At 36.5% G+C, this 512,391-nt stretch overlaps 18 protein-coding genes across 38 annotated transcripts; 7 read left to right on the forward strand and 11 right to left on the reverse strand.

Annotated features, from left to right (window-relative positions):
* The first annotated feature begins 4,035 nt into the window (after window positions 1-4,035).
* Window positions 4,036-40,457, forward strand: LOC120634996 (protein neuralized). The gene is made up of 3 exons (XM_039905903.1): window positions 4,036-4,448; window positions 35,972-36,144; window positions 36,319-40,457. Exons 1-3 carry the CDS (start codon window positions 4,235-4,237, stop codon window positions 37,783-37,785), a joined length of 1,854 nt encoding a protein of 617 aa, XP_039761837.1. The 5' UTR covers window positions 4,036-4,234; the 3' UTR covers window positions 37,786-40,457.
* A 7,998-nt stretch (window positions 40,458-48,455) lies between these two features.
* Window positions 48,456-57,260, reverse strand: LOC120635239. Its single transcript, XM_039906197.1, has 6 exons — window positions 57,088-57,260; window positions 53,666-54,160; window positions 53,255-53,363; window positions 52,417-52,547; window positions 51,355-51,541; window positions 48,456-50,714 (listed from the first exon to the last, which is right to left on the reverse strand). Exons 2-6 carry the CDS (start codon window positions 54,158-54,160, stop codon window positions 50,536-50,538), a joined length of 1,101 nt encoding a protein of 366 aa, XP_039762131.1. The 5' UTR covers window positions 57,088-57,260; the 3' UTR covers window positions 48,456-50,535.
* A 5,194-nt stretch (window positions 57,261-62,454) lies between these two features.
* Window positions 62,455-86,413, reverse strand: LOC120635477. Of its 2 annotated transcripts, none has more exons than XM_039906501.1 (5): window positions 85,970-86,413; window positions 69,452-69,538; window positions 65,780-65,853; window positions 63,941-64,068; window positions 62,455-62,678 (listed from the first exon to the last, which is right to left on the reverse strand). In XM_039906501.1, exons 1-5 carry the CDS (start codon window positions 86,084-86,086, stop codon window positions 62,530-62,532), a joined length of 555 nt encoding a protein of 184 aa, XP_039762435.1. In that variant the 5' UTR covers window positions 86,087-86,413; the 3' UTR covers window positions 62,455-62,529. The 2 variants fall into 2 exon arrangements, with proteins under 2 accessions (XP_039762435.1, XP_039762434.1); XM_039906500.1 differs by having other exon boundaries at window positions 65,780-65,868.
* An 11,823-nt stretch (window positions 86,414-98,236) lies between these two features.
* LOC120635265 (ATP synthase subunit e, mitochondrial) lies at window positions 98,237-103,977 on the reverse strand. Its single transcript, XM_039906227.1, has 3 exons — window positions 103,826-103,977; window positions 100,834-100,990; window positions 98,237-98,488 (listed from the first exon to the last, which is right to left on the reverse strand). The coding sequence occupies exons 1-3, from the start codon at window positions 103,874-103,876 to the stop codon at window positions 98,445-98,447; spliced, it is 252 nt and encodes an 83-aa protein (XP_039762161.1). The 5' UTR covers window positions 103,877-103,977; the 3' UTR covers window positions 98,237-98,444.
* Window positions 103,978-104,443: 466 nt separating this feature from the next.
* On the forward strand, window positions 104,444-139,922 carry LOC120635223 (glycerol-3-phosphate acyltransferase 3). Of its 3 annotated transcripts, XM_039906169.1 has the most exons (11): window positions 104,444-104,641; window positions 122,081-122,204; window positions 122,994-123,115; window positions 123,943-124,079; window positions 125,868-125,973; window positions 128,929-129,165; window positions 129,678-129,911; window positions 133,998-134,113; window positions 134,662-134,802; window positions 135,738-135,947; window positions 136,652-139,922. In XM_039906169.1, the coding sequence occupies exons 1-11, from the start codon at window positions 104,489-104,491 to the stop codon at window positions 136,737-136,739; spliced, it is 1,668 nt and encodes a 555-aa protein (XP_039762103.1). In that variant the 5' UTR covers window positions 104,444-104,488; the 3' UTR covers window positions 136,740-139,922. The 3 variants fall into 3 exon arrangements, with proteins under 3 accessions (XP_039762103.1, XP_039762104.1, XP_039762105.1); XM_039906170.1 differs by lacking the exon at window positions 129,678-129,911 and having other exon boundaries at window positions 104,446-104,641; XM_039906171.1 differs by lacking the exon at window positions 128,929-129,165 and having other exon boundaries at window positions 104,446-104,641.
* Window positions 139,923-143,999: 4,077 nt separating this feature from the next.
* On the reverse strand, window positions 144,000-165,474 carry LOC120635224 (zinc finger protein 699-like). Of its 3 annotated transcripts, none has more exons than XM_039906172.1 (14): window positions 165,238-165,474; window positions 163,305-163,973; window positions 162,251-162,487; window positions 161,391-161,520; window positions 156,242-156,309; window positions 155,361-155,712; window positions 154,393-154,658; window positions 153,056-153,149; window positions 151,649-151,781; window positions 150,314-150,481; window positions 149,345-149,460; window positions 148,655-148,750; window positions 147,738-147,882; window positions 144,000-147,115 (listed from the first exon to the last, which is right to left on the reverse strand). In XM_039906172.1, the coding sequence occupies exons 2-14, from the start codon at window positions 163,963-163,965 to the stop codon at window positions 146,714-146,716; spliced, it is 2,868 nt and encodes a 955-aa protein (XP_039762106.1). In that variant the 5' UTR covers window positions 163,966-163,973; window positions 165,238-165,474; the 3' UTR covers window positions 144,000-146,713. The 3 variants fall into 3 exon arrangements, with proteins under 3 accessions (XP_039762106.1, XP_039762107.1, XP_039762108.1); XM_039906173.1 differs by lacking the exon at window positions 165,238-165,474 and adding an exon at window positions 165,102-165,225; XM_039906174.1 differs by lacking the exon at window positions 165,238-165,474 and adding an exon at window positions 164,292-164,348.
* Window positions 165,475-169,565: 4,091 nt separating this feature from the next.
* On the forward strand, window positions 169,566-200,339 carry LOC120635225. Of its 4 annotated transcripts, none has more exons than XM_039906175.1 (10): window positions 169,566-169,709; window positions 172,627-172,709; window positions 188,117-188,199; window positions 189,490-189,627; window positions 193,472-194,408; window positions 195,046-195,173; window positions 195,692-196,252; window positions 197,891-198,061; window positions 198,325-198,465; window positions 199,916-200,339. In XM_039906175.1, exons 2-10 carry the CDS (start codon window positions 172,648-172,650, stop codon window positions 200,059-200,061), a joined length of 2,367 nt encoding a protein of 788 aa, XP_039762109.1. In that variant the 5' UTR covers window positions 169,566-169,709; window positions 172,627-172,647; the 3' UTR covers window positions 200,062-200,339. The 4 variants fall into 4 exon arrangements, with proteins under 4 accessions (XP_039762109.1, XP_039762112.1, XP_039762113.1 ...); XM_039906178.1 differs by having other exon boundaries at window positions 197,918-198,061; XM_039906179.1 differs by having other exon boundaries at window positions 197,921-198,061.
* A 3,504-nt stretch (window positions 200,340-203,843) lies between these two features.
* On the reverse strand, window positions 203,844-205,070 carry LOC120634998 (putative uncharacterized protein DDB_G0286901). The gene has a single exon (XM_039905904.1). It carries the CDS (start codon window positions 205,068-205,070, stop codon window positions 203,844-203,846), a length of 1,227 nt encoding a protein of 408 aa, XP_039761838.1.
* Window positions 205,071-205,073: 3 nt separating this feature from the next.
* On the reverse strand, window positions 205,074-274,726 carry LOC120635119 (double-stranded RNA-specific editase Adar). Of its 3 annotated transcripts, none has more exons than XM_039906042.1 (20): window positions 274,662-274,726; window positions 273,388-273,407; window positions 269,871-269,958; window positions 259,451-259,521; window positions 257,758-257,901; window positions 256,098-256,260; window positions 253,867-253,935; window positions 252,908-253,033; window positions 252,160-252,234; window positions 242,847-242,979; window positions 241,773-241,884; window positions 239,721-239,807; window positions 238,550-238,616; window positions 237,207-237,378; window positions 235,749-235,851; window positions 234,407-234,558; window positions 211,231-211,381; window positions 207,964-208,086; window positions 206,421-206,510; window positions 205,074-205,226 (listed from the first exon to the last, which is right to left on the reverse strand). In XM_039906042.1, exons 3-20 carry the CDS (start codon window positions 269,920-269,922, stop codon window positions 205,098-205,100), a joined length of 2,019 nt encoding a protein of 672 aa, XP_039761976.1. In that variant the 5' UTR covers window positions 269,923-269,958; window positions 273,388-273,407; window positions 274,662-274,726; the 3' UTR covers window positions 205,074-205,097. The 3 variants fall into 3 exon arrangements, with proteins under 3 accessions (XP_039761976.1, XP_039761975.1, XP_039761978.1); XM_039906041.1 differs by having other exon boundaries at window positions 274,472-274,713; XM_039906044.1 differs by lacking the exons at window positions 269,871-269,958; window positions 273,388-273,407; window positions 274,662-274,726 and adding an exon at window positions 267,429-267,628.
* LOC120635120 (pancreatic lipase-related protein 2-like) lies at window positions 212,893-230,709 on the forward strand. Its single transcript, XM_039906045.1, has 9 exons — window positions 212,893-212,996; window positions 220,243-220,354; window positions 221,875-222,023; window positions 222,967-223,108; window positions 225,180-225,265; window positions 226,170-226,298; window positions 226,836-226,946; window positions 228,204-228,360; window positions 230,643-230,709. The coding sequence occupies exons 1-9, from the start codon at window positions 212,951-212,953 to the stop codon at window positions 230,644-230,646; spliced, it is 936 nt and encodes a 311-aa protein (XP_039761979.1). The 5' UTR covers window positions 212,893-212,950; the 3' UTR covers window positions 230,647-230,709.
* A 1,703-nt stretch (window positions 274,727-276,429) lies between the features above and the next one.
* LOC120635443 (GDP-fucose protein O-fucosyltransferase 2) lies at window positions 276,430-278,481 on the reverse strand. The gene has a single exon (XM_039906468.1). The coding sequence runs from the start codon at window positions 278,348-278,350 to the stop codon at window positions 277,139-277,141; it is 1,212 nt and encodes a 403-aa protein (XP_039762402.1). The 5' UTR covers window positions 278,351-278,481; the 3' UTR covers window positions 276,430-277,138.
* A 1,254-nt stretch (window positions 278,482-279,735) lies between these two features.
* On the forward strand, window positions 279,736-290,231 carry LOC120635077 (alpha-centractin). The gene is made up of 9 exons (XM_039905987.1): window positions 279,736-279,880; window positions 280,126-280,190; window positions 280,968-281,142; window positions 282,377-282,528; window positions 284,367-284,510; window positions 285,364-285,529; window positions 285,830-285,899; window positions 287,933-288,099; window positions 288,990-290,231. The coding sequence occupies exons 1-9, from the start codon at window positions 279,833-279,835 to the stop codon at window positions 289,131-289,133; spliced, it is 1,131 nt and encodes a 376-aa protein (XP_039761921.1). The 5' UTR covers window positions 279,736-279,832; the 3' UTR covers window positions 289,134-290,231.
* Window positions 290,232-295,821: 5,590 nt separating this feature from the next.
* LOC120635352 (aldo-keto reductase family 1 member B1-like) lies at window positions 295,822-305,469 on the forward strand. Of its 2 annotated transcripts, none has more exons than XM_039906342.1 (7): window positions 295,822-295,970; window positions 299,787-299,929; window positions 300,346-300,487; window positions 301,112-301,306; window positions 301,872-302,071; window positions 303,746-303,901; window positions 305,100-305,469. In XM_039906342.1, exons 1-7 carry the CDS (start codon window positions 295,899-295,901, stop codon window positions 305,143-305,145), a joined length of 954 nt encoding a protein of 317 aa, XP_039762276.1. In that variant the 5' UTR covers window positions 295,822-295,898; the 3' UTR covers window positions 305,146-305,469. The 2 variants fall into 2 exon arrangements, with proteins under 2 accessions (XP_039762276.1, XP_039762275.1); XM_039906341.1 differs by lacking the exon at window positions 295,822-295,970 and adding an exon at window positions 296,634-296,755.
* Window positions 305,470-306,808: 1,339 nt separating this feature from the next.
* On the reverse strand, window positions 306,809-308,463 carry LOC120635320. 2 transcript variants are annotated; one of them, XM_039906295.1, is made up of 2 exons: window positions 308,308-308,463; window positions 306,809-307,478 (listed from the first exon to the last, which is right to left on the reverse strand). In XM_039906295.1, the coding sequence occupies exons 1-2, from the start codon at window positions 308,359-308,361 to the stop codon at window positions 306,972-306,974; spliced, it is 561 nt and encodes a 186-aa protein (XP_039762229.1). In that variant the 5' UTR covers window positions 308,362-308,463; the 3' UTR covers window positions 306,809-306,971. The 2 variants fall into 2 exon arrangements, with proteins under 2 accessions (XP_039762229.1, XP_039762228.1); XM_039906294.1 differs by having other exon boundaries at window positions 308,296-308,463.
* A 1,098-nt stretch (window positions 308,464-309,561) lies between these two features.
* Window positions 309,562-313,453, reverse strand: LOC120635369. Its single transcript, XM_039906365.1, has 2 exons — window positions 313,298-313,453; window positions 309,562-310,242 (listed from the first exon to the last, which is right to left on the reverse strand). Exons 1-2 carry the CDS (start codon window positions 313,349-313,351, stop codon window positions 309,580-309,582), a joined length of 717 nt encoding a protein of 238 aa, XP_039762299.1. The 5' UTR covers window positions 313,352-313,453; the 3' UTR covers window positions 309,562-309,579.
* Window positions 313,454-315,156: 1,703 nt separating this feature from the next.
* On the reverse strand, window positions 315,157-428,198 carry LOC120635408 (protein hu-li tai shao). Of its 8 annotated transcripts, XM_039906425.1 has the most exons (23): window positions 427,897-428,198; window positions 392,152-392,204; window positions 352,898-353,011; window positions 351,874-352,047; window positions 351,292-351,424; window positions 350,087-350,254; window positions 348,082-348,249; window positions 346,247-346,467; window positions 344,904-345,041; window positions 343,689-343,783; window positions 342,770-342,890; window positions 339,974-339,997; window positions 337,847-337,957; window positions 335,469-335,600; window positions 334,063-334,222; window positions 332,696-332,791; window positions 331,945-332,016; window positions 329,902-329,955; window positions 328,497-328,646; window positions 320,572-320,619; window positions 318,672-318,739; window positions 317,814-317,956; window positions 315,157-317,397 (listed from the first exon to the last, which is right to left on the reverse strand). In XM_039906425.1, exons 3-22 carry the CDS (start codon window positions 352,994-352,996, stop codon window positions 317,816-317,818), a joined length of 2,373 nt encoding a protein of 790 aa, XP_039762359.1. In that variant the 5' UTR covers window positions 352,997-353,011; window positions 392,152-392,204; window positions 427,897-428,198; the 3' UTR covers window positions 315,157-317,397; window positions 317,814-317,815. The 8 variants fall into 8 exon arrangements, with proteins under 8 accessions (XP_039762359.1, XP_039762352.1, XP_039762353.1 ...); XM_039906418.1 differs by lacking the exon at window positions 320,572-320,619; XM_039906419.1 differs by lacking the exon at window positions 320,572-320,619 and having other exon boundaries at window positions 317,803-317,956.
* Window positions 428,199-429,342: 1,144 nt separating this feature from the next.
* Window positions 429,343-430,556, forward strand: LOC120635135 (U4/U6.U5 small nuclear ribonucleoprotein 27 kDa protein-like). The gene is made up of 2 exons (XM_039906066.1): window positions 429,343-429,416; window positions 429,500-430,556. The coding sequence occupies exon 2, from the start codon at window positions 429,505-429,507 to the stop codon at window positions 429,952-429,954; it is 450 nt and encodes a 149-aa protein (XP_039762000.1). The 5' UTR covers window positions 429,343-429,416; window positions 429,500-429,504; the 3' UTR covers window positions 429,955-430,556.
* Window positions 430,557-440,815: 10,259 nt separating this feature from the next.
* On the reverse strand, window positions 440,816-457,437 carry LOC120635314. 2 transcript variants are annotated; one of them, XM_039906287.1, is made up of 9 exons: window positions 457,296-457,437; window positions 453,929-454,071; window positions 452,939-453,003; window positions 451,569-451,712; window positions 448,798-448,883; window positions 447,131-447,210; window positions 443,922-444,014; window positions 442,460-442,550; window positions 440,816-441,479 (listed from the first exon to the last, which is right to left on the reverse strand). In XM_039906287.1, the coding sequence occupies exons 2-9, from the start codon at window positions 454,064-454,066 to the stop codon at window positions 441,352-441,354; spliced, it is 825 nt and encodes a 274-aa protein (XP_039762221.1). In that variant the 5' UTR covers window positions 454,067-454,071; window positions 457,296-457,437; the 3' UTR covers window positions 440,816-441,351. The 2 variants fall into 2 exon arrangements, with proteins under 2 accessions (XP_039762221.1, XP_039762222.1); XM_039906288.1 differs by having other exon boundaries at window positions 447,131-447,213; window positions 457,296-457,308.
* Between the last annotated feature and the right edge of the window lie 54,954 nt (window positions 457,438-512,391).

The raw sequence follows: 512,391 nt of genomic DNA on the forward strand, positions 1-512,391 counted from the left end.
GAGAGTACAATTTGGTGGCCTTATCGCTACATAGCGATTTCTTCCAGGCAACCAAAGGCGTAAAAGGAAAAAACATATACAAGTGGTAGTATATACTAGCAGTAATAGTAATAATATAATATAATAATAATAATATATACCCAAAGAGCTAGATTGCGTGAATGTTGCGACTTTTTATTTTATTAAGAACATTTTATCACATATTCATACAAATAAATACATTTCATTTTATTACTTAAAAGGGAGAATTTGCACGAAAGTCCTATTTAACTAGCTGTTCCCAACTGAGTTCATGAGGTAATTACGTAAAGATTCTTTCAATCGTAGTTACTGGCAGTGCCAAATATTCTGTTTCAAAATTACAGTTTCAGTTTTATTATAAGTCTAGAAGTTAAATATTGCAATATTATTTCCATTAAAATGTGTTTGTGTGCGTTTATTGTAACTCCCTAAATGTATAATCTAAATAAAACCCTTAAACGCGATTAAATTTCCGTACGACAAATATGTATAATGTGGAATACGGTACAAGGTGGCGCGTGGCATCTTGTGGCCGCGTCCCGCTACGACAGATGTTAGAAGCCGCGGCAGTCGGCGCTGCTCGCACTAATGCGTATACATTGAACCTTATAATCGTCCGGGGCCCATTGCATGGATAGATTGCGGACAGATAGCAGATAGGATAGGATAGATCAAATGCAGTGGCGTTCGCTTCATACCCAACATTGTTCCTATAACTCTTTTATAATAAGTAGGATTTTGAAGTAAAGTTTCTTTGGGCGCGACTGGGGAGTCGCGACACAGACGTCTGACGTAAGCGTTACTTCCGTCAGAAAAAGATCTGAGATACTCCCTAGTCGCGCGTATATTATTAATAAATTTTCAGATTTTTTTCTATATTGCGCCGTCTTTCTGCTTTATGGCCACCCTGTACCTTAAGTAACAATTATTCAATTCCTTCTTTTTAATAATTTTTCATTGTAAAGTCATCATCTCCTGAAAATGCTCCGGTTTCTGAGTGAAACGTGAGTAGAATGTACCCATTGCCGAAGATCTGTTTGGTGTGGACTCGTATAAAGATTGAAGAAATTATAAATTACACCATACAGATTCTCCAGCTTTTTACGGAGTGTAGCAAACTAAGCTTAATTTTCATAATAATATCTTGTTATATTGTTTTTTGTTGAGCAATTGACAATTTTATTATAACCTAGTCGCACTATATTGGTCATTCATAGTGAAATGATCTTGAAGTCTCATCATCAGATCTGTAGAGACTGTTTTATAAATTTATCTATATGCGAGTCGTCAAGACCCATCAATAAAGCAGCTTACCTTGGTAATCTCGCTTTTTACTCGCGTAGCTAGACTCAGAGTATCCCTACCATCGAAGATCAAAAAGAAATGAGCTGATACGTCGGAAACTAGAGTTACCGGCATAGCCAACGAGTCTGGCGGAGCACATAGCCCAGAGAACCGATAGCCGGATCTCAAGGTGTTGGAATGGCGACCTTGCATCGGTAAAAGCGGAACCTCGACGAGCTGGGCAGGGAGCGGGAGTACAACGCAAGTTTGTTCATAGCTCCCTTCAAAAGCCCACTGCTGGACTGGAAAGGTATCTCCCAACGAGATGGTTTGCCCGTCATCAGCAATCCGGTTGATCGGGTTGGTGACCGCAGAGTAGCAGCGATTATATTGACCATAAAAAGTTTTGCCAATAATCACCACGCTTGGCATGCGAGCTGGTGATCGCAGTGCTGGTCCTCTCGCACCCATAACGCTGCTGCCCTTTACCGGCCAGTAGATTTTGGACTAGCTGCTGTAGAATGGTTATACCGCCATTGCTCGGTTATCAGAGCCTGGTGTCACGGGCAGGTGAGGTTGACGATTGGGGAGCCCGACTGGTACTACGGGGAGCCATTGGATACATAGATGCCTAGAATCGTGGAGTTTGGAACACCCTACAAAAGACCTACGCCCAGCAGTGGACGTCAATCGGTCGATTTGATGAGGATGATGATAACACACCTCGAACGATAGCTGCGGATAGAGGACCAGCGGCGACAACTGCATTCTGATCGGCCGTCATCACATGGCAAGGTTTGCGTCCATGAGGTTAGGTGTGCGATGCCAGCCTAACAATCCAAGTTCCAAGCTGAGTCACGGCCACTTAACCTCTGGCACTGGAGGAAGTGGGCACCCAGAACCTATTTAACTCATCAACTAATTAATGGAATCAGTTAATTGTCGTCGCAAGAGACCACTCTCGGTCAAGTTAACTTCTATTGTAATTTACGTGTGTATTAGCAATTTGTTAATGATGTAATTACAAAGTTATTTTTTTAATAATCTATTACCTGGTAGCCACAGAATTAGGAATATACAGGAACCGCGTACACGACTTATGTTGAACATCAAAAACACTCCACTTTAGTAGCTATAGGCCAGTACCTCCATTCCGCTTAGCAATTGACAGTAATTATTTTACCTCTAATGTTCTAAACGTTTACCATAAAATTAGGAAAATGGGAAAAATTTCTGAGCTAGCAACATTCTGATGATGTGACACTTGCGCGGGGCGTGTTCAATGTTTTTGGACATTGTTTCCAAAAAACGCCCCGCGCTGCATGCAATAATGCCGAATAAGGGTTCTATGTGTTCATCTTCAGCATTAAACGTCAAGTCTCTCTCGAATGTCATCTGGACCAAAAACATCCTAGACCGCTTCCCTGTCTATGACAGCGGACAGATACTCTAATACAGTCAATGAAGATACAATCACAAAATCGTTGGTCTCATACTTCCAAAGAAAAATGGTTGGATCTCGGTACCCGAGTACCCTGCCTATTGCTAGTTGCTACGTACGGTCGTTTCATTATCAGTATTGTGGTTTAATTATTAATTCCCTCCACTTCACCTGTTAACCGTATGACTAATGTTTTTAACAACTTAAAAAACCCTGACATTGACATTTTTTATGACACTTTTTATAATTTTTTTAATATTAATATCTTTTATTCTTACTATTTTTGCTTTTAATTAAATGAAATTATTTTTTACCGGACTAACTTCAATGTTGTGTATGCCTGTAAGTGATAACTGTAATTTAAAGTTGGTATATCTAATGAAATAAATAATTTAAAAAAAAAACTAATTTGCCCCGCCTAAGAACGAACCCAGGATCTCCCACTTTTTTTTTGTTATCACCATCTCACAGTTAATTAATGTTAAGCTACAATTCACACCCAAGCTTTTTTATCGTTTAAGTTTCCCCTTAACATTATAATCGGATTTTTCTGTAAGCTTACGTTTTAAATAAACTTTGAACTTATTGAGACATCTCAAAGATTTCATTCGGTAAATTGTTATAAATTAATATAGAATTGCCCTTGAGGTAGAAGTTGTCAATCTTTCTTTAATCTCTCTGAAATATAGACATACAAGATTTCTTTTAAAAAAATGACAGTCCTAGTTAACTTGTCCGCATGAGAGCGGCGTAGAAGGACTGTCCGTGTCCAGCTTAGTGTGACCATTCCATCACCAACCAACCTTCTCTCAGTCGAGATATACTCCAGGTGTCCAAAATACAAATGCTTCTAGCTTTCTAAACAAAAGTTCTTAAAAGCTAACTCCACAAAAGAGCGCTGAAAACAGCCACCCTTCACAAGATGTTCAAAGTCCAATCCATCCCTTTCTTTTGTTGGCATTTAGAAAGGGACGGCTATTCAATAAGGGCAGTCGACAGCCGTGCGTGCGCATCTGCCATCTAAATTATATAAAGTCATATTTTACATAAAACTGTACAGTAAAAATTAAGCTTTACTTTACTTATTACAAAGTTGATTTTACGTTGTATTCAAACTTCACATGCTTTACGTAAGAGTATACTTAAAATTGAGCTTTAAGTGTATGCAGCGAGAGTGGGTTTCGCAATGTTAAGTACCTTAATTGCAGCTGTAAATAATTGTAATTTGGATGGAGCCTTTCGAGGTTCACGCGAAGCTTTAGAACGCCACTCCGCCGGTAGGGCCCGTCGCGAGCGGACGTCTATCGCGTCGCGTACATCATTCAAAAATCGTTAACGTCGTCGTAACTAATCACGCGTTGATAATAAATTAAAATTAATCGAAGTGCAATCGTGACTTTAAAAATCGTGCTATACGTGTTTCGTGAGTGGATATGTTCTGAGGGATACATTTCGATATTTCCGAGTTGTATTTGGAAATCCTGACCGATGATGGGCGTTAGTAGCTGCATGAGCATGCGGCAGGTCCGCACTGGCTGCCACTGCCCCGCCTGCCCCAGGGCTTCGGGCCACGGCCTCCAGGTGCCGCCACAAACCCTCGTGCTGCCCCCGATGGCACTGGAGCCGGAAACCACCCCAGTGAAGGACAAAAAGGGATCCAAGATGAAGGTCCTCAAGAAAATTAAAAGGAAAATTGGTTTAGGTGAGTTTCAATATTAGTTTCTTCTAAAGAGAGGTTTAGAATTTTTCAAAACACTCGTTTATGGATTGCCAGAGCAAATAAATTAATGAACGTAGATAATAATTATTTCTAAAATAAAAATAAAACAATCAAACAATTCAAAAATATAATTTTAATAATATTTTAATAAAAGTGTCCTTAAAATAATAATTGTACATTAAATATTTCCTTTTTAATAAATTCTTAGAAAAATTTGTGAACGGTGTTTAACAAAGGCCGTTAAAACCGTTTTTAACGGTTAATTTTGTTTTAGTTATCTAATCTCTAGCTAACTGCTGTGGTTTTATGTTGAAATCGTTTTTTTTTTAACCTTGATAATTGTTTTGATAAAAGTTTTGAGCGATTAAGTAGGTAGAGCAATTTAATAGTAACAAAATGACTTTGAATATAGCTAACACAACTGTTAGCTATATTCAAAGTCATTTTGTTTAACATTCATTTTTTTACTACCCACTTATTGTTGACTTATTAGTAGAAATTTGACTTGTCCGCTGAAAATTGAAAATTTTGATTCACCCATTGCTCTCGGGTCGATTAATTGTGTTATTGTTTAAAAGTCATTTCGTTTTAATTAACAAAAGATCGAAACTATGTTTTGAATTCGTGTGTTTTGGTTTAAACGTTCCGAATGGCGCTTCATTATCTTTATAAAACTAAACCTGATGGTGAGTTTAAACCGTATTTTTACTTAATGTTTTTTTTTTTTACTATTGGTCTGTCCGTTACAAAAAATGGTAGTCTCGTGCCTTTAAAAAAATTGAACTCGTTAAAATTTCTATATTTATAAATGAAATTAACATAATTAACTAATATTGCATAGAAGCATTCCAGTGCCCACTTCTTCTAAGTAATATCGATTTTGCATGTCGTAGGTTAAATGCAAGGCGTAAACCTCCCTTTGCGTGGGCTAGATGGAAGACAAGGTATTCGGCAAATAACTTTTTATCTCGTGCGTGCAATGCTTTTAACAACAAATATTGTGAGACGGACATTTTTCATATCAAAATTGGCACGTTTAGAAAATTTATTTTGACAAAATAAGTACTATAGCTTTAAAGTTTTTGTTTTTCATTTTTGTTTTACTTACATTATTATTATTTTTTCTTTTTTTTGTATAATAATTGCTTGCTAGGTACTTACTCCTAAGCAATTGTGGTTAATGTTATCGTGTTATATGTATAACCAAGTTGTGGAAACTTTATTGGTCTATGTGATACAAAAATACGGCATTACTTTTATGTATAATTATACTGTTTGTTTCCCTTGAAAAGCTAATAAATAAATGAATAAATAAATAGAAGCAGGCGTTAATTTGCGGAAATCCATGATATATAATTAAGCTTAATTTGCAATACTCCGCGAAAAGCAGGAGAATCTGTGTTGTGTAATTTATAATTTCTTCAATCCGTATACTCCACACCAAACAGATCTTCGGCTATGTGCCCTCTACGCACGTTTCGCTTCGAAACCGGAGCATCCTCAGGAGATGTTGACTTTACAGTGAATAATTGTTTACTGGCTTTTCGCAGAGTATAGCAAATTAAGCTTAATTTTGATAATAATTAATTAATGCTAAATACCTGTAATAATTTAACTTTTATTGTAATGCTCATTAAATCTACTAATTAGGTTCCTAGGAAGTTAATAGAAGCAACTTTGACTTTTAAACACGTAGCATAATAGAAGTGCATCCAGAAGCTTTTAACTATATTATAGTATAGAGATAGTCTTTGTTTCGAATGAAGGCTTTAACTTTCCTCCGGCGGCTGTAACGGTCATTATCGCAATAAAACTTAGTCATAATATAACTTAGTTCTTCTAATTGTGGTATTTCTATGGTCCTTAATGATAAGTGAGTATTCCGACATTGTGCCACGTTTATTAGTAAGGCCCTACATATCTGTTTCAAGCGGTGATAGCCGAGTGGTTAACTCTTCGGCCACGCTTGGCGGGGACGAGTTCGAACTTTGCTATAACTTTCCTAATTTATGAACGTCATTAAAATATCACTTGTTTTGACGCTGAAGGAAACTAAATGCCTGACAGTTGTCCGATATGTTCTCAAAGGCGTGTGAAGTCCACCAATCCGCCCTTGGCCAGCGTGGTGGAAACGGCCTAATCGATTCCCATTGCCCACAGCAATTTGTTGATGTAACGCATTGGAGAAGTTTTTTGAAATATTTTCCTTGTTTGCTTTTGATCTTATTTCAATGTATTTAGCGTTTCCTTTTGAAATTAGGCTGCCCGTGAGAAATTACTTGCTGCAATAGAGTCGCCATTGTATGCCTGCAATTAACTTCCTTCACTCATGCTTGTAATAAGTGATTAGCCGCGGCCGAAGCCGCCGACCGGACTCTATTTATACGGCAGGGTACGCTCATAAAAAGAGTAATCCATAGTTACTATAATATTATAAATGCGAAAGTGTGTTTGTTTGTCTTTACTTCTTTTTTTTTATGCAATTACAAGTTAGCCCTTGCCTGCAATCTCACCTGGTGGTAAGTGATGATGCAGTCTTAAGATGGTAGCGGGCTAACCTGTCAGGGAGTATGGTAGTCATACCCCTAATCGGTTTCTACGCGACATCGCGCCGGAACACTAAAATCGCTTAGCGGCACGTCTTCGTCGGTAGGGTGGCAACTGGTCACGGCCGAAGCCTCCCGCCAGACCCTAGTAACACTTCACGCCCTAACAAAGTCACAAATGAATTAGAGTTTTAGCGTAGAGTAACAAAGGCTACCTTTTATTCCAGAAAAACCAACTGTTCTCACGGGATTGGTAAAAAAATCGTAGTAAACGCGGACGAAGAACGTTGGCACAGCTAGTATGTTTTAATTACAAGCTTATCACCCGGCGCGTGCCATCTGCCCGTAGTGGCTTAAGACGACTTATTTCGCATTACAAGCACCTGTTCGCACACCTTGCCTCAATTAGATTTAATTACAATTTACTATTAATCAGCCGATTTTAACTAACCTGTTTTGGTTGAACTGGCCTGGAAGCAACTCAATACGGAAATAATATTTATTTATTTTACTTATACTCTTTATTGGTACACCACACAGAAAAACGAGACAAATTTTATACTGTGATGGTGGCAGAAAAAATAATACCCGGCTAATCGCGATGTGATGAACACACGCTAACGTAAATGTACACGATACTTATTCTCTCATATCCATATATTGATACCTTGTATTATAAATGTAACAATATTGATTGTGCTAAATAAATAAATTAAATTTTTTAGTTAATTACTTATATAAAAAACTAAAGAAACTAGGATTTAATCTGGGATAAAAAAAAGTTGCATTTATGCTATTCTCTGTACCCCTAAACTGTCTGTATTCAAAAAATACGTCATACAATGGTTGCTCCGTTGCTGCGTGAACTAACGAACGAACGAACGAACTCTTCAGAATTTATATTTTATAATATGGTCGGTGTTAACTCTAACTCCTTAAGGAACCTTTCAACAGCTTAAATAACTTCAAATGAAACGAAATAAACGTGAAATTTCGCAAGACAATAGAAAAAATAACAAAAGGGCGCAAATACAATGCGAAGTTTCTCCTAATACCTACCAGATGTGGCGGAAACGTGCACCGGATGTGACATGGTGGGTTCCCCCCCGCACCAGATGTTCGGTGACATACCCACCACTTCGACTTGTTACTTCCGAGTTTTAATAGAAATGGGGATCTTTACGAACACCTTACGATCAATCAAATATAGAAGTAGTAGAGGTTTTTGAGACAGAACTTGCCCGGGGAAGTACTAACGGCATGCTTATTTCTTAACTTAGCTTTAACAACTTTAATAATAATATACACAATCACAATAGATTCTGCTGGCCACTTCTGCATTCCTAGTACCTTGCTACAACAAAACTTGAGTTCTCCTTGCTCTAATAATATACCTACCACTCTAATAATAGAGAGGTAGGTGGGTTTTAACGATTGCTATCTCATATTTTACATACTTAGACTGACATAAGAAATATTTTGGCCTGACAGTGACTCAAACCCTGAACTTCGTGACCCATAGTATTCAATGCTTAAAGCATCGAGGAAGTTAAATTTAAGTTAACTTAATTAGCTAATTTGAAGCCTTAATAGTTCAACGGTTTAGTGGGTGGGCTTGAGACCCAAAAGGTCGTGGTTCAACTCCCACTCGTTGGACTAATTTGGACCAAACCTTACGCATATTTGGATGGTAATAGTTTTTTTTGCAATAGGGTATGATAAAGGATCTCCTTACAATTTTTTTCGGACGCATAAGTTTTCGAACGATGCGGGCCTTAGCCTCTAAAGGACGTCTTGTTAAAAAAACAAGATGCTCCGAAGACAGCTGTGCGTTTATTGTCGCTTTTGAAAATCGAACGGCACGAGCAGCTGACTGCATTAGGGTTGCCAGCTTAGAAATTAACAATTCCATTTTCATAAATAACAAAGTTACCCAGTGTCTTATTATAGCATATATAATATATAATTTTATATTTTAATTTTAAAACAAAAATGGAATAACTGAATAATGATAAAACAATAAATACTTTAGTTTGGTGCATGTTATTGTTTTGATAATTCAATTAAAATTTCGTCGACAAAAGATAAAAAATAAAACCAAGGATTTATGAACGCGGAAAAAGATATATTAAGGAAGATTAACATAAATTATTTATACTTAATCTTATCTTTTATTTATTAAATATGTAATTAATCACACAGTTGGTTAAACCATTTACTTCAAATGTTTTAAACGGCAAATAGTGGACAATAAAATATAAGATTAAAATGCGTTTTGTGACGTCAAATACAAATAACTTACAAGTGTAATACTATTTTAACAACTTCTACAATAAGTGCTTCGGTATATATATTCTAGGATATATATCCAGAAACACATAATATGACGAATACTTTAAATGTTTTAGCTATGCTAAATATTTTTCCAATGTTCAAACTATGAGCCGTAGTGACATACTTTAGCATATACTTGCAGAATAAACAGTTAACAGACTATTCTAAAATATTTCTTTTTTAATGGGACTAGACGTGTGATTGGCATGTAAACATACTTAAAACTATTTAAGCTTTATAAAATTATAAAATGAACAATTTTTAATTTTCCAAAATAGGCAACCCTAGATATACCTGCGCAAGCGCACGTCCTTAAGGTCCCGTTTGCGAAACAGCTGGCGTTTGACAATAACCGCGAGCGAGATATTAAACGAGTGAGGGAGACGCACGATGACATGTGTTTGTTGATGATAAGAGACGTGGCTCCCGCTCAGACTTATGATAACGTTTTTATCAGAGTAACTTTTTCCTGTAAAGTTTTTTGCGTGAATTTGGATTTTGCATATGGGGTTTTCCTCACTAGATTATGATTGGAGGTTTCTTATTAAATCATTTCTAATACACTTATTGAAATAAACTCTTCCATTCTGAATAGAATTTTCGCGTCACTATAAATGAAGATAATCATTCCCTAACTTAAATTAAGGAACTTAATTATTGAAACTGTATGTTTGTACGGTGTTCACGCTAAAAGCTTTTTTATATTAGGTGTACTGATTTTCATGTATATTCTTATTTGATACCTTTGTTTGAGCTAAGAAAGCTTTCTTAAAATACCTAGATTTTTTTTTTATTTATTTATATAACTTATTGCAGCTTACGTATCGACAGCTGTCATTTATGAATTTCGAGATAAAACACGTCTGAAATTTATAGATCCGAAAACGCCATATTTTCGATTAAAATACGTACCATCATAAATTCATAGAAAAAAACCATATCAGCTTGACGCAAACACCTTTTACACATGTATCAGGTCCCTTTCTAACTTAAATAATTTCATATCTTGCATCTCTTTTAGTTTTCATGCCAACTTCTCTGTTGTAATGCCAGCTGTCGATCTCTTGGAAGGCTCTTTCTTTTGCGATATGTGCGAGAGAGATGGGCAGAACAGATGTATGGTAACATTTGTTGTGGATTATAAAGTAGAATTACTATAATAGGTATATAAAAAATAAGTTTTAGCGAAATTTAAACGCAAAGCTATGAAATTAAAAAAAAAACGTAAAGTTGGACTTTGAGATCTTATAAACAAAGTTAAGCATTGTAATTCGAACCATTTCGATACTGACGTTAGAGTTATGAATTTCGATATTCGATATTGAAATCGAGGCTAAGAAAAATACGTTGAAAACAAATAATGGCAGTACCAATAGGGCTACCATCCAGAGCCATATAGACATTAAAAAAAAATTAGGATTGAATCAGAAACTGGTAACACTGTAAAAACGTTCGAATTTCGAAAATCTCCGAGCGCAGAGCATTCCGACTCGATTCTCACGATCATTAGCGCCGATTCCGTCTTCAAAGAGCCTCGAAATTCGAATCGTGCGTGATCTACAGTCGTCCACTTTGTTACCGCAGGGCCACGACTTGCTGCCCGTTTCTGTCGTCCCCATACAAAATTTGTGCCAACTGCCTCATAGGTCTAGTGGTGAGGTATGTTAGACTGCAGATTACGAGGTCCTGGATTCCCCGGGTTGGGCTAATGAAAATTGGCGGTGATTCACCTCCGTTTTGCGGAGAGCACGAGCGAGTTAGTGACCTACAAACTTTACTGGCAAAAACAAATAATGTTTTAAACATTCTATGGCGGAAACGTTGTCAATAGCTGTGGGTCAATAATAGGATATACTCAGTACTTTGGCCGACCCAGATATATGGTTTTGATTCGTGACTTTATGTTTGTTTGTCGCCTTCGCTTGTGTGACAAAGTCGTAGCCCAGCATCTTAGCTTCGAAGTTGTAACAGTCCTGTCTTCGTAATTGCCCGTAAATCAGACCTAACGCTCACTACATTCGAAAGTATGTGCGTGGCCACGGAACCGTAATTAATAACAGATTATGTTTGATAACATCAACAAAGTACCCGGCTCGCTATGGATGCGTTCGTAGAGGAAATCTGTTGGCACGTACTTTGTACCTACAAGCTTTTGAGGGCCACAGATAACAAACCTATTTGGGTTTTCTGTGACTAGGACTCACTAAGAGCGCAGATACATGTAGGAGGTAGGGTACAATAGTCATTTGTGAAAACAAACAGTTTTTTTTTTTTAATATTTTAAATTACTTGAATACAGAAAACTTTATGGGATAAAGTGGACAAAGAAAGTATTAACTCCTACTCTCAGGTCGATTCTGTACCTCAGTTGACAAATAAGATGTCAAATTATGCATTCCGAATCCTAAGTTTCATTTTAAATCGGTTGGCAGAAACAATCCGGTAATATATTATAACAGTTTGGGCGTTATACGATGGCAACTCTTTACGGTGGCCAACTAAATTTGAGTTCAACTAAGATACAGAATAGCCCTGCTGGTTTAAAGAAAATAAACTGTTACGATGGTCGATCGAACCTCTCACAATATTGAATAGTTGAATTACGGTGTCATAAACAGTGTACTAGATAGTACCAGGAGTGCAGAAAGTTGTAGCAGGCAACAGGTTTGACTGCGAGCGAGAGAGGTCACGAGGTCGTGGGATGGGACGCTTACGCCACGGCCCGGGATGGGCTGTTGCGTAATGTTGCGATTCCACTTAAATATTCGCATGCACTGTTAATAGTAAAGGCTTGGGAGTTACCAGTTATGAAAACATGACTAACTGTCGCAACTTTTCCTTTATTCTGTTTACAAGCTCAGCAGCCTGTTTATTATTTCTTTATAAGCTATTATAATTGATGGTATGGTAAGTGGAAACATCAACTTGAGGCGTGGGTGTTCAGCCTTAGGGGTCTTAATAAATATTCTTTCCTTTTTTTTTGCCTGAAATCGGTAAAAGTTTCATGTTTCCGTCTCTTTAGTCAAAAATCTACTTCACCCTTATTTGTGTGTTTGCAATCCAAATGGATTTCCTTTGTTTTAAAGTCGAGAGAAATTACTCATACCGGTCTATGACCTTGTATTTTTTATATTTTCCTAAAACTCGTCTTCTTGTTTGTCATTTCATTTTTTCTTAAAGATATATAAGTGTTAAACAAACGCAATGATTCGAGTAAACTCATGTTGTATACTCTGCGCATTACCATCGCACTGCTAGTCAATAAAAACTTGTTTTCAAATTTCCCATAACAACAAAAGGAAAGAAAACTAAATAGCCGCATTTTTTTTTTTTTAAATAAACTTCAATAAGAACTGCCCACCAGATGGCAAGTTTATTGCAAGTGGGCAACCCTTTACAATTTTGAAATTTCGAACTTCGAAATACGAAATCGCGTGGGAAAGAACGCTTCAAACATGATATTACAATATTTAATATTCCATTACCTCAATATTTATCACCCTTACGTGTTGGTGGTAAAGTTGTTATTCGGAAAGCGTGACAGTATACTTAAAATTGTTAATTTTGTGTACAAGTTGTGAATCGCTAATTCCTTTGTATTTTCAATTGCAAGATGTTTCTGTTTCCGGCTACAAAATAGAATCATTTCACCTGTTAATGGTTTCTGCGAGCCTGGTGGGTTACTTGTATTGTGTTATTTATCTTAGCTTATTTCCTGCTACCTGCTTTCTTAGCGAAAACTTAGAACTAGCTAACGGTGGCTTGACTTGTTACTACTGCAAAAAAAAACATAATTAATATTAATCTTTTACAATGAAGATTATTGTTTGTTTATGGTACTTCTGTAATTTCCCTCCATACATATAATGTTTAGAGAACGAAAGCGTGTGAACTGAATGGTAAAAATACGTACGTACCGAAGTATTTCAGGTATTGGACGGAAAGCTGTCCAAGCGCGGGAAAATTGCTATGAACATACATATGGCATTCCAATTATTACCAGTCTGTTATTTATGTGTTCCTGGTACATTGGGAGTAGCGATTGTGATATAACGCAAACTAAACAACAAACATTGAGTAATAATTAATATAAATAAATATCCTCTCTGAAATTATTATAAAACCTTTTTTTACTGTTATGTTGAATTTATCATTAATATAGAACTTACGCCCACCACGTGATCCTTATACTGGTTGGCGGACTGTTAGAATTCTATTTTCACTTGCAAGCCCTAACAACTTTCAAATAGAAAATCTAAAAACCAAGCAACTTTTTTAATTTATAGTGAGCTAAGTGATCCGAATCTTATGCCACAGAATTCTATGGCATAAGGATTCAGCACAGACTTCATATATATTTTTATTATTGCTTACTTTATGTAACTATGTTTCAGAAGTTTTCTATAGAAATATCCTTCATATTTTTTCGTGGTTTTTAATATTGTTAATTTTGAAACCAAGCAAGCGTCCTTAGTTTTAACTAACGTACAAATAGTTAAAATGTAAATAAGACTTCAAGTTCCTGTCAATTTGGTAACCCAACGCGTCCGGAATCTCAAATCGAGAGAGTTCCCGAATCGAAATCGACGATCCGATGACAAAATGTATCGATACATCGCACTAAAAGGTGAGGTTCCCACGGTCCGTGAGAGCGTGCGAGCGGGACGGGAGATGCGGGCACGCGTGCGCGCGAACGAGACGACGAGCGATCGTTCCAATTATGTAAACAGTTACGTGTTGCCATTGCGCCGAGCTATTTTACATCATATGATTATGTACTTAGAGTTTTTAATTGCTTAATAATCCGTACTCTAAACGTTTGTCTTGCACATGAATTTTTAACCAAGCTGTTAAAAAAGTCTTAGTTAGCATTGTGACTTCTTTGTTTTTTTTATTATTGTGAAAATCGCAAGCGTCAAATGATATCAACTAGTTTGCAATAAAAAACCGAAAAAAAAAATCTTACAGGTATTATGTTTCATATCTTATGCCCTTGTGCATTATAAATTAATTCAATTAGAAATATAAAAGTCTTGTAGGTATTTTAATTCATACGTAAATAAGGAAAGTGTAATTTTCATGTGAAATGCAGCCATAATAACTTTTAATAGATTCACCTAGTTAGTATGACCAAACTAAACTTGTATTTGAAGACATACATTTCTGTGAGTTTTTTTTCATGTTTTTCTTTAAATGTTAATTTTGTTGTAAACACGAAGACGCGCGGTCGTTAAGGAAAGTGGTTTACAGCGGCAGTAAACACTGAACTGTCTTTTTGTATTCTATGTTTTATTCGTAAGGGCATAAAGTGCATTTTGCCGCACTTGGGCTGTAATTGATTACGGATGCGCCTGGGAAAATGCGTTTGTGAAACTGAACACAGGTAGATAGATGTATTACGTGATGGTTTTTGATAGTAAATGGTTTTGTGTCAACATTTTGTCACTTTTAACAGTTGAATAAGTGACCAACTAGACGACGGTTGTGTATTTATTTTAAAAATAGGAATCCTATAAAAAGTAATTTAACGTATACAAAAGAAAAAAAACTTCTATAAATCGTGTTTGCAATTTTTCGTAAACTAAATACCCGATTAAGTTTCCTGTGAAATTCTTTTTAGTCCAAGACGTTTTTGGAACCGTTGTAGCTATTGTCTTAGGTTTATGGATTCGTTTATCTAATCAGTTTGCTTTGATGTAAACTTATTTACGTATGTATGTACATATCAAAAACACTAATTTAAAAAAAAACGTGACATTTATGCAAAAAAGAAAAGTTTAATATCTAGATTTCACATTTCAGAACCATAAATAAATCCATCATAATAAAGTAAATAAAAAAACTTAATGTCACTAATGCCAAGTTAGGCGAACCTCCATTATGTTTAACAGGATATAACGTACGTATAAGGACGCAGGCGGCATTTATTTAGCGGCCAATCATAACCGCTCGTCGTAAAACACAATGACTGATAATCATACTGAAAGCGAAGCTGTCACGCTATTAATAGCTATTACTTATTAATAAGAAATAATAAAATGATGCACCGGCGTGATTAACTGTTCATTGGAAACCGTTCCTTTTCTCTATGGACTTTGTGGTATACAAAGTCCATAGAGAAAAGGAACGGTCTTAGACAATTTTTTTATTTATTCAAGACATTAAAAAAAACGAATTCTAAATCGGACTGTTATAATCCCCTTTTTAGCGTGATGGGAAATAATATTAAACAAGAATGCTTTTTTTTATTTTTTTAATAAACTGTATACATGTAATGTAAACATGCTCAGAACTATCGAAGTTTAAAAAAAACTGTTTTTACTCGACTTGAGTTACATTTTTTTTTTGTCCTCATAATTTGATTGATTCTATGATTTTGTATAGATTAAACTAAGGAAGCAAGTACAAAAAGTACTCAACAATTCAAGAATCGTAATAAAACATTTTAATTGTTTAGTAAATACACTTTAGTATGTACTCTATTAGACTCGGAGTTGTCTTCAATAAAGATTTACGACAAATGAAGCTGTATTAAAAGTTTACTTAATCATAGTGCAGGCGATAAAAAAATATAGCTGACGTAAAAAAGTTGTCGTGGGAATCTATGAAGGCGGCTATCATATTATGTCTCGGTTTTTTTTTATATTCGGTTCGACATAGACGCTGGTTTATTCGCTGGAAATAGATCAGGCTCACCGCATATATCTCGTGGCTACGTCTTTTGTCACTTTTATGTGTTTTATTTATTTACTTGCATGCATGTCAGGGCCGGGCGTAGCAATAGAAAACAGTTTGACCCTTAATAACAGAAGTACACGATTTCAGGATTCTAATTACTGTTTGTAATTAGAATCCTGAAATCAAGTCAAGTTAATAATAAATAATTGCTCAGCCAATTGTTTACTCATTAAATTATGTTAAATTTATTGTGATTGTCATGAAAATCAATTGAAATCATTCGATTATTTAATTATATATATAACTTAATATTACTGCATTTTTAATACTTTAAAATGCATGTCGTGATTTTGGGTCTATAATGTTAGAAATTCTTGAATATTGTAGACACATTTTTGTAATAACCATTCTTTGAATTTTCCTCTTAAAATGGATGCCATTGTTCTCTGCTCTAATGATATAGTTGTTGTTGTATTGTGTTTGAAAACTTTTTAGTTTTTTTGTATAAGCGCTAAAAGGGAAACAGAACGGGTGGCGTAAACAGTAAAAAATAGTACAAAAGTGTCAATTACGAGGTCTTCTGCGTCGCGGCGTGGGATCGGATGCAGTCCCGCTACGTTATGTCGTACTCTAGTCTGTTTTGGTCGCCGTAGTTACTGCGTACGCGTATTTTTAGTTAAACCTGTTGCATACAAGCGTATACTCAGTGAACTGTTTTAAGTTAAAATACTGTTAGCAATATATGTGCTGCTGCTGACTTTTTTCAAGGTCTACAACTTTTCTCTAGAACTCGTTCATATATCTTCTGTCTGGACAGTTTTTTAACCGACCTACTTTGCAAATCCGACTACCACGAAAAGGTTTTTCCGTTTTCAGGTCAGTATTACCCCCGACAGCCTCAAAAACTCACAAACTTTATCTATTTATAATATTAGTATGGTTTATGATACTTTAAAACGTATTGATTGCAGGCATTAAATAAGTTTGGTGTTTTGGTGATATTAAGTGAGACACCCTGAGATCCTCTCAAAAATCTCCCGAAAAATAATAATATAAAAAAAAAAAAAATGATGAGATATGCATATAACATATATTTTTTTTTTTTTATATATTTTTAATAGTGTTAATTGTATTATTATAATAAAGCACTATTATTTTATTAAAAAAAAATAATAATAATAGGTAATCATTTGTTCAAGCGTGAGAACTTTTGTCTGTATTATTTATAATATGAACAAAATACAGAGATAATTCCCCCGAAAAAAATTCACCAACTTTGTTACATGACACTTCAAGCACGCTTACTTAATATTCTTCGGTTTATTTGCTACTAAGTATTAGGGTTGCGTACCCTAATACTAAGAATCCGCTGTCTGTCTGTCCATCTGTCACCAGCCTGTATCTCATTAACCGTGATAGTTAGACAGTTGAAATTTACACAGACGATGTACTGTTGTCGATTTAACGAAAAATACTAAAAAACTGAATAAAATCAATATTTAAGGGGGCTCCCATACAACAGACATGATTTTTTGCTGTATTTATTAATGCTACGGAAATCTCCGACTTGCGCTTGTCAGTTCTCTTCTGTTGCATAAATAAACAGAGTCTACAGCAATTATGAATTTATTTTCTTTTTGTTTCTTCCTATAGCTTATAGACAATAGTATAGTATAGTCAAAGTCAAAAATATCTTTATTCAAGTAGGCCCACAGGTGGCACTTTTGATGCGTACATAAGAACCACACGGTAGTGAGATGATGGCGATAACCACATTCGTAAACTTAAAACTAAAGCTACGAGGGTTCCGAACGCGTCCTGGTCTAAGAAGAAGACGTATATACGTATATATCGTACTATATCCCACAAACGAAAGCCTAGTTCTTTCGATTATCTAAAAATGGTCTACGTCAATTCCATTCAATACCATGCCTCTAGACACCGTTTGATTATAACCCTTATTGTAGATTTAAACAAGGTCCGTTTCAACTCTTTGAGCCTCGCGGTCTTAAGATTCCCACGTCCTATGAATCATTACTGAATCAACTGTATAACATCCGTCATTTCAAGCTGTTTTATTGGGACAAAACAGGTCATATTTTACGTGTAATTTACGCCTCAAAAGTACCATCTCTTTAATAGACACATTATAATAAAGAAATATTAGACTTTGACTTATGTATTCGGTTAAGACTTAGTGCTGACTTTAAAAAATATAAACATTAGCATATAAACGTGACCTACAAAGCCGTTACGCCTCATATCATTTCATAGTTGCCCGTGATAGGCCTACATGAATAGTTTTCTTTTTATGTTTAAATCTCGCGCTATTTAAATAATAATAATAATACACAAGAGAAAAAAAAAACATCTCAGAAAAAGACGTTAAAATGTAGTCTGTAGCGACGAGAAACTTCGCTGCATCCGAATGATGTCATCCGGATGCGCAAAGACTATGAACCGTATAGTGAAAAGGGTTGCACCGACAAAAAACATGAGGGATGACGTCAGGCAAGACGTCAGACGAAAAGTGTGCCTATGTCAAAACCCAAACTACAAATCTATCTTCGAGTAATAAGTAAATTCATAACATAAAATGACTGCAAATATAAAAGACTACACCGAATGCATACTATTAGAATGTATTGAGTCACAACAAACAGACATACTTGAGGTTTCAAAGGTGCTTTTAAAGTAGGCCAAATTGAAATAAATGAATTTGGATTTTTGAAATTAAAAATCAATTATCAACTAAATAAACATAAATAACAATTTCGGGACCGTCTCCTAAACTGCAAATGCATGGCGAACCTGAACACCGGCGTTTAGCGGTTTTGATTATAAAGTAAGATTCAGTTTAAACGTTGGTAGGTACCGGAATAACTGCCGGTTATGAGTACGGTTGAAATTGTTTTCGGCTCTATCATTTGGGGGTTAATGGTGTCACGCGGTTTCACTCGCGTTACCTATATCAAAAAAGTTTAAACAAAAATATTATTTTATCGTAATTATTCTCTCACCGCACACGTAGGTAATTAAAAGCTTAAACTCTCACATTGCTTTAAAGTTTCTTATAACAGTGAGGGCTAAAAGTACACGGTGGTGAGATGATGGCGATAACCACATTCGTAAACTTAAAACTAATGTTCCGAGGGTTCCAAACGCGTCCTGCTCTAAGAAGAAGCACACAACAAACTTAGCCGGGTGTTTTTTTTTTGTTATCACTATCTCACATTGTCATTTGAGCTTACTTGTAGTGGAAAAACCCCCCCTTCCAGGTAGACTTGTAGATAGTAATGTTTGGTTGTGCTGCGGATGGTTATTTCGGTGCTTTCCCACGATCTCGCAGCTCGCGACAGCTCGTATTCTAACGTATACCTTCCGCGCGTTACGTCACTTATCGCGCCGCTACGGCGATACGGCGTGATTTACACACCGAAATAACATTACTAGTGTATTTCATATGAATTGAGGATAATATGTATATGTTGTATATGATTTTTAGTAGATTACATTAATTATGGGTAATTTCATGTATGTTTATATCTTCTGTGTATATATATGTATATATATATATATTTAATTGGAATCTCGGAATCGGCTCCAACGATTTTCATTAAATTTAGTACACAGGGGGTTTCTGGGGCGATAAATCGATCTATAAATGAATCCTAGATTCATTACCGACCCCCAACGAGGTGAACAGACGACATTAAGCGCGTCGTAGGTAGCCGCTGGACCCAAGCGACACAGAACCGTGGAGTTTGGAAGTTCCTACAAAAGACCTATGTCCAGCTGTGGACGTGCATCGGTTGATATTTTAGTTTCATATTTTATTTATATATTTGTATAATTTTTAAAACTTACTTATTGCCCCACCCACCTTCTTTTCTATGTTTTTACCTTTTACGTCTTCGGTTTCCTGTAAGAAATCGCTATGTGGCGATAAGGCCACCAAATTGTACTCTCTTGCTCTATGTGTATATCTCTGTAACTACTTTTTTCCTTTGGTGTACAATAAAAGTGTATTCATACAAGTGCTGGCCTATTGGTCAAAATTCGACCATAGTTAATTTAATTATTAAAGTCAAAGTCAAAGTCAAAAATATCTTTATTCAAGTAGACAGGTGGCTCTTTTGATGCGTACATAAGAATTACACGTTAGTGAGATGATGGCGATAACCACATTCGTAAACTATTAAGTTTGTATTGTCAGAGACTTCACTTTTATAATTACAGATTTAGACAATGCACTGAACACTTGATTTGCCTGATATATTATTTTTTTAAACCAAATTGTTTCAAATAATGATTAAAAAAGAATATAAATTCAAATTCAAAATTTCTTTATTCATGTAGGCCTATCACAGGCACTTGTGAAGCGTTCATACATATTATATGTTTACATTATTGTAAGGGGATGGCGATAACTTCGTTCGTCAACCTAAACCTAAAGTTACGAGGGTTCCAAACGCGCCCTGCTCTAAGAAGAACCCACAACGAACTTAGTCGGGTAATGTTTTTGTTATCACCATCTCACAGTAAATTAATAATAAGCTTTAAATTAGAACAATTCACACCCAAGCTTTTTTGTCGTTTAAGTAATCCTTAATATTATAATAGTATCTTTCTGTAAGCTTACGTTTTATATAAACTTTGAACTTATTGAGACAAATCTTAAGGATTGTATAGTAGCAGGCGTTACTTTGCGGGAATCCATGATATATTATGAAAATTAAGCTTAATTGGAATCCGCGAACAGCAGGAGAATCTGTATGGTGTAATTTATAATTTCTTCAATCCTTATACTCCACACAAACAGATCTTCGGCAATGTACCCTCTACGCATGTTTCGCTCCGAAACCGGAGCATCCTCAGGAGGTGTTGACTTGTGGTAATTAATAATAAATAAATATACTACGACAATAAACACATCCATCTCGCCCCAAAGTAAGCGCGTCTTGTGTATACACTTATAATATACAGGTATAATATACAGATGAACACCGAGAAACATTCATATAGATAACCAAATTAGAAACGATATCAAACAATAGGGGGTAGGCAGTGCTTTGTTGCGCGTAACTCGTTCTATTGACTGGCATCTCAGTACGTCATTGTCCGTAATGAAGATAATTATTTCATCATACGTCGTACAGAGCCTACAAAGAAAGATAAGTAGGTGTACCTCTGTGTAATTGGGCGTATACTGTACAGTCGTGGGAAATAACGCTCGAGGCTGTAGCTTTAAGGTCATATATAACTCAGCTTATAATAAAGTTGAACAGTTTTATGTTTTTGAAGTTATACTTAATCGGGCGCGTTAGGGTAAAATGATGAGAGTTTAGCGTATTTTACGATACGCGCGCACACCGTCACAAAAAACCGACACCCTGAAGTTAGCTATAAGGTTTGACAGTGTGCACTTTCAATTGTCAAAGTCTGCGGGCGCATTCCGGTGATTCAATTGAATCTAATGTACATATATATAAATCTCAAATTATAATATTGGTTGTCCGATAATGAGTCTTTTATGTTATGTCCTTTTCTTTAATTATACAGAAATATTTTTTTGTGATATTTAAATAAACTTTATTTAACTATCTAAATAACGAACTGATATTGCGTTATAATAAAACTTTTAATATATTAAATACCTTTGTCTAAAACGTAGAATAAGGCGAAAGATGAAATTTTTGAAAAGATTTTAAATTTTTATCTCGTTACGCTAAAGGAGTTTAACTTCTAACGGTACATAAGAACACACACGTTTTTTTTATCTATTGTGTTTCGCTTTGTATTTTGTTTTCGTGTGTGCAATAATGAATTTTATAAGAATAATAATAAACGATTCTCTCTGATCGCTGATGAGCGTTGTCAAACTTGTCGTGGCTTGGTGGGCTACAGGTTTCACATCCAGTCGCGCCCGCTTCCTGCGGACGTCGCCAATATCGATGTATCGTACCTTCACGTGTTGCCAGATTTCTATTCACATTTTTTGCGTATTAATATTTGAAGCGAGAGCGATTTGTCTCAAACCCTATTTATTGTACTAGACAGCAGCGATAGCCTAGGGGATAGGACTTCAGTGCTACCGAGGTCTAACAAAACCAGTCTCACTATAAGGCACGGGACTCCGCTCGGATGGAGGAGGGAACAGACCGTAGTCCACCACGCTGGCCCAGTGCGGATTGTTAGACTTCACACGCCTTTGAGAATATTGAAAACTAGGCAATGCAGTTTGCGTGTTCTCCTTCACCGTTAAAACATTATTTTGATACAATTTTTTTTTTCATTTGATCTTTAATTACTTAAAATAAAACACATAACTCAGGTGAGTTTCGTCGACCTCCCTGGCGCAGTGGTTAATTTGGGGTTCGATTCCCGGCAGATTTGGGAATTTATTATTTCCGTTTTGCGTTCGGTGCATAAGTATATTTTATAAGGAACTAGCGTACCCAGCCCGCTTCGCCGGGCTAGATTTTGCTTTTTTTTATTTAAACAATAAACTTACATTATTACATTTTAATTTAAGTCTCATAAAATATTAAATCATTTATTTCTCTCCGTATTCATTCTCTTCTATTCTCTTCTCGAGCGGGTGAAGATCATTATCTACACCCATGTACACCCAACAATAGAATATCACCATAGTAAATAAAAGCTGTATTTGACAGTTTGACAGTTCAAAAATAGGAGTGCTCCGATCGTCACCAAACTTTACAGGATCACTCGCCAGTTCAATCTGGAGATTCCATGAAAGTTTCATTGAAATCGGTCCAGCCGTTTCGGAGCCTACCCACACACTTCCCTTTTTATATATATAGATAACTCTGTAAAAATATGAAATTAAAAGAAGCATATTTATTTTTCTATACAAACTAATTCGAAACATTGTTTACCTATGACAACCCTATTGAAGATAAAAGACCGTCACGCGCATAATGCCTACGCTACGCGACGCGTACCTAAAACGCATTGCATGTTAGGGCTGTATTTGAATTCTTTCAGTAAAAGTTATAGCAGTGGTTTACTCAAAATCAGGTTTTTAGTTTCACAGATAAGTCTCAGAGACAGTACATAATGTACCTCTATACCCTGTGAAGTATTATTTCGGATTTCATTTACACGTTGTATATATCTACTACGGGTGTCACCGCTTAGTATAATTCTAATGAGCCCCCCAAGATGGCGTCTGCCGCCACAAATATAACAGTGCGGGGGCCAGCATTTCTTGCGCGGGGAACATTTGGCGCGCGCCATCTGGCGGCACCCACGGGGATGCTGCGTTCATGAGACGTGTCTTTGTTGCAGCGGAGACAGCCGTAGCTAACTCGAAAATAATTCTCGAACCTAAAGCGATGGGATTATATTTTGCTGCACAAAAGATGGCAACGTATACTAGCTTAGCCCGATTGGCGAATTCGCATGTAGTTAACTCACATTGTTATATTTTGTTTATAAATTGCATACAGGTAAGCAATGTGTCATCTCTCACAGGTAACCAGTGTTTTATTGTGTTGTTTTTGTTTATAATTTAATTTCTGTTAGGTGTACAATAGAGTGTATTTTCTCTTCATTTTTCATTTCAATGTGTCATCTCTTGTCTCTTTATAATATGGACCTTTGAGAAAGTCGATCGATACTACACTCTGTAAATTCAAATTTCAAAATTCATTTATTTTAGTAGGCCTAATATAAGCACTTTTGAAACGTCAAGTCTGTCTGTGTGTAGTGACTCTACCACCGTAGGTTGATAAATGATGAAAACAGTCGAATCCTGCTTCTAGCTAAATCATAGCAAAGGAAAATAATACAATACATGCAGTAAGAATCGAGGTTATTACTAATTAAATAATGGGGGTAGTTTAATATACATGTACGGGAGCTATGGTGATACGCTCGACCGTAACAATAGGAAGATCTTCCTCCGAGCGAGTGATCGTGCTCGGGGACCGAGGTCCGAACATTCATTTTTGGAAGTTGTATATATACACTGCGTTAGCGCGATGCAGGATTTTTGTGGTGCCATCTAGTTCGGTTATGTGGAGACCGATACATATTTAAAAAAAAAGAATCCTGTGCAATTTATTCACACACGGCGGAAGTGTAACTTCTAAAAAGTAGCCTACGAGAGATTTAGTTTCCATGGTAACTAAAATAGGTGAAAACATGTATAATGTTTTCTATCCCACTCTGTCCTATACATTTATGTGTTTGTTTCTTTATCTAGATATTATTCGTTTACCTTGGTAACTTAAATAGGAGAAAAAAGAGAAAATAGTATGCATATTTCTGTCTCATCACAACGATTCTAAAGAAGTTTAACTTCAAGAACTTCTACTAACTACTATCTTCTGATATAATACAGTATATATATACACAGTGGCGTGCATAGAGGGTATGCACAGGGTATGCAGATGATATAAAATGAAGAAAATCTGCAGTACAGGCTATAAAAAACTTAAGGATAGGCATTGTAAGAGTTATAAAAAGCCTACTCTTAAGTGTTTATAACTCGTACTGCAGATTTTCTTTATTTTATATCATATGCATACCCTGTGCATACCCTCTATGCACGCCACTGTATACAATAGCAGCGTGTGGCAACAGTCAGTAGCGCAGCACGCAGCGACGAGCGCACGCCAGGCGTGACGAGCCACAAACGCGCAAAGCGTGACGGACTCGCACGCATCGCTGGAACGTGCGCAGAACTCGGTAACACTGCATGCCCACAGCAACTACACGAGCTCTTAATAACCCATTAACGACCCACTAAAGGGCACTGGTCTCGGCACAAGAGAAGGGTTCAAGCCGTAGTCCACAACACTGGCCAAAAGTAATATTAAATAATAAAATAAATATAAAAATAAAAAACACAATAACACAATTTTTTATTACATTAATTTTTTTTATTTAGTATTTATGTCTTCAGCCAGTTTTTTGTTTACCTCGGATAATAAATAAACAAATATACAATGACAATACACACATCACCATCTAGCCCCAAAGTAAGCGTTAGCTTGTGTAATAGGTACTAAGATGACTGATGAATATTATACATAAATACTTATAATATACATATAAACACCCAGACACTGAAAAATATTCATGTTCATCGCACAAACATTTTCAGTTGTGGGAATCGAACCCACAGCCTTTCACTCAGAACCGCAGAAGATTTTAAGTTCTTGAATTCGTTTACCGGATCTGGCCATTTATAACAAAATCCTCACAGTACCACCGTCGGGTCCACCGCCGTGCTTTGAAGAGCATGTAAAGCAGGGTCGCTACCCACTGCGCCAATCGGCCGTCAATTATACAACGCACATCATCAAAACTAAGACCAAAATCTAACTCACTAGTTAAGTTTAGTATAATACCCAACAAAACTGCCCTAGAACCAAACACATTACATTGTACCACTAGTGAGTAAACCAAGACGTTTAACCGCCCGAAATACAATATAATGCCGAGAATGGCTTTTGTTACCGATCTGTGCGCTCCAGTTTTCACTTTTTCCCCTTACATACACACGAGCGAGAAAATTAAACGGTAAAAGTTAGATTCAAAATTTACAGTGAAATTAGAACCAATTTGTATTTCTAATACAACAGTCTTTACTACTAATCAGTAACCACTATAAAAAATTCCAATATTTTGTTTTCTCCTAGTTTTTTATTAACACTTTTATGCACAGGAGCATAAAAGTGTTAATAAAAGGTAGTTTTAATTTGCTTCCTTCAACATTACGATAAAATTGAAAAAGGAATTTTAATTGTACACCTATTTTGTCTGCCTATCGTCGGTTATTGCCGTCCGATTCTATAATACTCGTGCAAACTTTACTTATGAGCATAATAAAACAATCGTTTAACAAGGAAACTTGCAAGGTCACACAATAAAGGCATATTATTTGAAAGTAGCATTTCCTTTTATTAATCGAGAAAACAAATGTTTTATCTTGTGATTCATCAAGAAATCAGTCTTTGTGTGTCGATCCGTTCCTAAGATGGTTGTTATACCCTTTGTTATAATGTTCGCTCTATATTTAACTTGCCCTAATGTGGGGAATGAATTTAATTGCATAAAGTGTCTGGTTGAAAGGATTTTCAGCTTTGTTTTTGTCATTTTAATCGTTTGCTTGTGGATAACGTTTTGATCTTGATCTCATTTGATTCGCGCAAATACGGGATTAAAAACTAATATGCATTAACTTAAACCTACTTAAAAGATAGATTAGATAAAAAATCTATACTAGAAGAAGATAATGTTAAAAGTTTTCGAAACAGTTGACAGACACAGAACAGAACAGAAACATTTTCAAATACATTACCCATCTCTTGCTTTTATTAGTGTAAAATCGTGCGATGTGCTTAAGTTAATCGCTGTAGATCTGATTTTAATCTTAGGTTAATTTACTTTCTTTTCTCTCTAAATTAAAATTACACAGTGCTTTAATTTTTTGGCTGAATGAATCACACCTTTGCCTTATTTAGTAGAAGAAAAAAAAAGTAACTATTAGGCAAATAACTTCAAAAATGGAACGGATTTAAAAATGTTTCGCGGTCCAGTTGTGAGCGCAACTAACAACATTAATTTAATTGTAATGGTGACTATTAGAAGACGGTGGATTATTTTTTAATCTGGCGTACAAGTTTTTATTACGGTTTAGTTCGGTCACGGTTTCCGAACGGGTCGTAGACCTTAGCGCGTTCCTGGACGTGCTAGTGTTCAGTGTTGCCAGAGCAGCGACGCGGAAACTACTGTTAACAAAAACCTATTATTCAAATGATCGTAAGTAATGGAAAGGGCGAAGCAAAAGAAATGTGTTGATTATGACTTCAGTAGTATTTTGAAAAAAATGATGTGTCCATGTTGGATTTGTCACAACCTCATTGTTAAATATGTTTTAAAAGCATAGCCTTTAGCTTTCCTGCTGGCTAAAGTTATTAAAAGTTTGGTTAAAAAAGTTAACTTATGACTAACTGCTGTACTCCTCGAAAGGCAGGAGTGCGTTGTAATTTATAATTTCTTCAATCTTTTAACTCCACTCCAAGCAAATCTTCTGCTGCTTCTGTTCTGCGTGAACTTACTCTCTACAAACGTTTCGTTCCGACACCGGAACAAAGCATATTCTATATTGTCTATGATATGATTTTAAAAAACCTATTAATTATACAATGATACCTTACATGACGTAGTTTATCACCATTCGTTTTTTCTTCGAACCGCCATATTGAATTTTAAGTACTGTTATGTTCATTATAATCATTAATTATTTCTTTTATGTGTTTTGCCTCCTAAAGTACGAAATCACTTACATAATATATACAGGGTTAAATAAAATATACTAGAAAGCTCTTTGCCTTGTGGTTCCTATCATTAGAACTAATAACTTTTGTTCAGTATTAATTTATTTCATATAAAAAAAATTATAGTAAATCACGTTTATCTGTAAAGTGACATTACTCTGTGAAACCAAATACCTGTGATTCGACAACGCAACGTCGCGTCGCGTAATCGGATCAGTCACCGCACGATGGATTGCCGATATTACATTACAGAGTAGAAATACGTAGAGTATCGATGTAAAATAATGATTTATATTTCACAAACTATGGAGTTTAAAAAAAAGTTGAATAACAAAAATTGTTAGTTTTAATGTAAACAAGTACAGGCCCAGAGCTTTCTGGTATATTTTATTGAACCCTGTATAATGGTGAACTTGATATTTACATTTGCTGCGCGGCGTCGTTTAAAACTACTATATATCGTAAAAGCTGCCGTAAATCTTCAAATGAAATTGTCTCCCCCTATTAAAATAACCGAAGTAAGTAAGTACAGATAATGTGGCTCCCAAACCGCACAAGTTATTGGTTCAGTGGGTTATTTTAGGGACTTTAATGCCCCGAAGGAGCGGGTCTCGTTAGTGAGGCAGATGGCAATGTTTGGCCATTTCACGGCACACTTCGCTCTGAGGCCGGGCTGAATTGGGGCAAGCGGTGGACGTTAGAATTTAATGCGGCTTGAATTACCTAATTATAGGTCGGGAATGTCGATTGTCAATCCACAACTAACTTATCCAGGTATTATTTTTGTTATCACCATCTCATACTGGATAGAAGCAGGCGTTACTTTGCGAAGTTCTATAATATATTTTGAAAATTAAGCTTCATTTGCAAAAGCAGGACAATCTGGATGGTATAAAGATTGAAGAAATTTTAAATTACACCATACACTACAGATTCTCCTGCTTTTCCCAGAGAATAGCAAAACTAAGCTTAATTTATCTTTATTTCAGGTATAAAGGCTCATATTTTTGTTAATAAAAAAAGGAAAGGAAGCTTAATTTCTATAATATACCATCTCAAAAAATCTTCAATAAGCTTTCTATTAAAAAAATATTTAGAAGTTTTATGATGGATCTGTAAGATGTCATATTATAAAAAATAGTTTACATAAATAAATCGTTTATTTTATGTGCCCTACGTAAGTTTATTTTAAGTGCTTACCGAGTATGTTATATTGTATGTTAGTTTTGTTTTATCAAAAAGTTACGAGTTTATGAGTTTTATAACACACGTATAGACATACTTATATAACCATACTTTAAACACGATTAAACGTACACAATTTCCAACTAACTGTCCGTTTGTATAATCTGAATCAGTTATCGGATATAACTGGCTTTTTTTTTATAAAAGTAAGTCGGTTGTATAAGCTTTATTAACACATCGGAGAGAAGACGTTTTTGTACTGTTGCTTTTGAAAATTAACATGTGTTTATCCATCTCGACTCTGACATAAAGGATTTTCCAAAAATGGCCGCCGCATCACGGATACATTGCTTTTGTCCGTCGTCGGATAATAAGGGATTATGATCCATATTTAGCTCTGTTTATATTCGAGAACGTGGCGGATTAGTTGTTGTGGGCCTCTTTTTAGACCAGGACGCGTTTGGAACCCTCGTAGCTTTAGTTTTAAATTAACGAATATGCTTATCGCCATCATCTCACTACCGTTTAATTCTCACGTAAAATACGCATCAAAAGGCACTTTTGATGCGTATAGTTGCCTATTGACTAAAGATATTTTTGACTTTCACTTTAACTTTTTAGTGAAAGCGGGCATTAGATCTCCTTGAAATAGAATATGTTTATCAAGTGAGTTAAAAAGTCCAGGTGACCTATCGAGTGGCTATCGATCGCTCCGAATACCAACACTCCCCCCACAGATGTGATAATGTCGTAATCCTCCGGGGCTCGCAATGAAGTGCCATTGTCAAGCCACTGGAGGGTGCAACATTCGGGGGATCGTAAATATCGCATCTGTGTTGTGGGGGCGGCTGTATCTTATTAAAATTGCATCGATTTTAGGCTGCCTCAAGTAGGGCAATCATAAAAAGACTATAAAGATAACTGCACTTCATTTTTTACACGCTTTTATTTGTATGTTTGTAACCGACTGCTTTGGACTTGATGTTTACCCACTTCAAACGATCTTATTTCGTACAAACTTCGTATATATCTCGAGGACCGACGACAATACCTACACCAATTTGATGAGATAATTACATTTTTCAAATTTGCTAAATAAGATTTTTGTTAATTTAATTTCAAACCATTATCTTTAGCCGATTTTTCTAATATATAACATTCTTTTGTTATAATTTTGTGTATAGAATTATCACAATAACTTTAAAGTTCGCGCTAAACCGTGGAAAGATTTATTTACATTATCGAAACCGAGGGTCTGGTAAGACAGGCAATAGTTTCAACGGTTCAGTAATATTTACCATAAACGCATTGCAATTGGTGAGTGTAAATCAAATGATATGAGGTGCTTTACTTTGTAATGAACTCCTTCGTATCCACGCGGTTACCGCAACAACGCGCGGAGACACGCCTCGGTGCCAGCGCATCCTGTACAGGGTACCGACCTACAGCACCCTGGAAAGGAAACCTTTTTATACAACAGATAGGGTGATCACGGAGCGTAGAAACTATCTCGGTAGACTAACTTTCTTAATATTACGTAACATAGTGCTTTTTTAAAACCCATTCGGTTCAGATCTTTCGAGGTTTCGATTTTCATATAAATGTTTCATTATCATTTACAACTACAATCTAATACAGCCTTATTGCTAGTCAGGCTTCTGATGAAATTTTCTTTTTCTTAGAGGCATCAATCAATTATTTTGTAACGATTATTATAAGTACTCCTTATTGTTTATCTTCTAACGTCAGTTGCTAAACTTCAGCGACTTTTCATCCCCCTACAAAAAATGTGAGAGAAGGATACAATCACTGCTGTCAATTAAGGATATAGAGATTTGAATGGAAACCGTCAGCAAAGTTATACTTTGTATCTGTTTAACGTGCTCTCTGAAGCATGAAGGAAAGGTAAATGCTAAATCCATGCGTTGCTTAACCGGCGACCGAATGATACGCTATGCTGCATTTAGGTCATACATGAATAATTTTATAAAACTAAAAAAGATTTTCTTAAAAGTACCACAAATTCTATGTCATTATATATCATTCCTTTAGTCGCCTCGTAACACAACCGGGGGAAGTGAAGTGGTTAAACAAAACATAAGTAATTATAAACAAAAAGTCGACATAAACAGTCAACTTACTAGAAACGGACATAAATTTGTGAAATCTGCATATAGTCTGAGAAAAGTACAGAAATCCTTTGTGGGGATGGGTATATGCTTTTAAACCATGATACTGAAGGTAATATGAGATCTACCTTTACCTAAGTTTAAACAATATATTAAAACACATTTAACCAATGTGGTTACTACACGATTGATGAATTAATTCCTTAACGACAAGGCTGCTTGGAAGCAGGCCGCTCCGCTCTCATCTCTTACAAAACAGAAAAATTATAAAGATTCTTAAACTACTAGTATACAATTATGTTGGAAAAGAGCAATCTGCTAAGTTTCTTGCCGACTCATTGTGCCGTTTCTCAGTAGAATCTGCCTTCCGAACCGGTGGTGAAGTCACTATTTAAAAATTTGAATTTGCTGTGACTATTCTGATCTGCCACACGGCACACTTATTTCTACCAAAACAATACAATCAAAAGCTTCAGGTGCAGATAGATCGGATACCATTGAAATAAATGGCTGTCAAAGCGTTTTGTAATCGTCAATCAGTCTTAGTACCGATATAACCAGCCGTCGTTTAACTATGACCGAGCCTAGAGGGATTGAGATCACGCTTGACGTCAGCCGCCGCTAAGATTAGCCGGCGTGGCACCAGGAAGACTCGCGTGACGCAAAACTTGACATTTGGACTGGCCGCTCGAAAGGCAAGTGTCCAAGTGAGTTGAGCATCATCGCCCGACTTTGCACGGGGCTTTAGGCCCTAGAGAGATACGTTTGAAGCTCCAAACGCAGATGCTACTGAGTTTTAAAAAACCTACCAACTAGTTTTTCTACCAATTGGTAGGTTATTTCAATAATAATCGTAACAAAAAGATTCCAGTTCTCTTATCTCTAATTATATTTTAAAACAATATCTTAATTCTGAACACAAAAGCCAATGGGACAAAACTGGAGCAGGAGAGAGACCGACTGAGAATTGGCTGAGAATATAAGCCTAAAATGATTTTTCCAAAGCCTGCAAAGTTTTTCTTGAAAGTACCACCAATTCCAGTCTAATCAAGAACCCGTCGGGCCCATTTTCATTAGCTAGTTAGTGTGACGCGTAGCGTATTGTACAGATCATTTAAATATTATTAAAGTACTGTTTATTACAATTATTTGATAACGCGTGCCGTGCGCGTGCCTCGTGCCGCACGCGGGGCATTTCGCTATAAATAGCGGCACGTAGCTAATTGTCGATGTCGTTTGTTTGTGTACACATGTAGCGGAGGGCTGGGGAGGGATCGGGTTACCTCCGCGCCCTCCGAGGGGGCGGATGATTCTATTGTAGTGTCGAGTTAAGCTTCTTTAAATGTATAGCACAAAAACCATTAATAGAAACACAATGAGTAACGTAGTGTAGTCTTTGAGTATACAAACACTCGACTTAGTGTTGCTACTAATCGAAGTAACTACTCGTTTTAAATTCTTACTTTCTGTACTAGTGTTATCTTAGAATATTGCGATTTCCTCCGCAAACAAGCATAAAAAAAGCCCGATAAAGAGCTTGTACTGGCCGTATTATTTTTTTCGAAGTATCTATTGTGCTTTTATTCTGTAAAATCTGTTGTAATAAAACATATCAACAAAGAAAAAAATTACTTCGATAGTGAAAATGTTTCGCTTAATAACTTAAAAACTTCTAGTCGTTATAAGGTTATTCTATTGCGATTATGTTAATCGCATCACGCGACTCCCCCCGGCTCGGCGACGCTTCACGGCTCTGACATCATCACCCTCCGTTGGCCGGGGAGCCGCACGTGTCCGTGCGTCGTGTGCGGAAGTGTTCTCAGCATTGTTCACGCCGTTTTGTTATTTACAACCGCGTGCAAAGAGTCTCATTACATCTACTAAAATTTCCTTATTCCACGGTCTGGTGACGTGACGACTCCCTGCGGTCACCAGGGTCGACATTGCAACATATTGGGGCGGAAAACATGAGCATTTTTCCGCACAGTTCCACTAAAACAATGTTGGTTATATCATCTCCCACAATGTGAAGGGTTAAAGCCGTAGTCCACCACAGATAGTGATGGTGCGTGCTGGGATTAGAACTCTGCCCCCCCGAATCCTAACTCTGACCACGCAAAAGTCCTAAGTACCAGGCTATATATTGATGTAGCGATGATAGCCTAATGGTTAGAACTTCAACTTCCCTTTTGGGTGGTCAGAGCTCGATTACTGGCACGCACCACTAACTTTTCTGAGTTTGAGTTTAAGTGACTTTATGATTTGAGCAATTCATATAAGTTGCTCTTATCGTGAGGGAAAACTTCGTGAGGAGACCTGCATACCAGAGACTTCTCCATAACGTCCTCAAAGGTGTGCGCCAGCGTGGTGACCTAAACCGTGCCCAGCTGTGGGCCAGTGATCAGTTGATAAAGATGATACTTAAATGTACCGAGATATAGATAACTCAATTTGTTCAAAAATTTTATACTAAGTAGGAAAGACATTTGTGCAAAATCAATTTATTGATTTAAACTCTTTATTCGTACACCACTACACAGTTAGGAAAATAAAGGATGAATAGAGAGAAACACATAGGTAGCTAGCTATATTGTAACCAAATACGGACGTTCGACATTCACCGTTCACAATTCTCAATATATTTCCATTCTAAAGCTTCAAGATAGCCTTTCGAAGATTCCAGAACTAGTTCAAAGTATAAAGTGATTTACGATGTTTCATCCATTATCCATATAACTTATATCTTTTGCTACAACAGATACCGTATAGAATTGAAACAGGATGTATTGTGAAGTTCAAATTTCCAAAATTCATTCATTTCAAATAGACTGTCATCACTTCTGAGACCGCGTCGGGTCTATCTGTTTGTATGTTTGTAATGTCCGGAAGTTTGGAAGGCAGATTCTACCGAGTTGTATATATATATATATATATACGCCATAATTGTCTTCTTGGTGCAGATTATAATAAAGGTTTTTGTTCAATCTCTCAAATTATGGTAGCGAAGAATTAAATTTTTTCGAAGTTATACTTCTTTTGGCGCGTTAGGGAAAGATGGTGAGAGTAAATTTTTACGATGCGCGCGCACACCGTCACAACAAACCGACACCAGGAAGTTAGCTACAGTCAACCTTTTAGTCTTTCTAGAAAAGGTTTGACAGTCGACTTTCAATAATTCAAACAAAACATTTTTCTCTATTGTTAGTGTCGTTTTTCTACAAATAAGGCGGAAGGTAAAATTTTTGAAAAGATTGTTATCTTGTTGCGCCAAATAAGTAGATATAACTTCTAACGCGTGTACATAAGTACCTACACACACGTTCTTTTTTTTTTTTATTGGAGAATGTGTGTGTATATATTTATATACGCGTTAATTGTCTTCTTGGTGCAGATTGTTGTAATAGCTCAAGGTTTCTGTTCATTCTCTCAAATTATGGTTGAGGATATTTTTTTTTTTTTTTAATGTAGGGGCGTTTAGGGGTACTTGTAAAGTGCCAGGTGGTCCTGAGCGAGGGTGCATTGTAGGGGCTCATATCCGGCGGAAGCTGATCGCTGGATGACGTGGTTGTTCCGAAATAGTCCGCTTTCGGGCGAGGAAATCGGATATTAAGTGGTTTTTGTGTAAGACGATAGTAACACACAATTTTTTTCATTCTTCGTCTCTAGCTTTCATACACGTTCGAGTGTACACATGAGGAGCAATATGTATCATATTTTTTTACTAAGTTTAACACAGTTTCGAGGCAAGCTTCAGCAGAAGTTTTTTGTACATCTTTACATTATAACTCTTTGTTTTCCTCGGAAGAACTTTCAACTAACTCTGTGCCAAAAATCATGTTGATCGGTTGCTTAGTTAGGGCGTTAAGGACAAACAAACGAATTTATAAACACGCTTGACATTTTGAATTTGAGTAATAAAGTTTTTATTGCTGTTAATTTTGAGAGTTAATTAATATTTAATATTGACATCTGCGATCAAAATTCACATGTCTAACCCAGTTTCATGCAAGATGCTACCATGACACCATTAAATACGTAATACAACAGTAATGTGTACCGAGCTAGTAGTTTCTAAATAAATTGCTCTCCTCACAACCAATGGCTGCAAGCTGCCGTACATCTGCTGAGGCAGGTGGGTCCTTAGAATAGGGGGGCTGTTATACCGCCGCTATAGCACCTGTGGCCCTTATGTGCACGTAATAAGGTTGCAATTTCACTAGCTGTTCTTTGTAATTGGGGTGGCGAGAATCGAGTTTCTAGTTCTTTTAGCAATAAACGGTGGGGATAAAGTTTACTTCGGTTTATCTAAGTTTTATTTTTGTCGGTCGATTTGTCATCGTCAGTGTCACCATGTCCCATTGCTTGACAAAACTTATATGAGAAATAAAGCTTGCTTTGCGACAAGGATATGGAGTGTAAATCCATTATTCTGCTCGACAATTGTTTGGTGGGCTTAGGTAACCAATTTAAGGATAAACATTGGAATTTTGTTGAAACTTTAATCATTGATTGCATGTATGAAAGGATAAATACAAATAGTTTGAGACACGGTTATGCAGCGTAATTCCGTGATATTGCCCCGAAGTTGCTTAGCAGGTTTAAGCTTAAAAAACTTAAAAATATAAAAATTTCGCCATACCCTATGGGGTCTGGTTGCAAAACTATAAAACTATTCTATAATGACAGCGTCTTGTGAGTAATGAAAAATGAATACAGTTTTAAAATTTACTTTATATATGAGATAACATTTTTAATTTTATATCTATATGGTATGGTTATCGTATCAATTAAAAAAAAATAGTTTTTGGTCCTCGACTCTCGGGCAATCGCGGCCTGAGCGCTTTACCACTAAGCTACGGATCTCATACAGTTGATGCCGAAATTAATATAGCGACTGAAGTCGGAAAAATTGCAATTTAGATCTACTTTTCCAAGGGTCATATTAAAAGGAAATACTTTTTGAAACAAAAGAGGACACATTTTTTTTCTGATAATTTATAATTTTTATTAAACTGTTTTTTCCACACTTTTTTTGGAGTAAAATATAAAAAGTTAAATTTTTTAAACTGCAAATCCGGAACCCACTGGATTTTACTTTGGGCACTTTACCACTAAGCTACGGCTTTCATAGCGCCGGCGTCAAAATGATTATATGTCCTTTTTACCAGTAAAATAGCGACTTTAGCGTCATCTGGTAGGAAACATTGCAGTTTAAATATACTTTTTAAAGGACCATATTAAAATGAGACACTTGCTAGTGTCTTATTGTAATGTAGCTAGTGTTGGTCGCGTCCCACTGACCACCTTTCTTCCCGCAGCTCCCCGCACGTCGTGCACCGGCGGTGCGCCCAACAATCTTCCGCCGCTCAGCTTCCACGCCGTGCACGGTGAGAACGTGCGCGTGTCGCGCGACGGTAGCACCGCCCGTCGCGTCGAGTCCTTCTGCAAGGGTGTGGCATTCAGCGCGCGCCCCGTGCGCGTCAACGAGAAGGTGAGCGAGAAGTTCCGTCAGCGGTTCATATGTGGCGGATATATTGAGCATAATGAACTAATTGTTGTTCAAAATCTTATGTTCAATTCAAGTTCGATCTCACCCAAAGTTAATATCGGCTGCAGATACTTCGCGCTAGGCAACCGCTGACTGATGCGTCTGATGCTTTTATAGGTTTGCATCCGGTTCGTGGAGATATCGAACAGCTGGAGCGGCGTCATCCGCTTCGGCTTCACCACCAACGACCCCACCGGCCTGGCGCACGCGCTGCCCAAGTACGCGTGCCCCGACCTCACCAACAAGCCGGGCAACTGGGCCAAAGCGCTCGGCGAGCGCTTCTGCGAGAAGGACAACGTGCTGCACTACAGCGTGAACTCGGCCGGCGACGTGCACTTCGGCGTCAACGGCGAGGACAAGGGGCTGTTCTTCTCGGGCGTGGACACGCGCAGTCCGCTGTGGGCGCTCGTGGACGTGTACGGCAACTGCACGGCCGTGGCCTTCGCCGACCCGCGCGCGCCGCGCCGCGACCCCGACGCGCTGCTGCGCGGCCTGCGCGCGCTCAGCGTGGCCGACCCGCCCCCGCGCGCCGACCTGCCCGCGCCGCGCCACGCGCTGCCGCTGGCGCCGCTGCCGCTGCACCGCACCCGCGGCCGCAACGTGTGCGAGGCCAACGAGCGCGGCGAGGCGGCGCGCGCCGACGCCGAGTTCTGCCAGGGCTACGTGTTCTCGGCGCGCCCGCTGCGGCCCGGCCAGACCGTGGTGGTGCAGATCCTGGCCACGGACGAGTCGGCGTGCGCCTTCGCGGGCAGCCTGGCCGTCGGGCTCACGTCCTGCGACCCGGCGGCGCTGCGGCCCGGCGAGCTGCCCGACGACGCCGAGCAGCTGCTGGACCGGCCCGAGTACTGGGTGGTGAAGCGCGACGCGGCCGACGGCTTGCGGCGCGGCGACGAGCTCGCCGTCACGCTCACGCCGGACGGCGAGGTGCGCGTGAGCCGCAACGGCGCCGCGCCCGCGCCCGCCATGCACGTGGACCACTCGCTGCGCCTGTGGGCCTTCGTGGACATCTACGGCGCCACCACGCGCGTGCGGCTGTGGCGCTCGCAGGCGCCGTCGCCGCCGCCGCTGCGACTGTGCGCGCCGGGCGCCGTGCTGGTGGTGAGTCTGCCGCCCTCGCACTACGACACCCGCGCGGCGCCCGCCGGCCCGCCGCCCGCGCACTACGAGCCCCGCGCGGCTCCGACCGGCCCGCCGCCCTCGCACTACGAGGCCCGCGCGGCGCCCGCCTGCCCGCCGCCGGCGCCGTACGAGCCGCGCGCGGCGCCCGCCGGGCCGCCGGCGCCCTACTCGGCGCCCGCCGGGCCGCCGGCGCCCTACTCGGCGCGCGCCGCCGGCCGAAGCGCCGAGGCGTGCGCGTCCAGCAGCCAGAACTCGTGCAACGAGCAGCTGGCGCCGGGCGAGCGGCGCGCGGGCGCGGAGTGCACCATCTGCTACGAGCAGCCGGTGGACAGCGTGCTGTACATGTGCGGCCACATGTGCATGTGCTACCGCTGCGCCGTGCAGCAGTGGCGCGGCAAGGGCGGCGGCCAGTGCCCGCTGTGCCGCGCGCAGATCAAGGACGTCATCCGCACCTACAAGTCGTGAAGCGCGCGCGCCCCCGCGGCCCAGCGCCGAGCGGCCGAAGCGGGTCTTTAGCTCCTCAGCATTTAGGCGGTGGCGACGGAGAAGTTATGAGTGATGGGTAATTTCGCCCCGCTCAGTGGGCTATCACTGTCAAACTCGAGGACTTGTTGATTACATTGAGGCAAGGTAAATTTCGACCGATGACGAGAGGCGGCTTCGGGCGAGTCTTGTGATTGGTTACGAGTCGACCGCATATGATCACGGTCTTAACCTTGCCGCCGAAGATCCTTTGACAGCAGTACATGTAAACGTGTAAAACAAAGTGATGTAATTTTTGACAGTGACAGATCAGTTCGGGAACTGCGTATGAGTGAATGCAACTTATTTGAATGGAAACGAAACTTAGCTTAAGATTATAAATATGCCAAAAATACATTCGGAAGCGGATTACATTGACGTTAAATAATATAATACTTGGTAGTAGCGAATAGAGTTTGTAAATAGTAGTTAACTTTAATCGTGGTTAATTTTAACTGTACAAAGTGAAAACTCCACCATTTAATTTAATTTTGGAATCGATGAGGGCGGCTTAGACCACGCTACCGCGACACTTGTTGACAGAATATCTAAAGCGCACTAAACACTGGTGAAGTGTTTGAAGTGCGATTTTGGGCGTAGCGTGTTATAAGTGTGTAATATGGGCTGTTATACGTAGAATTATTGACACTTATTGTAATATATCGTGCGTTGGAATGAGTATAGCAATAATATATAACGCGTATATTTAGTTTACGAAGGCGAACTTGGATATAGTGCTTTTAATTTAAAATACACTGAAAAAGGCGGGTACTCGCCACGCCACGTAAAGCCAACACGAAGTCTTAATCAAATTTTAATAGTTCCGAATTAACGCAAAGAGATTAATTAGTCTAAAAATACTATAAGATTTCATTTGTCTCAACAAAAGTGGCGTGTCATGTTACTCATGGCTTTATCGTGTGTAATATTTATCTATGATTTCATTATTCCTTTCAAATATTGATGCTTAACAATTCATATGAAAACTTGACAATAGATAACTATATTTTGTGACTTGGAGATCGCTGTAACATTAATTTTAAACCATAGTGCTATGATAGAAACGACCTCAGAACTTTTCAACGATAGTGGAAAGAAATAATTAAAGTATTACATACAAATATATAATTAGAAAGACATATACGTATCCTCCATAATTATTATGTGTACCAATTAATTGTAATTATATGTATTTTGTAACCTGACTGTAGTTTTTAAGTTAAATAAAAAGCTGTCAAAATTTGTCAATTAGTACGGACGACTGAATGTCTTGACAGTTTAATGCCAACTCTAATGACGTAGTAACATATGTGTTTCTGGTTCTGTGTGACATTGAAGTAGCACCAATTTAGACGACTGTCCATTCTTGACTTTTTCAAATTATAAAATTAGATTGTTTTTAAAACCATTGCGCAAATAATATTTATTTTGCAAATCCCTTGTGCAGTATGGCCGTATACATATGTAGGAACCTGTTGTGATATATGATGCAAATAACCCAAAGCTTGTTGAGATTCCCATACTCCTGTCTTGCGTTTTTGTCCAGCAACTCGCTGTCCGTCCATTGGTTATCTTTGCATCTTTCCATCTTCTGCTGCACTGATGCTGTTTTCCAGTCCGGGAACGGCTCCAAAACCTTTGGTCCTTTTTGCAGCTCATTTAGTTGTACCTGAAACTTGGATTGTTTTATAGATTTATATTTTATCACGTACTCACGTACTGTATGGCTTAGCTTTCATATAAATTTGTTTGTAAACAACGAAATTTCTTTAAATAACTTTCAAGAAGTATAATTTTAATGCCACATAGAATCAGTGCTGATCGAATATTGACATGTAACGTATACCATGATAGGAATTATAATTGAGTTGTCATTATATTGTGACAGTTGATGTAAGAGACGCGAAACTGTAATGCGAGTAGTATCTGCTAGGTGTTGATATAAGCGCTAGTGTTCCTAAGGTATCCATATTTGTAGGACTGGCCGTGTAGAAGTGATTGCAGGATTTATCCCACTTCTGATATGAATAATTCTGTATATGTTTATCTGTATTAAGTCATATACACTCAATAAACTCAAACTGTTTGAACAATATCTTATCAGATTTTGATAAGATTTTAAACTTAAAATCTATCTAGATATTTTGAAACATGAAAACTGCATTTAAACATTAAATAACAATAATATTATAATTGTACTAAAATGTATCTATAAATTATAAGATGAATCGTGCAATCCGTTATGTATGTATATGACATTAGGCTGCAAAATCCGAACGTCCAGGTGAAAAGAGATAGATATACACAATCGGTGATAGTTCGTAATGCATTTAATATTAACTTATTAAAAATATATTTGTTTTCTATGCGACGCGAAGTGTGAACAACGATCAGAAACATATTATAATGTGTAATTTCGTGTACCTTTCAAGCATAACATGATAAATTATGGTTTATTCTGGTACACATACCAACCAATCGGTTGATTCACCAATACCTGTTTAAGGCCTCAGTTTTGAGTTTTATGTTATAGGACCAAAAGCATAATTTTCCATATTTTTTCCAGCTTAGTAGTAGCTTGACACTCGACATATCTATGATTTGTATGAAGTTACTGTTGAGTCTATGAAAATAAGTACATTCTTCCTCGTTGCTCATACTTCACCGTGTTACAGACAGTGGGAGTTCCTATGAAAATTGTTTTTACGATTTCCTTCCAAAAATATAACCTTAAAGATAGTATAGACTGGGAATTACATGAACAATAATTTATATTCGCATAATTTTTGTCCGAATGTCATTTTTACAAAGAAAAAAAGAATGATTCATTTTCTCACTTTTTTGCGACTAAAAGACGATAAACGGACGGCCAATAAATAAATCTGAGCCCTGGTTTTCTATAGCACAGTGATGAAACCAATATCCACTTTAAATTGTGACGTAAAATTGACAGTACCGATATAAAAAAGTCTCAAAAATGATTCTAAATACATTTCGCAATGAAGATTTCGATGCTACAGGGAATCAGGGAGGAAATATCGAAATTATATTTTTTTTAAATGCATATAAAAATTTCAGAACAAACTAAGCAATCTCGGCATGAGCACTTTACCACTAAGCTACGGTTCTCATATCGCCGATGCCAAAATTAGCTACATTCGCTATAAAACTGATAGATAAAGCATATTTGAACTTCGGCATCTGTCGTATGATAACCGTAGCTTAGTGGTAAAGTCCTCACGCCGCGATTGCTAGTGAGTCGCAAGTTCAAACAAATCATGTTGGTTCTAATATTTTTATATGTATATTCGAAAATTAATAAATCAGGGTTCTAATTTAAAGCATATTTCTATTTTTTAAGCCATTGAAATGCCTGTTCAAAAAAGATCAGATATTTAGTGAAATCCGGCCCGTAGATGACGCGCTATGGCGCTGTGTTGCCAGTACTAAATATCTTGCATCGAAATTGGAAAAAATCTTTCTACAAGTTTCTGTACAACTAAAAATTTGTAATTTTTTTAAATTATGTTTTGTATTGCTTATTCTAAAGTAAGGCTTAAAAATATTTTATTTGCTGTTTGTAACGGTATCCTGATTTTTACCGTTAAACTTTTTTGTTAAATGTTTACTGTGCATTTTAAGTTATGGCTGTTATAGACTTTTTACTTTGTCACTACTAACCAGACGTTGAAATGATATCGAATGAATGCCACGTTTCATGCCAAAGTTCTAAACTTTTAGTAGTGGTAAATTAAAAAGATAACCAAGCAGCAATTCTGTCAGTCTGTACTTGTCGACTATTTATCCTAGTAACCAACTATGAATTTAAGATATTATACTTAATTCCCTTATTATTGCTCAAACCCCCCCCCCCCCCCCCCCCCCCCCCTTTTATAGACCATAGTAGATATGCATATCATTTTATAACATATCTCTAACCGCCGGGCCATGACTTATTCGCTTGCGACAGGCGATTAAACAAATGTGTATATTTTTTGTACTTTGCATTATGTCGCTCGCATAGGTCGTGGCCCCGTCGGTTACTATTCAATTGCATTTCTCTATTTTAATCATTCCTTTTTAGAACTTTTTGTATTTAAGATGATTAGCGATTACCAATTTTTTTGTACCAAACTTTTGCAGCCAGTTTCTAATTTTTTATTTGGTAATTTTAAGCACAACCTGTATTATTTTAAATCGGTAATTTTTTTTAAATATTATCATATTATTTGGAATATTACTCAACTCGAGGTAACTTTACTTTTTAATGTAAAATTGACGCGAAAGATTTCAATGAATATTAATGTTTTTTTTTATGGGATTCCGAATAACGCTTCTATCCGTTCTAAAGGATTTTAAAATAAAGTTATATAAAATTAGCGTTTTTTGGTAAAAATAAAACATTAAAACCACCTTGTAAAGCAAAGTTACCTCGATTTGCTCCGTGTAGTTTATAATGTATTTATTTAATTATCTATAGATTAAGAACTTTTTTTAACAACGGCTCTGGCTTCTAGCCTGTTTGAGCACTTTTATACCAAAACAGTGTGACCAGTTTATTATTAAAGAAAAAGTGACAATGTTTAAAACCAAAATGTTTTGATTCTAAGAAAACATACAAACACATACATTTGAAATAATGATGATAAAAAAGACTTAATTCAGTTTAATTTTCCCATAATGTTTTCTCAGAATTTTTTTTTATTTGTGATGTTAATTTGATTATTATGTATTTTTTTTGTTTTAATTTGGTCCCTGATGTATATCGTTGTCGTCTAGTCGTTAATTTATTATTTGATTTAAAAGGAACATTTGAACACGATGTTGGAGTTTAAATAAGTTTTGAATAAAAATGGTTATTATCAAACTTGTTGTTTTTTTCTTCTCTATACAGATGCGTGAAAAGCAATCTCATACTCTTTGAGTGATTGTCGGCATTTTAACGAGTACGAGTGTCGAAGTTTCTAAAAAAACTGTGAATAATACAGTCTATCGATTATAACTTGTTCAGTATACGGTGTAAGGGACAAGTACAATAGTAAATAGACTCTAGTTCTAGAGATAGCCGTATGTTAAAATTTTAGCTGTCAAAAATATCATTATTCAAGTAGGCTCATAGATGGCACTTTTGATGATGGCTATATCTATATAACTAACTATGTAATAAAACTAGCTAAAAACCTATAATTTCGCTAGAAACGCATACCTACAGTTGATTTGTTATACCTGCCACCGAGGTTTAACTGCTATAATATTACAAATGCGGAAGTGGGTTTGTTTGTCTTTTCATCACGCTTACGGTACGGTACATACGGTAGCATAAGTTTTTAATCCCAGGAAAAGAATATTGACATTTGTAAAACTCGTAATAAACGTGGGCAACGAGTCAAATAAAATTTTATTTATTTCTTGAAAACTATTGATTGATATATAACTGGCACTTATCAAGTCGTAGTCAACCGTTGTTGCTAAACCATCGTCGCAGCTATGGTTAAATATTTTGTAAAAAGGTTACTAGCATTGTATTATTGAAATGGTGTCGTATTTATACTAGGAAAAAAAAAATAGGTTGGGGAAAAGTCTTTTCGTATTATAGTATGTATGAACTTGTAATAAAATCTCTTTGGCTATACTATTTGTATCCGGCTGGTTTTGGTATCATTAAAAGTTTAAATTTTAAAGAAGATAATTCCAAATTAAAATTAGGAAAATGTGTGATTTTTATTTGTTTTTGTACTGTGAACATGAGTGAATCTGATTAAGAAATTAGATACATTTTAAAATTTTACTACAAAAAAGGTAAAAATGCAACGCAAGCCGCGAAAAAAAAAAGCGATGTTTATGGTTCTAGAGTAGTACAAATTTGGTTTAAGCGTTTTCAATCTGGAAATTTTGATGTCAAAGATGCTCCTCGCTCTGGTAGCTTTATTACGGATTAAAAGGATGCCATTTTTGAAAAAGTGGAGCAAAATCGGCATATTAGTAGTTACAAGGTAGCTGAAGAACTGGGAATTGGCCACAAAACAGTTTTGGCGCATTTGAAAAAAACTGGGTACACATAAAAGCGGGATATTCCTCACGACCACACTGAAAGTAATTCTTTATTACCATTTTTGAAGAAGTGGATAACTGGTGATGAGAATTTGATCATGTACGACAAGAGAGTGCGAAAAAAGTCGTGGTCGAAGGCCGGTCAGGCTTCCCAGACTGACGAAACCCGGGTTAACTCGCAACGTGGTGGGATTGGAAAGGCATTATTCATTATGAGCTTTTACCACCAGGCAGGACCATCGATTCTGAACTCTACTGCGAACAACTGATGAGATGAAAGCAAGAAGTTGAGAGAAAGCGGCCGGAATTAATCAACAGAAGGGGTGTGGTTTTTCATCATGATAACGCTAGACCTCACACATCTTCAGCCACTCAGCAAAAATTAAGAGAGTTTGGCTGGGAGGAGTTAATGCATCCGCCGTATAGTCCTGACCTTCAGATTTCCACCTGTTTCGTTCTCTTCAGAATTCTTTAGGCAGTGTCAGGTTAACATCACGAGAGGACTGCCAAAACTACTTCTCGCGGTTTTTTGATCAGACGCCCCAAATTTTCTATAGCAATGGGATTATGTCCCTACTACCTACAAGATGGCAAAAAGTTATCGAACAAAATGGAACCTACATACTCTAGTTAAATGTAAATAAACTATATTAAAAAACGAAGAAACTTTTTCCCCAACCTAATTTTAATTAAGCAGATTGCTTTTAAAATCGATATCTTGGTGTCTGCTTCGAGACCAACAACAAATCTTTCATCAGAATTTCCAAAAAAGTGGAAGCCATCTTGAAGTTTTGGATTTTAAGCCTAATTTTTTAAATTTGAATTTAAAAAAAAATCCAGCGGGCCAGCTTAGAATGCATCAGAACTTCCCGTCAAATGTAGAAGTGTGATGTATTCATGAGGTTTTCTACAAAACATTCACTCCTTAAACGAGTGCATTGGAATATGTTTTTTAAGTGTTTTAATATTGAGTCAAAACATTAAAAAAAAGCATTTTTTTCGTATAGGAATTTAACAAGGGTTTTTAAAATGAAATGCAGGTATATTACAAAAATGTTTATTTACAAAAAATCTTACTGTCAATACAAAATTCATTCATTTCACCGGTCGCCATTGCTAGAGAGTATTAAAAAAATAAGTTAAAAATTAAATTTAAAATGACACCGCAAAAAGGCGGCAAAATTGTGATTAAAAGTAAATTCTTATAGTTGTAAAATGATGTAGCTTCTCAGGTATTTGTTTGATAAAAATAACGTTAAAAATACAGTTGTACATAATGTTTTCAGAGAAGACGCGTTGAGAAGCAAAAATTTACGCTACGCTTTGCGGTCCCCTGGGCTACAACTGAGTTACTCTTGACAGTTGCTTTATAAGGCATTTTACTGAAAATTTCTGAATACTCAAAGACTGAAAATATCACTTTGACAAAACAAGTGTCCTATAAAAACTTCTCGAGTCTTTTACGTCAGTATCTCGCCTTTGTTGTAAAGGTTTAAGTTTGTCTTAATTAGAGACAGTCTTTATCAGACTAAAATACTAAATTTTATAATTTTTAATTAACGCGTACATTCATTTTAAATTTATATACTTGATAATTCCTCCAAGTGTAGGTAAAAACACTAATAAAATCATAAAAAGCATTGTAATATGGACCTTTGAAAAAGTAGATCGAAACTGCAATGTTTCCTACTAGATGGCGCTACATTCTTTATAAGACTGATATAAAAGGCATATACTAATTTCAGCATAGTTGGTAGGAGCCCCTAACTTTGTGGTTAAAACGCTCAGGCCGCGATTGCTCCGAAAATTTGTATATGCTTAATAAAATTAAATAACTAAAATCCACTCAAACCTTTTTTAATAGGACTGAAGCCTGTATTATTTATGCTCTTAAATTTAAATGCAATGGACATTATTTAGCTATTTAAATACTTTCACTTATATAAATAAAAAGTACTGTACGAACGCAATAAGGCGCAAGTCTTTAAGTAATCAATAAAGTGTTGAGGTCTGAGAAATTTTAGACATAGGACTCTAGGCTAAAAAACTCACGCCAGTCTTATCTTGAGTATTTTTATCCAGACTTAAAAGACCTGAGTCTTTCATCACAAGATTCATTGGTTGGTTGGAATGGACTGCAAAGAACGTAAGAACTTTGGAATATATATTATTATATATTAGCTATAATCTAATTTGTTATAAGCTATAACAGAGTAGATTATAACTCAATAGTAACAACTCACAAAAATGGGCTGTCAACCGCCACTTAAATATAAGGATAACAAGTATAATGCGGGGTCGATAGTCAGTGCTCTTTTTACGTGACGCGACCTATACCAACTGTAATAAAGTGTCAAGGCCTCATTCGATACTCTTTTATTATAACTTGTCTTTCTGCAAAATATGTTTACTAAAAAAGTAAGTTATAAAAATAGAAAAAATAACAATTTAAGAGATTTTCATTAGTCTGTAAAGCCTAAGAATTACATGGTTAGACAAGTGAGAAGAAATGTTGTGATTAGATTAATTTTGTAATCAGGCACTGGCGCAACTTTGTTAAGTCTTTAGGATAGAATAAGTATTTTTTGAGTTATCACCATCATCCTAGGCCCACAGCTGAGCTAAGTTCAGTATATTAATTCAGTTTTTGGACCCGCCATGCTAGTCTTATATAGAACGTAAAATCAGAGTAAAATAGACCTTATATCTCATATTTTAAAGCAGCAAGTTCTATGATAAGTTTACGTTAAAGCTCAAATTTGTCTAAAACTCTTTAGCTCGGGCAATTGATTAAACGTATGTTAAAACATTAATCAGCAGTACGGGATTTGCGATTCTAAAACAAGTGAAATTAGGTCCATTTTACTTTGACGATACAGAGTTTCATAATCGAAAATGACTTATCGGGTTCACAAGAATAAATTGCTTGTTATAATTATTATTGTTGTAAAAAAAAAACTTAATAATGCAAAAGTAATGAATCCTTACAGACAAGGGCGTGCGTTACTAAGCTTATAATTATAGAAACAGTCCTCACAGAAAACACGTTATTAAACTTTGTGTTTGTCTGTGGCAATCCTCCGAACAGCTAAACCGATATTGACAGGGGTTTTCACAGACAGATAAATCAACTTGAAACCTACTCATTCTTGCTTCTTGCAGAAAATCGATAGCTAAATACATTGTGCAATAGAGAATACTAAATAAGTTGTGATATGGTTTCGGAGATCAGGGTGACAAACTGTTGGACAGGTTTCCACAAGCAGTTCAACCATAACTAAATTATAGATACATACATTGATAAAAAAATATTTTTATGTTTGTGTGTTTCATAGATAGAAATAATAAAGGAAGATTGTTTATATATTTAAATAATATTCAGTTATTCCGATAGATGGCGTTACTAACTAACATAAATACATATTTTCAAAGAATGCTATTTAATTAAATCTACATAAACACAAATCCTTAAAACTTTTACACATAAAATACATGTCATTATGTATCAAGTAATTCGGTTACAAAATTAATAATGACAGATCCATTTTTACACAAATTACAAGAGGTCATTCAACCGGTTCATGGATACACTGTTAAAATACATGTCACTAAGGTGTCTTCTGAAAACAAAATTAATAATAAAGGTTTCGTTTTAGAACAAAGTCCGAGAGGTCATTCAACCCAGTCAACGGGCACGCAACGAAACGTTTCTTAATTAATGCCATTTGCCATTTCACATAAAACCGTTATTATTTATTTTGTTCTCTATATACTATTTGCTATGAAAAAAACAGATTTTTAAAAACTGGGTTAATCAATTCCTTTGTGACACAAATAAAAATAGAGCTCGGATAAATGGCACTTAAAAGCTTTTATATATAGCCCGATTTCGGGTCCAATTAGAAAGTATTGTTTTATGAAGTAGCTGCAATCTTAAAAAAGGCATAAAACAGCGCCATCTAGCGATACTTTAGGAAACATAGTATTTCTTACTAAGAGAAAACAACAACTTTTCTATTTAAAATTTGTAGAAAGGTAAGCGTACATTCCATGCAGCCCACATCACATATGTCATCTTGAAGTACATTTTGTCTGTGGTGCGTTTGAAACATACAAAATGCACCAGAGATTATAGAAGAATCTCTCAGTACCCTTGCGCTACCTTAACAATTAAGTCACGTACCCAAACGGTTCTACATAACTGAAAAAGAGTTGCCTTAAACAATAATACTGAATGATTTGGTTTACAGTTAGCTACATATTATATGACAGTCAGTTGCGTAAGCAGTTAAGTTTGACACCTTTTTTTTATAAGTCTAAAGAATCTTCAGGCGTATATCATCACACTAACCCATTACCGGTCAACTACAGCACGGGTCACGGGTCTCCTTCCACATTGAGAAGGCGTTAAGGCCGTAGTCCACCACGCTGGCCCAATGCGGATTCATGGACTCCACTCACCTTTGAGCACAATCTGTAAACTCGCAGGCATGCAGGTTTCCTCACGACGTTTTCCGTCACCGTTAAAGCAAGTGTTATTTTAATTACTTATGCGCTATCACCGCATCTGTACATCGGCGTATTTTAATTTAAGTTAGGAACTATGGTATAAAATAACTTTTAAACAACTTTTATCTCAATTGTCAACAGAGACGACAGTTTAGACCCACCATGCTTCTGCAATGCGGGTTGATAGGTTCTAACAATTATTGTCACATACTGGTCATCGTATCGACGTGTTCCTTAGAAAGGCTGTTACTGAGAATTTCTAAAGAAAAATCCCAATATCTACTTGTTTGGTACAAATTTCGAATCGATGAGTATACAAACAATTAGTCTCACGAGGTTTTAGCAACTGTTTATGGACCTCGTAATCTGTAGACGGTCTTGTGAAACACCGGATCAAGTAAGCGGATAGCGTTTGTTCTAAAAATAATTTATAAAATATCATAGTTTTAACAGGCACCTTAAACTTTCTATAATAGACAATCTATCTATTGAAGAGAATGTCAACGAAATTGGTTTAGAACTTCCGGAGATTAGCACTCTAAAACATACAGGCACGCTGGACTCAAAGTTGTTTCAAACTAAACTGCTATACTGTTGATACTTTTACACTAAGTACTCACATTAAAGTAGTAAAAACATACTAAATGCATCAAATATGTATATAAAAAATACTGGTATACTGATTTGTACGTCTGTTCATACGCTAAATTACGTTCTTAGGACTAAGATATCGACTAATATTGGCGTTAAATATTATATATATTTATATATATATCAATTTGCATTCTATTTGAATATTGACATTAAAACATGTTATATATTTTGGACGTATATCGACATACAATATTGTGTACAAAAGCTACCAATGTTTAGTCATTTTCTACCATTGCAGTTACATGTTGGTAGAAATCGCGGCGATGTATCAACAACACAGGATCTGCAAGGGTGGGAGGTTTCGGCCGTGGCTAACCTCCCTAACTACCGACAAAGACGTGAGGCAAAGCTACTTAGCGTTCACTCTATCGGGGGGTTTAGGTTTAATATAATTGCCAGACGTATACAACAAATTAGCAAACTACCATTTTAGATACCATCATCACATACCAACAAGTGAGATTACAGTTACTAAATGTAACTTATTTTATCAACTTAAAAAAGATCCCGCGCTGTTGAAAGGGTGTGGCGAATATAATATGTAAGAGATTATTATTTCGAATGAAACAGTTCTTAATATTTTAAGCGTATTTTTTATATCAATAATTTTTAACCAAGAGCAATTGGAATGTCAAAAATTTTGTTAAAATCGAACAAGGCACGATTTCTTATTGATTTTGTCATTTCTATTACGAGTACAAAAATATACACACTTACAAAATACTGTCTCAAAATCTACCATTTAGTAGAAAATTTATTATAATGCAACACTAATATCTGGTTTGTTTACGATCTAATCATAAGTACGAAGAAGGCGAGTGTTGCCACGTAATAATTATAAATTACATCCAAAAATACTAATACTATTCAGGCATTTCGATTACATACTACTGGCCTTAAAATATTGTATCAAAAAACTACTCCTGTATTACGAATCTTTAAGGGCGGAATTTATAACACCCACCGAACAGAACATTGAGTCAAATCAAATCGTGTTTCCATTAATCGCGTAACACACGAGCTGCAATAATCTCACGTTCGCAATACACCTACTGTGACAATATGTACATAAATTAATACTAAAAATCAATCACTTGTCAAAAAGTACCACTTTGTACCAATTTCCTATCAAAATATTTCCAATGGCAGACAAAATTAACTACCACAATCGTTCAAATGTATCATACAAGTTTTAACTGAAATAGTAGAAATGTTCTCAAAAGTAAGTATCTACCGCAGTGTTCCTTTCCATCGCTGTTATAAAATAGTAGGAATCGGCTACCACTGACCTTGTCAACTTATCTAGCGCCTGAATTAACTATTCAATTGTTGAAACTATTTTATTTGTCGCCAAACTCCTTAACGTAAGGCCTATGTTCAGCAGTGGACGCAAAAGGTTGAGACACTTTTCTACCATACCTACCAAGCTACCAAATGGTAGAAAACTTTAGCAATTTAACTAATATAAAAAGGGACGCTCTAGCTATTGGGCGCGTAGTCTCCCCAGGAACAGAACCAGTTGTAGTTCAGCATGGCCGCGTAGGGGTGTTTCCTCTTCTTGTGCAGGCGGAGGGACTCCTCAGACGCGTACCAGTACTGCGGGAACTTGTCGAACGGGTACTTCACTGACTCTTTGACGTAGGGCTCCGTCGAGTCCACTGGGAACGGGAAGTAAATAATAAGTATATGGCTAATAATTGCGTACTGCAAGTATTAAATGAAGCGGTGATAGCTTAGCGGTTAAGACTTTGGCTAAAATCATTTGAGGGGTTTAGTATATAAGCAACCCCACAAATGATTTCTTGACTTACGCAGGCGATATGCAGATGCCACTAACTTATGTCTATTATGAGTAAATCAGCTGTTAATATTAACTTTTCGTTTATAAAGACCATTGTTTTTTTATTACAAATGCTATATTGTTATAAATATGTTGTGAATTTATGAATGTCTACCATGTTAAATACATGGTAGAAATTGCTTTGTCACTCCATTCAAATAGTAGAAATCGTCACGTCACTACTACCACATGGCAGAAACGGTCGTGTCACTACTAGGACACGGGTAATATATTTAACTTTTACTTATATATTATAATACCACTCCATAATATTATACAGGCTACTATGAATTATATTACTTTTTTAAAAAAAGGTAGGATCTGCGTTGCCACTCCTACCAAATGGTAGAAACTGTGATTTTACCCTACCGCATGGTAGCACTGAGTTATAACTCCTACCAAATGGTAGCAATGGGCATGTGAGTTCCTACCAAGTGGTAGGATCTGTCCGCACCGACCTGGCGGCAGGCAGTAGGCGCAGAACAGGCGGCGCTTCTTGCCCTCGTGCTGCGCGAGGTGCTTCTTGTGCTGCTTGCGGCGCAGCGACACGTGCGGGCAGCACGGGCACGGCGCGGCCAGCGCGCGCGGCGCCGCGCCGTGCCGCTCCGCCGCGTGGCTCACCAGCGTCGACGCCACGCGGTAGCCCTGCGGAGGGGGAGGTCTGGCTTACGTCTCACTCATACTAGATTATCAATACGAGACAGTGGCGTGCATAGAGGGTATGCACAGGGTTTGCAGTTGATACAAAATAAAGGAAATCTCCATTACGAGTTATAAATACTTAAGGGTAGGCTCAGTGGCGTGCACTGGTTTTCTTACCAGGGTATGCATGAGGCAGGAAAATTGCATAAAACGACAAAACACCTTCTCCTGTACGAGTTATATATCAATTTTAGGGTAAGCAGTGCTTTTGCGCACGTATGAAGTGTACGCCACTGGGTAGGCTTTTATAACTCTCACAATGCTATGGATAAACTATTATAACTCTTACGGGAGATTTTCTTCATTTTATATCATCTGCTTACCCTGTGCATACCCTATATGCACGCCACTGATACGAGATGATGTACAAATCTCAAAATCAAAATTATAAAAGAACTTAGTCATCAATCCTTTTGATAAAAACAGTCATGGATTTGGATTAAAAACGTGCCGTGCGGTGGCGGCAGATGAGAAGTGGCCACCACCACTCCGCTTGCCGCGGGTGTCGTACGAGGCGACTCAGGAATGTTACGGAGTCTATCCATCAATTTGACGCGTACGTGTTTAGCCGCATGTGCCTATAACTACAACGGCAATCACTCCCGGAACACAGCATTGCTGCTCAGCGGCAGTATGCCATTAGAAGCTCCCGGATGAGCTTTGCCATTTTAGAAGCTCTGCTAGTAATAAATTCTTACATACACTAGTAAATTATGTTTCACACATATATGTTACAACAACAATTTCTCTTAATCACATATCAGTGATATTTTTTTTCATATGTTTATCTTGCATAGTAATCGGTTCAGGCAACTAACTTTAAAACAATGTTCGCATCTGTAGGGGAAGTTTTTCCACTTGGGGTTCTTTTTCCGGCTGAACACCATCCGGTAGGGCTCGGTGGGGAACCAGTCCTCGGGGTCCAGGAGCAGTTCCACCAGCTCTGTACCTGAAATGAGACGTAATAATTGATTGCCAGCCGAATGGCGGAGTGGGCAGCGACCCTGCTTCCCGAGTCCAAGGCTGTGGGTTCGAATCCCACAACTGGAAAATATTTGTGTGATAAACATGAATGTTTTTCAGTGTCTGGGTGTTTATTTGTAAATTATAAGTACATTATGTATATTATTCCTAAAAATATTCGTCAGTCATCTTGGTACCCATAACGATGGTGATATATGTATTGTCGTAGTACATTTATTTGTTCATTATTTGTTTATTTAACAATACTGGATTATCTTAATTCCTAAAATCTGTTTTCTTTTTAAACTAAAGATCTGAAAGTCTGAACTATACAGAATAGTGAATATAAAACCTCACAATGTTTTCCTGCACTGTTAGAGCAAGTGATATTTTAATTGCTTATATTACATATACAATGAATATTCATAATTTAAAACAAATTGTAACAATCATTTACATGGCAAATTAATATGTAGTATAAAACAGGTAATGTTTGTTTCTTGTTGAATATCAATTGAATAAAATTAAGTGAAAAAACATCTAATCTAATTTATTTAAAAAAATTTATTAAATCTTCTTTTTTAACAACAAATATAGATGTTTAAATAATGTTTTAAAAGTTCAGTGAAATGCCTTTCGAGCGTTGTCAACAACTGAACCAAGAGTAACTCAACCAAGAGATGTAACTCTCACCTGGTGGCAGTTTAATCTGTGGTCTCTGCTCAGGCAGTGGTGTTGGTATTGTGAGGGTGGTCAGAGTGGTGTTGGCTGCCAGCAAACTTGTCAGTATTGTGTTCTGCGCCTGAAAACAACGAAACATATTAATTGGGTGACTTCAATGCATAACTTTAAGGAGTCCAGACAAATAGTTAAATAATTATTTATTAAAATATTTATTTATTTATTTAGAATATTGGTTAGAGTACAGAATAGACACAATAAACATGGTGCCACGATAACCGTTGCAGTAGTATAAACTGTAACAATTAACGCCCACCTCCAACAATAACTGTACCATTAAAACAAAAGTAGAACAAGAACCACTGGCATGCTCCCTAACTAATGACAAAAGAAGTAAAAGTAAGATGTTATATCTGTTTGTACCTGTAATAGAGCACCATTGGAGAAGCTCTGTGACAGATCCTTAGGTTTTCTCTTGTAGCCCTTCGGAGGACCTCTCTTCTTAGCAACCTCTCCGTTCTTTTTGTATCTGACCACCTCTCCGTCTGACACAGTCTTATTAACAGGTGTTATAGTTAATTTGGCAGGTAATGAGTAACGACTGTGCAAATTTTTAACTATATTATTCGCGTTCAAGTTACTGGTTGCAAACGCTAATGGATTAGCTAAGTTCAATGGATTGTTCACAAATTTTGGTAATGAATTTGTTGTTGTTGGAAATATAGTGAGGTTTGAGAGAGACTTTGGTGTTGAGAAAGCTGGTATCTGATACACTTGTAAGTTAAGTTCTGGTGCGAATTTAATTCTTTTTGCACTCGGTTCATCGTCACTCGAGTCGGATTGTATGTTCAGAGGATCCTTGTCTGACGTTCTGAATGGTTCCGAATGAGGAGACTCGGCTTCTTGTATGCAAAACATCTGAAATACATAAATTAAGCATCTATAGTATTATATATCATGGATTGTGCAAACCTACAAACAAAAGACCTATGTTCGGTAGAAAATCAATAAGTTTAAAGTTTATATTGATCATTTGACGGCCTAGTGGCGCAGTGCGCAGCGACCCTGCTTTCTGAGTCCAAGGTCGTGGGTTCGATTCCCACAACTGGAAAATGTTTGTCTGATGAACATGAATGTTTTTCAGTGTCTGGGTGTTTATCTGTATATAATAAGTATTTATGTGTATTTCATTCATAAAAAAAAAAAAAAAATATTCATCAGCTATAACACAAGCTTACTTTGGGGCTAGATGGCGTTGTGTGTATTGTCGTAGTATATTTATTTATTTATTTATAGAAAATTCGTATAGTAAATTTTTTCTCCTTTCTTTAAAGCTGCAACTCGGCAATCTGTCTTGAGACAATGGGCTTTAAGGTAATTTATTTGTGGTTTAAGGTAATTTTTTTTTTCGTTATTACTATTTTTTCAGGGATTAAACATTGATGAATTTAACCTAGTAACTTTTAAATCAACTTATTAAATTTGGAATTCTGCTTCTTTTCAGTCTAAAGAATAGAAGACTGCCGTCTCCGCCCAGTTGAATTTCCAAGCCAAAATAATGTAAAAACAATATTATATAGGCATATGGTACCAGTATATTACGGTAGCCTCACAATATATTTATAACAATATAGTATATGTAAGACAACATATTAGTCTTTATAAACAAAAAGTGGATATAAACAGTCGACTTACAAGAAATGGTCATAAATTAGTGACATCTGCATATCGTCTGCGAAAGGTGCAGAACTAATTTGTGGGACTGAGTATTCGCTTTTATAATATGATTCCTAAGGTAATTTTGGACCTACCAATGCATAAGTTTAAAGAATGTGTTAAAACACATTTATTACAGCGATTATACAATTGATGAATTTCTTAATGACAAGGTTGCTTGGAAGCATCCGGCTCCGCTTTCATCTCTCACAAGATAGAAAAATGAATTTTGAAATTTAAAATGTAAATTGTTAATGTTGGAAAAGAGCAACTGCTGAGTTTCTTGCCGGCTTCTTCTCGGTAGAATCTGCCTTCCGAACCGGTGGTAGAGTCACTACACACAGCAGACATGACATTTCAAAAGTGCTTATAGTAGGCCTACTTGAAATAAATTAATTTTGAATTTTTGAATTATGTATTATAATATTATGTACAATAAAAAGACTTGATTTGAAACATTCTAACTACATAGCTAAATAATAATTGACTGTCAGGGCAATAACTGGGGCACATTTTTTGGATAGTGCAAAACCAATCTTTAAAAGACTTAATATTTTACCCTTACCCTGCATGTATATTAAGGAAATCCTTTTTGTAAAAAGTATGGACATTACTTTATAACTAAAAAAGTACAGCAGGCGAAGGATTGTAGGCGGGGTAATAAATTAGTATGGCCCAAAGTAAACCTCACTTTATATAAAAGAAATGTTTATTGTATGGCAATAACAATTTATAACAAATTACCAAATACTTTAATTGACATACCTCTGCCTAAATTTAAGATTAAAATTATTGAATGGCTTATGCTTCATCAATTTTATTCAGTAGACAAATATCTAAAATCAAAGGCTTAAATTATTGTATTTCTAGGTTTAATATTTTGGTTTACTTTACATTATTTAATTTTAAGTTGACATTGTAATTTAATTTCACAATTTTTGATACCTTAATTTTCTGACATTTTGTATAAATTGGAAAAATAATTTTATAATTAAGGTGTTATTATAATTTGCATGCCATATAATGGCAGATTGTAGCATGTAACTTGTTATGTTTTAGTATAAGATCAAATTTGTTAACCTGCAATCACGCAGATCAAGATTTGAATTTGAATTTGTTATAATAACAAAAAACCCAGTCAATTATGTTGAGGGCTCTTCTTACAACAGGTCCTATTTAGAACCTTCCTAGCTTTAGTTACACTTTTTGTTATAATTTTGTGTTTTTGACCCTATCCAAAACCTTAATCTGTAATCTACACTTATTTTAAACCAAAACCGATACCTTTTTAAAAATTGTTTGTCTGTCTGCCGTTTAAAATTCTGATTTCTTAAAATTATAGTGGCTAAAACAAATTTATATATTTAATCTACACCTATAGCAATAAAACTGCCAAATTGTACTTTTACACTGTATGTTTTTTATATTTTTAACTTCCTCTATTTCACTGCATACAGTAATAGTATTAAGAGTTCAAAATTCATTTATTCAAGTAGGCCTAATATAAGCACATTTGAAACGTCAAGTCTGTCTGTTTGTAGTGATTCTACCACCGGTAATAACTTCATAGATATAATAGTCTTAGTTTCTCCTACCAATTATTCAGAAGATAAATAAAATTTCACCATACTAAATATATCAGAGTCAGATAATTTATGTTCTACTTTTGAGATATAGGGTCTAACCCAACACAAACTTATAATACATTGTTTCATGGGCTATAAGTCAAGTTTATTGGTAATTTTTGGTCATCACTATATTTGTAGGTATGATAATTCATCAAACAAAATCTGCTAACCCAAATACTGTAAGTTGTACATGAGAAAACATCAAAGCAGACACAATAACTTGTGTTAACAATCATTCAGGGCGTTCACACAAAATTACAGTTATAATAGCAAACGAAATGACGGAATAGAATAACTTACGTTGACTAATTATTTATGAAAACTATTGCCAAATCTTTAACGTTCACCGGCATAAAGCGCAAAATGGCGTGTTTATTAAATAATAGATAGAAACCGCTCAATTAACTAACCCTCGACAAATAACCGCACTTGTATTACGTACATTGAACTAATTTAATTTACAAACTAAAACTGCCTATTGTTATTGAATGGACGACTCACCTTTCCGCTGTTCTTTCGACACCGAATTCCTGAATTTCGTGCAAAACACTAAGTTCACATTGAACCGAGATTTATTTTATTGTTTTGTGATTCAATAAATGCGAAACATTAGTCTGAAAAGGTTATGCGTTATTTTAATAATAACAAAAGACAAAAGTAGACGCTTTATAAAATAAATCACGCTGCGATCGGATACGCGGAACGAATATTTTAAATTTACTTGTCATTTGACTTTAGTTATTATTTTCTAGGCCATAAAGTGTATTTGGTACACAACAAAATTGACACATTATAGAAACGCCAGTAACAGATAACAGCAAAAGATATAGTTTTAGCGGGAAATTCAAATTCAAACCTATTTTAACTCTTTACTCTATCTATACTCATATTTTAACACAGTTTAGGAAATAAAATAGGTACTAGTATCTTTCATCTCAAGGTAAGTTCAATAACTAAGATGTTTTCTATAAAACTATTCTTAATATTATTTAATTACTTGACTGATACCATTCCAACTTATTACCGTCCCGCTGCTGTGCATAGGCCTAATTTAACATAAGCCATAGGTGTATGGATGGTAGAGGTAAGGAGAGTCATCTTATATGGGAGAAAAGTTGAAAAAGTGTCCAGTTGTTGCGCTAAATAACAGTTCAAAAATCCTCCACAATGGCGCTGGTGGATGCACAGGGTATGGTATGAATGTAGCAATCGTAGATGAATTGAAGTATGCAGAGTTAAAAAATTTAATGTTTAATCGACTAAAGTAGTTAATTATTGAGAATTTCAACAACTTACGTTGTACAAAATATTGTGGTAAATATAACCTTACTTCCTTGTATCTCCATACTTCCTTGTTTATTTTTCAAGCCTACTCTAACAATATTTATATTTGGCGCTTCTTTTAAGAGTTACGCTGATGCAAATGTGGCGCCATCCTAATTTAATACATTTTGACGACACTTTTTCATATACACAGATGACTCTCCTTACCTCTACCCTCCATACATAGGTGAAAGAGTTTTAGAGCATAAACCCAGGCTCATCCAATGCAATCAATAATATGGGGTATATGACATACTTCATCCGAAATCATAACAACATAAAAGAAGAACATTATTTAAGATAAGTAAACACTTTTTATTTTATATATAAAGAGAAATTCTGTTTAAAAAGTTAATATATAATATATACAAATAAAGAAAGCAAAGCCTCACCACAGACAAATCATAAATCCCCAGTCCCCAGTTTACTATTTTTGTCTGTGACCAAAGACATAGATCAAGGAATTGTACACCAACGTAGACCGAAGACACTGTTTGACAAACAGTTTAACACTCCGCCACTTTTCTGCATTCGTAGTTTGTAAACAAATATTACAGCAGATTTTTTTTAACGAATGCTGATTTTTTAAAATGCGTTAAGTTAGTTCAAATTGTGTATTAAAGACTATATATTGTGTATTAAAGACTATAGTAGTTTACTGCGTATTCTAAAAGTAGCTAAATATGGAATCCTAAATAAATTTGGATAAGAAGAAAGTTAACAAAAGAATAGTTAGGTAATGCGGTGACGAAAATTTAGATTACAACCTCGCCTCTCTTCCGCGGGTGTCGTACGAGGCGTATGAGGGAATATAACGGGGATGGGCTACTGCGATTACCAAATCGTCTAACCAGTTTGGTGATTATGGGAAAACCCTATTATTGGGAGAGGCCTTTAGTCCAGCAGCCAAGATAACTCTCAGATGGCAGATTTTTTTCTGACTTACTTGTATTATTAGATATACTTATTTTATCAATATCTATGTTTGTCTATTTAAATGTTTGTGTGATGAACATGAATGTTTCTTAGTATCTGGGTGTTTATCTTTATAGAATAAGTATTTATGTGTATTATATTCACACAAATATTCAATTATTACTTTAAAAAAAAGCTTCGCTTTAACCCGTTATGTGAGAAAGAAGTTATAAGCGGATTGCTTGTGTGAGCGTTGACTGGGTTCAATGACCGACTTCGTTGTTTGGGGAGCAAGCGGCCCATTGTCCGCGTTTCCTAGCACCCCCAACCTAGATCCATATTGAGGCGTGGTATGTACAAAGTAAAAATAAGGGATACATTGTGTCGACGTCTTTGATCCCCTAGTAAATGCCGATAGCGTCTAGACAGCGGCGACGCCTCAGTTGAGGCTATGTGGGTCCCACTCATAGCTGAGTGCCCCATGTACCTACGCGCTGCTAAGATTTGGACTGCAAGGTAAGGATATAATAAAAGTGAAGAAGGGGCTTGAAGCTTTCAGGGAGGTTTTGGGTGCTTCCGGGACACCAGTAAAACCTGTGTCTCGAATATAAGAAATCGAATCAAATCAAATAAACTTTATTGTACACCAAAGACAAAGCAGTAAAAAAACACAATTGAAAGAAAGAAGTAGGAAAATGGGTTGGAATGGCCCTTACATATGGTGGATCACCGACTGGCAATGGCAGGCGTCCCCTCATTAAATACAATACAAGGGAGTTTCCTCACCCTGCACCCGAGCACTCTGCGGTACGAGCGCTCGGGTGAGACTAACTACACGAAAATGTAGGTGTATCCCGATGTATGTATACTGAATTCATCTGCGTAACCCTTGCAAGTGTACAGGCGGGATTTTATGTTGTGTGAATGCGTATACAATGCATATTTATGCGATATCAGCAAGCGCGGTTCATTTGCTGTCATTTTTTGAAGAGTTCTGTTGTCCGACTCTGGAACTCTTCATCAGATCTATATGAAATTTAAATGAGACCATTTCGCAAATCCGCCTGTTAACGCCCGAGTTAACATAAAAAAACGTCCTCATTGATAACCTACTCCTTTTCGAAGTCAGTTCCAATTTCGTTATTCCTCTAGAATATGAAAACTATGAAAATTAAGCTTCTGCGAAAAGCAGGAGAATCAGTTCGGTGTAATTTATAATTTCTTCACTACTTCTACTACTACATAATTACTTCACACCAAACAGATCTTCAGCAATGTACTCTACACGCACCTTCCGTTCTGACACCGGCGCATTCTCAGGAGACTGTCACTGTTGGTTTTCATCATCATCATATCAACCCATTACCGTTCCACTTCAGGTCTTCAATTTTGCAATTGCAATGAGAAAGGGTTGTGGCGGTCTCCACATTACATAACTAGATGGCGCTACTAAAATCCTACATCGCGCTAGCGAAGTGTTCACTAAGAATGCCTATGTATACAACTTCCAAAAATGAAAGTTCGAATCTCGGTCCCCGAGCACGATCACCCGCTCGGAGGAAGATCTTCCTATTGTTACGTCGAGCGTATGACGATAGCTCCCGTACAGGGTTAAGGCCGTAGTTCACCGCACTGGCCCAGTGCGGATTGGTGGACTCACACACCTTTGAGAACTAACTCTAAGGCAAGCAGGTTTCCTAGCGATCTTTTCCTTCACCGTTGAAGCAAGTGATATTTAAAAGTTAGAGGTGCGGGCTGGGATTCGACCTAGGCCCCCCAAAAGTGAAGTCGAGCTATTTCCATGACCAATTTTTAAAATGTGAACAATTCAATGCTAACAGAATCTCCTGCTTTTCGCGGCTTTTGTGCTTTTTAAGCCTAATTTTCATATATCATGGAATCCCAGAAAGTAACGCCAGCTTCCATCGAATATTCCTCAAGGCTTCTTCGTTACTTCTAGAGAGTGTAAACCAACGACCTTGAAACCACGCCGGAAACTAAATCCTAACATGTGTGAAGCCCGGCACCTTCCGCCTTTCTCAGGTCGCCGATGAGGAAGAGGCCCGAACAACGGCCCCTGGCCGCCAGCGAGAAAACCATAGCCGAAAAAACAAAACGTTTACAAATACATCAACAGAAAAATAAAACTCGTCGAGCCATCTTCCTTACCTTACCTAGAACTAGAACAAATTATGGTAATAAATCCCTTACCTTTGAAGGCGCCAAATTTTATAATAAAATACCTATACTTATAAAAAATCTAAACTCATTCAATGTATTCAAAACTAAATTAGCTTCTTATATATTAAGTAATACCAATAAATTTAAAGACGAATACATTGAATGAGAAGATAATAGTAAAATTGAATTTAGTTTAGTCTAATGGCGAAGTGTATTAATTTATTACAGAAATTTAAGTTTCCTTAGGTCTTTTTATGGGAATCAATGTCTTTAAACCTAAACCTGAATAATGACCACGTACCCCTAACAGAACGACGTGGTCCAGCAGACACCTGAGATCGTAGGTACCTCCGTAGGCACCTCCGTAGGCACCTCCGCGAAGACGATCTACAGTGTCCTCAGGGAATACAAGAAGGCTGGGAGAGTCTGCTCTCCGGTTCCGCCGAAACCGAGAAGAAGTATCCTGGGCAAGTTCGACGAAGCCAGCGCGGCTGCTATAAAAGAAATCGTCAAGCGTGTGACCAGCGATGACGGGATCATTCCTACGGAAAAGGTCCGCGTGGTCATTTGAGTGTGAGGATGCGAGCTTGCCGAACTATTCCAGAACCACTCTGTACAGGATCTTGAAGGGCTTGAACCTGTTTAAAGGGAAAGTTGAGAAGGACAAAAATAAATAACTCGTCCTATATCCGTTTATGGCTTTTTCTTTATACCCTATAAAATTCCGTTATCAACCCATTGCGGGACTCCTCTCAGAATGTGAAGGGTTAAGGCCGTAGTTCACAACGCTGGCCAAGTGCGGTGTGGTCTATCAGAACTTTATAGAGAACTCTTAGGCATACGGGATTTCTCACGATTTTTTCTTTGAAGCAAGTGTTATTTATATTATGACGCCAAAAGTTAGAGGTACTCGCTGGAATGGATCTTGCGTTTACTTAATTTATGCGGGCGAAATCGAAGAGCACAGTGACCTCGAACTAAAGTTTTAGCTGGAAAAATAAATAATCCAATTCTTTACTTATTAAAATTAGTTTTTATTAAAAAAATCTTACAATAATTCGATAACTATAGAATAAATTTAAGATTAGGAGTTAAAAGAGATAGATAGAATAAAATGTCGAATTAAATTTTTATCGCAACTCCCTCAATTTACTTGTTTTCGTAAACTATAATATAAATGGCTTTATACCGTACAATCGAAAAAGAAATGAATATAAAGCACTGAAGACATGGCTGTACGGTAATATACCTTTGCCTTTATCAAAAAATATTACTTTTTTTAGGCTTTTTTTTATTTTAATCAAATTTTGAGTTATTTCCTTATAAAATAGCTTTAGTGTAAAATAAGATTTGAATAGTAAACACCGAAGACATGGCTGTACGGTGATATACCTTTGCTTTAATAAAGAAATACTTTTCTAGGCATTTTATTATTTTGAGTCAGGGCTTTTTTTAATTTGAATTTAATTTAATAGCTTAAGTTAGGGAAGAACTCCGGAAGGGGTATATGAGTGGTTGAGGGGTCTAGGCGGCGGGGCTGGCGACCTTGGCTGCGTTGGCGGCCGCTACGGCGGCGGCTTTCTTCTTGACGGCGAGAGCGGTGCGCTGCTTGGCCGCGATCTGCTTCTTCTGGCTCTTGGACAGTTTACGCTTCTTGTTCTCGCTGGCCACCGCTGGAACAATGCCATACATCACTAGCCGTGCCTCGCGACTTCGTCCGAAAATAACTCAACCTTAAAAGATAGGTATATGCTATCGCGGACTTTTTATCTTACCGCTAAGAAAATTAAAAAAAAATCAAAAGTCGGGAAGTTATTGGTTTCCCCCCTTTTTAGAAAGTCGAGTTTTCATTAGATGTGGACGTTTAGAAGTCCTAGAAAGCTTTCCTGACTATTCCCGCGATGGTGTCATCATGTCTGTATGTATGTATGTATGTATGTATTTGTGTGTGTGTGTGTGTGTGTGTGTGTGTGTGTGTGTGTGTGTATGGGTATGTATGCATGTATGTATGAATGAATGATGAATGAATAACTTTTATTGCACACCACAAAAAGTACATAGAATTGCGGATCGGGCTGAAATTTTGCACACAGATAGTTATTACAACGTAGGCATCTGCATCAGAAAGGATTTTTGAAAATTCCAACTCCAATAGGGTTAAACGGGGAATGTAAGTTTGTATAAAATCCTCCATTTATCAATTTATTTTTCAAGTTACATCCATGAAACTTTGATTTCAGGTTTTTGATTAAAAATAAAGAAATACGTCTTTCACAAATTTTAAAAATGAAAATGTATATGAAAGTTTCTGATTTTCTAAGTAATTTACGTGTATATTTTTCTATTTGCAGAAAGACATTTTTTTTAAACCTTTGTAGTTAAAATTTACCAAATCTAAATTGAACTTTTGTTTGAAGATTTAAAAAAAATAAAATCTTATGGATGTATGTATTATGTAAATGTAGAAAAAGAAAAAAAAAAAAAAGAATATAGTTTTGCCAATGCTTTCAATTGAATGTAATTCAAAAGGTTTTTAGATTTTTATTCATCTCACTAGATTTAACTTAAGTGTACGGTTCTCGCTCCAGAGACCGGCGATAATAACTGCGACTGAGTCTTGCACTATAGCAGTATTATCCAATTTGGGTTTCATGATACACATTACCTTATGTTTGCCTTATTTTGTACTATTTTTAATTTACTGTGTAGCTGTTAATTGAATTAAACTTATTATTATTATTACTTAACGTGTGCGAAGCCGAGGGCAAAAGCTAGTTATAAATAAGACAGACATTATGGGTGTATCCCGAATACTTCTACGTAAACCTTTCGACTGAAGCCGTGATGACGACTGAATGCTTCATCTAGAATTTCCGTCCGGGATTTCGCCTCGGGGCACAAATTCGGGATCGGGTTTGCTCAGTGGCGTACTCACCAGCAGCGAGCACGTTTCTGTTGGAAGCGCTGCGAGCAAGCTCGCCGAGCGTGTTGGCGAGCGCCGAGCCGAACCGCGTGCAGTCCGTGCGGGACGCGGCGTGCGCGCGTAGAGCCAGCGTCGCTAGCCTGCAACCGGGATGAGACCAGACAATGGCGCACCGCTGGGCAAAAGCATCTCGCACTCCCAGAGGGAGACGAAGTTGTTTAATTAAACTTTAACTTAAAACACACACACAGCGTTCACCTTCAAACCTTCAAATCAACAGTGTATAGGCATCTTCTAGGAAAGATTGCTTATGGAGGGTAGAGGTAAGGAGAGTCATCTTATATGGGAGAAAAGTTGAAAAAGTGTCCAGTTGTTGCGCTAAATAACAGTTCAAAAATCCTCCACAATGGCGCTGGTGGATGCACAGGGTATGGTATGAATGTAGCAATCGTAGATGAATTGAAGTATGCCGAGTTAAAAAATTTAATGTCATTATCGACTAAAGTAGTTAATTATTGAGAATTTCAACAACTTACGTTGTACAAAATATTGTGGTAAATATAACCTTACTTCCTTGTTTATTTTTCAAGCCTACTCTAACAATATTTATATTTGGCGCTTCTTTTAAGAGTTACCCTGATGCAAATGTGGCGCCATCCTAATTTAATACATTTTGACGACACTTTTTCATATACACAGATGACTCTCCTTACCTCTACCCTCCATAAGATTGCTCTATCTTAAGCTTGCATATATCATGTCCAATGTCACCAGTGAATTACAAAAAAAGTGTGTGCGCGATTAAGGTAAAACTTTTACTGTTATTTATTGATGAATGACGAAGGTCCATTTGTTAGTAATTCACAATAATCTTAATATCTATGTTAGTTAATATAATTCTAAAGCTGACATCCAGTGCGCTTTGAATACACTATCCTGCGTGTTAGCTAAAACCTTTAGACCAATATTGGAGCTGCCCTCGACAAATACTGGCGCTAGACGATAGCGCGTGGTAATAGACTAGTGGTGCCATCTGTTGTCGCTATACTACACTAATCCGTTGCACTTAGTCTTATATGGAGTGCATATCGGGTTGGCCTATCGGTACAATATTCAAAATTTAAGCATTTACTTGAAATTGCGACAACTCAACTACGTATAGGTACATATGTTCAATCAGGCCGTGGCCAAGCGTCGCCACGGCCTGTATCGCCACAACAACAATCAGGTTTCCCTCCGCCTATAGATGTTTCACAAAACCCAATAGGCACACCCAAGACAAGGTCAATTAGACCACGCGTGCCATACCTAAGTCTAAAAGAAATCCCTTTTTCATATCTAATCGTTTTAGTGTATCTAATTACAACATATCGCATTATATACTCAGACATCAATGTTCCCTTGAGACTATTGTACGTACACCACTGTACCGCTATTTTTCCCGCCATTTTATATAACCTTCCTTTTTGATCTGGGTTCCTGTAGTTTTGAATTCTTACTTACTTATACCGACCACAGATTACACATAATTTTGACCAGTCTGAAGAAGAAGAAAGACTTTATAGCACGTATAGCATACAGGAAAAGAAACAGTAAGGAGTATACAGTACACAATGTAAACAAACAAAGGCGGCCTTATTGCTGCAAGCAATCTCCTACAAGCAACCTTTGTAGGAAGACAATGGAATAGTGCCAAGAGTGTTGTAATATTAAAAACATAAATACCAAAATGTTTACCAGTCTGAACAAAGATACCTTTTTATCTTTAACCAAATATACATACAAAGGCAGATTCGCTAACACGTCAGTGGTCTATAGCATTCGGGGTGTCCAACGCGTTGGCGGACTCACCTGGCGGCGAGGTCGTGCTGGTCGGCATCCAGGTCGCAGCCGCTGGCCGTGACGTTCTTCTTGCCGCCCACCATCTGCGACCAACGCAACTGTACAACGATACCACCGTTATTGGGCTGTCTAACGCCAATCAACATTAACACCTTCATCATTATATCAACTCATTACCGGCCCACTACAGAGCACTACTCCCCCACAATGAGAAGGGGTAAGGCCGTAGTCCATCACGCTGGCCCAGTGCGGATTGGTGGACTCCACACACACCTTTAAGAACATTATGGAGAACTCTCAGGTATGCAGGTTCCCTCACGATATTTTCATTCACCGTAGAAGCAAGTGATATTTTAAATGCTTAAAACTCACATAACTTCTGAGTTCGATTCTCAGCACGCACCTCGGAACTCGGACCCCGAAAAGTGAAGTCGAAGTCCTACCCACTGAGCCATCATCGCTTCATTAAGACCTTAATCTATAAATATTACAATATTTCTCCTGATATAGAAATTTTAATAACAGGAAACTAGAAATGCCCTTAAGAACTTTAAGTAGGTTTAGAATACGTCGGGTAGCTGTCGTGTTTAGTTATTAATATTTCTATGGTCCTGACTTGACAGCCAATCGGCTTAAATGGCTGAAAGTAGAAATATGAGACTTAGGATATTCTCCGAGCACTATAGAGGTGTTCTAAGAACGGGTTTTTTTAAACTCTAACGGGATTAAAACAGGGAACCTGACTTTTTTGTGAAAGACATTTTTAAAAAACATAACATTTGGGCTTTTGGCTTAAAAAAAATTTTTAATCTTCAATTTTTTATACCACAATACGGATGGAATAAGGAATCAATGTTGGTAGGAAAGTTTTTTTCATTTTTCAAAATACTTTTCAAGTTAAAACCACGAAATACAGCTATCGATTAAAAGTACAAAAGTTACTGTAACAAAGTTTTAAGAACTCCACCATCCTAGAGAATGAAAGCTTGTACAGTTTTTAACAAAGTGCTATCGACAGTGGCTTTGCAGATGCAAAGAGCTTTCTTTATAGAAATGGGCGGCAATATGTCTCAATGACACAGCATATTAGACATTCTACGCAGACAAAGTTGGTGGTATCTATAATGCCAACTAATGCGCAGGTCGAGAGCGTTTTGTTATAGTTATCGGCATCACCTCACAGAAAAAAATTGTGTCCTGTAAAAGCTTCTTCTAAAAGCTTAGAACCCTCGTAGTTAAAGATTACGAATGCAATGGAAAAAAGTCGCAACGTAGGTACCAAAAGTGCCTTTTTTATGTTGATTTGAATAAAGAAGAAGAAGAAGAAGAAACACTTTATTGCACGTACAGGAAAAGAAACAGTAAGGAGTATACAGTACACAATGTAGACTTTCAAAGGCGGCCTTATTGCTGCAAGCAATCTCTTACAGGCAACCTCTGTAGATAGCACTTGCAGCAAGAGAACGGGATAGTGCCAAGAGTGTTGATAGATATATATATATATATAATGTAAAAATATAAAAATACAAATACATATATAATTGAAATTAATATTGGTAGGTGCGGCTGCTACCAGTGCCGAGCAGGCCAAGAGGCGTAAATATGAAAACATGGATAGCAGCTTCATTTTTGTGCCTTTTGGAGTAGAGACTTTGGGACCGTGGGGTCCGGAGGCAAGAGCTCTTTTCAAAGAATTATCGAAAAGGGTTATCGAGTCTACCGGTGATCCTAGAGCGGGCAGTTACCTTGGCCATCCGAAGGGGCAATGCTGCCAGCATCTTAGGAACTGTGCCTCGCTGTAGTATATTTATATACAATAGTTTATTCAAGGTTATATTTATAAAACAGTTATGTTTTAAGAATAGATAATAATTGAAATAAATATAAAATAAACATAGTATATAAATATAAAATAGAATAAATTAAGATTTGGTTTGATTAGTCCACTTATCGGAACTACGCCGGCGTGGTGGACTACGGCCTTAACCCCTTCTTATTGTGGAAGGAGACCAGTGTCCTGCTGTGGACCGATAATGGGCTGATATGATGATAATGACGAAGTTTTGATTTGGTTTTGATGTCAAACTGAGCGGTTTTGACAGAGCTCGTCCGGGGAAATACTCTGCCTATTTCTTCCGGCAAGAAACATTGCTGTATACCGGTGTGAAGGGTCTGGTTGCCGGTGTAGTTATAGGCGCTTGACGCTTAACACCTACGCCTCAGGGTGATGGACACAGGACGGTTGTTTAGGACGTGTTCCTTGCCTTACCTGCGTAATTTTGCTCTTTTTGGAGTTTACTCCTTAAGAATCGATTTACATATATAAGGCGCACGGTATGAGAAAAATGTGAGGATATTGGATAGAAGTAGGCGTTGCTTTTCGGAAATCCATGATATACTATCAAAATTAAGCTTAATTTGCTATACACCGCGAAAAGCAGGAGAATCTGTGTGGTGTAATTTTTAACAATTATTCATTGTAAAGTCAACCTTTTCTGAGGATGCTCCGGTTTCGGAGCGAAACGTGCGTAGAGGGTACATTGCGAGATCTGTTTGGTGTGGAGTATAAGGATTGAAGAAATTTAAAAATTGCACCACACAGATTCTCCTGCTTTTCGCGGAGTATAGCAAATTAAGCTTAATTTTGATAAAATGTGAGGAGTAAAATCTACTGATAAATGTCCTCGTTACGTTTTCGCTTTGAGACGTTGCATGCCCGGCAACTGTGATGCGCAAACATGCAACGTCGCTTTCGTTTAACTTATTTTTCCTATATTAGTTGCCAAGGAAACCGAATAATATCTAGATAAAGAAACAAACACATAAATGTATAGGACGGAGTGAGATAGAAAACATTATACATTTTGACGTGATAACGTCTTATAATTCGATGGAGCCGGATGCACGCACGAAAAAACATGACGCATGCGGCGTTACCTCGCTCTGAGGCGTTCCATTCAAGGCTTAAAGTGCAAGCGAGAGCGCGGAACGAGCGACAAAGAGGCACAGTCGGCCTCCGCGTTCGACATCTGGCCCTCTCCTACTTGAGTGAGCGATGCGTCCGCGTGGACAGCTTCTGTACAATAATACATTTACATGTTTTCGGCAAGGATGAAGTGCAGTGAAAAGAGAATGTGGTGTCAATTGTTTATAGCAACGATAATATCTATCAAACAAATAAAATTAAAATTTTCTTTTGAAAAATGCAACCATTCCATCAGTATTTTCTTACGACGTTGTCACGTTCAACTATCGTCAGTAAGCCGACTTTACAGACAACCAATTTTTTTTACCGATTCTAGTTACCATGGAAACTAATTAATAAACATTACATTTATCCTTATAGTTCAGATATTCTACATCCACCTCAATCTCTCGTAGGCTACTTTTAAGAAGTTACACTTCCGCCGTGTGTGAATAAATTGCACAGGATTTTTAATTTACCCTTTCATATGGTATTAATCTTTATTCAGTTAAATAAACCCTTTTTGTGTATGTTTCGACAGTCGTGCTTAAGGAGTAAACTCCAGTCGTGCGTCGGAGCTGACACACACTTTTTTTATCAATTAATATCAAACCATTACTGGCCCACCACCGGGCACACGATGAGAAGGCCGTAGTCCACCACACCGGCCCAGCTTGGTGGCATCAATTATTACTATACTAGATCTGATACGTTACCTTGTAGGGCTGCGGGCAGATTCCGAACATGTACCTCTCGATGATCTGCTTCAACTCGTCCGCAAACAACAGTCCTGACACGTCATTCTGGAACAGGCAAATGTACTATCAAACAGACAGACATGATTGTTTTTTATTGGCTTTTAGCAATTTAAATATCAAAACATCGTGAGGAAACCTGCATGCCTGAGGTGCCATAATGAACTGCTGGTGCAGTTTACTAGGCTACATAAAAACAGTAATTCATTTAAGGGTAATTGTATATCATTTTATAACAAATTACCAGATAAAATCCTTGAGATGTCTCTCAATAAGTTCAAAGTTTATATTAAACGTAAGCTTACACAAAAATCCTATTTTAATGTTAAGGATTACTTAAACGATAAAAAAGCTTGGGTGTGAGTTGCTCTTACTTCTGTTAGGATTTAAATTTAACTAGCATTATAATTTTTTTAATTTAATCTTATTTTTGAACGAGACGATCGGTTGTCATTCTCCGATTGGTTAACGCCGGTAGACGCATAACGGCGGGAACCAATAAAATTGCTTGGATTCTACCTGGACGCTATGAGTTTTGGCGGGAAATTGGGTTTTCTTCTTGGCGGGTTGGAGCGTTCTTTTAGAGGGTTATGAAGTGAATTGCGAGGTTGTAAAACGATAAGTTCATATTGTCATTGTTTTTAAAGTAAATTAATAAAGTGATATTGTATGGTATGTTTATTTGCATCTTTTCGTGGCCTCATCGCTATCCTACTAAAGTTCTAATACTTCATAGCCTAATATTAATTGAGGAGATGGTGATAACAAAAAAATGTAACCGGCTAAGTTTGTTGTGGGCTCTTCTTAGACCAGGGCGCGTTTGGAACCCTCGTAGCTTTAGGTTTAAGTTGCCGAAGGAAGTTATCACCATACCCTTACAATTATATAGACATATATGTATGAACGCTTCATAAGTGCCTGTGATAGGGCTACATGGATGAAGAATTTTTGTTTTCAAAGTTATGTGGAGTCCACCAATCTGAACTAAGCTAGCGTGGTGTACTACGACCTTAACCCCTTCTTACTGTCCGTACAGACCCCTAGTGGACCGGCAATGGCTTGATATGATGCCGATGATGATGACAGAAAAAAAAGTAATACAGTGTTTTGTCACGCTCTGACATTTGAATGGTGCTTTCAATTGAAGGGTGACAAAACATTGCGAAACTATTTCAACGTGAATCCATTTTAATTAATAAGGGGGAATGAAGATGTTGTGAGGTGGTTTGTATACTCATTGAGAGAGCCGGCGCGCAAACAAAGCATAGCTGGCGGCACGCACTCTGCTCCACACCGAAGCCATTTGTTGCTCTGCCGAGCGGCCAAGTAGGCACCTATACATTCTTTACAATCCTGAATGACTTATAACTTGCCACAACTCACAAGCCCAAACAGATCCCGCTCAGCAATGGAGCTGGAAGGTCGCCAGCTCGCGTGGATCTTATAAATAAATTCACAAGTGCTACGAAAACGAGAAAGCTATTTGGATTATATCTGACATGATAAAATAGCATCACTTGAGACTTAATGCTCTACAGTTATCGTGAGATAACTAATGTTATTGTATTTTATATGTTTAGTGCAACGCACAATACTGGCTGCGAACTGTTTGTTATTCAAATATTGCATAGAAAGACAACGACTCCTTGTATGGTATCCCACACAAGCTACCAAAATTTTCGCGCCTTTGTCTGCGTGGACTTTAATTGGGCATAAAGCTTCGCAAGTTAAAAATTTTTGATCTCACCACGGGAACCTTTTGAGAGATCGGTATAGAAAGCTCATGTCATTTTTCCATAGCACAGGTGACATGCATACCAAATTTCAAAGCTGTCTGCCCGCGGCTTAGCTCGTAAACAATTTTAATGATTTTCCCTCGGGAAGTTCTTAGGGAATCGGGATTAAAAGTTGCCTATGTTCTTTTCCATGTCAAAGGCTACATGCATGCCAAATTTCATCCAAATCCGTTACGCCGTTTTTGCGTGATTGAGTAATAAACATTCACACTTTCACATTTATAATATTAGTGGGATGGATATCACAGTAATATTATAAAGGCGAAAATTCGTATAGTATATCGTATATATATATGTTTTTGTAATCCAGTCGAGTTAGTTATGAACCTTGGAAGGAGAGATACTAAGCTGAACTTTCATATTAACTTTCTGTAACCTTTATTCTTAACAGAGATGCAGTTCAGACTTCTGGTTGACAACTGAGGTAACAAGATTTATAACATGGACACATGTTATAGTTTCTAACTTTATTGTATATCCACCGAGATACAGAATTGGTCAGCGGATGGTGTTATAAAACAACAAAAGTTTTTAATCACTTTTCTATAAGGTTCTACGAATAAGTACCTAGGTACGTAGTTTTTATGGTGATTACGAAATTGAGATTACCTGAGTAAAGTTTTTCTTATAAATCATGTACATAATATATATCAAGTAACTTATTCAACAAAAAACACGTCAATCAAACGATAAGTTTTTTTCTAATATAGCGATACTTATACAAAATATCCGATATAATAATCCGATAAGACAAATGACAAATAAATAAAATATCCTACCACAATACACACATCGCCATCTAGCCCCAAAGTAAGCGTAGCTTGTGTTATGGGTACTAAGATGACTGATGAATATTTTTTATTTTTAATATACATATAAACACCCAGACACTGAAATAGATTTGTGTTCCTCACACAATTTTTTTCATTTGTGGGAATTGAATCCACGGCCTTGGACTCAGAAAGCAAGGTGCTGCCCACTGTGAACAATCAAAAATATAGCTGTAATTTTTTTTTTAAATACACCAAAATAAAAGCTATACTTTAAGCACTGAGATCAAAGTGATGATTTCGGTCGATAAACCTCGGTCTAAATGGAATAGAATAGTTTTTATTCAAAATAAAAAAAATGTAAATTCTTTTATTTCAAGTAGGCCTAATATAAGCACTTTTGAAACGTAAAGTCTGTCTGTTTGTAGTGACTCAACCACCGGTTCGTAAGGCAGATTCTACCGAGAAGAAGCCGGCAAGAAACTCAGCAGTTGCTCTTTTCCAACATTAACAATTTACATTTTACATTTCAAAATTCATTTTTCTATCTTGTGAGAGATGAAAGCGGAGCCGGATGCTTCCAAGCAACCTTGTCATTAAGAAATTCATTCGCTGTAATATCTATATTATATATACCAATATATATAAATTATGTAGAGAGACAATCTTCGATGGTATTTCTTCCTGCAAATCAAACTATCAACTCTTGCCAACGGATTCTACTTTAAATATCATTTGGTAATCGCAATTGTCATTTTTAACTAACTTAACTGTAACTTGAGCCCTTCATATCGAAAAGCACCATTCACTGATGATAAAGATCACGGATGGCCACCGAAGTTACACAGTTACACGTGTGTGTACAACTACACACACGTTTTTTTTATAAACATAGTAGGGTACTTGCAAAAAGAACTTGGTCTAGCGCACTGCAGTACGCCGTCAATTAAATCTTCTAAAATAAATCTACACGCCTTCGGCCTTCGTCTCAGATAACGTTCCGAATCATTTCCCGAGACGCAAAACCCAAATATCGCGTTGCAATACTGAGGTGTTAAAATAAAAACGCAAAGCGTCCCCTGACGTCTACCGTGTATTATGTGACTAATTCTCGTAGTGCGGCAGACAGGCGACATGTCGGGCGACTAAAAGTCGTTCAGATTTCTACATTTTTATTTTCAGTAGTGGTTTTTGTGACAGAGCTCACCCCGGGTAGTACCGTGCCATACTTATTTCTGCTTTTTTAACAAAAAAAACCGTCTTCGGTAGTAAGTTTTGTACCAACTAAAAAGTAAATTCTGATTAGACAAACGGTTTGCGCAGTGGGCAGCGACCCTGCTTTCCAAGTGCAAGGCCGTGGGTTCGATGCCCAAAACTGAAAGTTGTTATGAACATTAATGTTTTTAGTATCTGTAGTATCTTATTTTTAGCCTTATTCTGCGTTTGTAGAAAAAACTACTCTAACAATAGAAAAAAGGTATTAGATTCGATTTATTATAACGCATTATCTTGTTATTTCACTATCGGAAAACCAAGTTTCATCATTGAAATTTGAAAATTTTGTTTTTACAATTGAATCAATTAAATCACCGGAATTAACCCGCAGACTTTAACAATTCAAAGTGTACACTGTCAAACCTTGTATTGAAAATCAAAATTGTTGACTATAGCTAAATTAAGGGTGTCGGTTTTTCGTGACGGTGTGCGCGCGCATCGTAAAAATTTACTCTCATCATTTTTCCCTAACGCGCCAAAAGAAGTACAACTTCAATAAACAACCGAAGTAGTTTGTCGGGTGACGTTGGAAGCGCGTGGGCGGGACAGTAAATATAGCCGCGGCTATATCGAGTCGTAAAGCGTTTATTTTTACGTTTACATTTATTTACAATACATTCTGCACATGGTTCGATATCCTAATTACCGAATTAAAAAAAAAAGTGTGTGCGTGTAACCTTTACGCGCGATTGAAGTAATACTTTTTCATTGATGAAAGTAAGTAGAGTAGTAAAATGTTCTTGGGACTCCGCCATTTCATTTAATATTTACAATTTCATTTTATATTCTATTTAAAATTCAATAATATTATTTTCACATTTTATAAATATTTTCATTTGTTAAATAGAATTGAGAAAAGAAAATTTGAGGTTAGATCAGCACATGTAAATATAACCTTGTCATTGAATATTATAGAATGTCTCAACCGTCAGAAAATTTATGAATAATTTATTTATTACAAAAGTAATAATTTATTTTTGCTTTTGTAATACATATACAAGTATATTTTTAAAAAGTTTTATAATTATTTTTTTTAACTGTTGAATTTTTTTTTATTCACTTTGCTATTCACAATTGATCCGTTTGCAAATATTGGAACTAAATAATCCTAATTGATTATGATATTTGCCACTAGCTGGCGTATAAGTCAAGAAGCGTGGAGTATATAACATATACTTACGACCGATCCAAATTATTATTTTTAAATAGCGGAAACTACACAGAAGTCTGACGTAAGTGTTGCTTCCGTCAGAAAAAAATCTGAGTTACTTTCTAGTCGCGCCTAAAGAAGTTTTACTTCAAAAAATATTTTCACGACGTCCCTGGCGCAGTGCTGAAGCGATCTGATCTAAGTGGGAGGTCCCAAATTCGATCTAAAGTTTTCTTTGGCCCGGACGAGCTCTGTTACAAAAGCCTAGCCTAATCTTCTTATAATATTCAATCTCACAGAAGATAGAAATATGTTTGTTGTAAAATGTTCTCGGTAGAATCTGCCTTCCGAACCGGTGGTAGACTCACTACAAACAGATTGACATGACGTTTCAAAAGTGTTTATATTAGGCTTACTTCAAATGAATGAATTACGCAATTTTAAATAATTTGGCCCTAAGTTCGTTTTATACGTGGAACCAAATTTAAATGCGCACGGGGTCAGCTTGGTAGATTACGGCCTTGACCCTTAACCCCTTCTTATTGTGGAAGGAGAGACCCGTGCCCGGCCGGTAATAAGTTGATATGATGATGATGATTAAAATCAACTTGAGAAAGGAAAGGAAAAACATCAAAAATCATAAGAAATGATATAGACACATCCGCGAAAGCTGCTTAGTCTATTATTTAATAATACTAAAAAAAGACAACCGAATGTCGTCAGAACTATCAAACTGTTAAGAATGCAATGGGCAGGGCATGTGCAACGCATGGAAGGCACGAGAGCGCCAAAGAGGTTGATGGAGGGCACTTTGGAGGGGCGTAGAAGCCGAAGACGACCTAGGGGTCGGTGGAGTGATGGAGTTGAGAGGGGTATGAGGGTTCTGGGAGTTCGGAGCTGGAAAGAAGCAGCTTCTGACCGCCTCAAATGGAGAAATATGCTTGACCAAGCCAAGGCCCACCCAGGGCTGTAGAGCTTTGATGATGATGATGATGATGAAAAAAGGACAACTTATCTTTAAGGAGATTTCTTCCAGAAGCCCTCGAATGTGGGGAAAAATGAACGTACGTCAGATAAATGGGGCAGCGGAAATAAAGGGATTATTCCTATATGTCCCCAAGTACTGGGGTGGTATGCCCGAAGTCCCATGTTATGTCGGAGTTATGCCCGAAGCCGAACATCGTCATCATCACCACCAAATCAACCGACGGACGTCCACTGCTGGACATAGGTCTTTTGTAGGGCGTTCCAATCTCCACGATTCTAGGCCGCTTGTATCCGTCGACTCCCCACGACTCGCTGGATGTCGTCTGTCCACCTCGTTGGCGGTTTAATAATATTAAAAGAGGACAACTTATCGTTAAGGAAATTTCTTCCAGAAACCCCCTCGAATGTGAGAAAAAATTAACATACGTCAGGTACATGGGGCAGCGGAAATAAAGGGGTTATTCCTATCTGTCCCCCAGTTCTGTCCTCTCAGGGGGACAAACCGGAGTAAGAAGTTTGATCTGTCCCCTCGTGGGCATATGGCACTTTTTTTTCCTATCGATATTGCATAATTCATTTTTTTTTTATAACTATTTTGTTTTATTTATTTATTTATTTGTGAACAATAACATATCTTAACCAATAATGAATGAAACGATGATCACTGTAAAAGTATGAAACTGCGTAACAGTGAATGAATGAATGAATGAATACACTTTTATTGTACACCAAAGAAACAAAAAGTAGTTACAAAGATATAAATACAATCAAGAGAGTACAATTTGGTGGCCTTATCGCTACATAGCGATTTCTTCCAAGCAACCAATGGCGTAAAAGGAAAAAACGTAGAAAAGAGGTAGGTGGTGCAATAAATAAGATTTAAAAATTATACAAATATATAAATAAATATAAATAAAATATATAATAAAATATAACTATAATATATATATAAATATATTATATATAAATACAAATAAAATATATAACATAAATATCTATATAAATATATTACATATAACATCCCCAATTAGTATGAAATACATAAATAATTCAAATTACACACTTAAAATGATTCGCTTCAGCGTTGTTCGGCTGAAAGAGACAAATAATGATCCTTCACTAGTTTCTTGAAGGTCCCAATCGATTGTGCCTCACGGATATCTAACGGCAAGGCGTTCCATAATTTAATAGCCTGAACCGTAAATGATCCGTTGAAGAAGGAGGATTTGTGACCAGGCACCTTCAAGACTAACTTCCTCGTAGAACGAAGTTCGTCTGGGACTCCTACAAATTTAAACCTCTCTTTCAGGTAAAGAGGAGTAGAAGGATGAAACAAAACACAGTACAGAATAGAAACAATGTGCAAATTCCGGCGAAGTCTGATAGGTAACCACTTGAGACGAGACCGAAATTGAGAAATATGATCATATTTGCGCAACCCAAATATGAAACGAATGCTAGAATTCTGGAGTCTCTCAAGTTTATTTAACTGATCTTCAGTTAAGTTAACATAGCTTGCGTCAGCGTAGTCAAGAATGGGAAGGAGTAGAGTCTGTGCGAGCATAATTTTGGTAGGTATAGGAAGTAAATACCGAAGACGACGCAAAGAGCCTAGAGCTGCAAATGTCTTTCTGCTGATCTCATTAATATGGTACGTCCAACTTAAGGTTCGGTCAAGATAAATGCCCAAGTTCTTTACATTTTCACAGTATGGGACTGTGACACTATCAAACTCAATGGAGGGGAGGGAAAACCAGTCAATCCTTGAAATCTGCCTTCGACTGCCAATAACAATAGCTTGAGTTTTTTTTGGATTAACGTTAAGGCCATGCGCTTTACTCCAATTTGAAATAACGCGCAAGTCTTTGTTAATGCTAGCTATTGCGATTGGAAGATTATCAAAGGTTGACTGGGTGTAAATTTGGACATCGTCAGCATACATATGGTAGAGAGAAGATATATTCCGAGTAATGGAGTTGATGAAAATAGAAAACAGTAATGGAGATAGCACGCCGCCTTGAGGTACGCCAACAGTAATATCACACCATGAGGAATGAGATTCCTCAGTGTGAATACGCTGCCGACGACCATGAAGATAACTATGAAACCAGACAATCACTGATGGAGATATGTTAAGAGAACGCAACTGACTCAACAGAATGTCGAAATCTACCGTATTAAAAGCATTACTGAAGTCCAGCAATACCAGAACTGTGAGCAGTTTATTGTCCATACCCCAACGTATATCATCGGTAACTTTAATAAGAGCAGTAGCCGTACTATGCCCAGGACGAAAACCGGATTGGAATGGATTATGCAAGCAATTTCGATTAATGAAAAGGTTCAGCTGTTGGTAAATGAGCTTTTCAAGGGCTTTGGAAAGAAAGGGTAAAATAGAGATGGGACGAAAATCAGAGAAGCTAGCTGGAAGAGCCTTCTTAGGAAGAGGTATAACATGAGCGCTCTTCCAAGCCTCAGGAAATTTGGAAGTGAATACAGATTCATTTAATAAGTGAGTAATGACAGGAGCTATAACATCAAGAAGAGGAACCAGCATATTACGGCTAATATCATCGCTACCGACAGCATTTGAGGCAATGGACAAAATGCTCTTCTTAACATCACATGCAGTAAACTGACTAAACTCAAACGGAGGATAATTAGAGGTTGGAATTGTAGATAGAGAAAGAATAGTACGCATTTTATCTGAACTATCAAAAGAGTTAGAAGGGTTGGAAAAATATTGATTTAAAAGTTCAACATCAACATGAGAAGGTGAAGAATTTCTGGATGATTTACCAATTCCAACAGTTTCAAGAAACTTCCAAACTCTGGAAGAGTCGCCGTTTTCGACAGATGTATGAATATGGCGTCGCTGTGCATCTCTACATAATGTATTGCAGCGATTCCTGATCTTATGATATTCTCTTTCATTTTCAGCAGATTTTTTGCTCTTAAATTTAGACTTGGCTAAATTTTTCTTTAAAATTGTATTTTTTAATTCATCAGTAAGCCAGGGCGCAGGTAAATGTTTAATCTTGACAGATTTAATAGGTGCATGTATGTCATACAGTTGTGTGAGTAAAGAACAGAAAATTTCAACTTTCACATTAATACAAGATGCGGATTCTACAGCAGACCAGTCAACATTACGAGCATCATCACACAATCGATCAACATCCATACCACCAAAATTACGTCGCAGAAGTATTTTAGGTTTATTTTTTGGAGGGCGCAGTTTATATGACAGAAAAATTAAATCATGATAAGAAAAGGCATCAGCAGAACATTGCCCGTGCTGAGAAACAAGATCGGGAGAAGACACAATTATTATGTCAAGAAGAGAAGGAAAACAACCAGTGATCACGCCCACTTCCAAAACTTAAAATTTACCACTGTTCACTAGATATTTATCAAAAAATCTTAATACTTTCAAAAATATTAATAAAATAAAATAAGATATTTAAAGTAATAATAATTAAAATGAAAAAGCCTATACTCATAAGAAATATAAATCCGGCAGTGGGTAGGCCTTAGCTTTGAACTCCTCGTCCGCATGAGCAAGACTCGTGCCCAGCAGTGGGCAAATATTTAGGCTGACGTCACAACCTACGCGAGTTCGAAACAATGCAAGAAGTTTTTATTAAATACGAAACAAAGCAAACGTCCGAAATAATTTTCCTTTTGACAAAAATAATAGTCATAAAATATGAGCGCGCGTATGTGTGTCCATCGACTGTCCATTATACAGCGTGTACAGCGGACTTTAATTTTACGACGATTCGAGAATTTTTTGGACGAGAATGGAGAGTAAAATTGGAAAGTACGCGTCAAAGCCACTATCAGGATTCAGAATTCAAAGTTCATTTATTTTAAGTAGGTCTAGTTTTTAAACACCTTTGCAAAGCAGAGTCTACCGAGCTAGTCAGAAACTCAGAAGATTGACTTGGATATACCGGTAGTCAATTCGGCACCTCTGCAGTGACCTAAACACAACCCAAGTTTCCACCGAATCAAAGGCTTTTTCATAGTCCACAAACGCTAAGCAAAGTGGCCGGTTATACTCTTCAGTCTTCCGTATAACCTGCCGCAGCGTATGAATGTGGTCTATGGTACTCCCCTATGGTCGTATCCCTTACGGAAACCGGCTTGTTCGGGAGGCTGGAAGTCATCAAACCTACGAGAGAGACGATTCGTAATGACTCTCGAAAACAGCTTGTAGAAATGACTCAGCAGCGAGATGGGTCTGTAATTCTTCAACAAGGTATTATCACCTTTTTTGAAACACAGAACCACCACACTCCTGTGCCATGCCTCTGGCGTTGTGCCTTGGTGAATAACGGAATCAAACAATCGCTGAAGGACTTTCAGTATCGGTTTTCCACCTGCCTTCAGGAGTTCTGCCGTTATTCCGTCATCACCCGGCGCCTTGCTATTCTTAAGCTGCTTGAGAGCCACACTAATCTCGTATAGGCTGACGTCCGGGATATCTTCGGTATAGTGTCGATCCTTAGCGAACACTTTAGAGCCTCTGTTTTGCTCGATGGCATTTTTAATACGCTCTGTATAGAAGTGCCGCATATCACGAGTCTGTGATTTAGAGATCTGCCTATTAATCCGCCGGTAGGCGGACGCGTCTGCTGTAGACTGTAGTCTCATCTCTTGCCTCTCCGTCATAAGCTTGAGTGTATTGGTTGAGAACCTATTGGCCTTGTTTCTACGGTGGGTCTTGTAGAATTTGGACCCGACTGTTTGAACATTCCACCAGCCTGTTGTTCAAATCGTCCACAGTGTCGCAATCTGCTAGGCAATCAAACCGGTTCTGTAGTTCTAGTTGAAAGCTCTCGGGGTTTTGAATATGGGCACGAGTAGGCCGGAGCGTAGACTTCACCAGTCCGACTCTTTCAAGCTGAACGTTTATACTCAATGTGCCTCTTACCATACGGTGATCACTTCCGGTTTTAACCCTGTTGATCACAGAGACATCATTGAATATATGCCGTTTGGTCGACATGATGAAGTCGATCTCGTTTCTCGTGGAACCATCGGGGCTTATCCAGGTCCATTTCCTGTGTGGCCGCTTCTTGAAGAAGGAGTTCATCATATAGAGGCCCTCCTTCTCCATGAAGTCAGCCAACATTTGACCCCTGTGGATCCGTTGCCCATACCCAAATTGCCCCACCCTCAACTCTGAACCAGTTCGCTCGCCAAGCTTCGCGTTGAAATCTCCCATCACAATATTGTAGTAGGTGTTCGAGACATGTATGGCTTTTGAAATGTCCTCATACAAAATCTCTACATCCTCGTCTGGGTGTGCCGAAGTCGGCGCGTATACCTGTATGACCTTCAACGAATACCGTTTGGTAATTCTGAGTATAAGGTATGCTACCCTGCTCGACACACTTTCGACTTTTACAACATTGTTGACGCGAGATTTGTGGACGATAAACCCGACACCTCCCTGTGACTGTTGGTCACCCTCCCGGTAGTAGAACAAGTTGCCGGATTCCAAGATTATCGAGTCCTCCCCCTCTCGCCGGACTTCAGACAACCCTATAATATCCCAGCGCAACTTGCTCACCACTTCTTCCAGCTCAATCACCATTCCATCGGTCCTCAACGTGCGTGCGTTGTATGTTGCCAGGTCAAGTCGTCGGGGTTGGCAGCGGAATCTCTGCCGGAGATTCTTAACACCCCCTGCCCCGCCGTTACCATAACCGCTGCCAGAGCCAGGTATAGCGGGGCCGCCGGGGACTAGGGGCTGTAGTTTTTTTCTCCTTCCCATTAAAGTTATGCCCGATAATGACCACGCTGGGCAGGCGGGTTGGTCATCGCAGGGCTAGACTGATCGCCCCGGCGTCGCTGCTGCCCGACACCGGTCTGAGCCATTTGTTCAGCCTAGCCAATTCGAAGTGGTTATACCGCCACTTCGAATTTTCACCGTCGGTCGCCAGAGCCTCGTCGGTTAGTCGGCAGGGTGCACCACGTCCAGGTGAGGTTGGCAATTTGGGAGGCTGACTGGTACTAGCCACGCCCACTTACACCCCACTCACTTAAAATGAAATAGTGAATATTAAATGAAATGGCGGAGCCCCAGGAACATTTTACTCTTTCATCAATAAATACTAATTAAAGTTTTTTTACTTCAATCGCGCACCTAAAGGTTACACACACACACTTTTTTTAATTAAATTAAGCATTGTTAAGAATTTAAAAATAAATGAAAAACAATAACTGATGGTATGACTATTATTTTACGAATAAAAGTTTAAAAAAAAACAGAGCACCCTGTACCACAAGATAAACGCGTGGCTGGACAACCGGACAGATTTGTGTTATTAGATCTAGGAGTTTGCAATAAAAATGTATATTTACGTTGCGACGTAACACCGATTCGGACCGATTTAAAAGAAATATACGTTGTGGTTACTTTAGCGAAGGCCAACCTGCGTAAAATTAAAAAAAAGTCATGTATTAAAAACGCCTTATAAAATAATAATAGTAATCCTTTATTGCCATACTCTATTTATAATAATTAAAATAATAAATATACTACGACAATACACACATCGCCACCTAGCCCCAAAGTAAGCGTAGCTTGTGTTATGGGTAACTAAGATGACTGATGAATATTTTTATGAATTAGATATACATAAATACTTAGAAAATACATATAAACACCCAGACACTGAAAAACACTTATGCTCATCACAAAAAACATTTTCCGGTTGTGGGAATCGAATCCACGGCCTTGGACTCAGAAAGCAGGTTCGCTGCCCATTGCGCCAGTCGGCCGTCTATTGTTAATACAAGAACTCAAACTAAACTATGACCAATTTACTATTGGCAATATGGCAAATGGCCGCAAAATCAGCACAAAGCTGCCAAAGCAGCCAAAATTAGCCTCACAAAACAGAAAAATTCTAAATATTGTTAAACTTTAAAATGATGTTGGAAAAGAGCAATCTGCTGAGTTTCTTGCCGGCTCTTCTCAGTGGAATCTGCCTTCCGAACCGGTGGTAGAGTCACTACAAACAGACTGACTAGACGTTTCAAAAGTGCTTACTTATTAGGCCTACTTGAAATAAATGAATTTTGATTTTTTTTTCGAGATTTTACCGGGAAGAAGCGGGCAAGAAACTCAGCGGTTCCACAGCCGGCTCTTTCTCGGTAGAATCTGCCTTCCAAAGTACTTATAGAGTAGGCGTACATAAAATTGATTACTTTTTTCGAATTTTTATGACATCTAAAATACAATGCACTAATAGAATACTATTTTCATGTAACATTCAGTCAGTATGAAGACCGGGTCGATGCCAAGATATTAAAAAGAACATAATAACATAAATAATTATGTGACTTATTTTGTGAAGTATCGCGAATTATTTTCGAAATTCTGGCTCGCATACAATAACAGCTTTCTTTTTTAAAGATAATAAATGTGATACGCACTAAGTCGAGGTCATATTTATTGTTAACCGGTGGTATACTCAATGCCAATGGACACATCTATATTATCTGTGACGATTCAAAAGATAAGATTAATAAAATATAGGTCAATTATTGGTCGGTTTACGACGACCTCACTGGCGCAACGGTGAGCTCTATGAATTTAAGAAAAAGGTCCGGAGTTCGATCCCTACTTTTGGGAATTTATATTGTTCCAGTGCGATGTCGCGTAGAAACCGATTAGGGGTATGACTACCATACTCCCTAACAGGTTAGCCCGCTACCATCTTAGACTGCATCATCACGTACCACCCAGTGGGATCGCAGTCATGGGCTAACTTGTAGTGGAATAAAAAAAAAGAAAATGTCGTTCAAAAAAGAGGTAGAGCTACTAACGGATAGACTTGACGTTTCACTTTGACATTGAAAAAAAAATAAGCGAACAAAAAATAAATCAAAATTAAATCCTCCGATTACATTGCGCTGTAGAGTTACGTATGCAGAATGCAGGTAATTTAACTGAACTGAAATGTCGGATACATTTCAGTTCAGTTATGAACTCGAGTTATGAACGCGAGTTAGCAGTTTTGTCCACCTTTTTCTCATAACTGGAACTCAGATTACATCCCGGTAGTAGCTATTTGGGAATTTATAATTTCCGAATTTTCTCTGGTCTTGTCTGGAGAGAAACTCCGGCCTTGGCTAGCTTCATCCGCACCGTCAAACACGTGCCTCCAACTATACCGCATGGAAACCGATTACGTACAAATGGCTGACATTTTTTACACGCTTTATATTAGCTTCACATGTATGTTTGTTTGTAACCGACTTCTTTGGGCGCGATTTTAACCCACTTTAAACGGTCAGATTTCTTTCAAACTTTGTAGACATATCGAGGACCGATGACAATACACTAATCTGAAAAGATTATTCCAATTTTCACTATAAAAAATAAGATTTTTTACTAATTACTACAGCGCCATCTAGACCCAAATGTAAAAAACCTGTGGCGTTCGCGTACCTAACAAATTCCACAGAAAACATTAAGCTACAAGATGGTAGAGGGCGTTAGCTATTACTTTTTAATGGCCTGTTTTAAATAATAATTAGAACTTGCATTTCGAGAGACGGGCACACACAATAAAAAAAAAAATATTTTATCTCTTTAATGGTGGATGGGTTACCGATTAATTTTGCTATTATGAATAAACTTAAAGAAAGAAATTAGTTTAGTTTTTTATACCAAGCGTGTTTTTTTAGTTTGTTTGAACAATTTAATTATTCGTTATCAACATAAGCTACCATCAGGTGTGTTTGTAGTGAAAGGCTAACTTGTGATTGAATATTTTTTTTTTATTCCTTACCATAGAGAAAACAACTCCAAGAAGATGGTTGAAACCTGTGCCGAGGACAAAATATTGAGCGACTAAACACAAATTCAATGTTTCTAAATTAAAAAAAAAAAAATAGCAGTTAAATAAAATTTTTAATTATAATTTTATGCTATTAAAATACAAAATTTTAATAAAGATTAAATACTTCAATTTCGATTTGAAAGCACGTTTACCTGCAATATGCAACGTTACGTTGGTATTACCTGTAATGTTATGTTGGTTTGTCAGCTCGATAACTTTACATGAACAAACTTGCCGATTTAGTTTTTTTGTTACTTGTTATTTTGAATCTGATACAAAATTCACACACAGCGGGTTTTTTGGAATACCAACTTAATTTGGATTTTAAAATTTAATTTTATTAGTCGGGATAAAATCCCTGTCTCTATCCCTACTAATATTATAAATGTGAATGTAAGTTTGTTTGTTACGCTTTCACGCAAAAACTACTTAACCGATACTCATGAAACTTTATACACATATTCTTGGAAGTGTTAGAAGTAATATAGGATACCTTTTATCCCGACATTAAGCTCGGTTCCTTTGGGAGAGGGGGGGTGAAAGTGTTTGACGATTTTATACCGTAACTCCGACAAATTATAACCGATTTAAATAATTATTTTTGTACTATAGAGATTATAATATGTGTTTAATTTTGCCCAAACTAGAGGACAGAACTCCTCAGCGGACAGCAGCAAACCCCTCATTTAAGGCTTAGCGATACTGAATACTTAAATTTTTTTTTGATCTACAACAAAAAACAAAATCAAACGCAGACAAAGTCGCGGGCAACAGCTAGTAATAAATAAACGATAGATTTTAGTAATTGGATAAATAATAAAAAGCGGTAAAAGCCTCGTGGTTACGACTTCCGATTACCGGCACGCACATCTAACTTTTCCAAGTTATGTGCGTTTTAAAGATCACTTACTTTATGGTAAAAGATCGTGAGGTTTCCTGTATATTCCCCATGATGTTCGCAGAGGCATTTGAAGTCTACCAAAGCGGACTTGGCCAGCGTGATGGAATAAGACCTAACCCCTTCTCATTCCGAAAGGAGAACCGTGACCTGTAGTGGGCCGTTAATGGATTGATGACAACAGCTTAGGGTTTATAAACAAAAAGTGGACATAAACAGTCAACTTACAAGAAATGGTCATAAATTAGTGTCATCTGCATATCGTCTGCGTAAGGTACAGGGATCATTTGTGGGATTGAGTATACGCTTTTATAATATGATTCCTAAGGTGATTTTGGACCTGCCAATGCACAAGTTTAAAGAATTTGTTAAAAAACATTTATTACAGCGAGGTTACTATACAATTGATGAATTTTTTAATGACAAGGTTGCTTGGAAGCATCCGGCTCCGCTTTCATCTCTCACAAGATAGAAAAATGAATGTTAAAATGCAAAATGTAAATTGTTGTTGTTGGAAAAGAGCAACTGCTGAGTTTCTTGCCGGCTTCTTCTCGGTAGAATCTGCCTTGAGCCTTCCGAACCGGTGGTAGAATCACTACAAACAGACAGACTTGACGTTTCAAAAGTGCTTATATTAGGCCTACTTGAAATAAATGAATTTTGAATTTTGATGATAATCATTAATTTATTTATGAGATTAGCAAGTATAATACAAGGCAATTAAGTAAGTATGTTATACCTTATTAGTAGTCTTTATTTCGCCACTTTCTTCCGAGGCCTTTCCTTTAACTTGAACGCACAAAAGCACCATCAAAGTCAGCACAGACAGTTTTCGATATATCGTTTTTGTTGCCATTTTAAAATTTATTGCCCTTTATTTTGTATTTAAAAAAACTATTTTGCTTTATTTATTATTTGACTATGAAAATGTAATTTTAATTCAAAAGTTTACAGTTGTTTACCAACTCCTATTTTGTTTTAATCCTCTTTTATCTTTTAACTGAATATAACTACTGATGTATAAATGCAATGATTTTTTCGAAATGTTTTTAAAAAAAAAACACTGTTTAAAAATAAAAGCTTTTTTTAACAAATTTTTTATCACTCTATTCACGGCACAATAGTCGATTAAAAAAATAAGTGAAAGCTTTTTAAAAGATGGCGGGCGCCTGTCAATCCGTGATGGCGGACTCCAGGCGACTACTGGATAAAAGCGCGCGGACACCGCATCGATATAATTATTTTAGGATTTTATCGATGCTATACTGGAAGATATATGCGTCAATAAACCGTACCTTAAAATACTCTGATTCAAATACATTTATTCCCACTTTTACAAGCTTTATAAAATTAAAAATAAAGTTAGTAGGTACCTACTTTTAGGTAGCTTTACCCGTCAGGTTTACGTGAATAATTTTTTATACCTTTTTATCTACCTCAAATCAAAATCAAAATATCTTTTGAGTAGGCTTGTCAAGATTCAGTTCTTTTAAGTATAAATAAATAAATAAATAAATATACTACGACAATACACACATCGCCACCTAGCCCCAAAGTAAGCGTAGCTTGTGTTATGGGTACTAAGATGACTGATGAATATTTTATGAATTCTATATACATAAATACTTAGAAAATACATATAAACACCCAGACACTGAAAAACACTTAATGCTCATCACACAAACATTTTCCAGTTGTGGGAATCGAACCCACGGCCTTGGACTCAGAAAGCAGGGTCGCTGCCCACTGCGCCAGTCGGCCGTCTAAAGTAAAAGTATGCCTAATATGATCTTTAAAAACGTCAAGTATGTCTGTAGTGACTCTACCACAGGTTTGGAAGGCAGAATAAACCGTGAAGAAGCAGGCAAGAAACTCAGCTGATGCTCTTTTCTATCTCGTGAGAGTGGTGTATATTAGAATAACGAATAAGGGCCTTACAAATAAACGTGGCATAACGGAATGCCATGGAATTTAGTGCTATGCCACGGTCTGATATTTCGTGCTGTGAATTGTAACAAAACGTAACTGACTAACCGTACCGACGGTTTGAAACGTTAATTGATACGAGCCTAAAGTTTTCGTAAAGCAAGTGATACTTTTGCAAAAGACAACAAATATTTATTAATGGCTTCCATTCAAAGGGAATAAATGTCTCGTCTCGAATAAAAAAAAACGCACATAGCTCTGATAAGCGGAATGTGCGGAAATGTGTGCCGGGGATTATTTGTTACATAATTGTATTGGGAAAATCCGCATTATTCAATATGAGATAACGTAGAAAGGAGCAACTTATTTACCCATCTGAATGGCTACTGTTATTCGTATATCGGCGTGTACACAAATACCCTTAGTAAAACTATAAAGGTATAGATAAAGCAAATCTACGAACGTTCTGCCCAACTATCTGAAGAATTATAGGCAAACTTGAGCTTTTAAACTATAAGAATAACATCCATTTTACTCTAATGTTCTAGTATTTCGATACTCGAAAACGACTCCTCGATCGCGAGTGTGGAAATCATATTTACTTTTAGACGGAGTTACAGGCAATTATTTTTAAATTCCAGCCCTGTATTGCCCTTATCGCTCTTCTTTGTGACCGTGGTAACTTTACAGGCTCCATAGTCGCCCTCCAATCAAAATAAAAACATATTTTTTACATTTGTATAAGCACACACTTCGTTCTCACACCGAAAATATACAGTGAATTACAATTGAGTTCAATTATGACGTCATTTGACTCGATTTCGACCATTTGGATGTCAAATATGTAACTCGGACGGACAAATTGCTACTCGATTCGATTTTGTCATAAATATCTTTGGTTAGGTCACGCTTTTCGATGATCGTCCAGTTTCGATGCAACTCGGCCGAGGAAATTTTAGTTCACAAACGTCTCACCAGTGGCGCTGGATGTACGGAGTATCTCACGGTCGAGCCTCGATTCGGGCGGACGAGTAAATATTGTACTAAGGATACTGAACCTGCAGTGAGTACCGCGGAGGTCGGTTGAACGCGGCGCTAAATAACGCGAACTGTAAACACTATTGATGTTTTAATTGCGCACGCGTCGATGCATGAAGGGAGACTATTTCCGAATGTTTCAGTGGTTAGTGCGGACGGGTAATGTTGAGTTTCACTCCCTCACTTATGGCGCTGAAACGTAGGCGCTTACAAATGGACTGATCCTCAAGTTACTCAACGAGCATTGAAGAGAGTTTGTTGGGAGTTTTCCTGGAGAAAGCTTTTCCTTTTTGTGACAGTTCACATGATTTAGAAGCGTGATGAAAATTAAGCTAAAGTTGCTATACTCAGAAAGTCGCGAAAAGCAGGAGGATCTGTACGGTGTAATTTATAATTCCTTCAATCCTTATACTCCACACCAAACAGATCTTCGGCAATGTACCCTCCACGCACGTTTCGCTCCGACACCGGAGCATCCAACATCTGTACTTAATATCTTAGGTTTGTATATTTGGCACTTCCAGTACTATTGAAAAAAATAGTGTTTGAGCCATCACGGGACGCATGGCAGATGTGATACATTGAAACTGTTTTATACAAGTTATATGCATAAAATAACAGATTACGACAGGAATCAGATTCCGACACGTACTGAAAAGATAAAGCATTACAAATTTGTACCGTAAAATAATGACTGTTTATTACATTTTTATTAAAACAATTTAAAATTTAAAAATATTCTAAAAATTTAAGAATTTATTTGAAATTGTGAAAACTCTATTACGTAAAGTGCATATATTCCATCATTTAGCGGGCGCGCGACGCGTCGACACGGCCTGTATCTCCACGCCAACAATGAGGTTTACCCTCGCCTATCGATGTTTATGATATAGATGTTTCACATCAAGATTTATTTAAGTAGGTGTATTGCTAAGTTTTTTGTTTGCTCTTATTAGACCAGGGCGCGTTTGGAGCCCTCGTAGCTTTAGGTTTAAGTTGGCGAACGAAGTTATCACCATCCCCTTACAATTATGTAAACATATGTGTATGAACGCTTCATAAGTGCCCGTGATAGGCATACCTGAATAAAGAAATTATGAATTTGTAAATTATGAATCAGTACGCTGCAATTGCATCTAGTGGTTTAACACTCACAAAATTGCAGTCAACGGCAACGTTTTTCTATAAACTCCAACTATGCGGTGTGCTTCCAGCTCAACATCTTTCCATTAAGACGTGTTTGTAATTCTCTCAAGTCAATATAATTTTCGGTGCGCTATGTAAACTTTACGCGATTACGACGTGTCGGGGCTTTCAGAGGCTGTCGGAATTTTTTCAGTCACTCTGGCGTTTCTACGCCGCATCATCTGAAATTCATTGCTGGAAATTGAGGAATAGAAACTATTTGCGACACTTCAAATTCAAATTCTTTATTTGGAAAAAATATGGTAGGTACTAAACACTTATATATAGATGTTAACATTTTGTGTTTCACGCATATTTTGTCGTTCACATAGACGTCGAAATTTTCATATCATATCATAGGTGTACAAGTAAAGTAAAGTAAATATAAATTTGATACAACCAAATGCGTACTTCACATCTTATATCGGTGAGTATGTAATATATATTGAGAAAAATCATTATAATATTTATGTACACTAAAAATTCAATGTCTCAATAAAATGAATTATGTAACAGCCATTTCTTCAATCTTTGTTTTGTTTGTATCTTCTCTGTGGTAAAATCTGTTAAATTTGTGTTCGCTGGTTGAAAATCTTAATGTACATTGCATAACAGCTTTTTAAATAGGTAGCGGTCTTTGAAGCTTTATAAAGAATCAATCTTTCTGGAATCAATCTTTGTCAATTGGTCCTTCTGTCCCGCAGCAACGGCCAGTGCGCAGTTTCCGATCATTTCAATCGATAAACACCTGTTTTACGACAGATTTTAGTGCTGCCGTCGCAAGTCGTTAGCTGGCTTTGTAGCGGCCGTTAAACTCGATCACCGTTTATCCACACCTTCCGATCGATTTATTATTTAAACAGATATTCGGCGCAAATAATAACACGAAGATTCGATGTCGTTGAAATTATATATTTCTTGCTTTTTAGATGTTTACCCTGTGTTTGGTGAAAACTTCGCCGATCCTGATGGAATCATATCAAAAATTATAAATTCCCAAATGCCCCTGCCGATAATTGAACACGGGACCTCCTACTCAAATTCTCAGCGCTCACCGTTGCGCCAGGGAGATCGTCAAAAGGGGTCAGGGTCGTCGTTTGGGCGATATATGTCAATGTATAAGGTATGATAAATCAAAGTCAAAGTCGAAGTCAAAAATATCTTTATTCAAGTAGGCCCACAGGTGGCACTTTTGATGCGTACATAAGAATTACACGGTAGTGAGATGATGGCGATAACCACATTCGTAAACTTAAAACTAAAGCTACGAGGGTTCCAAACGCGTCCCGGTCTAAGAAGAAGTCCACAACAAACTTAGCCGGGTGTTTTTTTTTTTTTTTTGTTATCACCATCTCACAATGTCATTTTAAATTATTAGAAGAGCAACCTGGTTAGAGCAATAATTCACACCCAAGCTTTTTTATCGTTTACGTAGTCCTTTAAACTATAATAGGACTTTTCTATAAGCTTACGTTTAATACAAACTTTGAACTTTTTAAGAGACATCTCCAAGATGTCAATTGGTAGTTTATTGTAGAATTGTATGCAATTTCCTTTAAACGAATTATGAATTTTATGTAACCTAGTATATTGCACTGTAAGTTTATTCTTACTTCTAATAATAAAAATAAAATAATAAATAAATAAATATACTACGACAATACAAACACCGCCATCTAGTCCCAAAGTAAGAGTAGCTTGTGTTATGGGTACTAAGATAACTGATGAATATTTTTTATGATGTTGACACAGTATATTCTTCGTTATTTAATTATAGAAATAAAAAAACGTATGTGTATGTTATGTACAAGTGTTAGATGTTATAGGTAACGTGATAAAAATTTAAAATCTTTTCAAAAATGTCATCTTTCGCCTTATTCTACGTCTGTAGAAAAGGTATTTAATACATCTAAAGTTTTATTTTAACGCAATATCAGCTAGTTATTTAGTTAGTTACATAAAGTTTATTTAAATATCACAAATGAATTTCTATATAATTAAAGAAATTGACATAATAAACATAAATAAATTTGAAATAAGTACTATTAGAGTCATTGTCGGACAACCAACATTAAATTTTGAGATATATGTAGATACAATTGAATCAATGAAACCATCGGAATGAGCCCGCAGACTTTGACAATTGGAAGAGTACACTGTCAAACCTTATAGCTAACTTCAGGGTGTCGATTTTTTGTGACGGTGTGCGCGCGCATCGTAATAAATTACTTTCATCATTTTTCCCTAACGCGCCAAAAGAATTATAACTTCAAAAGATTAAAACTTATTTAAATATGACCACCTTGACCATCGTATGGACATACCAAACCAAAAAAACAATGGCAAAATTATTCAAAAATCTCATACAGAATTGAGAAACTCCTTATTGGAAGTCGGTTGAAAAGTTAAACGTAAAGATAGCAGATATACGTTTGTAAAATGAATCATGGATTTAGACGCTGGATGTTGGCAATAATTTGTTATGAAAATATAGGAACGTGTTTTTTATGAAATAATAAGTTTTGGGCAACACGTCACGCGTTCGCTGGCTGTTTGCCAACGGACGGACACGACGTTTAAAATTGTATCAACGTAATGTAAAATAAGATATCTGATGGGTTACTGCTACGGCTTTAAGCATTACTGTTTTAATATTGTTGACGTTGTGTTTCAGAATTATATCTGACCTGATCGATACAAAAGTGACGTTTCAAATGTGCTTATATTAGGCCTACTTGAAATAAATGAATTTAGAATTTTTTAATTTTGATAAACTCAAAGTCAAATATTTGTTTATTCGAATAGGCACATTGACTTTTTTATTGCGTAAATAACATGTAATATATGTGAATTGATGGAAGATAAAAGTAAGTTGTGGGTTCTGAACGCGCGCGGCTAAAAGAAGCCCACAACAATCTTAGCTGTTTTTTTTTTATTATCACTATCTCTCATTGTCATTTGTCAAAACTATTTAAGAAGCAACCTTGTTAGACCTACTCGTATCAATAGACGTATTAATACTAATATATAATAGGAGTTTTCTATAAGCTTACGTTTTATAAAAACTTTTAAGAGACGTTTTGCCTCATCTGGTGACAGAAGGACTGGCTCATATTTTGCGCAAAGAATCAGCCTGGCTGTTCAGCGGGGAAATGCGACCAGCACGCGGGCATGACCTTAATTAGTCCAATTTTCTTGAAACATTATAAATAAAAGTATAGATAATAAAACAAAATAGGTCTAGCATGAGGCTCCGATTTTTGGAGATGAGTTAACGAAATTATAGTTAAAGCGGGCGATTTGACGCGGTGGGTTAATGTTAATATGACTCATCGAATGTCTGTAATAGTGCATTATATTCGCTTTTAAAAAAAAAGTACCAACGCTTCGTAGAAAACACTCAATGTTTTAAAAGATGTAAATCGTTCGCAAGTTCAAAGACAGCCCATTAACAGTTTTATTTATCGAGGCGAGTTCAGATCCATTCTTTATTTATAGCGGCCTGGAACCGCTCAGCTGTCACTTGGCGCACTAGATGGATAGTGGTTAAAAAGAGATGAGATTAACTAGCTGTTTAGCCATATTCTCTATTGCATAATATAAAACAAAGTGGCTCTCGCTGTTTGTACGCTCTTGAACTATGCAATGGATTTTAATGCACTTTTCTAACGGAAGTAACGCTAAGGTCAGACGTCTGTGTAGTTTCTGCTATTTAAAAATAATAATTTGGATTGGTCGTAAGTATATGTCATATACTCCACGCTTCTTGACTTATACGCCAGATTGCTACATGCTATAATATTCAATGACAAGGTTATATTGACATGTGCTGATCAAACCTTCAATTTTCTACTCTCAATAATAAAACAAATACTCAACTCAATAAATAAAAACTATTTAACGTATGAAAATATTTATAAAATGTGAAAGTGATATTAATGAATTTTAAATAGAACAAAAAATGAAATAGTGAATATTAAATGAAATGGCGGAGTCCCCGGAACATTTTACTCTTTCATCAATAATAATAAAAATTTACTTCAATCGTGCGTAAAGGTTACACGCACACACTTTTTTATGGTTATAGCGCTTGACTGTAATCACACCTGATGGTAAGTAATGATGCAGCCTAAGGTGTAACCAGATTGGGACATTATTGTCAATATTAATTATTGTCATTCAGGAAGTCGTTTATTTTATAATAAGCTTTCTCCAGCAAGTAATGTTTTAAGGATTTTGTAAATAAGTCTATTCTTTTTTTTCTTTTATATGTTTCGGAATTTTGTTGCAAATTTTTGTGCGTTTGTTGCTTAGATTGCGGTAGGACCTTATTGTGTTTGCGCATGCGCCGCAATGTATCCTGCCGGGTCATTTCTTGGACTTTTTTTTAATAATTCGGGATGTTTTTTTACAAATTTGCATGTTAATATTCATTAGTCATCTCAGTACCCATAACACTGGCGATATCTGTATTGTCGTAGTATATTTATTAATTTATATTATACAACACACACACATATTTAGCGGAACACAAAAAAAGGGTTCATATCAGTATCATATAAGGTTGCTGGCTGGTTTATACGTTATTTAATTTAAAAATACTTAATACTGAAATACTGTTTTTTGTTAGTCTTTTTTAATCGCTTATCTTTCTGGAGTTGAGGACTGAATTATGCCTGACTAAGCCCCAACGAAGATCTGGTATCTCCGTTGGGAATCGAAATGCGAAGAAATGCTCAAACCTACAGAGTGATATCCAGAGATCTTCGTCGACCAGTTTCAACGATCCATCGCAGTATCCGACGGTTCATAGAGACCGGTACTTAAAAATTCAAAATTCATTTATTTCAAGTAGGCCTAATATAAGCACTTTTGAAAAAGTCTGTCTGTTTGTAGAGATTCTACCACCGGTTCGGAAGGTAGATTCTACCGAGAAGAAGCCGGCAAGAAACTCAGCAGTTGCTCTTTTCCAACATCAACAATTTACATTTTGCATTTTAACATTCATTTCTCTATCTTGTGAGAGCTGAAAGCGGAGCCGGATGCTTCCAAGCAACCTTGTCATTACATCACAACTTATGTGAGAAGAGCAGGTCAAGGCAGAAAAAGACTCACTTCGAGTAGGGATGATCGTTTCATTCGGCTTCGTGTACGTAGGTGCCCCCGTTTGACGGCCGTCCAAGCCTGACATGAGTTAGAAGCAGTGCGGGGTGTAACCGTAAGTGAGCGAACTAGTTTGGGTTCATTTGTGTTCGCCAAGGCTCCAAGACTCGAGGTAAACCATCGTAGAAACAGGTTAACTTTTGCTCAGGAACATCGACTTTGGAACGCGGACCAATGGAGTAAGGTATTGTTTAGTAATGAGTGCAGAATTCTCTTAAATCAAATTGACGGCGGGCAAAGAATATACAGACGCAAAGGAGAACGATACATTCAGACAAATTTTGAAAGTACAGTTGTATACGGTGCTGGATCAATAATGGTTTGGGCGGGCATTTGTTTGGGAGCTCGCAAAGACTTGGTAGTGATTGACAGAGGGAGTCTGACTACAGACCACTATAACAGAGAAGTTTGAGAAGAAAATGTCGTACCGTTTGCCCCATATATCGGTAACGATTTTGTTTTTATGCTCGGCCAACTCAAGCTTATTTTAATGATATGAATATCACTGTTATGGAGTGGCCGGCGAGATCAACGGATATGGACCCAATAGAGCACATTTGGGACTTGCTGAAAAGAAAAGTTAAGTCTAGAATTCCAGCTCCTGCCAACGTGGGTGAACTGCGAATCGCCGTAGTTGAGGAATGGCGGAGACTATCCCAGGAGACCATAGATATCATAATTCTCAGTATGCCTAGACGGATAGAAACTTTAATAAGAGCACGTGAAGGAAATACGCGATATTGATCAGCATTTTTCTAATTTAATTAATTGTTATTTTAATTTTAATTTTCACTTTTCCCGGTTAAATGAAAAGTTCCATAATGTAACATTTTTCACAAATAGCCTTTACTCGCAAAATCTGTTCTTAATGTGATCTCATTTTAAGTAAAACACATAAAACTTTAAATAGCAAAAGAAGTGTAGTAAGTAGATTTTAAAATAAAACCATATTTATATAATTATAGACCTTTTTTTTGGTGTTCCGCTAAATAGTTCCGGTGTGTATAGTTGTAACCTGCACATTTTTATGGAATGGTTGAGAAATGAGAAACAAAATAAAGAATACATTGCATATAAGTTTAATTTTACAATACTTGTGGATACTTATACAATATTTTTTGTCTGCTATGTGACTGATGCAAAAAATAGATGAAAACAATCCTTGATGCGGATGTTATATCATGCTAAAATTTTAGCTCGTTCGGTGAAGAACTTTTGATTTTTTGAAGCTTACACAAACCAACATAACATTTTTATATATATTATTTATTTATTATTTATTTATTTATTTATATTCTTATTCTAACACTATCATTACAGAATACTTAAACCTAATGCGATAGTGTTGATTTTTTTTTTTTTTTACATAATCTTAACATTATAATATTTAATTACCTATTCGGGTAACAAATATAATAACCCACATTGCGATCCTCGTGAATTCACTCAGAGCGCAACAATACAAATCACATTGCTCTGATATAGATTTATCTAAGCTATATTTCTCGGGATCGGGATGTCTAAAATGGCCGGTGTACCGGTCGAGAAATTTAATCTATTTTGTGGTAAGTTTTATGTCGCGCGGATTTAGAATTTTATTGATATCATTAAATGTTTATTGCTTTCTAACGGATACTCATTAATCTGTATCAGATGTGAGATCCTTAATAAACATTCTCGTTTCGAATCCCGACCAGTGTGGTCGAAATAATATTTGTCTGATGGGAGGTTTCGGCCGTAGCTAGTTACGCAAAGCGATTTAGCGTTCCGCTACGACGTCGCGTGGAAACAATTTAACGAACAAGGCAATGAACAAATAAATAACGCCGCATCTAAGAAGACTCCTAGGCATATCAATAGTTATCACCTAATAGTTGGTGTAACGTTCTATACCGTATAAATCTTGAGTTAGACTCACTTAAATAAAACACAGTGCACATATTTAGAAGTTATTTATTTACTTTGTACTTCGAGATTTATTTTAGGTATCTACTAGGTAAACATTTTCATACTAATACTTTACTTTCGATTTATTTAAAGCAGGTATATTTATAATTTATCATAGTACCTGCCGACTTAATAGGTTTGAATAGTTTTATAAAGTTTAATTATCGTGCCTAAACTTTAACCGTTATTATTATTTGGTCACAATGGTTAAGCACCATTCTGACCAAATAATAATAACGGTTAAAGTTTAGCAGCTACTAGCAACTAGGTTCAATGTAAATGTGTTAATACTCATCTCCAATCTCGTTTGCAACTTGTGGTTTGTAAGAAAGTACGTTTCAACGACTCCCGTCAATAAAACTGTTTACTTTCCTTTATAGACAATTATTTCTTCCCATAATAAGGTGTAAGAGTACAAAATCACCTTTTAACCTTCTACCAACTGTCCTTTTAAGTTCACATTCCCCTTTTTTCCCCCTTATTCTTCCCACTGACATTGACATTCCTCCTACGAAGACCTACAGTCTTCGTTCAGGAATCGGGAATACTCAACAAATGTGGTCGTATCGATATAATTTCCATGATCCTAACTGATTATTAGTTCTTTTTATTACAATTTGTTTGTTTGGATACTTTATTTATTTATTTTTATTCCAAATGTTAGACCATATTATATTAGTAGACATCGTCTGAATAGTTAGGTATTCGATTTAGGCGATATATAAGATTGAAAAAGTCAATAGCCAGAGCTAAAGTTTTGCACGCAAATTTGAGCTTTAATGTAATACAAATAAGATTCATTTTACTCTGTGGTTGAAGTATTCCCATACTCGGAATCGACTCCTCGATTGCGAGCCAGCATTAAACATCACTCTACGCCAGGAGCTGATCAAAAAGAAAAACAATCTGAAAGAACTCTAAGCGGACCTATATCATAGCAAGGGCGGGCGATGCGGCGCGGTGGGTCTGGTATCCTATAGCATAGGTTTCGCAAACAATGACTAGTTGTAAGCGGACAAAGTTAGGACTTTGGACTAGTGTTATAAGATTGGTTAAGCAAGGGTTAAACTGGTGAATATTATTGTAAAAACCCGCTAACTTGCATTGTAACGGTGTGGTGGGCTGAGCTGAACTGAGCTGTTAACTCTCTTTTTTATTTATACTCTTTATTTGCACACAAAACAAAACAAAAGAATTAAAAATTAAACCACCGACAGAAGCATTATATAAAAGGCGGCCTTATCGCTTATTAGCGATCTCTGCTAGGCAAACTTAAGATAAGGAAAACAAGAGGATAACAGACTGCAGGATTTGCATGATAAAAAAAAATACGAATACTTGAACTAGATTACACAAAAATAATAAATTGTATAATAAATATTAAAAAAAATAATAAACTAATATATTATCATAAATAAGTACTACGAAGCGTAGCTTGTGTTATGGGTACTAAGACGACTGAATTTTTATGAATATACTACACATAAATACTTGTAACATACAGATAAACACACTGAAAAACAATCATGTACACACACAAACTTTTTCCAGTTGTGGGAACCGAACCCACAGCCTTGGACTCTGGGAAAGCTGGATCGCTGCCCACTGCGCCAGTCGGCCTTAAATGATATAACAAGCCGTCTTTAATGGAAACTATAGTGATTTTTGACAGCTTTTATATCAGCATTGGTAGATTAAAGGGTGAAAGATTAATGTGTTGCAGCTGAAGCAGGAAAGTTAAAAAAAACCACAGATTTTATTACGCCTATATTTCATAAATACAACATTATTTATAAAGATGGAATCGTTGCCATTTTATTTTAATCTGTTCCATTTTATGCACAAGATTTTTTAACATACAGCCAATAATATGGCAACACTGACATTAGAATGGCGACATTATATCGATGGTAGCAACTATTAGCTTACAAACTAAACTTCAAACTTCCTGCTTTCTATTTCTTGCTGGAAACCATTTCTTCGAGGGCTTTTATTTCAGCTGGAATAAATAAAGACTTGCATTTAATATATTATTTTTTAATTTGTTTATTGTTATTAGGTACACAAAACAGGTAATAACTAAAAGTAGATCTAAATATAAGTAATAACAAGTTTTGTTCTAAGCAACAACCCAAAGTATGTGTACACAAATTGGAATAAAAATAAACAGAAAGTAAAGATAAAATTAAAGTTGAAACAAAAAAGAAACACTTAAAAAATTATATATATAATATATGATTTCCCTAAAGATTATGTGGAATAGTGCTTCATAATTTATTTGAATTTTGGCTAGGAATTCTTAATAACTAGTTTTTCTTATAATTGTAATAATTGACGGGTCAAGTTTATGGATGGATTACCTGATGTTATGGGGAAAGCAATCTGCTATACAGATACAGAGAGATATAACAGAGCAAATCTTCGCAGGGCATGCAAGGAATACGTACTGCAACGTACCATCCTGTGTTTATCAACCCGAGACTTAGGTCTTAGAGTTAGGCAGAAACAAGATTCAAAATAATTTCTTTATTCATGTAGGCCTATCATCACAGGCACTTATGAAGCGTTCATACATACATGTTTAATTGTAATTAACGGGATGGTGATAACTTCGTTCGCCAACTTAAACCTAAAGCTACATGGATTCCAAACGCGCCCTGGTCTAAGAAGAGCCCACAACAAACTTAGCCGGGTAATTTTTTTTTTGTTATCACCATCTCACAGTAAATGTATGTAGCTATGAAGCTAGAGCAATTCACACCCAAGCTTTTTTATCGTTTAAGTAATCCCTAATATTATAATAGGATTTTTCTGTAAGCTTACGTTTTATATAAACTTTGAACTTATTGAGAGACATCTCAAAGATTTCATTCGGTAATTTGTTATAAAATAATATACAATTGAAATTGCAATTTTATGTAGCCCAGTAAACTGCACAACGAGTTTATTTTTGCTCCTAATATTAATATTGTTACAGTCCATTTTCTTTTTAAAATTTTGTTATATTTTTATGGACATAAATTAAATTTTCATATATGTACTGACTATGCACCGTCATTATTTTAACTTCAAGCATGACGTTAGTACCTCCCCGAACAAACTCTCAACCGTCACAAGAAGCTCTAGAACTACTCATCATCATATCAACCAATAGACGTCCACTGCTGGACATAGGTCTTTTGTAGGGAGTTCCAAATTCCACGGTTTTATGCCGCTTGGATCCAGCGGCTACCTGCAATGCGCTAGTGTCGTCCGGCCACCTCGTCGGGGGTCGACCAACGCTACGTTTACCAGTGCGGTGCTGCCATTCCAGCACCTTGGGACCCCAACGTCCATCCCTCCTCCGAACTATATAGTACTAACTACTTCTTATTTTAATGACATGTACAGATGTATATAGAATCCCAACTCATTCCTTGTATTTCATCATATCAACATTTGCATACTTACTGTAGCTTCACAATATATTTATAATAATATAGTATTTGTAAGACAACATATTAGTCTTTATAAACAAAAAGTGGATATAAACAGTCGACTTACAAGAAATGGTCATAAATTAGTGACATCTGCATATCGTCTGCGAAAGGTGCAGAAGTCATTTGTGGGATTGAGTATACGCTTTTATAATATTATTTCTTAGGTGACTTTGGACCTACCAATGCATAAGTTTACAGAATATGTTAAAAACACATTTATTACAGCGAGGTTACTATACAATTGATGAATTTCTTAAAGACAAGGTTGCTTGGAAGCATCCGACTCCGCTTTCATCTCTCACAAGATAAAAAATGAATGTTAAAATGTTAAATGTAAATTGTTGATTGTGGAAAAGAGCAGCTGCTGAGTTTCTTGCGGCTTCGACTCGGTAGAATCTGCCTTCCGAACCGGTGGTAGAGTCACTACACACAGACAGACTTGACGTTTCAAAAGTGCTTATATTAGGCCTACTTGATATAATTGCATATGGAATTTTGCACGGGTCTCCACACACCATTGAGAACATTATTTAAAACTCTCAGGCATGCAAGTTTCCTTCACTGTTGAAGCAAGTGATTTTTAGTTACTTGCAACGCACATAACTTAGAAAAGTTAGAGGTGCGTGCTGGGATTCGAACTTGCCAGTCAGAAGTGAAGTCGAGCTTTTAACCACTGCACTATCACCGCTTCTTCCTTTATTTTATTCTGCATATCATTGTTGGGGTAAATTGTATTGTTAAATTACCTTAACAATGATGTTTTAATATCATCCTTACTAAAAAGATGTGTCAGTGGGTTCATTTGGCCTTCCTTTACACCCTAAGCAACCAATATCAAGTTACAAGTTGGTGTAATGTATCGTACCAGCAGCAGCAATCTCCTTCTCTTTCCTCAGCTTCTCGTCCCTGATGACCTTCTCCTTCGCCTCAATCTCACGCAGCTTGGTCTCCTTCTTGGAGAGGCGGTTCTGGTGGAAGGCTCCGTACAGGATGCCCGCTGTCAGGAATGACCAGCGACCAAACTGGAAATGATATAATGTACTTAATGAACATACATATATGTATATATATTATTATTTTTTACTATTGTTATCCTGCGATCAGTCTTTGACTATTGAGCAGATGTGTTCATAGATATTTGAATTATTTTATGAAAATTTCCCATTGGAAAATGTCATATTGAGGAAAGACTGGTTTAGCATTTATATAGGTCTAGAATTTTATTTCTCTTTAGCCGGCTGAGACAATCTGGTACGGTGAGTTGAACTTTTGACGGCCGATTGGCGCAGTTTGCGCAGTTTGTTACCCTGCTTTCTGAGGCCGTCGGTTGTATTCCCACAACTGGAAAATGTTTGTGTGATGAGCATGAATGTTTTTTAGTGTCTGGGTGTTTATATGTATTATAAGTATTTATGTATTATATTTATAAAAATATTCAAAAGCTATCTTAGTACCCATAACACAAGCTACTCTTACTTTGGGGCTAGATGGCGATGTGTGTATTGTCGTAGTATATTTATTTATTTATAAAAAAAAACAAAAAAAAAAAAAACTGCCCGCTGGTTGGCATGGTGCCTACGTGGTATTTGGTATTTACTACTACACTGTTGCAGTTTTTCTTTTACGTTCCTCAGCCTCAGATGCCCATGGATCTTATTGTTCTTGATAATGTTATAAATGTCAATGTAAGTTTGTTTGTTACGCTTCCACGTGAAAACTACTCAACCGATCCTCATGAAACTTTGTACACATATTCTTGGAAGTGTTAGAAGTAATATATATATAGGATACTTTTTATCTCGACATTAAGCTCGGTTCCTTTGGGAGAGGGGACGAAAGTGTTTGTCGATTTTACACCATAACTCTGACATATAACAAATTTAAATAATTATTTTTGTACTATACGGGTTATAATATGTGTTTAATTTTGGCCAAACTTTGTGACATCTGATGAATGTCGTTGGAAACAGAAATCCTCAGCGGACAGCAGCAAACCCCTCATTTAAGCTTATTTACTAAATAACTTTAATTTTTTTTAGAACTACAACTAAATTGAATGCCACATGAAAAAACAAAATCAAACGCAGACGAAGTCGCGAGCAAAAGCTAGTAAAGAATATAGTCAGTATTTTGCACTTAGGTTTAAATTATTCTCTCTCTGGTAAACTTTTTGATGGCGCTACTATGAGATAAAAATAAAAAAAATCCAGAAGCCTTTCAACCAAAGTGATATCTTTAAAAACACAAATAAAACTCAGGAGTTTGTAATAACAACTTTTGTGATTGTGACTCAGAGTCAAGTACAACGACGCGCTCCGCGTTTTGTTAAAAAAGGCGAGGTGTAATACCTCGCCTTTTTGCGTGGGGCATGTTTGCTGAATCCGGAGTCCCCGGCTGTGCTTCGTAAAAGAATTGCGAGTTTGGGGGAAACCATCGAAAATTCTAATAAAAAGCTCCGGCTCCGACAACGTATTTTTTAAACATTGGCTAAAAGTGCACCAGATTTTAAACATGAAATAATATAAAATAGTTGAATTTTTATTGTAATTTAATTTATTCTGATATTAATTTTAGATTTTTTAATTAATTATTGTTTTTTTTTTATTTATTTTTTAAATTTGAGTGTCTTATATAGTTATTTTATGTTAATCTCTCAATTTTGCATATGGGTCCCCCCAACCAGAAATAAAATGATTCTATTTTATTTTTATAACAATATGTAATAGATATGTAGCTCGAGTTAAACTGACTTTGTCTTACAATATTTCAACATACCCACTTAATTCACTTTCTTAGACAAAAAAGTAACTACTCTATATTTAATATTTTTTAAATGTTTATCCTTAACCAAATGCAACACAAACAAAAAACAGATTTATAATCTTTATTCTTTTATTTTTGGAATATTGCCATGTGCATGTGCAATCAGCTCTCAAAATCAACTTATTGCGCTAACTTTAAAAATTATGATATTATAATTTTTAAACTCAGTGCAATATGTTGACTTTGGGAGTACCTATCTATGTTACAGTAGTCTGTTTGAAGAGCTAGTACAGGCAGGCGATAAAAATGATATCCCCTGATGGGATAAAACTTACAAAGCACCACCTTCTAAAGCATGGGAACATGGAATAGGAGAAGTTTATCCCCATTTATTATTGCTCATATATTATTCGCATAGTATAAATATACTATGACAATACACACATCACCATCTAGCCCCAAAGTAAGCATTGCATGTTTTATACTAAGATGACTGATGATAAACACCCAGAAACTAAAAAACATTCATGTTTCAAACATTCAAACATTTTCCAGTTGTGGGAATCGAACCCACAGCCTGGGACTTGGAAAGCAGCGTTGCTGCCCACTGCGCCAATCGGCTGTCTTATTATTAATTTCTATGCTCTGAGAGTTGATACAGCTGTAGGAGCAGATAAATTTGTATCCGTTCCACAGGGACATAATTATCTCCTGCCCATAACAGCCATGGTGGGGTCAACTTATAAACAGATATATTAATTAAAGCATTTCATATTACTTTATAATCAATTAAAATTTTTAATAAAAATATTCCACACTAGTTACAGATGTGTTTTGCGGGAAAAAAAACATTACATATATTTCGCGTGGTGTAGATATCAAATAGAGGATACAGACATACAACCAAAAACACCTTATCGTTCTTAGGCAATCGGGTAAAAATATCTTTAAATTACCGGCGATCGAAAGTGTGAATATATCTATAGCAGTGAAATTATAAGAATGAAATCGAGATATTTGAAAAAGGAACATTCGTTCTAAAATACTGTTACATAATAATTCATAGTTGGTAAAATAAAACAAACAAAACTTACCTTAATCAAAGGAGAGATTTTTACAGGAGGACCGTATGGAAGATTAGACATGTTGATTAATTTTCAGGGATACTTTAAATCCAAATAGGATTTTTCACAAAACCCTTAAATAATTCCGTAGCACAGAGGTTATATTATAATGCTACCAGTATAAAAAATACACATTTTTTATATTCTGACCACCGTAATGTAAAATGTTCAAAAAAACTAAAATAATTAATAAACTCTATTTTTATTAATTATAACTTAATAGGTACATTAAGGTTAATTATTAATTATAATATGAACAAAACTACACGTAAATGATTATTATGTCATTAAAAAAATTATTTAAACAATACCAATCTATCAAAACTTAAAAATCATGTTTTTTAATATAGTCTGAAATTATTTTCAATTTATTATCAAATAATCAACATAATTTTTTAATTTAAAAAAATCACCGTATTTTAATCTTTTCATAAACAGTATGCGTAAAATGAATTGTTAAGGATTTTCTTAATTTTTATGTATGGCAACACTTAAACCAACGATTGAATTGACAGCTATGTGACAGCTTGAATGAAAACGTCAAGAATCATGACGTCACTCAGCCATTTTCATTCGAGTCATTCATCAATTTGATTGATAATTTCGCGATTTTTCAATCAATCAGTCGCAAATATGGCGCTAATGGTGTCGTTTGTGTCCGTGGCCGTTTCGATATTATACACGCCGTTCCTACTTCTAATCCTGTGTGTGATATTTCTCGCTTCCATCGGCAAGTCATTGGGAGTTCGGAGACTGTATGTTAATATTTTGCTGAAACTTTTCGAGGTATGTATTTATTATATTTTTATAATTGCGGCTCTCTAAACCCGCATTTTTAAATGCATATGACTAGTAAAACAACTTTAATAGTTTTGTTTTTAATCGGCTGTTAGGCTATGGGCGAATAATTAAATATTACCAATAATAGTTCACTGTTTACACACATCTTCGAATCGTCGTAGTTCATCGGTCATCATAATACTTTAAACCAAGGCTTTTTTGTAAGCGAGCGTCTATCAATATTGATACATCGAAATTTACGCACAATAAATTACGTACAATATTTGAACATCTAATGCACGTTTGTATGACATCACATGCGTTAAAAACATGATAATTAGAAACACAATGGTGGTATAACCTATACAGGGGTCGATTAACGGCTAAGCCGGCAAACTATACGTCTATATCCACAAAAATATTGTCAGTTTACATCTGCTTATTACAATTAATTTACTATTCAATTATAAAATACCTAAAGTGTTATCATTCATTTAGTCCTAGTCATATTGAATAAAAAAATGTAACATATTGTCAGTTATGTTATAAGTAGTTTATAGAAGTCATTCTTTATTTTATTATACAGTATTAATTATCTAAACTTATAATGTTTTCAAATTATGGGTATTTTATTCAATAAGCTCAAGGTTTTTTTTAACATAAGCTTATTCAATAAATCCTGATATATCAAAAAAGATAACATAACCGATAAAATATCTTGGAAATTATTTGTTTTAATTATGTTGCAATATATTATATGTGACGTTATGATGTGATAACTTTAACTTTCCTGACTTTTTATAATTTTTTTTAATGTCAGACATCAAATGATACAGTATCTCTGTTGTCTTATCAACCACAATTTGTCTATAGCTTGCAGTATTATCATTCAGAGATTGACTGTAATCTTTCTAACTGTAGATGTTGTTAATACCATGTGAACGTTTTATTTTATAATCCAATAATTGTGCTGTGCAGGCTTGACAAAAGGCCATTAACTCAAAGAAGAAGAAGTAGTGATAATCTTCATTTTTTCTCTCTTTTCTAAGCTGCAACTTACCATCTATTTATTATTTAAAAACAATAAGCTATTAGTCTGTCCAAGATAGCTTCTAAGTATGACATACTGCGGCAAATGGTCCATTGAATTTTCATTCATTTAATGTGCTAAAAGTCAGTGCACAATTCTGTATAGTCAATAAATGAATCAAAGCCTTTTTCAGTAGTTTTGGCTTCTTCTACTGAATAATACTGTATATTGCTGTCAAAAAAATGTTTATAGTTAATCATTGAACTCCTTTACTCATATTACGATTATAACTGACAGGTATATTACAGCTAATAGACCAGACATAGTGCTAGTCGATTGATCAGTGCACCATGCAATAATTGTTGACCACATGACGAAAATCTGGTGAAAGCTGAAAAGGAAAAAGGATCTAAATACTTGCACCTTGCTCACGAAATTACCGCCATGTGGAATGTTGAGTCGACAGTTGTTGTTCCGATCGTCGTTTCAGTCAATGGTCTTCTTGCGAAAATCTTCGACCAAAATCTTAAGAAGCTTTCACTTGGTTGTTGGATCAAGGTTCGGATACAGAAGGCAGTAGTCCATGGAATGGCGCGTATTGTGAGGAGGTTCCTCACTCTGGAGCTCTGACCGCCGGTTGCTTGGGCATTCAAAAGCCCCGCAAGCGAAGGGTGTTTTTTTTTCTTATAAATTAAAAAAAAAAAATTGTTACAAAAAAAATTTAATTCAATAAATGATAAAATAAAAATAGCTTTATTGTTCCTTACAATGGACATACAATTTTAATTGGATTCTAAATACAATAAACAGTAGTAATTTTACTTAACACCATGCTTGATTCAATATTTGTACAATAATTGTAACAAATATTTATTAGGTAAAAGCCTCCTCCATGAGTACTGAGTAGCCAGGACTTTCTGTCCATAGCTTCTCTGAACATAAAAGATTACAGTAAAGAAACTAATAATAAATTTTTCAGCTTTAAGAAAAATAAAATGCAACATTTTCCAAATTTCTAAATGTATAATCAGTTAGTTATTAGTATTTGTATGTCTTCGATCAAAATGTCTTATTCAGTTATACCCAAAAAGATACGGACTAATCGAGAAACTTTTCCTTTTTTTAGTCCGATAAAACATAAAAGATGATTCATTTATTTTTAGTGTGTTAAGTGTTACATTATGTGACACCTGTAAAAATAGGTAAGCAACAACAAACTTGTTTTATCATTTAATTTATCTCTTGTGATTACAAGAGTTATTTTATTATCAGTTGAAAATAATACCCCGGTCTAAAATTAATTCTTGATATAGGATGTTGTTGATTTAGTTCTTGATATAGATATGAAATAAATAATAAATAAAAAATGAACTACGACAATACACACATCGCCATCTAGTCCCAATTTAAGCGTAGCTTGTGTTATGGGTACTAAAATGACTGATGAATATCTTTTATAAATAATATACATAAATACTTAAAGTATACAGCAAACACCCAGACACTGAAAAACATTCATGCTCATCACACAAACATTTTCCAGTAGCGGGAATCGAACCCACGGCCTCGGACTCAGAAAGCAGGGTCGCTGCAAACTGCGCCAATCGGCTGTCGCTATATGACTGTTGGAAGCAATTTTTTTTGATAACCTCTCTGGCTCAGTTGTCCCATAAGTGGGAATGAGATCTCTATAGGTTGACTTAAGAGTTTGCGTATGTGGTCTGGTCTGGTGGGAGGCTTCGGTCGTGGCTAGTTACCACCTTACCGACCAAGACGTGCCGCCAAGCGACTCAGCGTTCCGGTACGATACCGTGTATAAACCGATTTAGGTTTATACTACGGGTTGGTTTGATGAATATAGGACATATGAATTAAATCTATATATCTATATATATAAAAGAAATTTGTGTTAGTTACACCATTTATAACTCAAGAACGACTCGACCAATTTTTATGATATTCGATTTTTTGGATTTCTCTTAGACCGGAATAGGATAATGAGTATTGAAATATAGCATTCATCAAAAAAAATAAGATCCGCGGTACGAAGTTCGCCGGGACAGCTAGTATATGATAAAAAAAGCTTGCGTTGGAATAATTTATCTAGCCAGATAGCATTTTAAATGACAATGTTAGATGGTGATAACAAATAGAACCCCCGGCAAGTTTCTTGCGGGGCCATCTTCTTATAGTGGCGCGTTTGATAGCCTCGAAGCTTTAGTTTTAAGTTTGCGAACGTAGTTATCGCCATCATCTCAGTACCATTTTTTATGTAACGTGTATAAAAAGTGCCATCTAGGGGCCTATTTAAATGCTTAAGTTTAAAGAATATGTTAAAATAAAATATTACAGCGAGGTTACTATACAATCGATGACTTTCTTAATAATAAGGTTACTTGGAAGCATCCGGCTCCGCTTTCATCTCTCACAAGAATGAAACATTAATGTTGAAATGTAAAATGTTAATACTAGATGGAAGCAGGTATTACTTTGCGGACCCTGATATATTATAAAAATGAAGCTTAATTTGCTATACCTACTCCGCGAAAAGTAGGAGAATCTGTAAAAGGAAGGTAGTGAATAATTGTTACTTAAAAATAATTCACTGTAAAGTCAACATCTACTGAGGATGCTCCGGTTTCGGAACAAAACGTGCGTAGATGGTACATTGTCGAAGATCTGTTTGGTGTGGAGTATAAAGATTGTAGGAATTATAAACTAACAATTGACATCTTGGAGATGTCTTAAAAGGTTCAAAGTTTGTTTTAAACGTAAGCTTATAGAAAAGTCCTATTATAGTATAAAGGACTACGTAATCGATAAAAAGCTTGGGTGTAAATTATTGCTCTAACCAGGTTGCTCTTCTAAAAATTTTAAATGACATTGTGAGATGGTCATAACAAAAGAAACACCCGGCTAAGTTTGTTGTGGGCTTCTTCTTAGACCAGGACGCGTTTGGAACCCTCGTAGCTTTAGTTTTAAGTATACGAATATGGTTATCACTACCGTGATAACCATATTCATCATCTATCACTACCGTGTAATTCTTATGTACGTATCAAAAGTGCCACCTATGGGCCTACTTGAATAAAGATATTTTTGACTTTGAAATTACACCAGACAGATTCTCCTACTTTTCGCAGAGTACCTATAGCAAATTAAGCTTCATTTTCATCATATAAAAATTCTTGCCGGCTTCTCGGTGGAATCTGCCTCCCGAGCCGGCGCGTTGGTAGAGTCACTACAAACAGACATACTTGATGTTTCATAAGTGCTTATATAGTAAGCCTACTTGAACTAAATTTATTTCGAACTACAATTTTGTATGAAATATGTATTACACTTAATAACTGCCATACACTCGAAAGGTTAGCCGGCTACCATCTTAGACTCTCTCACGATCAGATTACAGTCTAGGTCAACTTGTAGTGAAAAAAAAAATGTTTTCTAAAGTATCAAACTCCATGATCGAAAACGGAAATGAACTAACCCGTCTGTCCGTTCACACGTAACCAACCCTTTTGTCAGTAACAGCTCGGCGTAACCCAGTTTACAACTTGTATTGGATGTTTAAGGCACTTTCACGACCTCCTGGCGTAGTGGTGAGCACTGTGTGTCTTATAAGTAAGTCCCAGCTACAATACCGGGCAGCGAAAATTTGGGAATTTATAATTTCCGAATTTTCCTGGTCTTGTTTTGACGATGGCTGCGGTCTCGGCTAGTTACCAAACAACTGACAAGACGTGCCGCTTAGAAACCGATTAGGTGTGCGTTTAATGTCGCTCTGTTTACTTTACTTTTTGTGGTTAAAAAAAAACACACCATTCATTCTTAGCTGCGTAATACAGTGTAGTTTTTCGTAATTTCAGTAAGAAGAGATAATATAATCTGGGTGAAGGCCGTGGGTTCGATTCCCACAACTGGAAAATGTTTGTGAGATGAACATGAATGTTTATTACAAATATTTTTTTTTCACAAACAGACACTAAGTCTGGGTGTTTATTTGTACATATTAAAAGTATTTATGAATTAATGAATGAATGAATATAGTTATATTGCACACCACAGAAATTACATAAAAAAAGAAAAGTATAACAAAACAACGTATACAATTTGGCGGCCTTATCGCTTTATAGCGATTTCTTCCAGGCAACCAATGGCGAAGAAAACAAACACAGAAAATAGTTTGATGGTGCACATATAGATATACCCATAAAATAAATATATCAATACTTTAAAACATATATATAATATTAGCTGTACCCTGCCACGCTTCGCTGTGTGATTGAATGGTTGAGAAAAATAAATAGAAACAATTCTTGATGCGTATTATATATCATGCTAAAATTTCAGCTCGATCGGTGCAGAACTTATATATATATAGATATATAAAAAATATTTGTAACTACCAATTCATATATTAAATTATATTACTTAAAAATAATATAGTAAATTAAATATATATGTATATTGTGCATAATAATATTCATCATATTTTGGGGCTAGATGGCGATGTGTGTATTGTCGTAGTATATTTATTTTCTATCTTGCGGGAGATAAGTGCAAAGCTGGCTGTTTCCAATCTACCTTGTCATTAAGAAATTCATCAAATGTATAGTGACCTCGCTGTATTAGATGATGTGTTTGTACACATTTAATACACTTGGGGAAAGAATGGAATGTCTTAAATTCAGTTCTTTCTCTGACGACGTATCAAATTGCGTATATCTGTGTATTATTAGCCAGGGATTTGAAATATCACTGCGACGACGCGACGTAGATAAAATTTATGTCTGTGGTCATTGCATGCACATATCAATTCAAATAAGCTTTTATTTGAATTTACTCTGTTCACCTTCCTTTGTTTTAACTTCGCTTCAAAACAATAAAATATCCTTTGTTACGAAACTGACTTAACTCCGAGATCGCGAGGAGGCGGTGATAGCCTTGTGGTTAGGACTTCGATTTCACGTTCGGGGGGGCGAGTTCTAATCCCGGCACGTACCTTACGAGATACGTGCCGGGTACGCAACGTTTTGAGAACCACTGCTACCGAAGAGTTTAGTATGTTTGTATTTGACGAACGATTGGCGCAGTGGGCAGCGACCCTGCTTTCTGAGTCCAAGGCTGTCGGTTCGATTCCCACTACTGGTAAATGTTTGTGTGATGAGCATGAATGTTTTTCAGTGTCTGGGTGTTTATATCATTATATGTATATTTTAAATATTAATGTATATTATTCATAAAAATATTCATCAGTCATCTTAGTACCCATAACACAAGCTTCGCTTACTTTGGGGCTAGATGGCGATGTGTGTATTGTCGTAGTATATTTATTTACTTACAATATGCTTGATCCGTCAATTTAAGAATACCTTGAAAACATTACACTTTTTTGGCAATTGTTGACACGCTAATTTGCGCCTTAGTACAAAGATTTGCTCGCTCGCAATCGACAAGTCGAAGAAATATTACAATATCGGAGTAAAATGGATCTTGTTCGCACTACGTTAAAGCTCAAATTTCTTTAGCTCGGGAGTTTGACAGAACGATTGTGAATCAGAAATCACACACAGCATTTGCGACTCTAATACGAATGCTATTAGGTCCATTTTACCATGTCAGCTACAGAGTTTGGTATGCGTAACAGACTCGATTGCGAGCTATCAAATCTAGTAGGTACTAGGGGTGCAGGAAACTGCGGATAATCGGTGTTAATACAAAAGTTAACACAAAACTTAATAGCTTTACGAGTTTATGAATCGTACAAACATATTTCTTAGGGTTGTACACCCAAATGGTAAAGTTGTCCTTTCTATAAGTTCAAAGTTTATATAAAACGTAAGCTTACAAAAAAATCCTATTATAATATTAAGGATTACTTGAACGATAAAAAAGCTTGGGTGTGAATTGCTCTAGCTTCATAGCTTAATATAAATTTACTGTGAGATGGTGATAACAAAAAATAAGTTTACCCGGCTAAGTTTGTTGTGGGCTCTTCTTAGACCAGGACGCCTTCGGAACCCTCGTAGCTTTAGGTTTAAGTTGGCGAACGAAGTTATAACCATCCCCTTACAATTATGTAAACATGAATGAATGAATGAATGAATGAATGAATGAATACACTTTAATTGTACACCACATAAACATAACAAATTAACGGTAAAAATTTAACAAAAGGTATACAATTTGGCGGCCTTAAACATATATGTATGAACGCTTCACAAGTGCCTGTGATAGGCCTACATGAATAAAGAAATTTTGAATTTGCCTGTCTGTCTGTCGCAAGCATCTCATGAACCAACAAAGTGAGACAGTTGACACTTCACAGATGATTTGTTTCTGTTGCCGCTTTAACAATAAATACTAATAAATACTTTAACAATAAATACTGCTCTACTGGGATCGAACGATTATCACTGACAGGTATATTACAGCTAATAGACCTGATATAGTGCTAGTCGATCGATCAGTGCGCCGTGCAATAATTGTTGACATAACTATTCCACATGACGATAATCTGGTGAAAGCTGAAAAGGAAAAAGTATCTAAATACTTGGACCTTGCTCACGAGATTACCGCCATGTGGAATGTTGAGTCGACCGTTGTTGTTCCGATCGTCGTTTCAGTCAATGGTCTTCTCGCGAAAAGCTTCGACCAACAAACATCTCAAGAAGCTTTCGCTTGGTTGTTGGATCAACTGACCACGGACCAGCGGAGGGTGTTTTTTTTATTATAAATTTTGAATAGTGTTTTTTAATTTATTCTTAAGCATTGTTAATAATTTAAAAAAAAAAGAAAAATAATAAATGATAGAAGTATAAAAAATACTAAAAAAACCGAAAAAAATAATATTTTTTTCGGTTTTCTGGGGCTCCCAGAGTCCCAGACATTAGACATGTCCCTTCGTGCGCGAGTCCGACTCGCACTGCGTGAAATACAGATTATGATGCAGCCTTAAGATGCTAGCGGGCTAACCTGTTAGGGGAAAAGCTATAATCGGTTTCTACCGGAACGCTAATTCGCTTGGCGGCACTTATTTGTCGGCAGGGCTGTAACTGGCCACTGCCGTAGCCTCCCACCGGACAAATGTTTCGTTGCCGCGCAGCTCTCGTGTGCGCGACCTTTATAGCTAGCTGTAAACTTGTTGTTGTTATTGTATAATTAATTCTTGCAATCATGCATTTCGCGATCTAAGTAAGTTAAAGTATAATCGGTATCACGTAAAAGGAGCATTTCTTAACGATGTAAAATGTTGATATTGGAAAAGAGCAACTGCTGAGTTTCTTGCCGGCTTCTTCTCGGTAAAATCTGCCTTCCGAACCGGTGGTAGAGTCACAACAAACAGATAGACTTGACGTTTCAAAAGTGCTTATATTATTACTTGAAATAAATGAATTTTGAATTTTTTGAATGTTTGATCTCAGTATCTCATCATCTTTTTTAATATTTTGTCAAATCGGACCAGTAGTTCCTGAGATCATCGCAAACAAACTCTTCAGCTTCAAATTTAAATTGAAAAAATAATATCGTCAGAAAAGATTTGCACAGTGTCCTTGGGAGTAGATTGTGTATTATTGTATTTTAAATATAATAATATACAACTACTTTTAATGATCTACAATTCTATTAAATAAATTATGTTTTACAAATATTCACAGAAATGTGTGTGTGTGTGAAAAGTGGATTAAAAAAGTCCTGAAATCATTCGCCTTAAAGTTATATCTTATTTGATTTATTGAAAAGTTTACCGGAAATAATCTCAATTATATTCGACGCAACGCGAATGTATGTTGACAATTTGTGTCAGTAGTTTCGAGATAGCTATTTTGTATAAACATCGACGTATTATCCACTTTAGTCGAGTTATGAGGCTCTGGTACTCGGGAGGTACATCCTGGTCGTTTCAAATTATTAATAGCCTAGCGATCCCTCGCGATTTCGTCCGCGTAATACTACTTATTTTACCAGAGAGAATTGCCCATAAATACTTTTATTCTTCTACCCACCGCGTCGCATCGCCCGACTCCTAAAGGTAGTAGCGTGATGTTATAGCGTGATGTGATATACGCAACTGTTTAGTGAGGGTCATTTTAACTCGAATGGTTGATGCGCTAGAGTTGGTCTCGAGTTGAAACACCCTGTTGAACCACCGTTGGTCATAGGTCTTTTGAAAGGAGTTCCAAATTCCACGAAGCCGCTGGACACAAGTGCCGCTTGTGTCCAGCGGCTCCCCGCGACGCTCCTGATGTCGTCTGTCCACCTCGTTGGCGGTCGACCAACGCTGTGCTTACCAGTGCGGGGTCGCCATTCCAGCACCTTGGTACCCGAACGTCGATCGGTTCTCCGAGCTATGTGCCCCGCCCATTGCCACTTCAGCTTCGCGACTAGCAGAGCTATGTCGGTAACTCTGGTTCCTTTTGAAGAATGTCTTTGTCTGAGCCAACTAAATTTTCTAGGCCTTGTCACAGGCCTTTTTATGACTATACAATGAAATGATGTGGTGTCGTGAGACACTAGGTTAGAACGAAGTTCCTTCGGCTAATGTAGAATCGACACAAATTGCAAAAAGAATCGTGCTCAATTTTATGTAGGTTTTCTTGATTTTTCTCTTAAATTTTGCTGATTTGTTTTTATTTAAGTCCAAGAAAGTATTTAGGAAATTCAGTATTTTAGGAAATAATAAATTACTTAAAATAAAAAAAAACATCGTAATTCAAATTATCAACTAAAATAACAAAATATGCCTCTTTATTTTTGTTTGACAACATAAAATTACATAGAAATAGAAAAGACTCGCGCCTGCGCACGTCTCATTGACGGCCGACTGGCGCAGTGGGCAGCGACCCTGCTTTCTGAGTCCAAGGCCGTGGGTTCGATTCCCACAACTGGAAAATGTTTGAGTGATGAGCATTAAGTGTTTTTCAGTGTCTGGGTGTTTATATGTATTTTCTAAGTATTTATGTATATATAATTCATAAAAATATTCATCAGTCATCTTAGTACCCATAACACAAGCTACTCTTACTTTGGGGCTAGGTGGCGATGTGTGTATTGTCGTAGTATATTTATTTATTTATTATTTTTTTAACGGTTTAATTCCACGCACTTTTCCACGCACTTTTTTCCACGCACTTTTTTCCACGGATTTTATCTTACGGTTTTACTATCACATTTTTTTGCAGTTCGGTCGCGCAGCAAAATCCCTATCCCCTCCAAGCCTGCCGTATGGAACTTCGTTCCAAAAATCAAAACGTGTGTGTACTTATGTACACGCGTAAGAAGTTATAGATAAAAATCTTTAAAAAAAATTTATCATTCGCCTTATTCTACGTTTGTAGAAAAAACTACACTAACTATAGAAAAAAGGTATTGTTTGAATTATTGAAGGTCAATTGCCAAACCTTTTTAGAAAAACTCAAATGTTGGCTATAGCTAACTTCATGGTGTCGGGTTTTTTGTGACGGTGTTCGCGCGGTATTTTAAAATTTACTCTCACCATTTTTCCCTAACGCGCCAAAAGAAGTATAATTTCAACTATCGACGACGGCCGATTGGCGCAGTGGGCAGCGACCCTGCTTTCTGAGTCAAGGCCGTGGGTTCGATTCCCACAACTGGAAAATGTTTGTGTGATGAGCATGAATTTTGTCAGTGTCTGGGTGTTTATATGTATATTCTAAATATTTATGTATATAATTCATAAAAATATTCATCAGTCATCATAGTACCCATAACACAAGCTACGCTTACTTTTGGGCTAGATGGCGATGTTTGTATTGTCGTATTATATTTATTTATTTTATCAGAAACGCTTAGCACTCTTATTCCGTGAAACAACGTGTACACAACGAAAGTGATGACTGCAGACAACACGTTATCTCCGATAAGGTCACAGATTAACCTCTAAGCTCAGCAACTCCGGGAAACGTTCCGCTGCTCTCGATAACCTGGCCGCTGGTATGAACTATCACTAATTGCTATTATCCGGGAATCTGTCGTACTTCATCAGGGGTCTATAATAGTCAGTGGCTTTAAAGGAGTTTTTGACCAGGGTGTGCATAATGAAGGAAAATGGCATAGAATAGAAAAATCCTTCCCCCTTTATATGTTACTAGCTGTAGCCCGCACCTTCGTCTGCGTTTGATTTAGTTTTTTGATGTGGCATTCAATTGGCATTCAAGTATTCAGTATCGCTGAGCCTTAAATGAGGGGTTTACTGCTGTCCGCTGAGGAGTTCTGTACTCTATCTCCAACCACAGTTTGGGCAAAATAAAACACATATTATAACCTCTATAGTACAAAAATAATCGTCAAACACTCATCCCCTCTCCCAAAGGAACGGAGCTTAATTTTGGGGATAAAAAGTATCCTATATTACTTCTATTACCTCCAAGAATATGTTTCCAAAGTTTCATGATGATCGGTTCAGTAGTTTTTGCTTGAAAGCGCAGCAAATAAACTTACATTCACATTTATAATATTAGTAGGGATTAGAAGGGGTATACCACGAGTGTTATGTGCAAGAAGATAAAATGTTGTCCTTCCCCGGGGATAAAAAATTATTTATATATTTAGTAAAAACCCAGTCCGTGAAGACATTATAGTTGCCCAACTCGTGTCCCCTTGTAATTACCAAAATTAAAAAAAAATTAAAAATAGGCACAGTCGGCCTTCGCGTTCAACATCTGTCTCTCTCCTACTTGAGTGAGCGATGCTTCCGCGTGGACAGCTTCTATACAATAATACATTTACATGTTTTCAACAAGGATGAAGTGCAGTGAAAAGTGAATGTGGTGTCAATTGTTTATAGCAACGATAATATCTATCAGACAAAAAAAATTAAAATTTTCTTTTGAAAAATGCAACCATTCCATCAGTATTTTCTTACGACGTTGTCACGTTCAACTATCGTCAGTAAGCCGACTTTACAGACAACCTATTTTTTTTAAAGTAATTTACGTTCATATTATTCTGTTAGCAGCAAGACGTTAACGTAATTTCGTCAGAAAAAAGATCTCGAGTTACTCGCGCCTAAAGAAGTTTTATTTCAAAACTTATTTTGCTAATAAAAAAATGTAATAATCTTATCACATCTGTGCTTTGTCATCGGTCCGGTGGGTTTCATTCCAGCTTCATATCTATGAAGCTGGAATCTGACCGTTTGAAGAGAGTCAAAATCAAGTCCAAATGTGTCGGGTTAGACACATTCAAACAAACATACAGATATAATAAGCGTGTAAAAACTGACACCAAATGGACCTTGGGCCAACTCATGGGCTATTATTCCAATACATATACCAACATAGCGCAAACACCCGCTCTATATAGCCACTGGTTTTGGCCAAAACCATTCGCCAAGATGTTGGCCAACGCGAATTACCAGAATTTCAATAATGTGAAGCATACTGTGCCCAATTTAACACAAGCTAGGTATATTACCCAATATGACCTAAGTAAATTAATTAATGAATATTAATTTTCTGACCTAACGTAACCTACCTTTAGTTTGTACATGTAAAGATTTTTTTGTTGCGCAATATAGGAAAAAATTGTATATTTAACTAGCTGACCCGCGCAACTTTATCTGCACCAAATCGGTTAATACAGGTTTTATTATCTTAAAAAAAACCTAGAACCCAATTGCAGCGCCACCTATCGTGTCCAGTTTTATTTCCAAAATATTATAGCGGCCGGGCGGCTCGCGGCTTTTTTCTTGCTTTGTGCATTTATATAAAGACTTCTATCATTTGTCTACTTTAACTCATATATAAATATGTATGGTATGCTAAAGTATATGTTGGTATGTATATTTGTTTTTTTATATTTATCAATAGTATTGTTGTATTTTCATGTTGTAGTATTCGTATGTATGTTTTAAACAGTGAACCCTACTTTTTCGTTTTTCTTCTAGTTTTCCTAATCCTAAAATTGCCTGGCAGTGATCGCTACTTAGCGATAAGGCCGCCTTTTGCTTTCTACTACACCCTTGTGTTTGTTCTATTTTTTTTTGTTTTTCTGAACATGATGTAATGTACATATAAAGAGTATAAATAAATCTACCCGTCGCAACTTCTATACGGTAGATCCAATTTGAATAATTTATAATATAATTTAAGAACACATTCGCTCGAAGCGCCCTCCACCTTAGGCTGCCTCATCGCCTACATATAAAGAGTATAAATAAATCTACCCGTCGCAACTTCTATACGGTAGATCCAATTTGAATAATTTATAATATAATTTAAGAACACATTCGCTCGAAGCGCCCTCCACCTTAGGCTGCCTCATCGCCTACTATCCGGTGTGAATGCAGTCAAGCGCTCGTCTATAAACATTAAAAAAGAAAAATAAAAAATCAGCGATTTTTATATTATAGATAGGTAAAGTTTGACGGCCGATTGGCGCAGTTTGCTGCGACTCTATTTTCTGATTCCAAGGCGTTCAGTGTGTTCGATTCCCACTACTGGAAAATGTTTTTGTGATGAACATGAAAGGTTTTCAGTGTCTGGGTGTTTATTTGTTTATTATAAGTATTTATGTATATAATTCATAAAAATATTCATCAGTCATCTTAGTACCCATAATAGAAGCTACGCTTACTTTGGTGCTAGGTGGCGATGTGTGTATTCGAAATAAATAAATAGTAATAAATATTCTACAACAATACGCGGTCCCTGAAATCCAAATCACGAATTGTTCTTTGACTTTGAACCTTTTGAACGTCGCATATATCGTGTGGTTTTGAACTCGTCCCAATTGTTAATGTCTGGTGTATTGTATTTATGCATGGAAAAGATGCTTATTATCTTTATTGAAAACTCATAGGTTCTGTGTGCTTGTGTAAATTTACTTCCTGTTAAATTACCTACAGACTATTCCGGGCCCCGATATCGCCTCGTGTTACGACCGACTGTTAAAGTCACATTTGTACAGTGTCTCCCGACTCACGGGGCTCCATATTAAGAATAATGATATTAAATAAATAAATATACTACGACTATAGACACATCGCCATCTTAGCTTGTGTTATGGGTACTGAGATGACTGATGAATAATATAAATAAATACTTATAGGTAATATCCAGACACTGAAAAACATTCATGTTCAACACACAAACACTTTCCAGCTGTGGTAATCGAACACACGGCATTGGACTCACTCAGAAAGCAGGGTCGCTGCCCACTGCGCCAATCGGCCGTCTATATGAATGAATATACTTTTATTGTATGGTTTATAAGTTGTGTATTCATGTAAAAAAAAAATGGTCGGGTGTAGTTTTGAAAAGTAACTTTTCCAATTAAGCTTTGTTCAGGAGTCCTAAAATTTTTGATGATATAAAAGATTTTTTCTAAACTAAACGTAGCCTAAGTTACTCCTTATTACATCAGCTACCTGCAAATTAAAGTCCCGTCATAATCGGTCCAGCCATTTCAGAGATTAGCCGGAACAAACAAACAGACAGAAAGACAAAAATTGTAAAACATGTTATTTTGGTGGATGTGTACGTATATATATTCATACACATGTAGTAAAAAACGGTTATTTCAATATTACAAACAGACACACCAATTTTATTATATTTATGCTATTTTAAAGCAGACAGTCGAACAGTGCAGACTTATTTTCTTTTCCTTGCGACCCATATATACAACGACAAACTATTTTATAGATATTACAACTTCCAAGGCACAAATATATGTCCTAAGAATAATATAATAAATTAGAAAATTAACCTTCTTTGATAATTTATTATTTTATTCTTAGAACATATATTTGTATACCTATCAATTTCGGAAACGCTTTTTTACTTAAAATAAATCAACTTTAATTTTTAAGTTAGCGTCGAAGTAGCGGGCAATCTACTACTCTCGTACTTATAAAGATCTAGTACGAAATAGTAAGGATGTATCATTGTGTATGACTCGACAGTTCCAGTTAAATCTACCTTTAAACCCTGATAACGCAGGTTCAAAGTCCACGTTAGTTTTCCAAATGGACTTATCCTGTTAATCTTTGTACCTTTAAACATCGGTGATCTAGGAAGTAATTGCCCCGTTGGTGCAGTGGTGAATGGTTCGACTGCAGTTCGAGAGGTCCTGTTTTTGATCCTGTTCCTACGGGATGCTTTTAAAACAAAAACAAACGCGGACCAAGTCGCGGGCAGCAGCTAGTCCTAAATAAAATAAGCTAAGTTTGTGTTGGGCTTCTTCTTAGAGCAGGGCGCGTTTGGAACCCTCGTAGCTTTAGTTTTAAGTTTACGAATTTAGATATCGCCAGCACTACTAACTGCTATGTACACATTTTGTATGTAATCAACGCATCAAAATAAAGAAATATTTGACTGACTTAAAAACTATCTTAAAATGTTTATACTAATGTTATAAATGTGAAAGTGTGGATGTTTGTTACTCAATCACGTAAAAACGGCTGAACGGATTTGGATGAAATTTGGCATGCGCGTAGCATTTGACGTGGAAAAGAACATAGGCTACTTTTAAGCCCGTGAAATAAGAGAGTTCCCGTGGGAATAAAAAACCTTAATCGACGCGAACGATGTCGTAGTTGGTATATAAATGTATGCAACGTGTAAATGAAAACCGAAATATTACTTCACAGGCTCTAGGTACATTATGTACTTAAGACTCTAAGACTTATCTGTGAAACCGAAACGCTAATAGTTTTTGAGTAAACCACTGCCATAGTTTAAAACTAAAATAAACCTATTTAGGCACCTACGCATCGCGCAGCTTAGGTACTATGTACGGGTCGGTCTTTTATCTTCAATAGGGTTGTCAAAAGTAAACACTTGAATGTTTGAAATTAGTTTGTATGTAAAAATAAATATGCTTCTTTTAATTTAATATTTTTACAGGGTGGTTCCTTATGAAGCTTACTTATGCATCCTTCAACAGTATTTCATAATTCGATTACACGTTGTATATATTTTGTTGTTAAACCTAATGGCGTCGAGCTTACGGCGCGCGACCTTGAGCAAATGGGTATAATTTCGAAACGTCTCAAGATTGGCTACTTATCTGTGTAATACGATACGATCACGAACATACGACTCCGCGGGCACAGTGGCTGTAAAGCGTACTTACTAACGAAGGGTCGCCGCTTCGAGTGCCAGGCAGACCACTTTATAAAGAGGGATTTATAGCACTGCAGATTACACAATTTATCAGATTACACGGAGCATGGCACCAATACCACGCTCTTGGTCAGCAGTGCTCAAAGGGATCCATTCCATGACGGATGGACAGCATTCAAAATTCATTTATATCAAGTAGGCCTTATACAAGCACTTGCGATACGTCAAGTCAGTCTGTTTGTAGTGACTACCACCCGTTCGGAAGGCAGATTCCACCGAGAAGAAGCCGGCAAGAAACTCGACAGATTTCTCTTTTTCAACATCATTTTACGGTTTAACAATCTTTAGAATTTTTCAATCATTTGACGACCTCCATGGCGCAACGGTGAGGTTTGTGAATTTAAGTAGGAGGTCCCCGGTTCGATTCCCGACAGGGGAAACCAGAATTTATAATTTCTGAATTTTCTCAGGTCTGTTCTGATGGGAGGTTTTAGCCGTGGCTAGTTACCACCCCACCGATAAAGACGTGTGACTAAGCGATTTAGTGTTCCGGTGCGATGTCGCGTAGAAAGGGGTATGACTACCACAATCCCTAACAGGTTAGCCAGCTACCATCTAGGTGAGATTGCAGTCGAGGGCTGACATGTAGTGGAATAAAAAAAAAAAAGATGACAGCGGACCTGCTTCAAAGCAGCCTTGTCGTGAAGGAATTCGTCTATCGAGTAGTAACCGCGATTGGTTAAATGTCTGTGGTAAAGAGTAATAATTTCTCCGTGAAAAATTTAAAGAAATAAGTATACTTACAGTCGCTTCGCAATATATTTATAACAATTTAATCTTTTTAAAACAAAACATTAATCTATATAAAAAAAAGGGGATACAAACAATCGACTTACTAGAAACGGTCGTAAATTAGTGATATCAGCATATCGTCTTCGGAAAGTACAGAAAACCTTTGTGGGGCTGAGTGTATGCTTTTAAAACATTATACCGAAAGTAATATTAGAGTTACCATTACATAAGTTTAAAGAATGTATAAAAACACATTTAATACATCGAGGTTACTATACTATTGATGAATTTCTTAATGACAAGGTGGCCTGGAAGCAAGCCGCTCCGCTTTCATCTCACACAAGATAGAACAAAGATTGTTTAATTGTAAAACGATGTTGGAAAAGAGCAACTGCTGAGTTTCTTCCCGGCTTCTTGGTGGAATCTGCTTTTTCTAACCGGTGGTAGAGTCACTACCACCAGACAAAGTGTTTATATTAGGCCTACTTGAAATAAATAAATTTTGAATTTATTTCGTTTGGGTGTTTGCAGTATGGTCGCCAACACATCGAGGTGGCCAAGCGGCTGCAGAGGAATGACAGCTCTGATGAGGAGGAACCTCCCACGCCGGACGACAAACCACCCTCGGCCATCATCAAGGAGAATGGAGTCAACGGTGAGTGTGTTACAACCTTAGTATTCCGAATGTATTTATGTTTATTATATATGTTTAATATGTATATTTTTTGTGATATTAAAATAAACTTTATTTAACTAACTGATAATGCGTTGTAATAAAACTTTCAATTAATTAAATATTTTTTTTAAAAAGATTTTTAGTTTTAATCTAACGCCTGTAGATAAATACACACACGAATATATATTTTGACATTGATTTTACATTGTGATTATACTTAGGTTTTTTTTATACTTATTCAATACTTATTAACTGTACGCCCGGCTTTGGGTTTACTGTTTTGAATACTTTTAGTAAATAGTGAACAATAAAATTCTATTCTATTTTATAATAAAATGTGGAAAAGTTTGTGACCTAGCAACTTTCCGCGGGTGCAAAGTAAGTTGGTGTTTTTATGGACACTGCATAAAGTGATGGCTGTATGAGGGTTCTGTATGTTCCTAGTTCTTTACATTTTTTTATTTTTTTTTTAATTTTTATTATATATTACAACAATACACACATCGCCATCTAGCCCCAAAGTAAGCGTAGCTTATGTTATTGGTACTAGGATAGCTGATGAATATAATAAACATAAATACTTATAATATACATATAAACACCCACAAACTGAAAAACAATCATGTTCGTCACACAAACATTTTCCAGTTGTGGGAATTGTACCCACGACGTTGGGCTCAGAAAGCAACGTCGCTGCCCACTGCGCCAATCGGTCGTCAAACATGATAACTGTATATCCAAGGTGTCGTAATCCTTTGACTGGTGCAGGCACCAAGAACAGTGTGATAGAACGGCAGGAGATCCTCGGACCCTCGCCGGAGCTGAACTACAAGCGCAGCAAGAGCCAGGAGCGCCTGCAGAACGGACACGTGCCCGAGGTTAAAGGAGAGGTGAGGATTATAGAACCCTACTTCCCTATCCCTATCCCTACTAATATTATAAATGTCAATATAAGTTTGTTTGTTACGCTATCACGCAAAAACTACTGAACCGAACCTCATGATACTTTGTACACATATTTTTGGAAGTGTTAGAAGTAATATAGGGTACTTTTTATCCCGACATTAAGCTCTGTTCCTTTGGGAGAGGGGATGAAAGTGTTTGACGATTTTACACCATAACTCCGACAAATTGTAACCGGTTTAAATAATTATTTTTGTACTATAGAGGTTGTAATATATAAAACTAGTGAACCGATGTTCATAAAACTTTTTATACATATCTTAGAGGTATTAGAAATAACATAGTATACTTTTCATTGAAAAAAAAAATTGTGAAAAAATCTCATATACTACTACAGGTGTAGACTGTAGACTGTATACTATGCAGCAGTACGCTGCCTCCAAAATTACGCGGGCGAAGCCACAGGGCACATCTAGTAAATAATAAATAAATTAATATACTACGACAATACACACATCGCCATCTAGGCCAAAAGTAAGCGTAGCTTGTGTTATGGGTGCAAAGATGACTGATTAATATTTTTATGAGTAATAAACATAAATAATTATAATATACAGATAAACACCCAGACACTGAAAAACAGTCATTTTCAATGCACAATCATTTTCCACTTGTGGGAATTGAACCCACGGCCTTGAACTCAGAAAGCAGGGTCGCTGCCCACTGCGCCAATCGGCCGTCTAAAATTAAAATACTTTATAATATTTGTAAGGAAGAAAGGATAGTATTGACGGAATTAATGATGATGCGACAGAAAAACCTCGAATTCCATCTGCACCACTGCATGGACCTGGTGAAGGCGGGCATGGAGTCCATCATCGAGGACCAGGTCACGTCCGTGTTCGAGGCCGAGGAGCTGAGGAGCTGGAACCTGCTGACCAGGACCAACAGGTAGGACTGGCGCCAAATAAAATTATGAAAATTAAGCTTAATTTTCATTATTTTTATAGCATTTTCTTCTTTCATTAAGGGTTGCCTGGAGGAGATCGCTTAAAGCGATAAGACCGCCTTTGCGCATTTTTATTTTTCTAGTACATATTTATTTTTTCTATATATATTATCTCTATCCCTTAATTGTGTGCAATAAAGAATTTATCTATCTATCTTAATTTAATAATTGTTATAATTATTTATTGTAAAGTCAACATCTCGTGAGGATGCTCCGGTTTCGGAACGAAACGTACGTAGAGAGTACATTGCAGAAGATCGGTTTTGTGTAAGGATAAGGTAAGGATTGGAAGAAATTATAAATTACACCTTACAGATTCTCCTGCTTTTCGCGGAGTGTAGCAAATTAAGCATTCCGCAAAGTCACGCCTGCCTCTATCCAATGCTCAATATTTCAAAAAACTCCGACATCCCAAGGCTCTCATAGTTGCGGCTTCTTTTTACTCACCCAACCTTAGCGCCACTTTCGACAAGAGGAGGCCTAAACCTTCACGACCCTGACGATCAGATTACTACTGACAATGCTCCCTATCAGAACACAATCAACCTCCGCACAGGTCCCGACTTTTGACGTCATCCGGACGTGGACTCACACCACGTTCTCGGAAGCGTGCGGACTAATCACCGTCCGTAACCCTTACACTCCAATGAGCCGAGGTTCGACCTCACGTGAGGTGCCCTCAGACCGACGATCCCTTCGCTTCTTCGAGCCCTAGGGTTCAAACTCTTCCCGGCAGAGCCCCATTTCGAGACTTGCCAACAGTCTCGCGTTACGCTGTTAAAATCATTAGTAACCCCAATCATCATCAGCTACACGCAATCCAGAAAAAAAGTGTGCGTAGTTTATGTACACGCGTTGGAAGTTAAACTTCTTTGGCGTCATCACCATGTCAACCAATCGACGTCCACAGCTGGACATAGGTCTTTTGTAGGGAGTTCCACAATACACGGTCCTGGGCCGCTTGCCTCCAGCGGCTCCCATCGACTCGCCATATGTCATCTGTCTACCTCGTTGGGGGCCGACCTACGCTGCGTTTACCGGTGCGGGGTCGCCATTCCAGCACCTTAAGACTCCAACGTCCATCGGTTCTCCGAGCTATGTGCCCCGCCCATTGCCACTTCAGCTTCGCGACTCGCTGAGCTATGTCGGTAACTCTAGTTTTACGGCTCTCCTCATTTCTGATTCGATCACGTAGAGATACTCCTAGCTTAGCTCTCTCCATCACCCGTTGAGTGACTCTGAGCCTTCTTATGAGGCCCACAGTTAGCGGCCATGTCTTTGGCGTAACAAGGTAAAAATCTTTTCAATAATTTCATCTTTCGCCTTATTCTACGTTTGTAGAAAAAACGATACTATAAATAGAAAAAAAAGGTATTTATTACATTTAATGTTTTATTATAACGCATTATCTAGTTTGCTCATTAACTGACAACAAAGCTTCACTGAACATTAATCAACGGAATGAGCCCGCAGACTTTGACAATTCAAAGTGTACACTGTCAAATAGCTAACTTCAGGGTGTCGGTTTTTTGTGACGGTGTGCGCGCGCATCGTAAAAATGTACTCTCATCATTTTTCCCTAACGCGCCTAAAAGAAGTATAACTTCAAAAAAACCTTTGTGGCCATTGTCGAGAACTCTCAGGCATGCAGGTTTTCTCGGAATGTTTTCCTCGACCGTTAAGGGTAATTCATCGAAGATTGTAAGTCTGCACATTTGTGTTTGTTTCAGACAGTACGAATTCCTGACATGGCGTCTCACGATAATTTGGTTCATGGGCTTCGTTGTGCGATACTTCTTCCTACTGCCTCTCAGGATATTCATATTTATAATCGGGGTGAGTGAAGCGTTCATAGCAAATTCAAATTCAAAAATGTTTTATTCATGTAGACCTTATCACAGGCACTTCTGAAGCGTTCATACATTGGTGATAACTGCATTCGTTAACTCAAAACTAAAGCTAGGAGGGTTCCAAACGCGCCCTGCTGTAGGCTAAGAGCCCACAACAAACTTAGCCAGGTTTTTTTTTTGTTATCACCATCTCACAGTCTGGTTAATGTTGAGCTGTGAAGTAAGAGTAATTCATACCCGAGCTTTGTATCATACATGTAATCCTTAATATTATAATAGGATTTTTCTATCAATAACTTATCATTCGTTCACAATCATGATAGCAAAGAACGAACGAAGAATCTACGACCTTTACGATTTATCTTCACGGTGTTTATACTGAGGCTTGAGGGATGGTGGAATCAAATCGGACATTATCGGAAATCCTACTAATATTATAAATGTGAAAGTGTGGATGTTTGTTACTCAATCACGCAAAAACGGCTCAACAGATTTGGATGAAATTTGGCATGCATGTAGCCTTTGATATGGAAAAGAACATAGGCTACCTTTTATCCCGATTCCTAAAGTAGTTCCCGCGGGAAAATTGAAAATTGTTTACGAGCTAAGCCGCGTTCAGACAGCTTTGAAATTTGGTATGCATGTCACCTATGCTATGGAAAAGGACATGTAGTTTATATACCGATCTCTCAAATATTGCCCGTGGTAAAATTAAATATTGTTAACGGCGTGAACCTTACACCCAATTCTGAAGTCCACGCAGACGAAGTCGCGGGCAGAAGCTAGTAACTAATAAAATATTTACAGTGTCTTTTGACAACGATCAAATTGTGTTCAGTTTAACGTGCTTAATAATTTTAAAAAATAAAGCATTTCTGAAACAGCTGATCGAATCAGCACTTAATAATTTTCACCACCGCCGCACCGTGGCTATCGCATTCCCTGTTCCCTGGGTGTCTCTTAATGCACCAAATTATTAAATTGATATCATTGATATGAAAAGTTCCTTGTTTTTTTAAGAATTAAAAACATTTACTGGGTCACAAAATACTAGCAGAATATGTGGAGTTGAAACCCACAAACCCCTCCGACTCTTCCAAGCCTCAATAGCTCAGTGGTGAGAAATCTGAAAGTTGTAAGCATCAAAACTACTCCTTGTGTTTCTTAAGTTTGTTGTGGGCTTCTTCTTAGACCAGGGCGCGATTGGAACCCTCGTAGCTTTAGTTTTAAGTTTACGATTGTAGTTATCGCCATCACTACTCACTGCTATGTACACATTTTGTATACAATAACGCATCAAAAGTGACATCTATGTGCCTATTTGAATAAAGGAATATTTGACTTTGACTTTGACTTTGACTTGGGAATATATGCGTAGTTTAAACATTGCTAATATAAAAAATTGCATTGAATCAAACTCCCGAATACTATAGGAATATATAATTCACTATAAAAACGAATCGTGTAAAACGATTCAATTATTGAAAATAAATTAATTATTGTGATATTAAATATTCCCCGCGAATTTTTAAGCTGATTAAGAAATTTTCCATTGAGAAGCTCCAGTCACATAGATATTTCTAATATTTTTTTTTCTATTTTTTTAATTCACTGCAATGCAATCTCAACTTGTGGTAAGGTGGTGCGACACCATGCCTTTCTTTTAGGTTGACTTATACGCGGATAAAGTCGCGAGGGACCGCTAGTGAATTAATATAATATCCAATTTCCTCGCTCGACTCAGTTATTTTATTGTGCTTCTTTACTTTTCCAATAGCTTAAAATCTTTATTTCTTAAAATATTTACATAACTTCTGTTGTGGAGCTGTACGAAATGTTCACAATATAGATAGACAGATAGGTAAATTTCATGAAACTTTGCCCCGCGCACTGCCTTGCGTGTTGTTTCGTTTCTCATTACAATCAATGGAAATTTCTGTTTGACTGGAGTATACGTATAAAACGTTCTTGATAACAATATCGATTTATTTAATCATTTCTGAAGATAGATTTGTTTAAAATCTAATTTAAAACGAACTTATGTGATTGAGTTGCAAAATTTCATATCTTTATGCATTTTGATAAGCCATATTTTTTTATCATTATAAATGAAGAACGTTTGAGTTTAAAAGCAACGTTGACTTAAGTTGGCAACTGTCCAAAATGTCTGACCTCATCCCTCTTCCGTGCCCCCTAGTGCACGTTAAGCCACATATTTCAATAACACCTGATGTATAATAATGATGGAAATTTCTTTTTGACTAGAATATACGCATAAAACGATCAAAGAAGAAATATTAAAAAATAAATAAAAAAAAAGCAACACCAATCTGCATTAAAGCAGCTTGGTGGGTGTAAATTGGTGGGTCAGATCAGTGGCGTGCGCTGGGTTTCTTACCAGGGTATGCAGTGCTTTTGTGCATGCATGAAGTGCACGCCACTGGGTCAGATAATAATAAGGCGATGATGAATCTTTTGTATATATTAACTGAACATGCAATCTTGAAAATATTTCAAAATTTTCATTTAGCAAATGAATTTAAATATAGATTTTACACTCTATACTATTTAAGTTAGAACATTTTATATATTACCTTATCGAAAATTGCGTGTTCAATTCTAATTTAAATTTAAAGTTATTAAGTTTTTTTTTTATCTACAAACGCTTCTGTTTGCATAATTAAAAAAAAATTCTCTTCCAAGCTATTCGTTAAATTTCTATACTTACTAACCTTTTTTTCATTTCGCCTGACTAATATTTAACTAAAACTCTTTGGCATACGATAAAATACCTGCTTAATTATTAAGAATTTATTTTTTTAACGAAATAACCCTACCAAATTTTAAGCAATTTGAGCTGGAAAAGATTAGACGACAAAAAAAAAAACAATTTTTTTCTACCATTTCTACTAAAGTTATTTAATAAAAATGGCAACACCAGGTGGTGACGATGATAACCTCGCTGTCGCTGATCGGATTTCTGCCGGACAACAAGTTCCGGCGCTACCTGGCGGCCATCTTTTACAAAATATCGATTCGGACACTCGTTCGTAGCATGTCGTGCGTTACCAACTTCCACGACACGCAACACGCGCCGAAGTTTAACGGCTTCTGTGTGGCCAACCACACCAGCCCGATTGACGTGGGAGTTCTGAGTGTCAACACATGTTTCTCCTTGGTAGGATTTTAAGGGTTTGCCAGAGTCTTGGGGAAGATGTGCTTATTTCTTACTGTTATTTTCTTGTGCTGTTATATGGTAGGATTTTTTGCGATCTATTAGAATAAGGTGTCGCCAGCGCCTCGGGGCAAATGTGCTTTTATTCCTACCATGTTTTTTGTGCGTGTCTTCTATATAGGAATGTTTAGATTTAAGTATATGTTCGTATTGTTGAAGCAGATTTTAGTTTAAACTTTTTTACTGCTAACCCATTTTCAAATGGAACTTGGCTCTATTTTTTACCGTTCAAGATAAGACATAATTGTGACTGATTTGTTTTTATCGGTTATTGTTATATCTTTAATAACAGTCACTTTATTATTACCGTGATGAAAATGGTATTCGCGGAATAGATTGATCGGTGACACATTTAAGTGAAACCAAGAGAGAGTGAAACTGTGCTTGAGTTCAAACGAGGTCTGCTTCAAACTCGGGGGTGCCCGCGCACCCGCGAGCTGACTGCGCGCGCGCAGGTGTGGTGGCTGATGGTGTGCACGGCGGGCGCGGGCGCGCTGCGCGAGGGCCCGCTGAAGCAGCGCGTCAACAGCGCGCTGTCGCTCGTGTGCTTCAACTTCCTGTCGCGCTGCATCTCCGCGGTGATCACTTACCACAACAGCGACTACAAGCCGCGCAGCGGCATCTGCGTGGCCAACCACACCAGCCCCATCGACGTGCTCGTGCTCATGTGCGACAGTTGCTACTCGCTGGTGAGTGTGGAGAACTTGGCGCGCCGCGCCGCCGTGCGTCTTAACTGAACTGGCCGTCTAATTTTTTTTTGCTCTCGGTAAGTTTTTTTATTGGAGTTCACTCCTTCAGAATCGATTTTCATATATAAGGCGCCCGGTATGAGAAAAATGTGAGGAGTAAAATCTACTGATGAATGACCTCGTTACGTTTTCGCTTTGCGACGTTGCATGCCCGGCAACTGTGATGCGCAAACAAGCAACGTCGCTTTCGTTTAGTTAACTTATTTTTCCTATTTAAGTTACCAAGGAAACCGAATATTATCTAGGTAAAGAAACAAACACATAAATATATGGGACAGAGTGAGATAGAAAACATTACACATTTTTTTTCCTATTCTAGTTACCATGGAAACTAAATAATAAACATTACATTTATCCTAATAGTTCTGATACTCTACATCCACCTCAATCTCTCGTAGGCTACTTTTAAGAAGTTACACTTCCGCCGAGTGTGAATAAATTGCACAGGATTTTTAATTTACCCTTTCATATGGTAATAATCTTTATTCAGCTAAATATACCCTTTTTGTGTATGTTTCGACAGTCGTGCTTAAGGAGTAAACTCCAGTCGTGCGTCGGAACTGACACACACTTTTTTCCACTGGGCAAAACACTCTCGTTAAAATTTAGGTACTATTCATAGGTGTGTAGTCATTTATTTATTGAAAGAAACTAATGCCCACTTTACAAACGATATTAAACAATTTAGCATTTTCTTGTTAGAAACTTCAAAACTGTGTTAGTAATAGCGAAGTTCATAAAAAATAGAATGGAAGCAAATTCATTTTATAATCCCTGATGTCTGTCAAACTCACTATTGCTGCATTACTGTTGGGCTTCAGTATCGGCGGATCAACTTTACCCATTTTTTTATTCAACGCATTGAATTAAAGAAATATTGATCAAGTGGTTCACACTCCTACATGAAATCCTCATCTTCGATATCCATATCAGGCCAAAGTCTTTTCGGTATTGTGACGTTTTCGGTATTGTGACGTTTTCGGTCAAGAAGTTATCACTGCCAGTTCAGAGTCAAAAACCATCGATTCCACCCATTTAATCGCTCAAGTTAAACGGTGATCGACATAAGGGTTTCGCTGACTCGCTGAGCTACGTCTGTAAATCTAGTTCTTCTATCGATCCCCTCATTTCTGATTTGGTCACGTAGAGATACAAGCATAGCTCTCTCCATCGTCGCTTGAATTGTGGCGTCCAAATAATTAAGAAACATTATCAATTCCGATTTTTGAACTTGGCGACACTGCTCTACCGAGCGCCCTAGTTATTATTTTTCATGTAAACTTTAACTCTGCGAAGTGTACTGTAAGAAATTGCTTCACTGCCATACGCCTTAATATAAAGTTTTACCAAAGAAAATTTAGACAATTTGCGTTATGTAAGTCAAATGGTATTTCACCTGAACTTGGCTTTGACACACTGCCGTGTGTCCGGATTAACAGACTTTTTTTTTATTGCAATTTTAGATATGACACTAAGTGCATAACTTTAAGTAAGTATTGTCAAGTGTTCTGGGTATTTTGGTGTTTTGTGTCTGTGATTTAATACGGGATCCATTTTTATGACATTGAAAACTTGGCTATATCTTGTGACGTCAATTCAACTGCACCGCAGTGTAACATATTCACGTCACAAACTTAGCAGTGCAACTACTTTTATAAGTTACACCGACAATATACGTTAGCGCAGGAAAGAGTTATATTATGCAGCCAATAAAAGAAAATGTAAACATGTAATAAAAAACTCTACACTCTACATTGACGGACACAGGGTCCTCGCATGAAGTGTTGCTCTGTTTGTCTCCGTGCTCTGTCAATTTGAACAAAAAAAAAAAAGCACCAACGAAAAATAATCCTTATTGCTTTACGTTTCCAAATAAAATGTCAACTGACGTTAGTTGTATCAACGAACGCAACCGTGACGCGAACGCGACCAATAAACTGCAATGTGGTGCTTTGTAATTGGCCATCATATTTCTGCTACTACCAATAAGATGCCCTCTGCGCTGGTGTACCGTTGTAACTTATAATAGCAGAGTAGCGAATTGTGAAAAAAATCCCGACGCACGTAGCGTAAGACGTGTTCAGTCTTACGTTACGTGCGTCGGGATTTTTTAAGCGTTACGGGGGTTTTTTGGTTGTGCATGTTTGACTACGGATCACGTTTTGTATTCCGAAGTCGGGTAGAACATTATTATGTATTTGTTTTTTTAAGCCTTCCTGGCTTTTAGATATCACTAAAATGATATGAAGCCAAGCGGTATTGTAGCTTTCTGGAGGTTCGACGCTCTTAAATTCCTGGCTTCTACGAGCGGCTTATTGGACATTAATATGCTGAACATTCTCAAAAAACACGACGGAGATATTGTTAAAATTGGGAAGAAGATATAGTCAAAAACAGATGGGAGCTATAGTCAAAAACATGTTGATGATATTGTCCAAACAGGTGGGAGAAATTGTCAAAAATAGATGGGAGATATTATCAAAAACAGATGGGAGATATTATCAAAAACAGATGGGAGATATTGTCAAAAATAGATGGGAGATATTATCAAAAATTTAAAGGAGATATTATCAAAAACAGATGGGAGATATTGTCAAAAATAGAAAAGAGATATTCTCAAAAACAGATTGAAGATATTGTCCAAACAGGTGGGAGATATTCTCAAAAATAGATGGGAGATATTATCAAAAACAGATGGGAGATATCAAAAACAGATGGGAGATATTGTCAAAAATAGATGGGAGATATTATCAAAAATTGAAAGGAGATATTATCAAAAACAGATGGGAGATATTGTCAAAAACAGATGGGAGATATTATCAAAAACAGATGGGAGATATTGTCAAAAATAGATGGGAGATATTATCAAAAATTTAAAGGAGATATTATCAAAAACAGATGGGAAATATTGTCAAAAATAGAAAAGAGATATTCTCAAAAACAGATTGAAGATGTTGTCCAAACAGGTGGGAGATATTCTCAAAAATAGATGGGAGGTATTATCAAAAACAGATGGGAGATATTATCAAAAACAGATGGGAGATATTGTCAAAAATAGATGGGAGATATTATCAAAAATTGAAAGGAGATATTATCAAAAACAGATGGGAGATATTGTCAAAAATAGAAAGGTGATATAGACAAAAACAGATGGGAGCTATAGTCAAAAACAGATTGAAGATTTTGTCCAAACAGGTGGGAGATATTCTCAAAAATAGATGGGAGGTATTATCAAAAACAGATGGGAGATATTATTAAAAATTGAAAGGAGATATTATCAAAAATAGAAAAGAGATATTTCAAAAACAGAAAGGAGATATTGTCCAAAAATTACTTTTCGAAGTAATGTGCGTTTTAAGCAGTTCAATATCACTCGCTTTGACGGTGAAGGAAAACGTCGCGAGGAAACCTGCACGCCTGTGAGTCAAACATTGAGCTCTCAAAGGTGTGTGGAGTCTACCAGCCTACAAGAGTACGGCCTAAACCTGTAGCGAGCTGGTAATCTTCCGGATCCATACAAATATTAAAAAAATTAAAGTGTGTTTGTTTGCAAAAGCAACCAATTAACTTGGTTTTTGGCACAGAGTTATGTGAAAGGACCTTCATCATCGGGGTAGACTTTTTGCGCTATGCAGGGAGTAGTGCTTTCAGACTTATACGTTTGACGTACAAGTCCCCCCACCAGGTTTAGCCCACGAACCATCGTGGTTACCTACGGTGTGGCCGTTGCATGCAAAACAGCTTCTGGGAGCCACTGGTGGGAGTTAGATGATTTTACTAAAGATCCCGATACCTTTTATATAAAAGGTTGGCTAACTGGGTCAGACGCAGACACTCCTCTAACAATGAATTTGAAAGGACCGAGAGAAATAGAGGCCACTATTAAACTTACGAATATAAACGGTTCCCACTGGATTAAAGCTAATAAAGATGAAACAAATAATCTAAAAATAAAACAAACTAGACTAAAAAAATAAACAAAAGCACCTCGAGTTGTTCTCTAAATTTTTCATTGAACATTTCCAGATCGGTCAAAGGCACGACGGTTTCCTGGGGCTCCTACAGAGGGCGCTGGCCAGGGCTTCGCCCCACATTTGGTTCGAGAGATCCGAGGTCAAGGACAGACACGCGGTCGCTAGAAGGTAAAATACCCACTTACTGTATAAATGTGTAAATATGTTGTATTTTTGTTCGTCACTTTCTCGTTAAAGAAAGGGCATCCTATTGTGATATTTTGTGTTGTTTGGTTAAGAAATGATTATCTTTCATGTTAGAACATTAGGCAGTAGCTAATAAACCTGCAAGCAAAATTAAACCTTATTTCGTTAACATGTTGGTCCTTCAAGCCGGATTATTTACTTACCACAAGGTGAGATTGCAGCCGTCGACTGCAATCTGACCTAGCGAATGACCACTTGTCGAGGGTGTGGCTTGAATTAAACTCATACCCCTAAGTGGTTTTTACGCGGCATCATCAATTGTGAACAGCCAAAGCCTCCTAAAGAAATTATAAAACTCCCTAGTTGCCCCGGTATCAAACACGTGTGTAAAGAGTATATAGTGACCCTATGCGGTCGCTAGACATGGCAACAAATCGCGTGGTTGGCAAACCGTGCAGGTTTGCTTGCGCACCGGCACTGTCAATGAGTATACAAACAAGTAGGCTTAATATATGGTGAATGGTCCGCAGGCTCAAGGAGCACATCTCGGTGGCCGACAACCCGCCCATTCTGATCTTCCCGGAGGGCACGTGCATCAACAACACGTCGGTCATGCAGTTTAAGAAGGGCAGCTTCGAGGTCGGCGGCACCATCTACCCCGTCGCCATCAAGTGAGAGCCCTACCCCTGTCTGACCTCCTTTGACATTTCCACACAGTTGCACAAAACGTGCTACTTTCTGTAGGTGCATATCGCGTGCGGGAAATAGATTTTTCAGCACTAGTGCTTTTTTTTCTTTTAATGTACAAAGCCATCTATGCAACCAAACAGTTTGTATGATTCTCTTTGTTTACGTCATTTAGTATTTAAACTAAATGTCGTACACAAAAAGATATTTATTTACATCAATATCTGTACTGTCTTTAAATAACATAAAACTAGCCCCTTGACCACCGTTTAGATATGCAATTCCTTAACAGAAATATTGTCCGATTTTTACGAATTAGTGGAGGCGGTTATAAATAAAATATAAATAAATAAGTATTCTTTGACAATAGACACATCGCCATCTAGCTCCAAAGTAAGTGTAGCTTGTGTTATGGGTACTAAGATGACTGATGAATATTTTTATGAATAATTTACATTAATACTTATAATATACATATAAACATCCAGACGCTAAAAACCATTCATATTCATCACATAAACATTTTCATGGTCGGTGCCCATTGATCCATCATCGGATCGGTTTTCATCGGACCAAAACGTCTGTACAGTATCGAAGTAAATCGTATATTTATATAGAAAACTCAAAACGATTAACATGCAATTATGCAGGTAAACATAATATGAAGGGGTTACACCGAGAGTACAGTGTAAGTCTTTGAGTACAATGAGACTACACTACAGCGCTCACGTCTCGGCGCTGTGGATCGCGTTTGTGTATGAATTGTCGGAAAATGTGAGTGAAAGATCACCGCGGTTCTACTATAAGAGATCGAATACTAGCGGTCAATGAACCCGGCCATCCTTCAAACGAATCTAGAGCTAAGGACACGAAAGTTTCATGGTATTGCTTAAACTCCACGGATGTGCTTGCGCCGCAGGTACGACCCGCGCTTCGGCGACGCCTTCTGGAACAGCTCGCGCTACGGCATGCTGCACTACCTGCTCAACATGATGAGCTCGTGGGCCATCGTGTGCGACGTGTGGTACCTGCCCGCCATGGCGCGCGCGAGCGGCGAGTCGGCCGTGGACTTCGCCAAGCGGGTCAAGGCGGCAATCGCCACGCGCGGCGGCCTCGTCGACCTCATGTGGTGAGCACCCGGACACACGTCACACGCACACGCACACACGATCTGCCAACCAACCAAAGGGCGACGTTTCTGATGCCACTATATCTATCCAAAGCATTTGACTGCGTTGAACATAACTGTATGTTACTTAAACCAATCCACCATGGAATCGAAAACGTAACAATTAGTTTTATTGTCTTTTATCTCAATGATATAACGCAGAGGGTATGCATAGAAGACATAAAGACTCAGGATACATCAACCTCAATTGGTGTCCCAAAGGGCTCAATTTTGGGTCCCTTTCTATTTTTCGCGTATATTAATGATCAATGGCATCAAAAACGATGCACTGATGCATTTAATGTTATTTATGGTTATGTATGTATTTTCTTATATATGAATAATGTATGAATGAATCAAATATACATTTATTGTACACCACAAAAAGTACATAGAAAGAAACGAAAAGTATAACAAAATAACGTATACAATTTGGCGTATATAAAAAACTATATATATATATATATATATATATAATGTCCTTGTGCAATTGCACTATAACAATCTCTTGCAGCTGTTCATTTTTGACAGAGAGTTGCCTGTAAGAGATTATTTGTAGCAATAAGGCCGCCTTTGCACGCGTACATTTCAACAAAAATGACTATTTATTTTATGCACATATCTAAGTTAAGTTTGTGTGCAATAAAGTTGTTCTTCTCTTGCAGGGACGGGCAGCTGAAACGCATGAAGGCGAAGAAAGAGTGGCGGGAGCTGCAACAAGAAGAGTTCAGCAAGAGATTAAAAGGAGAATAAACCCAGCATTCCTTGCTACCACCGGGAACATTTAGTGTACATGAGTTTTAGGACAATTGTTGCGTTAACGTGATGGAACCCACCAAGCCGCGTGAAACAGCTTGGTGGGTCGGAGCCCCATATCGTTCCACCGAGTGGAGGCGCGTGCCCCGCTATGGGGCATTAACATATGGGGTATAGGTCGTGTCTCGAAAAACGAGCGCTTATGGTTTACATACGAGAAAATGTATATCTTGAAAATATATTGAGGCAGTCGAAAAAAATAAAAAACGGTCGAGCCTAGTGCTCTTTTTTATGACGTGACCTATACTTATATTGTAATAGAATTGAGTTTCCCTGCGACTTATTTATTGTAGTTATTAAAATGTAATCCCAAGTTAGAAAGGCTATTAGTTAATATTAAATTGTAACCACTACTTTTTTATCAGTTACACAAACGTGTAAAAAATTTAAGAATGTTAGAACTTACGCAACATCAATTATATTTGTAATCGATATAAAAATATATATTATAATATATTTGTATAATAAATATACACACTGTAATGGTTCTAAACGATTTCAGTTGAGCAACTAAAACTTTTCTATATATGATTAATATTACAATATTTAACAATTTTGTAAAAATGATAAATTAATAATTGTAAAACTCATTAAATTTTTACAGTTGTACAAACTTATTGCATTTCAAAGTTATTGCATTGTAAGTTGTAATAAATTATTAACAATATTCTAATAATTAAAGTCTGTAGTGAAGTTGTAAATTTTACAAAAAGTAGTTTAGATTATTAGGTATTAGATAATTGTGTATTTTTATATATAAATGACACGAAAACCAATTTTTAGTAAATAAAAAAAATCGTCACAGAAGTTGAAGTCTTGTGGTAACGTTCGGTGGATTGCCCGGGTGCAGTAAAAATGCTATATTATCTAAAAGAAAAACATGACAATCCGTTACTCCGTTGCTGCGTAACATTAGGAAAAACCAACTTATTTTGCATTTGTTAAAAAAGTGGCGCCAGCCTAGTTCAGCGAGACGGCATAATAAGTTGAGTTATCAAAAAATGCTTCATAGCACACAAAACTTAAAAGAATACAGGCAATAAATAACAGAGACTTGCAGGAATGCAAAGATGGCCTTATTGCTACAAACAATCTCTTAAAGGCAACGTTTGTTGCAGTTCAATAATTATTTTCTTATTACTTTTTTGAGGTTTCCAGAGCCGGTCTAAGGAAAGCCCCAAAAAAGACTCAACCGTGTGTCTTTTTCAACTTTAGTGACACGTTAATTATAAATAATAATTTATTAATTTAACCTTACTACCAAAATATGCGTTTATATTGGCAGCTTATTTTTCCTTTTAATTCTTAGCATTTATTAGACGATTTATCGATAGTTTTCGAACAAGATCTAAAGTAAAATATGTTTAGTTCTTTTTTATTCCCAGATATCGATTTGGCGTTGCAAATGTTACGCTTTTTCTATTTTCATAAATAGTGATGTGACGCAACCGATATTTTCCGAAAAACCGACATATTTGTAATTTATTTGATTAAATATAAAATATTTGATAAAATATAAATTTTGGAACTAATTATGATTACCGAGGTAAAAACCTAAATGGCTGCTAATGAAACCGAAATTATTTATTTGGTTTAGGCCCTAAGTTAAAAAAGTCTATAGTGTTTAAAAATTATAATATTAATTTAGAACCATCCGTATTTTTTATATTTATAATGTGTATTATTTTTTAAATAGATCGCGCAATAAAAAAAATTACCATTACGTGGAACTAATCCGTATAAAAGTTTAATCATTAAAAGTGCCTGTGTTACAAAAATCGGACTTTAACGAAATGCTGGCCAAATAATTTTGGAAATTTGACATATTTTGTACCTATCACTACCACGGAATAAAACCGAACTTTAGTTGTTTTTTTTTTTTTTAGGAAATGTATGTAAATATTGCATTGGAATGCAAGTAAAGTGGATGTGATATGTAAAATGTAAAAATGAAATATTCGACTGAATCGTGATGTATGTTAATCGGTTGCTGCTTACAATTAATGTTTAAGAATCGATTCGCTTATTACTCGATCTTTATAAATCGTAAACTAAATTGAAAGAACGGTTTGTACACACTAGGCTTTGTCAAATTTTGGATAATAACTTTTACACACGTACTTTACGGATGATGGAGTGTTAACCTATCAGATTATCGATTTTTATACTTTATGCCCAGATACTAGACAATCAATTTTTATTTTTTGTTTGCTTTTAAATTAATAATTTTATTAATATGACTATAATTTTATTAATAAGTGAGGGCTCCCTAAAGAAGATTTCCACTGCTACGTATACGTTCGATTACTATCAAATCGATTCAGAATCAAATCGAACTACAGATTATCAAATTCGATTATTATCAAACCGGTTCATAATTTAATCAAACTACATAAAATCGATTTGATAGTATCGTTGTTTGTGATGCGTGGCGCTTCACTAATTAGGCGGTATCCGTCAATGAAGTGCGAAATAACTTTAGCACTTTAAAAAAAAAAATGCGAAACCCTTTATGGGCGTTGGCTGCCAAAACTATCATCCTAAATTTGACAAAGAGTAAATGAAACCTTGAGTAGTAGATTGTGTTTATTTAAGATCTCTCAATTTGGTTTATATATTGAATCAACAAGTGTTTACTTAAAACAATTGTAAAATTGTTGTCTGGTCTAAAAATTTATACTTAAATTTGTAGTCACTGTATACATAGCATAGTTTCTTTGTTTTTTAAACTTGACCTATTTTTAAGTAGGTCCCTATTTATTGATTTGTTGACATGTATATAAAGGGTTGAAATTTTTAGCAATATATAACAATTGCCGGTGAGTTGGAGGCTTTGCTTCACAAACTCTCGAATTAAGAACCTCTTGTATTAGGTTGCTTAAGGATCGTAATTTTTACATCTTTTTTTATACAATGTTAATATAATTTTAGTAAACAAAATAAAGCCTTAATTGCTATAAATAACTGTTTAACTTTTTTCATTTGTAAAAATCATTAAATATCGTTAACCAATGTTACAAGTTATAATGAATAACTGTCATTGGTTACAAACATTGTTAATTTAATTATAACCATTCATAAGTCGTGATTGCTACAAATAAACGTTTAATAAAACCCTCATTTCTTTTTTTTCTTTCTAAATTTTTATTTTAATAAATAAATTAAGTGAAGTTATAACAACTATTGCAATCCTCGCTTCATATAAAATGTGATACCGACTTCTTCGTTAATGTATAGATAGTTTTTTATTGATTTTTCATTTTTGGTTACGCGTTTTAAGGGAAAACCCTGTGATTTATGTGCATAAAATAACAGTTAACAGAATTTTTCCTCAACAATCGCACCATGATGATAAGTAATTAATAATAAGATAACTTTTAGCATAGGCCTACAATACACAAGCGTTTTTGGTGCTGAGTCACGTACTTTTTGCTGCATTAGGTTTTCTAAAAAACTTTTCAACTCTTGCGGTGTAAATACGACATAATAATGGTCGTGGACCGGGATGAACTGAGCATAAAATGCTGGGATACAATTTTTAATGGATACATAACATCCCATCTTGTTACAAACGTTGATCATGTATGTTCAGATTTGTTGGGGTCCATTTCTTCGCTCCATCCGTCTGGCAGCTCAGCAGAGTTTCAGATGTACCGAATGGTACACATCGATATCGTAGGATTTCCTACGCTGAGAAATAATGAAAAAAGATTTTACTCGAAGCGGCCATCCAATTTCTCAGAAACTTCCGCATTTAGAAACATTGTTCTTTAAAAACGACTGCAAATTCAGGCCTTTATTCCTACCAAGTTACAGTGTACTCGAAAGCCCATGGCATAACTCTTTAATTATTGAAGTTTTTCATTATTGAAGTTACACTTTGGCGCGTTAGGATAAAATGATGAAAGTAAATTTTTACGATGCGCGCGCACACCGTCACAACAAACCGACACCCTGAAGTTAGGTTTGACAATGTACACTTTCAATTGTCAAAGTCTGCGGGCGCATTCGGGTGATTCAATTGTACATAAATCTCAAATTTTAACGTTGGTTGTCCGATAATGAGTCTAAATTTCATTATTTTAAGATGAAATTTTTGAAAAGATTCAAATTTTTATCTCGTTACGCCAATGAAGTATAACTTCCAACGCCTGTGCATAAGTACACACACGTTTTTTGTATTCTTTATAAAATAGGTCGAATTTTACATATCCCCATCACGCTAGGATGAATTGGCCGCTCGCAGGAATTACGACTTTTAACTCAAAATTACGCTCCTTTGGCCTCACGCTCAAAGAATGTATTGACAATGAACTTATACTGATTTATACAATCCAAACCGTGAATTTTGAAGAAGTCACTTTAATTAGCTGGCCAGAACGGTTCAGTGGTAGCCGAATCCATCTGGAGCTAAGCTAATTTTTAGTTTCATTATAAGTTACATTGCGTTACACCATAAAATTTGCTATAATAATAGAACTAGTGTAATTAAAATAAAATTGTAATCATAATGTGATTGTGTAAATGTTATTAATTACAATTTGTAATTGTAAAAATCATTAAATTGGTGTTACTTGTTGTGATTCAATTGAAGGTGATACTGAGTGTTATTGATTTGTAATATTCATTAATAAGTAATGGCTTAATTACATTTAATTATTAAACCTAAAGTAATTTAATAACAGTAATGTACTTTATAAAGTAATATTTTGTACTCGTCATTTCTTGTTAATGGGGGATAAAAAGTATGTCTGTATGTTATAGTAATCGTAGATGGTAATCAAGATAACTATAGCCCATGACATGTTAATAAACCGTATTTAATTGTGTTTTAACTAACAAACGATAAAACAAAAACGATTTGTTTTATCGTTTGTTAGTTAAAACACTATTAAATACGGTTTTTTAACGTATAACATGAAAAATTGGATTTGTCCTCAGAAAACAGGTTGCTTGGTGACCCTGTTTTTAAATATCTAAATTCATTTATTTCAATAAGGCCCAGTTTATAAGAAAATTTTTAAACTTCAAGTCGATACGATCGATCGATCGGTATAATAACGTGTGTATATTAAAAGGTATTTGAAAACGTGTGGGAATGTAATAACTGGTCAGTTAGAAACTTCCGATCATGGACCTTGAAAGTGTTGGGTGATTTCAAAGCAATTTATTTTCGCAAAACTGAGTGTCAACTGCTTACTCTAATGTAAACTATATTATTATTTGGCATGTGTATACAATTATGACTTCTCGATGCGAACATAGTATGCAAATTCGTCGGGTTGATATGGCTGCTGTAAACACCTAAAAATGATTAAAAATGCAACTAAAAACAATATACAGGGGCATACTCCAGTAACCGGTACTACGTGCGTTTAGAATGCGTTTTACATGATTGGAAGTTTCTATTCGACTAGTATAAGGCGGTGCGTTAATAAAATGTGAAGCAATATATTTTTGGATTGCTCAAATGTGATGTAACTTTTGCTGACCTGTACTATATTCTTATAGGCATTTTTAAAACGGTAATAATATAATACATTTGTAATCGTTTGTAAAAATAAATAATCAACGTAACTATTGTTCTTTTCTTCTTACCCGTCTTTTGAACACCAACATTTTTTGACGATACTTTTTAGCGTTAATATTAACTTCCCGCTAGGAAAATTAAAAATTTTCAAAGGTTGGGAAGTTATTGCTTTCACCCCGTTTTTCGAAAATCGAGTTTTCATCAGATGTTGATGTTTTGACTATCGCGGGAATAGTCAGGAAAGCTTTCCTGACTATTCAGCTAATAAGCTTTCTGTCCCAGAAAGCTTTCCTGACTATTCCCGCGATGCTGTCATCATGTCTGTATGTATGTATGTATGTATGTGTGTGTGTGTGTGTGTTTGTGTTTGTGTGTGTGTTTGTGTGTGTCTATTTATGTAAACCTCTCATAACTTTGAACGGCTTGATCGATTGGATTGCGATTCGCGGCATTCGAAAGGGCTTCACTAAACTTAGACTTTCTATAATTTCGAGATCGGTTCGGACCAATAGATTCCGAGAAATCTCAAAAATATAAATTTTGAAACTGTTTTTTTTTATAATAACTTTAAAACAGTTCCACGATCGATCCCAAAAACTAGCCAGCTCTTAAGGTTGATAAACCCGTCGATCGCCGGTCCGGTTCGGTTTATCCGTTCGAGAGATATCTAAAACGAAAAATTCCGAAAAGTGTTTTGTTAGAATAGTTTTGAAAATTTTCGTCTGAATGATTTATGATCTAGAATTCTTCATAGGACTCAATAAGCTGCGTCGAATGCCGCCAACCACGTGAGACTCGGATGATTCTTTCAAAAGTTATAGCAATTAAAAAAATATTTTTTTGCATAAACAAATTGTTATGCTGTTAAACAAATACACTGATCAATTCGAAAAACTTATAAACTTACAAAATAAAATTGATCGCCACTACACCCGTCCAAAATAATAGATTCGTTCGCAAAAAGTGTTTCTTGTGACATGCGAATGATTCCCTATATTTTATGAAAATACTTTTCTAAATTTTTAAATTTAAGTTAAAATCCGGAAAATATTGCTCTATGATACTTCTATCAGACTTTTGAGCTGGAAGTTGCAGGGATGGCCTTTTGGTCAACCGTTTTCCTATTTTTTTTTTTTATATATGAAATTCAAAATACTAGAAACAAAACAGAAATTATTTTTAAAGTGAAATTACTTTCGAAGTAAAACTTTTTTAGGCGCGACTAGGGAGTAACTCAGATCTTTTTTCTGACGGAAGTTACGCTTACGTCAGACGTCTGTGTAGTTTGCGCTATTTAAAAATAATAATTTGGATTGGTCGTAAGTATATGTCTTATACTCCACTTAGGTACCTACCTATTTATTACTTTTGTAATAAAAAAATTAGTAATAAATTTTCTGACGAATGCGACATTTTATACTACACAACTATTCAACAAATGTAAATATTAATTAAATGTAAAAGTGATATTAATGAATTTAAATAGAATATGAAATGAAATAGTGAATATTAAATGAAATGGCGGAGTCCCAGGAACATTTCACTCTTTCATCAATAAATAATAATATAAGTTTTACTTCAATCGCACGTAAAGGTTACACGCACACACATTTTTTTTTTGGCAAAACAGGCCCTCCCTCCTTAGTCATTGAATAAAACACCGGATGTAAAACTTAATTTATTTATTCCATATAATATATATTCACCGCCTTTTTACAAAATCAACAACAACCGAAATTAACTAGCGAATTCTTATTTCTACAACACATTACCGCTTTCGACGCAATCGGTCAAGGCGGTTTAATAAAAGTACCTCTACAGTATAAAACCTGCAAGTTACAAAACTTCGACAAAGGTATTTGAGGTCTTAACTGTCTCCTTGGTCTACTTAGAATAACAAGGCCCCTAGGTTCGATTCCAGAGTGGCACAAACAGTATTACTGTAAAAAAAAGTCGGTACCAGCCCGGAGGCTGGCTGGCTTGCTTCGGGGAGCACGTGTCATGGTTATTATCACTAACACGTGAATATAATCACTAAAAACCCACCAAACCGAATTGGAATAGCGTGTTGGGTCTTTACTCTATAACCGTCTTGCCTATGCGAGACGCCTGTGCCGAGCAGTGGGACTTTAATGCTGATAAATTATAGTCTGGAATGGCACAGGGCACTTTTTACCCCCGAAATATAGATTAATTTGTTTTTCACAAGACCGAATTTGCGTTCGACTAAACACTTTTTTTTTATAATTGACATTCATTCAACTTGAAATTTAATAGAATAAAAGAGATTTTTTTTCCAAAATTAATATTTCAAAACAAGTATATTAATATATAAGTTATCTCCAGTACAATGTACTCACACTAAAGTACACAGTACTTTTCCAATTAATATAGTAACACTCCACCACTATAACAAACAATACTAAAAATAATAATCTTAATTTGTTTATTATTTACAATCCATTTAGAAAAAAATTAAGCTAAATATACATACAGAAATTATTAAAAAAAAAAGCAAAAACCCCACCATATTTTTCCCTAAACCGAAAAAAATAATACTTACCATTGATAAGAAAAAGAAATTCATGATTTTACTGGTTACGTATTAAGTAGGTAATTTTCAATTTTTTATGTTAAAGGGCGAAGTTGGGCAAAGTCTACTTTGGCAAACCCTGGGCAGAGTAACAGGGCAGTTTGATGGAATCAATAAATGTTCTTAAAAAAGTTAAATAACAAACATATAATCTTAAAATAGTAACATATATTTTACTTCCCAGTCCAGTTTAGTTTTTTCATATTCACATATGCCCAAAAGTCAAAGTCAAACATTTATTTATTCCAATTCGCTTATAAAAGGCAATTTTCATTTATAAAACCTGACTAGGAAAATAAAAAACCCTGTTCTGTGGGCGCCACAATTGCATTGCAATTATTTGAAGGAGTGTAAAAATATAATAGGTATAGAAAGTACATGTCCTTTTCCATAGCATAGGTTACATACACACCAAATTTCAAAGCTGTCTACCCGCAGCTTGAAAACAATTTTCAATTTTCCCTCGGGAACTATTAAAGGGATCGGGATAAAAGGCAGCCTTTGTTCTGTTCCATGTCAAAGGCTACAAGCATGCAAAATTTTATCCAAATCTGTTCAGCCGTTTTGGAGTGATTGAGTAACAAACATCCACAATTTCACATTTATAATATTAGTAGGAAGTAGGATAACAGTTTATGTCAAGGAAGCGAGTCCAGTGAAGCAAGAGAGACCCGGGTATAACGTTATGAACTATGCCCAGAGGTAGATCCGACTTTGCCCCGTAACATTTATTTGATTAAGTACATAAAAATATATTACAGTGTAATTTCGCCATAACCGTTTTGTGTAAAATCATTTTTAAAATGAGGTAACTTTTCTTTAAACTTCTAATCAAAACAATTTCATTATAAACTACGACTTATTAATTTTTTCAAAAATATTAATTTCAGAGGCACCTTAATATTTATATTTCATATTTTCTGTACATTTTTAGTGCATTACAAAATGTATTATCACTAGTTTCCTAAAGTATGCACAGTTCATTTTAGAAAACCTTAATTTTGTATTTGATAACTTCCGCGAACCGAAATCATTACATTTTAAAATTATAATTAAATCGGATTTCTCTTTGCTATTTTAGATATTAGACAAAAATAACGCAAATGTTAAATTTTCAGAAATTCTTCAACCGTTTGTCTCGTCTTCGCGAATTGGGCTAAATAGTTTAATATTCCATATTGCCTTTATGATTGCTTGTCGACAATTTACATGGAATTTCTGATAAATTAACACCGATGTTGAATATTCGGAAATCAACTTTCGAAGTCTGCTCCAAACAGATTCCATTCTAAAATTATAATACGGATTCTTACGTAATTTGGTCTTGTACAATTTATATTATGATTCTATGGGTGTTTTCACAGGCCACTCACTAGTATTACTCAAGCTCAATATGTGTAGTGATTATATAGTGAGTCCCCTCGGCCGACCGGACAATTGCTTCTATCCAATATCAACTACGATTTATTGAGCGCCATCTAATGACAATACTGTTTCATACTAGTAGTTCCCATACAGATCGTAGTTAACTATTACGGGATAGAATCGAATGCGATCGAATGAGTAACAGTAAGTAGAAAATAGTACTAGTAAAAAGTTGACTCAACATTTACTCATTACACATATGGTGTTAGAGAATAAAATACTTTACTTATAGATATTTGATGCTGCGCATTTCAAATTGACACCATAAAAAATAACAATACACATTTCAACAGTCAAAAAAAGTCACATTTCTGAAAATTTAACACCAACGTTAAATTGTTAAACGATCAGAAAATTAACGTTTTACGCGGTGTATTCCGTCCCGAACTGGTTCCAAGTCTTGTCGACCCTGAAATTGTAGTCTTGAGTGCCGTGTATCGTTCTCACATGAATCCTGAGGTAGCTTGGCCTCGTAAAGAACTTGTAGCAGATGTGGCACTGGTATTTCTTCAAGCCCGTATGCGTTTCTATGTGTCGCTTCAGCTTACCCCGAGTTATAAAACCCTTGCCACACTGCTGGCATATGAAGGGCTTCTCTTTTGTGTGCGTGAAGCTGTGGAGTTTGAGGTAGTAGTGTAGCTTGAAGCCTTTGTTGCACACTGTGCATACATGTTTTTTCTCCTCGGCCTTCTCGCTGTCTTCTATAGCGATCTTCGAGCCGTGGCTCTTGAGATGCTCCTCCAAATAGTAGAAGTGTTGGAATACCTTTGAAAATAAAAAATTATATTCAAAACGAGAGATTGAATTATAAATTTATTTAGTTCCCAGTGGGTAGGACTTCAACGTCAAATTCTGGAGGCCGAGTTCCTCCTAAGTTTTCTTAGTTATGTTCGTTTTAAGTAATTAAAATATCACTTGCTTCGACGGTGAAGGAAAACATCGTGAGGAAACCCGCATGCCTGAGAGTTCTCCACAATGTTCTGAAAGGTGTGCAGAGTCCACCAATCCGCACTGGGCCAGCGTGGTGGACTACGGCCTTAAACCCTTCTCAACGTAATAGGTTGATATGATGATGATTTTTGGTCTGGTGTGCGGCTTCGGCCGTGGCTAGTTACCACCCTACCGTCAAAGACGTGCCGCTAAGCGATTTAGTGCACCGGTATGATCTCGCGTAGAAACCGATTGGGGTATATCGGTTAAATTTTACTGCTATACTCCCTAGCAGGTTAGCCCGCTACCATATTTTTTTCTTCTCATCTTAAACTGCATCGTCACTACAAACACACATAACATAATGACAGCCAGTTGATTATAGGCAAACGGAGTCGGGTGCGTTAACATCAGCAGTGGGCCGTTAGAGTCTATTGAGTATGGGTGAGGAGCCCACCTCGCCGCATATGTTGCACACGCGGCTGCGCTCGTCCGCCGGCACCACGTCGGTGAGCGAGGCGGGCGCGTCGGCAGTCTTGGGTATCTTGCGCGCGTTCTGCAACACCATCGCCAAGATCTCGTTGCGGTTTTCCTCTTGAATACTGGAACACACAAATTTCAGGTTTTTTTTTTTAAATCCACTAAAAGTCTGTCTATCTGTTATTTTCAGTTTGGTGTTATTTTGTACATTAATGCTCAATTTATAACTTATTCTGTATATACTCGTACAACATGTAAATTAAAACCGAAATAATACTTCACAGTCTTTAGAGGTACATTATGTACTGTCTCTGAGACTTATCTGTGAAACCGAAACGCTATAGTTTCTGAAACCACTGCTATAATTTTTACTTAAAGATATTAGATAAAGATAGATATATTACCAAGATCTCGTTGCGGTTTTCCTCAAATTTCACGTTTTTTTTTGTCTCACTACAAAACCACCAACTAGTGGTTCTGTCTTTTTTTTTTTAATTTTCAGTTCGTTTTTATTTTACATATATACTAAGTATTTATTATGTTATGTATATATTAGCTCAGTTGAGTAGTTTAGTATAAAAATGCTCATTTTTTATTTATCATTGTTGGTCCTCTATATCAGAGCTCAGTTCAGTGTGTTTCTTTTATATAAATGCTCAGATCGATATTATTTATGTATAAAAAGGCTCAGTTTGATGTTATTTCTCTATAAAAATGCCAGTTTAGTGTTAGTTCTTTATATTAAAAATCAGTTTAGTGTGTTATCTTTATATTACACCTCCGTTCAGTGCTGTTATAAAATATCTCAGTTCCATATTAACATATGTATAATCATGCGAGGTTTAGTGTTAGTTCTGTATGTGTGCGCTGAGTGCAGTGTGTGCGTGTACTCACAGGCCCTCCTTCTGGTGCGTGGCGAGATGCATCTGCACGTGGTACTTGGTGTGGAACATGTGCGCGCACACCGGGCACTCGTAGCGCAGCACGAACCTGGCGGACAGACAGCCGTCAGCACCCGCCATCATCACATCATCACATCATCATCATAGAACAAGTCCGGTGCTATCAATACAAATATTAGGGAAAGTTTTTCCGTTCGTATATATCCATCCGAAACATACAATACATTTTGAAGCCCGGAGAAGCAGTTGGTAGAAAACTAAATAAGCGTTGACGGTCTGCGTGTCTGTCTGTCAGTCTGTCTGCATGCCTGTCTATTAGTCTGTCTATATGTCTGTCTGTCTGTCAGTATGCATTTTTCCATGTCAGTCTGTCTGTCAGTCTGTCTGTCTGTCTGCATGTCAGTCAGTCAGTCTATCTGTATGTCTGTCTGCCTGTCTATCTCCATGTCTGTCTGTCTGTCTGCCAACATGTCTGTGTATCTGTCTGTCTGTCTGTCTGTCTATATGTCTGCATGTCTATAAATCTGTCTGTCATTCTGTCTGTATGTCAGTCTGTCACTCTATCTCCATGTATGTCTGTCTGTCTGTCAGTCTGTCTGTCAGTCTGTCTGTCAGTCTGTCTGCCTGTATATCTGTTTGTCTGTCTGTCTGCATGCTTGCATGTCGGTCTGTCGGTGCTCACCGCTGCGTGCGGTGGCTCACGATGTGGCGCTGGAGCTTGCACTGCGCGTTGAAGCTCTTGGTGCAGATGTCGCAGATGTACTCGCGGTCGGGCCGGTGGTTCTTGCGGTGGTAGATCTGCGGACGGGCCGTTGCGTTACTGAAGCGACACTTCTTTGAATTGTATTCATACGTTGTGCAATGCAGATTTATTTAATTACACAAATATATATTGTTACGAAACTGCTGCAAAGCAAGGGGGCGTGGCCAACACCACCGAGACTCAGGGCGCCATCGCTCACTTTCGCTCGGACGGTCGGAGCGTACAGACGTGTTAGGAATTTACTATAATCATTTGATCTATTAAATCTTGCAAATAATTAATATAACAAATGTTGTGTTCAATCAGTTTATTTTTTTATTTATATTAGCTTCAGGTCTTTAATAATATATATATATATATATATATATACAACGTGTAACAGAATTACGAAATAATATTGTAGGATGCATAAGTAAATCTCATAAGGAAAATATTAAATCGAAAGAAGCATATTTATTTTTCCATACAAACTAATTCGAAGCGTTTTTAAATTTCACTTATGTCAACCCTACTGAAGATAAAAGACCGACACGCGCATAGTGCCTACGCTACGCAGCGCGTACATAATAAAGTGTCAGGAGACACTTGATTTTAATTTTGCATGCGATGTTAGCGCTGTATCTGTAGGCCTTTCTTTTAGTAAAAACAATGGCAGTGGTTTACTCAAAAACTATTATCGTTTCGGTTTCACAGATAAGTGACAGAGACAGTACATAATGTACCTCCAAAGCCTGTGAAGTATTATTTCGGTTTTCATTTACACGTTGTATATATATAATTTTTTTATTAAAGTGAAAAATGAAAAGCACTAGTGCAAAAAAACCAACGGACACGAAAAGTAGCATTTCCAACTGTTTTAAAGCAGATATTTCATTTGTTCCGTCTCACCATGGTCTCCCGCTTCTTGTAGCCGCGGCCGCAGATGGTGCACAGGTAGGGCTTGGGCCCGCCATGCGACGCCTCGTGCGCGCGGCGGGCCGCATCGTCCGCGTGCTCGGCGAGGCAGAACGTGCACTTGTACACCACGCTCTCGCCCTCGTGACTCTTCTTATGCACCTGGCGAAAAAAAAAATGTCTCTTATATTGCTCTTATTTTTTTTTGCTCTGCAATCACTCCTAATGGTAAGTGATGATGCAGTCTAAGATGGTTGCGGGCTTACCTGTTAGGGAGTATTGTAGTCATAGGTACCCATAATCGGTTTCTACGGAACATCGGTCGGGTGGTAACTAGCCATGTCCGAAGCCTCCCATCAGAACAGTTATGCTATCAAATATACACAGACACACCGCGTCGACTCGCCCGCCTGCCTTCCTCATGAATTTGGCTACCAGATGTAAAAAACAGACGTGTGTGTACTTATGTACACGCGTTAGAAGTTATGCTTCTTTGGCGTAACAAGATAAAATCTCTTAAAAAATTTTATCTATAATAATAAAAAAAAGGTGTTGTTTGAATTATGGAAAGTCAACTGTCAAACCTTTTTTAAAAAACTAAAATTTTGACTATCGCTAACTTAATGGTGTCAGTTTTTTGTGACGGTGTGCGCGCGCATCGCAGAAATTTACTCACACCATCTTTCCCTAACGCGCCAAAAGAAGTATAATTTCAATATAGTTAATTTTCATACTCGCACTATACATGTCCTACACATACTTGCACTTTAGCCCACCAATCCGCACTGGGCCAACGTGGTGGGCTACGGCCAGGTGTGACTGCAGTCAAAGGCTTACTTGTAGTAATAATAATAATAATAATTCAATTTTTTTCTTATAAATTTTTAATAGTGTTTTTTGTTTTTGTAAGCATTGATAACAATATAAAAAAAATGAAAATCAATAAATTATAGAATAGTAGCAATAATAGTAACAATAATAATTTATTTCAGGCTTGACGGCCGAGTGGCCCAGCGTACAGCGACCCTGCTCTCTGAGTACAAGGCCGTGGGTTCGATTCCCACAACTGGAAAATATTTGTGTGATGAACACGAATGTTTTTCAGTGTCTGGGTGTTTATATGTATATTATAAGTATTTATGAACATTATTCATAAAAATATTCATCTTAGTACCCATAACACAAGCTACGCTTACTTTGGGGCTAGGTGGCTATGTGTATTGTCACAGTATATGTTTTTATTTTTTTTATTTAGTCATAGTGGTAGTGGAATAAAAAAAAAAGTACGGTTACCCTTTAAATAATCGTTTGCCCGACCGTGGGACTCACCTGCAATGTCTCCAAGTGTAGGAATCTCTTCTGGCAGTACTCGCAGGCGTGCGGCCTCTTCTGATACAGCCTCTTCTTCTCCGAGGGTCGGGACTTCTTGGAGAACTTCGCCAGCGCCTTCTTCATTCTTAACCTGTAAATGAATGAATGAATACACTTTCGTAGCACACCATACAAAAATATTGGATTTTTTAAAAATCGAGTTTAATTTGGCAGCTTTATTGCTACACAGCGATCCCTTTCAGGCAACAGAAGAAATGTAGGTGATACATATATATTTGCATATATACATGAGTAGGTATATTAAAACATATATATATATATATATATATATACAGATATGCCTATATATATATATATATATATATGCCGACACAATAGTGTTGTAGTTATTTAATTAAACTACAACACAATATTATACATAAATACTGATAATTAATAAATAAAATAAAAAATAAATAAATATACTACGACAATACACACATCGCCATCTAGTCCCAAATTAAGCGTAGCTTGTGTTATGGGTACTAAAATAACTGATGAATATTTTTTTAATGAATAATATACATAAATACTTATAAAATACATATAAACACCCAGACACTGCAAAACATTCATGTTCATCACACAAACATTTTCCAGTTGTTGGAATCGAACCCACGGCCATTGACTCAGAAAGCAGGGTCGCTGCCCACTGCGCCAATCGGCCATCATTAATTTATACCTATATATCAATAATACATAAATACATATATAGATATCATTGTGTGTAAGTAATTTATTTATCGTTTTCTTGGTAGACAAAATAAATAATAAAAAACGCTGACAGAAGACTACATTTTGACTTTTTTTGCGAATATACAACGTGTAAATGAAAACCGAAATAATACTTCACATGCTTTAGAGGTACATTATGTACTGTCCCTGAGACTTATCTGTGAAACCGAAACGCTATGTTTTTTGAGTAAACCACTGCCATAGTTTTTACTGAAAGAAATGAGATACAGCCCTAACATCACATGCAAAATTAAAATCATGTGACTCCTGTCACTTCATAAGGTACGCGTCGCGTAGCGTAGGTACTATGCGCGTGTCGGTCTTTTATCTTCAATAGGGTGGTCATAAGTAAGCACTTAGAATGTTTTGCATTCGTTTGTATGGAACAATAAATATTCTTCTTTTGATTTAATATTTTTACATGCGACGTTCATCTTGGACCGATTTTCATCAAACTAACATGGGATAAAATTATGGTAGTATATGTTTCCACAAAATAAATAAACACAGCTAAAAAAACAAAATCGTTTCATCCGTTCGAGAGATACGATGCCACAGACAGACACACACAAATACGTCAAACTTATACCACCGCATTTTTTTAAGGGGTTTAAAATATCCGCAACTCACTTCTTCTTGGCTTTCTTGTCGTCCGCATCACTCTTGCCATCTTCGGCTTTGACTTTTACCCCCTCGTCTTCTTTCTCCTCTTTGACGTCATCATCTGAAAAAAGGAGGGTGGAAATGTGAGGTTTCCTGCCATACACGCACTTTTTTTCCCACAATCTTCTATTATTAGGCTTTATTATTGCTTGACTTTAAAAATTTATATTGGGATATAAATTTATCAATGCGAATTTTTTAAATCAGGAGTGGATGTTGGCCTGGCAGTGGGAGTGGCAGTGGGTGTGGCAGTGGGTGTGTTTGTGGGTGTGGCATTGGCAGTGGGTATGGCAGTGGATGTGTCTGTGGGAGTAGCAGTGGATGTGTCTGTGGGATTGGATGTGGGTATGGCAGAAGATGTGTCTGTGGGAGTGGCAGTGGGTGTGGCAGTGGGAGTGGCAGTGGGTGTGGCAGTGTCAGTGGGTGTGGGAGTGGGAGTGTCAGTGGGTGTGGCAGTGGGAGTGTCAGTGGGTGTGGCAGTGGGAGTGGCAGTGGGAGTGGATGTGGCAGTAGATGTGTCTGTGGGTGTGTCTGTGTGAATGGCAGTGGGTGTGGCAGTGTCAGTGGGTGTGGGAGTGGGAGTGTCAGTGGGTGTGTCTGTGTGAATGGCAGTGGGTGTGGCAGTGTCAGTGGGTGTGGGAGTGGGAGTGTCAGTGGGTGTGGCAGTGGGAGTGTCAGTGGGTGTAGCAGTGGGAGTGGTAGTGGGAGTGTCAGTGGGTGTGGCAGTGGGAGTGGCAGTGGGAGTGGATGTGGCAGTAGATGTGTCTGTGGGTGTGTCTGTGTGAATGGCAGTGGATATGGCAGTGGATGTGTCTGTGGGAGTGATTGTGGGTGTGGCAGTGAATGTGTCTGTGGGAGTGGATGTGGGTGTGGCAGTGGGAGTGCAGTGGATGTGTCTGTGGGTGTGTCAGTGGGAGTGGCAGTGGGTGTGGCAGTGGATGTGTCTGTGGGTGTGGCCGTGGGTGTGGCAGTGGATGTGTCTGTGGGAGTGCAGTGGATGTGTGTGTGGGAGTGGCAGTGGGTGTAGCAGTGGGAGTGGATGTTACCACTATTATTATTGTGAGGTGAACTTTCAGTAACGAACAACATTCGTTAAATTAAAGCTAGGTGGATTCCACACGTAACCTGCCATAGGAAGAGCCCGCAATACAGTCACAGTCACACCCACTGCCACTTTTACATCCGCACCCATTGTTTGTTCATGGAGGCAATTAATAAACGAATCGACATAATGTCCGGGTAATTGTAATGTCTGGAGCGGGTAGGGGGTTGAAATATCTTATATACTGTGGGGGGGGACATACCTGCCCAGGACTCCGGGTGCGTGAGGACGTGCCGGTGCATCTTGCTGGAAGTGATGAAGCCCATGTCGCACACGTAGCACTTGAAGGGCTTCTCGCCGGTGTGCGTGCGCGTGTGGATGCGCATGTACGACGCCGTGCTGAACTTCTTCTCGCACACCGGACACTTCACCCGGTCCTCCGCCTTGGCCTTCTTGGGGGATATCGGCTCTTCCAGCTTGGGGGACGACGCCCACGTGTTGGAGGGAAAATAGTCGTCGTCTGACATGCTGGAGACGAAAAAGGAGTTTTAAACAAATAATGCAAACTTTGTTAGACTGTTACTGAAACCGTTGTACACGAATCTATGAATTGAACTAAACTGACATATCAAAAACGAATCCTTTTTGACGACTTGACGCAGGCGTGCGCTGTCTCGGATTCGATTTCCGGCAGGTGCAATTTGAGAATTTCTACTTTCTGGATATTCGTCGTGTCTAGCTACCACACTACCGACAAAGACGCGGTGCGATGCCTATCTCTAGCTTTACCATAACTGCCATAACAGGTTAGCATGCTACACTTACCACCAGGTGAGATAGCTGTCAATGTTAACTTGTAGTAGAAAAAAAATTGTGCTAAATTACAATTTATCCGTGGACAAACAAATTACCTTAGTACAAGGTTTGAACGCTCGCAATCGGGGATACGTCCTCGCATATCAAACTCTGTATCGTCAAAGTAAAATGGACCTAATTGCACTCGTTTTAGAGCCGCAAGTCCTGTACTTCTGATTAATGTTTAACAAACATTACATCAAAAGCCCGCGCTAAAGAATTGTAGGCAAATATGAGCTTTATAACAATAACAAATTAGATACATTTTACTCTGATGTTCAAGTATTTCCACACTCAAAAGCAAATCTTGGTAACTTCGTGATAATTCAGCTTTCACTTGATAAAAACATGGTTTAAAACGTATTGATAACTCACTTCTCGTCCTTCATCTGATCACTCTCGTCTTTGACATCACCGTCTCTGTCATTATCATCATCATCGTCGTGTATGTCTCCTCCCATCTCTTTCTCATCCACCTCCTCGACCTTCACATCAATCCGTTCTATATCGATTTTCACCTCCTCTATGGTAACAGTCACCGGCTCAACCTGTTCGACATGCTCTATGTTCTCTTTGACTTCCTCTTTGACTTCATCTGGCTCGTCCTTGGCAACCTCCCAGCAGTTAGCCCAGGGGTCTTCCGGTTTGGATTCAGCTTTCTCTTTCTCAGTCTTCTCTCGCAGCTGCTCCTCCAATTCTTTTAGGTATGGTAGTATTGCGTTGAAATCTGAAAAAGATGAGTTGCATGATAATATGACCTTGAAAAAAAAGTATGTGCATGTAACCTCTACCTTTATTATTATTTATTGATGAAAGAGTAAAATGTTCCTGGGACTCCGCCATTTCATTTAATATTCACTATTTCATTTCATATTCTATTTAAATTCATTAATATCACTTTCATGTTTTATGAATATTTCCATTTGTTAAATAGAATAATTGACAGTAGAAAATTGAAGGTTACATCAGCACATGTCAATATAACCTTGTCATTGAATATTATAGAATGTTGCAATGGTATAAGTCACGAAGCGTGGAGTATATGACATATACTTACGACCAATCAAAATTATTATTTTTAAATAGCGGAAACTTGACAGACATTTGATTTACAAAAGCAAATATTTAAATAATACTGTTAAACTTCCAAATCCAAAATAAAGAACATTATCAAAAAGAGAAAAGGAAATAATGTAACAGTTAAAATAACATATATATATATAACAGATATATAAGATATATGAACATAAACTCACCATACGGTTCGCCTTCTAACTTGTCATCGGGATGCTTCTTATCAAAATGTCGAGTAAGGAACTCAAATCTGAAATTAAATTTTTTTATAGTTTTAATTCTAGCGCTTGAAATTGATAAAGATAAGTTAACTATACGATGTGTAAATGGAAACCGAAATAATACTTCACAGGCTTCAATAGTCAATAGTCAATAGTCAATAGTCATTTATTCATAAATATTAATATTATACGTCACAAAGTAATTATTCAATAATAAATTGTCTCATGCAAATGTATATTGTAATTTTATAAATTCATTATAATATTATTCTATAATAACAAATAAGTAAAGTCAATCTTCACAATATTTTACCATCCAAGAATTCATTATAACTGTAGAAAGCCTTCTCGACAAGCCAAGTCTTCAGTTTTTTCCTAAATAAATTATTATTTGGTGCATCTCTTATGCTACCTGGTATCCTATTGAAAACTTCTGGGCCCATGCCTGCTACAGTCTTTGTAGCTTTTTTAAGGCTGTGATATTTGGATAGAAGTCTATGAGGGTATCGTAAGTAACAATGACTCCTTTTGTCAAACTCGTTTCTGTGCTGCTCTACGTATACTGCTACATTATAAATGAGTAGGCAAGGCAGCGTTAAAATACCTAGTTTAATAAAGTAGGGTCGAGCTGGGGTGTCTTGCGATACGTGAGCAAGTATCCTGACTGCCCGCTTCTGCAATTTAAAGACGCGTTCCCAATCGGCACCGCGTCCCCACAAATCAATTCCATACTGAAGAAGGCTTTGAACAGAAGCAAAGTAGCAAGCATACGTTGCCTCTGCTGACAAAGTATGTGTAACGCGCTTTAGAGCGAAACAAGCTGTAGAAATTTTGCCACATAATTTGTCGATATGCAAATTCCATTTTAAGCCTTGATCTATCTGGAAGCCCAAAAAAGTAGCTTTATCGACCTGCTCAACTTTTTGGGCTTGAATGGAAACAGACAGGCACCGACGCTTCCGACCGGCTAGATTAAATTGCATAAACTGTGTCTTTGTGATGTTGAGGGCTAGACCATTTGTCAGAAACCATTTAAAAGTAAGTTCAGCCGTTCTGTTTAATTTATTTTCAAGGTCATCTAACGTTAATGCTGTTATTAGAATTGCTACGTCATGCATACATATAAATTTCACAATTTTCTATACCGAGTGGGAGGTCATTCAGCAGCAGCGTGAATGCAAGGTTCGACAGAGACGATCCTTGTGGAATGCCATTGTATGCGGTTTGGCTCATTGATTTTAACGATCCGGCTTTACTTACAACTGTTTGTTTTCTCTCTGAAAGAAAGTCAACTAGTAGGTCCAAAGCGGGACCATCTATTCCATAGTGCTGTAACTTCATTTTTAAGATGTTATGATCCGCAACGTCAAATGCTTTTGAGAGGTCGCAGAAGAGGACTGCGACCTCGTTCTTCCTCTCTCGAGCTTCCAATACCTTTTGTACTACCTCGCGTACCATCATAGTGGTTGAGCGTCCCGCGCGATACGCATATTGCCGGTCTGAGAGTGCATTCGTTACGTTTAGAAACTCCGTTATCCGTGTGGTCAATCCATTTTCTAATATTTTAGCCACCGCAGGGATTATTGCTATCGGTCGGTAGCACCTTGGGTCCGTTTTACTACCTTTTCCTTTGTATAGGGGACATACTTTAACCTCTTTTAGTGGCTTGGGATAAACACCTTCCCGTAAGCATCTATTAAATAATATTTGCAACGGGAGGCATATTATGAACGCTATAGATATAAGAAGGTTGGTTGAGATTTCGTAAATATCCTTGGTTGGTTTATTGGCAACCTTTGTGTTTATGATGGTAAATATTTCCAAGGCCGTGAAAGGACGAAAACGCAAGGATCTATCAGCACTCGGTAGAGCGTTGGCTAAACTCATTCTCGAGAGGTCAATATTGGGGGAAAGCAGTCCGCACTCGGAGGCTGCATTAATAAATTGTGCGTTGAGATAATTGACAAGCTCAAGCTTGGACTCGAATTCGCAGCCATCAATATTCTTTAGTATATCTACAAATTCTTGTCGCGGTCTGTTCGTTTTACCTGTTTCACAATTTACTATACGCCACATTTTTTTAGTAGTATTCGAGCTTTGTACGACCATGTTGTCATAGTACTTAGATCTTGCTTGAGTTAACCTGCTATTATAGAGTGTAGAGAATTTTTCTAGTTTTTTTTTGTAGCAAAGTGTTGTTAGGGAATTTAGTTGTTAGGTATGTCATCGTGAACAAAATCACATTTAGGTTAATAATTTCGCTCGTCACCCATGATTTCTTTGGTATCCTGCAAACAGTTTTTCTTTCAGGGAAACTTATGTCAATTTTGGTTATTATTATATTAATTATTGAGGTTGCTAGGCCCTCAGCTGATTTTCTTTGCGTGAAAAGACAGTCCCAGTCTACACTTTCAATCGCTGCAACAAAATTTTGCTTAGCTGTATCGTTATATCTTCGCACCGCTTGGACCGGCAACGACAACTGTGGGCCACTGCTTATTATTTCTACACGAATGCCGTAGTGGTCACTTAGATTGGTAGCAATAGCTGTTGATGCAATACAGCCAGAGAAACTGTTCGTGTAAACGTGGTCTAACGAAGTAGATGAGAAACATGACTCTCGTGTAGGAAAATCAACGATATTCCTGAAATTATGACATCGCAAAGTGTCATAGAGTTGTTTTGAGGCTACATTAGTAGTTAAGCAATCTATATTCATATCTCCTACTATAATACAATCAAACTTAGAGTCATATATTTTGTCGAGAAGTCTTTCAAAAGCTACAAAGAAGTCTTTCGGTTTTGTCAAATTTGATCTATATATACACACAATTAACAAGTTAAAGTCTATTAAGTTAGCCGCGGATATCTCGCAGCATCTTTCTACAGACAATTTACATATATCAATGTTTTCAATGGCTTTGCAATTATTTTTTAGAAAAAGGCACGATCCGCCGTGTAGTACATTACTGCGGCAGAAACTAGACACTAGAACGTAATTTTCTATATAAATACATTGTAATTGATCACCTGTTAACCAATGTTCCGTTAATGCTAAGACATCACATTCAAAGTCCTTATTTAATAACACTTCGAGCATCTTTGTTTTATTATTTAACGATTGTATATTTTGCTGACAAATCACTAAACGAGTGTTGCGGGTAGTTCTTTCGCATTTATTCTTCCACGCCGATGTCCGTTTCTGGGTCAGCGGGGCCACGCAACGCGCGTTCTTTGAGCGGCCGCACGGCGCGCCCGGCGCCTCGTCGAAACCACTCACTTACTTCAGTACGTGCCGGCCAGTTAGCAGCACTCATAAAGTATTCAATCTTACTATTTGGTACTATTATCATAAATGAAGCATAGTAATTATGCTTAAGTGTCAATTTTTTTACTTCATATCCATTGCAAGGGTTTTTTTTCTCCATGTAAGATTTTAGAGCTTCTTCACTAGTATCTGGTTTAAAGTAACATGCGTGAATTTTCTTTACTCTTTCCACAGTTTGTAGGTCGCAGTCGAACGCGCCGCTGCCTCTTATAACCGCCCTTTGGCGATTTTTTCTCGAAGGTTTGCTTACTTTTTGCCAATCCCCATCAATTACTGTCTCGAGGTCCTCTACTTTTTTCACCTCTGTTGATGACGCAGTTGAAATTTGATTTGGATGATGAGCAGAAGATGCCGGGGTCGGTTTGGTTTGTGATCCCGCTGGTTGTATGGCCACACTTGCGTATGACTCGACGATGCTTGTCCGACGCGTTGATCCAGCCGTTGCATTTGAGCGCGTTACAGCGGTTTCTTCTACTCTCGTTTTTAGACGCGCTTGTCGAACGGGGCGCTGCAGCGCTTTATTGCCCGAAACATCTGGCGACGATTGGACGATGTTTGGTAATGTCTTCGTATAACACTTCAACTGAGTAATCACTTTTAACTGACTCGTAATTAAAGCGTTTTGTTCACTAACTTTGGTTTCCAAGCTATCAACTTTTTGTGACAAACAAACCACTGTTTTTTGCAGCTCACGGATGAGACTTTCGAGGCCTTTTTGAGCCATTTTCTAGTTAAATTCAGAGGTACATTATGTATAGTTTTTTGAGTAATCCACTGTTGTAGTTTTTACTGATATAAATCAGATACAGCCCTTACGCGTCGCGTAGCGTAGGTACTATGCGCGTGTCGGTCTTTTATCTTCAATAGGGTTGTCATAAGTAAGCACGTTTTGAATTTGTTTGTATGTAAAAATAAATACATATGCTTCTTTTGATTTAATATTTCTACAACGTGATTCCTTATGAAATAAACTTATGCATCCTTCAACAGTATTTCATAATTATGTAACACGTTGTATATTTTAAAATAAATAAAAAAAGAATAAAAAAAAAGAGCTAGAGCAAAGGATTTGCGACTCTAACTCAATTGTTTTTAGGTCCATTTCGCTTTGTTGCGACTCTTTAATCGGGAGCGAGCTAATCTAGGGAGCAAATTCAGAATGACAGATGCCGAGTGCAATTTTTCTACCTACGCTTACTTAATCGATCGCGTGTATGTTAACTGCGATTTGTATGGTAAAGTAAAGCGCCATCTAGTAAAAATACTAGGAAACCGTATTGGCACTAGATGGCGTTCTTTTGACACCATACAAGACGAAGTTAACTTACACGCGATCGAATAAGTTTAAGTAGTAAGACCGATTAAAGAGTCGCAACAAACTCTGTATCGTCAAAGCAAAATGGACCTTATTGTAATTGCTGTAAAGTCGCAAATCCTTAGCTCTTGCTCTTTTTTTTTTTTTATTCCACTACAAGTTCGCCCTTGACTGCAATCTCACCTGGTGGTAAGTGACGATGCAGTCTAAGATGTTATGGGGCTAACCTGTCGGGAGGTACGATAGTCATACCCCTAATCGGTATCTACGCGACATCGCAACGGAACACTAAATGGCTTAGCGGCACGTCTATGTTTTTAAACGTCATAAGTCCTAGCTTAAAATTGTAGGCAAATTGAACTTTAATACAATAGCAATAAGATCCATTTTACGACTCTTCGATTGCGAGCGAGTATTAAGGCTACTTATTGGTTCCGCATCACGGATGCTGATGATGTGTGACATACCTGGAGAAGTACTTGTAGCATATCCGGCACTGGTACCGTATGGCGAGGTGGAACCTCTTGTTATGCCTCCCCAGCTTGCTTGCTGTGATGAACGTCTGCCCGCACTGCGCGCACGTGTAGGGTTTCTCATCTGTAAGGGGGCGTTCATACAATAAGTAAGGTTTAGTGGGGGGGGGGATTCAAATCTCATCTAATCTTACGTTGGAGAGAGGGGGTGTGGGTCTCGGCAAATATCACGCAATTTCTGATTTAAACAAAAAAAAAACACTATTTTGTTGGATATTGGATAGAAGCAGGCTTTACTTTGCGAAAATCTATAATATATTATACATATAAAAGAGAAAGTGTGTGGGGTATGTTCCGTATAGGCTCCGAAACGGCTGGACCGATTTCAATGAAACTTTCAGGGAATCTCCGGATTGACCTGGCGAGTGATCCTGTAAAGTTTGGTGACGATCGGAGCACTCCTATTTTTGAACTGTCAAACTGTCAAATACAGCTTTTATTTACTATGATGATATTCTATTGTTGGGTGTACATGGGTGTAGATAATAATCTTCACCCGCTCGAGAAGAGAATAGAAGAGAATGAATATGGAGAGAAATAAATGATTTAATATATTGTGAGACTTAAAATTTAAAATTTAATGATGCAAGTTTATTGTTTAAATAAAATAAAGCAAAATCTAGCCCGGCGAAGTGGGCTTACCCGCTAGTATATTATGAAAATTAAGCTTCATTTGCTATAGTCCGCGAATTTGCTATGAACGCTTCACAAGTGCCTGTGATAGGCCTACATGAGTAAAAAGATTTTGAATTTGAATTTGAACTGTCCCCGCATTAATTAACCTTAATTTTCACCTGTATGAGACCTGACGTGCAGTTTCAGATAATAGCTCAGTGTGAACTGCTTCTGGCATGCGAAGCATTTGTATATCTTTTGTAGGTTCATCAGCTCTTGCTTATTGCTAATTTGAGACAATGCGTTGCCATCCGTTGTTTTAGTTTCTATATTTTTGCTCTTCTCTCCATTATTCTCCTTAGAACTCTGGTTATCTGATTCTGTATTGTTAACGAAGTCAGTAGCCTTCTCGTTACCTGTAAAATATTAGAAAAATATTTTTAAAATATTGTCAACCTGAAATGTTGCTTGTCTCACAAGTTTCAAAGATGTACAAGCTGTACAAGTTTCAAAGATGGTTTTAAAGCAAGGATCTCTCAAATTTTTGTTAGTGTAACTAACAAAAAATTGAGAGATCCTTGCGTTACAGCTATATAAGAAAGGAGAAAAGAAGAGTTATAATGAGTTTATCGGAAAGCACTACCAACATAATGAGTTGAACAAAAATATTGTAACAATCTTAAATTATTTGACCCATGAGTTAGTCTAGTAGAGATTTCTATTGCAACAGGTATATAAAAATTTACTGCTTAATTTGTGTTATTCATAACAAATCTGTATACAATAAAAATTAAATTTAACTTAAAAATAAACATCTTAACAATTATTCATTGTAAACACAACATCTCCTGAGGATGGTCTGGTTTCGGAGCAAAGAGTGCGTTGAGGTTACATTGCCGAAGATCTGTTTGGTGTGAAGAAAAGAGAATGAAGAAATTATAAATTAAACCATCCATATTCTCCTGCTTTAATTTAATCACACAAAATTTTTTTACACGCAAAATCAACAGGACTTTCATAGAAAATTTAATTGCCCTTTTCCCTTCTACCCTTTAAACATGGGTTTTGCTCTTTCTACTCTCTTTATAAAGGATGACAACTAATTTTCATGACATTTTCTGACTTTTTTATTGGTTTATTAGGCTGTGCAATATTTTTTAATGAGTCAATGAGTCAATTATTAATGGGACATTAAATACTTAATTCAACTTCAAATATACAATTATTATTTACCTATGTATCCATCTTCAGGTTTAATTTCAATCTCCATTTCCGGTTCCGCTTTGACATTCTTTTTTAACTTCTTACTCTTCTTTAACTCCTTTCTCATCTTTTTTTTCTTAATCTGATTTTTGATTCTCAAATCGTAGCTAGTTATTCTATCTTTGTGTATTATAACATGATTATCGAGCTCCTGCAATTCCTTGAAGTTGATATTACATACCGAGCATCCGTAGAATTTGAAATCTTTTTCTGTAATTTTTTCTGAAAAATATTTACTCCTTTCCTTTTTAATTTTTTTACTTAGTGCACTCAATGAGATATCCGGTTTTATGTCTTCCTCCTCTGTATTATCTTGGTTATTTGTAATTTCGTTGTTGTGATCTGTTTCCGTTATTTGTGTCTGATCCGGAGGGTAACCTCCGTTGGTTGTATCTGCTATGCTATTATTTAAACTACTACTTTCGTTAACTACATCTTGTGCACATTTCGGTGGAACCGCTTGTGGTGGTGGATTATAAAAGTTTGGATTGGCATAGTCCTCCACCTTAACAGAATATGGATATGTATTCCCAAACGGTATTATACTGTTTCCAAAATTCTCCAAATTGGGATAATTATTTAAATTGTAAGTACTAAGTGGATCAATATCCGGGGCCATGTGATTATTCATTTTGAAATCTGAAATAATCAAGCCAAAAATTAATGGGTAATTTAAATTGTTAAACCGAAAATCTGACATTAATGTAAATATTATACTCGTAAAAAGTTTGAACGATATAAATGTTTATTTGAAAACACATTAAATAACATCCCATAATTTTTAAGCTTTAGTAAATACCCAAACCAAGAGATTTACTCTGTCGGTTGGGGTATAACCTAACAGCTAAGTCCACAAAAGCGAAATACAATTTGACCCTCTACACACTTTTGTACTTGTCACATCCTATACTTATAAGAATCTCCTAAAATACCTGCTACCTAGTACCTACTACCTACCTAGTAGCTGCTCTAGGATCTAAATTGTAGCTTTTATGACTGAGACCGAGTTATCCTCCAGGTTTATTTCCAGATTCATTTGCATCCTAACGAAAAAGTCATTTTCATTGATTATTTACTTCCTTCGGTTTGCATAAGTTTAAGCAATATATTAAAACACATTAAATAAAATTTACTACAATATTGATGAATTTCCTAATCAATTGTTGTTGTAGAGAAATGATTGTCAAATTGATGTTTGATAAGAGAAACTGCTAAGTTTCTTGCCTGCTTCTCCTCATTAGGATCTTGTCATATCCATAGACTGTAAAGGATTCAACTGTGATCTTCCCAGATGGTATATTTCTATTCTGAGATGGAAGTATGCTGACCGGCTTCCATATTCAATAATTGTTCTCACAATTACTAACTTATTGTACCTTTTATGTCTACCGAAAATTCTATGCACTTGTATACAAAAAGTTACTGAATCGATCAGCGTATAACATACAGTACGAAAAAAATAAAAATCCCAAAATGACCTTGAAAAGTACAATGAAACTATAGCTTGACAACACTCCTACAGATGTAACCAATAATAAAGAATTGATTCTGAATTCTATTAGCAGTGAATACATTTTTCGACATTAGTTTAGTGTGTATCCACCTTAAGGGATAAAAGTTGTCAACATTATATCAGTGGTTCAGTATAGAATTTCCTTACGAAAACTAGCACTTTACATACTTTTTTGCACTGTTTTGTGACTTAAAACATGTTCCTTTCATCTATTACTACGAAAATCCTTTAAATAATACTAAAAAACAACTTACTCTAAGGAATAAACGTTAATTTTGAATAAAAATATGAAGAAATCATAACTTTTGCTTCTCCAATAATGAGATACGGGCCGCTTCATACCGTGCGAGGACAAAAAAATAATCAATACTAGAAAAAATGAGTGCCCACCTTCAACTGGTCGGCAGCCGTCGTAAAAAAGCAGTTTTTTATCAACATGAAATTATAAGCGATAAAAAAACAACATTTTACCACCAAAACTTAACTTTCAACACCTTTGTAATAATTGTAACACCTTGCCCGTGCACTAAACATTAGTATTTCGACTTGTTAAAGTTTATTTACTTTGTTAAACGGCGATTTACGAAATTTTATTTCACATTTTTTTCTCGCGTGACTGAACCCCAATGGAAGTCATTTTTAATGTTGCCATAATTGAAAATTACTTTACCCTATTTGAGCGCGTTTAATATAATTACAGGCTTTCGTATTTTTCCATTGTTTAACTGATTTACTGTAAACCGATTCTAAAGCCCAAGTTTTCACATACAGTTAACCTGCACTAACTTTGCAAAAGATATAAAGAAACTCAGGTTACGGCAGTAAAATATATATTGTATAAAACGGGTTGTTCGTTACTTCTTAACTGTCTTGCACATGAAAATCGTAGTCTTTGGAGGCGTTTTTAAATTAATACATTTCAAAAAGCTACATTTGATGTTTTTATTTTTTCAAAAGTTATTTGAACTCTGAATAAAGTGAAAATAAAGGTGTAGAACAATTTTCCTCACATCTGTTGTTCAGTAGGTGTGTGCCTATTATCTGTCTATTTAGCCATTGACAGCATCAATGCCAAAAAGCAAGATCCCCGGAGAACGAGATTTACGAGGATCAAAAAGGTACCCTAAGGGCATCTCCAGGATGCAAACTGCGGGATATCATGATTGATGCTGGTTGAACCAGTTCATCCAAACACAGGTAGCAAATAGATAAATAAACAAACAAACAGACAGGCCTTTTTTATACTAGCTATCTATGCGCTTGACAAATATTATGCCTGATGGAAAGCAATTATGCGGTCTAAGTTGGGTGCACTCAGAGGCATTCATGTTGTACGTGCCTATTCAGTATGGATACTTCACACTACATAATATGCTGCACATCTCAGCTTTGTCTGGTAAGATCGTACGAAACGGCGCAGCGCGGTGGAGAGTTAGACCAATATGGGGTAATCTTTCCAATATGGCAATGAACGAATTGAACGTCATAAACGTCAAACTTTAGAATGCGTTCCGTTTGATGCTTAAATAAAGAAAAATATAATCTAGATTAATATTAATATAGTAATCATATTTTCTCCTCCTTTTTATTCCTAAATTATAATAATACATAAATAGTACCTTAAGACTCGATTTTTTTTTTAATGGAGCAACAACATGATACACAGTCTTGGATTTGAGAAAAATAATTTTGGGTTAGTTCTGTCAATTTGAGTTTCTGGCAATAATTTTTGAGTATTTTAAATATGAAGCAGGGAAATCGCGTCGTAAAGTCTTGACTGAATATGAATCTAGGCTTTATTTGGCATACTTTTAGACGTAACTATATCAGTATAATATGCAAGAAGGTATTGTACCTAGTAGGTAGGTACACAATTACACATTAGGTACTACTATGAAGGGTAGAGGTAAGGAGAGTCATCTTATATGGGAAAAAAGTTGAAAAAGTGTCCAGTTGTTGCGCTAAATAACAGTTCAAAAATCCTCCACAATGGCGCTGGTGGATGCACAGGGTATGGTATGAATGTAGCAATCGTAGATGAATTGAAGTATGCCGAGTTAAAAAATTTAATGTCATTATCGACTAAAGTAGTTAATTATTGAGAATTTCAACAACTTACGTTGTACAAAATATTGTGGTAAATATAACCTTACTTCCTTGTTTATTATTCAAGCCTACTCTAACAATATTTATACTTTGCGCTTCTTTTAAGAGTTACCCTGATGCAAATGTGGCGCCATCCTAATTTAATACATTTTGACGACACTTTTTCATATACACAGATGACTCTCCTTACCTCTACCCTCCATAGGTACCTACTGTGTAATTGTGTACATTATTTGAACTTTAGCACCTTTGTCAAGCCCCATTGTTCTCATATCCTTTTTGAGTCAACAACCAATGACACAAAAAAGATAAAAGAATAACTATTTTATATACCTCGGGGAAATTTTTAACTTACCTCCGTGTTTTCGTTCTGTAAAACTTAATACTACAAATTATTGTCTAATTAACAAAGACCTAGTTTTTATATTTTTATTTATTTTGTCCATAGTTTAGTAAAATTTTGCCTTGCTTTCTGAGTCCAAGGCCGCGGATTCGATTCCCCCAACTGGAAAATGTTTGAGTGATGAACATAAATGTTTTTCAATGTCCGAGTGTTTATCTGTATGTTAGTAGCATTAATGTCTATTATTTTCATAAAAATATCAATCAGGATTGTTAGTGTCCATATCTAAGCTACGCTTAGGTACTTTCGGGCTAGACGGCGATCCGCGATGTGTGTTTTGTCGTAGTAAGAAAAAATACTATGTTTTTAAAAAATCGGTTTGTATTTGATAACCTTTAAATAGGTTTTTTTAAATTTTACCCCCATGGTTAAATAGGGGATGAAAGTAACAACGGGAATCCCCATAGACGATTATAGTTTGTATGAAAATCTATAATTTTTCAAGTTACCTAAATAATACTTATTAAATTGGCATTAATTTTATTTTATTAAAATGGTTCGTTAATGTTACACGATTTACACCCCCAAAAGGAATTAAATAGGGGATGAAAGTTTATTTATGAGAAAGCGTTATTTTTCCAGTTACAGGATACATATTTTTATATTTTGTTACATTACGCTACGAAGGAGGCGGGATACGACGCGGTGGGTTCAAGAATGAGTTTGTAATCTTAAAATCAACTAGCGGACCCGCGCGACTTCATCCACGAATGAGTCGACTTAAAAAAATATTCGTATGTCCAATATAAATGATTCCGAGATTACAATATAAATGACTCCTAGCTAGATCGATTTATCGCCCCCCAAACCCCCTGTATACTAAATTTCATGAAAATCGTTGGAGCCGATTCCGAGATTCCATTTATATATATATACAAGAATTGCTCGTTTAAAGATATAAGATAAATCAAAAGGAGTCTTCCAAATTCAGATAAATCGGTCCCAGCCACAATGTTTTAAGGAAAGCAATAAAAACTTCGTCTTTGGATAAAACCGTTTAGCAAAATACAATTTTCAATGACAATAAATGGTTTGAAAACAAGTTTAGCAGCGACCCTGGTGGCCTTTTTAAATTATAGTATCGAGGGACCTATTAAAATACAACAGACTAGTTGATAAATAATATACAATAAACACAGGAAGCTATAAACCTATACTGTCTTTTTATGTACCAAGAAGACGAACCAGTTTAAAAAATCGAGCCAAAAACCCCTTTTTTGTCTATGCTTAAAAATATATGTGTTTTCTTAAACACGTGCGGCATATTAAAATATTTTGTTTAATTTTTTGCTATCTATATTCATTAACTCTGCAGTTTAAATGTGAAATCTATGTGTATACTTCCATAATAATATTATATTCAGGAAAGATTGTGTAAACTGGAAAGACTTTTATAATTCTGTTAAAAAATAAGAAGAAAAAATACTAACCAGCTGTTTTACCTACATACCTACGCTGCGTCAATTAACCGTTATATGTAAATACTTATAACTGAAGTAACATTCGCTTTAAATAAATTACAATAACGCGAATGAAGCCGTTTCCGCAATTTTTTTAAAAAAGAAAATTGATTTTTGGCACAGAATATAATTCTGTACGATAACTTTACTTATTTTTAAATAGTTTATCTCTCTATGAGAACTGTCGCCATTAAACACTGTTTTTTTATATTATATTAATTACCTAAAGGAAGCTGTTTTTGGTATTTAGTTTTAAACTACTTTTTGAACTTTATAGGGCTGGAATAATTAAGTTATAACACGCACTTTTTAAATTAAGATATTACTTAAAACTTGTTAAACTGGTTTGATTGCGAAGGTTTCTTTGTATCGCTTCTATATTACCACACTATTTATTGTAAATTAAACCTTATAGCTCATCAACTTAAAGTTCTTTTTGCTTAGTCTGTATATATAATAACATACTTTGTTTATGAAAGGGTTAAAATGTTGATAGTCGTCAATGCAAAACAAGCTCTTTGAAATCGAAATAGAGTATATTTCAATTATGATTGTTGTTGCCTAAGACTTTTATCTAATAAAGTCCAATCCACTTTGACAAATAGTTGCGCGGGAAAGCGCGTGGTGTACGGCTGCGTTCGCAGATTAGAACTAAAAAAAAAACATTTTCTTTGTTTAAAAATAATTAAAAAAAAAACAGTATTATCTTAGAAATACATTCAGTTCATTATAAAAAATAGGCGATTTTTTAATTGATAACGTGTGTTTGATTATAGTTTTTATTTGGTTTTGTTTGTGTTTGCTTGTTCCATTGTTCTGAATAATCTGTTTTCGTTCGAAATTCAAATACCTAATTAATAAAGAATGGCCGGCTTGGGCGCTCTTCCGTGAAGGTAAATGAAGTATTAATTTTATTAACTGAATTTACTCATCATCATCATCTCCATCCCACTATTCTCCTTCGCTGCGAACAGACTCTAATGAATGAAAGAGATTTATGACTTGTACCCATCACCTGTCTTCAAAGCGGGTTGGCGGGTTGATATGGTGTCACATTCCGTTATTGTTTTAAGGATAATAACCTGGGCCGAGGCTTTACATGCTCTGCAAAGCACAGAGGTGGACCGAGGGTGGTACTGAGAATTTCTTGCAAAAAAGACCCAATACTTGCAATTTACTAATTGCTCGATACGGAAATCGAATTCAAGACCTCCTAAATCGTAAATTGACCTGTTCATAACACTGAACGATACGAACGAACGGCGCAGTGGGCAGCGACCTTGCTTTCTGAGTAAACGGCCTTGGGTTCGAGTCCCACAACTGGAAAATGTTTGTGTGATGAACATGATTGTTTTTCAGTGTCTGTTTATAAGTATTTTTAAGTATTTATCTATACTATTCATGAAAATATTCATCAGTCATCTCAGTTACCATAACACAAGCTACGCTTACTTTGGGTCTAGATGGCGATGTGTGTATTGTCGTAGTATATTTATTTATTTATTTATTTGGGTAACATCCATGTGGAATTTTTAATGTCATGAAATAACGTTATCATTGATAGTTACTCTAAATCGAGTATTAGTAATATTTTTAGTGGGTGTACTCAGTGCCTGATTAAGCAAGCGCGGGGCCCGTAGCAAATTCTTTAAAATAACCCTTGATCTGATCCATAGGTTCTGAAGTATAAAGTAGTAAAAATACAATATCTGTATATTATATGTATTTATGTGTATGATATTCATAAAAAATATATATTCAACAGCTAGTTATCTCAGTACCCATAACACAAGCTACGCTTACTTTGGGGCTAGATGGCGATGTGTGTATCGTAGTAGTACATATATATTTATTTATTTAATTCATCGTGAGGAAACCCGCATGCCTGAGAGTTCTCCATAAATTTCTCAAAGGCTTGTGAAGTCCACCAATAGGTACGGCCTACGGCCTGAACCCTCCATATTCTAAGAGGATACCTTGAAGTGGCCCGGTAATGGGTCGATGGAGCTGATGTTGCTTGATGAAGGTTGCTTGGAAGCTTCCGGCTCTGCTTTCAGCTCTCACAAGATAGAAAAATGAATGTTAAAATGCAAAATGTAAATTGTTGATGTTGGAAAAGAGCAACTGCTGAGTTTCTTGCCGGCTTCTTCTCGGTAGAATCTGCCTTCCGAACCGGTGGTAGAATCAATACAAACAGACAGACTTGACGTTTCAAAAGTGCTTATATTAGGCCTACTTGAAATAAATGAATTTTGAATTTTGAATTTTGAATTTTGATGTAAGTCTCTTTTAAAAGGAGATAATAAGACAAAGTACACTCAGCACGGCTAGCATGGGCAGGAGAGAATTATATCCCCGGGGAAAGGGTATAAATGTATCTTCTCACACAGCTTTATCAACTCTCAGAGAACTGGCGTATAAGTGGAAAAAAGTGAGTGTCAGCTCCGACGCACGACTGGAGTTCACTCCTTAAGTACAATTGTCGAAACATACACAAAAAGAGTTTATTTAGCTGAATAAAGATTATTACCATATGAAAGGGTAAATTTAAAATCCTGTGCAATTTATTCACACTCGGCGGAAGTGTAACTTCTTAAAAATTCAAAATTCAAAATTTATTTATTTCAAGTAGGCCTAATATAAGCACTTTTGAAACGTCAAGTCTGTCTGTTTGTAGTGATTCTACCACCGGTTCGGAAGGCAGATTCTACCGAGAAGAAGCCGGCAAGAAACTCAGCAGTTGCTCTTTTCCAACATCAACAATTTACATTTTGCATTTTAACATTCATTTTTCTATCTTGTGTGAGCTGAAAGCGGAGCCGGAAGCTTCCAAGCAACCTTGTCATTAAAAAATTCATCAGTTGTATAGTAACCTCGCTGTAATAAGTGTGTTTTAACAAATTCTTTAAACTTGTGCATTGGCAGGTCCAAAATCACCTTAGGAATCATATTATAAAAGCGTATACTCAATCCCACAAATGATCCCTGTACCTTACGCAGACGATATGCAGATGACACTAATTTATGACCATTTCTTGTAAGTCGACTGTTTATGTCCACTTTTTGTTTATAAATACTAATATGTTGTCTTACAAATACTATATTGTTATAAATATATTGTGAAGCTACAGTAAGTATGCCTATTTCTTTAAACTTCTCACGGAGGGATTCGCGTGATTTAAGTTTATATATTGACCGTACAGCTCTTTTCTGCAATATAAATATAGTTTCGATATCAGCTGCTTTACCCCATAACAAGATTCCATAGGACATAACACTATGAAAGTACGCAAAATAAACTAGCCTAGCTATTTCAACGTCAGTAATCTGTCTAATTTTTCTGACTGCGTAGGCAGCCGAGCTTAGTTTACCCGCTAGTGAATCTATATGGGCACCCCACTGTAGCTTATTATCCAAGGTCACGCCCAGAAAAACTGTGGAAGTCTCTATTCTTAGTGATTCACCAGTTATCATTATATTTTTATCAATTTTCTTTACATTTGGTAAGATAAATTCGACACACTTTGCTTTTTTTGCATTTAAAAGTAAGTTGTTAACTGTAAACCTACGGGAGATTAAGGTGGATGTAGTATATCAGAACTATTAGGATAAATGTTTATTATTTAGTTTCCATGGTAACTAGAATAGGAAAAAAAATGTATAATGTTTTCTATCTCACTCTGTCCCGAGGTCGAGGTCATTCATCAGTAGATTTTACTCCTCACATTTTCCTCATACCGGGCGCCTTATATATGAAAATCGATTCTTAAGGAGTAAACTCCAAAAAGCTGTACAACTACTTTGTTACAGGTGGTAAAATGTGACTTCAAGATGGCGACCTCTGACGTCACAGTCCAAGATGGCCTGAAGCATCCATATTTATTGGCGCTTGTGTAAGAAACCTTTTAAATCTTTATTATAATATCTATACACTGAATATTTACTCACATGATATATGTAATATCGTATCGTTATCGTGTGTGCATTTATATACACGCGTTAGAGAAGTTATATTCTTTAACGTAACGAGATAAAAGTTTAAAAGCTTTTCAAAAATTTCATTTTCGCCTTATTCTACGTTTTTAGAAAAGGTATTTAATACGTTGAAAGTTTTATTATAACGCAATATCAGCTAGTTATTTAGTTAGTTACATAAAGTTTATTTAAATATCACAAAATAAATATTTCTATATAATTAAAGGAACGGACATAATAAACATAAATAAATTTGGAATACTGTTAGACTCTATTTGACACATTAAAAATTAAGATTTATGTATAATTGCATCAATTGAATCACCGGAATGCGCCCGCAGACCTCGTCAATTGAAAGTGTACAATGTCAAACCTTATAGCTAACTTCAAGGTGTCGATTTTTCGTGACGGTGTGCGCGCGCATCGTAAATACTCTCATCATTTTTCCCTAACGCGCCAGAAGAAGTATAACTTCAAAAATAAAATAAAAATATTATACACATATTACATTCATAACGAATATATTGAAGCGGTGATAGCTCAGTAGGAGCTCGACTTCACTTGGGGGGGCCGAGTTCGAATCCCAGCACGCACCTCTAACTTGTCTTAGTTATGTGCGTTTTAAGTAATTAAAAATACAACTTGCTTCGACGGTGAAGGAAAACATCGCGAGGAAACCTGCATGCCTGAGAGTTCTACATAATGTTCTCAAAGGTATGTGGAGTCCACCAATCCGCACTGGGCCAGCGTGGTGGACTACGGCCCTTTCTCATCGTGGGAGGAGACCCGTGCTCTGTAGCGGGCCGGTAATGGATGGATATTATGGTAACGTATCTCTTTTTCTTTTTTTGTGTTAACTTATTTTAAAACTTTTTTTCTCCTTCTATATTTAAAACATACTTAACACTAAAAAAGTAATGACAATTTTGTTTACATTATGACACAAGTAAGAAAAAATTGAGTAATTTAGGACAGTTATCATTGTATACCACTGGGAACGGATTACAGAATGAGAAGGGTTCAGGCCGTAGCTTAGTCCACAACACTGCACGCTAGCTAAATGCGGATTTGATTTAATTGGACTCAACACGCCCTCTTGAATGTCTCGGGCATTCGGGTTTCCTCACGACGTCTCTCTACTTCGTAAACCTAAAACCAATCGTTTCGTGTTTCTATAGAACTGAACCATAAAGTTCTAAAAAAAAATTTCAACCTTGAAGTCAAGTCACGCAATATTATCTCACACAAAATGAATCGGTGTCAAACTCATTCCTTATGTAATCCTAGTAGGCTCAGTTGGTGTCACGCAAAAAACACACCTGGGCTCCAAGTCTGCTATAACAGTTGTGTGGTCGATCAATAATAAAATGTAATAAAGAAAAACAAACTAAATTAAAAACATTTTTCCAATCCTAATTAATATTATATTTGGATAGAAGCAGGCGTTACTTGGAATGGCGACCCCGCACCGATAAGCGCAGCGTAGGTCGGCCCCCAACGAGGTGGACAGATGACATCAGGCGAGTCGCTGGGAGCCGCTGGAGGCAATCGGCCCAGGGCCGTGTGTTGTGGAACTCCCTACAAAAGACCTATGTCCAACAGTGGACGTCGATTAGTTGATGATGAAGATGATGAGGCGTTACTTTGCGGAATTTCATGACGGAATTAAAAAGGTGAATTTGCTATACTCCGCTTAAAGCGCAATTCATAATTTCTTCAATCTTGATAGTCCACACCAAACAGATCTTCGGCAATGTAGAGTAGAGTGCGTTTCGCACCGACGGCGGAGCATCCTCAGAAGATTTCGATTTTACAATGAACAAGTTCTTTAATCTTAATTTTCATTGAATATTTTTCTTTCTTTCACGCTGCAACCAAACAAGTGGATTACGGAAATTGCCACTTGTGCGTAACACTGACTGTCAGTATTCTTTTTACGTGACATGACGTACACGAACTAGTTGAATAATAAATATTCATAGGTACCTATTTTACTCAATAGAGGTGATAGCCTAGTGGTTTCAGTGTCAGCTTGCGGGGTCCCGAGTTCGAGCCCGGCACGCATCTCTAACTTTTCTGAGTTATGTGCGTTTTAAACTGAAATATCTTGTGAAAAATTACAATTCAATTCAATTCAATTCTTGTTTATGGCTTTTGTCTGTGCCAACTGGGCACAAGGTACTTCGCCAATGTCTTGTAGATGTGAAAAATTACGGTTTAAAATTAATATGATTTTCTAAAGTCAAAGTCATTGTCAAATATTTCTTTATTCAAATAGGCACATAGATGGCACTTTTGATTACATTACATGTAAAATATGACATAGAAGTGAGTTGGCGGCGATAACTAAATTCGTCAACTGAAAACTAAAGGTACGAGGGTTCCAAGCGCGCCCCGGTCTAAGCAGAAGCCCATAACAAATTTAGCAGGTTTTTTTTGTTATCACCATCTCACCTGCACCTGCACGGCTAGTATGGATAGCAGATATTTTCTCCACGGGGAAAGGATAGAATTTTTATTCTCTCCCACAGCTTTATAAGTTTATCCACTCTCCGAGCATGAACTGTCAATAACAATCATGGCTTTGGCATGAGGATTAATTTTGCCGTGTAGGTTTATTTATTTATTTATTTATTTATTATGTACCATAAATTGTGATTGTGAACATAAGATACATGAAGAGTACAAAGGAAAGCTTATCTCTATAAGAGATCTCTTCCAGCTACCCAGTGAGTAAGATGATTTAATTGTGGTATAGGTCAAATAAAGGTACAATATACTTCATAACTACTAAGTATATTTAATATATCTAAATAATAACAAAATTCTACATACTAATACAATAACATTTGAATATACTATATATACAAAATACATAAAAATAATATAATAAATATTTATATAATATAAATATATATCTATAATAAGTAAACAGTGATAAATATACTATGACATCGATAGATAATGCTCCTTTACGTGTTTAAAAGAGTGCACCATAGGTTTCACCATTTGCTAACACTTATTATAAGTAAATGCCTTTTCGCGCCTATTTGAATGAAGCACGCTTTGAATTGACAATGCTCTTGTTATGTGATTAGCGGCCATGACTGCCAATCATGTTAAGGCGAACTCTCTATACACGATAGCTAACCGAAATTTCAGTAGGAACTTGAGTTAAGAGTGACGTGAGCAAAACGTCAAGGTAGAAAATTCATGAGATGGGGACCTCGCTCAATGTAAACAGTTAACGAATTTTGTAGTTAAATCCGAATGTAAGTAAATAGATGCTTTACACGACACGATCCAAGAAAATTTTACTCTTACTAGATAATTTGTATAGACCAACTAAAAAAAAGTGTGTGTACTTATGGACATTCTTTCGTTATTCAGACTTCGTTATCGGACAACTAAGTTTCACTGAACATTAAAATTGAGATTTTTATACAAGTGAATCCGCAGACTATGACAATTGAAAGTGTACACTGTCAAACCTTATAGCTAACTTCAGGGTGTCGGTTTTTAGTGACGGTGTGCGCGCATATCGTAAAAATTTACTCTCATAATTTTCCCTAACGCGTCAAAAGAAGTATAACTTCAAAAATCAAATACAATTGCGTATACAGTATGGTACTTAACGCTACACACACAAACAAAGCCTTCAGCTCTAAAAGTGTTACCGATAACACGTGGCAGCTCCGCCATATTACACGTTGTGACGTCTATTCATTGTTTTTTAATTGCTTGTATTGTAATGTTTTGCGTTTTAATTCTAATCTGAGCCGTCCAAAAGTAGATACATTGCATCGTCGGACAATTATTTTTTAACAAGTATTTCAGAAGAAAACTTCCCGAATCGAAGTGTTGTTGTTTGTATTTCCTTCACGCCCTAACTATACTAACTAATATAAAGTATATTACTTTATATTTGGCATAGAGTTAGTTGAAAAGATGGAGAGTACCATAGGCTAGTTGTGGCATGTATTTTTACACCAAATATCGTCCTTCTTCCACTACTTAAAATTGTCAAACGCACGCAAACAAACGATTGTTCACCGCAAATCAGAAGAAAAGTGATTGTAAATGTTGATGTTGGAAAAGGGCAACTGAGTTTCTTGCCGGTTCTTCCCTGTAGTCACTACAAACATACATACTTGAAGTATTACTTCTAACGCGTCATACGTACACACACCTTTTTTTGACGTTTTACTCCTTTTGGCGCTTTAAGGATAACTGGTGAGAGTATATTTTAACGATGCGCGCGCACACAGTCACAAAAAACCGACACCATGAAGTTAGCTGTAGTCAACATTTTAGTTTTTCTAAAAACGTTTGACAGTTGCCATTCAACAATTCTGTTTGAATAATAATAAAATAAAATGCCTTTTTTCTTTTCGAAAAAACGACACTAACAGTGTCGTTTTTTCTACAAACGGAAACGGTTTCTAGATAAGGCGTAGATAAAATTTTTGAAAAGATTCTTATCTTGTTACGCCAAAGAAGTATAACTTCTAACGCGTGTACGCACACGGTTTTTTTTTCTATAGGCATTCGATTTAGTGAATACCGACATAAGTAATAACTGGGTTATGATAAATAGTGATATAGTGCGAATGTAGTGACAGCTCGCCTTATCAGACCCGCGTCATCGCGGTTCAACGACCCGGTGACATTGGCGTGGCGGCCCGCCAACCGCGTTGGACGCGGGAAGCTGTGCGCGGAACGAGATGAAATCCGTAATTTACAAATAGATTTTTATTTTTGTTACAAAGATGCTGTAGTGCTGCAAATATTATGTTGTCAGGTGGCTAAATAATAAAACATATTATAAATATAACTTCATAGGGCTAAATTGATTCGCATTTTAACATATTTAGTGCTAATAACTCTTTTTTTATAAGGAGTAAACACAGAATTCAGAACCCTCATTCAGACATTATTACGGGCAGTGCATTGTGTCTAAAAACAGTAATATTAGATGTAAAATAATTACTGTCAACTGCTAAATGAACTGACTAACTGCCTGTTAGAGAAATACTACTAATTATTGCTTCAATATTAGTAGTGTACACGGTTTCTGTATCTTCTTAATTCTGTGTGTTTCTCTTTTTTATCAAACTTTCTTTCTCCGCTTAGCCAAATGGCTATAAGTAGTTAGCGGCTAAACACTTATTACACCACTCAAATTAAAAAGACTTCAAATTTTACGTGAACTGAAAGCGGTCTAACGGGTCATTTATGAAAATTGGTGTCCCCCAGGGATCTATATTAGAACCTTTTCTGTTCCTCATTTACATTAATGACCTTCCTTACCTTGCTAAGGACAATCACATTATATACATCATTGATGTATAGAATTAAACGACGGGAAACAAATCTTGACGATGTAAACATATGTCTCGCTAAAGTGGTACAATGGTTTGAGGCTAATAACTAAGCTATTAACGGGAAGAAACGAAGAGTATTCACGTTACCGAATGTCAAACAAGTAATAACCATTGTACAACTTAATAATGAGGAGTTGGATTTGGTGGATACGACAATCTTTTTAGGAATAACTTTAGATGCTAAGCTTCAATGGGGCCCACATATAAATAATTTAGCGAACAGACTTAGTTCTGCAGCATACGCGGTTAAAAAGATTCTTCATATGACAAATATAGAAATGCTAGGCTTGTATTTTAGTTATTTTTACAGCATTATGTCCTACGGCATTTTGTTATTGGGGAATGCTGCTGATATAGATTCTATTTTTGTCCTACAGAAAAGGGCTGTTCATGCGATATATAAAATGGGCCCCAGAAAGTTATGGGATAAATTTAAAGATGTTAAAATAATGACGGTGCATAGTCAGTGCATATTTGAAAATTTAATTTATGTCCATAAAAATATAGCAAATTTTAAAAAGAAAATGGACTGTAACAATATAAATAATAGAAGCAAAAATAAACTCGTTGTGCAGTTTACTAGGCTACATAAAATTGCTTATTCATTCATGGGTATATTATTTCATAACAAATGACCGAATGAAACCTATGAGATGTCTCTCAAACGTAATGTTACAGAAATATCCTATTATAACGTTAAGGATTGCTTAAACGATAAAAAAGCTTTGGTGTGAATTGCTCTATCGTCATAGCGTAATATAAATTTACTGTGAGATGGTGATAACAAAAAAGAAATTTACCCCGCTAAGTTTGTTGTGGGCTCTTCTTAGTTTGGAACCCTCGTAGCTTTAGGTTTAAGTTGGCGAACGAAGTTATCACCATCCCTTTACAATTATGTAAACATATTATATGTATGAACAGCAAAAGTGCCTGTGATAGGCCTACATGGATAAACCACTGCCATAGTTTTTACTGAAAGAAATCAGACACAGCCCTAAACTCATATGCAAAATTAAAATTATATGACTCCTGTCACATTATGAGGTACGCGTCGCGTAACGTAGATACTATGCGCGTATCGGTCTTTTATCTTCAATAGGGTTGTCATAAGTAAACACTTGGAATTAGTTTGTATGTAAAAATAAATATGGTTCTTTTGATTTAATATTTTTACAGGGTGGTTCCTTATGAAATTTATTTATGCATCCCTCAATATTATTTCGTTTGTCCATCAAACTGAGGCGTAGTAGTACACCGGCAACAACGCCCGCAGTAGTGTCGCTTAGCGGCAGACGCGCTTTTATCATTGGAGTGGACATATAGACGGGCGTGTAAAACATTAAAAAAGTGTTTTCGGATTATCTACAGATTAACCTAAAAACGCTAACGTATCGAATATAATTTTTAGGTCAATCCATAAATAACAAATTCCCACTTGACATGCCTTTCTTTGTGTTTGTTTAAAGATAATGAATGAAATGTTACATATTTATTTTAATAAATATGTAACATTTCATTTATTCTTGTATCTTTTGGGTCAAAACATTAATCGTTACAAATTCACTTATAAACTCATTGGATTAAATATTTATAACGTAAATGCCTCGTTTTTATAGTGGTTAGCATTTTTAACTACGTATCACGAAGTCCCGGGTTTGCATCCCGGGTCGTGCTAAGCTTTATAGATATTGGGTTTTTCTGCAAAAGAATTTCAGTATACCTACTCGTACCAGCCTCGAGTAAGGAAATCACCGGTTTGAACCCCCGTGCCCTGGAGAGCACGTCCCGGTTATAATCACTTCCTCCAGGGTTCTCCTGCCAGAATAAAAATGGATTACGGCCGTAGTCCACCACGCTGGCCCAGTGCGGATTGGTGGACTCCACACAAATTTCAGGCATGCAGGTTTCCTCACGATGTTTTCCTTCACCGTTGATGCAAGTGATATTTTAATTGCTAAAAACGCACCTCTAACTTTTCTAAGTTAAGTCAACGGTAAAGGAAAACACATTTTAATTTTGCATGTGATGTTACGGCTGTATCTGATTTATTTCAGTAAACTACGGCAGTGGTTTACTCAAATACTATTAGGTTTTCGGTTTCACAGATAAGTCTCAGAGACATAATGTACCTCTAAAGCCTGTATTATTGCGGTTTTCATTAACACGTTGTATATAACACAAGGTACGCTAACTTTGGGACTTATATTAGTACAAAAAAAATTATAATATACAGACAAACATTGTAAAATGTTCATCACACAAACATTTTGCAGTTGTGAGTAAAAGGTGCGCCAATCGGCCGTCGCTAAAATCCCTTAGCGTCATATCTTTGTCGGCTGGAAAGCAAGTAGCTATGCCCATTCAGAAAACCTTTCAATAAGTAGCGATAAAGATTTGAGTGTTTATTGCGCTTAAAATACTCGTGAGTTATTACTTGGTATATAAAACCTACAATGCATCTAGATCTCAATAGATACGGGCACTTATCAAGACAATATACACACACACACGTGCTGTACGCCCACACGCGCACACGCACACGTGCACGGCGCATGTACGCAACACGAGGCATCGCCACGTGAACGCGGTCTCGCAAATTATCACACTAGCCGCTTCCGGTGGCTGCACGTGGGCTATCTTCACAGTATTAGATAATTGATACGTTGCATGAAAACATTTCTAAGTTTTATTTGATGGGCGATTGGCGCAGTAAGCAGCGACCCTGCTTTTGAGTCCAAGGCTGTGGGTTTGAGTCTCACAACTAAAAAAAAACGTGTGTGTACTCTTGTACACGCGTTAGAAGTTATACTTATTTGGCGTAACAAGATAAAAATTATTTCAAAAATGTTATCTTTCTAAGTTTGCAGTACGAATTACACTAACAATAGAAAAAGGAATTGTTTGAATTATTGAAAGTCAACTGTCAAACCTGTGTTAGAAAACTAAAATGTTGACTAAAGCTAACTTCATGATGTCGGTTTTTTGTGACGGTGTGCGCGCGCATCGTAAAAATTTACTCTCACCATTTTTCCCTAACGCGCCAAAAGAAGTATAACTTCAAAAATGTTTGTGTGATGAACATGAACGTTTTTCAGTGTCTGGGTGTTTGTTTGTATATTATAAATATTTTTATGAATAATATAGCCCCAAATTAAGCGTAGCTTGAGTTATATCATCCACAACATTACCCGTTACCGGTCACGGGTCTCCTCCCACAAAGAGAAGGGGTTAAGGCCGTCCACCACGCTGGCCCAGTGCGGATTGGTGGACACTGGCCCAGTGTCGACTGTGTTATATACAACGTGTAAATGAAAACTGAAAGAATACTCTGCGATTGAGAAACCGTGTGCGTATTATCATAAAGTAGGTATTGCGATCGGCCGAACAAAGAAGGGTCAACCGCGTGAACCTACGCCTCGCAATGAGGCTCTTGCGAAACTGTCTCTATGTAGAGTATAAGGGCCTCACTCACGGGCGAGCAATCGCAGCGATCCTTCGCTTTAAAACTGCGCTGTCGATCGCTATGACTTGTTTGGAACGGGACGTGGTATCGCAGAAGGCTCGTGCAAATAGAATTCGCTGTAGAAGTTATAAAAAAAAAACGTGTGTGTACTTATGTTCACGCGTTAGAAGTTATACTTTGGTGGAACAAAATAAATAAATAATCTTTTCAAAAATTTACCTTACGTCTTATTCTACGTTTGAAGAAAAAACTACACTAACAATGGAAAAAAAGATATTCCATACTGTAACGAATACGACGTCAGCCAGTGCACCGACCACAGATTATAGATAGACAATATGTCAAAGCCAAGCCGCCATGTTGTCGTACCTCACCGCCATGCCAAAAATACCGCCATTATGGTTTGGTACGTCAAGCTAGCCAAAGCCCGCCATTTTTTTGAAAAGTATTAAAATATTTTGTTGTACTAATATTGTTTTTATTTGCGTATCCGTTACAATACATTGAAAGTTTATCATAACGCACAATCTCGTTAAATAAAGTTTATTTAAATATCTATGACTAAAGTCTTCGAACAGTGCGTGTTGCCAGTTTTGACTTACGGATCAGAGACATGGTCGCTAACTATGGGCCTCATAAGAAGGCTCAGAGTCACTCAGCGGGCGATGGAGAGAGCTATGTTAGGAGTATCTCTACGTGATCAAATCAGAAATGAGGAGATCCGTAGAAGAACTAGAGTTACCGACATAGCTCAGCGAATCGCGAAGCTGGAGTGGCAATGGGCGGGGCACATAGCACGGAGAACCGATGGACGTTGGGGTCTTAAGGTGCTGGAATGGCGACCCCGCACCGGTAAGCGCAGCGTAGGTCAGCCCCCATCGAGGTGGACAGATGACATCAGGCGAGTCGCTGGGAGCGGCTGGAGGCAAGCGGCCCAGGACCGTGTATTGTGGAACTCCCTACAAAAGACCTATGTCTAGTAGTGGACGTCGATTGGTTGAGATGATGATGATGATTTAAATATCTCATAAATAATATTTCTACATAATTAAAGAAATGAACATAATAAACATAATTAAATTTGGAACACTAATAGACAGTTAGTTATCGGAAAACCATGTTTAACTCAACATTAAAATTTTAGATTTTTGTACAATTGAAACAATTGAATCACCCGAATGAGTCCGCAGACTCTGACAATTGAAAGGGTACACTGTCAAACCTTATAGCTAACTTCAGGGTGTCGGTTTTTTGTGACGGTGTGCGCGCGTGTTAGGAAATAGGGAATTACAGCATTTTATCTATGATAAACCCGATGATTATATTAAATATATCAACAAATCATAGTTTGTATACTCATTGACAATGTATTGAAAATAGAATAATGGACTTTAGTAGACTGTCAAAGAAAAGTATAGGGTCTATGGCGGGAGACGCGAGTTTGACAAGATAGATTGGCGGGAAAGAAAAGTTAGCACGGATTTAAAATTAACTAATTGAGAAAAGGAGACTAAGTAAAGTATTGTGGATAGAACGTTACAAATTGGGTTTAGATGATTTATAATGGAAACGATATACTTAACGAAATGTTGTTGTGGCGGAACTAGTCGTATGTACTGGTGATGGAGTTGTTAAAAGTTGTTGGTACTATGGTTGTACCTGATGTTGCATCAGATAAGTATATCTCATCCTTTGGGTTATTTAGGTATCTTATATGGAGCCCTAGCATTATTTTATACCGACAGTTTATGAAGCAGAGGTTGCTCTATACAAACAACTTGTTTCAAAAGTCCTGATGTTATAAGTGATAATAGAAGTTATGTTTGACCTGTCTTAAAATATGTCTTGTATCAAAGGGCCTAGCGTTAGCGTTAGTTTTTTTTAATTGATTGAATTAAAGAGCAACGGTAGAGTTTCTTGCCAGTGGTCTTCTCTGCCGGAGACAGCATTCCGAACTGGTAGTAGAGTCATTTGAAGGTAACAAGTAATATGAATTATAGAGAAGCTTAATATAGAGTATTAGAGTCAGTCCAGTTGTTTTATTTCACTCCTTGGGAAGTCAGGTTTATAGAGTACAGACCCACAACACTGCTCTAAAGCAGGTTGGTGGGCTTTAATTATGTCTTTTACAAAATGAATACTTTAATAGGAAGGAAGAATAATAGTCATGAGAATCAATAATTACTGCTAAGAAACTAGGTATTTAGCTTCAATAATACTGTTAATTAATGAAAGATCTAAGTGCCATCCTGAACATTGTTAGTATTGAAGTTAATAAGTGAATACATTTTTTAGCACGCGCATCGTAATGCGCCAAAAGAAGTACAACTTCAAAAATCCTTCTATTGCGTTTTTATATGATAACTCGAATCGAAAATCTTTTTTTTCCCCTCAAATCGCCTATAGCAGTTACTTAATGAGAACATCTGGGCCTACACGTTTAAATAAATAAACTCACCAAGAAAATATGTGCCTACTGCCTACCGCATTTACATAATATACCTACATATAACATCTTCTCATATAACATATCGACATATAAGATAATACAACTCGTTCACTGTCAAGGCCATGAAATCCCACAAGAGGCTAAATATAGTACGTGTCACGTAAAAGGCGAATTGTTCGCATAGTCGGACGATTAAGTTTATTTATTTGATATCGTAGACATGAGTGAGAAATACAAACCCGCCCCGTGAAGATGCTTGCTAAAAAAATAACAGAATACATTTTTTGGGGCAATTTTTAGGTGAAAACCAGTCATGGAACTCTTGTCCATAGATTTCGTTTTTACTTCTATCGCAGTTCCAAAAGACTGCCCCGAATGAATTTCGTGTTATCACCATATGCAAAAAATAACTGTCAGTAAACCACAGTCAATAAATATCTACAAAGTGAGAAACATTTAAAACGTTTTATATTCAAGCTTTCATGAATGAAAGTAATACCATAGATTGGAAAATTCTTCAACGTGTAACCGAATTACGAAATACTGTTGCAGGGTGCATTAGTATATTTCATAAGGAATCACCTTGTAAAAATATTAAATCAAAAGAAGTATATTTATTTATCGAACATTATTTGTTTGTCTGGAAAAATTAAAACATTCTAAGTGATTCAAAAAATTTCAAGTGATTACTATTGACAATCCTATTAAAGTTAAAAGACCGTCACGCTCATTGTACGGGACGCGTGCCTCATAAAGTGACAGAAGTTACTTAATTTTAATTTTGCGTGCGCGACGCGTACCTAATAAAGAGTTTATTGCCGGCTTCTTCTCGGTAGAATCTGCTTTCCGAACCGGTGGTAGAGTCACTACAAACATACATCCACTATTGACGTTTCAAAAGTGCTTATAAAGTAGGCTTAATTGAAATAAATGAGTTTTGTTTTTTTTAATTGTGTATAATTACTATTTATAATGACTACTTTTACACAAACTACGTCATTTACGCATGGGTGAACCGTTTTTTTTTTAATACTAAATAATTAACTGGATAGTAAAAACTATATCATGCCCCATTCCTCTGTGTCGATATAATTATTAAACATGGTTATCATCCAATCCAATATCCGATATATTTACAAGTTTTATGGCCACATCTCAAGGAATGAGGGGTCGATTGAACGATTGGTGGTGCAAGGACAGATTGTAGGAAAAAGACCAAGAGGGCGTTTACCTACTCGTTGGACAGATACGGTGAAATCCTGTACCCAGAACTCTGTGGTGGAATGCTTCCGACACGCTACCAACCGTCAAAAGTGGAGAAGACTCGCGCGGGAAGCCGTGCGATCCAATGATGCGACGACCACTGTGCCAAGAGTGCACGACTAAGAAGAATCATCAAATATGTAAATCAGCGCGGCAGCGTTCTTTTTCCGTGACCCAAAGTATACACCCACGTATGTATACGCCTGGCGCGCATTACGTTTCAAGTCATCTAACCGATACTTAAGCTATGAGCGCATTATTTATTATGTAAGTAAGTAGGTAATCGCTTCAGACCATTTAACTTACTTTCTAAATATAAACCGTATGTTGGTTTTATCTACTGCCTCGCAGGTCAATTGTGGCATCTTCGATTACCGATCATAAGGGCCCAAGTTCGATTCCTGGGTTATTAATGAGGCTAGCAAACACTTTGGTTAAAAGGGCCCAGTTTGTATCTATCGAACATAGAACAAAAGTAGTTTTTTTTTTTTTTAGTAATAATTGACATACTAAGTAATAAAAAAAAATATTTTATTGTAAAAAGAGCGGTGCATGGTGTCAATAGTTATAAATATTTTATTGACAGATATGAGTAGAGTGATTATTATTTCGATAATATCTTAAAAAGCACCCCACGCTTTATTTTAAATAATTTTTTTTTTTATTCACACTATTATTAATTTAAATTTATTAAAATTTATTCTCTGTTTTAGTTCGGTTTTCTATAAAAAGCGTGTTTTTTAGTTTTTTTTAAACTATTATTTATTTTCTACTTTTTAGTTTGGTTTATTTTAAACTGTTATTTGATCTAATCTACTATCAATTCCGTGATAACTTATTTAAAACAGCCCATTAAAAAGTAACAGCTAACGCCCTCTACCATTTAGTAGCTTAATGTTTTCTGTGTAATTTGTTAGGTACGCGAACGTCATCTGTTGGAGACGCCATAGGTTTTTTACATTTGGGTCTAGGGTTTTTTACATTTGGGTCTAGATGGCGCTGTAGTAATTGTAATTAATAGTTTGAAAAAACTAAAAAATCTTATTTTTTATATTGAAAATTGGAATAATCTTTTCAGATTAGTGTATTGTCATCGGTCCTCGATATGTATACAAAGTTTGAATCAAATCTGACCGTTCAAAGTGGGTCAAAATCGCGCCTAAAGAAGTCGGTTACAAACTTACAAACATACATACAAGTGAAGCTAATAAAAAGCTAATAAAAATAGTGTTTTTCCTCAACATTTGTCTATTTATATTCACTTCTAAAAGCAATAAACAATAAAAAAGGGACATTTTAAGTTGGAGAATCACTCGGTGTGCGTAAACTGACAGTAATACCCACCTCAACGCTTCGCTTATGCGGCGTGCGGTGTGTTATAATAAGTAGATAATAATAAATGTACTACGACAATACTCCCATCAAAATCCTTTGGTAGCGCAACTAACGAGACGTACAATTTGCTCATAGGTATTTGAACAGCATCATTTAACCTCAGAAATAAGGCCAACCACTTTAATAAGTAAAGTAGCTGCTAGGTAATCTTTAAGGATTTCAAATGACTTGGTTTTACCCGATTCGGAATGGAATTAAATGTGTGGACATTAATACGACGTATCTATAACTAGGTAGGTAACGTAGGTAGCTTTAGAAACAACTTTATCGCGACCATCTCAATACCATGTACACATATTATATGTAATGCACGTGTAAAAAAGTGCTATTATACCTAATATTCGAATATTGCGGATTACATAAACGATAAAAAGCTTGGGTTTGAATCGCTCTAACTTCATAGCTAATTTGTCTGAACCAAATCGGTTTTTATCGGTTTTAATATCTTTCAAAAAACCTAGAACCTATTGGCAGCGCCACCTACCGGTCCCAGTTTTATTTCCAAACGTAACCGGGCGCGGCGGTCCGCGGCATTTTTCTTGCTTTTAGCATTTATCTATACCGGTACCTTCTAAACGATGGGTCTAATTTGAGTAACTTAAAAGGAATTCGCAGGTACATAATCAATCTTAACTATTTAATTGGATAGGCATTAATATCATGATAGGAATGTCACCATCTTTCGATTCTAGCCATGTTTTTATTTACACCACGGTTATTGTGACTCTACTATAACAGTTAGACATATATCCTCGCGGACTTTTTTGTAGATAATAGTGATTACTTTAAATATGTAGTACATTATTTTTTTATATCATCAATCAGATTCGCCGCGTACGCAATTAAAGCTCCAAGTCGGTATGACATATTTAACAAACATAAATTGTTATATTTCAGCATATTTACAGAAAACCATAATAAAATATGCACTAAAACCTTCCGCATGATTGAATAAAGAAACGTTTGTCTTACTGTAGAACTGAGATTTTGTGCCTATGTTAGTCGTGCTTGCACGCCGTTACTCTCAATGAGTAACGGCGTAAACAAAGACGCACTATTATACTCATTGCGTTTGTTAGTAAAGTTCAGTAAGTTAACAATCGTAAAGCATGTGACAAACAATTTAAATAAGTTAAGACAAATGAAACCATCTTGACTAATATTATAAATTCGAAAGTGTTTTTGTCTGTCCTTCCTTCACGTCCCAACTAAGCAAGTAAACCACTTGACATTTGGCATATAGTTAGTTGGAAGACACGGACACAGATGTTATGTAATAAAGATGTCAAATTAATACGATTTTCGGATACAATCGCTCTTCTTACTTCTTTTTTTTTTCTTTTCGTTTAGAAGAGTGTCTTCTTTTTGCAGACGTTGGTGCGTGTCGTCTTTCTGGACAACTGCAACTGTCATCCTGCACAGACTGATCACAGCAAGGATTCCACAGGTTAAAGGTATGTCGTTTGATGTCGTTTGTCCACCTCGTTGGGGGCCGACCAACGCTGCGTTTACCTGTGCGGGGTCGCCATTCCAACACCTTGGAACCCCAACGTACATCGGTTCTCCGAGCTATGTGCCCCGCCCATTTCCACTTCAGCTTTGCAACTCGCTGAGCTTCGTCGGTAACTCTGATTTGATCACGTAGAGATACTCCCAACATTGCTCTTTCCATCGTCCGCTGAGTGATTCTGAGCCTTCTTATGAGGCCCATAGTAAGCGACCACGCTTCGGTTCCGTAATTCATAAAAAATCTTAGTAAGTTATTATTTCCTCCTGGCCGTATCCGACCACAGCGACTCCTTATAGCTTCTTCTATGCGTAACTGATGTGCTCTCACATTGACGTCAGTACTCCTCGAATAAGATTGTAATATATGGCCGGTGAAGGTCTGGCCTCTAACTCACTTCAATTCCCAAAGTGATAGGTCCATATCATGATAACACATCTTTAATATGCCGCTTTAGAACGTCTTTACATCGCAAAACCTGCAATTTGGAGTAAAAGGAGTAAAATTTGCGCTTAACGTTTCTTCACTCATTCTGGATATGTGTTAACACCACCGGATCCCCTTATTATCATCCCACATCATCATCAGCCGTTGTGCGTCCACTGCTGGACATAGGCCTCTTTCAAGCAGCGCCAACTTTCCTATTTTCTGCTTTCCTTATCCCGGAGGATGATCCTTAATCTTATATCTTTAAACGAGCAATTCTTGTATTTATATAATTGGAATCTCGGAATCAGCTCCAACGATTTTCATGAAATTTAGTATACAGCTAGATTCATTTACATTGGAATCTCGGGACAAAGGGCAAAAAATAACCTTTTTGAGAGATTCTGTTGCGTGCGATACGTGAACGTTAAACGTTACGCCAAACGACGGAATATCGGAATTGTTCTATAAAACAGTCCGCGACAACATAAATTTTTTTTTTTTGAGTCGGCTCATTCGCGGACGAAATCGCGCGGGTCCGCTTGTTTTCATAATATATCATAGATTTCCGCAAAGTAACGCCTGCTTCTGTCCAATATTAAGTAATACGTAAAATATTAATAATTGTCAAACTTCAATCTCGTGGACGAGATGGTTTATCGACGATAAATTAATTGCTTTGATTGCATTAATCGATGCCATAGGGATAGTATGATAGCATTTGATTTAACGTGTGGAACGTGTCTCTCTCTCGCCACGAGATATCTCGCGGTGCGCATACTACCGTACTGGACTTCTCGTAACTCCCCAGCAGCCAAGCAGCCGAAGCCCCGGCCGGCGAGCTACGGGCACCTGCACCCGGAGCCCCGAGTTGACTGCGAAGTGCTGCACTCTCCAGAACTACCACAAGAACATACTCTTGACGTTATCTTCGTGCACGGACTGTATGGTAAGTTTTACCTGTCTTTTTTATTGTACTTTCACTTTGTGTGTTCCATCGACTTTGTAATGGAGAGTGTGACTTTTCGATGTGTTAATCTTATTCCACAGCTTTATCAAATTTCAGAGAATTGGCGCACAGTTGGAAATAATATCCAAATACTATATGTGCAGTGGCGTGCACTTCATACATGCACAAAAGCACTGCATACCCAAATTATTTTATATAACTAGTATTGTAGGGGAGTTTTTCCATTTTATGCCATGTACCTGCTTTATGCATACCCTGGTCAAAAACCCTGTGCACGCCACTGTATATGTGTAATAATAAACGGGGGTAAACTTCTCCTATTCCATGTTCCCGTGCTTTTGACAAAGCATTGTAGCAATACATGTTTAGTTAAAATCTATGGCATGCAAATCTTAATTTACACAAATTCAAAAATCAAAAAAATCTATTCCTTTATTTCAAGTAGGCCTACTTTATAAGCACTATTGGCACGTCAAGTATATCCGTTTATAGTGACTCTACCACCAGTTTGGAAGGCAGATTCTACCGAGAAGGGCCGGCAAAAAACTCAGCAGTTGCTCTTTTCCAACATTTACAATCATTTCTCTATCTTGCGGGAGATGAGAGCGAAGCTGGCTACTTCCAGTCTACCTTGTCAATAAGGTATTCATCATTCATTAAAACAATAACTAATAAATTTAATAAAAGAAACGTGCGTGTACTTATGTACACGCGATAGAAGTTATACTTCTTTTGTGTAACAAGATAAAAATCTTTTCAAAAAAATTATAGAAAAAAGGTATTTTATGCATTGAAAGTTTTGTTATAACGCATTATCTGGTTATCTCACTACCAAGTTCCACTCAAAATAAATTAAAATTTGAGAATTTTGTCCAATTGAGTCAATAAATCACCGATTTTTGTCAGTTGAAAGTGTACACGGTCAAAACCGTTTTTTTTAAAACTAAAATGTTGACTAGCTAACTTCAGATTGTCGTTTTTTTTGTGACGCTGTGCGCGCGCATCAAAAAATGTTTCTCTCATAATTTTCCCCTAACACGCAAAAAGAAGTATAACTTCAAAAAAGTCTATGTTACTCTCCGTCTAAGAATTATAATATCAGTTAGGATGATGCGCCGAGCGTACTGTGTGGTATACCACACAGTACGTACCACACACTCGGCGTATACTACCCGTATACTACGTAGATATATCTACGATGGACAATGAAGGCGGATGTTGCACGCACATACCTACCTACGCGTCGTATATGTGAACATTTGATTTATATAATTCAGAGTATTTTTCAAACTATTTCACTAAAAGGGTTCCTTTAACCTACTATACCACTCTTAATTATTACTTTGAAAATGAATTTAATAAAAAAACTTGTGGGATGCAACGTTTGTCGATATACCTCGTCAATGGTGGGTGCGGCTGCTACCAGTGCCGAGCAGGACAAGAGGCGTAAATATGAAAACCTGGACAGCAGTTTCATTTTTGTGCCTTTTGGAGTAGAGTCTTTGGGACCGTGGGGTCCGGACGCACGAGCTCTTTTTAAAGAATCCTCAAAAAGGGTTATCGAGTCTACCGGTGATCCTAGAGCGGGCAGTTACCTTGGCCAACGAATTAGTTTGGCCATCCAAAGGGGCAATGCTGCCAGCATCTTAGGAACTGTGCCTCGCTGCTGCGACGAAGCGACGAAGTCTGTCTCTTTGTAGTGACTCTAACACCGGTTCGGAAGGCAGATTCTACCGAGAAGAAGCCTGCAAGAAACTCAGCAGTTGCTCTTTTCCAACATCAACAATTTACATTTTACATTTTAACATTGATTTTTCTATCATGTGAGAGATGAAAGCGGAGCTGGATGGTTCCAAGCAACTGTGTTTTAACATATTCTTTAAATTTATGCATCGGTAGGAATCATATTATAAAAGCGTATAAATCATTGTTAACTATCACGCGATCGTAATTAAACGTAGGTAGAAATCCCACATACACCGACTCTTAAATACATAACCCTTCGTTCACATTGCTTGAAGTCGGGTAGACGTAGGTAGTTATTTAACCCGCTCAGCCTTGACATGGCGTACAAACTGACATTGAAGCTATTTTTATACGTGTACGGCTTCGTTTACCCGTAATTATGTCCCCGCGAAGTTGTCTCGCATTACGTTGCACAGCGTTGCTAAAAAAATAAGGCAGAAAAACTTAAAAGGTGACACTGATATTCGGAAAAATGACTGCAGGTTTAAAATAAATGAAAATGATGACGAATTTTTTGACCTAAGGATGCCATTGTCGAATATTACAAAAAGTAAAAGCGATGCTAACATACAAAATAACTATATTAACTATTCAGGTGAAGATATAATGAAAACGGATGTTGATAGTCATTTATATTTATATCTTAATATATATAAATCTCCTGTCACGATGTTTGTCCGCGATGGACTACTAAACTACTTAACCGATTTTAAATAAAATTGGCTCACCGTGAGCAGTCTGGTCCAACTTAAGAGATAGGATATCTTAGATCTTTAATTATAGTCGCAATTTTATTTTATTGCAAATTATTTGTCACATGTTATATATATATGTATATATATACTACAATACTCACTTAAGGCTAAGCCATACTGAATACTTTAAAAACAAAATCAAACGCAGACGAAGTCGCGGGCAACAGCTAGTATATTTATATGCTGACTGCCCACGAGTCACAATAAACTCCCTGGCGAGTCGGTGATCGCTGTGGTTGGTTCCGGGTTCGCTTACCGGCAGGGGCAAAACCATCGCCTTTAAGCAGAGTAACACCGGCAACCACGCCCTTCACACCGGAACACAGCAATGCTGCTAAGCGGCAGTATTAAGAATGGCGGTATCGATAGTACTTCTCCGGACGAGCTCTGTAACAAAAAACTCTATTACTTCTAAAAAATCCTCCTAGCTTTAGTTTTAAGTATACAAATATGGTTTAAAAATGTATAAGTAAATTCATTAGTTGTCGATTTAAGTTAGTGTTATAATTTGCATAACATGTTCACAGTAATCAATTTAATGTTTTTTTTTTTTTTTTTTAAATGAAACTACACAAATAAAATGGATTTGAATATATTATTATTACATTGTAATTATTTGCTAATCATAATCACATTAATTTTAATTTATTTATTTCTAATCTATTCTATATGCACACTGTAAATGAAATTGTACTATGGAATGCAAGAAATAAAAGGCTTTTTATTTTATTTTATTTATTTATTTATACAAATATGGTTATCGCCATAATCTCACTACCGTGTATATTTACGCATCATGTACGCACCCTATGGCTCTGAAACATGGTCGTTAACTATGGGCCTCATAAGAAGGCTCAGAGTCACTCAGCGGGCGATGGAGAGAGCTATGCTCGGAGTATCTCTACGCGATCGAATCAGAAATGTGGAGATTCGTAGAAGAACCAAAGTTACCGACATAGCTCAACGAGTCGCGAAGCTTAAGTGGCCGGGCACATAGTTCGGAGAAAGGATGGACGTTGGGGTCCCAAGGTGCTGGAATGGCAGCCCCGTACTGGTAAGCGCAGCGTTGGTCGGCCCCCAACGAGGTGGACAGACGACATTAAGCGCGTCGCAGGTAGCCGTTGGATCCAAGCGGCTCAGAATCGTGGAACTTGGAACTCCCTACAAAAGACCTATGTCCAGCAGTGGACGTCTATCGGTTGATGTGATGATGATGATGTACGCACCATCTATGGGCCTACTCTTATAAAGATATTCTTGACTTTGACTTTGACTACATTACGTAACCGAAAAATTTCTAAAACTGTCATTCTTTTTTGCAGGTTCATTAGGTAATACGTGGCGGCAAGGCGAATGGCAAATAAAGTACGATAAAGCGCCAAAGAAAATCCCACTACGTCGACCGCATTCCGTACCCACCTGCAAATGTATCGATGAACGAACAAAATGCTGTAGTGATATCAGAAGTGATGACGATATTGAAATCCGACACAGGAGTTCTAATGGGAATTATGAATTTAGTACCAAAAATGATGAAAATGATGTATTAAGTGAAATAAATGATGAAAATGAGTCTAACACTAAAATTAAAAGCTGCAATTGTGGTAAAGATGCCGAATTAAATGATAATAATGCTACACTTAACGAATTAAATGCAATGAAATGCCGCGATATCGAAATAAACGATAAAATAAGGCAGAAAAACTTAAAAGGTGACACTGATATTCGGAAAAATGACTGCAGGTTTAAAATAAATGAAAATGATGACGAATTTTTTGACCTAAGGATGCCATCGTCGAATATTACAAAAAGTAAAAGCGATGCTAACATACAAAATAACTACATTAACTATTCAGGTGAAGATATAATGAAAACGGATGTTGATAGTCATTTATATGATAATATAAAAAAGATTTTGCCCAATGAGAACTTGCTGATAACTGAGAAGTTTTACAACAACACGCTCTTAGATGATGTCGATATAGGCAGCTATGAGACCCAAGCACAGTTTGTCAAGGACTTATTCGAAAACAGCGTAAAAGTTAAAAGTGATGAAAGTGAAGGTGAAGTGAAGGCGAGTGATTGCAAGTGCGGAATGAAGTGCGAGGCTGGGTGTGGGTGCATTTGTGACGATTGCTACTCACCCTGCTGGCCCAGGGACTGGATAAGGGTGGACTACCCCGGAGCGAGGGTGATATCCGTTAACTACACGAGCGATCCCTACTTGTGGCGACCGCTCTGGGTCAAGGAAAGCAAAAGGTGAGTCATAAAGATTCAAGCTCAAGAAATAGTGATCGTTACAAACTATATCCCATGGAAATATTTGCTTCCTAGTTTCTAACAAGCACTGCGAAGATCAGCTAGCCTATTCTGTATCTCAGTGATATGAAATTAAATTCGAAACTCTGAGATCCATCTGATTCCAAATTCCAACAGAGATTCAGTTCCTACAACTTCATCTTGGTTCAGATTATAACTTAAAAAAAACGATAGAAATTTTATAGTTTCTATGGTTGTTTTTGTGATTTTTTTCCTTCCCCATTTACAAAAAGATGATAATCATTAAGACGGCCGAGTGGCGCAGTGGGCAGGTTCCCAGGATTGCCTCGACTGGAAAATGTTTGTGCGATGAACATGAATCTTCTTTAGTTTCTGGGTGTTTATACGAATATTATAGTATTTATGTAATTTATTCATGAAAATATTCATGAATAAATTACATAAATACTATATCAGTCAGCTTGGTACTCATAACACAAGCTACGCTTACTTTGGGGCTAGATGTGTGTATTGTCATAGTAATTTATTGTATTGTAAATTGAAACGAGCAAACGAATCAAAACTATTATAAAAGGCTTCACTTTTTTACCTAAGACTAAGAAAACCTTTATTTCAGGCTCCGCCTACACGAGCGAGCGGAACAGATGACGTCCCAGTTACTGGAGCTCGGGGTGGGGGAGAGGCCCATTATTTGGGTGGGGCATTCCAAGGGAGGGCTGTTTATTAAGAAGATTTATTGCGAGGGTAAGTGGATACCAGTGCCTCTCAAATTTCTGAAATAGAAGATGATGAACTAGAGTTACTGACACGATACTGAAGGGCCCCAGAGCTGGGCAAATATGGTTGGAAGACTGATAGACTCCAACTCCCATATCACTGGTAGAACTACTTGTAGAAAGCCTATAGCGCGTTGCAGAGAGACGCTAAACGCACTCAGCATAAACTCGACTGTGAGGATCACTATCAGTCGATTAAACACGATATGGGGTTTTCCACCAAAATTTGCGATTCAATTTTGCCTTCCGAGTTCTTCGTTTCCTAATTCTTGTCAACCTGGGTATATAAGGAAGCATCTTCTTGGCAAGTGCGTCCCATCTTAGACAACATCTATACTTCCCATCAGGTGAGGTTGCGGTCAAGAGTTAGTCAATCAATGTTAAAAAGGTGATCAACTGATAACTTGTGGAAAAAGTCTGCAGATACCTTCGCCCAGCATTTAATTTGTTTATTTGTATGAGTTACATTAGCATTTAAAATTTCAGCATACGAAGCCCATCTTAAACTCACAAAGCAAAGTGCAGCCGAAGAAATCCTAAGAGAACAAACCAATGAACAAAATACAACAGAATGTAGAAATGATAATGAAATAAATCATTGTAGAGACAAGATGACCGACACAGTTGACGCAAATATAGCTGATGTGAATTCCAATGAAAATAATTATGGCGAAAATAAAATGGACGTTATTGATACAGATAACAAACCACATAAAGTTAATGAACAAACCAATCTTAGTATGAATATATATGATGACAAAATTGAGAAGATAAATAAAAAAGCTGGTAGTAATGATGCAAATTCAAATGATTCGAATAATTTGAGTGACTTTAGTCAAATAGTTGATAGTGATATAGAAAATAAGGAAGCCATTGCGAATAGCTCCAGTCATGATGAAGTTTCAAATCATAATAGAAACAAAATTTGCAGCAAAGATGGTTTTGATGACAGTGAAATGGTAGCTGACAACTGTGATAATAATGGAAACATTCCCGAATTAATAACAGATAACCAAGAAGATAAAGAAACCAACTTAAATACAGATGGTAAGTGAATTTCGATCATTTTAATTACTGTAGGTTTTTTGGTTGTTTCGGAAAACTTAGAAACATCAAAGTAAAATGAACCAAATGATTAAAGTTTGCTTTCTATCAATCTGTCATAGCCAATGCTCTGAGCAGTTAGTTATGAATGAGAAGTTGCATTTACGTCTTAATTAGGATCATTTTGCTTCGACGTTACAGTTTAGCATTAGTTAAAAAAGATCAAACTGTTAACGGCATTCTGTGTACTATAACCTCCGATTTTTTAGCTTTGTACACAAGAGAAACAAGAAAATCGTAAATAATATTATCTTTGTGATTATATTATGCTCTTTGTAAAGGTTTAATAATTTTACAATTTTATTATTGATTATAGAAGTTGTGATAGCCCAGTAGGTAGGACTTCGACTTAACCTTCGGGGGCCGAGTTCGAATCCCAGTACGCACCTCTAACTTTTCTAAGTTATGTGTGTTTTAAGCAATTAAAATATCAATTGCTTGAGCGGTGAAAGAAAATATCGTGAGGCAACCATGCCTGAGAGTTCTCGATAATATTCTCAAAGGTGTTTGAAGTCCACCAATCCGCACTGGGCAGGCGTGGTGGACTACGGTTTAACCCCATCTTATTGTGGGAGGAAACCCGTGCCCTGTAGTGGGCCGGTAAAGGGGTTGATGTGATAAGAGGTAACAAATTGATAGTGCTAACTAAGAGGATACAAACACTTTATGAGTAATGACCATAATGTTTATATTCTCATTGAATTTAGCTAATTGAGCGTTATAAAAATTTTTGGTCTTCCTGTATCTTCATGGCTCCTTGGTTTCTGTTCTTTCTTGCGGAATACATTTTAAGGCTTAAAGGTATCCTCTGTGCAGTGGCGTGCATAGAGGGAATGCACAGGGTATGCAGATGATATAAAATGAAAAAAATCGCCAGTACGAGTTATAATAAACTTAAGGATAGGGATAGTAAGAGTTATAAAAATCCTACCCTTAAGTATTTATAACTCGTACTGGAGATTTTCGTTATTTTATATCATCTGTATACCCTGTGCATATGAAGGGTATACAGATGATATAAAAGGAGAGTCATCTGTGTATATGAAAAAGTGTCGTCAAAATGTATTAAATTAGGATGGCGCCACATTTGCATCAGGGTAACTCTTAAAAGAAGCGCCAAATATAAATATTGTTAGAGTAGGCTTGAAAAATAAACAAGGAAGTATGGAGATACAAGGAAGTAAGGTTATATTTACCACAATATTTTGTACAACGTAAGTTGTTGAAATTCTCAATAATTAACTACTTTAGTCGATAATGACATTAAATTTTTTAACTCGGCATACTTCAATTCATCTACGATTGCTACATTCATACCATACCCTGTGCATCCACCAGCGCCATTGTGGAGGATTTTTGAACTGTTATTTAGCGCAACAACTGGACACTTTTTCAACTTTTCTCCCATATAAGATGACTCTCCTTACCTCTACCCTCCATACCTGTGCATACCCTCTATGCACGCCACTGCCTCTATGCTAAGCGAACTATGAGAATACGGAATTACGTTAGAGCGAGTAAGTCAATGAGGATAAGAACGTAACGTTATAAGTGAGTGTAATGTTCGTATCCTCTGTGTTGATGGCGGTTCCGCACTCTCGCTGCCAGCAGCGGCGGTGGAGCGCCGTGCGCGTGTGTGGCGCCGCAGCGCGGGGTTCATGTTCTACTCGGTGCCGCACCGCGGGTCCCCGCTGGCGGACATCAAGACGCCGATCACGGCGCGCAGTGTGGAGCTCATGGAGATTTGCAAAGGTGAGAGAGCTTATTTTTTGTTTTATTTAACTACCAGTTATATACAGCCAAACCTGGATAAGCGAGAGTTCAAGGGAGCACAATCTCATTCTCGCTTATAGAGGTTTCTCACTAACCCGAGTTTCTCGCTAATGCAGGTACATGGGTAGCGTTTCTCTCTTATAGACGTACGCAGCAATAACAAGACATATTCATGCACTTGTAACTTATATAAAGTAAGATGTATATGTAATGTTCACAAACATAAATTACCTATTTTTCAGATTGTCCGTTGGTGTTATCGCTACAAGACAGCTGGTCTGTGGCTACCGCGCCCACCATGCCGCCTGTGAGGAGCGTGGTGGAAACTTGCCGTACACTGATGTCCGTTCTGTACTTACGCATCGTCAGCGTGGACTCTGCAGGTATACTCAATATTGCGAATGTATACGTTTTTAAGCATACTACAGTAGTCTGTAATACGCCACTAAACCCCTGTTGCCCCCGTTCTGTTAGAATCTCATTTTACCCCCTTTCCATTGGTACCCAGATTCTGACAAACTCCCAGGCGCAACGGTCAAAGTCAAACCGACAAAGACGTGCCGCTAAGCGATTTAGTGTTCCGGTGCGATGTCGCGTGTAAACCGATTATATTAGGGGTATGACCACTCCCACCAGATTCCCGGACAGATTAGCCCGCTACTATCTTAGACTGCATCACCACTTACAGCGAGATTGGAATCAAGGGCTAACCTGCAGTAGGATTTAAAATAAATGTTGTTGTACCTATGTACACGCGTTAGAAGTTATACTTCTCTGGCGTAACAAGATAAAAATCTTTTTACAATTTTTTATTTCACGACTTTTCTACGTTCATAGAGAAAACGACACTAACAATAAAAAATAGGTATTTAATACATGGAAAGTTTTATTATCCACCAAGTTTAACTGAACATTCAAATTTGAGATTTTTGAACAATTGAATCAATGAATCACCGGAATGCTCCCGCAGACTTTGACAATTGAAAGTGTACACTGTCAAACCTTATAGCTAACTTCAGGGTGTCGGTTTGTTGCGACGGTGTGCGCGCGCATCGTAAAAAGTGAGCTCTCACTCGGTTTCGCAACTACCTTCATCCTGTTAAAATCGTGTAACCATGCGCGCGCGCATTTCGTTACATCATATCATTTCATTCCCAGGATTTTTTCCTAACTCCACTAAAGAAGTATAACTTCAAAAAACCTCCTTTCAAGTAAATAGCTTTATATATTGACGGCGCAGTGGGCCGTGGGTTCGATTCTCACAATTGGAAATTGTTTGTGTGATGAGCATGGATGTTTTTCAGTGTCTCGGTGTTTATATGTATATGACGGCGCGTCAAAGTTTAGAGTGAATACGGCCTGTCAAAGTCACTCTAGCGGAGCGTCGCGTTTATGGTAGCGGGGAAAGGGATCGCCATCTTGTTTTTCTCGAGAGGCGGGAAGAACCAGCGCGCCGTTTTTGCGACGAATCGCTGTTTGTTAACTTAAACAAATTATTTTATGATAGTCTTTATTGAAATACTGATAATTAGTAATATAGATTGAAATAATTATTATTGTGTATACATACTAGAGGAATATAATAATTTTGTGTTTGTACTGACTTGTGTTGTTATTTTAAAAGAAGAGTTGTTAATTTACAATAAGTTCAGAAATGAGTTTAGAAGAAGGCCCTTCTGCGATTTTATATATTATAAGTATTTATTTATATTATTGAATAAAAAATATTCATCAGTCATCTTAGCACCCATAACACAAGTTACGCTTACTTCGGGGCGCGATGGCGATGTGTATAGACGTAGTATGTTTAAAAACAATTTTTTTTTTCTCCAGACCCCGGCATCGGTTCGCTGAACGGTGTGGATGTGGACCACAGGGAGATCTGCAAACCTTCAAGCAGAAGCTGTCTGCTGTACCGGGAGCTCATGACCTTGATGGAGGCCGCCCTCAACAAACGGCCTGGGCACGTCCAGTGCTAAATCATATAACCCGTGACTCTCAGACAAATCTGTACAAGATCCGGGAATTATTTTCGCGTACCGTTACTCTATAGCCTCAAAGTAAAGAAAACCTAATGCTTATCGTTCTAAAGTCGCAAATCCTGTACTTGTAATTTTAATTTTACAAGTTCTCCGCTGAATCCCTAGCTGAAGTATTAAATCAAAGTAATTATTGATTGCACCACCTACCTCTTTTCTATGTTTTTTCCTTTTACGCCATTGGTTAGTTGGAAGAAATCGCTATGTAGCGATAAGGCTATAATTGTACTCTCTTGATATGTATTTATATCTCTGTAACTACTTTTTTTCTTTGGTGTACAATAAAAGTGTACACCTGACATTGGCTAATCTCTGTAAAGCCAGAAGAGAAAAAAAAAAAAAAAATGTGTATTCATTCATTCATGCTTTAATGTCATTCGAATAAGATCTATTTTAATCTGATATCCAAGACTATTGAAATTCGGAAGTTGTCTATAGAGAGTGACGAAATCTTGTCTTGGTACGGTGTCACAGAAGAGTCGTTTTCGAGTATTTGAACATGAACATCAGAGTTAAATAGATCTTATTACCATACACTTAAAGCACAAATTTGTCTACAATTCTTTTGCACGGGTTTTCGACAGGATTGTAAAAAAAAATCAGAAGTAAATGATTTGCATCTCTAAATCGAGTGACATTAGGTTCATTTTATTCTGAGGATACAAAGTTTGATATGCGAAAAACTTTTTTCACAGACTTAGCCTTGTCAGTATAATATTTCATATGAATCGATCATGTGATAGGTAGGCAGTGTCTTATAGTATATATTGTGTGCGTTATAGAATGTAAATATTGTTAAAGTATTATACTATGATTATGTTAAAATTATATTATTTGTTTTATTTAAATTGGTAAATACCCCTAAATCTTTTTTAAATTCAAAAACATAAAAATTAGTTATTGTGTGTTATCTTTTGTGCTGCTTGTCTATATACATATATATCATCGATAATATACAACGAGGTACATTATACACTGTCTCTGAGACTTATCTGTGAAACCGAAAACCTAATACTTTTTGAGTGAACCACTGCCATAGTTTTTATTGAAAGTAATCAGTTACAGCCCTAAAATCACATACAAAATTAAAATCAAATGACTCCTGCCACTTCATTATTTACATGTCGCGTAGCGTAGGTACTATGCGCGTCGCTCTTTTATGTTAAATAGGGTTGTCATATACTTAGAATCTGGCAATGGCAGACGTCCTCTCACTAAGTACACTAATGTTAGTGATGGTGTTAACTGCATTCGTTAACTTAAAACTAAAGCTAGGAGGGGTCCAGGGCGCCCTGCTCTTAGGCCCACAGCAAACTTAGCCCGGTTTTTTTTTTTTGTTATCACCATCTCTAGTCAGTCAACGTTGAGCTATAAAGTAAGAGGAATTCATACCCAAGCATTTTTATCATACATGTAATCCTTAATATTGTAATAGGACTTTTCTATAAGCTTACGTATTGTATAAATATATAGATGAATAAAAATAAGAAACATAGTTTACAATGATCAATCGTTTATTCAAACATATGCGAAAACCAGCGAAAAACAAAATCAAAGCCATGGGTTTGTGCGCTTTTTTATTAAGAACAAAAATCACATGGGGTCTTATAGCTAGAGATTCCAATGTATAATTAAAACTAATAATACTAGAATTATAGTTAACAGCGTTCGCAGGGCAGTAGCGCAGCGTGGGTAAAGGAAGGAAACCGTACTAGTACAGAGAGCGTTTATTTTTTGAAGTTATACTTCTTTTGGCGCGTTAGGGGAAAATGGCGAGAGTAAATTTTCACGATGCGCACACCGTCACAAAAAACCGACACCATGAAGTTAGCTATAGTCAACATTTTAGTTTTTCCAAAAAAGGTTTGACAGTTGACTTTCAATAATTCAAACAATAACTTTTTTCTATTGTTAGTGTCGTTTTCTCTACAAACGTAGAATAAGGCGAAAGATAATATTTTTGAAAAGATTTTTATCTTGTTATTCCAAAGAAGTTTAACTTCTAACGCGTGTACTTAAGTACACACTCTTTTTTTTTTCTCTACTACAAGTTAGCCCTTGACCCAGTAGTAGGTGATGATACTAAGATGGTAGCGGGCTAACCTGTTAGGGGTATGACACCCCTAATAGGTTTCTACGCGACATCGCACCGGAACGCTAAATCGCTTAGCGGCACGTCTTTGTCGGAAGGGTGGTAACTAGCCACGGCGGAAGCCTCCCGCCAGACCAGACCAGACCAGAGAAAATTCGGAAATTATGAATTTCGAAATTGCCTCTACCGAGAATCGAACCCGGCACCTCCTACTTAAATTCACAGCGCTCACCGCTCGGCCAGGGAGGTCTTCCAACCCTTCGTGTTTAAGGCAAATATCCCACGTGTGGGCATATGCCTCTTTTAAATAAGAGAAATAGACTTTAAGCCCGCCCCTCTGAAACGACGGCTGGCGGTCTTAAGTAACAAACTCCGAGGTTTTATTACCATAAAAAAAATCTTAATATCCTACAGTGTCATATGACCCCTGATGCCACTTAGTGTCCGACAGCGTCACTTAGAGTAACACAGTTAGTTAGAGACCAACTGATTGAACTGATTATCAATCCATAGTGTCATTTTCTGACCCACACGGTCACTTAAGCGTCGCACAGTGTCTTACGATTTTACAACCCCAGTGTAACCCCCCACTAACGTACTGCAATTGCGTACAGTATCACAAAATGTTTCAGTATTCCTTAAGAATTTTAGTACTGTCGCAAACCGCCCACTGGGTCATTTAAAGACACAAGACTTTTAGTGTCTCACAGAGTCACCATTTGACGCTTTTTGCCACACAGTGTCAGTTTTCACCACCACGCTACGTCACTGCGAGTCGCTACCACCTGGCGCCTAAAATGATGGCGGCCATAGCTAATAACACCATGCAGACAAGTGTTGAAATGCAATTGTTGTAAAAGTATGGTAATATATAATAAGGTAAAAACTGGTAACTTGCTTAAGATAATGCATATAGAAGGACTGCATTATAATATCATATGTACTTAGTATCCCTCGTCACTAAATCATACAGTCACCTATCACCATATGTAGACCACTGTGTCACCTGGTGACCGCCAGAGACATCTAAGATCACATAGCGTCAACGTTTTACACCATCAACTAGTGTCTCACTGCGTTACCTACTGTGCCACAGAATTCACCTAGTGTCCCATAGCTTCACTGTAAGCCCACACGTTGTCCCACACTTCACAACGGTACCCTGTGTCTCACAGTGTCACCTAGTGTCTCAAAGCGTCATCTTATGTCTCAAAGCGACAACTAGTATCCCACAGTTTCAATCTGAGTCACAGCGTCACTTTGTCACAGCGTTACCCAGTGTCCCACAGCGTCACTTTGTATCCCACAGCGTCACTTAGTGTTCTAGCGTCTGTGACTGATACAATGCAATATATATTTTTTTAAATGAGCTGAATTTAAGGAATTTATTGAAAAGCAGGTATTACTTTAATAAGTATTCCATTCCATTAAATGTAATAATCAAAGCCAAACAAAAATTGACTTTGTATTTAAAAAAAAAGGAAGAAGATCAGTGTCTATGAGCAGTTGACATATCTGCTATTTAGCAGTTTGCGTATAATGCAGTCCATCTATGGCACCCAATGACACGCGACGCGTGTTGAGACCACAATCATAAATCAAAATATGCAAAATATGTCGTAAACAGAAGTTAAAAACGTTGTAACTTTCGATAGGCAGCTAACTTTCGCTGCAAAAGTTTACTAGCCACCTTATCTTCTGCCCTATTTCTATTTCGATCTAGACTTATGTCGCTATTTCTATTATGAACTACGTCTGTTGAATCCGATTCTCTACTTCCGTTGGAGACAACATCTTTATAACCATTATCTTTTAAAAATTGACCCCTACTTCTGTTTTCTTTAACACCTATTTCCCTATTTTTATTTTGAAATACGTATGCTGAACTCGATTCTCTATTTCTGTTTGAAGCAAAATCATTAGAACTGTTGTCGTTTACAAATGGATCACCATTTCTGTTTTCATTTCTACCTATCTCCCTATTCCTATTTTCGACAATGTCTAATCTACTGACTCTGAAATCTGCATCTATTTCATCTACTGCTATTTTAAGATGACTACTTAAACTACTATTTTTAGGTTGCTTAACATTTAAAATATGTGGTTTAAAATTTGTTGATCCACACACACTTTCTCTCTTTCTAATGTTGTTGGTCGTATCAATTTTGAACTTTACTCTATCTTTATCAAGTTTCTGCAAAGCGTTAGGATAATTGTCATTACATTCTTTAATATTTATATTAGACTTAGAATTATAATCTATGTTGCCCTCATGTTTATCAAAATTGGCGTAATCATTTTGATTCAAGGATTTCGGTCTACGCAGTGAATGCATTTCACCATTTAAGTTCTGATCGTATTTAATATTGAAGACATCCGTATTTGAACTACCTAACTGGTTAATTGTTGTAGGGTCATATTTATTAGTATCTCCAATAGTTTGTACCATATCATTGTTATATTCATGATCTTTTCTCACAGACGCGTTTATGTTTTGTGTTTCATATTCGAAATCGTTTTTACTTGCAGATTTAGTTAGGTAATTCTCAGTTTTCTCATCAGATTTTATGTTATTAATATTATTATTTTTGTACGTAAGCGCATTTTCAGCAGTCGAATCGCTATTAACATTACGTTCATTAATTTTTGTGCCGTATGCATCATTTTTATCGCTAGAACTTATTGAGATATGGTCGAAATCACTAGTTTTCGTACTAACACTACTAAATGACATTTCTTCACTTTCCCTATGACTTGTTTTGAGTTTATCGATATCGGCGATGTCTACAGTGTTTGCAACATCGTCTGTTTTGGTGAATGTTTTTGGTCGTGTACCCGCACTAGGCGGTATCTGCATAGCGTTATTGCTGTGACCACCGCCCGCCTAGGCGAACAGTATGGTCGGGTCGGCGTTAAGTATCTCGCACTGAAATTGGTCCTGCTCTTCCGGCTTTTTGATCCATCTCCCGAGCTGTGCGCGGTCGAAGGCGTTGATGAGACATTCTTTGGCTTCCTGCAATCACCACAATCGGAGTCATTTTTATTAATCACCTCGTTTTGATGACCTCTCTAGCTCTTTGGTGAGCTAAGACAGGTAAGAAAGCAGGGACAATTTGTGAATTTGTGATAACTGTTTTTCTGGTCAGGTCTGGTTATAACTTGGCTTGTGGTAGGCGGTTTGTCGTAACATAAATGTGTTTTTTTTGTTCCACTACAAGTTAGTCCTTGCCTGCAATCTCACCTGGTGGTAAGTGATGATGCAGTCTAAGATGGTAGCGGGTTAGGGAGTATGGTAGTCATATCTCTAATAGGTTACAACGCGACATCGCACCGGAACAATAAGTCGCTTAGCGGCACGTCTTTGTCGGTAGGGTGGTAACTAGCCACGGCCAAAGCCTCCCACTAGACCAGACCAGAGGAAATTAAGAAATTATAAATTCCCAAATTTACCCTGCCGAAAATCGAACCGAAGCCCTCGTCGAGGTCGTCAAAATATGTACAACTAGCTAAGAACAGCTTTTCACACAAAACAAACACAATCAAAATTGATTGTTCGGAAGCTAAGACTCCACAGACAGACATATCTACGCATACATTCAGATAACCGGTTGGCGCAGTGGGCAGCGACCCTGCTATCTGCGTACAAAGTCGTGGGTTTGATTCCCACAGCTGGAAATTTTTTTGTGTGATTAACACCAATGTTTTTCAGTGTCTGGGCATTTATCTGTATATTACATCTATATATATATTATGAGTATTATATAAATAAAAATATTCATCAGCTATCTTAGTACCCATAACACAAGCTACGCTTACTTTGGGGGCTAGATGGCGATGTGTGTACTGTCGTAGTATATTAGCTACGTCAAACTTATAAGAACCCCCGTCGATTTTGCGTCGGGGGTTGAAACTTTGAAGGGTTGGTGGATGCGGAGCTCACGGAGAAGATCATCATCATAACCATCCCACCCAGTGGACGTCCACTGCTGGTGAACAAATACCATGGTCTTATGCCACTTGGATCCAGCGGCTCCCAGCGACTAGCTTGACTTCATCTGTCCACCTCGTTGGGGGCACACCCACAGCACCGTAGGACCCCAACGCCCAGCGGTTTTCCGAGCTGTGTGCCCTGCCCAACGCCACTTCGGCTTCGCGACTCGCAGAAGCTATCACCGAAAATGTTACTGTACTGAATACCATATTTTACCTGGTACGGCGAGCACAACAGCTTGGCTTCACTGTACAGCACATGGTCCAGGTCATCAGGGAGGCCTGGTAGCGGCGGACTGGCCTCGTCCTACGAACGCCGAAAACATTGGCCAAAGTCAAAGTCAAAATTAAATAAAATTAAGTAGCTTGCGTTTTACAAAACGGTTTTGCTACTTTCTGGGCCCCTACTTGTATAATAAGCTTAACGCAGAAGTGTTCATTCATAAATTACCACTCATTCAGTGTAAAAATAAAGTAACATCATTTATGCTTAGTAAATCTTACGAAGAAACAGAAGATTTTTTACAAACTTTAATTTAATTTACCTGATTGTCATTGTTACTTGAATCCTACCCCAAAAATTTTATAACACGCACACAAACACGCACTCACACTCACTCACTCGTCACACACTCACCAGTTCGTCAACTCATTCAAAGTCTTTTTAAAATCTCTTTGGCTATACTATTTGTATCTGGCTGGTTTTAGTATCATTAAAAAGTTTAAAGAAGTTAATTCCAAATTCAAATTAGGAAAATGTGTGTTTTTTATTTCGTTTTTCGTACTGTGAAGATGAGTGAATCGAATAGTAGTCCACCGCGCTGGACAAGTGTGTATTGGTGGACTTCATATGTCACGGTTTGCCATCTTCTTGGTCTCTCTGATATAACTATAAAAAAAAAGGTAGTGAGAGATCTTTGGTCCAGCAGTGCACTGCTATAGGCCATTGATGTGAAACGACTTCCATGGCATTTTGAAGTGAACCTTCTTTAGAATCGTTGTGATTTCAAAACGGATGCAACGGAAAAACGACAGGTAAGAGAGAGAAATACAAACATGTGTAGGATTCAGCCGGCGAGAGAATGAGATAGAACACATCTCATTCTCTCACCGCATGTGTTTGCGCCTGCGTATTATAAAGTTTTAGTACAAGTGTGTTCATGAATTTTTACATGTGTCAATATTTTCATCTCCTTGATAAATCAATTTTTAAATTATGCCAAAAACTGAAGTTAAAATAACAACCGCGCACGCACTGCGCTACGGTTATATTGTATTGCCTTTGTGTTATAAAAAATATTGAAGGGAAATTAGAAACTTTGTGATTTTAAACTCGATGTAACGCAATGCTTCACGATCAAGGACGAAGAGACAGATTTATATACGACACATGTATGGGAGGGAATGAGATAGAATACATTACACATTTTGTTTCGTATTTAAGTTACCAAGGAAACCGAATAATATCTAGATAAAGAAACAAACACATAAATGTATAGGACATAGAGTGAGATTGTAAACACTATACATTTTTTTACCTATTTCAGTTACTATGGAAACTAAATAATAAACGTTACATTTATCCTAATAGTTCTGATACTCTACATCCACCTCGATCTCTCGTAGGCTACTTATCAGAAGTTACACTTCTGCCGTGTCTAAAATAAATTGCAAAGGATTTTTTTTTTCTGTAACACCTATTTACCTGCATAGGAAAATAAATAAAAATTGATTGAATTGATTGATATAATGGTGGTCACCTGTGCCAGCAGCGGCAGCCTGCGCACGAGGTGGTGCCACCGCGCGAACATGGTCTGCTTGCACACCAGCGACGGGTGGCCGCTCTCCAGCTTGCCGGTGGTGGAGTTGATCACCTCCGCCATCTGCAGAGGCGGCGGACGGTAACGTTTATCTACCTTCACTTATTCGAACGTGGACATGTTAACTACGATTAACTTATATGGTATTTAAAGAGCGCCATCTAGTGACAAATATGCTACCACAAGCCACATGTCGTCCTCTAGTAACCTTGTCAAGTTAACTAGATGGCACCACTGGTCCTTTATGTCGCGCTAACGACCCGTTCAACTAGAACTATAAGACGCGTTATAATGCAACCAATAGAAAAGTTTCGTGGGGTCCAGTTAATAGATTGCCAAAATTGATTGCATTAAAACTGACAACTTTTGTTCTACGATATTGGATAGAAGCAGGCGTTACTTTGCGGAAATCAAAGTCTTCAACAGATCAAACAGATCTTCGGCAATGAACCCTCTACGCTAGTGTTGCCCAAATTCAGTCTTGGTCTTGCAGTCTTGGTCTTGTTCTTGCGTTTTTGCAAGACCAAGACCAAGAACAAGACCGCGTATTTTTAGCAAGACCAAGACCAAGACTGACCGTGCAAGACTTGAGCAAGAACAAGACATAGCCTGCAAGACTCTTGCGTCTTGCAGCTAGGACTTAGCGCTATTTCACGGAGTAGTTAGGTGTAACAGTTCGGTGTATAGGTAGGTAGGTACGCTTAGGAATTCTATGAGACGCAAAAAACTATATCAAAGAATATGAAAAACTGGACCTATGCGCATTACGACTAATACCATAAACATAGCGAATAAAAAAATATCTATTAAAATCAAACTGAGTGCATGCATAGTTATGTTTTAACCATCGGCACTTTGATAATGCGGCATCAAAGGTTTTGTACTTACTTCTCAAAGAAATTTGCCGCTTTTCGGAAGTACATGGTTATGATACACGCGCCGGCGGCTTCTTTTGAAATCTAAAACAATCGTTGCCGCCGCGCCGAAATCATAACATTTGACACTATTCATGCAAAATAATTTCGAATTTTAAGAGTACCTACAGGTGTTCCAAAGAATAAATAAGTTTCAGAGTGCTTAGAATGAAAATGAATACATTATACTGATCACGCAAGTAGTATTATGATTAGGATAAAATGGTGAGGATAGGTAGTAGATGTCATAATAATTCATTCTAGTAAGTAATTATAATATTGATTACTTATATGGTTTTAAACTAATTACCTACTTAGGTACTATTATTGTACATTTAGTCATTATATTTCTTAAGTTTTTACAAGAAAAAATAGCAAAAAAGTGTTCGAATATCTCTGAGAGAGATGATGAGAGTAAGTATTTACTAGCTGTGCCCGCGACTTCGTCCACGAGGAATAGTAACTTTGGAGGTATAGTGACGTTCAGGATTTATTTATTTATTTTAAAACTTCTGTCATCAAACATACAAACGAACTCTTCAGCTTTATTCAAATAAATGATAAATCGTAAAACTCTTTTATTAAATTTCTTATAAGTTGAGGGTTCAATCTCTTTCTAGACAGATAAGTATTGTTCTTTAAAATACAGTCAAGTTATTGTAATTAATTTGTTTTTTTACATGTTTTAGCAAATGTAAGCTTATAAATCATAAATGTTTATTAAGAAACAGTTACTTCCATGGAAAACGACATATAGGTCAGTTGATTTTTCGAATTTCTTATCAAATCTTCAGTTATTTATTAATCTGCTTGATCTTTACTATGGCTATGTTAATTCAAGCTCACAATGTTCCAATTCTAATACGTTTTTCTAAGATTTAAAGTAAACTTTAATAAATAGTAATAGACTAATAGGTAATTGCAAGACTTGCAAGACTCTTGCTGCAAGACCAAGACCAAGACCAAGACTGGGAGCGCAAGACCAAGACCAAGACCAAGACCAGGTGTATTGGCGCAAGACCAAGACCAAGACTGGCTAAGTCTCGTCTTGTTCTTGCATTTGGGCAACACTACTCTACGCACGTTTACAATGAATAATTGTGAACACACTTATTCATTGTAAACACAATTATTCATTGTAAAGTAGACATCTCCTGAGGATGCTCCGGTTTCGGAGCGAAACGTGCGTAGAGGGTACATTGGCGAAGATCTGTTAGGTGTGGAGTATAAGGATTGAAGAAATTATAAATTACACCACGCAGATTCTCCTGCTTTTCGCGGAGTATAGCAAATTAAGCTTAATTTTGATAATTTGTTCTACGACTTTTTTTTTAGCTTAATGGTTTGTGACATATTAGATATTAAATATTTTCCATTGATTACTTTGACTTGTTACTACTCTGTAGTGTAACGTCGGCAACCGCGCGCGAATCACGACTCTATGGCGCGGTCATTGACCCGGCTACGCAACGTTGTCCAATCACATGTATTTGGTTTCACAGTGTAATGACGCTTTACAGAGATAACATAAGTTGTTTTTTTTATTAAAAAAATAATACGTAATTTTGAAAAGTCGTGGAACAAAAGTTGTTTGTTTTAATGATAGGAACAATACGGGCGAGAGCTTTTTGGCCCAGAAAAATTAACCCTGTATAATATCTATACAACAATAACAATGCAGAACTTTGCTTTCGATTTTTTATTCATCACAGCATTTTTTTAAACGGCATCTTAACATCTTAGCGATTGTACCTCCGAAACTGCCTGATTTAAGATCCCCATTCACAGGCATTCAGTCGCAGCAATCAATTGCACGTACATCGCACACGTGCAATCGGTCGCTGCGAGTTATCCCAATATACGCCCGTATTACGGCCGATTGGCACAGTTTGCAGCGACCCTGCTTTCTGAGCCCAAGGCCGTGGATTCGATTACCGCTACTTGAAAATGTTTGTGTGATGAGCATGAATATTTTTCAGAGTCTGGGTTTTTATATGTATATTATAAGTATTTATGTATATTATTCATAAAAATAATAATCAATTATCTTAGTACCCATAACACAAGCTACGCTTACTTTGGGACTAGATGGCGATGTGTGTATTGTCGTAGTATATTTATTTTATTATTTATTTATATTAAGACTTACGCGAGCGTACTTGCTTGTGCATTTGTGCGTATCACACACTCGCTTGCTTAGCGAGGTTGATCTGGAAACACACTTGGCTAGGCTAGAGTACTCCCAGTGCACTGCAAGAGCACGCAAGAGCCGGTAAAGGGACTAGATACTCACGGGCGCGGTGACGGCCCAGCACACGCTGAAGGAAGGCGCGCGCGCCGGCGTACGAGCCTCCATGCTGAGAGCGCGCGCCAGGCGCGGCCGCCGTAGCTGGTAGGGCGGCGGGAGCGACGAGATCAGCGCCTCCACGCGCCCGCACAGCGCCCTGCGAGAGCATGCTAGAGTTAACGCAAGAACGGCGCAAACACGCTCGGCGCCCTGCGAGAGCACGCGAGAGATAAGATGATCGTTGCGTCACACGCACAGCGCCTTGAGAGCACGCAAGAGTTCACGAAAAACGTTGCGTAACACAGCGCACCAGGAATCTGTGAGTTAATACAGCCAGGCACGCTGTGTCATTTATATGCATAGGTATATAGGTTCTTCATAGTTTCCTAGCTTGGCTCTAGCCATATGAGTTAGAAGCTCAAGACATCAAATTCTGAAGCTATATTTAGGGAAAGCAGGGTAATTTTAGTGCTGTTGATCAACAGTTAGTTAGTTAATAGACGAAGTTGAAAAGTTAGGACCAATTTAAATAAATAAATATATACTATATTCGTCCACGTAAAACCTCCGTCGCTGACCCTTTTAAAATGGTCTTGACCGCTGTTCACACCTTAAGGGATGAAATAAGTAAGTATATAAGTCTTTTCTTGGACCTAGTTATTTTGCTATCTTGAATTCATAAACTATGCTTATAATAAAACTGTAACTGGACGATTTCTGTACATTTAATATATTTTGAAAAATTTGACCGGGTGATGCTTTATAATCGATACTGCGTCCGAAACAGATTTTTATTGAATTTTTGTCTGTCAGTCCGGGCATCACGTGAAAACTATTGAACTTATTTAAATAAAATTTGGTATAGTTGTAGCTAATATTCCGGGTCAACATATAGGTTACTTTTTATCCCGATAAACAGTAAGTTTCCTCCGGGACATGGGATGAAATTTGAAACGATTTTAATAATTCTTTTATTATTTGAAAGGGTAAACTATTATGCATGTATTGTCTAATTTAAATGAAGATCTGATAAATATTGTCGGAGATAAAGGACATAACTTTTCACAGTACGTCGCAAGGCATATGGGACAACGATCGAATGCATGCGTACCATCCAACATGGAATGGCTCATGGATTCTTTTTATCCAGGAAAAGCAAACCCGTAGACTTTGACAATTCAAAGTGTACACTGTTAAACCCTACAGCTAACTTCAGGGTGTCGGTTTTTTGTGACTGTGTGCGCGCGCATCGTAAATATTTACTCCCATAATTTACCCTAACGCGCCAAAAGAAGTATAACTTCAAAAAGCGTGGAGAAAATCCTAGCCCATTATTCTAAATTCCTTCAGAATTAACTACGTAACCGAACATTCCCACCCGAAGAAAAGTGGCGGGAAAACGGCACGGTCGCGTCGTCCGCCATTACAAAGTTTTACGCTAAAGCGCGCGCTCCGTGACATAAGCGCGCCGAATCTGAACGCGACAGAACTTTTTTTTTCTACAAAAAGGTTTCATTTAAAATAGCAATTTTTAATTTTGGTTTGATTAAATGTCCTATGATACAAGAAATATTTGCATTAAACAGCCTATAGTAGTAGTTTATAATAAAATATAGTTTTTTTTTTAATGGTAAAACGCAAAAGCAGAACCATATATATCCAAAAGGTTTTTGATTTAGCTCGTTTTTTTTTTAAATTTGTAAGATAATATACCTAAATAGTGACAATGCAAGCAGCGACGGTACCACTGGCCTGTTTCCTTTCGCTAATACGTAAGTACTTTCATTGTATTCCACTAATATCATATTGTTTGTGTAACCTAAGAACTTAAATCACGCGAATCACTCCGTGAGATATTTAAAGAAATAGTTATTTACCTACTGTAGTTTAACAATATATTTATAATAATACAGTATTTGTAAGACAACATATTAGTTTTTATAAACATAAAATTGATATAAACAGTCGACTTACAAGAAATGGTCATAAATTAGTGTCATCTGCATATCGTCTGCGAAAGGTGCAGAAGTCATTTGTGGGATTGAGTATACGCTTTTATAATATGATTCCTAAAGTAATTTTGGACCTACCAATGCATAAGTTTAAAGAATGTGTTAAAACACATTTATTACATCGAGGTCATTATACAATTGATGAATTTCTTAATGACAAGGTTGCTTGGAAGCATCCGGCTTCATCTCTCACAAGATAGAAAAATGAATTTTAAAATGTAAAATGTAAATTGTTGATGTTGGAAAAGAGCAACTGCTGATTTTCTTGCCGGCTTCTTCTCGGTAGAATCCGGTGGTAGAGTCACAACAAACAGACAGACTGCTAGTAACAGGACAGAGTCGCTGCTGCCCGCTTTCCGTTACATTCCCTTAGTCACCTCGTACCAAACCGCGGGGATAGGAGGCGTGACAACTGAAGAATATTTCGGGTCAAGTATACCAGCTACATACTAGCTTCTACCCGCGACTTCGTCTGCGTCGACTTCAGAACTGTTTCTAAAGCTTCGCTCGTTAACCATTTGTAATCCTACGACGGAAACTATTTGAGAGATCGGTATAAAAACTACATGTCCTTTTCCATAGCATAAGTTTAAAGTTTGCATCGAACCGAATGGCTAATGTTTTTAACAACTTAAAAAACCCTGACATTGACATTTTTCATGACGCTTTAAGGAGAAATTAAACTTAGAGTAATATTTTTAAATTGTTGTTGGTGTGGTTTTTTTTTTAAATTTTAATAATTATTTTCATTTGTTTAGAATTTATTCTTTTATTCTTACTATTTTTGCTTTAGACTTAATTTAATTATTTTTAACCGGGCTTACTTCAATGTTGTGTATACCTGTAAGTGATAACTGTACTCGGACAATAAACTGTAATCTAAAATTAATAATGATAATACAGTGTATCGTTCGTATATCAAATAAAATAAACGTTAGTCCTATAATAGTATAAAGGACTACGTAAGCAATAAAAAAGCTTGGGTGTGAATTTTTGCTATTCTAATTGACAATGTGAAATGGTGATAACATTCGCTATTTAAAATAATAATTTGTATTGGTCGTAAGTATATGTCATATACTCCACGCTTCTTGACATCTTGACTAATACGCCCGGCTAAGTTTGTCGTGGGCTTCTTCTTTGACCATGGCGCGTTTGGAACCCTCGTAGCTTTAGTTTTAAGTTTACGAATATGGTTATCGCCATCATCTCACTACCGTGTAATTCTCATGCAATGTAGGCGTCAAAAGTGCCACCTATGGTCGCCTACTTGAACAAATATTTTTTGACTTTGACTTTGAGGTGTGACAGCTGGGATATTTCGGGTGAAATGAGAGTGCAAGCCCTTCATTGAAAAGTCAGTTAACAACTTGGGCAAAACCCGGATTGGAAACTGGACGTAACGTTAAAGATTACATCACGGATATCGGATACTTGATCATATAGCAGCTACGAATTACTTAATGTTATGCATTAATTACTAACTTACTTTGATAATAATTACCCAGAATCACTTATATAACGTGTACGATACAATGATAAAGATCCATATCCACTGGGTTCTGCATGCGACTTTACACGCGTACAACATAAAAATCTTTTCAAAAATGTCATCTTTCGCCAATAGGAAAAAGGTATTTAATACTTTGAAAGTTTTATTCTAACCAATATCTAGTTATCTTATTATCGGACCACCAAGTCTTACTCAACATTAAAATTCGAGATTTTTGTACAGTTGAATCAATTAAATCACCGGAATGAGCCCGCAGACTTTGACAATTTAAAGTGTACACTGTCAAACCTTATAGCTAACTTCAGGGTGTCGGTTTTTGACGTGACAACATATATTTCTTCTCATAATTCTTCTTTCGTCTTATAATTCGATGGAGCCGGCTGCACGCACGAAAAAACATGACGTATGCGGCGTTACCTCGTTCTGAGGCGTTCCATTCAAGGCTTGAAGTGCAAGCGAGAGCTCGGAACGAGCGACTAAGAGGCACAGTCGGCCTCCGCGTTCGACATCTGTCTCTCTCCTACTTGAGTGAGCGATGCGTCCGCGTGGACAGCTTCTATACAATAATATATTTACATGTTTTCGGAAAAGTGAATGTGCTGTCAATTGTTTATAGCAACGGTAAAATCTATCAGACAAATAAAATTAAAATTTTCTTTTGAAAAATGCAACCATTCCATCAGTATTTTCTTACGACGTTGTCACGTTCAACTATCGTCAGTAAGCCGACTTTACAGACAACAAATTTTTTTGTGACGGTGTGCGCGCGCATCGTATAAATTTACTCACATAATTTTTCCATAGCGCGCCTAAAGAAGTATAACTTCAAAAAGAAGGAAGCCCTTTTCAGAGGCCGTGGGGTAAACAGAGCGCACTCAAGATCTCGCAATCAGATGACACGATTATTTTTCAGTGCGATGAAATTTCAGTTTGGTAATATATTAACAGCACGCCATGCACTAATTACTGCACTGCACTTCGGTTACTTAATTATAACAACTTCTTGCTCGAACGGGCAGCGGACATTTTCGATTATTAATTAGTTATTTGCTAACGGACGTATACCGACTGGGAACATTCATCCTCACCATCAACCCATTACCGGCACTCCATACAGGCACAAAAGCACTGCTTACCCTCAAATTGAAATATAAAAAAAAAAATTCAAACTTCATTTATTTCAAGTAGGCCTCTAACACCAGTTCGGAAGGCAGATTCCACTGAGAAGAGCCGGCAAGAAACTCAGCAGATTGCTCTTTTCCAACATCATTTTAAAGTTTAACAATCTTTAGAATTTTTCTGTTTTGTGAGAGATGAGAGCGGAGTGGCCTGCTTCCAAGCAGCCTTGTCGTTATGGAATTCATCAATCGTGTAGTAACCACGATTTGTTAAAATATTGTTAAAACTTAGGTAAAGGTAGATCTAATATTACCTTCGGTATCATGTTATAAAAGCACATACCAATCCCCACAAAGGATTTCTGTACTTTTCTCAGACGATATGCAGATATCACTAATTTATGACCGTTTCTAGTTAGTCGACTGTTTATATCGACTTTTTGTTTATAATTACTAATGTTTTGTTTAATAAAGATTATATTATTATAAATATATTGCGAGGCTACTGTAAGTATATCTATTTCTTTAAATTTGGTACAAAGGGATTCGCGTGATCTAAGTTTATATATCGATCGCACAGCTGTTTTCTGTATTATAAATATAGTTTCTATATCAGCAGCTCTGCCCCATAACAAGATCCCATACGACATTACACTATGAAAGTACGCAAAATAAACAAGCCTAGCAGTTTCAACATCTGTTAACTGTCTAATTTTTCTGACAGCATAAGCAGCTGAGCTGAGCTTACTCGCTAGTGTCTCGATATGGGCTACCTATAGCTCGTCTAGGAGGGTGATTTTTGCCATTTTATGCAATTTCCCTGCTGTATGCATACCCTGGTGGGAATCCCACTGATTACCGACCCACTACACTACTGTCGGCCGACTGGCGCAGTGGGCAGCGACCCTGCTTTCTGAGTCGAAGGCCGCGGGTTCCGATTCCCACTACTGGAAAATGTTTGTGCGATGAACATGAATTTTTTTCAGTGTCTGGGTGTTTATATGTATATTCTAAGTATTTATGTATATTATTCATAAAAATATTCATCAGTCATCTTCGTGCCCATAACACAAGCTACGCTTACTTTGGGGCTAGATGGCGATGTTTATTGTCGTAGTATATTTATTTATTTTTTATTTATTTACTACAGGGTACGGGTCGCCTCCCACAATGAGAAACGGTTAAGGCCGTCCACCACGCTGGCCCAGTGCAGATTGGTGGACTTCACACACCTTTGACAAAAATATATAGTTCTCGCAGGCATGCAGGTTACCTCACGATGTTTTCCTTCGCCGTTGAAGCAAGTGATATTTTAATTCAGAAAATTTACTAATATTTTATTTATTACTTTTGTAATACCTACACCAAATTGTACTCTCTTGCTATGTATTTACATCTCTGTAACTACTTTTTTTCTTTGGTGTACAATAAAAGTGTATTCATTCATACATTCGTACCTAGGTTTGTAATTTATAACTTTTGTAATTATTGTTTATTTACTTTTGTAATAAATAAACAAGTATATTTAGACATTTTCAAAAAACTTTGCAATTTAACATGCTTTTTTAAACCTGTTGAATTTTTATACACTTTGCTATTCACAATTGATCCGTTTTAAAATATTGGAAATAAATAATCCTAATTGATTATGGTATTTGGCCACTAGCTGGCAAATTCACAATTCAAATTTTCTTTATTCATGTAGGCCTATCACAGGCACTTTTGAAGCGTTCATACATATATGTTTACATAATTGTAAGGGGATGGTGATAACTTCGTTCGCCAACTTAAACCTAAAGCTACGAGGGTTCCAAACGCGCCCTGGTCTAAGAAGATTCCATAACAAACTTAGCCGGGCATTTAAGTCAAGATGTCAAGCGTGGAGTATATGACATATACTTACGACCAATCCAAATTATTATTTTAAATAGCGAAAATGATCTGAGTTACTCGCTAGTCGCGCCTAAAGAAGTCTTCCTTCAAAAAGTATGGATATAGATTGAGGTAAATTTAAAATAATAAAAAGAAACCTCCGTTGTATAATGCATCGATTAACTTCATATGTTTGTGAGACACGGTTACATTCCCATGTTATATAACACGAGAAACCTAATAAGGAAAACGCATGGCTTAACGTCGCCACAATCACAAGTGGGTACATAAAAACAACCGCAACATTTCTGCTTACGTAACTATCTGGAATTGCCTCGTCGTTGATCGCAAGGACCTGCGTTCGATTCCTATTGAAATTCAAATTCATTTATTTCAAGTAGGCCTACTTTATAAGCACTTTTGAAACGTCAAGTATGTATGTTTGTGTGACTCTACCACCGGTTCGGAAAGCAGATTCTACTGAGAAGAGCCGGCAAGAAACTCAGTAGTTGCTCTTTTCCAACAACAACATTTACAATCATATTGCTATCTTGCGGGAGATGAGAGCGAGGCTGGCTGCTTCCATTCTACCTTGTCATTGAGGAATTCATCAAATGTATAGTAACCTCGCTGTACTAGATGCGTTTTTACACATTTTTTAAATGTATGCATTGGTAGGTCAAGAATTTCCTTAGGAATCATGTTGTAAAAGCGTATACTCAACCCCACAAAGGAGTTCTGCACCTTTCGCAGACGATATGCAGATATCACTAATTTATGACCGTTTCTGGTAAGTCGATTGTTAATTTCAGCTTTTGATTTATAAAGAGTAATATTTTGCCTTACAAAGACGAAGACTCTTATTATAAATGTATTGCGAAGCTACTTCATTTTTAAAGTCACGCTTGACGGTAGTAAGTGGAAAACAATGTGGCCCACATACAATTAATTTAGAGGACACACTTAGTTCTGCAGCATACGCAGTCAGTCGCAAAAGATTATAAGACAAATATAATATGCAAGCAAAGTCCATACGCAATGTATACAAAAATATTTAAGCATCTGTAGAATTTTTAGGAACACTGAAAATGGCAATGAATTAAATAAAATATTAAAAAACTCCCTCATAAAGCAATCCCCTATAAAATTCGCCCAGTCCGGGTGTACATACGTTACATTATATTGTTACTAGCTGTTGCCCGCGAATTAGTCTGCGTTTGATTTAGTTATTTTTATGTGATATTCAATTTAGTAGTAGTTCTAAAAAATTTAAAGTATTCACTATCGCTAAGCCTTAAATGAGGGGTTTGCTGCTGTCCGCTGAGGAGTGTTATAAATGTGAATGTAAGTTTGTTTGTTACGCTTTCACGCAAAAACTACTCTACCGATCCTCATGAAACTTTGTACACATATTCTTGGAAGTGTTAGAAGTAATATAGGATACTTTTTATCCCGATATTAAGCTCGGTTCCTTTGGGAGAGGGGATGAGTGTTTGACGATTTTACACCATAACTCCGACAAATTATAACCGATTTAAATAATTATTTTTGTACTATATAGCTGGCTGGAGATAGAGGACAGAACTCCTCAGCGGACAGCGGCAAACCTCTAATACAAGGCTTAGCGATACTGAATACTTTAATTTTTTTTAGAACTACAACTGAATTTAATGCCACATCAAAAAACAAAATCAAACGCAGACGAAGTCGCGGGCAACAGCTAGTATTCGATATATCAAAAAAGAAGTTCGCGAAACCATACACAATCCAATGGCTATAACTTGTCAACTTAATAATGTAGGGGACTATATAAGAAGGGGGACAAGTTGTAGTAAATGGACTTTTCCTAGCCCTACTAATCCCTACTTCCCAACTGATGTTATAAATGTGAATGTAAGTTTGTTTGTTACGTTTCACGCAAAAACTACTTAACCGATCCTCATGAAACTTTGGAAACATATTCTTGGAGGTAATGGAAGTAATATAGGATACGTTTTACTCCGAAATTAAGCTAAGTTCCTTTGGGAGAGGTGATGAAAAGTTTGAAGATTTTAGATTTGAAGGACTAAAATGTTAGAAATGTTCTTCGTTAACCTTTAGCATATAAATCAACTAACAATGCGATTTCCATTCGTCTTATAACGATTACTATTTTTTGTAAGTGATAGCAGGAGCTGAGACCGGTCAGACAGTTCTTTTCAGATAATGTTTATGCGAATAGATATTTTTTTATAAGAAAACACAACTTAAAAATGTCAGTACAACTTTACCTAAATTTAATGTCCATGTGTCTCAAAAAAACAAAAACAAACGCAGCCGAAGTCGCGGGCAACAGCTAGTCTCTTATAAATAAGCTGAAATAAAGCCTTTCAGGTTGTTTTTTTTTTTTTAAATTTAAATGAGCTTCTATCCAAATTTATTCATTTGAATATACGACAGCCTGAAGTCTTGGGAGTTAGGGTCAGAGTCAGGTTACGTGTAGTCAACAGATGTTTGTTTGCAGGGCCGCCCGGGGTCCAGTTCGAGAACGCCCTGCTACAAATAGCGCCGATCAACAAAGGGAAATGCCCCTTCGTCAGGGACAACCATGATGTCGTCTTCCAGTTGTACACAAGGTAAGGTAAGGGGGCGAAATGCTAGGAGCCCTCTGCTAAAGGGGGCCCCGACCTAAGACCCTAACATTTATTGTAACAAAATTAATAAACTTTTTCGTCTATTTAATGTAAGTGTACCAAAAGAGAAAATATATGCCCTGGAGATTTGATGCTTTAGACGTATGTCAAATGTGTCGCTTTAAATGGAGGCAGAAATAAAGCTGTAATTTGTATACAGTCTAAGAATACATTTAAGACGAGAAGAGAAAAAAATGTGTTGTTAAGGTTCTTGCAAAGTAATGCAAATGTTTAACAAGGCCCTTATATGCTGCGGGCCCTATTAACATACTGTATGCAGTGGCGTGCACTCCATACATGCACAAAAGCACTGCATACCCAAATAATTTTATATAAGTCGCATTGGAGGGGAAAATTTCCATTTTATGCCATGCACCTCCTTTATGCATACCGTGGTCAAAAACCCTGTGCACGCCACTGACTGTATGTATAGTCCGACGTTATGCCACATTTGTTAATAGGGCACTAGTAAGCTGCGGATTCCAATACACACTGTATTACCGATTCGACGTTATGCCACGTTTGTTAATATGCCCAGAATAGTCTGCAGAAACCTATAAAACACTGTACATATTCCAACTTTATATTACGTTTGTGAAATTCGAAATTCAAATTCTTTATTTGGAAAAAAAAGGTAGGTACTAAACACTTATATATAGATGTTATCAGTGCACTTCATACGTGCACAAAAGCTCTGCCTACCCTAAAATTTTTGTATAATTCATAAACGCGAAGGATTTCTAGTCAAAAACCCTGTGCACGCCACTGGATGTTATCATTTTGTGTTTCACGCAATTTTTTTCGAATTTTTGGTTATCGACGTCCAAATATTGAGGTAAATTAAAAGCATAATATTAAGTATATTGTCAGTTTAGGTAATTAGGTGTATATATATCTAGACAAATATTTTTTGCACTAAAAATTAATTAAGTGCAAAAAATGATTTTCTTAAGAGCCATTTCTACAAAGCTGGTTCGAATCTTCTCAGTGTTAAAATAAATAAATAAATTTACTACGATCAATACACACATCGCCATCTAGCCCCAAAATAAGCGTAGCTTGTGTTATGGGTACTAAGATGACTGATGAATATTTTTATGAATAATATACACAAATACTTAGAATATACATATAAACATCCAGACACTGAAATACATTCATGCGAATGACACAAACATTTTGTAGTACTGTGAATCGAACCCACGGCCTTGGACTCAGAAAGCAGGGTCGCTGATAACTGCGCCATCGGCCGTTGTATACTTTGCGGTGACAGGTTGAAAATCTTAATGCACTTTGCATAACAGTTGTTTAAATAGGTAGCGGTCTTTGAAGCTTTATAAAAGATCCCAGTAAGCGGCGAACCCCATTAAAACCCTGTATTCGGAAGCTATTCGGATGTTACACCACGTTTGTCAATGAGGCCCTTATGAATTGCGGATGACATGTACGGAGTGCCGTTTCAGACACAATCCGTCAGTGGCGCACAGTTTGCTGATAGACGACGACGAGAGGCTGTTCGCGTCGAGCATGGACTTCCACGACCCCACCGTCATATACTTCCACGCCTTCATGGAGACGCCCGACGACGGCAGCGCGCTCATCGTCAGAGAGGGTGAGAAGACATTTATAAGACAGACGAAGCAAGACAGTGATTTTTTAATTTTACAAATCGCGTGGAAACCTTTTGTTTCCCAGATATAGCCTAATGTTCCAGTAATTTTATAATGTGGCTAAATAATTAAAATTTTGATAAAAAATAATTTAAATTATATTTATTCTCATCTCACAATGTTCATTACATATTGCCGGTGGATATTTTGTTATAAATACGAGTGCATTTGAGATACACTTCATCTTCGCCGGCGAAGACGAGGGCCCCTTTTTCTGACGCCAAGACCAAGTCTCGGGGGCGTTTGGGCTAAACAATGATTAGTCCAAAAGTCCACCAACACTCATAATAACCTCGAAACATCTCCCACTTATCGCACTTTCCCCCCCGATGTTGTCGTTTATTTGTAAGACAACATCTTTGCACATCTTTGTCTTTATAAACAAAAAGTGGATATAAACAGTCGACTTACAAGAAATGGTCATAGATTACTGACATCTGCATATCGTCTGCGGAACGTGTAGAAGTCATTTGTGGGATTGAGTATACGCTTTTATAGTATAATGTGTTAAAACACATTTATTACAGCGAGGTTATTATACAATTGATGAATTTCTTAATTGTCATTAAGAAATTCATCAATTGTAAGGTTGCTTGGAAGCATCCGGCTCCGCTTGCATCTCTCACAAGATAGAAAAATGAATTTTAAAATGTAAAATGTAAATTGTTGCTGTTGGAAAAGAGCAACTGCTGAGTTTCTTGCCGGCTTCTTCTCGGTAGAATCTGCCTTCCGAACCGTTGGTAGAGTCACTACACACAGACAGACTTGAAGTTTCAAAAGTGCTTATTTGAAATATATGAATTTAAAATTTATCAAAAGTTTAATTATTTACCCACTCCATAGAATTACTGTGATTCTTAGAGTGAATGGTGTTATAAATTCCAGCGTATACGCACCGGGGGGACACAAACGTGATAGTGGTGGACGCCCAGCGCCTGGAGGCCGGGCCGTGGTACTTCAAGGCGGCCGAGAACACGTGGTACATTGGGAGGATCGCCGCGCAGTTCATAGACTACTTGGTTTCCAGGTAATACGACATAATTTCTCAAAAACAGTTCAGCGGATACATACGAGTACAACGATAAAAACATCGGATTTGTCGATATCTCGACCCAGTTGCATGGATCGTGGTGGCGACGGGACTGCGGAGGTGCGAGATGCCAAGTTGGGTGTTACAGCATCAGCATATTCTACATGGGGGCACCCAGCTCTGGATAGAGCTACACAACCCTAAAGTTATCTCCATCGACCGTCACTAAGTTCCAAGACTAGTTCGTGAAGCGATTGAAATTCGGTAGCAAAAAAAATTCAATCGTGAGGACGGTTTTAAATTAGCAAATGTGTGGAATCTAGTCGTAGAATTAAGCAAACCAAGAATTGTACAGCCTCTCAATTTAAAAGTGACGTGTAGTGTCAAACAGTCCGTGAAATACCGACGAAAAGAATCAGATTCTGCCTGTGACATCTAACTTGACATCTCTTATCGTGGTATGTACCCGTTGAACTATTTTTAAGAAATGTTGATTAACCACGAATATCTTTCACCCAATGTTGCCAACGATTTTTTGACGTTACAACGTCTTATAATTCGATGGAGCTGGCTGCACGCACGAAAAAACATGACGTATGCGGCGTTACCTCGCTCTGAGGCGTTCCATTCAAGGCTTGAAGTGCAAGCGAGAGCGCGGAACGAGCGACAAAGAGGCACAGTCGGCCTCCACGTTCGACATCTGTCTCTCTCCTACTTGAGTGAGCGATGCGTCCGCGTGGACAGCTTCTATACAATAATACATTTACATGTTTTCGGCAAGGATGAAGTGCAGTGAAAAGTTAATGTGGTGTCAATTGTTTATTAGCAACGATAATATCTATCAGACAAATAAAATTAAAATTTTCTTTTGAAAAATGCAACCATTCCATCAGTATTTTCTTGCGACGTTGTCACGTTCAACTATCGTCAGTAAGCCGACTTTACAGACAACCAATTTTTTATAAGTGTTAGAGACTGATTTAATGTGTACCTATATTTATTCTTCTTCGACAGAAAGTTACCTAGATGGTTCCACTTTTTGGCATAATCTAACCTGGCCTAACTTGGTCTTGAGTATCCAATTTGAGTCTACTTGCTCTCAGATATGTATTTACGATGTCTAGCCAGCTCTGACTTTCGCAATGTAGCTTCTGCTAGCAGACAATTATCTTTCCGTAGACAGGATAAAAGAGCACTGGCGCACAAGTGGATATAATATCCAAATAAAATGTGTAATAATAAACGGGGGTAAACTTGTCCTATTCCACGTTCCCGCGCTATAACAGATTGATTGATTATGTCCCCTGTCAGGATTAATCAGGGATTATAATTTTGGTCACCTGCCAGTGCTAGCCCTACAAAGACTGCAATATTGAGGCATCTGTTACCAACGTAAATTTATGGCTGTGCGAAATGGCCATCCGAAACGGGCTTCTGCAACTGATCTCCATCGTCACTGACATCAGGGACACTGACTGTGGAACATAGCCATCCGAGACGGGCCGTAAGCAATAAATTGTAGTAGTAGCACAAAAAACACTGCTGCCCGTTATCCGTTACATTTTCTTAAACAACTCGTACGATACCAGCGCGATGATAACAATTTATTCAGGCTAAAAATAATTGATACAATAATGAATGCCCTAACCTCTGCGGACGGAAAACCCGTGTTACAGAGGGTAGGTCCTTTCAGTTGTTACAAAGGGTGCTGATTTATTTAAGTTTTATGAAATTTACACATAATAACAATTTAAAAGCTAAAAAATAAGAAAATTAAATAAAAATTAAACAACTGTAGAATAAAGATGAATGCGTTGAAAGGACGTTGTACAAATGTGTAAAATGTAAACTGTGTTAATGTTTACACCATAATCTTTAGTATATCTTCAGTATCGTTGTAGCTAAGACCTGATGACCAGGCTTTCACTGATTTTGCAAGGTCATATTTACTGGCATTGATTAGGTTTTTGTTTACCTTTATAGATGTATTGAATACATGTGCCGATCTAGAATTTAGATCGAAGATGAATTAACTTTATTGATTAGTTTGTAATTTGTTGTTTTCAAGAGGTCTGAAACTGTCAAAGACGCATCTGGTGGGCCACAGCCTGGGCGCCCAGGCAGCGGGGGTCGCCGGTGGATCGATACAATCAGGTTGGTTATATCTCAGTAGTAGAAGCTTTTTGTAACAGAACTCCTCCGGGGAAGTGTGCTTATTTCCGCCAAGCAGTTCCGTTTTTGGTATGTTTAAAGTACAAATTAACATCATATATTTTTGGCCCGCCAATAACTACTATAAAAAACTGCTAATACATTTATTAAAGTTATCGGCTCTTGTGGTCGCTAACTATGGGCCTCATAAGAAGGCTCAGAATCACTCAGCGGGTGATGGAGAGAGCTTTACTAAGTGATCGAATCAGAAATGCGGAGATCCGTAGAAGAACTAGAGTTACCGACATAGCTCAGCGAGTCGCGAAGCTGAAGTGGCAATGGGCGGGGCACATAGCTCGGAGAACCGATGGACGTTGGGGTCTTAAGGTGCTGGTATGGCGACCCCGCACCGGTAAACGCAGCGTAGGTCGGCCCCCAACGAGGTGGACAGATGACATCAGGCGAGTCGCTGGGAGCCGCTGGAGGCAAGCGGAGCGGGATCGTGTATTGTGAAACTCCCTACAAAAGACCTATGTCCAGCAGTGGGCGACCATTGGTTGACATGGTGAGGATGATGCTCGTGACTTAACATTTAACACCTAAACCCGACCTGAGGCCCCAAGTCTGCTATTGGAATCGTGTATCAGCGGTCGATAAACAACAGTCTAATATAAATAAAAAGTTTAAATAATTTTACAATTAATTAAATTTCGGTTAATGCCTATACCACCACCGCTTAAAAGAGTTTTATTTTCATATACTTTAAATTTTGTTTTAGAAATACAATCCTTTTATTTAAGACTACTACAGAATACTGCTCTGAAAGATCGTAATAGGCCATTTGATCCCCTACATAAATTGGTCCTTCGAGCCGGATATCTCAATTTTTATGAAAAAATCCCCTCAGGTCTCGTCTCTCGGATAACGGGCTTGGACCCGGCCTTGCCCCTGTTCGACAAGCTGTCTCTGTCGCAGCGCCTTGACCCGTCCGACGCAGAGTTTGTCGACGCCATTCACACGGACGCTGGGATATTCGGTGAGTATACACACATAAATCCAAAGACACATTTTTACAAGGAATTATAAATACATATTACCCAAAATATTTGAAGATCTCCCACCCGCTTTGCAATGTATAAATGAAAAAAAAACATATATTTTTAAGGAAATGTAAAAGACATTTTTTAGCTAACATTGCAAAAAAAATGCCACTGTTCGATTAAGATTGTCTAAATGATTTACATTAAGATGAATTTCATAAGGATATACACTTGCGAGTCCGCCATCCTCACCATAAACGAGGATTCTAAGAGGATGGATAATTATGTTGGAAAATATTTGTTACTTATTTTGAAGAGAGAAAAAAAAATGAGTTAACGCTTGAGGCGAGTAATTAAATGGTTGCATTTCAGAAGAGAAATCCAGCTGAGATATTAATAGGCTGGGTAAAATGTGGTGTGCCAACGAGGCTAACTGCAGCCTGGGCCCTTCTCACAGTGGGAGAAGACCCGCGCCCTTTAGTGGGCAGGAAACGGCTTAATAAAGATGGTGACGATGAAATGTGACTCCCCAGGTTTCAAGCAGCAAGTGGGCCACGTGGACTTCTATCCCAACGGTGGGATCAGCCCCCAGCCGGGCTGCGAGCTGGAGGTGGTCATACCCCAGCAGCTGGTGCTCAACAAATGTATGTAATTACAGCTTTTTTTTTTAAATTACATATGACTACTACCAACACTACGTAACAGGCATGTGCGAACAAGACTTGTGATTGTTTATGTGTTTGTCTGAGTCAAGTTAATTAAGCGCGACAAGGACAAAGTTATACGTAAACATAAGTGCCTCTCGCTCGGATTCACGCCGTATCCTTCATGTTCGTTAAAACTATTTATATTTTACACAATAATTACGTTAAGTACTTCGGGTACAAGTGCTTACCTGAGGTGTTGCAATTCTAACACAAAGTCTCCGTCCGTCCGTGTGTCTGTATGCGGGCTGTATTCTATGAACCGTAATGGGTCGAGAGTTGAAATTTTAATGAGTTTAGAGTCTGCATTTCTATACCACCCACGCCATTAAATAATATATTTTCAAAAGGCAACTTATCAACTTATGTTATGCTATCTCTTTCGCACAATATACGGGCCTGCGAATAACATGATAGTTTCTATAAAGCTATTCTTTAATCGCGCAAGTGACACGGAGTCCTAAAAAATCAAGATGGCAAATTTCAAAATTGCCGTCATGTAAATTAAAATATAATATATAAAAAATAACAAAATACGAGTTTAAGTTTGACTTAAAACCCTCTTCTTTATTATTACATACATTATTAAAGTTACAGGGCTGTTAATGAAAGCGAATATAAAATATTGAAACTCAAGATGGCGGATTACAAAATGGCCGCCATACATTGTCAGATGTACTAATAAATTAACCTAGGTTAACCCAAAAATCGCGGATTTAGAAATGGCACTCATACATTGTCAGATGTAATTAACCAAATATGGCCGCCATACACTGTCAGATTGACGGGGATTTTGACGGCCGAGTGGCGCAGTGGGCTGCGACCCTGCTTTCCGAGTCCAAGGCGGTGGGTTCGATTCCCACAACTGGAAAATGTTTGTGTGTGTTTTTCAAAGTCTGGGTGTGTTTATCTGTATATTATAAGTATTTATGTATATTATTCATAAAAATATTCAACAGTCATCTTAGTACCCATAAAACCAGCTACGCTTACTTTGGGGCTAGATGGCGATGTGTGCATTGTCGTAGTATATTTATTTATTAATTATTTAGATGTAATTACATCTACAACCTAGGATAAGCCAAAGATGGCGTATTTCAACATGGCCGCCATACATTGTCAGATGTCGATCGTCTAGGATGTTATCCCACTAATATCGTCTACTAACCAAACTAACATTCCCCCCTACCCCTACAGTTTTCTGCAGCCACTGGCGCTCCTACATGTACTACAGCGAGTCGGTGCTGCACCCCAAGTCGTTCGTCGCGTCGCGTTGCCCCTCGTTTAAGGAGTACGCGCGAGGGTTCTGCGCAAGGGGGCCCACCACCCACATGGGCTTCGGAGTCGATCGAGAGTAGGTCACTGGGTCGATACGGTGTGGTGGACGTGGCCTATCTTTGTATTTAACATTCTGCAGGCTCTGTAGCCTTAGTACAAGATTTCTCGCTAGCAATCGAAGAGTCGTTTTCGAGTATGCAAATACTTCATTAATTCAGAAGTAGATAATTATAGATTACTAGCTGTTGCCCGCGACTTCGTCTGCGTTTGATTTTGTTTTTCGATGGGGCATTAAACTTAGTTGTAGATCTAAAAAAGTATCTTATAAAGTATTCAGTATCGCTAAGCCTTAAATGAGGGATTTGCTGCTGTCCGCTGAGGAGTTCTGTCCTCTATCTCCAGACACAAACTGGGCAAAATTAAACACATATTATAACCTCTATAGTACAAAAATAATTATTTAAATCAGTTATAATTTGTCGGAGTTATGGTGTAAAATCGTCAAAAACTTTCATCCCCTCTCCCAAAGGAACCGAGCTTAATGTCGGGATAAAAAGTGTCTTATATTACCTCTGACACTTCCAAGAATATGTGTACAAAGTTTCATGAGGATCGGTTAGGTAGTTTTTGCATGAAAGCGTAACAAACAAACTAACATTGACATTTATAATATTAGTAAGTAATTAGGGATAGTTTATAGACCGAGTACAACTACACTTACAGGTATACACAAAATTGAAGTTAGTCCGGTTAAAAAGATTTAATTTATTTAAAAAAAAATAGTAAGAATAAAATAAATTAATATTAAACAAATAAAAATGAAACAAAAAAAACAATGTAAAAAATATTAGTTTAAGTTTAATTTCGTACTAAATAATCCTACTATTATCGTAAATGAGAAAACGTGGATGTTTGTTACTCAATCACGCAAAAACGGCTGAACGGATTTGGATGAAATTTGGCGTGCATGTAGCCTTTGACACGGAAAAGAACATAGGCTACCTTTTATTCCGATTCCTTAAGTAGTTCCCGAGGGAAAATTAAAAATTGATTACGAACTAAGCCGCGTGCAGACAGCTTTGAAATTTGGTATGCATGTCACCTATGCTATGGAAGAGGACATGTACTTTCTATACCGATCTCTCAAATAGTTTCCGTGGTAGGATTAAATATTGTTAACGGCGTAAGCCTTACACCCAATTCTGAAGTCCACGCAGACGAAGTCGCGGGAAGAAGCTAATTAATAATAAATATTACAATACTTGAACATCGTAGTAAAATGCATCTTATTGGTATTGTATTAAAGCTCAAATTTACCAACAACTCTTTAGCTCGGGCTTTTGACAGAACGTTTGTTAAACAAAATGCATGGAATTATCGACTCTTCGATTGCGAGTGAACAAATATTTAGCACACTGGCATTGGAAAGGTGCTGTCTATTGAATTTTGAGAAACCACTGCTTAACTATTGCGTCCATGGAAATATTAATAACAAGACACTAGAAATAACCATTAGCACTTTAAGTATAATAATAAAAATCTTTATTTCAGGCATAGCCCATAGTTACATGCATATTGAAAAAAGAGAGTATAGAAACCACTTTTCGCCGGACGACAGTTTGCAGCGCTCCATTACGCGTGTGCGCACGCGCATACATTTCTGTTTTTTACAACGACGTTTAAAAAACAGAAATGTAGTTAGCTACTACATTAAGTGTTTTAGAGCGTAAGCAAAAATTGCCTGTTGTGCCAAATTACGATAATGCTAACTTTAAGAAATGTTTTGTTAAAATTCGAGTGCTCAGAGTCTCGTTCGCGGCGACAAAATTACGCGTACACAACATATCTAGTGTCTTGTTACTAAGATTTCTATGATTGCGTTACATGCCAAATTTATTAATAAGGAAGACTATACAACATGTAACCGAATAACGAAACTTTATTTCATAATCAACCTGTAAAAATATGAAATCAAAGAAACATATTTATTTTTTGATACAAATTAATTCACTTTAAAGTGTTTTATGACAACCCTTTTGAAGATAAAAGACCGACACGCGCATAGCACCTACGCTACGCGACACTAATTAAAGTGAGAGTAGTAACTTGAGTTTAATTTTGCATGTGATGTTAGGGCTGTATCTGATTTCTTACACTAAAAACTACAGCAGTGGTGTACTCAAAAACTATTAGGTTTTCAGTTCCACAGATAAGTCTCAGAGACAGTACATAATGTACCTCTAAAGCATTTAAGTATTATTTCGGATTTCATTGACACGTTGTATATTAGTAGTTGCACAGTTTATCATATACACACATATAAAAATGTATAGCACTTAGCACCGATTACCTTTTCAGGTAATACAGCCATTAAACTGAAAAGCTTTTTAGTGTTTTATCTGCAAGACAATACTTCGAACACTTCAGAGAACAGAAACGATGAAACTATTGCAAGAAATGTCAAAGAGTCACCACGTAAAAATAACGAAATACTAGACAAAAATAATCTAGAGAGAAACAGACAAGAATCCATCATAGAAACAACACTTTTAAAGCATAGACAACTCACTGAAAAATTACAAGAACCATCACAGACGATAGGTAAAATATTTCTAAAACAAAATAAGAAAAGATCCGAACAGATAAAAAATAATAAAATCATCAAAAACTCTGAAACCAAAACGGAACACCAAAGACAACGTCGTTCCATTCCATTCTTTAACAAACCGCAGACTAATGACAATATGCTATACCGTATACTACAATTTCTGTTGAGAAATCACCAAAAAATTGCACCTACCATATCCATTATAAGAGATATCAGTACAATTGTAAAAACATCAAATGGAGAAATACATAACTTTATAAAAGAACAGAATAATGTGATAGGCAATAAAGGAGGGATTATTCACCCCATTTCGAGTACATACAACATTGAATTCGTAAAGGAGTCCAAAATTGTCACGTTTCTGAGAAAACTCCTCGGTTTGGGGAATGAAAACAAACTGACTGTTACAAGTACGCTGTAAATATAGTGTTAGTTGATATAGGCATTTAGCTGTGGTAAGTAATTTATATGCTTTATGAATAATGCCACAGAATTAGGAACATACAGAACCCCAGCAATTATTGCATGCAGTTGCACAATTGAAAATGCGGAATGTTGCTAGCTCACAAACTTTCTCATCATCCCCTTTTAATGGTAAACGCTCAGAATGTGTATCGAAATTGATTAATTTCTTACTAGCTGTTCCCGCGAATTTAATTTCGCCTTAAATTTTTTTACATCATAATGTCTTTGTAAAGTACAGTACGTAAAACGGTAAAATAACTATAGCGCCACCACTAACGATGCCACGCCACAGGTCTGCAGCATTTCGTGGCAGTTTAAATATCTTGCCACCAAATACTGGAACAACATCTCACCGCCTGTTAGATATGCCAAATCAAAGTTTTGCTTTAAAAATTATATCGCTATAACATTCAAAAATCTAATGTGGCACTATCTTACAATAATAACTACTAAAAACTAAAAATTATTATCTGACTAACATACTTTTCCATTACTACTTAAATAAAAATGAATTTTCATCTCCTTTCCATTATGAAGTTTACTTTCTTTCATAAAGTTTACATTTTTTGTTTTTACATGTGATTTCATAACTGGACTTCCCTAAATAGGTACTGACAGAATACCAGCGTTGTGGGTACATTAGTTTCTAATCTTTTTCTTGGCACGACACATCATAGACTTAAGCTATTAATAATTAAGTACAAAGTCTGTTTGTGTTGTTCTGGTAAATAAACAAATTCTATTCTAAAACTCATCCTACTCCGGATTAATGTAACTCTCTAACGATCAAATCAACCGTTCTACGTTTATAGACAACATGACGTTCGCTGTCAGTTGTGTTTTATTACTAATGAACGGCTAATTGTTTTAACTTAAAATATTTTTTTTTTTTGATGAATATTATATTTTAATACTTAATATCCTATTCCAGGCAAACAGGAATCAAACAAATCAAAAATAATGAAAATCGGTCCTTCCGTTCTCAAGTTATAAATGGTGTAACTAACACTACTTTGTTTTATAAATATAGATAGATTCATTGTTCTTAGTTTATTTGCCTATATAAACGATATTGTACCATAATTTTACAATGTTTCTTGCAAATAAATTTTATTATTATTATAGAGGTAAAATAGTTATTGTCAACTGCTTAATGGATGATGTGACTGCTATTGTCCCTGTTCGAGAAACACTTCTAAAGTGGAGTGGTTTTTGATGCTTTAATATAAGTCGTGTACACGGATTCTGTATGTTCCTAATTCTATGCATGATGCATGTTTTTATTGTTGTATTATACAATATGCTCAGAAATATAAATCTTTTTTTATATTTTTAATCCACTACAAGTCAGCCCTTGACTGCAATCTCACCTGGTGGTAAGTGATGATGCAGTCTAAGATGGTAGCGGGCTAACCTGCTAGGGAGTATGGTAGTCATACCCCGAGTCGGTTTCTCCGCGACATCGCACCGGTAGGGTGGTAACTAGCCACGGTCAAAGCCTCCCACCATACCAGAACAGAGAAAATTCAGAAATTATAATTTCTAAATTGACCTGTTACTAAAATTCACAGCGCTCACCGTTGCGCCGGGGAGGTCATCACCGTCATTAGTGCCATAACAAATATTCTGTGTTAGGTTTTTTTTTTTTTTAGTTTAATGTTATTTTTCTTTTCCTTTATGAACCTATCATGCTTATTTTTTTAATACTCGCACAAATGTTTGAATTTAATCTTTGTGATTTGTCGCAATGAAGTTTCTCTATTCTATTCTAAATGTATGACAATCTTTCAAATTCAAAATAATATAAGCACTTTTGAAACGTCAAGTCTGTCTGTGTGTAGTGACTTTACCACCGGTTTGGAAGGCGGATTCTATAGAGAAGAAGCAGCAAGAAACTCAGCAGTTGCTCTTTTCCAACATCAAAAATTTACATTTTACATTTTAACATTCGTTTTTCTATCTTGAAAGAGAGAGATGAAAGCGGAGCCGGATGCTTCCAAGCAACCTTGTCATAAAGAAACTCATCAATTGTATAGTAACCTCACTGTAATAATAAAACATCTGGAAAAAAATATTCCGTAAAATAAAATACTTTCTCTTTATTTCTTTTGACACAAATAAATATCCATAATAGCCAATTGATATTCATACAAAACTTTTATTCCTCATAAAAGACTTTCATTGTGTGTTTTTGTTAATATCTTGTTTTACATTTCGCAGGGTCCGAGGGAAATACTTCCTGACAACGCATAGGCAATCCCCGTTCTCTATAGAATAGTTTAATAGACAATTTATTATTTAATGAAAAAAATAATAGTTTAATTTTTATATTATTTAATGTATTTTAGAAAGAAGAATGCCGGAATACGGTTTCGTTTGGTGAGAGACACATCAGAGGCTATGTGCGAATTCTTCCTTGTAAATAGCATGTAAATGAAGTATAGAATATAATTTTAATAAAGACTAATGTTGTTTTATTTCTATTGTATTATAACTCAACATGGCATATGAATAACTACATGCGTTGATGAAAAATTGTTGACCAGACCGTGAGTCAACTTGTTTGTATACTCATTGTGAGTACCGGCGCGCAAGCAAAACGGATCCAGCCGAACGCAGCCGTTCATTGTCCTATTGGGCGAATTGACTCACAAATTTCCCATTCGATTGACGACCTTACAGCATTTGTTGTCTTATAAACGTGACCTACCGAATACGACTCCAGAATTTACAAATTTTTAATTTCTGAAGGCGATTAGAGATATGAGTTAAATTCAACCCATATCTCTGTCAGGTTAGCCCGTTACCACTTTAGACTGCATCGTCACCCAACAGCACGTGAAACTGCAGTTGCAATGGATTAAAAAAAAAAAAAAAAAAATAGTCACCGATAGTGTGTCAACTTGTTTGTATACTCATTGAGAGTAGCGGCGCGCGAGCAGAGCGGATCCGGCCGAACGCGGAAGTTCATTGCCCCGTCGCGATAGTTGTCTACGGTATACAATATTATTTATTCCACTATATGTGTATGGTGCAGTGTACCACTCACCGGTACATGTGGTGCTGGTGCAGCAGCGAGCCCAGCACGAGCGAGTGCGGGTACACGGGGCGGAGCAGGCGGCCTAGGAGCGCGCCCTGGAGCCCCAGAACACACCAGCGCGCCATCTTGTCCGAGCAGGACATCGTGAGGAGCCGCTCGCCCTGTGTTGCATTTTTTTTAAATATATTTTTTTAATTTAAAATACATATAATATTTTCGGAACCGGCAGTTCGGAGGCGTGGCCTGCATCTGTATTGGTAATCCACTAAATAACATTACAGCCATAAAAAAGTATACAATTTGTTTGGATATCTTTGATTTTATGAGGATATTTTTTTGATGAAAATACATATATCTATACTTGTAATAAAGTCAAAGTCAAAAATATCTTTATTCAAGTAGGCCCACAGGTGGCACTTTTGATGCGTACATAAGAATTACACGGTAGTGAGATGATGGCGTATGTATAACCACATTCGTAGACTTAAAACTAAAGCTACGAGGGTTCCGAACGCGTCCCGGTCTAAGAAGAAGCCCACAACAAACTTAGCCGGGTGTTTTTTTTTTTTTTTTTTTGTTATCACCATCTCACAATGTCATTTTAAATTATTAGAAGAGCAACCTGGTTAGAGCAATAATTTACACCCAAGCTTTTTTATCGTTTACGTAGTCCTTTATACTATAATAGGACTTTTCGAAGCTTACGTTTCATACAAACTTTGAACTTTTTAAGAGACATCTCCAAGATGTCAATTGGTAGTTTATTGTAGAATTGTAATAGAACTGTAACTGGAAGATTTCCGTACATTTAATATATTTTGAAAATTTTGATCGGGGTACGCTTTATAATCGATACTGAGTCCTGATTAATATTCATTTTTATTGTTACATACGGAATACAAAAATTCAATCGTATAGCGTTGCGATGCGTCGCCAACAATCAGGTTTACCCTCGCCTATAGATGTTTCACATCAAAAAGTAAGCTTACAGAGAAGTCCTATTATAGTAATGACAAATGAGGACTACGCAATCGATAAAAAAGCTTGTGTGTGAATTATTGCTCTAACCAGGTTGCTCTTCTAATAATTTTAAATGACATTGTGAGATGGTGATAACAAAAAAAAACCCCGTCAAAGTATATTGTGGGCTTCTTCTTAGACCAGGACGCGTTTGGAACCCTCGTAGCTTTAGTTCTAAGTTTACGAATGCGGTTATCGCCATCATCTCACTACAGTGTACTTCTCTTGTAATGTACGCATCAAAAGTGTCACCTATGGGCCTACTTGAATAAAGATATTTTTGACTTTGACTTTGATGTTTCACATCAATAAGATAATGAGTTGATATTACCTGCAGCAGGCCGTCCCAAGTCTGCACCACATTGGAACTGTTCTTCACAGGTATAGTTCCTTCCCCCGACTCGATCTTGGTGCGGAGCTGGCCCCGCGCCAACCTGCCACGGAAACAAACGAAAGTTTAACTTTTTTTTTTGAAGTTATACTTCTTTTAGCGCGTCCTAAATGATGGATTAACTTTTTACGATGCACACAACTATAAGTTTTCGAACATCACGCTACTATTGGACGTTTGCCCTCGGTTTATCTTCCCCCGCAGCTTAATCGTCTCTCAGAGCACTGGCGCACAAGTGGAATTAATATCCAAATGTGTAATAATAGTGTTTTATATATTTTTTAAATTTACTAGAGCTACGGTTTTCAAGATGACCCCATTAAAGTTATCAAAATTAAACTTAAGTTTCTCTACTCCGCGAGAAGCAGGAGAATCTGAGTGGTGTAATTTATAATTTCTTCAATTCTTATACTCTACACCAAACAGATCTTCGGCATTGTACCCTCTACACAGGTTTCGCTCCGAAATACTATAAATATATTTTGGTGCCATAAATTGCGAATTGTATTTAAAAAAATGATTTCCCGCCAAAACACTGATTGGTTTGCATATGCACTCTTAGTGTCTCATGGATGGGTATCTAGTCAAATAAATTTATATTATAATAAATAAACTAACCTAGTTACTAACATAGTCTTAAGCAATTGTTTGTATTACTAACAAAATGGATGTAATATCTGGAATAAAGATTATTATTATTATTATTATTAAAACGCTAATTCCCACCAGGTACTAAGTTTTAAATTTTGCTTTATTTGATTAGCTTTTAGATTATCTAAATTAAGCATGCTGTGGTCGTTTCTAGAAGGTTTAAATCTCCTGTCTTTCTCTTGTATTTATGTTATTCTCATGATAACGTCATTGGTTGTTACCAGTTTAATAATCCAATTAAAAAAAAAAAAAACCCTCGCCGGGTCATTACCGCACTCGTGAGGACATAGGCGCATAAAAGTTATTCTGGTGTTCACATGAGGACGTCTGTGATTTCGCATGAATGCGTTTGTGATTAGGCATGAGCGTGTATTTGATTTGATATGAGTGTGTCTGTAATTTGGCAACGTTTTTTTTTTTAGTTTTTTTTATAAATAAATAAATATACTACGACAATACACACATCGCCATCTAGCCCCAAAGTAAGCGTAGTGTGTTATGGGTACTGAGATAGCTGATGAATATTTTTATGAATAACATACATAAATAATTATAATATACATATAAACACCCAGTCACTGAGAAGCAGTCTTGTTCATCACACAAATATTGTCCAGTTGTGGGAATCGAACCCACGGCCTTGGACTCGGAATGCAGGGTCGCTGCCCACTGCGCCAATCGGCTGGCCAGAGTGTGAATGTGATTTGACGTGCGGTTTTGCGGGATGGGTGTGTTTTAAAAACTTACCTGTTGGGATGTCGGTCAGGTTCCGGATTGTAGTTTTCGTGGGGACTGAATATTCGGCCGTCGCCGCACGGCGCCGTGCTCACGTACAGGTGTACTCGGCGGTCCTCTTTCATCTGATATCCCCCACCGGGGATCGGTTCTAATTCCGACTCGGGGATCATTTTCGTAGGATCTGGGGAAAAATGCACGGTGTCGAACGAATCTCTCCGCGTGTCTCTGTGTAATACATGACTTATGAGGAGTAAGACCTCGACTTCACTTTCGGAGCTGGACCACCTCTGACTTTTCTAAGTAATGTGCGTTTCAAGTAATTAAAATATCACTTGCTTCAACGGCGAAGGAAAACATCGTGAGGAAACCTGCATGCCTGAGAGAACTACGTAATGTTGTCAAAGGTGTGTGGAGTCCACCAATCCGCACTGGGCCAGCGTGGTGGACTACGGCGCTAACCCCTTCTCATTCAAAATTCAAAATTCAAAATTCATTTATTTCAAGTAGGCCTAATATAAGCACTTTTGAAACGTCAAGTATGCATGTTTGTGTGACTCTACCTCATTGTGGGAGGAGAGCCGTGCTATGTCGTGGGCCCATGTATAATGAGTGTAAGAGTCATTTTCGTATCTCTGTCATATCATATTCTCGTATATTCTCTGGTATCATTTTCGTTTGATCCAGGAAATTATACACAGTGGTGTTAAACGAATATCTGCAAGTTCTTCAGGTTTTTGTTTGGTACATGTCTGATGAGTGTGTGGACGTATTTTGGGTCCCTACTAAAAATCTTACTGCAGCAAAGTCAGTAAAGCTTTCCTGCGAGCTTGCTTTTTTACTGCGGGTAAAGATGCAACCAGCTCACCTATAAGAATAATTCTAATAGTTAGGGCACAGGTTTTGAGGTAACAAATAAAAAACACAAATAAAAATTAGCAATGTGTCATCTCTTGTTTCGAACGTGTCTCCTTTGAAAAAGTAGATCGAAACTGCAACGTTTCCTACTAGATGACGCTACAGTCGCTATAAGACTGATGTGAAAGGCATATACTAATTTCGGCATTGACGGTAGGAGAGACGTGGCTTAATTGGTGAAAGCCCTCAGGCCGCGATTGCCCGAGAGTCGCAGGTTCAAATCCTGTCGGTTCCGAAAATTTTTATATGCATTTTGAAATTTATAAAATTAATAATTCCTCCAAGTGTAGGTAAAAACACAAATAAAAATTATAAGAAAACAAACAGTATTGATTTATGAGTGCGAATGTGTTTCAGGAACAGAACTATTCAATGTTACAAAATGTATGAGTGCAAGTGTGCTTAATGTATCACTGTATGTAAAACTCGATAATTACCTTCAGCGTTCGCGTACAAGAGCAACTGCGAGTAGAGAAACCGCTGTAGGCAACGCCGGGCTACCACCTAGGGAAAAAAAGTACCCTTGGTAATATTATAAATGCGAAAGTGTTTTTTTTGTTCGTCCGCCCTAACCAAGCAATCAATCTACTGATTATTAGGGTAGAGTCAGTGGCGTGCATAGTGTCTATGCACAGGGTATGCAGATGATATAAAATGAAGAAAATCTCAGCACGACTTCTAAAAACCTTAAGGATAGGCATTGTAAGCGTTACCATTACGTATTTATAACTCGTAAGAGATATTTTCTTCATTTTATATCATCTGCATACCCTGCAGAGCTGTACGGTCAATATATAAACTTAAATCACGCGAATCCCTCCGTGAGAAGTTTAAAGAAATAGGCATACTTACTGTAGCTTCACAATATATTTATAACAATATAGTATTTGTAAGACAACATATTAGTCTTTATAAACAAAAAGTGGACATAAACAGTCGACTTACAAGAAATGGTCATAAATTAGTGACATCTGCATATCGTCTGCGAAAGGTGCAGAAGTCATTTGTTAGATTGAGTATACGCTTTTATAATATGATTCCTAAGGTAATTTTGGACCTACCAATGCATAAGTTTAAAGAATGTGTTAAAACACATTTATTACATCGAGGTTATTATACAATTGATGAGTTTCTTAATGACAAGGTTGCTTGGAAGCATCCGGCTCCGCTTTCAGCTCTCACAAGATAGAAAAACGAATGTTAAAATGCAAAATGTAAATTGTTGATGTTGGAAAAGAGCAACTGCTGAGTTTCTTGCCGGCTTCTTCTCGGTAGAATCTGCCTTTCGAAACGGTGGTAGAATCACTACAAACAGACAGACTTGACGTTTCAAAAGTGCTTATATTAGGCCTACTTGAAATAAATGAATTTTGATTTTTTTGAATTTTGTGCATACCCTCTCACGCCACTGGGTAGAGTTAACATCTGAAATGAAAACTTTGCGCGAAAATTGAAAATGTCGCGGACAAAACGGCCAAATTGACAGTGTAGCCTTCGCGAAATCTGTGATTAGAGAAGTCGGTAAACCTTATTAATGTTCAAACTTATAATTTAAATTAATAATGGTCTAATTTCGAGAAGGGGACTGGGGTGGGTTATCATAATCACCTCCGCGTGCCCGTCGTTGACAGCCTGTCCTCTCACTGATATGTGTTCACCGGACACGCATTTGGTGCCCGTCGCCACGGCTATCACCTGCGGGAGTGGAGGGTTATAAAAATCACGAATTCGCCATCGTGTGAACTTACCGGTAAAATATAATTAATCTATGTGTACTGTGTGTACGAGTATGTACACCAGTTAGAAGTTATACTTCTTTGGCGTAAAAGGATAAAAATCTTTTTATTTAAGCTAAAATTTTATATTTAAACTTATCTTAGTTTTAAGCTAAACTGTAATATTTTTTTGAAAGGCCTTAAAGGACTTGAATCCATCATGGTCGTAAAATAAATTAAAAAAAAAAATAGTATCTTTCTCATTCTAGAAAATTATATTGAAAAGTTTGTAGAAAAAACGACAAGAGAAGCAATAGAAAAAAGGTATTGAATACATTGAAAATTTTATCATAACGCGTTATCTAGTTAAATAAAGTATAATTAAATAACACAAAAAAAAATATTTCTACATAATTAAAGATATGGACGTAATAAACATATTTATATTTGGAATACTAATAGACTTTATTGGACAACCAAGTTACACTTAACATTAAAATTTGAGATTTTTTACAATTGAATCAATGAAACCACCGGAATGCTCCCGCAGACTTTGACAATTGAAAGTGTACAACCTTATAGCTAACTTCAGGGTGTCGGTTTTTTGTGACGGTGTGCGCGCGAATCGTCAAAAATTACTTGTTACGGTAATTTTATAAAGTGGGAAAATAATTAAACTTATGTTCATGACATTGAGTATTTTGATATAAATACGGGTGCATTTTGCAATTCAGTCCTACATGGGATCGAACGATGCATAGATACCTCTTGGTGTCTTAGTCGTTTATCATACTCTTATAATTTTTTCCTAACGCGCCAAACGAAGTATAGCTTCAATAATATAATCAATTATTTTCTCGATTATCGGTTACCGTTAGAATCTACTTATAAATAACAGACAATATATACTGTAACGAAACTGCTGCAAAGCAAGGTGCCGTGGCCAACATTTCGCCGCCATGAACTCGCTGTGATACAGTTTTAACTAGTTGGCGTTGGCGTAACTGGAACCTGGTCTTACTAACATTTTGTACATTCCTATATATTTACAATTACTAACCTCATTTATTATGTAAGCAGGTATTAATTTTAGGTTTAAAGGTCGCCGGTACTTATAAAACTGTGAAACCTGATGAAGGCACCAGCAACCAAATTTTATGTTTTAAGAAGTTTTGTTTATCCATACTAGTATTATAAATGTCAATGTAAGTTTGTTTGTTACGCTTTCACGTAAAAACTACTGAACCGATCCTAATGAAACTTTGTACACATATTCTTGGAAGTATTAGAAGTAATACACTTTTTATCCCGATATTAAGAGATAGAGCACAGAACTCCTCAGTGGACAGCAGCAAACCCCTCATTTAAGGCTTAGCAATACTGAATACATAATCGGTGCCACATTTATGAGGACTTCAGTGCTAGGATTAAATAAAAAATGTTAAAAATGTTCTTCGTTAACCTTTAGCATATGAATCAACTAACAATGCGATTTCGATTTTTCCTTTAACGATTACTATTCTTTGTAAGTGACAGAAGGAGCTAAGACTGATCAGGCAGTTATTTTAAGAAATTGTTACTATGTGAATTGAAAAATTACTTTTTAAAAACTACACTAGTTTTTTTTTATATAAGAATTGGTAACTAGAAATAAATCAAACGCAGACGAAGTCGCGGGCAACTGCTAGTTTTTAATAAATCTTAAACGCAATGATTTTTATATACTTAATCTAGAACTCTGCGTACAAACTATTTATGGACTAAATAAAGTTTATAAAGTTTATAAAAGCCATTTTTTTAGCAAATTAAAAAAGAAAAATAATTTGTTCACAGGCACCTGCGGCGAAACGTTCATACATATTTATTTTTATTACATTACTAGTAGGGCTCCTCGTAGATAATGTAATACGTCGATCGCTCGTTTCACATTTCAGAAGTACAGTACCTTGGCGGATTCGATGTTGTTCTCGACGGTGATCACGATGCCGGCTAACACTTTCCGCTTGGAGTGCACCAGGTCTCCGCGCATCAACTCGTTAAACTTCTCGTTCACTATCCTGAAATGATGAATGAATCAATAATACACTTTTATCGTGTGTGTTTTATGAGTGTAACCGTGATTCAAGTTGAGTGTTTCAGTGTTTTAGTAAATGAGTGCATGTGTGCTTATTAACTTTTATTAGTTCAGGGGATGCCTTAGGTTATATGAATGAGTTGTGTCACGTAGGGACGTTAATTAAACACCTAAGTTCACATACTAGTTTATATGATGCGCGTGAGCACCGTTACGAGCGAGCGACGAACAACCGACGCTCAGTACTCTTGTTACACTTTACATGGTATTATAATGACAATGTTAGAAGGTTTGAACATATTATATAATATATATCCACTGAAATAATAACATACAGAATCCTCATTCAGCCCTTTTTATAGAATAACAGGAAGAAGGGTCAGAAGAGGGAGAAAATGAAGATGTGTAAGAAAAGCAGAAAAAAAAAGAGCTTAAAGCCAGGCAAGAGAAAGAAGGAGCCGAACAGGAGGCAAAAAAGAGGAAAAGGAAGAAGATGAAGAATCTGATTAAGCAGATGAAAGGGAAATAGATACAGAATAAGCAGAAGAACAGGAATAAGGGTTAGAAGAGGGGGAAACCGAAGATGTGTAAGAAAAGCAGAAGAAGAAAGACCTTAAAGAAGTCAGGCAAAAGGAAGAAGGAGCCGAACGGGGTGAAAAAAGAGGAAGATGAAGAATCAGATCAAGCAGATGAAGGGGTAATAGATACAGAAGAAAGGAAGATTAAGCTGTAGAACAGGAAGAAGGGTCAGAAGAGGGGGAAACCGAAGATGTGTAAGAAAAGCAGAAGAAGAAAGACCTTAAAGAAGCCAGGCAAAAGGAAGAAGGAGAACAAGGGAAGGAAGAATATGAAGAGTCAGATCAAGCAGATGGAGGGGAAGTGGATGCAGACGCAAGGAAGATTAAGCAGAAGGAGGATCAGATCAGACTACGGCGGTGCGCTCACTTGGCGACGTGGTCCGCCAGCAGCTGCGGCAGTGCATCGGCGGGCGCGAGCTCTGCGCCCAGCACGCCGCGCTCGCACAGCTCGCCCAGCGCCGCGCGCGCCGTGGCCAGCTTGGCCAGCTTCTTGCTGGACCCTGCGCGCCGCCACACCGCATTACTCTTTGCACTACCTGTCCGACGCGCTCGCTGGCACGCGGACCTTATTACATCCACGTAAGGCTCATAATCCAAGATAACAGTAGTCATTTTTATTTTTCCTCATAACTTTACACATATTAGCATATATATATATATATTAGTATATATATATTTATTTATTTTTATTTATCAGATAAAACAACTAAATAAAATGGTTAGTATAAAAGAACCGAAGAAACCGCAGAGGTTTGTCCTCGGTGCCTATCTGCAACGATTACCTAAGGGTGTTCATTAGAAGAATAAAACCAGCTGTGGGAAAAACATACTGCTACATTGGAGAACGTGTAAACGTAAGCGTGTGAATTTTAATTTTTAATATTAGTAAGTAACAAAATAAATGAATATAAACTATACGAGATACAAAGGAGTCAGCCAACTAATTTCGCTATAAAGTATCCAAAAGTAGTAATTTCGCTATAGAGTTTACGCTCAATGTTTTTAATATTAAAATTTTGGATCAACGTTGAAGGTAGTACGTTCATGAATCGCGGAACCAAAAGAAAAATATGAAGCTTAAAATATATAAACATCAGGAGAAATTGACTGCTGTAAAGGGCGGGAAACTTCGCATATAGCGGACGCGGCCCCCCAAACACTCCTATATACTTAAGTACATTATATACTCAAATACATTATATACTAAAGTACATTATTTACTTATGTACATTATATACATAAATACATTATATACTTAAATACATTATATAATTAAATACGTTATATACTTATTAACATTATATACTTAAGTACATTATTTTATTAGATACATTATTTACTTATGTACATAATATACTTTAATACATTATTTACTTATTTACATTATATACTTAAATATATTATATACTTACTTACATGATATACTTTAGTACATTATATACCTAAGTACATTATTTTATTAAATACATTATATACTTAAGTACATTATATACTTAAGTAAATAATATACAAATGTACATTATATACTTGAATACATTATATACTTAAGTGCATTATATACTTAAGTGCATTATATACTTAAGTACATGATATACTTAAGTACATTATTTACTTTAGTACATTATTTACTTATGTACATTATATACTTAAATACATTATATACTTAAGTACATTATTAACCTTAGTATATTATTTACTTATGTACATTATATACTTAAATACATTATATACTTAAGTACATTATTTACTTATGTACATCATATACTTAAATACATTTTATACTTGAATACATTATATACTTCAATACATTATATACTTAAGTACATTATATACTGAAATACATTATATACCTAAGTACATTATTTTATTAAATACATTATATACTTAAGTACATTATATACTTGAATACATTATATACTTAAGTACATTATATACTTAAATACATTATATACATAAGTACATTATTTTATTAAATACATTATTTACTTATGTAAATTATATACTTAAATACATTATATACTTAAATACATTATATACTTAAGTACATTATATACTTAAATACATTATATACCTAAGTACATTATTTACTTATGTACATTATATACTTAAATACATTATTTACTAATGTACATTATATACTAAAATACATTATATACTTCAATACATTATATACTTAAGTACATTATATACTGAAATACATTATATACCTAAGTACATTATTTTATTAAATACATTATATACTTAAGTACATTATATACTTGAGTACATTATATACTTAAGTACATTATATACTTAAATACATTATATACCTAAGTACATTATTTTATTAAATACATTATTTACTTATGTAATTTATATACTTAAATACATTATATACATTATTTACTAATGTACATTATATACTTAAATACATTATATACTTAAGTACATTATTTACTTTTGTAAATTATATACTTAAATAAATTATATACTTAAATACATTATATACTTAAATACATAATATACTTATTTACATTATATACCTAATACATATGTACTTAAGTGCATTATTTACTTAAGTACATTATTTACTTATGTACATTATATACTTTAGTACATTATTTACCTTAGTACATTATTTTCTTATGTACATTATATACTTAAATACATTATATACTAAAGTACATTATTTACTTATGTACATTATATACATAAATAGATTATATACTTAAGTACATTATTTACTTATATACATTATATACTTAAATACATAATATACTTAAATACATTATATACATAAGTACATTATTTACTTCAGTACATTATTTACTTATGTACATTGTATACTTATTTAAATTGTATACTTAAATACGTTATTTACTTATGTACATTATATACATAAATAAATTATATTCTTAAGTACATTATATACTTAAAGAAATTATTTACTTATGTACATAATATACTTAAATACATTATATACTTAAATACATAATATACTTAAATACATTATATACTTAAATACATTATATACTTAAGTACATTATTTACTTATGTACATCATATACTTAAATACATTTTAGACTTAAATACATTATATACTTCAGTACATTATATACTTAAGTACATTATATACTTAAATACATTATTTACTTATGTACATTATATACTTAAGTACATTATTTACTTATGTACATTATATACTTATGTACATTATATACTTAAATACATTATATACTTAAGTACATTATTTACTAAAGTACATTATTTACTTATGTACATCATATACTTAAATACATTTTAGACTTAAATACATTATATACTTCAGTACATTATATACTTAAGTACATTATATACTTAAATACATTATATACCTAAGTACATTATTTTATTAAATACATTATTTACTTATGTACATTATATACTTAAGTACATTATTTACTTATGTACATCATATACTTAAATACATTTTAGACTTAAATACATTATTTACTTAAATACATTATATACCTAAGTACATTATTTTAATAAATACATTATTTACTTATGTACATTATATACTTAAGTACATTATTTACTTATGTACATTATATACTTAAATACATTATATACTTAAGTACATTATTTACTAAAGTACATTATTTACTTATGTACATTATATACTTAAATACATTATTTACTAATGTACATTATATACTAAAATACATTATATACTTAAGTACATAATATACTTAAATACATTATATACTTAATAACATTATATACTTAAGTACATAATATACTTAAATACATTATATACTTAATAACATTATATACTTAAATACATTATTTACTTATGTACATTATATACTTAAGTACATTATTTACTTCAGTACATTATATACTTAAGTACATTATATACTTAAATACATTATTTACTTATGTACATTATATACTAAAATACATTATATACTTAAATACATTATATACTTAATAATATTATATACTTAAGTACATAATATACTTAAATACATTATATACTTACTAACATTATATACTTAAATACATTATTTACTTATGTACATTTTATACTTAAGTACATTATTTACTTCAGTACATTATATACTTAAGTACATTATATACTTAAATACATTATATACCTAAGTACATTATTTACTTATGTACATTATATACTTAAATACATTATTTACTAATGTACATTATATACTAAAATACATTATATACTTAAATACATTATATACTTAAGAACATAATATACTTAAATACATTATATACTTAAATACATTATATACTTAAGTACATAATATACTTAAATACATTATATACTTAATAACATTATATACTTAAATACATTATTTACTTATGTACATTATATACCTGAGTACATTATTTTATTAAATACATTATTTACTTATGTACATAATATACTTAAATACATTATATACTTAAGTACATTATTTACTAAAGTACATTATTTACTTATGTACATTATATACTTAAATACATTATTTACTAATGTACATTATATACTAAAATACATTATATACTTAAATACATTATATACTTAAGTACATAATATACTGAAATACATTATATACTTAATAACATTATATACTTAAGTACATAATATACTTAAATACATTATATACTTAATAACATTATATACTTAAATACATTATTTACTTATGTACATTATATACTTAAGTACATTATTTACTTTATTACATTATTTACTTATGCACATTATATACTTAAATACATTATATACTTAAGAACATTATTTACTTATGTACATTATATACTTAAATACATTATATACTTAATAACATTATATACTTAAGTACATAATATACTTAAATACATTATATACTTAATAACATTATATACTTAAATACATTATTTACTTATGTACATTATATACTTAAGTACATTATTTACTTCAGTACATTATATACTTAAGTACATTATATACTTAAATACATTATTTACTTATGTACATTATATACTAAAATACATTATATACTTAAATACATTATATACTTAATAATATTATATACTTAAGTACATAATATACTTAAATACATTATATACTTAATAACATTATATACTTAAATACATTATTTACTTATGTACATTTTATACTTAAGTACATTATTTACTTCAGTACATTATATACTTAAGTACATTATATACTTAAATACATTATATACCTAAGTACATTATTTACTTATGTACATTATATACTTAAATACATTATTTACTAATGTACATTATATACTAAAATACATTATATACTTAAATACATTATATACTTAAGAACATAATATACTTAAATACATTATATACTTAAATACATTATATACTTAAGTACATAATATACTTAAATACATTATATACTTAATAACATTATATACTTAAATACATTATTTACTTATGTACATTATATACCTGAGTACATTATTTTATTAAATACATTATTTACTTATGTACATAATATACTTAAATACATTATATACTTAAGTACATTATTTACTAAAGTACATTATTTACTTATGTACATTATATACTTAAATACATTATTTACTAATGTACATTATATACTAAAATACATTATATACTTAAATACATTATATACTTAAGTACATAATATACTGAAATACATTATATACTTAATAACATTATATACTTAAGTACATAATATACTTAAATACATTATATACTTAATAACATTATATACTTAAATACATTATTTACTTATGTACATTATATACTTAAGTACATTATTTACTTTATTACATTATTTACTTATGCACATTATATACTTAAATACATTATATACTTAAGAACATTATTTACTTATGTACATTATATACTTAAATACATTATATACCTAAGTACATTATATACTTAAATACATTATATACTTAAGTACATTATATACTAATGTACATTATATACTTAAGTAAATAATATACTAATGTACATTATATACTTGAATACATTATATACTTAAGTGCTTTATATACTTAAGTGCATTATATACTTAAATACATTATATACCTAAGTACATTATATACTTAAATACATTATATACTTAAGTACATTATTTACTTTATTAAATTATTTACTTATGTACATTATATACTTAAAATACATTATATACTTAAGTACATTATTTACTTATGTACATTATATACTTAAATACATTATTTACTTATGTACATTATTCACTTAAATATTATATATACTTAAGTACATTATTTACTTATGTACATTATATACTTAAGTACATTATTTACTTTATAACATTATTTACTTATGCACATTATATACTTAAATACATTATATACTTAAGAACATTATTTACTTATGTACATTATATACTTAAATACATTATATACCTAAGTACATTATATACTTAAATACATTATATACTTAAGTACATTATATACTAATGTACATTATATACTTAAGTAAATAATATACTAATGTACATTATATACTTGAATACATTATATACTTAAGTGCATTATATACTTAAGTGCATTATATACTTAAATACATTATATACCTAAGTACATTATATACTTAAATACATTATATACTTAAGTACATTATTTACTTTATTAAATTATTTACTTATGTACATTATATACTTAAAATACATTATATACTTAAGTACATTATTTACTTATGTACATTATATACTTAAATACATTATTTACTAATGTACATTATATACTAAAATACATTATATACTTAAATACATTATAAACTAAAGTACATTATATACTTAAGTACATAATATACTTAAATACATTATATACTTAAATACATTATATACTTAAGTACATTATTTACTTTTGTACATTATATACTTAAATACATTATATACTTAAATACATAATATACTTAAATACATTATATACTAAAGTACATTATTTACTTTAGTACATTATTTACTCATGTACATTGTATACTTATTTACATTGTATACTTAAATACATTATATACTTACTTACATGATATACTTAAGTTCATTATATACTTAAGTACATTATTTACTAAAGTACATTATTTACTTATGTACATTATATACTTAAATACATAATATACTAAAGTACTTTATTTACTTATGTACATTATATACTTAAATACATTATTTACTAATGTACATTATATACTAAAATACATTATATACTTAAATACATTATAAACTAAAGTACATTATATACTTAAGTACATAATATACTTAAATACATTATATACTTAAATACATTATATACTTAAGTACATTATTTACTTTTGTACATTATATACTTAAATAAATTATATACTTAAATACATTATATACTTAAATACATAATATACTTATTTACATTATATACCTAATACATATGTACTTAAGTGCATTATTTACTTAAGTACATTATTTACTTATGTACATTATATACTTTAGTACATTATTTACCTTAGTACATTATTTTCTTATGTACATTATATACTTTAATACATTATATTCTAAAGTACATTATTTACTTATGTACATTATATACATAAATAGATTATATACTTAAGTACATTATTTACTTATATACATTATATACTTAAATACATAATATACTTAAATACATTATATACTTAAGTACATTATTTACTTCAGTACATTATTTACTTATGTACATTGTATACTTATTTAAATTGTATACTTAAATACGTTATTTACTTATGTACATTATATACATAAATAAATTATATTCTTAAGTACATTATATACTTAAAGAAATTATTTACTTATGTACATAATATACTTAAATACATAATATACTTAAATACATAATATACTTAAATACATTATATACTTGAATACATTATATACTTAAATACATTATATACTTAGGTGCATTATATACTTAAGTGCATTATATACTTAAGTACATTATATACTTAAGTACATTATATACTTAAATGCATTATATACTTAAATACATTATATACTAAAGTACATTTTTTAATTATGTACATTATATACTTAAATACATTATATTCTTAAGTACATTATTTTATTAAAAACATTATATACTTAAGTTCATTATTTTATATAATACATTATTTACTTGTGTACATAATATACTTAAATACATTATTTACTTATGTACATTATTCACTTAAATATTATATATACTTAAGTACATTATTTACTCATGTACATTATATACTTAAATACATTATATACTAAAGTACATTATTTACTTATGTACATTATATACTTTAATACATTATATCCTTAAGTACATTATTTTATTAAATACATTATATACTTAAGTACATTATTTACTAAAGTACATTATTTACTTATGTACATTATATACTTAAATACATTATATACTAAAGTACATTATTTACTTATGTACATTATATACATAAATAGATTATATACTTAAGTACATTATTTACTTATGTACATTATATACTTAAATACATAATATACTTAAATACATTATATACTTAAGTACATTATTTACTAAAGTACATTATTTACTTTAGTACATTATTTACTTATGCACATTAAATACTTAAATACATTATATACTTCAGTACATTATTTACTTATGTACATAGTATACTTAATTACATTGTATACTTAAATACGTTATTTACTTATGTACATTATATACATAAATACATTATATTCTTAAGTACATTATATACTTAAATAAATAATTTACTTATGTACATAATATACTTAAATACATTATATACTTAAATACATAATATTCTTAAATACATAATATACTTAAATTCATTATATACTTTAATACATTATATACTTGAATACATTATATACTTAAATACATTATATACTTAAGTGCATTATATACTTAAGTGCATTATATACTTAAGTACATTATTTACTTTAGTACATTATTATTTATGTACATTATATACTTAAATACATTATATACTTAAATACATTATATACTTAAGTACATTATTTACTAAAGTACATTATTTACCTTAATACATTATTTTCTTATGTACATTATATACTTAAATACATTATATACTTAAATAAATTATATACTTATGTACATTATATACTTAAATACATTATATACTTAAGTACATTATTTACTTTAGTACATTATATACTTAAATGCATTATATACTTAAATTCATTATATACTAAAGTACATTATTTACTTATGTACATTATTTTATTAAATACATTTTATACTTAAGTACATTATTTTATATAATACATTATTTACTTGTGTACATAATAAACTTAAATACATTATTTACAAATCTACCAAAAACTCGCCCCGAAAAGGACTGGTGCAGTTTAGATTTTCTATAAGAACGTATTTTTTTGGTTTTCGTTGATTTAACCGAGAAATAAGTGATCGGCGCGCCTGGTACTTTCCCTTATTGTCTTTACGCAGACACTCCGGGTCTCAGGAATACAAAAAATCGGTAACCCTTATTATACTAGTAACTATTACGGGATAAATTGTTAAAAATATTGAATTGTCATCGGTCCTTCATAAATATGCCAAATTTCGAGTTAATCCTACGTTTTGAAGGGGTTCAAAATAATTATCAAAAATTCCGTTACATACCAACATACATAATTCTGAAGCTAATAAAAGCTTATTAAAAATTTAATATTAACATTGAGTTAATGTCGCAGCACTCACCGTAACCCTCGAACAGCTGATCCTTGATCTGGCAAACCACTTTGAATCGCATGCTGTGGCTGAGTTGCGCAGGCGCTGTAACAAAGACAGCTCTCAGAACATAGTTCTCAAGCGGTAGGTTCTCAACTGGTATCACTGTCACGTAATGAAAAAGCGTTTTGCTCCCTCAATGCAAGTCATTCGATTCTTTTTGTCAGTCCTAATATTTATTAAATTCCTAATTTATTTATTTGAAGTAAGCACTATTGAAACGTCAAGTCTGTCTGTTTGCAGTGACTCTACCGCCGGTTCGGAAGGCGGATTCCACCGAGAAGAAGCCGGCAAGAAACTCAGCAGTTGCTCTTTTTCAACATCAAATATTTACATTATACATTTTAACATACATTCTTCTATCTTGTGAGAGATGAAAGCGGAGCTGGATGCTTTCAAGCAACCTTGTCAAAAAGAAGTGTTATTAGAGCGGAAATTATCGTGAACATCACGTAAGGAAAAAGCGTTACGTTTTTTTATTATTCACGTTTATTGATATCTAGCTTGTGAGCGAAGAAAGCGGAGCCGGATACTTCCAAGCAAACTTGACATTAAGAAGTGTTATTAGAGCGGTAATTATCGTGAACGTTACGTAAGGAAAAAGCGTTACGTTTTTTTTTTTATTCACCTTTACTAAATATGTGGCTAGTGCGATCGCGTTTCGAAGTCATAGGTCATCACTGTGTCGTTGGTCTTCAGGACTAACCAGCGTAGTTACCTTGCGTGGAGTCCAGAGGGGAGCCGTCTCCGAATGTGCACTTGAAGGTGAGTCCGGGGTACTGCTCGTGCAGAATGTTGATGGGGCTCTTGGCCGTCGGCAACACCGCGGAGGGGCCAAAAAGATCTGAAGAAGATGAATTATTCAGCACCTTCGAACCGCAACTTCTATCGGTTCTCCGAGCATATGCCCCGCCCGTTATTACCAATCGGAGCAGTGGAGTGCATAGAGGGTATGCAGATAATATAAAACGAAGAAATGGTCCAGTACGAGCTATAAATACTTAAGGGTAGGCTTTTTATAACTCTTAGAATGCCTATCCTTAGGTTTTTTAATACTCGTACTGGAGGTTTTCTTCATTTTATATCATCTGCATACCCTGTGCATACCCTCTACGCACGCCACTGAATCGGAGTCACTAAGCTGATGATGTACAGTAACAGTGCTGTGGCCCAGCGGCGTGCACGGAGTTTTTGATCAGGGAATGAATTATACATAAAGAAGGAAGATGGCATAGAATTTAGAGGTAGGCAGTGCTTTTGTGCATGTATGAAGTGCACGCAACTGATGTAGCCATTAGTCTTTTTTTTTTATATTCCTCTACAAATTAGCCATTGACTCCAAATTCATTATAGTCATGCAGTCTAAGATGGTAATATCCTTTACCCTCAATAGGTTTCTAGGCGATATCGCACCGGAACACTAACTCGCTTAGCGGTACGTCTTTGTCGGTAGGGTGGTAACTAGCCACGGCCAAAGCCTCCCACCAGACCAGACCAGAGAAAATTCAGAAATTATAAATTCCCAAATCGCCCCTGCGGGGAATCGAATCCGGGACCGCCTGCTTGAATTCACAGCGCTCACCGTTGCGCGAGGTTTGTCGTCAAAAAGTGGTAGGAGACATTTGATACCCCACGACGTGGGTTAATGGTGGGGGTGTGGGGGGTTTAAAAACCTACTAGGCATTGGTATTATCTTGTTATCCGTGGGCCGCACTCCCCTCGCCTCCAAACACTGGAAATCAGCAACTGCAAGCAAACACAAAAGTCATACAACGTGTAAATGAAAACCGAAAATACTTCAGCACCTTCATAGGTACATTATGTACTGTCTCTGAGACTTATTTATGAAACCGAAAACCTAATAGTTTTTGAGTAAACCACTGCCATAGTTTTAACTGAAAGAACTCAGATATCACATTCAAAACTCTGTCACTGTATGGTTCGCGTCGCGTAGAGTAGGTACTATGCACGCGTCTGTCTTTTATCTGCAATAGGGTTGTCAAAAGTAAGACGCTTAGAATGTATTGAATTAGTTTGTATGGAAAATTAATTATGCTTCTTTTGACTTAATATCTTTACAGGGCGATTCCTTATGTAATATAATTATGCACCCTTGAAAATTATTTCCTAATTCTGTTACAAGTTGTATATTATTTAGGTGTTATATCCACATTTGCGGCTATGTTTTGAAAACTATGGGAGAAGATTTTAACCTTTCCCAGGGAAGGAAAATGTGTCATGCCCCTACTAGACGCGCAGAGACCTTGCATGTCGCTACGGGATGAGATATACCTCCGAGATTCAATACCAGTGCTCGCGAGTAAGAGTATGAAAAAAAATCGGGGTCGAAAATTAACTAAGTTACAAATGAGCAATTGTTTAACCATTTTGTTCTTATGTTGAGCCAAATATACCTTAAGGTTCCCTCTCGTATGCCGCGGTACCCTATTCCACTCTTCACACACAAATTTTATAGAACTAATCTCGGCCACCACTCCTTAATACCTAGGCTAAGTAGATTGTATAATGAATTTAGTGCTAAAAGCGAGTGTATTGATTTGTTAAACGATACATTAGGAAAATTAAAACCATAATATTAAAACGTTTGGCACTTCGCTAGAGGGTGACTCGTAATCTGATAAATAGGTACCTCAACTCTGTTTTCTAAGTTCCTAAAATATTAACATTGGTAATGTAAGTTTCTATTTCAAATTCAAATTCAAAATTTCTTTATTCATGCAGGCCTATCACAGGCACTTATGAAGCTTTCTGTTTAAATGTTATTATTATAAATTTACATATCTTTTAATAATGCTTGTATAAAATTGAGTTATCGTACATACTAACCAGTGCATGCTGTGACTACCTATAAGTGAAATTATGTGTCATTTGTAACCTAAGGCTAGCTTTATTCATAACTATAATACATGTTTTGTTGGTAGTCCTAATAAAAATAAATAAATAAATAAATATAAGTGGCATATTTACCTGACAAGTAGCGAGTCGTACTACATATATACAGATTGCACTCTCGGGTTATTTCGTAATAGGTACTTCGTAACGCCCGCCACCGAGTTGCGAGGCGGCATTGCCTTATAGGATTGTTTATAATGGATTACCTAAACGATAAAAACGCTTGGGTGTGACCAATTGCTCTAACCAGGTGGCTTCTTAAATATGTGAGTTGGTGATAACAAAAAGAACACTTTGCTAAGTTTTTTGGCTTCTTCTTAGAGCATGGCGCGTTTGGAACCCTCGTAGCTTTAGTTTTAAGTTTACGAATGTAGTTATCGCTATGTATTTTTTGTATGTAATCAACGCATCAAAAGTGCCATCTAGGTGCCTATTTGAATAAAGAAAAATTTAACTTTAACTTTGGGGGCGTTCATAAAATACGTGAGATGTTTTAGGCGGGGAGGGGGTCGAGTCAAATCTCATCTAATCTTACGTTGGAGAGAGGGGGGGTCTCGGCAAATATCACGCAATTTTCTTTCAATTGTACTATTTTGGTCCATTGGTCTTTTTACTATAACAATCAAACGCGTTAACGTAAGAAACCCACATTTTGAAAAATCTCACGTGAGAATGGGGGAAGGGCAGTGGCGTGATGATATAAAATGAATGAGAAAATATCCAGTTGGAAGAGTTTTAAAAAGCCTACCCTTAAGTATTCATAAGGGGTGTTTGAGTGGTGGGGTGAGTGGGGGGAGTGTGAGAATGGGGGAGTGGGGGGGGGCGCAGCGGGGGAGTGGGGGAGTGGGGGGGGCCGCAGCGGGGGAGTGGGGGAGTAGGGGGGGGGGGGGGGGGGGGCAGCGGCGGAGTGGGGGGAATAGGGGGCAGCGGGGGGTGGGGGGGGCAGTGGGGGTGGAGTGGGGGCGCGGGGGACTGTGGGCGGGGGGAGCACGTACTCGTGTACTTGGCGGGGTCGTCGCTGGTGAAGTCGGGCGGCGGGCCAGGCTGTGGCAACACGCGGCCCGCTCGGGCCAGCAGCGCCGCCAGGCAGGCTCTCGCCGCGCTCGCGCGGGCCTCGCGCTTGCTGTGCCCCGCGCCCCGGAACGTCATGTTCGCGACCTGCCACGGACAAGCGACACCTATATAAATTTCAAAGCATAGAGGGTATGCAGATGATATAAAACGAACAAAATCTCCAGTACGAATTCTAAAAAAAAATTATGGGTATCCGCTTATTACTAGTATTTGCTTTTATAATATCGTCTGCGTTTGATTTTGTTTTAGATGTGGCATTCAATTTAGTTGTAGTTCTAAAAAAAAATTAAAGTATACTAATATTATAAATGTGAATGTAAGTTTGTTTGTTACGCTTTCATGCAAAAACTACTTAACCAATCCTCATGAATCTTTGTACACATATTCTTCGAAGTGTTAGAAGTAATATATGATACTTTTTATCCTGGCATTAAGCTCGGTTCATTTGGGAGAGGGGATGAGTTATTGGCGATTTTACACCATAACTTCGACAAATTATAACCAATTTAAATAATTATTTTTGTACTGTAGAGGTTATAATATGTGTTTAATTTTGCCCCAACTGTGGTTGTGTTGTGTGTGGCTAACATTGACATCTTGGAGATGTATCTCAAAAAGTTCAAAGTTTGTATTAAACGTAAGCTTCTAGAAAAGTCCTTTTACAGTACAAAGGACTACGTAATCGATAAAAAAGCATGGGTGTGAATTATTGCTCTAACCAGGTTGCTCTTCTAATAGTTTTAAATGGCATTGTGAGATGGTGATAACAAAAAACACCCGGCTAAGTTTGTTGTAGAACCCTCGCAGCTTTAGTTTTAACTTTACGAATGTGGTTATCGCCATCATCTCACTACCGTGTAATTCTTATGTACGCATCAAAATTGCCACCTATAGGCCGGGCCTACTTGAATAAAGTATTTTTGACTTTGACTTTAACAGTTTTGGAGTTATCTGCAATTTAAGCCATTAAATATCACTTGCTTTAACGGTCAAGGAAAGCATCGTGAGGAAACCTATATGCCTGAAACTTCTTCGTAATGTTCTCAAAGGCATATGAAGTCTACCAGACGGTACTTGGCCAGTATAATGGTCTTCAACCCTCCTTGTCCTAAGTGGAGTCCTGGGTCCTCTGATAAACCACCCAAATAATGGTAGAGCTATTGTTATGATATACAAGCTAAATTAATAAAATATAAACACAGAAAATCTGTAACCTTTAACTTTCAACAGTGAAGAGAGCCCTAGAAAGATATAAAATATGAATACTTTACCACCAACGCTGCACGGAATAGAGGAGTATAGTCTGCACCTGATCTACCCAGCTCATTAAAAGTAATTCTTGTTGTGCAGTATTCATTTAGAATGCAAATTGGGTGCTTCCATTTCAAATCTGAATCTGCTATCTCTGTCACTCTTAAAATTTCAACAGTCTCTGTCTCGTGTGACACGGTTTGTGAGAGTTCTCTCCTTTCTTTATGCAACATACTGTTACCGCCCTGGGTTCTAAACTACTAACGTTTTAAAAATAATAAAATAAATCGGGCCCTGGCTGAAAGAAACCCAGAAGGGTGTCCCACTCACCGTGACCGTCACATTGAAGTTGGGGCAGTGCGCTGGTCCCTCCTGCTTCGTGATGCTGTAGTGGACCTTCAGTCCCAACTCGTTGAGGGCTGAGACAGGGGACTTGCCCCCTGAGCCCACTGCGTCCGCCGCCTTGGCAAGCGCCTGGCCAAATAAATGTGCCAGAGTAAAAAAAAACGTGTGTGTACTTATGTACACGCGTAAGAAGTTATACTTCTTTAGCGTAACAAGATAAAAATCCTTTCAAAAATTTTATCTATCGCCTTATTCTACGTTTGTAGAAAAAATTACACTAACAATAGAAAAAAGGTATTTAATACATTGATTTATTATAACGTATTATCTTGTTAAATAAAGTTTATTATAATATCACAAATAAATACATATCATTAATACAGTTGTCAGTGCTCATACAATCAGATGTAAATGTCAATACTTTTACTTTTTTGATCATAGAAATTAGGGTCTCTAATTTAGGGTGACGGTTTTTTGTGACGGTGTGCGCGCGCATCATAAAAATTTACTCTCATAATTTTTACCTAACGAGCCAAAAGAAGTATACCTAACTTCAAAAACAATTACGGCAAAGTGCGTAACTTTGTACGTACAGTACAGTGGATGTAATAAAAAATGCATATAAGTAAGAAATGATTAAATTTGCAACGACTGTACGTAGCTGGGAGAACCGGTGGAAGTCGAAGTGCACACGGGTAAACGCAGTGTTGGCTAGCTCCCAACGAGGTGGACAGACCTGCTGGACCATGTGTTTTGGAACGCTCTACGAAAGACCTATGTCCAGCAGTATACGTCCATCAATCAATCAAATACTTCATTACACACAAGAAAAAAAAAAAAAAGAGACAAAAACAACAAAGGTACAATTAAATTTGTGTAACAAAGGCGGCCTTATCACTTATAGTGATTTCTTCCAGGCAACCATTATGAGAAAATGGCTCACATATGAATCCTTATTGCGATCGATCGTCCATCGTTTGTAGATTATGATGATTAGTACCATTAAATAAATAAATATACTACGACAATACATACATCGCCATCTAGTAGTCCGGTCAATTTAGACATTCGAACTTCAAAATTGTAGATCATAAAATTATTGTCGTAACTCATTTTCTCGACCTTTGGCCTTGAATAAAATGTCTCAAATTTTTTGGTCTAGATTGACCGGACTATATAGCCCCAAAGTACGCCTAGGTTGTGTTATGGTGCTAAGATGACTGAAGAACATTTTTTTATGAATAATTTACATTAATACTTATAAAATATAGATAAACACCCGGACACTTCGTGTTCATCACACAAACAATCCGGCACAAACAAGCAGGGTCGCTGCCCACAGCGTCAATCGGCCGTCCAATCTTTATATTGTCCTGGACAACACACCAAAAACTTATAACAGTCCAGAGCTGGACTGAAGGCCTCTCCGGGACGGACTGGTTCGCCCATAATCAATGCGCAAAGAGCACAGGGAACGCTGGTGTCCGTTCTTCGTTATATTCTCTTAATCGTACACACCCGCGGGAAGAACCCTCCTCTTCCCGCTGTGACAACTGTATTCTGACCTGCCGTCACCACTGTACAACGCGTAACACAAATAGACAACCAAGTAAAAAAAAAACCGTCACTTGAAATAGGCCAAATATAATTAGTATTCAAAAATATTTCCAGAACTCACCTGCAAGTTCCATTTGAAACCGCCATCGACCCGGATGGTTGGTGCGGGCTTTTTCGCCGGTGGTTGGCAATCTGAAAAAAAATGGACGCTCTTTAAAAACTACATTAAAATTCAATTCGGTTCAATAACACTGGCCTACACTCATTTTTGTTTAAGTTGCAGAAAATATGGAGGGACGATAACATAACCAAGGCCACGAAAATCTGGCTAGTTAGAGCGCTTGTGTTACCCATATTCCTCTATGCTCCGGAGACGTGGACCCTGCGGGAGAGTGAGAAAAAGAAGACAGACGTTCTTGAGATGTGGTGCTGGAGGAGAATGCTAAGGATACCTTGGAATGCATTCCGGACCAATAAGGCCATTCTTAAAGAACTCGGCATCACGCAACGTCTATCCTCCATAGTACAGGCTCGTATTCTCACGTGCTTTGGTCACGTATCCAGAAGAGACGACTCCATTGAACGTCTGGTTGTCCAAGGAAGAATCGAGGGCACCAGATCACGCGGAAGATCGCCCATGAGATGGGCTGACCAAATAAAGGCTGCAGTGGCTGTCCCCTTACATGAGTGTGCTAGAAAGGCAGCTGCCAGAGAGGAGTGGCGACGAATAGTTAAGCGTGCCACAACCCTTAAAAGACGACCACGACCGCTCTGACAAGAGCGAACCGACTGAGAAGAAGAAGAAGTGGCGCCAACGTGAGCGCTGTGTTTCAGGTGGGCGGTCCCATGTTCGATCTCACGCAGGGCCACTTTAGGAGGTTTAGAATTTAAGAATTTTATCTAGTCTGGCTAGTTACAATCCTACCAAGCGATTTAGCGTCACGGTACAATGTTTTATTGAAACCGATTAGGGATTTGGGTTTAATAAAAAAAACTTCTAAAATGCATGTCAGAACTGTCAAATGACTGACTGAAAAACATTCATGTTCATCACACAAATGTTTTCTAGTGCGGGAATCGAACCCACAGCCTTTACTCAGAAAGCAGTTACGCTTCCGATAACGGTTTAAATAGGTAAGCAATTTATGCTCGTTTCCATAAAGGAGCTGATGTGCCGGAAGAACTCCTTAAGCATTAACCCCGGCTTCGGAAAAGCAATAAACTATATATTGACATCTTGGAGATATCTCTTAAATAGTTCAAAGTTTGTATTAAACGTAAGCTTATGGAAAAGTCCTTTTAGCGGGATGGCGTACGTAACGTAGCTACAGTCCTATTATAGTATAAAGGACTCGGTAATCGATAAAAAAAAGCTTGGGTATGAATTATTGCTCTAACGAGGTTGCTCTCCTAATAATTTTAAATGGCAATTTTGGATGGTGATAACTATAAACGTACACGAGTTCGAAGTTATATTTGGCGTAACATAAATTTGGCGCCCGACATAAAACCAAGCTTGCACTTCCTTGGTATAAACTTAAAATAGTTGGTCGAAGTAGTCCATATTTCAGATCTATCATAATTTATAATAAAATACCGAATATCATTAGGGAAGAAAACAATGACATTCATTTTAAGAGGAAAATCAAAGAATGGTTATTACAAAAATGTTTCTACAATATCCATGAGTTTCTAACTTTATAGACTTCAAAATCACGACATGCATTATCTAATCGGGTGTATATTTTAGAAGTAGATAATATCAAATAATAAATGTATAGTAATACTATGTTATATGATATTAAATAATCGTCTTATTTCAATTTATTTTCATGACATACCACAGTAGCTTTTAACATAATTTTATGACAAAACAATTGGCTGAGCCATTATTTAATATTAAAAAAGATTTATTAATCTTTTATAGTAACTAATTATTCTGACACCTAATATATATTTCTAGTAACACTAATTAGAATCCTGGTAACGTGTATTTGTAATAGTTATAAGGGTCAAACTGTTTGTTATTGCTATGCCCTGACAGGGCTTCATGACTATGTGAAGGCATGGATGCAAAATGAATAAATAACAAAATAATTTTGTTTTGAAAAATTTTATCTTTAGCCTTATTCTACGTTTGTAGAAAAAAAACACTAACAATAGAAAAAAAGGCATTTAATACATGAAAGTTTTATTATAACGTATTATCTAATTAATAAGTTTTTTAAGAAACACAAAAAATAATTTCTCCATAATTAAAGAACAGGACAATTTTTTATTTTAGCATGCAACTTATACATATTGATATTAACTTTTTTTTGAAAAACTATAATGTTGACTATAGCTAACTTCAGGGTGTCGGTTTTTTTGTGACGGTGTACGTGCACGTACGTACAATATTTCTCTCATCATTTGTTATTCTTATTCTGTTTTTTTTAAACTTGTAGTGCGTAAATAAAGAGTATAAATAAATATTTTAATAAAAATATTCTTTTTTTTTTTAACGCACTTTTTTTGATTGCTCGAGCAGATTGCAGATCAAGGCCCTAGGGCAGTAATGTGCGCGTTTGGCCATAGCTACGATTTAAATCACCGACTTAAGAACGTTTTTTCGGCACGCACGCGACGCCAATCCATCTGAAATTTTTTTGACATTTAAATGCAGTGCCAAAAACCCATCCTTCCAATATAGGTGCGTCCGTCGCCGTATCGTTATTTTCCCGTGAATTGTTAGCAATCGTTGCATTGCCGACCGTTACGTTATAACCGAAATCGTTACTCAGCGAAGTGTCATAGCCGTATCCATTGCCGTTATCGTGATTGGTTGCGTTATTCGTATCAATTCCATTCTCTAGTTTGCTATAACGGTTACTATAGAAACCGCTAAGCGATTTAGCAGCACTGTTAGTTATTGGTTGGCTATCAACATTCGCATAGTTATTATTAGTAGTCGGTGCCGAGTTAAAAGCATTTGTGGGCGTCTGGTAACCATTTGTGGGTGTCTGGTAGCCATTTGTACGTGTATTGTAACCATTTGTGGGTGTCTGGTAACCATTTGTGGGTACTTGGTAGCCATTTGTAGGTGTCTGGTAACCATTGGTGGGTACTTGGTAGCCATTTGCGGGTGCCTGGTAACCACTTACGGGTACTTTGTAACCATTTGTAGGTGTCTGGTAACCATTTGTGGGTGTCTTGTAATCATATGCGGGTATCTGGTAACCATTTGTGGGTGTCTTGTAACCATTTATGGGTATCTGGTAACCACTGGTGGGTGCCTTCTTACCATTCGTGGGTATCTTGTTATCATTTGCGGGTACCTGGTAACCAGTTGTGGGTGTATTATAATCATTTGTGGGTGTCTGGTAACCATTTGTGGGTACCTGGTAACCACTTGTGGGTGCCTTATAACCATATGTGGGTGCCTGGTAACCACTTGTGGGTGCCTTATAACCACTTGTGGGTGTCTGGTAAACAGCTGTGAGTGCCGAGTAACCATTTGTCTGGTAGCCATTAATGGGTGACTTGTAACCTTTTGTTGGGTCATTGTAAACATACATGTTAACGTCACCGTAACTATCAGATGGATTATAACCAATGTCACCATTGTTATTATTTGTATAAGCACTATTGGTTATACTTTTATCATCCATGGGTTTACTATATTGATTGTAACCATCATTTCGGTTAGCATTATCATAAGAATTATGGAAATTGGTTTCACTAACTTTTAAATTATTGTTATCGTCCTCGCCTTTTTTCGGATAAACAATGTTATATACTTTTGTGTAGAGATTGCTCATAAAACGACTAACACTGTTCTCAGGTGATGCGTCCCTTTTAATTCTATTATTTTTTGAATCCTTTTTTACATGCTTAAAGTTATTTTCTCCTTGTCCTTTAGCAAGACCTGACTTTGTTTCGTTTTGTTTTTTACAGCAGTAAGTCATATCTACTACTAATTCGTATTCTTCTACCGATTTCGTTTGATTTATAATACCTTTGCCATCAAATATTATTTCTTCTTCAACATTGCTTTCTATGACTTGTATGTTGAGCAAATCGTCTATTTCATCGAACGCTTCAAGTATTTTTAAAGCCTTTTCTGACACAACGGGACTTAGGGTATTATTTTTATCCTCTACAGTATCAATATCTATACCTGTCAAATTAGAGGTAGTTTTAATATTAAACTCAGGGACATTGTTTTCCTTTGACGGTGGTTTTGGCACCTTCTCTAGTTGAGGTATTTTTTCTTCTTCTTTTACAAGACTTTGAGATTGAATCTTTCGTTTTCCTTCTTCAGCTATGTCTTTTCTCTGCTCGTCAAAATCGGCAACAGTATCTAAATACTTAGATAAGCTTTCTTCTGAGTTTTGTGTTTTTGTATCGTTTTTGGAAGGGCTTTTTTCTATCTTAGATATTGGGACAATTATTTTTCCAGAAAATGCATCTAATTTATCTTTTTCCATCGAATTGTGTTCTTTTGCAACATTCTCATTGGGATTTTCTAGTTTGTGCCCATCATTTTCCGTATTTATTTCAGCACAACTGGTCCCAGTAACCCAGGACAGTGCAGAACTACAATTCAGGATATATGGAGCTCTCTTAACTCGCAAATCTATACTCTCTGGCATTTCGATATTGTTGTCGTAATTGTTCGTGATTTTTTTTATTGCATCATCATTCGCCCAACTCTTTAATTCTGTAACTCCACCATTGGTTATAATATCACTATTGATTGTATTAGCACTGTCCGCATCACCTTTGAATCCATCATCAAAATCAGAATTCTTCAACTCTAGCGCAGCTTCATATAGCGTTACTAATTTTTGCAATTCACTATTTTTCGGATTTCCTTCATTTAAATCGATATTGCCATCTTGAACATTCGTCGCTCTCCTCACTCTTATATCAAAGTCTGGATTTTTCGCTGTTTTTATATTATAGTTGTTACTTTTAGCTATTATATTCAACAACACGGAAATAACATAAATTGGTAATAACATTTTGAGGTATTTGCACGTACTGACTTCGGGTTGAAATTAACTGCGCGTTTGGAATGACGTGATGTTTTTAACGATATTCCTGTTAGGGGTCAAGTGTTTAACTTATCGCTTTATTAGGAAAAAAAACTAGTAAATGCTGCCGACTTTGGCACGGTTAATGTTTTCAATTAATACTTTCAGTACGCACACTTCACTGGCGCAGTGGTTAGATTATTTTAGGTGGGAGGGCCCGGGTTCGGTGCCAGTACTCAAGTAACTCTATTACAAAAATAAAGTCGATTGTTTGCTAAGTTAGGGCGTGAAGTACGGACACACAAAAAAGAAAACACTTTCGCATTTATATTATTACGAGTTGTTGCCCACGGTCTTCGTCCGCTTTTATTACAGTTTTTTACAAATCCCGTGGGAATCGTTTGTTTCCCTAGGATAAACAGTAGCCTATGTTACTCTACGTTCTTTTAACTAACACTATGCAAAAATTCCAGTCGAAAAGTTGCTTTGTTAAAGAGTAAAGTAAGGATAGATAAACATACAACATCACGCATTCGCATTTAAATATTACTAAGGGTAGTTTGGATTGCACGGATCACGCCAAGTGTTTTTTTTTTATTCCACTACAGGTTAGCCCTTGACTGCAATCTCACCTGGTAGTAAGTGATGATGTAGTCTAAGATGCGGGCTAACCTGTTAGGAAGTATGGTAGTCATACCCCTAACCGATTTCTACGCAACATCGCACCGGAACGCCAAATCGTTTAGCGGCACGTCTTTATCGGTAGAGTGGTAAACTAGCCACGGCCCACTAGACCAGACCAGAGAGAATTCAGAAATTATAAATTCCCAAATTGCCTCAGCCGAGAATCGAACCCAGGGCCCCTTAGTTAAATCCACAGCGCTCACCGTTGCGCCAGGGAGGTGTGACAATTTAAGCGGCACAGACAAACAAACATATTGTATGCATACAATAATCCCTACTTAATATTATAAATGTCAATGTAAGTGTGTTTGTTACGCTTTCACGCAAAAACTACTTAACCGATCCTCATGAAACTTTGTACACATATTTTTGGAAGTGTTAGAAGTAATAAAGGATACTTTTTATCCCGACATTAAGCTCGGTTCCTTTGGGAGAGGGGATGAAAGTGTTTGACGATTTTTCACCACAGCTCCCGAGAAATTATTACCGATTTAAATTATTATTTTTTTACTATAGAGGTTATAATAAGTGTTTAATTTTGCTTAAACTGTGGTTGGAGATAGAGGACAGAACTCCTCAGCGGACGGCAGCAAACTCCTCATTTAAGGCTTAGCGATACTGAATTCTTTAATTTTTTTTTTGATCTACAACTAAATTTAATGCCATATCAAAAAACAAAATCAAACGCAAACGAAGTCGCGGGCAACAGCTAGTATAATATATAAGGAAACCGCACGGCGCACTGTTTACACCGGAAGTTGGTCCAGATAAAGTTAATGAATAATTTAATTTAACGTGATAATAAATGGATTATTAAATTCTGGAAAAATTTAAATTGTATTCGTTTAAAGACATTTATTCTCAAAAGAAACAGTTTCACTTAATGAGAAATTAAAAGTTAACATAAAGAAGTGGAAATATATTATCTAGTTTAGTGTGATACAAAAACAAAACAAACACTAAAATACAAATGTTGGCGCGTTCATAAAAAAATTTAAACGATGCTTTTTTATTTTTTTTTAAATGATTTAAAAGATTTCTCGCAAAAAATCTGCTCCCTCAACCTGTATAGTTTTAGTGCCATACTTAGTTCAAGTCTTTGTAAATCTTAATTTATGCCTATTTCGTGTATCACAATAGATGTGATTTAGTTTCAAAAGTAATTTATGTATGTATGACTTCGGTAAGTCTTTTTCTAACTAGTATGCATATTTAAAAAAAAAAATCATTTATTTCAAGTAGGCCTAATATAAACAGTTTTGAAACGTCAAGTCTGTCTATCTGCAGTGACTCTACCACCGGTTCGGAAGACAGATTCTACCGAGAAGAAGCCGGCAAGAAACTCAGCAGTTGCTCTTTTCCAATATCAACAATTTACATTTTACATTTTAAAATTCATTTTTCTATCTTGTGAGAGATGAAGCCGGATGCTTCTACCTATTCTACCTATTTAAATAAGAAATATTTAACTTTTTGAAATAATACTTCTTTTGGAGCGTTAGGTTAGGTTAGGTAAAATTATGAAAGTAAATTTTACGATGCGCGCGCACACCGTCACGAAATACCGACACCCTGAAGTTAGCTATAGTCAACAATTTTGTTTTTAATAAAAGGTTTGACATTCCGGTGATTTAATTGATTCAATTGTACAAACAAAATATCAAATTTTAATGATGAATCTTTGTTTTCCGATATGAGATAACTAGATGATGCGTTGTAATAAATCATTCAATGTATTAAATACCTTTTATATCGGTATTTGTGTAGTTAATATGTAAATGAAGTATGTATGTTCTTGAAAGTTTTTTTTTTTAACATACTTTATGCACCATCCACTTTCCAATTTTTTATCGGCTTCTTACGCTCAGGTTGCCTTTGAAAGATCACTTTTAGTGATAAGGCCGCCTTTGCACCCTAGCACTAAGTACTATTACTGTTTTACTTGTATTTTTCCTATTGTGTTGGGTTGCAATAAAGTTTTTCTATTCTATTCTTTTTCTGCTGTTAGAGTAGTTTTTTCTACAAACGCAGAATATGGCGAAAGATAAAAATTTTGAAAAGATTTTTATCCTGTTACGCCAAAGAAGAATAACGTCTATCGCGTGTACATAAGACACACACACACGTTTTTTTTTTATTCCACTTCAGCTTAAGGCAGTTATATTTAACTTATACCTAATCGGTTACTACGCGAAAGCATACCGGAATACTAAATCGCTTGGCGGCAAGACTTTGTCAATAGGGTGGTAACCAACCACGGCCGAAGCCTCCCAACAGACGAGAAAATATTAAAAAATTATAGATTCCAATTTTGCCCGTGCCGGGAACCGAACCCGTGGCTTCCGCTCAGCGCTCACCGCTTCGCCAATGACTTCGTGAATGAATACTTCGACTTACCATCGTAAAGAGTCAGTTCATTAAGTCGAACCTCGCACATTTGTCGAATCCGATGAAAACACACACAAAATACAACTAAATACACTAAAACACTTTCTTTCTACAACAGTTTCTATTGGTTAAAATAGCTTCAGTGTGGTATTTCGAATTGATTTCAACAAAAAATAAACAACAAATTTACTGCGAGATTCAACAATGAACCGATACAACAGTGGGCGACTGGGGAAACCAATTCACTAGAAGCTACCCTCAATTCGCCGATATTTTTTTAAACCTTTAATTTTGTAAGATTTTATGCAAATGACGTGTGTTTTGACGTGTTCGACACTCGACTCAAAAAGCCTTCTCGGCTTTATGAGTCGCTGCTCACACACAATAATTATTAAAATAATTGAATGTCTAAACAATTGGCTGAGCAATTATTTCATGTTACAATAGATTTATTAAATTGACGATCTTTAATAGTAACTAATTATTCTGACATCTGATTTATATATTTCTACTAGTAAAGTCAAAGTCAAAGTCAAATATTTCTTTATTCAAATAGGCACATAGATGGCGCTTTTGATGTGTACATTACATGTAAAATATGACATAGGAGTGAGTTGATAAATAAATTTGGCGATAAATAAATTCGTCAACTTAAAACTAAAGCTACGAGGGTTCCAAACGCGCCCTGGTCTAAGAAGAAGCCCACAACAAACTTAGCCGGTTGTTATTTTTTTTTTGTTATCACCCTCTCGCAATGTCATTTAAAATTAAAGAAGCAATAATGGTTAGAGCTGGTTAGAACAATAATTTACACCCAAGCATTTTTATCTTTGACGTAGTCCTTAATACTATAATAGGACTTTTCTATAAGCTTACGTTTAATACAAACATTGAACTTTTTCAGAGACATCTCCAAGATGACAACTGGTAATTTATTATAAAATTGTATACAATTTCCTTTAAATGAATTCCTTATTTTATGTAGTACAGTATATTGTAATAAGAATCCTGAAATCGTGTATTTGTAATAATTAAAAGGGTCAAACTGTTTCTTATTGCTACTGGGATGGATAAATGAATGAATGAATGAATGAATATACTTTTATTGTACACCAAAGAAAAAAAAGTAGTTACAGAGATATAAATACATATCAAGAGAGTACAATTTGGTGGCCTTATCGCTACATAGCGATTTCTTCCAGGCAACCAATGGCGTAAAAGGAAAAAACATATACATACATGGATGCAAGTAAATGAGTAAAAAATCCAAAAGTGCACGCCTCATAATCTCATTTTTCACAATATTGGATAGAAGCAGGCGTTACTTTGCGGAAATCCATTATATATTATGAAAATTAAGCTTAATTTGCTATACTCCGCGAACAGCAGGAGAATCTGTATGATGTAATTTATAATTACTTCAATCCGTATACTCCACACCAAACAGATCCTCGGCAATGTACCCTCTACGCACGTTTCGCTCCGAAACCGGAGCTTCCTTAGGAGATGTCGTCTTAACAATTATTCATTGTAAAGTGAATTCGAAACGTGCGTAGAGGGTACATTGCCGAGGATCTGTTTGGTGTGGAGTATACGGATTGAAGTAATTATAAATTACACCATACAGATTCTCCTGCTATTCGCGGAGTATAGCAAATTTAGCTTAATTTTCATACTTTTACTCATTTTCACAAAAAAAAAAAAAAGTACCTTAAACTTTTCAGCGCATGCGGGCGCTGGAGCGAGTCATGTTTATTTTTAAATTATTATTATCATTTACTATCAGTCAATGACGTAGTTGGAATAAATAAGCACGTCAACTTAATTTATTGTCAACCGTGAAAGATTTACCTCAAAATTTATCAAACCAAACAGTTTGTTTATGTGCCAACATCATCTGCCTACATTTAATTCATAGACGTAGTCTATTAAAAAAATAAAACGACTGAATAGGCTCTTAGGCTGCATGGCAAATGATCTTTGCCTGTCCTCTTAGAAGAACATACAGAAACCGTATACACGACTAGTATATCTTAATACTTAAGCATCAAAAATTCATTCATTTAAGCAGTTGACAGTAATTATTTTACCTCGAAAATGTTTAATGTTCGAAACGTTTACCATAGAATGGGGAAAGTGGGAAAAGTGTGTGTGCTAGCAACATTGTGAAAGTGTGAAGTGGTACGCGTGCGGAGCGTTTTCACTGTTTTTGGACACAATGAACTGCGTGCAATAATGACTGAATGAGGGTTCTGTATATTCTCAACTCTTTGCCTGTCGAAGGGTACAAATCAAAAAACAACAAAATAGCTAAGTATATGAAACCTGAATTTGATGCAAAGCTGAGGTGGCGTACGGCGGGGCAAATACCTTGAGCGGTTTTCTACCCGCAGTTAAGATAAAAAACGCAAGCTTTCCATGAGATATGAAATAATAAATAATTTATCTTACCTTCCGAGCCGTCAGTCTTTCGCTTGGCAGCTGCCTTTGAGGGTGAAGGCATCGCCACATCCGTTGACAAACTGACTCCGCTTGAATTCTAAAAAGAAACATAATTTTTTGTCTCATACCTTTTTTTTATGTTTATAGACGAGCGATTAACTGCAATCACACCAGATGGTAAGCGATGATGCAGCCTAAGGTGGAGCGCGCTTGCCTAGAAGATGCCTATTCACTCTTGATTTGAAGGTACTCATATCGTAGGCACTGGGGAAAATGTAAGCTGGAAGGGCATTCCAGATCCTATTACCGTTGACGATAGATTTCGTATTGAACGCATTCGATTTAAACACGTTATGTATGCAATGACCTCTATTTTCTGAGGATAAGAGATAAAACATGTTATAGTACGAGATCCCGCTGCAAAATCACTACGTTCATTAAGTAGTGAGTCAAACAAACATTTTTACATACTTTTATGAATAGGAGAATACACTGATAACACCGCAACCAGTCAAAAGTGGCCGCAAGTAATTTTAATTAAATTAATGTTAATTATTATTCATAAAAAAATTTCGTTCACCTCTCTTTGAAATAAAATATCATCCACACCATAACAATGCATGTAAAGAATTCTAAAATCCATAGGTGCCGTTGCACACTCGGCCGCAACTACCTCGCAGCCAGGTGTAAGCAGGTAATATTTTGATATATTTATACGTTTATGACTTACACGGATGTTCTTTATATCAAATTAAAGCTAATTTTTTTTCTAATATTTTCTGCCTGTGAATAAATAGCCGCAAATTAGGAGTGCTATCTGTTAAAAACGCGAGATATCCGAGATAAAATGAGACAGAGTTAGCGCGCAACGCCACTTGTTAGATGAGGATGGCGAATGCCAATTTCACACATTCCCTATGGTATCCAAAATCATCAGTAGATTCAACGGTTAAAATTATATTAAAATATTTATATTTTTTTTTGCGGCGAAACATTAACATTGAATAACACTTCTTAAAAGACGAATTATTAAAATCCAATATATTATTAGTTTTACTACACAAAAAACACTTTTTCATTTTTTTCAAATGTTAACTCATTGATCAATGTTAATAAATAAATAATATCAACAGCGTTGTGTATAACGAGCTCCAAAACGTGGTTATAATATAATAATAACTCAGCTGCACTGTTGAGAACCCTATCTATCGACGCATGCGCAATGGCTTTAAATACTCACACAGCCGGCATTCGCCATCCTCATCTAACAAGTGGCGTTGCGCGCTAACTCTCTCTCATTTTATCTCGGATATCTCGCGTTTTTAACAGATAGCACTCCTAATTTGCGGTTTTTTTTTTCACAGGTAGAAATATATCATAATATTAGAAAAAAAATTAGCTTTAATTTGATATAAAGAACATCCGTGTAAGTCATAAACGTATAAATATATCAAAATATTACCTGCTTACACCTGGCTGCGAGGTAGTTGCGGCCGAGTGTGCAACGGCACCTATGGATTTTAGAATTCTTTACATGCATTGTTAAGATGTGGATGATATTTTATTTCAAAGAGAGGTGAACGAAATTTTTTTATGAATATTAATTAACATTAATTTAATTAAAATTACTTGCGGCCACTTTTGACTGGCTGCGGTGTTATCACTGTATTCTCCTATTCATAAAAGTATGTAAAAATGTTTGTTTGACTCACTACTTAATGAACGTAGTGATTTTGCAGCGGGATCTAAGACTATTATATATTATTGGATACATGGTGTTACGTTGCGGCGTGTCGCGTGCGTAAGTCACAGAAATAATATGTATGCTTAGCTAACAAAACTGCGTAAGTCAAATTTGCCTGACGAACTCCCTACCGCAGTGGTGAGCGGTGCGGTGTGGTGTGGTTCGATTTCCGGCTGGGGCAATTTGGAAATTTATAACTTCTAAATTTTCTCCTGTCTGGTCTGTAGCCAGTTACCAAAAAAAAGTTCAAAGTTTGTACTAAGCGAAGGCTTATAGAAAAGTCTTATTACAGTACAAAGGATTACGTAAACGGCAAAAAAAGCTTGGGTGTAAATTGCTTTTACCAGGATACTTCTTGAAAAATTTCAAATGACAATGTGAGATGGTGATAACAAAAAGAACACCCGGCTAATTTTGTTGTGGGCTTCTTCTTAGACCAATCTTCAGAACCCTCGTAGCTTTAGTTTTAAGTTTACGAATGTAGTTATCGCCATCACTACTCACTGCTATGTACACATTCTGTATACAGTAATCAACACATCAAAAGTGCCATCTATGTGCCTATTCGTACCTGTCAGGCTGAAACAGAGCAATGCTACTTGGCAGTAGTAGGTAGTAGTAAAATTCAAATTCAAATTCAAAATTTCTTTATTCATGTAGGCCTATCACAGGCACTTATGAAGCGTTCATACATAATTGTTTACATAATTGTAAGGGGATGGTGATAACTTCGTTCGCCAACTTAAATCTAAAGCTACGAGGGTTCCAAACGCGCCCTGGTCTAAGAAGAGCCCACAACAAACTTAGCCGGGTAAATTTATTTTTTTGTTATCACCATCTTCCAGTAAATTTAAATTAAGCTATGAAGCTAGAGCAATTCACACCCAAGCTTTTTTATCGTTTAAATAATCCTTAATGTTATAATAGGATTTTTCTGTAAGCTTACGTTTTATATAAACTTTGAACTTATTGAGAGACAACTCAAAGATTTCATTTGGTAATTTGTTGTAAAATAATATACAATTGCCCTTGAATGAATTTGCAATTTTGTGTAGCCTAGTAAACTGCACAACGAGTTTATTTTTGCTTCTAATATTAATATTGTTACAGTGCATTTTCTTTTTAAATTTTGATATATTTTTATGGACATAAATTAAATTTTCATATATGTACTGACTATGCACCGTCATTATTTTAACTTCTTTAAATTTATCCCTTATTGACTCTCTTGGGCCCATTATATATATCGCACGAACAGCCCTTTTCTGCAGGACGAAAATAGAATCTATATCAGCAGCATTACCCCATAATAAAATGCCATAGGACATAATGCTGTGAAAATAACTAAAATAAACAAGCCTAGCAGTTTCTATGTTTGTCATATGACGAATCTTTTTTAATCTTTTTTAAAGTTATTCCTAAAAAGATTGTCGTATCCACCAAATCCAACTCCTCATTATTAAGTTGTACAATGGTTTTGGTACTTCCCCGGACTCAAGCTCTGTCATGAAAATTAAGCTTAATTTGCCATACTCTGCGAACAGCAGGTTTGTTGGGCTCTTCTTAAACCAGGGTGCGTTTGGAACCCTCGTAGCTTGAGGTTTAAGTTGGCGAACAAAATTATCACCATCCCGTTACAATTATGTAAACAAATATTTATGAACGCTTCATAAGTGCCTGTGCTAGGCCTACATGAATAAAGAAATTTTGAATTTGAATTTGAATTTAACAATTCCAACACTATGTTGTATTTATTAACAAGAACGAAAATAAATTACTTACAGGTTCTTCTCTCCTCAAGCCTGAAACAAATAAAAAGATAATTTAATATAATAAATAGCAATAAATTTATAATTTTTATTAGTGTTTTATACACACGCTTGGAGGAATTCTCAATATAAAATTAAAGTGCTCAAGCCGCCATTGCCAGAGAGTCGCAGATTCAAATCCTGTTGTTTCCCAAAAATTTTATATAATAATAAATATAATAATAATAATAAATATACTACGAAAATACACACATCGTCATCTAGCCCCAAAGTAAGTGTAGCTTGTGTTATGAGTACTATGACGACTGATGAATATTTATATGAATAATACATATACACAAATACTTATAATATACATAGAAACACCCAGACACTGAAAAATATTCATGCTCATCACACGAACATTTTCCAGTTGTGGGAATCGAACCCACAACCTTGCACTCAGAAAACAGGGTCGCTTCAAACTGCGCCAATCGGCAGTCAAACCAAATTGATAAAAACAGCAATAACGTGCCACATCTCAATACATCTGATACTGACAGATCATTCTACCGAGTATTGTTTTATTCCAAAGCTAGGTCTCACTTTGTCTTATGCATACATCATCATCATATCAACCTTTTACAGGCCCACTACTAGGGCAAGTGGTCTCCTCCCAAAATGAGAAACGGATAAGGCCGTCCACCACGCTGGCCCGGTGCATACAGGTAGTCTTTGAGAGCAGTATGTAGAACTGTCTGCCCTCTCAATGTTTCCTTCACCGTTGAAGCAAGTGATATTTTAATTACTTAAAACGCACGTAACTTTGAAAAGTCGGCCTGAGAAGAACGAAAGTGAAGTCGAGCACCTGCCCACTGGGCATTCTTCTGCATTATCTAAATTTAATTCTACACGAATTATAAGAATTACATTAGTCTTGGAGTAACGCTGGCTTACATTACAAATTCAAAACACATTCCATGTTTAAGGAAGAACATTAAGCTCAATTTGATATATTAGTCCGTGGCTCCGAAAACACTTTAAGCCGTAGGGCTTAAAGGCCTAAAGTGGAGCCACGGATGCCTTCTTAAATCTAATAGCACTGCACAAATACAAACCATTGCTGGCTGCAACCAAGATTTTATCCATGTCCAGTACTAATAAGTATAATAGGCGTTTTCAAGTGTTTTATAAAAGAAATGGTTCGAGGTTTCACTATTATTATAACACACGCTTTAAACAAAGAGTTAACGGAATAAATAAATTGTATAATAACGTGACACGTCTCTGTCCCCCTGAAGGCCTTACCTTTAGAATAACCAAATAAATTTAATAAACACGATTATTTAAAAACCCGCAGTTTTTTAGACAATAGTAAACAAATCAATAAGCCACAGATACTAGAGTCCAGACTAGACAGAGTACATAGCAGTTGACAGCCGAGCCATAGCTCATACAAACAGTACGTTTGGAAGAATTTTGTCAATATACTCTTTGCCTTGGACATTGAATATACTATTCGTTCTATTAAGGATTTGAGTGATATATTTCGATATTTAATAAATACGATTTTTTAAAAACGCGCTGGTTTTTTAGACAATAGCATGGAGTATAGAGGTAAGGAGAGTAATCTTATATGGGAGAAAAGTTGAAAAAGTGTCCAGTTGTTGCGCTAAATAACAGTTCAAAAATCCTCCACAATGGCGCTGGTGGATGCATAAGGTATGGTATGAATGTAGCAATTATAGCAATTGTAGATGAATTGAAGTATGCCGAGTTAAAAAATTTAATGTCATTATCGACTAAAGTAGATAAAGTAGTTAATTATTGAGAATTTCAACAACTTACGTTATTATAACCAAACGTGCGTTTAGAGTGATTTTATTTCGTAAACAGTAAATAGTACGGTTATTGATATATAAACATTTAATTTTATGAAAAAGTGAGTGAATAACAGAGCAGTTATGGGTAATGATGTTATCAATAAAATGGACTTATATGGTTGACTGCGGTTTGCAAGTAATCAATTATTTAATATGACAAAGCAATTGGAAACGTGTGTGTTAAGAGCTGTCAGTAAAAACTTGACTAATGTAGAAACAATTTGCGGAATAACTATGGAACTCAGAAAAGAAACTGTTATGAAAATTGGGTGCTTGCAACATGAAAATAGTTTAACTGCAAAGGTTATAGATATTTATATTGTTATGCGCGCCCATTTTTTGGCTAAGTCAGAGAATAAGCGTTACGAATTAGCAAAAAATAAAACTAAAATGAATCGAAAAATGACAAATTATTATCATAAAATCAATACTTGCGATATTTTTTTTTTATTTTTAATATTTAATTATACTATCATTTATTATTTTTCTTTTTTTTTTAAATTATTAACAATGCTTAAGAATAAATTAAAAAACACTATTAAAAATTTATAAAAAAGAAGTTTCTCTTTCCTTGTTTATTTTTCAAGCCTACTCTAACAATATTTATATTTGGCGCTTCTTTTAAGAGTTACCCTGATGCATATGTGGCGCCACCCTTATTTAATACATTTTGACGACACTTTTTCATATACACAGATGACTCTCCTTACCTCTATACTCCATGGACAATAGTAATCAAATCAGTGAACCGATATTAGAGCCCAGACTTGACAGAGTACATAGCAGTTTACATAGCGGAGTCGAAGCGTATACAAACAGTACGTTTGTAATAATTTTGTTAATATCCTCTTTGCCTCGGACATTGAGTATACTATTCGATCTATTTAGGATTTGCGTGATATACTTCGATTTTATATTTTTAAGAAGCCAAGTTCAATAAAAGCTTATTCTCCAATGAAAATCAAATAAATTTAGTTACAATTAACAAAACAAAACTGCATTCAGTTTCTGAGTCAAATATTCTTGAAATTCAAGCATTCAAAAGAACAAGGTACAATAAAACTGGAGACTGTTATTCTTGCTTCTTGCTCAAATTATCTTCATAATTACTTAACAAATCAGGATGTGCTTTTTATTATTTTTGAATAAAAGTAATAAATTTTAATGTAAACATTCTATAAATTTATTTTAAATTCTTTGGTTTTTATTATTACGTAACTTACTTAAAATTATGAGATACAGTATCTCATTCACACGTAACAGTAAAAACAGTTAAAAATAAAAGCAACGGTACTTCTTGCTTCTAAATTCTGTAAACATTACACATAGATTAAATTTTAAAAGCTACAATTCAACTGCATTGTTAGCCTAGAAGTTAGCAATTTCATAAATTTTAAAATGCATAATATTAAAATTTCAGAACTGACAGGATTTGAAACTAAGACTGGCAATCGCTGCTAAAGTTCTTTACCACAAAGCTACAATTCTCATACAAATAATGTCTAAAATTAGTTTATGCCTTTTTCATCAAGTCTTACAGCACCTAAATTTATAAAATTGATATTTAGTCCAACTGTAGGTCAAAACAGTTTATCAAAATTACAAAATTAGTAGTAAGCAAGTGCAGCTAAACATCATAGTTTATACAGTCCTCATTTTTAAAGGATAGTTAGATATTGTACAATATTTAACTGTAAAGAAGTTTTCAAAATGCATGGCATTGTCAGTCTAGAAGTTAGCAAAGTTTAACTACAGATCAAAGATCATAAAGACTAAAAATTATTAGTTATTGTGAAGTACATCAACCATTATTACTCAAATGCTTCATGTTAAACTATCAGCCCATGAACACAAAAATAATAATTATTAAAATCCAAAATTTAACCTATTTAGATTTAATACTTAATCGACAATAGTCCATTTTGATGGTTCTGAACACTTCCCTGTGTCAGGACAGAGCCTATTGAAAGTAGTACTACTCTTAAAACCTAAAATCTCCCTCTCTTCTTGTATCCTAAATGTAAACGTACTTTCATGAGTGCCGATAAAGTATGCTGCATGTGAACAAATTATTTGATCTATAATCGCTATACCACCATCACTGAATTGTTCTAGATCCAATTTACTTGGGATATAAAAATGAACCTTATATCCCAAATGTTTGAGTTGATGCTCTAGCTGTATTAATTCTGAATTCTGCGCATCAGATGCAATAAAAATATAATCAATGGTGGAGTGATACTTTTTGATTGCTTTATCAATCTGTATGGCAGTTCCCAGTAGTGATGGCACTTCGCTTATACGGGCTCTAGCAAAATCCTGCCTCCTCCAATGAACACTAATGTATGTGTTACATTGGTTTTCATTGCAATCCAGTTTCTCGTAAATGAATTTTTTGGCTTTATTTATAAGATTTTTATTGAATTTCATGCTCTTCCTGCAATCCCAGAAGGTCTTGGAACCATAATAATCGTGTAATGGTATCTCTCCATGGGCAAACATAACATACTTATCTGCGCTATGCAATGAGATTAATTCCCACAGCTTTGATATCTGTCCCTGATATTTTACACATATTGTTTCTTTGACTGTTATGTTTTTGTAGCCCCAGAAACTTCCACTGTAGTCACAATTTCGATCTATCTCCCATTTATCGTCGAAAACACCATTTTCGAAAGCGTCCGGGAAATTTTGTAACACATACAATCTATCGATTTCTAAATACTTTCTCTTGGTTTTTGAAAAGAGTTCGAACAGTTCTACCACTGGAGCGAATGCTTTAAGCGATTCAACGTCAAAGAACATACTCCATGGGACCGGTTTATTTGAGTCAGCAGTCTTCCAGTGATATAAGTTGAACCATGGCGGTAAAACTAAATTCCAGTTTTGTCGCCTCTCGTGTTTTTTAGCCTCTGACATCATAATTGCAAACCTCATGTAGACGTCGCGCCTTAAATTAAAACCTTCAGGAGGATTTACATCGTACAAAACGAACTTTTCATCTCTTGGTGTTTCTGTGCTACACGATTGGCCTTTTGCATAGCAGTAGTCTTGTGAATCAACTTCTGCACACGTTAAAACAAAAGAAGTTAGCAGTAGACTCAGCAATATCATAATTTAAATCAAAGTTTCCAAGTTCTCTTTTAGGAATAATTCTTCAGTCAGGACAGAACCTATTAAACGTAGTATTGAAGTTTGTTTTTGGCTGTGTTTCAATGTTTATCATCACAGTTATGGAGGGTAGAGGTAAGGAGAGTCATCTTATATGGGAGAAAAGTTGAAAAAGTGTCTGCGTTGTGTCAGTTGTATGCGCTAAATAACAGTTCAAAAATCCTCCACAATGGCGCTGGTGGATGCACAGGGTATGGTATGAATGTAGCAATCGTAGATGAATTGAAGTATGCCGAGTTAAAAAAATAATGTCATTATCGACTAAAGTAGTTAATTATTGAGAATTTCAACAACTTACGTTGTACAAAATATTGTGGTAAATATAACCTTACTTCCTTGTATCTCCATACTTCCTTGTTTATTTTTCAAGCCTACTCTAACAATATTTATATTTGGCGCTTCTTTTAAGAGTTACCCTGATGCAAATGTGGCGCCATCCTAATTTAATACATTTTGACGACACTTTTTCATATACACAGATGACTCTCCTTACCTCTACCCTCCATACACAGTATATCAATTCATAGACTGATAGAGTAGATATTATATTTTTTTAATTCTTTATTGTTCCCTTTAAGGAAAGGCAAAGGTATGTTACCGTACAGCCATGTCTTCAGTCTTATTTGATATTGATTTTAAGTCTTAAATATGCATATCTGATTTCATAGTATCTTCAGTCATCCATGCTTCAGCCATGTCTTCATTCGAGTAACTTTTCCTGATTCGGGTAATTCAACAACTTTGAATTACCCGAATCAGGAAATGTTCATATAATTTTGTAAGCTTCTGTGTTCTACAAAAGCTCTCGAATAGTCTCTGATAATTTTTCAATGACTGGAAAAAGGCGCGCCCTCCAAATCCCATAAATTTTCAATTCCAAACATCAACACACAACAATTTCATAACTTCAATTCCAATTTTCCCCGAGCACCGAAAACTCCCCCTCGGCATCTGAAGACTCGATGGACTCTTGCACCTCCTTCTCTCTCCTCCACGTTCCTCATTCATTCCAAAATTAGAGAATATATAAAACTATCAAATAGACATCTAAAACGCGTCCTCTCGTTCCGAAAGTTCCCGCCCTTTTCTCATCGACTAAACTTTACTTATTTTCACTTATCACAGATTACTCTATCTAGTCAAAACTAAGAGGTCACAGCTTAATATGATCCTTGTGTAATGTCTATTGAGTTGATTACGCCCGGCCTTATGACAACGTCTCTCTTTTTGTTATTTGCAATAAAATCAAATTGAACGCAACGAATTCTACGTCATCTAAAGTATAATTTATTTTATGAAATAATATGGCAACACCAGAATTCTGATGTCATTCTTGAATTGAAAGAAACTCGAATATCCATTTTAGCCAAAATAAATTAGAAAATCTCGTATAGTGTAGTCAATTAACACATTTTATTAATTATAATGGAGCTTAATGATGTTATTGTGAACCAACCCGTCGTTATAGACAATGTAATCTTTTTAAATATTGTGCTAATCGATCGATTGTTTTGCCTCATTTTCACAACTTACATTTTGTCTGAAATACAATTTATTTGTTGTTAATATAACAATTTAACTTTTCTGAAACCTAATTTTTAATTTCCATAAAGTTATTTGGTCTGTTAAAGTGATATATTTGGTATATGTAATGAAATATGAGTCATCGGTAATTTTTTATTAAAAATGCTCATTATCTTTTTCTTGGTGTTATATAGGGTTCAGGAGTTATCAAAGCTGGGTTCGCTGGTGATCAGATACCAAAATGCAGGTTTCCGAACTAGTAAGTAATGTTTTTATGGTAAATTGTCCATAAAAATTCCTTTAAATTTGGATGTATTCTTACTTGGTTTGGCATACTTATTTGACCAGCAATGTTTTGAGATATGACTTTCCTATCATCATCCCTTTTTGTCTTTGTTCAGAGATTATTATCTCTGCCAGTGTGATTATTATCTATACCACAGTGAGTGAGTGTAGAATATTCACAAATTTTATACCCTAAACTCCGTACAATGACCATACACTAAACTAAACCTTTCAACTAAACACTTTTTGTGATCCAGATACTGAATCACACACAAAAATTTTTATAAGTGACATAAAATCTTTTGGGTCCTACTAAAAAAATTGTGGATAGACGCAGGTGTTACTTTGTGGAATTCCATGATATATTATGAAAATTAAGCTTAAATTGCTATATTCTACAATAAGCAGGAAAATCTGTATGGTGTAATTAATATACTCCACACTAAACAGATCTTCAGCAATGTACCCTCTACGCACGTTTCGGTCTGAAACCGGCCATCCTCAGGAGATGTTCACTTTACAATGAATATTTGTTAAGACTCCCTTCATACTTCTCTTTTTGCACCAGCTATAGCAATTGTACAGTACTTTGTGTAGAATTCTTATTTTTCAGTAAATACAGTAGTACCTCTTGCTGACTCCTTATGGTCTATGTCTTATCTTTACAAGTTAGTCCAACAGTGGACTGTTACAGGCTATTAATGTTCCAATAATTTTATTACAAAGTTAATAAGTGCAATTCCTTTCGCAGTATTGGCCGACCAAAACATGTGAGAGTCATGGCTGGAGCACTGGAAGGGGAGCTGTTTGTCGGCCCCCGGGCAGAAGAGCACCGTGGCCTGCTCAGCATCAAGTACCCAATGGAACACGGCATTGTGACTGACTGGAATGATATGGAGAGGGTGTGGAACTACATCTATAGCAAGGTATGAACAGTGGTGTGCATAGAAGGTATGCACAGGGTATGCAGATGATATAAAATGAAGAAAATCTCCAGTATCTATATATATAAAAGAGAAAGTGTGTGTGTATGTCGTATAGGCTCAGAAACGGCTGGACCGATTTCAATGAAACTTTCAGGGAATCCCTGGATTAACCTGGCAAGTAATCCTGTAAAGTTTGGTGACAATCGGAGCACTCCTATTTTTGAATGGTCAAACTGTCAAATACAGTTTTTATTTACTATGATGATATTCTATTGTTGGGTGTAGATAATGATCTTCACCCGCTCGAGAAGAGAATAGAAGAGAATGAATACGGAGAGAAATAAATGATTCAATATGTTTTGAGACTTAAATTAAAAATTTAATGATGTAAGTTTATTGTTTAAATAAAATAAAGCAAAATTTAGCCCGGCGAAGCGGGCTGGGTATTTTTGTATTTTTATTCTTTAAATTGTAATGTAATTTATATTTTTATTTTTATTTTATAAACATTTGCACACTGTCTGTGACAGTCGATTGTTAAGGGTCTGTTTAATGAAATGTGTACTTGTTATGTACCCACAATTTGGCAAATAAATAAATATTATTATTATTATTATTATTAAAAAACTAAAGGTTTTTAACATTGTAAGAGTTATAAAAATCCTACCTTCAAGTATTTATGACTCATACTGGAGATTTTATTTAATTTTATGTCATCTGCATACCCTGTGCATACCCTCTATGGACGCCACTGGGTATCAAATAAAACAGGTCATAGAGTTTCTCTTGTTTCTGTATACCTTTTGGCATAGGCCTACTCTGACACCATTGGTTTCTGTCTGTTGCAACTCTAGTCCTTGTGTTGGTCTGACATTATCCTCCCATAATTGTTGCTACCTTTCTCTACTTTGCTAGGCATCCTTGGTAGCTTCTTCTGCTTGTGACTTAGGTTGGGCTGGCCCCTGGTGACACTTTAACCGGTTAAGATCTATTGTGACACTGCTGGCTAGATCTTCCAGCATGCATTGATCGCAATTTATTGTACAATAAATTACTTATTTTGTGTAATCTTGTATATTGCAATGCAAGTTTATTTTTGCTTCTAACGTTCAAATGATTGCAGTCACATTTTCTCTTAAATTTTTTTTAGCATACATATCCTCTCCTCATTTCTGTTCTGTCTTAGCTTCCAAACAATAAAAACACCCTCTCAATTTCTCCTCAACCTTTTCAGGACCAACTGTCAACATTTTCAGAGGAGCATCCAGTACTGTTAACAGAGGCGCCGCTGAATCCTCGGAGGAACAGGGAGAAAGCGGCGGAGATATTTTTCGAAACCATCAACGTGCCTGCACTTTTCCTCTCCATGCAAGCAGTACTAAGTTTGTAAGTTATCCTCATTTCATTAATTAATTTGATGGAAAACTACCTTGCTTGCTTGTGTCATATGCATTTATATTCAGCCATTAAATATAACGATGCACCTTTAAATACCAACTGTAACTGAAGGATAATTAATTCAAAATTCATTTATTTCAAGTAGGCCTAATATAAGCACTTTTGAAACGTCAAGTCTGTCTGTTTGTAGTGACTCTACTATCGGTTCATGTCATGCGGATTCTACCGAGAAGAAGCCGGCAAGAAACTCAGCAGTTGCTCTTTTCCAACATCAACAATTTACGTTTTACATTTTAACATTCATTTTTCTATCTTGTGAGAGATGAAAGCGGAGCCGGATGCTTCCAAGCAACTTTGTCATTAAGAAATTCATCAATTGTATAGTAACCTCGCTGTAATGAATGTGTTTTAACACATTCTTTAAACTTATGCATTGGTAGGTCCAAAATTACCTCAGGAATCATATAAAAGCGTATACTCAATCTGACAAATGACTTCTGCACCTTACGCAGACGATATGCAGATGACACTAATTTATGACCATTTCTTGTAAGTCGACTGTTTATATCCACTTTTTGTTTATAAAGACTAATATGTTGCCTTACTAATACTAATATTATATTGTTATAAATATATTGTGAGGGTACCGTAAGTATATCTATTTCTTTACATTTTTCATGGAGGGATTCACGTGATTTAAGTGTATATATTGACCGTACAGCTCTTTTCTGCAAAATGAATATAGTTTCAATATCAGCAGCTTTGCCCCATTATAAGAATCCATAAGACATCACACTATGAAAGTACGCAAAGTGAACAAGTCTTGCTGTTTCTACGTCAGTACTCTGTCTAATTTTTCTTACGTCGTATTGAATGAAAAAATAACATAGCTTATTCGGAAAAGGATTTAAGATAATTGAGCTTTGGGCCTTCTATTTAGGTCATAATGATAAGTAATTATTAGGTACGCGTCGCGTAGCGCAGGTACTATGCGCGTGTCGGTCTTTTATCTTCAATAGGGTTGTCATAATTAAACACTTGGAATGTTTTGAATTTATTTGTATGTAAAAATAAATATGCTTCTTTTGATTTAATATTATTACAGGGTGGTTCCTTATGAAATACATCCTTCAATATTATTTCGTAATTCCGTTACACGTTGTATATAATTCCACTGCCACAAAGTTTGTGTGGTATGGACTCCGAAACTATTAAAACGATTTTAACGTTTCTTTTTGTGTGTTTTGTTCCCACTTAAGAGAGAGGATATCAAATATATATATATATATATATATATAGCAACTCGCACCTGGTGGCCTGTGCTACAGTGGGAATTCAGACCCCCTAACTTTGAATCTGACGATGACGATGTTAGACGATTCGAATAGGCAACAACAATACAATGCACGTACGTACCTTGGACTGCTGCTTGCACTCGCTGATCTTCCACCATATACAGGGACCTTTCGATAGAATACGATGATTTTGTGTTTCGTTCACGCGCGACGTGTTCGTTTCAACGGTAGGTTATTTTTGAAGTTCCCAAAATGACAGCTGGTGTCACTTTTGAGTCGCACAGCTCCAACTTCCGACGAGAACGACGTGCATGACAGCTGTTTGAAGCTGTGTTGCTATTGCATATAAAAACTGTCTAACTTCGATAATTTCGTGGTGCAAGATGTTTAGATTGTTATTAAGTTTATGGTAACGAAACAATATATATATATATAAACAAACATCATTGCTATATGTTTGGTGTAAGTACTTCCTCGACGAGATCCGTCACAAAAACCTCAACGGCTACTGATGATGAGTTCTGGCCGCAGGTACGCCACGGGGCGGACGACGGGGGTGGTTCTGGATGCGGGGGACGGGGTGACCCACTCGGTGCCCATCTACGAGGGGTTCGCGATGCCCCACAGCATCATGAGGGTGGACGTGGCTGGGCGTGACGTCACCAGGTACCTCAGGTATGAATTCTATTTTTTTTTTTTCAAATTCTATAAAGTCTTAGTCCTTTAGACCTTATCACAAGCACTTATGAAGCGTTCCTACATATAATATGTTACCATTAATTTAAGGCGATGCTGATAAATTCATTCGTTAACTTAAAACTAAAGGTGGGAGAGTTCCAAACGCGCCCTGGTCTAACAACAGCGTAAAAAACAAACTTAGCCGGGTTTTTTTTGTTATCACCGTCTCGCAGACAAACTTACTTTACGGCTGGCGCATTGGGCACCTCGCTTTCTGAGTCCAAGGCTGTGAGTTCGATTCCCACAGCTGGAATATGTTTGTGTGATGAACATGAATGTTTTTCAGCGTCTGTATATATACTAAGTATTTATGTATATTATTCATAAAAGTATTCATCAGTCATTTTAGTACCCATAACACAAGCTACGCTTACTTTGGGACTACTACTTGCATTTATATATTTTTTTTAACTAATATTTAGCTATGAAGTTAGAGCAATTCATGACCAAGCTTTTTTATTGTTCTTATGTACGGAGTATTCTTGCTTTATTGACCCCATTTGATCTTCAATGAGAGTGAAGTGAGAATCGAACCCGCGGCGTTGGACTCACGAAGCAGGGTCGCTGCCCACTGCGCCAATCGGCCGTCATTATTGTTTAATATGAGACAACTTTACACCATTCTGTATCTAATACAATCTATGTCTATCTAAATCTCGCTATTTAATAGCTGGTGTTTAGGAAGATGAAGCTCAATTCTGCCGGCTAGCACAAGTTAAAAGGCTTTTTTTGACTTGTTTGAGAAGACTTTTTTTTTTTCAAATATATATTTCTGCATCACCTCTTGCAGGCTCCTCCTCCGGAAAGAGGGTGTGAACCTCCGCACCTCAGCGGAGCTGGAGATAGTGAAGTCCATCAAGGAGCGCGCCTGCTACCTGTCCCCCAACCCGCTGAAGGAGGAGACCATGGACTCTGAAAGGGCACAGTACACTCTGCCAGACGGAACACAGCTCGAGGTATACAACACATATTTCACTAGCACATCTTCTGTTTGTGGACCTGTCTCCAGCTGAGCTCACTCCAGAAGTGAAGCCAGCCTCCCAGTTCGCTGAGTGCTGGAAATGACACTGAGGAGCCAGGGTAGCCCACCCTGGCTACTCAGAGTCACTCCCTGAAGCTGCGACTAACTGTTACCGTCACTCATCATATTTAATTTTTGAGATTGACATAAATGAAAGTTCTTTTTTTAGGGGTACCGACGATACCCCTAACTTTCCAGTAACAAGTAAAAACAGTTTCCTTTTTTTTCATTTTAGATTGGACCAGCAAGGTTCCGGGCGCCAGAAGTATTGTTCCGACCAGATCTGATTGGTGAAGAATGCGAAGGTAATTTTTGTTTGTTAAAAAAGAGATAAAAACGAAAAAAAAAAACGCTTCACAATTATACGTCAGACGTAACAGACCAAAAAAAAACCTCTTCATGACAGCTACCACAGAGAAAAATGTCCACGCTGTCAACTGTCAAAAAATGCGCGGCAAATTCAAACTACATGAAGTCTTTAATTTATAGACAAAATTTTTCTGGGCATGATCTTGGACTGTAAGCTTCAGTAGGGTACCCATATAGATACACTAGCAGGTGAACTAAGCTCGGCTGCCTACGTCGTCAGGAAAATTAGACAGATTACGTAGAAACAGCGTTACTTGTTTACTTTGCATACTTTCATAATGCGATGTCTTACGGGATCTTATTATGGGGCAAAGCTGCTGATATTGAAACTACACACATACATTACAGTTTGTTCCTTTTATTTAATGAAGTTCGGACAAAAAAAAATTTGTTTGAATGAAACAGAACGCGGTAATTTTGGATTTTTTTTTTGAGCTGTCCTTTGGATACAGCTCATAAAACATCGAAAACCGATATTTTTCAAGTGAGATTAAAAAAAAATAGTTGGTTTTATTACGCCACCCTAATATTCATATTGCGGAAAAGAGCTGTACGGACCATATATAAATTTAAATCACGTGAATCCCTCCGTGAAAAATTTAAAGAAATAGGTGGAAACTGCCTACCGAACCGGTGGCACAGTCACTACAAACATACTCACTTGACGTTTCAAAAGTGTTTGTAAACTGGGCCTAGTTGAAATTGAATTTATGGGATTCATTTATGTAAGGACAATATGGAATTTTACTATGGGGTAATGCTGCTGATATTGGCACTATTTTCGTGCTGCAGAAGAAGGCTGTTCGTGCGATCTATAAAATGGGTCCGAGAGAGTCATTGAGAAATAAATTTAAAGATGTTAAAATAATGACACTCTATAGCCAATACATATTTGAAAATTTAATGTATGTTCACAAAAATGTATCAAAATTTAAAAGAAAATGTGACTGCAATAATTTGAACGTTAGAAGCAAAAATAAACTTGCAGTGCAGTACACTAGACTACACAAAATAGGCAATTCATTTAAAGGAAATTGTATACAATTTTACAATAAATTACCGGTTGATATCTTGGGGATGCCACTAAAGAAGTGCAAAGTTTGTATTAAGCGAAAGCTTATAGAAAAGTCATATTATAGTATAAAGGATTACGTAAACGACAAAAAAGCTTTGGTGTAAACAATTGCTCTAACAAGGTTGCTTCTTAAATATTTTCTAATGACAATGTGAGATGGTGATAACAAAAAGAACACCCGGCTAAGTTCGCTGTGGGCTTCTTAGTGCAGGGCGCGTTTGGAACCCTCGTAGCTTTAGTTTTAAGTTTACGAATGTAGTTATCGCCATCACTACTCACTGCTATGTACACATTTTGTATATAGTAACGCATCAAAAGTGGCATCTATGTGCCTATTTGAATAAAGAAATATTTGACTTTTGACTTTAAGTAATCTGTCTTATTTTTCTGACAGCGTAAGCAGCCAAGCTCAGTTTACCTGCTAGTGTATCTAAATGGGGGCACCCATTTAGATACACCCACCCACTGAAGCTTACAGTCTAAGATCATGCCCAGAAAAATTTTGGCTATAAAAATAATATAGATTTGCCGCGCATTTTTTGACAGTAGTCAGCATGGACATTTTATGGATAGTGTTGGAGCCATTTTAAACTTTGGCTACACAAATATCTCAATTTTCTTGTTTATGGCTTTTGTCTTTGCCAACTGGGCACAAGGTACTTCGCCAATGTCCTGTAGATGAAGAATGCACGAAGGAGATTGATCGGTGAAACTAATGAAAAGTTAACTTTGAATATGTACCAAGCAATAGTTGTGATTAGCTAGTTAGTTCTTTAACCTAAGCACAAATATCTCAATCAATGTCAAAGCGACTGCTTAATGACAGCTGTCATAGATTAAAAAATCCAAATATCATCTGTCAGGTTATTATTATTATTTATATTATACCCGCAGGTCTACACGAGGTGCTGATGTTCGCGATCCAGAAGTCGGACATGGACTTGCGCAAGGTGCTGTACCAGAACATCGTGCTCAGCGGCGGCTCCACGCTGTTCCGCGGCTTCGGCGACCGCCTGCTGGCCGAGATCCGCCGACTGGCGCCCAAGGACATGAAGATACGGGTGAGATGACGTTGAAACGAGCGAGCGAGCGCCGCCTTCCGCGTTGGAAAAACGAATTATGAACGTAGCAATATTAATTAACACCGCGTAATGAAAATGGATCGTCGACACAGAGGTTTAGGCTAAAGGAAGTTAGCGACTCGTTTATGGGCAATCACGTATACCATATAACAAAAATCCATAAGAAACTCAAAATTAACCAGAGGGGAGGTTCAAATCATATGTAAAGGAAACAAAGGTTACTCCACCGTAGAGGATTATATATGTGGCAGGAACGCTTGGATGGCTACATAACATAGTTTGTATTTCTAAAAAAGGTTTTAATTAATACCTAGATTTAAATTATTATTAAACTATCATTTATTTTTTTAATTCTTAACAATGCTTAAAAAAATAAAAAAAACACTACTAAAAATTTATAAAAAAAAACATCCACCCTCCGCTTGCGGGGCTTTTAAATGCCCAAGCAACCGGCGGTCAGGGCTCCAGAGTTAGGAACCTCCTGACAATATGTTTCAAGGACTACTGCCTTCTGTATCCGACCCCAGATCCAACAACCGAGCGAAAGCTTCTTAAGATGTTGGTCAAAGTTTATACGGTAATTTATTTCAATAATTATAAACGTTGGTCATATACTATTATTGAAACAGCGTAACAATGTTGTTTTTAAAACTTAATTGACAAATGTTTTGACCAATTCATTTAATAATAAAAATTATCGTTGAAATAATTACAGATTTGTATGACATTCAGAAAGTGTACAGTTAGGTACCTTGAAGTAAAATATTTATTTGTATGGAAGGACTTGACATATTTGAGGCGATATAATAGGTATTTATACGTTCTGAATAACGGTACTCAACTTTAAATTGTAATTAAATTTTTTCCAGATCTCAGCGCCTCAGGAGCGGCTATACTCGACGTGGATAGGCGGTTCGATTCTCGCGTCGCTCGACACATTCCGCAAGATGTGGGTCTCCAAGCGGGAGTACGACGAGGAGGGCCACAGAGCCGTGCATCGCAAGACATTCTAATTTACACTCTAAAAACAATCAAATGTACGCCGCAAAGTTGTTTTTCATGTAACAACCGCGAATCAGTTAGTATTACGTGTTAAACTAAAAAAAAAAATGGTGTATTAAGAAACACCGTACAGCGAGTGCGATGGACGCATCGCGGCTGCGGTATGTACAACGGTAATTAACTCTCGCGGCGAAATATTCGGATAGGTACTTAACTCGAACATCTGTTATAAAAGTGAAAAATATCGTCTATTTGATCCCATTTCTACAGGGGTTTGAATATTTTAGTATGGAACTAACTTGCATACTGTTCTAAAATCACTTATTCAATGAAATGTAATGATCGACTGCGGTATCACCTGATTTTAAATGTTGATGCAGTCTAAGATGGAAGCACGCTTATCAAGGGGTATGGAATTCCATACCCCTTCATACCTGCACGGCTAGGCTAGGTCAGGGGCCTTTTTGTCCCAGGGAGAGGACAAAATTTTACATTCTCAAACTCTTCTCCGAGCATAGGCCGACGCGTGGAATTAATATTTAAATAATAAAAGGGGGTAAACTTCTCTTATTCCCGGTAACCGTTCTTTGGTAAATGGACACATAAATTTAATCCTCTAATATAAATTAATTGCGGGATGTAATTGTTATCTCCTACCCAGTTTAGCCGTGCTGTCTTAAACTATAGCTAAATTCCGCCATGCTTTGCTTTGGCTCAGTCTGATATTAATTAAAAAGGAATAAAAAGTGAAGCTTCACCAAACCTTATATTTCGCAACTTGTGTAAAAAAAATCAAATCAAACCGAGACTACTTTTCAACTTATGCGGACAAAAATATACGGAAGTTTTTTTTATATATATAGATAATGTACTGCTATGTATGTGTAGGCTTAAATCTTTTTTCGGCTGGGCCGATCTTGATGAGACTATAGGCTTAAATTCCGCAAAATAAACTGCTTTGTCTAAAAGATAGAGAAAGAAATAATCATTAAAGAGTTTTTTTTTTTCGATAATCGCTATAATCACACAAGTCTGTCGAACAAATACGTTAAAAAAAAATAAGTTATGCTATATTAAATCAAAACACAAAAGTTTTTATTCAACAAAGTAGTTTAAAATTTGTAATTATTTTAAAACAAAAAATAACAAAAAAAATGCGAATTTAAGTAAAATGACAGCTTTCATTTAAAAACTAGATGTAACTATTTATTTATATAAGGCTAGCCGCACACTGCTGAATCGACAAACTACTTTAATTTGAGTAGTTTTTCATATAAAGTCATATATTTCCAGTTTTTCGGAATATCGTACAGATCTGTTCGTTTTAGTGACTGAAGTTTCGGCTTCGGACGAAAATTTACCGGAATTAGAATTTGGAGTCTGGTAAATAATGTATTTAAAATTGGACGTAGTTAAACAAATTGATATTCAAGAAAGAGGCAGAGTCTTTAATGTATAGACTTAAAAATTTATTTAAATTCTAGTGGTTTCTTTCATTTATATTTACGTAAGCATACCGAAAACAATAATTTTTGAAAATAGTTTGAATAAACTTATTATTTTTTCCAAACAATTAATCTCTGCAAAGCTAGAAAAACGTTAAACAAACTATAAACATAAGTTTATGGTTTTACTAAAAATCTGGTTTCGGTGGTAAACTGGAAAACTGGTGGATTACTATCGTAACTTAATAGACGCGATCACTTTGTCGGATGTCGCTTCATACAAATTCAATTACAGCAACTAATTCAGGCGATATAGTAACCAATGTGCGGGTAGTCTAATTTATCTTCTTATTATTAAGGCGTCTATGAATTATATGAACGTGTGCATGTAATATGCATAGTGTATATGAGCATGTAACATGCATTGTGTAAATGTGCATGTACCGGGTATAACATTGTTGTCTACTTTGATTAATTTCCACACTACACGGTTATGTACTGCTTGCGTCCTGCGACTGACTTGATGTCGTCTGTGTACCCAATGGGACCCAGATTGGGTATAAAGGCGGTGTCTAACGCTGTTTATGTTGAGGGGTCACGACTTTAGCACCTTGAGACCCCAAAGCCACTTCAGATTTTCAACTCACTGAGCTTTTGTAATTCTTCTAGGGATCTATCTCTTCTACATTTCTGATTTGATCCTGTAGAGATAGTCCGAGAATAGCTCATATCCCTTTATTGAAAGACTGTAAAATATGGTTGTAATTCCGTTTTCTACTATCTTCGCCAGCTATGAATAAGATAAATATAAATTTTCTTGGGCAAAGTGAAGATCATGCATCCCAGTTAACTTACCAGCGACTGGCGTAGTGTAAAACGGTCTTATCAACATGTATTTTTTATTGAGTTCCGTGCATGCACATTACACATTTATATGCATGCCACATGCACGTGGTTATGTCACTAGGTGTAAGTGTCGGCGAGATATTAAGTATTTAAAATGTTTTAAATATGTTGAGAGATTTTTTTTGTATTCCAATAAACATTATTTTTAACTCATCGCATTGTTTAATTTATAATCTACAAGCGACAAGTCATTTTACAGACTATATTTCACATCGCTTGGTGGGCAACTTGTTATAAAAGTAATACAATAGAAAAGTAAGATGGTAAATCCTAACAATCCAAAGGTAAAGTGAAGTCGCTGAATTCCCAACTAATATTATAAATGCGTAAGTGAATCTTTGAATTACACATCGGCAGGGTGATTACGTATCTCGCATAATCTCGCGACAGGCGTAAATCTCGCAGTCACTGCTGTCAAACGTCCCTTTTTTTGTTTATTGTATGTATGGAGGGTAGAGGTAAGGAGAGTCATCTGTGTATATGAAAAAGTGTCGTCAAAATGTATTAAATTAGGATGGCGCCACATTTGCATCAAGGTAACTCTTAAAAGAAGCGCCAAACCAAATATTGTTAGAGTAGACTTGAAAAATAAACAAGGAAGTAAGGTTATATTTACCATAATATTTTGTACAACGTAAGTTGTTGAAATTCTCAATAATTAACTACTTTAGTCGATATTGACATTAAATTTTTTAACTCGGCATACTTCAATTCATCTACGATTGCTACATTCATACCATACCCTGTGCATCCACCAGCGCCATTGTGGAGGATTTTTGAACTGTTATTTAGCGCATACAACTGGACACTTTTTCAACTTTTCTCCCATATAAGATGACTCTCCTTACCTCTACCCTCCATAATTGTATGGAAAAGTGACGTTTGACAGCAGTGACTGCAAGACCAAGAGTAACGTCTGTCGCAAGCCTGTCGCGAGATACGTAATACCACTGCCGATGTGTGATTCAAAGAGTATATATTTTTTTCATTTTATAAACCTTTCTTTAATAATCATTGCATCCATTGCCGACGACATATACTTAATAACTCTTTAACAGATAATGATAATATTACAAGCACTTAGATAACGTTTGCGATCTTGATAATCTTCAACATCTATATGTCTTCAATATATCATGTCCCGCAGTTTCAGGCACATTAAATTTTAAAATGTCTCTAACACGTAATGACAGAATTAGGAACATACAGAATACTCATTCAACCATTATGCGTGTGCTAAAAAATTCCCTATTTCCTAACACGTGCATCGTGTCTATGGAGGGTAGAGGTAAGGAGAGTCATCTGTGTATATGAAAAAGTGTCGTCAAAATGTATTAAATTAGGATGGCGCCACATTTGCATCAGGGTAACTCTTAAAAGAAGCGCCAAATATAAATATTGTTAGACTAGGCTTGAAAAATAAACAAGGAAGTATGGAGATACAAGGAAGTAAGGTTATATTTACCACAATATTTTGTACAACGTAAGTTGATGAAATTCTCAATAATTAACTACTTTAGTCGATAATGACATTAAATTTTTTAACTCGGCATACTTCAATTCATCTACGATTGCTACATTCATACCATACCCTGTGCATCCACCAGCGCCATTGTGGAGGATTTTTGAACTGTTATTTAGCGCAACAACTAGACACTTTTTCAACTTTTCTCCCATATAAGATGACTCTCCTTTAGCTCTACCCTCCATAATCGTGTCCAAAAACAGAGAAACCGCGACGCCACCACCAAGTCTCACTTGACACACGCGAAATGTTGCTAGATCAGAAACGTTTCCAGTTTTCCTTATTTTATGGTAAATGTTTAGAACAATTGAGCTAAATAATCGGCCTCTTCGGGAAACACTACTAAAGTGGAATGTGGAGTGGAAAAAAAAACACCCGGCTAAGTTTGTTGTGGGCTTCTTCTTAGGCCAGGACGCGTTTGGAACCCTCGTAGCTTTAGTTTTAAGTTTACGAATGTGGTCATCGCCATCATCTCACTACCGTGTAATTCTCATGTGAGCATCAAAAGTGCCACCTATGACTTTGACTTTGACTTTGAATGGTTTTTGATGCTTCAATATTAGTCGTGTACACGGATTCTTTATTTTATTAGTTTATTTATTTATTTTATCTTCATCAATAGACTGTGACAGTCCAGTACTGGACTAAAGAACTCCCTCATGGAGAAGGATTTGCTTATAATCACCAAACTGGGCAGACGGTTAGATGATCCCAGTGGACTAGTAGCAGCACAAAGGACGCTGCTGACCGCGCTGTTCCTTAGTCGCCTCGTACGACACCCGCGGGGAGAAAACAGGTGGTCGCAAGTGTATTCTGATCTGTTACCACACGGCAACAATTATATAGCATATCTTAATAAACTATAAATATAGTATGAGTATGTTTTATAAAAAAAAAACTGTGTGTACTTATGTACACGAGTTAGAAGTTACACTTCCTTCCTTACTTGGCGTAACAAGATAAAAATCTTATCAAAAATTTTGTCTTTCGCCTTTTATTGTACGTTTGTAGAGAAAACGACACTAACAATAAAAAAAGGTATTTAATATATTGAAAGTTGTATTACATACAACGCATTATCTAGTTATCTTATTATCCACTCAACATTAAAATTTGAGATTTTTGTACAATTGAAACAATTAAATCACCGGAATGAGCCCGCAGACTTAGACAATAAAACTGTACATTGTCAAACCTTTTTTCGAAAAACTAAAATGTTGGCTATAGCTAACTTCAAGGTGTCGGTTTTTTGTGACGGTGTGCGCGCGCATCGTAAAAAAAATACTCTTATCATTTTTCCCTAACGCGCCAAAAGAAGTATAACTTCAATAAAAACGGATCCTAAACGATTATTTTCAATGCCTGATAATAGCGCGTACAAACGTAACTTTTCAGCTTTATAATATTAGTGTAGATATTATTTAGGAATAGATATTAAATAGTAGGTGCCACTTCACATTATGTTACCTTGTTATCAGTGACACGCCTTTTGCTAATAAAATTAAAATAAATGCATTCATGCAGCCTGTATGTTTGTATATATATTGTATATGCCACTGCTGAATACAATCGAATTGGTGATAGTTTAAATTTGACTAAAATGTAATAAGTAAGAACTTATATTTATTTCCAGTTAAATATAGTAATAATAGTTTGACCTATTTTTCTAAGGTAAAAACTGAAAAGTGTTAATCTAACACATAGTCTCTCGATAAGTCCAATGCTACAGAATTAAAAACACCCATGTACACGACTAATATTGAAGCGCCAAAAACTCCACTCCACTTTAGTTGTGTTTCCCGAACTGGCGATTAGTTACTTCATTGCATTAAGCAGTTGACAGGTATTATTTCAACTCTAATGTGCTAAACGTTTACCATTGAATTTTTTGAGCTCATATTGATTATTCCGCGGGTTTTAAGACGTCTCACTTAAAACCCGCGGAATATTCAGGCGCGGGGCGTTCACACTTTTTTGGACACAATGCACGCCATTGAATAATGGCTGTATTAATAACAAACTGAAAACCGTCCAAACTTACACTGATCCACGAAAAAAAAAATTTGAACCCATTTCCTTTTCTCTGGCTTAAAGGGGAGTGCTGTGCTTTACATGTAGGAGGTCATGGGTTTTTTTTTATCTTCATAGACGAGTGCTTGACTGCAATCACACCAGATGGTCAGCAATGATGCAGCCTAAGGTGGAGCGCGCTTGCCTAGAAGATGCCTATTCACTCTTGATTTGAAGGTACTCATATTGTAAAATGTAAATTTTTGATGTTGGAAAAGAGCAACTGCTGAGTTTCTTGCCGGCTTCTTCTCGGTAGAATCTGCCTTTCGAACCGGTGGTAGAGTCACTACACATAGACATACTTGACGTTTCAAAAGTGCTTGTATTAGGCCTACTTGAAATAAACGAATTTTGAATTTTGAATTTTTTTGAGATAATGGGGAAAATGGAAGCTGGAAGCGATTTGATCTCCGGCGAGGTTAATTTGAAAATTCACAATTTCTTATTTATTCTTTATATTTTTATTTGAGTTATTTCATCATCGATTGCCATCTGGTGGGATTGCAGTCAACTTCAGACCTAACTCTTTCTTTTAGAGTAATAATTGATGGAACCAGTAGATTACGATTGGTAATGAGCGCGGCACATAGGTCGGAGTACCGATGGAAGTAGTGGTCCCAAGGTGCTGGAATGGCGACATGATAATTATGATTATGATGACTCCAAAATTCCGTATAAAAAAAATTACTCTCGCAAGTAAATCCACAGGCTTGTGATAGGTATGGTTGAAGAGATAACCTTGAGTTCAAGATGTGTTGCCGACTATAATCATGTAACTCTAACGATCGGAGCTATCGGTCGATATAAGTTGTGTGCGAATCTAATAAAACATGGTAAAAGTTCCGACAATCACGCTCAGCAATGGAAAAACTGTACCACAACTTGGATTAGGTACTTGGAAGGTACGTATATATTGATTTAGTTTAAATGATTTTTATGCAAACTTAGAATATAGTTGGGAAAAATTAATATAATTGATGAATAAATATATACAGGCCGCGAAACAATGGTCCACTTCTGTAATTTTAGCGCATAGCCCTCATATTTAACAATTCAAACTTAACAATTATTCATTGTAAAGTCAACATATCCTGAGGATGCTCCGGTTTCGGTGCGAAACGTGCGTAGAGGGTACATTGCCCAAGATCTGTTTAGTGTGGCGTATAAGGATTGAAGAAATTATAAATTACACCATACAGATTCTCCTGCTTTTCGTGGAGTATAGCAAATTAAGCTTAATTTTCATAACATAGCCCTTATAGCAAGGTTATCCCAATAAGCGTAAGTCGTGCGCATCTGAAGATGCCTACTGTGATTTGAACATGAATAATTTAGTGATTGTATCCTCATTACTATTTACTATTTTTTTAAAAACTTTAGTTTGTTTAAAAAAAAGAAAAAACACAATGGAACTTGTGGTCAAGTCTATGGGTCAAGTGGTCAAATGTTAATGTCATTTACTATTTGTCATAAATTGACATTTGTGACAGACCAGTAAATGATCCAAAATACAAATAGAATACATACCTACAGACAGTCAGGCAAGAAGTCGCCGGTTTTCGTGGAAAAATAATACATAACAGTGATTTACAGAAAATTTATTATTGAAAGAATGGCTTCAAAGATGCCTTCAGTTAAATTTGCAAACGGTTACGAGTGTCCCATATTAGGTTTGGGAACATGGAAGGTAAGAACCTACCCACTTTAATTAAAACCTTACTAAACTTTTGTACAGTTTCATGTTCATGTTAATTCACGAATCTACCAAGAGATAATTTCTGGGCACAGCGTGATAATATTTTACTAGAAAATCAACGTTAGTAAGATTTTATTGATGTACTGGTAGTTTTATTTTGTTGATGTACAGTTTTCCGGATGGGTAATTTTTGTCATTCATCATAATCGTTGGGGTCTTAAGGTGCTGGAATGGCGACCACGCACCGGTAAACGCAGCGTAGGTCGGCCCCCAACGAGGTGGACAGATGACATCAGGCGAGTCGCTGGGAGCCGCTGGAGGCAAGCGGCCCAGGACCGTGTATTGTGAAACTCCCTACAAAAGACGTATGTCCAGCAGTGGACGTCGATTGGTTGAGGTGATGATGATGATGATAATCGTCATATCCACCCATTACCGGCCCACCACAGGGCAGGTCTCCTCCCACAATGAGAAGGGGTTAAAGACATAAGTCCACGCTGGCACAGAATGACATGAAAAACACAACACACCTTTTTAAGAACATTGTGGAGAACTCTCAAGCTTGTAGGTTACCCCACATTGTTTTTGTCACCTTTGAAGCAAGTCATAATTTAATTGCTTTTAAGAAACATAACATAGAAAAACTAGAGGTGCGTGCTGGGATTCAAACGTAGCTCCCCGTAAGTGAAGTCCCAGTCCTAACCACTGGGCTATTAGCACTTCAATTATATTGTCATTAGCATGGAAGTAAATTTGTTTATTTATTTTCATTTATTTATTTTATTAATTACATATTGTACACAGCAACAAGAAAATATAAGTTTGTAAACACTTAACAAGTTTTAGATGTATAATTTTATATGTTATAGTTATTAGGTAGGTACATTTACATGTCTGTCCGTGTGTAGTGACTCTACCACCGGTTCGGAAGGCAGACTCTACCGAGAAGAAGCCAGCAAGAAACTCAGCAGTTGCTCTTTTCCAACATCAAAAATTTACATTTTATATTTTAACATTCATTTTTCTATCTTGTGAGAGATGAAAGCGGAGCCGGATGCTTCCAAGCAACCTTGTCATTAAGAAACTCATCAATTGTATAATAACCTCGCTGTAATAAATGTGTTTTAACACATTCTTTAAACTTATGCATTGGTAGGTCCAAAATTACCTTAGGAATCATCAGGCCTAAGCAGTGCCAGGGGGTTTTTTTAATTAGTTTATGGCTCCCCTCAAAATGAACACAGCAAAATAATCAGTCCACCAATCCGAACTGGGCCAGTGTGGGTATGGCTAAACCTAAGGGTTTACATTATAAGTAATGTGAGGTGACCCAAATCCCGCAGTGGACTGGTATTGGGTTGATATGAATGAATAACTGAAAATAACCAGTGGATTTTGGAAACTGCAGGCAAAGCTGTGAAAGTAGCTGATTCAAAAAAAACTAAGTAGTTAGATGTGTTGAATACATCTGTTCAGTTGCTAGTTTCGCCCTACAAAAGGTGATAAAGCAAAAGAATCTATCATGAGATTGTACAATCAGTTAATGTTACAAGTAAAAATAAAAACTAAAATGATATGTAGTTTTATCCTTTACAACTCTTTATCCAAATATTTTATTTCAAAAAACAGTAAAGAATTATAAAGTGGAATCATCTTTATGTACCTCAAGATTGCAGTTTGCACTCTACAAATATTTTACTATGTCTAAAACTCTATCTCCATTATCTATTTCCACTAAGCAGAATATTAAATGTATTATTGTACACCACACAGTGGATTGTGGACACGTGAGGACCGTGGATTGTGGAACTCCCTACAGAAGACCTATGTCCAGCAGTGGACCTCCATTGGTTGAAATGATGATGATGACACCACAGTAATAAGAAAATACATTTGTTCTTTTAATTTATCTTCCTTTATAACTTTGTTGTGTACAATTAACAATAGGATTGTATTCATTCATTCACTCTGACTGGGCAAGGGCAACATCATTTTTAATTTTGTTACAAGGCTAAATGGTCGCAAACTATTGACAATGCTGTATACATCAATTTAATATAAATTTTTAATATGAGATTCTATATAAAATAATTAAATACATTATTTTACAGTCGCTATAAGACTGATGTGAAAGGCATATACTAATTTCGGCATCAACGGTAGGAGAGCCGTAGCTTAATTGGGGAAAGCGCCTTTGCACGCTCTATTTTATTTTTATTATTTTAAGTTTCTTCTGTATTTGTGTTTAATTTATATAAATGTGTGTGTGCAATAAAGACTTAAAACAAACAAACAAAGCGCTCAGGCCGCGATTGCCAGAGAGTCGCAGGTTCAAATCCTGTTGGTTCCGAAATTTTTTATATGCATTTTAAATTTATAAAGTTATTTTAATAAAAAAAGCCCAGTGGTTAGGAGCTCAATCTCACTTTTGAGAATCTCACTTTTGAATTTTGAATTTGAATTTTTGAATGTGAGTTTTAAGTAATTAAGATATTACTTGTAAGAAGAAAAATGGACTAAAGAAATTATATCTTGGTACCCTAGAGAGATGATGATGGAGATGGCAAGAGGAAAAAAGGACGGCCACAAAAAAGGTGGGAAGGTGACCTGCCAAAAGGATGGCGCAGAATAGCCAGAGACAGAGCACACTGGAGAATTCTAGAGGAGGCCTATGTCCAAGGACAGCCCGACTAAGCGCGCTGGTGTTACAAAACAAATTTTTTAGGAATAAATACAACTTTATTAAATAATAGATTTAGTAACTAGTAGTGTATAAGCAAAAATTTATTTAGTCAGATAATTAAGGCTATTTTTATTTATTTTAAGATATAACTTGCTTCAAACTGCAAGAGAGTTCTCCATAATGTTCTCGAAGAGGTGTGTAGTCCACCAATCCGCAATGGGCCAGTGTGGCGGACTACAGCCTTAACCCCTTCTCATTGTGGGAGGAGACCCGAGTTAGTGGGCCGGCAATGTATTGATATGATGACGATAACAAAAAATTTAATCTCTTTTGTTTTAGTCGAAGCCAGGCGAGGTTGTGCAAGCAGTGAAAGATGCCATAGACATAGGATACAGGCACATTGACTGTGCATATGTCTACGGAAACGAACCCGAGGTTGGAGAAGCCATCAATGCCAAGATTTCTGAGGGGGTTGTTAAGAGGTATGCACTGTTTAACTAACACTACTAACTAAAGTTTATAAATTACTTCAAATTTAGTTATTTAATTTCTTGGGGTGTAAAGACTTTTGCATTTATAATATTATAAAGTTAACATTGAAAGGCGGTTAGGGATACCGACCCTTCTTTATGAGTCCAAGGCTGTGTCCATGTTTGTGTGATGAACATGAATGTTTTTCAGTGTCTGGGTGTTTATCTGTATATAAGAAGTACTTATGCATATTATTCATAAAAATATTCAACAGTCATTGTAGTACCCATAACATAAGCTACGCTTACTTTGGGGCAAGATGACTGATTTTTATTTATTTGTCAGTTTAAGCAAATAAGTCATAATGCTAATTTTATCGTGGATTAATGTAAATGCTTCTCTATTTAACTATGAACTATTGTTTTAGGGAGGATCTGTTCATCACATCCAAGCTGTGGAACACCTTCCACCGTCCGGACCTGGTCAAAGGAGCCCTGCTGAAAACTCTACAGAACCTCAACGTGAAATATTTGGACTTGTACTTAATCCACTGGCCGCAGGCATATAAGGTAAACTATACATATACTTAAAACATAAATTAACTAAACGAAAACTTAAAGAACAATAGCAAACTCCCCAACCACTCTTTGGTGATTTTTTAAATTGCATCTACTGCTAAAAAATTTGGAGATGTATTGATTATGAATTCCGGAACATTTTCTTTTAAATTAAAATACTTAAAAATTAAGTCATAAGTAATTAACGTAATTATTTTTTTACTGTAATGATTGATGTACCAAGACCATGGCCCAGGCGTAGGTGTTAGGCCTCATGGGCCTGTAATGACACCGGCAACCACGCTCTGCACACCGGAACACAACAATGCGTCATTGCTTCTTAGCGGCAGATATAAGAACGGTGGTAGGAGGTACTTCCCCAGACGAGTTATGTCACAAAAACTTTAATACTACTAAAGCGTAGTAGTGTTTGTATTCTCTTTGGTTTCAGAGGTTTTCAATATTTGACAGTCAATGAGTATATAAAAACTCCGTTAGTACTTTCTCGAAAGGGCTGTGTCACAAAAAGCGAAGTAGTGTTTGTATTCTCTTTGGTTCCAGTGGTTTTTAATTTTTGAAAAACAATGTGTTCGTAGAATCTCTGTGTTAAGTCTGATGTGCCTTTAATGACTCCAGGAAGAAGGGCAACTGTTCCCGGCGGACGCGGACGGCAAGATCCAGTTCTCGGACGTGGACTACGTGGACACGTGGAAGGCGCTGGAGCCACTGGTGGGCGAAGGCCTCATCAAGAGCATCGGCATCTCCAACTTCAACTCCAAGCAGGTGGAGCGGTTGCTGAAGAGTGCAACCGTCAAACCCGTCGTCAACCAGGTCAGTGGTCTATAAAACTCTGGGTCGCTTTAAGCCTATTACTTGGTTAAGAAAAGAAAAACTAACAAGATTGTAAATATTCTTAAAGAATCGCTAAAATATTGTTTAGCTAATGATATATGATTCATCTATTACTATTTTTATTTATATTTGAAGTGAGATAGGCATTTACTTTCAGCGAATAAAACTGCAAAATTTAGCGATCCGCCATCACACTTGAAACTCTGAATTCAAAATTATGACGTCACTTCTATATAAACATAATTTTGTACCATTTTTAAAACGCCGAATTTAATATATCTCCCTCTTTATCAGTGTTATAGCGACTGTAGCGTCATCTAGTAGACAACGTTGCAGTTTCGATCTACTTTTTCAAAGGTCCATATTACAATGAGACACGTTTGAATCACTTTAAGAACGTTCCAAATTTTTATGAATTTTTGAAATGCAAATGGTGAGTCACTACAAACAGACAGACTTGACGTTTCAAAAGTGCTTATATTAGGCCTACTTGAAGTTTTTTTGAATCACCCTAATATTCATTTATTACAATTACCTTGGGCAGGTGGAGTGCCACCCGTACCTCAACCAGAAACGGCTGCTAGAGTTCTGCGAGGCGCGCGGCATCCGACTGACCGCGTACTCCCCGCTGGGCTCGCCCGACCGCCCGTGGGCCCGGCCCGGGGACCCGCTGCTGATGGAAGACCCCAAGCTGAAGGCCATCGCAGAACGCCTGGACAAGACCGTCGCACAAGTCCTCATCAGGTCTGTATAAGAACTTCTCAATGGTCATGTGTATTTAGATAGAGACCTATTTATTTACTATCTGTTTCCATTTACTAGCTGTTGCCCGCGACTTTGTCTGCGTTTGATTTTGTTTTTTGATGTGACATTAAATTTAGTTGTAGTTCTAAAAAAATTTAAAGTATTCAATATCGCTAAACCTTAATTAGGAGTTCTGTCCTCTATCTCCAACCACAGTTTGGGCAATATTAAACACATATTATAACCTCTATAGTACAAAAATAATTATTGAAATCGGTTATAATTTGTCAGAGTTATGGTGTAAAATCGTCAAACACTTTCATCCCCTCTCCCAAAGGAACCGAGCTTAATGTCGGGATAAAAAGTATCCTATACTACTTCTAACACTTCCAAGAAGTACAAAGTTTCATGAGGATCGTTTTAGTAGTTTTTGCGTGAAAGCGTAACAAACAAACCTACATTCACATTTATAATATTGGTAGGGATTTGTGTACCACAAATTGTGATTGTGAACATAAGATATATGGAGTGTACAAAGGAAAGCTTATCTCTATAAGAAATCTCTTCCAGCTACCCCAGGATGTAAGTGAGATGATTTAATTGTGGTATAGGTCAAATAAAGGTAAAAAATACTAAATGATAACTACTATAGATATGCAATATATCTAAATACTAACAAAAATCTACATACAAATACAATAAAATTAAAAGATATTTATATTATATACAACATACATAAAAATTATCGAATAAATATTTCTATTTATATAGTATATATAATAAGTAAACAGTGACCTAGCACCAGTTTGAGAGACATTATTTATTTGATTTATTTAACTCTTTATTTCTACAAAAATATAATACTAAAAGAAACCCCATGTTCATATATTACAACGATTAATCGTTTTAGTATCATCTGTCACTACAACAAATCAAATTACAAACTCAAACATCAATATAACTGAACTTAGAGCACACTTCTGCCTATACTCTTCTGTGACTCTATTTTTCCCGCTATTTTATATAACCTTTTTTTTTTTGATCTAGGTTCCTGTCATTTGAATTAATACTGCAACTTATGCCAACCACAGATTATGCATAATTTTGACAGTCAGAACGAAAATACCTTTTTATCTTTTATCATATCTTGTACATACAAAGGCACATTTTCAACAAAAACAGAAACGTTAAAAAAGAAGTAGAAAACAAGAGGCGGCCTTATCGCTTAATAGCGATCTCTGCGAGGCAACCTTCGCATAAGGAAAACAAGAAGAGGAGAATAGAGTGCTGGTGGTACACATTTTTAAAAGGCATATATGCGAATAACTACATAGTAATACATAAACTAGTTTACACAAGTACATCAAAAGTTCTCAATATAACTAATATATTATATAAAAATAAACTAATATACAAAATAAAACAACACATACACATTGAAATGTGTATGTGTTGTTTACATGCAATTAACATTTGCGTGTGTACAAATATGTTCGTATATACATTCTATTAATAATCGTCGACATTATACTTAAAGAATCAGCAAGAAACTCAGCGGGGGCTCTTTTCCAACATGAACATTCATCCAAATAATTATTAGTACCAAGCCTGGAGTTAGGAAATTGATGTTGTATATATACGTGCCTCAACCTCTTTTCAATTTATTTTCCACAGGTATCAGATCGACCGCGGCATCATCGTGATTCCCAAGTCCGTGACCAGGTCCAGGATCCAGAGCAACTTCCAGGTGCTCGACTTCAAGCTCTCCGCTGAGGATGTGCAGCTCATCGACAGCTTCGACTGCAACGGCCGCCTCGTGCCGATGACCGCGTAAGTAACACCGTGCCACAACTGAACGACTGACACACCCACTCACTGGCTGACTCACTCACTGAATTACTGTCAAACGGACTGGCAGACTCACTGTCTGACTGTCTAACTTATTTACTGACTGTCTGACTCACTTCCTGGCTGACTGACTTACTGTCTGACTCACTTATTGACTGACTGACGTCCCGTCAAACGGACTGGCAGACTCATTGACTGGCAGACTCACTGACTGACTGACGCAGTTACTGACTGACTGACTTACTGACAAACGAACTGGCAGACTCACTGTCTGGCAGACTCACTGACTGACTGACGCAGTTACTGACTGACTGACTTACTGACAAACGAACTGGCAGACTCACTGTCTGACTTACTTACGGACTGACTGACTTACTGTCTGACTTACTTATTGACTGACTGACGTCCTGTCAAACGGACTGGCAGACTCATTGACTAACTAACTAACTGACTGACTGACTGACTTACTGTCAAACGGACTGACATACTCACTGACTGGCAGACTCACTGACTGACTGACGCAGTTACTGACTGACTGACTTACTGACAAACGAACTGGCAGACTCACTGTCTGACTTACTTACGGACTGACTGACTTACTGTCTGACTTACTTATTGACTGACTGACGTCCTGTCAAACGGACTGGCAGACTCATTGACTGACTGTCTAACTAACTAACTAACTGACTTACTGTCAAACGGACTGGCAGACTCACTGACTGACTGACTCAGTTACTGACTGACTGACTTACTGTCAAACGGACTGGCCGACTCACTGACTGACTGTCTAACTCACTTACTGACTGACTGACTTACTCTCGAACGGACTGGCAGACTCACTGACTGACTGTCTGACTCACTTATTGACTGACTGACATTCTGTCAAACGGTCTGGCAGAATAATTGACTGACTGTCTAACTCACTTACTCTCTGACTGACTCAATTACTTGATTGTCTGACTCAATGACAGACTGACTTCCTTCCTTCCTTCCTTCCTTCCTCCCTCTCAAACGGACTGACAGACTCAATGAGTGAATGTCTGACTCACTTCCTGACTGACTGACTTCCTATCGAACGAACTGACCTTCTAACTTTCTTGGATTTTTAACGAGTTTTGTAGGCAAAATGAGGATAAATGCTAGGAGTGTTTTAGGTGATTGATAGATTTGTTTTTTTCAGGTCGCTGGGTCACAAATACCATCCGTTTGAAAACGAAGAATTTTAAATACTCATTTAAAATACTAAATTCTGGAGCTGGGGTCGTCATTCCAGAAACTTCGCTCCCCATCATTCATCAGTTCTAAGAGATTCTATCGTCTTAAGACTACGGATTTGATCGCGTAGATATACTCTGAGCATAGCTCTCTCAAATACCTTAAAATAACTTTTTTTTTATGTCCGACATGTCAACATTTAAGACGTGACGGACATCAAAATATGAATGGTTTATATAATATGCCTTATTTACCTACTTGTTATAATAGTACAAAGATGGTTCTAATATATTGTTACTGATACTGATAAGATAAAAAATGTTATCTTAAACCTATATAGAGTTTTATTGCTTACTGATAAAATGTTACGAAAGACATAATAATAATAAAAATAATAAATTGATTAAATGAAGTTTTTATAACCCTTTTGTTTTTATTATCCCTCTTACGTGACAGGGTTTCATAGCATTAACCCAACAATGCAACCTGTATTAACGTGATGGGTGTTGACTCTTGAAATATCTAATTGAGAACTCGATATTAGATTGTCCAATATGATAATCTATTCTAAGCTTAAAGATTTTAAACTAAGATTTAACAGACGGGCGGAATCTGACAACCCGCATTCGTGTCAAATCCAAAAATGTCATCGTGGTATGTACCCGTTGAACTATATACTAAGATTGCGTCTAGAATTCCGAGTGTAATTATTTTAGGGGCGACCAAGACGGTAAATACTCTACTTGTCAAAGCTCGCGACTAATTTTTTAACACCACGATATAACATTTCAGAGATAAGTTTTAAAACTGTCATATTAAAATGAACCTGACTTTTTTATAAAACTGCTACTTCGTAGGTACTTTGGGGCTGGATGGCGATGTGTGTATTGTTGTAGTATACAGTGGCGTGCACATGGTTTTTGACCTGGGTATCCATAAAGAGAGAAAATGGCATAAAATGGAAAAGTCCTTCCCCTTTATGAATTATACAAAAATTTTAGGGTATGCATTGCTTTTGTGCATGTATGAAGTGCACGCGCCACGGGTAGTATTTTTACATATTTACTTAGTTTTATGGAATCCTCAAGGACAAGGACTATTGGATCCATATTACTTTGTCTTAACGTTTCGATAGAAACCTGACTAATATTAAACTAAATTTTGTTTGTTTGTTTGTCATTGCACTAACTTAGCAACCGATAGACTTCACTTTTGGCTAAGTTTTTGTCTATTAGTTTATTGGTAAAGAACCGTTAATAAACGCGGAAGATGGACGCGGGCAACTGCTATTAGGTAATAAACCAATATTCAACTCAGAACACTACTACTACTACTAGTTATAAAAATGCACAATTAAAAATCCGTATTTATCTAATACTGCGAATGCGTATCTATCACATACTGTAAAATTAATATCCTGGTACTAATTACTTAATAAAAAGTAAAAAGCTATATTAAAAAAAAAAACTCTGAAACGAATAATTTATTGAATCCATAAAAACATCCTACACAACACAAAACTGAAGTTTCACATAATTTTTTTTGGTCACAATATTTTAATTTTTTTTTATTTGTCGCAATAAAAGTATTTTCATTGATATCTTCGTTGAATTAATAGACTAAGTTTTTCTTTTATTTACTTACTCCTATTACATTATTTTTTACATTTTTTTTGAGATAGGAAAGGAAATCTTTGATTCTAGAATTAATTTCTGATTGATTGTAGGTACTCATTTTTTGAATTTTTAATAATATATTCCAAAGATTTTTACTTTTTATTTAAGCACTAATTTCAACAATTTTCAAATTCCTTCACTGAGCGTAATTCAGATTAGTTTCAGCTTAGTTGATTAGAAACATCACTAATTTTTTGTTTGATCAGTTTCACAGTTTTATCTTTGATTTTGTCTTTGGCAATTCCCGCGTATTTGTGACTCTTGTCTATGACAGCCTTGACGGATTCGCAGCCCAATCGCCTTAAGAATAACACGAAATCTGTGAGCATAGCCAGAAAGATGTCCCCGATTTCGGATAGGCTGTCGCAAATTCTCGTATTCGGGTCGCCCTGCAACTTTGCTTGGATTTCCTGGAAGAATACGCCCAAAGTGCAACAGCAGTACTTGCAGCTGCCGGTAGCGGATCTGGTGAGGGATTCGTAGGACGGGATGATCGCAGTGACCGGCTTCTTGCACCTGAGCTTGGGGTCCGTGCTGCCACAGTGCTGGGACCGCACGTGGCGACACGTGGTGCACGGGGCGGTGTCGACAGCGTCCTCGCAATCCTTATCTGACTCTAATGTTGGTTCTGGTTGATACCTTCGTTTAAACCTGTTTCTTGCTTCCAACTGGAAAATGGTAACATTTTTGAATGCGATAATGTATCTGTTTGTTTATTTGTTACTATGGATTTAACCGGAAAATCACGTCAATCCGTTACCACTACAGTAAACAGTTAAAACAAACACGCTTGGTATGAAAAATATGATGCTGAGACCTCAATTACATGATATCTTAATTATTAATAATAGTGTAAGTGGCATTAAATCCTAATACTATAATTATTGTAAATCGAAATTATTCTTGTTTAAAGTTGCCAAATTCTAATATTTATTTTTTTTAGTTTTAAGTTGACATATTTTAATATTTAAATCAATTGCAATAATAATAATTAAATTTGCACATAATCATTTTAATTTAGTAAAATAATAATAATAATTTCGACAAATTTTATTGCAATGCCAAAGTCATGTCTCTTATGTACCTATGTAGGTACATGAAGCATTTAATAAACAATAAACAAAACCAAACTTATTTACTTTAGTTTATTTATAAAAGCGTATTTTAATAGTTTTTTTTTAATGAAAATCCTGGGAAAATCCTGTTAATTTTTCAAATATACATACAGTCTAAGATGGTAAATTAAAAAACCTGTTATAAAATTAAACCCATATCCTATTTGCATATACGCGACATCGTATCGGAACGAAAACCGCTTGTCGGCACGTCTATGTCGGTAAGGCACAGGCCGTGCGTCATGTGTGTGCGTGTCTGTCAGTCTGTCAGTCAGTCAGTCAGGCAGAGATGAGTGGTATTAAATATGCGGGGCCCGTAGTAGCAATTGCTACTCTTGCTACGGCACTGCTGCCAGCTTTAGGTACATACTTGAACACTCACATTATCTTTGAGGGTCGGTATTGTTATCCGCCAGTTCTCCACGGAAGTCGCCATGGCTGCGAAGAGTTTATCATTTCTTTACAACCATGTTTGATCATTAACCATTGAGATTTTGAATAAACATAATAAATCATAAAATTTACTCTAGGATGTCATTTAGACAATACAATATCAAATCGTAATGAGTAATGACGGAGTCAAATAGTTTTCCATTACAAATCCACAGTTATATAATAAGTCTATGATTGAGTACAGATACAAATACCTGAAAGAGGTTATTTATTCGTCTTTTTAAGTGATTTGACGAGAAATCCCGGCGTCGCAGAACTACTTCCAGGTTAAACGAGAAATTCTTGTATATATGTAATTGGAATCTCCGAATCGGCTCCAACAATTTTCATGAAATTTGGTATACAGGGGGTTTCGGGGACGATAAATCGATCTAGGATTCATTTATATTGGAATCTCGGGCAAAAACTGCAAAAAATATCCTTTTTGAGAGATTCTGATGCGTGCGATGCGTGAACGGTAAACGTGACGCCAAAACGTGTAAGTTTATCGGAATTGTTATTTCTTTAAAGTTCGAAAAATATTTTTATACATACGAATATTTTTTTAAGACAGCTCATTCGCGGACGAAGTCGCGCGGGTCCGCTAGTTTTTTTAATAATATTGGGTAGTTAGGTACGCGATAGAAGCGATGATAGCCACCCATTGGGGGTAGGACTTCGACTTTACGTTACGGAGGCCGAGTTCGAATCCCAGCACGCACTAACATTTCTAAGTTATGTGCGTTTTAAGCAAAACAAATATCACTTGCTTCAACTAGGAAAACATCGTGAGGAAACCGCATGCCTGAGGGTTCTCCGTATTGTTCTTAAAGGTGTGCGTGGAGTCCACCAATCCGCACAGGGCCAGTTGTGGACTACGGCCTTGACCCCTTCCCATCGTGGGAGGAGACCAACAGTGGTCTTTAAGCTATTGATGAGAGCTCTTCCGGGGATGTACTAACGTCATGCTTATTTCTGCCGTCAAACAGTATTACTGTGTTCATGTCTGGTTGCCGTTGTTATGACGGGCACATGAGACTTAACACATACGCGTCAGGATAATGGACACAGAACGGCACTTCGTGAAGTTGACGTCCCTTGCATGCCCAGCGAAGTATTCCCTCGATAGCAGGCGATGGTTTTTTACTTACCAAAGATGAAACATTAGGAAATCTACTCACAAAAAAGGTATAAAATAAAATCGTTCCATAATTTGTTTTTATTATAGTCGATAATTCTTCGCTGTCCAATTTTTGGGTTGTTTTTTCTTCTTTTTTCTTTTGGGTATTGGTTTCTTGCGCTTGGACCTCTTTGGCTTTCTCGCTGCATCGCCTTCGCCTCCGAACTCCGGCATTTTTGGCTCTAGCACATTTTCCTGTATGACCTTTATGAGTTCTGCTTTCATTTTCTCAGCTACTTCTGCCGCTTTCTTGCGGCTTCGTGCTACGAACGCACATAACTTATTGTGTATTAACAATGCGTATACGCGGCTTTTGATTTTGACAGTGTCGACCGTGGTGCAACCTATCCTTCCCATAAAAAGCAGACAGTCGTTAGCGATCGCAAGCATAACTTCGGTGAGCTCAGATAAAGTCTCGCTGATTCTAGCATTCGAGTCTCCACGGATGGCTCGACCCACTTCCTTCAAGAACAGGCTAAAAGCGCAACAGCAATATTTACTGTTGCTGGAAACAGACTTGGATAGGGCGGAATATGAGGGAATGACAAGGGGTGGTTCTTTTTGGCATCTTAACTTTTTGTTTTCGCTACCGCAGGTTTCGGATTTGACGTAGCGGCACGTCACGCAGCAAGGCGATTCGGATTCGTCGCACTCTTTTATCGGTTCCTTTTTCTTGGGCTTGAATTTACTTGTTGCTGCTTTGAACTAGAAATATACAACGTGTGAATGAAAACCGAAATAATACTTCACAGGCTTTAGAGGTACATTATGCACTGTCCCTGAGACTTATCTGTGAAACCGAAACGATAATAGTTTTTGAGTAAACCACTGCCATAGTTTTTACTGAAATAAATCAGATACAGCCCTAACATCACATGCGAAATTAAAATCATGTGACTCCTGTCACTTTATTAGCGTCGCGTAGCGTAGGTACCACGCGCGTGTCGCTCTTTTGTCTTCAATAGGGTTGTCAAAAGTAAACACTCCTTTGTATGGAAAAATAAATAGGCTTCTTTTGATTTAATATTGTTACAGGGTGATTCCTTATAAAATATACTTCATGCATCCCTCAATATTATTTCGTAATTCCGTTACAAGTTGTATACATATCTACTATTACTGTCTTTAATTAAAATATTGGACAGAAGCAGGCGTTTGGGAACTTTTCGCAATTCCCGTGGGAATAATTTGTTTTCCTATAAAAAGTAAACGATGCTACTCTCTTACCAGGAGGCCTTTGAAATTCCTTATATACCTACACTTTCAAGAAGTCGTGATAGCTCAGTGGGTAGGACTTCGACTTTACTTTCGGGGGCCCGAGTTCGAATCCACACATTTCTAACTTTTAAAATAAATAAATATACTACGACAATGCACACATCGGCCTCTAGCCCCAAGGGCCCAAAGTAAGCGTAGCTTGTGTTATGGGTACTGAGATAGCTGATGAATATTTTTTTATGAATATAATACACATAAATACTTATAATATACAAATAAACACTCAGACACTGAAAAACATTCATGTTCATCACACACATTTTCCAGTAGTGGGATTCGAACCCCACGACCTTGGACTCAGAAAGCAGGGTCGCTGCCCACTGCGCCGCTCTGCCGTCAAGAAAACATTCGGGCACAAAAGTTATGTGCGTTATAAACTTTAAACATTACTTACTTTAACGGTGAAAGAAAACATCGTGATGAAACCTGCATGCCTGAGAGTTCTCCATAACGTTTTCAAACACGTGTGAAGTCCACAAATCCGCACTGAGCCAGCGTGGTGGACTTGGCCTAATCCCTGACTGAGAAGTGACCCGTGCCCTGTAGTGGACTGATAAGGGTTTGATGATGATGATGATTACTTTCAAGACGTTGAAGAATTAATCTGGATGGGTTTTCAAGAGGATATCTTCCTTATGAAACGAATCCCTTATAAGCTAACTTCTTGTGGCGGTCTCCACATTACATAACTAGATGGCGCTACTAAAATCCTACATCGCGCTAGCGAAGTGTTCACTAAGAATGCCTATATATATACAACTTCCAAAAATGAATGTTCGGACCCCAACCCCCTAGTGGTCGAGGCGTCCACTTATACCCCCGTCCCCGACGTCGAACCAAAGCGGCGACGTCCGAAGCATGTCCTTGACGACCCTGACGACAAAATAACTACCGACAACGTGTCCCAACAACACACACACACGCAACATTCACAGCGTCTTCGCCGGCGAAGACGAGGGCCCCGATTTCTGACGTCATCCGGACGTGGATCCTTACCACGGTCACGGGGGCGTTCGGACTAAACAAAGATTAGTCTAAAAGTCCACCAACAGTCAGATTAACGTCGAACCGAGCCGAGGTCCGAGTCCTCGCAGGAGGCACCCTCGGGTCGACGTCTCCCACTTCCCCCCCGATGTCGTCGAGCCCTGGGGCTCTTCTCATGGCGAGCTTTCGCGCTTGTCCTTCCGAAAAATGACAATGAATGAATGTTCGGACCTCGGTCCCCGAGCACGATCACCGCTCGGAGGAAGATCTTCCTATTGTTACGGTCGAGCGTATCACGATAGCTCCCATACATTCTTTTTTTTGTTTTCGACCTCCCTGGCGCAGTGGCGAGCGGTATGAATTTAAGTAGGTCCCGGATTCGATTCCCGGCAGGGTCAATTTGGGAATTTATAGTTTCTGAATTTTCTCTGGTCTGGTCTGTTGGCTTTGGCCGTGGCCAGTTACACCCTACCGACAAAGACGAGCCGCTAAGCGATTTAGTGTTCCGGTGCAATGTCATGTGTTTACCTACGTAATACGTATGTACCTCACATTTATACGACTATTAGGGTCACTCCCTAGCACCGGTGCGTTCTTAAGAGATCCCGGAGCCTCCCAATTATGTGCCGAGGATGGCCACCGAGGGGGTTTTAGTGGGTAATAATTAGTGCTGTACAATTTGGCCGTTTAAACCGGCCATAAAATGTAACCAGGTTAATTAGTTCAGCAGCCAACTAATTAACTTAAACTAACCGGTTGAATTAATTAACTAGTTAACCGGTTAAATTAGTTAACCGGTTAAACGGTTAATCGGTTAAAAAAAATCTAATTTTCTCACTAATATATTGAAAATTGTTACCCAAAATGATTAATTTGCAAAACATTTGTTAATAGTAAATAAATAATTTATTAGAGACCATCTTTAAACATCAAAAACAAATGATTTGTTACTATTCAAAATGATTCGTTATTATTTAATAAATCTGGTGTTTATTTACTAAATATTAACAAATCCTCTGTCGATATTTGTTAACAAATCATATAATTTTAAATTTATAAAATGTTTTAATTATATTTACAAGAAATTTCGCGATTTTGATACAGAAATATCAATAAGTTTGCTGATTGCGAAGATAAGCAACTTCATTTTTAACCGATTAATCAGTTAACCGGTTAACTAGTTAACTAATTTAACCGGTTAACTAGTTAATTAATTTAACCGGTTAGTTTATGTTAATTAGTTGGCTGCTGAACTAATTAACCTGGTTAAATTTTATGGCCGGTTTAAACGGCCAAATTGTACAGCACTAGTAATAATCCCACATAACCCGATCTTCCCTGAGGTCGGGTATCTTTGAAGATTTCCCCCCCGATAACAAAAAAAGGGTCACTCCCTAAAAGCTTAGCCCGCTGCCATCTTGGACTGCATCATCACTTACCACCAGGTGAGATTGCAAAACTGATTATGTCTTACCAACCTGTAGCTATACCTACTCACAGTATCTTTGAAGCCTGGCATGGTGATCCTCCAGGTATCCACGCAAGCCTCCATGGTAAACCCTCAACATTATCTTTTAGTGAAAACCATTTTTTTAAAGAAATTTCTATAAAAATATTTATCAACAAAAAACACAAAAATTCTTCAAGTATGACATTAAAGCCAAATATGTCACTTGGTAAACATTTGATTTAAAATTAAGTCTGTTATTTATGTATCATAGATAAAATAATATCCAAACCAAGATACCACAGATAAACTATTAGAATATTGGAACTTTAATAGAATACAAATAAGATGCACTTCCATACTCGAAAATGACTCCTCGATTACTAGCTAGCATATCTTGTTTAGAATTTATAGACGGAAACACCTAATACCTAACAATTTAATAATACAACCTCGAATCTCGTGATTGGGGTGAGTTAAGAAAAAAAAAAGAAAAAAACAGGTAAAAAAATAAAACTCACAAATCCATAATAAACTTTCAAACAGCATATATTGTAGAAATAAAAAAATACATGATACAAATAAACTCTTTTAAGCTAGAAAACTTAAAACTAAGAATTTCCACCAGACTTTTTACGTCTGGCAACATTGTGACGGAAGGAAATGAAAAGTCCCGAAGTAAAACTAATAATTTATTTTTTTATTTTATTACAAATTACACAAAAACAAGTTTTATTTTATTTTACTTTATTCATTTTGCATACAATGCCGTGTGTCATAATTTTAAAAGATTACAATCGCGCTAAAAATATTTGTTTGTTTAAATATAAATACAGAAGAATGCTTAGAACAGATTATTTTTCACAAATCGCAACTTTTCGAAATACTCTATCATATAAACATATTATTATAATTAATAATCAAGTAATCATAATAATTTAAAAAATCAACTTGTCATTTTAACAACTAGGTAATGTCAAATTTATAAAGCCCCCAACTAAACAGAAAATAATGGTAGTAAAAATAAAATTGGGCCTTAAAATTTATTTTTTTAATTTATTCTCGACGGCGTACTGTCTTTTTTATTTTTTCTTTTGCATACGTAAAACCATTTAGAAGGCGGATAAAAATAATAAAAATTATTATGGCAAATAATGAGGTATTATTTTTTATAAATTCGCGAAATCGTTTTAATATAACAAGGGTCTTTTTAATATCCTAAGTGCGGCCGCCATCTTGAATAAGCGCTTTGATTACCAATAACACGTCGACTCGGAAAAAACGAAAAATAAAATAAGTTAAAAAATCTACAAAACTGTAGGCTAGCCAATAATTTCTTAACTTTACATCGATAGTGCTATAATATATTATTATTATTATATTTTATTTTTAATAATATTTCCCCGAACACACCGAGCCGCTGGATTCTCCAAAATGGCAGGCGATCCGTGTGAGCGGCTAAACTTAGGGATGCGCATTGGTATCGATACTTTATGCTACTAAATCGAGATATAATATTGTCACGTAGAAAAAAGTTGCGTAATAAAGACTTCTTACCAGAGTTCTTATTTCCAACCGGTTGGCCAAATATTAATACAATCATATGCGATTGAGTGTGATTATTATATTAGTTAATGAATATTTATTTAGTGTAATAAACATTAAACTTTTATATAATAAATGTAAGAATGCAGGGTACGGGCTTCCTCTCTCATATATGAGAGTGGAGCATAGACCTACCATGCTATTCCAACGCGAATGGCAGGCTCAGATCGCATGTTATCATAAAAATCGCCAAGTAAGACAGTTATTTTTATCAATCCATTTAAAGTTATATCCTTGGGATTCTTTTTCTTATTTTACTCGATACATTATAAATGTTCTAAAAATTTTAAAAGGCGCCTAGTCGATTGTTTTTTTTTTTACACAAACAACGTTTTTCTGTGCTCCTAGTGCAACAATTTAAGTAACTAACGTGGCATTAGTGTTGGCGTTATTCTGATCTGTATGAACGGCTAGTGATTTGACAGTTACATACGAATTTAGCAGAATGACGTAACTCAGGCGTCACCGATATTCACTTAACCTAGGAGCACAGAGTCCCTAATGTAACTATATAATCTGTCGTATTTGTATAGAGTTGTCATCATACTGTGACGTTTGGTCCTCCATTAAAAATACAGATAAACGTTAGTTGGCATGAAAGCTTACACTAAGTTAACACAATCACACGAGTATTTGAAACGGTAGTCTAAAATGCCATTCCACTATCTATTAAGAGAGATACGTTTTTTAAGTTGGATCCATTAATCGAGTATCGATACTTTACAATCGCCGCATCCCTAGCTAAACTATTTAATTATATTTAAAAGCACGAATGGCGCGGGTCGCCCCAACATGGAAAGCATTACATGCCGTATTTTTTTTTAATTATAAAAAAATACAATAATTATATATAATTATTCAATTAAGAATGCACCAAAACACTAGCCCAGATGTTTTACAATGGGAATGTTGCCAGTATTATTAATGATTAAATAATTAATTACTTTTTAATATAAATCAAAATGTTACCACCTTATGAACCTTTTGAGCATTTAACTGAGTATTTAACTAAGCCATTATTGTTATATTTGAATTGGAATAAAATGTTGTAGTTATTGGAAAAAATAACATATTTAATGTAATTGTAACTTATAAACCAAGAATTCGACGCTTTAAACAATGTTATTCTTTTTTTTTTTACTGCAACAAGTCCCGTTGTAAACGCACGGACAGCAACAGAAACTATATATAAAAAAATCAATAATAAAAATATCAATTTCTCATAAGGCGCTTGGCAAGTCATAAGAAAAAAGAGCATTACATTTAACCGACTTCAAAAAAACTAGGTTTACTGTATTACCTATAGGTGTGTATGTATAAACGTTTCGTATATTTAAAAACTACACGTGAACTCATGTACCTAATTCATTAAAAGGATGTTTTCAGTACATGTACCATAAACTTGAAGCTGGTTTGAATTTTTTCGAAATCGTCAAATAAATTACGTCAGCATCTACCTTACTACTAAATGCTCAGGGCTGAGTGATTGCTCAGGGCTGAGTGGTTGCTCAGCTGCGACTGAGCGGATGCTCAAGCAGTTTGAGCGCCATCCATCGTGAAGTGGCAACATTAAACGCCAAGGTGGGTTTCCGCGTACTTTTACATACACTCCGGTCGATTGTACTATTCACTATTTGACGTCTCATCCTGACTAAAATTTGTGACATCACACTCACATAACTTGAGTGGAAAAGTAACAAAATGTACGAAAAATGTGGGTCTGTATAACTTTATACAAATTCTCATAAACAAATTTGACAGGGTCAAATGTATTGCTGTCCTTTTGACAATTTAACATATTCATATCCTTTTCCACAGCTCCTTGTGAACAGGAATAGCCTAATTTTTATATATTTATGGAGCTGTCAAACAATACAAACTTAAATTTCATTGGAGCTTTGTGTACAAACAATAATAATATAAAACGCTCAAAGAGTTGTATAATTAGGGCCAGTACTATTGTGCAGTCAGTAAATCGTGTTATGAATAAAGTTGAGAGTATATTCAAATAGATCTTTAAAAACTTCAGAAGACGTAGTCAAGTCAGTGCTTGAATACGCTCACATCTGATGGTAAGTTTCTGTACAGAAAAAAGAGTGTGGCAGTATATTAAGACCGCATTCCTTGTCGCCTTCTACCCGGGATCGTATCGCTACACTAAATTTGCTTAGCGGTAACTCTTTGCAGTAAAGTTAATGGAGACCAACAATATATACTGTAAAATCAAAGATACACCCGAGCTGGCAATCGACACCGGGACCTCCCAATTAGATTCCACAACCACCGTTGTGCCAGGGAGGTCACATTTTTCTGTATCTACAATATAGATACCACACGTACGATAAATTGTACAATAACCATCGATATCGATACGAAGCTATTCGTACAACACTAAAGCGAACTGTCAAGTAGGGTACAGTACAATGGGCCGGAGTATAGACCGCGTGTGTTCATGAAACAAGCGGTACAGAGCGGTTGCAATAATTTTGGGAAAATCTTAAAATTACTTTTGAAAGCGAGATGGCAGTGTTGTTTTTGAGTTTAATCTGTGGAAAGAGAAAAATTTGTTAGTGAAAAATTTCAACTTTTGTCGCCTCTTTGATCGAATAGATCTTAAGAAGGTACTTTTATCCATATATATATATATATTTTGAAATATACTTCTTTAGCGGCGTTAGGAAAAATCATGTGAGTGAAATTATAAGATGTAACGAATGCACTGAACGCAATGAACGAAATGCGCCATGGTTACACGATTTTAACAGGATAAAGGTAATTGCGAAACTGAGTTAGAGGGGAATACGTCGTCCGCATGCTCACTTGTTAAGATGCGCGCGCACAACTTTACAAAAAACCTCATCTGGTGGTCTCTTTGATAAATCCTCCAAATGTAGGTAAAAACACTAATAAAAATTATAAAAAAAAAAACAAATATAAGTGAAGTCGCTCACTCTCGGTGTACCTCTACGCGGGCTGCGGCGTGGCGGACTTGTCCTTCTTCTTCTCTTTCTTCTTCTTGAGGAAGGAGGGCGTGCGCAGGCCCTTCTTCTTTTTCTTGTCCTTCTTCGGGGACTCCTCCGTCGAAACCTCTTTGGAGGGCGAGCCCTGCGCGGAGATTACACTTACTGATGTTACAAATGCGATGTTTGTTTGTCTGTTCATAGTTAACTCCCTAACTGAGCAACTAGTTGAGAGAATTAGTTGAAAGGACGGAGAGTAACAGAGAATACTTTTTATCCCGGGAAAACAAACGAATTTTCGAAAAACAGCTAGTAACATTATAAATAGATAGCCGGTTGGCGCAGTGGACAGTGACCCTGCTCTCTGAGTCCAAGGCCGTAGGTTCGATTCACAACTGGAAAATGTTTGTGCGAAGTGTCTGGGTGTTTATATGTATATTACAAGAAAATACTTGTCAGTCATCTTAGTACCCATAACACAAGCTACGCTTTGGGGCTAGATGGCAATATGTGTTTTGTCGTGAATTCATCGATAGCGTATGTTCGGGCCGTTCACAACACTCGACGCTAGATGGCGTCATACGGACAATAGTAACAAAACATTGATCCATAATATCCATAAACCTGCATGCCAGAGAGTTGCCATAATGTTCTCGAAGGCTTGAAATGTCCATCGATCCGCACTGATTCGGGTGGACTTACCCCTAGGCCAATCTCATTGTGGAAGGATACCCGTTTAGTAGGTCGGGTCGGTGATATTTATTTTTGAGATTTTTAGATTAAATGGTGGTAAAAACTTCTCCTAAGTATATTTTAAAAAAGGGGCGTCAGGATGTTTAAAGGGGTAAAGGATAACTTACCTCTTTACTGCTGTGCGAGAAGGTGCTCTGGTGGGCGTCAGAGTGGTCCCCGTTGACGGTGTGCTCGCCTGCAATCAACGCACGTTCGCATACATGAGTTTCATCAAAACAGGTGTATGCGATTTATACGAGTAAAATAAAATTAAAAAAAAAAACTTAGAAGTATTTGCGCTTTTTGTGACAGAGCTCGTCCGGTAAAGTACTGCGACTATATTTATTTCTGCCGCTAAGCAGCATTGTGACAAAAATAAACTGAGAAGTATTTCAGCTTTTGTGACAGAGCTCGTCCGGTAAAGTACTGCGACCATATTTATTTCTGCCGCTAAGCAGCATTGTGACAAAAATAAACTGAGAAGTATTTCAGCTTTTGTGACAGAGCTCGTCCGGTAAAGTACTGCCACCATATTTATTTCTGCCGCTAAGCAGCATTGTGACAAAAATAAACTGAGAAGTATTTCAGCTTTTGTGACAGAGCTCGTCCGGTAAAGTACTGCCACCATATTTATTTCTGCCGCTAAGCAGCATTGTTGCAATGCTGTGTACGCCTCAGGTTGACACAGGGCGGCATGTTGCAGGACGAGCTACTTGCATGCCCTGCTCTGTGCGATGGCGATGGCTTCGCCTTGCTCCGTCAATAATTACTATACAAAAAAAAAGGACTTCGGAAAAAATAATGAATGTCACAAAATATTTGATAAATAAACAGCTTTAAAAGCACTAAAAGCCTAGTGGACGCAGACTTCAGCTTCCGTGAGGAAACCTGCATGCCTGAGAGTTCTCCATGTTCTCAAAAGCGTGTCAAGTCCGCCAATCCGCACTGGGCAAGCGTGGTGGACCCGTGCTCGATAGTGGGCCGGCAATGGGTTGATAAATTACTTTAAATTATTGCAATATATTTTGTCCATTTAATTAAATCTTGATTTTAATAAATATAACAAAAATATGGCATCGAGGTCAGTTCAGTTTTTTTCCCCATGGACTCCTCAATTATTTTAATACAAATTAAACTTCTAAGAACAGCGTTCAACCAAATTTATCAGAAACTTCACACTTTTTCAACATTTCTGCACAAGTGCAGTAAAGTGTATTTTTATTGCACTAGTGCAGGAATTGAATTGACTTAGAAAAAGGTCATTTTATTCGATTAATTGTCAAAATAATCGGAGGATAATTAAAGCGCATATTAAAGAAAAACAATGTGATGAAAGATTTAGGGGAAAAATTTACATACCTTGATGTTTTTTTTTTAAACTTATCTTAACTTAAATAGTGTTATATTTTAAACGTTAGTTCAACATGCTTTTAGTGCAAAGTGTTAAGACGTAACATCATTCATTATAGCTCGAGAGACGGTGGGAAAGATGTGCCCGGTAAAAGCTGACAATTGTTAATTCAGTTTTAGTGGGATTTTAAAGGAGCCACATTTTATGATTGTATTTTTGTCCATTAAAAAAAGTAAAAACTTGCTTTAGGTACGTCTCAAAACATAAAAAATTCTCACTATTCTATAAATAGATAATATAACTACAAATCTCTTTGGCTTTTACAAGATAAAATCTTGGAAGAAAAACTTTATAAACAGCAAAAAAAAAATGATACCAATCAAACAAAAGGCTCCCACGGCATTTGTAAAAAAACGTAATAAAGGCGGACGAACTATGCGGGCAACAACTAGTAAATATAAAAGTTTAGACTTTTTCAAGCACCTCGCCAAAATTTCCCACTATCTCTTGATCTATCAGGACTCATAAACGGGCTAGAAAATACGCTTTGCATGGAATTTTTCTGATGATTACAGCAGTATAACTCTTTTAAGCAAAGTGTATATCATAGTTCTCTTTGTTTACGAAATGCTGGCCCGTTTACGATTGTGTTTGAACGTAAAGCAAGCGCCACTTACCCCTGTTAGCTAGTTGCGTGTAACTCCTGCCTCGAAACCAGCCAAAAGCTAAGCATGCAGGTACGGGACGCGGACCAAAACGACATGTTACCTCGATAATTATTTCAATAAAAAAAAATCCAACACCGTGTTTTTAAGACGGACTAAAAAGTATAAAAAAGATTCTTCTGGATTCTAAAACCTAACACTAGCCCCCAGAGCTTGTCATGAAAAATTAGTGTTAATTTTCAATTGCTATAAAAACACTTGTTGATTTTTTATTACATTACAAGTTAGCCTTTGACTGCAATCTTACTAATTGGTGAGTGTTAATGCAGTCAAAGATGGTAACGAACTAACCTATTCCCCTAATCAATTTCGAATGCTTAATCGCTTTGCACTTTTTTGTCGGTTGGTTAGTTACCACAACTAGCCCCGACCAGATCTCAATAGAGAAAATTCGGAAGTTATAAATTCCCAAATTTCCCCAGCTGGGAATTCTACCCGGGACCTGCAACTCAAAACCATAGCGCTCACCGTTGCGCCAGGGAGGCCGTCAGTTGTAACGACTTGTAAATGCGAGAGAGAGTGTGGCGTTGGTAAAAGCTGGAAATTCCCACTTGCTCTTGAACTATAACTAAGTTTTACTAATGCCATAAGAACTAATAACCCAATGACGGCCGATTGGCGCAGTGGGCAGCGACCCTACTTTCTGAGTCCAAGGTCGTGGGTTCGATTCCCACAACTGGAAAATGTTTGTGATGAACATGAATGTTTTTCAGTGTCTGGGTGTTTATCTGTATATTATAAGTATTTATGTGTATTATATTCATAAAAAAATATTCATCAGCTATCTCAGTACCCATAACACAAGCTAAGCTTACTTTGGGGCTAGATGGCGATGTGTGTATTGTCGTAGTATAAAAAAAAAAAAATATATATATATATATTAATTTAATATGTTTAAGAGATTACATTAATACAGAGAGAAATTCATTCATACTAATATTATTATTGCGAAAATATGTCTGTTTCATACAAAATTACTAACGACCTCCATAGCGCAGTGGTGAGCTCTGTGGCTTTATGTGACGGGTCAAGGGTACGAACTTTTCGAAAGGTTCGAAAATTCATAATTCGTTTAAAGGTTTACTTGTTATGTTTTAGTATAAGATCAAATTTGTTAACCTGTAATCACGCAAATAAAGATTTGAATTTGAATTTGAATTTGAAGGAAATTGCATACAAGTCTACAATAAACTACCCATTGACATGTTGGAGATGTCTCTTAAAAAGTTCAAATTTTGTATTAAACGTTATAAAAAAAAAGTTAAAAGTCCTATTATAGTATAAATGACTACGTAATCGATAAAAAAAATATACAGCTTAATTTGCTGTACTCCGCGAAAAGCAGGCACTCCACACAAACAGATATTCGGCAATATATCTTCTACGCGTTTCATTCCGAAGTCAACTCGTCAACATATCCGAGCATGCTCAGGAGATGTTGACTTGACAATGAACAATAGCTTAGTGATGCCATAACTATTAAAAATTAACAATCTAGGAGAATTTGTTATATACTTTTCCGTCCGTTTTAAGGGGGCGTCCATAAATTACGTGAGGTGTTTTTTAAAATTGTCTGATATTTGCCGAGACCCCCCACCCCCTCTCTCCAACGTAAGATTAGATGAGATTTGACTCGACCCCCTCCTCGACCCTCCCCCACTTAAACATCTTACGTAATTAGCGGACGCCGCCTATGAACATAATTTGTGTGTTTTTTTTTATTTAAATAATTATTTCGCTTTCTAATTGAGGGTGTGAAATTTTACAATCGATAGATAAGATAAAATAGAAACCTTAATATCATGTAATCAAATTTTCTTGTTTTGTTCTGAGGTATAAAGTAAAGATTTCATCAGAAAAAAATAACTTAAAAACCGATTGCAATTGTTCATAACCGACAATGAGATAATCAGAAAGCATAATAAATAACTTAAGAATTGCAAAACATATAATTTAAAACAGCATTTGTTAGTTCTTTATGACACCAACACACTTAAAATACGCCACGCAACTTATTAAAATTTAAGTCAATGAAGAATTCAAAAATGTTTTTGTCTTCGATAAAATTAATGAAAAGTTTAAATAGGAGGATTCCAGACCAACTGAGTTTTTTGTGGGGGTTTTTACTTAGACCAGAGGTTTTTCAGACACCTGCTTGGGTTTTTTAGTAAAAGACAACTCATATTTCCATCATCGTCTCAGAAAAAATAAATACAAAGTAGTTTATATAATCTGACCATGTTTAAATAAAATAGTTTTGACTTTGAATCATAGTATTCCCTATTAAACCATCGTAGTTTTTTTCTTAGAGGAAATACTACATTAACACATGACTCAACATGCTTGACGTGACGTGTTACAAGTGTGTTTGTAATCATCAACCATTGATGATCCTCGGATCCAACACGTCAAATCAAAAAAGGAACATTTACAGACTAGCATCGATGAGTGTCTAAAATGTGATATTATCTTTAAAAGAAATGGTATCTATTAGGAAAATACCGTAAATTAATATTCAATATTTAAGAAAAAAAAAAAAAAAAACAAAAAAAAAATTTAAGTATCAATACCAATTATCAATATTAGACCAAAATTCCAATAAAATAGGTAAAATAAAATAACTTATAATCAAACACACTATATTAATATTAGTAAAATTAACAAAAACACGTCAAGCATAAATAGAAAACACGTAAGTTATGGTACAGAATTAGCAAAAACACGTAAGATGAAAAAAAACAAACTGTAGGTGAGGTTGCGTGTACAAAAAACACAATATTACCAATGAAGCAACACAAAATGTAACAGTAGCCAGTAATGTTAATAAAAGTAAAAAATGTAGTGGTAAAATTTTGTATTCAATATTAACACAAGTCAATACAAAAGTTTACTATTGAAACTGAGAAAAAAAAAAGTTTAAAAACAGGCAAGCAAACCAAATAAATGTCACAAGAAAAAATCACATTGGCCATGCAAAATTCAAATGTTAAATGCATCCATAAAAAGTATATACATCAAATCTTATTTGATAACGGAATCTCCAAAAATAAAATGGTAGATAATTATTTTATAAACACATATATTTGATGAGACAGATATACGTGCGAAAAGGTTGGCTGTTTAGGAGTATGCGACATACAAATTCATTTAGTTAATTAAAAACAAAAAAAAAGATTATTTCAAGTCCGGTTTTTCTATTTGTAATGACTCTACACCACTTCCGCCAAGAAGCTGGCCAAAAATTCAAAAGTAACTTTTTGATGCCATATTATCGTCACGTTGTTTACACCGTATGACTTATTTCCGATAATCAGCATTTTTATTTTACGTATTTTTATAAACTATTCTCGAATCTAGCTTTATCCAGATCGCTTAGATCAAAACTATCGGTTAATCTAAATTTTGATATTATCTTATAGAATATTGTATGTTCGAACGGCGGCCACGATGAATATAAACGCTTTTTAGTAACTACCCGCGAATCGAATATTAAACGTTCCGTATCACAGATTTCCTGTTTGGAATCAAATGTAAGTCGTTCATGGAAACTGCTGTTTTCAATCTTAGAATCGCCGGTGGATTCGCATGTATTGTAATCTGATGATTCTGTTACGAAAGTATTGTTACTATGTTTTTCTATATTCTCATCATTAAAAAGGACGCCGGATCGTCGTTTAACTTTGGTATCGACCATAAATTGTCCATCGAATTCTTTAACGAGATTAGGAGATTCTAATTTATCATCGAAATCGACGACAAGGAAACTTGGTAGCAGATTATCTGAGCATTTAGATTTACGCCTGGGTTTGTCAACCTGTCCTATATCTATACTATCGTCGAAAGATAACCAGTACTTTACTCCGCCGCTATGTACTGTTTGAGACATCGATAGAACGTTTGCTTTTTTGACAAATGGTGATCCAAGTATTGTTTCATCTTTTTGATATAGAACGCTCAAATCATCTCCAATAAAAGAGTGGTCTACATGCTTGATTGGTGATTCAGAGCATTCGTCAAAATGACTTCTCTCCGGCGATGAAGATCTGCCGTAACATACGTCTTTTTCGACGAACGCTGTATTGAAAATAAAGGTGTCGTTAAAAGAATTAGTTTTCACTTCTGAATCTTCTTCGTTAAATTTAAAGGACTTTTCTATTAAACTACATATTATATCAGCAGCAATTTCAGCGCTATTATTATCAAATTGCTCAGAAATGTCAGTCTTGTTAAATTCTTCTAATTCATTGCACATGTCATGATAAGAGAACGATGAAGTTTCTTCTATACGTGCAATATCTTGTTCGTTTTCTGTTAATTCGTTAGAGTAAAAGGATTCGTTTATGTCACTGTTCGAAGTGTCTGTATTGTTTTCATAATTAAATGTGATGATGTCAAACTGCCTATCATTTTTACTAGTATTTGAAGGTTCATTTACGATACTGATTTCTTTATTACTATTATTAAACGTCACTTCAATCTTTTTATCTTTTTTATTAAACTTAGTAAGTTCTTCAGAACGAGTGCTGCTGACTATCACTTCTTTTTTACGGGATACACCGTCAGAAGTCTCATTTAAATTACAACAATGCTCAACTTCTGCATTACTGTTAAATTCATTTTCATCTTCGATTATTCTTTCATCAAAACCTAACCATTCAGGTAAAGTAGTAAATACGATGTCCTCATAATCAACAACAGTAATAACTTTTTTATGTTGTTTTCTTTTATAGCATTTTTCTTTATTCGCACACCAGTAGAACGCTGTGTCAAAAATATAATGCACTATTGCCGATACTACTGTTTGTGTTATACTCAAATCGTTAGTTTCAGATAAAACTGTTTCATTTGACTTGTATCTAAGATTTTCAACCATTTGCGTAATAGAAAATGTTTCAAACTCAATTTGTTCATTTTCAATTTCTTGTTCTTCTTCTGTACTTATATCTAACTGGCAATTCATATTTTCAGTGAAGTGACGCTCAAAAACAACTGTCTCCTCACTAATGTGTAATTCAATTTTATTAAAAATGGAACTAATAACATCAGCAATTACTTCGTTTTTCTCAAATTCCGTTATCGAGTCGAAACTTATACATTTTTCTGAAGTGGTCACACTAAGAGAACTTAGTCTGTTTCTGCAAACATCATTTTTGATATATTTATCATTTTCTACAACTAAATCTTCTTTACTTTGAAGTTTACTGTAATCACCAGAATCATCATATGAACTTTTAGACTCTTCCAATATTGGTTCCAGGATGTTCTGTTTCACAGCCAGCTTTTTTACAGGTGATTTTTTGGGGCTCAAATCTTTTTTACCATAATCTTCGCAGTAAAAATCTATGGGCACTGAGTAATCTCTTATATCCTTTTCGACAAGATCTTTTACTGGACTTTCGTATACAATTTCTTCGAAATCCATGTCGTCTGTAAAACTGTGATATTCACCCTCAATTGAATCAATAGTTATATTTAAATCTTCAAAACTATTGTCTGTATTCACTGGTATTGCTCTGTGAACGTCATCACTGCCATGTTTATCCAGTTGTTCATCTATAAGTTCTTTACATATAGCGTCATCGTCTTTACATAATGAAGTAACAGTAGAATTTCCATCTTCTACAGTACCTTCATTTTTATCTCTTTCGATTACAGTTTGATTTGACGTCAAGCTGTTACCTATATAGCCTAGGTAATTATCCTCGTTAAACTCTTGGCTCTCAACGAACTCCTCAGTTGCAATTTTAAAAACCGACACAAAATCTTTCTTCACTTTAACGACCTCTACGTTATATTCGATCTCATCTCTACATCTATCTGGTATGTTACCTACTGACAAATATAAACTGTAACCTTTACTCTTACAATCGATTTTATCTCTTGAGTATGAGACGACAATAGATCCACAAGAGTTACACCTGGGAAGATGATAATGCGCTGGTTCGGGGTCTTTAATATATGAATTGATGAAACCGCTGTGAGACCTAGTCCTATAAAGTTTATTAGCAGTATCTCTGGATTTGGCCCTTGGGAGGGACCTTGTCCTCGATGGATAGTCAAATTTACACCTGTCAGAATCTATTGACGGTATGGAATATAAACTGGAACGACTGCTGCCAATATTTGAATTAAAAACCGCTACAGCATTATTGCTTGCATTAACTAATCGAGATTTTAAGCTGACTTTACATTTGGGATGTTTATCTGTTTCGTATTTTTGGATGACGTTATCAAAATTGGGATTTCGAGGATACTTGTGGAGGATTCGCTTGTGGGATGATAAAGCTTCGTTTGGATTTGCAGCTTGCGTTAGTATTGTACCTGTTAGTAAAGGGTTTATTAGTCCATGATGATGATAAACTATAATCAAAATGAAAAACGACTTCTTCTACTACTCTGCCGTTTGTGGAAACGATGGCACTTCTCTCAGTAATGTCATAAATATTGTTATGACATTAGTGATATTAGTTTTAATTTCGATTGTGCGCCAAACGTTATTCAAATCTCAAAGTTTTAAATTATTCTTCATTGCTTATTTCTTTCTTTATTCGATGTGCGTCTTTTTTAAATATTGTAAATGTAGATGAACAGTCTCATTTTAAACTAATCGAATTTATATAAAAATGTTAAAAACCTACCCATTTACCTGTACACCTACTCATTTTTTAAAAAAGAAGTTATTCTTAACGGGACCATAGAATGATTCACATCAAGAGTGAGACACAAATTGAGTGGATTAGCTACATATATGACCAATTCGCCTTTCCATCAGAGATATAAGAGACTCGTAGCAAGAGGCATTGTGTGTGAAACCCATATACCAAAATAACTTCCAAAAAAATCTGTACCTCTAATAATGAGCTGAAATGTGAAATATCATCCATTGTACAATGAAACACTTGGCAAATATTACACCATATTGAAATTGCATATTAAAGAATTGAAAATCAACGGAAATTAAGTGAAACAGACGGTGGGTTCACACACGTTGACCATACGCCATCTTGGAGACATCCTTGGTGGAAACGCAGCCTAAATATATGATACAACCACAAATATGATACTATGATCTTGAGACAACACAATAAGCGTGATGACAATGATTATGACGTATTCGAGCCCAAACGTATAACGCTAAAACAAATGGAATGTGAGAACAACAATACTGCTTTTACCACCAAGCGAAGACGAAACAATAAGACAACGTACTCACTAATATAAACAAAAACACTTGCTCTGTTATTCTCTTTACACTTTATCTCTTTTCATAACACTGCCCTTTTCAATCAAGCATCAATTCTCACTTCTTTATTATTGTTTTCGGAAACCATAGTTACTTTCTTATGCAACTTAGTTCATCTTGACATACTTTCTTTTATATCATCTTTATCATTTCTTATTTTTAATACTTTTTAAATTACATTCTACTAAAAATTAATTCACAATGATTTCTTACTCTGCTCATAATATTTTATCTATATCCATTCCAAGTCTTTTACATTATCAATCTATATATCTTCATTTAAATCTTTTAATACATTATCACGTTCTTTCTTTACCTCTATTACTTATTACACATTTTGAAACATTAACCACATCGAAATTTCTAGTCTGTAATTAACTCTGATATTACTGTCTTGCCCACTTTTATATGTTTTTATCCTGTTAATTGACCTGACTTTCATTACTTTCTCTTAATAGTTAACATTACTTATCATTACTCGTTTTTCATCATCCATTTCTCTCATTCCTTCAACATTTCATTTCACCATCTTTGTCACGCACATTCCATTTTATCACAACATCTACATTTTCGCACTACCCATCGCTATCTCACTCTCACTAACGTCTGTCAATTTCACACCCGTTCATCTCACCTTTGCCCACAGTCCCTTGGACTGCAGTATATTGGGTTCGAATCACAACTGGTCCTTGAATGGGTACCGACGCGGACCCTGACGGTACGGACGACGTGGAGTCCAGGAAGACTTCGTCATCGGACAGTAGGTTCGGGTCCCGTTGAGAATCTTTATACACAATCCGAGATGAAGGTTAGAAATGAAGGTAGAAATGATTATTTGAAATTAATAATAAGCAACTTTATTATTATAAAAAAAATCCTTAATTTTTATAATTAAAGTAATTAAAAAATATTAATATATTTTTTAATTACTTTAATTATAAAAATTATATATATTAGATAATTCTAATATCAATAAACAAACCTAATAAAAAACTGATTGTTGCCTATGGAACCCAAGTATTTATTAGTCATACATGCTGTAAAATGCATGTTTGTTTAATAAACAAAAAAAAAGTGCATAATATATAATCACAGACTAAACGAAAAAGATAAACGGAGCTCTGCGAAGAAACATGCCCGTTGTAGTTAAGCCAGTTGCGTGTGCGCAACACGTGTGATCGGCTTCTGGTCATATAATAAGATGCTCAGGTGAGCTACATATTCTAGCGCCATTTAGCTTTTCCCTTTAGCCTGATAGAACCACGTGCATCAAATACTGTTGTAAATAAAACTTTAACTTTTTTTTTTTAAACATACCCAGTTTTAGTAATGTTCTTTAAATTCCTGTGATGTGAACAAAAACATTGTAGGCTCAAGATAATTCATTTTAAATGTGTTGTTTTTTTAGTATTATATAATGACTGACATGACTTATTCAATTGTATAGAAATATGTAAAAAGTAACAAACCTAAGTCGATAACTATTAAAGAACTGAAAAAAACGAAGATTTCTGAAAACTAAATTAAAATCAGATGAGAGCGTTCGAGTTTACAAACGTTTTAATATTGCTTTTTTATACAGTAAGTAATACAAAACTGCGACGTTAAAGATCTGTAAATACCATAACCGATTGATACAAATTTAAAACTGATCATTATTACAATTTCAACTGTATTTCCACCCTGTTTTAAACCAACTATTAGTTACTGTAAAATATTATTATGTTATTGGAATAATCTCTTAAATCAAATCTTATAAAAACCAATTGGTTAGTTAAAGTTTTATGTAAAACCGTAATATTTCAGCAGCCACTAAAAAGATTTTATTTTTACACACTTGTGAGTCGTTACGACACCTGATGCCAGGCGTCAAAATATGTATCATTTTTAAATCATATTCCGTTACTGTAGAATAAGTAATGATTGCCAAAATCTTTTATAGTGAGTGTTAAAATATACCAAACACAATGTGTTTAAGTGCAATTTAATCAGTTAGTGCGTAACACTAAAACCACTAAACCCACTAAACTGGAACTAACCTTTAGTCCGGTCGGCGTGGTCCCTCTCGGCATTCAAGAAATCTGTCGTGTCCACTACGGAGAAATACAATGTCATGCAGAAAAGGGAAAGAACTATTTTCTTTTTTCTAAACTTTGCCACGGATAAAAGGAAAAAGATCGGCGGTAAATGGCTGTTGAGAACAAAATGATTCTAAATATAATTTATAAGCAACACAAAACGCTCTTTACGCACGCTTTGCTTTGATAACGAATGCTTCACAGGAGATATTATTTTTTAAAAGTACTACTAAACTTAATATAATATAATTTAAGTTTTGTTGTCTTTCAGTCGTACAGAATAGTTTGATTGTCGGGTATTATAGCAAATTAATCTGGGTGTATATCAGGAACTTCAATAAAAAAAAAAACAATTTAATTTAATAACATCGTGTCCCAAAAATTGGTCCTTACGTCTGGTGACCCAAGAGCGCTTATTTAGCCCAACGGCTAAGTCTAGCTATTCAAAGGGGCAATAGCGCCAGCTTTTTGGATACCATGCCCATCAGGGAACAGTTAGACGGCTTATATTAATTGTAAATACTAATTTTAGTTTGTATTCATTTCCCTAGAAAATTTTTAATTTAAAAATTGTTTGTTGGCTTTGCATATTTTTTTTCTAATGAAAAGAATGGTTGGAACCCGGCTGGTTACGACATAAATTACCAGGCATCTTAAGAATTAAAGAGAGCAGAACTCAAAGAAACACTTGGGATTTCTATGATTACTTTTTAATTTTGGCAAACATTGCATAGAAACTTCTTTATCATTATTCGCGTGCTGACTTAATCGCACCTAGTATTTTTCAAAGATTTGTTGATATTGTTTGTCAATTAGCACAACAAGAATGGTGACTTAGAGATCATGACGAGTTAAATTTGTCCTTTAGGTAACTGGGCTTGCTCAAACTCAAAACCCTAGTCACGCCACTGTTTCTATCCATCATTTACATTAATTAATGAACCAACTTTCAAAAAATATAATGAACACACATGATTGGTTATTCAATGGCTAAATATATGAGCATTGCGAGTAAAAATTTTCACTAGTCGCGAGATATCTAAACTGGCTTCACTTTAACACATTAGCGCGTGTTCCGTCTATCTTTTTCCTTCACTCCGCGATATATCATACATTGTTCATATGCATTCACAATTTATGGTAGAAGCACAACATGTCGAACACCCAACTCAACGGAGTTCGGTAATGTCTTTCGGAGCATTCAAACTACTCCAATTTACTTGACTTGACACGTCAGACTACCCAGTGTGAGATTCCCATTCTCCCTATACGATCGCGTGTTAGCTACGATTTGTCTAAATCGAAACAGCGCCATCTCGTGGTAATATCGTTTCCCAGTATAGTAACTAGACGCTCGCTCGATTCCATTTCAAATTTTCTACAGATTCGATCGCGTGGAAGTTAACTACGATTTCTATTGAATAGATCGAGCGCCATCTAGTGACAAGTCTGTTTACCAGTATTGTAACGAGATGGCGCTGTTTAGATTCCATACAAATCGTGGTTATCTTTCACACGATCGAATAGGTAGATAATCTCACACAGAACACTCTGACGTAGAGTGAGATGTTACTGATGTGATTCTACCAAAAACAAAATAAAGTAGAAAATGGAAGAATGCAATTAGTATTTGATAGACTAATCTAATTTTTTTTTTTCAAAATTCGTATTGCGTATTCTAAAGTACATGCTAGGTGGGTCTCAAAAACCACTTCAAATAAAATCGTATCACTTCATGAAATTCAAACTTGCAAAAGAAAACATACATGCCGATCATACAAGTTTATATGCAGACTCGCGAAAACTCCTCCCCCACCCGTACCCCCCTCTTCCCCAGATATTAAAGTGTTCATAGTAAAATCTAAAACAACGTTGTATATAAGCGGGCATTAATTTACATTTTAAACATTGCCATTGCATTGGATAAATTACAGAGTTTGCAGGCGAAAGACGATGAAATAGTCATCTTGCATAAGGTTGGTAATGAAAGCGGTGACCACTTACCATCGCTGAGGACGACCTCCGGCTGGCTGCGCACCGGGACTTGCTTGGTCTCTATCCGTAGAACGCGTTGTTCTGGGAATATAATCACGCGACATTTTTATAAAACAACAAGAGAAGTTAAAAAAAAAACGATTTCTATTGTAAATTTAATACCTAACTAAAAGTAAATTTGTTACTACTACTACTAAATTTGATATAAAATGTAGGTTTACCCCGATATATTGAATTAGTCTGTGTAACCCTTTCGGCCAGTGGCGTGCACTTCATATATGCAAAAAAGCAGTGGTTACCCTAATCTTTATATATATATTTCTTGTATGCGTGTGTATGTCACTGAACTCGACCTAAACGACTGGACCGAATTGAATGAATTTCTTGGTATGCGTTTGGGTGGCACTCTGGATGGTTTATATTCACAAATCAGCCCGATAGATGGCGCTGAGGTCGGCTAGTATTCAAATATAACTCTTTTAGGAGGAGGATTTTTGCCATTTATGCAATTTTCCCACTGTAGTGCATACCCTGTTAATAAACCCGGTGCACGCCACTGGTACAGGAGTGATGTAATGTTTTGTGATTGCGTAAACAATACATATTTATGCGATAGAAAAAACCGAGCTTTATTTTCTGTAATTTTTCAAATAGTTCAGGTTCATGGGACCATTTCGGAATAAACTTTCGAAAAAAAGAATAATTTTGCATTTCCGTCTATTAAAGCTTTATAAGCTAGCTGATAGCGGTGACCACTCACCGTCTCGCGATTCGTCCTCGGTGTCGGAGGGCGCGGTGTTGGGTGACGTCACTTGCGCCGCGCTCACAGCTTCCGATTCAGATATATCTGTGTCGTCTGCGAACATAACAACACATTGTTAGCACTATGCATTCTTTTGGTCCTTCGAACCGGATAAGGGATTCGAAGGGAGGGTAGGACGAGATTAAAGTGACGAACTAACGTGTAGTGCAATAATAATTATAAAAGATTAGACTACTATCTTTCATTATCAAATCTTTTTCAGACTTCAATAATTAAAATTTAATATGTTTAATTTTCCATATCTCCTCACAGTGGAAACAAGAAACCCTTACTAATATCTGAAACAGTATCAAGGTCTGTTTTTTCCTTCTCTTACATCCTGGATTCCTTTTAAACAATAGTGATTGGCGTCACCTCGGCAAGCGACCACGAGGTCGTTACGCCGGAAGTCGTCGATCTCATTGTCGGCGACGTGGTCGAACAGGATCTTCGGCGCACTTTAAATGGTTGATTTTTGTGTTGTTGTTAGTTAACGATCTATTATTTTTGGTCCTTTGAGCCGAATGGACGGGTAATAGCTTCCGATCGACTTTGCGATTTTTCGCTTTTCGTATGGACACTTGACGATAACCGCCCTAGGGGTTGCTACTGCGTAACCGGGGGTGTGGGGCGAGCGCGAAAGAACGCCATGAGAAGAGCCCCACTGCTCGACGACATCGGGCGGGGCTCGACTCTGCGCTGGTAGACGTCGATTATATTGTCAGTGGCGCGAAGGGCGCGGTTGCCAGTTGTTGATAGTACAAAGCTAGTATAGTTGGTCCTTCGAGACGGATGGACAAGTACTCAGTTGGGCGCGGCTACTGCTCGTCGGTGAGACTCGGCCGTATGGGTTCCGAGACGAGCGCACGGTGGCGTTGTAAGTTGCTGTCATTTGCTAGTTTTCGGTCCTTCGAGCCGGATGGGCGGGTACTCACAGTCGGGGCGCTGCTTACACTCGACGGTGCGACGTGGCCGAAGGGGTTCCACGTCGAGCGCACGGTGGCGTTGTAAGTTGCTGTCATTTGCTAGTTTTCGGTCCTTCAAGCCGGATGGGCGGGTCCTCACAGTCGGGGCGCTGCTTTCACTCGACGGTGCGACGTGGCCGAAGGGGTTCCGCGTCGAGCGCACGGTGGCGTTGTAAGTTGCTATCATTTGCTAGTTTTCGGTCCTTCGAGCCGGATGGGCGGGTACTCACAGTCGGGGCGCTGCTTTCACTCGACGGTGCGACGTGGCCGAAGGGGTTCCGCGTCGATCGCACGGTGGCGTTGTAAGTTGCTGTCATTTGCTAGTTTTCGGTCCTTCGAGCCGGATGGGCGGATACTCACAGTCGGGGCGCTGCTTTCGCTCGACGGTGCGCCGGTAGTCGTCGATCTCGTTGTCGGTGACGTGGTCGAAGGGGTTCCGCGCGTAGGGAGCGCTGTACATGGTGGCATTGTGCTGGTAGCCGCGCTGGATGATGCCCTTGGACGCCGCGCCCATCAGCACCTGCGGAGGGAGCGTCTTCAATGGCCTTATGGTCTCATGTAAGAGTTAATAAATTGCCATACCCATTCCTAGACACCATAACATCTTAGGATCAACAATGTAATGCTTATCTAAGTAGATGCCTGGGCATACATCAACCGTTCCCCAATAGTTATCACCCAAGAATTGGTAAAACGTTTTTACACGCCTAAATCATTAGGCATTCGATTTAGCACTTAATTTCAATTTCAATTTTTCAATCTTTATTTGCAGATTGAGTAACAAAGTTGGTGGGTGTACAATAATATAATAGTGCTACAATCGCCATCGATTGGCATGCAAATATGATTTCTTAAAAACTATGTCTTTACAATGCTCTTTTAATTAAATTCATATACAGTATTTTAATCAAATAATAATAATATACTACAAATCTATTAATAAAATATACGTCAAAGTTCTATAAAAATGTCACATAAATATTCTTTAATATCTTAATAAACTTTATTGAGCTAAGTATACGTTAAAACAGATGAATCTCTACGAAGTTAATAGGCTTACCGTCAGGTGCTAGCCTCACTCTATTAGTGTCTGGACTGGTGCTGAACATTCCCCGTGTTCATAAGAGATAGATTGATTTACCCGCAGACAAAATGGCTTTAATGATTATTACGTATATATCAGTTTATTTATTTTTTATATTTATTACTAGTATTCTTCTTCTTAGTCGTGCACTCTTGGCAGAGTGGTCGTGGCTGCTGAGATGAATTCCATGGCGTTGGGCATCATTGGATTGCACGGCTTTCCGCGCGAGTCTTCTCCACTTTTGGCGGTTGGTAGCGTGTCGAAAACATTCTACCACAGTTGCCTGGGTCAGCGATTTCACCGTATCTGGCCAACGAGTAGGTGACCGCCCTCTTGCCCTTTTTCCTTCAACCTGTCCTTGCACCACCAATCGTTCAATCGACCCTTCATTCCTTGAGATGTGTCCAAAAAACTTGAATATGCCTTTCTGCACCGTCGTATACTATTACTAGTATTAGACACTATTAATAAATAAAAACTGAATCAAAATCAATTCATACGTTCAAGAAATACGATGCTACAGACAGGCACACGTCAAACGTAGTATACCCGTTGTTTATGCGTCGGGGGTCAAAAATAATTGAATTGAATCGTAAGTCGCTTAGTGGCACGTCTTCTTCGGTAGGGTGACCAGCCACGGCCGAAGCCACCCAGCAGGTAATACAAACAAACTAGCACTCACGACATGGTCCCCGGTGTGGGTGTTGGCTGCATCCTCCCCCACAAGCTTGGCCGCCTCGTCCCACGTCACGCCCTCCAGGATGTGGCTCTGGGGCCCCGCGCTGATCTTGTCCGCGCGGCGGTTCTCCTTAATCTGCAATTTGGCAATGTTTTTTTTTAATTTTGTTTCGCACTCAGTTATCCTCTGACACGGTGCCAGAGACCTTCTTTATGCGACTCTTGCTCTGAATAAGTGCCAGCTCACGATTGACGTCATATGCTACATTGCTTTTTGTTTTCACTGCCTTTTAACTTCTCCTTCTACTTTCTACTTATGTCAAAGTCAAAAGTCAAAGTTAAAAAATATCTTTATTCAAGTAGGTAGTGCCATTGTTGGCACTTTTGATGCTCACATGAGAATTACACGGTAGTGAGATGATGGCGATAACCAAATTCGTAGACTTAAAACTAAAGCTACGAGGGTTCCAAACGCGTCCTGGTCTACGAAGAAGCCCACAACAAACTTAGCCGGGTGTTTTTTTTTTATCACCATCTCACAATGTCATTTAGAATTATTAGAAGAGCAATCTGGTTAGGTTTTTTATCGATTACGTAGTCCTTTATACTATAAGCTTACGTTTAATACAAATTTTGAACTTTTTAAGAGACATCTCCAAGATGTCAATTGGTAGTTTATTGTAGAATTGTATGCAATTTCCTTTAAACGAATTATGAATTTTAGGTAACCTAGTATATTGCACTGTAAGTTTATTCTTACTTCTAATGTTTAAATTATTGCGGTCACATTTTTTCTTAAATTTAGAAATGTTTTTATGAACGTACATTAATTTTTCAAATAAATACTGACTATACACTGTCATTATTTTAAAATCTTTATCTCACATAAGCGTGCGTGATGCGTGAGTGGCGCTGTCTTCAGTAGCCCCGAGTGCTCCGTCAAATGTTATATTTATATGTTTATAATGTTAAATGATTAATTAAATTCAAATAAGTATCAATTATAAATTAACAAAAAATAAAAGAATTACATTTTTTTTTTTATTAACAATTTAGCAATGTAAATGAATATGAATCACCGCAATGTTTATAAGAAAATCAATCTTTTACTGATGGTATTTTCTAAAGTTCTCTTTAAAAAGGTCCATTGTGAGCGTGGAACGGTGATAAGTTCACGGGGCCGAGTTCGAATCCCGGCACTGACCTCCAACTTTTACAAGTTATGTGCGTTCTAAGCAATTAAAATATCACTTGCTTCAACGTTGAAGGGACAGATCGTGAGGAAACCTGCACGCCTGAGAGTACTCCATAATGTTCTCAAAGTGCAGTGCAGTTTACGAGGCTGCATATTATTAGTAATTCATTTAAGGGTAATTGTATATCTTTTTATAACAAATAACCAGATGAAATCCTCGAGATGTCTCTCATTAAGTTCAAAGTTTATATAAAACGTAAGCTTATAGAAAAATCCTATTATAATATTAAGGATTACATGTATGATAAAAATGCTTGGGTGTGAATTGCTCTTACTTCATAGCTCAACATTAGACAACTGTGAGATAGTGATAACAAAAAAAAACCTGGCTAAGTTTGTTGTGGGCTCTTCTTAGACCAAGGCGCGTTTGGAACCCTCGTAGCTTTAGGTTAAAGTTAACGAATGCAGTTATCACCATCACTAACATTAGTGTAACATGTTAAATGTATGAACGCTTCATAAGTGCCTGTGATAAGGTCTACATGAATAAAACATTTTTGATTTCTTTTGAAAAGGGTTGATGTGTCCACCAATCTGCACTGGGCCAGCGTGGTGGACTACGGCCTTAACCCCTTCCCATTGTGGGAGGAGAACCGTGGCCTGTAGTTGACATAACGCACTGCATGCAATAATGTCCGAATGAGGCCTCTCTGTATATACTAAATTGTATGGCCATCTCAATAGTATTTTCTCAAAGGCGTGTGAAGTCTAGCAATCCGCCCTCACCATACAATTTGAATGCTTTCAAGGCAAGAGTGAATAGGCATTTTCTAGGCAAGAGTAAATAGGCATTTTCTAGTCAAGAGTGAATAGGCATTTTCTAGGCAAGAGCGCCCCAACGCATCATAGTTTTACATCAGGCATGATAGTTGTCAAGCGCAAGTCTAACAAGTATAGTCAAAAAAAAAAACTTAGCCTGAGTGGTGTGCCTACGGTCATTCTCATTTTAAGAGGAGACCCGTGATCTCTAGAGGGCCGGTGATGGGTTGTGGTGGTGATGATGAGGATGAGGATGATGATGATGATGATGGTGGCGATGATGGTGGTGGTGATGAGGATGGTGATGATGGTGGTGGTGATGAGGATGATGATGATGAGGATGGTGGTGATGGTGATAGAGTTCCTACCTGTTGCTGCAGCTGTTTGAACTCCTTGGGATTGGTGTTCTTGGGCACGAACTGCAGGGTGTCTATTTTGACGGGCGTGCTGGAGTGCGCCGGCGATCCGTCTTGAACCCACTTTTACACAAAACATCCAAGTCCAAAATTATTGCGATTTTTTTGCAATTTTTTTACGATTTTTTTCGTAAATAACATACGTTGTTTCACATCAATTGCACGTTTTTTTTTTCGGTTCCGTCCATTTTTTATGTCGATCGTGAGTTCAATGTGATTTTTTATTCGTTTCCAACATCGATACAAGTGGCGAGGTATTTTTTGTAAGTAATCCATTTTTGTCACATCACATTTTGTATTTTTTGCCAAAGGAATCCATTATCCACATGGAAACGGTAAACAAAAATAATGTTTTTTTTGTTTTGTAATTTTTTTTTCACATTTTGGTACGTAGAAACCGTTTGTCCACATATAGACGTGATTCGTGTTTCGTTTTTTTTTGACATCCGCACCGACGATACGTGTAGGGGAAAAGAGAAAAAAAAAACAAATTAGTAAAAATGTTGCCAGTTTCGTCGTATCTAAGCAAGGATAAAGGTTAGTTGGGGTTACAGGACATTTTGCGTGAAGGAGAAAGTATGAAATTGTGCATAAAATAAAGCGTATATGAAACTTCCTGGTAAAAAAAAACCATCGAGCATGTACAGTATAGAGTTAGGTATTTTTTTTTAAACTAATTTCCCATGCAAAGCCTTCAAAGCACTCATTCCGTCAAACATTTTTTTTATGCCGTGAAAAGAAAAAAATAAACAGTTTTATGCAAAACTTCTTGATTTAAAATGGCAGAATTTTATAGGGTTGCAAAAGGGAGAGAAAAAATATACAAAAAAAAAAAAAAAAAAAGGTGCAGGGAAAGAGGATTTTTTTAAATGGCAACATTTCCATCAATTTCTCTTTTGCCCTACACTGTACAAACTCGATGTTTTTTTGTTTTAGTTTCGGATAAAATCGATATGTAACATATATTAAAATCGATATCATAATCGATATTATAAAGTGTTATAGGAACAAGATCGATACAAATTTTCATCCAAATCACCAGGGTACGATGAAATGCTGTTGAATCCATAAACAAAAAGCTAAGTTATTTCTCTTTGCTGTGAATGATGTATTAATTTTGTTAATGGGAGAAAATAATATAGAAGTAAGTCCCCGAAACGTAATATATCTGAAATATAAATCTATGACGCTATAATATGACCCCTAGAACCGAAGCGGGCGAATTTTATACAAGCGATAGGGTATGTGACTTTTTTTTTTTTGCCTAAAACGTGTTCCATTAAGAAAGTAAAATAACACTGGCATCAACGGTGAAGGAGACATCGTGAGGAAACCTGCATGCCTGTTAGTTCTCCATAATGTTCTCAAAGGTGTGTTGAGTCCACCAATCTGCACTGGGCCAGCGTGGTGGACTACGGCCTTAACTCCCTCTCATTGTGGGAGGAGACTATAATCACTGGTTAACTCGTGACAATAGCCCAACCTGCATTAGAGCAGCGTGGTGGGTCTATGCTATAAAACCGCCTTATCTATAAAGGAGGAGGATGGTAGAGGGGTTTTTTTTTATTCCACTTCACGTTAGCCCTTGACAGCTATCTCACCGGATGGTAAGTGATGACGCAGCTATATTAAACTCATATCTCAATCGGCTTTTACGAGATATAGTAAATGCGAAATCGATTGTTGATACGTATTTTTGTCGGTAACTGGCCAGGTCGAAACCAGACTAGACTAGAAAATTTGCAGAATTTATAAAATCCTAAATGGCCCCCATGGGGTACTTTAGCACTTTTGGCGAGATTGTTAAATCCATCATTTGTCATTTGCTACCTATAAACGGCGATTTTAAAATCCTAGAGAATTTCGGGCAATTTACACTAAACAATTAATAGATTTTTTTAACATTATAAACACACATGTGACTAGTTAAAGAAGTTAACGAAACACTGAACAACAAAAAAAAAACAGCCAAATACCCTATCACCAATGATTAAACCAGAATAAAAGATAACCCATACAAAAGATAAGAAAATAGATGTTAAAAGATAATAAATAGAAAATGGCGCCTCAGTTATTTACCTCTTCGTTGTTAGCGTCCACCCACTGCAAAACATTATTGTATTAGTCACGGGTAACAACCAAAAAAACACTTCTAGCTCCACACTTCCATAAACTAACTAGACTAGATGGAAATGGGGGTAAAAGGGTAACAAGTACCCATCAAAATCATCAATTATACCCCACATTTAAATAATTATCATTACAGTTAACGTGTATTTTTGTTTTTATACAAAAGTAGCAACCTTATCGACAACGTCTTATTCAAATAACATTTACATTTGTGTGCGTGTGTTTATGAACGTGTGTGTATATCATTCTTGTCTTAATAGTATTAGGACTATAACATTTCTGCTGTTGCCATATACTACCGTGACCCCGTTACACCTTAGACACACCTATTGTTATGGTTGTCACAGCGTAACTTTGTACAATTATTTCTAAATTGTTTCAATTATTTAAAAAGATGTAGAACAAAAGTTTTTCATTATCATAATTACTATAATACCCCCTACCCCCTTTCCAACGAGCCTAGTATAAGTTATATTGGAATTTAAAAAAAAACCTAATCATGTGTTATGTTTAATGATCGATTATCTAAATGCATATTCACAAAGTTGATTTTTGGCTTAAAAATTACGAAAGCGACTTTTTAAAATATTTATTTATTGAAAAATAAAAGACAATATACCAGTAAATATGGAAGCAACTTACAATTGTCCGAAGTTTTGTAATGTATTTGTTTTGAAATGAAATATCTTTAAGAAGTTTTTTATATACTATGAACCCAATGAGTAATACATTAATGGATAGATTTTCTGGCATAAAGCTAATTTACATTTCATAGAAAATATTTTATAAAGTAGTTTTCATAATTTCATAGCTTAGTAAATTTGAAATATTTCTCCGCATATTCGATCGCTAGTAATCGCCTTGTATAATCATAAATTTAATCTTTACACACCAGCTATAATATAATATACGTTTGGGTTTGAAAAAACAGCAAAAAAAATTCAAGAGCATTTCATTTTGTGAGAGCTTTGTCAAAGAATACAGGGGGAGCTATTTTTTCGAATATATCTTTAATTTTTATTTAATGTCTATTTTCAATATACATATATATTTATGTTGTGTGTATATAAAACTTTATAAGCACTACACAATGATTTTTTATGAAAAAGCGATATTTATTTTTACTAAGGGCAAAGTGATTAAGACATTCTTCAGAATGCCCGGGCAATTTTAATAATGCAAGGCAAATTGGGCCGTAACACATTTGAGTTACATCATATTTTTGCCTATTTTGCTTTACATTGCCAAAGCATTATACATGGCCTACCTTGCCCCTAACATGTAGATAGCAAAATCTCTATAAACTAATAGCCGAATAAATAAACATTTCAATATACTTTAATAAACATCTTAAAATCTAAACACGTTGATTATAAAAAAAATAGAAACGTAAGAAAAAAGAAAATATTTTGCGCGTTATCGAAAAAAATTACGGTATTTTTAGTTATTCTTAATCACTAACAGCGTAAAGGAATGTATGTATTTTAATGTGATTTTTTTTTTATAAATAAATATGATGTACTTTAAACATTGTATAGGTATATTTGAAGAAATCTACAACCAAAATATTTATTTAAAATTATTATAATTTTCGATAGAAATGCCTCTTCACCAGTAATAACAAATTTATGCAAGAATTCTTGAAATATTAAGTTAATAAAATTCTATTCGTTTAGATAACAAGCTTTTAAGAAAATGTTTTATTTTAAACTATGTGTAGAAGTTTTATTTTTATCTATAGTTAGGTAGTTCTTTTGTCATAATAATAATAAATAATCTATTCAAGCAGTTCAATAATTTATGCATTCAATATTTAGTCCATAAATCAACAGACTGGTTTTTTTTCCAGAAATAAGAAAATTACTGTTTAATAAATTAAAAAGATTTTTTTCTTCTACAATTGCAAAGCCCGACTCGACGACTATTCTTAGGAAAAATAATATAGTCGAATAAAAAATATAAACGAATGATTTACATTTTCGTTACCAGTAAATGGTTTGTTATTATTAATTTATGTTTAGTAAAACACAATTAATAGTTTTTTTATGTGAAACAAATCACTCGTAAAGCAAGCAAATCCACACATAATACATTAGTTTCGAATATCCTTAAATAATAATAAATGGAAAAAAATTACATCTTTGGACAGACTGACACTGTTTTTAAATTATTAGAAACATGAAGACTAAAAAGCCTGGATTTTTTACTGTTAATGCCTCGAATTTAACTATCCACTTCTATTGGATAAGAGTATATTATTATTAATATACAAATTGGAAAATGTTCTACTACTTTTTACTCGCGTACTCAAAGAAATGATCAATGTAAATGGTTCCCACTCCTAGATGGGGCAAAACCCTGAGGCAAAACATGTGTTTAATTTTCCATCTATATTTTCAAGATTTCTAAACGATCCATTCCCTCATTCTTACCCCTAATTGTCTCCGCACCCCACAACCTCAAGTTCATATAATCTCTATTTTTGTCATTCTACACACAGCAAAAAATCCAGGACCTTTTAATTCCCCCTCATTCCCCCAATTTCCCCAATTCACCCCAAATCCCGTAGTTTATATTATCATCAAGATTTTTTACATTCTACGTGAGAAATACAGGTAATTTTGTTCCCCCTAATTCCCCTTTTCTGTTATCGTTATCCCCCTCCCTCGCAAACCTAACCCCTCCCTTGCCCTTTATTTCCCCCCCTCCCCCAACCTACTCGGCCTCAACCCGCAGGTATTCTACCTTGGTGATCTTCTTGGGATCGGTGGTGCCGGTCTCCAACACCTCGACCTTCTGGTAGACGTTGGGCGAGTTCAGCCAGCGTGTGCGCTCACCCGCTTTGCCACCTCCTTTCTTCCAGAGTCTGGACATAGAACGGGAATACATTTAACGATTACGGGTATTTATTTTAGTAGAATATTCTTTAGTCTTTTGAGATCTCAACAAAAAACGCTTTGATTTCCCGACTTAGACCAGATATAAACATCTTTTAAAAAAAATTAAGTAGTATGTGTTGTTTTTGAAGTTGTACTTCTTTTGGCGCGTTAGGTTAAAAATGGTTTGAGTAAATTTTTACGATGCGCGCGCACACCGTCACATAAATCCGACACCATGAAGTTAGCTATAGGCAACATTTTAATTTTTCTAAAAAAGGTTTGAACGTTGACTTTCAATAACTCAAACAATACCTTTTTTCTATGGTTAGTGTCGTTTTTTCTACAAACGTAGAAAAAGGCAAAAGGTAAAATTTTTGAAAAGACTTTTATCTTGTTACGACAAATAAGTTTTTTTATCCACGTTTCTGATACGTGCCGCTAAGATGTGGAACGCCCTCCCGGCAACTGTGTTTCCTGCCACATATAATTTGAGTACCTTCAAGGCTAGAGTGAATAGGCTCTTTCTAGGCAAGCGTGCTCCAACCTAGACCTCATCATTGCTTTCTAACGGGCATGATTGCCGTCTGTCTGTCGTCGCGCTGGTCTTTCGTATAAAATATATAAAAAAAAAAAAAAAAAAGTTTAATTTCTAACGCGTTTCTAAATTATACTTTTTTTTTTTTAAATATTAATTATTATTATTATTTTTTATTATTTAGTGGCAACTTTCCACACTGGGTGGGTAGCTAAATTTGGTGCAGAATCTGCCCGCTGGTGTAACTCACCCCTGTTTGTACAGTTCCTCTTCTTCCAGCAGGTACCCCAGCGAGGAAACCGCCGGCGGCACTTCCACGTCGTTCTTGGGTCTCGGTACATCGTTCTGTAAACAATACAGTATAGGTTTTTGAAATATTGGATATTTGAGGAATTCTGACGGCCGACTGACGCAGTGGGCAGCGACCCTGCTTTCTGAGTCCTAGGCCGTGAGTTCGATTCCCACAACTAGAAAATGTTTGTGTGATGAACATGATTGTTTTTCAGTGTCTGGGTGTTTAATTTTGTATTATAAGTATGTATGTTTATTATATTCATAAAAATATTCATCAGTCATCTTAGTAGCCATAACACAAGCTACGCTTATTTGGGGCTAGGTGGCGATGTGTGTATTGTCGTAGTTTATGTAGTATGTATGTAGTACATATGTAGTATTCCATGATATCCAATGAACATTTAGCCCAATTTGCTCTACTCTACGAAAAGCAGGAGAATCTATTCGGTGTGAGTTAGAATTTCTTCAATGTATATATATACGTACAAATAAATATATATATATATAATATGATAATTTTCAAATCTTATTTTGAAAAATAACATTTAAACTAATAGGCACATTGGAAATAGGCAGGCAAAGATATTCTCTAAATTGCTAATAGTCATTTATGCCGTAAAATGTTTTATAGCTAAGCCATTCATATAATTTTCTCTAACATGGCGCGAATGGTTAATGGCTCTATGTTATTTGGTATTTTATTATATATGTACTAGCGTACCCAGCCCGCTTCGCCGGGCTAGATTTTGCTTTATTTTATTTAAACTATAAACTTACATCATTAAATTTTTAATTTAAGTCTCATAACATATTAAATCATTTATTTCTCTCCGTATTCATTCTCTTCTCGAGCGGGTGAAGATCATTATCTACACCCATGTACACCCAACAATAGAATATCATCATAGTAAATAAAAGCTGTATTTGACAGTTTGACAGTTCAAAAATAGGAATGCTCCGATCGTCACCAAACTTTACAGGATTACTCGCCAGGTCAATCCGGAGATTCCCTGAAAGTTTCATTGAAATCGGTCCAGCCGTTTCGGAGCCTATACGGAACATACCCACACACTTTCTCCTTTATATCTATAAATATATATATATATATATTTCAACGACTCGTCGATTGCGAGCGAACGCCTCGAACTAGTATATAAGCAGTGCGGGTGACCTTGACGAGCGGGTGGCGGTAGATGTACCCGGTGCGGAAGCCCGCGTTGTCCAACATGCGCATGAGTGCCTCGAACTCCTCGCCGCCCACGCGCCACTTGGCTGCGTCCGACGGCGGCTTGCGCGACGACTCGTACATCTGCGCGGAGGGAACTCAAATACTGTGCGACCTCGATACAACTAATCGAAGTTTTGGATACTGAGGTTTGACATATTGAGATGGATGGTTTCAACAGTTGCATAAATAACTTTTAGGAAAATTGATTTTATTTTAATTCTAAAAATCTTATTTGCATTAAACCGATACCTCTAATCGGATAATCATCGTAGTAATTCTTGCTGACCAATCTAACGGTCTATTAGTTATTTATGCAACTGTTGTCTAATAAGGTATATTGAAACACGAGTCTCAAGTGTCAAATAAGTGTTAATACCTAATTATCAACAAGAGTTTACGTACAACCATAACATTAATCCTCTATTAACGTTTCTGAAACAGTAAGGTTTGACTGTTTTAATATTAGCAATTAGTTAACTGTTATATAATATTTATAATCCATAACTGAGAATAGACGAATAAGTAAGTATGAATGAAACAATTATGTGTTGTAAAAGTAATTAACATTTTGTACTTTAACGTTCACAAAGTTCACCACATATCGAGAAGTAAGAATGTGGCTGTTAAAACCCTTATAATAAAATAAATAAATATGTATTATAATAATCATTTATTTGCAAGAACGTTTGTACAATATCAAGATGTTGGTAAACAATATAGTTAGTTTAGAGACCACAACATTCTAAATTTGGTTCAAGGATATTAAAAAGATCAACCTTAATTAAATGTCAAATTAAATTAAAATAAACACTACAAACACATAATAAAATTAAAAATGACAGTAAATAAATAAATAAATAACCAAATCGAAATAAATGATCCATAATTTATATTTAAAATTATTTCGTTTATTATAAATAACACGTAATAAGTCCTTTGCACAGAAGAGACAAAATAATAACATAGGAGTGTTATTATGAAACTCAGTACAACATTCTATCATCGTTTTCAGAACATTGGGTGTTTTAATAATGGCAAAAAGCTAACTGCTTCAGCACCTTTTAAAAATAATTTAAAGCATGGTAGTAGATACCATTTGTTATACAGAGTTTGTTCCTTAATTGAGAAAGCTATTAGGATTAAATGAATAAATAAAAAACTGTCCGGAAAAACATAATTATCTTTCAGCATCATTTTATTGTCGTTATAACCCAGTTATTGATCAGAACCTACGAGCTATCTACTGCGTAACTCCTCGAACGCCAGGAGTTGGAGCGGCCACTCACCTGTCTTCTGGTCTCCTCGTCGAGCAGGGACAGTTCATCCAGCGGCAGTGAGGCCAGGCGCAGCTGGACCTCGCAGGCCGCGTTCAAGTTCTTGGCCTGGTAGAAGGCTTCCTCCAGGGTGGCTCCGCAGCAGAGAGCCCCGCCTCCGGACAACATTAGGATCTTGGCGTGCGGGCCCAGGGCTCGGACAAGCTTCTCCTGTTCCTCGTTGTCCAGAAGACCTGCAACGAGGCTCATTATTAAGTTCCCGGAAGCATTTGAAGGGCATGACAGAGAAAATTTTAGAAACAGCTTAAAGAATCCATAATCTAGGCTTATAATGGGATGATTACATAGTCATATCAACGCTTGACTTTAAATTCACAGAAATTTACTCTATTTAATACACACAAGCGATGATAGCTCAGTGGGCAGGAACTCGACTTCACTTTCGGGGGGTCGAGTTCGAATCCCAGCACGCACCTCTAACTTTTCTAAGTTATGTGCGTTTAAGAGAAGGAGAAGAAACACTTTATCGCACGTAAACAAACAGTAAAAGAAACATTAAGGAGTATACAGTAAACAATGACATGCAAAGGCGGCCTTATTGCTGCAAGCAATCTCTTACAGGCAACCTTTGTAGAAAGGATTCATAGCGAGAGAACGGGATAGTGCCAAGAGTGTTTTCATATAGGTACACATTAAATACCAAAAATGTATATTCTATACAAAATACATAGATAATTTAAATAAATAAACGTAAGATATAAATATAAAATAAACATAATATATTATCATCATGTCAACCAATCGACGTCCACTGCTGGACATAGGTCTTTTGTAGGGAGTTCCACAATACACGGTCCTGGGCCGCTTGCCTCCAGCGGCTCCCAGCGACTCGCCTGATGTCATCTGTCCACCTCGTTGGGGGCCGACCTACGCTGCGTTTTAAACATAACATGTATACAGTCAAACCTGGATAAGCGAGAGTTCAAAGGAGCACAATTTCATTCTCGCTTATAGAGTTTTCTCACTAACCCGAGTTTCTCGCTAATGCACATCGGTAGCGTTTCTCTCTTATAGAGGTACGCAGCAATAACAAGACATATTCATGCACTATGTAATTTTATTTTAATAAGAACTTATTTACATTTAAAAAAATCCGTGAATTTCGTTTGGGTTTCTGTTTTTGTATTTTGAATGTTTTTCTCTAACTCATAAATTTTGTCGAATATTGCTTGCTCGACTGTCGCTTATAGAGGTATAGATAAGTAGCAGTCTCACTTACGGAGGTCCGTGAGGGAAAAACGACTCTCTCTTACAAAGGTTTCTGTTTCTCGCTAATAGAGGTTTTGGGAGCTTAAAATCACGGGTCCTGGCTATTACTCTCACTTATAGAGTTTTCTCACTTATCCAGTTCTCACTTACCCAGGTTTGACTGTATATAAAATGTTAAATGTATGAACGCTTCATAAGTGCCTGTGATAAGGTGTACATGAAGGAAAAAAAATGTGTTTTTACGTTTTTTTTCAAACGTGTCTCATTGTAATATTGACCAAAAAAGTAGATCGAAACTGCAACGTTTCCTACTAGATGACGCTACAGTCGCTATAACACTGACGTGAAAGGCATATACTAATTTCGTCATCGACGGTAGGAGAGCCGTAGCTTAATTGGTGAAAGCGCTCAGGCCGCGATTTCCAGAAAAATTGATAATTACTCGAAGTGTACGTAAAATCACAGTCATGGGTCAACATGAATAAAACACTTTTGAATTTGGAATTTTTTCGAATTTCGAGTGCGCGACAGGCAGGATGCAGTGGCGCCACCTAGCGGGCGCGTGTCCGCTGACTCACCGGTGGGCACGCGGTGGTAGGCCACGTCGCCCAGCAGCGCCGCCTCGGTGCACAGCGGCAGAATGCCGCGCCGCGTGGCCGACACCGCCAGCGCGCCGGCCGAGCGCACGTGCAGCACGCAGCGCACGTCCGGCCGCGCCGCGTGCACGGACGCGTGCAGCGAGAACCCTGCGACAGGCGCGGCGATTACGTATCTCGCGACAGGCGTATATATTGCAGTATCGACAAACGGCACTTTTCAATGCGATTAATAAACAAAAGTGACATTCGACAGCAGTGATTGCAAGATTCACGCCCGTCGCGACATACGAAATCACCCTGCGGGACCGACATGTGGCCAGAGTACACTTGCAGTGCAATATACTCGGCTACATAACATTTGTAAATTTTAGAAGTTGCACTTCTAAAAGTTGAGAGTAAATTTTTACACCGTCACAAAAAACCGACACCATGAAGTTAGCTGTAGTCAACATTTTAGTTTTTACAAAAAAGGTTCGACAGTTTCTACTTTTATTAATTCAAACAATACCTTTTTTCTATTGTTAGTGTCTTTTAGAATAAGGCGAAAGATAAAATTTTTGAAAAGATTTTTATCTTGCTACGCCAAAAAAGTATAACTTCTAACGCTTATGTACAAGTTATTTTTTTTATAGGTTACAGTTGTACGATAAATTGCAGGTTGACTACTTGGAAGAACTCTGCTAAAAAGTTCTTTTATATTACTTAATTTACTTATTGGATAGAAGCAGGTGTTACTTTGCGGAAATCCATGATAAATTATGAAAATTAAGCTTAATTTGCTATACTACGCGAAAAGCAGGAGAATCTGTGTGGTGTAATTTATAATTTTCTCAATCCTTATACTGCACACCAAACAGATCTTGGGCATGGACCCTCTACGCACGTTTCGGACTTAATAACTATTCATTGAAAACATCTCCTGAGGATGCTCCGGTTTCGGAGCGAAACGTGCGTAGAGGGTTTATCGCCGAAGATCTGTTTGGTGTTCAGTATAAGGATTGAACATTCTCCTGCTTTTCGCGGAGTATGACAAATTAAGCTTAATTTTTATAAAACTGAATTTACGTTATGACAAAATGATGTATGAATGAATTAGCTATTTATGCAACTGCCTAGGTGTTGCCCGCATTCGCTGTCACCAATTTTTTTGTTTTTTTTATAAATCCTATAGGAACTGTTTGTTTTCCCGGGATAAAAAGCAGTTTATGTTACTCTCCGTCCTTTCAACTAACTCTATGCCAATAATCATGTTGACTTTGTTAAAGTTAAACAAAAAGTTCGGTACGGGTTTTTTACAAAAGCCGTAACGTAAAAATAGCAGACGATTAAAGCTACTAGTTGCATAAATAGCTAATTCATACTAACGTCGCATAAATAGATAGTTTATTCATATGACGTCATAGTTGCATAAATAAAAACATAGTTATTTTATTCATCGTTTAATCATCACGTTATAGTAGCATAAATAGCTAGTTTATAAATCATCTTTCCATAATGACGTAACAGGTGCATAAATAGCTATTTCATTCATTCATCGTTCAATAATGATTTAATAGTTGCATAAATAGCTAGTTCATAAATCATCATTCCATAAAGATTTAATAGTTGCATATATAGCTATTTCATTCATTCGTCGTTCAATAATGACTAAATAGTTGCATAAATAGCTAGTTCATAAATCGTCTTTCCATAATGACGTAACAGTTGCATATAGCTATTTCATTCATTCGTCGTTCAATAATAACTAAATAGTTGCATAAATAGCTAGTTCATAAATCGTCTTTCCATAATTACGTAACAGTTGCATAAATAGCTATTTCATTCATTCGCCTTTCTATTATGACGTGATAGTTGCATAAATAGCTACTCCGTTAATTCGTCGTTCCATAATGACGTAATACTGGCATAAATAGCTATTTAATTCATTCGTCCATAATACATAACTAGCTGGTTCGTTATTTCGTCGTTCGGCGGCCGGACTCACCTTCCACGTTGACGGGGAAGTTGGTGGTGCCCTGGTCCTGCACGACGCCTTGCATGTCCACCTTGACGAGCGACGAGGCCGTCACCTCGTGCGGCAGAAGGCCGCGCGGAGTCGTCAGCACCTGCTCCACGGCCGTGTTGAGGCGCGCCGTGATCTGCCCGCTCATGCCTGTTGGGGGGAGCGGTGTCACTTCAAATACAGTAGCGTAGCGATCTCCGGGATCCATTGCAACTATTTGTCTCCGAGGAAACCCGTATGGAACCCGTATACTGGGCGAGAGTCCGGAATGTGAGTGTGGGTACGAATGTGAAGAGAGGCAACATGTATTTTGGGAATGTCCCGTCTACGAGGATCTGCGACAGAACAACCCGTCTCAACGGCGGGGAACTACAACCGGGCGATCTTTTTTTTTTCGGATCGTGTGTAGCTGATTTTAACAGCGTAATGCGGGCTTGATGATGTGCCCGAAAATGAGGAAGAGTTTGAGCCCTAGGGCTCGAAGAAGCGATAGGATCGTCGCTCTGAGGGCGTCGCGTCCGATTGGAGTGAAAGGGTTTCGGACGGTGATCACGCCTCCGAGACCGTGGTGTGAGGACATGTCCGGATGACGTCAGAAGTCAGGGACCTCGTCTTTGCCGGCGAAGACGGCGGCAGTTCGCACAACAGCGACTGAACAGCTCGGAGCGTGATGGTACTAGATCTGAGCAACAAGAGCTAGCGGTAGCCAGCGTGGATCTCGCTTTTGTAACGAGTAGAGTTGTAGGCTAAGGGGGACAGTACAAAATTAGGAAAGATTACGAAATGAAGATAAAATTAAAAAATAAGGTTTGTGGACGTTGTAAGCGAAATAAATTGTTGTTCTGTTTATCTCAACGCGTTGATATCTGGAACTCTCAGTCTTCAAAATCTTTCTGTATGCATATGAATACTCTACTATAGGACATTTCACTTTTTAAATTGTACACTGTTGTCTACTGAGGACATTTAACAGTCTATGAAAGTTTGTCTAATAAAGCGTTAAAGTGAATTAGTATATATCATGATAACTTCAAGCCTTTGATGTCCATTGCTCGACATAGGTCTTTTGTAGGGAGTTCCAAATTCGTTTGATATCGTCTGTCCATCTCATTGGGGGCTGTCCAACGCTGCTCGATCGCAATTCCAGCACCGTGGGGAATATACATATTTAAAGGCAGAATACGCACTCTGAGTCCATCCGAATAGATCCACTAGACGGTACACCGCAGCGAGCTTGCATCGGAGGATCTTCTCCCCCTTCTCGTAGCCCACACCCTCGATGCCTCTGATGTCGTTTATGGGGAGGACGCAGCTTGGGCCCTGAAGGTACAAAATAAGGTCTATTAATATTTTTGAGCTGGGCAGTGGCATGCTGTCTCTTAGGATAAACATTTGCTTCCAGCAATTAAGCTTAATTTGCTTCCGCGAGAATTAGTACGGTGTTATTTATAATATCTTCAATCCTCATACTCCACAACAAACAGATCTTCGGCAATGTACCATTTTTTGTTTAATTTTCGTTTGGTGCTTAATTCCTAAGCAATGTGTAGTCAATGTTATCGTTTATGTATAACTTAGTTGTGGAAATTACATTTGGTTTTTGTGATATGACGGCATTACTATCATGTGTAATAGTACTGTTTGTTTCCCTTAGAAAAACTAATAAATAAATAAAGTTAAGTCAACATCTCCTGAGCACGATCCATGCCACTGGGTCGAGTTATCGACAAACCCCAAAATATTATGCCAGGTTCAGCTGTTCCACTCACCCTGAGGCTGCCGGTGTGGAGGCGGCCGCCCACCATCTCCCGGATGCGTTGCAGTAGCGGCGCGTCGTTGCCCTCGTGCATTTGCTGGTCCAGCACCCGCTCCAACTCCTCGCGGAACAGCTTCGACGACATGAGCGCCTCGACGCGCTTGCGCCGCTCCATCTCCCGGACATCCTGCGGGGTGGAAGTCATCAAAAAGCAGTTTTTTTTAATTCAAAATTCATAATTTCTTTATTCATGTCGGCCTATCACAGGCACTTATGAAGCGTGTAGCGGTCTCTACTATACATAACTAGATGGCGCCACAAAAGTCCTGCATCGAGCTAGCGAAGTGTTCACTAAGAATGCCTAAATATACAACTTCCAAAGATGAATGTTCGGGCCTCGGTCCCCGAGCACGATCACCCGCTCGGAGGAAGATCTTACTATTGTTATGGTCGAGCGTATCACCATAGCTCCCGTACAAAGCGTTCATTCATATATGTATACATAATTGTAAGAGAATGGTGATAACTTCGTTCGCCAACTTAAACCTAAAGCTACGAGGGTTCCAAACGCGCCCTGCTCTAAGAAGAGCCCACAACAAACTAAGCCGAAGGGATGCGCCGAATGTAGGTTCAACAGAATACGAATGTTCGGCCGAATATTGGGTCCAAAATATACCGAACCGAATGATTCGGCCGAGAAGATTATTTTGTGAAAAATGTTGTTTTAGTTGTTGGACAAAGAGGGTTCCTTTTTTTCAAATTTTTATTTTATGGTAAACGTTTAGAACATTTGAAGTAAAATAATTACTGTCTATCTGACTAACAGCCTGTTCGAGAGACATTGCTAAAGTGAAGTGGTTTTTGATGCTTCAGAATTAGTTGAGTACACGTTTTCTGTATGTTCTGTGAATTCTGTGGCGTGGGGAATCCAGGGTGGGTAAAGATCGACGTATAAATGTTGTTCTCATGCGTGGCCTACGGGCTACAGGTGGAGTGCTCATGTGGCTCAGTGAGATGAGGCAGACGGGAGTACTCACAGCATCGATATCGGCGGGGCGTTGCTTCATTCTCTCCTCGTCCTCGGCCGAGAGCGGACCGGTGCCGTTTGGCAGCGTCTCCGTGTCTGTGTCCGCCATCGCGTCGCCTCCGACCTGAGCACAAACAAACAAACACACGTTTAGTTCAGCTTCTTGTCCGTTGACTTTAAATTCTATATTACACGTTAACATAAAAAAGAAAAACGCACGCGGTGTGTTAATTTGATTTAGATAGGTTAAGTAGTTAAGGAGTCCCTCGCGGACGAATAACGTGACGCGTAATTTATACAACGTGAAACCGAATTACGAAATAATGTTGAAGGATCCATGAGTATATCTCATAAGGAATCATCGTGTAGAAATATTAAATCAAAAGAAGGATATTTATTTTTCCATACAAACTAATTCAAAACATTCTGAGTGGTCACTTATGACAACCCTAATGAAGATGAATAACCGACACTCGCATTGTACCTACGGTACGCGACGCGTACCTATTAAAAATGGCTGATTTTACTTTTGCATGAGGTGTCATGGTGTGATTTCCTTCAGTAAAAACTATGGCACTGGTTTACTATGGCACTACTTTTAGCGTTTCGGTTTAACACATAAGTTTCAGAGATAGTAAATAATGAAACGGTCGATTGCCGCAGTGGGCAGGGATCCTGCTTTCGGAGTCCAAAGCTGTGGGTTCGATTCCCACAACTGGAAGATGTTTGTGAGATGAACATAAATGTTTTTAGTGTCATTGTCAGTCAGTACGCATAACACAAGCTACGCTTGCTTTGGGCTAGATGGCGATGTGTGTAATGTCGTAGTATATTTTTTTTTTATTAATAACTATAAAAATTAACCCAGTTGAATTATTTCCGTAACAGAGAATGAGATGTTAAACCGCGCTATTGTGCTACACTTGAGCTCATCAGTCCGCCGTTTTTTTCTCACGGGCCCCGATGGGTACATTGCGAAAAATATAATAACGGGAACGAGGCCGAGCGAAAGTTACACGAAGTTGCGTCAACAATTAAGATAACTGTTATTAGCTAACGTACTATAGTCATCTTGTTTTCAGTAGTAGTGAAGCTCAGTAGTAAGGACATCGACTACACTTTCGGGGGAACGAGTTCGAATCCCAGCACGCACCTCTGACTTTTTTAAGTTATGTGCGTTTTAAGTAATTAAAATATCACTTGCTTGAACGGCGAAGGAAAACATCGTGTGGAAACCTGCATGTCTGAGAGTTCTCCATAATGTTCTCAAAGGCGTGTGAAGTCAACCAATCCGCACTGAGCCAGCGTGGTAGACTACGGCTTAAACCCTGGTCTGGAGGAGACCCGTGCCTTGTAGTGGGCCGGGTAAAGAGTTGGGCCGGATGATGAAAGCTTTTTGTGACAGAGCTCGTCCGGGGAAGTACTGCCGCCATTTCTGCCGCCTTGAGCAAGCATTTAAATTCTGAAGTCGGAAGGGTGGTAACTAGTCACTGCCAAAGCTGACAGACCAGACAGAAATCAGAAATTATAAATTCCCAAACTCCCTGCCGGGAATCGAACCTGGCACTTTCTACTTAAATAAATAAATATACTACGACAATACACACATCGCCACCTAGCCCCAAAGTAAGCGTAACTTGTGTTATGGGTACTAAGGTGACTGATAAATATTTTTATGAATAACTAGCTGTTGCCCGCGACTTCGTCTGCGTTTGTTTTTTGACGTGGCATTAAATTTAGTTTTAGTTCTACAAAAAATTAAAGTATTCAGTATCGCTAAGCCTGTCCTCTATCTCCAAACACAGTTTGGGCAAAATTAAACACATATTATAATCTCTATAGTACAGAAATAATTATTTAAATCGGTTATAATTTGTCAGAGTTATGGTGTAAAATCGTCAAACACTCATCCCTTCTCCCAAAGGAACCGAGCTTAATGTCGGGATAAAAGGATCCTATATTACGTCTAACACTTACAAGAATATGTGTACAAAGTTTCATGAGGATCGGTTGAGTAGTTTTTGCGTGAAAGCGTAACAAACAAACTAACATTGACATTTATAATATTAGTAGGGAGTAGGGATATACATAAATACTTAGATTTTACATATAAACAACCAGACACTCAAAAACATTCATGCTCATCACATAAACATTTTCCAGTTGTGGGAATCGAACCCACGGCCTTGGACTCAGAAAGCAGGGTCGCTGCCCACTGCGCCAGTCGGCCGTCTTTCGGTACTTAAATCCACAACGCGCCAGTGAGGTCGTCAAGGCATATTCTACAAAGCAGAAGCCGACAAGAAACTCAGCAGATGCTCTTATCCATTCTAACCAGTAGACCGAGTAGTGCGCAAATCATATCCTGGAATCGACTGAACATGGAAATGTTCTTTATCTTAAAGGAACTACGCTCGTGGAACTAATTCGTACCGTTCGAAGTACTTCTGATGGGCCATGCACATGAGCAGTTTCAGTACAAAATGAAGACTATCCGATCCCGTACCGTTTGTACGAGATTAGTATGTATGTATGTATCGAATGCAATTTCATGCAAATTGCTTCCGTGATAGTATAGCTATATATATCGTATAGTATAGCTATATATATCGTATAGTATAGCTATAGATATCTTCAGCGATAACATACCTACTGTTAAGCTTAAGTTAAGAAATAGGTAATTGTTTAAGTTATTTTATTTCCACAATATTTTTGTTTCGTTTCGTTTTTCTTTTCTTAGTAATTTATATATATTTTTTTCTTTTTTTTTTCATTTTTTATCTGTTTGCAGCAGCCAAATAGTGCTATAGTTTATATTAGAGTAAGCAGTTGATTGTCAGTTTTGCGAACTAAGTTAAAAAAAAAAAGTAGACTGAAGTCGTTATCGAGTATCAAAACGCTAGAACGTTACAATAAAGTCTAACTTATCTTTATTATGTTAAAGCTCCAATCTGTACACAGCTCTGTACCCCTAGTTAGAGATTTGTACACACGCAATCGTGATGTCATTTACGAGCATCGAAACGTTATAGTAAAATGGAACTAATGTTCATTGTTTTAAAGGTCAAATTTCTCCGCAATTATAGGGCAAAACTATTTTATTACAAACTACATTAGTAGTACAAAGTTTAGGACTCCAAAACGAGTGAAATTTGGTCAATTCTATTTCAACAGTAAATTATATAATCCACTATAGTAATCTGAACTTTTTCGATTAAAACCGTTTTTATTTAAAAAAAAAAAAAAAAACACCGTGACAAAACGAGATGGTAATTTAGAAATAGTTATGTTTTATTAATTACTAGCGGTTCTTCGTAATTTCGTCTACGTATCATCATATCAACGGACAGACGTCCACCGCTGGACATAGGTTTTGTGCCGCTTGGATCCAGCGGCTACCTGCGACGCGCTTGATGTCGTCTGTCCACCTCGTTGGGGGCCGACCAACGCTGCGCTTACCAGTTCGGGGCTGCCATTCCAGCACCTTGGGACCCCAACGTCTATCCGTTCTCCGAACTATGTGCCCCGCCCGTTGCCACTTCAGCTTCGCGACTCGTTGAGCTATGTCGGAAAATTTGGTTCTTCTATGGATCTCCACATTTCTGATTTGATCACGTAGAGATACTCCGAGCATAGCCCTCTCCATCGCTGCCGCTTAGTGACTCCTGAGCCTTCTCTTGTCTATGAGGTTCATAGTACGCATGACTTGTAATAATAAAATTTTCATCACTTGTGAACCTTGGACATTTTTGAAGTTACATAGCCTTCCGCAAAAATTGGGCGATCGAATGCAAAAAAAAGATTTTCAAATCCAATTTATAGTTTCGGGGACTAGCGCGTTCAAACAAACTAAAAAATCTCTACAGCTTTATGATTAGTGACGGATAGATATAGATATAGATAATTGTGTAAATAAATCAACCTTTATTGCAATGATATGTCAGTTAATAGGTAACACCTTTAAATTAATATGTAAATATAATTCAAAATTTAAACACACCAAACAGTGTAGGTAAGTGAAGGAAAATAGATGACCTACAGAAGAGAGAGACCAAAGGAATAAAAGTAGGATTCAAATTATTATTAAACAGACTAATATTAAAGATCTGATTAGAAATATAAAAACATACTAGTTTGGCATATCCAACAGTTACAAATACTATTTTTTGCGCTGACTATTGAAGTTATTTCTAAAATGTATTAATTACTAAAGTAGATTACTAGAACAGTGACCTATATCATAAGGTGTGCATGAGTAGATGCTGTAAATGTTGACTGAGACAGTTTCAATAATTCTTTTTCTTTACTTCCACAAATCCGTCAAGTAAAGCAAGAATGATTTTGTCAGAGTGTATATAGGGACGTGTCTCGTGATCAACGAGAATCTACTGTGTAGGGAGTAATGTATTTAATAGCTAGCGGGATATTATAACGTGATAACAGAGAACGATAAAGAAAATAAAAGCAATACTCCCCAGTAAAATCCTTTGAACGTAAATCATACGTCGTTACAGACGTTGGATTTTGAATTCTCGCCGGACGAACCTCCTGTCACATAGATAGTTCGCTTTTTGTGCTCGCTGAGTTGATTACACTTTTTATGACTATTTATCTAATGAACAAACACTTATTTACAAATAATTTACACAGTTTTACGAATATTAAGACTAAAATTCAATTATTATTTATAATTATTATAATTGTCGGGTATATCCCGACAATGTGTAACGAGCTAAATTACCACTGAACTGGAACATAAATAAATTGGCTATGAAAACATATTTTTACAAATAAACAATCTTATTTAACACCCTACGCAAAAACGATGACGCAACGCGGCGTTATAACTTAATGTTTGATTTTGTTTTTTTCTTATTATTTTAAAAGGAAGGCTATGTTTGATTAAACTGGGTCCACGATGGCCACCACCCACCCATATGGGTATCAAAAGGGAAATTTTAAAGTATTATAGTCGTAATACTATGACAAGTTTCAAACCAAAGATGGTGGCCACTAAAAAATGGGGTATTACATATTTTTCCTATCACAACTAGATCAATAAACATGTTTTAAGGCTTTTCACGTTAATACTATATTTTTTGTTTTGTTTCGGGCCTATTTTTAGTTTAATTGCTTTAATTTAAGTGCCTTTAAGTGCCACCTGCCAGTTCATTCAAGTGGGTGAATAATCGCACTTGACGATTGTGCAGTTAATTTGATTTACGAGTAACAGTTTGGTTAATGGTGTCAGCAGCTTCATGCGAGCGAACACGAGTGCCGAGTGTGAGATTCCCACCTACATTTACTTATTCGATCGCGTGAGAGTTAACTACCAGTATGTGGTATCGAGAGAGCGCCATCTAGTGACAGAATGGTTTCCCGATTATTGTAACTAGATGGCTAATGGCTATAAATCGTAGTTAACTTACACGCGACCAGTGGCGTGCATACAGGGTATGCAGAGGATATAGAATGGAGAAAATCTCCAGTACGAGTTAAAAAAAACTTAGGTGTAGGCATTTTAAGAGTTATAAAAAGCCTACCCTTAAGTTTTTATAACTGTAATATCTGCATACCCTGTACATAACCTCTATGCACACGCCACTGCAAACGACCTAATGAATGGACGTAGCCAGTGTTGTGTCGGTGAATTTACAGTTCTACAGGTAGCATTCATAGCCTAGTGGTTAAGAATTCGGTCTTAGTTTCTGGGGGACCAAATTCATTCCCCCGCACTCACATCGAACTAATCGAATGAAATATCACTCGGTTCAACGGCGAAGGAAAACATAGCGTTCTCAAAGGTGTGTCTAGGTCATATACGCACTTTTTTTTTTTTTTTATAATTACGAGGGGAAAATCCTCATGGACATCCCTATGGGTAGTGCCGGACTCCTACCGACTAAAAGCCCTAAACGTTAGTGTACGTTACTTTTTTGAATTTTTGAATTTTGAATTTTTTGAATTTTGAATTTGGCTTACCACTAACGTCGTTGTCCTTTTACCTTTCTTCTTTTCGTCGTTCCCTTTCCTTTACATTTATTATCTATTCCATGTATATTTTTATAGATTGCCATTTCTCTGATGCCTCTAGCATTATGGAGGTTAGGTTTTGTCTTTATTTCACTTCCCCTTTCCTTCTTCACATTCTCCCTTTCTTCTTCAAATCGTGGGCAGTGAAAGTTCTGCATGGGTGTTGCACATGTACGCACTTGGGCAGCGTGGTCGACTACGGTTTTAACCCTTCTCATTCTGAGAGGAGGTCCGTGCTCTGTAATCAACGGACGATGATGAGACAAAGGTGCTTAAGATATCTCTATTATGAAAATTAAGCTTAAGTTGCTATACGCCGCGGAAAGCACGAGAATCTGTATGGTGTAATTTATAATTTCTTCAATCCTCATAGTCCACACCAAAAAAACTTCGGCAACGTGGGGTACGTACGCACGTTTCGCTCCGGAGCATCCTCAGGAGATGTTGTCTTCAATGAATAATTGTTAAGAATCTTAGTCATCATTCATAATATATCATGGAATTCCACAAAGTTTAAAATCTCTCTGTTTTGAGAGTGGTCTGTACCCAGCAGTGGGACTTGTATAGGCAAGTAAATAAAACGTTAACCAGGGCAGCGCAACTGCAAGGAAATACCAACCTTATGCGATCTGTTTAGAGTAGCAATTTCAATAACTGTTGACAAAATGTACTGTTCTGTTTACCTATTCAATGTCCCAGCTGTAATGTGCACTCAGCACAAAGATGCGTGATGACTTTGATATCACTGACCCGGTAAAGCAAGAGGCGTGAACACATGACGTCTCAGACAACGCGCGCCATGTCGCGTAAGCGTGTCTCTTTCGCACGCGACATCGGAATATCAAATTGTTGTCTCAAATCAAATATGAGAATCAGGGTTGGCAACGATTACTTTTTTTGAAGTTATACTTCTTTCGGCGCGTTAGAGAAAAATGATGAGAGTAAATTTTTACGATGCGCGCGCACACCGACACGAAAAACCGACACGAAAAACCGACACCCTGAAGTTAGCTATAGTCAACAATTTTGTTTTTCAATAAAAGGTTTGACACTCTATGTCAAAGATTGAATTATTTGAATTGTCAAAATCTGCGGGATCATTCCGGTGATTTAATGGATTCAATTGAACAAACAAAAATCTCAAATTTTAATGATGAAACTTGGTTTTCCAAATAGCAACCAATATATTTTATTTTCTGCATAATTAGTTGAAAGGACGAGAGACCTTTAGAGACGTTAGAAGGAGAGTATCAAACTCTGTATCGTCAAAGGAAAATTGACCTTATATCACGCGTTTTAGAGTCGCAACTACTTCTGATTTTTTTTGAACGTTTTGTCAAAAAGCGCACACAAATTTAAGCTTTAAACTAATATCAATAAGATGCAGTTAACTCCGATGTTCAAATGTTTCCATACTAGAAAGGCTTCAGGAAAACAAACCGTAAGAAAAGACACGTACAAGTAGTAGTTTATGTTGAACGCGTCTGTGTCTCATCATGCAACTAGTGGCTAATGTAAAGACGATGCAAATGCTTAGTCTCCAACGTGCGGAAATGATAACACTTGCCAATGAGGCCTTCGCGTGCGGAGAACATCTCACAGTTATACATCCCACCACTTTTGCTGTGCATATATGTAGTACATTTATGTAATATCAGAGCTATTTTGTACAGTACTAGCAGTTCTAGCTGTATAAGCAGCATTGCTGTGTTCCGGTGTGAAGGGTGTGGTTGCGGGTGTGATCAGGTGCATGAGGCTTAACACCCACGCCTCAGATTGATGAACCTAACCTAACCTGCCCTCCGAGACATATGAGCGGGTGGACATCGCCAAATTCATAACCTCGAGATAGTACCTACTGACCGTCGCACCCAGTACCTACCTTTCTTTGCCCCTACCCGGGAATCGAACTCAATTCAATCCGTCCTCGAGCAGGATAAGCATTAAACCCGAGGGATATTATAATATCTTTCTGTCATACTTTACAGTGTAATCTTCCAATCCTCATTTTGTTAATAATAAGAATTTATTGGATTAAAAATGTTACAGAGAATATCAATACAACACTAGAAAGAAAAAGAAATACCACACAAAAAGTAAAACAATTTCACATAAATTGGTAAACATATTTGTAAAGCTGAATGCACATTATATTTATATTCGCCTCTTATTATTGATAACCTGTAGACCCCACACTAGGCGACCTGTATCGTGGGGCCCAAGGTTGAAACAATCTAATATTAATAGATACCTAGAAACTCTAATAGCTATATCTCTTGAATTAAAAAGCAGCTTACTTAAAAACAAAGAGCTAAAAGTTTTCACACAATATTCAGACCACTATTTCAAACCGTTTGTGGTAAATTTCCTTGATACAATTTCAGCCCTAGATGTAACTAACACCCTGTAGAAATACATTAATGTAACAATTACAAGAGACAGACAAAAACACGTATGTTGGTTACGTGTTTTATATAAAACATTTAAACAGTTTTGGAAAAATAAAACGCGTATGCTTTGGCGTACCAAGATAAAATATTTTCAAAAATTTTACCTTTCGCCTTATTCTGTTTGTATAAAAAACGACACTAAAAATAGAAAAAAAGTATTTCATACATTGAAAGTCTTATTATAACGTATAATCTAGTTTAATAAAGTTTATTGCAATATATCACAAAAAAAATAATTAAAGAAATGGACATAATAAACATTATTAAATTTGGAATACTAACAGACGACCAAGTTTCACTCAACATTAAAATTCTAGATTTTTATACAATTGAATCAATTAAATGACCGGAATGAGCCCGCAGAGTTTGACAATTGATAGTGTACACTGTCAAACCTTATAGTTATCTTCAGGGTGTCGGTTTTTTGTGACGGTGTGCGCGCGCATTGTGAAAATTTACTCATAATTTTTCCCTAACGCGCCAAAAGAAGTATAACTTCAAAAACATAGACCGACAATTAAATTAATTTATTTTCACCGCTGTCGACAACCCTGGCGCTTAAGAGTACGGCGGGGTCAACGGCCCCCAACCATGACATTTTGACACTCGCCTGACGTCCATTCAAATGCCATGACGAGTCGCGCTGAGTTATGTCTGCTTTATTGCGGCCAATTGTACACCGCTTATGACATATCATACAATATTATATACTTCCTTAGATTAGCCTTTATTAAGATTTAGATGATCCAACTGTAACTTTGACATAACTAAATTGGAAGGAAATTGAATATTAACTTGAACTAAATTAAAATAAGTCGTGCTTTATCTTTTACCATTTCTGACAGGTGGTTCTGAGACGTTACTTTTTGTTATGCAAAAGACCGAATCAAAATCAAGCCGGTGGATTTATATATGTAAAAATATTAGAAAATATAAGATGTTACGTTAGACCTTCTATACTGTATACTGACGGCAATATATAATTTAAAATGAATCGCTGAATGTGTTGCTAAGCGCAAATCTCGGAAGCAGCTGCAGCAGCAGATATTCCTTGAAGTACCAGGATTGTTCTTCCGGAGAGAAAAAAATTAAAATATTGCTTGAAAAAGTCCAAAAACAACACCTTTCTGTACTCCCATACAAACGATTAGTAATAATACGTTATCGTGAATTGTATGCAAATTTGAGCTTTAATACAATCCAAACAAGATCCATTTTACTCCAATGTCCAAGTTTTTCTATACTCGATAACGTCTCCTAGATTGCGAGCGAAACAAACTTGTACTACGGCAACAGATATAACGTACTACGTTAGGTTCGTTCGGGCCTCACAAATAACAATGCCAGTCGTCAATATTATAGCACTAAGTACAGTCTAACGACACCAGTTGTCATTAAAGACGCGTTTTTTTTCCTCTCAAACACTTCGCTCTTACAATTTCAGAAATTGCCGTCATTACAGTTTTCGAATCATTAACTTGAATGGTGTATTTCCGCGGCGATTACAGATGTACCGGGCACCGACATGGAAACCGCAGTAAGTAGTTGCATAACTAGCAGTGGCGTGCAAAGGGTTTTTGACCAGGGTATGCATAAAGAAGGAAAATGGAATAAAATTGAAAAATCCTTCCCCTTTATGAGTAATACAAAATTTTTAGGGTATGCAGTGCTTTCGTGCATGTATGAAGTGCACGCCACTGATAACTAGGTTTAGTCGGTATATCAACCAGCGACGAAAAAGGACGGAGTGATACCCGCGCGTGGATGTGTGTGCGTGCGTGCGTGCGTGTCGGTGGCATCGAATCTCCTACCGAACGGATGAATCGATTTTGATTTTGTTTTTGAAGTTATGCTTCTTTAGCGGCGGCGGCGTTGGAATAAATCACGGGAGTGAAATGATACGATGTAACGAAATGCGCGCGCACATGTTTACACGATTTTAACAGGATGAATGTAGTTGCGAAACCGAGGGGAATACATCGTACACACCGTCACAACAAACCGACACCCTGAAGTTAGCTATAAAGTTTGACAGTGTACACTTTATTTATTTTATTTTTTTATTTATACTCTTTATTTGTACACCACTCAATCAAAGAAACAAGACAAAAAAAGAACAAACACATGAAGAATGAAGCAGGATACAAAAGGCGGCCTTATCGCTAAGTAGCGATCTCTGCCAGGCAACCTTAGGATTAGGAAAACTAAAAAGAAAACAAATAGTTTCAATTGTCAAAGTCTGCGGGCTCGTTCCAGTGATTTAAATATCTGATCTGGATAGTGGGGTGAAAATGGCGATAATTTTTAAGAATGTGTCTGCATTTTAAAGTACATCTGGTTGATCGGACGTAATCTTGAATCAGTTCGCATAGTCTGCCCCACACTTGAACGAGTTCTGGCGACCGGGTGTGCAGTGTGGGGTCGACGTGACCCCAAGCGCATAGCTCACTGGCGCCGCGATCTGTATCATGATAGGAGATAAACAATCTGGGGGCAGCGAACTTTTTTTGTTTTGGCGTTGGGGAATAGCTTTATTGCTACCTCCGACCCTTAGGCAGGACGGAGGTTATGTGGGACTCTTCCCTCTAGAGGGGATATACCTAAGCTAAAAAGCACCAGAGCGTATTATGTTAGACGCCCGAGGAACCCGTTGTTTACCTCCCGGACATCTACAAACCACCCAGACCGATTGTTGGGGCTCCCGCGCTAGTGAGGAGGGGATCAGGACAGCTTGAACCCCCCCTAAGCCTCTGAGAGGCTTGTGTAGTGACGGGTAGCCAGTGGGCAGCGACCCTGCTTTCTGAGCCCAAGGCCGTGGGTTCGATGCCCACAACTGGAAAATGTTTGTGTGATGAACATAAATGTGTCTGGGTGTTTATCTGTATATCATAAATATTTATGTATAGTATTCATAAAAATATTCATCAGTCATCTTAGTACCCATAACACAAGCTACGCTTACTTTGGGGCGTGATGGCGTTGTGCTAGCCACTAAGTCCTAACTACTACGTCGAGCAGAGTTATACAAGGTACTGAGTTTTTTTCTCTTGGAGAATTTTCAGCGTTAATAACTACTTCTCTATTTAAATTATTTAAATTATATATGTATTTGTATCTTTACATTTTGGTATTTATGTATCAACACTCACACACTACCCCGTACACACCATCCCGTTCTCTTGCTGTGAGGCCTGCCTACAAAGGTTGCCTGTAAGAGATTGCTTGCAGCAATAAGGCCGCCTTTGCATGTCTACATTGTGTACTGGATACTCCTTACTTTTTCTTTTCATGTATATTATACGTGCAATAAAGTGTTCCTTCTTCTTCTTCTTCTTCTTCTACATACTACAGCAAAAGATTTCAATTCAAAAAAGCTTTGTTATAATTTAAGTTTTTTTTGACGACCCTCCTCGCGCATCGGTGAGCGCTGTGACTTTAAGTAGGATGTCCTGGTTTTGATACCCGGTAGGGGACTCAGGAGTTTATAATTCATATATTTTCTCTGGTCTGGTCTGGTCGTGGCTAGATACCACCCTACCGACAAAGACGTGCTGCTAAGCAATTTAGGAGTACAACTATCATACTCCTACTCTTAACTACCAAACAGGTTAGCCCGCCAACATCTTAGACTGGGTTGAGCAATCTCAGTCAAGGGCTAACTTGTAGTGGAATAAAAATAAAATAAAATAAAACAGTCCGCATGTATATATGTCTGACTGTATGTGTGCAGGCACAATGCCCTCGTGCCGTAGGTACCGTGGTCAAGCTCTATTCCAAGGGACCCGATTGCCCAGCCATGCGGATAACGCCCGCTATACCGCTCGAAGGCCCGCTCCGATGTGACATTGAAATTGCTTTACACCACTTGACATACTGTATTTGACGTCAAACTTATCAGAAGATCCACTAATCACTGCACGAGTTCTTAGCTGTACTCTTTTTTTCATGACTACATAGACTGTGCACACACCTGGTTGTATGGCAAAATTCAATTTTCATTTATTTCACGTAGGCCTAATTAAGGCATTATTGAAAAGTCCAATTCAAATTCTTTATTTGGAAAAACTACCAACCTACTAAACACCTATTTGTAAATGTTATCATTTTGTGTGTCACGCATATTTCGTCGCTCACATCGACGTCCAAATGCTGAGGTGAGTTAATACCAAGTGTAACGTCAGTATTGGTATATATATACATCTAGTCAAATATATGTGTACACTAAAAAGGTCCTTGACTGAATAAAATGAATTTTGTAGGAGTCATTTCCTCAAAGCTGATTTTATGGTCAAGTTATAATAACTTATAGTTATTAGCCACACCCCTAATCAGTTTCTACGCGACAGTGTACTGGAACGCTTGGCTGCACGTATTTATCGGTAGGGTAGTAACTAGCCACGGCCGAAGCCTCCCACTAGACCAGCACGGCCAGCATGTGCCGGAGACAATTTATATATCTCCGGAGAAATGATAAAAATGCATCCTCTCCCACAGCTTTATCAACACACAGAGCATTTGGCGGAAATAATATGCAAGTAACATAATATGTTTAACAATGAACTGGGGTAAACTACTCCTTTTCCCCGTTCCCGTGCTATAAATTCAAATTCGAAATTCATTTATTTCAAGTAGGCCACTTTTGAAACGTCAAGTCTGTCTGTGTGTAGTGACTCTACCACCGGTTCGGAAGGCAGATTCTACCGAGAAGAAGCCGGCATGAAACTCAGCAGTTGCTCTTTTCCAACATTAACAATTTACATTTTACATTTTAAAATTCATTTTTCTATCCTATGAGAGATGAAAGCGGAGCCGGATGCTTCCAAGCAACCTTGTCATTAAGAAATTCATCAATTGTATAGTAACGTCGCTGTAATATATGTGTTTTAACATATTCTTTGAACTAATGCATTGGTAGGTCCAAAACTACCTTAGGAATCACATTATAAAAGCGTATACTCAATCAAGGACCATTTCTTGTAAGTCGACTGACTGACTTTAGCGGGTGAAACACGTTAATTAAAAATAAATAAATATACTACGACAAAACACACATCGCCATCTAGTCCCAAAGTAAGCGTAGCTTGTGTTATGGGTACTTAGATAACTGATAAATAATTTTTATAAATACTTATAATAAAAGAGATAAAAACCAAGACACTGAAAAACATTGATTAATTATATTACTTGTCACGGGATATTATCGGGGGATATATTTTTTGTTTCCTACCCGTGCTAGCCCCGCATACTAGAGGTAATTTCCGAATTGCGCAGACTTCAATCAATGTCCCCACCGTCCGTACACAGCGAAAGTCGCTAATGCCTCTTTAGCCCGAATCGGCGTGTGGGGGGAGCCCAGTCGACATGCCGCTATCGGATTACGGGGAAGTGGGCCGCGCAGGGCTTCCCGCCAGATTGTGTGTCAGAGGGTCTGCGGTGCGGTCGGCTTTTAGTTTGTACACAAGGGTAGCTGGATAGTGGGCCGATAGGGTATTTAACTAACTTTATCCCAGTGAATATACTTCAGACGCTAGCAGGTCTAGCACACCATTAGCCCACCGATCCGCATTGAAGCAGCGCGGTGGATTGATGCTCTAGAACCGACCTCTCCTATAAGAAACGAGGGCTATGCATACGTTCATCATATAACCTCATCACGGCACGGCTCTCCGTCCACCACGCTGGTCCAGTAAATATACTTCAGACACTAGAAGGTGTAGAATGCGGGCCACGTGTAAGTTGTGTTCACCCATTATCTCACTCTCATTGGCCCACCGATCTGATTCCGATTGAAAGCTGATATTAACAATCGACTTACCAGAAACGTCTATACAGAAATTAGTTATATCTGCATATCGTCTGCGAAAGGTGCAGAACTCCTTTGTGGGGTTGAGTATACGCTTTACAACATGATTCCTAAGGAAATTCTTGATCTACCAATGCATACATTTAAAAAAATAGTGTAAAAACGCGTCTAGTACAGCGAGGTTACTATACATTTGATGAATTCCTCAATGACAAGGTAATTTGGAAGCAGCCAGATGATTGTTAATGTTGATGTTGGAAAAGTGCAACTACTGAGTTTCTTGCCGGCTCTTCTCAGTAGAATCTGCTTTCCGAACCGGTGGTAGAGTCAATACAAACATACATACCTACTTGACGTTTCAAAAGTGCTTATAAAGTAGGCCTAAATTAATTTTAATTTGATCCGCATTGAAGCAGCGTGGTGGGTGGATGCTCTAAAACCGCGTCTTCTTTAAAAGACCAGACCTGGGCCCAACACTGGGACGTTTATCACAACAACCCAATACCGGCCCACTACAGGGCACGGGTCTCCTGCCACAACGAGCTATTCGATTTGGTCAAACCATCTCCTTTCTACCATCGAACTGGGAGGCACCGAAATAATCTGCACCGTTACGTGGTTGAAATACCATCAACAAATACGAAGCGTTTTGCTTCTTCCTTTCTGATCCGCACCGCAAAGGCCTGGAATGCCCTCCCATCTTCCGTCTTCCCCGATACCTATGATCTGGGTACCTTCAAATCAAGAGTGAATACGCATCTTCTAGGCAAGCGCGCTTCATCTTAGGCTGCATCATAACTTACCATCAGGTGTGATTGCAGTCAAGCACTTGTCTATGCATTTAAAAAAAAAAAAAAATAATAATAATTATATTGTTACAGTCCATTTTCTTTTTGAATTTTGTTATATTAATCCCTACTAATATTATAAATGTCAATGTAAGTTTGTTTGTTACGCTTTCGCGCAAAAACTACTTAACCGATCCCCATGCAACTTTGTACACATATTCTTGGAAGTGTTAGAAGTAATATAGGATACTTTTTATCCCGACATTAAGTTCGGTTCCTTTGAGAGAGGGGATGAAAGTTTTTGACGATTTTACACCATAACTCCGACAAATTACAACCGATTTAAATAATTAGTTTTGTACATAGAGGATATAATATGTGTTTAATTTTGCCCAAACTGTGGTTGGAGATACAGGACAGAACTCCTCAGCGGACAACAGCAAACCCCTCATTTAAAGCTTGGCGATACTGAATACTTTAGTTCTACAACTCAATTTAATGCCACATCAAAAAACAAAATCAAACGCAGACGAAGTCGCGGACAACAGCTTGTATGGACATAAATTAAATTTTCAAATATGTACTGACTATGCACCGTCATTTATTAACTTCTTAAAATTAATCCCTTAACGACTCTCTTGGGGCCATGTTGTATATTGCAATATATAAAATATTGTTCTATCTCAGTTCCAATACCGCATAACAAAGAGAAGTTTATATCACGTATCCAACCAACTGGGTCGCGAGGTCGCAGTCTCTAGGCTGCGGCGGGCGGACAAAAGTGGGTCACTCACACGTCCCACCCGGTATACAGGGTCGTTTGCATAGTGTACACTTTGATACGAAGCTTTGAGAAGCCCGCAGGCTCCGAAATTATCATCTTGTCAACTCATACACGGGATGGTAGAAAGATCGCCATCGCTTTAACCATTATGAAAATTAAGCATAATTTATTTTTCATTGTAAAGTCAACATCTCCTGAGGATGCTCCGGTTTCGGAGCGAAACGTGCGTAGAGGGTACATAGCCGAGGGTCTGTTTCGCGTGAAGTATACGGATTGAAGAAATTAAAAATTACACCATACGGATTCTCATGCTGTTCGCGGAATATAGCAAATTAAGCTTAATTTTCATAATATATTATGGATCACCGCAAAGTAAGGCATAGATAGGTGGCGTGGTTAACCACCACGAATTTCTATTGCGTGTTTATTTTAAATGTAACAGCAACATTTCGGAGGCTGTTTGTTCATCGAGACAGGAACAGAAAATAAAGAAGTACCACCAAACCCAAATCTGTGTCATCGTAACTAATATTATAAACTAGATGTGCCGTGCGGCTTCGTCCGCCCAAGTAACGCGACGCAGCGTAATTTATATATATAAACTAGCGGACCCCAGCGCCATCTCTCGGGCTGATTTTTGAATCTAAACCATCCAGGGTGCCACCCAAACGCATACCGAAAAATTCATTCAAATCGGTCCAGCCGTTTAGGAGGAGTTCAGTGACATACACACGCACACACAGACATATATTTTTTTAAAACAAGCCTTTGACTACAATCTCTCCTGGTAAGTGATGAAGCAGTCCAAGATTGTAGCGGGCTAAACTGTTAGGGGGTATGGCAGTTATAGCCCATAATCGGTTCCCACGCATATCGTACCGGAACGCTAAAGCGTTTAACGGCAAGTCTTTTTCGGTAAGGTGGGAAACAGCCACGGCCGAAGCCTTTTTTTTGCTACCTCCGACCCTTGGTCAGGACGAAGGTTATGTGGGACTCTCCCCTCTAAAGGGGGTATACCCAAACTAAAAAACCACCACGGCATGTCCCGGCCTTGTTGGCTTCGTTAGACGCCCGGGGAACCCGTTGTTTACCTCCCGGACGTCTACCAACCACCCCAGCCGATTTCTGGGACTGCCGCGCTCACGAGGAGGGGATCGGGACAGCTTGAATCCCCCCTCAGACAATAGAGGGGCTAGTAAAGTGACGGGTAGCTAACAACTGCCGGAGCCTCTTACCGGACCGGACCGGAGAAAATTCAGCAAATATAAATTCCCAAAATGCCCCTGCAGGGAATCGAACCCGTGCCCTCCGTCTCAAAACCACAGGACTTACTACAGCGCCGGGGGGGTCGACACAAATCACAATTAGTTGTATTCGAATAAAAAGTGGTCCAAAAGAAATCCCTCGGTATATAATTAGAATATAGTTATCATTTACGGCGCGCGGTTAGCGAAGCCAGTTATAAATAGCGCGGTGAGTCACTTGCATGCCGTGTCGGTTCAAGTACCCCTAGCACAAGATCATCTAGCTCGGAATCGAGTAGTAAAACGTAATAAACGTAAGTCGTTTTCTCATATAAAACTCTGCATCGTCAAAGTAAAATACGCCTAATGGCACTCTTATTAGAGTATCAAATCCGGCTGGGGCGATTACGTATCTCGTGACAGGCGTCAACGTCACTTTTTTATATTTGTTGTACTGAAAAGTGACGTTTGACAGCGTAGATCGCAAAAAATACGTATGTCTCGCAAGCCTGCGGTATACTTCTGATTTTTGTTATACAAACTTCCTGTCAAATACCCTAGTTAAGGAATTGTAGGTAAATTAGAGCTTTAAAGCATTGCGAATAAGATCCATTTTACTCCATCTCCTCGATTGCGAGCGATCAAATCAAGATCCAATCTTGTACTAAGGCCACTGTTTAAGCTTAAGAATTGTAGGTAAATTTGTGCTTTATTACTATTCTGATAAGATCTATTTTACTCCGATGTACAAGTATTTCGATACTCGAAAACGACTCCTCGATTGCGAGCGAGCGAATCGCGTGCTAAGGTTGCAGTTTAACTAACAAACTAACGAGTTATTGTTGAAGTTCGCGGAACACGTAGGAAAACATTTACAAATTTATATGTTAAATGCAGTATAAAGAGAAAAATAATATTAATGAAATAAAAATTAAAAAAAAGCCTACTGCAGCAACTCCCGCCAGGGAACCAGGACTCGGAGTTGATAAAAATCAATTGTAGGATAAATACTTTTACGAAATCGTAAAATTCATTGATTTCTGATGATTTCTTTTGTATACATCCATCTTACGAGCTATACGTCAAATTTCAACTTTCTAGGTAATCTGAAAGAAGGTAGGGTTACTTACCTCTCGGAAATCCATTATATATTATGAAAATTAAATGTTACAGTAAATTTATAAAGTGGGTAAATAATCGTCTGCGAAAGGTGCAGAACTCCTTTGTGGGGTTGAGTATACGCTTTTACAACATGATTCCTAAGGAAATTCTTGACCTACCAATGCATACATTTAAAAAATGTATGCATTGGTAGGCACAGCGAGGTTACTATACATTTGATGAATTCCTCAATGACAAGGTAGAATGGAAGCAGCCAGCCTCGCTCTCATCTCCCGCAAGATAGCAAAATGATTGTAAATGTTGATGTTGGAAAAGAGCAACTACTGAGTTTCTTGCCGGCTCTTCTCCGTAGAATCTGCTTTCCGAACCGGTGGTAGAGTCACACAAACATGCATACTTGACGTTTCAAAAGTGCTTATAAATTAGGCCTACTTGAAATAAATGAATTTGAATTTGAAATTAATAAATTCATATTTGCGAGATATTTATGTTCATGACATTGAGTTGGTGGGTATTTCGATATAAATACGACTGCATTATCGATGCACCGCAGTCCTACATGGACTCAAACAAGATACCTCCCGGTGTCTTGGTCGTTTATCATGAGCTTTTCCGCGAAAACCAGGTGTAATTTATAATTTCTACAATCCTTGCACTCCTTATATTGACTTTATAGTGAATAATTGTTACTGAACAATAGATTAACAATTAGATTGTAGAATACGTCAGTAACTAGAAATTATGCTGATTTTTAGACGTTAATATCTCAATAACCGTTGTTATAGTAATTATGAAATTTGGGGTTCCAGTTAATCTAAGGGGGGTGGGTTTCAATAAGTAAACAAAATTTAATGTGTTTATGTTAAATAGATTTTGAGTTATTAAGCAGACAAAAAAGGCTCTAAATGAATTCGTGTAATATTTACACACGTTAACTGCGTCGCCATTTTCTTATTCTTGGCTGGATCTTGGCTCAAAAAACAATGTTATAAAGTGACTACTGCATTTTGCAAAAGAGGCAAACCTTATACAACGTGTATATGAAAACCGAAATAATACTTCACAGGCTTTAGAGGTACATTATGTACTGTTTATGTCACTTATCTGTGAAACAGAAAGGCTAATCGTTTTCGAGTAAACCACTGCCATTGTTTTAACTGAAAGTAATCAGACACAGCCCTAACATCACATGTTAATTAAAATCAAATTACTCCTGTCACTTTATTATGTACGTGTCGCGTAGCGTAGGTACTATGCCCGTGTCGGTCTCTTATCTTCAATAGGGTTGTCATATAGTTAGAATGTTTTGAATTATTAGTCTGTATGGAAAAATAAATATTCTTCTTTTGATTTCATATTATTACAGAGTGATTCCTTACGAGATACACTTATGCACCCTTCAACAGTTTTTCGTAATTCGGTAACACGTTGTAATATATATGTAGGATCTAGAAGTTTAACGACCTACCGCAATGCGTATAGCCACCTCAGTACTTCTAGGAACCACACTACGGCGGTTTATACGTGAATGGTTTCATATTAATCCCATTAATGGCTCGGATACAGATCTTCACGGCTATCATAGGCAGCATCGGCTAGCATATAGCGGTTATACATGCACAAAAGCACTGGCTACCCTAAATTTTTTTTATAACTCCTAAATACGAAGGATTTTCCCATTTTATAACATTTTCCTTCTTTATGCATACCCTGGTTAAAAACCCTGTGCGCGCCACTGGCGGCTAGCATGGGCAGGTGGCATTATCTCCCCGGGGAAAGGATAAAAAATTAACTTCTCCCGCAACTTTATCAACTCACAGAGCACTGGCGCACAAGTGGAAATACTATCCAAATAATAAATGTGTAATAATAAACTTCGTCGATTCCATGTTCCCGTGCTATTAACGCGTCCACCTGGGACACGTTAATTATATTCCCTGTCAGGGCTACTAGCCCTGCTGCAGGAGACAATAACTATATCCCCTGACGAGGGATAAACGACAACAGGGAATAGGAAAAATTCACCCCCGCTTATTATTTCATCATTTCAACCCAGTACCGGCCCACTACAGGGCACGAGAGTCTCCTCCTACGAAGAGCCCTATTCCACCACGCTGGCCCAGTGCGGATTGGCGGACGATGTTTCTCCTCCTCTGGTCCAATATTTTCTTCCACTTTACATACTTTGCAATTATTTTGTTAAGATAATGTTTATGACAAATACCGATATTACGTAACTTCCGTGGCGCACTCGTGTGGTCTTAAAGTGAGAGTACCCGGCGGAAGCATTTCAGATATTTTTAATTTTTGAATTTTCTCTGGTCTGGTCTGGTGACGTGCCGTCAAGCGATTAACCCATCCGATCTCAGACTGCATGAACACATACCATCAGGTGAGATTACAGTCAATAACCTACTAGGAGTGGAATAAAAAAGTAATATATATCCGCCAAAAGCATAGTTCGCAACACTCGCGCAAAACAAAAAAACGCACAGATAAAAAAGCGTCTGTCAAAGCAAACCTGTCACCAACGTATCCAACGTCTTAATTAAAAGTGCCTATACTGCTGTTAAGTTTTTACAGACGAATCAAAACAAGGAATTAAATTATTGCGTGAAGACACGTCTGAAATAGACGGCGCGTGAACGCGGAATGCGCTTCCGTAGTTCCAAATTTAAAATATTTCATCAACTTTATTTTTGTTTAATTAACTACACTCGATTGAATTAGCCTAACGTAGAAATTATAAACGGACGGAATGCAGCTGGAATCCGTGGCAAAAAGTCATATTAAATAACTAGCTGTGCGTCGCGGTTTCGGCCGACTGGCGCAGTGGGAAGCGGCCATATAACACAAGCTACGCTTACTTTGGGAATACATGGCGATGTGTGTATTGTCATAGTATATTTATTTATTTTGCCCGCGCGTCTCGTCCAAAAAAGATATATCTTTCTTGATTATTTTTTATATTTTTGTGACGTGTAATAAAGTGTTTACATACACAAAAAAAATTTCTAACTTGTTTTATAATGAAAAAATCTTTTCATGACTGTTTATTGCGTTTTAATAATATTCATAAAAACAAGTGTAAATATATAACTAAAAGACAAGTTGTTTGCCCAGTTTGATACTGGAGCAGACTGAAATTCTGAAATGAGGCTGAGTTTGTGGCCAATCGCCATATGGTTAATAATAAATTGGTAATAATTTAGTTCAACATCTTGTATTAACAATAGAGTATGGCCATTAAGGATTGTTATTATTATAATTTAAGGGGGCGCCCAAAACGAAGGCAGCCTAACCCTGAGTTGAATACTCTACTTTTCACACCTCGCGAGGTAATAAAATCAAGTTTTGGAGGGTTTTTTTTTTACAATCTATACTCTATGGTTCGCGCCTCACAGGCTCTGGTGAGGTACGCCATCATAGGATAGAGCGAGATAGCACTATAAGAATGAATGGATTTTATTCCGTGCGCCGTGCGCGATGTTCTATATTCAAATCATAAAAGCACCTCTGGACTCCAGTACGACATAACTTACCCGCTAAGCCTATAGGATGTATTGATGAACTTGAGCTTTCAATACTAGGGTATGTTAAAATAAATTAATAAATAAATATAGTACACGACACTACACACATCGCCATCTGGCCCCAAAGTAAGCTTTTACTAAGATAGCCAATGAATATTTTTATGAATTAATATACATAAATAAATAAATATACTACGACAATTCACACATCGCCATCTAGCCCCAAAGTAAGCGTAGCTTGTGTTGCGGGTACTAAGATAGCCGATGCATATTTTATATGAATAATATACATAAGTATAAACACCCAGACAATGAAAAACATTCGTGTTCATCGCACAAACATTTTCAAGCTGTGGGAATCTAGCCCACGGCCTTAGACTCGGTGAGCTGGGGTTCACTGCTCCAATCGGCTGTCTAATAAATGTTTTAGGGCATTGTCTAGCGAGTGTAGCGAGTGGTGTGAAAATAATATAATTGTCCTACGAGGACAGGTACGTAGCGTAAAACCTTCGCTTTATTTCCCTTAAGAGCGGAGATGACATCAAACGGTCACATCCGCCAGCGCAAGATGCAAAAACATGCAAACTGTACTGAACTCCGTTGCGTAATTAATGCGGCGCATGTGACACGCTGACGCGTTTTTACAAAAGTATTGTTTATCTTTAATGAAGTAAAACTCCTTTAGGCGCGATTAGGGAGTAACTCGGATTTTTTTCTGACGGAAGTAACGCTTACGTCAGACGTCTGTCAAATCGTTATTGATTTTTGAAGTAAAACTTCTTTAGGCGCAACTAGGGAGTAACTCAGATCTTTACGCAAGCGTAACTTCCGTCAGATGTCTGTGTAGTTTCCGCTATTTAAAAATAATAGTTTGGATTGGTCGTTAGTATATAGTCATATACTCCATGCTTCTTGACTTATACGCCAGCTAGTGGCAAATATCATAATCAATTAGGATTATTTATTTTTAATATTTTTAAACGGATCAACTGTAAATAGCAAAGAGAATAAAAATTCAACAGTTTAAAAAAAAACTTTAGTTGAAAAGTTTTGAAATGAAAATCTTTAAATAAACAAGTATTCAAAACCAAATTGGTATATTACAAAAGTAATAAATTAAGTATTAATAAATTTTCTGACGATTGCGACATTCTATAATAGTCAATGACAAGGTTATATTGACATGTTCTGATCTAATCTTCAATTTTCTACTCTCAATTATTTTATTTAACAAATGAAAATATTTATATAATTTAAATAATTTTTTTTAAATAGAAGAAGAGAATTTCGCACCTACAATTCCATTTTAAAAGAACTGAATATAAAGGAACGACTTTCTCGACGGTACAGTTACGAATATTCAAGTTTTTTAGCCTCATATCAAGGAATGAGAGGTCGATTGAACGATTGGTGCTGCAAGGACAGATTGCATGAAAAAGGGCAAGAGTGCGGTCACCTACTCGTTGATAGACAGACAGATACGGTGAAATCATTGACCCAGGCAACTGTGGTGGAATGCTTTCGACACGCTACCAACCGCCAAAAGTGGAGAAGACTCGCGCGGGAAGCCGTGCGTTCCAATGATGCCTAACGCCATGGAATTCATCTCAGCAGCTACGACCAACCCAGGTATACTTTTCAATAGTTCTCACATTCAAGGGCTTCCCGAAGTGATATCTTCAGTAATAAGTGGTTCTTGAGCACGTCCTGCCCCTTTTATGTTTATTTTTAATTTTTGGTAATAAATAAATAAACCCGCCGCCGCCTGTCACTTGTTCCCTATACGTTACATCAATGTTAAACGATCTCGGAGACAGCGGGACAGGCTCCGACTGGCTGATTGTCGTAGTGACGTCACCACACGTGACACCCATTACGCAGACTCGGTACCTTGTCAGTAAACATACCTATCGAAGCCGAGTGGGCAGGAATTCGACTTGACTTTAGGAGCGCCGAGTTCGAATCCCAGCACGCACCTCTAACTTTTCTAAGTAATGTGCGTTTTAAGAAATTAAAATATCACAACGGTGAAAGGAAACATCGTGTTCCTATCCTATCTTGCATGCCTGAGAGTTCTCCATAATGTTCTCAAAAGGTGTGTGGAGTCCACTAATCCGCACTGGGCCAGCGGAGAAAGATTACATCTCAAAGATTTAATTGCAATTTTATGTACAATACATGGTTAGATCAGCACATGCCATTGAATATTGTAGAATGTCGCAATCGTCAGAAAATCCCTACTAATATTATAAATGTGAATGTAAGTTTGTTTGTTACGCTTTCACGCAAAACCGATCCTCATGAAACTTTGTACACATATTCTTGGAAGTGTCAGAAGTAATATAGGATACTTTTCATCCCGACATTAAGCTCGGTTCCTTTGGGAGAGGGGATGAAAGTGTTTGACGATTTTACACCATAACTCCTACAAATTATAAACGATTTAAATAATTATTTCTGTACTATAGAGGTTATAATATGTGTTTAATTTTCCCCAAACTTTGTGTAGATCATTTAAGGCTTAGCTATACTGAATACTTTAATTTTTTATAGAACTACAACTAAATTTAATGCCACATGAAAAAACAAATTCAAACGCAGACGAAGTCGCGGGCAACAGCTAGTTTATTAATAATTTATTTATTACTTTTGTAATAAGTGATTTAGAGGTAAAGTAGGAGAAAACAAGTATATTTAGAGGTTTTCAAAAACATTGCAATTTAAAATAATATTTTTTTAACTTTTTTTTTTTTATTCACTTTGCTATTCACAATTGATCCGTTGGAAAATATTGGAAATAAATAATCCTAATTGATTATGATATTTGCCACTAGCTGAAGTATAAGTTAAGAAGCGGGGAGTATATGACACATACTTCCGACCAATCCAAATTATTATTTTTAAATAGCGGAAACTACACAGACATCTGACGGAAGTTACGCTTGCGTAAAGATCTGAGTTACTCCCTAGTTGCGCCTAAAGAAGTTTTACTTCAAAAATCAATAACGATTTTCGTATGTTTATACATCCATACATACATGCATTACTAATGTATATCAAATGTAAAAAAACCCGCGTCATGCGTTATTGCCATCTCTTTCTCACCTACGGGAACAAAGCTATCTTTTTCACATTCCGCTGTAACGGTATGCCCTTATACGCAATAACACAAACAACAATTCTGACACGGCGCCGATGCGTAATGCGATCATAAAACTAAAATATTCTATAAATAGAGAGCAATCTAATATTTATTGCCGTGCCGCGGTGCGGTATCAAAGGGGGCTTTTAAGGTCTCACGGGGTACGTATGTTCAACTTCATAGTGTCTGTACACTGGCAGGAGAATTTGGCATTTTACATTAATGCTCTTAACTGTTTTTCATGTGAGTACTTGTTTGTTGAATAATTTTTTTTTCTATTTTAATCTCATGGTATTATAATAAATACGACTATAAAACGTAAAGAAAAGTTACAAGAAAATTTAAATGAAAAATATGAAGATAAGCTAAAGTAAAGGATCAACGTTATTACGTTCCGAATCCAACGTAAAATATCTATAGCATAACATCCATCTGTTCGACGTAGGTACTACATCAAGTATGAAAAAACTGCAGGGAACTCGTCCTGTAACGTGCCGGCATGTGTCCATCCAGTGGCGTGCAGATCATACATGCACAAAAGCACTGCATACCCAAATTATTTTATAGCACTCGTATTGGAGGGGAATTTTTCCATTTTATGCCATGCACCTGCTTTATGCAAAGTGACAAAACTGTATTTCTCCAGTCTGTCATTATCTTGGCATACATTTTCTGCGAGATATGCTTTTTTATAACTTTTTTTAAGAACGGGTTAAGGCCGTAGTCCACCACGCTGGCCCAGCGCGGATTGGTGGGATCCACACACCTTTGGAAATATTATGCAGAACTCTCGAGCATGGAGGTTTCCACGCGATGTTTTCCTACACCTAACGGTGATATTTAATTGCTTGAATTTAAAACGCATAAAAACTTGGCAGACACATGGCGATAGTACTTCTACGGACGAGCTCTGCCACAAAAAGCTCTACCTACAACTTGTATTTTGTTAGGTAATAACAATAATTAAATACTTCAAACAAACTAAAAAAACACGCTTGGTATAAAAAACTAAACTAATTTCTTTCTTTTAGTTTCTTCATAATAGCGTTTATTCATATTAATCGGTAACCCATCCACCATTAAAGAGATAAATTTTTTTTTTTTTATTCAGTGTGCCCGTCTCTCGAAATGCAAGTTCTAATTATTATTTAAAGCAGGCCATTAAAAAGTTATAGCTAACGCCCTCTAGCATCTAGTAGCTTAATGTTTTCCGTGGAATTTGTTAGGTACGCGAACGCCATAGGTTTTTTACATTTGGGTTTAGATGGCGCTGTAGTAATTAGTAAAAAATCTTATTTTTTATAGTGAAAATTGGAATAATCTTTTCAGATTAGTGTCATCGGTCGTCGATATGTCTACAAAGTTCGAAAGAAATGTGCCCGTTTAAATTGGGTCAAAATCGCGCCCAAAGAAGTCGGTTACAAACGAACATACAAGTGAAGCTAATATAAAGCGTGTAGCAACATAATAACAATGAGATTCCACAACGGGTGGGCCCCACGTCGGGCGCCATCGTGGCGGCGGCAAACGGATCGATATGTGTATCACGCACAAGTATTAGGCGCTGCGCATACATAGAAACTTTTTTTTTTTTAAATAAAGTAGAGAAGTAGAACTTTTTTTTTAGATAATCAAATATCAAATATTTGATATAAGGATTGGATAGAAGTAGGCGTTACTTTGCGGAATTCCGTGATTTACTACGATAAAATTTGCTATAGGGGAGAAGTGCCTTGAAAGAGCCAGTTTACTAAACGGAGCTAAAATAATATACTTGAAATGATGATATTTGCGGCTCTGTTTTTACGCAGCGTCAAGACCAAGAATATGCACAAGATCTACAATCTACTCATCTAAATTTGCTGACAACGTTTCAAAAGTGCCTGTATTAGACCTACTTGAAATAAATGAATTTTGAATTTTGATTTTTTTATTTAAAAAAAGCAAAATATCAAAAAACAACTTTTATTTGATGTGCCGGCTATCTGTTGTTTTCAGCGGACTATCAAATATTGGTGGGTGACAGGGAATCATTGTGGCCACTTAAAAAATAAATAACCAACCATATTAATTAACGACTAAAATAATGAATGAATGAATATACTGCAAACCACAAAAAGCACATAAAAAACAGAAAAGTACAACAAAACAACGTATACAATTTGGCGGCCATATAGCTTCATAGCGATTTCTTCCAGGCAACCAATGGCGAAGATAAAAAATACAGAAAATATTTAGGTGGTGCATATTTACATATACCCACAAAATAAATATTTCATTACTTAAACAAATATAAATAAAACAATATTTATAACTAAAGACAAATAAATAAATAAGTAACCAATATAAAGATAAAAATGTTTCCTTTAAAATAACTAAAATAATGTAAGTGGCTTTTTCGAAACCTGGCTCTTTCATGCCGCTTCTCCCCTACTCAGCCTCTGTCAAGTCAACATCACCTGAGGATGCTCCGGTGTCGGAGCGAAACGTGCGGAAGATCTTTTTGTAAAGACAAAGACATTATTTATTTAATAAATTATATAAATTAATATTTATTTATAATTATAAATTACAGCAGCCATTCTCATGCTTTTCGCAGAGTATAGCAAAATAAGCTGAATTTTCATTTCCTTCATTGTAGAGTGAAGTTTTGTAACTAGCGGTGCAGACATACGTCTTCTCGTTAAGATCCCACCCGCAGGCTGTGAGAGGCTTCACAAAAGAACAGCTACGCCACGCTGTCATTGTTGCATTCAAAAGGAACAATATACTAGCGGTTCGCCGTGACTTTGTACGCGTACACCTTGTGACAAATACAACTTTTTTACACAATGCAACCAAACCTACCGCGTCAACTCGCCCGCCTGAAGTATTAGCGTAGCATGGTGTTAAAAACCCTAAAAGGTCCCTCAAGAATCGGGGTATCCAATGCGACAAAGATCCCTACTTTTAAATCGGCCTGGTATTTCCAGAAATACGCGCATGCTTACAGGATTTTTGTTTTAAATCATCTGTTGAACCTTTTGTGGGGTTTCATTTTTTAAAACACAAATAATTTTATCTTGTACCTTCTTCTCTCAGGGACACACAATCCTGTCGGTTCCGAATATCTTTATATGCATTTTAAATTTATAAAATTATATAAATCTTTGTATACTTCAGGTGTACCGTACGACACAGATTATTTCAACTACATTTCGTCCCAACAAGTTGACGACTCTTCGCACAAAGCTCCCCATAGAGAACCCCGTGGCTGTCGCATTCGAAATTACTTCCCGTCTGAAGGACACCGAGGACCCGCGGCTACATTCCCATGTTTCCAGGGTTCCGCACCCAACCAACGGGACCCTATAAGCCTACTAGGTGATAACAAAAAAATCCGTGTACACGACTAATATTGAAGCATCAGAAACCAACCACTTTAGTAGTTTTCCTCGGACAGGCGGTTGGTCACTACATTCGTTTAGCAGTTGACAGTAATTATTTTACCTCTAATGTTCTAAACGTTTACGATGAAATCAGGAGAATTGTAAAAGTTTGTCAGCTACCAACATTCCACGGTTGTAAAGTGAGACGTGTTTGTTATTTCTGCTCTGTTTTTGGGCACAATGCACTGCATGCGATAATGGCTGAATGCGGATTCTGTGTCTCCATAATTCTGTGCCTACGCCACAGTGAATATATAAGCTAAAGTAGTGCGGAAACTAGACCAGAATGATAAAAATTGCTTATATAATATAGCAGTCTCCACATTAGCAAACTAGATTGCGCCACAAAATCCTGCATCGCGCTAGCAAGTGTTCACAAGAATTGACGCTATATACAACTTCCAAAGATGAATGTTCGGACCACCTGCTCGGAGGAAGATCTTCCTATTGTTACGGTCGAGCGTATCACCATAGAGCGTATGTATCTCCCGTACATATAATAATAAAGGATTCAAATTAAATGACCGACGCGGGCCGGACATATAGCTCGGGAGGAGAACTCTTGGTGCAAACGTCTCCTCGAATGGAAGCCATGGGGAGAAAAGCGCCGTCAACCGTCGCCGAAAGACGACGTGAAGAAGGTAGCCGGTTCGAATCGCATCCACACAGCTCAATGTAGCACGGAAGTGGAAGATGTTGCCTTTAGAAGACCTACACCAATTTGGTCGAAAAGGTTAAAGAATAAGACGAAAATTAAATATAACAAATATTTTAAAGATACTCGCTTAAAACGGGCATAATTTTATTGCAATTTTTCTTAGATAATTCTACGGAACCCTTCGCGCGCGAGTCCGACTCGCACTTGGCCGATTTTTTTCCCCATCTACCGTCAGAACGGTCCTTTAGAAGGAAAACCGATGCAAATTCACGTATTCAACTTGTTTATACCGAGTAATTAAGAGCGTGGATATTGTGAAATCTCGCTCCTATCTCCAAGTAGATAGAGTCGTATTTCCCATTCATGGATTTGTCGGTTTGTTTTTCGAACTAAAGATCTTATTTCCGTAGCGATAAAGTTCAATTTGATTAATTTTGTGTGTCATAATTATTTCTAAGTGTGCGATAAAACTATGATATTATAATTATTACGAGTACGCGTACCGGTATTTGAAAAGCACGTGCAAAAACATAAAGCACTTAAATTATATGTAAGCAAATACATTCCTCCGTTGCTGCGTGAAATCATTAGAATCTTCAAAGTCAAAGTCAAAGTCAAAGTCAAAAATATCTTTATTCAAGTAGGCCCACAGGTGGCACTTTTGATGCGTACATAAGAACCACACGGTAGTGAGATGATGGCGATAACCACATTCGTAAACTTAAAACTAAAGCTACGAGGGTTCCAAACGCGTCCTGGTCTAAGAAGAAGCCCACAACAAACTTAGCCGGGTGTTTTTTTTTTTTGTTATCACCATCTCACAATGTCATTTTAAATTTTAAATTTTTCCGAATCGGTTAAGTAGTTTATGCGTGAAAGCGTAACAAACAAACTTACATTGACATTTATAATATTAGTAGGGAGTAGGGGAGTAGGGAAGTAGGGAAGTATGGATAGTAGGGATTAATATATTATGAAAATTTAGCTTAATTTGCTATAGTCCGCGAACAGCAGGAGAATCTGTATGGTGTAATTTATAATTTCTTCAATCCTTATACTTCACACCAAGGATGCTCCGGTTTCGTAGCGAAACGTGCGTAGAGGGTACATTGTATAAGAATTGAAGAAATTATAAATTACACCATACAGATTCTCCTGCTGTTCGCGTAGTATAGCAAATTAAGCTAAATTTTCATAATATATTATGGAACTTCGCAAAGTAACGCCTGCTTCTATCCAATATATGCTATAAAAAAATTAATTACTAACCAATATATATATATTAGTGTAAATGAAACGCCGAAAAACAGATCGAATGCGGGTAGATATGAAATGGTTGCATTAAGTAGCCCCACGTTGGGCGCCAAATTGTTTAATAGATCGACGTTGATAGTTGACGCACGCAAAAATTTGGCTTCCCGGGAAATGTGCGTGCCTCATCCAGTTTGGGGTGAGTTACCGAGAACACAACAGTTTCACCCTTAATTAGTTTTTTTCATGCGCAGTTAGGGCGTGTAATTGGTGGTATGGATGTTAAGTCACGAAAAGCGTTTTTAAAGAACGATATATCAAATTCAAAATTTCTTTATTCATGTAGGCCTAACACAGGCACTTAAGAAGCGTACATACATATATGTTTACATAATTGTAAGGGGATGGTGATGACTTCGTTCGCCAACTTAAACCTAAAGCTACGAGGGTTCCAAACGCGCCCTGGTTTAAGAAGAGAGCCCACAACAAACTAAGCCGGGTATTTTTTTTTGTTATCACCATCTCACAGTTTATTTATATTAAGCTATGAAGCTAGAGCAATTCACACCCAAGCTTTTAACGTGACAACGTCTTATAATTCGATAGAGCCGGCTGCACGCACGAAAAAACATGACTCATGCGGCGTTACCTCGCTCTGAGGCGTTCCATTTGAGACTTGAAGTGCAAGCGAGAGCGCGGAACGAGCGACAAAGAGGCACAATCGGCTTCCGCTTTCGGCAGCGTTCGACATCTGTCTCTCTCTTACTTGAGTGAGCGATGCGTCCGCGTGGAGCTGCTATACAATAATACATTTACATGTTTTCGTCAAGTATGAAGTGCAGTGAAAAGTGATTGTGGTGTCAATTGTTTATAGCAACAAGTACAGTTTATGCGTACAAATAAATCTAACTTGATCAATTTAATTGTGATTTCCATCTACCTACTTTCTATATCCATAAAAATATCTATCAAACAAATAAAATTTAAATTTTCTTTTGTAAAATGCAACCATTCCATCAGTATTGTCTTATGACGTTGTCACGTTTAACTATCGTCAGTAAACCGAATTTACAGACAACCGATTTTTTTTTATCATACATGTATTCCTTAATATTATAATAGGATTTTTCTGTAAGCTTACGTTTTATATAAACTTTGAACTTATTGAGAGACATCTCAAAGATGTCATTTGGTAATTTGTTATAAAATAATATACAATTGCCCTTGAATGAATTTGCAATTTTGTGTAGCCTAGTAAAATGCACAACGAGTTTAGTTTTGCTTCTAATATTAATATTGCTACAGTCCATTATCTTTTTAAATTTTGTTATATTTACAGCGAGTTGTATTTGACTAGCGGTTCACTCCCGACTTCCTCGCTTACCACGTTTGATAAGTCGCATCAGCTGTTCTATACACAATTACAGACATGATGACATTGACATAGAATCGCTTAAAATATTGTATTTATCTAATGATTCTGATGATTCTCCTTCTTCTTAGACCTTCGGCTTCTTCTTAGACCAGGACGCGTACCCTCGTAGCTTTAGTTTTAAGTTTACGAATGTGGTTATCGCCATCATCTCACTACCGTGTAATTGTTAGGCACGCATCAAAAATGCCACCTATGGGCCTACTTGAATAAAGATATTTTTGTCTTTGACTTTAAAGTGGCAATGGGCGGGGCACAAAGGATGGACGTTGGGATCGCAAGGTGCTGGCATGGCAGCACCGCACTGAAGAGGCGCACAGACAATCAAGCGCGTCGCAGGGAGCCGCTGGACCTAAGCGGCACAAAACCGTGGAATTTGGAACTCCCTTCAAAAGACCTATAAAATAAATAAATAAATATACTACGACAATACACACATTGCCATCTAGCCACAAAGTAAGCGTAGCTTGTGTTGTGGGTACTAAGATGACTGATGAATATTTTTTTTGTATAATATACAAAAATACTTATAATATACATATAAACACCCAGACACTGAAAACATTCATGCTCAACATTTTCCAGTAGTGGGAATAGAACCCACGGCCTTGGACTCAGAAAGCAGGGTCGCTGCCCGCTGCGCCAATCGGCCGTCAAACCTATGTCCAGCAGTGGACGTCTATCGGTTGATATGATGATGATGAATAAAAAAATTCTATTCTATTCTACATGATGAGGAAAACCGAGAAGCCCGCGCTTGGTTCCGGGAAAATCGACAGGTAGCAACAACAGGGCGGCGGAAAATCGATGCGGGTCAACGGCCTCCGACGCCCTACCCCCATCGACTCCGCGGAGTCGCATTGTCGGAGGCAGACGCCATCCATAAACCGCCTGCATCGCGTATGGGGAATCCATACAAATAAATTTAATTGGAGTGTCATTCTGTGCATTCATAATAACAGCGTCTTTATTAAGCTCATATTATGACTGAACGGTGCAAACAAACTTCTCATAAGAACTAAAAGAGCAACTACTGAGTTTCTTGCCGGCTCTTCTCGGTAGAATCTGCTTTCCGAACCGGTAGTAGAGTCGCAACAAACAGACATACTTGACGTTTCAAAAGTGCTCATATAGTAGGCCTACTTGAAATAAATGAATTTTGAATTTTTAATGGCTTAACTTTGGAAAATAGTGAATAAATATATGACGACAATACACACATCGCCATCTAGCCCCAAAGTAAGTGTAGCTTGTGTTATGGGAACTAAGATGACTGGTGAAAATGTATATGAATAATATAGTAAAATACTTAGAATATTCATGTTCATCATACAAACATTTTCCAGTTGCGAGAATAGAACCCACAGCCTTGGATTCGGAAAGCAGGGTCGCTGCCCACTGCGCCAATCGGCCGGCATGAAGCTTATGTTACACACACTTAAAATGGCTTAACTTCGAATATTCCCACTGCTGGCACAGGCCTCTTCTGTCATAGGAGAGGCGGTTTAGAGCATTTACCCATCACGCTGCTCGAATACCGGTTGGTGAGCTAACGAAATAATTACACAACGAGCATTTACTTATTACATTTTATTTTGACACTTATCTGTGAAACCGAAACGCTAACAGTTTTTGTGTAAACCACTGCCATAGTTTTTACGGAAACACATCACATAGAAAATTAAAATCATGTGACTCCTGTCACTTCATTAGGTACGCGTCGCGTAGCGTAGATACTATGCGCGTGTTGGTCTTTTATCTTCAATATAGTTTTCATAAAACCGCACTATTTAGCAAAAATTGTTATAAAAATCTATAATAAACTTCCATCCAATATCAAAACACTTTCAATAAAAAATTTCTACTCCGTATATGAATTTTTCCAATATGACAACTGTGACATATATATTTTATTTTGACATTGAACGAACAAATTTGACACGAATTTTCAATTAATGTTTCTGATTTTTTAATTTTTTTACTCCCATTATTAATACTGCTATTGTATTATTGTACTGTATTAAAATTGATTCATGTTTTTAAATTGATTCTACGTGGTTATTGCAATCAATGGTTTGTATATTTGCACGCCAGCTGATGGCAATACACTGTGACTACGTAATTGATATTTAAATGGCATCTATGTAAACGTGTGTATTAAGCAAATAAAGATCCATCTATCTATCTATTTATCTATAAGAAAACACTTGGAATGTTTTGAATTCGTTTGTATAGATAAATAAATATGCTTCTTTTGATATTTTAACCATTATTTCGTAATTCTGTTACACGTTGTGTATTAAATACATACAATCTTAATAAATACGTGTAGGGGCAATTTATCCAAATAAATACGTGTTGTTTAATAGTTTTTTGACCCCCCCCAAACGGGTTCCTCCCACAGTCGGGCGTAATCATAGTGCTAGCTTAGATTTACATAAAATACGAGTACCGACGGAAGGTCGACGTCCGTCAACGCCCATGGGACGGTCGCGGAGTCATTGCCAAAGTCGGGCGACGGCTTGAGCCGTCTTTATGGCGAAAATTTATTACTTGGTTATTATTATGGGAGAGTTGTAGGCTATTTATTATAAACGCGAGTATAGGCACTAGGCTCATGGGAGTCAGCACGCCATTTCCCGACGAATGTAATAAACGCTGCAGTTGTTACATAAAATAACTTTTGACGACCTTCCTGGCGCAGTGGTGGGCGCTGTGGTTTTAACTGGGCGGTCCCCGGGTCGATCCCCGGCAGGGGCACATTGGATTTTTATATTTTCTCTCGTCTGGTCTGGTGGGAGGTTTCGGCCGAGGCTAGTTACCACCCTAACGATAAATATTTTCCGGTTCGATGTCGCGTAGAAAACAAATTTCCCTGGTTTCTATGTGACATAGTACCGGTACGCTACCGCGAACTTTTATATACTATTACCAGTTATAAAGATATAAATAGGTAAGATGGTAGCGGGCTAACCTGTTCCATACATTAAATCAATAAAAAAAAACATTACACACACACTGCCCCATATTTGACACAAATACGCATATATACTCTTCTTTAATCATTTTTTGGATATAGTTCTGTTACTGTTTGTAGAGTCACTACAAACGGACGGACAGACGGACTTGACGTTTCGAAAAGTGCTTATAAACTGGGCCTACTTGAAATAAATTAATTTTGAATTTTAAAATCGATATGCAAATTTCGTATCTGTCTGCCCGCGGCTTAGCTCATTAAACATTTTCAGTTTCCCTCGAGAACTACTTAAGGAATCGGGATAAAAGGTAGCCTATATCCTTTTTCATGTCAAAGGCTACATGCATGCCAAATTTCATCCAAATCCGTTTAGCCGGTTAAGTAGTTTTTGCGTGAAAGCGTAGAATTAAATGAAATAATTTCTCATTCCAAAAATATAACTATTTCATTCATAATAAAATAAATAGCCATAAAAAAATTAATTAATATAAAAAAAATTAAAAAAAAATCTAATATAACATAAAGAAAATTTATAATTTATTTGAGGAAGATTATTTTATATTAAAAAGTATATTTATTTTATTATTTATAAGATTAATTTCTGAAAGATTTTTGAGATGAATAATTTTTTCTCGAACAAACATACATTGACATTTATAATATTAGTAGGCATACGGATAGGGATGAGTAGGATTTGAGGATATCGGATATTTTCGAAGCCTGCTTCGTAGTTCAAAGATGATGTGGCGAGTTCTCGGTGAGTCAGAGCGCGGGTTCGCTTTCCGGCGTGCTAATTGCATTAGCGGGGTCAATTTTGGCCGCGTGCCACCGCATGAATGGCGCCTGTGTATCGACGGCTGTGAATGGCCGCCTGTGGTAGCTAATGATCGCGATTAGCGGTGGGCGATACGAACACTCGCGGTTCTATTTCTTCTTAACCAAGAGGTATTTGTTAATTAGGAGGTTATTTTTGGATTAAAGCAAACATCGGCGATAGCCCATGGCGGATGGCGGACTCGCAAGTACCTATATATCCTTATGAAATTCATCTTACTGTAAATCATTTAGACAATCTCGATCGAACAGTGGCATTTTTTTGCACTGTTAGCTAAAAAATGTCTTTTACATTTCCTTAAAAATATATATATTTTTTTCATTTAAACATTGCAAAGCGGGTGGGAGATCTTCAAATATTTTGGGTAATATGTATTTATAATTCCTTTTTCCGTTAATTAAAATATTAATGCTCCAGCGGTGAGGAAATCTGCATGCCTGAGAGATCTACATAATGTTCTCAAAGGTGTGTGGAGTCCACCAATCCGCACTGGGCCAGCTTGACTACGGCATTAACCCCTTCTTATTGTGGGAGGACCATGAAATATAAAAGCAAACATATCCTACTTTATAAAATATGGAGTCGTCACTGCAGACGTAGAGCGTTAAGCCACACATTCTAAATTTTTATGTCTTATTTAATTTATGTACTAATAATGTACTGTTAAATAAACGGTAGGAGAGCCGTAGCTTAATTGGAAAGCGCTCAGGCCGCGATTGCCATAGAGACAAAGGTTCAAATCATGTCGGTTCCGAAATTTTTTATATGCATTTTAAATTTAAAAAATTGGTAAATAAAAATGTATGTCAAGAATAATCCTATATGTTATGATAACGTGGGTGCATCCGCGGGGCGCAGCTAGTGCCTGCCAAGGTGGTGACAGCATAGGCACTATACTAGGATGTCATAACTTCATAAGCGATGGCGCTAAAACTGTCCGACGGTGGTGGCTGGTGGGCAAGACGCCCACGTGCCACCTTTCCAAAGGGCCGATGCGGGTGACTCAGATAAGAGGTCGACGACCGCGCCAGCGAAGTCGAACTTCAATATGAACATAATTCACTTGTTATATACATCGAGGTTTAATATTATGATATATGAGGATATCTTATCTTATATCTTTAAACGAGCAATTCTTGTATATATATAACTGGAATCTCGGAATCGGCACCATAGATTTTCATGAAATTTAGTATACAGGGGGGCGATAAATCGATCTAGATTCATTTTTAGAAAATGACATTTTGTTTGTGTTCTCCGGTAATAACCGATTGGGTGCAACGAAGTTGCACGGGTCAGCTGGTTATTATTTAATGAGCTTTCCCTGCTTTCTGAGTCCAAGGCCGTGGGTTCGATTCCCACAACTGGAAAATGTTTGTGTAAAAAAAACATTAATGTTTTTCAGTGTCTGGGTGTTCTGTATATTATTATTTATATGTATTTATGCATATTATTCATAAAAATATTCATCGGTCATCTTAGTACCCATAACACAAGCTACGCTTACTTTGGGGCTAGATGGCGATGTGTGCATTGTCGTATAATATATATATAAATTTTTATATCAAACTACCCTACTACTTTTTGACGACCACCCCGGCGCAGCGGTGAGGGCTGGGTTTTTAAGTATGGGGTCCCAGGTTCGATTCCCGGCAGGGACGATTTTATAATTTCCGCTATTTTTCTCGTCTGGCCCGTCTTCGGTCGTGGCTAGTTACCTTCTACCGACAAAGACAAGCGATTTAGCGTTCTGAATTCCGATACGATGTCGTGTAGAAACCGATTAAGAAAATGGTTTTAATATACTAGACTCCCTAATAGCCCGCTACAATTTAAGACTGCATCACAAAACGCCCCCCGATTACTAAAAATGTTGACAGTAATTATTACACTACTAATGTTCTAAACGTTTACCATAAAATGGGGAAAAGTTTGTCGGCTAGCAACATTACGCGGTGTCTCTGAACACAATGCACTGCATGCAATAATGGCTGGATGAGGGTTTTGTACGTTCTTAACTCTTTGCACAGTTGTTATCAGTCGACGCGACGTAGCGTTTCTCACAGCGCGGAGCACCTGGCGGAACCGGCGGGTTCCGGGACGCGGCCAATTGGCAACGGGAAGCGACGGCCGTGTTCCACTACGACAGACCGAGCGAGCGCCGAGTGGTGAGGAGACACGGCGCGAACGCTACGCGTGCCGAATACAGAGGTAATAAGAGTATACACAGAAGTGTCAATGGAAGATTGAAGACGGCCGATTGGCGCAGTTTGCAGCGACCCTGCTTTCCGAGTCCAAGGCCGTGGGTTCGATTCCCACAACTGGAAAATTTAAATACTTTTTGACATACAATAAATGAGTAAGTATATACATGCTATTAATAGTCGTCGACAATATCATGGATGTTTGGGTTTATAATGTACTATGAATATGGGGTATCTTACATTCGTAATAACTAAGGCATGTGATTTTCAACAATCCGGACTTGTGTGGCGTGGTGGGCTGCGGCTTTAACACTTCTCAATCCGAGAGGAGACCCGAGAGGAGACCTAGTGGGTCAGTGATGGGTTGATGACGATCATCAAAGGCATCAATTTTATTTCATGCATCAATTTAAAAAAGTATTAAGTTCGAATTTATTCCGTGCACGACCTTAACGTACAGACAGACGTACTAATATGAATAGGGCTCTGTTTTGCTCTTTTGGTACTTCTAATTCAACTATGAGGATACGTTCTTAAACAGAGGAATTTTTTAAAATTTGAAAAGAGAACAGACTGCTCATTCCACGCTCAGCTTTCAATTGGGGCGGACGTGTTAGACGAGTTTTTAATTGCACTTTCGCGTGCCTTTGTTATGCAGCGCGCTCTAAAGGGGGCCCTTTCGTGAATACACATCATTATTATGTTTGTCTTCATTAACATATTGTTTTAAGACTGAGATTTCACCTGTTAGTTGTCTACCACCAGTTGACTAGTTCAAACAAACACTATTATAGAAATGAGAAAGTAAACAAAGTAAAGCGTGTCTCTTTACAAAATCACTTCTAGCCACCAAAAATGTGGAATGCTCTCCGTACGAACATACGACAGACAAAATCGCTAGATATTCTTAAAAACGTAAAACCTGACAGATAGCGCTGGGGTCAGATAGTTATATATAGGTAACTGATTTGTGGATCTAAACCATCCAGGGTGCCAACCAAACGTATACCAAAAAAAAATTCATTCAAATCGGTCCAGCCGTCTAGGAGGAGTTCAGTGACATACACCCGCACACAAGAAATATATATATAAAGATATAAAGACATATATTTTCTTCTGTAGTATTTATAGCTTATCGTATAAGTATATTATTTTTATATTTATGTCATATATATTTATTCGTATGTAGTTATTTGAATGTAGGTTTACAATAATGTTACACCACCTATTTGTTCTCGCTCTTGTTGTCCTAAGCCTAAGGTTGCCTGGCAGAGATCGCTTTAAAGCGATTAGGCCGCCTTTGTATTCTACTCCAGTTTTTCTTTTTCTTATTTTCCTAACTGTGTAGTGGTGTATAAATAAAGAGTTTTAAATTTTCAAATGCCATTACAGAAAGTAAGATAATTTTCTAATAATTAATTTTAAGTTCTTTCAAATAGAATGAAAACTTGTTTTAAAAAATACCTACACAGTTCCAACATTTGTTTTTCTTCGTAACACTCGTGCATTTAGTGTAATAAAGAGTTTTATTGTTATTATTATATAAAGGAAAAAAAAAGTTTGTATTAAAACTCACTTACTCGGTAACTGGTGACTTTTTCACTGCAAACTCCTTGTCGGAATCATGCACAGCCTGCAACCAAAACAAGAACAGTCTATTAGAAAAGTGCTTTGAGGAAATTTTCAGGGCTCGCTGTTTCAGATTCTGCGCTCATTTCGGTTAAAAGACACGGTTTGTACATCGTAACGAAACGCTGAATCACTTAGCAGCACCTCTTTGTTGTTAGGACGGTAGGTAGCCACGGCCGAAGCCACCCACCAGACCGGACCAGAGAAAGTTCAGTTCATTCAAAAATTGCATTCGCCGGGAACCGAGCCCGGGTCCTCAAACTTAAAATCACAGCGCTCTCCGCTGCGCCCAGGGAGGTCGTAAAAAATTTGGGCCCGGCAATTAGTCGCCAGTCGCACCGTTCCGTTACATCACGTTACATAACGAGTGCTTCCGGGCGAGCGGAAGTGACGGTTGTTATGTGTACAATAACACAAGCGCGCGCCGACCCTGTAACGTTTGCGCGGGCCTTGATACACAATACACTCAGTGACCCGATTATCGGATGAACTCACCGGCGTCGTGAGCGATGTGGCCCTTATTTCATAAATTAAGAATTAAAAAAAACCCCGCCTTTCAATATTTGACGGCCGATTGGCGCAGTGTGGCGCGTGGGCTCGACTCCCATAGCTGAAAATATTTGTGTGATAAACATGACTGTTTTTCAGTGTCTAGGTGTTTATATGTATGTTTAAGTATATATGTATATTATTTTTGTATGTTCGTGTAAGTTTATTTTATTTTTTGTAACATACTTTATGCACCATCCACAATTTTTTATCGCTCAGGTTGCCTTTAAAAGATCACTTTTAGTGATAAGGCTCTTATGCACCACAGCACTATGTACTATTACTGTTTTTGTTGTGTTTTTCCTATTGTGTTGTGTTGCAATAAAGTTTTTCTATTCTATCATCTTGTATTATTCATTGAAGTGTTCATCAGTTATATTAGTACCCATAACACAAGCTACGCTTACTTTGGGGCTAGATGGCGATGTGTGCAGTGGCGTGCACTGGGATTTGGCCAGGGTATGCATAAAGAAGGAAGGTGCCATAAAATGGAAAAATCCTTCGCATTTATGAGTCATACAAAAATTTCAGGGTATGCAGTGCTTTTGTGCATGTATGGAGTGCACGCCACTGGATATGTGTATTATCGTAGTATTTATTTATTTATTTATTTAATATAGTTTATACTATTCTACTATTCCCACAATAAGGGAGATGTGATAAAAACGTGTGTGTACTTATTTTGGCGTGTTAGGAAAAAAGTTGAGGTTAAATAAAAATTTACGATGCGCGCGCACACCGTCACAATAACCGACAGACAGTGTACACTTTCAACTGTCAAAGTCTGCGGGCTCATTGCGGTGATTTCATTGATTTTAAACACTAAGACTTGATAAAAGCAGTGATAGTAGGGGCCGAGTTCGTATCCCAGCACGCACCTCAAACTTTTCAAAGTTACGTGCGTTTTAAGTAATTTTAAAATATCACTTGCTTCAACGGTGAAGGAAAACATCGTGAGGTAACCAGCATGCCTGAGAGAACTATATAATATTCGACCCGTGCCTTGTAGTGGGACGTAAAGGTGACGTGGATATGATGATGACGTATATGTTTCATTGTTTGCACTGTCCCTCTTGTTTTCTATTATTACTTTCACCAAGGGTTGTCAGTAAGAGATTGCTTTTGCAATAAGGCAGCCTTTGCACACAACTGTATTTAACTTTTTTTTTTATTATTATTATTATTTTTTATTTTACTTTTTTTTTTTTTGTTTTCTTGTGTGTTTCTTGTATTGTTTCTAAGTTTGTGCAATAAAGTATTCTTAATAAATAAATAATAAATGATGATGCTTATTTAAAGGTTTTAAAATAATGACAGTGCATAGTCAGTACATATTCGAAAATTTAATGTACGTTCATAAAAACATTTCTAAATTTAAGAAAAAATGTGACCGCAATAATTTAAACATTAGAATTAAGAATAAACTTACAGTGCAATATACTAGGTTACATAAAATTCATAATTCGTTTAAAGGAAATTGCATACAATTCTACAATAAAATACCAATTGTCATCTTGGAGATGTCTCTTAAAAAGTTCAAATTTTGTATTAAACGTAAGCTTATAGAAAGTTCCTATTATAGTACAAAGGACTACGTAATCGATATAAAAAGCATGGGTGTGAATTATTCCTCTAACCAATAATTTTAAATGACATTGTGAAATAATGATAACAAAAAAAAAAAAAAAAAAAAAGCACTCTGCTAAGTTTGTTGTGGGCTTCTTCTTAGACCAGGACGCGTTTGGAGCCCTCGTAGCTTTAGTTTTAAGTTTACGAATGTGGATATCGCCATCATCTCACTACCGTGTAATTCTTATGTACGCATCGAAAGTGCCACCTATGGGCCTACTTGAAAAAAGATATTTTTGACTTTGACTTTGATACCCAGACACTGAAAAACATAAATGTTCATCACACAGACATTTAGTCGTTGGAATCGAACCCACAGCCTCGAGCAAAGGAAGCGGTCACTGCAAACTGCGCCGCATCATCATCATCATATCAACCCATTACGTCCCACTACAGAACACGGGTCTCCTCCGAAAATGAGAAGGGGTCAAGGTCGTAGCCCACCACGATGGCCCATTGCGGAATGGTGGAACTGCGCCACTGCGGCTTTCGCGGCTGTCAAAATCTATTGCAACCGAATGCGCCACATTCGCTAGTAACTAACTCAAAAACTGACTCAACATGGGTGGGAGCCTTTTCGTTTTACTACTCCCAATAGCATCCTTGATGAAAAGAACGTGGGTAAGCAGTAACGGCATTCTGAAAGCACTAATAAATCGATACGAAACTCCAATTTACAAGTTGTATATTAAACTCCACGTAGGGATGCCTGCCTGGACGCAGACATTTTAATTTGTAACTTTTTTTTTATATTGCATATTAATATTTAATGTAACTTTTTTTGATATTTTAATTATTCAATTTAAAAAAAAAAAATAAAAAAAAATGTAGCCCTCCTTTTCGAGACAACCTTGTATGGTGCCGTAGCTATGCGAGGTCATTCGCGACCTCGAGTACGCGTGCTAATAAATGAGCCATTACATTAATTAGCGCGTATACGCACGCGCCACATCACGTACTTGCTTGCGGTGTGGATACAGTGGGGGGTGGGAGGGGGAAAGGCGTGGTAACTCAGCCCAGCCCGGTTAGCAAGGGCCGGAGACAATTATCTCCCCGGGGAAAGGATAAAAAAAGGTTAAAAAAAAAAAATATTAGGAAGGTTAGCCCGCTACCATGTCAGGTTGCATAATCACTTACCAGGCGAGATTTAAGCCAAGAGCTAACTTGTAGTGGACTAAATCAATTAAAAAAACTTCTCCTATAGGCGAAATTCGACCTTTAATAAGTCCTTGTTCCATCCAGCTTAAGATTATTGTTTAACAAACAAAAAACTTAATATCACAAAATACTTGACATACGCAGAGATGTTTGAATTAAAAGCAGGGCAAAATTATTTTTATAAAGACGTGACGTCATAATTATGAATTCGGCGTTTCACCTGTCATTGCGGATCGCTAAATTTTGAAGTTTTTTTTTTGAAAATAAATACCAATCTCATTTCGAATATACATAAAAATACGATTGACATCCAATGACGTGCACAAGGTTTTACAATGGCATAATTCAGAAACTTGGCAGAACTTTTTTTGGTGTAGGCAGTGCTTCTACGCATGTATGAAGTGCACGTGTCTATTGTCTCCAACTTCAAGGAGATATGAAGTAACAGCCAAAGTACCTTCGAACTAACATACTCCTTTTAAATTTCACATAAGACACGTATCTGGATCCTTTCACTCACATTAAAAATCCCTGACATTAATTAAAGCAAGGCACCAAGGGGTCGATGACCCGATGACAGCCGGCGCCATTGTTCGCCGCCATCTTTAATTGGCGACTGTCTGTATGTAGACTGGGCTATCGGTTAGTCACCCGATTAAAGTATTCGGGTTGCGATTGCTTCGGATTTTGGACGATTAATGGTGCGTAATAGCAGACAATTAGTGGTTAAACATCGACGCGAGTCGCAGAGCTAAAGTGGCGGGGAGCATAGCTCGGGGAACCGATGGACGCTGGCGTCCTGATGTGCTGGAACGGCAACCCCGAAGCGTTGAACACAGGTGGAGTAACATCATTAAACTAGTCGCTGGAAACAAGTGGCCAAGGACAATACAAACACTCCCTTAAAAAGAACTATGTCCAGCAGTGGGCGTCGTTCGGTTCAAGTGATGTTGATGATGAATTAGAATGATTCAAATCCGATTTCTTACTAACATGGGTAAAGAAACATACACATACATAGGTAAAGTGTTGGAATGCGAAAGGTGCAGAAGTCATTTGTGGGATTGAGTATACGCTTTTATAATATGATTCCTAAGGTAATTTTGGACCTACCAATGCATAAGTTTAAAGAATGTGCTAAAACACATTTATTACAGCGAGGTTATTATACAATTGATGAGTTTCTTAATGACAAGGTTGCTTGGAAGCATCCGGCTCCGCTTTCATCTCTCACAAGATAGAAAAACTAATGTTAAAATGTAAACTTTTGATGTTGGAAAAGAGCGGCTTCTTCTCTTTCGAAAGAGCTTGTCGGCTTCTTCTCGGTAGAATCTGCCTTCCGAACCGGTGGTAGAGTCACTACACACGGACAGACTTGACGTTTCAAAAGTGCTTGTATTAAGCCTACTTGAAATAAATGAATTTTGAATTTGAATTATTTTGGAATGGCGACCCCGCACATGTAAACTCAGTGTTGGTCGGCCCCGAACAAGGTGGATAGACGACATCAAACGACTCGCTGGGAGCCGCTGAAAGCAAGCGGCCCAGGAGCGTGGATTTTGGAACTCTCTACAAAAGGCCTATGTCCAGGCCTATTTAAGAATGTAGAACTTGTTACTTTTATTGATTTTAACTACGTTAAGAATATTTATTAGATTATTAGATGGTTAGTTGGCTGATTTTAATAAAACCAGCCAATGACATCGATGCAGAAAAACATCGACCAATCACAACCCGCGGTGGCGGTGGGGTGATTGGACCGACAAAAAGACATCAACGTGGAGGGCAGTCGGGTAGTTGATGGGAAGGTGGAAAGACGAATACAAAAAGTGTGAAATATTAAGAATAAAAAGGAAAAATTATAATTAAAATACTAAAAGAAGAAAGTTGTGTTTATTTTCACTGACCCTTCATTTGTTTAACCGATTGAAGTCCACTGATATTTTAATTACTTAAAAAGCAAACTTAGAAAAGTTGCGACGTGCGAGCTTGGATTCGAACTCGGCCCTCCGCATCGCTTCATGCGCTATCACAGCATAAATAAATATTTTAAAACGCCCAACGTTCAACGTAACACGTTGTAACATAAGTGCGATAAGTTACAGCCAAATAGCCAATAATCACGACAACGCTAACGACTGTAAAGTGACGCTCGTCAAAAGCTGCGCGGGCGCAATCAGCCGGCTGAAGCGTAGCGTCCGCAAAAAACATATGTAATTGTGAGTGACATAAGCCAAATCTTTAGACGGAACGCTTCGCGGTTAGCTAAGCATGTACAGTTCGCAAAACAGCCGGTAACATTTTTTCTTCCACTTCGCTTAATATATAAATCTTCTTATGCATAATTCTTCTGTAAGTGTTTAGATTTTGTGTGAATATTTCAATAATAAGAGCAGAACGATGTCTGCTTTGTTCGAAAGTATAATATGAAATTTCAAGATGAAATTTCAAAATCGAAAAAGTAAAACCGCTTATGTGTATTTTCGAAGTTATACTTCTTTTGGCGCGTTAGGGAAAAATTATGTGAGTAAATTATCAAGATGCCCGCGCGCGCACACCGTCACAAAAAACCGACACCCTGAAGTTAGCTATAAGGTTTGACAGCGTACACTTTCAAGTGTCAAAGTCTGCGGGCTCATTCCGGTGATTTAATTGATTCAATTGTGCAAAAAAATTAAATTTTATTGTTGAAACTTGGTTGTCCGATAACTCATTATCGGACAACCATTAGTACTAATAGTATTCCGAATTTAATTATGTTTATTATGACCATTTCTTTAATTATGTAGACATAATTTTATTTATGTCATATAGTTTACACACACATAAAGACACCATAGACACACTACTCAATCGTTTTATTTTTGACGTGACAACGTCTTATAATTCGATGGAGCCGGCTGCACGCACGAAAAAACATGACGTGTGCGGCGTTACCTCGCTCTGAGGCGTTCAATTCAAGGCTTGAAGTGCAAGCGAGAGCGCGGAACGAGCGACAAAGAGGCACAGTTGGCCTCCGCGTTCGACATCTGTCTCTCTCCTACTTGAGTGAGCGATGCGTCCGCGTGGACAGCTTCTATACAATAATACATTTACATGTTTTCGGCAAGGATGAAGTGCAGTGAATGTGGTGTCAATTGTTTATAGCAACGATAATCTATCAAACAAATAAAATTAAAATTTTCTTTTGAAAAATGCAACCATTCCATCAGTATTTTCTAACGACGTTGTCACGTTCAACTATCGTCAGTAAGCCGACTTTACAGACAACCAATTTTTTAATTTTATCTTGTCTTTGGTATGGACGACTGAAGCCTCTTGGCCCAGGTATTTTGATGCTCACTAGGAGCCTCCTGCTCTCCACAATGCATTTTTTGCTATTTAAGGAACGAAATAAACGATTTTTATTTTTTAAGATGGTAGCGGGCTAACCTTTTAGGGAGTATGGTAGTCATACCCCTGATCGGTTTCTCCGCGGCATCGCACCGGAACACTGAATGACACTTTTGTCGGTAGGGTCATACATAGCCAGACAAAAACCTCTGTACTGAAGGTTTCTGTAAAAAGCTGCCCAGACCACACAACGGAATTCCCTAACTGCGTCTGGCCGGAACCTCCCACTTATAAAACCCCAACGGTCACCACTGCACCAGAGAGGTCCTCTTAACTTAAGGTTTCTTTAACTAGCTGCCAATCTATTAGTGTTAAAGATCCACACTGGTCGACGCAGCACTCTATCAGCCCCGTCGCCCGTCAATGAACACGTCATTGGCTTAACGATCAACAAATTGCAGTCGCAAATGACGTGTCAAATCACTGCAAGCGCTATCAACTCGTCGCGGGTGCATACCGTCCACAGAAAATGTTTAGTACTTTTTCAAGTGAAACTTTTATTACATCGTCTCAGAATTTTTCGCCTGTGTGTTGCATGTCGCGTGACGGTCGCCCGCGGAGTAGGGATTAAGTGAGAGACTCTCGTTAGAGCAACCGCTGTCAATATGGCGGCGCCTATAGTTCGCATCAGCTCTCCGTGAAGTGTATCACTCATTTGTGCCAGTGCTCCATGAAATATTGGTAATTTAACGTAAGTAACATAAAGTGTGGAACTCATGATGAAGATTGAAAATAATTGAAAACGGATCAAAATGTCTTAATGATTATAAAATATTGTTTTCAGTTATATATATGAATACATATAGAATATGTGTATATCATCTTAATAATTGTTAAATATTATGTATGTCGTACTCTAAGACACAGAGTTCAATAAAAATATTAGTTATCATTCCTATTTTCCAAGTATAAAATTAAGATTGATGAAGCTATTTTTATATCCTTAATGGAATAATATTCCGATTTTTTTTATTTAAATGTCTATAATGAGAAAAAAAAATCTCTTTTACCGTGGTTTCTAGTTCGTGGTATAATACTAATCGAAGGACCAAGTAGTTTGCCTGCAAGACGGTAAGTAAAAAGCTATCGGCTATAAAGAGTAGCGTATAGGGCAAGGAGCACTCGCCCGTGTCCACCAACCTGAGGCAAAGGTGCGGAGCCTCATCCATAAGCATGGCGGGTGTACTTCCACGGACGAGCTCTTACAAGCAAAACTACTACTGCGAATAATGGTGGACTCACTTCAGCAGAAAGGTCTCAGACTGCGTTACGGGTACGAAAATAGTCCAAACAAAGCTTTGGTTGCCGCCTGTATCTGCTATCACACAGATGAATTGAATTTGCATTTTCAGAGATTTATCTGTGTATTTTACAACTAATAAAAGGCAAAGGTAACTTACTGACTGATCTATTAACGCACAGCTCTGACCACTTGATGGATCGGGCTGAAATTTTGCACACATATAGTTATTACAATGTAGAGGTTTAAATGGGTGATGTAAGTTTATATAAAATCCATCATTTTATTCTTTAAGTTAATTCAATGAAACTTTGATTTTAGGTTTTAAAAAATTCCAACTTAAAAGGCATCATATGAAAATTTCTATAAAAGTGTCTGATTTTTTAAGCAATTTACGTTCATATTTTTCTATTAGCAGCAAGACATTTTTTTTAAATCATGTAAAATTATTTATTCATCTCACATCATACGGATGGCGATCAAAATGCATCATAAAAATTACTGAAATTAATAATTATAGATTTTTTCTGCTAACGCTACTTTTTTAATAAACAAACTGGCACAATGGACTTCTCCGTACGCGCAACACGACATGTTTTCATCGTTAACACACGTAATCTGCTAAACATGGACGCCTTAACTGAGCTCAGTGCAGTACAGTTGTGGTCTTCGTAATCCACAAATAAATATTTCTGACTAAATGGTTGTCTAATAGCTAAAGAGATCTTTTTAAAGGAGTAATTTATTAAAATTCTGGATAGAAGCAGGCGTCACTTTGCGGAATTCCACGATATAGATTATTATACATAGACCTTTGAGTTCAATTCGGTATACTCCGCGAAAGGCACGGGAATGTATTGTGTGATTTGTAATTTCTGCTGCGTGCTGTGTTCCGCTCTGAAGGGCACGTTTTCCGGTGTAATTACATAAGGCTTAACAAGTTAAAGGACACAGGGGGGGCACGTGGCAGGACGAGTTCCTTGGATGCCCTGGGAAGTGTTGCCCTTTTTATAGGCTCGGTCCGTCAACTGACCGTCACTTGACGTTTCAAAAGTGTGTTACAGTAAATTTATGTATATATGTTAATATAAGTGGGTAACTAATTAAACTATAGATAACTATAAATTCATGTTTGCCAGATATCTTATATTATATCTTTAAACGAGCAATTCTTGTATTATATATAATTGGAATCTCGGAATCGGCCCCAACGATTTTCATGAAATTTTGTATACAGGGGGTTTCGAGGTGATAAATCGATCTAGCTAGGAATCATTTTATTCGTGTGTTCCGGTAATAACCGATTCGGTGCAGACGAAGTTGCAAGGATCAGCTAGTTTGATTAAATTTGATTAGGATTTTTACAAATTTGATTATTTAAACCAATGTTCATGACATTGATTTGGAGGGTATTTTGATATAAATACGACTGGTTTTTCGATACACTCCTACATGGATACCTCCCGGTGTTGAAATACATGAGTTTTGTATATTTTTCTAACTTTTTCGAAGTGTCTATGGTGTCAATAATTGATAAGAAGTATAGGGGAAATCCCACACCCTTTCCGTTAAATTTTTTGAACTCATTTTACTTATTCGCACTCATTTTCCTCACTTATCGACAAAACAATGGGTACTTCAATAAAAACCCCTCGATTGTAGTACAGGCAGGGTCGGGGTACTGTCGAGTGTTATATCGATCGGTCGGTCTCTTTAGCTAGTTACCAGAAAAATGTAAAATATAAAAATGCAGCACTGCTCGTATGGGCAGGAGACAAATATCTTCCCGGGGAAAGGATAAAAATTTATCTTCTTTCACAGCTTTATCAACTATCAGAGCACTGGCGCACAAGTGGAAATAATATCCAAATAATATATGTGTAATAATAAACGGGGTTAAACTTCCTATTTTATGTCCTATTTCATGTTACTGTGGAATTACATTGTTTTTTTCACAACTTCCTCAATACGGGTGTCACTCAATATTATGTACACTATTGTAAGTCGGGGGTTTTCAAATTTGCAATTTATATATTTTTATCATATCTTTGAGAGTCGCTCAAAGTCAAAATACACAAGTTACAACAAGTTGTAACGACCCGTACAGAAACGGTGCGAGGATAAATTTTTGGACGCTCGCTCGCTAACTAGATTTTTTGTTTCGCTTCATCACAGGTATGATTGTATACCGCCTTCTCGCTCGCGTGACCGGTTGGGTGGGTCCCGGGTTGGGATATAAAAAAGCATATTTGAACTTGGTATCCTTTTATTGCTTATGTTCTTGTTAGGTTGTTTTATGGTGCGGTATTTGGGTGGTTTTGAATTTGCTATACGTTTGAACGTTGTTATAGAACGACGTCATTTATCTAGTGGTTATTTTAGTCGACTATTGATCACGAGGCAGGTATCGGGCATCATGTATTTCTTGGTGGGGGACATTTTTTGGTGGCGGCCATCTTAGATTCGAAATTTATTGTAGTGTATAGTATTCTACTAGTCTTTCATTTGATACCCGTATTGAGGAAGTAGTGAAAAATTTATGTAATTCGCCATTTTTTGGTAGTGGCCATCTTTGCATTTGAAATTTATCGTAGTTATTTTCAAATTCAAAAAAATTCATGTAGACATTATTACGGGCACTTATGAAGCGTTCATACATTTAACATGTTACACTAACGTTAGTGATGGTGATAACTGTATTCGTTAACTTAAAACTAAAGCTACGAGGGTTCCAAACGCCCCCTGGTCTAAGAAGAGCCCACGACAAACTTAGCCACATATTCTACTAGTCAGGCTCTTTCATTTGATACCCGTATTGAGGAATATGTGAATAAATAAAAATAATACGCCATTTTGTAGTGGCGGCCATCTTGGGTCGATTTTCATCCAACGATCCCGACGCATTCACCTTTAAAACAATAAAGGTATGTTTAGTAGAATAATGTAGACAATATTGAAAAGCGGGGTGTTTCAAATTTAAAATTTTAATATTATATTTTTGAATGGCACATCACAGCTAATGGTAACATATAAAGTCCATCGGAAGATGAGTCGGCTGTCTGTTCATTCAGCGTTAGGTCAGCGTCCATTTAGCTGTACCGAGTATGACATCAGCCGCGCTCAAGTGCGAGCAAGGCCGGGCGTGGGACACTAGTGCTATACCGCGGGTGTGTCCGTCTAGACTGCACTATTATTTTTTTCAGTTACAATTACGAGAGTAAGGTATTTTGCGAAAATTTCGTCAAACTGTAGAACAGTCTGTTGACGGGATCGGCTCTCTTATAATAACGTAGAACAGATAGCTAAAGCTGGAAACTCTTTTATCATTTGAATCATTTCAGAACATAGTTGCCAGCCATCCCAAAGAGGCTTTAATCTTAGACGAGGACGATTATCTAGAATGGGGCGTCATGGCTGTTTTTATTATTTATCATCATCATATCGCCCCATGAGCAGAATGGGCATGATGACTAATTAAAAAAAACCTCCTTAATGATGTTAGGAAGTATCTACCACACCAATAAAATATCTATTATTTTTGCAGCAATTAAAGGTTTCATCAACAATAATTGTTCACTAAATTTGAAGAAATTATTTGCCGCGAGAACGTTCGCCGGGTGTCATGGCCGCACTCGTGACGTCATAGGCAAATTCCTCTTCCTTATAAAACGATTTGTATTATCGATCGCTAACTTTTTCTTTAACTACCCGCAAAAAAAAAGTTACTTTTAAATAATATGGTACATTTGTAACGCATTTTGAGATTTTGTATTTGCTGATTTTTAAAATATTATTGTATTCTTGAAGTAAGTGAACTTTTGTGTTCTTTTTGAGAAATGAATGTCTTTAAGCCGAAATTAGAGCTTTTTTAGCAACTCCTGTTTCATAGCTAATGACTATTGATTTTGGCATTGATAACAAAAAACTTAGCAAGTAATAGTTTGAAATCATAAAATACTAGATATACGCAGAGATTTTCAAGCAGTACAAAATTATGTTTATATACACGTGACGTCATAAAGTCAAAGTCAAAAATATCTTTAGTCAAGTAGGCCTATAGGTGGCACTTTTGTTGCGTACATAAGAATTACACGGTAGCGAGATTATGGCAATAACCACATTCGTAAACTTAAAACTAAAGCTACGAGGGTTCCAAACGCGTCCTGGTCTAAGAAGAAGCCAACAACAAACTTAGCCGGGTGTTTTTTTTTTGTTATCACCATCTCACAATGTCATTTTAAGTTATTAGAAGAGCAACCTGGTTAGAGCAATAATTTACACCCAAGCTAGTTTTTTTTGATTACGTAGTCCTTTATACTATAATAGGACTTTTCTATAAGCTTACGTTTAATACAAACTTTGAACTTTTTAAGAGACATCTCCAAGATGTCAATTGGTAATATTTTATAATTTTGAATTCGGTGTTTTACCTGTCATTGCCGGATCGCTAGATTCTGTATATTTATTTATTAAAATTAAATACCAATCTCACTTCGAATGTAAATAAAAATACGTTTTTGACGTGACAACGTCTTATAATTCGATGGAGCCGGCTGCACGCAAGATAGAACATGACGTATGCGGCGTTCTGAGGCGTTCCATTCAAGGCTTGAAGTGCAAGCGAGAGCGCGGAACGAGCGATATAGAGGCACAGTCGGCCTCTGCGTTCGACATCTGTCTCTCTCCTACTTGAGTGAGCGATGCGTCCGCGTGGACAGCTTCTATACAATAATACATTTACATGTTTCGGCAAGGATGAAGTGCAGTGAATGTGGTGTCAATTGTTTATAGCAACGATAATATCTATCAAACAAATAAAATTAAAATTTTCTTTTGAAAAATGCAACCATTCCATCAGTATTTAGTTCTTACGACGTTGTCACGTTGTCAGTAAGCCGACTTTACAGACAACCAATTTTTTCTTAGTACGTGAATCCAATATCGTAAGATGAATACATTATTTTAGCGATTCTTTGTTACTGACATCATACCTATTGTTGTGTTCGGGTGTGAAGGGCGTGGTTGCCGGTGTGGTTACAGGCGCATGTGGCTCAACACCTACGCATCAGGTTGGACACTGGCGGAACATTGTAGGACGAGTTCATTGCATGCCCTGCGATGTTTATAGGCGATGGTTTTTCCACTCAGCTGGCCTATGAGCTGGTATTTTTTTTTTTACTTTTACTTCTTTTGGCGCCTTAGGGAAAAATGGCGAGAGTAAATTTTTACACCGTCACGAAAAACCGACACCATGAAGTTAGCTATAGCCAACATTGTAGTTTTTCTAAAAAAGTTGTCGTTTTTCCACAAACGTAGAATAGGGCGAAAGATAAAATTTTTGAAAAGATTTTTATCTTGTTACGCCAAAGAAGTATAACTTCTAACGCGTGTACATAAGTACACACACGTTTTATCTTTTTTCGCTTTAATAGACTACCGGTAGGTCGCACTTCCCAACGGAACTCTAATAGAACTAAAATCTCTTATCCGTAATGAATTACAATGACGTCACCACCCAAACTCACCCGCCTTGGCCCGTTGCCAAGAGTAGAAACGCGCTGCGATATGATTACGCGATGTTTACTAATAAATCCTCAATAAAATTGCCTATTTTAAGCCGGACTTATTTTTTTCATTGTAACATTTCCTTGTTTTTAGCCGAGTTAACTCCGCGATGCAGTCGTTTGATGTCGTGTTCTACCAACCCTGTGTTTGCAGGGCGAGATCGCCATTCCAACACCTTGGTAGCCCAACTTCCATTGGTTCTCAGAGTGCCCAAGCACGCAAGACCATGGTATATCGAACTCCCTACAAAAGACCTACTTATCCAGTTTTGGACGTCCATTGGTTTTCGTGATGATAACGACAGCGATGGAAGGATAGGTGATGTTTTGAACATCACAAATAAAATTGGTGGTACGTACTTGAGATGTAAATGGAATCAACAATACTTGAGTTAATGTTTTGAATTCTGGAAATAGCTGTCAAATACACATTTGAAGCTGATTAGTGGGCAAAAATTCTTCCGAGCCTTGCCTCGTCGATTACCACTTGAGATTTGCGACTAGAGGAGCTATGGCGTTAACTCGTAGTTCTTCTAAGGATCACCTTTCTGATGTGATCACGAAGTAATACTCAGAGCATTGCGATTGGCGCAGTGGGCAGCGACCCTGCTATCTTAGTCCAAGGCCGTGGGTTCGATGCCCACCACTGGAAAATGTTTGTGTAATGAACATGAATGTTTTTCAGTGTCTGGGTGTTTATATTTGTATTATAAGTATTTATGTATATTATTTATAAAAAATATTCATCAGTCATCATGGTACCCATAACACAAGCTACGCTTACTTTGGGGCTAGATGGCGATGTGTGTATTGTCGTAGTATATTTATTTATTGTTATTTATTTATTTATTGCGCTTTCCATCGCCCGTTGATTGGCTCAGAGACTTATGAGACTTCTCTATTACTAGCATTACATAAAATAAATTTATATTTCACCAACTTACACGATCGTCGATTGCGTAGGCTCTCAAGCCGATTCTCATCTCACAGCACCATCTAATACGCTGCGGTTTATACAACATTGTAAATGTAATCCATCAATGTAATTTATACGCTTAGCGTTTTTATTTTCTTCATCTCTACACACGTCATAAGTTCTTAAATAGGTGGGTAGTAAATTAGGTTTTATTAAGCTTTAATATAAAATATACCCGAGGGCAGTAGCGTGCACTTCATATATGCACAAAAGCTCTGCCTACCCTGGTCAAAACCCCTGTGCACGCCACTGCCCGTGGGAAACACAGCTAATTGAAGTTATACTTCTTTGGCGCGTTAGGGAAAAATGATGAGGGTACATTATTACGATGCGCGCGCACACCGTCACAAAAAACCGACACCCTGAAGTTAGCTATGGTCAATATCTTAGCTATTTAAAAAAGTTAATATCAATATGTATGAGAGTTGCATGCTAAAATAAAAAATCTCCATTTCTTTTTTTATGTAGAAATATATTTTTTGTTATATTAAAATCTAAATTTTGTTACGCTAAAGAAGTATAACTTCTAACGCGTGTACATATATATATATATAAATACACATAGGTGTTTTTTTTCTTTTATACATTAAAATTTAATGTAAGCTACTACTATATTTATTTTAGAAATTATAAGATATCAGCCTGAAATAATGGTATTTATAAAAAAAAAAAAAAAAAAGCCCAGAAAACGGGAAATATACAAGGATTACAAAAGGCTACAAACTCTCTTGTATATTATCTATATTATCATTACTTTTGTTATCACCATCCAACTTTCCACAACTTTTGCAGATTATCGATTACAAACGGACAGACATGGCGAAGTGATTGTAAGCATATGTAGTAATCTCCGACGACCTCTAAATGTGAAGGCCTCGGATTAACAGATCGTCGTCAGACTATGACGTCATCATACGAATGCTCCTTTCCTTTCTATAACAAATCGACCTCCCTGTAAGACTATTTAACTCTTTATTTGTACACCACAATGAAGTTAGGAAAAAAAAAAAACAATAGAAATACAAAGACAAAAGTAAAGGGCGGCCTTATCGCTTAGTAACGATCTCTGCCAGGCAACCTTTGGGACTAGGACAAGATGAGAGAGATAAATATTATATCCATCCCTCAATATGAGAACTCTTTCTCAATATTATGTCCATACGCAATGTCTATAAAGATATTAAAACATCTGCCAAATTTTATTAGGAACACTGAAAATGACAATGAATTTAATAAAATTTTAAAAACTACCTCGTAGAGCAATGCTTTTATTCCGTAAATGATTTTTTTTTTATTTTAAGCCTCCCCAATAAAATCGGTTTACAGTAATTACTATAACTATAAATTCATATTCGCCAGATATTTTATTAAATAGTTAATCAAGAAACAATTAAAATTATATTTGATTAACAACCAATGTTCATGACATTGAGTTGGTGGGTATTTCGATATACTCGTAAATACGACTGCATTATCGATGCGCCGCAGTCCTACATGGACTCGAACGATGCAAAGATACCTCCCGGTGTCTTAGTCGTTTATCACTTACTTGTGTTTTTAAAATTTATAAAATTTATTGAAAAAAAAAAACGGCCACGCCCAATCTCGGTGTACATACGTTACATTATATAATTAGATTTATTTTAAATATCTATATATATAAAAGAGAAAGTGTGTGGGTATGTTCCGTATAGGCTCTGAAACGGCTGGACCGATTTCAATTAAACTCTCAGGGAATCTCCGGATTGACCTGGCGAGTAATCCTGTAAAGTTTGGTGACGATCGGAACACTCCTATTTTTGAACTGTCAAACTGTCAAATACAGCTTTTATTTACTATGATGATATTCTATTGTTGGGGGTACATGGGTGTAGATAATAATCTTCACCCGCTCGAGAAGAGAATAGAAGAGAATGAATACGGAGATAAATAAATGATTTAATATATTATGAGACTTAAATTAAAAATTTAATTATGTAACTTTATTGTTTAAATAAAATAAAGCAAAATCTAGCCCGGCGAAGCAGGTACGCTAGTTTTATTATAAATGTAACATTATGTATTGAAATGCCCCCTCCTCAGTATTATAAATTCAAATTCAAAATTTCTTTATTCATGTAGGCCTATCACAGGCACTTATGAAGCGTTCATACATAATTGCTTACATAATTGTAACGGGATGGTGATAACTTCGTTCGCCAACTTAAATCTAAAGCTACGAGGGTTCCAAACGCGCCCTGGTCTAAGAAGAGCCCACAATAAACTTAGCCGGGTAAATTTATTTTTTTGTTATCACCATCTTCCAGTAAATTTAAATTAAGCTATGAAGTTAGAGCAATTCACACCCAAGCTTTTAAATAATCCTTAATGTTATAATAGGATTTTTCTGTAAGCTTACGTTTTATATAAACTTTGAACTTATTGAGAGACAACTCAAAGATTTCATTTGGTAATTTGTTATAAAATAATATACAATTGCCCTTGAATGAATTTGCAATTTTGTGTAGCCTAGTAAACTGCACAACGAGTTTATTTTTGCTTCTAATATTAATATTGTTACAGTGCATTTTCTTTTTAAATTTTGATATATTTTTATGGACATAAATTAAATTTTCATATATGTACTGACTATGCACAGTCATTATTTTAACTTCTTTAAATTTATCCCTTAATGACTCTCTTGGGCCCATTTTATATATCGCACGAACAGCCCTTTTCTGCAGGACGAAAATAGAATCTATATCAGCAGCATTACCCCATAATAAAATGCCATAGGACATAATGCTGTGAAAATAACTAAAATAAACAAGCCTAGCAGTTTCTATGTTTGTCATATGACGAATCTTTTTTACCGCGTATGCTGCAGAACTAAGTCTGTTCGCTAAATTATTTATATGTGGGCCCCATTGAAGCTTAGCATCTAAAGTTATTCCTAAAAAGATTGTCGTATCCACAAAATCCAACTCCTCATTATTAAGTTGTACAATGGTTTTATAACCCCTTCTCCTCCCGCGGGTGTCGTACTAGTTGACTTACGGAACATATCGGAGAGCGTGCATTAGTAGCAGCGAGCCACTAATTCAGTATATTAAAATTCAATAAAATCACCGGATAAAATATGACCCGCAGACTACAAAAGCCCGAAACCCTGAAGTTAGCTATAATCAACACTATAGTTTAACAAGTATCTTGTTTTTTTTAGGATGTCGGTTTTTGGTGATGGTGTGCGCGCGCATCGTAAAAATTTACACACTTCATTTTTCCCTCACGCGCCAAAAGAAGTATAACTTCAAAAGGTATTTAATACATTGAACGTTTTATTATAACGCATTTATCTAGTTGTCTTATTATCGGACACTTAAAATTCGAGATTTTTGTACAGTTGAATCAATTATATCACCGGAATGAGCCCGCAGACTTTGACAATTGAAAGTGTACACTGTCTAAGCTATTTTTGAAAAACTAAAATGTAGATTATACCTAATCATGGTGTTGGTTTTTGAAACTGCGTGCGCGCGCATTGTAAAAATTAACTCTCATCATTTTCCCATAACACGCCAAAAGAAGAATAACTTCAAAAAAGAAGCATGACCTCAATGACGTCACTGCCCGACTCCTCAGCCCCATAGAGACGTCACTGTCAAATGGCCGAACACGGCGCGAGTTCGTTGACCCGCGATATGTGTGTTTGTATTATTATTACCTATACGCCAAACCGCCGCGTCCGTTATGCGCGTCAGCGGGGCCCGCGAGTGTGTGGATACATGCGGAGGGTGCTTCGGCTGAGGACCAGTTTGATTGCGCCGGTCGCACAGTTGGAGCGAATATAGTATGGGCAGCTGTTTTGACTATCGACACTAACGTCAGATATATTATGAAAATTAAGCTCAATTTGCTATACTGCGCGAAAAGCAGGGGAATCTGTACGGTGTAATTTATAATTTCTTTAATCTCTATACTCTAAACCAAACAGATATGCAATGTTCTCTCTAAGCACGTTTCAATCCGACACCAGAGCATCCTCAGGATATTTTGACTTTACAATGAATTGTTAAGCTTTACAATTAATCATTGTAAACTCAATGGAGATATCCATAAAGATTGAAGAAATTATATAGCAAATTAAGCTAAATTTTTCTCATATGGGGCTTCGAAATGGGGGGAATCGATCATACTTCGCGTGTTGATTTTAATCGTTGTGCTTTGTCGCAGACTTTGACAATTGAAAGTGTGCACTGTCAAAGCTTCTTTTGAAAAAACTAAAATGTTGACTATAGCTAACTTCATGGTATCGGTTTTTTGTGACTGTGTGACACAACCGAATTGAGAGCCTCCTCCTTTTTTTTAATTCGCTTATAAATAACCTATATTATAGCTCACGGTGTTGTAGAAGCATCGCTAGAGCGGCCAGTCCGGTCTGCGGGCTCGCTCGTGTAAACCATAAGTCGTGTTGGTTTACGCAACGCCGGGCGACACACGAAGTAGGTTCCTTTTTGCGCTCCAACCTCCGCAACCAGTTCGCTGATTATGCACCGTGCAATATCTATTGGCCGACATTTTATTTATTTTGCAAAACTGTATATATATAAGTACTAGCTGTTGCCCGCGACTTCGTCTGACTTAAATGAGGGGTTTGCTGCTGTCCGCTGAGGAGTTCTGTCTTCTATCTCCAGCCACAAACTGGGCAAAATTAAACACATATTATAACCTATATTGTACAAGTTATAATTTGTCGGAATTATGGTGTAAAATCGTCAAACACTTTCATCCCCTCTCCCCCCGGAACCGAGCTTAATGTCGAAATAAAAAGTATCCTATATTAATTCTTATAATAATATGTGTAGAAAGTTTCATGAGGATCGGTTAAGTAGTTTTTGCGTGAAAGCGTAACAAACAAACTTACATTGACATTTATAATTTTTGTAGGGTAGGGTAGCTATAAGGTTGGTTTCTTTATCTACATCAACAGCCCACAAGCGTCCACAGCTTAACATAGGCCTTTCCATGAGCGCGCCACCACACACGGTCCTCCGCCTTTCTCATCCACCTGGTTGGAGCTCGTCCCAACTGCGCTTACTGATTCGCGGTCTCCACTCCAGAACACGTCTGCCCCAACAGCCATCGGTCCTACGACAGACATGACCCGCCCACTGCCACTTCAACTTGCTTATCCTTTGAGCTATGTCGGTGACCTTGGTTCTTCTACGGATTTCGTCGTTGCGAATTCTATCCCGAAGAGAAACTCCCAACATAGCTCGCTAAATAGCGCGTTGCGCGACTTTAAATTTGTGGGTAAGGTCGGACTGTCAGTGTCCACGTCTCGGCTCCAAATGTCAAGACTTTCGTCTTGAGGTATCGGCGAATCGAAGACTTGACGCAGTTTACCAAAAGCTGCCGAGCCCAACTGAAATCGTCTGTCAGCTTTCTTGTGCAAGTTCTTTCTATCGTATAAGTTTTATAATTTGACCCTGATAGTTATATTCTTGGACAACTTCGATGGTGACATTATCGACGGTAACTGACTTTGGGATGACGTACTCATTAAACATCAGTTTTGTTTTGTCCACGTTCATCTTGAGGCCTACTCGTTTGGAAGAATAGCTGAGGCTAGACAGCATTTGTTCAAGATCCGGCAGCGACTCTGCCACAAATCGCAAGTGTGAGATGTATTCACCTCGTTAGTTTCTAAGTCGGCGTTTATTATGGTATTTTCACAAATCCCGTGGGAATCGTTGATTTTCCTGGGACAAAGCGTAGCCTATATTAGGTAGGTGCTGAACCTCATTGTGCCTGTAATGACAATGGCAACCACGCCCTGCAGTAACAACAATAATGCTGGATGAGCTCTATCTAGCTCTACTAGTAGGTTCAGCACAGGTACGGATTCTTCCTGGACTCATAACTAAACCTTTCAAGTTATAAGACAAGAAACACTTCACAGCGACATTCAAAGAAACCAATCGAGTCGATAACGCCACAGATAGCGCTATCGGGAATCGAATGCTACTATCTATTCTTATCGTCCAAGTTATTTCAACATCCAACAAAGGATAAAATACCTTGTATCGTTGGGAATAGAGTGCAGATATAGTTCTGATGAATTCGTATTGTGCAAAGTAACATAATACTGGGCGATAAGAAATTGTTTGTTGAAGAGAAACAGAAAAAATGGTAGCGATGCAGATAGCGAGGTTATTTTCGTGGCAATTAGTTAAGTATCCATTAAAAAGATAAAATTGAGCGTTCGGAAACTAGGTGATATTAGAAAATCGGTGGGTCAGATGGCCAGGATTCACTCCATTTTATGTTAAACGTTTAGAACATTTAAAGTGGAATAATTACTGTGAACTGTTGAAACGGTGATAGCCCAGTGGGAGGGAGCTCGACTTTACTTTCGGGGGGCAGAGATCGAATCCCAGCACGCACCTCTAACTTTTTTTACTTATATGTGTTTTTAAGTAATTAAAATATCACTAGCATATTGCTGAGAGTTCCACATAATGTTGTTAAAGGTATGTGGAGTCCACCAATCCGCACTGGGCCAGCGTGGTGGACGGCGGCCTTAACCCCTTCTCATTGTGGTAGGAGACCCGCGCCCTGTAGTGGGCTTGTAATGGGTCTATATAATCCGATGAATTACTGTCAACTGCTAAAAGGAATGAAAGTGATTAACCACCCGTTAGAGAGACACTTCTAAAATGGAGTGCTTTTTGATGCTTCAATATTAGTCGTTTGCGCGGTGTCTGTGTGTTCTCAATTCTGTGCCTTAAACATAAAAGGGGTTTATGTTATGGGCATCGTTCTGCATAACTTAATTATGGCAGGTTTTTTTCCATTCAGATGATGCGTTTTAGAAATTTGATAATTCAAAATTCATTTATTTCAAGTAGGCCTAATATAAGCACTTTTAAAACGTCAAGTCTGTCTGTACTGTGTGTAGTGACTCTACCACCGGCTCGGAAGGCAGATTCTACCGAGAAGCCGGCAAGAAACTCAGCAGTTGCTCTTTTCCAATATCAACAATTTCCATTTTTCATTTTAAAATTCATTTTTCTATCTTGTGAGAGATGAAAGCGGAGCCGGATGCTTTCAAGCAATCTTGTCATTAAGTAATTCATCAATTGTATAATAATATCGCTGTAATAAATGTATTTTAACACATTCTTTAAACTTATGCATTGGTAGGTCCAAAATTACCTTAGGAATCATATTATAAAGGGTTACACTCAATCCCACAAATGACTTCTGCACCTTTCGCAGACGATATGCAGTTGTCACTAATTTATGACCATTTCTTGTAAGTCGACTGTTTATTTCTATTCTAGTCTGTCGATATTCTATGGATATAAACGTCCTCGATACTCCCAAACGTCCTCTAAAATGCCTCTCGTTCATTATTAACCTGAATGATGAAAATGATGAATGAAATCTAGGGTAACCCTTGATTTCATTTGTCATTTTAAAGACTCGCAATCACGAACCCCTGTTTTGAGAACTCGTCCGAGCTCTGATTAGTGCTTGTACTCAGAGGATACATCGGGGCTGATAAGGGGATTCCCCCCTAGTTAATAGTCGCCTTTTTACTTTCAGTTATTCCTGATTACTTTCGGCGCCGTGCCATAAATAGCTGCTCCACTGGATATGTTTGTCAGAGGAAATCGGTCATCGTCAATGATGTATATGCGGTTCAGCGTATTTTGTATTAATTGTGATTTGTGGCAGAATTCGACGGCGAGTTGGATGCCGGCCAAGTGTTACGTTGGCATTTTGAATGGACCACTTAATTAAGGGAACACCATATTAAATAGTTTGTTCAGTTAGGTTCAGGGGTATTTGGACGACCTCCTAGGGGGTTGGAAATACCAGGCCTCTTCGCTAAACGAGCGAATGAATTGACATAAAAAAAAAAAAAAAACCTACAACAATACACACAGGCCCATCTAGCCCCAAAGTAAATGTTATGGGTACTAAGATGACAGCTGAATATTTTAATGAATTATACACATAAGTACTTTTAATATACAGATAAACAACCAGATACTGAAAAACATTCATGCTCATCACACAAACATTTTTCCCGTAGTGGGAATCGAACCCACAACCTTGGACTCAAAAAAAAGCAGGGCCCCTGCCCACCGCGCCAATCGGCCGCCATATATATTTCTAAACCTCTACATCGGAGCATTATCAACTATTCATTATGTCACTCCACGGCCTATGAACTATCGTCTCTGCTAAAAATCACGTCATTCTCTGCTCCGCTGCTGCGTGTAAGAACAAACGAACCAACGCACTAAGGATTGGAAATAAGCTGTTCTCAAAAATCTTATGACTTTACCATCGAACCGCGAGGCACCGTAAGGATCTGAATCCATACGTGCTTGATATACCGCTCACGCGTACGAAGCGCTTTGCATCTTCGTTTCCGATTCGCACCGCAAGGATCTGGAATGCCCTACCAGCTTCCATTTTCACCAGTAGGTACAATATGAGTACCTTTCAAATCAACAGTGTATAGGCATCTTCTGAGCAAGCGCGCTCCACCTTAGGAAATAGGGAATTACAGCACTTTATGTATGATACATCCGATAATTATATAAAATATATTAACAAACCATAGTTTGTATACTCATTGATAGTGTTTTGAAAATAGAATAATGGCCTTTACTAGACTATCAAAGAAAAGTATAGGATCTATGGCGGGTGAAGCGAGTTTGACAAGATCGATCGATTGAAAGAAAAGTTTAAAAATTAACTAAATGAGAAAAGAAAAGTATGGTGATAAAACGCTACAAATTGGGAAAAGATATACTTAATGAAATATTGTTGTGGCGGAACAAGATTCGTATATTATACTGTTGATGGAGTTGTTGGTACCCCAGCGCCCGAACACCCAACCGACTCGCACAGTTTTTTTGTCCGTCTTTTTGTTACTTTTTTTGCCGGTAAGGCGTGCGGCGTGTACGCTGTAATTTGTTCCGGTTCTTTTAATAGTTTCAAAAGCTACTCATGGGCTTCGACTTCTGATTGATTTGACTTTGTGCACTTAGACGTGTCCAATTGTTCTGTACTACTGACAACTTCTGGCCCCGAATTACCATCGCTATTACCATTGAAACAGTATTATTTAATATTATTGTTTTAATTCTTTAAGAATAAAGTATAATCCTTATTCGACTGGGGTCATAGTTATTTATGCAACTGTTATATAATAGGTGAATAAAATATCTGGCGGTATGCTATCGAAACATGACAGTGTTTATATGAAATTCGGTACAAAATTCAAATCATCCGTTTGGATGCATTTTTATAAATGCAAAAGTTTGGAGGGATGTATGTTTGTTGCTCAGTCACGCTATATTTTGCATATCTTAATATTTTAGTTACATAAATGAACATACATATTTCTATTGTACACCACAAAAAGTACAAAAAAATATTGATGTTATATATATTTAACAATTTTTTGTTTTTATCATTCAAAAGTCTATGCGCTTTTTCGGACAATAATCTACATCAATGGCCGATTAGCGCAGTGGGCACTGGGCAGCTTTCCGAGTCAAAGGCCGTGGGTTCGATTCCCACAACATGCTTGTGTGATGAACATGAATGTTTTTCAGTGTGTGGGCGGTTCGTTCGTCTGTATATTATAACTGTTTATGTGTATTATTCATAAAAATTTTCTTCAGTCATCTTAGTACCCAAAGCACAAGCTACGCTTACTTTGGGGCTAGATGGCGATTTGTGTATTGTCATAACATATTTATAAAAAAAAAAAAAAAAAACTGTAATAAAGTTCGGTTCAAATTTAATTTTTGTTTGGGGTTTTTAAAAATCCTGCATTAACCGTTAGTTTTTCCGTAATATTAAAAATATCTTACGTCCGGCTCCGGGTTGCACACTATCTCTACACAAAGTAGCATTGGACAAAGGAGCATACGGATTCTCGCATTTATAATATTAGTATAGATATTATCTGTCGCAGACAGCCGCGAGGACGCGTCCAAGGTTCAATTCCCAGGCGGTCATTAATTGCATTAGTATGATATGCGCCCAGCGGGTAATAACATTGGTATCATATCGGCTGAACTAGTAATGCTTCAGTACAATTATATTGCTTTCCAATCAGCTGACTTGCAAGGCCGAGTAACAGTGATATTTTTTACCAACGTTTACTTACTTGTTCGATTGCGTGAAAGTTAACTACGATTTATATGATACGACTTCAGAATTGGGTACTGAAGCTTCGCTCGTTAACAATTATTAATTTTACCATTAGGGTTGCCAGACGGTACGGAATTGACGGGATTCTCCCGAATTTATGTATGTACTCCCGACATTTTAATTATTTGCTTTGTCGGGAAAGCAAATAATTTCCCGTAAAACAAGTTCGATAATTTAAAGTTCACATTTTGTCAAACGAAACTTGCAAATAACACACAAAAAAAAATGACAAACTCTTAAATGACAAGAACAAAAACAATATACATGCTCATTCGGTTTTTATCTTATGTGTCACAAATACTTCTATGTTTTTTTTTTCTTATATCTACAGTGCAATGCAAAAATATGTTTGTTTACGTAATATATTATGAATAATTAATATTTTTAACTTATTTTTTTATTTCTCAACAACTATTTGAGAGACCGGTATAGAATGTCCTTTTCCCAGTGGCGTGCACAGAAGGTATGCACAGGATATGCAGATCATATTCAATAAAAAAAATCTCCAGTACGAGTTATAAATACTTAAGTGTTAAAATACTTTTTATAACTCCTAGAATGCCTATCGTTAAGTTTTTTATAACTTGTACAGGAGATTTTCTTAATTTTATATCATCTGCATACTCTGTGCATACCCTCTATGCACGCCACTGCCTTTTCCATACCATGTCTGCCCGCGGCTTAGCTCGTAAACTATTTTCAATTTTCCCTCGGGAACTTCTTAAGAAATCAGTATAAAAGGTAGCCTATGTTCTTTTCTATGTCAAAGGCTATGCATGTCAAATTACATCCAAATCCGTTCAGCCGTTTTTGCGTGATTAAGTAACAAACATACACACTTTCACATTTACAATATTAAGTAGGATGTAGCTTAGAAAGAGCGTCATCTAAAGTCTATTTTTACACGCTTTTTAATAGCTTCACCTGTATTGTTTTTTTGTATGTTTTTAACCATTGGCTTCATTGGACAAGATTTTGACCCGTTTCTTTCAAACTTTGTAGATATATCGAGGATCGATGACAATACACTAATTTGATGAGATTATTCCATTTTACAATTAAGCGAACACGATTTGTTAATTTATATAATTTTCATCTATACAAGGTTAGGCAGGAATGATGAGATTTTCATTGCCAACCATTATCTTTAGCCGATTTCTCTAATATTAATAAACTTAATGGTGAATGGGTTACCAATTAATTTTGCACATATTCAAAGTCAAAGTCAAATATTTCTTTTTTCAAATAGGCACATAGATGGCACTTTGATGCTATAGATTATAGCAACATATACAATATTGTCTATGCTTGAAAACGAAACGTATTTTCGGGGATTCCCAGAATTCGGGATTCGAAAATATTCATCAGTCATCTGAGTACCCATACAACAATCTACGCTTACTTTGGGGCTAGATGGCGATGTGTGCATTGTCGTAGTATTATTTATTTCTTGGGCTATGGCGGTAACCTAATTTCTGTTCACGAGAGGTATCCCCGAGCTCTCTCCATCGCCCGCTACAATAATTGCAAATTCAAATTCAAAATTTCTTTATTCATGTACGCCTATCACAGGCACTTATGAACCGTTCATACGTATATGTTTACATAATTGTATGGGGATGGTGATAACTTCGTACGCCAACTTAAACCTAAAGCTACGAGGGTTCCAAACGCGCCCTGGTCTAAGAAGAGCCCACAACAAACTTGCCTGTCCCTAAAGCCCGTAGGTCGGTGCAGTCACAGCTCAAACACGCGATTGCGTTATCGGTTCTGCTGACTGATAACAGACAGTGGTATTTGTGTAGTGTTATAAATAATCGACCGGCGATTTAAGGTGCGTCGACGCGCCAACTTGATGTATTAGCATCTAATACCGTCTTGCATCGAAGAGAGGTATTTAAACCTTTTTTTTTTCGGCTCTTCGGAATGCATTTACGCATACCTTCCGGATTAGCAAGCAAAGCTAGCTTCCCGGAAATAATAAAGACCTTAAACGTATTTATTACTGCAACCTCACCTGGGGGTAAGTGATGATGCAGTCTAAGATGGCAGCGGGCTAACCTGTTAGGTAGTATGGTAGTCATACCCTTAATCGGTTTGTACGCAACATCGCACCGGAACACTAAATCGCTTAGCGGCACGTCTTTGTCGGTAGGGTACCCACCAGACCAGACCAGAGAAAATTCAGAAATTATAAATTCCCAAATCGGCCCTGCCGGGATCGAACCCGGAACCTCCCACTTAAATTCACAGCGCTTACCTTTGCGCTAAGGAGGTCGTCAAAAGTACAGTATAGGCCCCCCTAAGGGAAGTCGAGTGCACTGGGCTATCACCGCGTCTTGTTCTGCCTGCTTTATACATTTATTTATTTATTTATAATGGACAACCAACAGTAGATATATTTGTAAGAAAAACCTCTGGATCAATAAAACTCCGTTGTTTGCATCCACTATTCAATCTTTTAATTCCTTTTCTTCTCCGTCACCACGACACACAACCCTTCTTGATGCCCGCGCTGACTCGAACCCCTTTTTTCTTTTCTTTTCGAACTACCCACATTTAATTTCCTTTTAAATTATAAAATAAACGAAGGTGGATTGCTTTTAATCTCACGCAAAATAAAACCTATTAAAACTTGCTCTTTTTTTTGGAATGAGTCACATAGTAAATGTTCAAATATTTACAGGCTATCACAGCATGCATTAAAATGTAAAAAGTCATTCCTATAAATTATGTACAGTTACTTATTAGTCTGTTAATATAAATATTTAAAAGTATAAATATTTAAAGCTAAGTTACACTTACAATGAATAATTTATATATATATTATACATAATATATGATAACTTTAGCCTTAAACTCTGTAATCCAGATTTATATTCAAAAGGTAGAATTCGATGGAATGAAAAAGAAAACCACATTCATTACAAACCGTCAACGCTCGGGCTGTAGGTAGTCTGTCAGTCGGTAAGGAAAAAGTCTCTTATAGTTATAGATACTTAGAGAGATGATTAGAAAGTTGGATGAATCATTCGATGCTCAGACGAGCTATTGTTTGTCTAGCAAGAAACCGGTTACGGATAAGTCTCAGTTATGCAAATTTAACATTTTTTTTAACTACATTCATAGCAGCCACAAATTTCTACTTATATTATTATTGCGAGAGTATGTAAACGGTGATAGCTCAGTGTTTAGGACATCAGCTTCACTTTCGGGCGTCCGAGTTCCAATCCCAGCACGCACAAAATAACTTTTCTAACTTTTTTTTTAATGTGCGATGTAAGCATGCCAAAGGCGTGTGAAGCCCACCAATCCGCACTGGGCCAGCGTGGTGGACTACGGCCTTAAACCATTGCGAGTGGCCACCCGTGACCTGTAGTGAGCCGTTAATAGGTAGATATGATCGGTTTGACGGCCGATTGGCACAGTTTGCAGCGACCTTGCTTTCTGAGTCCAAGGCCGCGGGTTCGATTCCCACAACTGGAAAATGTTTGTGTGATGAACATGAATGTGTCTGGGTGTTTATCTGTCTATCTATGTAGTCATCATCAATATTATCATCATATATTTTATTTTTTATAAATAAATAAATATACTACGACAATACACACATCGCCATCTAGCCCCAAAGTAAGCGTAGCTTGTGTTATGGGCACTAAGATGACTGATGAATATTTGTATGAATAACATACATAAATACTTAGAATATACATATAAACACCCAGACACTAAAAAACATTCATGTTCATCACACAAACATTTTGCAGTTGTGGGAATCGAACCCACGGCCTTGGACTCGGAAAGCAGGGTCGCTGCCCACTGCGCCAATCGGTTGGTAAAAGGTTGACAAAGAATGTGTTAAAACACATTTATTACAGCGAGGTTATTATACAATTGATGAATTTCTTAATGACAAGGTTGCTTGGAAGCATCCGGCTCCGTTTTCATCTCTCACAAGATAGACAAATGAATGTTAAAATTTAAAATGTAAATTGTTGATGTTGGAAAAGAGCAACTGCTGAGTGAGTTTCTTTCCGGCTTCTTCTCGGTTGAATCTGCCTTCCGAACCGATGGTAGAGTCACCACAAACAGACTGACTTAACGTTTCAAAAGTGCTTATATTAAGCGTAATTGAAATAAATGAATTTTGAATTATGAGTATAGAACCCTCACTGGTCGTAGGATGTCCATAACCTATAAACGTAGTTGCGTCTTGTCGGCATTTACTAAAAGATCAAAGGCGTCGCACTACTGTACCTCTTCTTTGTACTGTGGTAGTCCGTTTCTGTATAAATTCAATTCAAATTCAAAAATGTTTTACTCATGTAGACCTTATCACAGGCACTTGTGAAGCGTTCATAAATTTAACATGTTAGACTAATGTTAGGTGACGATGATAACTGCATTCGTTAACTTAAAACTAAAGCTACAAGGGTTCCAACAAACGCGTCCTGTATTAAGGAGAGCCCGCAACAAACGTAGCCACGTTTTTTTTTTGTTATCACCATCTCACAGTCGAGTTAATGTTTAGCTATGAAGCTAGAGCAATTATATACCCAAGCTTTTTTTATCGAACATACTTTAGCAAGAGGCTGTTTCGAAATCACTGACAGGCACTTAAATTCTGTTTATTTGTACAAATAAAGTAACGATAATGCAGCGATAACGGTACGCCAGACGCTGGCCTATTAGATTTCATAATCAAAGCTTTCCTGTGATCTCACTGCAATGGAAAAAAACGCATGAGAATTAGAAGAGCACCCTGGTTAGAGCAATAATTCACACCAAAGCTTTTTTATCGATTACGTAGTCCTTTATACTATAATAGGACTTTTCTATAAGCTTACGTTTAATACAAACTTTGAACTTTTTAAGAGACATCTCCAAGATGTCAATTGGTAGTTTATTGTAGAATTGTATACAATTTCCTTTACGAATTATGAATTTTATGTAACATAGTATATTGCACTGTAAGTTTATTCTTACTTCTAATGTTTAAATTATTGCAGTCACATTTTTTCTTAAATTTAGAAATGTTTTTATGAACGTACATTAAATTTTTAAATATGTACTAACTATACACTGTCATTATTTCAAAATCTTTAAATTTATCTCTCAATGACTCTCTCGGACCCATTTTGTAGATCGAACGAACAGCGCTCTTCTGCAGCACGAAAATAGTGCTAATATCAGCAGCATTACCCCAAAGTAAAATTCCATATGACATAAGGCTGTGAAAGTAACTAAAATATACCAGTCTAGCAGTTCCTACGTCGGTCATATGGCGTATTTTCTTTAACGCATAGGTAGCAGAACTAAACCTGTTCGATAAATTATTTACAGGAGGGCCCCATTGAAATTTGGAATCTAACGTTATTCCTAGAAAGACTGTCGTATCCTCCAGTTTCAGTTCAGTTCCAGTCTAAAGTAGTTGGTAATGATGTCGATAACTACATTCGTAAACTTAAAACTAAAGCTACGATAGTTCCAAACGCGCCCTGCTCTAAGCAGAAGCCCACAGCAAACTTCTTCTTCTCAGTCGGTTCGCTCTTGTCAGAGCGGTCGTGGTCGTCATTTAAGGGTTGTGGCACGCTGAACTATTCTACGCCACTCCTCTCTGGCAGCTGCCTTTCTAGCACACTCATGTAAGGTGACAGCCACTGCAGCCTTTATTTTGTCAGCCCATCTCATGGGCGATCTTCCGCGTGTTCTGATGCCCTCGATTCTTCCTTGGACAACCAGACGTTCAATGGAGTCGTTGTCTCTTCTGGATACGTGACAGCAAACTTAGCCGGGTCGTTTTTTTTTAATTAGCGTTGTTTCTACAATAGATCACCTTGATAAATAATCAAGACTTGAATATTTTACATAATCAACAGTCAACCATCCATATTGAGTGTAGAATTACTGTTTACACTTGTCGCAAGTAAATAAGCGATCATATTACATAATTGATGGCCCAATGGCGCAGTTTGCAGCGGGTATTTATATGTATATTGCTATATATTTATGTATATTATTCATAAAAATATTCATCAGTCATCTCAGTACCCATAACACAAGCTACGCTTACTTTGGGGCTAGGTGGCGATGTGTGTATTGTCGTAGTATATTTGTAGTATTTTTAATTACAGAGTACAGTTACAGTAGTGCTTCGCCTTTGATCTCATGGTAAATGCCGACAACTTTTAGAGGCTATGTAGATCCTATGGCCAATAAGGGTTCTATGCTCACCCCCGGTGGCCAGCGCTTCATACATGCACAAAAGCACTGCATACCCTAACGTTTTTATATAACTGGCAACGGAGGCGGATTTTTTCATGTTATGCCATTTTACTTCTTGATGCTTACCCTGGTCCAAATTCCTGTGCACGCAACTGCTCACTCCGGACCATCCCTTATTAACGACACTGGAACGTCTTTGACATTCTTAAGACGACCGATTGGCGCAGTGATCAGCGACCGTGTTTTCGAGCCCAAATGTTTGTGTGATAAACATTAATGTTTACAGTGTCTGGATATGTATATTAAAAGTATTTATGTATATTGTTCATAAAAATATTCATCTCGTCAGTCATCACAGTACCCATAACACAAGCTACGCTTACTTTGGGGCTAGGCGATGTGTGTATTGTCGTAGTATATTTATTTATCTTTATATATATATTTCTTGTGTGCGTGTGTATGTCACTGAACTCCTCCTAAACGGCTGGACCGATTTGAATGAATTTTTTTTGTATGCGTTTGGGTGGCACCCTGGATGGTTTAGATTCACAAATCAGCCCGACAGATGGCGCTGGGGTCCGCTAGTTATATATAAAGTAGTTAATTGATAGCTCAATGGGCATATTATATAACAAACCTGCCATTAATTTGTTCTGCTAAAAATTTCCTGCGGCATTAAGAAGTTTCTATGCCATACAAATTCGAAATTCAAAAATGTTTTATTCATGAGAATGTTATCACAGGCAATTATGAAGCGTTCATACATTTAACATGTTAACACTAATGTTAGATGACGGTGATAGCTGCATTCGTTAACTTAAAACTAAAGCTAAAGGAGGGTTCCAAACGCACCACCTTTAAATTTATGTTTTGTAGAAGAAAATATTTATTTGTTACTAGCTGTTGCCTGCGACTTCGTCTGCGATTGATTTTGTTTTTTGATATGGCATTCAATTTAGTTGTAGATCTAAAAATTTTAAGGCATTCAGTATCGCTAAGCCTTAAATGAGGGGTTTGCTGCTGTCCGCTGAAGAGTTCTGTCCTCTATCTCCAACCACAGTTTGGGCAAAAATAAACACATATTATAACCTCTATAGTACAAAAATAATTATTTAAATTGGTTATAATTTGTCGGAGTTATGGTGTAAAATCGTCAAACACACATCCCCTCTCCCAAAGGAACCGAGCTTAATGTCGGGATAAAAAGTATCCTATATTACTTCTAACACTTCCAAGAATATGTGTTTCATGAGGATCCGTTGAGTAGTTTTTGCGTGAAAGCCTAAGAAACAATGTAAGTTACATTGACATTAATAATATTAGTAGGGATTTTTTATGTTTTTTATGCAGTATTCTACAAATCCCTTCGCAACCATTGATTTTACAAGGATAAAAAGTAGCCTTCAGTCTTTACAACTAACCATATGCCAAAATCAAGTTTCCGATACAATTATTTTTCTCTTCTTTCAATCTCAATAAATCTTCTTTCAACCAAACACACCTTTGCATTTAAATTAAATCAAGGCAAGGAAACATAAATAGTAATATGGTTTAATGTACAAACTTTAGTAACAGAACTCCAAAAAATAATGAAGACTTAAAATTGAACATGTACTTGTTAAAATCGCCTTAAACTAGTAGTACAGTCAGTCACAGACTATTTATATATGACATAACTTATATTATGATCAGTTACATTGTTAGTGAACAATGTTGTATCTTCAAATGATTTATTTAAACAATGTAATCTATGAATGATGTCACTTTGTTGGTAATATCATGTTTAACTAATATTTGGAGAAGAATGATGAGTGTGTAAACGTTGAAAGCCTAGTGGTAAGAGTTTTGGCCTCCCTTACAGGTAGACCAATTTTGATCCCTGGTTGATCTAGCATTTTAGATATTATGTGCATTTTTTTTTTAAATATCAGTTGTTTAACGATGAAGGAATCCATCATATAGAAACTGGCATACCTGAAAATGTTTCAAAATTCATTCATTTCAAGTAGGCCTAATACTTTTGAAACACAAGTCTGTCCGTGTGTAGTGACTCTACCACCGGTTCGGCAGGCAGATTCTACCGAGAAGAAGCCGGCAAGAAACTCAGCAGTTGCTCTTTTCCAACAACAAAAATTTACATTTAACATTAACTTTTCTATCTTGTGAGAGATGAAAGCGGAGCCGGATGCTTCCAAGCAACCTTGTCATTAAGAAACTCATCAATTGTATAATAACCTCGCTGTAATAAATGTGTTTTAACACGTTCTTTAAACTTATGCATTGGTAGGTCCAAAATTACCTTATTAATCATATTATAAAAGCGTATACTCAATCCCACAAATGACTTCTGCACTTTTCGCAGACAATATGCAGATGTCACTAATAAATGTTATGTTAATAATAAATGTTATCTGGCATACCTAAATTGTGATAAACCCTTTGTTATTCTTAACCAGCCACTGGCCACAACTTTACATTTGAGGCACAGTGTACCAAATAATTTTACTCTGAACCTATCCGCTTGACTGTCGAGGCATGCCAGCATAGTTTCATTACATATAATGGTATAATAAAGAAAAACATAATCACAAACTGCAAACAATGTGGATTTATTTCTCAAAAATACACAAAAATGAATCATACAGGTCACACACCAAAAGAGCATGGAAATTATTAGCAAACATGTTACATTGAGCCATTCACAGACAATTTTATGTTTAGCCTCGGCCAAATCAGTTTTTATGTCCAATCTGTACCTACACCTCATCAATTGAGGTGGAAACATACTTTGAAAACGCCACGCCTTTTTGTACATACCTAAGGTTTATTTCATCATGTGTTCTTTTGTGTTCAAATCACAGGTACAGCTAAAAATTGTTAAAAATTGTTTTCTCCTCACCCCCTGCATCAAAGAGCATATAAAGTTGTCAGTCCTGGTTATTATGACAAACTAGTGATATTTATTTTACAGTATAATTTTTCTAGTGTTTTTCTAGATACTGCAAGATAAAAAGAAGCAGCTGGATCACAGATGCAAGGCTTCAAAGCGTAACCAACTGTGTAATTTATAATTATGTAAGATTAATATAATATAAGATACTTTTTTAATGGGAAACAAATAGTTCCTGTTGGATATCTAAATACCTAAAAAAAGGGGGATGAACACAACATTCAGTTTAAAAGCTCAAAAGGTTATATCTTTAAACTAAAATAAAATCTTCTTGTTTCAGAATTATAATCCTTTATTTCAGAATGGCCAGAAATGTGAATTAAAAACTATCATAGTAAAAGTAAACTGCTTAAAGCCATAGTATTGAGCCTGCAAAGATTTGTTTTAATGCCGGTGGGAATGGAGTATGGGATTTGGTTTCACATAGTACTTATAAGGTGCCTTCTTGGAATTTATCTCATTTTATAGGGTTTAATAATTACAGTACATTACCAAAAATATTAAAACTCTAGTTTGCCGGACTTCAGAGTTACATGCAAATGAAATTTGTGAATTAAGGTAATTTTTAACACATGCGATTATTGTACCTACCTATTGATGGTACTGTTCACAATATATTAGAACCACTAATCTATTTCATTAAAAGATTTTTTAACCATTGAAGTTAAGGCTTGGGATTTGAGAGGTTTTTTTTTTAAAATAAAAACTTAATTTTTGATACCAATTTAAATGAGTGTTCCTGCATTCTCCTTTGTTGTGTAGTAGATTTATAATGTTAAAGGTCTTGTTGAAAAAAATGCTTGGTCTTTATTTAGCTATACTAAGCCAGTTTATTAGGCACATGTTATATTTATTGATTGCAGTGTTTTTTCTAACCTTCTTTGTTTCATAATTGGACCAATTGCAGATTTAAACTTATCAAAAATTACAAAGTCACACCCTATTCCAGGGAGCCAACTAACTGGACTTGTTCCACACAATCACAGCCATGTAAAACAAGTGAAGCTTACATGTGGAAAAAGGAAAAAAACCACCTTCTCACATTGTCAAATCAAATTTGTATATTTAGTATGATCATACACCACAATACATTGGGTTTCGTTATAACTTATAGTTAGAGAAATAAGGACATTTTAATTCAACTCAAAATTTCGTGACCTGTCTTTGTGTACCTACCATATAAACTTACGTCTTTGTAGATTTGTACACGCATGGTTTACGACGCTTTTTATGAGTGTGTCAGTGTCTTTACGTCTGTAAAGTGGCCCTATTACATGAACTAGGTATAACGGAATAAGCGGACGGATTCGGAAGACCGCATTTTGAATGGCCGCGGTACGTTATGGTGTATTTCTACAACCGGACGTATTGGCGACCATCCGCGCCCGTGGGTGACATCATCCTTTAGATCCAGATAACGAGCAATTGAAATATGTCACGCCCAAAATATATCGCTATCAGCCTTCAAAATAGCAATACATTCAATACACGATTCAATACGAGCTAATGTTTAAATCATAGCGAAACTTGCAGCATCTAATTTTAAGATAAGATGTCGGAAGGAAACGTGAAAAATGCGGTAATTTAGCCGCGTCGACCGCCAATCGTCCAGAAATATGTCGAGTTACTCATTATGCAGCAGCGCGGCTATAAAAAACGACCCATTTTGATGTACGGTCGGCCAAACCACACCCTAGTTCGGACGTAAGAACGGGCGGCGCCGGTGTTATATCCTATTGGATTTGACCTTATTAACGATTGATGAAGAAGAATACATGCAATACATACCGGCTAATGGCTTCCAAGAGGCGATATGACGATTTTTTGTCACCGCACAAACCACTTCACTATACTGTAGCGGTATTTCACACTAAGCACACTTTCAACATAATCTCCCGTAGGATGGCGAACACTAACGTTCCCTCTTGTTTTATTGCACTAGCACCACAGACATTACGCGTGGAAGCGTTATTTCTATTTTTCGAACGTGAAATAGAGTCCGTCTGTTCACACCGCTACCGTAAATCGATGTCGATTGCCGAAGTTTCGTTTCGATACCGCGGCCGCAGCGTCGTCGCTGGCGTCGGCTGTCGTTGCGAATCTATGGAGTTATCCTTTCTTGCCATCAGATGGCGCTAGCAGCAAATGTTGCCAGGACCTGTGGTCCATATACCCTGAAAGATACCCAGTTTTTTTTTAAACTTATTTATGTTAGTATATCGGCCTTTTGTATAATGTGTCTATAATTTTGTCAGAAAATATAACTATTATTTTATTGCATAACTTAGTCATACATAGATTTGTAAGTTTTAATTTATTATTAAGTAGGACTTATTTGTAAATGACCACTTTTATAATAATATCTAGCTGCCCTTTAACTTCGTCCACGTTTCGGTATGTCACAAAATCCGTCAGTATCGTCTGTTTACTCAGGGTTTGTTTTCGGGTAACAAATTGATTAAATTAAAAAGGAATTTGCAGGTACGTAATCAATTTTTGTAAGGGGATTAAAATCATGACAGGAATGCCACCTTCTTTCGATTGTACCCGTGTTTTGATTGAGAATTGAAAGCGGTAACTGTGACTTAACTATAATGGTTAGACATATAGCCTTGCACACGTTTTTTGTCAGCAATACTTGTTACTACTTCTAACGTGTAATACATTAATTTTATCTGTCGTCAATAATTTTGCAGAACACAATGAATTTTGTCTGATTTCTTTTTTCGAACTATTGGACAAATTTATTACCTTAAAAAGTTGGTAATGCTTCTGTAAAACACCGTAATACCGTTCCATTATATGTTAATATTAAGATAACTTATACATATTATTCCAATTAAACTTAATTTATATATTTAACAAAAAAACTGAAGGAATTTAACAAATTTTATAATTTATTATTTAACTTTTATATAATTAAAAATGCAGATAAGGAACCGAACGTATTTTATTACGTTTCATTCTGCGTAAATTAAATTTTTTATGAGTTTTGAATTCAAATAAAATTTTCAATGTAATTTGTTTTAAGTACACAATTTATCAATATCATTATTTATCTATACAATACGCAGTATTACATTACAACCTAAAATATAATTCTGCCAAAAGATTAACATTATTTAAGATTTCTTAAGGTATGTTAAAAATCACATGCGGGTAACGAAACGCATTTGAACGTTGCGTCGTTACAAAAATGTCAAAAAAAAAACGCATTTTCAAACAAAATGGCGATCGTTTAGGTTGTGTGTTACCGTTTTATTTTTTTTGTTTTTACAAATTTACACGCCTGTTGACTCGACGTTGAGGTAAATATTGCTCTATTTATTAAGATCGATGATTTTATGTCAGGGTTTATTTTTTTTTTTTACGATTTTTGTTATTTGAACAGTTAAAATGGGTCGCTCGCCGAGCCCCAGGCGGCGTGACGACAGGCGAGACCGTCGGGACCGCGATCGAGATAGAGGCGAAAGGCGGAGGCAGAGGACCCGGTCACGCTCGCGATCTCTTGACCGCCGAAGACGGTCCCCGGAGCGTCGAAGATCCCCGTCGCCAAGAAGACGACGATCTCGCTCCATATCTCCTACGCCAACATCGTCCTTCGTGCCGAAACCTAAGAAGAACTTCGGCGAGCGACCAATTGTAACCCCGGCCGATTTGGAGGGAAAAACCCCCGAGGAGCAGGAAATGCTTAAAGTCATGGGTTTCTGCGGCTTCGACACAACTAAAGGTAAGAAAATCGACGGTAACGTCGAAGGTGACGTGCACGTTGTTTTAAAAAGAAAATACAGGCAGTACATGAACAGGAAAGGCGGGTTTAACAGGCCGTTGGATTTTGTAGCGTAACTGTAATGCACAACCTATTTATGCGACGCTGGATAGACCTGCAGGGTCGTTGTGATACTAGTTGTTTAAAGCTTGTTACGTGAACCCATTGTTACCTCACAAGAGTATAGTTTAAATGTTACATTTCTTAATGTAATTATTGTTTCATACATCAACGCAAACTGTTTTGGTCAATATTTTAGTCATAGACTTATTTTGATATAATGGAAGTAACAGAAGAACTGTGCTAAAAGTACTTGGGATGGACCAATCTGTGTTCTTTCTTTCTGCAATTCTACAGCAGTAATCCATTTTGACATGATATTAAGCATTCATATGTAAAGAAAAATAATAAAAATTGATAATACCTCCAAGTGTAGGTAAAAACACTAATAAAAATAATAAAATCATATGTAAAGAGTGTAAAATTTTGCATATTTTAAAAACTGAACTAGTATAAAAAGAGTAATTCCAATTTCAATCAATAATAAAGGTTCTCATTTGTCTGTGATTAAAACATTGATCTTAGCTTTTGCTTGTCTCACAGCTTTCTCTGCCACCCACTGATTAAAATCCAGTTAAGTATACAATGATCTAAACTCATAGAAATGGTCAAGAGACAACAGTCTGAGATTGAAAATTTATTATTGAATAGCTAAACAAAATAACCTTTTTATCTGACAACTTCTAAAGCTTTAAAATGAATCTCTATAAATAACTGTCAAGAGTTGCTTTATTAAATGGAGTCTAGAACTCAAAATTTGGCATGTTACACTTGTACTCAGAAATACTACTATACAATTGCAAAATGTACAGTGTGAAATGTACACTTTTCCAACACAAATTTCCAAAACAATTTACTGGTGGAACCTGCACTCAAGTGAACAGAACATCTGGGAGACCTCAATTTCATGTTCACACATACATATTCAACTGGATTTTAGTTATCGGACGGGTCGGAGTCATTTTCAAAACCAAAAATATATTTGACTAGGCAATGTACAAAATACTTCACGTTAAACAAGCTTTAAGAACATTTTTACTTAGTATTAAGCGTTATACTGTTTCCATTTTTGAAACTCCAATGTTTTTTTTTGAGCTTTGGCTGTGACGTTATAGGGCAGTAATATGGAATTGGGCAGGGAAATATCCTATTGACATTGCCTATTTCAGTTATCTAGTCTCTTTCTGCAGGTTTGACGATTTTACTTTTTATCAAATTTACCACAATATGATGTATTATATTTTACTTTGAAAGATCGAAAAATCTGCTTTCACAGGCTATATAAACGCAGTTTTAAGTGCGAATTTATCCTGTCTTTTCTAGTACCAAGTCATTAAAACTAAGTGAGTATAGAATAAAAACAAAAGTCACGAAAAGCCTAAATTTGTTACAGCCGAAACTCAAGATATTATATTTTGCCACATAACTTACCTGGTGTACATAGTTTGACATGCAATGCTTATTATACAATTGATGATTTTCATATTGGCCATCAAAAAATAGCACTTTTATAATTATATCATATTATTGGTCATCTAAAATCAATATGACTGTCCAAAATAATAATAATTTAATGCACTAAACATTTGTAATCCTATAAATTATTATTTATTACATTTAAATGGCAAATTTAAGTTTTGCTTAATAGAAATGCCAAATGCATGGCTAAAATAACTCAATGCATCCAAATGTAACTGTGAATTCTTTATTTTTACTTATAAGTATCTTACCAGATTGACATGAACAAGTAAGTATTAATTTTGACTTAAACTTGTATGCCAACATGAAAATTACCAGTTTTACCAAAAATATTTCAAAATTACTGTATGTGTGGCAGAACTTAGTAAGTAAGTTAGTTTTAAGTCCGTTATTACAGTGCCCGCGCGCAGCCCACGCCCGCGCGGGTTTTGTCCAAGCGCTCAGCGCACCAAGAAGTCTCTAGAAGTTAGTTTGGAAGCAATATTTACACGGTTTGTGAAGTTACCGCCATATACTATAGGAAAATTTGTGTTCTACAACTCAACAGACTTTTTTACAAGATCTTTTACTATACCATAGATCTGCTACATATTTACAAGTTTTACTTATATTTACAAGAATTTAATATTTGTTATTCAAGTAAAATAAATGTTAAGCCAGTAATTTTATTGGTAAAGTATTTAATTGTTTAATATCTTAGTTTTGTTCTAATCAACCTTTTATTAATTCAGTTGTATTTTAATGAGTGATAAATTATATATATTATTAATTCACTAAATATTTATAACCTAAAAAGTTATATTAGTGAAAATATAATCCCTTGAGACGTTAACCAACTTTGGTCTTTGTGTCTGGATGGCTGCAGTTGTCAGGCTTGCAGAAGCAGGCTGCTTGCATACAGTCAATATTGTTAACAATATAAATATTGCCATTTTTTTTATCAATACATCAATTCTTCAATACACGGGCACTACTATTGACAATATGCATTAAAAGCTCTTTGTTTAAGCTCAACCCAGGCAATACATTTTGTTTTACACGAATCTATAATATGGCCTAACTTCACACAACTGCAACATAAGACTGAGTTATCATACCCTCGTTACGCGTTACCCGCGCGTCGCGCCGCACCGCCATAGATATATTTATACACTTTACAACCCCCCACAACCCACCCGACCCCCCAGAATACCCCCGTGTCCTCCACAATGTACAATAGTTAAAGATTGGCATGTCAGAGTGTGGTTTTTTCAATGTTTTTTATGGATTTTTATTGAAAACCTAAAACATGGATTTAAAAAAAATCTTCACTCCATTCAAACCATGAGCACTTATTTTAACTTGAGAAATTTTAGATGTCTGTTACTATATTTTTTTTTTTTAATATTTTCAGTTGTTGTATAACAATAATTATTAATTGTAAAGGAACATTTGGTTATAACAAATGAAAAAAAATGGATCAATTAAAAGTATTGATTGGTCTAAACTTTTAAATTTTCTTTTTATTCCTAAAATTCTCTAAAAACCAGCTTATTTTTTTTTAAATAAAAAAAAAGTTTTTTTGGTTCCTCTCTCTTTTTAAAGTCTGTTTTAAAATTTTACCACCTAAGTGTCAAATACAAAAACCATTGGAAACATCGCTCTCTGCCCAGCCGGTCTCCATAGACAATATACAATATACAGATGTTACTTGAATGTGATATTTTTAGTGATTTTAATAAGCACATGCGGCGCGCGGGGGGTATGGCGACAAATACGGACATGCATCCAAACTGACTTCTGCCGATTTGTCACAACAACCGCAACCAATGAATGAATCTAAACACTCAAAACCTCCCAAAAAACACTTTCACATTCCAAAAAAAAAAACCGTATATCCCTCATCGAAGTGCAAGAGTATCGTAAAACTCTAATCAACAGAAGCTAATTTTCTACTTTTGGGTTCCATCTACAACCCTATACGTGTCCTTGCATTTTCTTGGCGGAGAACCTAATGATGATTGCACATAACAGAATGACAATGATTTAATAAAATTCTAAATTCCCCAATGATTTACAAGGTATTTCCAATGAGTGCTGTAATGTGTTATCAGCTTTAGTGATATAAAAAAAACTCAGCAAAAAAAACCATGTCGCTATTTCAAAAATGTACAAAGACATGCACTGTTATACAATATCGATTTTGTGTAACCTTTTTTGTAAGCAAGAATATTTTTGCAATAATAAATTTCAGACGTTTTTTTTAACTAATAAAACATTCTTGCACATGTAGGTTTAATTTATGATGAGAAGTTACTTTGTTTCATTTGATATTGTTAAACTACATAACAGGGTTAACAAAATGTTTATTTGTAAACACAAACTTGTCATAACCGTAATTTGTTTTCGCATTAAAACTTGTTGTAAACATTTTTTATATTGTGTAAAAAAAATACTTCTCAAAAAATTACAAGAATCTATTTTAAATAAGAAAAGAGATTCATTCCCATATGTACATACCACGAATTTGTATTTATTTTTAAAACGTAATTCAAAATTGTACATTTGTCTAAAATTAGTAATAATCCTTGGATGGAATTTTGTTTTATAAACCCAATTAACTTTCAAGTATTAAAAGACAACTTCTAAATATTGTCCAGATATTATAACATGTTTTAATAAAAAAATCAAAAGCATAATAATAATTTAATTTAAAATTGTTTGTATTTTGCCATCATTTGTAAAGTTAAAAAATATTAAAATAAGTTTGTAAGAAAATGAATCTATTAATTTGAGAAAAATGTATAATAATATAACTATACATAACTATTTTATAGCATTTTTGTCTATAAAAAAATTTTTTTTATAGTTCACACTGATGCCAAAAATGTGTTTATCTCTTTCTCGAAATGGGTTATTAAGTTTATTAATTTTAGTTAAAACACTATTTAATACGTAGTAATTTTGTATAAATTTTATAGAAAACACAAAATATTATGGAAATTGTAAAGAAATTAAGTTTAAGTTGAGAACTGTCCTGTTTGGTTTTATGTAATCCAAGGATGTAAAAATAAAAATTATTTGGATTGATTGCAGAGTTTATTTTACCTTCGTTTTAAACACAAACACATTTTTATTTAGGGACCTTATTTTTCAGTGGCTAGTACCAGATTTGCTCGCTGGCAGCGAAATCGAGAGCCCTTTTCGAGTATGCAAACACTCAAACATCGGAGTAAAAAAGAACCATTGCATAAAAACTAATTTGTCTAATTTAAAAACAATACTTTAGTTCAGGCTGACGAGAGTAGTAGTTTGATAGGACGTTTGTAAAACAAACATCAGAAGTACCTACAGGATTTGAGACTACTGTCAATAGATCCAGTTTACTTTGGCGACACCGTTTAGTCTCGAAAACGACTAGCGAACAAGCAAATAATCTAAGACATTACTGATAGATTTTATCCAAGCAAAGTCTTCCTGTATGTTAAAGTAGCGCCACCTACGGGGTCCAATTGTTCAACAACCACCCCGGAACCTACTGTGTGTATACTACACAAAATTTCATCAGAATAGGTCTAGCCACTCTTGAAGTAGTTGGGCGACAAACATACAGAAGAATAAGATTATTTTATTATTTATAGACGTCCGCTAATACGCCTACCACTGACAAGACGATTATCAAAACCAAGACGCCATTTTTTTTTAAGTCTTAATATTTTTGGGGACTTTTATCCTTGAAGACACCAGCCCAATCGTAACCTACACAGTGAGATCCGATTAAAGAAAATATTACAACTAATACTTTAATATAATATGGTCTAACATTAGAAATAAAAATAAATAAATAAAGAACAACCAGTTTTATTGACGGGAGTCGTTGAAACGTACTTTCTTACAAACCACAAGTTGCAAACGAGATTGGAGATGAGTATTAACACATTTACATTAAACCTAGTTGCTAGAAGCTGTTATAAGCATCAAAAGCGTTTAGGCATGATAATTAAACATTATAAAACTATTCAAACCTATTAAGTCGGCAGGTACTATGATAAATGATAAGTACCTTTAAATAAATCGAAAGTAAAGTATAAGTATGAAAAATGTTTACCTAGTAGGTAACTAAAATAAATCTCGAGGTACAAAGTAAATAAATAACTCTTAAATATGTGAACTGTATTTTATTTATGTGAGCCTAACCCAATGTTTCTACATACTTTTGTATGAAGAAATGGTTGAGCCGAAGCAACAAAGTCATAGAAGTCCATCGCGATCGCAGATGTTGGGCTACTCGGGGCACTTTGCGCAATACTTATGTCGTAATAACTGAGGTTGTATCGGCTCATCAGTGAAACCCTTGCTTCAAGCCGCCATGTTTTTGTAATTAGTACCCTAAATGCCAAAATTGCCGGTTGTTTGGTAAATCAAACTAGCCAAAGTCGTAGTCGTAGTCTTTTTTTTAAATAATTAAAAAATATTTTGTGTCTACCTGTTTCGGTCTTATAGAAAATCAGAATCTATGGTGTAGCGGATAAGAACTACTCTATAGATTCCAACCTATACAATATATAATATTGTCTAACTTTAATGTAATAAAAAAAAAAAGATTTTTTTAAAAATCTTTCTATATATCAATAGAATAGATATAGAATACTAAAATATAAGATAGAAGTAATCATTTTCTTAACAATTGCAATATACTAGACTACATAAAATTAGTATCTAATTCATTTTTAGGAAGTATACAATTTTACAATAAACTACCAGTTGATATCTTGGAGATGTCTCTGAAAAAGTTCAGTTTGTTTAAATGTAAGCTTATAGAAAAGTCCTACTATAGTATAAAGGACTGCGTCAACGAATGCTTGGGTGTAAATTATTGCTCTAACCAGGCTGCTTCTTTAATAATTTTAAGTGACAATGTGAGATGGTGATGACAAAAAAAAAACCGGCTAAGTTTATTGTGGGCTTCTTAGACCTACCAGGGCGCGTTTGGAACCCACGTAAACGTTACACCAAACGACCGAAGTATGTAGTAAGTATATCGGAATTGTTGTTTCTTTATAGTTCTATAAAACAGTCCGCGACAACATAAGACTATTTTTTGAAGTAGACTCATTCGCGGACGAAGATGCGCGGTTCCACTAGTTATTACTATAAAAGAAAATATAAGAGAACTCTTAAGGCATATTGGAACCCTCGTAGCTTTAGTTTTAATTTGACGAATTTAGTTACCGCCATCAACTCACTTGTGTAATGTACACATAAAAAGTGCCATATATGTCCAATTGAATAATGAAATATTTGACTTAAACTTCGACATTTGTGATAGCATAATGGTGAAGCGGTGATAGCATAGTGGTAAGGACTTCGGCGTCACTTTCGGGGAGCCGAGTTCAAATCAATAAAATTAAATAAATAGAAATAAAACAAACTGTTCTCATGTCAACATTTATTTATTACCATATCACAACACAACACAATTTATTTATTGCTAGTCAATAGCAATATGTATTAAGAAAAAATAAAATTTCTTATACCCAAATAAATGAGATTCAAAATGAGAAAGTATTAATTACAACTTAAATAGGAACATGGTTAAATAGGTACTCTTTTAAACCAGAGAGATGTTATTACCCCATAGCTAGGGTCAAAAAAGTGTCTCTACAAAAATCATTATCACCACTATCGGATTTGGTCAAATGAAACCTTATAACACAGAGTTGTTAAAACCCCTAAATATTATACCCCCAACTAGTGTGTCTGCTATACAATAAATTAATAGGTATTATTATATGTTTGGTTATAACATCCTAAATTATTCTGAAGTCTCGATACCTTTGAAAATTAATTTCAATTTTGACACTTTATAAAAAAAAATTGAGAACTTTAATGTATATATTCAATGGTGAAGGAAACTTGCGAGCCAGAGAGTTCACCATAATCTTTTCATTTGCACTCATTCTGAGACGAAATTCGTGCGTTGCAATGGGTTGATGGTGATTTATAAAAAACACATAATTCGACCGCGTATCTTGAATAGTCAGTTAGCAACTGTCATATAAGTTATAGAATAGGCGGGCAGCACCCCGGCGATCAACACCGGAGGGGGTAATAACATCTCAATGTTTACACATTTGTATAGTGGAATCAAATACTTGTGGGAGGCTTTTAACAAAGATAGCGGAATTTCTCAAACAACAACCACGGAATGCAATGTAGAAATGTCGCAATTTTTTGAAGCAAAACTTCATAAGTCAATGTATGGAATAAATACATGCAATCAAATTAAATTGCAGGTTGTCTGATGTCAAAGAATTTGCTTTTAACTTAATGCATATGAAATAATTATACAACTAAAAATAGTAATATACAACGTGTAAATGAAAACCGAAATATTACTTGTGTACTTACTCGTATGTACGTGAGACTTTTCTGTGAAACCGAAACGATAATAGTTTTTGAGTAAACCACTGCCATAGGTTATACTGAAATAAATCAGATACAGCCCTAACATCACATGCGAAATTAAAATCTAGTGACTTCGGCGACCATAAGCGTGGCGGAGCGTAGGTACTATGCGCGTGTCGGTATTTTATCTTAAATAGGGTTTCGTGGTGAATCCTTATGCACCATTTAACAGTGTTTCGTAATTCGGTTACACGTTGTATGTATAGTAAATAATAAAAAAAAAACATTTAAATTGGCTGGTCCATATGTTTGCTCCGGCTGGACTGATTTTGATGTGACATTAAAGACCGTTTTATGTGGGAATTATAAATTAATTGTTCATTATTTTATTATGACCAGAGGTTGGTAGACGCCGTACTCGATAGTTAATGTTAAATAAAACTTAAAGCCCATATCTTTTGAGTAGCGTTTCAACATTACTGTCATTATCAAAAGTGGAAAAAAACTATAAAAACAAAAAACCAATAATACCTATATATCATCTGTGGTAATACTGTAAAAAAGTACATAATTTATGATTTGAATTTATGATTCTTTTTTTTTCAATAAATTCTTCTATATCTATACTTACTTATAATTATAATTAGAAAATAGAAGGGATAAGAATGGTTGGCTATTTAAATAAGAAAATGCGGTGAGCTCTCAATGTTACAGATCATCCGCTTCTTAAAGAAGCGTTGGTCTGAGCCCACATGGAATGGGGTTACTAAGGAGATGGGTTCTTTACCCGCAGAATTAGGAATATACAGAAACCGTGTACGCGACTAATACTGCTGCCTCAAAAACCACTCCACATTAGTAGTGTTTTCTAACAGGCGGTTGTCACTTCTCTCCTATTAGCAGTTGACAGTAATCATTTTGTCCAATGTTCTATAATGTTTACTATAAAATAGGGAAAATGTGAAAAGTCTGCGAGCTGGCAACATTATGCGGGTGTGAAGTGACGTACATGCACGATGAAAAGTTGCGATTAGAAATTCTGTAGCAGCTTATCAAATTTAATAGAGAAAGTCTAAAATAGACGTCTTTGGTTGGTTAACCAAGGCGATTATTTTCTCACAACAAATGACAATTCCACTCAATGAGAATATCTACAACTTGTTTTTATGTAGGCAACATTAAAACTACCAACCACGGCTGGTTTTTTCTAGATTAAAAATGAAATAGTTTCCCTACTTGATTTAGAAAAAAACAGTAAATAAATTTTTTTTAGCATTTTCTTAATTTTACATACATAATTTAAACTAGTTGTAAGAAGCGTCCTATCGAGTGCAAGCGGCGCGGTGCGGCGGCGTTATCAATTACCTACATCAATATACATTTACCTTTTTCGGAGTAAAGTGACTTACACTACTACACTACACACTACTAAAGTGGAGTGGTTTTGGATGGTTAAATATTAGTCGTGTACACGGTTTCTGTATATTCTTAATTCTGTGGTTCATTTGCGAAGACGAAAGTTCACTGTGTATATAAAAAAGGGAATTCTTAATTCCCTGCCTCTCCAAGCATAGAGAACCCCCCCGCATCCCCTTTACGAAAAAAAAGGGGTAGACTATTTGTTTTCCTTAATAAATAAATACATACGTAGACTTAAACTGCATTGGCATGACTTACGACCTAGCCTTCATAACTATTAGGATATGCTTGTTAGAAACGGACTAAATCATCTCTGGCGTCTAATTTACTTAAACTAGCTGTGCTGCGCGGTTTTACCCGCATTCACTTAAACATCTCAACAAAAGTAACGTATATATAACTTTTGCCCGCGACTTTCTTCGCTAAGACTTATTTTCGAAGGGTAAAATGTAAATTATTTGGTAATGTAAATCACTTTAATTATCTCAATGCGAAAAATCATATCCATACTTTGCTCCGTTGCTGCGTGAAAACACACCAGCAAATAATACACTTTAGTATTAAAAATAATATTGAGGTTTTTTAAGTTATTGTTCCTCAAACTTTTTTCTCACCTGCTGGTGAGTGATAATGCAGTCTAAATTGGTGGGAGGCTGACCTATGCTATGTTATGCTATGTTATGTTATGCTAATAGCTATGTTAAAATATACAATATATTCAAAATATACGCCTTATTTGTTTCTATATGAACTTCGTACCGGAACGCTAACGTGTCACACCAGTAGGTACAGAAGTAAATAGCCACGGCCAAACCTCCCGCCAGACACAGACGCGGCCAAAAGGCGTACCTAAGCATAGACAATCACGTTTTGGCTAGGCAAACATCTTCATATTTCGAGAAAAAACACCCGCGGACGATGTCACGGGCAAGAGTTAGATGTGTACATAATAATTCAGAACAAAATAATACAAAAAATATATCACATGTTGCAAAAATTGTGATGGAACGAATCAGAACTCTGGTTTAAGTCATAAATAATTAACCTACGAAATACCTGAATAAATGCATTATTTTTATAAATTAAATGTATCCGGCGATATATTACTAGTCAATAGTAGTTTATAAAGCTTTTACATTTAAAAAAAAATCTTAAGAATTAAGGCGTAAGAATAAAGTCTCTAATTATATTCAGTTTCATATATTATTTCATATACTCATATCTTAAAATCCTTAAAAGCACTTTAAAAAAACGGCCGCAAAAACACTATTATAACTAACTCCGTATTGAGTCGGACGATGATTAAATGAAAAAAATTATTAAGCATTTTTAAATTAAATGAATAAAATTATTAAGCAATAAAATAAAAAAAAAATATATTTTACATATCGATGAGATCATATAGAAATAGCATTACAACCTTTATTTACTCTATGTGTTACAATAATATGAGACTTTAAGATATGGATGCATATAAAATTTAAATAAAGTTTGTTATATTTCATTTGAGACATAAAAATATTGAGAGATCATCATAACTTTCATAGAAGTATAATTTAAGAAATTAATGAAACTATTTTAAACGTTCCATTAATTTTTAAAATTATACTTTATAACATATAAAAATATGAGCGCGCGCAATGGAAACAATAGAAGAAGCAGTATTGGACGCAATGGAACGCAATCAGATCGTTCATAAATGTATTAGAAAACCATATAAACTGCCGGTTAGCGCAAAGCACGATGTTGCGATTCAGATCACCATGGAACGAATTTAAAGCCGTCTTATTTTGAACGTATTAATACAACGGAGCGGACTCTTGGAAGGAAGCAGCTGAACATCATTAAGTTCCGTTAATACTTTAGAAAAAAATACATATATTACATTAAAGCAATAAAATATGAGACGAATTGTACTTTATAAGCTTATTTTGTAATTATACACGTCCAAAACACATTCTTATGTGTTTTCAGTACGTGTTTCATAAACTTATAGAATAAACACAATAAAAGCTGCCGGAAACGATAGAAACACGTAAGAACTTAATGGAACGACACAGAACGCGATGGAACGATACAGAACGCGATGGAACGATACAGAACGCGATGGAACGACGCAGAACGCGTGTTTAAAACGGAGCAGCTTCGTCTAGGGTGTGGAGCCAGTTGAATATCATCATGTTCCTCTCGTATTTGGAGAGGGGACGTCCTCTTTCGCGTTCAAGGTCAGCCGCTGTGAGAGCAAGCTGAGCGGCTTCTGGAAACGAAAATAAAGTCTTCATCATCAACGCACTCGACCTGGTCCCTATTGTCCCACTGTAACTAAGTTTTTCATAGGTTACTTCTTTATGATTTACATCGATTACAAATACAGTTGTACTTATCAGTTATATGACTGATTTGCTGATATATAAAACATTATTTGAAATATAATAATTTATCTACTGGGAGTAGAATTATTATAATTATATGTGCTTTAAATCTTCTATCTATAAATATATAAAAGAGAAGGTGTGTGGGTATGTTCCGTATAGGCTCCGAAACGGCTGGACCGATTTCAATGAAACTTTCAGGGAATCTCCGGATTGACCTGGCGAGTAATCCTGTAAAGTTTGGTGACGATCGGAGCACTCCTATTTTTGAACTGTCAAACTGTCAAATACAGCTTTTATTTACTATAATGATATTCTATTGTTGGGTGTACATGGGTGTAGATAATAATCTTCACTTCGAGAAGAGAATAGAAGAGAATGAATACGGAGAGAAATAAATGATTTAATATATAATGAGACTTAAATTAAAAATTTAATGATGTAAGTTTATTGTTTAAATAAAATAAAGCAAAATCTAGCCCGGCGAAGCGGGCTGGGTACGCTAGTTTTCTATAAAAGGTAACAAACAGTTAGCTTATTGCCAACATTAAAACACCCAATGTCATAATAACCTATTATATCATCCAAACGGTGTGCTTTCACGCAGCAACGGAGCAAAGTATCGATGTGATTCATCCAAATGGATGATATAATTGAGAAAGTTACGGAAACCTCTCAGGTACGCAGGTTTCCTGCCGTTGTTTCCATTCACCGCTTACCGCTAACCACCTGAGGGGTTGCTACGGCGTCACCGGGAGAGTGGGGCGAGCGCGAGAACGCCATGAGAAGAGCCCCAGGGATCGATGAGATCTTGGGGGGGGTGTTGGGGTGATGAGTACGTTGGCACCCCTTCCTACGACTTTACCTGGATGCACGAACTTGGGGATGGGTTTCGGCGGCACGGCCAGCGTGGTTGGCCCCGGGTCTGCGTTGTCCACGGCAGCGGACGCTACAGCCTGAAAAAAAGGGATATTTTATGCAATTTTATAAATTTAAAATGCATATAAATAGCTGATGAATATTTTTTTATGAATATAATAGGTACACATAAATACTTTTTTTCTAATTTTTATTAGTGTTTTTACCTACACTTGGAGGTATTATCAATTTTATAAATTTAAAATGCATATAAAAAGCAATGTGTCATCTCTTGTTTCAAAAGTGTCTCATTGTAATATGGACCTTTGAAAAAGTAGATCGAAACTGCAACGTTTCCTACTAGATGACGCTACAGTCGCTATAAGACTGATGTGAAAGGCATATACTAATTTCGGCATCGACGGTAGGAGAGACGTAGCTTAATTGGTGAAAGCGCTCAGGCCGCGATTGCCCGAGAGTCGCAGGTTCAAATCCTGTCGGTTCCTAAAATTTTTATATGCATCTAAAATTTATAAAATCGATAATTCCTCCAATTGTAGGTAAAAACAATAATAAATATTATAAAAAAAAATGAATATGCAATGTTTGTTTTACCACTTTTCAAAACACAGTATTAATTGATTTCATATAAAAAATCAATCATGTTATCTCTGTAAAGTGACATTACACTGTGAAACCAAATACATGTGATTGGAAAACGTCGCGTAGCCGGGTCAATGACCGTGCGATAGAGTCGCGGTTCGCGTACTGTTGCCGATGTTACATTATAGAGTAGTAACAAGTAGAGTATGTATGTGAAATATTGAATATTACTTCAGTAAATATCCAGTAAAAAAAAGAGTACAACAAATGTTGTTAGTTTTGATGTAAAGAACTACAGGTCGAGAACTTTTTGTAATTTTTTATTTAACGCTGTTTATAGAACTACCCCGATTCTTTGTCCGAGTATGACTAAACATTAAAAAGTTAAGACATATGCAGTGGCAGATTATTTTTTTAATTTGAAAATGGAACGTTCTGGCAACCATTATTTTGTCTTTTTTTTATTTAACGCTGTATATAGAATTTTCCCGAATCTTTGTACGAGTAAGAATAAACATGAAAAAGTTAAGACATATGCAGTAGCGGATTTTTTTTTTTAATTTTTAAAATGGAACATTCTGGCATCCATTGTTTTGTCTTATTTTATAACCGCTAAACTCTAAAATGATGGTAACATTAATGTTTGGCCACGTTCTTATTAGTCGTAGCGCGATGTTACAAAGCCTCGATAAATGAACTATCGCACAAAATAGATATATATAACATAGATTAGCGCGTTCAACCGAACTCTTCGATTTATTTCAACCTTACACTTAATCCTTAACTACTATCACCGCTAACGTTTATTGTTTTAGTATATTTATTTATTTTAACCTTCATCTCGGCGTAATAGTTAGAAATCTCACCTCAAGTTTGTCTAAGTTGAAGTCGGACTGCGACATTCTCTCCAGAGCACGGTACGTGGTCAGTAAGCGCCGCTTGATGTAGTTCTGGCGAACCTGCCGGCAAAGTGGCCACCTTTCATCAACAGTCTATAAATTCAAATTCAAATTCAAAGTCAAAGTCAAATATTTCTTTATTCAAATAGGCACATAGATGTCACTTTTGATACGTACATTACATGTAAAATATGACATAGGAGTGAGTTGATGGCGATAAATAAATTCGTCAACTTAAAACTAAAACTACGAGGGTTCCAAACGCGCCCTGGTCTAAGACGAAGCCCACAACAAACTTAGCCGGTTGTTATTTTTTTTTGTTATCACCATCTCACATTGTCCTTTAAAAACTATTAAAGAAGCAACCTGGTTAGAGCAACAATTTACACCCAAGCCTTTTTATCGTTGGCGTAGTCCTCAATACTATGATAGGTATACTTAATAATTCCTAATACTATATATATTTAATAATTCAAATTAGTTTATTTCAAGTAGGCCTAATGTATAAGCACTTTTGAAACGTCAAGTATGTATATTTGTTACAGATTCTACCGAGAAGAGTCGGCAAGAAACTCAGTAGTTGCTCTTTTCCAACATCAACATTTACAATCATGTTGTTATCTTGCGGGAGATGAGAGCGAGGCTGGCTGCTTCCATTCTACCTTGTCATTGAGGAATTCATCAAATGTATAGTACTAGATTCGAGAGTTACACTGACCTCGCTGTACTAGATTCGTTTTTACACATTTTTTAAATGTATGCATCGGTAGGTCAAAAATTTCCATAGGAATCATGTTGTAAAAGCGTATACTCAACCCCACAAAGGAGTTCTGCACCTTTCGCAGACGATATGCAGATATCACTAATTTATGACCGTTTCTGGTAAGTCGATTGTTAATTGCAGCTTTTTGTTTATAAAGAGTAATATTTTGTCTCACAAAGACTATATATTATTGTAACTATATTGCGAAGCTACTGTAAGAATATCTATTTGTTTAAATTTTTCACGAAGCGTAAAACAGTCTATAACAGTCCTCTGGACAAAAGGCCTCTGCCAAGAGGTTTCGCTATAATCACCACTTTGAGCAAACGGGTTTAGAATATAAGCGCATAAAAATTGGTTTGTTACGACATCACATTACAAATTATTGACGCTACCACCAGGTGAAATTGCAGTTAACTAACTTGTAGTGGAACAAAAAAAACTTTGGATTTTTTTCCTTTTCTGTAGACAACATGTTTGTTTATTACATTAAAACCTCCCTTTTGAATAACTCTTTCTATTTCTGGAAACTTATTAAAAATCCGTTGTGTCGTTAAGAAGATCTAAACGTACAGACAGCGCGAGCGACTTTGTACTATTTACTATGTAATGATAACATGTTTACACGATTTAAACAGGATGAAGTTAGTTGCGAAACCGAGTGAGAGGAGAATATATCGCCAGCTCACTTTATACGATGCGCGCGCACACCGTCACAAAAAACCGACACCCTGAAGTTAGCTATAAGGTTTGACAGTGTACACTTTCAATTGCCAAAGACAGCGGGCTCATTCCGGTGATTTCATTGATTCAATTGTATTCATGTATTAGATTTATATTTGGCCTCCGGAAATTTGATCACATCTCAGAGTATCGGAACAAACTGAAATGGCTTCCTATGAGGCATCGGCGTAATCTGCATGTATTATCTATCCCGTACTCTTTTTCTTCCTTGGACACCACCCTACCTTAAAGAACGATTCAATTTTCTTGGCCCGTGCACATCCCAAGGCTCTCAGCGATCCACCCGAGAAAATGTGGTTAGACTCTTTCTTCCTTGGACACCACACTACCATAACTTAGAACGATTCAATTTACTTGGCCCGTGCACATTCCAAGGCTCTCAGCGATCCACCCGAGAAAATGTGCTTAGAATGGTGTAACTGTCGCAGTTATTCAGAGTCCTTTACAATAAAAGCGGCAACGCTGTGGAATGAACTCCCTGATGACATTCGACGTTCTAAATCCCCTGCGATTTTTAAGTCTTGTAAGGAGGCACTATTGGTCACTATAAACATGTTAATATTATATGTATATGTGTGTGTTTATGCATATTTATTAATATATATTGCCGCCTTTTGCATATAATTTATGTTATTGTAAGTGTTCCTATGTGTTTCCTTTATTATGCAATAAAGTTGTTTAAATAAATAAAAATCTCGAATTCAGTGAAACTTGGTGGTCCTATAATGAGATACCAAGATAATGTTTTATAATAAAACTTTCAATGTATTAAATACCTTTTTTCTATTGTTATAGTCGTAAAAAAGTAATAGGCCCGTTTTGACATTTGTCATGGCGACGTAACTAGTTATGGAACCATAAGACTCGGTACTCGATACTCACGAGAAATCAATTCAAGTTTGTCTCAGTACTTGATTGATATTATTATGTATTGTAAAGTGTTCCTGCGTTCAAAGTATTCCTTTAACTTCACAACCAATATAAAACTTAAACGAGCGCACAGTCAACTTTACAAGATGAGGAACGAAAAACCGCGCAGTGCGCGCGGGGACGCTTCAGTTATGTGCCGCTTGGTCTGACACATCAACACAGACTCTTTATTTAGACTAAACTCTTATTTGCAGTAATGATAACTACACAAAATTTATTATCGATATTCAGTAAAAAAAATGGTTACAGCTCAAGTACAAAAAAAAAGACTGAAATGTAACTGTTTTCGGAACGTTTCGCAACAATTATAAATTGCATGCTACTATGAAGTAAGGGCAAAAAGAATACTCGCGATATATTCTTTCATATTATTTAACGTCCCAAAAAAATTTACGTATTTTTTTAAAACTCCGTATGTAATTGATTTTTATTTCATTGTTTCTTTCAGTTTCGTTCCAAGTTACATTCTATGGTCTTGCACAAATGTCAAAACGGGCCTATTACATTTTTACGACTACAGTGTCGTTTTCTCTACAAACGTAGAATAAGGCGTAAGATAAAAATTGTGAAAAGAAATTTTTATCGTGTTACGCCAGAGAAGTGTAACTTCTAAAGCGTACATAAGTACGTACTCGTTTTCTTTTTATCCCACCACATGTAAGCACTAGACTGCAATCTCATTTGATAGTAGTAAGTGACGATGCAGCTGTATTAAATTTTTTTTTTTTATAACCTTTACCTTTTTGTTGTCGCTGGGCAGAGACCTCTGGGGGGGTTGCGCGGGGTGCGACCGCTGGGGGGAGGGCAGCTGAGAACCGCCTACTGTTGGGAAAAACACCACTCATATACAGGCTGTTTTACAATCATATCCACCACGCTGGCCCAGTGCGGTTTGGTGGACTCCACACACCTTTGAGAACGTTATGTAGAACTCTCAGGCAAGCAAGTGATATTTTAATTGCTTAGAACGCACGTAACTTAGAATAGTTAGAGGCGCGTGTTGGGATTCGAACTGGGTCCCCCGAAAGTGAAGTCGAAGTCCTATCCACTGGGCTATCACCGCTTCATTATAATACTAGCTGCTTCTCGCGACTTCGCTTGCGTTTGATTTTGTTTTTTGGTGTGGCATTAAATTGAGTTGTAGATCTAAAGTATTCAGTATCGCTAAGTCTTAAATGAGGGGTTTGCCGCTGTCCGCTGAGGAGTTCTGTCCTCTATCTCCAACCACAGTTTGGGCAAAATTAAATAAATATTATAACCTCTATAGTACTAAAATGATTATTTAAATCGGTTATAATTTGTCGGAGTTATGGTGTAAAATCGTCAAACACTTTCATTCCCTCTCGCAAAGGAACAGAGCTTAATGTCAGGATAAAATGTATCCTATATTACTTCTAACACTTCCAAGAATATGTGTACAAAGTTTCATGAGGATCGGTTTAGTAGTTTTTGCGTGAAAGCGTAACAAACAAACTTACATTGACATTTATAATATTAGTAGGGATAGGGATTATTTCATTATATTTTTTCTGTATTTGAAAAACACAGCATTTATCAATTTTTACATTTATTTGCCTCACTCATAAAAAAATCAGTCGTGGATTACCAATCGTCATTGTTACGGAAGTTTTCGTAAAACAAAACATTCATTGCTGTCCAAACTTCCGTAGGAAAACCAGTTTAGTAATATGTATTTGTTATTTTTTTTTTGATAACTAAAATGCGATTTTTGTACGCTTTAAAATTATTTCAAATTCTTAATAACTCTATTTGAACATCCGAAAGTTACGACATAATGACATTTATCAGTCAACGTGTAAATGAAAAATTTATTGTCTCTAAAACTTATCTGTGAAACCGAAACTCTAATACATTTTGATTAAACCACTGCCATAGTTGTTACTGAAATAAATGCAAAAGTAAAATCAAGTGACTCATGTCACTTCATTAGGTACGCGTCGCGTAGCGTAGGTACTATGCCCGTGTCGGTCTTTTATCTTCAATAGGGTTGTCATAAGTAAACACTGAGAATGTTACACAGAAAATTGAAAAAAAAAACACCTCACGTAACTTATGGACCTTTCTGTTTGTTTGTGACTGCGCCAAGAAGGACCTGACGCGGTAAACCATTGAGGGCCGACTGACGCAGTGGGCTGCGACCCTTCCTAAGTCCAAGGCCGTGGGTTCTTTCCCACAATTGGACAATATTTGTGTGATAAACATAAATGTTTTTCAGTATCCGGGTGTTTATCTATATGTAATAAGTATTTAGGTATATTGTGTATGTATTTTATTCATCAGTTATCTTAGTACCCATAACACAAGCTACGCTTACTTTGGGGCTAGATGGCGATGTGTGTTGTCGCAATATATTTATTATTTATTTATGGAAGCAGTGCAACTTACCGGCGACCCACGTGCTGCAGGAACGCGACGCGGCGGTCATCGTCAGCGCCTCGAGCGCCGCGCACAATCCCACTTCTGAAGTCGCGCTGCGAAATAGCATTCCGATTTACACATACGTAACTTTTTCTAACTTGTCTTATAATTGAAATTATTGACGATTTTCCCAGTGGGCAGCGACTCTGCTTCCTGAGTCCAAGTTCTAAGTCTGTGATGAACATGAATGTTTTTCATTGCCTTGGTATTTATATGTATAATGTATATACTAAGTATTTAGGTATATTATTCATTAAAATATTCTTCAGTCATTTCAGTACCCATAACACAAGCTACGCTTACTTTGAGGCTAGATGTACGACGATTACGATGTGTGTATGTCGTAGTATACTTATTTATTACTTTTTTAGTGTAAAGTTTGTTTTCTATCATAAATATCATATCGGTCGATAGACGTCCAAAGCTGGACATAGCTCATATTAGGTATTTAGTAAAGAGCTCCCAATTCTACGGTTGTGTGCCGCTTGCGCTCGATGTCGTCTGACCTCAGTATGTTTTAATAGTAGATTATGCAACAAGTATGGTTCCATTGCATTTTACAGTCGATGCGGTATAAGGCGGATAGGGAGGCCGAGAGTGTAATTAGCAATGTAGGTACAATACGCGTATCATGCGATTTTCATCAAACTTGCGAGGAAAGATACAGGCTAAACATTTAAATACACTTTCGGAAAATAACCGACCATTAGTACTGTTTTTTCACTGAATGAAAGCTCTCTTGACTTTGGTGGAAACATGTTAACTCGCGATTAATTCCTCAAAATTCAAAATTCATTTATTTCAAGTAAGCCTAATATAAGCACTTTTGAAACGTCAAGTCTGTCTGTTTGTAGTGATTCTTCTCGATGATTATTCCCAGAGTGCAACCTACTATTGCTCTCCTTTCGGAGTTAAATTATTAATAATCAACCATAAAGCTAAAATATTAACAAAATATTCATCACGGCAAATGGCGAGACCATTTTTTTTGCGCACCAAGTTATACCGACATACATAACTTAATCGGGACATCATAAATAAAACACAAGTGCGGTAATGTTAAATAAAGCAGGCGTGACCACGTTACGAGCAACTGTGCTGAAAATATATAAAAAAAAAACAAATGTGATAAAATAAATAAGATAATTTAAAATACACTTTAATTACTTTTATTCAAAGAAATAGAATAAATAGACTACACATACACACGTATAATATAACACTTATAATCCCTAACTAATATTATAAATATGGAGTATTTGTTTGTTTGTATTCTCTTTTTATTATAGGTTGTTATTTTTTTATTATCATCTAAATTTCTTTATAACATGTCTGTCCTTTTGTATATCATTGTATCTCTTGTTTTGTTTGTTTACCTACCTTCATTTTAATGTAATTTGTTAAGTTTATTTTAATTGTAATGGAAGAGCGGAGTCTTCTGACACAGGTAGTAATACTACTCTTAAAAGAAGGCTTCAGCGATATATTGATGCCACTTTGTTTCTTACCGAAATAAACTATTTTTTTTTTCTTTGACAACCGCAAAGCCACGAAACAACTTGATTTTTCGCATAGATATGAGTTGGTAGAAAGGACGGAGAGTAACATAATCTACTGTTTATCCCAGGAAAACAAACGGTTCCCACGCGATTTCTAACGGTTTAAAAGTTTTTACTAAAAAAAAGGGTTTGTGGTGAGTCAACTTGTTGGTATACTCATTGCCCACGGGATTTGTAAAGGTTTAAAAGTTTTTACTAAAAAAAAAAAAAGGGGTTTGTGGTGTGTCAACTTGTTGGTATACTCATTGAGAGTAACGGAGCGCAAGTAGAACCGAGCCGGCCTAGCGCAATTGCGCGGTCAAAGAACTCCGCACTTCTCACGCTGTTGTGAGACGAAGGCTGGAACGATTGTTTAACCAAAGTGCGGTCCGTTATCTTAAATAACGTCATATAGTTACGTGGTAATTTATAGGGCCAGTATGGCGTTAGGTTCTGCACTCGCTCGCGGCAGGGAATTACCTAAGCCCACAAACGAACGGCCCAATGTCTCAAACGGATTGGCGAGTTGCAGCTGTAAAAGAAATTTAAAAAAAAATCCTGTGCAATTTATTCACACACGGAGGAAGTGTAACTTCTGAAAAGTAGCCTACGGGAGATTGAGGTGGATGTAGAGTATTACAACTATAAGGATAAATGTAAGGTTTATTAAACTAAATAGTTTCCATGGTAACTGGAATAGGTAAAATATTGTATAATGTTTCCTATCTCACTCTGTCCTGTATATTTATGTGTTCGTTTCTTTATCTAGATATTATTCGATTTCCTTGGTAACTTAAATAGGGAAAAAACAGATGAAATAGTATGTATATTCCTGTCGCATTTTCTCGCCGGCTGAATCCTACACATTTTTGTATAAGTGTGTCTTACGGGTTCGGAGATCGGGTTATGTGGGTTTTTTTATTCACTAAAACCCCCGTAAAACCCCCGTGGCCATCGCACCAGCCCGTTCCTTACAAAAACTACTATCACCAAAGGTTGTCTGGGAGAGATCGCTTTAGCGATAAGACCGCTTTTGCACACCTAAACTAGTTTTTTATTATCTGTTATTTGTAAATGTGTTTGTTTGTATTTCGTTTTTGTGTGTGCAATAAAGAATTTAATAAAAATAATAATGACGTGATGAAAGTTTCACTGCAAAAGAGACTTGCGGCGGGGAGCCCGTACGTGCTCGGCGCTTACCTGCGCGTGGGCCGGCAGGCGGGCGGCGCGGCCACGTCCCCCGCGCTGAAGGAGCGGCGTAGGCCCAGCTGCGAGCACAGCGCCGCACAGCCGGCTAGCAGCTCGCGACACGCGTCCGCCGACTGCAGCGAACACGAGCCGCGCCTGCGGGCCGGCCGCACGAATAATGGCAAGTTCCAAATAAAAAATCATTCATTTCGAGTAGGTATAATAAAGTCAAAAAGATCTTTATTCAAGCAGGCCCATAGATGGCACTTTTACACGGTAGTGAGATAACGGCGATAACCGCATTCGTAAACTTAGAACTAAAGCTACGAGGTTTCCAAACGCGTCCTGGTCTAAGAAGAAGCCCGCAACAAACTTAGCCGGGTGTTTTTTTTTGTTATCACCATCTCACAATGTCATTTAAAATTATTAGAAGAGCAACCTGGTTAGAGCAATCATTCACACCCAAGTTTTTTTATCGATTACTTAGTCCTTTTAGTCCTTTATACTATAATAGGACTTTTCTATAAGCTTACGTTTAATACATCTCCAAGATGTTAATGGACGCAAAATGTGAATATAAGCGCTTTTGAAACGTCAAGTCAGTCTGTTTGTAGTGACTCTATTACCGGGTTCGGAAGGCAGATTCTTAAAGAAGTCGGCAAGAGACTCAGCCGTTTTTTTTCTTAATTTAATTTACTACAACATTTATTTCTTCTTTTCTTTTCTTTATTGCTTCACTTTTGTTTTTACTTCTGTTTAATACTATACTTATATTATTACATTGTGATAATACTTAGATAATTTTGTACTTATTGTATACTATTATTGGTATACTGTTTTGAATGCTTTGCTAGGACTTGTCAACTGCCTTTCTATGTGTAAACAGGGGAAAATAATATTCTGTTCTACGAGTTAACTCTTAACTGCAATTTCACCTAAGATGGTAGCGGGCCAGCCTGTTACGGAGTATGAAGAAGTAAGTTTCTACGCGATATCGCACCGGAACACCAAGTCGCTTAGCGGCACGTCTTTATCGGTAAGGTGGTAACTAGCCGCGGCCAAAGCCACCAGACAAAAACAGTTTTAACACAATCGCTGGAATACTGTATTCCACTATCAACGCAATACCGGCCCACTACAGGTCACGGATCTCCACCCCCAAATAAGAAGGGGTTAAGGTAGTCCACCACTCTATCCCAGTGGGGGTTGGTGGACTTCACACACCTTTGAGAACATGGAGAACTCTCAGGGATAAAGGTTTCCTCACGATGTAAAACGCACATTACTTAGAAAAGTTACAGACGATTACAGATTCGAACTCGGCTTCGCCGCTTCACCAGAAACAAATAAATGACTAAAAAAAGACGTCATTAAATACAAACTTGATCAGTTTCCCCTCGGGATTTGGACTCGCCACCCTCAAGGTGGGATCTGGCCCTTGGCCTGCCTGTAACAACACAAGAGAAATCTTAATAGCGACTTTTTCCTTCAGCCAACCGATTTACTGTGCCGCGAGCTGCTGGCAGATCAGAATAAATATATTGTATATTTTTATTTATTATTGATATTAATTATATAGGTATATACATGTATTAATTATTATCGCTTATCTATATATTTTATTGTAAGTTAAATATGTATATATTATATTTGTATATATAGGTATATATGCATGTTTATTTAAATGCATCACCTACCTCTTTATTGTTATTTTACTATATGTTTGCATTTACTTTATGTGGTGTACAAGAAAAGTGTGTCATTCATTCATTCATTCAGTATAGTCGTACGCAGTGCTACTAGTGCCGACCGATTGACGGCCGAATGGCGCAGTGGGCAGCGACCCTGCTTTCTGAGTCCAAGGCCGTGGATTCGATTCCCACAACTAGAAAACGTTTGTGTGGTGAACTTGAAAATTTTATGTATATTATTCATAGGTTAACTTGAAATAAGTGAATTTAAATTTTGAATTTTTAGAAACAGGTCGGCACTTTGCATATTGTTGCTCTGTTCATACATAAATATAAAATATAAATATACTACGACAATACACACATCGCCATCTAGCCCCAAAGTAAGCGTAGCTTGTGTTATGGGTACTGTGATAGCTAATGAATATTTTTTTATGAATATAATACACATAAATACTTATAATATACAGATAAACACCCAGACACTGAAAAACATTCATGCGCATCACACAAACATTTTCCAGTTGTGGGCATCGAACCTACGACCTTGGTATCAGAAAGCAGGGTCACTGCCCACTGCGCCACTCTATCATATATTACTATAAAAAACTGTGCTGGTTTCTATCAATTATTACTATAAAAAAAAACAAATTAGCATACTGTTCAGTAGTTATAAGTCACCTTGCAAGCCAACAACCGGAGCATCCTGGCATCTGACGCCGCAGAGGATACGCTGAACAGTGACAGCTCGGTGGTCACTGACTCGTGCGAGGGCGAGCGGGCCACCCCAGGAGTGCGCCAGGCTTCACCTGTGCACATCTCGACTGGAATTAAAGAAAGCCTGTCAGAGTTTGCGACTGTGAAACATGCCTTGTACAACGCCAGTTTTCTTATTCTTCTTCTGCTGCCTCTGTACTACTCAGCTCACCCGGCTAAGTTTGTTGCGAGCTTCTTCTTAGACCAGGGCTGTTCGGAACCCTTGTAGCTTTAGTTTTAAGCGTATTTTTTTTTTTATTTTTTTTTTTAATTGCTTGCGTTTGTACCAATTGGGTACGATTTACTTCGCCAATGTCACGTGGTATGGAGGAGACACGCTTTTGAGAATGATCGGTGAAATATGAGGAAGACCAAATTTTAATCTTGACGCATTTAAATAAGTAGCAGATTTTTTGCTTCTCCTTTATGAGTTAATTTCCAACAGAAAACACCACAGAAAAACAGATAATTAGAATGTTAGTCGGTTGGAGATAGGAAGGTTCTTACATATATATTTACAACTTAATATTATTACACTTAACATATTTACATAGGAATCTACAGAATGGGCTAAACACAGACATTAACAGACACTCAACATTTAGAGGACGAGGAACTTGGGCTGGGAGAACATCATAGAGGGGATGAAGGAGTTTAGGGCAAGAGAAGAGGATATGGGAGACAGTGCCTTCTTCCAAGCCACATTCACATCTTCTTCTTCTTCTTCTGTTCCTGGGCCTTTTCCGCACTTGGTTGGTCTGGGACCGTCCGTTGTACGTATGGCCACTGATGCGGCTCCCCGCTGGATCACTCCAGCCAGCCGAGCTCGCTCCAAAAGCTTAGCAGGCCGCCCAGGTCGCCGAGTGCTTCATGGAGTGTTGCTGAGGAGCCAATGTGTGCTGCGCGTTGTTCTGCTACTCCGTTGCATTGGAGTATTACGTGTATCGGTGTTTCCTCCGCCTCCATGCATGCTCTGCAGAGAGGGCTGTCAGTTATACCTAAAATGGAAAGGTGTTTGTTTAGTGGGCAGTGCCCTGTTATCATACCTACAACTGTCCTTAGTTTAGGTCGATTCAGTTGCAGTAATTTTGTTGTTAGTCGTGGGTTGAGAACTGGTACGGCCTCCTTCGTGTGTTTGCACTCTTTTGTTTTAGACCATAGTACCGAGTGTGATGCTTGCGTCTGGTTGTGGAGCCATGTTTTGTATTCAGTGAAGGGTATGGGTATGATGGGTTCCGGTCCAGCTACCCTTAGTGATGCTGCCTGACGCGCTAATTCGTCGGCTGCGTCGTTTCCTCTGTTTCCGTTGTGACCTCGTATCCATTTTAGGGTTACTCTGTTGGATTTTGATAGGGCTTGTAGGTTCCTGTGACAGTCAAGTATGAGTTTTGATGTTGTTGTGTGTTTGGTTAAGGCTTTTAGTACAGCTTGACTGTCACTGTTTATGTTGATGCTGAAGCCTTTTACCTTTCTGTTTAGCATGGCTATGACTGCTGTTGTTATGCCCACGCACTCCGCTTGGAAGACGGAGTTGTTCTTACCAAGCGGCTGGGCAATGTTTATGTTAAGCTCCGGGCAGTATATCCCCGCTCCAGTGCCTGAGTTTGTCTTTGATCCGTCGGTGTAGACCTCTATTACGACGGTGTCAGCTTTGTCTGTTTTTCCTCCTTCAGCGGCTACTTTATAGTGCCTGTCTAGCACATAGTGTTTCCGCGTCTTGTCACATATCCAGTCTAGTTGTGGGCATTTATTAATTTCTTTTGATAGTATCCTTGTATGTCCTATGTTTGTATCCTTCCACAGCCCGTAAGCCCTCAGTCTAAGGGCTGCAAGTGTGGCTTCCTCTTTGATGTGTAGGTGTAGTGGTGGTATGCATAATATAGCTTCCAGCGCAGTGGTTGGTGTTGTGCTCATGCAGCCTGTGATAGCTAGGCACGCTTGACGTTGGAATTTTTGTAGTTCTAGTTGGGTTGTCGCAAGGAGTGTTCTCGGCCACCATATCAGTGAGGCCACATTCACATATGGAGTGATCCCTTATTCTAATCTTATTCAGGTGAACAGGCGTGCAGGCATGTTTTAAGCTTACAAATATAGTTATCGCCATCACTACTCACTACTATGTACATATAGTATGTAATCAACACATCAAAAGTGCCATCTGTATGCCTATTTGAATAAAATATTTGACTTTGACTTTTGATTTTATTGGAGGTTTGTCATCATATCGTCATATAGTTTAAGGTCTTTCGCCAAACGGAAAAGATGAGCTACATTGGCTATCCAACTCCATTCACACCAGTAGAGCTAGCTATGGCAGAGACATAAATTATATCCCGTGACAAGAGATAGAGTTAAAGTGTCCACCTGCCAAAGCACGGGAACATGGAATAGGTGATGTTTACCCCTGCTTATTATAACGCATACACTATTTGGATATTATTTCCACTTGTGAGAGTTGATAAAGCTGTGGGATAAGATAATTTTTTATCCATTCCCAGGTAGATAATTGTCTCCTGTCCATGCTAGGCGTGCAGGGCTAGTTTGGTATTTCTTTATAGTGATGGTGACAAGAAAAAAAAAGTTTTTTGCTGTGATTTGCCCAGTGGACATGTAAATTGTATCCCTTGTCAGCCAGTGACGTGCATAGAGGGTATCCAGATGACACAAAATGAAGAAAATCTCCAGTATGAGTTGAAAAAAACTTAAGGATAGGTATTGTAAGTGTTATAAAAAGTCTACCCTTAAGTAATTATAGCTTGTACGCTATGCACGCCTCTGTTGTCAGGATATAAAAGAGAGAGATATAATTTTTATCTCCTGCCTCTGCTAGCCAGTCTGTTTTATAAATTAATAATTTCTAGGCATAAAATCAATTCAGATGGCTGCTGTGTGATTTTGTTATGGAATATTGGCAAAGTGGATTGTGATGTAATATTGATCTGCCATCTGGCATAAAACATAATGGAGTTTACATAATAAATATACACACAGGATATAGGGATTTTTATGTTTGTTGATTATTATACTTTTACACTAACCGGTTTTTACAGTTGCCAAACTTTTAGTAGGTATTAGGGAAAAATAGATTAACTGCTCTAAAATACTGATTTTCTGTATCTAATTTTGTGAGATGAAAATTTATACGCCGGCAAATTCACGAGCAGAGGTGGTTATAAGTCTTATTAGGAGGCAATTCATTGATCGATTCATAATTAAAGTGGTTGATAACTTTATTATACGCTCATAACATGCCGGAGCGATAAGCAAACAATAATAAACAAATCCTTATTACCGCTGACGTTGGGATCCACGACGAATAGATAAGTTTACCGCTTGCAAAAAATACACTTTACAATCTGAATTTAAACATTTACTACGAAACTTCAGTTAATTTTGATGATAAACATTACATAAAATTGCGTATATTTTTTTTGCGTCGGTGACGCGAAATTGAGCGAAATGTCAAAATCATGAAAGTGACGTTCAGGAATTCCGAAAACAAAATGTTATGATTTATATTTAATTTAACTGATCAATTAACCCCAATGATATTTAATAATAATTTTAATTAAAATGAAACAAGATTTATCTAGTCTTGATTTATTTAAAAACTAATTAATTCATAAGGTAATATTATTACTATTTATAGTGACATCTATAGAGAACTATTGTAAGCAAAGCTTCAGTCTTTGTTTTATAGATGTCACCTGGGGCATCTTGAATTCGAGGTTCATTTTCTCAAAGAAATCATCATTTTATTTAATGTCCCAAACTTCCATTTTATCATCAAAGATTAAAATAAAGGTTTATAAATTTATTGAATAAGTACCCGATTTAAATTATACTTATTGTATTATGTTTATTTGATTGATATCTGAATTCAATTCATTAAATTAAAATATATTTATATTATCTAATAAAAGTCTGACGGAAGTTACCACCCAACTGACGAAGACATGCTGCCGTGCGATCTAGCGTTCCGGTACGGTATCAGGTAGAAACTGATTTGTGGAACCCCTAAAATTTAGGGAACTAAATGTCAGCCCGCTACCATCTTAGACTGCATAGTCACTAAATATCACGGAATAAAATAGTCCAGTGTTTCCAATAGATGTCACTAGGCGTATTTTAAGTTTTGGATTCGAAACTATAAAAAAAATGCTTCAATGATTCGAATTAAAACTAAAAACTTTAGTACTCCAATAATTTTACTGTAATAATAATGCAAAATTATTTTATTATCTTTTATAATCTTAATTTGCACACCACTAAAAATTAAAGAAACCAAAGAAGAATAAACAAAAATATATAGGAGCGGAATGCAAAAGACGGCCTTATCGCTAAGTAGCGACCTCTGCCAGGGAATCCTAATAATTGTTAAGTCAAACATCTCCTGAGGATGTTCCGGTTTCGGAGCGAAACGTGCGTAGAGGGTACATTGCCGAAGATACACCATACCTACAGATTCTTCTGCTTTTCGCGGACTATAGCAAATTATTAAGCTTAATTTTCATAATATATCATGGACTACCGCAAAGTAACGCCTGCTTTTATCCAATAAACATGAGGAAAACAGAATGCGTGCAGTGCATAATTAAGAAAAGAAAATGCAAACGAATAAATACATAGGTGCTAGAACTAGATAATAGAAATATAATAAGATATATAAACATCTATAGTAAATATTTAAAAAATATATCTTGTATATCATATAATAAATACATAAATAGCAGTAAAAACGTTTAAAATTATTTCATCTCATGAGCATTATAAAGTTAAGCCCAATGTTTTTTTAACTGAATTAAAAAAAAACAAGATCTTTCACAGATACTTTAGGATGTAGGACCTACTTAATATGTATTTTTTGACCGAATACCAAATCATGTTTGTTTGCGTAGCACGAAATGGAAATCGTTATAAAAAAACGATCTTAAAACCAAATACAGTACGCCGCGACGTGTCAAATAGGTATAAATGGAGTAGGTATCGAAACGGATTCATAAATATTATTACACTTATTGATTCCATTACGCTGCGAGTACCTACTGCCATCGTCCGCTTCGTGTTTATCAAGGTATTGCTTAGCTAGGCGCGGCTCACATGACGGTGCGTGATAAGCTGGCTAACTTTTAAAAGAGCATAGGTATGAGAATTCAAATTAAAAAATGTTTGCACGCCTCATAAGCGAAGCGTTGAGGTGAGTATTACTGTCAGTTTACGCAGAGTGTTTATTCTCCAACTTAAAATGTATTTTTTTTGTTCTTTATTGCTTTTACAAGTGAAAAAAAATAGACAAATATTGAGAAAAAACACTATTTTTAACACTCATGATATTTTTAATTTATTTTTATTGTTTATTTTAATTAAAATATTGTTTTTAAAAAAGTTCTGTCTTGGACGTCCGTGTGTCTGTATGTGCGGATCCCGTATCTTGTGGTCACGATAACGAGGGAAATCACTTATCGAGTTGTTTTTTATAGGCTTCAGTATTTTGAGAAATAGAAGCCAATTACTTTTCACTGTATTAGATGTAGTTTCATTATTATTTAATAAATACTTACAAATTTACAAATAATCTCTATTTTATTGTAATGAATGAGATTATGAGGCATGCACTTTTGGATTTTCCAACTATATTCATTTATGTTGACGGCCGATTGGCGCAGTGGGCAGCGACCCAGCTTTCTGAGACAAAGGCCAAAAATTGATTTCAAGTAGGCCTAATATAAGCACTTTTGAAACGTCAAGTCTGTCTGTCAGTAGTTACTCTACCACCGGTTCGGAAGGCAGATTCTACTGAAAAGAAGCCGGCAAGAAACTCAGCAGTTGTTCTTTTCCAACATCAACAATTTACATTTTACATTTTAACATTAATTTTGCCGTGGGTTCGATTCCCACAACTGGGAAATGTTCGTGTGATGAACATAAATGTATTTCAGTGTCTGGGTGTTTATCTGTATTTTATAAGTATTTATGTATATTATTCATCAGTCATCTTAGTACCCATAACACAAGCTACGATTACTTTGGGGCTAGATGGCGATGTGTGAATTCTAATAGTTTATTTATTATTTTTTATTATTTAGACCTTATCATAGGCACTTATGAAGCGTTCATACATTTAACATATCAACACTAATGTAGATGGTGTTAACTGCATTCGTTAACTTAAAACTAAAGCTAGGATGGTTCCAAACGCGCCCTGCTCTAACATGAACACACACAACAAAATTAGCCAGGTTTTTTTTGTTATCACCATCTCACAGTGGAGTTAATGTTTAGCCATTCATACCCAAGCTTTTTTATCATACATGTAATCCTTAATATTATAATAGGATTTTTCTATAAGCTAACGTTTTATGTAAACTTTGAACTTATTGAGAGACATCTCAAGGATTTCATCTGGTAATTTGTTATAATAGGATATACAATTTCCCTTAAATGAATTACTAATTTTATGCAGCATAGTAAACGGCACAAAAAGAGAACCAGCTATGATCTATATCTGTATCTACGACACAACTGGAAAATGAATGTTTTCATGTATATTATAAGTATTTAGGTATATTATTCATAAAAATATTCGTCAGTTATCTTATTACCCATAACACAAGCTACGCTTACTTTGGGGCTAGATGGCGATGTGTGTATTGTCGTAGTTTATTTATTTATTATTATAACTTCAACAGAAACATGAAGAAAGAAGTAGAGTACAAAAGGCGGCCTTATTGTTTAATAGGAATCGCCAGTTAATTATTCCTGGCTGGACAATAAAAAAAGGTTAAAGAATATTATTTCTCTCGTCGCCATGTAAGCCGCTCTCAAAAGGATCACCAGTGTAAATGTATAACGAATCTACACCAGAGTTGTGTACAGTGTTCATATTCGCTGCAGCTAGTATTACCTCTTCAGACAGTTTGAAACATGTCGGATTTATTTCATGTTATTTGGCAATTGTTAGCGGTTGCCCACCAGCTCGGCTAGCATGGGCACGAGCTAATTATATCCCCGGGAAGGGGTAAAAATGTAAATTCAAAAATTCAAATTCTAAATTTCGTTATTCATGTAGGCCTATCACAGGCACTTATGAAGCGTTCATACATATATGTTTAAATAATTGTAAGGGGATGGTGATAACTTAAATCTAAAGCTACGAGGGTTCCAAACGCGCCCTGGTCTAAGAAGAGCCCACAACAAACTTAGTCGGGTAATTTTTATTATTTGTTATCACCATATTCCAGTAAATTTATTTTAAGCTATGAAGCTAGAGAAATTCACACCCAAGCTTTTTTATCGTTTAAGTTTATCTGTATATTATAAGTATTTATGTGTATTTCATTTATAAAAAAAAAAAATATTCATCAGCTATCTTAGTACCCATAACACAAGCTACGCTTACTTTGGGGCTAGATGGCGTTGTGTGTATTGTCGTAGTATATTTATTTATTTATTTATTTATTTATAATTGTCTCCTGTCTATGCTAGCCGTGCAGGTGGACAAGTTAATCATATACCTGCTAATTACTGGAACATGGAATAGGAGAAGTTTACCCCCGTTTATTAATACACATTTATTATTTTGATATTCTACCACCTTCCACTCCGATGTCGTCGAGCTCTGGGGCTCTTGACGAGCTTTCGCGCTCGACCAACTCCCCCGGTGAAGCCGTAGGCCGTAGCAACCCCTCAGGTGTTTATCGGCAAGTGTCCATCCGAAAAAGTTCTCAAGCATTCATTTTGTATCAAGTAATTGTAAGGGGAAACTCTACTCGATTATATTTCAAATGTAATATGTGAAAACTAGTATGTCCAAGTCCTATCCCCACGTTCTCCCACACAATACTATTCTAGGCATGCGGAAGCCCTGATAGCTTGGTTAGGACTTCGGCTCTACTTTCGAGGGGCAGGGTTCGAATCCCAGCACGCACGACTATCTATTCTAAGTTGTGCGTTTTTAAGCTATTAAAATATCACTTGCTTCAACGGTGAAGGAAAAAATCGAGAGGAAACCAGCATGCCTGAGAGTTCTCCACAATGTTCTCAACGGCGTGTGAAGTCTACCAATCAGCACCTGGTCATGCACAAAAGCTCTGGTTACACTAAAATTTTTCTATCTATCTATATATATAAAAGAGAGAAAGTGTGTGGATATGGCTCCGAAACGGCTGGATCGATTTCAATGAAACTTTCAGGTAATGTCCGTATTGACCTGGCGAGTAATCCTGTAAAGTTTTGTGACGATCGGAGCACTCCTATGTTTGAACTATCAAACTGTCAAATACATCTTTTATTTACTATGATGATTTTCTATTGTTGGGTGTACATGGGTGTAGATAATGATCTTCACCCGCTCGAGAAGAGAATAGAAGAGAATGAATACGGAGAGAAATAAATTATTTAATATATTATGAGACTTAAATTAAAAATTTAATGATGTAAGTTTATTGTTTAAATAAAATGAAGCAAAATCTAGCCCGGCGAAGCGGGCTGGGTACGCCAGTAACTCATAAATGCGAAGGGTTTTTCCATTTTATGGCATCTTCATTCTTTGTGCATACCCTGGTCAAAAACCCGGTGCACGCCACTGGGCCAGCGTGGTAGACTACGGCCTTAACCCTTCTCATTATGAGAGGAGATCGGGGCCCTGTAGGGGGTGGTAATGGATCTACGACCATGATGAAGAAAACTATAGATTTAATATAGATTCCTCTGGGTACCAGTGGCGTGCATAGAGGGTATGCACAGGGTATGCAGATGACATATAATTAAATAGTTCAAACAAACTAAAAAAACACGCTTGGTGTAAAAAACTAAACTAATTTCTTTCTTTTAGTTTATTCATAAATACATAACTATAACCTAAAATAAACTATTTAAAAACTAAATAAAATCTAAAACGTCCTCGAAACCACCGCAGCGAGGCACAGTTCCTAAGATGCTGGCAGCATTTCCCCTCTGGATGGCCAAACTAATTCGTTGGCCAAGGTAACTGCCCGCTCTAGGATCACCGGTAGACTCGATAACCCTTTTCGATAATTCTTTGAAAAGGGCTCTTGCCTCCGGACCCCACGGTCCCAAAGTCTCTTATTAATAAAAATTATAAATAAAAAGCATTGTATAAAATATTTATTCATAATAGCAATTTTTTTAGTTTTTCTTGATCTATTATTTTTATTAGAGCAAAATTAATCGGTAACCCATCCACCATTAAAGAGATAAAATTTTTTTTTTTTTATTCAGTGTACCCGTCTCTCGAAATGCAAGTTCTAGTTATTATTTAAAACAGGCCATTAAAAAGTTATAGCTAACGCCCTCTACCATCTAGTAGCTTAATGTTTTCTGTGGAATTTGTTAGGTACGCGAACGCCATAGGTTTTTTTACATTTGGGTCTAGATGGCGCTGTAGTAATTAGTAAAAAATCTTATTTTTTATAGTGAAAATAGGAATAATCTTTTCAGATTTGTGTATTGTCATCGGTCCTCGATATGTCTACAAAGTTTGAAAGAAATCTGGCCGTTTAAAGTGGGTCAAAATCGCGCCCAAAGAAGTCGGTTACAAACAAACATACAAGTGAAGCTAATATAAAGCGTGTAAAAATGAAGAAAATCTCCAGTACGAGTTATAAATACTTAAGGGTAGGCTTTTTTAACTCTCACAATGCCTATCCTTAAGTTTTTTATAACTCGTACTGGAGATTTTCTTCATTTTATGTCATCTGTATACCCTGTGCATACTCACTATGCACGGCACTGCTTGGTACCCATCAATTCAATGACAACTATAAAAACTTAAGACACTCAGATATTTTTCCGGAGACTTTACGAATCTCCTACAATTCCTACTTGACCTACAACACAGAGCAATATACACAAAACGCGGCCAAGTCTTCACACACAAGCACACGTGTGTGTGCGGCACGTTGTGTGTGTGCTCGCTTGACTAATAAAACATTAAACCGCACTGTTTAGGGTTTTAGTTTAGACTCATCGGAATAACCACGGCTGTTCATATGTTTGAGACTTCGAAATGAAGTTTGATTACCCGTTGGGGTAATTTTGAAATTCGGTAAATTTGACGTTGCTTATTTAAAAAAATGATGTTATTCAGCCCCGTGCCCCGCAGAGCACGTGCTCTCTAAAGCCTCCTGGTTAAGTCCAATAACCCGAATAGAACAGCATAATGCAGTCTAAGATAAATAGATAATAAATAAGTATACTGCGAAATTACACATATCGCCATCTAGCGCCAAAGTAAGCGTAACTTGTGTTATGACTGATGAATATTTTTATGAGTAATATACATAAATACTTATAATACTTATTCATCACACAAACGTTCTCCAATAGCGGGAATCAAATCCACGGCCTTGGTCTCAGAAAGCAGACCCTGCTTTCTGAGTGCACACTTTGCCATTCGGCCGTCATATGGCAGCAAGCTAACCTCTTAAAGGTATAGCAGTTACAGTTAGTCTTTATCGGTGCAATGGTAATGAGGCACGGCCGAATCCCCCAGACCAGACCAGGGGAAATTCGGAAATTACAAATACCCGAATTGTTTTCGCCGGGATTTAAACTTAGGACTTCAATCAATCAATCAATCAATCAATTTTTTTATTTTGCTTGAATATGGTACATGCAACATGTTTACAGGTGTGAATCAAATTTTATAGGGGTCACATATCCTGCCAAGATTGGCGTGCAAAAAATATTCCTTAATGATTATATTAATTTTCTACATTAAATAATAAGTCACATTAAAATAAATTAATTAAAAGTAATACACACAAAAAAAGGAAATGAAAATATCAGATTAAATAAAAAAATAATACTTAATAAATAAAATGAATTCATGAATGTCTATGATTATAATATTCCTTGTAAGACAACGTGTGTCAATGTTTCAGAGAGGTCAGGAATTATATCTGAATGTAATTGCATCAATGCTAATATATTGAGTTGTGACAGATAGACAAACTCGTATCACAAGGGTCAGTTTCCGTTTTTTTTAATTCTACTACAAGTAAGCATTTGGTCTGCAGTCTCACCAGGTGGTAAGTCAAATATATAAATATTTTATAACAAATTATCAAACGAAATCTTTGAGATGTCTCTCAATAAGTTCAAAGTTTATATAAAACGTAAGCTTACAGAAAAATCCTATTATAATATTAAGGATTATTTAAACGATAAAAAAGCTTGGGTGTGAATTGCTCTAGCTTCATAGCTTAATATAAATTTACTGGAAGATGGTGATAACAAAAAATAAAAATTACCCGGCTAAGTTTGTTGTGGGCTTTTCTTAGACCAGGGCGCGTTTGGAACCCTCGTAGCTTTAGGTTTAAGTTGGCGAACGAAGTTATCACTATCCCCTTACAATTATGTAAACAAATGTGTATGAGCGCTTCATAAGTGCCTGTGATAGGCCTACATGAATAGAGAAATTTTGAATTTGAATTTGAAAATGCACTCTAAGATGGTAGCGGTCTAACCTGTAAGGACTATAGCTAATAGCAGATAGAAGAGTACACCTAACCGGTTTCTACTCGTCACGGTTTTTAACATTTTGCAAGAGGATCCCTAAAAATGGGATTTTATACAAACGCCTGTTATTTCTCACGGACTGTAACTATTTTAATAGGGCCTTGACATTTTTTTCATTCGACTTTGCCTTTTTTGTGGTAATAAAGAAAAAATATGTGAATCACGTACGTGAACTGTCTTTTTATTTGTTTTATTTTATCGTTTTCTGTCAAGTACGCCAATACGCATTGTAATGGCGTGGTGGGCACCACCTTTGTTACGTGTGCAATATGCATGTCTTCATATCAACCCATTACCATTACAGAGCACGGGTATCCTCCCACAATGAGAAGGGGTTAAGGCCGTAGTCCACCACGCTGGCCCAATGCGGATCGGTGGACTCCACACACCTTTGAGAACATTACGTAGAACTCTCAGGCATGCAGTTTTCCTTGACGTTTGAAGTAAGTGATATTTTAAATGCTTAAAACGCACATAACTCAGAAAAGTTGGAGGTGCGTTTTGGGATTAAAACTCGGCCTCACGAAAGTGAAGTCGAGCTTCTGTCCACTGGGATATCACCGCTTCTTTACAGTTAAACCCTTGCTAAACCACACATGGTAAACGTTTAGAACATTAGAGGTAAAATAATTTCTGTCAACTGCTGAATGAATGCCTGTTCGAGAAGAACTACTGAAGTGGAGTGGTTATTGATGCTTCAACATTAGTCGTTTACACGGATTCTGTATGTTCTTTACTCTGTGGGATAATTTTTATCACGGAAAAGCTACTTGTTAAAGTTACCATCGGAATCTCGGTGAAAATCGGACAAGTTTACCGAGTCGTCTAAATATTTCTAAATTATTAAAATTCCTTAATAGCCAAAGTTTTATTTGATAAAGCATAAACTATATAAAATAATATACTACGACAGTACACACATCGCCATCTAGCCCCAAAGTAAGCGTAGCTTGTGTTATGGGTACTAAGATGACTGATATATATTTGTATGAATAATATACATAAATACTTATAATATACAGAAAACACCCAGACACTAACAAACATTCATGTTCATCACACAAACATTTTCCAGTTGTGGGAAGCAGTGTCGCCGCCCACTGCGCCTATAGGACGTCTAAACTATATTATGTCCCCCAAGGACTATAAAAATAAAACGTGTGTGTACTTATGTACACGCGTTAGAAGTTATACTTCTTTGGCGTAACAAGATAAAAATCTTTTCATAAATTGTATCTTACGCCTTATTCTACGTTTGTAGAGAAAAGAACACTAACAATAGCAATAAGGTGTTGTTTGAATTATTGAACGTCAACTGTCAAACTTTATGTAAAAAACTAAAACGTTGACTTTAGCTAACTTCATGGTGTCGGTTTTTTGTGTCGCTGTGCGCGCTTATCGTAATGTACTCACACCATTTTTTTCTAACGCGCCAGAAGAAGTATAACTTCAAAAATACAACTTGCCTTTGATAAAATCGAACCTAGAACTGACAACCAAGCGTTAACAGGTGGCGTAACAAACAAACTGAGCTATAATCTTATTTCGAAGTCGGATTATCAAAAATATTATTATTCGGAAACCTTCATACGATACGATTTTAAAATTAAAACCGATTGTCCGTGTGTGCGTGTACATGATACATATATACAAAGTATATACAGTGTTGTCTGTGTGCGGGCGCGATGGAATAGCGTTGATATGACTTGTTAATAAAATAAAGTTAAAAATCCTCGACTTTCATTTGTTAAGTTTAAACAAGTAATAAATAAACAAGTGTTTTTAGAGATTTTAAAAAAACTTCGCAATTTAATTTTTTTTTTAAACTGTTTAATTTTTATTCACTTTGCTATTCACAACTGCTCCGTTTGAAAATATTGGAAATAAATAATCCTAATTGATTATGTCATTTGCCACTAGCTGGCGCATAAGTCAATAAGCGTTGAGTATATGCCATATTCTTACGACCAATCCAAATTATTATTTTTAAATAGCAAGAACTACACAGACGTCTGACGTAAGCATTACTTCCGATAGAAAAAAAATGTAAGTAACTCCCTAATCGCGCGTAAAGAAGTTTTACTTCAAAAATATAATTCACCATATTTTGGTGGCGGCCATCTTAGATCTAAAATTTGTCGTAGTGTATTGGATAGTGCAGGCGTTATTTTGCGGAATTCCATAAGATATAAAGAGAGCAGGAGAATCTGTATGGTTTTATTGATAATTTCTTCAATCTTTATACTCCACACTAAACAGATCTTTTGCAATGTACCCTCTACGCACGTTTCGCTCCGAAACCATCCTCAGGAGATGTTGACTTTACAATGAATAAAAAGTCCTGCTTTTCGCGGAATATAGCAAATTTAGCTTAATTTTCACAATAGTACTGTATAGTATTCTACTAGTCCTTTCATTTGATACTCATATTGAGGAAGTTGCCCTTAATTGCCGTTTGCCGGTAATGCGTTGATATGATTGGGTGATCTGGATTAGTGGCGTGCACCTCATACAAGCACAAACGCACTGCCTACCCAGAAAATTCCGTATAGTTTAAGAGAGTTTCTTCATTTTTAAACCATATTTCCGCTTTATACGCTACTGCCCTTGATGGTGATTAATATAAGCAGATGATGGTAATAATAACGAGGGCGTGTCCACATTAGCTAGCGCGTATTGTACTCGATTGTGGCGTGTAGCGAGCGGAATGCAAACTAAACGCGCAGGGCTGTCGCAAGCCTGTTTATTATTATTACTTACTTGTTCACTGGTTCATCCCTGTGGTTTTACCTGCGCAAAACATCTGCAGGACTAGCATGGGTGGAAGATAAAAATTATATCCCCTGACTATATGACTCCGACCAAGCTAGCGGTACTGATAGGTGAATATGTCATGTGTGAATATATTAATATGTCAACAGGACTGTCACAACTATAGTTGTAGTAGCTTTTGTGTGACAGAGCTCCGGGGAAGTACTAGCAGCCGAGCTTAGTTTACCCGCTAGTGTATTGAAGTTGTGCTTCTTTAGCGGCGTTAAGAATAAAATCATGCGAGTGAACAAGATTTTAACAGGATGACGGTAGTTGCGAAACCGAGCGAGAGGGGAATACATCGTCCGCCAGCTTACTTTTTACGATGAGCGCGCACACATTCACAACAAACCGGCACCCCAAAGTTAGCTATAAAGTTTGACAGAGTACACTTTCAATTGTTGAAGTCTGCGGGCTCATTCCGGCGGTTTAATTGCTTCAATTGTACAAAAATCTCAAATTTTAATGTTTAGTGAAACTTGGTGGTCCTATAATGAGATAACTAGATAATGCGTTATAATAAAACTTTCAATGCATTACATTGCATGCCTGTTTTCTATTGTCAGTGTTGTTTTCTCTACAAACGTAGAATTAGGCGTATGAAAAATTTGTTGAAAATAAAATATTTTGTTAGCCAAAGAAGTATAACTTCTAACGCGTGTACTAATGTACACACACTTTCTTTTAATTGTGCAATAAAGAATTAAAACAAACAATGTTAATTACGAATGAAGGTAATTAAAAAATTACTTATCATTTGAAGTGGCTTGATTTTTAAAATGATGTTGGGACAGCCCTGCCTTTATCAGTGCACGCACACACAGGCAACGCACACACACACGTATCAACGAATTAGGGTCGGCTCTATTTACATTCACCGTAAACTGGCGTAAGTAGGGAAAACAATATTTAGACTTTTTTTCTTTTAATTAACTAGCGTTTACCGATGACTACATATGAGTGGTTTGAAAGTAGCTTATGTCCGGCTTGTTATCTATCCATATGCAGAAAATCGTATCTGTCGCTGCGTGAAAGAACAGACAACTGACGAACGCTTTCGTACTTTTAATATTAAGTGCGATTATTATTTACATCTACGTGGATTTAAAGCGGCATATGTTAGTGTCCGATTCTTTGGGAACGAAGTAAACTAACAGATTTTCATAGTTATAATGTTAAGTGGGCGTATATTTGTTTTTTGAAGTTATACTTCTTTTGGCGCGTTAGGAAAAAATTATAAGAGGTAATTTGTACGATGCGCGCGCACGCAGTCACCAAAAACCGACACCTTGAAGTTAGCTATAAGGTTTGACAGTGTACACTTTGAATTGTCCAAGTCTGCTGGCTAATTCCGTTGATTTAATTGATTCAATTGTACAAAAATCTCAAATTTTAAAGTTGAGTGAAACTTGGTTGTCCGATAACGAGTCAATTAGTGTTCCAAATTGTTTTTTTTTATATTATGCCCATTTCTTTAATTATGTAGATTTTTTTTTTGTGTTATTTAAACCAGCTTTATTGACCTAGGCGTTATGATAAACTTTCAAGGTATGAAATATCTTTTTTATATAGTTAGTGTCGTTCTTCTACAAACGTGGAATAAGGCGAAAGGTAAAGTTTTTGAAAAGATTTTTATCTTGTTACGCCAAAGAAGTATAACTTCTAACGTGTGTACATAAGTACACACACGTTTTTTTTCTGAATTCCTTACTTAACCCCCTCTTAGAGCGTCGCGTGTATTTTTTCCTCCAAGCTGCTAGATATCTCGGAGTCGACGACACACTGTTTAGATAGTTATTTTGCTGAATTTACAAGTATACCTCCGAAACTAGCGCGCGGTACGGCTTTGTCTGCGTTTTGCGTCTACAGTTCTACAAAATTCATTAATGTAATGATAATAACATTATTTGGATTGCGCATTATTAAATACAGAACGATTGATATTTAAGATGTGACTTTAAGAGGTGATTCAATTAAAGAATGTGTGAGACGTCACTGGACGCCTGGCAGATTTGAAACACTGAAGTTGTTTTATAAGCATAAAAAAAAAACAGATTACGACACGAATCGTAAAGCATTACAAATATATATATATATATATATATCTAGTATGGAGGGTAGAGGTAAGGAGGATCATCTGTGTATATGAAAAAGTGTCGTCAAAATGTATTAAATTAGGATGGCGCCACATTTGCATCAAGGTAACTCTTAAAAGAAGCGCCAAACCAAATATTGTTAGAGTAGGCTTGAAAAATAAACAAGGAAGTAAGGTTATATTTACCACAATATTTTGTACAACGTAAGTTGTTGAAATTCTCAATAATTAACTACTTTAGTCGATAGTGACAATCGGTATACTTCAATTCATCTACGATTGCTACATTCATACCATACCCTGTGCATCCACCAGCGCCATTGTGGAGGATTTTTGAACTGTTATTTAGCGCATACAACTGGACACTTTTTCAACTTTTCTCCCATATAAGATGACTCTCCTTACCTCTACCCTCCATAATATATAGAATATGCCTTTTAAATAAGTCCAATAGCGACTGTAGCGCCATCTAGATAATTACAATTTTTTTTTCATAATTCATAAAACAATAACTGTTTATTACATTTTTATTAAAAAAACCAATCAAATTTAAAATTTTATTTGAAGTCGCAACCGGTCGGTATCGCCCCCTATGGACGTTTCACATCAAAATTATCTACATACCTTCATTTTTAAGATATTTATTTATTCAGCAAAAACACACCCCGTGAAGACATTACAATTGCCCGGGGCTATAAAAAGTATTAAACAAGTACCAATAATTACAAAAATAAAAACTATAAAAAGCAATATAGAATAAAGAATAAAAAATAATAATAAACAACTCGAATAATAACAATAACCAAAAATTTCAAAATTAATAAAAACAAAACATTCAAACATGTAATTATTATCGCAAAACCTACCAACTCTCTTATAACATTTTAATGTTGTTTGATAATTGTCAAAAATTAAATTAATTATAAACCGTATAGGTACCTCCTGCTTTTTATTTATGTTAACCGTGTAGTGTTTACACTGTTAACCTATAAAAAAGAAAAAGTATGCATTTAGAAATGTTGGGTAGTCTTTAGGGACTGTATACATAGACCACATGGTAAGCGTTTGGAGACGGTGATGCGAGTTCCATAATTTTTGTTCACCTGCTCAAAGCGGCTAAAAAAGTTTGCAAGGCCACAGACAAAACTCAAAACAATGAAATAACTGTAGCAAAATACAATATATTTTTGGTTAATATATAGATTAAAAATTTAAAAAAACGCCCTACTTCCAACATAGTGTACATTATCCTATTAGTCTTCCATAAAATTAAAGAAGTTTGCACTTAAACACGAAACCATAAACAAAAGAACTGCCCACAGAAGTGAAACTCAAAACAATGAAATAACTGTAATACAATATAATATATTTTTGTTAATAATTTTTAGATTAAAAATTAAAAAACACCCTAATTCCAATATAGTGTGAATTGTTCTATTACTCAAGCCCTTTTATTGAATACCCATATTAAGGGAGGGTAAAAAATTAATTTGACACTTTGTGGCGGCGGCCATCTTCGACCGATTTTCATCAAACTACGCTAAGAAAACTCCCGACTCATTCCTCTTTCAAAATCAAAATCGGTTATACACGGCTGGAATGTCCTCGAGGATAAATGGCCCCAAAAAATAAAGATTAATAGAGAAATAAAAAAATACCCAAACTCAAACATGTATATGATACAGTCGAATATGTACCATGCATAAGAGAATATACATGTACATGTATACTGTGTGGGTCTGGTGCAACATGTCACGAGCATGTCGAGGTCATCGATGACGCGAACACAGTTTTTCCCCGACCTAAAATCCCTCAACGCGGCTAAAGAAGTTTTCACTTCGAAAACATTTAAAACCTATATAGCAATACATATATATACAACGTGTAACAGGATTACAAATAATATTGAAGGATGCATAAATGAGTATTAAATGAAAAGACGGTTATATATTTTTCATACAAACGAATTCAAAACATTCTAAGTGTTCACTTTTGACAACCCTATTGAAGATAAAAGACCGACACGCATAGTACCTACACTTACATGATTTAAATTTTGCATGTGATGTTAGGGCTGTATCTGAATTCTTTCAGAAAACTATGACAGTGGTTAACTCAAAAACTATTAGGTTTTCGGTTTCACAGATAAGTCTCAGAGACAGTACATAATGTACTTCTAAAGCCTGTGAAGTATTATTTCGGTTTTCATTTATATATATTTTCATTTATACGTTGTATATATTTTTTATATCTTTCTCTTGTCTTTGTTCCGTTGACTTAAATATGTACATTTGTTGTTATTTTAATTCTTTAGTTTCCATGTAATGTAACTCTTATGGTTATGGTATTTCGATGGTTTCCCACTCATCATCAAGTAGACCAGGTGCTGATTATTACTATTATAAAAGACTCTATAAGAGTACCTATAGATATAGTAAAAGCAAATAATTAATGAGAGCGAAGTCACGAGCACAAATAATCATTCCGTTTAATGAAGCATTGCATCGAGTCATCAGTCAGCAAATATAGTATCCAGCATATATCGACATAATGTGGTCAAAGTAGGTTAAATAGTTCAAAACCAGTGAGATGTTTAATAATTCTAGAGTCCGTATTGTCATACAGGTGATCTAACTGGACCAATAGAAACCTAGTCATAATAATGTTTTATACAGTAAGAATAAACATATGCATACAGTTAAGACTACAATATAACCAATTAAATACTATATTACTTTTATTAATCATCATCATATCAAACCATTTATCGGGTCACTACAGGACTACCTACTACAATGAGAATCCAGTCTACAGTAGACCACCACTCTGGCCTAGTGCTGATTGGTGCACTCCAAACTCCTTTGAGAACAGTCATCATTTGGGTAACTCAGGCATGCAGGTTTCCTCCCGAAGCTTTCCTTCACGTTGAAACAAGTTATATTTTAATTGATTAAAACGCTAAAGGTGCGTGCATGCATTTTTAATTTATTTAATGCAAAAAAAATATGATAATGGATGAATTGTTGTTTATTAATAGAATAAATAAAATAAATTTTAATAAATAAAATAAATTTTATAATCATTAAAATAAATTTTATAATCATTAAAATATTCTATTAATACAACAGTTACAATTATTGAATATTTACCTACCACTGCCGTGTGAGTGAGAGACAGGGAAGACAGACCGTCTGGCTCGGGAACGCGTTACGTAACGAAGCGGATTATCTATTGGATATTGGATAGAAGCAGACGTTACTTTGCGGAAATCCATAATATATTATGAAAAGTATATGTTATAATATATTATGAAGCTGACTCCCATAAGAAGTTGTCATTTCAAAAAGCGTAAAAAGCTTCCTAAATGTCTAAGTCACCTCTAGAGGCAGTAACATATCATTGTCAAATACGTACGTAAAAATGTTGACATAAAAGTTTTTACGTTCCAGATGATAATAAACCAGCGATAAGTCAAAAAGTAGGTATTGGATAAACCAAGGCCGAAGAGATACATGGAACTGTACTAGGGTTACACGTGACTTTGTCCGCGTACCTTTACTTCCGTTTTCTCCAGGGGTGACCAACCTAATACAAAAAAAATTGGATGAATATTTCGATAATTGGTTTGTCCGTGTTTTAATTTTTTTTTTTTTTTATTATACTACGACAATGAGTTGCTTTTATTATACTGCTGCTAAAAAAAGGAGGGTAATGTTTTCAGGATAGCTTGTCACTTTTAATGGATGTCAGTTTTTTTATTTCACAATAACTTCTAATAGTCGGCTGATCGCTGATCGCGCAGTGGGCAGCGACTCTGCTTTCTGAGTCCCAGGCTATGGGTTCGATTCCCACAACAGAAAAATTTTAGCAGCTGCAGCATTATTGTTTTTCAGTGTCTGGGTGTTTATCTATATAATATTATAAGTATTTGAGTACTAATATGATGCTGTATCTTATATAGCGGATACTATTCGTTATAAGTAAATAATAACAGCTGAAACCAAAGTATATTTAATTCAAACCTCCAAAGTATGAATACATTAAATACATACTTTCATCCCATTTCCCGGAGGAAACGTATTGTTTATCGGGATAAAAATTATCCTATATGTTGACCCGGAATATCAGCTACCACTATACCAAATTTTATTGGAATTCGTTTAGTAGTTTTCCCGTGATGCCCGGACAGACAGACAAAAATTAATTAAAAATATGTTTTGGACTCAGTATCGATTATAAAGTATCCCCCGGTCAAAATTTTCAAAATATATTAAATGTACAGAAATCTTCCAGTAACAGTTTTATTATAAGTATAGATTATTCATAAAAATATTCATCACCGATAACACAAGCTACGCTTACTTTGGGGCTAGATGGCGATGTGTGTATAGTCGTAGTATATTTATTTATAATTTTCAAAGTGTAGACTCAGTACAAGATTTTCTCGCTTGCAATCGAGAACATCGGAGTAAAATAGATCATAAATTCATTATTTTAAAGCTCAAATTTCCCTACAATACTTTAGCTAGTGCTTTGGCCAGAACGTTTGTAAAACAAAATTCAGTAATACACGATTTGGGACACTAAAATTAGTAATTTTAGGACAATTTTACGTTGACGATACAGAGTTTGACATGCGAATACGACTCTAGCAAGCAAGTAAAACTCGTACTAAGTCTACCGAGTTAATTTAAACTCGGTTAACAGATACAATAACGTAATGTATACGTAATGGTGTGGGCGTTATTTAGTTGCAAATTTCCACAGTGGCCAGCTAAATTTGTTGTCAACTGAAGTACAGAATAGTCCCGCTGCTTCATCGGTTCTCTAAGCTCCGCCCATGCCACTTTAGCATCAGTATTCTCACGTGATGGCAAGTGACGACGCTAAGATGGATTTATAACAGGAATTAAAGCTGGTAAGGGAAATAATGAGAAACGCCGGTAAGTCGTAAAAATTATCGTATTACTCGCGCGCTGTGTGAGTGCGCGCCGCGCATACGTACGCACACACACACACACGGTCCGTGATCTACTGTGTAGGGTTGCTACTAGCTTCTATTTATGGAGGGTAGAGGTAAGGAGAGTCATCTTATATGGGAGAAAAGTTGAAAAAGTGTCCAGTTGTTGCGCTAAATAACAGTTCAAAAATCCTCCACAATGGCGCTGGTGGATGCACAGGGTATGGTATGAATGTAGCAATCGTAGATGAATTGAAGTATACCGAGTTAAAAAATTTAATGTCATTATCGACTAAAGTAGTTAATTATTGAGAATTTCAACAACTTACGTTGTACAAAATATTGTGGTAAATATAACCTTACTTCCTTGTATCTCCATACTTCCTTGTTTATTTTTCAAGCCTACTCTAACAATATTTATATTTGGCGCTTCTTTTAAGAGTTATCCTGATGCAAATGTGGCGCCATCCTAATTTAATACATTTTGACGACACTTTTTCATATACACAGATGACTCTCCTTACCTCTACCCTCCATACTTCTATTGTCACCATATAAACTCATTACCTTCCCACTACATGGCACGGGTCTCCAACAATGTGAATGGTTTAGGCCGTAGTCCATCACGCTGACCCAGTGCGGTTTGTTGGACTCCACACGCCTTTGAGAACTTTATAGAGAACTCTTCTAATTGAAATTCAAATAATAAAACATAACAAGTTCCGTGCTACAATCTGCCATTCTATGGCATGCAAATTATAATAACACTTTAATTATAATAAATGTATTTTTCAATTTTATACAAAATGTCAGAAAATTAAGGTATCAATACTGTGAAATTTAATCACAATGTCAACTAAAAATTAAATAATATAAATTAAGCCAAAATCTGAGGAATGCAGGTTTCCTCACGATTTGTTCTTTCATCGATGAAGCAAAGAATATGCAATTTTGAATTGCACGCCTCATAAGCGAAGCGTTGAGGTGGGTATTACTGTCAGTTTACGCACACCTTCTCCAACTTGAAATGTCACTTTTATTATTCTTTATTGCTTTAAAGTGAATATAAATAGACAAATGATGAGAAAAAACACTATTTATAACACTCATGATATTTTCAAATCTCTTTTTATTATTTAAAGTAATTAAAAAATTGTTTAAAATAGTTCTGTCTTGGACGTCCGTGTGTCTGTATGTGCGGATCCCGTTACTTGTGGTCACGATAACGAGCGAAATACTTCACTTATCGAGTTGGTTTTTGTATAGGCTTTAGTATTTTAAGGAATATAAGCCTATTACTTTTCACGGTATAATTAGATGTAGTTAAATTATTATTTACAAATAATCTCAATTTTATTGTAATGAATGAGATTATGAGGCGTGCACTTTTGGATTTTCCAACTATTTGAATTTGAAGCAAGTGATATTTTGGTTATGCTTGTAATAGATTTTTATCAATTTAGGTAGGAAGGCCTTTGATATAATGATCTTATTTAAACGAATGGACTATTATTCTTCTGATTGAAGTAATAATTAAACCCAAATTAAATGAGATAAAAATAAAACAAGGAACACTCCGTTAAAGTATGATGGTAATATATTTCACATTAATCTCTTCGTTAATATTTTCTTTTTAAACTACTACCACTTCGGAAGGGGTCATATATCATAGAGAAGAAGTGGCGAAAGAAACTCCAGAGCAACCCTTCTTTTAAAATATCAGATTTACAGTATTTCATTATTATTATTTCTTATATATCTTTAATTTTATAACACATATTTTATCGTATGAAAGTAATTAAATGATATAGTAATTTTGCAAAGTACTTAACTTTAGTATTTCGGCCAGCGTGGTGGCCTCAGTGAAGGACCAACTGTTTGCTGGCCAAAAACAGAGACTGCCCCTTTTTTGACAAGGCACATTAGTTTTATACTTTTCGACATCACGTGTTTTACTAATATCCATTTCCGGAAAGCTTTAATTTTAAAGTATAGTGACACAATTGTATAATGACAATTGTATGAACAAATATTAATACTTAAAGTATAATAACATCATTGTATGATGACTTTAACAACAATGGTTTTATATTAATTTCACTTACTCTTAATATTATTTTTAAAATACAATTATAAAACTGTATAATGACAGTTGTGTATTAACAGCGGTATAGTGACACCTTTATTAATTCTTCAAGTATAGTGACATCACTGAATGTTGACTAATAAAAATTGTCTTTATATTTAATGTGAGGATATTAATATTAACTTTGAAATATACTTTTACAATAAATCATAATTAAATATGATAAATATCAAGTTGTTATTTTATGATATTCTAACACGTGCATGGATTTGGACTCTTCCACTATGAGCACTTCACCATTTTGCTGTGATACAATAGTCAAATATTTGTTTATTCAAATAGGCACATAGATGGCACTTTTGATGTGTACATTACACAAGTGAGTTGATGGCGCTAACTAAATTTGTCAACTTAAAATTAAAGCTACGAGGGTTCAATATTCCTTTAGAGGTCTATTATATTTCCTTTTATAATAAACAAATATATATAAAATAATAAACCAATATATACTCTACATACAAAAATACTCATAATTTATATTATTATCTCATCGCGATCAAACTAATTTTGTTTTTGACGATCTTCCATATTATTTAATACTAAAGCGCGCAACCCTCCGCCCGTGAAGTCGGCGAAACAAATTAGCATCAATAATGGCACAGCCCTGACCACACGCACACAGGCGCACGGATATATGAAACCGAATGCTTGTCAAACTAAATGGATACGGTCCGTAGGGATGGGCTAGTGATAGAAATATTAGTGTATCGATATTGTACTTTTATAAAGAAATTTAGTTTACGCTGCGGTTGGTGTATTATGAAAATTAAGGTTCATTAATTTAAATAATTTATAATTTATATACTACGACAACGCACACATCGCCATCTAGCCCCAAAGTAAGCTTAGCTTGTGATATGGGTACTGAGATGACTGATGAATATTTTTATGAATAATATACATAAATACTTATAATATACATACTGACACTGAAAAAAATTCATCCTCATCACACAAACGGAATGGAATGGAAAACGAATTGGAATCGGACAGCAGCGCTGCCCACTACGTCGGCCGTTAAACGTTTATATAGGTACGTATCCGCCGCTATGCTACGCGTCGCTAATCTTGCGAAATATGTCACGAGCATGTCGAGGTCATCGGTAACGCGAACACAGGTTTTCCCTACAAAATCCTTCAAAGCAATTAAAATAAGTTCTTACAAAAAAAAAATAAAGAGTTATCGATGTAAAGCCACCCCTCGCTGTTAGTGGGAGAGGTATGTTCTGTTATTATTAGCTGGGGTTAGGGCCGGTGCACACGGACGTGATAAATGTTATTATTGCACCAACTGTGCCCCGCAGCTTTGCACGCACGAAATAATTTAGAGCTGTCTGTAGATCTTTCCCAATAAAAGGGCAATCTGAAAGTTTAGAACTCATTATGAAAATTAAGCCTAATTTTGCTATAGTCTGCGAAAGCAGGAGAATCTGTATGGTGTAATTTATAATTTCTTCAATCCTTATACTCCACACCAAACAGATCTTCGGCAATGTACCCTCTGCGCACGTTTCGCTCCGAACCGGAGCATCCTCAGGAGATGTTGATTTTACAATGAATAATTGTTAAGACTCTCATGAAGAGAGAAGAAGATCGGTTTGGTGTGGAGTATAAGAATTGAAAAAATCATAAATTACACCATACAGATTCTCCTGCTTTTCGCGGAGTATAGCAAATTAAACTTAATTTTCATAACATACTCTTATATCATGGATTTCCGCAAAGTAACGCCTGCTTCTATCCAATAGTTCTGAATTAATTTATTATAAGTAGGAGTACTTTATATATGTATTTGGAAACGTCAAGTCTGTCTGTTTATTTTGACTCTACTAACGATTTGGGAGACAGCTTCTCCTGGAAAAAAGCCGACCAGAAACGCAATTGCTATTGTCCATATATAACTAATGTTTTGTTTTATAAAAATTGTATAAATTTTAACATTCAATCAATATAGTTTATATTATACATAAAATGGATGACTAAAGAATTTTCGTGTTTAATCAACATGACTAAATATCAATAATATTTTGAGATTTGTCCGTCTCAAAATATCATAGCATATCACCAATTAAAAATGATTCAAAATATTTTTATTTCTATTTGAGAGCTTTCGCTGCGTACGCTGCGTGTCGATCAAAACAAGTATGACATAGTTTTTCCCCTTTAAAAATTAAAACAAAAAGTCTGTGGCAGCATATGTCAATCTTTAAAGTTGACTTAAACACGGGTAAAGGCGTGATGGACCGCTAGTTAATTATAAATATGTTACATCATTACACACAAAGTTAGCGTAGTGTTAAGACTAACTGACCAATTTTTTTTATTAAATAATAATATACACAAATACTTATAATATACAGATCATGGTTATCACACGAACATTTTCCAGTTGTGAGAATCGAACCCACAGACTCGGCCGGTGAATTTTATATCAATACTAGCGGACCCCAGCGCCATCTCTCGGGCTGATTTGTGAATCTAAACCATCCAGGGTGCCACCCAAACGCATACCAAAAAATTCATTTAAATCGGTCCAGCCGTTTAGGAGAGTTCAGTGACATACACACGCACACAAGAAATATATATATAAGATATAAAAATGTATACAAACAAGTTAAATAAAATCTTTATAAAGTACACGCCCTTATTCTAGTTTAAATTCGAGTCACGCGTGTGTCCGAGCCCTAACGTATTCAAGGTTTATTTGCACAGAGTAGCTGCTGCTGACAGGTAATTCGTTTTCTTAATTATTATTACATACAAAATAAAATGCATACAAAGTTTTTTATTGAAATTGAATTACCAGATTTTAGTTTGTTGTGGGCTTCTTCTTAGTGCAGAGCGCATTTGGAACCCACGTACCTTAAAAACCTTTGGGTTTAAGTTGGCCTGACAATTGTTATGGATGTGAGTTTTTTTATTCCACAATAACTTTTAGTAGCCGACCGATTGGCGCAGTGAGCAGCAACTCTGCTTTCCGAGTCCTAGACCGTGTGTTCGATTCCCACAACTGGAAAATAAATATGAATCTTTTTCAATGTGTGCTTATCTGTATATTATAAGTATTTACGTATAATATTTTCATAAAAATATTCATCAGCTATCTTAGCACCTATCAGAAGCTTACGCTTACTTTGTGGCTAGGTGGCGATGTGTGTATTGTCGTAGTATATTTATTTTATTGTTTATATTTATATATGTATCGAAACGTCAAGTCTATCGAGTAGTCAAGAATTACTAGCGCCGTGCTTATTACTGCCGCTAAGCAGCAATGCTGTGTTCCGGTCTGAAGGGCGCGGTTTCCGGTGTAGTTACAGGCACATGAGGTTCAACATCTACACCTCAAATTGATGGACGTGCTCCTTGCATGCCTTGTTAAGTGTTGCTGTGTTCACAGGCGATGGTTTTCCACTTACCATCAGGTGTGCAATCTCTCAGTGCTTGATCTGTCAATCCCTACTAATATTATAAATGTCAATGTAAGTTTGTTTGTTACGCTTTCACGCAAAAACTTCTTAACTTGTGTTTAGCACTTAAACAGTTTGTTCATTGGTTTTTAATTGTGCTTTCGATAGTTCAAGTAGTATTTAAATGAAAAATCAATGTGCAGTACAATAATGAATATTTAATATGTACTTATATGTTTATGTAGAGAAAAAACAAAAGACAGCGACAAAGTATTTCATGTCTAAATCCTTTTATTCCGTCGTTTCGTCTTTAAATAACAGTATCAAATAAAAAGCTTTAAAGAGAAGAAAAGGATTGTGTGGTTTTAAGAAACCACGGTAAAAGTGAAACTTTTCCACATTATAGACATTTAACTAAAAACGTTCATTAAGGGTATTAAAACAGCTTCATCAATCTTAATTTTATACTTTGAAAATGGGAATGATAATGTGTTAAACGACTAAGACACCGGGAAGTATCTTTGCATCGTTCGAGTCCCTGTATTTATATCAAAATACCCACCAACTCAATGTCATGAACATTGGTTGCTAATCAAAGTTTAATAGTTTACCCACTTTATAAACTAATGGGAAATAATAAAAGTAGATTAGGTATCCAGCTAATATTTTTAATGAACTCTGTATCTTATAGTACGACATACGCATATCAAAAAACTGAAAACAATATTTTATAATCGATGACTCATTTTGATCGGTTTTTCAATTATTCTCAATCATTCTATTATCAGTTCCATCTTCGTTTTAAAATATGTTACCAATATCTCACGGAGCACTGGCAAAATCAGTGATAGTATATACACTACACGATTAGCTGATGCAAACTATAGGCGTCGGCATATTGGCCTCGGCCGATCTGACGAGCGCCTGCAGGGCTCGTGGCACGGGCAGGCGATAAAAATTATATCCCCCGATTATATCCTCTAACACGGTGGCGTGCACTGGGTTTCTTGCCAGGGTATGCATACAGCAGGAAAATTGCATAAAACCGTAAAAATCCTCCTCCTATACGTGATATATAAATTTTAGGGTAAGCAGTACTTTTGTGCATGTATGAAGTGCACGCCACTGCCTTGACAAGCGATATAACCGTTTCCACCTGCTAAAGCACGGGAATATGGAATAGGAGAAGTTTACCCCCGTTTATTATTACACATATATTATTTGGATATTATTTCCACTTGTGCGCCAGTGCTCTGTACATCTTTTCCCGGGGATATAATTGTCTCCTGCCCATGGAAACCGTGCTGTCACTTTATCCCTAATCCGCGGCCGACCATCACGCGACATGCAACACACAGCCGAAAAAGTTTTGAACGATGTAATAAAAGTTTCACATTAATATAAAACCAAGTATTTTTTATTATATTGTCAATTCTAGGCCTCTGTGCGGTGCTGCTCTGCGCGGTACACACTCGCTGTGAAGAGCGAGCCAATTTGCCGACTGAAATCGTTGCTAGGGTTCCGCAATCTTTACTTATTATTACTATTGAATTATTGTACTACATCTGTGATGTTTTATTAGAATACAATAGAATATATTTATTTGCAGAATATACGTTTTTAAGCTGTGGCATATTTTAAAAAAAGTGTGTGTGTGTGTAACCTTTACGCGCGATTAAAGTAAAACTTTAATTATTTATTGATGAAAGAGTAAAATGCTCCTGGGACTCTAATTTCATTTAATAATCACTATTTCATTTGATATTCTATTTAAAATTCAATAATATCACTTTCACATTTTATAAATATTTTCATCTCAGAAAATTGAAGGTTAGATCAGCTCATGTCTATATAACCTTGTCATTGAATATTATAGAATATCGCAATCGTCAGAAAATGTATTATTAATTTTTTTATTACTAAAGTAATAAATAAACAACTATATTTAGATATTTTCAAAAAACTGCAATTAAATTTTTTTGTTTTGAACTGTTGAATTTTTATTCACTTTGTTTTTATTCACAATTGATCCGTTTGAGAATATTGGAAATAAAAAATCCTAATTACGATATTTGCCACTAGCTGGCGTATGAGTCAAGAAGCGTGGAGTTTATGACATATACTTACGACCAATCCAAATTATTATTTTTAAATAGCGGAAACTACACAGACGTCTGACGTAAGCGTTAATTCTGTCAGAAAAAAATCTGAGTATTCTCTAGTCGTGCCTAAAGAAGTTTTACTTCAAAAAAATAGTTTACTGTGTATTGCGATACCTTGAGTGCATTATAAATAAATAAAAATCATCACAATATAGCCTCAAAATAAGCGTTAGCTTGTGTTATGGGTACTGAGATAACTGATGAATAATATACATAAATACTTAATACATACATATAAACACCCAGACACTGAAAATCATTCATGTTCATCACACAAACATTTTGCCAGTGGTGGGAATCGAACCCACGGCCTGATGGCGATGTGTGTATTGCCGTAGTATATTTATTTATTTATTTGAAATATTCAAAAAAAAACATTCAAAATTCATTTATTTCAAGTAGGACTAATTTATAAGCACTTTTGAAACGTCAAGTCTGTCTGTTTGTAGTGCCTCTACCACCGGTTCGGAAGGCAGATTCTACCGAGAAGAAGCCGGCAAGAAATTCATCAGTTGCTCTTTTCCAACATCATTTTTAAGTTTAACAATCTTTAAAAATTTTCTGTTTTGTGAGAGATGAGAGCGGAGTGGCCTGCTTCCAAGCATAGAGATATATAATTGGAATCTCGGAATCGGCTCAAACGATTTCCATGAAATTTAGTATACAGGGGGTTTTGGGGGCGATACATCGATCTAGCTAGGATTCATTTAGAAAATGTAATTTCATTCGTGTTTTCCGGTAATAACCGATGTGGTGCAGACGAAGTCGCACGGGTCAGCTAGTGTGTTTTAATATATTGTTTTAACTTGGGTAAAGGTAAATCTAATTATTAATATTATGTAGATAAAGGAGAAAGAGGTGAACCGGCGATACCAACTCGGATGGGCAGCGTTCGGAAAACTTCGTGACATCTTCTCGTCCAAAATCCTTCAGTGCCTGAAGACTAAAGTATTCGAACAGTGCGTGTTGCCAGTGTTGACTTACGGATCAGAGACATGGTCGCTAACTATGGGCCTCATAAGAAGGCTCAGAGTCACTCAGCGGGCGATGGAGAGAGATATGCTACGAGTAACTCTACGTGATCAAATCAGAAATTAGGAGATCCGTAGAAGAACTAGAGTTACCGACATAGCTCAGCGAGTCGCGAAGCTGAAGTGGCAAAGGGCGGGGCACATAGCTCGGAGAACCGATGGACGTTGGGGTCTTAAGGTGCTGGAATGGCGACCCCGCACCGGTGAACGCAGCGTAGGTCGGCCCCCAACGAGGTGGACAGACGACATCAGGCGAGTCGCTGAGAGCCGCTGGAGGCAAGCGGCCCAGGACCGTGTATTTTGCAACTCCCCACAAAAGACCTATGTCCAGCTGTGGACGTCGATTGGTTGACATGATGATGATGATGAAATAAAGGAGTTACAATGCCACAGACGGACGGACAGACCGCCGGAACCCCCAGTGGGTGTAAAGCCATACTAATGAAGTTTAAACTGTTTATTTAATTATACTTGCTTTAGGGCGATCATGATTCAACGCAGAAAGAGGCTTTTTGTCTCGTTCTTTGTCCTTTTGTAGAGTTGCCAACATACAGACATGTGCACGACAAAATATATATGTCAAGGTTTTTTACTTTTTATGTAACGCGGAATCTACCAGATCTAGTTATTTCCAAATTAATTCATTTTAAATTAAAAATTCTTTATTCATGCCTATTACAGGCACTTATGAAGCGTTCATACATATAAATTATACTAATCCCTACTAATATTATAAATGTGAATGTAAGTTTGTTTGTTACGCTTTCACGCAAAAAATACTAAACCGATCATCACGAAACTTTGTACGTATATTCCTGAAGGTATTAGAAGTAATATAGGATGCTTTTTATCTCGAAATTAAGCTCAGTTCTCTCGGGAGAGGCGATGAAAGTGTTTGGCGATTTTACACCAGGCTTAGCTATCCTAAATACATAAAATGCTGCCACATTTATGAAGCACATGTCTTTCGAAAAAGAAAAAAAACAAAGGCGGACGAAGTCGCGGGCAATAGCTAGTACATATATAAATATTACTTTAATATATAAAGCTTAAGAGTTTGTCTGCTTAAATGTGCTAAATCAGGAACTACTGGTCCGATTTGGAAAAAAAATCGCATTGTTTGATAGCCCATTTATCAAGGAAGTTCAAAATTTATTTATTTTAATAAGAAACGTTAAAACAGTCTGTTTGTATTGAATTTATCACGCTAAGATCAATAGCAAAATAGCAACCATGAAGAATGTTTTTTTTTTTAAAACAGGAGGTTTTCTATGCTATTATCAGCTTCCGCTGTGTGCGTTGCGTAAATGGTTAAAGTTTCGCAAAAATTATGTATGACAAAATTGTAGCCCTTTAAAAGTTGTAAAAACAAGTCCACGACGGCATATGTCCATCTCTTAAGGTTGGCACACTATAACCTTATTCACGCTAGCAACATTTGTTAGGATTTTTTTTGCGTAAGTGTTTTTATAAACTTCATATATTATCAAAATACTTAGGGGGAAGTTGTATAATGCGGACGTTTTAAGACCGATGAATCGTTGTGCCCCGGGCCGCGGCTGTTCGTGTGGCGCTGGCGCATGCCGCCCCTGTTGGTGGTGCCTCACTCAACTTGCTCAACAAGGCGATTCGCACCCTTAACGACATAGCTAGGAAAACGGATCTGTATTGTTGTACTCTGTCTGAACTCACAAAGATTGCTCTGTCGTGCATTTGTTACATTGATAATTTTCAGCATGTAGGTTAATAAAATATACTTTATAATGTATGTAGGTAAGTCCATATTTATTTATTCTTTAAAATAATTGTTTTATAAATATAGCCTAAAATAAACTAAGTATTTAAAACTAAATATATATATAATTAAAATCTAAAACGTCTTCAAAACCACCGCAGCGAGGCACAGTTCCTAAGATGCTGGCAGCATTGCCCCTTTGGATGGCCAAACTAATTCGTTGGCCAAGGTCACCGGACTCGATAACCCTTTTCTATAATTCTTTGAAAAGAGCTTTTGCCTCCGGACCCCACGGTCCAAAAGTCTCTACTCCAAAAGTCACAAAAATGAAGCTGCTATCCATGTTTTCATATTTACGCCTCTTGGCCTGCTCGGCACTGGTAGCGGCCGCATCCACCATTGACGAGGTGGCATGGATGTGTGATGCAGCTAGGGTATCGCCACAAGTTGAGTGACCTTCCCAGCCTCCAACCAACCATCAGTATCTACGCTAGTGCATTAGTAAAATCCCTGTAAAACTAGTGGTAATAATGATTTATAAAAACACCTTCACAAGTATTTAATTTGGCCATAATTTGCGTGGGCGAAGCCAAAGGGATGAGCTAGTCCTTAATATTATAATAAGATTTTGTGTGCATTTGTTATTTGAAAATGTTTGGTGTGTAGGTTAATAAAATATACTTTATAATGTATGTCGATGGGTGCATCAGAATCTAAGCTAGTGAATTAGCGAAATCCCTGTAATACTAATCGTAATAATGATTTATAAAACACCTTCACAATTAATTAAGTATTTAATTAATTTGCGCGAGCGAAGCCGAAGGGATGGGCTAGTCCATAACATTTTAATAAGATTTTCTGTAAGGTTATGTTTTATATAATTAACAAGTGAGTACATCGGTGAGCGGGCAGCAGCGTCCTGCTACTGCCCGCTCACTGATGGTGTAGTAGTATATATGGTAGTAGTAGCACTACTACCATCTCATCATCTCCATCAACCAATCGACGTCCACTGCACATAGGTCTTTTGTAGGGAGTTCCACAATACACGGTCCTGGGCCGCTTGCCTCCAGCGGCTCCCAGAGACTCGCCTGATGTCATATGTCAACTTCGTTTGGGGCCGACCTACGCTGCGTTTACCGGTGCGGGGTCGCCATTCCAGCACCTTAAGACCCCAACGTCCATCGGTTCTCCGAGCTATGTGCCCCGCCTATTGCCACTTCAGCTTCGCGACTCGCTGAGCTATGTCGGTAACTCTAGTTCTTCTACGGATCTCCTCATTTCTGATTCGATCACGTAAAGATACTCTCCTAACATATCTCTCTCCATCAACTGATGGAAAACTGGTAATGGGTTATTATGATGATGCAGATGATCTAACGCTGTCAACCCGAGTGAATCTGAAGCAAAACCATAGGCTTATCACCGCTTTTAATTATCTCGTTATTTCGATACATTTATCACGCCACCTCTCGTATTTTCGTAGCTCTACATTCATATGCTCGTGTTTACGAAAGAGCAAAGTATTTATGTACAGCACGTTGGAATAGTGCGGATAAGACTTTTTTTTCTACTTTCAGTTAGGCTTCCACTGCAATCTCACCTGGAGGTAAGTGATAATGCAGTCTAGGATGGTAGCGGGCTAACCTGTTAGGGAGTATGGTTGTCATACCCCTAATCGGTTTCTACGCAACATCGCACCGGAACACTGAATCGCTTAGCGGCACTTCTTCAATTCAATTCAATTCAATTTTATTTATTTGCTGATACAGGTAAATAGGTGTTACAGGAAAAAAAAATATGCAGATCTTAACTGTACCACGCCAAATTGGCATGCAAATTGTTTTCAGGGTAGTGTTTAAAATTTTAATTTGTTACTACTAGGTACAATTAAAATATTGGCAATTACAATGTTTATAATAACACAATACAATTAATAAAATAAGAAATTACAATTTAGTTTATATGGGCACATGTCAAAGAAATACAAATAGATTAATAATCACTAACAAATGTCATTTTAAATATTCATTGTCGGTAGAGTGGTAACAACCGGAGTAGTGGTATATAGTCGGTGGTAGTGGTAAGCACACAATTTACAAATTTAATTTAATTTAGAATTGGATTTATTATCAAGTTCAGATGTTAATGATTAATTGAACGATGAGCGCTTTGGTTTTAAATGGAAGTCCCGGGCTCGAATTTCAGAAAGTGCAGCCGTAGCTGGTAACCACCCTACTGACAAAGACGTGCCGCTAAATGATTTGCGTTCCGGCACGATAGGGAGACACTGATTAGGGGTATGAGTTTAATATCACTGCCTCACCCCTACCAGGTTAGCCCGCTACCATCTTAAACAGCATCACTTACCATAAGGTGAGATTGCAGTCAAGGGATAATTTGTGCAGAATAAAAAAAATCGTGTGTGTACTTATGTACACGCTTTAGAAGTTTCAATTCCTTGGCCTAACAAGATAATTATTTTTTAATTTTTATAATAGAAAAAAGGTTTTTGAAAGTATTATTATAACGCATATATACAAAGTCAAAGTCAAAGTCAAATATTTCTTTATTCAAATAGGCACATAGATGGCACTTTTGATGCGTACATTACTTGTAAAATATGACATAGGATAGACGTCAACTTAAAACTAAAGCTACGAGGGTTCCAAACGCGCCCCGGTCTAAGAAGAAGCCCACAACAAACTTAGCCGGTTGTTATTTTTTTTTGTTATCACCATCTCACATTGTCCTTTAAAAACTAATTAAAGAAGCAACCTGGTTAGAGCAATAATTTACACCCAAGCATTTTTATCGTTGACGTAATCCTTAATACTATAATAGGACTTTTCTGTAAGCTTACGTTTAATACAAACTTTGAACTTTTTCGGAGACATCTCCAATATATAAACTGGTAATTAATTGTAAAATTGTATACAATTTCCTTTAAATGAATAACTTATTTTATGTAATCTAGTATATTGCACTGCAAGTTTATTACTAGCGGACCCGCGCGACTTCTTCGAGTCGAGTTAAACAAATATTCGTATGTCCAATATAAATGATTCCGAGATTCCAATATAAATGAATCCTAGCTAGATCGATTTATCGACCCCCAAAACCCCCTGTATACTAAATTTCATGTATAATTTCACTCCCATGATTTTTGCTAACGCCGCTAAAGAAGTACAACATCAGAAAACATGATAACTAAAACTCGAAATGTATTTAAAAGCCTTATCCATATTAATCTAATAACGAAGCGGGAAGACATTCCGGTTTCATATGACTTCAGCTACGACGCACACACGCGCGTGTACTGCACACACACACTCACAACCTCATATCGAACGCGTTGATATCAATTGCCGAAGATATACGTATTGTTGACTACAATAGCCTAAAGTATAAAATGGGTCCGAGAGAGTCATTGAGAGATAAATTTAAAGATGTTAAGATAATTACAGTTTTTAACTAATACATTATTTGAAAATTGAATATATGTTGTCAAGAATATATCTAAATTTAAGAGTAAATGTAACCGTTATAATTTGAACATGAGAATCAAAAATAAACTTGCAGTGCAATATACTAGACTACATAAAATAAGTAATTCATTTAAAGGAAGTATACAATTTTAAAATAAACTACCAGTTGATATCTTGGAGATGTCTCTGGAAAAGTTCAAAGTTTGTATTAAACGTAAGCTTACAGAAAAGTCCTATTATAGTATTAAGGATTACGTCAACGATGAAATGCTTGGGTGTAAATTATTGTTCCAACCACGTTGCTTCTTTAATAGTTTTAAATGACGATGATGATGTGAGAGGGTGATAACAAAAAAAACAACTGGCTAAGTTTATTGTGGGCTTCTTCTTAGTCTTCTTAGACCAGGGCGCGTTTGGAACCCTCGTAGCTTTAGTTTTAAGTTGACGAATTCAGTTATCGCCATCATCTCACTTCTATGTCATATTTAACATGTAATGTACGCATCAAAAGTGCCATCTATGTGCCTATTTGAATAAAGAAATATAAATAAATAAATATACTACGACGTAACACACATCGCCACCTAGCCCCAAAGTAAGCGTAGCTTGTGTTATGTAATAAGATAGCTGATGAATATTTCTATCAAATAATACACAGAATTACTTATAATATACAGATAAACACCCAGACACTGAAAAACATTCATGTTCATAACACACACATATTTGACTTTGACTTTGACTCTGGCTTATATCAGTCCTCTATTGGACTATACGCTACGCTCTCGGGTTGGTAATCGCTGTAGATGCTACGGGAGTATTTGTCTATAATCACCACGCTGGGCAGACGGGTTTGGGATCACAGTAGATGGTAGTAGTAGCATAGAGAACACTTAATCAAGTCTTTTGTCACCCGCTGGAAGAGGTAATGTTAGTTGAATTCTGATTTGCCGTCACCACTACTAATATTACGCATTGTCTAAACTATACTAATATTTTAAACAGGAGAGAAATCATGTTTGTTTGTTTTTAATCAATAATCATTGAAACTACTGAACCGATTCTAATAATTCTTGAAATATTTTATCCAAATATAACATAGGCTATATATAATTTACGTGATAGTAAGATATCAGTCTGAAATAGTGTTTTAGTAGTAAGTCGGAATTTATTTTTTATAATATTAACAGACATAGCAGATAGGCCGCCTTATGGTAAGTGGAAACTCTATACACAAAGCAACACTCCTCAGGGCATAACGGAACACGTCCTGCAAAGCGCCGCTCTGTGTCCATAAATCTGAGGCAAAGGTGTTAGCCTGATCTGCCTGTATTTACACCGAAGTCCGCAACCACGCTCTTCAGACCGGAATACAGAAATGCTGCTTGGCGGCACAAATAAGCAAGGCGGTAAGTACTCTACTCTGGATGAATTTTATCACAAAAAGCTCTACTATAATATAAACTATACAAATTAATTAAAAAATCCCTTTATATTACAGTGTATCTTTGATATTGCATGTCTACGGTTTAGCGCGCACACTCGTAAAATTTCGAATATGGAACGTTCACGGACCAATAGTAAAACAAAACATTTAGGAATACAAAATTCAACCTAACTTCGCTTACAATAAGGATTGCTTAAAGCGCATTAACAATTTTGTATATAAATTCGAACGTTTTCCGAATGATGCGATACCTGAGTCGAATTTTAGTTTTTATTTTTTTTAAATACAGTTTTCATTATTTTCAGTTTTCTAAACATATTGTTATGAGTTAAGGAGACAGCAAAGAACGTCCAACGTTGGGCATGGTAGGTGATTCTTATAAGTAAGTAAAAAGAAAAAACACTGTCTCACGAAACATATTTACTTAGACCGTTTGATGAATTTGCGACGTTAATAATAATAACAAAAAAATACATGCATTTGTCTTTAAATTAGTTACTGATTCTTTCTTATAAATTTACATAAAAATTTAATATAAAATATGATTCTGGTTTTAAATATTTGCACTAGTGCATAAAAATTAATTATAAGCTGCATGAAAAGTGAAAACACTTTGTTTTATTTCTTATGAATTTTCATAAATATTTAATATAAACTTTGATTCTGGTTTACCGATAAAAATATTTGCACTAGTGCATAAAAAATAATTATAAGCTGCACGAAAAGTAAAAAACCCTTTGTTTTATAAGTATTTTGGAATCTAATTAAGTGTTGGAAAAGGCTGCTTTTATCTCTATCAAAGAGACTCACAAGAGCAGAGTACACGAAGAAAAGAAGCCAATTGCATTCTCATTCCGACATATAGAACTTCTGGTTATAAAGGTTGTTTTAAGTATTCAGCATCAAAAATTTGGAATGACATCCCTCCCCCCTATGCAAACAAGTAACAACTACAAATAGAGTTAAAAAATACTTCAAATTATTGTATAAAAAAATTTAAAAAATAACTAAATATTACTTCTCACACCTTTTAGTACTTTTATATAATTTTTCCTTTAAGCACACTCACATTACATTTGATTTTAACATACAATAAAGTCCTGCTAAACCTGATAAACGGATAGAATACTGACGTATAGAATTGAAGTGGAGAATGGGCCAAGTATTTCGAAATTCATATTATTTCTATAATATTTATATATAAATGGGTAAGGTCGCTTAGCCACTGCACTTGTAATTTTACACATATATAGTAAGATATAGTATATATCATTTAGAGATGGAAATACAAGAATTTATATGATCCGCTTGCCTATGCTATGCGCGGATCATAACAAAGGTTATCCGGGGAGTACTAACCGTCCTGATTTTTAAAATACCAGTCAAAAGGCAATCGCCGGTTAACAGCTATTATTAAAATTGAAATTGCAAATTTAAAATTAATACCACTCAAGTATCAAGGCGTATTGGCGCGCTACACCGGGTCCCCGATTTAGCAGTAAATGCTACTTCGACGTGAATTATATATTTTTGCCCGAGCTTCATAAGTGGAGCTATACTAGTTGATACACCCAACTGTGTTTCATTTATAAGAGTTCCATACAAATAATAACTTTCGACGACCTTTCTGGCGCAACGGTGAACGTTGTGAATTTAATTAGGAGGTCCCATTTTGGGAATTTATTATTGTGGTGGTGGGAGGCTTTGGCCGTGGCTGGTGACTACCTTACAAACAAAGACGTGCCGCTAAGCGATTCAGTGTTCCGGTGCGATGTCGCGTAGAAACCGATGACTACCATACTCCCTAACAGGTTAGCCCGCTACTATTTTAGATTGCGTCATCAGTGACCACCAGGTGGAATTGCATTCAAGGGCTAATTTGTAGTGTGTTTTCAATAAGCGGATGGAATAGTGCAATTTTTATGGAAATGACACCATACAAATTATAGTTCAACCCCATACAAACACTAAGTATTAAACAAAAAGTAGCAATTTACACTGCGGGTGTAAGCGCCGAGTCTTTGAAGTAGCCGACGCCCGGCTTAGGGCAGGTTCTGGAAGCTGAGTTCAAAACGCGCATAATATTTTAGAAAAAAAATATTTTTACAAACGAAAGAGTTGAACACTTTATGCCCAAGAGCATAACAAGCAAATCGTTCCAGAACTATAATGCCTTAACTTAGTTCATTTTTGTTTTGTGACTTTGTGCTATTAAAGGTCACTCAGTATCTTTATTTATATGTTAATAGTATTATTATTCTATCAGAATCTCGTCCTTATACAAGGTCGTTTGGAAATAGGATACTGAGACCCACTTATCATAAGTAATACTCAGTTATGAGAAATAGATACAATTTCGTAAACCGTAAATTTCAGGTAACTCAAAACAAAAAAAATGCTTAATTGACATTTTCCAACCCTGGCTAATTGTAATGACAGGACATTATACACAAGTTGTTTTGGTTTTTCATAAATTAAGGGAAACTGTATATTTTTTGGGATAAAAAGCACATTGCAGCTTAAAAATATTTAACTCAAAGCTAACAGGTTACAGGTTTCTAGAGATTTATCAGCTCCATACATCACATAAACCTAATGTCCCTTTTCTAACTTGTATTATAAACGCTTTTATGGACTAGGGAATTATAATCACTTTTCGTCATTATATCGTCGCTGAACCAACAATACTCCGAAAGTAAATTCAGCATACGTTATATGATACAATAAACAGTTTTATTATTATTTTATAAATGTAGTCTTTCATGTTCAATTTAGATAGAGGTATTCTTTATATTTATGGATTCATTACTATCTGTTCCCGCGATTGGCCGCGTTTTTTTTTTGTATTATAAATCGCGCGAGAACCGTTACATTTCCTTTACAAAAAGTATCCTATGCAGTCTGATGGAAGCATCTATACTTTATACAAAAATACTGGACTGTTTTTTCGAAACGAGTGTTCCCTTAATTTTACGATTTCCAGAACCAAAATGGGCGTATGTCTCTGTAATCAAGTCGATAGATTGCTGAGTTTGCAGTGTGAAGAAGGACAAACAAAGAAACAAACAGATTTTCGCATATTTGTGAGTATTTAATTATTCTAAGAGATTGTTTTATGTGTTATGAAAACTTCTGTAGTTTCACTTGCGCGGTTTTGTAAGCTAAGCGACGGTATGAGAACTTTAATAGCAAGAGAAGTGAAAATACATTTTCCGTAGTTTTGTCATATTATTTGCATAATATAAAACAAATTCGCTCCCGCTTTGTATATGCCTATATCTTTTAAACTACGCAATGGATTTTAATTTTGTTTTCACTATAATAGATGGAGTGATTGAAGATGAAGGTTTATATGTATAATTATGTTTATAATATTCCCTTCAATGAGTAGTTGAAATAAAGACGAAACAGGCTTTACTTCTCTTTAAATCAAATAATTTCTTCTTAAAATAAACTCTTAAATATCCTTTTAAATGTCACTTATGACTGTATTAAACTGGTAAAAACAAAGAAATTAAAAAAAAAATTATGTGATGGCTTGCATTGCAAACCTTAGATTAATGTACTGCGGAATGTATTTAAAAGCACTCGAAACTCGTACATTAGTATCTATATTGCACCCGTGCGAATCAACTATCAAGGCATGCGTTCGCTTCTTTTGTTATAATTTTGCTGCCCGAGTGCGTTAATATTGTCGAATAACAATAGTAACAGGCGTTAATTTTGTTTTCACTATAATAGATAGAGTGATTCAAGATGAAGGTTTATATGTAGTTAACTAGAATATTATAATAGAAAAAGCGAAAGAAATTTAAAAATATGTAATGCGATGTCTTAGATTGCAATCACTGGCTAAACCTATCTAGGTAGATTAAATTAATGTACTCATACATTTGTATATATATTGCACCCGTGCGAATCACGGCACGCGTTCGCTACTTTTGTTATAATTTTACTGCCCGAGTGCGTCAATATTGTCAAATAACAATAATAACAGGCGTTATTGTCAAACGCCAGTTAACTCAAACTCCGTTATTTTCAAGTATCAGTTATCACTGAGTTAATACACGCTTCCTGACCCGCGGAGGGGCGCGATCACACCGCCGGATACGATCGTCGTGTCGTTAGTCGTTTGGTACTCGTGCAATTATTTATATATATTTTCATCACGCTTGCTTCTAACGTGATTATTATTCTATCGGTATAGGGCTCATAATCCAAGATATCAGACACGCATTTTCGTATTTTTTTTAAAAATAAAATAATATAATATGACTATACCCACATTGCCATCTAGCCCTAAAGGTAAGCGCAGCTTGTGTTATGGGTAAGATGACTGATGAATATTTATATAAATAATATACATAAATACTTATATTAAACATATAAACACCCAGGCACTGAAAAAAATTTATATTCATGACACAAACATTTTCCAGTTGTGGGAATCGAACCCACGGACTCAGAGAGCAGGGTCGCTGCCAATTGGCCATCAAATTACCGTACCGTTATTGATTACAGTACTTGGTTTTTATTTATAACGATCCGTTAAAGTTTAGATTGTACCTCACTGCAAGATATATGTATGAAGATGGACTATTTTTAAATTTTAAATTATCAATCATATTATATGAAATAAAAACATAAAAGGAAAACATTACAAAAGAAATTACAACTACAATTTGGACGCAAAATTATATAAATTATAATATCGATTGTAAATATCATCTAATGAAATGGAAATAAGCCGTTAAGTCAAAATACAAGTATAAGTAAATACAAGTAATTTAGGTGTAACTCTATTGAAATTTTTATGTTGTGTATTCTTATATAAAAAAGTAAGTAAGTAATTATTTAAAGCGGTTATCATTTGACGGCGTTATGGTGTAAAATCGCCAAACATTTTCGTCCCCTCTCCCAAAAGAACTGAGCTTAATTTCGGAATAAAAAGCATCCTGTATTACTTCTACAAACAAACTTACATTCGCATTTATAATATTAGTAGGGACAATCGTCACAATTCATAACAAAATTAAACTATAATAAAGAGATAACTTTCTCACAACTACAGTCCTTATATTTTTTCGTTATAGTGAATGACCTGGACAGCTATGTATACTCCGCCGCAGTGCGCCGCTCGCACTCACTGTAGGAGTATTTTAAACACCCGACTGTAAATTTAATGATAATGTTAGTTTGGCTTAACGTACACGGCCGAAATCGCGGGTATCCGCTAGTTAGTTATCACAAATCGGAAAGTATAAAGGGTTGTTCTAACAAAGTCATCCAAACAAAAAATGTGGAGTGCGACCGAGACAGACAGACAGTGTGCGAGCGAGATACACAAATGTGCCGATGCGCGCACCAGAAAGAGACGGAGATATAATTAAAACTTTTGTCGCGTAGGATTTCTGAGGGAAAGGATGGCTGGGACAGCGGCGTGTGTGGAGACTGCTTGTGTTGATTTTCACAAGCAAAAATGTAAACAACATATTTATAATAAAATAAACATAAAACGGTGTGTTAAAACACATTTATTACAGCGAGGATACTATGCAATTGATGAATTTCTTATTGACAAGATTGCTTGGAAAGCACACCGCTTTATCTCTGACAAGACAGAATTATGATTGTAAAATGCTGATTTTGTATAAGAGCAACTGCTAAGTTTCTTGCCGGCTATAGAAAACTAGTAAAATAGAATTACCAAAAATTTCTCCTCTTAGTAAGTGTTCTTAAATTGTTCATAGGTACTAATAATGAAGCTGAAGAGTTTGTTTCTTTGCTTGTGTCTGTTTGTTTTTTCAAATCAACAACAAATCTCTGAAACCTACAAATTGAATTTTCTTTATTTTATAGCCCAATTCTGTTAAGGCTATGTTATTTTTAAATTTCAGCCCTAAATAGGCGGTTAAACAGAAAACTAAGAGTAGTGTTTGAGAGTTTATTTGATAGAACGTTACCTAAGGAAGATTATAATTAGAATAGAATATAATAGAAAGCTTTAATAATATCGCACAATATTTGATAGAGTGTACATGGTTTACAATTCAAAAACAATATTGAAACTAAAAAAACTGCATCCATAAAATTCAAAAGTTTCAAAAATAGTATAATATGAAAGAGACTTACATACGGTTACTCATAATTTAATACTTAACTATTAATAGACTTAAATCTATGATGTGTTGATTTGTATTTATGTACTATTTTTTACTCTATAGAATATGCCATTCGGACCGTTGGTAGAGTTAACAACCAGACTTAGTTATTTGAGGTGCTCATTAAAATAAATTTATTTTGAATTTGAATTTGAATTCATCTTCATGAGTGAAGTGAACATGCTATGCCCATATGCGAACAGTTAGACGGCTTATATTTATTGTAAATATTAATGTTAGTTTGTAATTGTTATTAAGAGTTAATAATAATAATAATAGTCTTTTTCGTGTCTCATTTACAATGGATTCTTATAATCTAAGGAACGGTAACAACTGTGTTAGTTAGAAACTGTGTTACAGCTATTAACGCCCACCTCCGGTTTTGCTTAAATACAAAAAGACTAAAACAAAGAAAAATTAAAATATTACAACTAAAACAACACAATTTACATATTTATAATCTACGTGTTCGTGTATGCGTACGTGTGCGACACTGTGGTTGAGTATGTGTGTGTGTGCGTGTGCGTGGTACGATTTTTAAGTTTACTAATTGGAATTATATTAAAACTCATACAAAAAAAACACTTTCTCAACGATGTTAAATCTTTAAACTGTTACACAAATACCCCCACAGTAAATCGCCGTGTCAGCATCCATAGATGGTGATCTGGATTTATTAACGGTATAAACCTACCACGCTAATGTGGACTCTAATGAGGACTATAATGAGGACCCTAATGTGGATTTGCAATAGTATAGTAATATTCGTAGTCTAACAATAGATCAAAGAGACAGAAGAAGAAAAAGAAGTCTTTATTGCACATACAAATAGAAAGCCCGGTTAAGAAAAAAAAACGATAATACAAAACATATGCACAAAGGCGGTCTTATCGCTTGAAGCGATCTCCTCCAGACAACCTTTGGTTGAAGAAACATAAAGGCAGTTTAACATAATGTGCAGATTTCTTGATTTTTTTAATTATATCGTTAGTTTTCTTTTTAAAAAAGCCAACAAGGTTACACGAAGTCAACTGTTAATTGCCGTCCAAAAACAACTGCAGACTACAGCACCAGAGGATTATCATTAAAAGCCATTAAATAACATTATTTTTTTCAGTTATTTTATCTTTAAGGGGTATTTTAATATATAGTGATGGCCGACTGGCGCAGTGGCCAGCGACCCTGCTTTCTGAGTCCTAGGCCGTGGGTTCAATTCCCACAACTGGAAAATGTTTGTGTGATGAACATGATTGTTTTTCAGTGTCTGGCGTTTATTATATTCATAAAAATATTCAACAGCTATCTTAGTACCCATAACACAAGCTACGCTTACTTTATATACTACCGACTAGAGGTAAAGACCTCTAGTCGGTTTTTACACAGCATTGTACCAGAATACCTAGTGACTTAGCTTGGAATTAAGCGTTGCCGAGTGCTTTCGTTAGACGATTAAAGCAGTACAAACTAATAAAATTAAGCAAAAAATAAACACGGACTTAACAGTAAACGGACTTTACAGTGCGAAAATATTTTACTAAGAGAGATCAATGTTTTACTCGGAGCTTAAAAATATTAATATATTGATAATCGACTCCATGCCACTCTGTATTCTCTTCGCAAGAATATATTTCAATGAATTCTGTTTGCTACCCTATTTTAACCGATTATGCTGAAAGGTGTTTTGTATTAGTTTTGTAATTTGTATTTAACTAACTAAATCGACCGGCGTCGCATGGGTGGTCTTTTAATAGGTATTTCAGTAAACAAAGAAACGTTTTAGCGTTGATATCTATTGGTCAAAATGTATATAAATTCAATTCATTTGGTTTTTTTTAAAATACAAAAATGCCTTATTTTTATAAATGCAATTAACTGAAGCAACTTTTTATTTGTACTTATGAAATAATTACATGATAAAGAATTTATATTTAAATAGAAACCTTTTTTTGTTCAGTGATATTATTTATTGATAATCTATATATATAAATGAAGTGTTATTTATGAATTTAAAAGATCCTTATTTTATTAAATGTTGTACTAAGAACATAACGCAAGAAATTTGTAATCGGTTTTAACTGAATTATTGCAAAATAAATATATAAATTTACGATTAGATGAAGTTATTTGATTTCAGCAATCTTTTTTAAAATATGAAATATCTAATATCAAATATAGTTTTGATAAAATAACAAATAATTAAGTTTTGATATTTTAAAAATAATATTTAAAATTAAGTAACTGTTTACTTGAATTTTATTTCAAAAATAATTGAGTTAACAGTTAAAAGTTTTATTGCTTATTTTTAAATCTCGCCATTACAGTCATTTTGAAAAAGAGAATACTATATCCTTCTCCAGGGTGCAAGGTAGGTATATTGGAACAAAATTTTATCAAGATCGGTTCACTGTTTGAACCTAACCTTATTACCAACACACAAACAGAGAGACATTTTCAACAATTGTAACAATTATTCATTGTAAAGTCAACATCTCCTGATGATGCTCCGGTTTCGGAGCGAAACGTGCGTAGAGGGTGTATTGCCGAGGATCTGTGTGGTGTGGAGTATAAGGATTGAAGAAATTATAAATTACACCACACAGATTCTCCTGCTTTTCGCGGAGTATAGCAAATTAAGCTTAATTTTGATAATTGTAAATCGTAAATGGCCGTCCCGGGGACGCCTTACCTATTATACTTTTTCTTCCCTATCACGAGTTACTTATATTGAGATATTTGTGTGCTAGTATCAGTAACAAAAAACGTCGTTTGAACACCCAGCTCAAGCAACTTTGACGGAAGTTTTTGTATTAGTCCATGGTTGTGGCCGTGGGTGCGATTCCCACAACTGGACAATATTTGTGTGATGAACATGAATGTTTTTCAGTGACTGGGTGTTTATCTATATATAATGAGTATTTATGTATACTATTCATAAAAAATATTCATCAGTTATCTTAGTACCCATAACACAAGCTACGCTTACTTTGCGACTAGATTTCGATGTGTGTATTGCCGTAGTATATTTATTTAATTATTTATTTATCGTATAATTTCACTGCCTTGATTTCTAACTAGACGGGTAACTGGACGGGTGAACTCTGGATGTTAACTTAAGTATTTTAACATTAGCACTTATTACCAACAACTTAGTACCAACTTAGCACTGACTTAGCTCTAACTAAGTAAAGTAACTAAAACAAACTAGCATAGTCTAGTTTAGGTAAAAACCTGCATATTAAAATTCCCCCCGTGTGCACGTCCGCCACATTCATTTGAAAGAAGCGAGCGGTGTTCGGGTCAGCGCCGCCACACGGGGGGGTTTATGAACGCACTTAGTAAGCAGTTTTGCTTGTGGGATTTAGGACTTTTCTGTAAGCTTAATACAAAGTATGAACTGTGTAAAATACATCTCCAAGATATCAATTGATAGTTTATTTATTTATTTATAAAGGACAACCAACAGTAGAAACATTAAAACTTGCTTTTTTTTTTTGGAATTAGTCAAATAGTAAATGTTCAACTATTTACAGGTTATCACAGCATGCATTAAAATGTAAAAAAGTAATTCTTATAAATTATTTACAATTAATTATTAGTCAGTTAATATAAACCTTTAAAAGTATTAATTTTTAAAGCTAAATTACAATAAAAAAAAAATATTTGTATTAATTTTATTGTAATATTGTAGTAAAACTATAAGCGCCTCGTGTGCTCCGACCGCGTGCCGTATCCATTTGGTAGAAATTGCTGTTTAGGGCGCGCACACATTGCGTTATCCGATATTTTATTTGCTTCACATTTATTATTAGGGCGCGATTCATAGAACCATTGTCTTATGTCTGTCTTACTATACAATTGATGAATTTTTTAATGACAAGGTTGCTTGGAAGCATCCGGCTCCGCTTTCAGCTCTCACAAGATAGAAAAATGAATGTTAAAATGCAAAATGTAAATTGTTGATGTTGGAAAAGAGCAACTGCTGAGTTTCTTGCCGGCTTCTTCTCGGTAGAATCTGCCTTCCGAACCGGTGGTAGAATCACTACAAACAGACAGACTTGACGTTTTAAAAGTGCTTATATTAGGCCTACTTGAAATAAATGAATTTTGAATTTTGAATTTTGAATTTTTTTGAATTTTTGAATTTTTGAATTTTATGGTGCAAGTACTAACAATCTCCAAATATAGGTTTAAGACTTATTCCGATTTTTGGAATTTCGTTTAGGGAAAATCGCTAGTTTTCATTATATCCACTAAAAGTTAGCCTTTGACTGTAATCTCGCCTGCTGCTAAGTGATGATGCAGTCTGGTACTTACTTACGGGCTTACATCAGTGGCGTGCATTTCATACATGCACAAAAGCACTGCCTACCCTAAAATTGATATATAGTTCCTATAGGAGGAGAATTATTGCCATTTTATCCAATTTTCCTACTGTATGCATACCCAGGTAAGACATCCAGTGCACGCCACTGGCTAAACTGTATGGGGTATGGGGTAACTCATAACCTTAATCGGTTTCTACGCGCCCGTCACAGAACGCTACCTTTGTCTGGCGGTTGGTAACTAGATACGGGCGGGCTGTATCCTGCCACCAAAATCAGAACAGAGAAAGTTCTTAAACTAGAATTCTCAAATTTAAATAATAATTGTAATAATAAAATCTTTTATTTGGGAAAAAAACAACACATAGCAATTATCATATAAATAAATAAATATACTACGACAATAGACACATCGCCATCTAGCCCCAAAGTAAGCGTAGCTTGTGTTATGGGTACTAAGATGCCTGATGAATATTTTTATGAATTATAATAAATATTTAGAAAATACATATAAACATCCAGACACTGAAAAACATTCATGCTCATCACACAAACATTTTACAGTAGTGGGAATCGAACCCACGGCCTTGGGCTCAGAAAGCAGGGTCGCTGCAAACTGCGCCAATCGGCCGTCATATAAAGTACACGTTACACAAAAACATATCAATGACAACTTAAACTATATAAAAACAGGTGAAGCTAATATAAAGCGTGTAAAAAAGAAAGGATCATAAAATTAGCTAACAAAATAAACTTTAATAAGCTAAAAACAAACAAATATAATGTTGGCAGTGACATATCTGTGGTTGTTTCTCCCAAACGGAGTATCGCCTTAGCGTTATGCTGTAGCAGTGGCAGTAAAATAAGTAATATTGGATAGAAGCAGGCGTTCATCATCATCATCATCACATCAACCGATAGACGTCCACTGCTGGACATAGGTCTTTTGTAGGGAGTTCCAAGTTCCACGATTCTGAGCCGCTTGGATCCAACGGCTACCTGCGACGCGCTTAATGTCGTCTGTCCACCTCGTTGGGGGTCGACCAACGCTGCGCTTACCAGTACGGGGCTGCCATTCCAGCACCTTGGGACCCCAACGTCCATCCTTTCTCCGAACTATGTGCCCGGCCCATTGCCACTTAAGCTTCGCGACTCGTTGAGCTATGTCGGTAACTTTGGTTCTTCTACGAATCTCCACATTTCTGATTCGATCGCGTAGAGATACTCCGAGCATAGCTCTCTCCATCGCCCGCTGAGTGACTCTAAGCCTTCTTATGAGGCCCATAGTTAACGACCATGTTTCAGAGCCATAGGTCATCACTGGCAACACGCACTGTTCGAAGACTTTCGTCTTCAGGCACTGAGGGATTTCTGACGAAAAGATGGCACGGAGTTTCCCGAACGCTGCCCATCCGAGTTGGATTCGGCGGTTCACCTCCTTCTCGAAATTGGACCTACCTAACTCGATCGTGTGTCCTAGGTATACGTATTCGTCAACAATTTCGAGTGCAGTGTTCTCAACGATTACTGGTTGAAGCGGAACATGAGCATTAGACATAATCTTCGTCTTGCTCATGTTCATTCGTAGGCCAACCTGTTGAGAAGCTCTGCTGAGGCCATCGAGCATCGTATTTAGGTCTCCCAGAGTCTCTGCCATTATGACTACATCGTCGGCAAACCGAAGTTGAGTGATGTACTCGCCGTTAATGTTGATGCCAAGTCCGTTCCATTCCAGAAGCTTAAAGACGTCCTCCAACGCAGCGGTAAATAGTTTCGGGGAGATAACATCTCCCTGTCGCACGCCTCGCTGCAATTGGATTGGTCTCGTAGTCTGATCCTGTATACGAACTGACATAGTGGCGTTTTTGTACAAACACTGCAACACTTGGATATACCGGTAGTCAATTCGGCATCTCTGCAGTGACCTAAACACAGCCCAAGTTTCCACCGAATCAAAGGCTTTTTCATAGTCCACAAACGCTAAGCAAAGTGGCCGGTTATACTCTTCAGTCTTCTGTATAACCTGCCGCAGCGTATGAATGTGGTCTATGGTACTAAAGCCCTTACGGAAACCGGCTTGTTCGGGAGGCTGGAAGTCATCAAACCTACGAGCGAGACGATTCGTAATGACTCTCGAAAACAGCTTGTAGATATGACTCAGCAGCGAGATGGGTCTGTAATTCTTCAACAAGGTATTATCACCTTTTTTGAAGAACAGAACCACCACACTCCTGTGCCATGCCTCTGGCGTTGTGCCTTGGTGAATAACGGAATCAAACAATCGCTGAAGGACTTTCAGTATCGGTTTTCCACCTGCCTTCAGGAGTTCTGCCGTTATTCCGTCATCACCCGGCGCCTTGCCATTTTTAAGCTGCTTGAGAGCCACACTAATCTCGTATAGGCTGACGTCTGGGATATCTTCGGTATAGTGTCGAGTTAATTTGGCTCTAGGATCCTTAGCCAAATCTTCAACAGGCGTCTGTACTGTGGTGTACAACTGTCCATAAAAGTTCTCAACCTCACCCAAGATCTCAGGTTTGGAAGAGACAAGACTACCATTATTGGTCTTCAGTCGCATCAACTGGCTCTGACCGATAGACAGATCTCTAGCGAACACTTTAGAGCCTCTGTTTTGCTCGATGGCATTTTTAATACGCTCTGTATTGAAGTGCCGCATATCACGAGTCTGTGATTTAGAGATCTGCCTATTAATCCGCCGGTAAGCGGACGCGTCTGCTATAGACTGTAGTCTCATCTCTTGCCTCTCCGTCATAAGCTTGAGTGTATTGGTTGAGAACCTATTGGCCTTGTTTCTACGGTGGGCCTTGTAGAATTTGGACCCGACTGTTTGGACAGTTTCCACCAGCCTGTTGTTCAAATCGTCCACAGTGTCGCAATCTGCTAGGCAACCGAACCGGTTCTGTAGTTCTAGTTGAAAGCTCTCGGGGTTTTGAATATGGGCACGAGTAGGCCGGAGTGTAGACTTCACCAGTCTGACTCTTTCAAGTTGAACGTTTATACTCAATGTGCCTCTTACCATACGGTGATCACTTCCGGTTTTAACCCTGTTGATCACAGAGACATCATTGAATACATGCCGTTTGGTCGACATGATGAAGTCGATCTCGTTTCTCGTGGAACCATCGGGGCTTATCCAGGTCCATTTCCTGTGTGGCCGCTTCTTGAAGAAGGAGTTCATCATATAAAGGCCCTCCTTCTCCATGAAGTCAGCCAACATTTGACCCCTGTGGTTCCGTTGCCCATACCCAAATTGCCCCACCCTCAACTCTGAACCAGTTCGCTCGCCAAGCTTCGCGTTGAAATCCCCCATCACAATATTGTAGTAGGTGTTCGAGGCATGTATGGCTTTTGAAATGTCCGCATACAAAACCTCTACATCCTCGTCTGGGTGTGCCGAAGTCGGCGCTATACCTGTATGACCTTCAACGAATACCGTTTGGTAATTCTGAGTATAAGGTATGCTACCCTGCTCGACACACTTTCGACTTTTACAACATTGTTGACGAGAGACTAAGCAGGCGTTACTTTACGGAATTCCATGATATATTATCAAAATTTAGCTCAATTTACTATACTCCGCGAAAAGCAGGAGAATCTATATGGGTTAATTTATAATTTCTTCAATCCTTATACTTCACACCAAACAGAACTTCGGCAACGTAGGGTACATTGCACGCACGTTTCGTTGCGAAACCGGAGCATCTTCAGGAGATGTTGACTTTAAGAAACGATTTCAGGAGATGTTGACTTTACAATGAGAATGAAACAATTTTAAGAATTAGTCATTGTAAAGTCAACATTTCTAAAGATTGAAGAAATTGTAAATTACACCATAATTTTCATAATATATCAGAGCAACATTTTGATATAATATTCATCACCATATATACAAATTCGCTCGCTCGATTTATTCTTACATCAGTAACGGAACGTATTTTGTAAGAAAGTTCAAACGTGCGTTAAGAAAACTTTTGAACCTCCCCATTGTAATATACTGTTACAAAGTCCACCACACTTTGACTATGGCTATAGAAAATAAATTAATTTAACGTTTCACCATCAAATCTATCGGCGACTTTTTTGTGACTTCTTTTTTTTACTTTAACAAAAAAAACAGTACCCTATTTTTGATGTAGACAGACTATATTTGTGTATAGGTGATAATAAAATTTGAAACATTTGCAATATTGAACTTTGTCTATTTAATAATAAAGTTTAATTTCGTTTGGCATTTTGTGTTAGATTATTTGAAAAACGAACACAGTTCTATGTGTGCGTAAGGTCGGTACACATTAGGTTGTTTTTTGTTTTATTGTGTTTAAATTTAAATTTTTGTTTTTTTAATCTATTTCTTTACTTACATATAATGAAAATATATAACTAACGATATTCTGTAGGGCCCCCTGGTGGTTACTGTGAGGTTATGGTGTCGAGTTCATTCTTTGTTTCTATTTATTAGCCTTATATCGAATACTTCTTGAAAAGTCATAAATATTGGTGCAGACATTATTTGTTATCGGAGAATCTATGCACATGTCGCAGGATAATAGAGAAACATTGGATTTTTGCGAAGTCTTAAAAAATTGCAATCATATTTGTCGACCTCTCTGGCGCAGTGGTAAGCGCTGCGGCCTTATAGGTTGGAGGTACCGGGTTTAATCCCCAGTAGGGGCTGGGGAATATTTAGGAATTTATAATTTCTCAATTCTCTATGGTCAGGTGGGAGGCTCTTAGGCTGGGGCAAAAGTATGCCGCCATGTGATTTAGCGTTCCGGTACGAGGTCGCGTATAAACCGCTTAGGGGTATGCTTATAACTACTATACCCTCACATCACAGCATCACTTACCACCGTGTGAGATTGCAGACAAGGGATAACTTGTAGTAGATTTAAAAAAAAAAACATTCATTTATTTATAAGATAAACTAGCTGTTGCCCGCGACTTCGTCTGCGTTTGATTTACTTTTTTGATGTAAATTAAAGTATTCAGTATCGCTAAGCCTTAAATTAGAGGTTTGCTGCTGTCCGCTGAGGAGTTCTGTCCTCTATCTCCAACCACAGTTTGGGCAAAATTAAACACATATTATAACCTCTATAGTACAAAAATAATTATTTAAATCGGTTATTATTTGTCGGAATTATGGTCGTAAAATCGTCAAACACTTTCATCCCCTCTCCCAAAGGAACCGAGCTTAATGTCGGGATAAAAAGTATCCTATATTACTTCTAACACTTCCAAGAATATGTGTACAAAGTTTCATAAGGATCGGTTTAGTAGTTTTTGCTTGAAAGCGTAACAAACAAACTTACATTGACATTTATAATATTACTAGGGAAGTAGGGATATCTTTATTTTTCTTGTCTGATAGTCAGAAACAGACAGACATTCGACGGAAGTTAATTCGTAGACTACTGAAGGAGTCACTACAAAGTCCTTATACGTATTTTAAAATTTGGAAAAAAATCACAAACAATTCTTTATATGTAAAATAAGAATCCGGTTTAATTTAAAGAAAAATATAAAGACATAAAAATACCACTAAATAGGCTGTATAGTTACCGATCTTTGCCTATCCTGATGGAACAAAAATGACAACAATTGTCTTTTTTCTTGGCTGCATCTGAATTTACTTTGAAAGGTGACATGACCGGATTGTTTCAGAACGTTTTTGCTTTCTTTAATCGGTTTTTATTTGAATTTTAAGTTGCCTAAATAAAATTTGACGGATGATACAGAATGATCAGTATTCGCTACTTAGGAATTTTTTACCGCCTTTTTCAGCCTTTAGGGGTCACCGAATTAATCCAAAATTTAATTTTATATTATTTTTTGCATTACTACGTTTGGAGGCAGTATCAGTTTATATTAGTGATTTAAAAAAAAAACTACATATATAGTATTTTTCTACTTTATCTCAAAACTTTTATATAATGTAACCTAAATACAAAATGGAGTTCGCGGTATGTTTATAATTTTTCTAAAATTTCGATAAAATTTGACTGTGCTATTTTATTGTACTGTCAGAAATACGGTCAACAATGAAATAATATGTTTTTATTGCTGTAAAGAACAAGGTAGGTATATCGATTTTATAACAGTGCATGTTGATTACAAACCTCGTTTTGGAATACAAAGTAAGAAACTTAATTCTAGTGTTGTAAACGGAAACAGTAGTTAATTTTCAAAGATTTATGTTTACTGGAAAATTAAAATAGGGAATTATATTAACAGGCGATATTATTAGAAATTATATATTGTTTGGTTAGTTGTCAACTAAGGATATTATAAAATAAATACATAAAAAGTTATATGGCGACCGCGTTAAAAGCAAGCAGTAATATTAAATTTTGTTAGCGCAATATTTACTAAATTATCGTCAGTAAATTAAAACAGGTGATACATTCGAGTATACAAATTGTATTAGTGTAATAAATGCGTATACATGTACAAAGCTATACTACGCGTGACGCGTCGCTATCCTGCAATACGTCACGAGCATGTCGAGGTCATCGGTGACGCGAACACCGTGTTTCCCCCTACCAAAAGTTGCTCAACGCGGCTAAAGAAGAACTAATATTATACACTTTTGACGGCGCAGTGGGCAGCGACCCTGCTTTCTGAGTCCAAGGTCGTGGGTACGATTCCCACAACTGGAAAATGTTTGTGTGATGAACATGAATGTTTTTCGGTGTCTGGGTGTTTATCTGTATATGATAAGTGTGTATTATATTCATTAAAAAAAATATTCATCAGCTATCTCAGTACCCATAACACAAGCAACGCTTACTTTGGGGCTAGATGGCAATGTGTATTGTCGTAGTATACTTAATTATTTATTATTTACACTAGTTGTGCCTCGCGACTTCTGCGTATAAGTCAACCTTAATAGATAGGCATATGCTGTCGCGGACTTTTTTCTTGAACTTTAAAAGGAGAAAAATATGTATTTGTAATATAGGATTTTAATGAAACTTTAACTTTTTACGCAACGCACGCCACGGAAGCTCTCAAGATAAAAAAAACCCGCCATTTTGAAACATTCTTCATTAGTGCTTTGCTCCTATTGGTCTTAGCGTGATAATATATAGCCTACAGCCTTTCTCGATAAATTGGCTATCTAATATTGAAAGAATTTTTGAAATCCAACTCGTAGTTACTGAGATCATTGCGTTCAAGTAAACAAATAAACTCTTCAGCTTTATATCCCTATCCCTATCCATACTAATATTATAAATGTCAATGTAAGTTTGTTTGTTGTGCTTTCACGCAAAAACTACTTAACCGATCCTCATGAAACTTTGTACACATATTCTTGGAAGTGTTAGAAGTAATATAGGATACTTTTTATCCCGACATTAAGCTCGGTTCCTTTGAGAGAGGGGATGAAAGTGTTTGACGATTTTACACCATAACTCCGACAAATTATAACCGGTTATAGTTATATAATATGTGTCTCATTTTGCCCAAACTGTGGTTGGAGATAGAGGACAGAACTCCTCGGCGGACAGCAGCAAACCCCACATTTAAGACTTACTGAATACTTTAAACTTTATTAGATCTAAAACTAAATTTAATGCCATATCAAATAAACAATTTCAAACGCAGACGAAGTCGCGGGCAAAAGCTAGTAATAGTATAATGTGTGCTTGAACGTTTGTTTGTCCATCCTTCACGGCCTAACTATTCAACCAATCTACTTGATTTTTGGCATAGAGTTAGGCTAAAACAGGTTAATGGAAAGACACACACACACACACACACACAGACACGGACAACATTTTCAAACGTCGATAAACAGTGCATTGTTCTGTATTACATGGTCAGTATCTTATAAATTACTCTGGTAAAGTCAGATGACGATCTCTCTGGCGCAGTGGAGAGAGCTATGGTTTTCAGTTCGAGATTCCGAGTTCGATTCCCGGCATGCGCAATTTGAAAATTTAGAATTTATAAATTCTTGCTGCTCAGATTGGAGGCTTCGGCCGTGGCTAGTTACCACCCTACCGACCGGTACCGCTTCGATGTCGCTTAGAAAAATATAGATTCAATATAACTGCCATACTAACTCCCTAACAGGTTAGCCCGCTACCATCTTAGACTGCATCTTCGCTTACCACAAGGTAAGATTGGGGTCAAAGGCTAACTTCTAGTGGAATAAAAAAAAATCTACCACGCAAACAAAGCCGCGGGTAAAAGCTTGTTAATTATAGTTTCAATACTACGACGATAATTGCAATAAATAAATTACCTTCACACAGACAGGTACATTGGTTGCGTTTCAATATAAAAAACCGGTCAACTGCGAGTTGGACTCCTGCAACCAAGGTTCCGTACCATAATCTATAAGAATCTAATCTAATTTATGGGAGCCCCCAGAATTTTTTATTTTTTCATTGGTAAGGAAAACTGACAGCTAATATCTACTGATTCTAATTTATTATTGATATACTGTACTAAAATAAATATTTATTTAATTCTGCTTTTAAATATTTGTTAACATAAATATATCATCCGTGAAAATGAATGATTGAATGAAAACACTTTTATTGCACACCAAACAAAAGTACAAAAAAATAAGATAAAACGCAATACAGCGTTTACGGTCACGTTATCGCTACGTAGCAAAAATTTCAATTGTCTATCTATAACGGTTCATTAGATGGTGACAGACGGACAGACAGACAGACAGACGGACGGATAGTAGAGTCTTAGTGATACCCGTTGTGCCCTTTGGGTACAGAACCCTAAAAATTTAAAAAAGATCACTATATATTTATTTATTAAACTATATATTTAATTGTATTGCTTAAAACGCGCATAACTTAGAAAAGTTAGAGGTGCGTGCTGGGATTCGAACTCGGCCTCCCGAATGTGAATTCGAAGTCCTACCCACTGGGCTCTATATAGCCATACGGCCGCCGTATTGTGCTCTACCTATTTGTATTTTTGGGAATTGCCTGTGTGTACAATAAAACTGTATTCATTCAAAGTAAACCACACACAAAATACGGCAGGAGTCGCGTGCACAGCATAGAATGTTATGAGAATTTAAAACCGTCTACAAACAACCAAAATTATAGTCGTTCTATATACCTATAACGTGCTTGTGTGTGGATTATAGGGCCGCGGTCACATGGCTTGCGTATTTGTTATTTTTTTGATTACTTCGTATATGTGTGACATCTTTTTGTGCGCTTCGACAATAATGCCGTCACGGAAAATAGCCTAACGCGCTCATTTGTGTGTTTGCATGTTTGTTTTTTTTTGACTAGTAGTTTTTTTTATGTGAAACATGTTGGCAGAAAAATTTACCATTATGCCTTACGCTCACTCTTGTGTTTTTGCATGTTTTGTACTTTGACTAATAGTTTTTATAATGTGAAACTCACTCGCTCTCATATGTGTTATGAGATGGGAATACACATATAAATAAGCGGTTTAGCTTGTCACGGGAACCTTCTTAGAACATGACTAAATATTCTAGCTTTAGCTTGGTAAGAAAATAACCTACATTGAAAACGAAGTAAATCAATAAAAGAATAATAATAAATTTACTACGACAATACTACTAAGATAACTGATGTGTAATTTTATGAATAACATAAATAAATACTTAAAATAAACAGATAAACCTAGGCACAAAAAAACATTCATGTTCATTACACAAACATAGTCCAGTTGTGGAAATCGAACCCACGGCCTTGGACTCAGAAAGCACCCTGCTTTCCACTGCGCCAATCGCTGTCAGTAATACTGAATAATTTTGCATTTCACTTGCCACCGACTTGAAAATTTTGTTGAAAATATTTATGTCTTGCTTTTTAGTTATTTAATAGTCGGTTTTTTGATTTTATAACAAAAATAGGTTTAAAACTGAACTGAACTCTAGCGAACAGTAAAGTTTAGTTTCATTTCGAAAAACACGTGAAGGCGTTAAATCTGTAAATTGAAATAAGTCGTGAAACAGTATTTTCTTGCTTGAATATGATACGATACACTTTTATGATAAAAATTAATTTATTGCACCCTATTTGTGAAAGTCTAAACATGAGGGGTGATATAACAGTGTTAAAGTCATTTGAAAGACTGTTTATGTGTATGCGTCTGTATGTAAAAATAAATATACATACATATATATTAAAACTCATTACTTCATTGTAACAATTTAATTACCTACATAATTAGATATGTGCTCTATGTATTCTTCTTTCTCATATATATATATATATATATATATTTTTTTTTTTTTGTACACCAATTTTATATATATATATATATATAAGTATATTCATTAACTCAACATTTTGTAAACCACCAAAACCACAGTCGGGTTTACTGTGCACCGAATGTGGTTTTTGTGGCACCGGTGTGACAAATAATTAACGGTTTACTTTATGATATCAATAAATAAATTAAATTAAATCTCATTAGTGCTCTTAGGAATGAATCATTTAAAGTTTGAGAAACAATGTCTCAAGAAGAGGGTAACGTTTAGTCAGTATTATCATCACAAAATATTTTTTGTCCGATTCCGACAAGTCATAACTATTTTTGAATGTCAAATATTTGACAAAAAAGACATGCCATTGTGTTCGCGCCTTTATACCCGTCCGTCTTCAGGGCCGGCACTTGCAAGTTTTCATTACAAATAGATAATATTATTTGACCGATTACGGAGCGAAAGGGGAGTTATGTTTTGGCAGCGATTATTTTATTTTGTGTTGTAGTGCCGAGTGCATGCTTTGTGCGTTAATCTGTACGTACGTAACTTCTAATGAGATGCCAAATCATTCCTTTGTCTGTACTCACGCCAATGAAAGTTAAAACAAATGAAGATAACGTGTCGAACTTAAAGTCAAAGCAAAGGTTAATCGCAACACGCATATATTTTTTAATCACTTTAAAACGTTTGCTTTACTTTCTCCATTACTAATATTTCTTGTTATTTTGTATTAGTGTGTTCAATAATAGCGTAACTATTTATTTATTAATTATATTCATAATTAAAGTTTAATTATTTGAAGACATAAATATTTTTTTAAGTACTTCCAAAAAATTTTT

This window comes from Pararge aegeria, chromosome 26 (genome assembly GCF_905163445.1).
Source record: "Pararge aegeria chromosome 26, ilParAegt1.1, whole genome shotgun sequence".
Taxonomy (NCBI): domain Eukaryota; kingdom Metazoa; phylum Arthropoda; class Insecta; order Lepidoptera; family Nymphalidae; genus Pararge; species Pararge aegeria.

Coding starts and splice junctions, on each gene's coding strand:
- LOC120634996 (XM_039905903.1), top strand. CDS start 4,235: ATGATGGGCGTTAGTAGCTGCATGAGCATGCGGCAGGTCCGCACTGGC. Junction 4,449..35,971: donor TAAAAGGAAAATTGGTTTAG/GTGAGTTTCAAT, acceptor TTCTTCCCGCAG/CTCCCCGCACGTCGTGCACC. Junction 36,145..36,318: donor CCGTGCGCGTCAACGAGAAG/GTGAGCGAGAAG, acceptor ATGCTTTTATAG/GTTTGCATCCGGTTCGTGGA.
- LOC120635239 (XM_039906197.1), bottom strand. CDS start 54,160: ATGTTTTGCATACAAGAAGCCGAGTCTCCTCATTCGGAACCATTCAGA. Junction 53,364..53,665: donor CCAATGGTGCTCTATTACAG/GTACAAACAGAT, acceptor CGTTGTTTTCAG/GCGCAGAACACAATACTGAC. Junction 51,542..52,416: donor GATGCGAACATTGTTTTAAA/GTTAGTTGCCTG, acceptor CCCCCTCCGCAG/GGCTACCGCGTGGCGTCGAC.
- LOC120635477 (XM_039906500.1), bottom strand. CDS start 86,086: ATGGCAACAAAAACGATATATCGAAAACTGTCTGTGCTGACTTTGATG. Junction 64,069..65,779: donor CAGCACGACCTCGCCGCCAG/GTGAGTCCGCCA, acceptor TCCCGGTTGCAG/GCTAGCGACGCTGGCTCTAC. Junction 62,679..63,940: donor CAGAAACGTGCTCGCTGCTG/GTGAGTACGCCA, acceptor GCATTGTTCCAG/CGGTGGCCAGCGAGAACAAG.
- LOC120635265 (XM_039906227.1), bottom strand. CDS start 103,876: ATGTCTAATCTTCCATACGGTCCTCCTGTAAAAATCTCTCCTTTGATT. Junction 100,991..103,825: donor AAATCTCTCCTTTGATTAAG/GTAAGTTTTGTT, acceptor TATCATTTCCAG/TTTGGTCGCTGGTCATTCCT. Junction 98,489..100,833: donor GAAGGAGATTGCTGCTGCTG/GTACGATACATT, acceptor TATTTATTCCAG/CTGAAATAAAAGCCCTCGAA.
- LOC120635223 (XM_039906169.1), top strand. CDS start 104,489: ATGGCGCTAATGGTGTCGTTTGTGTCCGTGGCCGTTTCGATATTATAC. Junction 122,205..122,993: donor CAAGGAGAATGGAGTCAACG/GTGAGTGTGTTA, acceptor TGACTGGTGCAG/GCACCAAGAACAGTGTGATA. Junction 124,080..125,867: donor CTGCTGACCAGGACCAACAG/GTAGGACTGGCG, acceptor TGTTTGTTTCAG/ACAGTACGAATTCCTGACAT.
- LOC120635224 (XM_039906172.1), bottom strand. CDS start 163,965: ATGAATAATCACATGGCCCCGGATATTGATCCACTTAGTACTTACAAT. Junction 161,521..162,250: donor GCACGTCAGGTCTCATACAG/GTGAAAATTAAG, acceptor GCCCCCTTACAG/ATGAGAAACCCTACACGTGC. Junction 147,883..148,654: donor ACGCACCAGAAGGAGGGCCT/GTGAGTACACGC, acceptor TGTGTGTTCCAG/TATTCAAGAGGAAAACCGCA.
- LOC120635225 (XM_039906175.1), top strand. CDS start 172,648: ATGGCGACCTCTGACGTCACAGTCCAAGATGGCCTGAAGCATCCATAT. Junction 172,710..188,116: donor CCATATTTATTGGCGCTTGT/GTAAGAAACCTT, acceptor TTCTTTTTGCAG/ACGTTGGTGCGTGTCGTCTT. Junction 195,174..195,691: donor TAAGAAGATTTATTGCGAGG/GTAAGTGGATAC, acceptor TTAAAATTTCAG/CATACGAAGCCCATCTTAAA.
- LOC120634998 (XM_039905904.1), bottom strand. CDS start 205,070: ATGCAGATACCGCCTAGTGCGGGTACACGACCAAAAACATTCACCAAA.
- LOC120635120 (XM_039906045.1), top strand. CDS start 212,951: ATGCAAGCAGCGACGGTACCACTGGCCTGTTTCCTTTCGCTAATAC. Junction 220,355..221,874: donor GTCTTCCAGTTGTACACAAG/GTAAGGTAAGGG, acceptor GTGCCGTTTCAG/ACACAATCCGTCAGTGGCGC. Junction 226,947..228,203: donor GCAGCTGGTGCTCAACAAAT/GTATGTAATTAC, acceptor CTACCCCTACAG/TTTTCTGCAGCCACTGGCGC.
- LOC120635119 (XM_039906041.1), bottom strand. CDS start 274,502: ATGGATAAAATCTTGGTTGCAGCCAGCAATG. Junction 241,885..242,846: donor CTGGCGGACCACGTCGCCAA/GTGAGCGCACCG, acceptor TCATCATTTCAG/GATAGTGAACGAGAAGTTTA. Junction 238,617..239,720: donor TCAACGACGGGCACGCGGAG/GTGATTATGATA, acceptor TTTTTTCCCTAG/GTGGTAGCCCGGCGTTGCCT.
- LOC120635443 (XM_039906468.1), bottom strand. CDS start 278,350: ATGATATTGCTGAGTCTACTGCTAACTTCTTTTGTTTTAACGTGTGCA.
- LOC120635077 (XM_039905987.1), top strand. CDS start 279,833: ATGGAGCTTAATGATGTTATTGTGAACCAACCCGTCGTTATAGACAAT. Junction 279,881..280,125: donor AACCCGTCGTTATAGACAAT/GTAATCTTTTTA, acceptor GGTGTTATATAG/GGTTCAGGAGTTATCAAAGC. Junction 284,511..285,363: donor GACGTCACCAGGTACCTCAG/GTATGAATTCTA, acceptor CACCTCTTGCAG/GCTCCTCCTCCGGAAAGAGG.
- LOC120635352 (XM_039906341.1), top strand. CDS start 296,681: ATGGCTTCAAAGATGCCTTCAGTTAAATTTGCAAACGGTTACGAGTGT. Junction 299,930..300,345: donor TCTGAGGGGGTTGTTAAGAG/GTATGCACTGTT, acceptor CTATTGTTTTAG/GGAGGATCTGTTCATCACAT. Junction 300,488..301,111: donor ACTGGCCGCAGGCATATAAG/GTAAACTATACA, acceptor TAATGACTCCAG/GAAGAAGGGCAACTGTTCCC.
- LOC120635320 (XM_039906294.1), bottom strand. CDS start 308,361: ATGGCGACTTCCGTGGAGAACTGGCGGATAACAATACCGACCCTCAAA. Junction 307,479..308,295: donor AAGATAATGTGAGTGTTCAA/GTATGTACCTAA, acceptor ACCATTTTCCAG/TTGGAAGCAAGAAACAGGTT.
- LOC120635369 (XM_039906365.1), bottom strand. CDS start 313,351: ATGGAGGCTTGCGTGGATACCTGGAGGATCACCATGCCAGGCTTCAAA. Junction 310,243..313,297: donor TGCCAGGCTTCAAAGATACT/GTGAGTAGGTAT, acceptor GTATATTTCTAG/TTCAAAGCAGCAACAAGTAA.
- LOC120635408 (XM_039906425.1), bottom strand. CDS start 352,996: ATGGCGGACACAGACACGGAGACGCTGCCAAACGGCACCGGTCCGCTC. Junction 337,958..339,973: donor TGGACGCTAACAACGAAGAG/GTAAATAACTGA, acceptor TTTGTGTAAAAG/TGGGTTCAAGACGGATCGCC. Junction 334,223..335,468: donor CCCACACCGGGGACCATGTC/GTGAGTGCTAGT, acceptor CTCCCTCCGCAG/GTGCTGATGGGCGCGGCGTC.
- LOC120635135 (XM_039906066.1), top strand. CDS start 429,505: ATGGGTCGCTCGCCGAGCCCCAGGCGGCGTGACGACAGGCGAGACCGT.
- LOC120635314 (XM_039906288.1), bottom strand. CDS start 454,066: ATGTGCACAGGTGAAGCCTGGCGCACTCCTGGGGTGGCCCGCTCGCCC. Junction 444,015..447,130: donor TGCCCAGCGACAACAAAAAG/GTAAAGGTTATA, acceptor CTTTGCCGGCAG/GTTCGCCAGAACTACATCAA. Junction 441,480..442,459: donor CCCCAAGTTCGTGCATCCAG/GTAAAGTCGTAG, acceptor TTTCGTTTCCAG/AAGCCGCTCAGCTTGCTCTC.